At 37.2% G+C, this 576,716-nt stretch overlaps 1 protein-coding gene across 5 annotated transcripts; it reads left to right on the top strand.

Moving 5' to 3' along the window:
* Positions 1-115,342: 115,342 nt before the first annotated feature.
* Positions 115,343-367,999, top strand: SPOCK3 (SPARC (osteonectin), cwcv and kazal like domains proteoglycan 3). Of its 5 annotated transcripts, XM_075709123.1 has the most exons (13): positions 115,343-115,467; position 115,652; positions 149,504-149,680; positions 232,315-232,323; positions 232,423-232,468; positions 249,541-249,655; positions 285,426-285,552; positions 306,206-306,320; positions 347,019-347,138; positions 358,574-358,795; positions 365,567-365,629; positions 366,850-366,987; positions 367,827-367,999. In XM_075709123.1, the coding sequence occupies exons 1-13, from the start codon at positions 115,343-115,345 to the stop codon at positions 367,997-367,999; spliced, it is 1,431 nt and encodes a 476-aa protein (XP_075565238.1). The 5 variants fall into 5 exon arrangements, with proteins under 5 accessions (XP_075565238.1, XP_075565239.1, XP_075565240.1 ...); XM_075709124.1 differs by lacking the exons at positions 115,343-115,467; position 115,652; positions 232,315-232,323 and adding an exon at positions 221,689-221,702 and having other exon boundaries at positions 149,504-149,684; XM_075709125.1 differs by lacking the exons at positions 115,343-115,467; position 115,652; positions 232,315-232,323.
* The last annotated feature ends 208,717 nt before the right edge of the window (positions 368,000-576,716 follow it).

Below are 576,716 nucleotides of genomic sequence, written 5' to 3'. Positions count from 1 at the left end.
GTGTGACCTGTCTAGCGGATTTTTTTTTTTTGTATATATTGTAAAAGATTCTGTTTTGTTTAAATGTTAGAAGATTCTGTTTACAAGTTTCAGTCATCCAGTCAGGGATGAAAATCAGTATGGCTGAAAGGGACGCTTACACACCATCATCAACAAGCATCAAATATTGAAAATGAACAGTAAACACAGAGAGCATAACTAACTCTTTGAGTAAACTAGACAGTGAATATTTGCATACAACAAATGCATTCAGAGAGAACATAAATATTAAAGAAAAAATGGGTGTTGTATTTTTTTGCATAATCATTTCCATAGTCTCAGTGATTACTTTGCATACTACCTCAAATTCTGTATTCACTGAAAATGAAACCTAAATTATAAGCTTGCCCTTTGAATTTTCCATGTGTACCAAATGCTTTAAAAAGAATTTATGATACTACCATGCAGTAACAGCTTTGTCCCGGTTCATGAATTTTCTAGGTTTGATATTTTTCTCTTTAAGTAAATCTGTCTAAATATCTCTGATGTGTGATAGGGCACGTAACTTTAACTCCAAGGGCCAAGAGTCTAGCTTTAGGTTCTGGTGCAAGAGTTGCCATGGTACATCCTCCCATGGTTCTGCTTTACCAAACATCCAGTCATTCCAGCAGTTGCTTCTTTTCCATGTACATAGGACTCATTACTGTGAAGAACAAAGAATGGGAGGTTGTAGTAGTGATGGTAGTGGAGGTGGGAGGTGCATGGGCTGGTCTCTCTCCACTTGGGGAATCAGGAAGGTGAGAAGAACTATAAGGTCCCTGTCAACCCAAAATTATGTCTCAGCATATCAGGCGTAACTACTCTGTTTGGACAGCCCTTCTGCCTTTCTGTCTGTGCTCTGCCCCAGGGGGCTATTGACCTCCTTTTTCCTCCAGCCTTTTACCCTAGGAAAGGAAGAAACTACTGCAGTAAGATTTTTTTCATTCTACAGAAAAAAAATCTCAAATATCTTGTGTGACCCTAAATTGACCTAAAGATTAGAAAATTCAGCCTCCTGTTTCTTATTCTTAATGTCTCCGAGTACACGTTTTATTATACACACATGAAGACAGTAGGGGGATTAATGAATTTTAAATCAAGAGAGAAGAACTTATTTCAAAGTATGACATTGCTTTGTTTTATTTCGCAAAGTGAAGAATTCCTTATGAACTGATACTGGTAGATTCAGTTTAAAAATGTGCGTGACTTCAAAAATATTTTTAATTTTTTGCAATGGCTGTTGTCAAACCATGAGGCATGACAAATCCCACACAATGGAAAGGCTGATGACATGTTATACATTGGGCTTGATCAACTGAAAGAAATGACTGATGCCATCTCAGGACTGTCAGCTGTTATCTTTGAGAATTTTTATCTTTGAAAATAAAGTGGAAATACCACAGTACCATGAGGAGGGAAATACAGGGGTAGAAGGGAGAGCCAAGGTCAGAAATTTTAGATCAAACCACTCAACTTCAGTCTCTAAAAATAATAATGCTATTTGCAAGCACCTGGAGGGTTGCAAAGAAATCAGTACCAGGCGAAATGGATTTGGCAAAAAACAGCTAATTTATTTTTGACAGATTAACAGACCTTGTTGTGAGTTACTGTTGTGGTTTAACCCCAGCCAGCAACTAAGCACCACACAGCCACTCGCTCACTCCCCTCCCACCGGTGGGATGGGGGAGAGAATTGGAAGACTAAAAGTGAGAACACTTACAAGTTGAGATAAGAACAGTTTCATAATTGAAATAATAATAACGACAACAACAACAATAAATTGTAATGAAAAGGAAAATAGAAAGAGAATGAGGAAACACAATAGGAGAGTTTTGACCGTGCAAAAGACAGTTGCAAAATGCAAGGAGAAACAGAACAAACTAGGTGGCCTCTTGAGGACCATGTTAGCTCTATTTGTCATGATTCTGGACAAGCATCTCTGCAGGAGACCTTTGCTCTTTGCAGTTTTTGAGTACAAATAGAATTCTGTGTTTTTGTTTTTAATAGCATGTGCATATGCTCGTCTGTATGCTTTCTGGGTTACTCTTTCAAAGTTTTGGGAGTTTAATTTTTGGATTAGGGACCAGTTTTCAAAATGCTGCTAGTTTCATCAAAGAAGAAGTGATATTTCCAACTGACCTTCCATTAACCTGTTAGTGTGGAAAAGCTTCTTTTTAAAGTGCTTGAAGAAGAGTGAAATACATTACTATTTGTTTTCTGTTCTTAATGAAGACCCATTGCAGATCTATTAAATCATGTTCAGTTACAAAGTGAATCAACTGTTTTTTGCATTAATATTATTTGTACGTTATAGTGATTCTGTTTTTCAAAGGATGCTTAACTTTCTCAATGTGAAAGTTTTTGACTTTTTTTTTCTTTCACTGTTCATTTGGTTGGTGAAGCATAGACAGGCTATCTGACAGGTTGCTGCTGATACGTAGCAGGGGAAATATCTCCAAAAATCTGTAATTTAAATAAATAAATATTCCCTCTTTTGCTAGATCAGCTGAATTTCTTTTTTTGTTCTGAGAATAATGTGTCCGGAGACTTGCCCAACATTTCAGCTAGAAGCTGAGGATCTATGTTAGTGATTTCATTGATACTTGATATCAAGTCATAAAAAAAAGTCCATGTTGGATTAAAACTAAACATTATACATACTCTTATGAGCAATAACAAGCTCGATGTCGGCTCTGATACCAATATGGATGCTCCAGTTACTTGACTATTCCATTACAACGGGGAAACTAATCCATTTATATCTACTTTCTAATATAATATTACTGCAACCCCATCTTTTACAGGCATTTGGAAAGACTTTATGTCAAGTCTCTGATAAAGACCAGTAACAAGTGGTGAAAACAGACTTTAAATAGTATAAAAAGATCTTCTGCATATAGAATTATACCACTTCGGGTTTCAGTAATGGGCAGTTTTTCTTCCATCACCTACAGTGTCCACAGGACTTGTAGAAAGGACTTTTCTTCTGAGTGGCTCTCTAGGAAAGGAGACTCATGGCCATGCCTTACTCCATGTCACTGCTGCTGCTGCCACCATGGTGGATTTGGTGGAGGGTCTGAGTACTAGTGGCAGTAGGGTGAGTTCAAGTCAGGTGCTAGCTGAAAGAGCTGAAAAAGGTGTGGAAACTTGGTACAAAGAAATTTTAAGTAGATCATTATGTTTCAGTGACTGTCTATAACATATTATTTTGCTTGGATTTTAGTCTCAAAGGGTGATATAGACTATACATATATCTTGAAATAATTATGATTTTCCTGCTGACCCCGTTTCTAGCATGCATTAAAGCAGTCTGATGGCTGCAGTAAGTTAAGCTATTTGCATACAACACTCTTGTTAGAGATTGAAGGGGCTTAAGGGGTTAAAGGTGTGTATTATTTATCTGGAAAGTACATTAACTGGAGTGATGACAGAGTTGGTAATAGATAGCTACTAATTGTTAGGATTAGGGAAGACCATGAAAGATTTCAAGAGGGACAGAGGTAACAAAATTGACAAGTGGCAGATGGATTTTTATGGTGAAGTGCATTGTAAAAAGTGGTAGAAGTTACTTAGAAACTCTGCTGGGCTCAAGATTAAATGTAACAACTTAGGAAAAAAATGGTAAGAGTCAGTATGGATAAAGGATTGTAAACTTTTATCCCTTTGAGTCACAACGAGAAGGGAAGCTAGATATCATGATGTCTAAGTAATACACTAATATGATATTACAGCCTCATGTGAATTGTTGGTACATTCATCTCAGACAGTTCTTACCCTTCTAGTGAAATTATGTACGTGCACAAGGGCATCATAGTTTGGCAATGAAATCCTGAGGGGACTTGTTGAGACCCTGTTCTGTTTTGGAGTCAGGCTTTGAAGGAAGGACAGAGAAAGCAGGAAACATGACAGAGTGAGTAAAATAATGTATGCCTTATAGATGTACAGCAAGAGCTCTAGTTTTCCCTAATCTGAGAACAAGGACAATGGCTGCATGCTTGGAAGTGGCAAAGAAGCTTTTATAATGCATTAGTTACCTGTGGAGTTGATAGCCAGCTGCAGTGGGGACATCCTGATCACGGAGCATCCCAATCATGGAGACTCAGCATCCCTGATGATACATGCCCCGAGGATCTTCTATACACTAGTCTATAGTCTTTATTCGGCACACATCAATTCACTGCCTATGCGTGAATGTCCCAGTTTGGTGGATGTGTATGCAAAGTTCCAGCTCAAACCTCAAGTCAGTTAGTCCTCTTTCCTGCCTTCCTGTCTCTCCCGCTTCCTTTTTCCCTTCTGCCTTCTGTCTTTAAATTTATTTTTGCCTTATGCCTAAAATCTCAGGTTACCAATTAATTCATGCCTTTTTGTTACTGCCTTTTGTTATTTATGGCTTTTTGTTATTTAAAAAAGAGTTTCATTCTCCTGCTAGCCTATGTTGTTAATGTAAATTGTATGATTGTCTCTGCAGACCACAACAAAGAACAGCTAACACTGCAACCCTCCTACACAGTGCTGCTCTGATTGCCTGGGAGTGCCCTTGTACGTTGCTTTTGCGATACCTCTGCTTTTTTAAGAATCTGGGATGCAAACATTTAGCCCCCTAGCTTGTGTACAATTAGTTTCCTCCTCTATGTATCATGTCTGACTGGATACATTGTTTTCTTAGGATTTCTACACTGAAAGTCTCCATGGTTCAAAAATGTGTCATTTTCTTTAACATTTGTTGCACTACTTCTATCACATATTCTTGGAAAGGCCTGAATCATAAATGACAGTCAGACTCCAGAAAGTCAGGGCAAAAGTAGTAAAATCTGGTCTACCAAGAAGGATCTTTATGAGCCAAAACCAATGTGTGTTTCAACTTCTTTTGTAGGAAAAGCTTTATAATGCATCATTTTCTGTTTAGGCTGTTAAGTGTAATATCTCAGTTGAAAAAAATTAATTCTGCTTGCACAGTGGCTTAGACTCAGCAGTTTGTTCCTGTATTTAAGTCACAGACCTACGGCACTGCACTTAATTCAACAGTGCTGCGTGAGTCAGCATAACGTCATGTCGCAGTGGAGGAATATGACAAGGGCTGACACCAAAATGTGGCTTGTTTTCCTCCTCTGTGTTACAATGAAGTGTGAGCTGCAGCTTACCATCAGACTGCCTGACACTGGTTCTTAGCTTGTGTTCACCTGCTGTAAAGATCTCTGTTGGAAAGTAGTATTTCAGGCATAGTAAATAGCAGTGGTTCAGACTGAAGAGGGAATGAGGAAAAATAAAACACAGTATCTTCTTAGCTGTTAAATATTTCCTTTAACAACCTAATGTGTCTTCTTATTACATGATAGGTGCGTAGAGCTCCCATAGATCTAAGGTTATGTTTTCATGTTTCAGGCTGAAATTGAAAGCTGAATTCAATTTATTCTGTTACCAGCTTCAGATGGATATTTCAAACAGCAAATGTGTGAATATCTAGCAAGTAAGAATTGACCGTTTTAATATACCTAAATATTGTGTATCAGAGACTGAGACAAATCAAGTAAATAAATGATCAGCAGATCATTTTCTTCCTTCTGCCAAAGTTCATTTAGTCCCCATAGTTCTTATTATATGTGCAAAAAGTTTAGTCTAGAGCACTTCTAATGATTTGGCTGTTTGGAGTTCTACTGCCTTCCTTTTGCAGATGGTAGTAATTTTTTTCTTATCTTTTTTTTTTTTTTTTAAAGTGGTCAATCATTGTCATAGAAGCTATTAAAAAAACATTTATTTTGCAGTGCATGCTTTGCCTGTTTTAATTCTCTGTCAGTATTTCACTAAAAATGTGATCATTATATGTACCATTAAGTTAAGCTGCTTACTAGCATGGATCCCCCCAAACCCTCTAATCTGAGGACTGTTGTCATTGTACTGAAACCTAAGAATTTGCAGTAGGCTGTATTTAAAAACTTGTAGTATAAGATGAGCACTCTGATTGTATGCATAAAAAGTCATGCTTCCCTAAAGCAATTGTGTAAATGTTTGCATAAGTAATTGCATTTGCAGTTGTTTAGTTTGTATGTGCTTTTAGGTATCACAGGAGAGTTAACCCGGCTGGAAATCTTGGCCAACGTGACAGTCTTAAGCTCTCATGAGGCAGTCTAATGCAAACCTTTGTAAGGCTGAGTGATAGAGTTCTAAATCATGTTTTATTTTCCAGCTTGGTTTTCGATGTTTTACTGAAATATTGTCTAGGACTTTTAAAACCATTTCTGACAACAATTAAAAACTAAACTTTATAAAAAAAAAATGTGCATTCATCTTTGGTTTGATGGTTGGACAGAAGTTTGTGCTGGGTCTTATTTTATCTGAAACATTTTGACCATCCATAAAACATAACTAAGTTTTACCCAATTTCTTTCTTTTGAGCTAACGCTTAACACTATAATACAATACATCCCAATACATCCTCTCTATCTGTTGCCAACATGATTATATATAACGCCTCAGCATTAAATTTTGAATTCTTTGATTTTGTTAAAGAGGCTGACAGGGTTACGAAGGAAAAAGTTTGTGGGAATGCAATTCCTCTTCCCTTTAGAAAAGTAATTTTAAAATAGAAGTTACATTATTTTCCACTTTTTTCTATTAGTAGATCTCCTGGGTACAGTTACCTTGGAAACATCGTATTCTAAAGGAATAAGAATATATGGAACAGTTTTTGCACCCATTGATAATGACTGGAAAAACGATGCTGCTGATAGCAGTGGAAAAACATTCAATTTAGCTGAAGCAGAAGCCTGACCTCTAAGATGAAGTTTGGAAAAAGGAGAGAAATCTGGGGTTGGAATGTCTGTAGTTGAGAAAGCTTGATGCTTTCAAACCTCTCCTTTATAAGACCAGCTGGTGGCTTAGTGGAGAGGACTGTATTCATGTTACTTTATCACTTTATCAAGTGTATAAAGAGCTGCTAAATTAGAGCACAATTTGAATATAATACATCTATTAGAATATAATTACATAGTTAAGTTGCAAAGAAATATGATGCAATATTCAGGTCTAAACTCAGTGCCTAATTATTATTTACAGATGTCATGATTATAACAAAGCTGGAGTCATTTCAGCCTTTCTGAATTATTAAAATCATGGAAGTATTATTGCTATTAATTACAGTTTCTTTAAATTTCTGAGAGCTGAGATTGGCACTTGCTTTGTTTTGCATGAACTCTGATGGGTTTCATGGTCAAGTGAAGCTGTTGAAAGGCTTCCTAGAAGTCTTCCCTGAGTATGCAGGGTGGGATTTTCTTAAACTCTAAGAAGGCACTTGAATCTACATTGTACTTCAGGTCTACATGGGATCCAAATCTACACAGGGTGCCCTGAAAATTGTATCCCTCGTTCAACATTTTGGTGCTTTGAAATCTGTCTGTATGTTGATGAGAGCTGCATATGGGTTATTTCTGTTGAAATGGGGATTCTCCAGATGGGACTGACCTGAAGGCAATATCATATGATCCACTGCAATCCTAGCAGTGACTGGAAGATACTTGGTAAGAAGCAGAATAATCCTACCACCTGTGAGGCTGTTGAGTGTTTATTCATTTACCTCCATTTCAGGAGGTAATACAATCTCTATTTTGCAGTTTCATTTACTGAGAGATTTGATTTTATGTTACATCACATACTGTTTGCACTTTATTAGAAGAAGGAATAGGTAAACTTAGCTTTTCACAATCATCTGACTGTAAGGCTTATTCCTTATGACTGACAGTCTGTTAAAGCCAGTAGCAAAACAACTAGTGGTGCAGGAGAAGATCTAGTTTTCTATAATTGTAAATCTCAAAAAACAAAACCTTCAGCAGCTCTCATGTACAGATGCACACAAAGAGATAGAGTATCTAGAAATGTAACATCTTTGGATAAAAATCAATGGATCAATCTGGATCCTCAGGTGAAATCACCTTCAACTCATGATACTAAGTAATGATACTGGTGACATAAGTATTATATAACAAATTAACAAAGCAAATATGTGCCAGTGGCATTTTACATGAAATTAATCTATAGCTGCTTCTTGGACTATTTCTTTTCAAATTTGATTTTTTAAAGCTTTGGTTTTCTCTCAGGAAATAACAGAAGTCTGAATGAGAGAGAAAGTCATGTTCTTAGGGCTTCTGGCTGTGTATCGAGTCCTTTTTTTGTGCTAATTCATTTTAGAATAGCTTTTCTTTAAATTTATGACTGATAAATTGTGGAACATTGAAAATACCTGAGAACAGAAGAGCTGCAACTCTGGTTTGTGGGAGGGAGGAGATGTTCAACAGGTACTTGATCAGACTTTTGCCCAGGATACAAAGGATCTCAAAAAATGACAAAAGTAACAGTGCAAGAAAAAAAAAAAAAAAAGCCTAGAAGAGAAAGAAACCTTTTAAAATTTCATTAGAGGTTACAGAAAATACTGTGGAGGTTGAACTGGGAGTACTCTTAAAGAGATAATTAAGATTTTAATCTATTATTGAGAAGAACAGCATTAGACAGCATGGTATTGTTTGGGTTTTTTTTCCCCTTAGATTCTTTTTACTGATACCTTTCTCAAGGAAAAGACACTTACCTCTCTCAAATGCTGTGTATGAGTCAGCTAGATCTTCTTTATTCCAGGGTGCTGGAGCCACGTCTTTGATCGTGTCTTGTCATGTCAAGTTAGCCAGTTCTGTTAATCTTAGGGAGGTAAGGAATTAAAGGTTATGATCACAGCAGTGTCAGGCAGAACATCAGTCGTGTGCTTGCTGGAAGAGCACAAATCAAAGAAAATTTTTAGTACCACACCTTCAACCGACCCCTTGGAGAATGAAGTTTATATACTTATCTCCAGCGATGCAGTGAGACCATGTATGTGGTTAAGGTAGGTCAGCGTGGTGCTATGGAAGTCAATATAGCTAGGCAGTTTGATGAATGTCTGACCTAGCATATGCAGGGGTAAGTGCCTGACGATTGCTCCTAAGCAATTGCCTTCTGCTCAGAGAAAAGGGAGCCAGTCTGCTTTCAGTTTAAAGAGACTTGAAAAAACACACTGAAAGGCTGGTGTGTCTTCAGCAGTGAAGAGAAATATTTGCATTGTTGTCAGTCCAATCAGAGATTTGGAGTCATTATCAAGCTTGGATGATAAGGAAGACATCAAAAAGTAACAAAACCAAAGATGAAATCTCGATTAAAAAATAAAAATACATTTTGCTGTACAGCTTTCCTTTGAAAAGTATTCTATAATTTCCTCTTGAATGTGTTGCATTACTCTAAACAAATCTTTTCTCTCTCCAAATTCATAATTATACCTAGATATTGTAGGGACTACAACTCAAGACTGAATTTTATATGTAGGCATCTTTATTCAGGCAATAATGGTAGACAAAAGCAAAACACTACATATGGGTGGCAAAAGAACATTTGGTAAGGTCCAGGCTCTCCAGCAGACCAAGCTCAAAGAAATGAGTCCATGGGTTCCTTGTGCCTATGCATCTTTAATCAGTTAAGTTTAACAAGCCTTTGTATGTTGTACCATTTATTTCCTAAAGGTTGTCTTCTGCCATGAAACTCTTATGCTTTTATTGACTTACTAATTGATTTAGCCAAAAGTGAAACAGATATTCAGACTCTCGGTGCTAGCAGCGCTTTGGCATTCAGTTCACGTGAGACAACTTCAAATGCTATATAAATAATGTTTTGCATCATGCATATCCTCATTGTACAATATGACCAGTGTCTTTATGTGGATCCTTGCTAATTCACTGCCAGATAATACACACGTTGTTCATTAGTCTATTATCTAGTGTTTTATCAGTCATCCTCTTAAGCACCCATCACTTCAGTTGCAACAGTTACACTTCCTATTTTTCAGGCCAGCTCAGTGTTTCATTAATGTGCAGTCACAATTCTTTATTGTGCTCCAGACTTTTTCCTCCATGAAAGCTCACTACTGACAACAAAACTATTCGAGTATCACAACAATATAGGGTTTGTGTACATGTGACTAGCTGCAAAATGTAGGCACTGGAAGAGGTAAAAATGAGCTGATTCTTGGAGTGTGGGGTAGGTGTGCAGGACTGGTAGCTGGAAGACAAAACCAACCACCTTCCCGCACACACTTACACGTGGACATCCTTTTCATTTGTGAATAGCTTCTGTTGGGAAGCAGAAAAACAGGAGAGTCTGAGATATTTATACCCTCAACAGCTTTGAAGGGCCACCCTGAATGGCGCCAGTCAGAACTGCTCTGCTATGTCGGAGATCAGCAGATTGTGTCGTGTTCTTAACAGGTCTGCTGGCTGCGCTCCTTCCCAGTACTGGCAGCCTTAGAGAGAAGTGATGAAGAAAATTTTATAGCAGCAAAGAATTATTCTGAACTAGGGAAATGTTCAGCTCCACTGCTCAGTGTGTATACAATTACGTAGCTAATGCCAAATAATACAAAGTACATTTAGCAGGTAGATAAAAAAAATCACAGAGGTGCAATAACACAGTTCTACCTTAGTGAATCACCTTTCCTAGTTAGGACCATAATTTAAAGATTGCTACAGACCATAAGGTAAAGCAAATTATTTTTTTGGAGGTGGGGAGAAGGGTAGCTTTTTAAAATCTGCTTTAATTTAACATTTTGGAAACTTCCTTTTGATTTCAAATTGTTTATTCAAATTTAATCATGGGGGTGTCAGGGTATGAAAATATCTAGTTGTGATGTTGTTGGGGAATTTCAACTTTAATGATACTACTTGTGCCCATATTGAGAAGTATCCATGGAAACAGTGCAGTAATTCATAAACTGTAGAGCTGTATGAAGTCCCTCTACCATAAATATGGTTCAGCAAGAAAATCAAGAAGACACTTTTCATGTCAGTGTCACACAGCTGAAGAGTGCCTCTCAAGTCAATGATTTGAGCCATGCTAGGGTATAGAGAGTTATTCATTATTTTGTGACTTAATGAACTGAGAAAACCAAACCAGAGCCACAAACCCTCCACCTTGCCAAGTAGACAAGGTATCACAAAAAAAGCCTGAAAATTAATTTTCATGTGAATTAAGTGCAAAGTTGTAGTAAAATTGCTTTTATGAGTATTTTTTTAAATTATCAGGTAGTAGTGAAATAAATGGTAAGAGGAATATTCTGCCAGTACCTACCCAGACTATAGTCTGTGTTCCTATTTAAGTCCAGTTAACTAAGCATGAATCAACTCAAGTAAGGTAACATGATAAAAAAATGGTAATCTAAGCACTCTAGTGCTTGCTTTCTAGGACAAAGATTTTTGTAGTTTTTTACACACCTGTGAACATATCATTTTACTCAAGTGAAATGTCAAAGAACTCTTGCTCAAATAAGTGCAAAAGATTTTAGTTCTACTATATTCTTGTAAAACAGATATCAAGGAATTGGTTTTCTAGACTTGGACTTTTCAAAAACCAGTTGTCCAAATTTAGTCAAGTCAGCGAAGACCACATGTTCAAAAAGGTCGTCCCTCCTTTCTATTTTCATTCAAAATCAATAATTTGTGTTGCTGTGATCCTGACTGGGAGACCATTGAGGAGTCGGCGATCCCCATAACAATGAGCCTGTGTAGGTGGAGCCCTGCACTGTGCTATGCTGCATGCACAGTGCGGCCCCCAAGCCAGTGTTGCACTGTGCACATCCCTTGGCCGCAGCATAAACTTAGTCTGCAGGCAGCTCCCACCCATTACCAGTGATTACAGCACCTGTGTGGTTTTGACTTCATCTAAAAGTGCAGCAACAAGTTAGCACGTGAAATGCTTTTTGTTTGTAGAAGTGCAACGTCTACACGTTTGGGACATGGTTTAGTAGACATGGTGGTGTTGGATTGATGGACTGATGATCTTAGAGATCCTTTCCAAACTTAATGATTTCTGGTTTTTACATTCATTAAAAAATAATCCAGCCACCAAGCCAGGAAACATGAAATTATTACTCTAGCCTTAATTGGTTTAGTGGTGGACTTGCTAGTGTTAGGTTAATGGTTGGACTGGATGATCTTAAAGGTCTTTTCCAACCTAAACGATTGTATGATTCTAAATGACAACTAGAATGTTTTTCTCTTAAGAAAATCCTATAAGACATCAAAAGACCAAAATGAGGTTGCCTTACTATGGATGGGATCTGCACAGCGTGCTGTGCCCTGGTTGGACATCTGTTCAGTGCTTCCCAGCTCAGGGTTTCCAGCATGCGAATGGACATAGGATTGTCTATGTTATCTTCTTTGTCTTTAGAGTTTTAGCTCCAATAAATGGCATTTTAAGGGATAGTTTACTACAGGGTCTGAGTGGCTTTCTTAATGGGATCATAATGAACCAGCATCTCCTGGTGCAAAACATGTATGTAATCTAGGTAATCAAGCAAATCAACTTTCTAAAATGCCAGAGGGTTTAGACATAGCTCACAGTGAGAGCTGAGTCATTGCTCTGCACACATTGCCCTTTTGCTTTGGATTTGGAAGTTCAAATACTGATATGCTATATTGGTGTCAGATACTTCATTCTCTCATTTCTGGTTTACTAGTAAATATCTTCTTATACGAACTTTCCTTTCTCTGAAGAATGGCCCTGTATGCTAAACGTCAACACATTTTTCAAATAACCTTCATTTCCAGTAACTAAGATAAGCTGCTTTTGAGAAAGACCAGGTTAGAAAGGTTTTAGAGGAAATTTTGAACAAGATGAGCAGCACCTTTTCTTGAGGCCTCTGTATCAAAAATAGCTTTTCCAAATCACTTTAAATGCAGGTAAAATAAATTGTGCTCTCACAGTTCAGGAAGGCAATAGCTGAAGTAGAAATAACCTTTTTAATGAGAATTTTAAGGAGAAGGTACAGTTGAACTTATAATACAATACACACTTCAACATTAATGTTGGAAAGTACTCCTATATCATCTTAATACATTTTTTACCAAACAGTGTTATACTGTAATTTCTTATTTCCAGTGAAATAGCAGGTTAGACTTTTCAATCTTGCAATACGTTCAGTTTATTGGAGCACTGAAAGCTAGCATCTCAAAAATAGAAAGAAAAATTACAGCCTGACTGTTGCATCCACATTTAACAGCTACTCCTCAAAGGTAGGTGACCAGACAAGTCAAACAGAATCAGCAAGACCTTAGACCAAATGTGAAAATGCAATTCCCTTTGATGATAATAAGATAACACTTGTGTAGGTAGTAGTGCGGTACAGATTAGTAGAGTGATCTGCTCTGGATACCTGATTCTGAAGTATAGAGCCAGCACAAACAATGGGTTTTGTTGCAGACTTGTACAGGTGATTAGTTACGGGCAGTTTTCGTAGACTGATACGCCGTTCTAGATGTGATTAAGTTATGTGATCCCTGGATAGTTGTTGACAAAGAATTTAAGAGAGAGTTCCTGATTTCCCTCACCATTCTTCAAACAATAGAGTCCCCTTCAGCTGAAGATTCCTGTTTTCTCTCACCACTGTTCAGGATACACACCTTTCTGAGAGCCTGCTAATGACTTCATCTGCACAGTTAAGCCATGGGCATTGCTTCTGTTGTGCTCTAAAACCAGTGCCTTCCCAGGTTGCAGGTTGATCAGATTGATCAGTAAGTGGTCATCTGTGTTCATAGTTCTAGCCCCTCTGGTTTCAACCTGTGCTTGTGCTTTGTGCTTCCAAGGCTTCTGCTATCATTTTGCAATCATTCACTCTACACACTGTCTTATTTTAGGGTCAGTGGTAGTTCATTTGATGCAGAAATTATTTCTTAGATGTGTATGTGTGCGTTACTACCTTGACTACACGCTGTTAATATCTGTCTAATAATGGTAATGTTACTTACAAAGAAAGAACCTTATAAAGCTTCTTCCCTTGGTTGCAGTATGTTTTTTGACACTGAAATATATTATTTTTAGTTTACTTTTAGTATTTTTCAGTGAAATGATTTTGTTTTAATGACCAGGGAGACATCTTAATGAAGGTGTAACCTGGCTATCTAGAGGACTGTCTGTCATTTTGTAACAGATGCAGGTTGGCAATCTTAACAGAAAATACCGTAGGTAACTTGCCTTAATTTATTTTAACATGTTTTTCACTGCTGTTTACACCAGTTCATAGTCAGAGCTATTAGGTCATGTTTTGTATAAAATATGTCTTCCCCTTATCTATCTCATATCTTAAGTACATACCTATATCCACATATAATTCTTTTTTACTACAAAAATCTTCTTAATATTTCACTTTCATAACCATTTCAGGTGCTTTTCTTCCCTTAATTACTTCCCCATTCTCACACCAGCATAAACAATAATGATATTTTATAACTGAAGTTAGATTTTGTCAGGCGTTGCAGAAAAAAAATAACCTTCAGAGAAAGTAACTTTTACTTACAAAGTAAGTAAAAATGGATTTATATCCATTAGTTGCTTTCTTCTCTTATCAAATAGTTACCAGAAATCAAGACTTTTTAGTATTTAAACTGCTTAACAAGCTGATATCAGTAGTTTTCCATATCCATGTGAGCGTATACTAAGAATATGTTATCATACTATAATATAATATAATAATACTATGTTATCATAAGGTTTTTTTAAAGTCTTGAGAAAACATGTTTTACCTATCTTCCCATCTTCTACCAGGTAGTTGTGGAACTGAAAACACTGGATCCCAGGTAGGCTTTCTGCGTGGAATCCAACTGATATTCCCCCAAACTAGCTGGGCAAGGAGTAAGCCTTTAAAAAGTGAAAGGTTGAAACTCTGTAGAATGTAATGAAATGGGACATTTCACTCTGGTTACATTTCGCTTTCCTCCCCTTTTCTCAAAAACAGCTGTAGGACGTCCTCCTGTCATGACTTCAGGAATTTTTCTGAAGCTCTAAATTAGTGAAAGTAATTTGTAAAAAGATTTTGGCTCTGCTTATTTCTCCCTCTTTTAATAATTCCCTGAAAAAATTGTCAATACCTGCTTTTCAGATCCTGAGTGTTGAGACGGGGTTTTGGATTTCTTCACAATTTTGTTCTGCATCAAAAATCTTGGGGTGGAAAGCACGCTGCCCTTTTGCAAGTTGACTTGTAATTGTTTTCCTACAATCAAGAAATGTCTAGTTGTTTATATTCTGAGTTATTGAGATTATCTCACCTTTGCTATGTCTCTGATCATCTCCACTTGGTATTAACTTTCTCCCTAAGCTCTGAAGGACAATATTCTATGCTTTCAAAACAATTTCTAATTACTGTTATTTCTGATTAGCTTTTGAATTCCTCAGAAATTCTATGTTCTAGCTTTGGTTCACCTATTTAACTCTGTTCTATAATATAACAGGACTTACAGAAACACATACACATACTGTTGCTCTTACAGGATATTAATCCTAACTAATTAAGTCTCCTTAGATTCTGACAGTATGATAATTTTGGACATTACTCATGTGTCTTGAACTAATGAGAGTATGGCTAAGCTGATTGGTGAACTTGGATGTAAGTATCCAATTATACCTGCTTATGTTGTTATGAAAATACACAGTGCTCTTCACAGAGTCTTCATAAATGGTGAAATTAATTAATCTAAATTTACTGTTGCTAGTTACACTATGAAAACATTCACTGCCAATTGTTCTTTTCTATACATCTTCCTTTCCTCTGTCATCACTAAAGTCCATACAGGCAACTTCTGTGTCATGATTTTGGGAATTTAAATTTGCAAGAGCTGGTTTTCAAGTTCTGCAAGAAATACGTCTTTTATATTGTCTGACTTTTCCTCATGGAGAGACCTTATGTACTGATGAGATCGGTACTTTGCTTTTTCCTTGTATCTTTTTCTAATAATTCATTAATGCCTTCCGAGCCAAAGCCTGCCAATTACATAATTTTCCCAATTTGTGTTGTGCTGTTTAATGTCCACCATAGAATTATGCAGATGTTTTAAACTGGGGAGACCTCTCTATATAACTTCTTGCAAAGCTGTGATGTGCATATAGTTCTGTTTTGGGTGACCCACCATGCTACTGAGAATTCCTGGCTTAGGTAAGCTTCAGACCACAAAGGCTGTACCTATAGTGTATAGCCATATGTCATATTAATAGTTTCCCACCCAGCACGATTTGACAATTTTTGCCAGTTACACTTTCTTACGGGGGATGTTGTGCCTGGTTCCCATTGCTCCTCAGGTCAGTCCCTGTTCTTTAACTTCCCTAGAAATATTCTCAAATCCTCTATAAAATTAAGACTTTCAGTCTTTTCTCTTGCCATTTTTGCACAGTCTTTATTGGTTTTGTCAATGTAAACAAGAAGAGAATCCATACTGATATTCCAGACATTGTCATCTTGATTCAGATCACTTAGTCTCTGACTTTATTCAGGATAAACAACTGACCTGAAATTATGGTCTCTCTTTCTCTCTCCCTGCCCCAATCTCTTTTTTAAAAGGAATTCAGAGGAAAATAGCAAGGCTAGAAATAGATGAGTAATTATTTCAGACAGATCTGCAACCTGCTAGATGCAGTAGATTAACTCTAGCAGCAATCTAAGTGAATGGTAATTCAAGTGATGTGAAAAACAAAGCTATGCAGAACAAACAAGTATAATGAGTAATGCTCAGGCCATCAGTCTAAAAAAAATTAGGGTCCTTTGTAGTCATGCAGAATCCATTCATTAAAATGAATCAGTCTGAATTATGGACTTTGCCCCTAAGGAAAATATAAAGAACAAATCAGTGTAATTTATCAATTGTAAACAGCTAAATTTGTATCACTGGCAATAAAACCCCACAAGCTTCATTTTCCCATTCTCAGATATAGCACTTATTCAGTGATTCTTCATCCACAATCCTTCAGCAATAACTGACATACCAGCTCATCAATATCTAGTTAACAGATTTAATTCGGTTTACTGATTTGTCGTATCTCTGTAGGCTTCTCTATCCCTTACACCAACTTACATCTATCTCACATTTCTGCTGCTATAATGATTAGTACGGAGGTGCTTATACAACCTTTGCTACTCTAAAGGCTACCTTTCATCTTTCATTTCTTAATGTACTGTTTAGTTTGGGTTACAGTGAGCTGAAGAAATTAAACCATAAACATCAAATGCATAGTTGAAATATTACAGAGGGGTCAATGGAATTACTCTCTAGAGACTGTGGAAATATCATTCTAGAGAAGCATTTGTTTTCAGTCTAGGTTCAGGGACAGAAAACACTGTTGTCTTAGAAACTTGAGGTTCCGTGTGCTCCTGCTCTGTTTTTCAACAGAAGTGGGAAAACAACAGAGATTTACGTTCTAGGAAAGATGTTCGCAGGAACTACACACTTAAAGTTCCAAAAGCATTTTTCTTTAATGCATTGTGTTCATTACTGTTGGAGCTTTTCATATCCCCTGTGCTTTCCTTTGCAGTTTATTCTCAGAGAATCTGTGACTTGTCCGTTGAATAATATTTGTTGGAGACATTGCAAGGATGAGCACTAGCAACCCTTTAGGAAAGCCAGCATTTAACATCTAAAGAACCTGTGCTTACCACCTGTTTTTATTAGAAGAAAGTAAAGAATCAGATCACTCACATTCCCAGTTGCAAATATTTGCTGGGATAAAAAAAGAAAAACAGGTGTCATACATTAGGGCTCTTGCAAAGCCATAACTTTTTGATACTTTTGTTACAAGAGATAAAGAAACTTGCTTTTGTATATATGACAAAAGTGCTTGGGATGGCAGAGGAAGTCGGGAGAAAGAAGCTTTTAATAAAAAGATCCGTGGCTCTAAATCCCTAAGCCCTTTTGCAGCCGATGCACGGATATGTACACTGTCTGCATCACAGCGCTATTCATCAGCAGCACAGGCTGAGAATGACTTCCAGATACCTCAGCCAGGGATTTTCAGAGAATAGTAGGAGTGGGAGTCCGGTATTTCTCAACAGACAACTGCTAATGAGAAACACTGAAGTTGACAGATGGTCATGATGTGATCCTAGGGTGACGTAGCACATCTCTGATTCATAACATTTAAATGCTGACAATACCATATATTTAAGCATAGCTGCTTTGTTCTACTGGAAGCAGTAAAGCTTATTGCTGTGAAAGTACTGATCAGGTCCAGTCAAATTTCATCTGGGAGATGTGTTAAGGTCACAGTCTCTCCGCTCCTTCTTCGTGGCACTCAGTGGATTTGAAGGAGCTATCAAAGCTGGAAAATAACCCCTCTCCTTTCTCTTCTGACTTTCCAGGTTGGAGAACACTCATTAATGTAGCTTCTAAGTTTTCCCAGTAGTCACTCCCAGTTCTAGTTTGGTGAACCTAAATGTGGTATTTTGTCACTAAATCTTAAAAACAAATGGACATACCAGCAATAAGCCATTGGGAGTTACCTGCCCAATTACAGCGTGGGTCCAAGTCAGCTTTGTAAACTCTTGGGGGCCATCTGAGTATGATCGCCTTCACAGACAACAACCTTTCATATACGTTATCATGCGTTCAAAATCAGCAGCAGTAACATCTTGTGCCCAGTGTCAAACAAGTTGAATTGTCATCACTGGAGGACTAAAGTCAGTTGAATCCCTTGTAGTGCAAGGATAAGTGATGATCACACAATTAAGCTGGGAGTAGTAGCTTTTGGATGTACACATTAACATTACGGTTTCTACTTGGTGCAGCATGCTGCTGATGGAGTCCTAGGTGTGGGGGTGGAGAGGAGGAGGAGGAGCTGTTTTCATATTTCTTTTACAGTTCTACTGATGGTTTGCTCAAAAGGCAGGATCCACAAATAGCACTAACTGATGCAATTGTACTGGTGAGAGACATGTAAACACTGATCAATACAGCTGTGTGGTGCTTAGTTGTTGGCTGGGGTTAAACCATGACACTTGTCTATAATTTGTTATCTATCTAAGCTGTTTTACATAGCTACACTTAAGAAATAGTGCCCTTAGGCTGTGCTACTGTCGAAATCTGCATTTTCTGTGGAACTGTGTCTGTGTTGGTGCCTATCCTTTTATATATCCATTCCCCATGCAAGACGTTCAATGACTCGCTTTATTGGCCATTAGGCAAGCTAACCACAGTGGAAAGGGTGGTATTCCAGACCCTTCACTCCATTAAAGTAGTTGTGTTGTGCTGGTCCACAGAGTAATTACCTCTGATTTAGAATACCGTCAGCATCATGTCTATGCTGATGCTGATATGGATTTTAAACAGCTTTTAGCACAGATTGGTAAACTGGGTAAGTTGAATCTCAAGAATAAACTTGCCACTTGCACCCCTCCCCCACCCTGAAAACACTTTCAGATTCAGTTGTCTCAAAGCTCTAGTGTGCGTGTGGTTTTGGTTTTTCTTTCTGTTATTTGATTTCTAGCAGAACGTTGTAAAGTTTATGTAATTTTGGGCCTAGCAGTTAATGTGTCCCCTGCAGGCAGACTCCATATGAATTAGAAAGAAATTCAATTACTGAACCACTGATAACTTATCTCAACAGAATGCAAATGGATTAAGATGGCTAAATGTTCACTCGCTTATAAATGTACCATTTAACTAGAAAACATGCTCTTTAAAAAAAACAACAACACAAAAATCTAAACTGTTAGGTTTTTATGCATTTCATATTACATTATTTAGAAAGTAAAATATGGTGGTCTTTGTTAAAATAAATCAGAATGAAAACCACAAAAATGGTTTTACAAACATGCCAAACAATTTATTATGTTTCCCAAACAGATGCAGTAGAAACATTTCCTCTTTAAAAAATATGAATGAACCTTTTGATAAAAAGTGTTACACATTTTTGATACGTAGATTTGTTTTTCTAGGACATTATTTACCATAGTACTGAAATTAGGACTTCATTTTATGTAACAATATGGTCATTGCTATGTATGATCATTAGTTATTATACATGGAACAATGAGCTAATTTCATTTTCCTGTAAAAAAATCCTCTTTCATGCAGTTTTTGAGCTGATCTTAATTTTATATATATACAAAAATTGGTCTGTGAGTGGTGTGTGTTCCTTATTTTCACAAGTGGAGGGACTATGTTTATTAACTTACACAGTTAATGAATTAGCCCATGTTTCTCTATGGGTTTAGAGAACATGGAAGTTATTTATTCACAGTGCATGCAATGTATATAGCTGCAGGCTCTTCACTGGTGCATTTCCTTGAAAAAAAAAAAAAAAGATTATGTTATCTGGTTTATAGTTATTATATAGGAAACTGGCTGTGATGTAGTTTTGGGAGACTGGTTAGACTGGAATTAAAAACTTAAAGACCAAGTATACTGTTACTTTTGATCTCAAAACTTTGTATGCATCAGTCTGAAGGGCTATACATGTTTAACAAGAAAATAAAAAAAACCCTTTTACAAATGCTTTGTTTGTGCCTTGAAGAATCACACTATGAAGTCATCCTACCAGCACTGCCAATTAAATTAAATTAGTGCTTTATTACAGTAATAAGTGCTAGATAAAGATGTAACTTTTGTAGGCTGAAGTCAAGGAGCTACTCTGTCTTCTTTATACTGACTAGTTATAAATGTACTCATTGAAATGATTGGCAAGAATCTGGGTACTTGATTCATTTCAGTGGACCTTTAGAAGCAAATTTGTTAAGAAGTATCCTTGTATAACTTTTATAAACCTGATATTTCTTCAGATCACAAACCAATGTTTTTCTGTTTCACAACAGTGAAGACATTAAATATGACTTGTAGCCACGGGGTTAGAGGGATGAGTTTCATAAAAGTGTTTTTATGAAGTCAGGTTGAAAGAGAAATAATGAATGATATATATCTGGTGTCACTAGCATAGCATATTATTATTGGATTCTTCAGGATGTGCAAAATGTATTTGAAAACCAATATCCTGGGATTGGGGCTTAGCCCTACAATTTTTGGGCTTTATAACCCTGTCAAAAAGGCATTCATATATATATTTAATCATAAGTATGGAAATATTTCAGTTAGTGTTATAGTCAGGACGGATGCTGCAGTCTGCCTACATCTAATAAAAGCAGCAACTGTCCAAAACACAGCCAAACAGCTTTTCAGAGGAATGTCGGTGTGAACAAGAGGCTCGGGGAACCGCCTGAACCCAGCCGTGCAGCCCCGTGTGCCACGAGTGCAGACTGCACATCCAGCACCTCGTGGCTGGCTCCCTGCAACTGCGTAGACACAGCCAAGAGCCTGGTTTGTTCCAGTTATAGTGGTCAGTTCAGCAAAAGCTAGCTGCCTGATAGATCAGTAAGGTCTGAATCAGGAGAGTCAGGAATGAGGATTTAAAGTGATGGTTTACATGGTCATGTTATCTTTGTTTCTCTGTGATTTCTTCCTTAAATCAAAGGTCTCAACCTACTAAGGCTCTGTAACAAGCACAGTCCTGCACTTTAATAGAGGTGAACTGATGCTGAAACCAGCTGGAGTTTCCAGCACCAGCCTATTAGTGGATGATGACTACAGTATCATACACATTATAGGACCAAATTCTCAGAGCAGAAAATGTTTCTGCACATGAATAAATTCAGATATATGCTATGATATTGACAACACATTTATGATTCTTTTTATTCTCGCTTCAGAGGCATTTTATGAGTCATGTAATATGTTAGTTCATCCAGAATAATAGCTAACCTTCTACCCTCACATACTCCTCTGCCAGCTTGATGGGTCCATGAGAGAAGATACAGCTTAATACAAACAACAAAGCTGCATAGTCAGTTTAAACACTGAGGTGTGCTGGGGTTCTTCTTGCTTGAGAAGGTCCAAAATAGTACCTTTTTGTACAGAAACAAATAATAAAAAAGATAGCAAAGAGATAGATTTCTTAAATATTTATGGCATTACCATTTTAGATTTCTGTTTGCTTCTTTTTCTTTATTTTCTCATTCTTCCCTTTATTTGTTAGACTAGCATGGTCTAGCCAGAGAGGATTGATTTAATTCTAGTTTACTTTTTCAGTTCAAGTAAGTGCAAGCTAAAAGCAGATCTGTCCTGAGGATTTTTTGAAACCATCCCAAAGAGAAGTCTATTTTCTAGGGCTTACTGTACTGTATTTTGCCACATAAACAAAAAAGGTACATGTAGGCTGCACAGCATCAAGAGTTTGGAACTTTTTTTACATGTTAAGGTGATATGTTCATGTCTTCAGTCATCTGTGTCTGTGCTGGAAGTAGTGTTATCAAAGCTTACTTCAGATGTTCTCAATAGTATTACTAGTGAAGATGCCAATTAATATAACAATTTTAGTACCTAAAGCACCTACAGTCTGTGATTCTGGTAATTTGATACCGAAGTTGTTGACCAGAGTACAAGGTCTTGCCATAAAGAAATACTGATAAAGAAACAGAGAATTATTTTTCTAGGCAGTCCTCAGCAGATGACTACTCTACTGTCTTCTCTGAAATTTTCATAATTTAAATAGTTCCAACAGAAGACACTCTGAAGTCTTAACGAACCAGTCTTAAGTCCTTCGCTCATCCCACCTGTGGCTTACTTTTATGTGACAACAAAGAAAGAAAGTTAAAAAGGAATGTTATTTATGCTGAAAAAAGTTCCATCTATAGTTCCACTCAGAATCCAATCAGTGCCAAATTACTTCTGTTTTCCTCAAACGTACTTTCAGTAGTACTAATCAAGGCAATGCAGCAACTTCTACTGCCAAGGATGATAAAATTGTTATATAGCCAGCAAAAGGCATTCATTGATGCTGTGCCAAAACAAGATGTGCTTCTAATTATCGAAGTGCAGGAATTGTTTTAAATAGATCTACCTGAAAGCACACAGTTCTCACAAGATGTCTTTCACTATGTTAAGACCATCCCAGATACATTTGTTGATCATAAAGGTGTGTTTCTATTAAGGAACATCACTTGATCCTGTAACAGCAACCAAATTTCAAACTTTTCTTTAAAACAATACCATCTACTAAAACTTGCCAGTAAACAAAAACCAAAAATCTGTGATGCCTGTGGAAGTTGTAGATTTCACTAAAACAAACCCACAAACACCAAAAACAACTGTTCCAAGATGTTTCTTAGAGTAAAATGTAAGATTAAATTATTATTTTGTTAAAATTTTCAGAGATTTGAGTAATAAAAAGCTTTGAGGCAAGGAAGGGAAAAAATCTTAATGCAGACAAACTTCTTTAAAACCGTGTTAGTTTCAATGTTCACCCATCCTGCAGCATAATCTGAAACTATGGTGAAGGAGGTTTTAGGTATTTATAATGTGGGAAGGAAACTAAAAGAACATTTAAAACAGACAATGTATATCAATGTAAATAAGAATGTAAACAGCACTTTACAGTATATAATTGCACAATTTCTTTAATGGCAATATTTAATTTTGATCTTTTTTTACTACATCCTAAGGGCATAACGGTCTTCAAAGACAGTAATGGATAGAGGGGTAAGACTGCTTGAAGGAGCCTCTAGAGAGGTGGAAAATTCCTTTTTATTAAAGTTGGTTTCCAGCAGTTTGAAGGTATTATTAGAATACTTACACTGCTACACAGGTCTCTACAACAAACATTTACTGCACTACTGTGCTTTTTTTCCTCTAAAAAGCCAAGTGCTGTAAGTGTCTGAAGGATGCAATACTGTGCTTTAGTACTGGGTATCTGATGTATCCTTATAAGATGGGATGAAAGTTTCTTAATTTTCTCTTTATCCAAAAACATCTGTTAGGAACACCTCAGTCTTCACAATGAAGGAAGAACAAGGAATAAGGACAATAGAATGCATTAATTATTTAGGGAATTGTTGTGCAGAATCTTTAGGGAATAAATATTAAGGGAGATCAGAAAGCAGCTCAGGAATGCAGGGTAATTATCAAAAGAACCGGTATAAAAAAATCAACAATATCAAACAGTTTACAAAGATAAACTGTTTCAGCGTAGATAAAGAAGGAAGCGCTTATCTAGTAATTCTCAGTATGGGCTCTTTCCCTGGAGGGTATTAACGCACAAGGATCTGGGGTAGTAGTAGAAGGCAGTGTGGTCTAAGGACAGATTTGAAGCTTTTGCTCATCTTCCTAAGAAATTAGTCTTTCCTTTAAGCTGAAAACAATATCTAAATATGCCCTATGATATCTGCAGCTGGATCAGTAATTTACATATAAACAATAAAACCATTAAATAAGCAATAATGTATAACTAAGGGTTGAATATAAAGGGGTAGCCTATGGAAGTAGGGAATGTATAGATTTACAGCTATTAAGAAATGTGAAAGGCAAGAAAGAAGTCTATACAAGTATAAGGGGAACATCCCATTAGTTAATAAGGAAAGAGAATGAAAAGTGAAATGCAGAAGAAAGGCTGTAGTATTTAATTTTTTTTTTCATCTGTCTGCATACATTAAAAAAAGGCTAATTGTGACCTGTAGATTAGCATGATCATTTCAATAAGGAGGAAACATAGGCTCCATCAGGGAAAGAACATTTAGATAATATGACTTCAAGTTAGCAAAGGCTGATGAAATTCACTCTAGAGTACTTAAGGAACTTGCCAAGACCTCTAGTGATTATTTTGGGGAGCTAGTGGAGAACAGGTGAGATCCTAGAAAACTAAAGCAGCTGTAGTGTAGAACTTCTCTCTGATTTTGGGGGTCTGGTGGAGGGAATGTCAGAGATCACTGGAAATTATGAACCAATCTTCTTTGTTTTGTTAACTTAAAAGATACTTGAACAAATTATTAAGCAACCTACAAGTATCTGGAAAATAAGTAGAAACCAGCATTGATTTGTTCTTGAAAAATCCATTTGATTTTCTTCTTTGACATACTAATTGGTCTAGTAGAAGAGAGAAAAATAATAGATGTTATAGATCTTGACATCTTCATAAGCAAAGTAGATTAATACAGTCTACAGTAAAATTACCATTTTGTGGAGTGATGGGTCTGTAAGCCCTGTGTCACAGGGAAGAAATTAACTCCAGCAGCAATTAGGACTGTAAAGCTGTAAAGGGACCCATCTGCAGAATACAGTACTAGCAGAAGACTAGGAAGGGAAAAAAGCTGTCTAGAAAATTCCGGTCTATGAGTAGACTGGGTTCCTAAGGAGGTCACATGCAGACTCACGGAGGGAAAAAAAAGACAACCTCTCTCAAAGCTGTTGATTGCAAAGAAGGCCTCATAAACTGAATAAGACCAGTATGTGTCAACAACAATAGGCAATAGCAATGCCTGTGGGCAAATTTCTGGTCTTTTCTGGGACAGGATGGCCCTGACTAGAAAAGGTTATCCCTTTACACTGTTACATTACCCAAAGTGTGATAACTCATTGCTTCTGTACTGAAGGTTATGGAAGGTCTGCTCAGCTTTCCCAATCACAGCCATGCTATTGTCTGATAATTACAACAGGAATACTAATATATGACTATGGCCCAACAGCACTGTCTTGGTGCTGGTCACCCAGCAGTAGTGAGTACTGTTGATATAGGCACTGACTGAGGGTGAAGACAGTAAAGACAAAAGGCCTGGGCTGGCTGAAATGGCTTTGAGCAGTGGCCCTGAAGTATCCGAGGACTTTGCCTTATGTAGACTACTTAGTTACATACTGGGCATTACATGGGGCCACCTCCTTGGTGCTTTTCCCAAATGCTGATGGTCAGAACATCAGAAACTCTCAAATATTCAGTTTGGGAATGGATGGTAATAATGTCTCTGTCTTAGTTGCTAGCCTTGATATTATATAGCTTGCTTGGAAGAGGCTAAACCCAAGGACTAAATCAAGTCCTGAGATGACCTGTCTAGCTGTTTTAGAGGGGTTCCCCTGGAACACTTGTCTGTGGGAAGGCAGCAGTTCCATTGATACTGTTCTGAAAATCTGAGTGATGGAGTATTGTCTTGCTATGGGATGACACTGTCACCACTTAAACGAGAGGTGTGATGATATGTCATCCATCCAGCCTGAGGGTACTGTGGGATAAAAGAACCAGCTCACGGTAGTCTCCTGGATGATGATGGAGTTAGCAGCAAACTCCTGATCCTGATGTAATTCTTCTGTCAATAAGTGGGAGTCAAAGGAATTTACAAATAAAAAGACATAGATTGGGCTGTGATCAGAGATTCCCTTTGTTCATCCACATCACACCACATCTGGAGTTAAGGCAAAGGTTGAAATACCAGGCATACAAGAACAAATACAGGGTATTTAGGAGTCGATTCAGATTTTAAACATGGGCATGAGTAAGAGGTCACATTTAACAAAGAAAATCTATGGGTAACCCCAGGAGACATCATGTCTCAGAGGTAATAACTCTGAATTGTAACTGTTCCTCTGAATCTTGTAATCTGCTCATATATGCTCTGTACATTCTACCAGTAAGAATACGATGGCGGAAACAGTGCTCTGGCTGTCTCTCAGCCTCTTGGTCTTGCTTATTCCCACTAGCTGAGTGTGAATAGGTAGATAGTTCTGTTTTGCCACATTGCCTACTAATTTTCCTGTAAATGTCAGGAAGCTGAATTGTTCTTGTTGTCTGACCTGTTTAGTCTGTACTGACTGATACTGCTGCACTAACATAAACCCAGGAACCAGCCTGTATGAATCTGACAAAAAATCCAAGCCAAATGCTGCCTAAGACTCTTCTGCCAGCCATGCCAGCTTATGCAGTGAGAAACACCAGACGAAAGGGAAATAATGCCTAGGAAATTGAATGAAACATCTCCAGCACAAGCAGCAAGAAGTATCCAGATGGGAGCATATTTCAGAAGAGAGAAAACAGATGGTTACACCTAAATTACCACATCCTGAGTCTGGGGAAAAAAAAAAAAAAGGATGTTGGTCGATAGGTAATGAGCCTTAGAAAAGAATTACTATGAACATGTTATGGACATGAATAGGTTATATGATAAATTGTTATTAGTCCAGCACTAGAGGATATCAGCACTCAGAGTCACTGCTGGGCTCTGTGCCATATAAAATCCATTAAACATCTGTTAACCCTTTACAGCTAAGTGGAAGTTTTACAGTAGTGTAATCCCATGGCACATAAGATAGCACAGATAGTATAGTATCTATGAAACATAGCTTTTGGAACAGTGTTTGCACCTAAGAAATAGCAGAAAGGTTGGGAGTTTGAAGATCAGCACAACACAGATCCAAATCACTGAAGAGACCAGCCGGGTTAGCTCAGTTGGTTAGAACACGGTGCTAATAACCCCAGTTGTTAACACAGTCACATTATACATCTATGTTTCAGTTCCATCATACAATGATACTTCACAAATTTAAATAGTCTTCTCTTATTCTGATCTTTGTAAAGAATCTTGCATTGATATTCCTCTCTGAACAAAGAACCAAAAACCAATGACTTGTACAAATCCAAGTAGAGTTTCATCTCTAACCTAGTCTCATTGCTCTGCAGTCATTCACTGTGCAGTAGAAATATAATAAAATTACGTTCTGTAAATTCATGCAGATTTTGATCCTATATTGGAACTCATCAGAAGTAATTCAAAATTATTCAAAGAATGGGACAACAACATGAGAGGAACAAACAAAAGCATGACAGACAGTTTCAATGAGAAAATTTGTTGATTAATGTACTGAAATGCCAAGAAAGTAGAAGAAATGTGGGCAAAAAGGTTAAGATGCAAGTATAGATGTAATTATTATAATTTGTTGGAACTTTTGGGCTATTTAGAAATACTGTACAACTTCAGCAAAAGTAATTAAAAATTATACTTTTTGTTAGAGCTGAATATTTTTAAAAAGGATTTTAAATACTGTAGAAGAAAATTTATAGATCTTTTTGTTCTTGTTGGTGCTGAGAAACTTTTTCATTAGCTCAGATGTTTCTGTGGGACACAAAAAATATTTTTTTGCCTTGGTGTATTAATTAGCACAATTGTGAGTGTAGGCTGGATAAAAGAACTTATAAATGGATAAAATTAAAATTTCACCTTTACAAATGACATTTGGTGTTCTAGACTAAAGCCTTTGAAACCTGATGAAACATCCTACGTAGCAGAATGCATTCAGGAGGTAATTAGTACTGAGGTTGCATTTAATCATTATATTGTCTTATACACCTCTCAGAATGCAATGAATTTAGTTTGATTTTGGTAGTCTTTTCAAGGAACACACTTCTAAATATGCTAGAAAAAGAAAATAAACAAATTCAGAAAAAATTGCCTTTTGTTTACAAAAATTATATTTATTATACTTTACTATGCTGTCAAATGACATTTTTCAAGTGTAGAGGCATGTATGGTAGATTTTTGAGACTGAGGTTATATTTAATCTCACAATTTTTTTTTGAGTAACCTATGCAGTATTTTGCAGACAGCTGTGTTTTCAGTTTTATCTGAATCAAAGGTGGCCATGTCTCAGAAGATGTGTAGTGCTATGCGTTAGATGATATACCCTGTCCGTCAAAGTCTTTTGACTTCATAGACTCACAGAATGGTTGAGGTTGAAACGGACCTCTGGAGGTCATCTGGTCTACCCCCCTGCTCAAGCAGGGCTATTGTATGAAGATGTTATGGGACACACTGTCAGAAAAGCCTTACTGAAGTCTAGGAAGCCAATATCTGCTGCTCTCCCATCATTTACCAAGCCAGTCATTTCATCATAGAAGTTTTATCAGGCTGGTCAAGCATGACTTCCCTTGGTGAATCCATGCTTACTGCTCCTGATGACTTCCTTGTCCTTCATGTGCCTAGAAATGGTTTCCAGGATTAGTTGCTCCATCACCTTCCCAGGGATCAAGGTGAGGCTGACCAGCCTGTAGTTCTCTGGGTCCTCCTTCGTGGCCATTTTGAAGATAAAAATCTTCCAGTGCTCAAGCATCTCTCCCAATTGCCTTGATCATTCAAAGATAATAGAGTGTCTTTGCAATGACATCAACTCCCTCAGCACTTGTGGGAGCATCCCATCAAGGCCCATGGATTTCTATGTCCAGTTTTCTAAAGGAATCTCTGATCTGTACCTCATTAATGACCTGCATGGATCATTCTTGTCTGCTTGCAGAATATCATAGAGTTGTATCATATGTTATCTCCTCTCCAAGGTATCCACAAAATTTAAAGTCTCCTGGACCTCATCACTCATGGCTTTTCTTCAGTCTTGGCAAGTGTGCTTTTGCCACAGCAATATTCAGGAAGAATTCTGCTACAGGCCTGAACTCCAACCTTCAGCTAGATTGTGTTTGCCTCTGACCTCTCTCCCAATGACCTTTCTGGTTCTTTGTCACCTTAAACACAAGTTGATTATTTTAAGTTCTGCAGTTCTTCGTGTCCTAGTTCTACTTGTTTTCTCTTGTTCTGTGTAGGACAAATTCTCTTTTTATCATTTGTCCATCATTCACTTGCCAAGTTTTCAAACAAGCACTGTCACAGTTTTTCTACACCACTTTCCCACTTTGGAGGAGCTCCCTGAAGATTTTGCATAAATATCTGCATCTCTCCCCCCACCTTCCTTGATCTCTCCACTATGTGTTAGGCTGAGCCCAGTACAAGCCTGTTGTTTCCAGTTCTGTCTTTCCCTATGTACTGTCTTACACACGGATTCCATGTTTGTTCAGTGCCCAGTGTGATCAGATTTTAGGATAATTAACACGACCCTACAAATAGTGCTAGTATGGTGAAAGAGTATGGTTTCATACCCGTCAACAGATTACACATCACTTTAAATGCAAGCAACACTAGGGAATTTGTAATGCTGTGTCACGGGTGAAAGTGATTAAAACACTGCGTCTTCACTGCCCCATGAGATGTCCTAATTTGTTATTGCTATTCATGAGTAGAAATAACTGTTCTAGGTGATATTTCTTGAGGGATTTACTCTGAAAAATTCCAGACCAACATTATTGTCAATTATTGCTGATTTATTCAGGAATATCAGTTGTTTAAACATGAGTTAATTTAATGCTGTGTTAATGGAATAATTTTATTTTAGATGAACAACAGTGTTCTAACCTGAGACCTCCCTTTGTGGCTGTTTATAAAACCAGGCCACAAACTGTTCTTCATTTTGCCAGCAAGTACTTGATTATGCTAACCTGAATTGTGCTGTTCATCACAAAAAAAAAAAATAAAATCCCCTACTCAAGGCAGTGAGATTGTCAGAGTTCAATGTAAAAACAGGAAAATGACCACATGTTAAAGACAAGGCCAGGATGCAGGAAGCACTACCTGTATCCCCAAGTTCACTCCAAATTTTCACTGTGTTCTTTTCTGTCACTGAGGACAAAAAAGTAAGATACTAAGGCACCCAGATCTGAAAAGAAGAACTGAAGAGCCTTTAAGTAGGACTTCTTTAGATTTCAGATACCTGGATACAAAACTGAATTCCAGAAACTCCTGCACATTGGGCTGCCTAATCAGAGTGCAGAAAAACTTACCAGAAAGAGCAAGCAAAAGTAAATGTACATCTATAGCCTGTCTGCCTAAAGAAGGAGGGTTTGGATTTTGATTTATGTTTGATTTAAATAAATGAGCAATCCCAGGGCTTCCTTCTCCCTCAAATCGTGTAACAGGCAGTTTGCAGAGTCATGTGCTGGTCATAAAGCAAAGTCTTTTAGTCACCAGTGTGCTGCCTAGCAGATAGGCATCATCATGCTCTGGCTTGGGAAAAAAATCACTCTTTACCTGTTTGTACAGAAGAGTGAGCTGTAATCATAAGTGGATGAATGTCCTGACCTGCATACCGAAGTCAGGCATCTAAGACTTGAAGTGAGGCAAAGTTTTAGACAAATTCTTGTTGACAAAACTTCCTGGTTTTTTAGTTTACTGAGAACCTATTCTGAACACAGCTCAGCTTATATCACTTTTTGAGGTTCTCCATCTTAAAGACAGAGGGGTTTTTTTTGCATCAGGTACCAAAAAAATTTATGGATTCCACTAAATCTCTTATTGGTATTATTCCTAAAAGCACAAATGTATAGCAGCAATGCAAATCTGAAAGAAGCATTTATTTGGCTTACTGTGTCTCAGGTCATATTTAAATGCTGAAGAGTAGCATGAAGGTCCTGTGAGCCTAGATACATTCACCTGGCGTGATGCTCAGATAGCGCAGCGATGAGGGTCTTAATACAACTGTGGTCTTCTCATGTCCTCAGCAAATCCACCCCTGTTCACATAAGTAGGTAAGCAGAAAGTGTCAGAAGCTGGCTCTGTCTATGGTGGAAAACAGTCTGTGGAGATCCTATGAAAGTGAACATGAGCTTTGCTAAAATAAGACAGTTATGCCAGCAACTGAGTCAATACAACTCTTATTATGCACAAAATACATGTAAAATACTATTTACCAAATGCTTTATTGGTACTAAACTAAACTCTATTGTAAATGTTCTCAACATACATTGGTATATTTTCCTTTCCTTGGTGACATTTTTTGCATGTAAGGCACTAAAGCTTCGCATTTATAAATAAAACACATTCAAGAGTGTATCATAGCTATAAAAATATGCAGGGGTTTTATAATTACATAAAAACTTTGATAAGCCATTTGAGTTTGCTATGAACATGAGTACGATAATGCACATAGTTTAATCAATACACCTTTCAAAGGAGCCTCATTTGGGAAAATGCAAAAGCTATATCTTGCAGTCAGTAATAAATATTTCATTAAATTATCTCTAATTTAACTTTCACTCCCATTGGCAAACCTCTAGTGGTACATACTTTTTTCCTCTTGATTTTATTGCTCTGGTAACATGCAATCATCTCAGCCCTTTGCTTTCTGATCTATGGTATATTGCCTCGCCTTAGATTAATCTCATAGTCATTATCTCATTTAAGTAGGTAATATTTGACCATCTAATCAGCTTAAAGCAACTTGAGTAGAATAATACGGGCTTACATTTGGTATTCAGAAACATTTCTGAAACAATGAGAAAGTGATTTGACAAAAATATATGATCTAAATTAGTCTCTTTATGCATGAAAATGCACACTGCTTTTACTGACATAATTAAACTGCCTATGTATCTGACTTTTTAATAATGGAAAAGCAAACCCTAGAGTGTTTAGATTATTTGCTATGTTCATTTAAAGCAAAGAATTCAGCAGTACCTATTCAGGCATTTACTATTCTTATGGAAAGTAGACAGAATAAAATCAGTGCCATAGCTTTTTAGGGTGGCATATTTCATAGAGATTTGTTATTTTTCTGTTTTGAGTGCTCCTTTTTAGTGCTTGCATTTGTATATACTAATTACGGTGAAAAGGAAAAGTTCAGTTTATCTTGTCATCCAGCTATAGAAAGAAGTAGTATGTTCAGATTTCAAACTTGTCAAGTTGCAGTTTTTGATAGATAAACAACAAATTTTTTCAAGGCTTTAATCTGTTTTCTGGGCAGATAATAAAGGCTTCTAGGTGCTCTTGGAAATCAAATTGAGACCTTGCAAATTAATAACTACTGATCCTCATGCCAGGCTTTTGACTGGCAGGTAAGAGTTGCTGCTTTTTTGGTGGCTATTACAGCATTCTCACCTTGGGACAATGGGGATGCTGCCCATCTAGAAGAAAAAAGTTCTTCAGAAACCTGAGTGGAAATGAATGTAGAATTGTAAGGAAAATGACTATAGCATCAAATAGGGTCTCATAAGATTTGTCTACAAATGGGACATGCGACACTAACAATTTAAGTCCAAATTAATTTTTAAAGCAGATTAGCAACATGAAAAGAATTGTGAATGTTGCAAGTGAATGTTGCAAGCTGTTTTTCCTCCCTGTGTGTCGCAGTGAAGCAATGCTATGGGTTAGATGTGTCATTAGTGACCTAAACTGAATTGATACCGATGTTTACCTGTAAAGGCTTAGCTACTTGCTTTTGTTTGTGAAAAGACCTTGCCTTGCTTAGACTGAAGGTTAGATAACATGCATTTGTTAAGACATCTGCTCACTTCTTTATATGTAATCCATTCTCTATGAAGCTTCATTTCTCATTCCCTGCACATTATCCAGCCTCAACTTCTTTGGATGCTTGCCTCATTCACTAGCTACTATCCTTCTTCTCCAAAAATATGTCAGTAGCTTTCCATGTTGCATCCTACTGCTTTCTGGCATTCTTAGTTTATTTTAAAATTAACAAAAAATTAGGAATTTCAAAAATTTCTGTACTAGGTATTTATTTTGACATAATCAAAGTTTTGACAGGCAAATTTGGTCCTATCTGTCTAACCTGGGCAGAAGAACTAATCCTATAAAAACAAAACCGTGCCCTTCTTCAGCTGCAATTTCCAGCACTTTTGCAAGGCCCTCAGCAAATGTGCGTAGTAGCAATGCAGTAAATCATGAATCTCTCTCACAGTCCTCTAGCTCTCTAAGGAAAAGTATGACTCACATTTACCTATTATTCAGTATTGTAATATGGCCAATTGTCAGGGCTTCTGTTGCTTTTAACAGTCTGGGTATTCTAGCACAGGCGATAGAAAGATCTATATTGCTTTTTATGACAGAGTTTCAGATACTCAACATTGTGAAATAAGGGACTGCAGTATGACAAAAACTATTTGTTATGAAGTACGTATGAAAGTACCCAGCAGTCAAGACATGCTGGACTGAAGATACTCAAGTGTTTCCAAGTTACACCAACTTCACTTGCCACGTGGTCTTTTTCTTTTTGTTTTCCTTGTAGATATTTGGTGTTTTAAGCTTACAACAGAAGCTTTCTGAATCTGGAAGTGCAGTGCAGTTCTTCTCAACACTACTCCCTAAGAAACGCTTCGGAGTTTAGTGAATTGGTGGTAGGTCCTACACTGAGACTTACCCGCCACTTTGAGAGATAATTTATGACTACTATTACACAGTAATTTTAGCAGGACTTGTTCCGATACTGCTGTAACATCCATTTGTCATTTAGCTTGTTGATTAACCATTCACCTTCTCAAGAGAATAGTAGACATTTTCCTTTGGAAAAGGGGAAAAAAAACCCCAAACATTCCATGCACTAAAACCCTAAAATACCCCATGGGTTTAATTTGGATACTACTAAAAAAAAATTCTAGAATATTGCTTCAGGAAATACACTGCATTTTATATATCTATGCTTCTGTAACATGATTTCATAGCCTAGTAGTTCTTAGAAAGATATAATTACAGTTATAACTCAGTTACCCAAATTACGTTGCATGTGCAATCCAAATATAAAAAGCCAGTCAGAGCATACCCTTCTGAGCAAAGCAAAACTGTAACCTTCGTGGAGGAATGTGTGATTATCTGGTTTTACAGCTGTTTGTGTCTGTGGTAAAGAACATGATTTAGACATGAAAAAAAGTTGTTAATCTTCAAAGGTAGTACAATCAGTGTTAATTGCCAGGGAAAAAACCCATAGATCTATCCTAGTGGCTTCTCTGCAAAGTATGTTGAAAGAAGAAATTGGAAAAAGGCCTCTGGGCTATAAGAAAGAGTAAATAAAGCATTATACATTTAGAAAATAATAATGCAAACCACAGGAAAGAATGTGTGAAGAAGAACATGAAACCTTTTCTCATAGCTAAATATAATAAAAGGAGAGAATTTAGAGAATAAAGCTGCCTTCATAATGGCAAATTGCTAATTGCTTTGAGACTCATTGTATTATTTACGCTGCCACAGTGCACTGCCATTAAAATTATGGACCTGTGTTATCTGTGTGGTATACTCAAGCCCAAAGTGTTGTAAAGTATATGTTGAGTTTCACCACTCGCACACAATTTTTTTAGAAAAAAAGCTCTGAAATGCAATAGCTCCCAAAAGTGTCTGGTGACAGTGAAGTGGTGATACTGTTTGTTCCTCTAGATGAGATGCATATATTCAGTGTCATTTTAGTTTTCAGACACTGTAGGGAGGAGGCGTCATGGGTTTCTCATTTCTGCTTTCCCACATGACAGCGTTCATCCTCTGGTGATGTCAGGAAACAACAGTGTTTGTACTTCTCTTGGCACTGGAAACTGAAATAAAAAAGGTCAGAAAATAAAAGGCTGCTAGAGGAATTTTTCACGTTCATCTGTTCCTGCAGGGAAGACTTTTTGCCAAAGGGTGGGCATTTAAAAGACTACTGTCCCTTCACACTCAGACTGTGTGTTTTCAAGCTTATCTTTTTTGGCTTGTTTCTTAACCATTGGTTTTTTTAGTATTGTTTTTGATCTGTCTGACAGAATTTAGTACAAACTTCTACATTGGCACAACGGTGCCCTCAGTTATCCCTTTTCTTGGAGCCAGCCCTGTTCCTAAGCATCCCTTTTGCACAGATACATACTTCGGGCAGTCTAGTTATGGTTCACATGTAAAGTCTGGGACATGACATGTAGACTTTGGAATAGGGACTCTTCAATATGGGCTACTTGCAGGAGAGATCTGGATGAAAAATTAAAGTACTTAAATTACTTGCCTGTGAAGGAAATGAAGATATCAGTATGATATCACATTTATAATGATAATCTGCTTATGTTTAGCTGTTGGGTATCCCAAACTCTCTCTGTTCTCTTCCTGAATAGCTTGCTTACTTCTTTTGTTTAAGGAGTTCCTGGCTTGGGGGTCTGATCTAGAGGGTTTGGTAAGCCTCAGATACTTGTGTTGGTCAGCTCCTGTAAAATTGGAAGCCAAGTTCTGCTTGGAGCCAAAACACTCAGGATGTAGTCTTCTGATGCCAGACAGCCAGGAACCCAAGAGCAGACTGCACAGAAAGCCTTTAAGGTGCTGGTAGTCTTAGGATCCCAAGTGCTATTCAGTCCCTTTGATCTGCCCCTCTTTGGAAGGAGGCAACTGGAAAGCCTGTAAATTCCCAAGAATGGATTATTCTTCCTCCTGAAATTATTTTAAAATAACACACCCAATCTGGGAACCTGGATAGTGCATGGCAGGATGATAAAAACTTAAGATAGTCTCTGATGGAAGCCTGCTTGTGACTTAGCAAAAGTTTGCCAAAACTTTATGTTCCTATCAAAAGGTCATTGCTGATATATCTTAATTGTACGGAAAAAAAATCTTTTACTGGAAAGTTCTCACATGTATTGATTAAAAATACTTAACCCATATTAACTACTCTCTGGGATTTCAGCCCAAAATTGAGTTAAAAAGACATGAAAAGCCAGCCTATTGCCATAAATATATTGGGGCTGAGAAGTAAATACAGATGTTCAGAGTTCATCATTTCAAAGTGAAATGAAAAATTTTACATCGATGCTCAAAACCATTTGTATTTGATAGCATGGATTCACTTAATGGAACATAATGAGGAAGATAAATTAATGCCTCCTGATTTCTAACCTCTTGTTCCATTCATTATTCTTCTTTGATTTCCACTAAATATAATGATGCCCCCACTTACAGATGTTTTTTTATTAAATTCCTTCCAGGAGAGAGAAAAAACACAAGTCATCCCAAATGCTGAAAGTTCTCAACTCATTATCACATTTTACATATCATACAGACATACTGACAATGTTAATTAGTGAGAAAGGCTTGATTGTTCTTTAATTACTCTGCCAAGAGCTGGTACAAAATACAAAGCCACAAATTATATGGCATATTATAAGTGGATTGGTTTTAATGATATCTTCATGCACCAACATGCATATTTCATTACCAAGCTTTGGTTATTAGCATTTTAACGTGGCCATTAATAATAAAAACACTGGGTTATGTACATGAATAAGAAAATTATTACTGCAGAATTTTAAAAGGTGCCTGACACGATGCAGTTTTATGTGCTATAAAGTTCCCAATATCAACATTAAGACAGGGTGTGCAGATTGTAAAGCTCTTCCTAACTGTCACCCTAACTGCCATGTCATTATGTGTTTTATGAAATGACTCCTTATTGAAAAATCTGCCGTCTGTGGAACAGAGTATACTCCTCAGAACATGCCCTTTTGGGTAGAGGGTCAAATCTGTCTTATTTTCTGTGGCCCTGAAGATCAGGCTTTCTGAAAACTAGTGTTCATCTTTGGGGAGGATCCCTCTTGCAGTTATGTCTCCTGCATCTGTAGGTTTAAGGCTGAGATGAGAGTTGGATGCAAGTCCCTGACTTTCTGCATGCTCTGATACAAGATTATTATGCATAAAATGGAAACAATAAGCTCCCCAAACTGTCTTTCTGAGAAAAGATTGAACACCCATTGACTGAAACAAGTCTCATCCCCTTTTACATTGAATACATTTTTAGAGTATTTTTAGACAGTGTTGTTACTGACTGATAATAAGACAAAGCTAGTTTAATTTATTATATTTGTTTATTACTGTAATATTATGAAGATGACATTTATGTATCAGCTTTGATTTGAGCATATAACTTTGACATTCAGCAACAAAAGGTCAATCTCTCAATTTTGCTTTGAAGTTTAAAGTTCTATTATTCAAATAAGAACAAATATTCTCTTTAGCTGTACCCTGTTTGGTACTACAGGATAGGAATAGCCATATGAAATCAAAAAGAATCGCATGCATCTGGTGGTGGGACGGTCATATATTTTCTATCATTTGTCCATTCTCCTTTAAAACCAAAAAAGGGAGATGAGACATTTCAATCAGATTTAATAAAGAGGAAAAGCCATCAATACCTATTGTCTAAGTATGAAAACAACTGGGCTTGCCATTTTTTTTCTCCGCTTTTATAATACTGTCATTTCACAGAAGAGTTCTCAGCTGGAATACCTTTTTCTCTATACCTACATTCAAGAGCGCTTTTGTCCTGAATAATTAAAAAGTCTATTGTAATCGCCTTTTCATGATATCTAATGCACTGCAAAAATGTCACATTTCACTTTGCAAAGTACAATTAAAAAATCTAGGAGAAGCAGATGGTTTGGCATTTTGAAGAAGGTAGACTGCAGAAGGATGCTGGGTTCATTCACAGGGTTGCCTTGTTGAATTCAAAAAGATGCCTTGTTCATCTCAGTGAGGAGTGAGGAATACTATAGGACTGATGATCTCTGTAGGACTGATGATCTCACTCTTCACAATTAATCATGCACACATAATCACTTTGAGAATCTACCAAAAGCTGAGACATTACATTCTTGAAGGAAAGCCAAGGATTTCTGTGCTGTAACATAACACAACAGAATGGATTTTGAGCAGAGATACTAGGATAACAGGTGAGAATCAACAAAGACCCTTTGGACCAGAATGCCCTTTTAATTTTCCCAAGGGAAAATCCTGATCCACTGCTGAAAAATCCTGATTTAGAAAATCTGGAATACTGTATTCTAGGCTAAAGGAGAATAACTGAAAGCTTTGAGACAGAGAAATGACTGCCTATATGGTTGTATTTTGAGCATATTCATAGGTATTCCTAGGAAGTTTAAAGCCGAGCTGTCTTATTTTTTGCTCACTTGTATACAGTTCTAGAGAAAAAATGTGGTGCTTTAAAGGAATGGATACTATGCAAAGAAGACTCTTTGTGAAAGCTTTTATGTATGTTTAATTAATTGAGGACTTTATTTTTGCAGTCAGAGTGTAGGGATAGAAAGCTGCCATTCATCTTTGATTCTGAGCGAGTTTTTCACTCTCAGTATGACTCACTTCTTCTTTGCAATGGGAAAGACAGCTCATGGTCCATAGTGCCAAGTGAGAATGAATGCATTAAAAAAAATCTGAAGGTGGCTGCAAGTGTTAATGATTTCCCTTTGTTTCTCTCTGGTGGCTGAGGCTATTTATTGCCTGCCAGTTTTGCTTGCCCATTTTCAGATATTGCCAGCCTTCATTGAAATGACGTGGAAAATGTTTCTATTAGGAACAGGAAACAAATACTCTATGCTAACATAATTTAGTCTTTAAATATTTGCTCATATAGTATTTTTCCAAAGCCTCCTGGCTTACAAGAACACAAACATGTGGCACTCATTTAATGATCAGCTTCTTGTCTCAGAGTTCTGTGAATGTCCCTTTCCTGATTTATTAGGCATTGTTCAAACTATGCTTTGAAGACAGAAGCAGGAATTTCTTACTTTTTATGTCACTGGTCTGTCCTTTTCACAAAAAAAGGAATTTATTTGTACAACATTTTGTGAAGTAAAGGATATAATATTTTCCCATTTTACAGATGGGAAGCTATTCAGTCAAAAGGATACATTAAAATTGTGGCTGAACAGTTTAACAAATGTAGGACTTGTCTTCCCTTCTTTTGTACTAAATATTTTGGGGAAGCCCAAAGCCCAGCTCCTGTATCTTCAGGTGGAGCTGCGCAGGTGAAATATCGAAACAGAAACATGGACAATTTCACTTTCAAGAGAATTTCAGCCTGAATGCTGGTTTGGTAAAACTGAAGCTACTGGTAACAAATGGAACAGAAGCATTGCCACAAAAGGAAGGCACACAAAATTCAGCCGTTATGTGTTGTTTGGTGGTAGCCAACTGGCTAATAGCACTGATGTGTCGGCTACTCAATTAGCAGATTTACAGCCTTCAGCTGCAGCATATGCTGATTCTTCCTCATTGAAGTGGCACAAGGAGGTAGAGGGAGAGGAAAAGGAAGCTGAAGGTGAGAAATAAAGGATCAAAGGGTACAAAACTATAGCAAAATAGGCTTTATTGGAGTCATTATGCTCAGAACAACTTATCCAACTGTGATACAGGACTGAAATGGTCAGAAGACCCTTGGTCTTGGTTTGGATTGAGATGCAGTCAGACTGTGGAGATACTGAGGGCAGGATGCCAATATCAGATACTTTACCTAACTGCTTTCTGTCTTCTTTGCCCCATCAGTCTCCTACTTAAGCAATTTTTTGACTTGGAGTTTTGTTAAGACATTTTTCAGTAACCTCGTACATGCTGTCTTCTAGCAAGGGCAGTGTGCTATGTGAGAATATGGTAATAGAAACTTGAACTGTTCTGTATTATAAGTGTGCTGTACCTTGTGATTATGATAAAGTGAGAAAGTATGTGTATACCATAGTTTCAGTTCTTTGTGTAGTGACCAGGTTGGCTTACGCATTTACACAGCTTCATATTGTGAATTTTTTCCTTTCAGTGAGGAGGGACAAAGCTATTTTTATGCTCACTGAAACATAAATAATCCTATGCTTATCCAAGGACAGAAAGATTTGGATAGTGTGCTATAGGGATTTCATCTCAGGCCATCGTCATGGGAAATTTATGACATGCTTAAAGTGCTGTATCTCAAGGTGACCTGGCAAATGTCTCCATTTGATTTGGAGTCATCACTTGTCTTTTTAATACTTTTAATTTGTGTGTTTATTAACCCCCTGATATACAGAGGTTCTTGGCAGCAAACCTGAAATTTGGTGGGTATTAATACATGTGTATTTTTTGAGGGTACCACAACGGCATGATCAATTGTGGTTACACAAGCTGAAGGTAGTAAAAACAAAACAAATCCAAAAACCATCACAGCCCCAGGAGAGATAAGTGAGATTTGTCCATTTGAGACTGCTGGAAGGAGGCTGCACAGTAGATACTGTGCAGTCATAAATTTGTAATGCGTAGCCATTGTGGCTGGGGGGATAAATATTCAGTACCTGTTATTACCTGATAAAGTCATACATATGTATGGATCCATTTTATGTGATAATTAGAGAATCTAGTTTTAGCATCTGCTTTTACCTGATAAACCCAGTTTATTATTTTAAATAAAGGAAAAGCAATAACTCACAAGCTACAGATGCCATGAAGATGTGAAACAAAGCTATCAAAGAGATGGGAGGAAAGGACAATGTTTCAGATCCACATCCCCTGTTAAACAGGAGGCCGTGCAAACAAGAACTGTGTGTGTTTGCTTTCTATATGGTTTATTGGAAATAATCCTGCCTGCTTTCAGAATACATTTGTAAACAATTGAACTAAGTTTAATTTCAAATAAAATGGAATTATGGACAAATCTGGCCATACCAAATATGTCTATTTTGGGGATCGATTCTAAATACGAGTGCTTACCAGGATAGCTGATTTTTATAGCCCACCTCTGACAGAGCATTTGACCAACATATGTTGATCATCCATTATCACAATGGCCAGATAGCAGCTGACAAATAAATAGTAAGAAAAGACAAGTTAAGAATTGCTAGTTTACATTACAGTCTTAGTCTTGGGCCATAACATGTGCATGCTGTTTCACTAAGTGCAAAATATTTGGAGTCCTTACTTTTCCTCCCCAGCAGAGGTGGTGGGAGGAACTGATCTGAGCTTCAGATTGTTTCCTTGCCTGCTGATAAGGTGAGAAGCAGTTTTAGAAGGCACTGCCTTTTTCAGAGCTTTTAAACTCCCACTGCAGTTTGTCAGCATAAATTATTTTCTGTCATTTCTAAGTGCCACTTCCTTAAAAAATTCCTCTTTGAGGAATATATCTCAGCAAGGTGGTCCCATGAAACACAGAATTATTTTTTTAAGAAAATAGAGAATGATATATAAGATAAATTAATACCTTCTGTGCGTTGGAAAAATACAGAAAGGAACCCAGTGATCCCAGAAGTTTTTGGTGGGGTTTGAGTCTATGCTGTGTCTTACTGCTTTTAAGAAAGATGCCCAACTGCTTGTGATGTAGAAAAGCAGTCTGGTACCGCTGGCATTCACGCAACCCCTTCCTTTGAACTCCTGTTTTGGCTGCCACTGTTTCACACTGCTGCTGCTGCTGCCTTCTCACAGACCCTTTTACTGAGCAGCAGTTTGCACACATTTCCTCCTGCCTGGTGCCCCTTTCAGTTGTCCGCATCACAGGGCTGATCAGAGCCCTTTGTTCCTGCCGACAGAGCCTGGCGGATGGGCTGTGTGGCATAAGAGCCTTTGATTCTGAGTGGAAAGGCATGCTGGTTGAGTCTTACAGGAGGGATGGAGTACTTAACTACACAGCTCATGGGAAATACACCCCACACCTGATGTTCATAGGTTAAGGTCAAACCTGTAAATATCTGTAGAATTAATTTGAACATGATGCTCCTATCTTTATTTTTCAAAGGGCTTGGAGTCGCTGGTAGAAATCTGGTATTTCATAAGGTGTGAAGGCAAATTAGCCATTCCTTCATTCTTTGAAAGAATAAATGTGTTTGCTTATCTGAATAAATTATCTATTCCTCTAAAGCTCCTTCATCATGCAAATGTGAAGTAAGGATGATAACTTCTTTGCCTTACTGAGTTTTATTCCACAGCAAAGACATTTTTTACAACATCTGTTCCTCAGCTATGTGGGTCCTTCTGTCACTCTTTCTCCCTGCCCTTTTATGTGGGCAGCCCGAGGACAAAAGGCCAAAGCAGAGGTTTGCCATTTCTCCTCAGTGACAAATCCCTCAGAGTCCATTGCCAGATGAAATATAATGGTTCTGTCTTGAGGCAACTCAGGATTTCCTTACATTGAGATGGTTATAATTAACTCCCTGATGATTCTGTCACCCCTCCTTCTCTGTCACACCACGTTGGTCTTATGTGAGATCCCTCAAGGCTGTGCCAGCAGCCTGCTGGACGGAGCCAGGCAGACTGGTAAGCTGCAGCACCCTTCTAATGAGCAGTCACTCAGCCTAAAAGATGTTGCAACCAAAGTAGATGTAACACGTTCTCCTTTCTCGGGAATTAAAAGAAGCAGGTGGTTAATGTGAATTTGTGACTGGGTATTTTACTGGAACCAAATACAGGTCATATACTTAAGGACAAGGAATTCAGCCTGTATCTACAAGTTTAGAGACTCTGTCTGTGGAAGCAGTGACTTTGAAACCACCTAGGTTTCATAGAGTGCCTATGTTGATACCTCCGTTCAGATGAGGAGCCTGCTTTTGAATCCAGTTTCCCAATCATCCCATTATGTTTTAGTTTGTTTCGTGGAGAATCTGGTGTGAAAGACCAGGCTGGATGTAGTCCACAGTAATATCTGCCAGAAAAGTGTGCAGTCTGGGCAAGCAGCTGCATGACAGTTCCCTGTGTGACGTGATAGCAAAATGGGTTGATGGGCTCCTTGTTGTGTAAACACAGTCTGTAAGATAAGAGATCATTTTGCAGACAGGTATGGATTTATTTACGGTTATGTGACCAGGATATCGCATACAGTTCTAGTATCCACAGTTTCAAAGGATTATAAATATGCAATCATAAATTATGAGGCTGATTCGAAAAGATCTCTTAGAGCAAGAGACATAGCCATCTGGATCTGTAAAGTGGTGGCGTTCTTTGGTTGGTTGGTTTTGTTTAAGGTTTGATTATGGTGAATAAGAATCTTCAAGAAGATTATGATGGACTAAGAAGCTTTTTAACACACTTAGCAAAAAGTGTGATGTAAATACATGGCTGGAAGATAGTTTAACAAATTTAAATTGGTGATATGCATCACTTTTTTTTTAATGCTTGGGATTATTAATCTTTGGTACAAGCTTTCTTGGGAAGAGATGGATTTTCCATCTCTTGGTGTCCTCAGATCAAGACAGAATGTCTTCCTGGAAGACATACTCTAGCTAAGCACAAATTATAAGTCCCACAGCAGGTCGAACTAAATAATGTCAGATGAATAGTCCTTTCTGGTCTCAAAATCTATGAGTCTGTGTTATCCAATTTATATATGCCAACCTCTTACACAACTGAAAGCTGTTTTGAGCCACTTTATAACCACAAGTTACCTGACACCTGTGCTATCAAGTTTCTAGCATGCTCTTATTTCTGGAATTAGTATCTCTCTGCCCTGTACACTCTCAAGGCACTTCCTCCAGCCAGTGCATTCATGAAGATAAGGTGTTCTCCAAACAAAAGAGCACAATGCTCTTTTGACAGGTGGTGCTGTGATGTAACCTTAATTAATCAAACATACTGCTTGGGAATTTTTCCGAAGACCCTGGCAAGGGCACTCACTAGCTGAGGGCAGGGTGGAAACATGGTTAAAAGAAGAGCTGATATTCTTTCCCACAATTGAATTTGTCATTTCATTTTATCTTGGAATGTTTTCAGCACCTAATAACCTTACCAAATTTTAACCTTTTCTGCTAACATCTGCCATAGGGTTTTTTTCTTTTGTCCCCCTCCCCTCTCCCCCCCCCCCCCCACCCCCGCCGCCCCACCTAGGGAATGAGATTAGGCCCAGTAGCTGTATTTCTAATAACTATAATTTTTTTTTTTTTTTTTTAATGGAAGCTTCAGTGCTCCATGTGTCAGCATGAGAGGGAGTTGATATTTGAAAGGAAGATAAATTATTATGTTGGGTCAGTTTACTGAGAGATGCCTTTTTCCTGTCACCAGGTTTTAAAAAAATCTATTTGATTCTGGCCTCTAAACACTGAAGACTTAAAGAGTCTTGGAGATTGGACCATTGGTGAAGGGAACGGGTCAATGCACTTTCCATTCTTAGATCTAGTTTTGAGTGACTTAGAGTAGGTGTTATGAATAGAACTTATCTCTAGATAAGGTTTATTAATATAGGGCCACAAATCTGTAGTTCTCTGTAGATTACTAGACATTAGATTGAAAATAGGGGAGTACAAATGAACTGAAACAGACCAGATTCTCATCACAATAAAGAAGAAATAATTTTACTTGAAAAGTTAAACAGTCTATAACATGAGTAATTGAAGAAAAGAAATTCAGATATAACACAGAAAATCCATATGATGTATGAGTATATAATACATGCAGCTGGTGAACATATAAATAATAATGAAAACAAATACATAAGAATAGTTTTCAAAATACAGTAGTTAAGATTATTTTGAAGACTGTTAATAAGTAGTTAACTTGTTATGGCAGAAAATCTGTATTTAAACTGTGTTTAAAGGAGCTTTTAGAGACTGCAGATAGAAAGCCCTGCATGGATGCACACTCAGCACTTGAGAACAGCATCCTGGTGCTGAATCCTGATTTCACTGTCTTTTATAGTGATATAATGATCTTAATCTATATGAGGTAATCAGATACATTACTGTTTTATTTTAATCCCGATGATTTTAGATTTGCAAGTATAGGCTACTTGGTGAGCAATCTCATTTGTCTGATTTTTGCCTGTGGAAAGGTCTCTGTCTCACAGACCCACCTGTGTCTAAGATCTCTAATATTTCCCTGCTGTTTAACTTCCTAGTCACCTAAGTAAAACTAAGCTGATTTAAGCTGCTTGTTTAGAAGCTTGTGCAGACTTGTATATGCTAAATTGCTATTTTTCTTATTCTATCTCCAAGTATTTATCAAATATTCTATCCAAGATTACCTTAAACTGAATAGTGCACTTACTACCAACTAAAAGAGTGGTGAGTAAATGTTAGCTTTACTTCTCTCCTGCAAACTACAAATATTCATATAGTGGACATAAACCCAACAGTAAATAAAGCCTTTCAGGTATATCAGTTACAAATCAATAATATTCACAGAGGGTTTTGACTCATTTTCCTCCATAGTGATATGTAAATTAAGATATGATATCTTTTCCAAAAAGTTACTTAGAATACAGTTATATTTTTTTTTATTGATGGCAGCTCAAAAAAATAAAATTCACTGCTGAAGTGCTTTATTAACATTCTTACTGCTCATTGACATGGTCTGTTGTTTGTGTCCTGCAAATTAATAGCATCAAGGCCAGTTGCCTGGAGACAGCATAAGTATTTCTGTGTTTAGAAATGAAAGGAGCTCTGGGAATTATATGAAAAATATGTTTAATTAAGTAGGGACAAGTAGGGAATTAAATGCATTTAATTTAAGGACACTTTAGAAGGCGCCTTGCTTTATGTGTTTGTAGCTGGTGCAGAAGCTGTCCCATTAAGTTGAACCTGCTCTCCAATTCCATTCTTATTTTCTCAACTAAATACATTTTCAGCTCAAAAAAAAATGTAACAAGTGCAAGTGAATTTGGCCAGATTGAGGTTTATGTTATTTGTTATTCCAGTTGACTCTATCCAAATTTACTCCATAAGAAAATATGTTTCTCTCTGGACTTAAGAGTTACTGTGACTCGGAGAGAAATGCCTTGAGTTGTATAATATATAATATATAACATGTAATATATAACATATAATATATAATATATATATAGGTGTTGCTATTCACCCAATCCCATGCCAAGTATCTCTGCTATAGTCACTTTCCTCACTTCTCAAATGGGTTGCCAGGGAAAAAATCATACAAAGCAGTGCTCTGAGTTGAAAAATAATAGGAGTTTCTTTACAAACATTCTTCTGCATTAAGATATACTTTTGAGCCTATTCTAAATAGTGATACAGCCTATTTCTGATTAAAGATGTGCTGTACCTATGAAGCTCCTCCTCCTAGGCTGGCCTGCGGCTGAGAGCAGCTCCTCAGGAGCAATGAAGCAAGGGATTTGTGCTCTCCTGAGAGTCAGTGACATCAGTCACTGCTGCAGGCATGTGCTTCTCCTTGCCACGGCTCCCTGTCAAAATACCATGGTCAAGTGACATGGCAGACAGCTGAGGTAGCTTTTGGAAAGTTTCATTGCAGTGCTTTGTTAATCAAATTAAGAAAAGGGGTGAAGCTCAAAAGTTATGAAGACATGTCTTAGCATAACAAGTGTTATGTTTGTTATGCTTGTAGAAATGTGTAATAAGTACTGTTAACAACTAAGCTTTTATTTATTACTTAAGTATGCCGAGCTGCCTAAAACTTTCCTGCTGTTCTGTGCCTGATGATTTTTAGTACGTACCATTGAACAAATGCAGCTCTTATTTCCAGTTTCAGACCAAGAAAACCACCCTTTTCTTTACAGTATCAGGAATATAGATTTCCTCTTCTTCAGCTTACAAGGACCTAATGACCATTAAAAATAGAGCAGAGAAATTCAAAGCCCTTGGCTCCTTTTTGACTTTCACCTCCAGCTTCAGAAACAGCAAGTTCAGCACAGAGTTGCTCTGCCCAGAAAGTGTAGAAAGGTAGCTGAGTGGTCAGTATTGGTTTAACTGCTGGATCATTTCTGAAAGCTGATCTTTTGAATGGTCTAGGTGATAAGAATGTGAATTTATGAAAAGGCTCAATGTTTGGACTGAAGCATCACATCAGTGTTTGAGTATGTCAGATATGGACCTTGACCAATTATGGATAAAGGAGGTGTACACCTAGAGCAATGAAAATGTAGTAAACATATCCAAGTTTTCTGAAGGAGAAATGGACAAAAAGAACAAATACTTTGCACGTATATGTCACATGCTATCTGTTGGTATTATACAGTTGTATGATGAAGAACTTGTCTCTGAGTACATTCTCTGAGTTTTGAGATTTTATATTTAACTACAACTCACTTTACCATTTTGTCTGGGTAACTCCTTTTCATGTAATCCTAAAGTGGCTGAATGATTTCTCTTTTAATTTGGGTCTTTACTCACCTGAATGAGAACCTGCAGCTCATTTTGACAGAATTTAGAACTTCAGTAGAGCCTCAAACACTGTTCTTGTTGAGCTTCCAATCTGTGTGCCACAGAATAGATGAGCCTGGAAGCAACTTCTGGAGATTGCCTAGTCCAGCCCCCTTGCTCAGAGCAGGATTACCTAGAGCAGGTTGCTCAGGACCATGTCTAGTCGTGTTTTGAATATCTGCAAGGATAAAGACTCCACAATCTCTCTGGGCAACCTGTTCTAGTATTTGATCACCCACAAAGTAAAAAGTTTTTTCTTATGTTTAAATGCAACTGATCTCAGGGCCTTTTCTGCCTAGGTGACTTCCAGCTGATCAGCTGCCAGCATGTACTGGTGCAGGGGGTTATCCCTCACGTGCAGGACTTTGCATTTCTCTTTGTTGAACTGCATGAGATTCCTGTTAGCCCATTACTCCAGCCTGTCCAGGTCCCTCTGACTGGCAACACAACTACCTGGAGTATCCTGACAATTTTGTATCATCTGGAAATGGAATGAGAAAACCTGTATTTGAGATTGGAAGCGTCATGCGTTTTACCAGTATAGCATCTGAAACATATGACTGCAGCAAGAGCCGAAATGTGGGCCTGACAGAGTTACCAGCTCTTTTACTATATCTGACCTGTCTTACAGCACTTGCAAGAATGACTAGCATGGTCTTTTCAAATCCATCATTTTCTGGTAGTTTTTAGAACTCAAACTTTAAAATGGTGTAAAACCTGTGCACTTTTAAAAGACCCCTAACAAGAAATTCAAATAACCCCCTTTTGTCAAGTTTACATATAAAATAAGCAGATTTAATTAACCCTATGATCTTCTCAGTAAATGTCCCCCTCAAAAGAACTGTAATCTCCTAATTAAAAATATGTGGCTGAGTTAATCACTTTAAATATTTAATTATATCGTTAAAGAGAAGGAAAGGTACAGTAGTTAAAGTACTAACTGTGGGGACTTAAATTGAGTTCTTAAGTTTACTGCGTTTCTAACTTTACTGGGGGTTTTTGTGACTTGACATAGGCCTGCTGACAGACAATTGGCAGAGGAAACCTGAATCACTCAGTCAGGCTTCCCACAATGAGAAGAACAATATGGTAGACATCTCATGTAGTAGGGTCCCTAGAATACTCTTTTTATGTGCCCCAACTCACTGCAAACCTCAAACTCATCCCAAAACTGATGGGAAGCTCTGGGTCTATAGTAAAAGGTAAAGAAGCCCTGGTTATGTTGGTGGTTGTCTCTCCAACTCTATACTTCTTAGATGCTAATTTAATATGACCTGTATTTGACAAGGCTAGATACAAAGGTCTCTGCAGAATTGTTGTTGCAGGCTTGGTAGACTTGGCAAGATCAGATTTGTAGAAGTTTGGGGGTTTTTTAATAGACCAACCAGCATAGCTGGAAAAAAAAAAAACATCAAAAAGCTTCTGTGCATATGTGCCTTTCTTCCAGTTTGAAACAGAAGAAGCAAACTTCAAAGCTATACACAGACTGAGATAGATACAAATCATTAGATACACATCAATTAGCCTGACTGAGAGAACAGGTATAGTATTAATAGTTGGACTTGATGATCTTAAAGGTCTTTTCCAACCAAATGATTCTATGATTCTACGGGATAGATGGAACATTACTAGGGAGAAATGTATTAAGATGATGGTCTTTCCATTGCAAGGTAGGTAATTTCATTTACAGACTGTGAAATATCAAGAGGATAATGTGGAGAGAAATTATGATTTGTCATAAAACCAGCATCTGTATTGGATCCCTGATATTTAGTATCCAAGAGAGTTATAAATTGCATTGCAAAGAGTTACCTTTTGACATGTTTTGTATGTCTCCCTTAAGGTTTAGGAGAGATCAAAGGTAAGGTGACTGTTTCGTGTGTTTCCCTTCTGAAAGTCACACACATGCTGAGCTGGACTACTGTAGCTTTGATTCCAGCCGGGGTCTAGAAAGCAGACCATCTTAAACCTAATTTCCCTGGGAGGCTTCGTGCAATAGCATTCATGTAGTGTCAAGGAAGAAAGACTTGCAATGGCAGCATCGAGGCAATGACATTCTTTCATTCCCATTCTGCTTCCAGTTTTATATACAATAGCCTCCTTGTTGGTGTCTTAGAACTGCAGTTTCATCTCTTCCCTCCACTGTTTTTAGACGGGAGGACATAACAAAAGAAGCTGTATTTCACCAGGTAGCACAGCCTTGCTATTTTTAAATGATAAGGGTATCTCTACAATGTTACTGTGAAACTGTGAAGGCACCCATTTTCTAGAAGGGGTTTTGGACTGTGCAGACTAGAGGACCTACCTCTGAAGGCGAATGTCCTCAACATTTTCTCATGGTTAACGAGCTGAAAATGGCTTGCCATTTTGTGTATCCTACTTCAAAAGCTTGCCTTTTCCCATGCACTGTGTAGGATACCTAGGCACTTGTATAGTTTTAGCCCGTAATCTCTCTCTGATCCAACTTCACATTTATAAATTAATTGTAATGTTTCCTTATCTCACAGAGGGCTGCATGGCTGGATATACTAAATCACTGTGAGATTCTCAGAGACAAAGGTCTGTAAACCACGCTGTGAGGAATAAATAGAGAACAGCTTGAAATTTTCAAATGGCAGAGAAGTAGAAGCATAAGATGTTAGTGTTATTACTGTTGTCTGCCCTACAAAAAGAGAAACCACACACTTGCCGTATTAAAGAGCTCTTACTTTGCATTTTAGGAAGTAACAAAAAGAGAAAGGAAAAAAAGTAAAATTTGCATGCAAGAGCAGAGTGCGACTCCTCTGTAAGACATGCGTCACGCTGTGCATTCCGGCCAGTCATGCACAAAATCAAGGAGGTACTTTGCAAGCAGAAGCGAAGCAGCACTTCCTTCTTTTCCCTCTTCAGGGAACTCGCAGGTTCAGGGAGGTGAAAAATCTGACACAGGCTCTAAAGGACAAATTGCTAAGGCTATGGGACATCTCCTGACGGCAGTTTAAACAGAATTATATTAACACAGCGTAAAACACATGAAATACATTCTGAATGACATTCTGTTAGATCCTTGCATTGAGAACTCATAGCAAAACTAGAAAAACAGTTATCCTCGGGTTCTTTATTCATCATGCCAGAACTCTAAAATGAAAATTGTCTGAGCCATGTTGCTAGTATGGCAGAATATAATCCATTCTGCACTGTTCATTGTCTGCTGCTGCTGTATATAATCAGTTTTATACACACACATGTTAGGGTATTCTTATTCCTTTTTCTTATTTGTAACAAGGTGATGTTTTTTTAATGCTGAAGACTGAACCTGCTGTGAGAACTGTTATCTCAAAGTAACCATTCTCGTGTTAAATGCTTCATCAACTCTTTTCCAGATTAACAGTACTCTGTTGACCATTTGATATAATAACAAAGCATGAGCCCTTTTCTGTCTTCTTTTACATCCTGTTTTTATTTCAGTGTTTACATGGGCTGCAGAAATAATCCAAGCCTAGGAGCAGCTAGCTACTCTCGCAGCACAGAGAATAACCACTCTGGCATGCCTTCCCTGAGCATAAAGTTTACTTTGTTTGCCATGAATCTTAAAAATCCTAAATAAACTTGACATCACCAAGACAGCATATTATGCCCCACCTCCCCAAAGAAGAAGGAAAAAAAAAAAAAAAAGTAAAGAAACGAGACATCTCCTTGAAGTTCTATAGAGTCTATAAGACAATAATAATCCAAACTATGGACAAGCATATGTACCATGTTATTTCTAAATTAAAATGTTTGCCTAATTGTATAGATTATGCATTCAGATGAAGATGTATATTTTCTTCTGTTCATTTTTCATTCATTTAGATTATGACACTGCACCATATTGCAGCTGCTCTCATCCCATGGCATCCTGATCAAGTAAATGCTGGAATTACATTATACATAAATTTTAAAGGAGACAGAAAATTCCAGGATGTGAAGCTTTTATGTATACGTCTCTGTTCTGCCTTGTAAATTTACAGTCATTACTTAATAGTGAACCCAAAGAAAAAGTTCTGATTTTGTGTTCTGTTCCTCTAGGAACAGCACAGGGGATGACACAGAAGAATGGAAAAAGGATATAAGACTCATTGGAGTCTCTCATTGGAGAAGAGGAAAATGAGGCAGAGGTTTTTCCAGGGAGCTCTCTGCAATGTCAGCTTCTCCAGTAGCATCTCCCTTTCCAGGCAGCTTCACCCTCACTTCTTTCTGGTCTTCCACTTTGTTGAAGCTGCCTGTGCTGCTTAGGCAGTGCTTAAACGTTGTGCGGCCACAGTGTCACAGCAGCAGCTCTCCAAACCTTAGCTGCCCTCGTCCTCCAGGTCATGGCTGGCCCCAGCATGTGCTGGCTTAGTAAGGCTGAGAGTTTTGCATGGGGCAGCAGTGGGTTTTGGATTTCATACTGTCCTACTGCCGTTCACTGCGCTGGCTGTGTGTTGATGAGAAGGTAGTGATTAAATTAAATGACTGATGTCATTTAATTTTGGTTCACTGTATTTGTTTGCAGTTATCAACTTCTACAACAATATTTTTTCTTTCTGAACTTAGCTTCTGATTAGCTTCATCATTATTCATTAGCTGCATAATTAGCAGAGAGTTTCTTTCGCAGTTGTCAAGGAAATGCTTATCAGATTTGTTTTTTTGTTTTGCTGTTTCTTAGTGACATTCTCAAAGCAAAGATTTAGAGCGTGCATTCAGGTATTAAACTACAGTTTAGCTGTAATAGTATAGTGCTACCTTCTTGTCATGTCTTCCGTTTGTGTCCCTTATTACTGAGTAACTTCAAGGCAGGGATTCATTAAATGAACATCTCTCTCAGTCATATTGTGTGAACTAGGTACCTGAAATCATACTTATCTTTTCTAATGTCTTCATAGTTTTCTGTATCTCATTCTTCTTGTCTCTCCATTGTTAAAGAGGCCTAGTTTCACTGGTCTTTCTGTATAACTGTATTCCCCAGATTTATGCATCATTCATTGTTCCATTTACTTTCCTTTCTCCATCGCTGTAATATCAATTTTATATCAAGGTGACCTTAATTGAGCTTGGTATTATAATGTGGTGTTGTTGTAGGACCACCAAGCATCGCATTTATTATCCACTAGCAATTTTTCTCTGAAAATTCTGCTTGCCACCAGGAAAAGAATGTTGTCTAAGATGTATACTTGTTCACATACTGATGCTGGTCTCAAGGCATTTATTATTTCTTTTTAATCCATGCCTCTAGATTCTGTAGTTCATAACTCATCATCATTGAAGTGTAAGAAGTTAGGAGAAATTTAATTGCATGAAATTTCAAAGATGCAAATTGGTCAGGGAAGGGGAGACCATATTAAATCTATTAAGTTTTGAAAAGCATCTGATGGTGACATTAAAAAGGCTCCAGAGGCAACAGCATTCAGTGCATGATGAAGTTCCTCAGAATCAATTTTGCACAGTTTCCTCATAAACTGACAAAAGCATCTATATATCTGTATTTACAAGTGGGGCAGAGAAAGGCACTCAGTGTGGTAATGACATTAAGCCTCTAATTCCCATACTACTCTCTCAAGCAACGTGTGAAACATTATGTTTATCTGCAGCTTTAATTTAAAGGCAGAAGTAAGTTTAAGCCACTCAATAAATGTGCCAGCAATGCTGTGTTTTCCCACTGGTAGTTAGTGGGTAACTGTGAAAGCCTCTCACTTCAGGCAAGCTGGTTTGTCCGCATCTTAAATGACAACAGAGCAAACCAGTGATTTTTCCAGTGCTGTGGCTTTTTTTGTCAGAAGAGGATGGCTTGGAGGAGTATATCAATCTCAGTGAAACCTTAATCAGGCTGAGGTGGGAGGGAGTGCCCCCCACCAGACTGACAGGGCACTTCTCTAGCAATGGGATGCCAGGGAGTCTCACATTTGGTCCGAGCTACTTGGCCTAATTCAAGGGGGAGAGGAGGGTAGGAAAGGGCGCTGCTGTTCTCTGAGATAAAATCCGAATGCTTGAAGGAAGAAGGTTTGCTTGAGATCTCTGAAGGTACTTTCTCTTATCTCCACATGATACTGTAGTAATCTTAGCAATAGTGACTGTGAGATGTAAGGAGTAGCATTAGGCCTGAAGGAAGTAATCGGCTATCCAAATGGTTAATAAAGAATAAATAACCAGTCAAATTAGTCTGGGAAAGCACCTCTTTGGCCTGGGACTACATGATAGCTTTAAAGGTTGATGTGTGGTATGTAATAGGTTCATAAATGAAAGTGGAAAGCTTTGTGTGAACAGAAATTGCTCTCATCTGTGCAGTGCATGCTCATTTAATAATGTATTGTATTGTGTCTTTAAGATTTTTTTTTTAAGAGGGTAATTAAAAAATTGCAGACCTAGAGATACTCTGCTCCTCCTTTAAAGGGTCTGCACTTATCTGATTTGTCATATACATTTCAATAAAAGCTTTTTGTAAGTAGGTGCTGCAGGAATATGTTGCATTAGCATAAGCTCACCCCTTTGTACAAAATCAAATCCATCAAAGTGGTTCAGTACACAGTTAAATTTAAGCTCATGTTTTGCTGTAAGCATGTGAGTTATGATAAGTTTCATTGACTTTAGGGCAGCTCACATGCCTGAATTTTCTTCAACAATGTCTGCAGAAGCAAAGCAAGAGTTGCTTGTTAAACACTGAAATAATAAAGGTAAAGATAAAAGAAGGTAGTCTTGACTCATTCCAAATAACTTTTTAGTTCTCAAATGTAAGAGTAATTTTTGCCCCAGCCTCAAAGCCCATTTGGTGGGCAATTTTACTTCAGAAATATTCTCTGGATTTTTATCTCAAGGCTTAATATTGTCTTCTCTTTCTTCCCCTAATGCTTTATATACCTTACTGTCATTTTAATCCAACTGAGAGCAATGATCACCCACTTTGTGCCCAGATTTCGTCTTAAAAGTGTCTCCATCTACTTTCCCTACCAATTCATCGGTATGAGTGCTCTTATGCAAACAGTAAGTGAAGAGACAGACTCCTTTACTTGAACTTGCTTTCTTTTATTATCTTGGGTTATTTGTCACTATCATCATTGTAAATTGGCATGATAGACCACAATTTCTTCTCTGTTTTTTGTGTAGCACAGGCTAAGTTTTGAAGTCTAGCAGATGAGTAATCGAGAACAAAAATAGTTGCACTTACAGTGTTTGTAGTAGCGAAACAAGCTCTGGTGTGAGCTGGTGGGTCATAACTCCCTTCACTGACTTCAGTGAGATTGTGGTGATTGTGATGCTTTTCCCTTCTCGGGATTTTTAGCTAGATTTGGGGATAAAAATGTCTGTCTGGAGAAACAGAGATGACAGCTATGAGATATTTCTACTCTTTTTTCTTTTCATTCAGTCTTACATCTCCTCTCTGATATACTGCCAGCTTTGGTTAGAGTTCTCACAGAGTATAATTTATATAGATGACAAGCCTAGTTACTGGACTTCCTGGGCATATCAATGATCACAGGATTCAATCCACTTCAGTTTATACTTCAGCCTCTTTCTTAACAACTTATAGTAATTAACCAGCTTTTCCTAATGTTCAAGTACAGCAACTCAGAATATGTTTTTCATATTAATCTAAGCATTCTGCCAAAGAATCTTGAATCTTATTCTGTTGCTGATTTCAATTAGGTAGTTTTGTCACAGTGATTACTTAAAATTAAGACAAGTAATAGAACAATTAATTATGAATTAATTATAAATTATTAATCATGAATACATGACAGGAAAGCTGTGACAGTTGTCAGAGTAGAATGAAATTGGACAGGACCTATCCAACAAGCATTATGTTCGTTTGCTCATGGGTACTTGTAATGGAAAGAGACGCAGTTTTACTTCAGCAGGAACTCAGATATGAGGAAGCATTCCTTTCATGTGACAGTCAGAGGATGAGGTGCTGCCATAGTCAGCACTGCCCTTCATACTAGGATGTCCAAATCTACACAGGTCACTCATTTACATTTATGTCAGTTCTGCATTGGCAGCATCATTAATATCAAAGTGTTAATATAGCTGTACTAGCATTCATTTTCTTTAAAGGCTTGGTGTCAAAACAGCTTGACTTTGTATCATTGTTTTCCATTCTAGCTCACAAATGGGGGAACCCATAACCTTCCTAGGTGATGAAATAGCTTCTGGTCACCTCCTGGCAGCTTCCCAGAGTGCTGGCATCCCATCGAACCATCCCTGAGGGGTGTGAGCTCTGCGGGCCCCTCTCGGTGTGCATGTCCCCTGCATGTCTCCAGTGTACGGGGCTGCCCCACTTGCCCCTCCGCCTGCGGGACCGCAGCAGCCTGCACTCTATTAGCACATGGCTGTGCTGGGTGCTTTGGGAACCCCTCCTTACTGCTTTGGCAGGATGCTTTTCCAAACCCACAGACATTGGTCTGTTGGGGTTTCAAGTGTTACTTTATATCATGGCAATAGCCTATCTGTTTTTTGGCTTCTTTGATTTGAGCTGTAATTAGTGTCACAGAACCACTGCATCATCTGCTTCAGTTTCAATTTTTAAATGAAAAATTAGATCTTGCCTTCGTCTTTGTTTCTTCTCCTTGGACATGCTCCACATGGCCAGTGTTAGCCTCTCTGCCTCCCCTGACATGCTGGTAACACGGCCAGCAGTGCAGGATAGGTGCGACTCCCCTCTTGCTCTCCACGGTCACACGAGCCTGTTCCTCCTCCCTCTGTCAGCATGGTGGCTGGTGCTCCCTGGTGGGTCCCCGCTTACCTGACCATTCACCCCTTGGGTTGCAGTTCCTGTGCTGTCCTCTCTTTTGCCACCTTCAGGTCTGGCCACCCAGAAACTCAGGGCCACCTAGCAGGGGGAATTCCTGAGCTGCACTGCATGTAACAAACATGCAATACTGCACCTCTCAGCACTCTCTTTAAAGTCCCTCCAGGAAGGATAATAATGGAAATACCTATTAAACAAGATACTTATTAAGGAAAAAATCACTGTAGCTCATACTGTCCTGGTTTTGGCTGGGATAGAGTTAATTTTCTTCCTAGTGGCTGGCACAGTGCTGTGTTTTGGATTTAGTAGGAGAAGAATGTTGATAACACACTGATGGTTTACTTGTTGCTAAGTACTGCTTACACTAGTCAAGGTGCTTCCCATGCTCTGCCAGGCGCACAAGAAGCTGGGAAGGGGCACAGCCAGGACAGCTGACCCAAACTGGCCAAAGGGCTATTCCATACCATATGATGTCATGCTCAGTATATAAACTGGGGGGGGTTGGCTGGGGGACAGTGGTCACTGCTTGGGGACTGGCCAGGGAATTGGTTGGCAGGTGATCAGCAATTGCATCGTGCATCACTTGCTTTGTAAATTATTATTATTATTATTACTACTACTGCTATTTTACTTTATTTTATTTCAATTATTAAACTGTTCTTAACCCATGAGTTTTATCACTTTTACTCTTCCAATTCTCTCCCCCATCCCACCAGGGCAGAGGGAGTGAGTGAGCGGCTGTGTGGTGCTTAGTTGCTGGCTGGGGTTAAACCATGACAGACCTTTTTGGCACCCAACGTGGGGCACGAAGGGTTTGAGGTAATAACAGGTTAACCAGAGCATATTAAGGAATCTGTTAACAGTTCCCGGTCACAATATTGATTCATCTGATCTGCACCATGCTCTTTTTGTTGCCGTACATGTTAAAGATTGGTGGTGGGGTTTGCAGTTTGCTGTGCTCTACAGTGATTAGTGAAGTTTTGCCTGGGAGATTTGTTATTAAAACACTGACCTTGATCTTAATCTGGTGTTTGAGCTTTGTACTGAAGCCATTACTGTACTTTGGGTACCACCTCGTGGAGACAATTAGCAATTATACTACTTCCTCTGGGAGGTTTTTTTGTGGAGGAAATATGGAATGGCACCTTTGCTACCTTCTTCTATGATGTTTCCTCCTTCATTACAGTAACTTTTCAGTGTCTTGAACATCCTTGGCTAGTTAAGATACACTTACTGGTATTTCTTGGGAATATTGTTTCAGCTTTGTCTAAGGTTAATAAGCAATTTAAGAACAACATCCAGAGATCTGCCTCAAGGCTTGATAGTTATGGGTGGCAGGGTGTGTGGCATAGCATGGGCAAGTACCTAGGACAGTGGGCACCTCCCGTGTTTTGGAACTTCACCCCTGAACAAGTGCAGAATCCTGAAGAACTAGTGAAGTATTTGGAAAAAGTGTCTGGCAACTCCAGAGACACACAAATCACTGCAACGTGCTGGGGCCTGGCCCATGCTTACCGAGCCCTGTTCAACACTACTCAGTAAAAAAAGAAAGAGAAGGTCTCTGGATCTGATGACAAAATGACAGGCACTGCGGTTATTCCAACCCCTGCCACAGGCACTATGGCTATTCCAACCTCCATGACAGGCACCACGGCTACTGCAACCCCGTCCACAGGCACCATGGCTAAACCAGAGAATCAACCCGTGCTGGTATCAGTTGCCCCTGTATACAAGAAGAAATACAGAAGAAAATCAGCTCATTTACTAAGTGATGAAGGTGAACCAGGGCCATCATGAGAACAGGAGGAGGAAGAGGCAGAACCCATAAATGAGATGGTAACTACCTGATCCTTATCTCTGAGTGAACTGCAAGATATGTAAAAAGATTTCAGTCATCGTCCAGGCGAGCACATCACCACCTGGCTGCTCTGATGCTGGGATAACAGGGCCAGTAGCCTGGATTTAGAGGGTAGGGAAGCCAAGCAGCTGGGATCCCTTTCCAGGGAAGGGGGCATTGACAAAGCAATTGGAAAAGGGGCACAAGCCCTCAGCCTCTGGAGGCAACTCCTGTCAGGTGTGAAGGAAAGGTATCCCTTCAAGGAAGATGTTATATGTCACCCAGGCAAGTGGTCCACCATGGAGAGATGTATCCAGTACCTGAGGGAATTAGCTGTGCTGGAGGTGATTTATGGTGACCTGGACAATGAGCAGTTATCCGAAGATCCAGATGAAGTCAGGTGCACATGACTCACATGGCGGAACGTTTTACAAAGTGCACCATCGTTGCATGCAAACTCATTGGCAGTAATGACATGGAAAGATGGAGAGGAACAGACGGTGGATGAATTCGCTGGCCAACTCTGGCAATAGAAAGAAAATCTCTCTTCCTCCCTCATCTTGGCTGCGGAGAAACTGTCCTGGAAGGTCCAGTAACTAGAAGATGGTATGTCCTGCTCCCCGCCCATATGGACCAATATCTCAGCTATTAGGACTAAGTGTCCCTCTGCTCAAGAGAGGTTATAGAGGGTACACACCATGGGCCACCCTGTGATTTTACCTGCATGACCATGGAGAGGACATAAGGGAGTGGGATGGAAATCTACCTCGACCCTAGAGGCACGGGTGTGTGAGTTGCAAAGAAAAACGATTACAAAAGGTGGTTCTTCCAGGAAAATTGCTGCTCCAGTCTCCAGAGAGCAGTTCCCCAGATGGAGTAAAAGGTCTGATCTTACTTTCGATCTTTGATTCGCATTTACAAGAAGTGAACAACGAATACTATGACCAGTATTAGAGGGGCTCTGCCTCCAGCCAGGTGCAGGAAAGGGAAAACCGCGTTTACTGCACTGTGTGTATTCAATGGCCTGGAACATCAGGCCCACAGGAGTATAAGGCTCTAGTAGACACCAGTGCAGAGCGTACCCTGATGCCATCAAGCTATAAAGGGGCAGAACCCATTTGTATTTCTGGAGTGACAGGGGGATGCCAACAGCTAACCGTATTGGAGGCTGAAGTGAGCCTAACTGGGAATGAGTGGCAAAAGCACCCCATTGTGACTGGCCCAGAGGCTCCATGCATCTTTGGTATAGACTACCGCAGGAGAGGGTATTTCAGGGACTCAAAAGCGTACTGGTGGGCTTTTGGTACGGTTGCCTTGGAGATGGAGGAAACTAAACAGCTGTCCACCTTGCCTGGTCTCTCAAAGGACCCTTCTGTTGTGGGGTTGCTGAGGGTCAAAGAACAACAGGTGCCAATCGCTACCACAACGGTGCACTGGTGGCAATGTCGCACCAACCGAGGCTCCCTGATTCCCATCCATAAACTGATTTGTTGACTGGAGAGCCAAGGAGTGATCAGCAAGACTCCTTCACCCTTTAACAGTCCCATATGGCCAGTGCAAAAATCTAATGGGGAGTGGAGACTAACAGTGGACTATTGTGACCTGAATGAAGTTACACCACCAGTGAGTGCTGCCACACCAGACATGCTAGAACTTCAATATGAACTGGAGTCAAAGGCAGCCAAGTGCTATGTGACAATTGAGCTTGCTAATGCATTTTTCTCAATCCTTTTGGCAGCAGAGTGCAGGCCACAGTTTGTTTTCACTCGGAGGGGTGTCCAGTACACCTGGAATCATCTGCCCCAGGGGTGGAAACACAGCCCTACCATTTGCCATGGACTGACCCAGACTGCACTGGAACAGGGTGAGGCTCCAGAACACCTGCAATACATTGATGACATCATTGTATGGGGCAGCACAGCAGAGGAATTTTTTGAGAAAGGGAAAAAAATAGTAGAAATCCTCCTGAAAGCCGGTTTTGCCATAAAACAAAGTAAGGACAAGGGACCTGCACAGGAGATCTAATTTTTAGGAATAAAATGGCAAGATGGACATTGTCAGATCCCAATGGATGTGATCAATAAAATAACAGCCATATCCCCACCAACTAGCAAAAAGGAAACACAAGCTTTCTTGGGCATTGTGGATTTTTGGAGAATGCATATTCCAAATTACAGTCTGATCGTAAGGCCTCTATCAAGTGACTTGGAAGAAGAATGATTTCAAATGGGGCCCTGAGCAATAACAAGCCTTCGAACAAATTAAACAGGAGATAGTTCATGCAGGAGCCCTTGGGCCAGTCTGGTCAGGGCAGGATATAAAAAAGGTGCTCTACACCGCAGCCAGGGAGAATGGCCCTACCTGGAGCCTCTGGCAGAAAGCACCAGGGGAGACTTGAGGTTGACCCCTAGTGTTTTGGAGTCAGGGATACAGAGGATCCGAAGCCCCTCTATACGCCAACTGAAAAAAAATATTGGCAGCATATGAAGGGGTTTGAGCTGCTTCGGAATTATCTGGTACTGAAGCACAGCTCCTGCTGGCACCCCGACTGCTGGTGCTGGGCTGGATGTTCAAAGGGAGGGTCCCCTCTACACATCATCCAATTGATGCTACATGGAGTAAGTGGGTCGCACTGATCACATAATGGGCTCAAATAGGAAACCCCTGTCGCCCAGGAATCTTGGAAGTGATCATGGACTGGCCAGAAGACAAAGATTTTGGAATATCACCAGAGGAGGAGGTGACACGTGCTGAAGAGGCCCCACTGTACAACAAACTACCAGAAAATGAGAAGCAATGTGCCCTGTTCACTGACAGGTCCTGTCGTCTTTTGGGAAAGCATCGGAGGTGGAAAGCTGCTGTATGGAGTCCTATATGACAAGTTGCAGAAACTGCTGAAGGAGGAGGTGAATTGAATCAGTTTGCAGAGGTGAAAGCCATCCAGCTGGCTTTAGATATTGCTGAACGAGAAAAGTGGCCAGTAACTTTACCTCTATACTGACTCATGGATGGTGGCAAATGCCCTGTGGGGGTGGCTGCAGCAATGGAAGCAGAGCAACTGGCAGCGCAGAGGCAAACCCATCTGGGCTGCTGCACTGTGGCAAGATATTGCTGCCCGGGTAGAGAACATGGTTGTAAAAGTTCGTCATGTAGATGCTCATGTACCCGAGTCAGGCTACTGAAGAACATTGAAACAACCAGCAGGTGGATCAGGCTGCTAAGATTGAAGTGGCTCAGGTGGATTTGGACTGGCAACATAAGGGTGAATTATTTATAGCTCAGTGGGCCCGTGACACCTCAGGTCATGAAGGAAGAGATGCAACGTATAGATGGGCTCGTGATTGAGGGGTGGACTTGCCCATGGACACTATTGCACAGGTTATCCGTGAATGTGAAACATGCGCTGCAGTCAAGCAAGCCAAGCGGTTCAAGCCTCTCTGGTATGGAGGACGATGGCTGAAATATAAATATGGGGAGGCCTGGCTGATTATAGCACACACCCACAAACCCGCCAAGGCAAGCGCCATGTGCTGACAATGGTGGAAGCAACCACTGGATGGCTGGAAACATATCCTGTGCCCCATGCCATCACCCAGAACACCATCCTGGGCCTTGAAAAGCAAGTCCTGTGGCGACATGGCACCCCAGAAAGAATCGAGTCAGACAATGAGACTCATTTCCGAAAAAACCTCATAGACACCTGGGCCAAGGAGCATGGCACTGAGTGGGTATATCACATCCCCTATCATGCACCAGCCTCTGGGAAAATTGAACGATAGAACAGACTGTTAAGGACTACACTGACATCAGTGGGCAGTGGGACATTTAAACTCCTTTACTCCATCTAGCTGAGTGCCTTGATATCTGGGCAACTCTAGGCATAATATATGTATAGTAAAAATAGCAATACAACTTACTTATAATTCAAGTCACTTTAAAACAATTTTTTTCGAGTCCCCCCTGCATGTATTTCTGCAGAGCTAATTATGCTTCCCTGTAGGATCAATGCTTTACTAATTTAAATACATTGTAACAATATTGTCACCAATGAATTTTACTGCTTCAAAAGGCAAATTGCTATATGCCAACAATTAGAAAAAAAATTGCTTTGTTTTTCCTTTATGTAAATTCTTTGACATTGGCATTCACCTTTTCAAGCAGGTATTTGATACAGGACAAGTAGCAGTTTTACATAAAAGGGTAGAAAGCAGAAAAATAATCACATCTCTCAAAAGAGAGAAAATTATAGTAAGCTCTGTGATAAACAGAGAATTCTTAGAAATAAAATACTGAAGTTACATCTGATCTTGAGAAATCTAATCAGCACACATCACACACAGCAGGTAGGGCATGTTCTCACACCACTTATTGGAATTATAGTAGCAATCCTTATTCCTGTAAAACACATGGTATGCCTGATCTATTTTTAAAACTTATGATTTGCTTTTCTTCAAATGTTAGGTACTATGTGCTTCTGTAGTGACACACTGTCTTTCTATCAACAAACTATTTTGGGAGCAAGTACTACTTGCCTTACATGAACTATCACGTTGACAGTCCCTAACAATTATTCATTTAAGGAAAGTAGATTTGCTGCCTCTCCTTGCCTGTTCTTTTAACTTCATAATCGCTTAACTGTAAAATGAAAAGAGAAAGAAGAGCAACGTCTCTTCCATGGGAATGCTCATGCTTGTTTGTTTGCTAAAAAACCAGTATAACTGGCAATTAAATACATGGTATATTGAAATAAAACTAAACACACTGTAAACTGAAATTGATGGAGTAATAGCTCCCTTTTTGGCTTTGATTTTTAGTCTCTTGTCCTTTCTTCTGCTGCTTAGGATTATGAAGCAGTCACCAACGCAAGACAGAGACATCCATTTTAAGGCACTGGAAGCGTTTGTCAATTCAGCTTGGGTGCAGTAGCAGTTCTTATGCTGGGGCTTAGTGCTGGTTTAGCGTATGTGCAGTAGCTGAGGCTTGCTGTTTTATTCAGTTGACATTAGGATTTTCAAAACATGTTTTATAATTAGGCTGGGCAATGCCTGGGAACTGTCTTTCCTTTTTTTTTTTTGATAGTGGCTCACACAAATATTATCTTCACCTTTTTCACTTAGGAATCAGAAAGTTTTATGTGCCCATTCAAAATTATGATGGGGAATAGTTGGAGGATTCTGAGTTTATAAAAGAGTTGTGTTTTTAAGTAATATAACCAATTTGCCTGTTTAACCACAGTGTAAAGAGAATGTGAGCAGGTGAAGTCTTTATGCTGAGCACCCTGATGCCAAAATTTATGCAAGGAAGATGCCTGGGTGATTTGCACAACCAGGCTGCTCCGAGCAGACTGGGGGTCACTGGTTTGCCCGCAGAGCCGCAAGGCGTTCCCCAGCAGCTGGGCACAAGGCTCGCCTTGCAGCCAGGAGCAGGGCTGGAGTGGCGCAGCGTGTGCCGGCCGGCTGACAGCAGCAAGGGGCTTTGCCCTGGCCCTGTCTCTGCCTTTGCAGGGTGGCGCAGGTGGCACAGCAGCCCCAGCATGAGCTCTTTGCCAGGACTTGGAAGCAGGTCTCCTTCGCTGGGATAAGCAAAGCATAGTAGTAAACCTGGGCAGTAGCGTGGTGCAAAACTTCACCCCAATCAGGGTGCCCAGCTGGTCATACTCAATGAGTAGTACTTGATGTATCAGTGAGTTGAGTAATCTAAACCAACATGTAACCTTTTACTATATACCGTGTATGTCTGAAAGTACCTGTTAATCGGTGGCCACTTTACCTTCCTGTTACGGACCTGGTTTGGGAGCACATGCCCTTGTTCCCTACAGAGCACAGCCCCTTCTGCTGTAGCTCTGCTTATATCTTTTCCTTAAAGCTTAGCTGGGCTGTGGTTTGGAGCTCTCCGCAGGCTGGTGTAAGATCACTTTAAACTCTGCAGACCTGATGCTTAAATAACATTCAAATGAACTCTATTCAGCCTCTAAGCTACTGCTGTACCAGGTCTACTTCACAAAGCAGTGCAGACTTTCATGTCTTTCTCTGGAGGAATAAATCTGAGGCTTCATTCACATGAAAAACTTCAGTATGATTTATTTACAGGTTAAGGGCCCAAGCACATCCCTATAAATAATGCTTTAGCCTTATTTTTTCCTTTGTGAACTTTGCATTTTTTGTGTGCCTCCTAAGGCCTTCAGGTTATTATCACAGTGAATGCTGCTACATTTTATGTACTGTGTTGGAAAAGACAAGTTGTTTTCCTCCAACCTGAAGAACTAACACCTAAATCTAGTCTGTGTAGTGCTGATGCTTCACATCCTTTCTTCTGTTAAATTCTGTCATGATTTTATTTCTTTCTGTTTCTTTCAGTAGACATCTAACTACCACTGGTCTGTCTACTTTGACATGTATTTCAAGATGCTGCAAGTAGTCCAAATTGAATAAAAACTGTTACGTTAGACAGGTTTCTTTCAAGTATGATATAGGTAACAAAAAAGTGAAAAAAACCACATAACAGAATTTAGGAAAAAAACCCAGAATTTCTTTTATTTTCGTAACTTTCTTCAAAGACTAAGTATAGGCCTTTTTAATTTTTAAATTACAACTATTAATAAGGTTTACTAGAAGTCTAGCTTTGACACGTTATGCTATCTGCTACAAAATATTATTAGTCATCACAAAGAGATTATGCATTAAAGTCTTCATTAACTAGGAACTATAACTAAAGTAAATTAATTATTTTAGCTTAAGTAAGAGCTACAAGCCTGAGCACCAGAACATTAACAAAATTGCTAGTTTACAGAACAAAACCAGAGTCAGGTAAAACTACGCAATTTCTTTGAAGACGGGTATCCATGAAGAGGTTGTCCTTTGGCATTGATTTTATTGTCACATTCAGTATAAATATGTCTTTTAAAGCCTCTTTATGGTATTTTAATATCTGACACTTTTAGCCTTGTGCGTGGGGATAAAATACAATTACACTTCTCTCACTGGGCTGCCAGATGATCTGTTGGTGGAATGACTCTGAGGTCAAAGATATAACAAGCTACTTGCTGCTTTTTATGGTGTTTTTACTGGGACTATTTTTATTAGAGTTATAGTGGATGCTGTTATGCCTCTAGTGAGTCAGGGCCTTGGGACGTTTATGCCACCTGTCATCCCCTCTTAACAGCTTTGATCTTGCATGCACTGGTTGGAAAAATTATCGTGCCATTTTTCAGTTTCAGCCTGCAGTGGTTTAACACAGCTACTGATACTTTTTCACAATATGAGTTGATACAGACAAGCATTTTTGAAGAGAGCCCTAAGGGTAACAATAATATTTCTATCTTCTGCCATTCATGGAAAAGCAGAGCCAATAAAGCAGGCAAATGATCTGGTATTTGTTCCTTTTTGCTCATTAATGTTTCAGCTGATTCTGTGGGCGTTCTGTGGAAGAATGGTTACTTTCATTTTCTCATGAAAGCAAAATACTATATTTCTTATTCAAATCTATTGCCTATGAGATTCTGCTTTAAGCTTTTTCTTGAAGGATGTTGTTCATCTCTTTTACACAGAGAGATGCATAACACAGAAATATATGTGCATTGAACAATGCTGGATTGGCCTTCCAAAAACAGATGCACTGCAGGAATAGGATCTGACAAATGCAGATAGAGAAATGGAGAGCCTGGTTCAATAGGAAGTGCCTACAACCTTCCAGGGTACGTAGCTTAGAAGGAGGAAGGGACTCATTCTCAGAAAGGCAAACCTCTCCTTTCTGTCGTTGTACGTAAATGCTACTGTGCTGTATTTCTCACCCTGACAGCTCCACACGTCAGTCTCTGACTCCCGTGATGTAAAAAGTATTCAGCTCCCACTGCTCTTCTCCCTGGCTGTCTTGCAATACATGCTTCTGTTCTCTCCCAGTGTCACTTTGCTGTGGGATGCTGTGCGTCTGTCTTGTAGCCCTACAAATTTTAAGAGTGCATTTCCTCCCTGAGCTTCTGCTCAGGTGCTTAAGCCTCACATCACCTTCCATTCCTTAATAGCCTACTCAATCTTAGAAAGTTTATAAAAGCATTTATGGTCCTAAAGTAGAATGTAGAACAGAAATAGAATTTGGGTTGTGATATCCCACATTGTACCTGTTGGTACCTGTTTGGGTGGTTTAACAAAATGAACCATTTTATGTCTATTTTATTCTTCACCACAATCCAAATGTCCACTTTACAACCTCATAATCACAATGTGGCAGCCGAGTGGTGTTGTGACTTACAGATAGAGCTGATGCTTCGCTCCAGGATCTGCTAGAGAAACAGAACGTTTTGTGATCCTGAGATGAAATGATCCTTTCTGCCACTGAAGAGTTGACAGCAGCAGTCAGGGATGTCTGTGCAGGTACATGGGACCAGATCCACAGCACTTTTCTCTCACACACATTTGGATTTGTGGTGGTTATAAAGCCCCATATTGACTGATGTGGGTTGTTTGTTTGGTTTTTTTTTAAGGCAATTCATTTAGAAAGGGCCAAAAAGCCCATTCTACTCACCCACTCACATTTGTTTATACAAGTATAGCACATGTATTTGGACCTAAAGCAACCTGACAAGATTTTTAATGAAAAATGTCTTTAACAGAAGGAGTGATAAACCAAGTCAGAGCAAAAATTATCCTTTTAAGAGAGAGAATACACTATTGTAGATAAAATGGGACTGATTAAGACTGATTTAGAGAATATTTCTTAATCCAAACAGAGAGAGGAGAGTCCTAATCTGTGACCAGGATGGGATTTGTATCTCAAGTACCTTGAAAACAAATGCCATTTTTTGTATTGTGTATACACAATACACTATGGGATTGGTATATATTGTTTGATGTAGTGTCACACACACATGCACACACAAATACATGGTACCTTACTATTTTATTATCAGTTTCATGGATGTTCACTTTCAAATGAAAAGGAACAAATCCACTAAAAAAGAAATCCATGGAAGAATCCAAAGAAGAAATTCTAAAGTGGCAATGAGTATATCAAAATTGCTTTTTCATTTTCATGTTTTAAAATGCCACGGTGTGGAGCAAAGTTTGGATGAAGTTGATTTGTATTATTTAGAAACTAGTCATGAAAGTTCAGGATAATTCCATTTAAGTGTGGGCACCTGGCTGTCACAGTTAAATTAGGAGCCTAAATTAGAAAGTCGTGTTCTAATGATGTTTCAGATCTTCAGGGGGCTGAATCACGTTTGAAAGTTACTTCATTTGAAAATCATGGATAATATAAGAAGTAATAATAGATTTTATTTAAATACTGAAAATGAGGTGATGTGAATTTGGAGCCCATCTACAGCAGTGGCATTCTAGCTGTTTCTCTTCGCGCCTAAGTTTACAGTGGTCAGTGAAATCAGTGTTTCTCACCAGCTTCTTATATTGCATCCACCTGTTCTTTCCACTGTTTCCCAGTAGTCTATATCATCCTAAACAATGTGAAATAATAAACTACTCCTGAAAAGTCATGGGCCAGATAGAAAAATCTGGTAATGAGTCAAAGTTGAGCTACAATGACAATTCACAGGAAGATGAGAATAATACATAGGAAGATCAGGGTGACCTTAAAACAGCATTAATAGAAATGGAATGCAATGTTCTAGTACAAGGTCAGGTACTTAAGAACTACTACTACTAAGTCTACTGTAAATTGAAAATGAGTGATAAAGGCAGAGACACAGTTAATCATAGAATAATTATGTGATGCAGCCCTGAAAAAGACAAAATCCTTCCTAGAGCATGTAAGTTCAGAGACAGGGAAAGTATTTGTGCTATTGTAAAATATCTTGGTGAAATAATGGCTGATCATATTCCAAAAATACTGCATACCTTCATGCATAGAACTTGAGAATTATCTGGTTAAAGAAAAACACAAAACCCAGCAAGAATAAACTCCTTCCTCGTAATTCACAAGCATAACAGATTATATGTTTGTTCATATAAGGGGACATTAAATCACAGCCTGGTGACTTCAGAGCCTTCTTCCTTTTCTGCAGGTGCCTCTCTCCCCTAACCTTTTTACAGCCCCAGCCCTATACAGCTACAGACTACTACTCCTGATCCAGTCCCACCTCTGATTTTATGTCATTTGCTATTTTAAATGTGCTTGTACTTGAAAACAAGTATAGGTTGTAGATTCAAAAAAAAGGTGAATGTTTAAAGTGAAACAGTTTTACAAAAGAGTGTGTGGGATGATCAGGACAACAGAGGGCATATCTTATGGCAGGAGACTGAGAGAACTCTGCTTAGCTTAGAAAACTCAAGTCCACAGAGGGCAGGATTGCTTTCTCTAGAAGTCCTGTTGATGTCTTCAGTAGGGTAAGTCGCTTGAGAAAGTTACTACTTAAGATAAAAGGTAAAGCAAACTTTCAAAGAAATAATAGTAATGGGCCTGAGTAAACTTAGATGGCCATTCTAAGAAAATAAAGTATAAATACCATAGGAGTTATATTCTGGAACAGCCTTGAAACTGGAGCAGTGGAGAAGCAAGCCCCCAAAACTAATTTCTCCTCTTTGATTCATTTACAAAAGGGATTAGTTATCTACATTGTTTGTCGTAGCAGGAGGCTGGGCTTGATGACTCTTGAGGGACTTTCCAGTTCTCAACTTTTTAGTTTTTCTAACAAAATCTGTGATCAACAAGGTCCCCTTTTTCTTGTTTGCCAGACATCAGTCTTTTTAATTTGTTTTTACCTTTTCCAAATTTCAATTTCCACAAGCAATATTCCTCACATCTTAAAACTCACACAGACTTTCTTGTGAGTTTAGGAAGTACCACTTAGTTCTATTACAGCAGAAGCCTGGTCACCTTGGTTAAATTGGGGGTTATGTGCTATTTGTGTATCAATCCCAGGGCTAATTAATACCAAGTACTTAGAATGTTATATTGTCTTTTTATGTTCAGAAACTGCTAAGTGTTTTACCAGCAGTAATTAAACTCACAACAGTTCAGTGAATTATTGAACTTATGCAAAGATACCTATCAAATCATTGACAGAACTGCAAAAAGAATCCGTCTCTAATTCTACAAGTTAAGAATTCTGTTTCCACTCACTAGAAGGCAACAACATAGGCATATTTTTAGTATATTGTACTGTATTTTATGCTATTGTATATAGTAAGGTTCTGTGAAGAAAACATTAGTATAGCTTTGCTTCAAAATATTGGAGAAATACTATCTCTTTATACAAGAATGGGAGGCTTCCACGGGCTTAAACTGTAGAGAGTTCACTCGTGATATCTTAATCTCAGTTTTAGAGTTATTTGTGTTTCCTAGAGTAAACTACATGGCTGAAAAAGTTAGGAAATTAAAATAGAGACTTTTTAAAGGCTGGTAGTAATGGAAGAGTGATGTCGCATCTGTTGTCTCTTTGCATCACTGGGTGAACCATGTTAATTTGTCCTACGCTGACATTTCCAGAATTAAACACTTGCTTAATTGTGGTTTTACCTCCTGGAAATATTGGTGGTAAAGACATCTCATAGAAATCCCGGTATCTAGATAAATAGGTATAAAAAATGGTACAAGTGAGAACTACAGAAATATGCAATTTATTCAACAGTGGTGAATTGCCTGGAGAAGTATCTAGTGTCTGCTTTCATTGCAAATCCTTCTAACAGCTAAGTGTTAAATAATTTGTATGAGAAGTATGTTAACCTGAGTGGTACTGAAACTCTGGAGATTTGTGAATGATAAATAAAAGATTTTTGTCTGGTTTAGCAGCATGTGTCCTTACTACTTACTGTCATGCTGAGCAGCTGAAAATGAGATAGTGGGGACATGATGTCATACTGGTATAAATTTGGACTTTTAAAAAAAAGATAAATTTGAGATCAAAGACAAGACTTGTGGGAGTAGATCTTTTTTTCTAGTGTACATGTAAGTATTACACTAATTTTATGGCTTCATTTGAAATGAAACCATAATTAAACAAACCATTGAAAAAGGTGTATTTGGTAATGTAAGCAAGGGTAAAGACTTCCATTACAGACTCCTGCTAAACATGTGAGCCACATAGGCATCTGCTACCTGCAACCACCCATCTGGATAGTTCCAAAGAATCAGTTTTCCAGTGGGTTAACTAGGAGGTAGGTACCGTTCCTGATATTATGTGCAAAAGAGGAAATATTTCTTCCAAATGTCAATGCAAATGCAACCTTGCTTTTGATTGCACTTAAAGTTGTGTCATGTACAGCATGAAATAGTGCAAGCCAGGGGAATGTGACACAAAATAAGTGAAAGAGGTGAATTCTTTGTATTGGTAGGCTAAACAAGCCTGCTCTTTTGGGTGATTAAACAGTGTTGTCTCTGCCTTGCCCTCCCCCACATTCCATAAGGGACGTTATAACAAAATTTCTGGTAGATAGTTTTGATATACTCAGATATGATGTCTTTCCATCAAGGCAATTGGAAAAAGTCAGATGCTTATATCATTAATTTGTTATGTCCCGTGTATGTCTTAGAGTTCAGTACCTAAAAGAGGATTGAAGAGCCTAGCAGTATGCACAACCCCCCCCCTCCCCCCACCAAATCTCACTCATTGTTATTGCTATCTATTACCCATATAACAGCAAAAGTTGCCAGGTACTTTTGTAGAACACAAGAGCTTGATTATTGTCAATCACTTGAAACCTCTTAGCTCAGGTACAGGAAGCAATCTAGCCACTAAGTTATTACAAGCTGCCAAATTCATCTGGGAAGCAGGGTAATTTAGTACTGTGCTCCATGCTGGAGCTCTGTGGCTGGGTGCTGCTCCTTCTAAGTTTGGACTACTTTGACATGAGAACTTTAAATTCTCTGTTTGACTCAGGATAAGGTCAGGACTGTTTTGTTTATATAGTGCTTGTTTGAGGAAGTTTGTCATCTAATTTTAAACGTGGTAAGGAATAAGAGCAAATGATAGGTGTGTACATACATTGAACAAGTACGAAATGAAATGGTAAAAAAGACTGTCGATCCATTATGGGCTGCATATGTCTTGATGATTCTCTTGAGAAAAATTGAAGAATATAATAGTAATTTGCCATGGAAGTTGCATCTCTTAGAAAGTAGCAGATTATTTATTACTAGAAAGTGATACTACAATAAAATGCATATAGCAGCCTTTTCCCCCAGTAAAATATTTGTTCAAGGGCCTGAAGGTGTGGGTTCTGTCAAACTCAACCTGGCTGCCCTGTAGCTACCTATAATATTTACAGTAAAGATTGAGTTTCAAGTGGCATTTAAATTCCCATGCACCTGTATATTAAACTCTCTTGTCTTGTTTTTGCGCGTGTGTGCTGTCTTGCCAAGAAAATTGTCTCTCAGTTTTTAATTGTCTGCCTTCCCAAAACGCTGTCAGGCTAAGGCATATTATCTTATATATCATCCATGAACAGTTAAAGATTAATTAGTCTTTCACCCATTTTCAAGGTATCATCTATATCCTGAAGGCAGAGTATGGTGTTTGGCAGCCTCTTCAATCACTTCAAATTCTTTTCTGTGTACTGTATAAATAATCTGTGGAAAAATTACACTGTTCTGTGAATAGCTACAGATACAAATGGCATATTCTGTAAAATTCTACAGTCTTCGGTCTATACAGATCGCCCCATTTGAGCACTGTATGAAGGATAATAAATATTTTTCACATGTCCTATAATTTTACAACAAAACTGACATATTATTTATCAGCATCCATTCTGTGATTTTAGGGCTTCATGCATTTTTTACTTTGCCTAGTTCACAGAATGAGAGTTGTTGATATGGGATGTGGAAGGTTTGTTTGCACTGCTGGAAGTAAATGTTATTAAGTGTACATAGAAAAAATGGGAGAGCAAATTATAAGCGGTTGCAGTGACGCTATTTGGATGCATTACCTATATGAAGATTATTAACCACTGTTGTAAGCAGATTTAATAATGTACTTGTTTACTTCCTTAAGTTCCCGCTAATTAATTCTATTTCTTATGAATTAAAATATCTGCCCGATATCCACAAGTATGAAAATATGCTCTGCCATAATGGTTGTGTACAGAGTCTGAAAGTACACAGAATACTTTATCTAATGACTTCAGTTTTGTGTATGTTTTGTTTATTATGTTGAGATTTTACCCCCTTTAACAGCCACTAGTGAACAGGGAGCAGGGCAAGCGTAATGTGGGCAGGGTCTTTTCCTGGGTAATGCACTATGAACTGGCATCTTCTTATCTCACTGTACACTAGGGTAAGTCCTATTAGTGGGCTTGGCTGTTGGGTTAAAGATTGGTAACCAGTGCCTGAGGGTAAAATCCTCAGAGATTAGAAAAACCTAGAGCAAAATGTTATGTTTACTTTTCTCCATCCTTGTAATGCCAAAAGGAAGAAAACTGTGAGTGCGTATGAATGTGTTTTAAGAGCAGTGATTCTGGAAGAAGGCTTTACCAAAAAGGTGCATTTTACAACCCGATCTGACATTATAAGGGTTGGATTCAACCTGATTTCTGTCTTGGCCATAGGTTGTGCAGGCAGGATTTTCTGCCAGGACATGCTCTGGCCCCAGCATCTGCGAGTCAGCTGGTTGTCGCTGCCTGACAGTACTGCAGCTGATAGCATCTAAGCTGTCACTTATAAATAAATAAACAGGCTTCCTGCATTGCAAAAACAGTATTCATAGCGTAAGCTGATGTACCACTTTCTCGATAAACTGCCTTTGCAGAAAATCTTCGTCAGCCGAACAATAGAATAATAAAGGTATGAGCTTTGTTACCTTATGCTTCAATACTGCTTATACTTCAAAGCTATTTAAACAAGTTATACTGTTAACCATGAAAAATGTGATTTTTTTTTCCAAGTGACTTGCAGGTAAGTCAAAATATCTTGGCCTGGTAAGGAGACGGAACACATGACATAGTGCATATTTTCTATTTTTAATGTCTATGAACTACTTTTGTTGGAATCACTAGGAAGAACAGAAATTACTGCTTTTTTGTTCCCCTTCCATTTTTCTGGTTAAAGCATACCTAGCATCTTCTCTATGGTCATCATAACAACAACCAAGCTCCAGTACACTTCTGTCATTCTCTTAGAGAATATATTTAACTTAATTTCCACTCTATTTGGACCTTTCTTCTGTTGTACTGTGATTCAATTAATATTATTTTTGCTAAAGTGAGATCAGAAGGCACTGTCTGAATATTTTTTACATGTAAATGATAGTTTTGAGCCTCCCTGGCTTTTTTTAATATCCATTTTAATGATGAGATTGTGCAATATCCTGGAGCTTTATATGATGGCTTTGATATATTCAAAGCTATACTTTTCTTTGCATTGATGGAAATGTCCTCAAGCTGGTTTAAAGTTATGGATGAGAGAAATGGTTGAGGCCCTTTGAGAATGTACCAAGACACAAAGGAGACATTTATATTAATAAGTCCCAAGCATATAAGCATACGTAACTTTCATCCTGGATTGGATCATCTTTAAAACTCATGGTGAAAACTCACTGAGGGGAAAACTCATGAAGTTTACCTACATGCACTTTGGAGATTGCAGCTTCTGACCTTATGGGTCCATGTATTTCAACTGTGTGTCTTATGCTACCAGGAAGCTGAGATAACACATACTCCTGATAGGATTTCTCAAACTAAAGCCTGTAGGTCTCAGTTTGCAAGTCACAGAATCTATGGTAAAAACAAAAACCCTGTTTACACAGCTCCCATGCAGCTAACAGGTATGTGCGAGCGTACAGGCATGGCCACTAGCTATTGCATAGCCATAGGCAAGGTGTATGCAGGAACAAGCTTCAAGCAGCTGGCAGGAGAAGATGTAATCACTATGTTGACCTTGTTTTTCCCTCTCCCAGTTGCAGATGATGGTGAGTAAGAAAACAAGGCTGGAGAGTTTTCTGAAGACTTACATAGGGAGGGTTGGTGTTTTGTTTCTTTCTTTGGTTGTTTTGGGGTTTTTTTTTTTTTTTTTTAGAATTGCTTGGTCCTTTAAATAAAATGTTGGAAGAAAAGTTGTTTTATGGGCTTTGGCAGGCCTCGTAGCCATACCAAGCAACCACAGCAACAGGCAACTTCTTTGCTTTCATCTGGGCACAAAACATTTGCCCAAATGTATATGTAACATTTAGGAGTTCCTAAATAGGTGCTGTATAACAGCTGGCTCTTTTTATGATTTAATGGATTCAGTAAGTCATAATTTTGGAAAGGTAGTTCTGAAATTCTCAGACCTCTACATCATTTCAATATCTGAAGCATGGCAAGATAGGGAACTGGTCCATGTCTACTTTATATGAACATCCAGTGTTTGCTATAACCTTTGCTACTACATTTATTATGCTGGTCATATTTTCCTGAATATTTGTGCTGTAAGTATGAGAATGTCAAAGTGTGAGTGTATTGGGGGAGAGCTACAGAAGAAGGTCATCTCACTGTGCAGTGCGCACCTCTAATTTCAGGGGCATATGAAATTCAGACACTGTGTGAATTTTGGACATTTTCCACAAAACTGTCAGAAGAAAGCCACGGCCTTTAATGATCACCAGCATCTATGTTCAATTGAGTGTGACCAGATGAAGCAAGAATTCAAACTGAGTCTCCTCAGTGAATTGTCTGCTGATTGAGATGTAGCTCAGTGAGAGCAAAATGGTCCCATGAGAATGAATTTCTATTGAAAAAGCAAATGGAAAAACCTGATTTGAGACTAGGAATTGTTTTCTGGACAGGTTGTGATGCAGAATTCTGATAAAGAGCAAAGGGAGAGTGATAACAAAATGCTTGGGTATTTTTTTCTTTAGAAAATAAAAATGTGCACCACTCATTTACACAAAAAAGATAATACTTTTAATTTCTTGCCCTTTCTGTGCAAATACATTCTGTTTGATCTGCACACAGAACTCATGGAAATTCTCATGAATCAGATGTTGCTTAGAGTTTTGGTATTTCTTTCTGTGAGATTTTTCAGATTAACAACTGTCACCTTGTGTTGAATTAAAAAGCAGTTTACAAGCCACATGCTCAGCTGTGCTAACTTTTCTTGGCATCTTACTGGATTTAGAATTGCAGGATTCCCCTCCATTTCTACCTTTCTGCAATTCTTATCCTATATTAGATAGCAAAATATTAGAAAACATAGCAGAGAATAAAAGAAAAAAGGGAAATACAAGGACAGTTTATTATATAGCTCAGGAAAACTACTCTAAGATGCAATCTCTTTTGATGTAGAGACAGAATGAAATACTGTTTGCCTAAAACATCATAATGCAGTCAAGCTTTTCCAAACCACCCTGCCTCCTCACAGTCCAGGAAAGTGCCTCAAAAAAGAGTGTTTCAGGCCATGAATAAACATCCCTATGAGCCCTATGGTTTAGATCTTGTCTTATTAATCCAGGTTCCTCTTCTCATTTGAATTGTTGTCTGCTGGAGCTGCTGAAACCTCGATGTAGGATTGCTTGCATCAGCCTTTTGGAAAAGCAGCTGGTGAAGCCCTCCGTACCTGATCACCGTCTTGCTTTAGCAGCAACTTTCTACATGGATCAGTGTTCTTGATCCCCTTTTGAAGCACTGTTTTTCATGTGATATACCTGCTTGAACTGAGACTCTGTGCTGGCCATGGTCACTGGTATTCTTTGGGCTCCTCCAGAGAGGAGGACAGGCAAGTGCCTGCAATTTCTGACTGCACTTGTTTGCTCCAACCAGGGAAGCCCTAGCTGCCAGCAATAATGGGCAGTGAATTCCCTGGCTTTTAAAACATATGCTTCTAGAAAGTAGTAAAATCATTGGGGATTTTGACAAAATATAGCAAACTGCACTAGTTGTGCTGAATTCATATTTTCAGGTGAGAAAATTCTTAGACCCGGTCATTTCATTCAGCTTCACCCCAAACTGGAGGTGCTTAGGGGAGAGCCTGTTTGCTATGAGTGATGTCTGCAGTGATATTCTTCCAACCAAATTATCAGCAATTTTGTAAATGAACTTATGATAATTTTTATAAGAAATGTAACCCTTCAAACACTTATTTGAATATGGAAAAGTCTGTGTAAATACTTACTGGACTTTTATCTATCTTTCTTGTTTTGTAATGAGCATATTATAAGCGTATAACTGTCTGCCCTGAAGTCTGCAATAGATAAAATGTAGACAGAGCATAGGTAATGAGAACTGTTTGTCACAGCCTTATAGTCTTCAGGGACCTAATATAAATCAAGGTCTAACTCCTCCCAGAGGTTTAGTAATTTTTTAAAGTATAGGTTTATTTTCCATTTGTATTCTGATAACGAGTCATATTAATTATGGTCTTCCTAATGGCAGGTCTTCACTCAAGTATTAAAGAAGATATAATTCACAGGTGACTAGAATTGAAAATAAAAAGGCCCTGAAGAATATGATTCCGACATCATTACTCAAGCCATTTTTAATGAAAAAAAATGTGCATTTAGATGAGACAATTAAAAAGGATGCAAATTAAGAAAAGGAAATTGAAAATTCACAGTACATGAACAGTATTTGCATGGGGGCTACCAACTTAAAGGTGATTAAAATGTTTTCACAAATTAAACTATAGCAGGAAAATTGCTCAGTTATTCGTATCGTTAATTACCTGGTTATACAGTAAGTGCTTTTCTTATTATATTGTATCATTTAAAGGCTGGCTGCTACAGAAATGGTGTGTCATAGTTTTGGATTAAATCCAGTTTTAAATCATGGTTATACTGAACAGTGGACTCCAGTTGAAACTGTATCAAGCACTTTAATTTGGGAAGTGTACTTTTGAAAAAGGAAATACCTAAACTGGAAGTAGACAATCAATCAATTGTCTGGGCCATCGCCAAGGCTTCGGGGGAAAGCATTAGGGCTTGGTACACAAAGCTAGTTGTCCTTCCATGTTGGGTTTATAATAGCGTAAGCCCCAAAGCATGAGATTCGGTACCGCTCTACAAAGTTTAGCATTAATTTTGATAAAGCTGTAATGTTCTGTGAAAATTCCTGTGAAGCCATTAAGTCACAATATTAAGATGGTGGAAGGCCAGATTCTGCTTTCAATTGTACTCAGCTCCACTTGCTTATGTACACTCTAGGGTAGAATCAGGTTCAAATCTCTGACACAGACCTGCAAACTTAATAAAGTTTGTTAATTAAAACTGTATTATTTACCATGTTTACAGTTGTCTGCTGGCTGTCACTCCAGCTTCTGAACATGGCAGTCCCATTTCTTTAGTTCACAGGGCTGAGATTCTGAGATGTTTCACCCTAAGCTAGTTTTAGTAGACAACTGGGAGAAAGAAAATGGGACTTCAATTCTTTTACTATTATTTACAAAAACGAAGTAGATTTGCATACATAATATGATTCAAAGCCTTCCTAGGAATGTCTATCTTAATCTGTAACCTTCTAATTGTATTGGCACTTTATTTTTTTCTAATAGAGTAGGTTATTGCTATGGTATGAAACTTTTTACTACAAATTCCTGTTAAAACAGAAGGTGTATTACCGGTTGAGAAGCGTTTCTAATATCTCAGCAAACTCCTATTGACTTTCTATAAGGAGTGCTGAATGTGTTCCTCTTCCTCCATGACAACAGACTGAAGTACTCTTCTAAACAAAAATAATGATTTTCAGATTAAAAAAATATATTTTGCTAGGACTTATGCATGTTGATACACATAACAATTTCTCTAATGGGTTGTTATTAATTACGTTACTAACTTCTTTAATATATGTGTGCTGATTTTGGCTGGGGTAGAGTTAATTTTCTTCATAGTAGCTTGCATGGGGCTATGTTTTGGATTTGTGCAGAAAACAGTGTTGATAATACAGGGATGTTTTAGTTATTGCTGAGCAGTGCTTACAGAGAGTCCAGGCCTTTTCTGCTTCTCTCCCCACCCCACAGCGAGTAGGCTGGGGGTGCACAAGAAGTTGGGAGGGGACACAGCTGGGACAGCTGACCCCAACTGACCACAGGGATGTTCCATACCATATGATGTCATGCTCAGCACATAAAGCTGGGGGAAGAAGAAGGAAAGGGGGGACATTCAGAGTTATGGCATTTTGTCTTCCCAAGTAACCATTACATGTGAGGGAGCACTGCTTTCCTGGAGATGGCTGAACACCTGCCTGCCAATGGGAAGTAGTGAATGAATTCCTCCTTTTGCTTTGCATGCTTGTGCAGCTTTTGCTTTACTTATTAAACTGTCTTTATCTTAACCCGCAAGTTTTTTCCCTTTTAGTCTTCCAATTCTCCCCCCATACCACCTGTGAGGAGCGGGCTGTGTGGTGCTTAGTTGCTGGCTGGTGTTAAACCATGATAATCTGTTTGAAAGATCTTGAATTTCTTCTGTGATGCAAATATTTCTTTTAACCATGATGAGAGTTTACATAAAAGGAAAAAAATAGGTAGTCAGTAAATCTGTTCAATTCTAAAAATTTAGAAAAGGCTTTCTAATTCACAACTAGCAAAATAAAGCAGATTACATTGCCACAAATCTTCAGTACGCGTAAGTGGGATATAGTTAGATGCACAATATCTTTATTTTACTTCTATTTGGTTAAATAAATAAATGTATAAGATTAAGTATGTAAACAGATTCAATAAAATACACTTTTTGTTAGTGTTCACAATTTTTGTTTGTTCTTGCAGGCAGAGCTAAGCTGCCTTTGGTATAAGTACCACAAACACAGAATGTTTTAAATCTCAAATGGACCATACACATATAGGTATAATTCCCAGAAACATAAAAAGTATTCAGTTGTAACATACAATCCCAGTTAACATCTGCTCTGGAGGATTATGAAGACCCGATATAATTACATCTTGGAATTTGTTCACATTTGTCAATATGTTCTTAACTGCCATGCTCATACCCATTTCTTGCTCACTTTGACTGAGTATTTGTTCATTTGGATGTCTCACATTTACAGGACACCACAATCTGTGAATCAAACTTTACCTGGCGTTGCTCCCAGCAAACATCAGGCCTTAGCGTGAGTGTTGTGTTAGGCCAGAACCTGAGCAGGAGTTGAATGAAGAGCCACAAAATTCATGTAAATATGTAAATTTACAGGAATTTACATTCACCTGTCCGCATTCCTAAAATTTTGTCGTTTATTCCTGCAATTTTCTTTTTCTCTTGCTCATTCCGCCCATTTTTCTCTGAAATGTTACCTTAAAATTTCCTTTCCTTTTTAGTACTAATTTTTATAAAATGTTGCTAATTTTCTAAATATTAGAATGAAATTTATGAGTATGAGAATGAAATTATGAGACAAAAATGAGAAAAGGAATTCCAAAAGTGATTTTTACCTACGTGAAAATAAGAAAGGTTCACCTGTGCCCAAAAAAGAAGTCTTTCACTATTCATGTCTTTCTCAAGTTATTTATGATAATTAAACAGGATTCATGTATTGATTTTTATGCTAATTAGTTCCTGTTTCAATTCTGCTAGAGAAGAGTGTTTCTATCAGGTGACTGTCATGTTGTTAGTAAAGGTATAATATCTACTGGAAGCATTTCACAGGAAGGTCACAGCAGAAGAAACTATAACTAAATTACCAACGTTAGAGATAAGCTTCTGCTTTTCAGTTTTAGTCTTGCATATCTAAATCACAGTCGCCCGTAATTAAATGTGTTAACCTTGTTAGCCCAAGGTTTACTGTTCCTGAGGATGAACTTTTCATGCTTTAAGCCTGTAAATCACTTATGGTGACAGAATGGAGTGCCATCCTCTAGGAGTATTTCAAGTGGAAGATACCAAAATGTCACCACTGAGCATCAGAAGACTGACGCATGACTTCAGTGTCTCTTCAGCTCCTTTTAATCCTGTCAGCTACATGTCTTAGTTAATAGAGGTAGCTCAGGGGAAGTGGTACAGCATGACCTGCATCCTTATGGGTAACCTGCCTTTCACCCAAAGTGAGGTGCTTTTGCCTTCTCTGCCAGGAGGGAGCTGTTGTTATCTCACCTGAGCATTGCTGGGATGAGTTTTACACTGAAGAAGCCAAATTGTGTGATAGAGCATGTTAACAATTAAACGTTATGGACCATAATATGCCCCAGCGCTGTGTAGTTATGAATATAGCCATTTTTAAAGCCACACGTTGCCACTGATTTTGGAGGCAAGTATGTGATGGATGATTACTTACATCAGTGGTTAGCAGGTCCATGCTGCCTGCAGAAGTTCAGCAACAGTTAAGAGCCATCACAGGGCACTGGGACAAGTGGTCATCCATCCGCGCATCAGCTTTTGCATGCAAGGGTTCCTGCATGGGCTATAGATCAGACTGTTGTAGGCAGGTAAGTATCTTGCTAAAATCTATAGATTCTTAGTCAGGTTGCCCCTGTATGAGGAGCTGAACCATATCACCTGCAACTCGGTGACTTCATATTTTGCTTGATGTTGTGCCTCACAGGTGGGGAAATCTTGTCTTCCAAATAGGAAAAATTCCTGAATGACAAGCTGAGGTGAATATGAGAAGCAGAATTCACTGTCTGGCCTGTCTTTATGGGTTGTAATTTTAGTAAGTTGAGAGTACATTAATGAACCAGTTTATCTGTCAAGAAGATACTGACTACCCAACAGTTCAGTCCTGTGAGATACTGTTCTCCCCACCAACTTTTCACAGGAATACTGGAGAATGTACAAAGTCCCTTCCGAATGGAATGCATTTTGATTGCTTTCCTCCCCTGGCTCTTACCCCTTAGAAATTAGCATTTCCTTATGTACACCCCATTGATCTTCATAACTGTGAACAAAACTCAGAGGACAATTTAAACATAAGGTGAAAGTGAATCGTGTTTTTACAAAGTGTGGTGTTGGAAAAAAATCTGGCTGTGGATGTTCTTGTATATAACACAGTGGATAGAAATGGGAAAAAGTCTATTGGGTCAGGAGGTCTCTGTTCTTCTAGCGCAGGTTTGTTCTCCATTAGACATTTGTTAAAAATCTTTCTTGTTCTGTCTAGTCCAGAGTCTCATGCAATAGGAATCAAAGATAGCTTTTGAAAGGCTATTTGACAACTTGATGTTTATAAGTGTCAGGAAGGTATTTCTAATCCAGTTTCTAACTTTCTCCTGTCTTAATAGTATTTGGTTACAGTTCCTGCATCACATTAAATTTTTTCCCACTGTATTATACATGCCCTTGATGCACACCTGCCTCTAGATATTTGCAGGCTCTTTCCTATGTATCATCAGCTATTGCCAGAGATGCACAGCCAAGGTTTCTATTTACCACAGTAGGGACTCAGTACTCTGAGTACTCAGTCTTCCTTAACCTCATTTGGAAAAGATCATTTTTAAAGGTGAATGAACAGGTCAAGTTCCTTTATTCTTCCATCTTTTCTTTCATTACTAAAGGTGAAATTAGGTTGCCCTAAACATTGGCATCCGGTGACAGTGTAGACATATTAAAACATCCTGCCTGCCCTCCAGCTACCACTGCAGAACAGTGTGGGTCTCATCTGCCCTATTCACCAACTCCACGCGGGTCATTGTCCCCCAAGGATGTATTAGAAAAGATTGGGAAGCTTAGTCATAATCAAAATGTCTACACTGGACGTGGACAAGTGAATTTAGACCATCAAGCAACATGATTAAAAATTGACTCCTGAAGCATTGTTAAGGATAATGACTGAAAAGTATCCATTTAGAGAAATAGCTGATGATAACTAGGAAAGAGTCTGTGAGTATGAAAATATAGAGACATAAAATTCGCTAGAGAAAAGGAAAAAGCATTAAAATGTGGGAGTGCAGGCTACATGGACACACAAAATCCTACAGGTGAAATCTGAGTCTCCTTTCAAGAGCATAATAGACCTTTTAGAGATTTCTGTTATCCATCTGTGGATGACCCACTTCATAATTACTATTAATAACAATTGTTAGAGTTCATTTGGGTAAGTTCAGGTAAAGACAGAGTATTTGGAGAAGTGTAGTGACTATCGATAATAGTACTGAAAACTAAATTAAAAAAAAAAAAAACCAACACGTGAAATAATTCTGTAATCTTGTAAGACAACTGGGAAAGAGGAAAACAGTATTCTGTAGCTCAATATTGAATTAAAAGAATGAGTTTTTCAAGTACAAGTATTCATGCTAAGTTACATTATTGTATTGATTTTACCCCCTGAGGTAATTCTTTCGTTGTTCTACAAATCATACCAAAAGACTAATTTGATATAAAATAGTGCCGACATGGAAAACAATAAGAAAGGAAGACCCTGCACTAGTGAATAATATGATAGGATCAACACTTTTTCCATTTTTGCTATGCATTTGACAGCTGTGTCTTTGTGAAAGCCAAACTAATAAGGTCAAAGGAAAACATCCATAAAAAGAAAACTGCTGGTCCAGCAACGTTTCATGATGCTGACACAAACTGTGAGGTAGTTTTTCAGCTTGCTTAGTGCATATAGCATTTTTTATTGATACTGATATTCTTTTGTTACTTTTTTTAAGTTATACTGTTTTCCTCACATTTTAGCTGTGTTTTATTCTGATGGTACCAAACAATATGCTTTATATACATAGGATAATTTCTGAATTTAATTTTTCCTCTTCCAAACCATTGCAGCAACTGCTTCCTACTAGTTTTTTTTTTTCTAAAACAGTTGACATAGTAAGACCTATTTAGCCACTGAGAATTCCCAGCAACAATCTACCAATAAGAATAATAAAAATAATATTTATTATTTTTTTCAGCAGCTTTTAGTGTGTCCCTGTGGATACAGGGGTAACTGCTAACTGTGTTTCTTTTTTCATCAGGGGTATTAACTGGTAACACTGGCAGAGCAGAGACAGAACTGTGGTTAACGCACAGCTTCTTAACATCCAGGTTTTACTTACAGATCACATTCATCTCACTGGGATGTGTGGGTAACTTTGAGCATGAGTTGTGGAGCTGTTTTCTGAAAGTACTTTGAGCTATAGGGCTTTGTACAGCTTGTCAATACTTCTTTCTTTCATGGTTATACAGAAAAGATTAAGGGGAGTACTGAAACTGTTGTGAAAATTAGTTGGTTAAAAAAAAAAGGGGCATTTTTTTTATTTTCTTAAGCCTTTTTTTTTTTTGTCTGAAAGACAAGATCAATCTATTTTAATGGAATCACTGGGGAATGGTAATAATAAAATTCTCTTAAACTTCAGGGAAAAGGATCATGAAAATTGGCTTAGCTGGATAGCCAAGGAAGTATTTCAAAAGGTGATCTTTTCTAAGTAGTCATATGTTCTATTTTTATATTTATTTGAATGGAGGTATTTTATGAGTCCAGTCTGTAGATCTGCTGAAGCTTAAACTCTGCTTGAATAAGTTTTAGTCTGAAAACTTTTAGAAGCATAGAATCATTTAGGTTGGAAAAGACCTTTAAGATCATCAGGTCCAACCATTAACCTAGCACTGCCAAGTCCACTGCTAAACCATATCCCTAAGCACGACATCTACACGCCTTTTAAACACCTCCAGGGACGGTGACTCAAGCACCTCCCTGGGCAGCCTGTTCCAAAATTTGACAACCCTTTCACAGAAGAAATTTTTCCTAATATCCAATCTAAGGAATACTGCTGCACATAATAAATGCCTGGATAATCAGATACAGAGATGTGTCACTCCACAACACTCCATAGGAACCTGCTTCTGGGTTATTAAAATGTGCAAGGTGCCTACAGGCTTTCTAGGTTAATATAAGAGATCTTTATTGAGCACACAAGAATTAGAATCCAAGAAGTGAGTACTCTTTTTTTAATTAAAATCCTCCAAATAAATACAATATAACTTCCACTCCAAATAATATCTTTTCTTATATTTTAATTAAATAAAATAAAATCATTTTTTTTCACTTTGCAGTCTGTGCATTTCCCCAGGGAAGCATCATCTTTGTAACAACTGAAAGCAACAGTTATGCTTAAACATGTCTTGTCATTTTACCTCTCAAAGACAAGGCCTTGGGTTATTATCTCCAGGCCCATAATCAACTCAGATTTTCTGGTTGCCATCATGTCTGAGCTCAGTAAAAATCTAGTAGCATGTTACATGAAAGATTTCTCTTAGGACTAGACTATTGTCTGTGCAGATGAGAAATTCTACCTGTCTTCAAAATGGGCTAAGAATCTGCTTAGAGTTTAGCCAAACACCAGCACAATCATTTTCTGAAAACAAAGGTCAAATTTCCTCCTGATGACATTTGGACCTAGAAGGGGCAAAAAAATGAGAAGAGCTGATTCAAAGAACCTCATGGTCCTAACGTTCATTCTCCATAAAATGCACCCTTGAAAGCCTGGCTATGCTTTGGGACCAACTCTTTATCTTTGTAACATGAATGCCTGGAATTTATCAGATGGAGACAGAAGGGAAGAGGGAGATCTCTGGATTCTGGTGCTGCAATATGTAGTCTAGTCTTCTTTCCTCTCAATCACTTGCCACTGTAAGTCTTTGTAACTTTATAGAATCATAGAATTGTTTAGGTTGGACAAGACCTTTAAGATCATCCAGTCCAACCATTAACCTAACATTACCAAGTCCACCACTGTAATAATTAATTTCATGTTTCCTGGCTTGGTGGCTGGATTATTTTTTAAATGAGAGTAAAACTAGGAATCATTAAGGTTGGAAAGGACCATTAAGGTCATCAGTCCAATCATCACTAAACCATGTCTCAAAGTGCCACATCTACCTCTTTTTTGAACACTTCCAGGGATGGTGACTCCACCACCTCTCTGGGCAGCCTGTTCCAATGCTTGACCACTCGTTCCGTGAAGAAATCTTTCCTAATATCCAATCTAAACCTCCCCTGATGCAGCTTGAGCTCATTTCCTCTCGTCCTATCACTAACTACTTGGGAGAAGAGACCAACACCCACCTCACTACTCCTTTCAGGTAGTTGTAGAGAGCGATAAGGTCTCCCTTCAGCCTCCTCTTCTCCAGACTACACAACCCCAATTCCCTCAGCCGCTCCTCATAAGACTTGTGCTCCTGATAATTCACCAGCTTCGTTGCCCTTCTCTGGACACGCTCCAGCACCTCAATGTCTTTCTTGTAGTGAGGGACCCAAACCTGAACACAGTATTTGAGGTGCAGCCTCACCAGCGCCAAGTACAGCGGGATGATCACTTCCCTGCTCCTGCTGGCCACACCATTCCAGATACAAGCCAGGATGCTGTTGGCCTTCTTGGCCACCTGGGCACACTACTGGCTCATGTTCAAAATAAACTTTGCATATATGAAACTCAAAATACACAAATATACCTTTCTTCTGCCTTAGACTGTTGTGCATCAACAATGATTCAAGGTAGCAGAGCAAGATAACCTCCCAGCTTTAAAGCACTTCACCTCACTGGTTGTTGCAACCTTTAAACTCTGTGTTTTGTAAGGCTTGCTGCACTTGAATCAAGACTCTCAGCTTGCATCCCTGATTTGTTGCACAGGCCATTTTTTGTGGAGTTGACAAGGGAAGGATCTCCTAGTGACTGCTGTGAACCAAGTAGACTCATTGCCTGCAGCAAGGAGTAGGGTTTTACTGAGATGGGTCTTCCATGAATGCAGATACTTTATGTACCTGATTTTTAGTATGTGCGCACCATTTACCATACTTGTATTTTGAATATGGTTATTATATAAATAAATATATATATAAAATACATTTAAAGTAAATCTGTATAGTATTTTCAAAAAGCTTTTCAGATGTAGGTTCCTTTTCTGCAATATTAATTTTTTTGCCATGAAATTTTAGGTCTCTTTCTCATGATTATTTTCTGTTCAGCTGATAGAACATTCCCATGTTCTAGAAACATAACAAGGACTTAATATTGATAGTCACATTTTTATTGTTAGTACACGAGTTTTATAGCCTTTGGCCAAATTATCCCCTTGCTTACACTGAACACAAACTTTGGTCTTTAAATTTGTATGAAATAGATATGAAAATCCATATATGCCCTTTAGTGATTTTTTTCCTAGTAGCAGAGCAATAGTTCATTTTTTTCCTAACATGGTGGAAGTTATTAGCATAGATCAGAAGAGCATACAGTGATATTCAGTAAAACAGTGCAGAAGGTGTATCTCCAAATTTGTCTTCCAGAGTCCTGATATGGCTGGGCCCCAGCCACTCCCATTAGGTAATTTAGTGAAACAACATGGTACCAGTACCAACGGCTTTTGGGAGATGAGTACCAGGTAGCCTGAGAAGTATTCTGAAGAAGGGGGCGTATGCAACTGGACTCAAACAATTTTTAAGCAATTTTTCAACACCACAACGTATTGTGGCTTATTTAAATGATAAGGTGCAAAAATAGCAGTAAGTGGACATAACTGAATAGCTTTAGTGCAATGTCTCTGATGCACCTGGGGAGACTTGCTTAAAGCAGAATTGGAATTGTATCCTGGTTTAGCTGCATGTCAGTGAAAAGAAACATTTTGAGGCTTTATTATGGTGAGTTGGACAGTGCATTCTAAAATTATGCTTTTCAGACATTTTAAATTTGATCTGATAATTATCTTTGATTTGAGGTGTCTCATCATTAGACCCATCTTGTAAATCAATTTGTGACTTCTGAAAAAGCACCATTTATGGTGAATTATATTTATCATTAAGTCAATGTATTTTTCAATACATTTTCAGCTTTTCAATATCTTTTTCAGCTCTGAGATCATTCTGAACTCTTATATGGTTAACATTTTCACTTGTATGTACGTAATGCAGATTGGTACTAGTTTCTTTGCCATAAGCAAAACGTTTGGCTGAAAGGCAGTATTCTTAAAAAAGAGATAGATGTAAAATCCACATACGAGGTAATAATTTCTTTAAACCTAGTGATGACACAAGGAGAGAAATGCAGAAAAATATGATAAGTAAAGAGCAAATGTTTGTATTGTTATTAGAACTGGAAAAGCTTATTCATGTCAGGAGTGAAATTGTGGCCCCTCTGAAGTGTCTGGAGTTTCTGCCTGGAGTTTCTGCCACCAGCTTCAGCAATCAGGTATTTACACCCGAAGGAAGGAGCTAATGGATTAAAAACATCACAAGTTCTTAATGGAGTCACTTCCAAAGTTGCTTTGAAAATCCTGCTCTTCTTCATGATGACAGTTGCATAACAGCTATGCACTCAAGCACATTTTTCATAAAACAATAACCATTCTGAACTCCTTAACTTTCCATGTGTTCATTAAAAGGAATAAACTGCTACAGTATTGTATAAGGTCATCCTTGAATGAAAAAAATTTTGGGTTTCAAAGTAAGTTGTAACTATCTGTGACCGCAGCCAAAGGACACAATTGTCATCAGCTAATTCACACTTGCCATGGGTGAAGTTTGGGCTCTGACTGCAGGAGAAAGAATATGTGAGCTAAAAGCAAACCTGTGCATGATGCAGGGTACAAGCCTGTGGTAGATCTCAGGTGTGTTACTGCTGCCTGACAAGGTCCTGTCTGTCAGCTGAACACATATCTTCTTAGCCTTTCCCAGCTGCAGGGCGAAGCAAGCTATCTGAAATTCAAGTTAAGGAAGTCTCCATTAATGCATTTTACTTCCCAGTTTGGAAGCTAGCGGAGAAGCTCAGAGGACATAGACTGATACTCCCACTCACCTTGGGGGGACTAGTAGTTCCTCATGCCGGTGGACCATTCTGGCAGTCTTCTGTTAACATAAAAGAACATAGTCAGAGAGTATTCTTTTTGAAGCAACTCTATTCCCTTAGATTTGCCTTCCACAAGAGAATCCTAGTCTTCCTAGTCAAATAACTAAAGTAGTAGCTCACAGAAATTTGCCCATTACACCTAGAAAACCATTTAAACATAGTGGTAATGAACTGGTTTCTTGCTAAACTGTTGTGTTATATAGCATCCTGGTTGTATTATCATGCAATAGTCTCATGCAGGTCTGCCTGAGAACAAAAAGGGAATTCAGGAGAGATATTTGCTTTTAATTTCCTGCCTTTTCTGTTACTGAAGACTCAGTTTTAAAATTATAAGACTACACCTTTGTCCATGTGTCATGGTTTAACCCCAGCTGATCACTGAGCACCACATAGCCACTCGCTCACACCACTCTCGTGGAGGTTGGAATAGCCACAGTGCCTGTCACTTTGTCATACTTGCCCATGCTATCCCACACACAGTGCCACTCATAACTGTTGAGCCTTGGGGCAGATCTCTGGATGATGTTCTTAAATTGCTTATTAACCTTAGACAAAGCTGAAACATCATAGAAGGTAGGGAAGGTGCCATTCTGTATTTCCTCCACAAAAAATCTCTCAGCGGGAGAAGTATAATTGCTAACTCTCTCCACGAGGTGGTACCCAAAGTACAGTAATGGCTTCAGTACAAAGCTCAAATACCAGATAAGCTCAAGGTCAGTGTTTTAATAACAAATCTCCCAGGCAAAACTTCACTAATCACTGCAGAGCACAGCAAACTGCAAAACCCAACACCAATCTTCAACATGTGCAGCAACAAAAAGAGCATGGTGCAGATCAGATAAGCTAAGATTGAGAACAGATGAATCAATAACATGACCCGCAACTGTTAAGAGATATAAATTCCTTAATACGCACTGGTTAATTTGTTATTATCTCAAACCCTTCATGCCCCACATTGGGTGCCAAAAATGACTGTCATTGTTTAACCCCAGCTGGCAACTGAGCACTACACAGTTGCTCACTCAATCCCCCCCCGGTGGGATGGGGGAAAGGATAATAGTGAAAAAAATCTCATGGGTTGAGATAAGAACAGTTTAACAATTGAAATAATATCAAATAAAACAGTAATAATAATAATAATAAGAAGAAGAATATACAAAGCAAGTGATGCACAATGTAATTGAGCAACACCTGCCAACTGACGCCCAGCCAGTCCTTGAGCAGTGGCCCCCCAGCCAGCTGTCTCGTGGTTTATACGCTGAGCATGATGTCATATGGTACGGAGTATCCCTTTGGCCAGTTGAGGTCAGCTATCCTGGCTGTGCCTCCTCCCAGCTTCGTGTGCGTTTGCAGCCTTCTCAGTAGAGCATGAGAAGCTGAAAAGTCCTTGACTTAGTGTAAGCACTACTTAGCAACAACTAAAACATCAGTGTGTTATCAACATTATTCTCATACTAAATCCAAAATATAGCACTAGACCAGCTACTAGGAAGCAAATTAACTCTATCCCAGCCGAAACCAGGACAGCATAATATATTGTCATCCTATTATGACAGCTCATGAGCTTACTGTTCTTTGATGACAGTTATTAAAAATAATTTTATATAATGTGCAAACAATACCACTGTGTTTCTGAACACTTAGTGGTTTATTTATTGGCACTTCCCTTTAGTACTACACAAACTATAGGAACAGATTTTTCTCTCAGAAATCATCCATCATTGCCTTGAATTTGTCAAGATGAGTAAGACTGTGTCATGCTCACCTACAATGGCATTCACATCTTTAAAGCCAAAGCTTTCATAAAGATATTAAGTCTCTTGGAGGTAGACAAATTTGATCAGATTCTTTGAAACAGTTAAAAGTACTTAAATATCTAAACTCTGCAAACACAGTTGTTATAATTTCTAAAAGCTCCTAAAGAAAAAAAGTTGAATACTTTACCTGTTACTTTCTTTTAGATTAATGTAAGTAAACAGAAATTTTCCTTACTGTGAAAAAGAATAGGCAAAAATGTGCCTTTTAAGCAGATTCTTAGTCTTTGAACTTTATACCATATTCATTTTCATATATATATATGTTAAATCTAAAGATTTAATGTAGCAGATCGCAATTCTGAGGAAGAGAAAGAAGACAGTATCATAGAGGATAAAATACACTAAAAATAATGTAATTCTTCACTGAGGATGTTTGGGCATAAAGCCAACATATAGGGTGTGTGGCCCCTATAACAGTGTTGGCTGTGCAGTCCCATCTCATTGCTGCGTGATCAGCACGCCAGCGGATGCTGCTGGGGGGACACTAGAGTCCCCTTCACCCTAGTGCCTCTCCCATGACAAATCTGTCTGCATGCTGAATATGCATGCACTGACCTCTTTGCCTTGCTCATGTGCGAACTCGGTTCAGACTCCTAGACTGAAGTTTCGGTTACGCTGCCTGCAGTATCCGCCTACACTCCAAAACAAACAAAGCAGGCATGGAGTACCTGGCTGACTCAGGTTTCCAGTGGGTATCAGCACTCATAAACAGCATGCATCTTGCTTTTTATGTAAGCTGTATATTAAGAGGGAATTCAGGCTGGAAAGCTGGAAAGCAGATAACCTTGTTTGGTAAAGATGTATAGCCAAGAACCTGAAATGATTGCTCTTGGGCTTCAAAACCATAAAAAGCTTTCTGGGAGCAACAGCAGTTGGCCGTGCCTGGGGTCGAGCCAGGCAGGAAGAGCCATTCCCGGGGAAGAGACAAGTTCTCCAGGAGAACTTACCAGAGGATCAATCTGCGTTCTAGACTGTGCCTTTGTTGCTGTCTGTACTAGAAAAAAATGAGCCGAGATTACTGTGAGCACACTAGATAAGGCCCTCTAATTATAATTTTAATTGCATCTAATTGCCATGTTGCATTCCATTGCATAAAAGTCTGCCTGTTTCTCTGACAGATGCGAATTCATTCAGCTTGAAAACCTTTCAGAGTTTGAGGTATGTAAGTTCATGGCAGGCATTGCTTTTGCTCCAGATGGCTGCAGCTTTAGGTTTATAGCATTTTTTTTTTAGGAGTACTTTTTTAATTCTTTGGTCATGCTTCCACATTTTTGAGAACACATGCTAATAAGGAACAATGATATCAGCGAGTGAGCAGAGTTCTCCTGTCCCCCCACCCCCAGAACACCTCATCTTCTGTTATTTATTTAAAAATAAAAGAATGGAATGGGAGAATCTGGCAGGATGAAGATGAATTTGAAAGAATGCAAATAGGACCAATGGATCTTAAAAGTACAGCATATGAGCAGACAGGAGAGAAATGAAAGTGCTACAGGAGAGTTGGCATTTTAGTTTATTTTCTTGTAGTTTGCACTACAAATGCTGTTTTTTCTATGGGAATAAAGTAAACAAATTACAAATACCAATATGATTTTCTGAAAGTGGGACTCAAAGATAATTGTATGATTACTTCCATTAGTGTGTTTATAAATACAGATGATAGAAATAGTTATCATATTTACAGGTCTGTCAATATGTATCTAAAGGCCTCAACCTTTAATATAGTGTCGTTGCAACATTAATGTCAAGTTTGAAAAAGTGATGTTGCACATATAACAAATAAGAAACTGAGGCAGAGATAGAGGGAGCCCTACAGAAGGACAAAGATGTTGTGAATTACAGGAGCAGCACTGAAGCTGGTAGAGAATGGATTAAGTAGACTCTTATGAGGGCGAGAACATAAGGTAAAGGAAGGGGGTTTTTTATACAGTGTCTGGAGGCAACAGGTCTTATATATTTCAAATGCAAGATTTTGAGAAGGAAACTGCTTTGTTAGACTGCTTAAAAGATACATTCTTACTTATGGGAATTTATCTCATTTATCAGCTGTATATTCCTGCTATTTTTATCTCTCCTCTTTTCAGCTACACTAGCAAAAGCCCCAATTTTGACCCTGCGTTTGCTGGCTCCAGGGAGTTTTGGTGGTCCATGTAATGTTTTTTTGCCATTTAGAGTGATGGAATTTGGCTTTGTCACCTTACCCTTTTCCTCTTTACCTGTATGAACTGTATTAGCTCTTCCGTACATCTCCACAAAAGAAGCCTTGAAATTGTTTAAGATAAGGCAGAAGATCCTTAGCTAGTCTGAATTATTGTCACTCAGCTGATTCCATCTCCCTGCTCCAGGTCACCTACCTGCCTGGGGAGTGTTTCATTTTTGCCTATTGAATTTTGTCTAGAGATACATGTTTTACTTAAGCTTTTCAGGTAAAAAAAATATATAATATATTAATAGTTAAACATTTATTATGAATATATTTTAATTAGTTAAAATCATATAAATAGACTAGATAATTATACAGATAAAAACTGAAGTCGAGAGAGAATAAACAACATTTCTGCAAAGGGAGATTTGTAGTAAATGTAATATCTGAACCCCATTTTCTTTATATGTTTGAAATAAAGTATTTGTATCTTAGCAGGAATGGCTTCTCTAATGACAGTAGTCAGAGATTTCTTTACTATAATTTTTCATAGAAATGCAGAATCATTTAGGTTGGAAGGGACTTCTTGAGATCATCTAGTCCAACCCCACTGCTCAAGCAAGGTCAGCCAGAGCAGGTTGTCCAGCATTGTGTCCAATTGGGTTTTGAGTATCTCTATGGATGGAGACTCCACAATGTCTCTGGACAACCTGTGTCAGTGTTTGCCACCCTACTCACCTCCCTCCCCTCCAGTAAAAAAGTGTTTTCTTATTTTCAGATGGCATTTCATGTGCTTTAATTTGTGCCCATTGACTCTTGTCCTGTCACTGGGCATTACTGAGAAGAGTCTGGCTCCTTCCTCTTCATTTTCTCTCATCAGGTACTTATAGACATTGATGAGATCCTCCCCGAGCCTTCCCTTCTCCAGGCTGTACAGTCCCAGCTCTCTCAGCCCTTCCTCGTATGAGAGATGCTCCAGTCTCTCAGTCATCTTTGCAGGCCTGTGCTGGACTCGCCCACATAAGTCCATGTCTTGCTTGTACTGAGGAGCCCAGAATGGGACCCAGCACTCCAGGTGTGGCCTCACCAGTGCTGAGCAGAGAGGGAGGATCGCCTGCCTCCACATGCTGGCAATGCTCTTCCTTATGCAGCCCAGGATACTGTTGCCCTATTTTTACTTCAAGGGTGCATTCCTGGCTCATGGTCAGCTTGTTGTCCCCCAGGACCCTAAGGGCCTTCTCAGCAAAGCTACTTTCCGGCTGGTCAGCCCCTGGCATGTACTGGTGCTCGGGGTTATTCCTCCCCAGGTGCAGGACTTTGCACTTCCCGTTGTTGAACTGCATGAGGTTCCTGTCAGCCATTCTCCAGCTTGTCCAGGTCCCTCTGAAAGATGGCACAGCTATCTGGTATATCAGCTACTCCTCCCTGTTTTATATCATCTGTGAACCTGCTGAGGATACACTCCGTCCCATTGTCCACGTCATTAATGAAGATGGTGAACAATATTGGGTCCAGTGGTGAGCCCTGCGATACAGCACTCACGCCTTGCCTCCAGCTGGACCTTGTGCCACTGATCACATGGGAGACACTGTCAAAGGCCTTACTAGAGTCGAGGTAAACAACATCCATGGCTCTCCCCTCATCCACCAAGGTAGTCCCCTCATTGCGGAAGGCTATGAGGTTGGTCAAGCAGGATCTGCACTTCCTGAATTCATGCTGACTATTCCCAATCACCTTCTCATCCTTCTTGTGTTCGGAAATACTTTCCAGGAGGATTTTTAGCAATAAAAGAGGAGTTAACAAGGTAGATTTTAACTGTGTTATTCTCTTCTGCATATTTCACAAATGAAGTCACAAGGTCAGAAACTGTAAGTGTGTTTCTAGCAAAGGGTGTGTTTTCCCTCATCAAAACTTGTCAGCCAATAATAGTTAATTTTTCCAGTGCTCTGTAGTTTGTTGAGATATTACCAGACAATGACTACAACAACATGGGCAGCCAGAAGAAGAAACAGAAAAATACAGATACTTTTCAACTGGTGTTTCAGTATTCACTTAAAAATGCCATTCCTGAAATTAAACAATACAATTATCTCAAATAGCTGTGCTCTGTAGACCCATTACTTTGGACACTTTTTTAGTTTTGGGACAATCTGTCAGGTACGACCACTGCTCCCTCAGCAAATGTGTATGGTTATAGTTCATAACAATTTGAAAAGCAAAGAGGATAATTGATGTGGCTGATTGTCACAGAGCTAACATTATGCACTTGACTGGGGTGCCTAAATTAGGAGTTGCTCTAGCCTCTGTATCTAGGGAGAAAAGAGAGAAAAATAAGCACCTTCAGAGGGTATTTTTGATCCTAGGCAAACTCTGTTGTTTCCTTTGCTGCCTTTCTCCCAGCAGATGATAGGGGCCATGAACAGTCTCCAAATTAAGGTGAAGTTGTCAAGAGCCTGGAAGTGGGAGGGAGGAATTAAAGCGTCTGTGACAATGAGAGGTGTTCATGCTAAACATGTGTAAGGCTTCAGCCACACTGTTGCCACACACCATTGCCTCATGTGCCTATGAACATGTTTACATGTTAAGTCATGTATTATTGCTGCTTGATGGGAGACCTGTATGAAACCTGACTGACTCCAGTGCATCTCCGCATAAGCCCGCAGCAGAACTGATTGCAGAATGAAAGGGGAAGGGGACTCAAACTTCACAGGTGGAAAGCAGCATCAGTAGGGCCCTTCAGAATAATGTGGTGCCTGCTTCTCTCATGACTGCTGAATTGAGAAAGGGCATGTATTGGGGTGTTCAATAATGGTGTGAAAAATGAAATGACTTTTTAGAAACAGAGCACATGATACATTCTGTAAAAGAAGCCTTATTTTCTACCTATCAAGCTGACCATTGGGTATCCAATTGCAATGGAAAAATTAACATTCAGTCTTTTTCTATTTTGTCACAGTGTAAGAGGGAGCATTTCCTGCCTCTGCAATAGAATTTGCTATTTAGCAGCTTGAAGATTTTAACAGTATATACCAGATGGAACCAAAAAACCCTCAAGCCTTCAAACATCACACTCCTTCTTTGAATAAGCAGAATACTTTCATTTCTTTGTCAATGACCTAGGAATTGCTTCTATCCTCAAATTTAGGCAAAGAGGTTTTCTGGGTTCTATATTTCTTGATAAACTCTAAGGCAGATAGAGATTGTGGTGGTGTCCTTTCCTGTTCACATGAAGAACAGATATTTCTTTTTGAGATGTCTGCATTTTATAATATACTGTACGTGACTGGCAGGTGCATTACAAAAATAAGTCAACAAAAGATTTATGTCATATGCATATATATAAGGTCATTCGCTAGATGGCTGAATAAATGAATTTTCTGACAGGGAAATCCACTGACACCGTCAAAATCCTCAGGAAGGAATGTAACTCAGCCTATGTAGGCACATTGCTGGATAATGCGAGAGAAATGGTGGTGTTGGCTCAGCCAACTCAATAAAACTTTGTCTTTCTCTATGCTTACAGATCCTATAGCTCAGTTTCATCCCTATAAACTTTAGATATCTAATGGAGATGCTTAAATTGAGAGAGAAATCGTCCTCTGCTCCCTCTGGAGACGATGGTGATGCAGAGAGGCCCTCAAGGAGTGAGCTCTGTAGGGGTGGGTTCTGTCTTCTCTCCTTTGACGACAGAGGGAGTCTGGGTAGCTACACTCAGCTCGAGGGACTTAATTAGATGTGGGTTGTAAATGATTAGCTAAATGCTAATGTGTGAATAGGTTGACTAATTGAATTTACAGGCCTTAAATTCTTTTCTGTGCCATCTCATGACTTCAGTAGATGGAGTGCCCCTGCGCTTGAATGGCTGATGGTTGGGGCTGAGGATCCTAGCAACAAGTTTCAGTTCTTTTGGCTTAGTTCAGATTTCTTGGTTTTTCTGTGAATTCTTTAACCGCTGGACACAAAACAGTGAGGTAGGTGAATAGAGCTGTTTGTTTTGTGTTTTGTCTTGCTTATTTTATTTTTTCTTAATAAGGAATACTGTTAGATACCTTAATTAAAAGATGTGTGCTAACAAGCCTGATCTCACAGAGGGGCCCTTTCTGTATTCTATAAATCAGTGTCTAAACCTGGGAAAGGGTAAGATTTCAGGTACACCTGTCTTTCTAGCATCTCTCATGGCTAGTTTAGACAGCTTTCTACTAAAAAAATTGTAGGATGTAGGAAGTGAACTGTAAATCCAGTTTTGAGTAAAAAAAAATGGGGGGTGGGGGGGGGAGTGTGTGGAATTAAAAAGCGCCCTACACGGAGCTCATGCCCAGGGCTGTAGACTCACTTCTGGAAGATGGAAGTGATGGCAGAGTGGTTCTGAGCTGCTTGTTCACTTGCCTCTCAGCCTCTTTGAGTAGCTGTGGATATTGGCAAAAGGACAGATATAGTAGGTCAGATTCTGTGTATCTCCAGAACATGGTCTCGGTTTCAAACCAAAGAAATTATTCGAAGTCCCTAACCCCTTCCTATGGGACTTATGTAGCCAAGTCAGAAGGCTTGGTCATGCTAAATATGTTATCTAATACCAACGCAAATAGTTTGATGGGGGCTTAATAGTGCACAACACAGAACTCTTGTTTGTAAAGTTTTAAATAAAAAAAAAAAGGGGGGGGGGTGGCTTAGTCATCCCCAAATCTCAGTGCTGCTGTTCAAATTAATAATTTGTTCAACCCACTTCTTCTGTGCCCTTTCTTACAATTACCTAGGTATATGTTGGGTAAAGTTTCTGGAAACAAAATCACTGTAATCTGTGGCTTTTTAAAATCAAATTTTGCAGCTGTTAGGGTGCCTAAAGTTATTGTTTCTAAGGGCAAGCTATCCTCTCTTCACTTTTTTTTTTATCCCTCTTTTCACAACTGTTTAGCCATAAATGTGGGTGGGGGGAGAACCCTGTTTAAGCTTGCCTTGCCAATCCACTGCTTTGAATTTTTAATGATGACAGCTAAATAATAAACGCTTCCCAAAGGTAAGAAAATCACTGTAACATTCTGATGGCTTCTCTGTAGACTGCTATGGAAACAAACATCTGTGAAAGATGATTTCCTTTAATGCTGCCTTACGAAGATGACCTTTAGAGTTATCACAAAAGTGAAGCTTTAGCCACCTGCTGAGGAATAAAAGGCAGATATTCACACAGTAAATGTTTTAACTACTGCAGGGAAAAAATAATTAAACAAAATGCTTTAGATAAGTCTTCCAACAATATGATAGTTGGAAATTGGACACTAGGACCTTCTTCAAAGTTAACTTGTTACATATTATATTCATATTCAGTAGGTAATAACAACACAAAGGAATACCTCAAAAATACCAAATATACAGGGTTTTGAACAGGCACACAGTGTTTCATCTGCAAATTGAGAAAAGAACAATATTAAAGATAACTTTATTAAATATTAAAGGAAAAAGTTACTAAGACTTTGATAAGCAGTGAGAAGTAATGACTGTGGTATAGACAAAATGAATCTGTGCTAGGGTAGCCTCAAGGCAGCAGCTGCGAGTACACCAGGTGGTGATGATGGTGATTTGGGCTGATGCAAACTAGCAAATGTCTTCTGAAAAATTTTCTAGGTTAAGTCAGAACAGGAAGCCACGTTTACAGAAGCCTTCCATAAAATACTGTACAGAACAGAGTTTGGCATTCCTAATATTTGGAACAGTGGATTACTAAGCTTTGAGTCTATATCAATATAATGTTTTCAAGAGAGGGGAAAAAATAAAAATATTTAATTTTAAGGATGTTGTCACATTTTCTACTAAAACCCAGTTATATTTAGAAACAGGTAATATTATGCAGACATATCAACATAATTCCACATAATATAAATAGCCACATAAAATGCAGTACAGCTCTGTCATAATGGAATAATTCATTTTATTGTGAAATTTAATTATATTTTTCTACTGAAATGCACTTGTAATCATTTTTCATCTTTGATTTCTGAAATACTGGACTTCTCCCTACAAATCCACTTCTCAAATCAGCTGCAGTCAGAACTCATGGTTTTTTGTTCAGTGAAAAATTTGTACCTCCAGAAATGCATTTCTCCCAACACTATAAACCATATGAATCATAAATAAAGTCTCAAAAGATATCACATGCTGAACTACCAGCATTTTTGGGTGACCTCTCCTTTTGTGACCCTGCTTATGTTGTAAGAAGTGATGGGGTCACAGCACATGGCTCAATGGATATCTTGGCTTCTTGTTTTTTTTTTTTTTTCTCTTCTTTATTTCCCATTCAGATGGGACTGATTCCTGAGTGAAGGGATGCAATAACCTCTAGAGTTTCCTCCCCCCTGCTGCCCCCCCCCCCCCCCCATGGTATAAAGATTTGGCCTTCACAAAGTAACCTCTGAGACTTAGGGACTGGGCTGTCAACAAAACAGTATGTGGGGAGGATGCCTATAATTGTCAAGAATAAAAATTAATAATTCTAATGGCATGAAAATGTATCTTTAGTTTTCTTTATTTTTCCCAGACATTGATTTAGTGACTAGATTTTTTTTTTTCCCCAGAGAAAAGCAATTATAAAAGTTGGTTAACTGTTAACCATAGTATTTAATAAACCTTAAACAATCCAGACAGAAGATAAATCATTAAAGTCAGCCTTTAATTATAGAGGCTGGGCACTTCTGGTAGGAGTTCATGCAAAGTATCATCTCTGTACAAATGGTGTGGATTAATTTATTTTAATATTTTGGATATGCTGTAAGATTGTGAAAATGATTTGCTTAGAATAATTTAGGTAAATTAATTTTAGTGGGTTTTTTTTGTAGGGTTTTTTTTTGTGGGCTTTTTCCTCTCTCATTATACAAGCTGAGTTTGGAATGATCTTTTCTACAGTTTTACCAGCATGATTTTCTGCTGGTTTACAGTTCCTTGAGAATTCTTCTTCCAGAAGAGTTCACAGATACAATTTTTCTGATGTGTACTCAGCCCATTTAGATCTTGGCTCTACAGTGGTTAGGTATTACAAGATCACCCATCTTCTCACATAAGCTGTTCTGAGCTAAGTTTTGAGAAAACATTTCTGGATTTGCATGGACCCATTCTCAGAATAATAAATAATTTCCCATTCTTCCAAAGTTTTGAGAAGTGACTAACTGTATGCTGTCTTGAATTTCAGCTTGAACTACCCTGGAAGTGGTCTGGACAGGTGAATAAGAGAAAATAAGTTCCCTTTCAAGAGCCTGAAATGGAATAATTTAAGATCACTGTTATCTGTAGATACTACTTAGTCCTGGGCTAATGCTACTCTTTGCTCATGGGAAGCTTGCACTTGTGAGAGGAATTCATCTGATGCTAAGATGAAATGTATTAGTTTGAGTTAGCAGAAACCAAGAGTTGCAACTAATGTCACAGAAATTTTAGAAAGAAAGCAAAAATGCCATGTGGATCGTATTATGTGGCAAATAGTTCAAGCATAGTCTCAGCATCTACCTTACTCGTATCACTGATAAAATTCAATTATCAGTTCTCAGAGGCAAGAATGTGTGAAGTATCTTCTTCAGGGATCAATCTGAATTTTAATGAAGGATTACATTTGGGACTTACAAACCAACATAAAGCGCGCTCTGTTGGTCTATGGTGAGAAAAATTGTGAGGACTGAAATATTGATGATTCTAGGATTTGAGGGTTTAAGCAGTTTGTGTATGGTGAGATTGTTTTATAAGACCTTCATTAAAATTTTGTTTGAGCAGTTAAGGAGAGAAATAGCATTGCTAAACCCATTTTCTTGTAGTTGGACGATTAGATTATGATCCACTTATATTCTAATTGAAGCTTTTAACCTGTTTCAGTCTGGGACATAGGCCCATATCCACAAAGTCATTTGAGAATCTAATTCTTATTTGAACACCTAATTGTCACTGATTTTGAGAGAATGTACTTGCCAGACTGGGAGTTAAGTGTCTAAATACCTTTGAATAGCTAAGCCATAGTGCTTTTCTTTGGAGCTGTAGTTTATACAGGTACTTATGTTGTAATTTTTTGGGAGACACAGCAACACCCTTCTAACCTTTCCTATTCAAACAATACATACCTGTGAATTACACTCTGCCAAGGCTAAATAGAAAAGCTTTTATCATGTATTATTTTTGCCTACATTGCTGCAGAAATACAAAAGCTAGAAATTCACATAAGCGAAGATAACACTTTACCAGTCCATTTCTGCAATATACTTTGACTTTGTAGTCATTAATGCTCTCTTCATGAAATGTTGATGCCAACATTAACAGCCAAATTAAGCTCTTCTGACTTAGCAGGGGAATTTTCTTAGCTGGAAGTGCAATATTCAGCCAGCAGAACCACCTGATTACTCCATATTTTTATGTTTATGTAGCTATACTCACTTCCATGTAATTGGGCTGCTACTATTAGCAGAAACCATTCAGACTTTATTAAACGTATTTGTAAAACTCATTTTCATTAAATATGTGACATCTGCATTTCTGTCTGCTGGGTTCTGCCTTCCTACCTGAAACAATCAAAACTAGACACATTATACATCTGCCATCTTTCATAATCTAAACTGCCTCAAGTAGGAACAACGCATTTATATTTTATAATGAAAAGAAAGCCTCTGAATGCCAACTAGTAGACACAAAAGATTATCTTCCTATTTGCCAGGCTTGGATTGTCAGACATTAAATTTTTTAACAGCCACTTCTGATGAATTATTGATGTTCTCACTATTTAGAAAATGGATCACATCACTAGAGTAATTAGCACCCTGCCACTTCTGCCTATCGTATTTAATGTGTCATGAGAGAAGGCTGTGTTGAACTATTTCTTTTTAAATGAATGACTAGCTTTGTTTCTCATCCATTGCCCTGTTGCATATTATCATCTAGTGCATACAGATGGTATTCCATAGGGTTAGGATCCAACATGCATATGTGGCTTCCTTTTAGTATATGTATACATGCTTCTTGTAGGAATTTAATGATGTAAACTTTTCCTCTGAGGACTACTATGCCAAGCAAAGGTTTGAACCAGTATTTTCTTACACACCAACAGAATGTGTTGACTGTAGTGACTTTCTCAACAAAATATGCAGTTTTATCAGGTTAAAAAAGAATCCTTAAGTCTGTCATGTGACAACTCATATTAAGGTTGTAGTAGGAAATACTACTTAAGTAACTGACTTATGATGTAATTTAATATTGCTAGCTCAATATTTGTTTGAGGTTATCACAATACATGATTTTCTTTTACCTAAATTTTTAGGAACCCATAAAACTGCTGAGGAATGTAGTAGAGATTAGCCATGGTGTGGCTTGTCCATGTATTTTGGCTTGAGTGATGTAGAATTTAATTTTTACATGTAAAATATAGAATGGATGCCTTCTGAAACTATTAAGCTGCAGTAAAGGTAGTAAGTGAAGTGTATTCAGATTCATATAGCCAAATGTTATCCCCTATGTATAAGATATCTTGCTTCAGGAGATCTAGGTATTTAGGAATAATGTTGGTTAGCAGATTTTTATACTTTCAAATTAATAAAATAGACTTCTGTTTTTGAAGTTTGTATCCAACAAATATCACTTCTTGAAATAAGAAGCGTCTACAGGTTCAGTTAAAAGCACTTAAAAAAAAAAAAAAAACCACCCAAAAAACCAAAACCCCAAAATAAGCCTTCAACATAAAGGCCATGGAAATCTCATCAGAATAAAAGTTACTTGCCATAATTTGCTGTGCTTTTACAAAATTAAGATGCAACAGTGGTAGCTTTGCTATCTTCTTGATTTTATACATCTCTACATTCTGGAATTTTTTATGCCTTAGTCATCCATTTCTTCCTAAGACCCTACTAGAAATGACTGAAAACAGAGGCAAATGTATACCAGTAAAGTAATTTTTATCAGACCAGTAATTTATAAACATAATGCATGTTACTTAGAAATCCAAATTTTAAAAGATATCTGGAACTGCATATTTGTCTGGGTTATTGTGCACTTAACTGAGCACTCAATTATTCTCTGCATTTAAATGATTTCAATACCTGATACTTGGGAAGGCAGAAATATTAATAGAGGTACTTAAGAAAATAGGAAAGTGGAAAGAAATATCACATGCAGTTCATGGTCATGAAAGTTTAAAAAAAAAAAAAAATCAATAATTGTGTACCTAAATAAACAACCTCAGAAACAGAAACTGACCTCACTCTGGAAACAGGTATTTCAATGGACAAGGGCATTGATCAACATAATTAGATGCTTAACTGGACATGCTAGTCTTTGAACTTGAATGTGTGACTATGATACACAGTATTGAAAGGTAACCTGCTCTGTTTCAAAGTGCTTTGTTTTCTGGTTTCAGGCTTTTTAAATTATTGAAGAATATAGATTATGTAACAAGGACAAGAGAGGCAAAAATTCAAAACCAGATGCAAACAAAAATCTATTCAACAGAATAAATGAAACAAAAGCTTAAAAATGGGTGATATAGAACAAAAATAAGCAATTATGAACAGGATAAACCTAATGACCTCCAGGCACATTGTAAGATAATTTATTCTTAGTGGTAGACACGCATTTAAATTGTGTCCTGCAATTGGAAAGTGAAATTGTTTCCTTATTTCCAAGGTAGAGTGGACTTTGCTCAAAGAAGTGATAGAGGCTGAAGAAATTGAGGCTCCCCCCTTGACATCTAGTGTGTTTGGGGTGGAAGAGCTGCCCAGCAGTTTGTGCGATTGCCTGGCAGCTGTGGTAGGTGCTGGAGCACCTGTAGAGCCTCTAAATTGAGTGCATTAAGGCTTAGGATATACTTAATGCATTAGTGGAGGATGTACTGCTCTTCACCCCCTCAGCTTGACCTGTCTGTTGTGCTGTCAGCTGCCTCCGTGCTGCTGGGGCAGCCGTGGCGGTGTTACAAGTGGAGCACACAGAAAGCTGGCAGAGGTTGTGGTCTCTGCACTACCTGCTCTTGCAGTGGAATAGCGATAGCTTTGGTTCTGCAGGTCAGCACTGGGATCCACTTAAAGATGTGCAGGGTCTGCCAAATCTTTCTGTACATCCAAGCCACCTTGATTTCCTAGCTAGACCTACATCTCTGCAGAGTGATTTACAGATGTTAGCTGCTGCATTCTCTCCTTTTTGGTGCTGCAGAAATACATTGTACATGATTGCCTCTACCTGAAAGTATATTAATTTGTGATTATTCTTATTTTGATTGGTAATAGGGGCAAAGGGAGGTACTTGTTACTGTTTACTTGATACATACTACAACAAAATTAGCAAAGAACATGTGTTAATGACTAAGGCAGCGCTGATCACGCTGCAGATCTGAGCACACAACTCATCCACTCATTTTTGATGTTGTTAGGCTGAACCTTTTGCTGTACTTCAGAGAGCTGAATACAGTCCTGTTAGATCGGAGTCATGTGTCCCTGCCAGAATGCTCATCTTACCTTAATGCTGATGTAGGAGGCTTTGATGTCAGGTCAGGTTTCAGGACCTGAGAACAAGGTAGCAGATGCGTTGGACTAGTGTGCCTGGTGAGCCTATATACAGCTCATGTGTTTTCGGTAGAAGGTCGCTCCTGTAGAAAAGCACCTCCAAGGAAGCTGCTTCTGAGTGGGTGTCCTCCTGTAAATTAGGGTGGTGGCATCACCCCAGAAGGGGCTGCGTTCTCAGGGAATTGAGCTTATGGTTCGTGAAGTACTTGTAGCAGAAAAGCAGGATATCTGTTTTCTATGCAGAATGGAAAATACGTGGTAAACTGTACATGCACTGGCTGGGTTCCCACAGAGAGACAGATTGAGCTATTTGAATTGGGCAAGTCACCTGGCCACTTTGTCTCTCTCCCTTTCCTATTATCCCTGCCCACATATTCTTAATATCTACTAAGTTTTCCTGAGCAGACCTCACCCTGTTTCTGCACCATGCTAAAGAAACTCACTGTGTTGGGGCCTTTGTGGTTCCTGATTCTGCAGCTGAGTCTCTTGCTCATTGACCCTCAAAGTCTGTGGATGATTGCAGAGTAAAGTTTGCCTTCTGTTGTAGATTCAGTTTCTGGAAGAGGGTCTGAAAATTATTCTTTTGTTCCAAAAGTTGTACCATTGGCCACAAAACTAGAAAATGTTTGATACTTATCACAGTGTGTGTTTTACTTTTTCCCTCTGCTTTAGAGTTAACAATTCAAATCCGTGGTTCTTCTCCAGTAGTAAATTGGAGTAAGGAAGAAGAAAAAAAATTGAAATGTAGGGTCTCTGAGCTTAATGGTCTGCACTCCTGCAGTTAGCAATACCAGGGCTGTAGCACTTAAGTGGCATCTCTGACCAGTGGAGGAGATTGTACAGAATAGGAGTCACTCTGTGCACTGTCAGTTGCTATGTGCACATCCTGGTTTGCAAAGTGTGTACTACTGACACTTACATACCATTTAAGATAAAGTCTGTAGGAGAAAAGGGAATGCTATTATGTTCTCAGAAGACAAATAAGAAAGTTTCTATAAAGAAAAAAAAGGATGTGTGTGTTAAAAATCACTTGAATTATGTTATTTTTATACTGTTGCTTGTGTAATTAACTTGGATGTACTTCAAAGAACAATTGTAGTTTACAAATCCTTTTTTCCTAAGTACAGCCAAATAACAATGAACAAAAGATGCATAGCAAAAAATAATTAAAAAAAAAACCACTTCTGTTGCTTCTGAAAGTAATTATGTACACAGAGAAAAAGTAAGAGACATTGCAAACTAATCACTGAATTTAATATTCTCATTTAGCCTAGATGGCTGCAAGGGTCCAGAAAAATACTTAACTCCTCTTTCTACTAGGATTTTAAAACTCATGCAACATTGTATTTTTACTTGCATAATGTCAATATGAAAGTCTGGGATCTCTCTGCTGTAAAAATCTCTGTGGTATTTGACATAAATAATTACATCACACTGACTAATGGGAAGAACAATAAAGAAAAAAGTACTTTGGTGACTCAGGACTTCCTTCTCATTGACTTTCAATAATACCCAGGCGTCTAAAAGTCTTATCAAGTCATACAGAAGGACATTGAACATTAAAATGGAATTTAAACAGACTTCAAGCCCATACTTCTGTTCCAAAAACCCATTCAGCAGTCACCTTCCCATAAACCTGCCTAAACAGACCACTAACTACTCCTTACCTGATCTGGCACTTCCATAGGTTCTTGCTTGATGTACCCACGCAGCTGCCCCAATCTAACCAGCTGACTCTTGCCTAAGCTTTGCAAAGAGCTAGAAATTAGGTCAAGTGATGCTTAAGTCCTTCAGAGGACCTTTCTGGCACTTGTACTCTAGGGGTGCCCCTCAACATGTTAACTGTGGTGGCCCTCCTCCCTTCTCCATATGTGACAGGGTGCAGATGAAAAGAAGGTGGTCTTGCTTGCTGTTTACATCATACTTTAGCAGTCAGAGCAGACACCCAAATAACAGGATACTCCTTAGGGGGATCTGGATGGACACCTCCGTCTGGATTCTGGGTCTAATGACCCTTCACCTAGAAACTGAGCACTGCTGAAATCCTGTATTGGATCTAACTCTCCTGGAAATAGGATTTAGAATTTACATCTTGAAAGGATTGATTGAAAATTTTACCCGGATGGACCAATGACAAGCTCTTTTAAAAAAAAAACAAAACAAAACACTCTAATGCAGTTTTTGAGATAGGTTCCCCCCCCCCCCCCCCCAGCAAGTACATTAATAGTACGTTTTTTCCCCAAAGTCTACTGAATTGTGGAGCCCACACACTTCCCTACAAAGAATATCCATGCTCTTGGTGAAGCTCTCATAAGCTGTGTCTTCCCTTTCATGCACTCAAACACTGGCTATGCATAACAGCCTTGCATTTTATCTTTTTCTTTCTTTTAAGTACAGCAACATTTTTATGTGGGAGGTAAGACAGATTTTTTTTTTTCTTTCCCTTCCCCATCAGACAGCTGAGCTGCCTTTGGGAGTGAGCACCTCAGGGTACGAGATTCAGATGCCTTCTCTGGCTTGTAATGGTGAAGGAACAAAGGGAGGGTGCTACAACAGTGGCTTACAACTTGCAATCTATGGGCCCTTCTTGTCTCCCTGAACCCTTTCTAAAGGGTCCAAAAAAGGTAATGTAGTAAATTAAACCTATTATTAGGGGTTAGTTCACAATACAGAAACCTATTCCTTCATCAGAAAAGGATGAAAAATCATTCATTTATATCAATTACACGGCTTCATTAATTTATACCAGCAAAGGACTTGATCCTGAACTTTGATTTTAGGTGTTTTTAAATTTAGGTCTTTAACATAGCAGTGAGATGGAAAGTGTTTAGGGATAAACATAGGTTCGTGCATAGCACATCTAAATCCTACATTTAAGGACTCAGTATGTTAGTGTGCTGAAAAATTGTTTATTTGCTAAGGCATCAGTTTGAGCTTTTAAATGGGAGACTTGGAAGATCATCAACATCCTGCAACATTAAAAGACGGCTTCTCTATGTATCTGGAGTCGTGCCTAGGAGCCTAACTTGCAGCTTTGCCTGTGTTCTTGCAAAGCATGCACACAAATCTACAAAGGTTTCATATCCTGAAATAAAGTTGAGCTGATAATATAGATACTTCCCCTGGAAAAAAAAAATGAAAATAATGTTTATGTGTTTCTCTTGGGTAAACTTTCTATGAAATAATGAGGAGAAAATGTGCATTTTCTGTGGTATGTTGCCAGGAGGTTAATGAAAAGATCTGGATATATAAAGCTGCTCAATTATTTCTGGATCTTGTACACTTTAGTTCTGCTCCCATATGTTTATGGTTTTACACGGCTTGTGTTTAAATGAAAACTATGTATATGCCTACTAATATGCACTACCTAGGGAATTCCAGTACAGAAACTAATTATTTCTTCAAACTGATCTGACACCATGCACAATTGATACTGATGGGTGATGAGATTATAATTTTCTTGTGATTAAACTGATTGTAAAAGCAGTGTCATCTGCTAGTGAGTAAGGGTATCCTGACATTATAATTGAGTGATGGTCATAAACTCATCTGATTATCATGGTATAATTACATTATTAACTGTTCATAATAAGAATGTATTGGGCTGAAAGCTTGATAGAAATTGATTTGTCTTGTATATGCTTGGGAGCACATTAAAGAGTAGTGGTAAAATCACCTCAGGGCTAGTCCATGTGGAAGCTGGATCTGACATAACATCAGAGCCTCTTGCTTCACGGCTTTGACTAGAAGGGGGAGCCTGTAGCAGTGGTGTGAGGGGCAGGGAGCAGAGTACTAATGATGCATTCTGTTATGACCATGAACAGCAGTAGGTTTACTTATTCATTTTTGCATTGGGGTTGGATGGAGACAAGCAAAAAAAGAGACCCTGATATAAGACCTTCTGTGCATCTGTCTTATCCTGATATAAGCTGCATTTTCCTTTCTTGTTAGCCATAGATCTGCTACTGCATTGGCTCTGTGATGCATTTTTTTAGACCTTTGTATGTCTGGAAGGTGATAGTGTTGAATTTGGGTTATTTATGTATTTTGGGCTTGAGGGGAAATCTTTGCCCTTTGGGAAAATGCAAGGGTAGAGGATGAGGAAAAGAGCATCATAAAAATGCGTAAGGAAGTGGACTGGCTTCTCTGCAAGAGTTAAGGCCTAACTTGGACCTTTCTTAAAGAATTTAACATTATTGCTAGGATTGCAAAGTCAGATATTCAAAAGTGGTTAATGCTAGGATCATTTCAACATTGCTGTTTTGAGCATGTGAGTTGCAACAATCTTAACATGGTCACATACTACTCTTACCCCTGCCAGATCCCTGGCTTATTCAATGTGCAGAATGCAATGTTCACATCCATTATTTACTACCTTTTTAATCTTATTGCTCAGTATATGGCGCTAAACTTTATCTACTGTTCGTTGCTCTAACCCTATTACAAATATAAAATTATTTCCCCCATAGGCTTTTCTGTAAATCTTCATTATCTTATCCAAGTGCTTAAACTAATTTTCATGAGACTGAGAAAAGGAATATTGTTCCATTTCCTAGATAGAAGACCTGGGACACTGAATAGCATCAATACTGGAGCAGCTTCTGGCTTGCTTCTTTGTAGTAGCTAGCACTGCAAAATTCATGCTTTGAAAGCACAGTTGTAGTCAGTTTTAGATACAGTTGTGACTTCTCTGACTCAAACTCCACAGTCTCGAGATGAGTGTTTGTGAGTAGAATATATAGGTAACCAACTGTGGAGTTTAATTTCAATGACTAGTCTAACATCACATCAGAGATATATTACGTTTCACACTAGTGCATTGCTGTACAGTTATCTCTCTGCTTGCTTAAATACTGAGAGCAGCAGATCTGTGTTAGTATTTACATTCCCACTCTGGCTAATAAGGAACTGCTTTGTTTAGCCTCAGTGGAGCCAGCTTAAGTATCTCTGCACAGTACTGCATTGTGCTAGGCAGATGTGTCCTGTGTCAGATGCAGCAGTAGAATCCAGCTCTGCATGATGCCATTTAAGTCCCTTGTTCATAGGAGTAGCTTCTGTCTTTGTGAAAGCCCTTGTCTTTATTCACTACACATATACTAACCTCTGAAACAATGTAAGAGCTGGCAGACAACAGATCCACCTGTGTATTTAACATCATGTGGGAAAAACTAGTGCAAAGTAAGGTGTTGGAAAATTTTACATTTGTGCATTTGTGCAAGGTTCTTGATTTGAAAAGCTTGACTTTATTCAGTGGGGTTTCTAGAGGAAAATGTGCTCCAAGGAAATTCTGATACCTCTTGCCTGGTTTATTCCTTATTCTAACTCTCTTCTTACCAAAATCTGCTTACTCTGTTGCTTGCTGCGGCAATGTCATCTTGTTCACATCATCTTCTCTCTGTATGCTTCTTATGTGATCCTGTCTCTTGCCCAGCAGTTGCCCCCACCACCTAACAGGCGAAAACAAATCTAAGAATGTTTCTCTAAAAGGATGCAAAATGTTAGACCTTTCCAATGCATTTTGAAATACAAAATTCCCTACTTTGACAATCATTTTAGTGAAAAGTACTGTAAAATAATTATAGCACAAGCATCAAGCTGTAATTTGATTTTGTATTTGTGGTGTTGGATTTTTTTTCTCCCCTCTCCAAGAAAATTATTTGATCCTATAAACATATATCTTTATATTTATATATATATATAACTATATCTTTGGCAAGTCTGGTGCTGGTCTGTTCAGAACTGACAACCCATCGAGCCCTGGGAGGATGGTGTGCAGCCCCAGTGCGCAGCAGGGATCAGACTGGGACTATGAATCACAACTCAGTTATTGCTTAGCATCAGAGGGGAAGTAAATTCTGTCATTCTTATTCATGGGGTAACCTGCATCTCCCTTCTTAATTCATGTCAGCTCATCCTTCACTTCCCTGTCTGGGAGTGAAAGTGATACTCTGTTGCAGAAGCCCTTTGCTTCACATACAGAGAATCTGGCATTCCCTGCTTGGAGGAGTTCAGGAGATCAGCAGAATATCTCCTTTGCTTCCTCACAAGGATGTGTGGCTCAGCCCACAACCCAGTCACTGGCTTCTGGTTGCTTCAGCTCTGCTTTTACCCTACAGGTGTGTACTTGTGCTGGGCTCATTTGTTATGCTTGCTTCTTACCTTAATTTTCAGGTTAGGCTCTTATCGGTTACTTCTGAAAAACCAAAGTATACATTGCCTGCTGCAATGGTAAGATCTTAAAAGATGTCTAGCAAGCTAGTTATGACCTTTATCTCTTAAATCCATGTTGGGTCTCTGTCAAAGCATATTTTTCCATGACCCCTCCTCACTGTGAAATGTTTGTGATATATCCTCTATGCTGACAGCTGATATTAAATTAACTTGTCCATAATGCTGTCCATCCTTCTTCAGTGGTGCTCAGCTATTTTATACACTGAACCTGTTTGGGTAAGGTGAAAATGGTGCTATCCTTCTAAGAATACTTTCTTAAAACTGTACCTTCTGCCACGTATGGGAGAGAGGCATTATCTTTTGTACAAAGAATCTTAACATACATGATGTGAGCTTGTACTATTTAAATGCCCCAAACCTCTATTTACTTCACAGTCAAAGTAATAGTACAGAGAAATCAATACTGAAGGTTCAAGGCAAAAGAAAATCTAGCTACAGAGCTTTCCTTGTTCTGCTTCCCCTTTAAGCCAAACTAGGGTTTGAATGTGTCTACTCTGCAGTCATAGGACTTTCAGAAGCCGAAAGATTTGTTGTCGCAGGCTAGAGATAAGTAGATGCACCAAAACCTGCCTGAGTAGCAGGGTAAGTTAGCCCATGCCATGATAGCGCAGGAGGCTTCTGATTTTTGCACTCCTCTAGCGGGTATATTGCAAATGCACATTCTGTTGTGCTATTTCAGGCAGTGCTGGGAGGCCTATTCTCCAAAAAGATTTTTTTTTTTTTTTTTTAAATTTTTACTGGCCATGACTTGAGAGGTTGTCATGATAGTTTTGTCAGACTGGGTAAAGTGACTGGAGTCTTTTCTATGGCTATTTTCTGAATAGCTGTAATGTTCTAATATTTTTCAATCTTTTGCCTAGTGTGACAAAAAACTTTCTTCATTTCCATCTTCATTTCCTTTCAGTCTTTTAGCTATGTATCGCTACACGTAGTACTTTGTCTATTTTAATATATGACTAATCTTTTCAGACCCATTTCCATTGCTATCTGTGCACTACAATTCCTAACTGTATTATACCATGGAATATGGTATGCAGCAGTCCATCAATCCTCTTTTTTCATCTAAAGGCAGAAAATATATAGTAATTGCTTAATAAATCTGCCATTTCTTTATCTCAGTCTCCAATTCCCCATTTGCATTTTTAGTAGTTTTATCTTTAGGGCTGGCTGGTCATCTAACCAAGACAAGGACGATAGCTAACTTTTATAGTACAGAAAGCAATAGGATTCTATGGTGAATTAATATTTTTTTTTTATTAATAATGGGTACTAAATCTGGATGGAATTGTTAATGTCATGCATAGCTCCAACCCCCGTAGAACTTGTCTTGGGCACCTGGGATGGATAGTGTCTTCTCCTCAGGGTTGTAACCCAAGGAAGTTTACTGCATTTCAACGCAAAGAATTTGACAACAAAATCAGGGCTGAATTCCAGCAAGATCAGCTTTTCCTACATTCTTCAGCAACTCTTCTTTGTCAAAAGGATTATGGTATTTTTAATGACACATTAGTGGCATATTATATGTACAAGGATTTATTTTTGATTTTCTGCTAAGCAATGACAGGTTCACCAGGTGTGCTCTTACTCTTCTGCTATAGCAGTAGACATATCATGGTAGATATCATATTAGCAGAGGATCTGAAAGCAGCTAAAACTATTAGTGATTCCAGTTACTCATGTATATTGACAAGAATTGTTTGCCTCAAAGAAACCTAAGAGTTCTAGCTAAGAAAAACAAAGGAAAAACACAAAGGCTTTCACCTTGTTTATTAATCACACTTTTGTTTTACACCTTATTCTGTGCTGAACAAAAGAAGCTTAAGAGTACTCCATTACCTAACTGAAGTTTAATTTTCTGTGCATTGTTTGACTTCTGAACTTCTTGTCCGAGTTGTGTGATAGGGAGGATTTGCAAGAAAGCATTTATTGCTGGTCTTGCTTATCTGTACTTCTTGCCATTTCTGAACTAGGGTTTCTGTTGAGCAGATCTTCAGATTTGATAATGAAAGTTTCCAGCATTTAGGAAGCATATACCTTCCTATGTAGGATTAAATCTAATTTCTGATGACAGTAAAACTCTTAAGGCTGTGCTTGAGACCATGAACTAAACTGGGACTTTTGACAATCACGAATCTTGCAAGCTTCTCCTCTCCTTAGACTATTCCCTTGCTAGAATAAATACATAGCAGTAAATAGGAAAAAAGCTTTACAAAGCAAACTACAAAACCGACCAAATCAAGACATTGATTGCCCCTGCTCCTGAGGGACTGTTAATAAATGAAAACCCATGGCTGATATTTAGTTATTTTGCTTAAATAAACACCCAGAAAGTATTAAAAGACACCTGTGGAGGACTTCTATAGCACTGTCAAAAGGTACTGCTGCTTGCTACTACTACAGCCTACATCAAAATCCAGGATTGATATAAAATCCTTCATTTATTTTGAATTGAGTGCCAAAGCAAGAGGAATAACCAATTTTGAGAAAGTAAGCACAATGCCTCAGGGAACCTGGGAGAAGATTTTATTCCTAGGGGAGTAGAGGTACATAAGTGTCCTGGTTTCGGCTGGGATAGAGTTAATTTTCTTCCTAGTAGCAGGCATAGTGCTGTGTTTTGGATTTAGTAGGAGAAGAATGTTGATAACACACTGATGTTTTTAGTTGTTGCTAAGTACTGCTTATGCTAGTCAAGGACTTTTCAGCTTCCCATGCTCTGCCAGGAGCACAAGAAACTGGGAGGGGGCACAGCCAGAATAGTTGATCCAAACTGACCAAAGGGCTATTCCATACCATATGACGTCATGCTCAGTATATAAACTGGGGGGGGGGGGGGGGGGTTGGCCAGGGAGCAGAGATTGCTGCTTGGGAACTGTCTGGGTATTGGTCAGCAGGTGGTGAGCAATTGCATTGTGCATCACTTGCTTTGTATATTGTTATTATCATCATCATTATTATATTATTATTATTATCATTTTACCTTATTTCAATTATTACACTGTTCTTATCTCAACCCAGGAGTGTTTCTCACTCTTACTCTTCCGATTCTCTCCCCTATCCCATTGGGGTAGGGGGAGTGAGCGAGCGGCTGCGTGGTGCTTAGTTGCTGGCTGGGGCTAAACCACAACAGTCTTTTTTGGCACCCAACATGGGGCTCAAAGGGTTTGAGATATAACAGATTAACCAGAGTGTATTAAGGAGTCTGTTAACAGTTGCCGGTCATGATATTAGTTCATCTGATCTGTACCATGTTCTTTTCTTGGCTGTGCATGTTAAAGCTTGGTGTTGGTCTGTGCATTGTGCTATGCTCTGCAGTGATTAAGGATGTTTTGCTTGGGAGGTTCCTTATCAAAATCCTGACCTTGAGCATTGTTTTGTATCTGGGTTTTATACACAAGTCATTACTGTACTTTGGGTACCACCTCATGGAGAGAGTTAGCAATTATACCTTTTCCTCGGAGACGTTTGTTGTGGAGTAAATACAGAATGGCACCTTCACTACCTTCTTCTATAATGCTTCCTCCCTCATTAGAAAAAGTTTTCAGTATTTTGAACATCCCTGGGCAGTTAAGATACTTCTATTGATAATTCTTGGGAATATTGTTTCGGTTTTGACAAAGGTTAGTAAGCAATTTAAGAATATCATCCAGAGATCTGCCCCAAGGCTGGAGAGTTATGAGTGGCAGGGTGTGTGGGATTGTATGGGCAAGTACCTAGGGCAGTGGGGACCTCCAGTGTTTTGGAACTTCACCCCTGAACAAGTGCAGAATCCTGAAGAACTAGTAAAGTATTTGGAAGAAGTATGTTCTCACCCTGGCAACTCCAAAGAGGCACAACTCATTGCAACATGCTGGGGACTGGCCCATGCTTATAGAGCCATGTTCAACACTATTCAGTACCCTCAAGGGAAAGAGACGGTCTCTGGATCGGATGACAAAACAACAGGCACTGTGGCTACTCCAACCACAGCTACAGGCACTGTGGCTACTCCAACACCCACCACAGGTACTGCAGCCACTCCAACCCCAGTGGCAGGCACTGCGGCTAAAATGGAGAATCAACCTGTGCCGATATCAGTTGCCCCTATACAGAAGAAAAAATACACAAGGAAATCAGTTCGTTTAGTAAGGGATGAACCAGGGCCATCACGAGAACCAGAGGAGGAAGAACCCATAAATGAGATGGTAACCACCCGACCCTATCCCTGGGTGAGCTGTAAGATATGCGAAAAGATTTCAGTCATCATCCAGGTGAGCACATCATCACCTGGCTGTTCCGATGCTGGGATAACAGGGCCAGTAGCCTGGATTTAGAGGGTAGGGAAGCCAAGCAGCTGGGATCCCTTTCCAGGGAAGGGGGCATTGACAAAGCAATTGGAAAAGGGACAAAAACACTCAGCCTCTGGAGGCGACTTCTGTCAAGCGTGAAGGAAAGGTATCCCTTCAAGGAGGGTGTTTTATACCGCCCAAGCAAATGGACCACCGTAGAGAAAGGTATCCAGTACCTGAGGGAATTAGGCATGCTGGAGGTGATTTACAGTGACCTGAATGATGAGGAGTTACCCAAAGATCCAGATGAAGTCAGGTGCACACAATCCATGTGGCAGAAGGTGGTACGGAGCGCACCAGCATCGTATTCCAACTCGTTGGCAATACTAGCCTGGAAAGACAACGAGGCACCAACGGTGGATGAAGTGGCTAGATGACTCCAGGAATATGAAGAAAGTCTCTCTTCCTCCTTACGGGCCTGTGTCTCGGCTGTGGAAAAACTGTCTGAAAAAATAGGCCGAGAGTTCCAACAACTCAGAGAGGATCTGTCTTACTCCCCACCTGTGCGGACCAGTGTCAGCCATTAGGAGTCAACGTCCCTATGCTCAAGAGAGAGGATGGAGAGGATACACACCACGGGGCACCCTGTGGTTTTACCTGCGTGACCACGGAGAGGACTTGAGGGAGTGGGATGGAAAACCCACCTCGACCCTAGAGGCACGGGTGCGTGAGTTGCAAGGAAAATCTTTTACAAAAGGCAGTTCTCCCAGGAAAATTGCAGCTCCAGTTTCCAGTGAGCAGTTCCCCAGACAGAGGAGGAGGGCTAATTCTACTCCCGATCTTAATCAAGGGACTTTTGATTCACATTTACAAGGAGTGAACAACGAATACTATGACCAGTGTTAGAGGGGCCCTGCCTCCAGCTGGGTGGAGGACAATAAGGGAATATACAGTGGAAGAATTACTCCTTTATTTTTTACATTTTCAAAGTAATGGGAAAAATAAAAAGAGAAAAGCTTTCCTAGTTAAGGTGAACAAATATTTCCTCATGGGATCTCACAGGGTAATCTTTTTCAGACATAAAATGGACCAACAGCAAGTATGTGACACAAATCAGGCTCCCTGCGGCATGTGGTGCAACACAGGCTGGATACAAGCGGGGAGGCTACCTTGGATCTTTAAAGAAAATATTTTAATTTAGGCAAACAAGCACAGCAAGAGACAGAAACATATTCTGTACAGAGCAAAGACAGATTCTAAGACTTAAGATCTTAAAAAGTAGTTACAAGAACACTTAATCCAGACACATAACAGAATTGCTGTTTGAATGATGGGATAGCCACATCCAGTTAACTTACTGTCTTTAGAGAACTAGATATGCAAACTATAATCAAAGATCTTAGTGTAGCAAGATTGCTGCGTGTGTATATCTCCCTTTTCTCCTCTCCTAAACAGAGGAACAGCCTCTTTCTTACTCTTCAGTTTGATTCTGATTCACCTAGGGACCTCAAATTCTTTTCCATTTTTCAGACTATTCAGTTTTTAAAAAATATTCTCATTGCTTCTATTGTTCTTGATTAGTCAATCTTACTTGATAAAATTGGTCTCTGCTGCCCTATTTCCTTTTAGCTTCAGCCTGGATGAATTTCAGTTATCTCTTATTCCTTTTGAGCTCTCCTTTGCTAGATTTCTTTTACACTGTTGAATTTTGATCACGTTTCCTTAGAGTATTTTACATTAATTCAAAGCTACTTATATTAAAAGAAAGTAGCTTTGTTTCTTGTGATAGTACTTACACTCCTGGGTGTTTACGTTGAATGACAGTGCTTTAGCTAAGTGTTCCCTAATATCAAATTCATCTGCTCTACTTTTTCTCATTTGGCATACAAGTTCATGGATGGCCTTTTTCCACATTGCCTCATCAGCAAACCAAAAGCATCAATCCCACTCCCTTTTAAAGCCAATGTTAGAAATCCTTCTGATTTACCTAGGAGGAGGATCGAGGCATCTTGTAGGTGTCCCTAGAAATATCTCCATGTTCCAGAGCTGCAGTTCTCCCAAACAATACCTCTGCATTTTTCACAGGTCTCATGAAACATCTCCTGCTGTTCTACAGATGTACAGCAGCATACATGATTCATCTAACAGGCAAAATGAACAGCTAGATCACTTCCCTGTATTTCTTACCATCTATCATTCCTTACCATTACCATTGACCCTTTTCCTGCACTGCTTTTTGCTATCCATTTGATAAAATGTGCATTCTGGTATTTTTAGTTCCATATGATGTTTGTCCTTCAGTCAACCTTTGATGTATTTGAGGGGTTAGGATAATGTGGAGAAGTGTATGTGTGGTTTTTTTTTTTTTTAAAAAAAAAAGTAATCATGTTTTCTAAATGTCTTCATAGAGATAAAAAGGCAAGCCAGTCTTTGCTATCTGTGTAACAGTTGCATATCAAGGCTTATATATGTACATAAAGCACAAATTACTTCACTAAATAAAATGTCTGAGGTCTATTTTTAATGGATATGCTTCTGCAATGATGGCCACAGTAAAAGCCTGAAACTGCTGTGAATAAAACAAATATAAAATTGAACCATTTTATTTTCTGTCCTGTAACAAAAAGCCATTTCTGGGAAGAAGACACTTAAATTTTTTTTTGTCAGCGATGTATTTGAAGTTGGCTTCTGTGTTCAGGATGGGGAAAAAACTAGAGGCAGAAGGCAAAGGAATCAGTAGTATTTTGAATTCTTTTTCTTTTATACATGACATGTCTATGAACCACTTAATGCTATATCAGTGTAGAGGGTTTTTTTTTTTTTTAAAAAAAAAACAAACAAAACAATGAACCAACTTGAGACTTGAATCATAAACTAATTCAGGGATTTCTACAGAAACTACCATTGTATACACTTGAGAACGCTGTTGTGCAGAATGTATCTTCCTCTAGCTTGCTTTGACTGATCAGCTACACAAGTGCAAAATGTATCAAGTAGATGCTCAACAGGGACAGAAAAATTGTGTTTCTAGTAAAGTGCTAAACTTTCACTGACTTCAACAAAGCCAGGGTTTCCCCTGAGGAGCCAGGAGACATTCCTAATTGTCCTGGGTGCACATGTGGAACTGAGTGGGGAAACTGATATAAACTGTACTAAGATACTGCAACTAATGACACATAGTGATCACAATAACATTCAAGAAATTGGTTTACTCTATAGGAAGGGAATGCAGCAGTGAATGGATATTATATATATGCAGGCAAACTGTCTTTTGTAGTGACCATAGGGATACTATAGCGGTAAATGAACTCAAGCTCTGTGTTTAAAAAGAACTCACTTCCACAGTGGCCTCAAAGAAATTTTATTCCTCGTTACCAGTCTTACAGCTGGAACAGTAAGTTCATTTCTAAGGCTTCAGAAAAGCAAGACATTTAGTATGGAGATCCTCTGAAGGTCCACGAACACTGTAACTCCAAGAGGGCAGGATCCAGTTGCTAAATAACTGCTCAGTGTCATCCCTGCAAAGTTTTTGCTTCTTGACAAGCAGCAACAGCAGGAGGTTTCAGATCAGAAATCAGGCTGCATCCTTAGGTCATGAGTGATTTAAAAAGGCTGGCTCATATATGATGTGGCCACATAAATAACACATGTATCAGCTGTCCAAGGTAGAAGGGATGTGAGCATAGTGCACACTGCATGCCACAGCTATGTATGTATTGAAGAAACAAACACTACAGAACAATTATGGTGTCACTGTGTACTCCAGACAATATGTAGTATGGACACAGTTAATGTGACTTGAACAATATGGCTGTGGGTTAGTCCTTATCATTTGACCACGATCAAAGCCTGGACCACATAAAACAATGCAGATATGTTACTGTGTTCAAATATGTGAAGTCAAATATACCATAGGCCAGGCAAGGAACAGAACAGGACAACTATGAACCATGTTAGCTTTGAGCTATCTCGTAAAACTAACATTAACATAAAATATTGTATCTGATAATGACACAGAATGAATATAGATATAATGTTAATTATGGACCAAAATGTCCAGCTGGAGCATCTTTGTTTTGTTTAGTCTAAGTGTTTCCAGTTCAGACATATGGGAGTCTGGAAATCGCTTTACCCTTGCCAGTGTATATAGTATCTGTTTCTGGGTTTTATTGCATTTCCTTTGCAGCTGTGATTTGTGGCCATTTGCATTTTTGCTGACAGGTACTAAGAGTAAGTCAATATTTATAAAGTACTTCTTCTGTGCTTTCCTTTTACTAGAGACTTCACCAATCGTAATGAGCTGCTGCTTCAGAAAATGAAATACAATTTGGGTGCACATGCCAACAATAATTGTACTTGTCAAAAGAAACAGATAACATTATAACTACCCAAAATCTAATCACAAGAAATGTGATAATTCATACGGGAAATTGTGTTTTACAATTTCTTTCATTTCATGGGGTTTAGAGTAGAACAGGAAAAAAAAAAATTACACTGTTTAGGCAAAGCATGCAGAATGGTATAGAAAGGCAATTATGTGCAAAGCTTTTAAAATGTCTTGGTGTTTCCTACTGATGGAAATGTACCTGAGACTTCAACAATAAAAACACCATATAAGAAGTTGTGGGAAAAAGTGATTATAGTTAACTGTTGCATAATATACTTAATTTGATTCAGCTAGGAACTATTTTAAGATTTTTCTGGCAATGCTGCTGGGAGAAAGTATAACGTAGCATATAAAAGGACCTTTCTGCTGTGGAGGGTGAGATTCAGTTCTGTCATTACTGTAACTCTGGGCTAGTTCATGAAATCAGATTTGTTCCATATTCATAGCCATATAAGTGAAGTCTGAATCTGGACCAGATCTCATATACTAACATCCACCACAATTTAAAATTCTGATTTACAGTAACAACAAATTACTCTTTAACAGTATCCACCCATTGCTCTAAAAGCAAACAACCCCTCCCCTTCCAAATCATAAACCCAACAAAAACAATCAACCAGTAAAAATCAGCTAATCAATGAAAAAGTTATTAACACAAGATTTTTTTTTCATTTTCACATTTTTAATTGGCATTTTCATACCAACCAAGATGTGTTCTTATTACATTGCTTGGATGAACTGATAAACTGTATGAAGCTAGACCTTTAGAGACAGACTTCAGATGTGTGAGCCTGGCTGGAGGGAAGTGCAGAGAGCTCCTGTGCCTGGTTACTGTACAGAAAGCCTAGCTAGAGTCCAGGCTAGGGCAGGGCACAGCGGCTTAGCTCTGAGCCTTAACTTGCATGCCAGCTCCTCCCAGTGAACATCTTTGTGATCCATCCTCCTCTTGAGGTATCTTGATACCTTGTGATATCCCTGTTTACTGGAGGCATCTTGGTTAGTGACAGTGAGTGGCTGATTCACTTCAGATATGTCTTAAAAACTGGATGTAGTACAGGAAGAATGTGTAAATGTAAATTCATTACTCAGGACCATATCCAGCCTTTGCAAGAATACAGTCAGGATGAGGGTTTACGCTATCCTTTTTGGGGTTTTTTTTTTTTGTTTGTTTGGTTTAGTTTGCTTTTTCTCAATGTTCTACAGAGCAATACTCTCATTGTATGATCCAAATTAAATATAGGAGAAGAGTCAATAAGTTGCTTGTCATAGTGTCCTCTTGGAAGTACAAAGAAAATTAATATGTTTTGCCCTGGAATGATCTCCTTGAATTTGGCCAATGCGTAATAGGGGTAGTACATGTGGCCTGGAATTGAGAATAGACTGCCTGCTTTGCTTTATACATACTGATTACAGTATTTTTGTCCTGTGAAAGGGGAAGCTTAGTGATTCAACAGTCTCTTGAGGTTTTTATAACTGCAATGTTCCCTGCCTAGAAATGGACTTCTGCAGCAGAGTGAGGAAATGAGCAGCAACAGGAGGATTTAAGGAAAAGAAGCCATGGCAAAGAAAAACAGGAAGTTTGAAATGAAGATGATGATAAATGCAGTTCAGAATAACGACTATGTCCTTTTCATCAAGCCTGATAGAGATTTCTTTGCTCAGCAAGGAAACTTATCAACAGTGTGATGTAACAATCACGGCAGGAGATTCTTTGTACTCAAGACCTTTTAATGTGCAAAGGAAAAAAATGGCTTGTGGGTTGTCTTACCAAATTCTGCTATAAGGTCTTGCATTTATTCAACACTATGAAAACACAGAAGATGCAGAATGGGATCTTTTTTGTACTTCAATTTTTATTGTCAGGTATGAAATGTGAGCAGTTATACATGAAAACAGTTCATGACTGGTGTATTTAAATGCTGGTATGACCATAGTAACCCACCCTGGTTTATATTTCAAGGGCACTTTTCTAAGAACGGACTAGGTTTCCTCCTTCAGAGAGAAAGTCTCAAATACAGTGACTTAAAGCTGATATGATAATATATCCCTAAAGAATCCAGCAAATAATTTTGAAGAAATCAGCTATTTATACTGAAATTTCATGTAGCAAGACCTCTGGAGATGTAATCTGAGAGTTTAGAGCTCTGTAAGAGTACTAATCATCAGAAGAGTTTGACAGCTCTGTAATTTTGCTCTCTGTGGGTTCCCATGGCGTATTAGTAAGGTGATTCATAACACAAGTCAGCTACAGATTTAGGATTAGAAATATCTGGACTAAGAGAAAATATCTTTTAATATTTTTTTATATTTATATGGAGCCAGATTTGCTATTGGATTTGAGGACCATATACCTAGAGAACAGTATCCCCTGTACACCATAGGCAGTCTGACTTATCACCAATACATTTCACAATGTTACAGAATTTATACTAGAGTGTGGTTTTAAGTGAAGGCAAAGTGAAACCTCTTTCAGTCCTGCAAAAGTGCATAGGAGGAGGATAGAAAGATTAAGCTTTTGCCATTTTATTACTTTTTGGGTCCTTAAGAATTCATTCTTGCTTTATCTTTAAGATCCTATTTTGCAAAGAGACGTCCATACTGCTCTGTGATTTTTTTTTTTTTTTTTTTTTCCCCCCCATAATTATATTCAGCATTTGAGGTACCAGTAACTTTTGCTTTAAGTCTGGTAGGTAACAAGGTTATAATTTTTTCCTTCATGATTTTACTAGTGTTGGTGACTGTTGTGGTTTAACCTCAGTTGGCAACTAAGCACCACACAGCTACTCGCTCACCCTCCCCACCCCAGTGGGATGGGGGAAGGAATTGGGGTGAGGGGCGGGGGAAACACATGGGTTGAGATAAAGACAGTTTAATAGGACAGCAGAGGAATATAAAGTAACAATAACAATAATGATAAAAGAATACACAAAATAAGTGATGCACAATGCAATTGCTCACCACCTACTGACTGATACCCACCCAGTCCCCGAGCAGCGATTGCTGCCCCCTGGCCAGCTCCCCCCAGTTTCTATACTGAGCATGACGTCATATGGTATGGAATAGCCCTTTGGCCAGTTTGGGTCAGCTGTCCTGGCTGTACCCCCTCCCAGTTTCTTGTGCACCTGGCAGAGCATGGGAAGCTGAAAAGTCCTTGACTAGCATAAGCAGTACTTAGCAACAACTAAAAACATCAGTGTGTTATCAACATTCTTCTCATACTAAATCCAAAACACAGCACTATGCCAGCTACTAGGAAGAAAATTAACGCTATCCTAGCTGAAACCAGGACAGTGGCTCATGAAATAGCTGCAAATGACGCATCTGATGCTGCTACACTGTTGGCAGTATTCATCTGATACAAAGTTGGGTGTAGATACCAAGGGCATAATAACAGTTTCTGAGAGAAAAGAAGTTGAGAAGAGTATGTATGTGATTCTGAATGCACAGTTTTTTCCCTGAACCATGCCCCATGCTTTTTAAATGGTGGCACTTAATTCTAGCCAGATGTTAAAGGAAATAAAGAAGAAATCCACAAATGAAAGCATTTTGATTAGAAATTTCTCCTTCCCTACCCAGATGGAAGAAAGGTCGCTGTCCTACCTGTTTCCCAGCTGGTTTGGAAGAGCAAATAAGAACTCATCAAATACTGCTAGAGCTTAGATACCAAAATTGATTTTTAAGCTATCTCGACAGTTTGGAAATACATTCAGCTGTATCACTAGGAGGCTAAATGAATTTGGGACATCATCAGTAAGTCCATTAAAATTTCCCCATCTATTACATAAAACAACAGGGAGCAAGAGCAGCTCATTTAGAACCACGTCTTCCAAATTCAGCAATAAAAAGTGAAATACCATCTTTTTCCATTCCTAATGTCTGCAGGAAGTAGATAAGGGAGAGCTTCATGTCTTCTCCATCCATTTATATTCCTTCCTCCTATTACCTTTTAGTTGCTTTAGTACTTCAGAATATTGTGTTGCATTAAACAGTAGGTCTTTCCACTGTATAACCTTCACAAGGGTTACACAGTGTTTTCCAGCCTCTTTAGTTGGTGGGCTGGATTAAAGGAGAAGTAGCTTGCATATCTAATAGATAACCTTTCATGTCTTTAAATTACAAATGTTTAGAATAAACCCAGAGGTCCAAATAGCCTTGCACATTTTAGAAATTCAGAACTGAATCTAATCCAGTGTAATCCAATCTAGTATTATGACTTTCATCTGTCCTTGAATGCCTGATCATCACTGATAAAAGAGAAGAATCTCTTAATCTATGTAATTAATTCATGTGGTAAGCACCAAATCACACTCTAGCTATGTAGAAATAAATCACAGAAGTAAAAATAATTTGGGTAGAATAATCACTTATCAGGAAAATGATTAAAGAATTTTAAAATAAAATTTAAAAAAATTGGAGAATTAAATAACAACAAAAGTCCTGAGGAAATAAGGTAAAACTTGTATTTCAGGATTATGGTTCAGAACCTTTCCTTTTAATGATGGAAAAGTGCAAGCCAAGATAATGTAAATTTTACAGCAACTTCTGGGATAAACTCTTTGCAGGTAATATACACCTAGATGAAGGACAGCTATATGCAATTTTAATCAAACAAATGCATCAGTGCCTTCTAAGTATCAGATGGTGGGATGAGCTACCTACTTCAACAGAGTGACAGAAGCTGTGCAAACATTACAATGCTATCGTCTGTTATGATGATAAGTGGCTAGCAATATCAGATACTGACTCTGAACATGATCTTTTGAGTAGAGCTGTAGAAGCTATGGTATCAGAACAGTGTGAAATATTACTTGGATTTGAATAGAAAAGCAGAGCTCTTAGGTTTGCACTGACCCAGGACAAGCAAGGCCAATGTCCTGGTGACAAATATGGTGTCTTGTCCCATTCTCATAGGCCATTTGCTATGGGATATAATCTACTGACACACTCACCTCTTCAGGACACAGAACAACAAGAACACCATCTACCATTTCAGCTATTTCAAGGGAAGTAACTGGTTGACAAACTTCATGGTATATTGTGTTTCTAACTTACACGTATGATCTAAAAAAACCCCAAACAAACACACCCCCCACACCCCGCCCCCCAACTTGGTTGGTACTTAGATAAGTATAGAAATATTTCAGGGTCCAACTCTAAGTGTGAAACTACCAGAAATTCATCTTTGCAACTTTGGCTCGTCTTTCTTCCCAGTGACTGTTACGTATTACTCTCAGTGTCTCTGCTTCAACTATTTTTCCTTTTGATGTTAGAAGGAGGTGGCGAAAGGCTATCTGAATATTTCAAAGACTATTTTTCTTAGTTCCCCTTATCTATGTTAACAGTTACATCTTCAAAGAACTCTAGCAGGAATGTGTTACCTGTCCATTCTGAACTCATCCTTAAACGTGCTAGTTTTTTCGGTTTCCATTCATTACCATTTCTAAGACATTCTCCAAAATTGATGGAGAATTCATAGGTTTAAGGATTTATTTCATTTGTCTCTCAGCAGTCCAAAGCCAGTGCAATTGTGTGCCATTCTCTCCCTCATCAGGAATCTCTTTGCTCCACAACAGTCTTCCTAAAGCAAATATGAAAAATACAAGGAAGCATTGTGAACAATTTCCACCTGGAAGATACCTTTCAGATGATCTGTTGGTCTGGATTTAACATCTCTGAAACTTCTCAAGCCATTCTAATACAGTATGCTCCATGCTGTAAAGCATATTCCTTTGCTCAAACTGGGCTGCTTTGAGACTTCTGTTGCAGGCAAGTAAAAAATTTTTCAGCATTACTCTCTTGCAGCATGATGACTGTCTGAGAAAGGTGTAAGTTAAAATAAGTTAAAACTTATTAACTCCCCCCCCCCCCCAAAATTATCTTTTAATTAAATTTACTCAGGAATCATTCAGTTATACCTGATGACTTCAAATCTCTTCCTCTTTTCTCTGATTCCCTTGCAACCTCCAGAAGCATCTAACAGTAAAAACTTCTGTATCTTGTCTCCAAATCATCCCAAAGTCCCTTATCTCCTTCTAACACACACAATTGCAAGAAATGATCTGACTCACTTGGACCAGAAGACTAAATAGGATCGTTGATGTTTTATGCACACTCTCTGCTGCGCAAAGGCTCAGTTAACACCAGTTAGTCACAGAAGCCAGCAGAGAAGAGAAAAAGCCAGTTTTGCCATGGAGAGAGAAGGGAAAAAGCAAACCACCAGAGAATCACATCAGACACCAGAACAGGGAAATATCAGCAAATCACAGGAACAGTTCCTGGCATTTGAAGGACCTGTGCTGCTTTTGCTGATATGTCAGCTGTCTGTGGTTCCTATAGTCATGTTTTCTTCCAGACATGCTCATCATTTAAAAAAACAAACAAACAAAAAACCAAAAACCAAAAAACCCAACCAAAAAAAAGTGTTTCAATTGTTAAATAAATGAGGAGTATGAATTCTCTTTTCAAACAGGGAAAGACCATTTAAAAAAAAAAGACAAAATGACAAAAAATTACACTAAACGACAAAGCCTGTGAAACTGATGTCCCAGTCAAAAGGGTAGAACAAACTGCATATGCCTAATGAGCATTGTAATTTTTTCACTTTGAATTTTGAATTTTCACTTTCAGTCCTGATTCACTGGTGTGTATATAACATGAAATTCAGGACAGTTTCATCTGTATACAGCTACCTAATAAAATTAATGAATGGCTGTTAGAGACTTCAGATAAAATCTATATGAATTTAATTTTAGAAATATCAGTGTCTTAATGTATTCTGTATTGTTAAAAGTTCTTAGCTTTCACAAGTCAGGTCACTGCTATAACATTTTTATAGATAATTGTTATGTCAGGGAGGAATATTAAATGTTCAGCTGTATCTAATTGGCTATTCTTGAGCTTATGAATAATCATTTAGAAGTTTAATTTCACCATATTAAATATAGATTTTTTTCTTCCTGAAAGTAACCTTCCCTGCCCACCCCCCATCCCCCCCCAGTGTAGCCTTGCACTAAAGATTTGTAAGAAGATGATGTTTTACTGGCTTAAAACATGGATATTAACTGTGTGTGGGTAAATTATGATTGTAGACCTTCATCATCAGTGTTGTGTGTTAGATGCTGTTGGATCATGGGCTGAGAGAGGGAGTTGCTGATTTCAGGCACTTAAAATGGAGAGCTAGGACCAGAATGAGATAGAACAGTGATGTGATTTATCTTTCAAATAGATCAATCTAAAGCATGCATAGGTTCACTGATTTAGTTCGAGTTACTTCTGCAGTAACGGTAGTGTATGGAAATTAGAATAGTGAGTCAAATGTTGTCTTTTATGCTCTTGGGAGGGTTTCTTATTTTTTTAACTGAAGGAAATAAGAAGTCACAAGTAAAGCAAGACAAAAGTAAAAAGAAGTAGTAAATAAAAAGATAAAATCATACTAAATGACCTATTGCTATTATCTTCTCATTGCTCTGTTGTAAGAAAGGAACTAAAGCAAAGAACAATAAGCTGTGAAAAAGAAGAAAGAAAATAAAGTCAGAATATCATAGCTTATGAAGAGAAGGTGCACATAGCGAGGTAACTGTCCATATTGGAAAGGGCTACACAATACCTCTTTTCAGTACTGTATTTCTAAACCTTGTGACAAACATTCCTGTATAGAACATCATTCCACAACTATTTATTAAACAAAACCTTTAGGATCAAATTGGTAGCTTAAATTCTATTATGAGTGGAGAAAGATGGGACTACCCACTCTGCAAAACATAGTTATTTCCCTAGCTGCCTCCTAGTTCCCAGAAGGAAAGTAAATTGCTTTGGATCTAGCCTGTCTCCACATTTTGGGTGGACCAATTCAGAGTGATTTACTGATCTAACTGCTAGTTTGTTCTGTTTGGCTAAACTTAATGTTTGTTTGCCTTGGTGAAAAATTCCACATGCTTTCTCCTTCAGACTTTCCGGGACTATAACCTGCTCACCAGGTATTCCAATAACTGTCTCAAAATTAGTTTTCTAGTTGTACATCAGATAACAGTATTCGTTGTTTGCCACACACCGCCTCTGCTCTGAAAAATCCATTTTTATTTGAGCTAATGGCCATCCAGTTGCAGAAAGAAATATGGCATGGAGCAATGCTAGAATTGATTGGACCATGAGATATCATTACAACTTGCATAACAATAAAACCAAACGTTTAACTAGCAGCATGAATTAAAATCTGACCTATAGCTCCCACAACTTGGGAGAAAAATCTGAGAGCATATGCTCGCACTATGAGACAATATGCTGAAGGTTTTTTTTAAAAGACTTTCCTCAGAATATTCTGATTCTCTCCAAAGTGGTGCTATTTCTTTACGTAGCTGTCCCATTTTTCATCTTAAGAGTTCATTTACACAGAAATGTTTTCACTTCTCTCTCTGATTTGGTTTTGTTGTAGGGAAGACTACCTCCTTTGATGTTGTGCACATTCTGAATGTTTCATTAGGTACTTCAAATACTCAACATGCAATAAAGTTCTTCAAGGAGCCTACTGCAGAGGAAAAATATTGATTAAACTTCTGTTTATTTCTTTTTGAATTCAGAATAATGCATTTCCTGACTGAAATAAGTTTTAACTCTGGATTATGTCCTGCCTTTCTCCTTCATCATCTCTTCTGTGTTGATATAGAATCCTAGAATAATTCATATTTTGTCTTTCACAAGCTTTCATAAGTCCCTTTTATGTATACATATGGAGTATATGTATACTTGGAGTAACAGAAGACATATATGTTATGAAAAAGTACAGGTGAAATTAATGCTAAATAAATATTCCACTTTGGAACTGACTCTAGTAGTTTTAAAATATCTTTTGTAGGAATGCAAGGTCATAGCCAGAGATGATTAAAGTCAGTGGAAAAGACTGTGATTTAGAGACTGATGGGGTTTTTTTCCTACAATTTTTTAAAGGAAAAATTAAAATTTTTTAACACTAAACTGTTTTTACCAAAAACAGTCTAAAAGACATATTGAAAAGTAAAACTGTTCTGCTTTTCACAAGTGTACTTTTAAAAATTATAGGATTTACGAAGTTTATTAAGTGCAGGAGGTTGCTTGACAACTTTAACCTGTTGTAATATTACTGAAAAATTACAAGACTTAAATAGCTGAATACAAAATAAATGTATTGAATGTAATTTAAAGAATCAGCTGAACAAACTGCCTTGAATGAATATTCTTTAACTGTCAGTTAATCAGTTTCCAAATGATGCCTACTAAAGTCACAATGAAAAGTCATAACTTGAATAAGAGCGATGATGTGTATGCAGTGGATAGAGAACTGAAACTTGTAACTTAATTTCACTTGGTCTATCTGTCCAGGAAGGGATGTTGTGTTGCTCACTGCCAGCTGCTGCCTGTGTAAAACTTGAAGTAAAAGGATAGAGAAGGAAGTGAAATACTATGGGTAATAAGAAAATATGGTATAAAAGAAAAAATAGAATGCTCTATTGAAAACAGGAGTCTTGCACCTGGGTTAATAGAAATTTGGAGATTAATATAATCTTCAGAAGTATTTTATAAGGGATTTTTAATTTTTAAACCTAGATTCTAAAGCAGCTAAAGAAAAGAGCAAATAAAATGTACCATTCTGATAGTTTGTGCACGAATTATCCATCAATATATGCCCACTAATTGCAGAAATATTTGACTCATTTTTCCAGTATTAAATAGGAGAATGAACTAGTCTTTCCAGAAGAAATAATAATCACAAAAAGACTATTGTCATGAAAGCATCCTTCAGTAATAATGATCTTAGTCAGAAAATAAATAGCCTTAGTAATACGATTTATATTTAAATTATTACTACTCTTGCCTACCAATTGTCTTTCAAAATATCATTGTATATTAATTCCGTACCACTGTAATATCACCATATATTAATTGCAATAAAACAACATTACATGCTTTCATATCTCCATCTTAATTACATGTATGTGGAAAATTGCTGAAGGAGAAAATAGATATATGTGACTCTTCAAACTAACTGATATTTCCAGTGAAAAGGTGGTTGTTACCATAGAAATGAACTCTTGAGTTTTCCAGCTGCTGTACTTATAAAAGTAACTGCTCAAATAAACATCGCACTAGAAGTGGAACAACAAAAAAACCCCAAAGAGCGTAACTGACCTAGCAATGTTCATGATTTGTGCTTTAATTATACAACAGGTTGGATGAATGGCCAAACCACATAATTGCATTTTCCAGCTTTTACCATACACTGTGTTTATCAGTGTGTGAATAAGAAAACATACAGTCGAGAACTAGGTATAAGTTAGACATTTTTTAGTTCTATCTGATGTGATATAATTCTCTGTGAAACAGTGTATTGGGTTTGCATGGCAAGGTTTTGGGAGCGGGGGACTATGGGGTGACCTTGTGGGAAGCCCATGCTGGAGCAGGCTCCTGGCAGAACCTGTGGACGTGTGGAGAGAGAGGAGCCCACGCTGGAGCAGGTTTGCTGGCAGGGCTTGTGACCCTGTGGGGGACCCACGCTGGAGCAGTTCAGGAAGAACTGTAGCCCATGGGAAGGACCCATGTTGGAGAAGTTCGTGGAGGGCTGTCTCCCATGGGAGGGACCCCATGCTGGAGCAGGGGAAGAGCATGAGGAGTCCTCTCCTTGAGGAAGAAGGAGCGGTAGAGATGGTGTGTGATGAACTGACTGCAGCCCTCACTCCCCGTCCCCCTGTGATGCTTGGGGGGAGGAGGTAGAGAAAATCAGGAGTGAAGTTGAGCCTGGGAAGAAGGGACGGGTGAGGGGAAGGTGTTTTAAGATCTGGTTTTATTTCTTATTACCCTATTCTGTTTTGATTGGTCAAGTGGAATCTTGTTTTGCCTGTGATGGTAATTGCTGAGTGATCTCTCCCCATTCTTATCTCAACCCACGAGCTTTTCGTTACGTTTTCTCTCCCCTGTCCACTTGAGAAGGGGAGTGATAGAGCAGATTTGGTGGGCACTTGCCATCCAGCCAGGATCAACCCACCACAAACAGATATGCAAATATTAGATTAAAAAAGATTAAAAAGTGTTATGAAAAAAAAGAAAAAGATTAATTTGTATATTGTGAGCTCTCACTGCTTTTATGCTCAAAACTTTTTTTTTTTTAAAGTCTATTTTGACAGGGGAAAGCATGCAGCATGAATATTAGTAGTATTGTGGTCATATAGAAAACCTGAGCATCTTTTTAATAATATGTACATTTTGTATGTACATTATTGACTTCAAGTTTGAAACATCTAAATCCATACTTTTACTACGGGATAAGTTTACATATTGTTAATATAGATGTCACAACATGTTTTGAAATATGAAATACTGACATTGAAGGAGGAAATTTAACCAAACTAGGAAATCACACTGGTTAACCATGTTTGTACTAGCTTTAAGCCATTTCCAAACACTGTACAGAAAAACACAGATAATAAAAATTGTCATTAAATTTAAATAATAGTAATTGTAGAGTGTAATGCTGTTTCACTCTCTCTCACCATTTGACTAAGTAAAATTTTTCCAGTTACAGTAAGAAAAAGAAATAATCAGATGTCTTATTTCTACGGACAACTTTCAGACTTCCCTTCTTCCATCTCTGCCCCACTGCCTGTTAAAGAAGGTAACTTACGTTGTCCTTGCCTTACAGATGACTCCATTACCTCAAGCAATGACATACATGGGACTGTCTATGAAAGGAAAGATGACTCCTTAATTGGATGGTAGAATTGGAATTCTCTCATCTTAAAATCAGAGTTTCTTAGAGGAATGAAAAAGTAAGTAAGCCAATGGCAAAGAGAGAGAGAATGATGAAAGATGAAATGATGGGTGCACGTACTCTTCGCTGGGTAAAAAACTGGCTGGGTGGCCGAGCCCAGAGAGTAGTTGTAAATGGAGTTAAGTCCAGTTGGCAGCTGGTCATGAGCGGTGTTCCCCAGGGTTCTGTTTTGGGGCCAGTCTTGTCTGATGTCTTTATCAATGATCTGGATGAGGGGATTGAGTGTACCCTCAGTAAGTTTGCAGATGACACCAAGTTGGGCGGGAGTGTCGATCTGCTGGAGGGTAGGATGGCCCTGCAGAGGGACCTGGACAGGCTGGATTGATGGGCTGAGGCCAACTGGATGAGGTTTAACAAGGCCAAGTGCCAGGTCCTGCACTTGGGTCACAACCACCCCATGTAAGGCTACAGGCTTGGGGAAGAGTGGCTGGAAAACTGCCAGGCCGAAAAGGATCTGGGAGTGTTTGTTGACAGCCAGCTGAACATGAGCCAGCAGTGTGCCCAGGTGGCCAAGAAGGCCAACAGCATCCTGGCTTGTATCAGGAATAGTGTGGCCAGCAGGAGCAGGGAAGTGATTGTGCCCCTGTACTTGGCACTGGTAAGGCCACACCTGGAATACTGTGTCCAGTTTTGGGCCCCTCAGTACAAGAAAGACATTGAGGTGCTGGAGCGTGTTCAGAGAAGGGCAACAAGGCTGGTGAAGGGTCTGGAGCACAGGCCTTATGAGGAGTGGCTGAGGGAACTGGGGTTGTTTAGCTTGGAGAAGAGGAGGCTGAGGGGAGACCTTATAGCTCTCTACAACTACGTGAAAGGAGGTTGTAGTGAGGTGGGTGTTGGTCTCTTCTCCCAAGTAGTTAGTGATAGGATGAGAGGAAATGGGCTCAAGCTGCATCAGGGGAGATTTAGATTAGATATTAGGAAAAATTTCTTCACGGAAAGGGTAGTCAAGCATTGGAACAGGCTTCCCAGAGAGGTGGTGGAGTCACCATCCCTGGAAGTGTTCAAAAAACGGGTAGACGTGGCACTTTGGGACATGGTTTAGTGGGCATGGTGGTGTTGGTTTGATGGTTGGACTGATGACCTTAGAGGTCCTTCCTAATCTTAATGATTCCTAGTTTTTACTTTCATTAAAAATAATCTAGCCACCAAGCCAGGAAACATGAAATTGCTACCCTACCCTTAACTGGTTTAGTGGTGGACTTGGTAGTGTTAAGTTAATGGTTGGACTGGATGATCTTAAAAGTCTTTTCCAACCTAAATGATTCTATGATTCTATGATGAATAATCATTAAAAACAAAATAGTGTGGCCTTTCTCTAAGTTGACATCATTTTGCAAGGTATCTTTTTTCCCCTTTTTATAGTCTTGATGTGGCACAGCTTATTTGACAGTCAGGGGCAAGAAACTACTGAAGGCCTAGTTTTTGGGTGTTGAAATTGATCTTACAGTAAGGCTAATGGAAAGAATGCTAAATGTTCTTGCAGTGGATGAGTACTTCTGGAGACTTGCTGCTTTTCAGTTCTGCTAGGTTAAATTTGGAAACATCAGTTAAACCATAAGTCTTGATTAAGGGAAAGTTTTGAAGATCTGGTACTTTGGCACAAACACACTTTAATAATATTTCTACAAAAGTCCTTAATTCACCTACTTTCTCTTCAAGAAAGCTGACTGAGATAAGGTCTTATTGCTCAAAAACGATTATGCCCTGCATAGCTTTGTTGATGTTCATTTGAAAGGAATGTTTTTAAATTCAGTCAATGAAGACTGCGTCAGTTAGGACACTGATGGGATTAAGCGAACAGAGAGGAGCATGGATAGCACAACTTCTCTGGGAGACAAAGAGCAGCTTAGTACTGCTGATGTGTTTTTTCCACCTCCCAGAAGTTGCTTGAGATCAATAGCTGTGGACAAAAGTTCAACAAGAGGCCAACAATTTGCTGTGCCTCAGTGGAGAAACCCAGGCCCACTCAATCTGATTGCATTACAAGTGGCTTTCTACAAGATAAGCTCAGTCTATTATGGACTCTGTTTCCAGTAGCTGTATTATGATCTGTGGGAATGGGGCCTGTTATTTATGTGCTGCATCCAGAATATGCAGAAGCTAAATTTAGCATTGTCCATTTGAACTCCTGGGTTTCGGTTGGTTTTGTTTTTACTGGCAAGGGAGAAAAACATATAGGGTTAAAAATACATACTTTAAAAATAGTATTGTGTTTGTAGAATCAGAGTTTATTTTATAAACACAAATTAGTAGAACTTCTTGAAAATGTTATATATAATCCCCAATGGCAAAATTTAGAATACTTTATGTAGCAAAAATAAATTGTATGCTTGTAGTAAATGCTTTACATTTTATGAATGCTTTGAAGAAAGAGTTGTTTCTTGAGGATCATTTGAACTTTTTGTATGTTTTATTACAATCTTAGAGACTCTGTGCAGCATGCTATTCTTGAGGGGAAATAAATGGGGGTGGGAAGGACACATTGCCTCTTTTTGCACTGTACTGCTGTCCAATGGCACTTGAGAAAAGTGTACCCTGATAATAAGGTCACTGAATAGTTGGAAGCGGTATGAATTTATCTAGTGTAAGGAAACTGATGGACGGGTAAGATTCTTTCTGCCATTAAGGCACACTTTTAAAAGTCTCATACTCTTCTGGCAGCCTGAAGGATAGATTGAAGAGCTAATACAAGGAGAATGAATAGAAATTGCTTCAGACTGCCATTTCACATTTAAGCAAAATCTATGTTATACCAACTGCTTCTCGTGATAAGTTCATAGTTTTTCTTTTAAAAAACACATGGAGTACAACAGAACATATTACATACAAGCCTGCTATTCTCTGTCAAAACCTGCTTCCTTCAGCCAGAGAAAACCAAACAGGAATTGGAAAAGATATCCCAGGTTCTAAAAATTCTCTTGTTGCATCAATGTCTACACTGGGACAATCTGCCAGTAAACAGGTAACAACAGCATGTGCTGATCTAGATGCTGTATTTGATCTCTCTTGTTAAAAATGTGGTCCTCAAGAGAAATTCTGTCAGCAGATGGGTGGATACTCCTGTGCCTCCCATACCTTCACCTAGCTCATTGTAGAGTAGAAACACTTGGAGAATTCAGTGTGCTCAAATCCAAGGAGTCATAGTTCCTTTTCTTGTTATGATCTTATCCCGTATCATCTGGGTCTTCCCACCAGTCCCATGGTCCTCTAAGGTTGCTCTTTGCTCTCTTCTATCAAAGGTAGATCCTGTACAGCCAGCAGCGTTACCACCTCTTTAGAAAAAACATGCATGCTTTCTACAGCATTTCAGCTACTACACCACTATGTGTTACCTTGAAAAATGAGAAACTTGAAGGCAATGAAAACACGCAATTGTTTCAGAATGTATCAGACACTTGCCAACTAGTTCTGCACCCTGTGAACTGGTGCTTCCAAATTTCTGAAAAACAGCTTGGCTCTATTATGATATAGATACAACAATTAACTGTGTGTGCACAAAATTTCCAGGCAGAGATCTTGCCTCATTTGAGGCTCTCAGCATGGAAACAATAAAATATGAGAGCTTCTTTGAAAGTATAAAGGAAACGTGCAGCTCCCTACTGATATGTGTCAGTACACAAATAGTTTACAACAAGGATGGTAGTTATGCAGATGGGGATACTGAATCTTACAGAAAGGTGATTCTAATCAATGCAGAAAACAAGAGATGACACTATCCGTGGTATCTTGGGATATGTTAACACATCATTCCCTAATGCTGTTTGTGTACACAAAGTATCTTTGGGAGTACCAGTGAATCACTGGGAGATTTCTCTGATACTAATATGTTTTTATGGGAAATGTCTGCTGCTCCCAAATTCTGGAATATGCCACTGTTTAAAAAAAATTGCAAATGTTAAGTGGAAAGAATAAAGTGGGAAAGAAAAAGTTGAAAGCAAGCTGTTCCTTCAACAGCTAGACAGAAGTTACAAAAGCCTTTCATTTGGTGTCCTTGGCTGACGGAGACTTAAAAGAATGCTGTAGAGTGCCAGGCATCCATCGTATATTGTGATCCAGCTCTAGTAGAGTCAAAAGTAGAGTCAAAAATGGGTAATTATTGTAATTGTTTGCTGTAGTTGGCTCAAGTATATATGGTAAATGATCTGCAAAAGCCCGTTTTAAATTAGGGCTCTGAGGTAGGGTATTATTAGAACTATGTTAGAACATTTTAACAAAAACTGAACACACTAACATTCAAAGCTTATAAAAAGTAGTCATAATTAAATTTTCTATTTTAAAGTTGAGTGTGAGCTTTCTGCTTAACCTTTTACTATATCTGAACTTCAGTGCTGTTTTCTAAGTGGAGGAGATAGTGATATGACTGTTGTCTTGGCTTGAGTGGCTGGCTTTGCTGCTTTGAAATACACTGAGCTGCCTAGGAATTATGAACATTTCCACAGATGTGGAGGTTTTATGGGTATTTTTGCAGCATTTGTGTTTGCTGCCTGAAAAATGACATATTACCCTGTTGCACTTCTCATTACATCTCTATTTTCTCCAGGAAGCATTTCTTTTGATCCTGCCTCCTTTGCTATGCCAGAATTATGACCTATACATGAATTTTCCTTTTGTTTTCCTCAAAGTGAATTTATGATGATCAAGGAATTTGGTTTTGCTTAAATCTTTTGCAGAAAATATTACCTGTAGGAAACAGTAGTAAAAAATGTTCAGCCATTTTACATGAAATTGCCAACAACAGCAGTAGCAGTGTCTGATTATATGACCCACATTTTCTCCATTAACAAGAGGCGGCCTTCCCCTTGCCAAATAATCTGTTTTACTATGCACATGTATATAGATCTATTAATTTGTGATAGGCTTACACTTTGAAAAATTGTCAGATTTTGTTGGTATCCGTGGAACAACTGCAGATGTTTTTCAAACACCCTAGGAAAAAGATGTCACAATACTTTAATTCCAGCTTCTGTTGTCTTCTATGGAAGCACACATTTACAAGGAAGGCTATGGGACTCGTGTGTCTAGCATAGTGTTAGTGCAATGTGACAGCACTGCTTGCCTTCTCACTGCAGTGCTGTAGCAGGGAAATGACATGCTGAGAGGAAATGCAAATGATTCTAAAGACAGATCTACACAAATAACTTCTACTGACATTAAAATGCTAGTTGCTCTAAGAATCGTAAGGGTGCATGGCTCTTACTGATGCTCTTGCATTAGCTTCTCAAAGAACTGCAGTCCTAAAACACATGTGCAATCACACTGGGGTGCCAGAAAAACTTTGGATAACTGTAAAGGCATGAGTGCTAGTATCTGCAAGCAAAGTTTCCAGGATCAAGAATTTTTATAGGTATAACTAGTTAAAGTGTGAGGAACAGACAGAAACACTCCCATTGTCAAGTAATATCCATTTTAGCTAAACAAATAATTTTAAAAGGAAATAAAATATTTTAATTTAAAAATAAAATAAGGAATGGAAAAATTATTGCTAAGACAATGTGCAAGTACAGGAATAGTAATAACTTGGCTTGCACCTCTAAGACACATCTTGACTGATGTTCAAAAAAAAACCCCTGTGATTTTCAGTTATCACTAGGGGGCACTCCTCTCCTAAATACATTACGAAAAAGGCACAAACAGTACATTCCTATCAATAGGTTTTCTCAGTGAGATGTTAAGAACGTGCACATGGGTCTATTTAAAGAGTTTTCTATGTTTCTAGAAGTAAATGCTAAAAGGTAAGGATATATTGGTAATTAAACTTTGTCACATTCCTTGAATTTGTGAATCTTTGGCTAAATTAAATTTAAAATTGAGTTTAGATATGTTGGTTTCTGTTTTAAAAAGATGACTGTGTCTTGAGGAACTGGGATGTTTAATGTATTCTCCTTGATTTGTGTCAGTTCATGAAGATTATTAAATATCTTATTGCTGCTTAGAACTCAAAGATACTCTCATAAAACTCTCATGTTCTTAATCTTCATTGTCGGTTTGTAATTGTTAACATTAGTTATTACTTCCCCACTCATTATCCATATACTTTTGAAGAAATTCATAATTTAACACTCTTTGACTTAAAGGAATGAAAGATAAAAGCTTTCTAAATGTTCAGTGTATGTAAATTCTTAACTGTCTTCAGACCTTTAACCCAAGTGTGTATTTGATTCCCTGTGAGTACATTGGCACTGTTTACAGGACAAAACAACTTCATTTGCAGCTGCATAAAGCAGTTTGTAAGTGAGTAGATCTGAATAGGATCAGAGAAATGGAGAAATGAAAAAGAAGGGAAAGATCTGCCATTCAAAAAAGAAAAAAGGGAGTAGTGGCACTATAAAACATGAAACAATATTATAAATCCAACCTCACAAATTTCAGTATCTACTTTTCAGTTTAGTTTGCTATAACCTCTTAAAAAAACCTCACTCCAAAATATAATAAAGGATTAGAACAACGGGCATTTTAATCAATATGTACACATGCTTTTTCAGATTGGGAATAACACAGTGAACATTTTATAGAAAGGACAGTTATATTTTAAATACCAAGTTTATTATTACAAGAAAAGCATTAATTATATGCTCTATAACTGGCTGTCTTTTTATATTCTCTGTGTAAATGGCCTAGGATCAGGGATAATCAGATTCAAACATAATTTCAAGTCTTTAGTGATTAGTGCAGACTTCTGGCATACATAACATGACCTGGTATATATCTATTGATGCAGTCTATTCATTTTACGTTCTATGTGGAAGATATAATTTGCTTCTGTTGTTCTAATTCTATGCACCATTTTCAGAACAATTTCTGAGAGGAGGCATCAAGATGAAAATTTCAGACGCACAAGTTCTATGGCGCTGTCTAAAAACGTCTGTGCTGTGTCCATCAAAATATTACCTATCACCATAGCTTCCATTTTGGTCTGAGAACTAACATCTGTTCAAAAACTGTGGAGCTAATTTTCACTGTACTGAAATAGTTACAGGTTGATGCCAAAAATCAGAAAGCTCCATGTCATTCAGTCACTGCTGGTTTTCAAGCTTCTCTTGATGCGTGATTCCCTCCCTCTTCCAGGAGCAATTCAGGTGAAAATGTAATTGTTTATTGTGAGTCTCTCTTGAAAAGAAAGGATTGAGTTATCCCAGCATTATTACTCTGATATGTGGTCAGCAATGTACGACGTTATTGAGTGATGAGGAACGGGGATGTTTCTCATCCTTGATTAAAAGGATGTCTTCTATCATGTGGCTAAAACTGTTCATATTCTGCAACTCTGAATCTCTGAGAGAGACCCTGTTATTAGGAACAGGTGATTCTTTGATAGGGTTCTGATAAACACGAGGTTGGATGCTATGCAGTATTTTGGAAAAACTGGGACATTGATTTCTTAGAATTTGTCTGGATTTGTATATTTTAATGAATGCAATGTAATCCCTTCTTCAAAGGTGTTGATAGTTTGGGGTTTGGATTCTCAAAGATGCTGGCAATTATTAACTCCTATGTTCTTAACTCTCTCTGTTGCTATTGAGTGCATGAATCGGAGTGGCATGTGAAAATTAAATTCCTATAGAGAGTCCAGAGCTGTGCATGCGCAACCAAGTAAAAAATCCTGGAAGGACTAGCCTTCTTTCTCTCTTATATTTCAGCGATAACTTATTTTTGGTATTTAGAAAGACTATGCTGGGTGTAAGAGCCTTCCCTGAAACACAAGCAGCCTCCTTGAGATGCATGCTGGAGCTTGGAAGAGGCACTCTAGGTTATTGATTTTAATCCATGATATAGGGAAGCTATGTGACCTGCACACTGAAGGTAAAAGGAAGTCTGAGATCCTTGGTGTTTATATTGATGACATGAAGTAGAGGGGGGTGGAGGGGAACCCCACAAAAAAAAAAAAAAAGCATAGTAGTGAGAGATCAGCATTACTTCCTTTTGTACTCTCATGGATTGGTATAATAATGATGGGTGTGATGCATGTTAATATAATAAAAGGATAAATTATAATAATTTATTATGGTGACATAGATATAGAAAAATCATGACCTTTAAAATCTTTTTAAAAAATTGGGAAGTACTATGTTGTATATTAACATACTATTATTTTATTCTAATAAATTAGGAAACTATTGGGCACTTACTGTTTTAAGCTAATAAAATACCCCAAAAAGGACTCTTTAGACAGCTACTAATGTGAAGAGAGAGAAAGGGAAGAAGGAAGTTTCATCAACTGGCTCAATGAATTTCTGCATTTCTGTTGAGCTCTTACAGAAGTCTCTGAAGGAACTGAAGTCTACTGGTGGGGTTTCATCTGCTGAATCTAGACTGCAGCTCAGTGGGTTACCATCAAACTTGATGCTAGCATCTTCACTGCTGATTGTAGAGGCACCATACCACACCAAAATATGCTGTAGAAAAACATGTGATCCCCATTCCATACCAGAAAACTTCAGTAGAAATTATAAACCTGTGACCTCACCAATCTGGTCAAATCTAGCTGGATTAAAGTCTGGTTAAATTACAGACTTTTAAAGGTCTATGCTCATCAGTGTGTGTGTAGGGGCAAACAACATGTTGAGCGATGTCTTCTTTTTCTGTGCCCCAAATTTTCCATCCATGGGTATGGGCTTTTTTAAAAGTAGCATTTATTTTTAGGGACTTTGAACACTGAAGCAGGACTGAAGTAATAGAATTTATTAGTGAAATTATTTTTTGCATATGGACTTGTACAAACGTTAGAACTATAGTCACTCATTTACACACCAACATCTTTAAACCACCTTTTTAAAACACACGTCTAACAAAAATTTATTCCAAACCTGTATATGCACAGCTATTTGGTATAGTATGAGCCTATGTTAGGAAGAAATGGTTTGCTAAGATTGTGGAAAAACTGCCATCTTGGGGGGATTTAGATTTAAGATTGGATTTATAGTAATTCTCCCAGTGGTATCTTGTGCCCTTTGAGCCAGATCATCCTAAAGGAAAATCATCATTATGTAAAGGGCATACAAGTTTCCAACAGATTTATGAACTGCTTTCCAGACTCCTCACTATGTGTAAAAAAACCCCTTTCATTCCTTTCACATGTTCTTTCATGTCAAATTCCATGACATGGAAAGTCAATGTCCTAAAACTTTCTGTGAAATCCAAACTTTAAAAAACGCTTTTTCTTTTAATTTCAGTGTTTTTATTGACCTGAATTAAAATGTTAATTTTAACTTAATTTAATCTGAATATTCAAAATTTCAGTCAGTCAATTGCATCTACTGGTATCTCTAAACTACTTCTTTATTGTCCTAAACACTTTAGGTTTCTATTCTCTCCTATGGTCTACCTAAGAAGCCAGATGGTTAGAAATTTCCAGGTCATTGACCAGGCTCTGTAGCTAAACTGCATCATCTACAACTCATCGTGGCCTGCTTTGAAGTTTAGACACACATCTGGCCCACAGAGACTAGGACTCTGAAGAACTTAGTCTTTGAAATACAGCAACTACAAATTGCAGCCAATTAATTCTGACCAACCTGGAAACTTAACGTTCAGTTGCTTTTTGACAAAAAGAAATCTTCCAGTTTGGTTGAATAAAGTGATTGTTATTTTGCTATGTGAAAATCCTCACTGTGTAAGCAGAATTAGCATCCCACAGGAAAAATTATTTTGCAGAAACACATTTTAACTGTTTAACTGGATTATCTGTTAACTGGAGTACCATGGAACTGGAGTTCCTTTCCTCAGTTCCCTAAGTATATTTTCTGTTTGGTTTTTTTGTTTGTTTCGTTGTTTTTTTGTTTTGGGTTTTTTTTTTTTTTTTTTTTTTTTTTGGAACCTTGTTTCTGGTTTTTGATGTATTAAAGGTGTTGGAAAAAAGATAGTAACAAGAATGTTCATATAGCAAAATATTTAGTTCCTAGATGTTCTGATCAAGACAAGCTGCCAATTGTGAAACCCTGCTGCCAATTCAAAATGAGCAAATGACCAGCTCAGTATAGAGAGATTTGGCTGGACATTGCAATATGTATAAATTTGTACCAATCTACCCCCAATAGCTTCATCAGCCCCAGGAATGTGGAAGACCAAATGTACTCTATGACCATGTTGTTTGTGTTGTGTTCTTGTTGCACATCAATTTTCCAATTCTGAAATAGACCACATATGTGATTAGTTATTAAGTTAAAAATACAGCTAAAGCAGTCAACTGAAGAAAGTGAGAGGACGAGGGAGAGAAGATGATGATGGAAAGGAGTAAGTAAAAGAGAAACTAGGTGACAGAAAGATGAGAAAGCTATGTGTGGTTTTAATAAATGAAACTTTTGTAAACAGGGCCTGTGAAGCAATGTGTCATTGAAAGGTTTTGTCCTACAGCAAATTTCATATTTTCATATTTCAAATTGAACAGAAATGTGCAGAGCCTCTTCTGAGTTATATCCTAAAAATCCTGCCTTATTTTTTGCAAGATTTACAATGAATTTAATTTACTTTTAAATTATCAAGAAAGTTTAATAATTACAGCACAAGTTTATATAAAAAAGGAGTTTCAAAGACCTAGACTGCATATCAAGGTTATTTGTAAAGAAATTGTACATAATTGTGTAGCTTCCTCTTGCCTCTAAATGATTTGGTAACAAGGTAAGACATACAGCATGTGTAATAGTGCCTACAGACCCAAAACAAATTAATGTAATGGGCACAAATGTGTACTCTTGTCAAATTACATATTTGATTAGAAATGGACTTGGCTCCAACAGAAAATGTGGCTTTGAAGAAGAAAAATATGCCAGTAAAGTAAAACCATGTAATTCTGAAATGTCTTATGTAGGTATAGAAACAGAACCATAGATGTAGTTTGTGATCTGACTGTAGAAGCGAGTAAGATTCTTCCTTCTCCTGTTGTAATACAGATTCCTTTAATGCTTACGCTTCACTCCAAACCTAACATGATAACTAAACAAAGTTGTCATGTGCTTTTTAATTATGGTTGTATCAATATATCTTCATACTGACACTCCCCAAATCCCAGTGAATTTCATAGCAAAACTCTCTTGAACATGTACAGTCCTCCAGATTTACATCAAGGTAAAGAGTTATTTTAGGTGGATGATGCATGGTGGGTTCAACCAAATGCCAAAAATTGCATCACTGTGGCTACCTAATTCCATAGGTTAATCAATCAGCCTACAGTTAGTCAACAAAATATTGCAGGTCAACCTGTCATCACTATAAGATAACAGGATATGTGGGGGAAGGCCTTTGTCCGGTTGCTGATGGAAGAAAAGGGCAAGATGGTTCTTATGTTTGATCAGCTTAGCTTTTGCTTTTGTGACGACTTTTTAAAGTTATGCTATCTGAATTTGGAAGGATTTCCATCTTTCAGAAACATGAGATTAGGCCAAATTAGTAACTATTAGTACCTTGTAGCTACCCATCTTTGCTCTCCAAAAACATATGCCTAGTTTCTTTTATTTCTCACATAAAACATTTTCATAAATAATAACTTTTTTCATAAATGACACTTTATTATGAACATTTTTAGGCATTATTAGAATTCTTTAGATTTTGTGAAATCTTCTGTAACAGTCTTGATAATATGTCAATGACTACATTAGAAGTGTGTCATAATGTGAATATATTCAGAAGATATAGCTTGATAGATAGCTGTGTCCAACATACAATAACCAAGTATGTTGTATTGTATCCAGTGCTTTGGATATCATGCATAAAACATTTTACAGGAAAGCATTCATTTCTCAATAAATGAGATTTCAAAAAATCCTAAAATAAGAACTGATATAAAGCAGGACATTTCTGTATTTGATAAATTTGACTAAAAATTGGTTTTATTATTTGAGTAAACTTTGCCATTTTGGTTAGTATTTTGGTAAAATAGAAAAAACTAAACTCAGTTTTGCACAAAAAAAGCAAGCAGAGTCATGTAGAATGTTGAAAAAATGAAAAATGTCTTAATGTTAGAATTTTTTTTGTTATAAAATCATTTTCTTGCTTGCCACATTAAGTATAGGGTAGAGCTATTGTTAAGAGAGACATTCAAGAATCTTAAGAACCCTGTCTCTTCAAAATAAGATGTAAAAGCAGACAATGTCTTGTGGTCAGGGAGAGTAAAAATTATAAAGGAGATTAATTAGCATGCCAAAAGAACTTTAATAAGATGAGGAGGCTACAATGGGGCTGAAAATCTCCAGCTGTGCAGAACTATCAGGAAGGAGGAAAAAACGGTAAATGCAGAATCAAAAAGGACCCCTACCTGTTTAATCAACAGCAATGATTAGAATAATTCATGGATTTTTCAAACTGTATGATGAAGAGACATTTCTTAAGAGATACTGGTGATCTCCATAGTAAGGAAAAAAACAGGAGGGCTTGTTTCAGAGAGAAAATTGAAAAAAAAGTTTTCTGCAGATATGTAGCATGCATTTTTTTCATGTTATTTTCATTCTTATTCAAAAGAATGAAGACCTAACCTGCATAGTTAACTCTCTGGGTTGGGATTTGTAAAAAAACCAGTTTCATTACATACTTCATCCTTCAGCTTTGTCTGCACTAGAAACACTTGCTCAGGTAAGTTATACAAGTGGATTTGCAAAACGATTCTTAGAGCTTATTTCAGACCCCAAAATCCATAGTGAAATAAGGTCACCTAGCAACAATATACTTTTCACATTGTAGTTTCATCCATAGTACCTTTTGTTGAGCATAACTTCAGATTGTATCTCTGTATTTCTGACCAATAAATGTGGGCTAACAGGAAACTTTCAGTGGGTAGAAGTAGCAGAAGTAGCTAATTCTCTTTGTCTATCCTTATTTCTCACTTTTGCCTGAGGATGAAAAACATGTGTGGAAGACCTTCTCCAGTCATATACTTTGGAAAACAGAAACTATAGGGGGTATGAATTAGAGAACTGCTGACCTACAACTTGTAGGAAACTTAATTATTATAGAAAATTGTGAAGTAAACAGTTTTTCTCCTTTTGGGACCTGAAGGAACAAAATCACACAACTGAATGAAAACTTCATATAGCTTGTAATATGTACACTCTTAATGACAAAGTTCACTAAAGCCAAAAATATGATTTTTCCAAAGCATGTATTGAATGATAAGTAACAGAATAGAATCAGGGGAATACAGTAGTGGGTTGAGTCCACTCTGCTGATAGGGGAACCTGAACTCACAGATGTTCTTATTAATAAGAAAGAAATTTAGAGAAGTCAAAGCTCACAAAGGGTATCTATGTCCTACCCAACTTCTGAGTTGCTTCTATTGAGATTTTATGGTGTAAGATGGTTAAAACAAGTTACCATCCAACACACAGAGCTCTACTGGCTGCCCAACAATTTTTGGTGCTTAAACAGAGTCAATTCTGAAAATCCAACCTCAGCTATGGAAGCTGAGTACTTCTGTATAAGGCACGTCTGGATAAACAAAATAGCTAGAGATGCCTAAACTAGGAAGGTTTTGGTTTTTTTTTCAAGGAGATTGTGAATAACACATGAAGGTTTTAACAGGCATTGCTTTAACATGACTTCAGTTAAAGGGTCCATATATCTTACGAAGTTATGCCTGTTTTGTTCACAGAATATCTACTGCATAAAATGTTTGTTTTGAAGGGGTGTGTCTGGGACTAGGGCACAGGGAGATATTTGCCTTTTTCTGGAAGCTGTGATATGAGTCAGAAGAAATTCCTGGGTAGGAAAAGATTTTGATTTTTTATGGAACTACTGAGAACAGTCAGATGAAAAGACTTTTCAGTTTACAATGAATAAACTGCATCTAAAAGATCTGACAGGCAGACATAGAAGATTGTCCTTGGTATCAAGATGCTGCATACTATTGTGTTCTAAATTTTAACATATAGTTTAAATTGTTCACTGGATATGAAGAGAGTTTTGAGTTTTTGAACATCAGGAAATAAAAAAATTCATTGCACGCTTTCCTAGAGATATAACCTTAAATTTGACAATGACAACAACTGAAAATATTCAGTAGTCAAAGTGAAAAATGAAGATTTCACATCTATACAGGGTATTTTTCTTGAATAAACTAGGTCAAACATGAGCTGCTAAGGTTGGTGTGGAAGGTAAAGTTCTGCACCTTGTATTATATGAAAAGCCTCATCCTTCTGTGTTTAAAAGGTTTGGAGAAAGATGAACCCAAACCCCATGAAATTCTCCTATTTTTGAAGGCCTGAGTTCCAGGATTTATCTATGTGAACTCCTGTTGCACCTGCTGTGGTAGCTGGGGCTGTATAGAATGGCAGAAATATTATATGAGATGTCAGGCAGAGATGTCACACCAGGAAGATGTTCTCTTTTTCAGTTCTAAGCTTGTGAGGACTTTGCTCAGGCCTGTCTTGAGATGGTCTCATGCCCCCGATCTTGGACAAGCCCATTCATCAGTGCCTTATTCTGGAGGGTATATAAGCTGTCAATAAGCACAGATGGATGTGTGGTTAATGCTGATCACGTGAGCTCCTGTGCTCTCTGGATCTTTGTTTGTGGTTTTTGGCTTTTTGACAGTAGTTGTGTCAGCAGAGACACACAGATATTTAGCAATCTAATCCTATTCATGAAGAATGAAAACTATGAGCACCTTGCAGCATTTACCCCACAGGAAAAAAAAATAAGGATTAAATTGTAATAATAGCAGAAGAATAGAGAAAGTCACAGAAGACAAAATATATTAAATCTTGAGGTCTGCAGTGGCCTGAAGTAGATGTCAAGGAAGATTGAGAGATGAATATTTTGAAGCAGTTCAAGACACAAGTACCAAAAGGGGAAGCTGAGATGCAGCAAGCAAAAAGACATCAAGGTTAATGAGAAATCACTATGAACATAGTATGTATTAGTATAAAGAGGGTAAAAGAAAGGGAAGTGCCCCGTTGTGGAGGAAGAATGTACTAAGCAGAAAAATGGAAGAAACACTCATTTAAAACCTATGTACCAAACATCAATGGCATGTAGGTGGTTAGCTCACCTATCACAGCAATGACAAGAAAAAAGAAAGGGCTGAGATAAGACTTTGTCTGTAACAACTTTAACAACTCAATTTTGTAATTTTTGTAAAAATGTGATTATTTTAATTATCTTACGAACTCTGCCCCTGAATACTTACAAAATTATTTGAAAGGATCTCAGAACTGTTAGTAGTTGCTTTTGAGAAACTGTAGAGAACAAGTGGGGTACCAGATGACTGTAGAAAAGTAAATTAAAAGTTTTTTTTCCAAAAAAGGGACCTTCAAAAGAGTGGGTTCAAAAAGGGTCAGAAAGGGAAACTCCTGTTGTCCTACTCTCAATTTCTAGAAAATACAGGGATAGGTAATTCAGTACACTATTCCTAAGCATCTGAAAGATACCAGAAAGATGCATAGCAGTCAGCATGTATTTGACACAACAAATCATATCAATCCAAAATAATTCCTGTTTATGAAGTAATCCTTATGCTAGTGGGAAGGCATAAACAAGGTATTCTAGTGTTCTAGGCACTGACGATAAAAAAACAGGTAGCCTGCTTTGAAAGACTCAACTGGATAGTAGAGAAAGTGATCAGAAGTCTCAAAACTGTGGTGTAAGATTAAAACAATAGGGTAAAAAATATGGGAATAAACATATCACAGGGAGGAAATATGAAATGGGGATACAATAGTTTACAATATAGAAGGTACTACTGAACAGAGGAAGACAGTAATTTTTCTTCATGTTTTTGGTGAATAGGATTCACCATTAGAAGTTATAAACCTAAATTGCAACAAGAAAAACTTGTTTCGGGTATTGGAAACCTCTTCTGAAGTTAGACTAGTAAAAGTCACTGACATAGATTAGTGTGGACTTTCCATCACTGACAGAGACTGCACAGATGGTGACTCTGTGGTCTAAAAATAGACTTAGATCGACATCTGCCAGGAGTGACAAGGTGTGGCTGGTTTTGCTCGTGGGCAATGGGATAACTAGATGTTCTCTTGGGATTCCCTTCAGCAGAATTTTAAAAAATTATTTTAACTGCAAGGGCTGTATTATTATATTTGAATAAACTTAACTCCATGCTTTAGTGCCTTAAATGAACACATTCTCATTTGCAGGAAGTGGGTAAAGCACTTTTGAGACACAGTGTTCAGGGCATAAATTTATTCGTATTTCCTAGTAATTTCTCAGCACATCCCCTCTGTTTCATCATGAACCTATACATACAAACTTTTCTTCCAATGTATCTCTTGGCACACCTATTACATAATTTCAACATCCTTTCATATGACATGCAGATGTGTACACCAAATACATATTTACATGTATACTACCTACCTCTTTTTTCATCTCTCCATCCTTTTCTTTATGCAACATCCATATTATTTATGACAATCTTGTAACCTTCTACAAGTATATTACCAGCTACACCATCTTCTTTGCTATCCCCCTGTAGGCTCCATCAGCTAGTTAGAGGCAAAGCAACCTGAATAGTTATGATTTTACACTAGTTAAGTCTTAATGTTTGAAAAATGTATGTTACTGAAAACTTGGAAAATACATCATATTTTGAAATTAAGAAGACAGACAAATTTTTATTAGTAACAGCAGTATTTCTTAACTGGGCAATGATGAAAAGAGCTATCAGTCAGAGTTTCTAAACTTGCAGTTTAAAATTATGTACTTGTTACCATTAGTACTATTCTCTTATCACTACTGCAGTACTGGATTCCCTGTCACATCTTAAAGATGCTTTTGTTAGGCACATCAGTATGTAAAAATACAGATATATTTTCTGTGAGAAATGTACTTACATTTAAAATAAAGGAAAGAATAATTCTCAAGATACATAAATTTAATCTTTGAAGAGCAGTGAAATTATTGAGGGAAAAAAGAAAACTTAGTTTTGTATCTTCAAAATGCCATTTCAATCAAGTATCATTTTTTGTGTGCTTGAATAAATGTTATTACCAACTTGTGTAAAGTCCTTGATCAGAATGAGGCTCTTAAACCAATTATGTGGAGATCAGAGTGCTTAAAATTATGAGGAATACATTTAGAATTATTAAAGGCTTCAAATAGCTTGGTTCAGGCAAAATTACATATAATTGATCATTTAGAATGTGTTGTCAGTAGAAACTGCAGTCATAGGGTGTGGAAGATCACTTTTTAGACAAATCACAGTGAAACTTTTGTAAAACTCAAACCATACCAGAGCTCCCTTTTCTAAGGATTTTTACTGAATGCAAATCCCAGCCACTTTATTCCTCTTCTGTAAGTATGGAAAAATGCACCATAAGTTGAAGTACTGAATAATATATTTGGTTGAAAATGTGAAAGACAGATGAAACAAAACATGTTACCTTGATTGCTAGGTAAGTGAAACCACAAACTGGGGGATTGGGATGGTTTTAAAAAAAGTTAAAATAAGCGATTCTTAAAAAAAAAAAAAACAAACCATTAGCTTTATAGAGAAATTTCTTCTTTGCCAAAGGGCAAAGTGATTTGTAGGAAATTAACATTAAGACTGACAAACACAAACTGGATTGTCAAAAGAATGATTGTATAAGGGACTGACTCTATAACCTGCCCTGAGAATAACATGACTGTGTTATTGATTCTTATTTAGCCTCTGTGCAGTCCCTCTATCCCTTTGCTTTGAATTTTATGATTCATTTATTACAGAATATCATATCATTCTGGATAGGTAGCATTTTCAGAGTCAGGCACATAAATCCTAATCTGGCAATCATTCTCTATACCCGTCAGACTTGTGACAAGATTCTCATTGATTTTAGTGATACAGGTTTAGGAACAAAATGACATGTATTATGCAGTGTATGATGCAAGTTAGCAGATTTAATTCATGCTTTACTATCTGTCTGTAGTTACAGTTTATGACCAACCTCAAAACTTGCTAAAAGCAGTCACAATCTCATATTCACTTCTCTTTTTGCATGAAGTGGCATTTTTCTGCTTATCAGATTTGAGAATCTCTTGATGGCCTTGGCCCTAGTTTCAAGTCTGAAAGTAACTCTCAATTTTTACCATGGAAAATACTTTCAGATACTACACTAGGAGTGTTGTGTTCTCTTAACATACTTCTTAGCAACCTTGTGGCGGGTTAGCCTTGGCTAACAGCCAAACTTCCACCCGGCTGCTCGTAGCCCCTTGACCAGTAGGACAAGTGGACAAAATAGGAAGAACAGGAATGAGAAAGCTCATGGGTTAAGATAAAAGCAGGGACATTGCTTACCAATTACTGTTGCAGACAAAACAGACTTGACTTGGAGAAGATTAACTTATTGCCAATTAAAATAAAAAAATGTAATTGCTAATTTGGGTAGCGGGAAACAAGAAGACACATCTTAAACCAACACCTTTTCTCTCCCCTTTCCCAGGCTCAGTTTCATTCCAGCCTCCTCTCCCTGACCAACACAGGAGGAATTGGGGGGGTACAGTGAGTATGTAATGGTTTCTCTTCACTGCTCCCTCCTTCTCACGCTTTTCCTCTGCTCTGGCATGGCTTCTCCACGGGCTGCAGTCCTTCAGGAAAATGAACTCTGGTGTGGGCTCGCCACAGTTCCTTTGCTCTGGCATGGGTCTTCCGTGGGCTGCAGTGCTCTGCCATGGAGCATCTCCACCTGCTCCTCCTCTCCCTCTGACCATGGCGTTCCCTCCTATTTCTTACTCTTTTTGTTCCCACCTCCTCTCTCCACGCAGCATTTTCCACCCTTTCTTAGCTATGCTTTCACAGAGGCACCGCTCGCTTTGCTGATGGGCTCAGCTGTGGCCCGCAGTGCCTCCACTGCAGAGCTGGCAGGAACCAGCTGTCCCCAACATGTGGCAGCCCCGTACCTCTTCCTACACAGGCCACCCCTGCAGTCCCTGTCCCCCTCCCGCTACCAAAACCTTGCGAGATACAGCCCATACAAACTGAAAAAGCAGTGTGTTACTCAAGCCTAGGGAATAAAGTTAACGTTACAAAATTGGATGAATTAGGTCAACAGGATGGCAGATGGAATTCAAAACTGAATATGGAGTCAGCTATGCTGGAAAGGTAATTGAACTATTTATGGACCTTGCTCATTTCTAAACGAAATTTAACTAATTCGGGAAAGAAACCGGATGTCACGGAAGGCTTTGAGTTAACATACAGCGGCAGTTTAAAAAACAAAAAGCCAGAAAGAGGAGGAAGAGTGCGTGATTCTTACCAAAGGCAGTAACATAGGCGGCATTACAGTACCAGCATGTACCTAAATCAGCAATCAGAGGCGATCTGAGAGCATGTGCGCCTCCTTTCCCCTGAGGTACAGGAAGTTTTATCTTGAAATTACTGGCAGTCGTTAAAGATCGTAATGAGCCTAAGGATTTTCGCAGACTTAACTCGGGGTACGAGGTGCCAACGCAGCTGGAGAGAAGTTCCAGCGGCTTCCACCCCCACCTGGAGGTGCCGGCGGCACAGCGCGGCTCCTGCGGCGCCACGAGGGGCGCGGCGAAGGCGGCCCGTGCGACCGGCGGGTCCCGGAGGCGCTGCCGGCGGCGGCAGGCGGGCAGAGGCCGAGCCTCGGCGCTGCCCCGCGGCGCTCACCTCGGCACCGGCCGCCGCGCAGGGGACGGGCCCCTGCAGACCGTTACCCCGCAGACCGTTACACGGCCGCGGCGACGCCGGCGGCGCGCGGAGCCGCACGGGGGCGGGGTGGGGCGGGGCGAGGGGCCGGGCGGAGCGCGCGGCGCGGCGCCGGGCGCGGGGCGGCCGGCTGCAGACGGCGGCGCGTGCGGGGAGGGAGCGGGCCGCCTTTCCGGCCGCGGCGAGGAGCGCGGCTGCGGGGCTTGCGGCAAGGTGACGGGCTGGGCAGCCTCCCCCGCCTCCCTTTCCCGAGCCCTCCGCCTTGGGCGCCCTTTCCTGTTGCCCCTTCCGCACCCCTTGCCCCCTTCGGGTGGGCGAGGGGGCCTGCTGCGGGCGGTTGTCCCGGCCCCCCGCCGGCTGCCCCCGGCTGGGGTTCGGCTCTGGCGTGGGTAACCTCCCCCCCCTCGTGTCTCCTCTCGCCCAGATGCTCAAGGTAGCAGCCTTCGTGTGCGTGTGTGCAGCAGCCTGGTGCAGCCCGGCGCTGGCGGCGGCGGCGGCCGGGGGCAGACCGGACAGTGGCAATTTTCTGGACGATAAACAATGGCTCACGACCATCTCCCAGTACGACAAGGAGGTCGGGCAGTGGAACAAATTCCGAGACGTAAGTTCGACCCCTTCCACCCGGCAGCCGCGCCCGGCCCGCTGCCCCGGCAGCCCCGCGGCTGGCGGACTGGTTCCGCTCGCTGAGGGCATCCCTTGGGCGGCCAGGGCTGGGGTGCAGCCTCAACTTCCCCCCTCCCCTTCTCCCTAAATTTTAATTTCTATTTTCACTCCTGGTGGCGCCTCGGCAGGAGGAGGGAGGTCCCCCCGGGCAGCTCCCGGTGCGCTGCCGCCGCTGAGCGGCGAGGACCGCCCGCCGTGCCCCGGGCCGTGCTGGGCACCCCGCCCCGCACCTCCAGGGCCCGGCGGGCCGAGCCGCGGGAGTCGCTTCCCGCCCTGCGGGTCGCCGGCCCTTAGAAGGTGGCGGCGGTGGAGCGGGAGTTGCGCGTGCCCTTCCTCCTCCTCCTCGTTTCCCGCCCCGCAGCGGGAGCGGCGGCTGCGGTGGGGGGCGCGCGCAGCGGCCGTTGGGCGCCGCTCCCCGCCGAAGCGGGGCCGAGGCCGGCCCGAGGCGGAGGCGGCTACGGGGGGCGGGGGGGGAGGCCCGTCGCTCGCCCCGTCGCTCGCCCCGTCGCTCGCCCCGTCGCTCGCCCCGTCGCTCGCCCCGTCGCTCGCCCCGTCGCTCGCCCCGTCGCTCGCCCCGTCGCTCGCCCCGTCGCGGCTCTGCGAGCGGCGCCTGGGGAAGAGCCCCCCGTAGCCGCCTGGAAGGGCGCGGCGGGCGGGACTGCCCAGTCGCACCTTGGCGCTGTCAGAAGTGCGAGAGGGCGGGCTGGGGGAGAAGGGGCTGCGCGCACGGCCGGGGGGGGGGGGGGGCGCTGTGCGGGAGGTGCCGGAGCGCCGGTTGCGGCGGGCAAGTCCGCTAAATGGGGCGGTAAGTTGTACGAATGCCGCGGCCGGAGTGCTTTGCAGGGAGTGCGTGAACGCCAGACCCGGTCTGACCCGAATCTCAAACTGTTACGAAACGCGCTACTGTAAGGTGGCTTTCCTCCTCCAGAGTGCTTCGCTTTTGCGCTTAGTTCGTTCTCTCTTTGTTGCAAGTTGGGTAAAACCTAATCAATTTTCAAAAGTCCTTCGCGTTTCTTGAAATGGAAAACATTTTCCCTGATCTTCCAATATCCTGAGTTCTTTGATGTCGTTTTTTAAAATCTGAATTCCAAGCATGCAAAATAAATTTTCTATTTGGCTTTACTGTATTGCGTACTGGATTTCTTTGATTTGGTGTAAAGCATTGATTTGGTTTGCAACTTCAGAGTCAACAGGTTTCTCATGCTACAGCTTGCTGGTGACTGTGGTTTGCTATAGTGAACTGAAGTAAATGTCTCTGAGGAGTCTTTTATTTTTCTGAGAGCTGTAGTGTACTTGTGATGCATGTATTTTCTAGCTTTATATATATGTTGCATGTGGGATGCAAACTTGGCTGTTTATGTTAAGTAACTAGGAAAGAAGACCTACTGTTCGAGTTGTGGGAGAACTTATTTCCCTAATACTTTATATTTAAACAGCATAATTTTAGTGTTTGCGAACATTTAAATTAGTATTCAGGTATTTTTGTTTGCTTGGAATATGTTCAAAACTTACGTTCATGTGAAAAAAAAACCCTGTTCAGTGTACTGTACTTTAGGAAAAAAAATATGCAGTGCTATATAAATGTTTTAGGATGAAAGGCTGCTGCTAGAAAACTCTAAAATAAGTACATCAGTTATGTTTTATAATTGGGCAAAGTCATTTATGTAAGGGCTACCCTGCAAGGCTGAAGAAGCTAAGTGCTCTCTAATGCCTGTCTCCTGGGTGCACTGACATATACTGTAATATTGGATATTAGCCAGATAATTTATTCTGTGACAAGTAGGTGTCCCCAAGGGTTTTAAGAGTGACTGCTCTGAGGAAGTACTGCATACTGATTCTTCTGAGGTGATTTAGAAATATGCTGGTTTATTTATTTTTACACTGTTTAAGTTTTATACGGCTGGTACTTCAGTAAGGAATATGCTTTTATTTCTTGTGCAGAATGCTTATATCCTACTGATTTGTACTCGATCTGGTATATTTATGGATGGTCCTGATACTTCACAAGGCTCTCCCTTTAAAACATGGATGGTTTTCAGTAATTCATAAGATATAATTGTAAAAAAAATGAAAACTTATGAGTTAATCTACTTGCACAAGAATGCATTAGAAAAATATCTTACTTGTAAGAAGCACTGATCAATTACCATCCTTAAATACAACATGGTGGAGAAGTTTTATTAACATCCTACAGTTTTATATAACTAGTAAGTTTACTTGTATGACTGTAATTTGTCGGTTTTGAAATTGTGATTAGCGATTTAATTAGTGATTCAAATGTTTCCTCCTGTGAAGGAGCAGCACAACTGTATTTGAAACATATGTAGGGGTAACTTTTGCAGAGTTAAAATCCAAATAAAGGTATGCAAGTGTTTGTAATTTAATTCTCTGGACAGAGAGTGGCATATTTTTTGCGGGCTTTAAATACCCTACAGATGTAAGGGTGAGATGGAATTCTGGTGTGAAAAGAAGTATTTAAAGGCTTAACTTAAAGCTTAACTGACAGGACTGATTAATGTGCAAGATAATGACCCTGACTTCTGGCTCATTGGCTCAGTTTCTTAGAGTTTTAGATCACAGTGAGAAAGAACATAGTCATTCAGAAAGGGAACACTTGCAAAACCTAATAAACCAGGATAATGATCTTTTATTTAAAAAAAAAAAACAAAACCCAAACCCAAAAAACCCAAACCTAACTCTCTTAACATCCTCTAAAATGTCAGATTTGTCAGTAAAGGTTATTATTAACATGAAAATATTAGCTAAGATCTTTTCAGTACTTTGTGCAGGCAAAACTGTAACTGACTCTTCAATTCGCTTGAAAGATCTTGATCATTCTGACAAATCTGTTGAAAATAATGAAAAAGGTCTAGGCAAGAACTGTGCCTTAATGTGGAATAGTGGGAAGCTAGGTGCATGTTAGAGGCTGTCTTCTCACATCTTTTGTGCAAAAATTGAGAATGAGCTCTTTCTTAAATAGGAGACTTTCCATCTTAAAGATGGAGGGGAAATGTATTCTTCATATGTCAAATATGAATTCCCCCAACCTGTATGTGTGAGTCAAGTGTTTTGTGTTATATACAGGGATATGTTTAGTTTTTGCCTGTAGTAGCTGGGGAGGAAGAGTTTTTAACCTAATCTCAGTGCTGCTGCAGTCCAGTTGCTGAGTAGCTGCAGCTCTTACGTCTGTCACTAAAATAAGTCTCAGGGTTGATGTGTTTATTAAGGTTCTTCAAGCTGCCTGGTTAGGCTGCTTCAGCAGCCAATGGTATCATGATGCTGGGATGTCCTAGCCTATGTGTACATATCCTTTATTTATTTTGTGCTTGGGAATTGAGGTTCTGTAGTAGATGCTAAGTTAGGGGAATCTTCTTAATTTGTATTTTGTTATATTTATAGTTCTTTGTGCTAATGGTCTTGTCTATGATGGTTCTACCAGATATTTGATAAAAATGTATATATAAACTCCACTTTGTCTGAAATGAAGATTATTCCTTTTAAAAAATGTTGTCGGGTAATGGCATTACATTTATACTCTCCTACTTAGAACATCCTAAATCTTATGTATCAAACCTTCATTACTCATAATGCTGTAAATCTGTGGAGGAAAACAAAATATAGGAATAATTCTTTATTCTCTTTATGACTTGATTCCAAATACTGGTATTATTTTCAATCCTAGAACAAAGCATAATGGCTTTGTCATTTATAATCACTTTGTCTTTTTATGTGGTCTCTACAGACAGTCGGACAAAATTTCACACAACTGTAATTGTCTGTTGTATCGCTATCTATAGTTGCATCATACCACAGTGTTACTATCATCCTACTGTATCAATGCAGTTATCAAAGCTAAAGAAGGTAGATCAAAATTCAAGTAACAGACCTCAAAACCGATCAGCTATGAAGGGGAAGTTTGGACTGGTAGTACTACCTTTTATTCTGCTTTACTATGAAGTGTTCTCATATTAACCATCAAATATATTGCCTTCTAAAACATTCGGCAAGTTTGGGCAGCTCATGCTGGCCTCCCAAATGAGTCTTTTGAAGATATTTAAAGAATATGTTTTTTCAATATTAGTGAAATCTAAATCTCTGTGTTTGGAAAGGAGATGAATCAAATGCTAGGTCTCCATACCAATTCAATAATTGTCAGCATTCATTATTCTTTTGTCTGTTTGGAGGTTTAAAAAGCTTGCTCAAAAACAAGCACCCCCGCCCCCCAACTAAGCTCCCCACCAACTATACACCTGGTGTTTCTTTTACTGTTGTGAGCAGAACATCTCTGTCCAACTGTACATCCACACAGCTGCACCTCCGTACAACTAAGAAAGCCAAAGGCTGTTTTAAAAAGGATTCATCGCAAGTTTTTTGCACTTTGTTGTGTGATCACCATGTAAATATTTGGAAGGTTTTCATGTTTGCAAAGTGGAGTGCTGATAAGGTTATCTGAAGAGACGGACATCTGTTCAACAAGTTTTTTTGCATTGGGCTAGAATCCCTCCTAGTTTATGGAGGATGGTGAATGTACTGTAGAGGAAATCAGTATTTAGGATTGGATAGTGCAGCACTCATCAGTCTTTCTTCACTAATGCTAACTCATTAGCCATGAAAATAGGTCCAGAAGGCTTATTTGTCCTGTACTTTTCATGGTTCAGGGTAAATAAAACATGTCTCTTTCCTTATCAGTGGATATGGCAGGTCTTTTACTACATATGTATGGTTTGATAGAAAGTTATGATTGTGACATCAGGAAAAAATGGAATTGCAGAACAGGAAAGATGAAGTTCTTCATTATGTTGTCCTAGGCCTAAGTTAAAGCAAGAACTTGCTAATAAGTTAAAGTTACTTTTTCAATTAGGGCATTGAATCTGTTTTCCACATGCCAGTTTGTTAATTGAAACTTTTTATTGGCTATTCTAAAGTGGTATCAGTCTTTCTCTTTTTTTCATGACTTATTTTTATTTTTATTTCATGATTTTAGTTTTATTAATATGGTGAAGGAGGAAGAATTTGAAAATCTGGGAGATCTGAAAGAAAGAATAAGTATTGTACCTACGCCTATAATTGCTACCTTTGAAATGAAACTAATAAAGTGTGACTTAACCACTGTTTTTTAAACTGTGAAATAAAGGAAAATGTTGGGAATTTGCATTAATTTTAATTAATTAAGGAAATGTAAGAAGCTATTTAATTGTTCAGCAATTCTAATCTGAACATGGCAAATTATAATGGGAAGGAGTAATGGAAATCTTAAATTTTTATTTCTTCTGTATTGTAGAAAAAGGCTGATTTTTATATGTGCTTTTAGTTTGTTCTTAAGTATGGATTCCTTTTTTCTTTCACCTGATTACTTTTTCCTTTGCTCTGTTTTTGCTGCTTGTTTCTAGTGACAAGCATTTTTTTGTCTGCAAAGGCAGATTCTACTAATCTCAAACTATTGTTAACATTGAACCCTTAACTGTCTCTTGGAAGGCATTAACTTGGAAGCTTTAGGAGTTAAGTAAATGGTAATGTGCTTTTCCTTAGATTGTCCTCATAATCCAAAGTAAAGCTGATAACATTGTTTCATCTTATCTTTATCTCCTTTCTCTGAAGAATAATCTTTATTTTATTTGCTGTAGGTTGTTTAGTGGATATGGATACCCAGTCTTCCCTTGTCTTACCATTAAATCTTATTGGGATTGACTCTAGCCATCTGTGCTTATTATAGTGTAGTATAAATAGCTTTGTAATACACTAATAGATGGTAACAGTAACGGAAACCGCATAGGCTGTCTTGGTTTTACAGTCAGAAAGGAAAGATGTCTGGAGCAAGAAGTATATTACAAGGGGAAGCTGAATGTAGAAAACAATGGAATATGACCGGAATTAGAATATCTATGTTTTTAGACTATCACCATCAATTCTTTTTTTCTGTCTCCTTCATCTCTATTACTTCATAATCATTGAAGCATTTGAAGTAATCAGCTGCAGAAAGGGGAAAGAAGCTTGGCTTAATATGTTTGCAAGTCTTGGCCAGTTTTCAAGTGTAACTCTTTAAATAGGCAGTTAAGTTTGAACAGTCTGTGTCATGCCCGTGTTGTCCTGTGTCATGTTGTTCCCTGCCCCACTGGCCCCCCATATGCTGAATGAAATAAGGAAATCTTTGAACAGTTGGTTGTTATTTGGGTACCTAGCTTTAGAGCAACTCCCAAGTTTTCAAGCGTAAGGAAGCTTTTATTCTAATCAAGGGATTTCTATGCTTTTTGTACCAGTACATGAAAAGTACTTGTTAGTAAAATAGCTTCAGTTTTGCTTTGTGAATATTTTTCTAATACAGTCCTTTTTAAAAGTTGTGACATTGATTTTCACAGTGGTGTTTTTCCTATTGTGAATTTGTCTTAATCTGTCATATTTGAATATATTAGTAATCACAGATGAACAGCTTCTTTTTCTGCATCTGGTGTTAAGTGTCACTTTGACTATGCTCAGTGCTAAAAATCAGCCTTGTTTGCCTTAGAAACAAATATTATGGAGGCAATGGTAGTAAATGCTAATATACTGTATCATATTACAAGTTCTTGTAATTTTCATATTTCTTGAACCTTAATTTCTGAAAGAGAGAAGTTTGTGGCTAGTAGTATCACTGTTCAAAGCTTCACTCAGCATTCTTACCTTATGTGAATGATCTTTATTTATTTGTTATTTTTTTTTTTTAAAGGATTTTTTCACTTTTGCTTTCCCATCTCACGTCTTTTCACACAGTAACAAAAATTACTGTAGGAATTAATGATTTGCCTAAGAAAGGTGGTGCAGTGTAAGGTAACAATGTCAGACAGGACACAAGGAGAGCTGGTATGAAATTCTAACCCATGACAAAGCTTTCCCATTACAACGAGGGTGTGATTTCACTGCTCTGTTACTATCTTCACAAGTGATTGCTTTAAGAGAACAGAATAAGAGAATGGGTTTAAAAGATATAAATCGTCCAAACTCTTTGGTATTTTGCCACTTCCAGAGGGTATTATCTTAACAAGTTGTTACTAAAGACTATCCAGTACTTGGTATTTTCTGCAGAAAATTCTTATGAACTAGTTTTTTATTTTCTCAAGTGATGTGTAATCATTGGCTCAGAGGAGACTGTCAGTTTGCAGCTTGCTCAGCATCTCTCTAAAAAAGTCTGCAAGTCATCAAATAATTTCATGTAGTGACTTACACTGGGGCCTGCATACAGCTGAAAACAAACTCCTTTGACATTTTGGAGCCTGCATTGATGATGAAATTCATTCCAGTTGTTAAATCTGTGTAGCATAGCAATGAGAAGTACAGAACTTACTCTTCAGTATATGCTTTCAAGTATGGAAAATGACCTGTGTTTTAACAGCTATTTATTAAAATAGAGGGAAGTTATTAATATGAAGACTGTGGGATATATATTTAATGATGCATGTATCTTTAAGGATTTGGTGGTGGTTGTGTTGGTGACTGAAACTCTTTTAGCATAAAAACCCAAACAATGATTCTTATAAGCAGAATCAATTGGCTAGTATGTAAAGCAGCAATGCCAGGAATCCATTGTATAAATCATAGAAGTGCCCTTCCAGCCTTTTGCAGAAGAATACATTAACCAGTTTGGTCAGATTTAGGAAGCCCATGTGCAACTCTGGGATCTCTTTGTATTCATAAAGTTTAGGGCCAAAATAGACCATTGTATTTGATAATATGCTTACCTGTATATAGTGTTTCATTAACTTTGTCCTGACAGATTGTATTAAACTCAAAAATTCTAGTTGGGCAAAAGCTTTTCAGGTTTCAGGAGGCTGTATTGTGTGCTACTGGCACAGGTTAAGGTAAAGATTAGATCTCTAAGGGCTGCAATATGAGGGAGTTAATTAGCTGAAATATTCCCCAATGATCTAGGCAGTAAATTTATGCTGTTTTGCAGCAGAATAAGGAAGAATACCATTTAAGTTCATACTAATCTCATCTGAGAGTGTTTCCTTCTTTGGCCCAAATATGACAATAATTAGGACTGGTGCTTGATTAATCTTTCTTATACTAATTTGCCATTTAAAAGGAATTCTGTTCTGCCACCTTCATAGTGTTTTCTTGTGTGTATTGTCAGTAACTGTGGCCAATTACTTTTCTGTGAAAAATCACAAATGATGTTGGAATACAAGCCAATTCAAATCCTAAGGAAGATGGAGAAATGGCTTCTGAATTTCCATTAAGATATTCACCGAGAGATATATTAATTGTCTTAATTGTGAGTGTAAGTGTTTAAACATGCCAAAGATTAGGTAGGCAGTTTTGTTTCCAACACCTGGGAATGAAAAGCATGAACATCAAGAGCTCAGTATGTTCATACATTCCAAAGCCAGCAAAGGGCTATCAGATTGCTCAGTGTACTGCAAATGGTGTGCAGTATATTCTTATGTGAACTGGATGAAAGCATACTAAGTGTGTATCTATTTTTCTAAATCTTAATAGATCTAGACTTTCCCTCCTAAGCTGTTAAGCTGTTTAATTTTTCATCCCTGTGCTTATTTTATTTTAAAGTTGAATGTGTCTAACTTTACTCAGGAATTCTTGGTAGGCAGTTACAAGGTCCTATTTTGGTGAACTCTGGTACTTGGGGCATGAATGGACAGAATTTCTTTACACCACTAAGAAACAGACTCAGTTATGTTAGGAAAGCAGGCAATTGGTTCCACCTGTGATGTGATATTCATGGGCTCCTCAAAAGAAGATATGCTCTCAAGGAACGCAAGGATGTATGGCTAAAACTTCATTCTTTACTTACTTTTTACATATGCTGAATGTTTACAATTCCTCTTTTTTTTTTTTTCCTTTCCTGCATAAAAATGATAGTTTCTTAGGGCATATGAAACTCTCACTTTTTTCCTCCAAGTTTTCTACATTTGGATTGTAGCATAGGTTCTGTAAGTTGAAGACATGAGTAACATTTTTTTCCCCAGAAGGTTTTAAAGTACTAATGTTATGAAGCATTTGATGTTCAGCACATTGAAAAGTTGAGCTCTTGTTTTTTTTATAATAAATATGAATGCATGCCGCATGCATGTGTGAGTGCATGCACACCCATATGCACAGGCTAACTGGTATCTCAAATCAATAACAATTTAAAGAGGTTTTTACTTTGTCCATCCCTCATGCTGGGGAGCAAAATACCACACAGAATATTAGAAGTATTTCATAGGTCCAACTTCATCATGTCTGCAGGTCTTACCTTACCATCAGATTTTGGTATCCCATTGACTTCAGATAATATTTGGGTATATACTGAGAGAGACATAGTTTTAACAATGTTTGTTGTGTGCAGAATAAAGTAATAATTTTGAGTCCATATCTCGAATACGTGAGGCAGTTGTCTACAATAGTTTCAGTTCATTGTCTGGAAGAAATACCTCATTTTTTACATGCCTTTAAGTATCGCATAAGAACAAGACAAGTATGGCTACAAACATCTAGAGATTTTTCAAGAAAATGTTTGTGTTGAACTCCAGTTTCCCCAAGAAAGGGAGGAGATGGTATCAAAAATATTTTAATAAAATTTGTGAAGATATTCTGTGAAGCAAAACTGAAGTTAGAATCTAACAGTGCTTATCTGGTTGTAACATATGATGGTATCTTTCATAGCTTATGTTTTAAAAAAATCTTTCTTGTCAAACTGATATTCTTTTAGTTTGAAAGTAAGGGAATCTTTGTAAAAAAATTCTGAAGAGTTGGACTGCAACTTTCCGGCCCAGTTTGAGTGTAGTTGGGCTATTCAACAGCATGAATGTTAGGAAACTTTTTTTCTTAAAATGTTGCAAGTTACTGTTAAGCATTAATAATAATAAAGAGTTCATCCTGTTAATAGCTGTATAGTACTGTTTTTTTCCACAGCTATTTCTGCTTTCTAATATTTATTCAAATGCAGATAAAGGTTAGCAATTTGCACATGCTTAATTCCCACATACATAGATCCTACTCTTGCTTGGTTTTATCAGAAAGAAATTGTTTTACTCAATAAATGTACTAGTTGAAGCTAAAATTTCTATAGCCATAAAATTATACACGTTATTTATACAACTTATTTAAATATGTCAATGTTCATCATTTACTTATACTGTGATAAAATGAAATTAAGCTTGGAAATCAAGTGGATGTATTTTCAGATTTGACAACTGAATTTTTCAGTTGCTTAACTTAGGTAGCTTTAGCCAAACAGCTTGCTCGTTAGACCAAAAAACCTGCCAAGAGTAATCAAGCATAGGGATGAAACAAAAGACATTGTGATTTACTGTTTTATGCTTGGCGTTTATCAAGAGAAGTGCTTGATTGAAGGAAAAAGAAAGGAAAAAAGAAAAGAAAAAAAGCTTCCATAATGCTGAATTAATTTACTATCATAAAATTTGAAAACTCTCAGTGATGTGTAGTCAACTAGCCCTGTAATGCCTGAATCATTATAGGAATTCTTTTAAATAGTGTATTTTTAAGGTGTTTTGCAGGAAGTGAAGTGCTTCTGTTGAAGTATTTTTTTTTCTTTTTTCCCCCCATCTTTATCACACCTTCATTGTGGATTTCACTGGGATAATGTTGTATTAGACTGGATCTCAATCCAGTTTGTGTGGAATCTTTCCTTGTCTAATCGAGGTCACTGAGAATATGTTCACTGATGTTTGTGAGAGGTGGAGTAAATCTTTAATTATGCCAGTCTACTTATTTAAAATCATTATTTGAACATTAAGTCTACAAAACAGAGTTCTGAATGGAAAGAAGATAGATTTGAATTGGAGAACAAAGTCATCCCTGCAATGATAACTTCTTTTCATTAGAAAATCCTATCTAGTGGTCTAAAGTAGAATACATATCAAGATTGTTGTGTGGGTGTGTTTTTGGTGTGTGGGGTGGTTTGTTTTTTTTCTTTTTTTCTTTGTTATTTAAGGGAATTCTTAATTCATTGCTGCTTCTTGGAGCACAATGAAAACATTGTTTATTTCCTTAAGCTACCGGATTTGATTGGGGATTTTATTTCTCTTTTTAAATGACTTATTTTCCTGAATAAGTTGTTACGTGTTTTTTATTCTGCTCCCCACCCTCCCCAGCTCCCATTTGTGAGGTGAGGGTAGAAAACAATCTTTCAGTTTCACTGACCTGAATCAAAGTATTTAATGTTGGCTAATTCATCTGAGAGAGTTTCTGTTTGTGTATTTATAGTCTGTATCTGATTCATTTGCTGCATTGCTTCATGGAGTTGTAGGTAGGTGCCTGTGTGCTGCCTCACATGCCAAGCTTCTACAATGAATTGCATATTGTATGATGCACGCTGCTTTCCCCTCTAGCTGAATCCCATGTTGCACTGTGCAAAACAGTGCAGAGATTCAATTAAATGGGAGGGTGGCAATTATTAAGTAGAAAAAAAGAAAATCAGGCAAGCATAAAAAAGCTGTGCAGTGCATAGCAAGAGCATATTACTGAGGCAAGATTTTCATCCTGTATCAGAAAGGCCATTTATATAGATAATAATGCTATTAAAAACTAAAGCTGAATAACCTATTTTGTGAGAGGTATTAAAGCATCTGCTGCATGGCTTAATTCTGTGGGAAATTATAAGAGTTTATGGCAAAGCTAAGCACCGGGATAGATTTACCTAGTATTCGTTTCTTTTATCTGACACTGGATTTTTTTTTTTTTTTTTTTTTTTTTTTTTTTTTTTTACCCCCCTGGGATCTGATGCTGGACTAGATTGATCATCTAGTATTAGTAATTCTTATATGTCCAAAGTAAGGTGCAGATCTGTAGGCAGTGCTTTATCTTGGTTTGGCAAGTATATGGTGTTTCTTTTTGTGTCAGAAATCTCACATGAGCAAACGGCAATGTACCAAGAAACCAGGGATCTAGAGCAAATAAAAATCTGGTTTAAGATATACTGTAGTATAATTCAAGCAAACTTTTTTGAAGTCTGTAGTTTATTCTCTGTTCTCATCATGGTATAACCTGCTTACTTTACTTGTCTTAAGAGTTCTGAAGTTCTGTTACACCTGTCTCAGCTTTATTTTCTTACAAGGTTACTGGGTCACTTGATGTTTCTAACATTTGTATTTTTCCTCATCTGTATTCAGAAATCTATTAAACTGTTCGTTACTTCTCTCCTCTGCCTAGGCAACGCAGACATTATGTTTTGTATATGTTTAAATATTTTCTCTAAACCCAAAACATTTTACATCACTTCCCTTTTATGAGGTTCACCAGCATGTTAGAAACAATGGGATGATGAAATGAAAATCAAAATTGTATTGCCATTATGGTCAACTATAGGGATTTGCAGCATGTACATTCTTTGCATGGAGATTTCTTTGATACTGGTCACACTGATACATGTCCCTGTCTATCCAGCTTTTACACCAGGTTCAAGTCCCTGGTCATTCCCATAAACATTTCAGTGGCAGTGTCCTTGCTCACAGGCTCCAGACAAGAACCAGTGATTTTATGGCTTTTTTACACCAGTTGAAATTATTTGTATGTATCTGGTATAAAGGAACTGGAAAAACAGGGGTGAAGAAAGAACCCCTTTCTCTTTGAGGTTCTATCTAGATAGTCAAGATATCTTCTGTTTTAATTAGTTAAATGCATGAGAGTATACACTCTGAAACTGAAGGTCAACAGCACCAACCATTGAACACTTTGGGGGACAGCGTTAGGAAACGTGTAACTCCCTGCCCTCTTTGAACGTAGATTAGTAGAAAGTTGTTCAGTATTAGTTGCATTGTATCAGAAATAGAACTTCTATGTAATGTGACAAAACTGGAGTATCAATTCAGATCAGAATTCCAGATCTTTTCATCACTTACACCACGAATTTGGAAGAATTTTTTATCATTCTGTTCAAGATTTAAACTTCGAGTGAGAGTTCATAGTTGGAATATTTTTGTCCTTTCTGACAGTAGACTGTATGAATCTGTAAGTTTCCCTTCTTGCCTCCTGCAAATTTAAGTTTCTTAAAGAAGGATTTGAGTGAATGGTGTGCTTGTAAATATCTATAACAATCTGTTTTATTTGTGTGTGTATTCTGTGGAATTTGATTGTGGCTTTTAGATAACACTTTCTGGTTTTCAAAATACAGTTACTATTCTATTTTTGTGTTTTTCATTCAGGAGTTACGATGTGCCTAATTTCTTTTACAAACCAGGGCAATTTGGCAAGGAAAATGTCCTGAAGACAGTGTAGGTTGTTCACTGGGAACAGGGTTTAAGAAATGATCTAGTTATATGCGATTAAGAGGAGGTTGAGGGCTTCACTCCAATGGCATAAAATTAGTTAAGGACCTGATAGTGGAATTTAGCTGTGCATTGCTGCTCTGAGTGATTTTTGGCTTGAGCTGTTAGGAACAGGTAGTTGTAATGACTGGCTGGTATCTCTGCTGCCAAGCAGATTTCTAGGACAGGGGAGAATCCTGAAATCTTCCTCAAACACTATGTATTAGCTTTCTAAGACAAGTTTGAGAAAATATGTGAAGTCTTATGGAACAACAGAATACTCCAAGCATTTTATTTGTTAAATATTATTTGTTAAATATAAAATAGTATTACCTCACCCCAGTAACCTTTGCTTTAAAGTTAAAAATAGGTAACACAAATATGGAAGAATTATTCCATGCTGTCCTTTGATTTACTATTTCTCTCCTGGTTTAATGTCCATATTCAATTTATGTTGTTTCCTCTCTATTTTATTTCTTACAGCAATTAAATCGACACTCTAGGGAGGAAGCTTAAGAATAATTTAGAATGTTCTTAAAGAAAAAAAATCACTGTTTTAAGATCACATGAAAAGAACAGAGTATTGTTTCATGATTTCTTGTTGTGAGAATGGAACAGCACAATTTGTGAGAATATATTTATGCAAAGGCATCTGGGTACCCAGAGTTCTTATCTCATTGATGCCTAGTTACCCTAGCCAGACAACCGGCTATATGTGCTTATTTGAAGAAGTGGAATTTATCCAATTCTTTTATCTGTATCAGATTCCTAGTTTATTTCTAGGTGTCAGTCTTTTACTACACTAGAAAAATAACTTGCTTATTTCCTTAAAATCTCTTAGTAATGTGATGAAAATAAGACCGAGTGCCAAGTCTTCATTTTCACAATGATCATTAGTGTTTGAACACAGAAGTTATTGCATCCTTAACTATGAAGGATGAGATAGTCTAGTAGACTGATCTGTTAATACAACACTTAAACATAAAGATTCATTTTTAGTCCAGTGGCATTGATCAGTATGATTGACATCAATCTTAGAGGAATTCTGACACTGGGTTTCTAAGGTGAACCAAACTGACAGTGTAGTCATGCTTAGTTACTCGCTACTGGGATTGTAGATATTTCTGCACAATGCATTTGCATTTCTCATGTCCTGAGTGCTCTGTGCTCTAGCAAAGAGTTTAGGCCTACGGTTAATGTAAGCCTTATGAGCAGGCTTCCTTTGAAATCACTTGCTATGTTTCAATTAAGTGAGACTCTTAGTTTGTGTTAAGATCATTCTTATCTGGCCAGTTTCTTTTTCTGCTGTTCATTCCAATAGGTTTTTTTTAGGTATAATTGTTGAGTTTGTTTGCTTTTGGTATAGATAATGCTGTTACTGGTGGGCTTGAAGTTTATTTCTCATTAAATATTTTTCCCATAAAGCTTTTTAATAAAATGAACTTGGCTTAAAATAGATGACGTTTAATGAAAAATAGTTACGGATACTTTCTTCAAGTGGAAAAGTTGTATGAGAATTGCTGTGAATCGTTGTATATGCTATTGGAGAAAGACATGCTACAGTGTTATTAGGGGCTTTGTTCCCTTGCTAAACACTTTCCATAAGACCTCAATTGCAAAACATGAAATTTGAAGCAGGAATGAAGGTAATATTGCGTAGGCTACCAGGGATGAAACTTTAATTTTCCTGTTGGTAATTTTAAGTTGTTGTTGTTTTGCTCTGAGTTAGAATGTATCTTCTCCTTACAGCCAAAGGTTCTTTTATTATGTATTTTACTAACTACCAAAAATGGGTTTTGGTGCGCCACTATCATTTAAAGTAAGGTATGTAAAGTCAGCAGGTCATAGAAGGAGATCAGGTTGGTCAAGCAGGACCTGCCTTTCATGAACCCATGCTGGCTGGCCCTGAGCTTATGCTACTATTATGATGTGATCTATGTGATTTTTGAATCGACTTTTCTGAGATCAGCTTCTTTTTACTAGCATTTAAAAGAAATGTTTGCATTTCTTCTTTTGACAGATGTTTCTCTATTGAAACACAACATTTTTTTTATCCGTAAATGTTAGTTGCATGGGAAGTTAGATATTAAATTTAATGGAATTAACACCAATATGCAGAATTAACTTTTTATCCTGATTCTGCAGCAACTTAGGTTTTTCTGCACTGCTTGGTGTGTGTGTGTAGTGTTTTTTTGCTGTGTAAAATCGTCTTGATACAAGAAGATTACTTTGACACTTCAGAAAGTAAAACTCTACTACTTCAGAATGATTAATTGTAGCAACAGTTTTTTGACAGTCTAGTTCACATTTTAGACACAAAAAAGGAAATACTATAAACTGTCAAACTACTCTATAGTGATAGAAATTTTTTGTTTCTTTATTTAGAAAATGTTAATACCACTGCTTTTGTGGACCAATGAAACTTGCAAACATTTTTAAAATTAAGTTTCTCATTATTATGCAATGTAAGTATCCGAAACATAGAATTTGTGGAGGGATCTGCTGTGCAGGAGCAAATAATACTAGTGCCAGTTAATATCAGATCAGGTATGTAGAAACATGTAGATTAATTTCTAGATAGTTATTTGCAGGTATAACTATCCTGAGTAAACACTATTCAGTATTTTAAACTTTATTCAAGAGGAATATACATAAAGAAATGCAAAGTCTTTTCAGTAGTTTACATAGTTTATCTTATTTGGGACAGCTTTGAAATTTTTATGTTTTAACAGTAAAGCTGAAAGGAAGATTATGTTTAAATTTAAGATGTCAGTTTCTGCAACTTCAGCTGTGTACCCTGTCTTTTCAGTGTACTTTTCTGTGCCTGAAAATTCTGTATTTCCTTTTATGTCTGGCTACACCCCACCCACCCCTGCCCATTACTTGCCTCTTTTAAAGTTAAATATTTCTATAATACACAAATTGTCAGTTTATTTTGCACCCTTGCTTGCAGGACATGGATTTCAGAAACTTGCCTTATTTGTAAACCTACTTGTTCTTCTGTAAATATGTTTTTGGTGTAGATCTTTCACAATAACTTACTGAAGAATAAGCAATAACTAATCAAGTACAGCAGAAGTCAAGGGCATGACCTTAATTTTTTATATCCTAGGGGAGCACTTACTATATATGAAGTGTAATATGAATATCGTGAACTACAGGCCAGGTTTCCTTCAGCAACCAAATCCCATAGTTTTTGTGCTTTCATTACAGCTAGAGCTGCTGCTCTGAAGACACTGTTCTGAACCAGATTTGTATGGTTTTTTTGACTTCCTGGGACAGTTTTGTGTTGGTAAAAAATTGTTTCAGGTTCTATAGGACTACTGATGAATTCAGCAGAAGATAAAAGTAACTTTAAATTGAACACATGTAGAAAACAGTTGTGTTTTAGATGGAAAATAACCTTATCCAGTGAGATTTCTGTAACTTTTTTTAATCATTAAAAGAAAAAAGCAATGTGGACTTTTTTTGTGTGAAATTGATTATTTTCATCAGCTCTGATGATTTTCACTGAAATGTTTGAAACTGTAAACAGTCAATTTGTCTTCATTAAGACTTTTTTTTTTTGGTACGAAACAGTGACATTTATTTGAGAAACTTGGTGTGGAAAGTTGCATGCTCAATGTCTTGTAGCATTAAGTATTACACAACACCATCTGGGAAAAAAATCACCAGATGTACTGTTTATATGTGAAAGGTTCTTATGGGTTGTGGTGAATTCAAGGTAGAACTCTGACCTAGGAATGAAAATGATGTACGCTATCAGACTATTGAAAAAAACATTGTAAAACGAATGTTGAAAACTCTTGAATGAAAACTAGATGTGTGATACATTGCTATTTACAATCCAGTGGTATTATGAACTCCCAATTCTTACAGTCGTTTAGCAATGCTAAAATTTATTTGTAGTCTTTGCATTTCTTGGTTGTTTCTGTTGGTATGTATTCTTCCCTCGCCGGCCCTGTATCACTGATTTAGTACGAAAGCATACAACATGATACTACAGTGTGGTTTCACAGTAGGCATTATATTTCTTGAAGGATTTTGGTGAATGACTGTATGTTTTAAATACGCTTATATTTGGGGGAAAAAACCCCAAACCAACTGGCTGCATATAATTAAATTTTCTGGTTATTACATTAGTATTAATGGATTTGGTTGTTTGGTGAATAATTCTTTATCTTCAGCATTTTTAAATTAAAAGGGACATTTAAATTTAAATTGAAGGGACAAGGTATGCTTAATATTTACTTTCTGTTTTTAAGGAGTAGTTTCATATGCTTTGCATTTTCACATACTTTCCTGCTTGTTTTTATTGTTCTGCTACCACGTTTTTCATATGGTTGTGTCTTGTGAATACTTCTCTGTTGCTTTATTAGATAACTAATGGAACAAAGGAAGCTGAGAGGTTCTCTAGGGGAAGCAGCAAAATAAAATGTTGACAAATATACAACATAAGCACTAGAAGGATTTTCCCACTGATGTAAGAAATTTTAGCAACAGTATGGTAATTTCTTCATGACTGGATTTTTAAAGTCAGTATTATGTGTTCTAGATTTATTTAGGAGGAAAACAACAGGGCAAATATGCGGCTGTGCAGCAGGAGCAGGTGGGTTTTTTGTGTGCATATGTATGCACGTGGTGGATTTTTTTCAGTATAGAAGTCCTTTGATTATTAGCTATAGAATTGAGACATTAATATTATTCTATTTTTTAGACTGCAAGAAAAAATGGATGAGACCAGATGTTCATTTTACTTTGTCTTTAATTCTAATTACAGAGCTAATCTTGAGGAAAGTATGTCCTAGGTTCTTTTTATTGAATGCCTTGCCATATATGGTGTGGCATAAATTAAGTTTTTAGGAAAATTAAAAACTTTTTAATTTTTTTTCTTTTGCAGGTAAAATTTCCATTACAAGTTGTTATAATTTTACTTTAAAAGGACTCTTACTAAAATACAGACTTGTTAAATTTGTCATGTAGAATTAAACCTTTGGTCTCATTTAGAAGGTTTTTGTTTAAGTTGGGAAGGTTAGGAAGACTTAAATCAGTTTGTGATAAATGGACAATATGTCATCCTTGCCATCTCAATTTTAGTAAGCACAGAGAGAAGCCTGGAATTACTTTTCTCTCCAAATTATAATGGAAGATCTTACTATAATTCTTTGTCATTTGATCAGAAAAGTATTTGTCACCAGGGCATCAGTCACTCCTGTAGGTATTAATTTCTACTGAGCACTTTTTCTATCAGTGATGGAAATATATCTATGAGGTTTATCGTGAAGAATGATATAAGATACTGATTCAGAGGACATTTTGCTGAAGTCACCAACAGTCTGCGGAATTGAGTCCTGGTTACAAAATTGCTATCAACAACCGATACATGTATATCAACATTAGTGTAGAATAAGTAGGGATGGAGAGCGAACTACAATGCTTTTGCTATTCCTTCTGATATCTCCCCATGGAGACACTTAAGGTGCATCTACATAGCAAAATGTTCTGAAGAGGTATGTGTAATGAGTGAGGAAATGGAAGTAATAATAATAATAGTATAGAAATAGTACAGCTTTAGTAATGCAGGGCATTAAGCAAGCAAATTTATCCTGTTTCTGAGCAAAGCCTACAAAAAGCAATATATGCTCACACTTTTATTGATTTTGGTATTTGAATTTGGTGTGCAAAAATTATTTGGATATACCTGTGTGGTACTTTGAACAAAATGTATGGTCATACAAGAAAGTACTTAGGTGCCTTTGTGCAGAATAGCTTAATATAAAACTCATTTTTACTAACTCCAGTTGAAAAGTTATTGCAAAATGGTTAGTTGGCTTACTTATACACAGCAGTTAGTTCACTGAGCTTATTTTTGAATAACAGCCACTGAAAAAATTCATGTACTATGGCTAGCAGGATATGTATTACTGTTGCTTTGAAACAAAAAGTTCAGTAGCAATGTTGTAAAAGTAGATTGCTGAGTGTGATGATTTGGAGGCAACTGAAAATCACTGCTTTTATCAAAAAGTTTCCAAATACGTTTAGCTTATGAATTGTTAAACCTGAAACTTGGAAAAGATATTTCAGTTGCTGGTGTGCCTAATTTCCTGACTTGGTAACTAAATTTTAATTCAAATGAAGAAGACAAAATAATTTTTTTTTTTAAACACATATTTGGCATGTTTCAGAAATTTTGCTTTCTCTTTCAATAATACTTCAGAGCTGTCCAAATGCTTATGAGTACTAGAGAAAGACCCCATATCAGTGGCTCTGTTTACAAATACCATTCATAAATCAACTATACTGCTGTAGCATTTCTGATATGTCAGCAGAGACTCTATTCAGGAGCCCCAAGGTTTAGAACTGACTATTTCTTGATTTTCAGAGTACCTGTTTTCTTTGATTTCTTTTGTTGTAGCAACGACAGTAGGTATGAGAGAATGAAAGAATCCTTAATCTATAGGGGAAATTCGTCAGACATTTTTTCAGCCATAGTTAACCTCAGCTCTTAACTAAAGGAGTTAAGAGCAAAGAGAAGAATTAAATTGAGAGAGGAAAATAAAAGAGTATACACACTGAAAACTTTAGAATAGTAGGGAGAGATGGGTTTTTCCTTGTGTATTTCTGACAGTGATTGGAGAGAGGAGAAAATTTCAAACAAACTGAGTGAAAGTGTTGTTTGAGATGTTTATGTCCTTTGCTATGTATGCACATAATTAAGTAATTTGCTTGTTTAGCAGCAAAATGAGAGAAGCCTCTTCCTATCGATGTGTTGCTTCAAGGTTCTCAAAGATAAAACAGCCTCTGGCAAATAAAGATGTGTGTTCAAATACCTTTCAGAGGTGTAATTTAATTTACTTTAGACTATTGCATCTTCCCTTTTCCTGTAAGGACAGATTAGGAGCTTGACCCCGAAGTACTGAAATAAAAGATCATACTCATGTGGGAAAGCATGTGATTGATATTGGGTATTGTTATCACTGTTCCATGACAGCTTTATGATTATGAGAGTATTTAAGACAAGCTTAAGACTCTTTAAGTGTGTTTGTAACAGTCTTGACAGAATTGGTATTAGAATAGGAGTTACTAGTTAATAGTAACCTTTCTACTTTGTTAGCTATGTTCCTGTACATTAGTCTCTATTTTCTGTTTTTCATTGTAAGACTATCTGGAAATGGAGGAGCTAGTAGGACATTTTATCTTTCAAGCCTTTCAGCTTCGATTAGTGTGACAGTTGGAGAGGGAGAAATTTTGCAAAAGTTTCCATCTCCTGAAAGGTCATCCCTTTTCCACATAATTTGATTTGTAATTAAAAGCAAGAGTTGTTTAAAAGGGAAGTGAGCTTAATGGATACTACACTTGATTAAAAGGGCAAATCTGCTATCAGTACAAATTCTGCTTCCCAAGTGCCTGGGTTTCCTTCTCAAGAGATCTTCCTCCTTTTTTCCTCCTTTTTTCCCCCCTGTATGAGCCTTTAAAAACCTTATGTAAGTTTCTTTTTCCCCTCCATCCTAACCATTAAGAATACAGTCCAGGCAGGGGTAAATTGCTAACATTATCATGAGAGGAATGAAAAGCCTTCAAGCTCTGTAGATGACCACGTTGGTTTTGCTGACTGGCTGTTACCATCTCTGCCTTAAATCAGAAGCTGTGGTGTGTGCAATGTCTGTGCTCGGTACTGGTACATTGCTCACCACAGTATCCTCGTCTGATAACTGTGCACATTATTGCTGCTGCAGATAGTAAATAGTTGACTTGCTTCTGCTAGACCAAGATATGAAATTTGCTAGGGAGTGATTTGACCAATATTGCTGTCTTTCCCACTTTTGTATTTCTTTCCTGTTTCCCTCCCCATCTCTTGCATGCTGAGGTTTTTTCCTGTCATTTACTTAGTCACATATGGCAACAGTCAGTTGGCAGAAATATGTCATTCTGTGAAATTTTCCAGTGCTGAATAATTCTAGGTGGGATTGCTCAGGATCAGTTCCACTGCAGATAGTTACTGCACTACTAGTGTTTGTTGCCTTTCTTCATAGCTATGAACATAGTCTTCATGGAGGGACTTTGCTTTAAGCCAAATGTCAAGTACCTCAAAACTTCATTGCGCTTCTCTGTGCTAGGAGGGGAAAAAACTGTCCTGTGATAGGGCGAGAGAAGATTTTAATTTTTATTTCTGAACAGTTTTGGTAGTAGAAATGTAAGTGAAGAAAAACGCTGCTATTTTCTGCAACCCATCATCCCTCCTTCTAAGCTCCACAAAATCTACTTTTGTCATAATTTGTATCTTTGCCGTTGGGATACAAATTCTTAGAACCTGAGAAAACTAAAAGAACCAGGTCATGAAAAATTTTGATAACAAGAATGCTATTTCTCAAGGATGTCAGGATATTGTGCAGTTCCTCATGGCTAGATACTTCTATTACCCCTGAAAATTAGGTAGCTAGTAGTGGAAAAACTTCAAGGAGATAACCTGCTTTGTACAGTTCATATATCTTTATGTAGTCATTTTCCTGCTAAAATTATTACTGGGCAAGAAATAAAATTAGAATATGACGTCCATGGCTTGTGTTGGACTAGGAAGGCTGTTCACTGCCGGGACACTTACCATGGTTCCTTAATCAGAAATTTCTTTCCCCTTATTTCCCTTACCTAATTTCTGTTAGTGCATTTCTGCTATTTCTCTTCCTCAAGTCTTCTGAATTATGAATGGTATTTTCTTGACTTGAGGCTAGACGTGTAAATTGCCTTTCCTTAAGAGTAGTGGAGAATGTAAATTAGATACTGACATATTATAAGTGGAGATATTGATTCCTTTTGCCTAGAAAAATGATATCAACATTAAAAATACTTCAAAATTTTTGTTTTTGGGGGAAAAAAGAACAAATGTAAACAAAATATTTTTAGTAGCTTGCAGAAAGCTAAATGTATTGCTTCTTTTTGTTTGGAGTTGCCCCATCCCCTTCTTCCCAGAAGTAGCCACACTTGGAAAAGTTCAGTTATCTTTGGGTAAATTTTGCAAAACAAAGAAAACTTGTTCATTAATCTAGGTAAAGCACTACTGTGGTTGTGTGTCATCTGATAATCAGGGTTTCCTTGCTTAACTGAATAACTATTGGGAAGTGAAACTGCAGTATTCAGAAGGTAAAGCTGAGACTCACCTTGCCTAACTAATAGTTCAGAAGCTTAGCACGAGCTCATTTTCTGCAGACTTCTTCCTCTATAGTAAGTGGAGACAGATGTCTGCTTTAAACAGGATTGTTTTTGTGATTTTGTGTATGATGTATCACCCTTTCCAAGTGGTCACCTTTTTCTGTCAGGAAGGATAGTTGTCCTAGATGCTCTGTACTGGTGAAACAGCTAGTTTTTAAATGACCAAAACTAGATAACAGTTAGTCTGTATTAGACCAAGACCCAAATTATAGGTGTTTTGTACAAGTGGATGGAAAGGCAATTCCTTTTTCTTCTGTAAATTCAGTCTGTAATAGAATAAAGTATAGAACCTGCATGTTAAAGAGTTGCTTTATGTATAGACTATTTTTTTTTTTTCAGTGAAGCATTATACTGCTAAAAAAAGCAAAAAAATTTGGCCCTGGTATGTATAGTAACTATGTAGTTAGCTGACCTTTCACTAAAACCTGTTACTCCAAACATCTACTGAAGCATAAAAATTAATTATTTTGTCTCAACATTTTCTACTTCCAACCAGGTTTAAGGTTATTCCTTAACAATAAGATACTTTCAGCTATTCCCTACAGGGACTTTTCAGGATTTTTATTTCTCTTCTGTGGTTCAGTTTCAATAAAATTGTTGATGAATAGATACCCTTTTATGACCAGTAGATACCCTTTTATGACCATACCTATGTTGGAGAAGATACATTATATACTCTTAGTTAATTATTTCTCAGATTTTTCACAAAAGTGGCTGATTTTCAGGTTAGCTTGTTTAAATGTGAAATATTGCAGTGTATTTTCTGTATGGTGCAGGACTGATAAAGAGCATGACCTGAAATTCTTGGAAACCTTTAGAGTACTTCAGTGTGCTGTGTGTTGGACCTTGAAGACAAAGTGCTGTTTAATGCACTCACTGGATATGAATGTCTCGTAATATGCTTTTTCCCTGCCCTGCATGCGATATGGTACAGTACTTTCTCTGAAGTAGGTGTAGGCATATATATTTTGTCAAGAATTCTGTTTTTGTAGTACTGCAGTCTGCAGAGCAGGTGTTGCTTTCTTCAGGGAGATACAGAAAGAACATTGTTACGTGTGGTATACTTTGTTAAGGAAGTATAGCTGTGTAGCTGTGAATTGCTCTTCTGTCACTCAACGAACCACATACATTTATTTTCAATAGTTTCGGGGAGAAACTTCAAAAGCTGCTGATCAGAGTAACAAATCGAAGGATCAGTAGTAAGTTCTGTAGGGGAAAAAAAGGAAATGAAAGCAAGATGAGGTCAATGCTTAAAAAACCCCAACTTCATAAATGAAGTGAAAATGACACAAATATGAGGTATAATATGCGGATATATTCATGCATAGGAAAAAATGTTCAGCAAAAAAGGGGCTAAATCTGAAAAGAAATGAAGCTAACAAAACGGCCTTGTGCATACTAGATGTCATAGTCTGGTTATCTAGGGGTGCATTATATAGTATTTATGAAGTTGCTACTGTACATACAAAGAAAAATTGTGAAACCTGTAAGCTTTGCACTGCAACTGCTTGTTTTTGAGCCTGAAGAAAAAGAGAATTGCATAATGTATTAAATTACCTATGCAGAGATAAAAGCTTGGGACTTTACCCCAAAATGCCCAAAACATTGAAAAAATAGATGTGATGACTATTTTCAGCACGTTTTCTGAAATGAAACAGTTTTCATTATAAACATGTTTTTTCCATGTCCTACATAACCTTAGCCTGAGAGGCAACGAGAGTTCAAAGTAAAAATATTCTGAATGTAGGGTCTTACCTAAGGGACTTTGCTTTAGAAGTGGGGTGAGGGTGGGGGCATCAAGCTAAGAAAGCATTTTGGTTGCTCATTAACACCTGAAACATCCTGACTAAAGGCATTCTTTCTCCTTGAGCCAAAAGAGAAGAAGCAGCTCTCTGTCAATAGGTGTTTGCAAGTAGTTCTTTTAAAAATATTGATTGAATTTGTTTTTCTAGCTAGTCAAAAAGTATTTTATTATGGACTATGAGAACCCTTGTCTTCAGCTTATAAAATTAAAGTGATTTTGCGCCACAGGATATGCTCAGGAAAACATTCTGGAATGAAGAATCAAAAGTAGACTGTTTTATATGAATGGGCTGTGTAAAACACTTTTAAAAAGTCATTTGAGTGCTTTAAATGGAAGCTTTCTTTAATGGAGTAAAGCGAGCAAAGAAATTTTGAGCAGCTGGGAATAAGTACTGGTTTTGAATACAGAGTAATGCTTTTAAAAATTCTTGAGAATTAAAAATGCTAGTCTGTGTTGTACGGAGGAATTAAGATAATGATGACATGATCATCATTGCTTTTGTGTTTAAAAGCAAAGGATAACTGGTACTGTACACTGGAAGAAAATCTCAGACCTTTTTATTTTCCTTTAGTGTTCTTTCAGATAAGCTACGTATCTTCTATTTTTTGAGTGATACAGAAACCTTTTCAAAAAAATCTTACTGGGATAGGAAGTGTTAATTCCAGATCCTGATCCCTCCATTTATATGAGGTTCAGTTAAAGTTGATACTCTTACCAGTTTGTTTTTCGATGCTCTTGAAACATCACTTACTGTTGAACAAGTGTAGGGGAGGATATAAGTAGGTTTAGTCCCATCTTCCTATTTTCTTCAGTGAAACTGGAAAAAATGTGGTATTTGTATGGAGTATTTCTTCAGAAACTGTATTTTGTTTAAAACCTCTAGTGCAGTTTCATAGTAGTAATTTAAAATAATTGAAATTAGTTGTCCTTACAGAGAATAGTTAATCCACCCTAATAGGAAAACAGTTCTTGTGTGTATACATTGTTCTAGTGTGATATGGCAAAGTAGTTTTACTGTGAATTAGTTTTGCCCTTAAGTCTGACTCCTTTTTAGTCAAATTGAATGTACCCTCAGGCCTTAGTCTGGTGACTTCACATATATTGGGGTAGCCTAAAGATGAGTTCTCTAGTTTTTGGCAAGCCCTGAACTCTTTTTGCAGAGTTTGTTTTGTTGCACAGAGCTGTGTCCACAGTGCTGGTGGTAGATGTTTTATTTCTCCTTTTGGAAGTATACTTTGTCCACTGAACTTAAATATTCTCTAATCCCTTTGAAAGTTATTAACTCTTGTTCTGAAGAGCCCTGGCAGTCCTTTTTATCTAGAATGCTTTATCCTCTAATAGTAACCTGGTAAAGAAAGCTTACTTTCTTTAGACAGGAAGCCTTTGTCTCCCTTTGTATACTGTATGATACATAACTGCCTTTGGCAGTCCCGGTTTTGTGGCTTCACCGGTTTGGAGGAAAAAGGCCTATCTTGTATCCTCATTAGAACTCTGACCGTCCTTAGAGCCGAGAGTCTGGTATGGTTACTTCACTGCTCTTGGAAGTTCTGTTGAAATTAAGTGACTTAATATTGTTCTGCTTTCTTTTTGCCTTTCTAGAGAGCCTTTCTCTTGTTAACTTAAGACAATATAATTATACAGAAAGTACACTAATGACTGGGGTGTTATGAACTATTATAGGACAGCCTTACATTTCTAAATGATCATAAACAGGAATAATTCCCCAATTATTTTAGACATAATTACTCTTTGGTAAGTACAGAACTAAATTCTTTATCTTTTCAGTAAATGTTCTAATTGTCATTTCTTGTAAAGGACAAAGGCATTCTAAAATCTAGAAACAAGAAATATCTTCAATTTTACTGATACAAATTAGAAGTTTAATGATCAAGGGGGTAATGCGCACATCTTTCTTATTTACAGTTGCATTTCATTGTATTGAAATACTGGATGCAAATGTAGTATGGAAATAATTCTGTTGTACATGCAGTGGCTTATCATTTGAAGTAAGAGCTTGCTGGCATTAGTGGCCTTGTTTATTGGTGAGTGGGAGTGTTTACTTTTAGATAACAGAATTAAGAGTGCTCTGACCATGAGCATATAATTTCTTTTTATACTGTCTCACAACACTGTGGAGAAATTCTCTGAAAAAAAGAAACTTCTGAAATTTATGAACTAAATACATGGCATGCTTATCAGCCTTCTGTCTATTTTCAGCAAATGTATAGGAAATTGCACTTGTCTCTAATGTATAATCGGTATTGCTAAGGTGAACTCCAGTACTACTTTTGTGTCTCTTGTCAGTGCCCTGTGTCTTGTTCTAGGTTATCATAGATGAATCTGAATTCTAAAGAAAATAAAAGATTGCTTTTGACTATATGTGCAGGTATGTTTTTCCTGAAAAGTGTGTATCTGTTCAAGAAGTTATGATTTTTTTTTTTTTAAGAAATCACAAAGTCCTATAGAAAGGAAGGAAAACAATGCTGAATTTCTCCTGAAAGGAGAAGTGTATGGACAATTTCAGAAGGTAGTTTAAAAACCAAACAAGTTATTCTGGTGCCAGAATTAATGTTGTTGGTAAAGAAACCTTGAATCGGGGCTAGTAAAATGTCTTCTCCACTGATAACCAGTTAGATCTTTATATTACAGATTTGTGTGAAGAGAAACCGGGCAGATATTCTTACATGTTTTTTTTTTTTTTCTCTTTTTCTTTTCAGTAGCTTATATTGCTGGCAGGAGTCTGGCTTGCAGTCTTGTTTGCATGCAATAAAGATATACGTGGAAAAGGAAGGCTTTGTGTAACTGGTGTATCCAAAAATCTGTTCTTCTTTGACAAAAGGCTGTCCATTTACTCTACCATATATATACTCAAGTATCAAAACTACTTAAAATACAAATGTAAAAGCCACAAAGGCCTAATGCTGTCATTTCAAAATGATACAAAGGCACTTCAGAGCAGCAAATAATATTACAGACTTTATCAGCATTGCATCGGTTCTTCCCTTCATAAACTCCTTTACTATACAAATCAAAATAATCGGGTATTTGACAAAAATGATATAAGGCAAATGATGCTACTAATCTCAAGTATAGTTAAAATGACTGCAGCTAAGGCAGATAATTATTTCATCGCTCCATCCACAATTCCCCAATTCATCTATAAAATGTATTCAGAGAGACTTTGTAGTTTTGGCACCATGCTCGTTGCAGGCTGTTTTAAACTAAGTGGTTGGCTCAGGTGCAATAATATGTCTTATTATGCATAAGTCACTGGAAATCTTGTGGTTTGGGGTTTTTTTTTTTCCCCCACTTAGCTGCACATAAAAATCCCTTTCCTTGGCTATATTATACAGAATACAATAAGCAAATATTTAGAATTGTTGCTTTAGCCGGTAGGCAGTCATTAGAGGGTAACAGATATTCTCATCTTGCTTTTGGTCTTTCCAAAAGCTCAGGCAGCTGTCTCTGTGCATTTATTTAGTGTGTGAGGCGGAATTGGCAGCTTATTGAATGTTTGCAATCAGAATACTTTTGTTAGATGTGGCAATAATGGGGCTGCAGGATTGCCTAGCATCTTCTTCAGGATAAATTGTTAATGTCAATGTTGTTTCCTGAAAGTACAGGCTTTATTTGCCAACCCTTGAAGTCTTGAGTCCTTTTAAATTTTCCTATACTTGAAACTCTTTGTGTAAAGGAAAGCCCCTTTGAGAATCTGCCAAGCTAATTGGTTTCAAAAAAGGGTGACAATAGTCCTGGATTTGAGAAGTATACAGTTGATACATACATTTGTTTCAGATGGTTGCAATTTGGGGAGAAGAAAATAGAAAGGAATTTTTTTTTTTCTTTTTAACCAACTTGGCGTCCTGTTGCATGCGGGTCAACTTGATGTGTTGCTGTTCAGAATCACAGAGAATCACATATTCTCAAATAATGCTTATCTGACTAAGTGTCTATCTAGAACTGAAAATTGTGAAATTTTTAGTGTGGTATTTCTGTGCAGCACAGTCAGACCTGATCCTTTATAAAGGTATGAAAGGGCTTCTCATTTGACAATTTAGTAGCCACGGTTTATTTCAGGTTTGTTCTGTCCTGCTATGAGCTTCTTCCTCAAACTCTACCAAGAAATGTTCCAAATACTCTACTGAATCAAATTCTCTACACTTAGAGGTATATAGTGGCAATAATCTGCTTTTGAGTGGTAGTTGTCACTTATCTATACAATTTCACAAGTGCTTTTGAGAAACTCCAGTAATTTTCTCCGGATTTCTGTTTTTATCCTCTGATTTTCTGAAGTCTAGTGGCATAAATCAGACTGTTATTTCTGTCCTCCAAAACTGCCTGTCCTCCTTCTGCACCTTTTTCCAGGAGATTAAAGAAGTTACATTCTTTTAGTTTTTAAAATCTCTTAAAACTGGTTGAAGTCTGGATCTGTACAGTGGTTTGGTAGACACTCAAAGGTATATAGCCAGAAACTGTAGGAAGCATACTAAGTTAACAGCTACAGTTGTGTGCTAAAATACATATAAGGGGTTAGATGAAGAACTGAAAAAGTAATTGTAACATACCTATTGCCTTTTAATTGTACTGATCCTAATGCGCATTCTTGTTCTTTCCCCTAAACATAGCCAAGGTTGGAATTGGCCACCAGAGGGCAAACTAAACGTACATGCTCCCCTTCTCTATGTGTTCTTGAAAATCAGCTATAATTGTTCATGTCAATATAATTTTCTTTTTCTCTACAGTAATTGTAAATATTTTTTCAAGAAAATCTTCTTTTTCACTGAAGAGGTTGTATTGTCTTGGCTTATTGTGTGGCAAACAATAACCTGAAAGACCAACTCTGAAACAGCAAGTGGCTGTTCAGTAGGAATTATATAAAACATGAACAAACTAATTATGCATCTTACTGCTGGGTGGGTTTTGATGGCATCTGTAAGCAGAAGATAGTCTGTGAGTCTTTTGCTTCTCCTCACTATCTGAAAGAGCATTAATCAGTATGAGGCTATCGAAGAGGCCTCAACAGGAAGTTTTTAGTCATGTAAGATTGGAATAAACTATTCTGAAGCCCTTTTCCCTGATACTGCAAACACTGGCATTCAAAGGGAAGTTCCCATATGTTTGAAACAAGATGAAATTTTGGTGTTCTGTAATTCAAAATAGTTCCAGGAGTTTGGTTTATACTTGAATAGAACTTTGTTGTTTGCATTCCCTTTAGATCAAACCAGTTTGCTAGACAAAATTTTAGGAAGGTTTTGGGTGAGGCATATACTGAATTGGTTCTCTGCGTACTTATAAAAGATGTCCCATCTCAATGTTTATAAATTTTTAGGTTAGTAGAAATAGAGACAGAATATATTTCTTTAAAGAATTATGTACAAAATTAAAATGTATTAAGAATAAATAAAAAATCCACTCTGAAATAAACTTTTTAACTTTTAACAGAAGGCAATTGATATATAGTCACTAAATTTAGTAGCTTAAATTGAGAATATTTTCTGTCATTGTGCGCTGATATATTTTAATTTTAATTTGGCTTTCCTTTAAAGAATATCTTTCCTATTTGACATAAGATTATGGCTGTCAGATCAAATAACATATGTAACGAAATGCCTTTCTTGTTGGAATGGAATGTTACAGTGACTTAATTTGGTGTCAGTTTACACACTGATTTTTAGAATATAGGCGAGTGCACTTTCTTCCCAGTGTTTATCAATACCAAGCTATGGTTTAGTATGTCTTTGTTTGAATTCAGGCTTCTTGCCTGTTGTCAACTTTATTTCATCAAAACTTCAATATGGCCCGGACCAAACCACTGTGAAGGTAGATGAGGTATTGTAGGATAGAAAGAAATGCTTTGACAGGTTCTATATTGAGTTACAGTGACTTGCAGAAATCTTGGATTTATTAACCCTTGTGAATTTTAGCTCTCTTTGCAAGACAGTGATTAACATGGCCAATATGCTTATCATAAAATTTATCTGTCATTCTTTGTCAACATTTCTAAATATATGTCTTGTATTTATTCTTTGGGGTTCATAGGACGTTGTAGAAATTTTGGATTGCATTCATTTAGAATGGCTCATTTTATAATGAGACCACTTCATAGTTGGAAAATGATCCTGACAGAGTGAATTAAGTATTTGACAACTTTTAAGTGGATGTGTTTTGTAGCCAGTATGTTGTAACATAATTATCTTTGTGTTCTGTCTGGTGGAGGGAGACTTTGAATTTTTGCATTTGTATACATGTACCTACTAAAATGAAGTATAGTAAAGGACCGTTTTCTTTAGTGGCAGTTTGATATATTTTCCACAACACCTTGACCATATCCATTACACTTCATAAAGCATTTCTTTTGAAAGAGTGGGCAAGATGAACATGTCATTGTGTGGAGGTGTGTCCCTGAGTCATTAAAAAAATCCAGGAAAATAAACAAAAGACTAGAAACTCTTATAACAGAAAAATAGCAAGCTTCACTCATTTGTTTCATAAAGAAAATATGTACATTCTCATACATGCAGAATTGATTCTAAGGCTATTTCAGATACAGTTTTTTTAAATTTCCTTCTTATCATGTGACTCGAGAGTTTGGATGCTGTTCTGGAGCAGTGCAATTCAATGCTGAAGGAAGGAACAATCTTCTGAAAGTCTGTAGAAGAGGAGGATGCCCTTGAAGTCACCAAGCTTGGAAAAAAGTGATCTTCATAGAATCATAGAATGCTTTGGGTTGGAAGGGACCTGTAGAGGTCATCTAGCCCAACCTCCCTGCCGTGAGCAGGGACAGCTTTAACTAGATCGGGTTGCTCACAGCCCTTTCCAACATGACCTTGAATGTTGCCAGGGATGGGGCCTCTACCACCTCTCTGGGCAACCTGTTCCAGTGCTTCACCACCCTCATTGTAAAAAATTTCTTTCTGATGTCTAGTCTAAATCTATTCTTCTTTAGTTTAAATCCATTATTCCTTGTCCTGTCACAACAGGCCTTATTAAAAAGATTCTCCCCATCTTTCCTGTAGGCCCCCTTTAAGTACTGAAAGGCCACAATAAGGTTTCCCCGCAGCCTTCTCTTCTCTAGGCTGAACAATCCCAACTCTCTCAGCCTGGCCTCATAGGAGAGGTGCTCCAGCCCTCGGATCATTTTGGTGGCCCTCTTCTGGACCCGCTCCAGCAGGTCCATGTCCTTCTTGTGCTGAGGGCCCCAGAGCTGGACGCAGTACTCCAGGTGGGGTCTCACCAGAGCAGAGTAGAGAGGCAGAATCACCTCCCTCGACCTGCTGGCCACGCTTCTTGTGATGCAGCCCAGGATACGGTTGGTTTTCTGGGCTGCAAGTGCACATTGTTGGCTCATGTCCAGCTTTTCACCCACCAGTACCCCCAAGTCCTTCTCCGCAGGGCTGCTCTCAATCTCTTCATCCCCCAACCTGTACTGATACCAAGGGTTGCCCCGTCCCAGGTGCAGGACCTTGCACTTGGCCTTGTTGAACCTCATGAGGTTCACACAGGCCCACTTCTCCAGCTTGTCCAGGTCCCTCTGGATGACATCTCGTCCTCCTGGCATGTCAGCTGCACCACTTCAGCTTGGTGTTGTCTGCAAACTTGCTGAGGGTGCACTCCATCCCACTGTCTATGTCATTGATGAAGATGTTAAATAGCACCAGTCCCAGTACGGACCACTGAGGGACCCCACTTGTCACCGGTCTCCATGTGGACATCGAGCCATTGACCACAACCCTCTGGATGCGACCATCCAGCCAATTCCTTATCCACTGAACAGTCCACCCATCAAACCCATATCTCTGCAATTTAGAGAGAAGGATGTTGTGGGGGACTGTGCCGAACGCTTTACAGAAATCCAAGTAGATGACATCCATTGCTTTTTCCCTTGTCCACTGATGCAGTTACTTCTTCATAGAAAGCCACTAGGTTGGTCAGGCAGGACTTGCCCTTGGTGAAGCCATGCTGGCTGTCTCAAACCACCTCCCTGTCCTCCATGTGCTTGAGCATATCTTCTAGGAGGATCTGAGTTTTTTTAGAAATTGTGTTGCAGCTTGTAAGATGGAAATCAAAACATCCAGTGTTGCTATTCAGGATTTAGTTACTCTGTTAAAAATACTGATTATTCACCTACATTTATTCCACTTCACAGCTCTAGAGAAAGTGTGACTATGACTGTTCTTAAGGGAAAGAACAGCCTATAAGCAGAATGACTCCTCTTTTATTGGTGGCTCCAGTTTTCAGCAGATGGGGTTGAAAGCTAGAAAGGTGAATGAAAGGAATCTTTTGCTTGTAAATGTCAGCTTTTCAGAAACAATTCCAGATAATGAGATTTCCCTACCTTTTACTTTCCAAAGACTTTTATAAAATACTTGTTTGTGTCTCATCTGTATGGTGGCTCAAACAGCTTAAAGATTCATTTGCTAATATTCAATGCTTTTTTGCTTTTTCGACAGAAGTTTGTTATCAGAACAAAATTCGATTGGATTTGAAGGAGATTCACCTGAAGATAATCCAGAATTATCTGACTTCTATTCATCAGTTCTGATCTAGTCTGATAAAAACAACCCAAAACAACCCAAAGCAAACAACAACAAAACAAAAAAAAGTGTAAAAAAACCTAGGAAATGCTCCCAAGTAAGTAGGAAATGGAAGTAAATCCTTCAAAGTTATTGATATGCAGTAACCCATAATGGCTGCTATTTGTAAAAGTCTGACTTCTCTTTTCCTTTTGAATTAAAACACAGTAAGCATGAGAACAGTCAAAAACCTGCTATTTTGGCAAATTGCTGTAAAGATGAGGCATACTGTATTTACAACAATGTATATTTTGTTCCTTTCCTTTTTTCAAAGCAAATGAGCACATGAAAACACTCTGTGTTCAATATATACACTTACTTTTTTAAACTTTGAACATCCTATTTTAATAGGAATTCTTGGCAGCATTCTTTCAGAATTTCTACTAAATTGCCATGAAATCCCCCAGAGCTGTTTTGTGGCCTGCAGCCTTGCATTATAGGAAAGAATTGACTATGTTACAATTGGAACAAAAGTCTGCATTAATTTTCATAACTTTATAATGGTACTGTAGGACATAATTTTCTAATGCCTTAATAGAAATTTGGCAATTTTAAGGAAAAAAAAAATTCAGTCCTATTAGATTATTATTTCATTTTTTTAAAAACTACAATGGTAGTTTTGGTGTGTACAACTGAAGGAGGCGTACCTGTGGTATTACACAAGATTCCTTCCCAAATGAATATTGAAACAAGCTTTAGAAGTCATTCAGAAATTGTTGTTTTCGTGGCATTACTACCAACTCCTGTCCTGTTTGAACTCCCATCTGTATTAGTAATACACATTTCTTTTCCCTCTCCCTTCTTTTCCCTCAAACAGACTTGGCCTACCTGTTCATGATGTTCTTGAACAGAGGTAGGAATATCTACTCCATGTGACTCCTAGAGAGAAAAAATATTTTGGAAGGTAACTGCCAAAATAGGAACTTGATATATTTCTTAGTCTATTACTTGTGTTTCATGAACAGAGTATGGTGAACAACTCTTAAGGGAGAGGTGATCCATAACGTATCAACTGAATTATTGAGAGGAATTAATTCCCAAAAAATGTTCCGTTCACACATCAACAGAGGGATTTCCAGATGCATCAGAAAAACTGACATAGATGGCTTTTCTTTCTCTGCCTTTTCTGTTTGTGACGAAGTTCTTGCTGCCTCTGCATGAGATAAGTAAGTGGCGGTTTAAGGATGGAACATTCCTTAAGACTACTCTAGTTTATATAAAGTCAAAACTGCCTCAGATACAGTGTTGACACCTTGAACCTTAATGACTTAGGATGCGTGTTTTCTCTCTGTGGTGGAGTTCTTTTAAAAACATGATATTTTCAGATAACCCTAACCAATTTATTGTTCTATCATTATGAACGTGTGTTGTATATATAACTGTATCTATAACTGTGATACAGCAATTTTCGGAGGTAATTTTGTTTGTTTAACAAACGGTCTTACTTTCAAGGTTTGTTATTATTGTTTTAGTAATGTGCAGTTAGTGAATTATAGACTGCACCTTAATGAAGTAAATACCGTGGGAAGAAGAGCCTGCATCCCCTTTATAATTGTCTTTTGCTGGTTAATGCAATCAAATTTGTAGTTACACCCATTCAGCTTTTGTGTCTCTTCTCTAGGGTCTTTTAAGTGGATTGTTCTATAAATAAACCAGTTGGTCTATTTGATCTTGTAAACACTGTGGGGATTTAAAGTTTAAGGTCTTCTAGGGAAAAAAGCAATTCCTTCATTGATAGACAAACCCACACGTGCAAGGTTGCCTGTTGCTTTTTATGATGCTGGCTATTAGCAGTCTGTATTCTAATTCTTCCATGTTTGAATGAAATCTGGAGTTTTTCAGGAGTTACTTAGCAACCATCTCAGCTTCTAACAAAACATAATAGGACCTGATTCTTATGCAGAATAGTATCTGAAACTGATTTGAGGACACTGTTGAGTAATAAATACTATTTTTAAGTATTTGGACCAGCTTGTAACCTTCATCGGCCAATTATCAAGTTTGCATAAGCACTTGATAGCCAACAATCAAAAGTTTCTCTAATATGCCAAAATGGTATCCATGGTATGAAGCCAATTATAAATCTCAGGTTATTGTTTTGTCTATGAAAATTATCCTGTTTTATCAATCAGCTCTTGCTTGTCAAGTTGCTGTTAGTGTGCCTAGTTCTGGTGCCCACATCACAGGTGAACAAATTTGTATTGTGACCCCTATCCTCCCATTTAAAGTTTCCCTTTTTAATATATTTGGGGGTAGCTATCCTATTTGAGTTGAACTGTACTTCTTGTTCATAGATTTATGGCTTTGTACAAAACTTGTTTGAAACATACACTGTTTGCTTGCAGAAGGCAAGCCAATGATGCACAGCTATAGAGATGTTAAGCTACCCATTGGCTTGCCTTCTGCATTATTTCTTTCTTGCTTTTGTTTTGGCTATATTCTTCTATTTTTTTTTTTTTTTAGTATAGAAATATTGAAAAGATAAAAATTATATATGGTCAGGAACCTAATGCTCATACCATCCTACAAGAAATAAATCTCATACATACATAGTAGTAACTTATTTGGATGAAATATGTGCGGGAACATCACACAAGTCGAGCTCAATGTCCATCTAGGCCAGCAGTCTGTGCCTGATAGTTGCTGATAACAGGCGTCTAAAACAGCAGATAAAAGCAGAGAAGCAGTTAAAGATCCTTCCTCAAATTACTTTTCCATCCTCCTAAATATTTATTTATTTTCTGAAAATCCATATTGCTATGGTATCTTTCTATATTTTTGTAGTGTGATATAGCTGCTCCCTTTTTTATGTTCTGTTTTGCCTTTCATGGCTGTAGTTGCAGCCTTGGATGCAATTTACTATCGTATTAGTGGGGTAATGGTTTTATTTCATATTGCAGACCTTGTCCCATGCAGCTATTTTAAAAATTAAGAACAATGCTCCACATAACTCAATTATGTGAACCATATCTAATCCATAGTTCCATAGAATTTAACCAGGAGCTGACTCGACCTTCTGGTTAAAATAGATCAGATGTCCTGTTACTTTTTAATAGACGGGATTTCATCAGCTATGACTACATGATTTGTCTTCTTCCTAAACAAGGAACAAAAAATATATTGGATACTTTGAATTTTCAACAGTAAATCAACAAACATTTCCATCCGATAATGAAGGAAAAACGTATTTAGGGTTATATTTTGAGCTTAAATTACTTGAAAGATTACTCCTGCTTTCTTTAAGTTTGACTATATATTTTTCCTTTTTTCCTCTTCATCAGTTATTTTTGGTTTCCGAGCACTTGATTTGTATCTGTGGCTGTCAGTGACACCTTTTTCTTCTTTCGAAAACTTAAAAAAAAAAAAAAAAAGTCATCTTTTCCTCTTATGCTAAAGAGGTTTTTAAGTGTTATGAATGGCTGTGGGATTACCACTGTTTGGAATTCCGTGATGTTCTTAAAGAAATCTCAGTTGTCATCTACATTGCTTGTTTTATTGGTACATAACAAACCCCAAACAATTCTAACAATTCTGATCATGCTACAATCAATTCTGCATTTTTTTTTTTTTCTTTACCTCTGGTTAACTGTTTTAGTTTGTTAGATGCAGTGCTTTCAGATTTGGAAGTTATTATCTATAATACAAATTCTGAAAGTGTTTGAATTTTAGCAGTGCTGTTTTTTCATCAGATTATCAGATAAGAAAAAGGATAAAACAACAATTTACCAGACAATTTATTAACTGAGTACCATAGCTCTTCATATCTTACTCTCCTACCTCAGCCAGACTCAGTGCTCCATGTTGCCAGTTCATATCTGGCACGGCTTTCATCAAAGCTAAATAAGGTTTCTAAAGCTTTGAGTACTTCTTTCTGTCTTGCTAGAGTTCTGCCTCTTCCTTGCTTCTTCCCTGTTTGCTTCCGCTACTGCCCTGCTATGAAGCCTGCTGTGAGAGACAAGACCTTCACATAATTTGCCTTAGTTCTGTCTGTAAGAGCACAAGTCAGAGGTAGCTGCTCCTCCCAGACTCCAATTTAGCTTCTAATTTAGAAGCATTACACGATGAATTAGTGCTGAATTACTCCCCCACATGTATTCCTCTCTTAAAAGGACAATTACCCACTTCATCAGTGTTGACTCAGTTGAGTACTTTCTCAGTTCTCTGTCCCACTCAGTTTGCATTACTGCTTTTTTTTTTTTCTTCTTTCACTAGGCGTTCTCTGTCTTTTTGACCAAAACAGCTGGAGTCAAGGCAGATACCTTATTTCATTTTGTATGTACTTAAATACATGTGTAAAACTTGTTTTTGATGAACTTAATTATAGTTTCATCTTTTAAAATTATTATTGTCCTTTCCCTAATGCAAAATAAGCATTTTGATTTGGCAAACGGATAAAACAAAGCATGACTTAGACATTTTAGAGTCCTAATGAGCCAAACTATCTAAGAACTACTATGAAATACGTTATTTCTGTATGGAAACTTGCTGAATTCTTGAAATTGTTGAATTGAGAATGGTTGACACAACTCCTCATGGGGTTTTGAAGTTATGCTATTGGATAAGGTATGCATGAAGACTTTAGTAAGTTTTAGTTCTCTTTAATGGTGTTTTGTTTTGGTTTTTTTTTTGTTAGATGTATCAGCATACAGCATGTGTGCTATCAGATGTTCACACTTGTTACTGCACGTCAGGGTATAGGAACGGACTTCTTCGTGTACTTGGCAGATTCTTGGTTTACATAAACTTTGATGTTACAGAAATTGTACTGTGAAACTTTCACTGTGATAGATAATGTGTTGCAGAGCCATGTCCCTGACCAGCTTCAGGAATTCATCCTTAGCATGTATTTATGTACTAAGGGTACTATGTACCCTGGTTCTTTGCCAAGGATCCTTTTAAGATTGCAATATTGAAGACTTTATCCTTTTTCATTGTTAGCTGTGATTCTTGTGTCACTGTATTGATTATTTTTTTTTAGTTGCTGTTTGTCAGTGAACTGAAAACACTGGAGACTTAAAGGGTTTTGTTTATAATGGTCATTACAGCACAATGCTGTTGAAGTTACGTTTAAGCAATCTCTTGCATTTACTCTCTCCTTTCTCTTGGCTGTAACCTTGTGGGATAATTCCATGGAATAAAGGAGAGGGTGCGAAACAGTGGAACCACTTATGCCTATGAATGAAGTTCCTACTTAATTTTGAGTAGTGTTTTTTCTGCAAGTAGTCCAGTTAGTATACATCCAAAGTTCAGATGATGAGTTACAGAACATTATCATTACTAACAGGAGTCAGCTGACCAAACAAGCAAACAAAAAAAGGCAGATTACATGTTAGCAACTATTAGAAAACAAATTTGAAGATATGTTTAAGTTCCTGTATAATTCTATGGAGCACATTGTATATATTTTCATTCCCCCTCTGCGCACCCCCAAGAGATAGTAGAATTAGAAGAAATATTAAAAAGAGGAAAAGTGATAAACAGTATGAAAAAGATTCTCCTAAGAAGCCACTTAATATTTTAGGACTCTCCGATATGGAGAAGGAAAGGTGACTAAGGGATATTGCTTTACTTTTTTTCCTCTAAAGACCTCTATCTGTTTATCAGTCTGTTCAATAACAAATTGTAGCTATCTGTTCTTTGGTCTAGTTGGAGATGGAAGCTGGGGTAGATGGCTCCATGGGGCACAGGTTAGTTGCCTAAATACAATGGCATGTATTTTAAAAACAGAAACATACATGTATGTAAATGGAAGTATTTAAATGCACAGGAAACTTAATTGAATGAATACAAGATGGATTAATTTGAAATTTAAAAGTGAAGACTGTAGCATAGTTTTGATAAAGAAAATAGGAAAGTTCTATGTGGCATAAGTAATGGAAACATCAGTGGGTTCTCAGTCTTGACAGGGACCATGCATTTTGAGAGTGGAAAAGAGGTACTTCTGAATCTGTGCTCAGTTTCACAGGAGAAACCCTTAGGGTCACAGGAACACTGAAAAATTCATTTTCTATGGCTTAAGCCAGCCCTAGCAAACATACAAGCTGTGTGAATTTTTTATTTAATCCAATGCCAATACTAGCGATCAAAAAGAATTCTGAAAAACAGATGGTGATATCATGGCAGGTTTTTGAACTGTATTGCTAAATTCTTTATTTTATAATAACAGTTGTCCTCTGTGGAAACATGATCTGTTTCCAGTACATTAAAAACAAAATTCATGTGTAGTTCATAATGTAATTTTCCTTGCTACTTGCTGAAAATCAAGATGGCAATTAAAACCCCAAAAAACCCAACAAAAAGCCAGCAAACAAATCCAACAAAAAACACTTGTGATTTTTCTTTTAGCTTTTATTGTCTTCAGTTCCTCTCATTCTGGTTTTCCTATTTTTGTTCAAGTTTAAAAAAAAAAAAACCCAAACAAAACCCCCACAATACCAAAACAAACCTGCAGATTGATCAGTAAGCACAACCATCATCTCCATTAATGAACTGGGATTCATTAGCCCTGTTCTGAGAAGTTCTAGTCTCCTATATTTATCACTGTACTTTCTATGAATAGAACTGTTGTGGTAGGTTTTAGTAATTGAGAAGGAGTGGAATCTTAAGTATGTAATATCACTGCTGCAACATCGAACTCTCTTTTCATTGGGGAACTGCTGAAAAAACCACCCCACCAGCTGGTGACTCTTACGGGTAAGGAGGACTCTTTTTGTGATTTCACGTTGCTTTGTCCTTACCATTGAGATCTCAGTATCTTTCAGGACTTTCATAATATGACATGAGTAGGGTTTGACATGTGACTTTTTCCTTTCACTAAGGGAGTTTTTGAACTTTGTTTTTGCTGTATTTATTTTTCTTAGTTTCCAATGATGATTTTCTTTCTTCTGGGAAGGTATAACTAGAGGAGTGGACATTGCATTTTAGAAAGGCAAGCAGTGATGCCTTTGAAATGTGATCCTTTAAATCCTGTTGCTGTTACTGATTGAACAAGATATCCAAGACAGAGAAAAATAGAAATAACCTGGAGAAAGAGTCTTCCAGGAAACATTGCGCCTGGCAGATAATTCATCATGGCAGAGCTAAATTTGAGTGCACTGTCAAAAACTGGGTCTGAATGATGAGCATTGAAGTTCATTGCAGAGGGATGGAAGGACTGGTACTTGGCATAAATTATAGAAGTCGCCTAAAGAATTAATTTCTTCCTGGTACACTTGTTTGAAATAGATGCAATAACCGAATGAGTAATTGGCTTTGTCAGTCAAAGCATGCACATTTTGTCCTTGTAGGAATTATACAGCCAGATTCAGAGGAAATTTGACCTAAGCTCTAAAATGCTTGAAACTTTCAGATATGACAGTAAATTGAATTCACAAAAGAGAACTTGGCTGGTGGAGAGGAGTTGAGCACGTGGTGTGTATGACTCTTTTGTTTGGCAGTCTTTTCAGTGATACCAAATACTGTTTTTCGCCATAACAATTCTTCAATAAGTGTTGTATTTTTGCTCTGGTTTTTTTTTGTGGGTGGTTTTTTTTTTTTTTTAGATTGTAGAGGAAATATCTAAAACTATAGTTTTATAATAATGAAGATGCATTTTCTTTTTAAAGTAGTTCCTTTTGATTTGGTTTGTTCCTTTTAATTTGAATGAGCTTGGGCCATATGTGGTCATAATTTCTCCTTTCCTTCTCAAATGCTCTTGGAGAATTCTGTGGAAATAATAGGCTGCAAATCTTGTAAAATTTTGGCATCTTGATTCATATCTGCTTGATGGTGTATGTAGGAGAGCTGTTGCTTAAAGTTGCCTCCTCATAATGGAGATGGAGTGGGAGTAGAGTGTTTAAGACTGCTGGATGACTTGTTTAGAATCATTTAGGTTGGAAAAGATCCTTAAGATCATAGAGTTCAACCATAAAAGTATTACTCTTGCATTATCCTGTTCCTTCTCTGGTAAAGCTGGAATAAAGCAGTTCTGAGTCAGGTCAGTGGAATTTTAAGTTTGCATTTTTATGGTACATGCAAAGATTATGCCCCTTGAACACAGTGTGAATAGGCAGCTTCATGTTTATAAAGTCTTATTTTCTTTTGAATTTGCATAGTGCCGTCCATGTGGTTTATGAAGTGTCTGAGGTTAGAAAAAAACAGATGAATAAACAAAAATGAGTACTGAAAATGAGGAAAACTTAGATAGCAGTAAAGTATCTAAGGTAGCAGTAAAGTATCTAAGGTAGCATTAAAGCATCTAAGGCTAGAAAAAAAGCTGACCAAAAGGAAGGAGGTCTTAGGTAGCAGAACAGGATGTCTTCTTCCATGTGGTGAATGATAATGTTGACAAAGAAATATGGCAAACCATCTACTTCATTCAATTGAAACCAAAAAAAAAATTCCTTCTTCATGTATTTAGCAAGGATTTGTTTGACTAATGTGGCAGGAGCTGGGCATGATATATAAAGGAATTTTACAGTGGGCTCTGCATTGGTAGTACCCTTAGCAATGTTAGTTTGACTCCTTGGAGTACAAGGATTGATCCTGCTGATTTTCTTAAAATCCTTTCTAATGTAACTGAATATTTTCATCTTGAGATGTGTCTAACTCTGCTAATGCTTTTGGCCTTAGTTCTTAGCAGTGGGTATAGAAAACTTGTGATTTACTTTGGAATGTCTGCCCAAATTTTGCTTTGTCAAGTATTTCTAGTAATGTAACCCTTTTTTTTTAAACTTGGCAGTCTCTAATTTTTCATATACTGTTCCTGAAATATGACAAGTAGACCCACAGATATTGTTCAAGGAATGGGAAGCAGTGTTCTTGATTGATAATTTTAAGACTAGAAAAAAATCAGTATTTACTTATTCTAACTTCCTGTGTTTACATAGGCCAAGTAATTTCACTGCTAATCCCTTAAAAAATAAATAATTCCTTCATACTCTGTCTGATTTGCAGATATCAGGCTGATCCTTAGAATATGAAAGTTATAAAGTCAAGCATTCAGAAATTATAAAATATTTAAACTTTCAACCTGATACCTGAACTGGTCCTTTTTTTGATATGCAGTATGATACAGGTTGTAACTGCATGCTCGTACCTTTTACCTATTAAGTGAAAGGATTTTCTATGAGTTGGAGATGAACCATGCTTGTCTTTTGAAGGGCTTTGAGTCATTATACTTGTGTTTCAGTCACGTTTCAGAGTACAGAACAGGTACTGGATAAGGCACAGAACTGCAGGAAGAAAAAGGAAGGACTTCTGGCAAAGGTAGTTGATACTTCAAGTCACATGTACTGAAATGTAATCTCTTATTTCCATGTTTATTTCTTAGTAAGTGCCCCACTTTTTGAATATTCAAGCTTTCTAGCTTGAAGGAAATAGTAATGTTCTGAGTATAACTTAAAAGAAGTTAATTGTAGTAAATGTTTTGCACAAAAGCAGCTATTAAATGTTTCATGAAACAGAAGTGATGGAACAGTACTGTAGCACTGTCGTGTCAAATGGAACATGCAGTTGGTTCCCATAACTGAAGAGAATGTTACACTTAAAAACCTGACTCTAGTCTCATTCGAAGATTTTTCAAGGGAGGTCCTAAACAGGCTTTGTGCTTGTGAAAGTCAGGGAAAGGTTGCATATCCCCAGGGCGCATATACCTGTAAATCAGTTTAAATTCTTAAACCTGATGCTACTTTAAAATATAAGGCATGTTTTAATGATTAGTCTGGCATGTTTTGCTGCAGAATAAACTGCAGAGACTAAACATAAAGTTCCAATAAAGTTTCTTTCATGCAAGTTGTCATAGTGAATTTCAAAACTAAAAACCCAACTGAATGTGGCCCTGAGCAACCTGCTCTGGTTGACCCTGCTTTGAAGCATGGGTGGAACTAGACTGTCTTCAGAGGTTCCTGCCAACTTGAACTTTTCTTTCTCTGATTCTGTGAAATGCAGATTCTGATAGTTCCCTGAATGAACAGATGAAGCTATCAATCGTTATTTTCAAGTTTAGATCTTACAGTAGGCTGTTGATAAACCCTTAAATGTCTTCTGTGTTTAGGCTTTTGGTAGTTTGTGGGGTGTGGTTTGGTGTTTTGGGGGGGTGGGATATTTTTTGTTAGCAAAGGCATTTTGGTATGTCCCGGCTACCGGAATAGAATGCAACTCTTGTTTTGATAAAGAAGTGTTGTATTGCAACTCCAGTGACAGCAGTGCAAGTGTATGTTATGTGTACACACACACACAAATAAATTAAATGATACAGCTCTTAAAATTGACTGTTTTGTGTTGTCCTACAAGTGGTTTTGTTTGTAAAGAATAAGAAAATATACTTTCGCATTCTGTCTGGTGTTTACTTCTTGCAGACTTAGATTGTTCAAGAAGAAGTAATGTCATCCTCATTTTTACTCAGGATTATATTTAGATATTTTGGTTCCCATGGTAGTTTGATGTTCTGTCTCAGTAGAACTTGAATATTGTTTCTTCGTTGTCTTGTCTTTGTGTTTCTTCTGGCCATTCTGTTTCTGTGTGTTTAGTAAAATCTTTCTTATAGGTGGAAAATGTGTACTGTATATGTTGTGTAACAATGCAATTCTAGTTGTGGCCAGCACAAAGTTTATTTCCGATACATCTGGTGTTATCTATAGCATCAATTTATACTTTCAGAAAAATAGCATGAAACTTAATTTATTTTTATAAAACTGCAAATTATTGTATGACTAGAACTATGTATTCAGTGGTAGTAACGTGCCGGCTTAAAGATTTACTGAGTTTCAGGAATAAATGTGGTGCTTTCTTCTGAATAGATATTATAAAACAGATGATTAACCTTACCTACAAAGCAGCATTTGCTCTTTATGCTTAAAATTACTTTGCTTTAGATGATGGCAGTTGCTTATGATTTAATGCAAGCCTTAATTTGTTCTGCTTCATTTTCATATTCTTCAATTTTTCTAGAAAAATATTTTCTAGTTAAATATAATGCTTACAAATTAAAATGCAGCTTATTTAAAACAAATAAAACATAACATGATCTGCATAGAAAAAGGACAAAAAAATATTTTTTGATATTTCCTATTAGTAATATTGCTAATATATGTGTGTGTATATCTGTGTACTTCATAATGAAACCGTCTAATCTGGCATATTTTGCTGTGGAATTAAGCAAACAGATTGAAAGAAAAGCTGCTTTGTGTAAATGAAATGAAGATGTGTGTGGATTTCAGTACATGATTCTTAAACAGCACTTAAGTGGTTTCAGTGTACTTCTGGAAGATAACTGGCTTAATACCTTATAAGCAGGTAGATAAGAAAGCATTTTCTTACATTTGTGCATGTGTGCGTGTGCATTTACGTGTTAAGCCATCAAACTGTTTAGCAAATACAGTAGTTTTCATTGGCCATTTTAGACAGTTTCTACTTCCCAGTGAAAAACAAAATATGCCATTGTAAAACTGATAGGAAATATTATTTCAAAATGTTACTTGTTTGTAATGTTAAGTACTGCAGTGCTTTAGTGAAGATTTGTTTCTTGGTGTTGGTAATAATACAGAGAGGAATTCCTCAATATTTGACTTTTTTGGGTGAATTTGGAGAACTCGGAGAAAAGTACTTGTCCAAATTCAGATATCTGTAAATATTCCAGGAGTAGTCTTAATATTTCAGTATAAGTAGGAAAGCTGCAATGAGGCTAATGATATGGATAGTAGGAGGGTAGGAACTGAAAAGCGCTTTCCCGCTGTACGTTCTTCTTCAGAATCTGAACTAAACACTCCAGCTCCCTGATAATAAATTCCTTAACATCAGCCAAAGCTGTTCAGATACTAAATCTGTATGCAGATATGCATACAAATTGAGGGGGTGATATTGTTTCTTCTTCCTTTATTGTAAGCCAAAGCAAATAAGGTCCAGTCTCTTATTCTCTGCGTTGTCATCTGAAAACTTTGTGAAGTTATGATGACTTAGTGTAAAGGGGCTTGGGGTAAAAAGCCAAAGGAAAGGGAGTGTTAGCAATAAGGGAGTCTCCTCAACAGGGTATCATGGTTAAGTTCAAATACGTTGCTCTCCACTTTCAGAGGAAGCACTGAAATGGGATTGGGACAGTGACAAGAGAACTGAAGTCTGCAAATGGATGCAGCCATTGGTCCTGACATGGCTGCCAGCAGTGCTGTCAAGCCAGAAAGGACAAGGTGAACTGGAACATGCAAATCACATTAGGAATCTGCCTGCCACCTGTATTCTACTTGATAGAACAAGTAATCCCTCTGAAGATCAATTAAAAGAGACAGATTTGAAGATAAGGACTATAACTTAGAGTTTTATATTACTGCCCATCAACATGGTACCTGAATGTGTTTCATGTAATATTGAAAGGTTTACAGAAGCCTCTGGAAAGATTCAATATGAATCACTGCTGGGGCTGTCAGATGTCATTCTGTATCAGAGCACACCACTAAAAATAATATTAGCTCATCAGATTAATTTACTTTTCCATTTGAAAGCCTTTATTTTCCATTTTTCAGAATTCTTGTTAAAATAATTTTTGAATACTTTTGCTTCCCTTTGATGTCCCATGTTTCATTTTTACATGAAGTTTTGTTTAGGAAGATGAAAGTAATTTTTTTTTTCTTTAATTTTTAAAACCAATTTTATTTTAAAACTCATCCTTATAACCCGCTGTTTTACAAAGTTTTAAGTCTTGTAATGCATGTTATTAACAATTATGGCTTATACTGTATAAGTAAATACTTATGAGTTACAAGTGTTTTACACTATCTGAATTCGAGTGGTTTCTAATGGTTGGAAGTGCCTGTGAGTATTACCATGATTACCAGTTTTTTGAGACCAGTTTGAGCAGGCAGTGTCCAAACAGATGGCATATACAGTACAGCTGAATAGTGACCTGCTGACCATCCAGTTTATTTACCAACTCTAATATAGTTTAAAATTTACATAGTTTTTTAACCTAACATAAATAGCAGGCATGCAGAACAATTTTTAGTTAGTAGTCACTGAATTACTTTGATACAATAATCATGCATTTATGAAAACTCAGTAGACCAGCACAAGACTGGCGCCCATGATGGGGTGCTCTGAGCTTTTGCAGTTCATGGTATTAGGTGTTTTAGACCACTGCTGCACTTGATGACCATAGTTAATATAAATTTAGACTAAGGGATTTGTTACCACTGGGAACGGTTTTCATAATCCCAAAGTACTGAAGAAGAGAGATGCTGTGGCACAGCCTCCTAGTCTAAAGGTGGATGGTATAACAGATTCACTTGCTTGGGGCTTGGGGGCAGGATATGATGGCTGAGGCAGCAGAAGATCCAAGGAATGGAATTACATTGAAAAAGCTTTAGCCTAGGGAACAGAGAAAGGGACAGCTAAAAAGGTGTAATGAGTTTCTATAGTGCATTACAGAATCCACTTATGGTCTGATCCTAGCAAGAAATAAACACGCCATATATAGGCTTCATTGTGACTAATTTCTGTGAGGCTAAGCTAGCTTTATTGTCAGGAACAGCAGTACCTGATTTGCCATTTGATCTGGGACAGCGGTTCGTCTAGTTTCTGTAAGACAAGAGACTTGTGAGAAGAAGGTTGCAAGAAGCCCTGAAATAAGTGTATTTAAAGACTCAATATTTGGTGTTTCCAGAGATAAGAGTTTAGCTTTCATTTGACAGTTATGCATATAAACTGGAAAATGGAGATTTATCCCATATTGTTGGTTTTGATCCATCACCCAAGTGTATATTTCACTGATGGCACCCAGTGAGTCCTTGGCTTTAATGACAGCTATAAGGAGATTGACAACTAGTTTTAAAAAGTTTACACAGATGGAGACATGAAATGGGTCAGGACATCAACCTCTAATTCAAAAGATACCAAGTTTCCAGGGAATCAGAGATTTCAAACTACCAACGAGTTTAAAACTACCTTATCTAGAGATTCTGATACTGAAAACTTTTGAACTTAAGTCACAGAGCTAAGTATTTCTGTTGTCTACATAAATAAGGTACAGTCCCATTGCATAAAATATTATCAAAGGCAGATTAAAAATTGAAGTACAGAATATTAGTTGCTGGCATTCATAATAAATAAACCCACGAACAGTTTCTTTTCAGAAGTTTTTGCATTGCCAAGATTACTATTTTTGCTGAACTGTAGACCTGAGGAATATCTGTGGCTTGCTCCTTTATTGTTATTTGCTGTGGAAAGGAAATTTTATTCAGATAAGTCTTTAAGAGCTAAAAGGGTTTCTCTTTTGCATGTCTCAGAAAAATCAGTAACACAAAACTAAACCTCATGAATTGGAACAGATGAACAGTTCTCTTTCATAATGGAGTTTCCCCCTGGTTTTTTTTTTTTTCCTCACCTAAGACATTCTGCTAGCAGAAACTGCATACTTTAAGAAATAAGCAGACGACTCCAGTACAAAGCTGACCTATTGTGGAAATGCTAATAGGCTATAAGTAGGCCTCTGAATTTACTTACTAATCACAAATTTCTGTTAGGAAGACAATGTAAGGATATTTCTTACTTTTGTAGTGGTAAAAGTTGCATTTACTTTTTCCCCATTTGCTGTTACAGAAGGAACGTTTAGTTGTGAACTTTCTGAATCAACCTTAAATAACCTAAGTTTGATCTGAGTGCCAGAGTTTCATCAGAATTACAGAACTCCTGTAGAATTAGCAATGGGAAAGAAGCCTTTCCCCACGCACAAACCACTCTGTGGCAGCTACTTCAGTCTACGTGTTGTTTGTGCATTCAATACAAATTGAAATATAAGGAGTTGAATATATGCAGTAGGGGACCCAGCAATCGTGTCTTTATCTCTGGTAAAACTCTGTATTTTAAAAGATGTCATGTAGAACTGAATTTTATGACATTCAGAATTTTTGGTTTTTGCTTCCTTGGTGCTTTTTTTTTCAGAAACTCTGAAAGTCCATGTGTCCTGGAACCTCTTCTGTTATAGAAAATACTTTTACATCTACGTAAAAAAAACAGTAGGGATTTATCCTGAAGGAAGGCTTTAGCCTACTCAGTTGATTTTTGGAAGGTTTTTTTTCACAGAACCACAGAGTGGTTGAGGTTGGAAGGGACCTCTGGCAGTCATGTAGTCCAGCCGCCTTGCTGGCTGTACGTATTCCAATAATGTGATTTAGGTAATTTTAAGTATTTGTCATGGTAGTGTCTTTCAGAAATTAGCATTTGAAACAGACATAGTAAGAAACATCAATATTACCTTTAGACAGTGTAACAAAATGAGAAGGAAAATAGCATTATATTACTGCTTTCTAGCACATTTGTCTTTTTGGTCAAACTACGTGTTGTCACTACTTTACAAAAGACATTTTTTCACCCTGTGCCAACTAACTGTTCACATTCATAGTTTACCTTTATTTCTTCTGTTTTGGAGCAGAATCTTTAGTTTTAACAGTAAACTCTGAATTTGACAAGGAATGACTAGAAAATCTTGAAATTCTTGAAACTGGAAGCCATATTACTAATGTTCAGTAGGCCCAATGGATAGGATGTGCTGAATCTATTGCCTTTCAGTGCTGGCAGGTGATGAATCTTTTTCATAGTAATTCATTATTTTGACAGTAAAACAAAGAATTCTGTATAGATTCTCAGGTATTTTCTCAACAGCAAATCTGTATGGATACACAGTGTTAGATGAAACTTCTTGAATTCTTGTGATGAAGAAGGATGCTGATGGGGTTTTTTTTGTCCCTCTGTCTCCCTCTTCTCTTCATTGCCTTAGTACTGTCTGTTTGGACTGCAGTATGTGGTTTCAATTCAACATGAAAATCTTTATTTCTTCCTGAAGTGACTTGAATAAAAGCTGTGTTCTGAAGCTTTGATACAGCTTTTACAAAAGACCTAAAAGCTCATTCAATGCAACCATCAGCTATGTACCTCACAAACGCTAGAAACTGAAACATCAGAAATGGCAGTTCATAACTGTGAATCAAATGATAGGAAATCCACTTTTATTGGTTTGGAGTCAGGTGTGCTCTGACAGCCTCAACTATGACATTAATACAGCACAAAGCTGTTATTTCAGAAAGGCAGTGTTTCCAATTTTATGGCTTCCCTAAACCTTGAAACGGTTGAAACCATGTCTGTAGCACAAGTGAGGATAAGATCTTTCTATTGCGGTATATGCTTTATGCTATTTTGCTATGTAAGTGACTGCTTAAGTACACAGGTTGATGATGCTAGTTCAGATAATCACATCTTTAAAAGGTTTTCTTTTTATTACATCCTCCTGCTTCCCAGTTCTTCCAAACCTCCTCACATGTGCAGACCCTCACACATGTTTACAGATAACTAACCCAACAATGAATCAGTGATCACAATGGAACATCAAATAGGTGCTTCGTTGCACTTGCACAGTTAGAGCTACACTCAGCTTGCAGAACCGTACACCGTATTGACTGGTTGTGAGGCTTCATTAACATCATGTCCCTCCGCTGTGCGAATCTGGTGCCTGGTAGTATCCTTTGCACAAAGGCATTTTCTTTCAAGCTACAGATTAATATTCAGTGGTGTATTTGGAGCCACTTACACATTTCCTGTTTATTTTTAGAGACTCATTGGAGAAAGAAAGTCTCCTTTCCTTGAAACATCTGTCTTTTCCTCTTGGCTTTTGACTCAAAGTGTCATATCAGCAAGGGCTGAAAAAAAAAATATTGCATATTTGAGGAAAGTCCTGAGGTTGTTCCTTCAGAAATGCTATTAGAGGGGTTAAGTATATGTGTTTTTGAATAACAGCAATAATTTGATTCATATACATGCAGAAAAAATGGATTGGAATGGTAGAATGCAAGACGAGTTGGACTTCATGTTCATAACCAGTTTGCTGGTAGAAACAGTATATTTAGAGCATTGAGAGACATTTGAGACCTGCTGTCTGTTTTTCCACACAGCGCAGCGTGAACGGTTATGGGAGATTCTTTGTCAATAGGATTCTAACATTTTGTCTTGAATCAAGTCTCTTGTAATGTGATTTAATGTAAAAACAAGATGGCCACCTAAATATGATGACAGAAGAAATCCATATTCAGGAAAGTTTGGAAAAATACCCGCCCCAAGGCAGTTTGGAAATACATGCTTTTCTTTATTGCATAGATTTCATCATAAAAGGCAATCAAGACCTTTTCATGTATTTAGAAATCTGTAATAAAGACACAGGATCACAGAATAGTTCTTCTCTTGGTCTTGCTCTTTCAGTTAAGTATTATCATTGGAGTAAGATACTTCAGCAAGGTAGATGGTCAGTTTTGCCCAGTGTATTTTGGAAAATAAGAAAAGGCATTAATATATTTGAATGTATTTTGTAGAATCATAGAATGGTTTGATTTGGAAGGGACCTTTAAAGGTCATCTAGTCCAACCCCTCTGCAATGAGCAGGGACAGCTTCAACTACATCAGGTTGCTCAGAGCCCCGTCCAACCTGGCCTTGAATGTTTGAAGGGATGGGGCCTCTACCACCTCTATGGGCAACCTGTTCCAGTGCTTCACCACCCTCATTGTAAAAAAACTTTTTCCTTATATCTAATCTGAATCTATCTTCTTTTAGTTTAAAACCATTACCCCTTGTCCTATTGCTACAGGCGTATTTATTGTGCTTCTGTTATTTCATAGGTCATTTTGTTATTAGCTAAGCAGGAACAGTCAGTAGCTGTCATACAAAAACATCACACATGAAAGTACTTTATTAAAAAAAAACTCTTGGGCAATGATCTTCTTGAAAATGTTATATGCGGCTAGAAATTAGGCTTGTCAATGCTGATATACTGTAACAACTCAGAAATTGGCAGGATATTCATGGGCTCAACTTCAGTATTCAGTCTATGCTGTAGAAGAACAGCTGGCTTGAGTATATTCTAGGGTCTGAGAGGCAGAAAAATAGATCTGTGGGGTTTTTTTTGTAATCTTTAAATTATAGTCAGAGGATAACAAACTTATTGTATAGATTGTGATCCACATTTATGCACTATGTGTGCTTTCTAACCCCAGACTTGGAAATCTGTTGTAATACTGAATGTCTAGTGTAATAGGATAAAAAATATGGACTTACTTATTTTTGCCTATTGTCTCTTAAGAAATGTTTATAACGTACTTCAAAAGTGTTTGCATGAGAAGAGGATGAGAAATGGGTTGGTTCAACCTTAAGAAGTGAAGACTAAGGCAGATCTTGTTGCTGTTTTCAACTGTCTTTTGTGGTAGTATACGGAAGATGGAGCCAGACTGTTCTCCTGACTGATGCACAAGGATGGGATTAGAGGTAAAGGACATGTTACAACATGGGAAATCCTAATTAAGTAAAAGGAAAAAATTCTTATGAGAGTGGACAAACACTGGAATGGGTTGCCCAGACCAGGAGTTGGAATCGCCATTCTCACAGATACTCAAAGCTTGACTGGGCATGACTCTGAGCAACCTGTTCTAATTGGACACACTTTAAGCAGGGGTTAAACTACATGACCTCCAGATGTTGTTTCAAACGTAGATTACTTTATGATTATGAGGAAAACTGGTATCAAATAAGAGACTTTGTTATGCTTATGAAGTATAACCTATAAGGAAACTATTTAAACTTGGTTCACTAAACAGTTTGTGAAAATATTTTGTGTAATTTGTGAATGTAGACTGGAAGCTTTAAGTATTAGGTCTGGTAGTGTTTTGCTGAGGAAATTTACAGGATATTCTGTCCTTTCCTAATTCAAAATATGTGTTACAATTATCCATTATTTGCTAGCTTGTTTGGCCAGCAGAGTATAGGAGATATTTGAGGGAGAATAATATGATAAATAACCCATTTTCTTTTTAGATATAACACAAATGATACATAATTATAGAAGTTAAATTGCAGAACCTTTTTTTAGAAAAATGATGTGTATTTATGTGTACATTACACACATACATAGATATATGCACTGATTTACAAATTCAGAAATTGTTGCTAAGTGTTACTATCAAACTAGGAAACTTGCTTTTAGTCTCTAGTAAAAAAGAATATAGAGCATGGGTTAGGCAAATGGTTATATCTTACAGAGGTGGCTTTCTGTTTATGCCATTTGGCAGCAGTAAGTAGTGTTATTTAAAAATTTTGTGGAAAACCTATAGTTTTATTAAATCACAGTTTCGCCTTGATTTTTAACTATGATTACCAACAAAAATGCATTGAAAAAGTTTTTTTTCACTGCTAGGTTTCTGTTTTTTTGTTCAGGGCATTCTGGCTCAAGTTTTCTTATCTGTTATGGCCTGTCTTACTGTCTGCCTTTTTCTGTATGTACAGTGGTTTTTGGCATAGTAATTTCCCTATCTTATGAGAGTAAAGATACCTGTTTGTGTGTGTTGATCATAATAGCAAACAGTAGACTGCTTCTGCCACTTTTCTTATATCAATACGTTTTTGTTAGGATTTATCCAGCAGGGCAGCTTACAGACATACTTTTCCTCTGAGCCTTTTAACTGTTTTATCTCTGCTGCTGCAGACATGGGGGGAAGGAAAACACAATCTCAGGCCCGGGTTTTTTTGACGGGGGCTGGTGGAGTGTCATCTGCTTTTGGATCTAACAGTGTTGTTGAAGCATTTCTCCTAAAACCTAGAGGATTTGGGAGAATGTATTGTGTTCACAGGCACCATGATTTTCCTGCAGTACTTTAAGGTCTATAGAGAAAATAGGAGTCTGAATGCAGAGGCTTGGAGTAAGGCTTCAGGTCCCAAATGACCTCATAGACCAAAGCAGACAGATTCTATGAAATATTTCATGTTGTTCCAATGCAGTAAGGTCATAGCTGTTGACCTGGAAAACTTTTTTTTTTTTTTTTGCTTTTATCACTGTAGCAAACTACAGCTGATCCTGGCAAAATTATGAGTAATTGAAAATGGGAACCCAATCTATCTTTAAAGTACCACTGAGAAGAAATGAACTCAAATGTTAATGCACTGAAGTGGCCTTTCAGGCTGTTGTTTTTCTTTTCAGCAGAAGGAAGGTGGCACATATAAGGCATTAGAGATAGTAAGTGACAGTCTTCAGCTATGATTGCACTTTATATATAAAGTTTATTATTACTGAACATTTCCGGTAGACTGAAGAAGGGACTTCTTGTTAGCATTGAATTCACTGCAAAGATTTGGTATGTTGCTTTGTTTTCATTTTGTAACTAGCACACGACAGCCATGACATTCTGACACTGCTTGTTTGTCACCATAACTAAGACAACCTGATATACAGTGCTTGTAGGAAGATGCACAGGAAAGGCACTAAGGATTTGATCCCCAGTCTTGATATGTAACTGGTTTTTATTGCAGAACTTCAGTGACAGAGAAAGGAAATATGTGCAGTATTTTAGAGGTTAGTTTTATGGTAGATCAAGATTCTCTAAAATGCTATTAGCATTCAGTCTGCTGCATTGAGCCATTGTTACCTACAAGTATAGCTGGTATTACTACTAAAGTCCTGTTTTTATTTGTTACATTCTTTCAGTCTACTTGATAGCTGCAAAACTTGTGCCCTTTACAGGATAAATCAGAATCAAATATTAATGTCAACATTTCAAGAAAAGGTCAGGCAAAGAGGACACACAGACTGAGAAAGTCTGATTCTCCTTCCATTTATATAATGTACCTCTTTTAGAATCAAAGTAGAATTAAACTAATATAATGAGTTATCCATGATGTTTTCTTTGCAATCACCAGTTTCCCTATTTGCAAATGGGAGGTTACAGATGTTCTCTACTAGAGCAGTCTCCTCTGCACCAAGCTTTACTTGGGCAGGGAATCTAGGTTTGTACTGGCAGACACATATGATACCTTGTTGAATTTGGTATGCCATCTTTAATAAACCTTGGTTAGAAAAATACTTCATTTCCATAGTGACATCACTGTAAGATAGAAAGAAGAGAATGTGTTTAATTAGTGATATAAGTATAATTTAATGCCAGTCTTATTTTTTAAAGCAGATTATGCTACTTGGTATTTCCTAATGAAGCAAACTCTGAATACACATGGTCTGTCTTAAATAAAAAGTAGTAGTGAATAGTACTCACCCTATTTCTGCTTTTAAAAGATCAGTATTTCTTTTTTGTGTTACAATTTGAGACAGTATGAAAAATGCAACTAGATATACGCTGGATGTGTGAAAAACACTGTTTCAGCAAATTGTTATAATTAGTTGTAGTTTCAAAGTATCTTTTCCTGAATACATTCAGTGTGACTCTTCATTCGTATAATTTTTTTTTTTTTTTTTTTCCCTAATAGTGATTACACTAATGATGAAACCTGGTCCCAGGATGAGGAGAATGTTTGGAAAAGCTTTTATTGGCTTATGTGGATTTTGGGTCATGTCTATGGGGAAATGTTCCTGAAAGCTAAGCTTAGAAACTTGACAGAGTAAAATGAGAAATGGGGTGAGGTGTTTTTCAACAGAATTTTTCAGCATAATGCTATGGAGGTTCTTACAGGAATAGAACAGAGGTAAGTATATAGACTGGGGGTTAAAGATACTATAAAAAGTACATTTAATTTGATTTTGTATTCTTGTAGCTCAGTTTAGGCTTTTAAGAAAGCTAAGCTTCAGTAAAGCACTACAGAAAATTTCTGAACGGAAGAGACAGCACTGTTTGAAGAAGAATAGACAGTTGTGGTTTTTTTCATTCTCAGTATAGAGCACTGTATCAGGGCTTAATTCAGAAACTAAGAGAGCAAAAGAAAGAGTAGGAAGAGGCTGAAGTTCACAAATTGCCTTCTATTTGGAAAGATCCCGAAATACAGTGCACTATATGCTGTACAAACAATTAACATTTGGTAACCCTGAAATTAATCTCATTCTGGGGCGGGATAGAGCAGATTTTAGTGCTCAGCAATGTAATTCTATTTTAAGGCAAATTGAAGGCTCTCACTGTTATTGAAGCATACGGAAATCTCAAGAATGCAGAATGTAATTTCCTAACTGGACACTAAAATGGCTAATCTTCCTTTTTTTTCGTGTGTGTGTGTAAAGAGTCATGTCAGTTGTAATTATAGCTGCCAAGAATTTAGCCGAAGTAAAATAGTGAAGTCTTCAGTATTAAGTCCTATAGAAGAAAAAATGCTTCTAGCAGCACAGTCCTTTCTAATACACTGCTCCTCCATGATTTCAACGCTGACTTTGTGTGTCACGTACTGAAGCATCAGCAGGGTTTCCTGCAGCAACTGGGATTATCCTTTGTCAGTCATTCTGGCAAGGTTTGAATCTGCTCGGTTTGAGATTAAAGGCAATAATAATCTGTCATAGGACCTAAGGGACTGAGATAACAGAATGCTCTTGTGGATGGAAAAGGAGGATGATGTTAGGGGTGCAATAAGGTTGTGAAAGTAGGACAACGTAACTTGTTTAACTGCTGAATAACCATTTGCATTGATTCTGGTGTTTTATCATAATAGTTCTAAGGTGTTGGCAGAAATTTGGTATTGGCAGTTTGCAGGTAAGAAGCAAGCTTTGTGATAAACCTAGCTTTTCATTTTCATGTGAATAAACTAATCCTTTAGTAGATTCAATGAATGGGAGGCATTTGAAGATTTACCACGTCTCACTGAAGTAATTGCAAATATTCCTACTGATGTCCTTGAAGCATGGAGAAAACCTAGGCTCTAGGATTAGACCAGTATTTTTTACAAATTTGTTGTTTTAATGATTTGGGCATAGTAATACCCAGGGGGCTTTTTATTGATTAGGCCAGGGGACTCATTGGTTTCTCCCCCTCTCTAGCCCCCATCTTGTATTTCTGCTTCTACTATGCACCTCTTCATTTGAAGAGAACAAGATAGTCACGCATTTATCTTCTTCAATTCCACCTAAATTAGCACTGTTTCTATTATGGGGGGTGTGTAGTTTTCTGTGCCTATATAAGACCTATGGAATTAATTGTAAACATTAACTAAATCAGGTTTTTGGATGAGGATTTGCAGTAAGTGAGACTAATGGACAATAATTTAGGCAACAATAGTTACTATGGTGTTAAAAGTTCCAAGTAGAAACCATTGCATTTTATTGGAATAAAATTTGCTAGATTATAGTGTTGTGCTAAACTGACTGAAAATTATGCCAGCAAAATTGGTATTTCAGAAAATTTCCTGATCCCAGTAAGCTCTGGGATCTTTGGATCTGCAGTGGTCCTCACTGGAGAGCTGTTGGGGGGACACCACAGTTCCCAGGTATCTGGATTTAGATAATCAGCATAAGGTTGCAGTTCTTAAGTAAAAAATCAGCAGGAAAGCAAAGAATATGAGGAAGAAACACAAGGAAAGATTATGAAAAACAAAGAATGGGATAATATGTCAAAAGACTGAAATAAGCAAAACGTACTTTTTAAAGGAAAAAAGCTGAGAAAATTTCAAGGAAAACTTCAAAAGATAAAGAATAAGTTATGATAGACTGTAGATGATTAGTAAATGAAATTTTGAGAATATGATAGTGTCCATTAGTGCACATGGCAGGATGCTGCTGAAGCAGGGATACTAGCCAATAGACTTTCTTCTTTCAAAAGATTTTATTCTGGTCTCAAATATAGGGTAGTTTTTCCACCGTCAGTCTTATCCCAACATAGGGAAGGAGGCTCTTTACTCATGCTTGGTCTTTGCTGACATTTTTCACTGTAGAACTTGTTAGATATCCTATTATATGTTCAGGATGTCTGTAGTCAGAGTGGATCTATACCAATGTTCAGGGAACCATCTAGGAACAGCCTGCTTCTTGCTCCTTGCTTTGCTGTTCTACAATAGATGCATCTTCTACAATAGAAGCATCTTATGGGACCACTGGCCAAAGTTGATTGGAGTTTTCCATATAAAGCGGTAATTTCATGTTATACTGCAAATGAAAGTGTCATATATTATTTCAGAATAATGTGGTCACTAATGATCTACAAGAAATGGGTCAATTAGTTCGAGTTAAAGTTGAATTGCATGTAAGAATAATTCCTTTAAGAAATTCAGCTCTTGGTGACATACTGGTTCATTATCCTAGATGAGTCTAATAAAAGAATAATGCAGATATTTCAGACTTTCTTCTGTGCTTAAAACTCACTAGATTCCTTTACTGAGCTGCCTTTGGACACTTATTTTTTTCTTTAAGCTTCATCAGTAAAAGTGACTCCTTTAGGGGCTGACAATAATCTTCTCTTCCAGAGACCTGCATGTTGAATTGCTCTTTTTCTGAATAGCTGCTATTATTCGCAGTGAGACTGAAGTCAGTCTTTGCTCTTAACAAAAATGACTAATGGCTTTATTTTCTTTAGAAACAATGGAAGATAGCCATTTGGAGTTCTTCATTAATTTCCCTGAAGAAGACTATTCTTATGCAGCATATTTGACAGAGAACATTTAGTGATTAAAAACAGTCATAAAAAGTATATGCTACCAAAGTGGTTTTGTACATGTTATCACCTCTGCTCAATAGAGAGGTTAAGGATGAAGGTAAGAGTAGGATCTACATATACATACAGGAGAAAGAGACAGCTGAGCAAACTAGGAAAAGACATGACGGTAAGGTGTGTATAAATAAGCAGGAGAATGGATGTGCAGAAGCGATATCTAGCACATTTACATGCCTAAGAGAAGGGCACTGTAGGGGCTGACTTACAGAAACTTCTTTAGGGCTATTCCCAAGCATTTAGACTAGACCTGGGGCCAGATCAGCTGCTCTGGGAATGAATGGGCAGGAGGGGAAAGTGAGTGTGTCATGTAACAAAGATTGCATGCTATACCTGGAAATCTTAATAGAGGAGGCTGAACCTGTCTGAGCCCTCTTTTCTGGCGCTGCCTCTGCTGTTAGTAAACCTGCACCTGCCATTCGAAGGACAGGAAGGCCACTGTGTCTCAGCTATTTTGTGGCTTCTGCTGATGCACAGTAGGTAGGGTGTTTTTACTCCTTCATGTTTGTGTAACATATCGAGATTTTCTTGGTAAGTATTTTATGAAAGTTAATCTTTAATAAAATAGTTTTAATACATCATAGTACTTTAGGATACTAAGTATCGTAGGCAATATTTACTTCATGTGAGAATTTCTTATTTTCTTTTTAGTGACACTTGCCATATATAAATAAGAATTTGCCACACATGGTTAAGGTATCCAAACAACCTTAACTCTTCACAGCACTGGCATGGTGGGTGGAGTTAGGGAAGAAAACATTGCAATTTCTTGAAAATTAAGTTACTTTTATTAGGGTTATCAAAGTTTCATAAACCTTTGGTCACTTCAGTGTCAGTTGGATTCAGCCTAAACTTCTTGTCATGTTTATAGACCTGGTATCACCGTAATGCATTTTATTTGAAACTATTGAAACTCTCTCGTGTTAACTCCCATTTTAGCATAGCTTTTGACAAGGGAAGAAATAATTAGAATGTACAGTGTTGTTGACACTTTTTTATTTAATATTTGCAAGTAGGAGAAAGAAAAATGTCACAAGACAGGTGTTTCTTAAGGGATGAGTAACAAGCACTTAAATTAAGGTCATGCTAGAACTAGTGTTTGAGAAATTGGAACATCAGAAATTTTTTTGAGATGGAAAAATCTGATCTCAAAAGTATTATAGTGCTAGATTAATCTCTGTTAATGAACACAGAACTTTTCTTGGAAAGAAGACATTACTTCTGATTAGGCAAAGTTCAGAGTAGGTAAGTTAATTAGTGGTATTATGAATTTTAGACTTAATTTTCCCTTTAAATATAGGTTGAATGAGCCCAAACCTTACTGGTTCTTGTTACAAAGACTGGCATATTCTTGAAAAGAAGTTTGCAGTTGTGAAGTACGTATCCTAAGGAGATTAACTAAAGCCTAAATTTCTTGTTAAGCACAGGGGACACAGGCTTGCAAATATTTTTCTAAGAAATAAATCCTGACTTGGTTTTCTTTAAATAAACAAAGACATACCTGTGAAATTCCTCTGTCATTGGTAGAATAACTATTTATTTTCTGTCAGGCAGCTGATCTTTTCCAAATATATCTAATAATGGAACCTAATCCAAATGTGTATTACTTGCTGAAATAGATTTTTTTTTTAATGTTTTCCCAAGTCACATGATGCATTACTATTACTCTACTAAATAACGTATCACCCTGAAATCTGTATGTGCTTTATCTATTGTGTTATCTGATTTGCTAAACTTGTACTTCTGATTTTGGCAAGAAGCGTGGGAATTTTTTTTGTATCCCACAAATCAAAAGGGATGACTGACTGACTTAGAACATAGCTCTTTTCTTCTTACCAACATTATTTTCTCTTGTCTAAATACTTATTCTGTTATTGAGTTTAAACTCTATGACACCTTATTTACATTCCTTAATTGTAGATGCACAATTATGGTTGTATTTTCAGAGTACTCTGAAATCTACTGATGAAACTGCTACTGTTTTTAGAAATTAAAACAACTATCATAATACCTCAATCAGCATAATATCTATAGTGCATGTACAGATATAATTTAAAAAGTAATGAATATAAAGCTAAATATACATAAAAATTACAAGCGATGTGACATTTGAGACAAGTTACATGATCCTTGCCAATGTCTTTGATTATGGCAGGATCCTGCCTAGAAGGTACTAAAATAAACAGTGATGTTTTACTACTTTTAAACTTTACAATGTGTATGTTCTCATTCGGGTAACGTGTTTTGTATCTAACATTTGGAGGTTAGCTTGTCACAGCAGCAGGGAATATTCAGGAGGTGAGCAGAGTGCAGCTTTGGAAAGCGAGGGACAAAAAAGTCACCTAGGTGATCAACACACTCTCAAGGAAAATTATGCTAACTGTATCCACTAAGTAATAACATGAAAATTGAAGTGGGACTGAATGACAGTTAACTGTGTTTATAACTAAATTGTGTGTGTAAACACACATGTACATATATATGTATGAAATAATACTAAAAAAATTCTTGTGTCTCATATGTGAATACAAGCTACTCTAGATATCAATGAGGGATAAAAAGACATTCAGTCTTGGCGTTGTGAGGAACACCATTAAGCTTACACAGGTCTGAGGAGTTCCTCCGTTCTCTCCAAATTTCCATCTACTAAACATTTTGTGCTGCAAAAGCAGCCCTTTGTCACAATGCCGTGTTCACCAACTTGATCCCATATAGTTTTCATTTGAAGACCGACCCTCAGTCCAGTTTCTCTGGCTCACCCACCACTACAAGTGGCTCAGGAACTCCCAAGTAACAGAAGGTAGCAAACACTGTCTTGAAAGAAGTTGTTAATGCTGCTAAAAAGGCAGCTGAAAACCTGTTTGGTCTCAAGGAATCCCACCTTATCAAAAGACTTCTTTTGACTCTGGCAGTTGCATAGCCCACACCATGTGTCATGCCTCTTACAAGTACCCTTAAGTAGAAGCAGAGTTACTTTATATAGTCCAGATTCAAACAAAGCATCTAAGCTGCAGGCATCTAGAAGCTAATTAGCCTCTTCCTGGCTCCAATAAGTGAATCACGGGCTACTTACTAACTTGATGTTAGAAGTGGCGAAGACTGAAGAAAACTCAGAAGTCTCTCCCTCCACCCTACCTTGTGCCCAACCAACATTCTTTTCATTTTAGGAGTAAAATCTGCAAGAAGGTGCCAGCCTGATAACTCACTGCTGTTAGACATAGAAAGCACGTGCCTTTTTATTGTCTAAGAGTTTTGTTGATGATCTGTGTCTGCCCGTGCCACCCCCCGCACCAGCCCTGGCACACTAGTTCAATGCTATATAATTTTACCAAGCCTGAGGTGCAGAGAGGGCTCTCCAGTCATGCAGACTCAATGTTTTCCCATGCTTCCAAATTAAGTGATACCTTCTCACAGGAGATCTTGTATTTAAAAAAAAAAAAGTTTATAATAATTAACGAAAAAAAATACATACACACACACTCACACAGTATAGGTTTTTGGAATCACGTATGTACTATCTCAAAGCCTTCATTACCACTTTGATTTTTCCTTTTGTAATTGTTACAGATCTTAGAGATAATTGACACTTACTTTGTATAAGCTTGATAAGACTTCTCTTGGATTTTCTTTAAGCTACCAGTATATGCAAAAGTGTAATCAACATCAAATACCGTTATTTAATTCCTGCACAGTTTTGTACCACAGTATCTTGGCTGGTTAGGAGGTGATTTTTTTTCTTTTTTCTTTTGATATGGCTGTAACTGTATTGTTTTAGTGGTGCAGTTAAATAGGGCATTAAATCAAGATAGCATCTCTTTTCTGCAGTTTAATGACTTATATCTGTAAAAGGATTCTGAATGAAAACATATCAGAGGTTTGAATGACTTTTATTGTTGTTGATAAAGTGATACAGTTTTGTATGTTACAGGTGTACATTATTTTAAGTACTTTATTGTGCAAGTTCTTAGCTTGCTATGCATAATTTAGAAATTATGATAAGAACATATAACTGTCTGAATAGTTAGGATGCACAATGCTGAGGTCATGTAAAGGCTATAATTCAAAATATAGGAGAAATCAGGTAACGCTTTAATGTGTTGCATCCAAATTGCAATGAAGCCTCAAGGATTGGATACCGTTATAAGCAGACGGGACATATATTTCACTTTAATGATGATATTCTACAGTGTACTGCTACACATCCATGATCAATTTTTGCATTCCGAGTTTTGAAGTCTGGTGCCGGTGCAACTAATTGTTACTTGTTAGCAAAAGACATCTCAGCCTATGTCAATCATGGGTAATTCTATATATGTTCAACTTTCCTTCTAAAACCAGTTCTACCCAGCTCTTGCTTTGAATTTCTTTAGTGATCAGTAACTGGTCATTTTTTATTTGATTTTATATTCTTTGGTACTGTTCTCTGCGTGTACTTTGAAGGCCTCTTGTATTATTTCCTTGTTCTTTTGGGGGCCCTGTTGCAATCTCCTGCTCTTCTTCAACAACCTTCAAGTTGTGGTTTTCTGATAACAGAACTAGTGTTTATTAACACAGCCTAGTCACGTGTGTAGCCTCGTTCTAGGATCAGTGATTATGTCACTACAAAAATAATTATTAAATAAAGACATATCTATATGTTGATTTATAGATACTTAGAGATGCTACAGATGTAATGCTTTAGTAACAACTTTATTTTTTAAAATTTTGGTGATATCAATGATTCGTTATTAAAATTGCTTTACAAATGGGAATTGCTAAACTTTTTTTCAACTTTTATGGACTTTTGTTTTTAAAATTATTGTAGTCTTTTTCACTATTAAGTTGACTGTGTGATGCTTTTTCACTTTGTCATAAGCTTAGACCAGCCAGGTTAGCTCAGTTGGTTAGAGCATGGTGCTAATAACACCAAGTTCACAGGTTCAATCCCTGCTTACTGCAGGGGGGTTGGGCTCGATGATCTCTCAAGGTCCCTTCCAACCTAAAGCATTCTATGATTCTATGATTGCTTCATATAAGTGTACTTAGTTTTTCAGATATATCTAATCAGTGATAATCGATTTCCTTGAGTGTGTAATATTGCCCTACGATACAGTCTTACAGTTTTCTGTGATATGTCTAAACTGGAATGTTGAAGATGTAAAGTTGGCTCCAGCTTCTATGACTTCAGTTCTAGAACTGACTGCTGCAAGTATTGGAAAAGCGCTCTATTTAGTTGGTTTTCAGAGGAGCATAAGAGAATGTTTGCAGACAGAAGGAAGCAAAAGAGTTTTGTTTTTTCTTTTCCTGCTTGTGTTTACTGTTTTGCAAAAAAACCAAACAAGTAATAACCCAGGAGCTTTATGCTTGAGGTCTAGGTGTCAAGGTCAGTTCCTAAGTACAGTACAGAGTTGCGTGCCTTGGAAGCAGCCTTGCTCTCTTCCTGAGAATTCAAAAGAACTCAGGATTTGAGCTGGTTGACTTAACAATATAAATGATTGGAGGGAATAGGCTTTCAGGAGATCTTAATGCTGACTCCAATTATTGACACAGATAGAGGCGTTAGCCCATTTTTCAGCCTGTTCAGGGCATTCCTTCCCCTTGATGTGTTGAATTTTCCAGATCATCTGGAAACAGTAGCTGTTATCGAATGAGCATGGTTATTGCTCACAATGTTAAACCTCGTTTCATGACTCACTACATGGGATCTATTCCTCCCTGTTCTGGTCTTTTTTTGGTGACATCATTCTGCTTCTCAGAGAAAAATTACTTTTCAGCCCCAAAGAAAACAGTTGTTCAGTGACCATTTAGAATTTAGTCCTGTGCTAATGAAATACATATGACTCTGTATGAGTGGCTCAGATTTGGAAGAATAAATGTATGTATGTCAGTTTTTCTACTTCATGCTCAGAATACAAGATCTATTAGCTTACTTGAGCCTTACAGCCCAAGATAAGTCTTACTAATTTCTAGTGATTTTTGTGCCACTCACTAGTGAGGGAGGGACCTTAAAAGCAACGACTAATTTTTCCCTATAAGCACAAACACACACAACATTTTTGAGAGTTAAAACAGCAAAGCTAGGACTTTACTGCCTGCAAATATCTTTTATTTTTTTTAAAAGAAGAGTTCAGTCACTGCCAAGTATTAATTTTTTTTTTGTAATTTCAGCTGCTGCATATTTTCTTTTGTCTGTCAACTTTTCTCAGTCAAGCTAAGGCAGACAAAAAACCCCCAAAACCAGTCTTCAAGGCAGTACTTTCAGACACACAGAGCCAAGGCCTCATGCTCTTTGAGAAGTATCTAATATAATGGTATATGGCCTTGATTTGGGTGCTGCAGCAGTAAAATAACTTTTAATTTCTCAACACTAAAACATTTCAGTCCATCTTTTAAATGCTCCTGTGTGAACCTGTTTCTGGACTGTAACTGTCAACCTTGTGAACTGTTGACAAGATGCAGTTGACTAGCAATGGCAGATATTCAGTTCCAGCAAAATTGCGTCTTTGTTTTGATTTCCCTTCAGTCTGAGCTCTAATAATTGATTAGAACTGAGGAGGTGGCCTTTTTCATTCTGCTCTATGGTTATCAGTATGTTCAGTATGTTTAAGTGGTGACTTTTTTTTTTCTTTGTTTTGGAGAATGCTGTATCTTTTTTTCATTTATGGAATGAGACCAAAGAACACTGTTTCTTGTCACTGGGAATGCTTTATTTCATATAATTAAATCCAGACAAGAACCCAACAGGAAACACAGATTACATTCCATCAAGGAAAACAGGCTGTTCCTTGTGAATAGATACTGACAAAACAATTTTGAGGGAGCTTTTAAATTTTCATTAATATTTTTAAAAAAATAGGAATAGTAGCATGTTTGATCTTCTAAAATAGCTAAAGCAATTCAATTGAAAAATGTTCCAGTTTGGCATTTTTATCTTGTCTAAATGTGAAATACAATTTGAAGTTTTAGCACAGACATTGTCTTACAATCATTCTTGCTCTGTTGTTAAATACTACGCTGTAGTAGTTTAGTTGGAAATTAAGGTAGCACTTCTAAAATATACAGTCAAACTTTTATGTGCTGTAGTAAACTAGTAGGGTAGTGTACATGCTGATACAGGTAAAGAGTACTTCTAGAAACAGCAAAAAATTAGAGGTAAAAATATTGATAATACTAGCCTGTGAATAGATTAGGGATTATGAGATGATGGTAAATAGCCTGTTTTGAAAAAGTCAGTACCAATAGAGCTATGTATAATTAGTTCTGAGTTGGGGAAAATATATATGCATCACCAATATATAATTAAATGCCTATGTTTAATATAGAAAAATATTTAAGTGTATATCTCTCACCTATATAAATATATGTATATATGTATACATAAAACCAGTTCTGAGTTGAGGGAAGAAAAGTACATTTCCCATTCCATTATTTCATGTGTTATCTGCTACTGACTTCTGGGTTTGTGCCAAACTGATGGAGCAAAAGATTTTAGTAAAGATATGGAATGGCTGTAGAAGGAAGTCACAGAATATACAGGAAAATGGTTTAAGTCTTTCCCAGCACATCTCAAGGAAACTTGCATGATCTTTTTCCACTTACAGATTTTGTAGCTAAATAACTGCTTATGTTGAAAAATGTTTTGCATGCTGACAGTATAAAAGGTATTTCCTAACATCTTTCCTCAGTCTTGTCGTGAAGTTTTGAACACTTCCATATCTTAGCAGTATTTCTCATTTAAAGGTTTTAATGGTTTTATGTAAACTAATAATATTTTCAGTCTAATGTTTTGTTATTTTGTCTGTGGCCAGTGGTTATGAAAATTTGTGTGTCTACCTCTATTTCTATGCCGGACTGACGAAAGGCAGATGTAGTAACCTACTCAAGTCGTTCATCCAGCCATGTAATGCATTTTGCACACTTTACTACTAGATTTATAAATTCCTCACAACTTAGTGACAGGCTACATAAATTCATGAGCTACAAACTGCTGCATTGTAAGTAAATGAACTTTTCCCTTATAGGGCAAAGATAGCAAAAATATCCCAAGTGAAACTAGTTAAAATGGGTTTTCTTCTGCATTTTGAATCACAACTATTTAGTTAGTCCTCTCAGTGTTCATACCTTTCTCTCCTTAAGAAAAAGCAGCATTTGCAGACAGTGAAAGAAATGTTTATGTTCTGGAAATCTCTAAAGCAGCACATACATGAGTCAGCATTGGTTTCATGTAATGTAGTCAGATTTGTGACTTGTGATTTCGAAGGTCTGTTAAAGGGAGAAGAAACAATATAAAAGATGACGATATAACTTAGTTAGTCCTTCAGTATGGGACCTTATTTCTTGTAGGACTTGGACACAGCTTGCCATCTACTTTAAGTATGTACTCATCTAGAGAAAATAATACTATTCGGTTACCTTTTGCATGCATGTATCAACTTCTGGGATATTGAAATGGAATTCACTCATTTTGGCACTTGAGTAAGGATGTGAACTCTGCCCTAGCATCTAAGTATATTCAGCGGTCTGCAGACAGGGCTGCACAGTATCGCCTCAGATAGAGGTGACATAGCCACCAAGGCAAAGGGCTCCAGAGCAGAGGATCACACTGCGGGACCCTTCCTAAAGCAGCAAATCTGTGGCAAAACCACAAAGGCAAAAGTGCAGGGAGAGAGAGGGTACCCCAGCTGTGTGTCCCCTGCCCCGAGTGGGCATTCAGCCCCCTGAGCTGGAAGACAGTGATGGGGAGCAGAATGGAGCCCCCATAATCCAGGAGGAAGCAGTTAATGACCTGCTACACCACCTGGACACTCACCTGGATACTCAAGTCTATGGGGCCGGATGGGATCCACGTGAGAGTGCTGAGGGAGCTGGCAGAGGAGCTTGCCAAGCCACTTTCCGTCATCTGTCAGCAGTCCTGGTTAACAGGGGAGGTCTCTGATGACTGGAGGCTTGACAATGTGATGCCCAACTACAAGAAGGGCCGGAAGGAAGACCTGGGGAACTACAGGCCTGTCAGCCTGACCTCGGTGCCAGGGAAGATTATGGAGCGGTTCATCTTGAGTACACTCCACAGACATGTGGAGGCCCAGTCAGCATGGGTTCATGAAAGGCAGTTCCTGCTTGACTAACCTGATCTCCTTCTATGACCTGGTGACCTGCCCAGTGGATAAGGGAAAGGCTGTGGATGTCATCTACCTGGACATTAGTAAAGCCTTTGACAGCGTCTCCCACAGCATTCTCCTAAGGAAGCTGGCGGCCTGTGGCTTGGGCAGGTGCACTCTTCACTGGGTAAAAAACTGGCTGGGTGGCTGAGCCCAGACAGTTGTGTTGAATGCAGGTAAATCCAGTTCGTGACTGGTCATGAGCGGTGTTCCCCAGGGCTCTGTTTTGGGGCCAGCCTTGTTTAATGTCTTTATCTGGATGAAGGGATTGAGTGGGCCCTCCGTAAGTTTGCAGATGACACCAAACTGGGTGGGAGTGTCGATCTGCTGGAGGGTAGGAAGGCCCTGCAGAGGGATCTGGACAGGCTGGACCGATGGGCTGAGGTCAATTGTATGAGGTTCAACAAGGCCAAGTGCAGGGTCCTGCAGTTGGGTCACAACCACCCCATGTAAGGCTACAGGCTTGGGGAAGAGTGGCTGGAAAGCTGCCTGGTGGAAAAGGACCTGAGGGTACTGGTTGACAGCCGGCTGAACATGAGCCAGCAGTGTGCGCAGGTGGCCAAGGCAGCCAACAGCATCCTGGCTTGTATCAGGAATAGTGTGGCCAGCAGGAGCAGGGAGGTGATTGTCCCCCTGTACTCGGCGCTGGTGAGGGCCACACCTGGAATACTGTGTCCAGTTTTGGGCCCCTCAGTACAAGAAAGACATTGAGGTGCTGCAGCGTGTCCAGAGAAGGGGCAAGGAAGCTGGTGAATGGTCTGGAGCACAAGTCTTATGAGGAGCGGCTGAGGGAACTGGGGTGGTTTAGTCTGGAGAAGAGGAAGCTGAGAGGAGGCCTCATCACTCTCTACAGCTACCTGAAAGGAGGTTGTAGTGAGGTGGGGCTTGGTCTCTTCTCCCAAGTAGTTAGTGATAGGACGAGAGGAAATGGGCTCAAGCTGCGTCAGGGGAGGTTTAGATTAGATATTAGGAGAAATTTCTTCATGGAAAGAGTGTTCAAGCATTGGAACAGGCTTCCCAGAGAGGTGGTGGAGTCACCATCCCTGGAAGTGTTCAAAAAACGGGTAGACGTGGCACTTTGTGACATAGTTTAGTGGGCATGGTGGTGTTGGGTTGATGATTGGACTGATGATCTTATAGGTCCTTTCCAACCTTAATGTTTCTATCCTAGTTTTTACTTCCATTAAAAAATAATCCAGCCACCAAGCTAGGAAACATGAAATTATTACTCTACCCTTAATTGGTTTAGTGGTGGACTTGGTAGTGTTAGGTTAATGGTTGGACTGGATGATCTTAAAGGTCTTTTCCAACCTAAACGATTCTATGATTTCACAGGTGCCAAACAGGATGGGGGAAACACTAGCCTTTACTTTGTAAGTTCTGTAAAAAGGTGTAAAACATTGCAAATAAGAAATTTTCAATCAATGCTTACTTGTTTTTAGTTTGTTACCCGTAATAGAAGCACTGGGACCTGAGCAATGTAGTGGCAAAAATTAAAAATGATAATGAGGTGTATAATTTCTCATCTGCGAAATTGAGTAATTTCTTACTAGTTATTTGCTAGAAGACAAAATGGTTTCCCTAAAAACTTGGAGAAGGTATTTGTCATTTAAACAACACCTATCAGAGTCAGGGCCTGTAGGATACCTAAGGTAACATTTCTCAATAACTGGAATGGGATAACTTAAGGATTATGAAGATATGTTAACCATGAAAATCCAGCTATAGTACATCGGTGACCAAAATTTATTGTAACGTATTTGATGATCTTGTTGAAATGAGGTTAGTTATCTCGCTAAAATTCACAATACGCTTGCATATATCGCTTTTTTTTTCCTTTATATTTTCTGTTGATAAAAAACCTACCTTCTTAAGCTTTTATCTAGGAATTTCCATGAGCATTTAGTTATGTTCCCTTATACATCTTACAAACCTATTCTTGCCCAACAGCATCAGTAAAACATGTTAATGGTATGTGTCAGAAGATACAGCATTTCTTTGTGTATTATTAATTGATTGTATAAAAATGATGAAATACAATGGCAATAGAAAGACAATGTATGTTAAAAGTGCCTATACTATTTTTTATAGGCAATTGTAGTGACTGCTTTTTCTACAGTTTATTTTTGTTTAACTCAGCATTATATATTCATGAGATTTCCTGATTCATATGATATTTTTAAGCTTCTATATTAGTGACCGTATCTGTAAGTTCTGTAATTACAATAGGGCCACTAGGAGCAAGAAGGCATAAAATGCATTGAACTTGATGCTTTTTATCAATAAATTTAGGACATACCTCTTGAGAAATCTTGACTCCCATCTTGAATCAAAGAGTAGTTTGCTTACATTATGAATAGCTTTAACAAAAATAACATCTACCGGGGTGTAGTTCTATGATTGGATTTCTGAACAAATTGATATATATATATATATGTATGTAGAATTGATTCATATTATTTTAACAATATGTATTTTTCTATTTTTACTGTCTTTGTTGCCTGTGGTTCTACTCAATTTGCAGTATGTTTGGGGTTGTTTTTTTTCCATCTGGTACAAGCTACATAGGCTTGCCTATAATAAATATATATAAAAATAACCATCCAGTGTTAATATTTACAAAGAACGTTGAATGGATATCTTTATCACTGGTTTAATCACAGATTTGGAAGTGCAGCTTATGTCTTCACAGATTCTAAATTCAGGTATTTGTTGATGTTTAGAAGTCCTCAGCTTGTTTAAAAGGGATATTTTTCTTACAAAAAAATCACACAGATCATACAGTTTTGTTTTACTTCTTAAAAACTGTGCAGCACTCTTCCTAAACTGAGACCAATATTTTTAACTGCTTCCTTCTATTTTGTTGCAAATATATTGTTAGTAGACCTGTGGTTTTCCTTCTGTCCCATTTTCTGTTGCCACATCTGTTCTTATTTGCTTTGTAATGATAATTATGCTGTAATGCCTCTCTCATATTCTTTTGTATTCCTTAATTTCTTCCATTTTGGACTGTTTTACACTAGGGTGTTCTCTGTCTCCATGGCAATGAGAGGTAGACCAGAACATTGTTCTGAGTCTTGGTATAAGAGACTACCTATTGGGAGAAACACCAAAATCCTGTCCATGTGAGTGGCATGATATGGCAGAACTTGTGATTATCTTTGTAATGAATTTTCTCCAGACTGTAAAACAAACAAAAGCAACAGTAGCAGAAGTATAGTATCTGTTTCATAACTGATTCCAGATTTTTCTCCTTGACATGCTAAAAATACAAAAACTTTCAGCTCCCTGAAAGAAAGCTGATGAGTAGCACTTTTCTTTCCTGTTTTCTAAAAATTGAGTAAGGGCCAAGGCCTTTGCAAATACCTTTCTTAAACACTAAGTAGACCCCTAAAAGCTAGACTGTTTCTGTCTTTGTGCCCTCCATGTGTCCTTTGCATCTTTCGGAGCTTCTGTCCTGAACACAATACCACAATTTTCATAGCTGCATTATACAAAAAAAAAAAAAAAAAAAAAAAGTGGGGGGTGGAGGGGATGGGGGGAAAGGCAGACAGGTTACATGAGCTCCTGTCATTTGTGGAATAGTGCAACATTTGAAGCAGAAGGACACTTTTCTTCAAATTTTTTTTTTTTTATTTATCGCATTTGGTCCAAGTAGGCTGTTGAGCCCTTTTTTTTAACCTGCAGGGCTTCAAATGCCATCAAAATTGATACCTCCAGTGACTGTTTTGATTCTTACTGAAAAATTGTTTTGGTTTATTCTTCACTCAGGAAGAGCCCAGCATCAGGAATTATGAGACTAATGCTTCTAAAGGATGATAGATGTCTTCAGGATGTTATAAGGAAGGAATGAGCTTTTCTCACTTAGTCTTAAATGAAGAAATGAAGCTATAACTGATCTTTTCTGACAGGCATGTGTATTGTAAAGTACAATGGCTATGTACATCAGCGATGTTTTTAGTGCTGTAGGAAAGTATTTCCTTCCTTCCACTGAAAGATATATCACTTGCTGTGTCCCATTGTGAAGATTGTTTGACGTGAAAGAGACTTAGAAATGGAAAATTCTGTCTTGTCTCTGAATTTTCTTTCTATGGTTCTCCATGTCAGTCAAACTGACCCTATTTTTGTGGAGTTCCTTTTTATATTTAGGGTTTGTCCCACGTCCCTGTCCTGCCCCCTCCCCCCCATCCCCCAGTTATTGCTGACTTGCTAGTAGTTTGAAAAAAAACTGTTCCTAAGTTGTATAGCATTACTACAGTAGATTTAATTGATATAGTAGGCTGAATAAACTGCTGAAGTTGGTATTTTTCTGTATCAGATACTGTTCCGAAGAGTTCTTCTAATGAAGTGTCTCAGAGCAAAGATCCAGTTTGCCTCCCAGTGGCACCCCGCTTTTTCTGCTGCAAGGCAAAAGTGTCATTATCTGTTGCATTACAGTAAAAAAATTCTCTTTTGACTTTGTTTCTAAATATGTTCTGGAGTATGCTAAAAACAACTATTTTCTTGATCAATGTGTTGTTTCCCTTATAAATAATTTGAATCACTTCTGTTCAGAAAACTAAGTTTTCCCTATTTCAAAAACAGAAAACTGTTTTCAATATATTTCTTATTCTTGTTTCAAATTGTATCTTCAGTTTTGGATTTAGTGTATGAGCACTAAACGCATCTATTTCCCAATTTTAAACTATGAATTTTATATCATGTAGCCTGCAAAAATCTTAATGAAAGAACATAGATATTGTCCAGCTCTGGGGCCCTCAGCACAAGAAGGACATGGACCTGCTGGAGCGGGTCCAGAAGAGGGCCACCAAAATGATCCGAGGGCTGGAACACCTCTCCTATGAGGCCAGGCTGGGAGAGTTGGGATTGTTCAGTCTAGGGAAGAGAAGGCTGCGAGGAGACCTTATTGCGACCTTCCAATACTTAAAGGGGGCCTACAGGAAGGATGGGGAGAATCTTTTTAACAAAGCCTGTTGTGACAGGACAAGGAATAACGTATTTAAACTGAAGAAGAATAGATTTAGACTAGACATTAGAAAGAGATTTTTTACAATGAGGGTGGTGAAGCACTGGAACAGGTTGCCCAGAGAGGTGGTAGAGGCCCCATCCCTGGCAACATTCAAGGTCATGTTGGAAGGGGCTGTGAGCAACCTGATCTAGTTAAAGCTGTCCCTGCTCACTGCAGGGGGGGTGGGCTAGATGAGCTCTAAAGGTCCCTTCCAACCCAACGCATTCTATGATTCTATATCATATGGTCTTAGAAGTTTGGAAATGCGAAAATTAAAACTGCCTAGGTTTAGCTTCTGTCATGTCTGCTCTACAGTCATTAATGGCATGGTCTTTAATAAATGTTCATACATTGTTTATTCATAAGACCCCCATACTGTTCACTGCATATAATAGAATGAAACACTTTTCATTATTTCATTCTATCTGTCTTGTTCAGTTTGTGACCCTAGTCTTTCATCTTCTCACTCAAACCGTTCTGAAGACAATGATAATTTCCTCTTGGATTTTTAAAATTATCTTGAGAACACAAAATGCTTTAAAAATTACTCATGTTCAGAATAAGAAGAAAGGTAAAGAAAATGAGGTGCCATTCTTCTCTTTAGTAACAGGAAGGATGAGATAAAGATCATGAGTATACGCCCTTTAGAGTCATAACCTTTGATCTGAGCATTTAACAGCCTATCTAGCATTTTTATAACATTTGACATACTCAAAGGATTGCTTCCATTAGCTGTGAAGTACTGGAGCACTGAATTTAGCACTTGATCTAATTGGATTCTGGTCTTGATATTAATGAGGTTAATTCATCATAGATTTGTGTATAAAATTTCCTATTTTTTAAAAAAAGCAGGCTGAGAAAACCCTAGGAATTTGTATTTAATGGAGCATTGACACATTATTAATTTTAATGGACTTGTAGTTCTTAAATTTGAAAGCCCAGACTTGGTTAAAAACAAATTTTCCATGTCATGATATTTTTGACATTTATAAAATGTTACTGTTTCAAAATGGAATTTAAGGTAGAAATTTGAAATTTCCTTTGACAAGAAATATATAAACCAGCTTCTTTCTAGTTCAGTACTTTTTGTAACCAAAATGAGCTCTTCATCTGGCTCTTAGTATTTGAGAGAAGACTCTAAACATAGAGCAAGCTCTGTATGAGTAGTAGAAACCCCATTGTTATTTGGGGTGCCAGGTATGCATCATGTTCTGTAGAAGGAGGTTTCAGCAGTATACAGCTGCCTTGAAATAATGACAGGAACTTGCCAATCAAGTTAAGCAAGGCATTTATTTCAGTAAAAAGAACCTGAATAACGGTCAAAATTTGTCAAACTTGGTATGTTTCTAGAAAATGTCTGTTTTGACAAATACCAATTTTCTAAAAAAAAAAGCTAAACAAGCAAGAAAAAAATCGGTGGAAATTTTCATCCAGCTTTATGCTGACCTCTGTAACTTAAGCTATAGAGGTTACCATTCTCTGTGTGGAGGACATGGGTGAAATAGTTTGACAGTGGTTTTCTTTAGTATGTATTGAGAGATCAAGACCCAGAAATTTAGGATTGCTTTCCAGACTGTAGAGAAAATGTTTGTGGGTTGGGTTATGGGTTTTTTTGCAATCCTGTTTCCTCCTCAACTTTTTTCCAAAAGAAAATAATTTCTTTACATTTCTCAAACCTCTTCCTGCACCAGTCCTGTCTCTACTGTTCTTGATTTCTCATCTTTCCTTGCTTGCCTTGGCTTAATACCAGTCTTACCCAGTCACTTTGAGATGCACGTCTGAATTCTTTCTTTCTTTCAGCTAGTTTCCACTTCCTTCTTATACCATCTCCTTCCAGTTCACTGCTCAAAAAATCAGTCGATAGTTGACTTCTTCCTTCTTATTTTCCTTCATGTGGCAGTTCCACCCTACTCCTGCCTCCTGGCTTCATCTTCTTTCCTGCCCAGTTATTAGTCCCATTCCACCCATTTGTCTTATAACGTCTATGTTCCCAAATCTTGGTTTCCAGAAACAACTTTGTGACTCCTCTGTTTACTTAACTTACTCCAACCCCCTCTTTTTGTTCATTGTGCTCCAAGCTTCTCACCTGATCTACTTACTCCTTTTGTCCCCAGTCATAAGTTACTTCTAATTTTTTTTTTTTTCTCGCATCCCAGTATTAGAAACTATTGTATATGCATATGCTGGTTCAACTATCCAAGCAGGAAACAAGGGTGAATAAAGAAAATAATAATACATTGCAAAAGGACAGTAGGAAAGAATTGTTCCTTTTTTCAAATATTTGGAGTTAAGAGTATTGACATACTGTAAATTGTCATCAATTCAGATAAAATTTAGTTGGATGGTACCCCTGCGGGACCTGTAGTCTAGCCTCCCCCTCAAAGTTGGGGCTGTTGCAACACTAGATTGATAGGTCAGCTGTGGATTTTTTCCAGTCAAATCTTGAAAACCCCCAAGAACAAAGATGCCATGATCACCACGAGCAGCTTGTTCCGCTGCTGTGCTACGTTCCTAGTAAAGACATTTTCCCCTAATATCCAGCCTGAGCTTGCCAAGCTGCAATGTGTGACCTTTGCACCTTGTTTAAATTATTTGGCACTGCTGATGAGAGCTAGTAATTGCCCTTCAAATGGTTGCAAGTAATCATCCATTAGCCTCATTCACAGACTAAATAAATCCAGCGCTCTCACGGTTGTCTTCTGTCCACTGTAACTCCCATTTTCAACAGTCAGTTGTTTTGCGGCCTGTACCCCACGTTCCTTCCTCGTTATTCCTTCCTAGGTTCAGAGCTTTGCAATTCTTATTGAACCTCATTTTTCTGCTGGTCAAACCCTCAAGTTACTGAGGTCTCTCTGGATTGAACCTTTGCTATTTGTTGTGTCATCTGCTCCTATTGGTTCAGTCGTTTATGGCATGCTTTGTGTTACCATCCAGGTTGTTACTGAGATGTTAAGCAGTATGATCCCCAGAACTGACTCTGGGGTGCTTTGGCCATTACTGGGACACCAGTTGAATCTAAAGCTGTTGACCACCGATGTAATCAATTTTCAGCCCACTTAACTGTCCAGCCTTTACTTCCTCAGCTTCCAAGTGAATGCACTATGGGGGACTATATCAAAAGCCTTAGTAAAGTGAAGGTATGCTACACCCACCATTCTCCCCTTGTGCACAAAACTGTTATCTCATTGTAGAAGGCAGTCTGGCTGGTCAAGCACTGTAAATCCTTGGTAGGTCTGCAGTGAGTATTCTTGCCTGTCATGTGCATGGAAAAGGACTCAAAGAGGACATTTTCCATTGATCTTTACAGGGACTGAAGTGAGTCTGCCTGGCCTGTAGTTCCCTGCATCTACCTTCTTACATTTTATTTTTTAAGATGCTAGCTTTTTTTCTAGTTCCCAGAGATCTCCCTGATATGGTCTACCATTTTTTATAGATACAAACCATAGCCTCACAATCATATTGGCTATCTCTTTCGACACACTTGGGTAGATCCCCTCTAGCCCCATAGATGTGATTTGATCTCTCTCTATAGTCTGTTACTGTTCTGCCACTCTTGGCTGTCCTGTTCTGCAGACTATGGCATTGTATGCAGAGGTCAGGGAATAAGTTTTGCCCTTGTTATCAAGGGCTTGTGCATTAGTGAATCATAGAATCGTTTAGGTTGGAAAAGACCTTTAAGATCATCCAGTCCAACCATTAACCTAACATTACCAAGTCCACCACTAAATCAATTAAGGGTAGAGTAATAATTTAATTTTTCCTGGCGTGGTGGCTGGATTAGTTTTAATGAAAGTAAAAACTAGGTATCATTAAGGTTGGAAAGGACCTCTAAGATCATCAGTCTGACCATCAACCCAACACCACCATGCAGAGTGAAGAGGCACCTGAGGAAATTGGACAGTGACCCTCCTGACCAGGCATGTGAAAGTCCCACAGATGGCCTTCTACCTCACATATGTCGTCTGTTTTCAACTTTGTTAGACTACAGCTACTGTAGTCTAGCAAATGTGTTGTAAGGCCCTCCTTACAAGTTGAATCTTGACAGTGTAATAGCAGGCGCGTGGCCAAAACTTTTTGTATGTGTTTGTAGTTAAAAGATGGTTCATTATTTTTTTTTTTTTTTTATTCAAGATAAGAAATATATGATGCACTTTTAAAGAAACAATGTTTTAAATTTTATTGGGATTTAGAAGCTCATAGTGTTCGTGCTTTGGTACTAATTCCTTCCTTTTAAAAATGTTTTCCAGTATTTTCTCAGTATTTCTGAATATAAGCTTTAGTGAGCATTTGGCATTTCTTGGCAAATGATTTCAATACTGTGCCATTCAAACCTGCTGTTAGTAATGTTGCTAGTACCAAATAGACAGCCTCCACAGAAATGTTGCTGAATGAGATCTGTGAGACAGAAAGAGAGGGCTGAAAAGTGGTGGCTTTTAGCCCAGCCTCATCAACGGTACTAGAAGCATGAGGCAAAGGGAGTGGGACAAACACTGAATATGGTGAGCTGAGTACCAGAGTCACTGGAAGCAGCTATTGATTCTAATTGTGCTTTGCCAGTCCGGTGAATACAGGTCTTGGGCGTGGCATGGCCCAGGAGTCCGGAGCAGCAGAGGAAGCTGACATCAGCCTCCCTGAGGGCTGGCACTGAACAACAGACTAGCGTCCTTTCACCTGTCACTCCAGCACCCCACGCAAGGAGGTTAGCTGCCAAACAAGTAGGAAAGGAGTTTTACAGCAAGGCTCAGTCTCACCTACAGATATTTAGGTCCTTCACTACCAGAGTAGCAATGCTGATATTACCTCTGTGGTGGTTCATTATTTTGGAGTTTGTTTTCTCATATTGATTCTTTGACTTACTAAACTGATCTTTAAGATTACCTGATTCCCAGAAGTACTGGATGTGAAGTGTCACTGCGTTTATCTGTGTCTGAGGTGTTTTATGCATGGAACTACTTCTGGTGGCTTTGGCTAAACTAATTACATTTCTAATGGGAGACTTAATCTGGGGAAAAGGAGTCAAATCCAGCAGTAGTCACCTTTCTACCCTAGCCTGTAAAAATCTTCTAGACTTTGTTTTTTTCTTAGTTCTTAAGTCCAGGTAATAAATCTGATTGTTTTTTCTTTAAACCTTGATTCACTAAAGAAGGGTTCAGCTCTCTGCTTCTTTGGGGTGTTGGAATCCTCAAAGGTGGCTTCATGGGAAGCATAAGTATCTCAGGTGGTGAGGAGAGGTGGAGCCTGTTGAGAAGAAAGCAATAGAGTAAAAAAATTTGCTAGACAAACAGTCCCTGTCCTCCTGGAACTAGTTCTGCTCCTAGTTCTACTGCAGGTCCTTAGCTATGTGGTGTCACATAAGGTATGCGCATACCGTCCTGCAGATGAAGCAACATATTGAATACATCTGGGACAATGAGTAAAAAATGTGCTTAGGAGCACATGGTCTGTCCAGGCTTCTTGCCCTCACAGATACTCTGAGACATGTAAGATGCTGCAACAGTAAATGTGGTGTTGGGGAGTGTGATAGCTACCTTATTCCCTTGAGGGCACTATCCTGCAGTTAACTGGCTCAACTAATGCTCCACATTTATACAACAGAGTGCTCACATGACATATGATAGATCAGACGTCTATGCAGGTCAGCAGAGATGAAAAGCAGCATCTGATAGGCAGGTGGGTATCCACATGCTGCTGAAGAGCATGTCTGTATCCTGGATGAGGATTCCAGACTGGCTCAGATTTCAGGTTGAAGAATTTCCTAGTACATAAGCATCATGCATTTTCATGGTGCAACTTATACTTCTTCAGTTATGATTTATGTTTTGGGGTAGTACTCTCCTTAGATGTGGTTGGAGTATCTTAGTTATTCTGTGTATGCTGCCTGTGGCCCTGATTTATTTTGGGAAACTGCAGTGTTATAGGAGTGGTAGATTTTCCATATGATGGAAGCTTTGATGGTGTCTCATCCTTTTATTGCTCTAACACTTCTCCATGTGACCAGCAATTTAAGGCTCTGTGGGGTAATGGCAGTCTTGCTGACATTGAGCTGAAGGTCCTGGAGCAAGGTATAAATGGAAAAAAAGATTTGTGCATACTGTTGCTGCTAACTTTCTTTTTCCAGCACTGGAAAGAGGTTGTGACAGAGGTGTCAGGTGACAACCCTACCACAGCTCTTTCAGTGAGACTTTAGAATATAAATACATGCTACAGAGTCACTGGGAAGGTTTGGTGCAGATGAGTGTCCTGGTTTTGGCTGAGATAGAGTTCGTTTTCTTCCTAGTAGCAGGCATAGTGCTGTGTTTTGGATTTAGTAGGAGAAGAATGTTGATAACACGCTGATGTTTTAGTTGTTGCTGAGTACTGCTTATGCTAGTCAAGGACTTTTCAGCTTCCCATGCTCTGCCAGGTGCACAAGAAACTGGGAGGGGGCACAGCCAGAAGAGTTGATCCAAACTAACCAAAGGGCTATTCCATACCTTATGACATCATGCTCAGTATATAAACTGGGGGGGGGTTGGCCGGGGAGCAGCGATCACTGCTCGGGAACTGTCTGGGCATCAGTTGGCGGGTGGTGAGCAATTGCATTGTGCATCACTTGCTTTGTATATCATTATTATTATTATCATTATTATACTGTTACTATTATCATTACTATTTTACTTTATTTCAATTATTAAACTGTTCTTATCTCAACCCAGGAGTGTTTCTCGCTCTTACTCCTCCGATTCTCTCCCCCATCCCATCAGGGTAGGGGGAGTGAGCGAGCGGCTGCATGGTGCTTAGTTGCTGGCTGGGGCTAAACCATGACAATGAGTCAAACCCTCTGCTATTGGAGAGGTGCAAAGACATGAAGGGGAGATACTTGGTGAGTTCAAGTCTGCTGCAGAAGTGAGCTTGAGGCAAGTGGAAGGCTGCAATGTGGGTCTGTTGGCTCATTTCAATTGGCTTGTTGAAATGGAGTCTAAAAATAGCATAGCTACCAAATAGCAAAGACCTCGCCTAAAAGAGGTAAAGAGCTTTCAGATCAGATGAGAAGCAGATGTATGTACTTGAAATGCAGATATAAGAAATGGAATAGAAAACCCATTAAGAACTCCTTGAAATTAAAACGAGCAAAATAGTCTCATAGCTAATGGCAGGAAGGAAAAAAATCTAAATCTAATGCGGTAGGTTTCAGGCTGCACGTGCTCTCTAATATAGCTTAAAAGATTTGTTTTTGAAATTGTCAAAGTATGATTTCATGTCCATCTACAAATTGGAGTATGTAGTTCTGTGATAAAAACAAACAATCCCCTATGTAGGAATAAGGAGGCCAGCAGTAAAATGTATTTTTTGCATTATGATAAGTTGAATAAAATTTGAGTGGAATTTTATGTTGGCAGAATTTAGTTTGGCGTTGAATAAAGTTCAGGGAATCTTGTGTCTTCACTGCTTTGGTAACTGTTAGAAGTATTATTTCTTGAAAAGGCGTTATATATGAAGTAGTACCTCACACTGAACGGTTGTCTGTTAGACTTTTCCCTAAATTGGTAGTTTGTAAGTCATACAATTAATAATATCCCTGCTGTACAAACTGTGCTGTAGCAGTAAGTTATACTTGGATAAAATGTGAAGATAATAATAAATTCAGAAAACTGCCTCAATTTCAGTGGATGCTCTGACATAAATCAGCTTTGATTTTAATATATAGGCTTTTAATGCATAGGCCATACTAGAGATAAAATGTGAATATGAAACAAGGGCTGGATTTGCTTTATCCATTTTTTCAGGTCAACCTTGGGCTGAAAATATTTGTGAGGAAGCTGCCCTCCTTGCTCTAGACTCCTGCTGTTCTCTGAGTCAGACTCATCTACTATGTATCGCTATATTCTTTAGCAATATAGATTTCTGTTGGATAATAATTCAAGTGATGTCAGCAATATATGGCAGCATCTACAGAAAATGTTGCAGAGAAGAGGTCAATAAAATGATGTAACAAATGCTCTACACAAGAAAAAAATTAATAGGTTCATATTTTTGTATCTCTATTGAAAGCTGAAAACCTCTGCTGCATAACTACATTATCAGATATGATTTTTTTTCCAGTGAGCTTTTTTCTCTTTTACTGTACTTAAACATGTATTTCTTAAAGCTCATGTAGCAACTGCTTTTTAAGAATGAGGAGTGAAGAATTCATATAGCAGAATATAGAAGTCCAAAAAGAAGCAATAAAAGTGTTCGAGGCAAAATACCTTTTTTTTTCTTTTTTTTTTAAAAGCTTTTCTGATTAAGCTGCTTTTGGTCATTTTGAATCCTTTTCTTAAGGCTGTCAGATTTTCAGACTACATACATGATATTTTTTTAAGGTAAGCCACTTTCAGCAAAAATAAAAAATATTTATTAGTGTCAAAGTGCATATGTTATTGTAGCATGAACTTAGAAACACTTCATCACTATGACCTTCACTGAGCATAATGCTTAAACATGCACAATCTTAAGGCATGGATATTAAACTCATTGAAATCTATCATACATGGCTGTTAGAAGTGTTTTATGTGTCTTTCAGACAGAGAGAGACTTGAAAGAATTACTGAAATTTCACGTTGTTTTAAGTGGAGTAGTAAGGAGGAATTTTCTATTTAAAATGCATGGATACCTTTAGCTAGAAAATGTTGAAAAAGCGGTATGGTTACTGTGACAAATTTGTGACTTCATTCTGTATACTTTTACAACCTGCCCTTTAACATGCTCAGGACAAAGGCAAGGAAGCCCCCAAAGAAAATCAGAAGTCATAGACTCTGTCCTGAGGCAGTGCCTTTTGCATTTATAGATTGTTAAAAGATACTTTGGCTAGAGATGCTGTGATACCACTCAGTCTTCACTGTAAATGGTGTATGTGTTCATTCCGGTTTTAATTTTATATTAAAATAATGAAAAATTAGGCTTTGTAAATTATATTATCATCTTGATGGTATTCTGAAGAGGATATTGAACATTGTAATAATCAGACTTTTACTGACTGAAGATCAGGAAAGGTCTGAATGCAATGGGAAGCCACGTTCTTATACACATGATAGGTAAAATAGCTTTAGGAATATTTGTAAAATTGTGAAACTGCTATTTATTCGAAGCAATTTCCTTACTTAATCTGAGAATCAATTGACTGTTTTATTTTGTTTTTAGAAGCACATAAAGATTTTGTTGAACTTACCCAATAATCAACTTTAAGTAACGGGTGATTTGAAAAATCAACTAGTAAAAATAAATAGTGTTATTGTGTTACATTTATATGCGTAGTGCTGCTTCATCTTGAATGCTCTGCACAATTCTAGTCATACCATATAAAAAAAAATAGACTTGGAGAAGCTTCAGAGAAGGGTAACAAGAAAGATACGGAGTGGCTTTGTAGACAGAAGTAAGTTAGCTAAGACTCGTACTTCTAGAAATGCCTGAGGGATGTTATATTTGGGATCTGTGAAGCTGTCTGCAGTATAGAGATGAACAAGAATTGATTTCTCATCTGGTTGGTTTGGGGCCAGCTTGAAAATGTGTAATTTATACAAGCTCCACTTCTACGTTTTTCCTTAAGCCTAATGCAGGATGCTTTTGCCTTAGGAGGGATTTTGGTCTCACTCAAGATGACTCCTCTATCATTCTAATAGTCTTGTGTTCTAGTTATTCTAACTTTTCAGCATTTTAATAATAAACGTATTGTCTGAATAGGCTCATTGTGGGTGAATATTACTGATTTAGTAGAAATGGAAAGAGAATCTACCATTTCCATGTTTTTTTAAGAATTGAAAGTTTTGCCAACGTGGTGTGATTCATGGAACAGCAGTGCATTAAAGCTGGCTCAAACCTGTTCAGAACACCACTGTAGGAATAACATCTCCATAGTTACTATTAGGAGGGATATAATTGGAAAACATTGTCATAATTGTAATTTCTGCTTATCTCTTTTGTGATTTTTTTTAATCATCTGATATTCCTGTCTGTATTTATTTGCAAAAAAATAGTAATTAAAAAGGCAAATAATATACACCGATTCATAGATTGTTGATCTGTGCATCAGAGTAAGGGAATGCATAAGTATTAATATGGAACTATGGTTCTGTTCTGCACTTCCAGATTCTGCTGATTTCTTTCTTCCTCTTTCAAAGCATGCATTTCCGTAAACATATTTTTACTAATAGAGCATCATCAGTGAAATACAATTTAGGCTGCAACCACTTTTTTTTCCCCTTTGAGGTGAAACTGTTGAACTATGAAAACCCAAAGAGTGTTTTGTTCCTGTAAAGATGTGCTTGATCCTTGATCATTTTTAAGGCGTGATTATGTGGCTTTGACAACTGTATGAGACTCACATTTTTCCAGTAGTTCAACTTTTTATAAATTGAGGTTTCTTTGTCGTGGTCTTGGTGATCTCTTAGCAAGTGGGATGGAACTGCTGGATGTGGCAATGCACCCACTGCAGTTTGTGAACCTTAATTTATGCAGACATTGAAATATTGGGTAGAGTCCTTTTAATGTTTGTTCTAGAGAATAGCGAGTTAAATTAAGACATAGTAATAAATAATTCTAGTCATTTTTTTGCACCTATTATCTGAGGTGTGCAGATCAATTTATTTACATGTCTCAGCTACGGATTTGTAATTTATTATCAAATTTCTTAAAATCTTGAAAGCAATTTATTTAATTCAAGTTTTTCCTTCTTGAAATTGTAGCCTGATACAGCTGATGACATAACTGGGAGGTTATTTTATGTTTATGAAGATGATTTGTTGAAAACAGAGCTAATTAGACTTATTTAATAACCTATCTTAGTGATGCAGTTGAAAATTACATAGCGGAATATTTATTGTCCTAAAATTCATGTATCATTCTTTAAAATACAGTTATTTTATTGATGATGACTTTGGAGCTTTGGTTTTGAAAAATCATTAATAGAAAATGTAATTAAATTTTTCAGTGTCTTAGAACTTAAAGTTACAGGAAAACTATTGTTACATTTTAAAAGCGATGTTAGAAACATTATCTATGTATGTACTGACAGAAATACTTCTTCTGTTTTAAATGCTAGTAAGTAACATTGAATAGCATTTGTACTTAATGAGTGCAAACGGCTTCTGAATTACACTGTTTTATTCTGTATGAGTAAGTTGTCCCATTATGATGACTGTAATCTCTTTCTTATTTGTTTTTTACTGCTTGCCTTTTCTAGGAAGTAGAGGTTGGTATGCATCTTCTGTCTTTCATGATTCTGTGAGTTTTTCATGTATACATTGATTCCTTACATTTTACTAAGTGTAGGTTGTTTCTCCCTCTCCAGGATGATTATTTTCGTACATGGAGTCCGGGTAAACCATTTGATCAAGGTAAGATTCTGCTACTAGTTATTTGTATGGGATAAAATCTCAGTATTTATAATAGTGCTCCTGTGCTAGAATACCTAGAAGTCTGTGAATTTGTGTCATTTTCTCCCTCTTCAAATGATTGAGTTAGAGGGCCAGAAATTCAGCCTAATCATCATTTTATATCTGTGATTTTTGCAAACTTTTATTGATTAGAGACAGAGGCAAGAGCATTAGGAACCTCCAAAGCAGCTTAAAGTTTCCCTCACATGAACAAGTTCATGGGGTTTGGGAGGTTTGGTTTTGTTTTATTTATGTATTTAAGTTAAGCACTGTTGCGTTTTCAGTAGGACATTTGAAGAAAAACTGACATTTATCTTTTGCAGTTAAATTCATTAAAATGTTGACAGGCTCTTTATATCTGGCTGATAAAAGAAGATCTAGAAAAACAGTTTTGGAAGTCTCTGTCATGTTCAAGTGATCTGTCTTGAGGCAAAACACAGATGGAACTTTGAGAATGCTACAGTACAATAATTTCAGCCTTGAGCAAACATAGCAAATTTTCACATTAAACATTCCCTCCCCAGGCATTGGAACTTAATATTTACTGTCAATATAATCCACTTCATGTATGTTGTTTCAAAGTGTATGACTACCGTTGTGAAACTATTGAGAATCTTGATGCATTTTTTTTTTTTCTTTAATTGCTACAAGGAGCACTCCAGAGACTTTGTCTTTTCTGATAATACCAATGGCATGAATGCAATGAAGAAACAGTGTAGGGGCTTGTACACAAGAGACTGAGATAAAAATATGTTGCAAAAATAATGTTTACTCAATTTAAAGAACTTTCTTTATAATGGATACTGACTTTTAAGGGAGATGTATAATGAACTGTATTTTATTACAATCACATCTCTTGGAGATGGACTTTCCACCATGTTCTATGCCTTTGTCACTTTAGTTCAGGATTACTGTAGTAAGCCTGTGAAAGGAAACACCTTAATTTCTTAAATGAATGCACCTGGCTTGTTTTGCTGGTTTGTGGGAGAGAGGAGTAGTGGGAGGGGAAAAAAGTCATATTTATGTTATCACTACTCTGTGAATTGTGGTGATTTTCTTCTGGTTTGGTGGAAAATTTGTAAATGTTAATTCAGATCCATGGCAGCCTGACTATTTTAGAACCTGAAAATTTCACAGACCATGCATCTCTCCTCATATGCTAATACATTAGGAAAAAGTACTTGACTTTAGTCTTCTGACTCCTCAGAGAAAAAGATTCCTTTCTTTTGGTCAAGTACTTCACCTAAGAAGCAGGCTTATCACTTTGCTACAAAGTACCGTTAGGCTATTCCTTTTCTTCTTCAGTTTTTGATGAGGGGCATGGTCTGCAAATATGTTTTTAGTATGAGAACTGGAATAGGTTATACTTTAATTAATGACTTATTGGTGGCAAAATCTTTCATCAGAAGACTTTGAATTGAATATGCTATAAATTTTCTCTTTTTTTTTGTTATCGCATACTTGATATGTTTTGGGGGTTTTGTTTTTTTTTTTTTTTTTCAATTGGCTGTTAGTTTTTCAGAAGATATACTGAAATACTGGGGTTTTTTCCACCAAACTTACACTTTTACACACTCTGGCTTGTTCTGTTACTCTGAGTTCTTTGGGGATCCTGATGCTAATATTTGTAGAATACTTTTCTGAATTTGCAGACTAAGAAAACATATTATCTGTCCTAACTTGTTTGCAAAATGCATTTTGTATTGGGAATTGAGTATTTTAAAAGCGTGCCTACAGAGTTTCTATTTTCATATCCTTGTTAACTGAAAGTTAACACTGAAGAGTGAAATGCATTTGCTGAGTAGTTTTATCTACATTTCACTGTGTAATTTGTAACTGAAAAACAAATAATGCTAGTTGGGAACACTTTTTAATAATAAAAGGTACACTGAAGTTCTGTTATTAAAAATGTTCCCAGTGTCTTAATTTGTCAATCTATAATTTAAAGAATATCAGGTATTTTTACCTGCCAGTGCACCACTTTTCAGTTTTCCTGCAATAACTACTATAGTCTTTGCATTGAATTGAGCAATGATATTGACTTGAGCTTAATGTCAAAAGATTTACAGTTTCTCAAGAATTAGACGTTTTCTAGACTCTGACTGACATACAGATACTCTTTATTAATCAGAGACTTGCATGCTGTTATTTTTTTGAAAGTCTGTAAATAACATTACTGACTAGATCTGGGACATATACTAAAAGATAGAAGGAGGTTTCCCAAGTCAATATCTTGGTCTCCATGTTGTCAGAATTGGCTTCCTCTTACTTTTGGGTATAATGGGAAAAGATTTGTTTGAAACACCGCAAAGTATTTCTGAGAACGAAATATAACTATGGATGTACCATGTACTTGTTCATAGATTCAGGTGTCTCATCAGATGGGAAAAGTGATCACGGGTGATATTTTGTGGGAAGAGCCATTCGTACCTTAAAAGTGTGGCAACCTTGTAAATGTCAGTTCCTTAGGAGTGAATGTAATGTTCATGATTTACTGAAGAAATCAAGTCTTTCGTGATTCCCTGTGTTTGCTAATAAAAGACATACAGCAGTGAGAATCTCACATCTTTTTTTTCCTCATATTATTTAATGAGATAGGAAAAGGTGAGAGTTGGTAGACTATAGAGGCTAAGTTTTAGGTGTACATTCTCGTAGTCTTTGTGTTGTTTCAGGGCTGTGCCATAAGCACTGCCCCAGTGCCATTCCACTCCAGTTGTGTACCACTTCACTACTGAGTTTAAAACAAATAAGGCTTAACTGTTAATTAGCTTTTTCACCTCAGTAACCATGCATGTAGACTTAAGGGTTTTTAATCTGTGGTTTTGGTTTGTTTTTTTTTTTCTTTTACCAAAGTGAACTATTCAAAACAATAAATGGGGACATCACGAATGACTGGAGTTTTGTGATCTGTTGGGGCTTGTTGCAAGCCAAGCAATCTGTGTTAGAGAAACTTTATGAGGGTTTCCCCTTCCATCTTCTGTTATTACTATTCTGGTTTGTGCATCAGCTTCTCTCTCAAGTGAGACCATTCCATAAAAAATGTTCTCCCAAATGAAAACATGAAACTCCTAAGTGAAGACAAATTTCTAAAATTTAGAGAAAAACTTGCAGTAAGAGACTAAAATTGCTCACTAAAGATGATGTTTAAACAGGAGCAGTAACAACTTCCCATGTCTGTTGTGTTAAAGTTTGTAATAATACTGCTCTAGATACAGGCAAATAAGTTCTTTGAGGACAAAAATAAATAATATCAATGTTTTATTTCTTTTCATTTTATTTGTTTTATCAATATTTGGCTTTTCAGAAACTTACCTATAAATCTGTGAAAGTATGGAATAAGCAAGGAATCTTTTTGGCATTAAAAGATCTGAAGTCTGGGTCTACTAGACAGGATTTTTTTTTCTATTTTCTTTGAAAACGATGGATTATAGGACTTAGTAGTGCTTTTATAGAAATATTTTTTTTCTTTGCTGATTTAAATTATAGCAACTTTACATGATGAAATTACAAGTCGATATTTGGAAGTTTTAAATCTATATATGAACAAAATATGAAGACCTTTAAACTGCATAAACCCTAGCTGACTACATGTAATAGAGGTGGTGGTGGAATGTTTAGCTTATTGTCAAATTTTTAGTTGTCATTTAGAAAATACTCAATCTCTGTTACACCCCTTTGTCTTTTAGGCTGTGGTGTAGGTACCTGGCACATGTGTAACTCCTTGTCGATACCTTTAGTAGTTATACAGATGGGTTCTCATTATTTACATTTATTATTTTGTGTATCCATATTCTGCTCGAAATCAGCAATATATGCGGACCTTTTTCAAATTATTTTTAGCCAGCACCTATGTTAATTTGCAGGTAGCATTTTTGAGGAACCAGTGCTTGCCATATAGGCATATATTTGAGGTCTACATATAGTTATTATTTTCTAAAGGTTTATATGACTATTACAGCCTTTTCTAAGATTTTCATAGGTTTACTGCATATGGATAATATATTTTTTCAAAATGCATCCTTAATCTGAATCCAAATCTTAATGCTAATATTTTGTTGTAATATTTGAAAAGTCTGTGGTTCAAGAAATCAATAGTTGTGCATATGATAATGAGCGTCTTAATAGTGTCTTAATTCACTCTTCTATACTTCAGTGTATTTTGAAAGGCATTCTTATGCTAATATGATTAAGTATGTCAAAATTGCTCAGGTAGACAGATCTGTGTAATTCCATTGGTATTAATAAGAGTGGTTATATGGAAATATATGTCCAAGCATTCCAGGAGGTTAGCTCTTACTATGAAAACGCAGAGTGATATGTACTCCTGGGCTGCAAAATATAAGTTTTTTTAAAAGATGGAAAAATATTATGACTTGCATTGCAATCCACCAATGCCATTCCTTAAAGCAACATCTAACATTTGTCTGAAGAGTGCTTGTTCCCATTGAACTTTCTTTTGCTTATATACATAGAAGATAGAAAAGTTTATTTAAATAATTTTTGTGACTGTGTATGATATATATACACACACACAAATATTTATGTATTTCTATAAATATGACAATATAAATTCTTAATAAACAATCATATGGGGCAGGTATTGTTGTTGGAATGAATCTGAATGTTGTATTAATCATATTTAGTTACTACTAAAGGGCAAGTTTTGTCCTTTCAGTGGTTTTAGAAACAAGCAATTAGGATGTTTTGTGTTTTGGACTATTCAGAGTTGAATATTTTAGTAGCTATAATGTATGTTTTATCAATGTTTTCTCAAATTAAAAAAAATCCAAACTCAACAATACTTGCTAACATGTTTTCTTCATATACCACTTTTGCATCAGATAAAAATACACAGGATACTTTTGGTACATTTTATTTTTAGACTACAGATGGTAGCAGAGCTTGGAGGGTGTAGCTATTGAATAAAATTGCATATACAAAGACACTGGTGTAATTTTTTAAAGTGCAAAGGATGTTTTCTTGTGCTTAATAGAAATACCTTGGAGGAACAGTGGGGTATTTTCATGTAATGGAAAAAATACGAAATGACATTTTCATGGAGGATGAACACCCTTAAGGTATAGTTGGTTTGTAGATATATTTATAACACTTCTCGTAGACCATTCCACTGGATTATTTTTGGCTTTTATAGTATCAGGTTATATTAAGTGTCTGTTTACAGCAGAAATATTGTAGATACCATTTTACAGCAGAAATAGATTTTGAAACAATTTCAAACATTTATATTTTAGTTGAGTTTTTGCCTTTTAGCTCTTTGTTTCATCTACCTAGTTCTGTAATAATTTGGATAACTAAGGATATGCAAATATATGCAAACACATATCTATAATTTGTGAATATATTTCTCTACTGTGAACTGAAACCATTTAGAGTCATATTCAATAAAATAATTTGATTCATTCATTTGCAAGCCCTGAGAACTCATAAGGGAGTTTAATGAAGATGCATTAGTTGAAGGCTGTGAAAACAGTCGTGTAGATTTCACTTTGCTACATTTGATATATGCACACACGATCTAGTTTTTATAGCAAAACTGTTGATGTTTAAACTAGAAATACATATCCATCACTTTCAAGATAAATTGCAGTACTTTGCAAATAAAATGCATCACATATCACTTTAAATATAGTTTAGTCTTAATAGTAAGTAAGCGTGAAATATTTTTAACAGCTTTTCAGTTTTGTTCTTTTTGAAATTCACAGTGTCCTCCTACAAAGACACCATTTATTTATCTGAGCCAGCATTTTAATCTGGTGAACAGTTTCCAGCTTCAGGTATTTAGGTATGTTTAGAAATCCTGTTCACCAAGAAAATACGCCAAATCCTGTGTTAAACAGTTTCCCACTGCTTTTTATTATTTTCAGCCAGCCCTTGCCTGAAAAATCTTTCATAGATGTCCGAGGAATGCTTTAATAGTGCTTTTTCTTCATTATCTGATGCTGTGCTTTAGCGGTTTTTTATTATTTCTCTTTTATAAATTTCTCTACTGTCGTAACACCATGAAAATACCTTGTCCTACACAGTTCACAGTCTTGGCTCCTAACTCCGGTTCACTGGGTAGTACACATCTGTTTTTCTAGTTGTGGATCTCAAATTGTTTCAGTATTTATTTCTGTAGAATCATTGAATGGATTTAATGAATTCTAAATTCTTAACAGCTATTTCAAGAAAGGCTATATAAAGGTTTTTTAGTGAGGCTAAGCCCAGCCTGTAATATGAAATTTTGCTTGCCTTCAGTAGCAGTTTAATCCCTCGTTCCTGCTCACTTGCCACCCTTGCTTTATGCCCTGCTGTTAGAGTCACCAAATCCTGAATTGTCAGAAGATAAATTAAAGCATTTATTTTTTGCTTGTTTGTTTTTAACCCCAACTAAATCACGGACTCAGTTAAACATTCAGACCCACAAATAGTTTATGTCAGAAAAGTGGAAATGTGCACAGGGCTACAGTAACTGGCCAGAGGTAGAGCACCAGACCTTAAGCTGGCAGCATGCTGAGCAAAGGGGGTTTAGAACTGTTTCTTTGCATTTCACAAACCTGCTAAACTTTAGTCCTTCAAATCTCTTCATTTTTAAAGTCCTTCTACTTCTGTTTACTGTGCTGGGATGTCCCAGCTAACTGTCTTGAGTCATGGGTGCCATTGGTCCCTGAGGACTGTGTGCCTGTAAACATTTTGGTATGTACTAGGACTGCTGCTTCTTTACAGGCTCCCTTAATGGCCTAATGAGCGTTCTTATGTTCGCCACGGGAGATTTAATAAGAAAACTTGTAAAATGGCTAATAGAGATAGTTATTAAGAGTATGAAATCTGAAATCATACATTACTGTTTAGTGGTGAGGGAAAAAAAATAGCTTAATAAATCCCTTTAAAAAACCAACCAAAGAAAGAATGTAAAGAAGAAAAAAGGCTGTATGTAGTTTTTCTTGAACTTGAATAGAAGAATGACAGTTCTTAAAGCACATTTTAAATGTTAGAAGTTGCCTTTTTGACCCATTTTTTTAACCACCTCATATTTAAAAAAATATTTTCTTATTTGTTTTTTTAACTAAGATGTTTCTTGTCTGTTTCTGTAATCCTGTTTATCTCTGGTTGATGTATTCATAACTCTTTACTTATTTTTAATACACAGTGTGTAAGGAACATACATCCCAGGACAGATAAGTTGCAGTATGGCATTGGCATGTAAAATTCTTGTTAGTAACCTCTGCATTGTTCTTGCATTTTGATGGGCAGGATTGTGAGAGAATGATAGGATTTCAGGATTGTGCCTGAAGTTCTTATGTAATTAACAGAAATTGTGCTATTATTTATCATCTGTGAAAGTTTAAGAAACCACTTGACCTCTCATGTCAGAATCTGCATGGCCAGCAGTACTTGAAATTTTTACAGGTTTGGTATTTTTGTGGTTGTTAGCTTGTAACACTGCAATATCTTTAAATACTAGAAAACTGAAGCATTTGAGGTTTCCCTTTCATTTCAGTACTTTAAGCTCAAAGAACCTTTCATAGATGGTTTGTCTGAGCCAGGTTGTATACAAAAGCTTAACTGACTCAAAAATTAATGTGCTCTGTATATTGTGATGCAAGATGTGATTTCAACTTTTGGGACTTATTTACAGAACATATTTCATGTGGAGATCTTCATTCACTTTTATCACAATTACATTTCCTGATTATTTTTGTTACCCTAGGCTTCTTCAAAATACATATATATGTATATTGCTGATGTATTAGATACTTTATATGAATCGTCTACTGGATTCTGATTCAGTTAGTTTAAAAAATTAAAAGCTGAAGTGCATTACAGTCAAAAAAAAAAAAATCTGGTTAAAATGCCATCTTTATATTAACATAAAACTACATAATTAAATACAGAAATTGACCAGTTCTCCAAGGGACTGGAATAATTAAAATACATCTTATAGCATGTTGTTTTGCACGAGTAATCATCTTGACATGTGACATAATAGGCGGGAGAAGTTTCAAGACGGTGCCTCTCTGCTCTTATAGGTATGCAGATGCTTCTTTCCCCGATTGTCTGAGTTGGAGAACCCAGAAGTCAGTTCTGATGCAGACAGCATGTCTCTAAAACATGATTTAGTGTATTTAGCAAAAGATAATATAATGCTTAACTGTTTGCCAGTGATACATTACTATTGTGAACTTTCAGGTAGTCTTAAGGTGTTATTTCTTGCTGCCAAGTCAATGAAGTGGATGTTGTGATTTTTAAAAAAAGGTGCTTCACTAAAGCTGCTGAAATCTTAAAGGATGCCAGCCAGGTATGCAAATGCATTTCTACTAGTCATAGCTGTTTTGGATATTTTTGCAGAATATTTAAGAATTTCTTCTTGTATATAGAAGAAATTGGGTAGAATTGTCTTAATTTTGTTGTCAGTTACACCAGTCTGAGTCCAAAGTAACTCCATTATTTGGCAATTTAAATAAATAGGATCTTTTTCTAAATTTGCACGGGTATAAGGAAGGGTGGCATTTGACTTTTACTTTGTGGACTTTTCTCTTTTACATCAACTTTTGAGCTATGGGTAAGCTATTCTCTTGTAAACTTTCAAGGAATGCCCAAAAGAGAGAACACAAAATTATGGGAATGTTTTTGAAGCATAGCTCAGATATTTGTGAGGGGGAGAATTTCTTATAATTTAGAAATTACGAAACCATTACTGCTAACCATTGAAAAAAGAAAAAATGCAGTCACTTCAGGCTGTGGGCCTGGGCAAAGGTTGTCAAGTTAAGTAGGGATTTTGGGGTGCCTTACCTTTTGAGGGCCAAAAGAGTGTGTGTGGTTTTTGGTTTGGTTTGGTTTTTGGTGGGGATCAGTTTGTTTTTTAAATGGTACTACTAATCATAGTAGTAGACTGCTCAAATGTCTTTTGAAAGTCTGAAGGTAAGCACCCAATGTTTGAGAACTTTGGAGTCAGTAATTGCTCTTAAAATCTTGATAGGAAAGCTTTAGATTTCATATTTCCCCCCCACTTATCCAGCCATGCTCACACCCTTGCCTGAAACCTGACTAAATAAGTAGGATTAAATATAACCTTTGTTCAGGTAAAAGCTCTGTTAGGAAAGCTACAGCCTATGGTAGTGTAATATCTGTTAATTTCTAAAGATTTCAAGTGAGAGTTTAATAGTAAAAGTACCAAAACATTTAATCAGTATATGAAGAGTTGCAACATCTCTGTTTCATAGATGAGAAATCTAATGCATATTGGTTACCTCAATGCTGAAAGATTGTGGAGTGCATCAGTGGATTTTGCTAAGCACGCTGTTTGAATTTGAGATGAAGTGTGTAGGCCATCAATGTGGAACTGGGGCCAAAGTTGTCCCAAGAGATTACATTTTTGATGATTTTAGAGATTTAGAGAATAGAAAGGCATTTAGAAGAAAATCAGGATGTCCTTAAATGATACACCAGTTATTTGGCAGTCAGCAGTAAAATACTCTTAAGTATGATTATTAAACAGTTATGTTCAAAAAAAAGAATTGGGGGACAGATGCTTACTAGCTGTTCTACACACATTTAGTCACACAGGTACACCCACCCACACAGATATGTTTTTGTGATATAAATTATCTGTCCTAGCTATTCATCCTGGAATCTGCCCACTTGAAAAACTTTCTCACCCCTCGTATCATGTTGTTGAGGTTGCTGACAGTAAAGTTTCTCAGTTGGAGACTACAACAGAAAAGAAGCTGTTGATGGAACATGTCCCATGCAGTCTCCCTTCTCCAGGACACAAATACCTACTTTTCTGTGAGCTAGAATACAGGGGTGGATTAGGACATATAAATAAGGCTTACAGTTCTGCACGGATGACTAAAAAATGTGTGGCTCAGTGAAGATGATTATTTTAAAGGGAGTGGAGAAAGAATGAGTGAAGTATTTTGAAACTGTGAAGAAGAGACCAAGCTTTAGTGTGTTTGTTTCAGAGGAAGAGTAGAGACTGCCAGCTTTTATTTTATTTTTTTTAGCAATCATTTTAGCTTACATTAACAGTACCCAGAATAGCAGGTACCATATTATGAGTCAGTATAAATGCATTTTTATGTACACTTTTTTGAAACTTTAATTGCAGCAGTGAGCTAAAGGGAAATATGGCACTACTTTATTTTGTGTCAGATGGTTCTAAGTACTAGATGTTTCTTTGCTTATCAGAACGTTATCTACCATAACTGCAACCATTGCAGGGCAACTTGACACTCAGTGCTAATGTACCAGAGCTTAGTAATATGAAATGCTAGGAGCAGCAACGCATCTAACAGAAGCCTGATAAGAGGCTTTACACAGTTGCCCTCAATTCATCAAGTATGGAGACTCCTGAGCACTTGTGAGAGTGCTTTTTCTTGGGTAGAAGCAACTTCCATGCACATAGCCACCTTAATTGTTGAAGTATTTGCTCACAAGTTAGAAACCAGACTTCTAGACAGCCCATAACATTCAGGGGTTTGAATCTAAACTCCTGCTTACTTGCTTGGCCACCTACAGGAAAAACTGCTCTCTATCCTTCTTACTGAAGTTGTGGATTCATGTGGCCAGATAGAACAAACACGGGAAGATTCCTCTTGTGAACGTCCAGCTGTAGCTACCCATTCTACTTTTCATGTTCTATAGTGAATCTTAAATAGCAAATATAGTCCCTAGGAGAGGAAACAATAATTTGAGATTCTTCTTTTTCAGAATGTCCCCAGCATGTTACTGAGGTAGACTATTTCTTGTTTATTCTCTCATTTTTATTCATGAATCTCAGATTGTTAGCTGCACAATGATTCATTTTCTGGTTGAAGTTAAAAGGTGTTTATTCGCAGTAGGTATGTTGCATAGCAAGACAGGGATGTCTTGCTATGAATCCACAGCAGTGTGGATTCAAACCATCTGTGACTGAGGAGGGCTTATATGCATTTATGCAAATTTTGGGTGCCAATCACTGCACAATTGAGGCAAAAAAACCCCCCACTATCACTGTTAACTGCAATTAAACATTTATCTGGATTCCGTGTTAGCCGACAATATCAGCTAAGTGTTTATGTGTTCTGCCTTGCTTTCCTCCCTACTGTTTCTGGAAATTGTGGTGCTGGGATTCTCCTCATCTTTCTAGACCCCACATGTTTCTCAGTGAGAAATTCTGCTTTACGAGGTGAGAAATCATCATCTTTCAAAACAGAGAAGTAAAGACACTGATGGTCTTTAGGTATCTTCAGGAATTGTGTGGTTTATCAAAGCAGGCAGTAGGAGTCATTCCCTTCTAGGTGTCTGTCTGCCTAGGGTTGTAACCTAGGCATTTGACCTAATTATTGATAGTTTAGTTAAAACTTTTAGATAATTTATATTTTTCTCCCCCCATTGTCAAATGTGAAAACTTTGTAGGCAGTCAGACCTGCCTTTTAAACTAGAGGAATTAAACTGCTCATGGGCTACTCAAAACATAGCTTAAGTTTTGGTAAGTGTAGTAAAGCAAAACATCTACCTGGTTCTTATTTTGCCCATCAGAAATGAATCACAGACTTTCGAGGAGGGAAACAGACTTTAAGTCTGAAACCTTTGTTCTTAACCTTTTTCCCCCCTTTCACTTTACTGGGAATGGAAAATTAGGAACATGTCAGAATGTATTCAGCAGATTGTAAAATAATGGTAATTTACTCTGGTTTCTGCCATAGAGCTCCTGTTAAGAGGATTCCTATGCTATGTCTTGCTAATCTTGATTTCCTATTATATTCCCAATAAAAAAGATGTTCTGGCTAATGTCACTTTCTGGGAGTGCTAGCTGTAAATTAACTTACAGAAGAGATGATGGGAAGCTTTGCTGAATTGCTTTTCCAAATTTGAATTCTAAATAAATAGATCCATTAGTAACAATTGAATCAATTTTTTAAATATTAATTGCTTCCCTAGCATGTGAGAATAACAAATCCATATCCACCTATAAAAGTCACCAGTTGATCCTAATTCTGTTCCATAATTTTTCAGCAGAGAGCAAATTATTTTTAATTTATAATGTAAGTTTTTAGATAAATAGTAGATGTTACAAAGCATTTTATACTTTTTAATACTTTTTGTGACAATGATATCTTTCTGCTTCTTGAAATTTAATTAACACAACATTTGATACTATTTTAGGGAAATATATTATAAGGGGAGTCCGGTTCTTCCCCAGCATGAAAAACTTCAGACTGCAGTTTTGGAAATGTTTTTCTGGCAGGTTAGCCTTCATTTTCCATGAAAATTGTCCATTTGTCTGTTCCAGGTATGTAGTAAAACAGGTTTAAAAAGAAGGCAAGCCATTTCCATGCTTTTGTAAATATCTAATTTTTTTTTTAGTCGTTTCAAAGCTGAGAAAATCACTAATGCAAGCCAGAAGTTTACCATTTTTAAAAAGCAGGTTAAAAATTAAAAATGTGAGATTGTGCAAAGTAGATTCATAACATTTAGATCCTATATACTTCATAGTATAGGGTTGACTACAGCATGTAGTATTGAAAGGGGAAAAAAAAAAAAAACGACTTGCACTGCTTTTCACATTTCAGTTTCTGGCAACGTTTCTTTCTGTATTTTATCCCCTAGCTTGCTAAGCTACAGTGTCAGTCCAGGCAGACATTGACCCTTCAGGTAGCTGACTTTTTCACATGCCAAAAATCCATATTTTTCTATCAGTGATTTATTTGGTCTCTCCCTTGCTGTTGTAACATACTGCAACTTTTCAAAAAATGCATCCAAGGTCATACATTCTTCTGTGGCTTCTGCTTCACTAAAACTGGTTCAGTAACTGAGAAATTTTCACAAAAAAGTATTCGAAAAGGTGAGGCCATGTATCACACATAAGATGAGGAAAAAAGACTTCTGTATAGGGTTCATATCTGACAGAGAACAAGAAGTCCAGCAGGTCACTGAGTGATAATGTGAGTTAATGTCGATGGCAAGACCATGAGTGTTGAACATGCCTTTGAATCCAAAGATGGTCTTGTGATTTTGGCACCTGCGCCTCTGCTGGCTTACTCACTTTGCTTACGTAGTAGTCCCTGTACTAACTCTGCTATAGCCATTCTTGCTATGTAATGAATGTATGCCACACCTGAGGTGATCAAGAGTTTCATGCGGGGCATGATAACCACTGAGTCAGCAAATACTGGAAGATTAAATTGGTACTGTAAGGTTTGGATAGACTACAGAACTGATTATGTGTCCTGGCTTCCAGTCCATGTGGTATATGTAAACCTTTGATGGGAGAGGGTCCAGTCTAGCCCAGGAAATGGTTCACTTCAGAAATGTCCAAATCAGGTCTCTCACTCAGACTCTCCTGTCAATTGTTAGCTATAAAGAAATACCTCTGAGAAGTTCAGGAACTCACTGGTATATTTTTCAATGTCTAATTGGTAGAGATGGTGTCAAAATTCTTAAAATTCTTAATTTCTCTGCAGCTGGACAAAGCTTCCAAGATGAAGTCTTATATCTCTTATAAATACAGAGGTGTGTGCGTGCACACACACACATGTTTTGTTCAGTACTTTTGTTTATAAAACAAACCCTGACCCTAAAATTACCAGTTAGTCAGATTTATGGATAAGTCTTTCCTTTTTGTAGGCTGTTATATTTTCTTGAAAGAAAATTCATAGAGGAGAAAAATGGACAGAACACAGCCGAGTTTGGTATCGGCAGAGGGCCAGGAAGGGGGTGCCTTGCAGATACTCGGTTGTCTTGCACAACTCATTTCTAACATTAGGTTCTCACCAATGAATACCTATCTTTACCTTTCATATAAAAGGTGCAACCTGTGAATCAATGCTGCACAGAAACATATTTTTTTAACACAGAATTCTAAACAATTGGGTTTCTCTTTGGTGGAAAGTGCCTGTTAAATACATAAGGAACCTAATGCAGCATTCTTACAGTCTCTCTTTCTTCCCAATAGTTTTCGTTCTGAAAGTACTGTCAACAGCACGTCTTTCTGTCATCACGTAGGCGTTCAAAGCCATTGTCTAATTTGATTTCCTAGGTACATCTCTTGGACTTCCATTGGGGTTTTGTTTGTTTTGTTTTGTTTTTTTAAATCTTGACATGTTTTCATTTACTTGCACATGTGGGGTTTTTTGGGGCGATGTGTGGTGTGTGTGTGCAGTGCTTTTTTGTTGTTGTTGTTTTTTTTGGTGGGGTGGGTTTTTTGGGTTGGTTTGGTTTTTTTTTTGAATCTTCAACTCTGGCCCCTGGATTTCTTTTCTAGGAGTGAAGTCATTCTGATTCCAGCAATGAACTAGATGTCTTCCCTAGTTTGATACCCATCTTTATGTTGTCGTAGAGGCAAAGTGTGCTAGTACCATCTCTCCATTGTATAGTTGGGTTCTACCTGTAACATTGCTAAAAAGATATGCTATGGCTTACTAAATTTTGATAGAATTGTCAAAACACACCCTCAGAGTCCCAAGAACTCAGGAAAAGAAATAACCATTTCAATGGGAATGGGAGGTTACATGATATCCTCCATTCAACCTTTCCCTGAAACATGTTTTCTACTTGATACTGAACTCAGCATCCTTATGTGATTCCGGATTTCTCTTGTTCATGTATTTTTATTCCATTAGCCTATTCAGTTTTGTAAAACAGTTATCTGAAGATACACCAATATCATATTCCAGTATTGCTATGTTAGTGTCTCCATCAGGGAGCATTCTGGGAAGAGGTACTTGGACCAGTACAATAAGTGATAATCTGTTCATGCTTTCTAGGGGCTGACAATACATTCTGCCTGACTTTAAGCAGAGAAAGTATTTGACGTGGATTCTAAAAATCTAAAGTATATTGGAGAAGGATACTGAACACGCTCTTGTTAATTTTTACTCCAATTCTGTTATCTTAGTTCAGTCATTTTTTGCTGCATTTGCTTCCCACTTGTTTAGAGTTGTAATCAGACTTATTCCCGATGACTCATTGTGGATTTATGTCTGGTTTGCTATAGAAATAAATAAAAATACCTGGAAGAGGAATGCATCTTTGCCATATGTCTTATGCTGTAATTAGCAAAATATTTCTTTTCAGTCTGCATTGAATTATTATTATATTAATGATTCCATTGCTTTTCTGCTTCGTTGGTAATATGATGTATATATTTTGCACAGCTGAATATATTGTTAAGAAGGAAATAAAACTAGAAAAGTCACTGCTTAGACTATATTTAATCATACTTAGCACCACAAAGTCATGTGTCAAAACCGTAACTAATGATTGGCCTGTTCTTGTTTCCTGGGTATGTTGTTAGTCAGCCTTATGTTAATGTCATCTGACAGCTTAAATGGAGGTGTGGTTAAAAGTTTACTTTCGATCATGAAGAATAGAAGAAACATAACTTTCCTTTCAGAAAATGCATATACAAATATATATTTTATAAGAAAATGTGAAAAACAGGTGGAAGGAGCATTTCTGAAATATTACCATCCAGTCTTCAGTTATATGCTAAAGTGAAGATGAACACAGGAAAAATTAATTCTAGTTGTTCATAGCTTTCTTGCTTGATTTTGTGATTTAGGATTTTCAGTAGTGTCTCTAAGTTAGGCTTTGGTGTTTAACTTATTCGGGTGGGTTGTTTGGGTGGTTTTTTTTGTTTGTTTTTTTAAGGAGTGTTAAGCTTTACAAAAAAAAAAAAAGATACTTATAGGGGGAAAAAAAAATAGTTTTGGAATATTTAGATCTCCCTGAAAGACACCATGGATATCAGAGAAGGGAGAAGTCGATTGTTTCTTGTAAGAGCATAAATAGGCAGAAACTTTTCTGTATTATCATGTAGGCATGGCTACTCAAGAAATATGCTATACAAATTTAATAATGAGTAACAAACAGGATAATTTGGCTCTTCCAGTATTATAGCTAGAAATTAGTATTTGTAGTTCAAGGTGTAGTTCAAAGATGAGTGTGGATTAATGACTAAAGGACCAGCTACAAAAAAACCCACAAAGCAGAAATAGGAGACCTAGAATATTGAATTTAAGGATGGAGTCATACAAATCACTTGTCTATAGTATATCTTAGTATACTTCTTCTTTTAGTAAATTCTCATCTGAGTTACAATTTCTCAGGAAATTCAGGCAGTGTCATTATTCACCACTTAATGTTGAGTCAGAAGAATCTGGCTGTGTCTTAGTAAGCAGAAAAAGGAAACTACTTTCAAGGCAGAAATACCAGTATTTGGGGATTACAGTGAGAAAATGACAATTGTTTAAAGGATGTGGTGGTGGGTGCTTTCTTAGCTACATGACAACTGCCTTTAGCCAATGGATGGCTTTCCTCTTCTCTGAGTTAATTTGCTCATGGACCACGACATCACTATTTATGTCTTACTGAATTATTACTGTGCAATGTAAATGTTGTTATTTCATAGTAGGAATGACAAAAAACGGATTGAGTAAAAGTATGGGGTTTTTTTGGCTTACGGTTTTATTGTGATTTCAGAAATGCGATGGCTTCTGAGCTATAAAAATCACAAACCTAATTCTGTTTAGAAGCGGCATGACTGAAATGGAGAACTGTAGACAACAGAAGCCAATTCAAAATTGTTTTCTTTGGTAATTTGGTGCTCCGAATGGCATAATGGGTATGCGGACTTCTGAAAAGTCCTAAGCAAATTCTAATAATAAGAAGGTGTTTTCAGCTACAGTAAAAACTAGGAGCCTTTGATTGCCTTTGTTACAAATGTTGACCAGGAGAGAGTTGGATAGGGTACTTTAGTATTTTTATAAATAAAAAACAGTGGTATTGTATGAGAATATATAGAAGTATACATGTTTCAGGAAGATCCATTTTCCTTGGCAAGGAATTTTGCACAGCTTCATCTTGCATTATCATTGAGTGTACTGCATTTTATCCTGGTGAAAATCAGTGCCTTTCAGGCCATAATCCTGTACAAGCAGCAGGCCAAACCCCCTCCACGTACTTGGTAGGTTTTATGTGTGGTGTGTTTCTTTTCTTAATTGCATGTTTCTAGATAATTGTTAACAATTTTCTAAAATTATTTTTAGCTTTAGATCCGGCTAAAGATCCATGTTTAAAGATGAAATGTAGTCGCCATAAGGTCTGTGTTGCGCAGGATCAACAAACTGCTGTTTGCATTAGTCACCGAAGGCTTACACACAGGTAAATACTTTAAAAGTTAATCCTATAGACTTTTTTTATAGTGTTTGTAACAGACTGTAAACCATAAATAGGCTATAATTAGTTTAGTTATTTAACAACATATGAGCACAGTAGGAGTGGATTTTATAAGTAATTATGTATGCATAATTTGATTAGAATGTTTAATATTTGATTTTTTTGATAGGCTGGTAAACTAGAGGGTGTACATATTTAAATATCACGAGCTGCTGATACAAATACATTTAAAGAAATACCAACCATGCCAATACCAAATGACTGACTGTAACAGTTGTGATAATGTCCTGCTGCTGTACATTACTTTGACTTCATCACTTCTTATATGAAGCTAGAGAACTCAAAACTGCCTGTTAAAGTGTACGGTTACACCCCCCCCCCCCCTTTTTTTTTTTTCTCTTCTTCTGTGCAGTCCAATTTTCTTTGTAGTCTGGACTGGTTAAATATAAGGAACAAATACATGATAAAGTTATTCCAGAATCCGAATGTAGATGATCTTTATGTTTACCTTTATTTGGGAGAACAGTTCCACATGCTCAATTTATGTAGGTCTTAGAGTGGCAAAATATTAATGTACTTCTGTGGCTTTATCTGGGGCAGAAAGTGAGTATGTAGGGGGCTGAACCATACACTTCATTGAGTCATGAGATTGTTGTTTGCTCGGGATGGAGTCAAGTTTCACATTTGACTGGGGATTTTTTTTTTTTCCCCCACTTCATTGTGGGAAATGGAGCATAGTAGAAAGGCTAAACTTCAATAACATGATGGAAATAACTGTGTGTGTGTGTTGAAGTGCATTACTCAGTAGGGGCTAAAAAGAGCTAAGGAAAATAGAGACTTAAATAGAGACTTTCTTGTCTGATGTAAGAGAATCATTTCATGTTTTTTAGAGAGCCAGTACAGTTTTGTGAATGATACAAGGAGTGTTCTTCTGAGTGTCTAGTTATGTTTAAATACACCCATCTGTAGCTTTTCAAGCAAGCAAGATAGTACATAGTGAAAGGAAAAGTTTAAACTATCCTCAGTCTGCAGCTGTGGTTAATTAAAAAAGCTCTACATTGTTTGTAGAGTTACACTGTTTAAATGAAACAATCTCAGTGTAGAGCTAGACATTTTGGTTTGATAAAGTATTATATAATAGAATTATTAGCAGGCAAAGCTAGGTAGGCTAATTTCAACTGCCGGTGAACTGTCAGGAGAATATGTCAGTGTCTACTGTGAAAAGACAATGCAATCATTTGAAATTTCTGGGAGGTATTACACACATTATTGAAAACAGTGAAAAAATGACATCTCCAAGTGTACATGCAGCAAGTAAGGACTGAAAACATTTTTAGACTAGATGAAGCCGCATACAGTGGTTGAATTAATAAATGTATTGATACCTGCCTTCATACCTGTATTATTCCTCCCACAGTCCCTGGCACACTTTTAGAAAGGTGTTATTTTAAGACGCAAAGCTTGTCTGAATATAATACAATCTCATATTGGGAAACTTTGGAATGGCAGCAACTTGGTGGTTGTAATAAGCACTGGAAGTCTAGTCTTACAGGCTGTATGAAGCAATTCTCTATCTACCTGTCCTGAGCGAGGACAGGGATTTCCCAAGCTTAGATATCCCTGTTCCCCCAGATTACCAGGTTCAAGGAGAAATCAATTGCTTTGCGCTTTCTTTCTAAAGAAGTTTTCTTCTTGCAGTCTCTGACCTTTCTGTAGTATGGTGGGATAAGAGTATGAATAGCATATTCACAAGCAGTCGTGTCTGCTGGTCTCTTCACATCTATTAATGTCTTTAGCCCAAGATTTTATTCCTTCACTGATACCTACAATTTGCAGATTTATTTTCAACAGAAAATAAATACATTTATTTTCAACATTTTTCCAAGTTCACAAAGGACTAGTCCACTCCTTTATATAAGTATTGGTAAAAATTAGATAAGAAAGATTATATTATCAACTGTCAGGTTATGTTATCTACTTGTATCCATTTCTAATGTATCAGTTTTGTGTATTCAATCTGTTGGGAATAAATCTTCATGAAATTTCATCCCAATAATTTTCCCTTTCTAACTTTTCTGTGTGCATGTGGTGTTACTCAAAGATTTGATAATTTGCATAATTTTTTTTTTTTTTTTTTTTTTTTAAGAAAAGGCAGTTGGGAATATCTTCTGGAAAAATAGCTGAGACCTTTTTCATGGATTACTGGGAACTCTACTGGGACTTGCCCATAGATATCCATTTGGACATATTTGATGTATAGATCATAGATGTTCTAGAGATTACTCCCAAGACTCTAGCACAGGGAAAGTAGTTTTAAGCATGTGAACTGATACGGTGGCGAAGACTATCCCCAAGAGACAGTCAGGGAAGAGGAGACGCTGTATACTTCCAAGATAAATAAAAGGTTTATGGGCACCTTTGGACTGCCCCAGGGAAACAAGCCTGAAATACACTGTTGTAGCTGAACAGATTAGTCTGGAGTATCATCAAGTTTGAAATTCTCAGATTTACAGTTAAATTCTCTGTTCCTAGAAGCAGCATTTCCAAGCAGCCTTTGTCACTCTTTGAGGTAGTAGCATAGACAGAGAGGTTGCTAATAACTGAAGGCTGATAAATGTATGAAATGGAGAAATCACATTAATAATTTCTTTCATTGTTTTGTTAGAAATTGACTTGCAGAAAAAACACTTAGGCATGGACATTCTGTTATTCAGTCCATGCTGTCCTGGGTGTTGTTATCTGTACAGTACAATTTCCAAACTGTTGTAGCCCTGTATGGATTACTGAGGGTACCTCAGTACTACATAGTGAAACATGTGATAGGTGGGTATCCCAGCCATCTGCAATGCTGTTAGTGATGTGATATGACATGGTCCAACAGGATTAGTTAATGTGACAGTACACTCTACTGATGTGATGATTCTACCTGTGCTTTCAGAAGTATTAAAACTTGTATTAGCTTGGGGATCTCAGCACTGTGCTCTTGCTGCAGTGTGCTTGCCTTTGCATGGTTTCAAAACCAGCTACTGCCTCTCAGTGTCCTTTTCATGGTGGTGTGGATCAGGCAAGCCTATGGTTTTGCTATTTCTTCAGTTTCCGTGGAAGCAGAGATTATGGTTTCGCCTCGGTCTTGAGGTACTGCACACAGGGCTTGTTTCCTTTTTGGGGAGAGTGCCAAGATGGCAAATCCTCTTCTAGCATGCTTCTACAGTGCCACAGCATCCTGATGCAAGACCTTCCTTCATGTACTGTCGTGGAAAGACTGACCAGTATTTGACAGAAAGGTGAAACTAGTGTTGCAGTTCACCAGTCATGAGAGTAGTTTGGAGTACCAGAGCTTTAGAAAGTATGGGGGCATGGTTAGAGGTGTCAGATTTCTGTTGATAGCAGGTGATTGTATTTGCATCTCTGGCTATAACTGTATTGGAAGCTGTGTTCTGTGTGCTGTGCCCTTAGCTGTGTCCTGTGAAAGAAAGAGGAAGTACTTTAAGAGGGGAAAACATGCAGGATATATATTAGTGTTATTTATCCAAGTACTTCCATGGGGATTGCTGTGGGAAGCGAGTAGCTGCCTGCACTAGAATGCGTGATAAACAAATAATTAAAAGTCTGGTGTAAAATAGAATTTTTCATTGGTTCTTTGAAACTCTGGAGATTGACATTAACTTTTCCTTTTGCCTAAATGGTGTTTTACTATTCCTTTGTGTGTTCCAATTTATATTTATTGGTTAAGTGATAGGCTTTATGGGGCAGGGGAGGGGAAACCTGTAAAGTGTCTGTACATGCAATAATGAAATGCTTTGGAGTATACCTCATTCAGTTACAAATACAACTTGTGGGCTAGATGATCTCTCAAGGTCCCTTCCAACCCAAAGCATTCTATGATGATGATGAATATTGGAATATGGTATTGCCAATACTGTGATACAGTGATGCGAATGTTACGGTGACAAGCGGGATATTCATCATACTACCAGAAATTTGTTTTCAGTTTTAGTTTTCAGTCACTTCACTTTCAGGAGATTTAATTATTTGCATCTGCAGTACTGAGAATCTGTGGGAACTATGGGTTCACCCCTGTGAGCATGGGGAAGAGGAAGAAAGCTTTGTGAATATTCAGCCAGAAGAGAACTGGACAGGAAATAGAACAGGGTGAGTCAAAGGAGGAGGGCTGTAGGTGGTAATGGATATTTCAAAATACCTGCAATGGAATGTGTGCTCTTTGTATACGCAGAGCAGCAGGTGGTAAAGATAAATCCTTAAATCTTCACATACTTCTGGTTGCCACTTTGAGTAAAGAAAGAAAGAAATAATTTGTTGTGACACCACAACATGTAGGAACTCATTAAGGCCATGGAAAACTAGTAGATAAACAGGCGCAGAAAAGTTGAAAAGTTAGTCCAGCAACCGAGCTATCATAGATTTGCAGGTCCTGATAAATAGTCTGTTAACTTCATCTTAGATTTGAAACAGACAATTATAATATGAAATAACACATCATGTAAATTACTCTAAGAATACCATCCTGTGAATCATAGGCTACTGTATGAAAATAAGCAGTGTATAGGTGAAGTTCTAAGCAAGTAGGTTGGCTGCAGGTGAAGAGCAGGACTCTAGAAAACTTGAAAAAGTGGGGCAGGGTTGCGACCTAGCAGAGAATTTTAATGTAGACATAACATGGGATAGCACCTGTGGTTTCAGTTGGATTACTTTTACTGTTTTGGTACTGCATGGTTGTCAAAACAAAAACATTTAAGCTTAATGCTTAAAGATGCAAGAAAGCGGAGCGGGGGGGGGGGGGAAGCATCTATCTACTTCAAATGTTTCTCTCTGCTTTTATCTCAAACCAGCTGCAGCAGCCAAATTTACAAATTAGGTTAATTCAGTTGAGATCCTGTCATTAGGCAGGCCATTCCAAGATTCAACTGCTTACTGCAAGAAACTGGTGAAGTGATGACTTGCTCAGTAATGTTTAGATATGTTTTGTGTATAAGCTCTGGAAAGGAGGAAATTGCAAGACAGTTTTGGCCGGGGTAAATCTGAGTGTCTTTGATGTATTAGAACCTACTGACTAACCTTGTACTGATAGATCCTAGTGGAATCTGATAAAACAGGGTCTTTTTCTTCTTCCATAAATAAAAGAAATGTACTGCGTAAAATTGATTTGATATATTAAATCAATCAATGCTTGGATGCGTTAAATTAATCAATGCATTAAATGCATTTGCAATTTTCTAGGTAAATGTAGATCTGTCTCTTTTATGAATTTCCCACCATACATTAATGTCCCCTGCCCCCATTGTGAAGATCCTGCTAAGCTTTTTATGTTTGTTTATGTAAAATGTGCAGATCAACACAACAGTTCCCTTCTAGGGGAGAAATAGATTGCACTTGTCTCTGCCATGTTATATCCATGGCATGTTAAGATGGAACTGAATTTTTTAAAGACTGACATCTATTACTTGTGTAAGGACCTCACTTTTTCTTTTTATTGGATTTCTCGCCCTCTCCAATAATTTATTCTTAGGTTTCAGAGGAGGAAGCAACTGTAACACAATTCAGGTATCCCAGATCTAGTTTTTATTTCATGAAATCTCTAGGGAATTATTATACTGGTTTTTTGGGTTGTTTTTTCTTCTTTATGGAAGCAGCCTATGCCTATGTCATTTTAATAACGTAGGGAAGGTGTTCATAAGAAGCATAGAAGTGCCTTGTCATAGAGGTGTGCAGCTTTTTGGATCTTCTTTATGAGTAACTGATTCCCAATAAATATTAACTAAGCAGTAGATTCTGATGAGACTAGCAATTCTAAAAAAAATAACCCATTTTGTTAAAGGTTAAGGTAGGAGAGGTGACTTAATGGTAAAAGCATTTCAGTTACAGATTGTGATTTACCTGGAAAATGACAAGAATTCACTAGACATGGGTAGAGAGTCATAACAACTAAATGTTTAACTAAGTTAAAACAAAGAAACAAAAAATTATAATTGTTGGTTTTATATTAGCACTCCACAAGGCAGGTTCCAGAGAAGTGTGCAGACTGGACCTCTATCAATGTTAAGCTGGGTAGGAGGTGAGCAGTATAGAGGGCCTAATGATACAAAATTCACTATTTTAAGAAGTAAGGAAAGAGTGATGGATGCTCTCTGGGTAAAATGTTTCCTCTGCTGTTTCTTAAGAGTTATATGACATGACGTTAGGTTTAGTGAGAATTGTTCCCTGCCCCTAAGCTTGTCTGGAGTAGGACCTGAATTTAGGCATTAACAAAATTTTTCTAATAATTTCTGCCTGTGGGTGCAGTTACCAGGTTACCATGATTTCACTATTGAAGCATGCTAAAGAGTGTCTCTTTATTATAGACTCACAGAAGCTGATAGTGGTAAAAATGTTATATCACTTAATCTAATTTACTAAGGTAGAGTAATGGGATAGTTTGATAGATTTTGTGCTAGCACTTAATCTTATTACAACTTCCTTTAGTTTTGAGTTAAATGATATTTCAAAGTGCTGATTTGATTCAAACCATTGGTCATCTAGTCCATTATCTTGCCTTGGACTCCTGCCCTCTTACAGTATTTCTGAAGAATGTGGAAAACCATAAATACTTTTTTATATGAGCTGGATTACCAGCAGTTCTTCCCTGGGTGTGTTCACCTTAGTATTGTAACATGAGGAAAATGTTCCATCTCAGCTTTGAAGTGATGAGTGTTGGGCCCTGAAGTGTGAGATGGTTTAACCTTTTCCTGTTACAGATGATCTGACAGAAGCCCAGAGTAAATTTCAAGTGCTGCAGTACTGTAGCGCTGATTCTGCTGTGAAAGCAAACCAAAACCTCTTCTTTTTCCATGCTGTGGTACTGCATGGCTGAGATTGTGTCCCCAGGCATAAAAAATGACCAAGTCCAACTACGTGAGAGGCCCATTCGGTAAGAAAAATGCACGTGCATACATACCTGCACACATGTGTGTACATATTTGGTCTCTTCTCCCAAGTAGCTAGAGATAGGATGAGAGGAAATGGCCTCCACGCTGCAGCAGGGGACATTTAGATTGGATATTAGGAAAAAAGCTTCACGGAAAGGGTGGTCAAGCATTGGAACAGGCTGCCCAGAGAGGTGGTGGAGTCACCATCCCTGGAAGCACTCAAAAAATGCGTAGATGTGGCACTTTGGGACATGGTTTAGTGGACATGGTGGTTTTGGGTTGATGATTGGACTGATGATCTTGGAGATCCTTTCCAATCTTAATGATTCCTAGTTTTTACTTTCACTAAAAAATAATCCAGCCACCAAGCCAGGAAACATGAAATTGCTCCTCTACCCTTAATTGGTTTAGAGTAGACTTGGTAGTGTAGGTTAATGGTTGGACTGGATGATCTTAAAGGTCTTTTCCAACCTAAATGATTCTATGATTCTATGATTCTATATATGCACATACATACATATAAATAAGTATGTACACATGTATATGTGGTTTTTTCCTGTTCATATTGTATGGACATGTGTATCCCAGATTACCAAAACATCATACTTCGAATTTGAGGTATGTTACCATCACTCTCATTTTACAATAAAAGAAAGAGGATTTTCAATTTGGACTTGCTACCACTAAGTTTTTGATTAAAAAAAAAAAAACAAAAAAAACCCCAAAAAACCAAAACAAAAAAACCCCAACCCAAAAGCTGTAATTGCAAATCTGTAGTTGTATTAAGTAGTCCAAGCAATTTTGAAAGAGAGTCTGTTAGAACTGATATGGAAGATGCTCTGATTAGAATCAAATAGAGCTTTGCTCTCATTTGATTAGAAAAAAGGAAAAGAAGCAGAGAAGAAGGAACAGTATAGCTTTGGAGCTTTTCTGTATCTTTAGGTGCTGCAGCATTTTGTTATGATTTCAAAAAAAAAGACTTCCAAAAAACAGAAGCAAAACAAAGGATTTGCTCTGGGCAGATTGTGTGAAAGTTGCAAACACCACTATTTAGGATGTCATCATTTCACATTATAATGCTGCTGAAGAAGGCCAGCTGGTGCAGTTAAGTCCCTTATTGGAAATTTTAGTCTGATTCATTACTGTGATTTGTAGTTGTACACAGAAACACTTAATCACTCTTATGCTCCAAGCTCTATTGAATCTACTGAAGGCTTTCTGGTTCTTTGCATAATTTGTGCTGCCAGTCTGCCAGCTTGGCAGTGTTTCAGGCTTGTTGCATTATCTGTGTGTGTTTGCACAGGAAGTGATGCTGCACGTAGGCTGAATTTACAGTAATTCTTTTGTATTAGGCTAATGAGCAACACTACCTCATTCACAATACTAACATTATATAGCTTTGATTAGTCCAATTATTGTGTAACTATGCCATTGTGATCATACTTACACTCCACAAAAGTACTGAAAAGGAAATTTGCTTAGCCATATCTTAATTGAACGTGTTGAGAAAATAATTTGGACTTTTATGTTCTTGAGAGGTGAAAATATGAATATTTTGGAGATTTTTACATGCTATGCAATTTAATTTATTAAAGAAAAAAAGTGAAGTTTCTTTTTTACTAGCTGTTTCATTGCATTGGGAAGGAAAAAATGTGAGTAACGCTATGCATCATACGTTTTGCATATGTTGTGAGGACCTATTCTTTCCTTGGTGTGCATGTGTTTCTTCCATTCATTTTAGTGGGAGTTATGGATACACAGCTAGAGGAAAACAGGATCCTCTAATGGAATTCATTCTCTCTCTGTAAGTAAGTTCTGCTAAGGCTAATGGAAGATACAAATGTAGATTGCAAGAATGCCTATTGCGGTACCAGTGTTATGTGTATCGGCCTTACTATTTATTAAGGTTGTAACTTAGCCATTCAATATTTATACTTTTTGCAGCTAAACTTCAAACTCAAAAATTGCTGTCCTTAAGAAAAAAAATACCATCCCGCCCCAAACTGTGTCTGTAGAAATCTAAAATAGAATATTTTTAGGTTTTAATGTATTTTTTTTTCTTTGTATGTAATATATGTTTTGTAGGAGATCAAAGCAAACTTGAAATAAAGGAGACCTAAACAGAACTTCCCTATTCTATTTATTAGCAGAACAGGTATTTTCTACTATACACACCTATTTTTAAGGAAAATATGGAGTCCTACACTAGACTACTGCAGGTGGACTTCAGTTAATTTACTAAGTCCTAGGCCTGCTCATGTTTTACCTGCTCCAGTAATCCTGTTCAGATTCTCAGTGGCCTGTAGGAGTGAAAAGGTGCACTGGGTAATCAGTTGGCATGATGAGTTTTTCAGTGATAATGTGTGTCCTGCTTTCTACTCCTGCAATGAGATTATAAATTAGGACTGGGAGATATTTTTGTTGTTTTTCTTTTCTGCAGGAAAATGGATCCCATTTCTGTATTTCTTTCTGTCTTGCTGAGAGTGGTTGAAGGCACACTCAGTTGTACCACCTTAAAAGGCAGTAAATTAGGACACTTCTGTTCAAAAACTAGAACACAGGACAGAATTAGGAAATGTGACATCTCATCTAGGAAAGCATTGCTGTTAGAGTGCACAACTTTGACTAACCCTGGGAGATGTTAATGTGCTGTCCCGTTAGTAAAAAATTGTTTGTGAGCTTTTTTGTTGTTATTGTTTTAAAATGGTCTTTTCCCTTGCAGTATTCCTAAGAAACTACTATGTAAAAAGATTGCCTTTTTGTTAACAAAATTAAGAATAATGATGAAGACGGTGCTTATAAATGATTTCTTTGTCCTTAACTATGAAGTTGTGATTGTAGTCCATAACAATACAATTAATTGTGGACTATTATGTAAACACCAAAATAATACAAAATAATAAGAGTAAAATTTTTGAATATTCCTTTATCAGAAAAATTATGCAAAATTCAGGAACAGTTCAGTATCCCTTCTTACAAATACCTATCTAAAGTAAAGCCTGCTGTTTGTTTTTGTAGTGCTTTAAAAATTAGCTGTCAGTATCAGTTTTCCGTGTACTTTATTAGAATACATTATCAGTTGTGAAATGGCTGATGCAAACATTTGTAATCAATTAGTGCTTAATTTGGGATTTGTTGGTGGGTTGTGTGTTGAGGTTTTTTTGTCTTTCAGTGTTACTGAAATATTCTAACACTGGGTATTGGAACAAAATAAAACTTCAGGATGCCTGTACGTGACGGGTTCTTTTTCAGCTTTTAAAATTTTCATGTTGGTCTGGATCTGATTATAATTAGGTGCTTTTATTACTAGCTAGCATCAATTCTAATGCATTCCATTTTATGTGAAGGTCTTGCTTCATAAGTGTGTTTATAGGCTCAGAATACATCTGTTGTTTTGCTTACGTACCAGTGGTGAGAAAACTGTTGAGTGTGTGAAGCTGAGTAGGAGTAGTGTTCAGGGAACAGAAATCATTCTACTAATTTCCGTTTGTGTAAAACAATACTTTTAAGGTTTCTAATGGTGGAAAAAACATTAATTGTAGCAGCTGGAAATATTTGTCATCATAGAATGAAGTATGTACATACATTGATACTTTACAGTAAAATGTACTACTGTTTTTGGAAATTAAATACCGTACTTAATGATAGTAAAGGCATGTCAGGAGTCGCTAAATTTTCATCTTTGTTACATAGTCAGTTATATAAGGGGTTTTTGTGTCTGTCTGGTAGCATTTTTATCATTTCTCTTTCATTTAAAATCAAACACCAAAACCCTTTTCATGTGTCCAGATTGTCAAAAAGTAAGTTCACTTTATAAAATGCTGTAGTCTGCTACAAGAGAACAGTAATATTGTATAATAATAACAGTATTCTATATCAGATCCTTATTGCCTAAAAAAAAAAAAATATCTTTTTTGTCATTTTATGGTTTAACCTAAGTATTTAGAAAACTTACAGCATACAAATACTTTTTGTAAAACCCTTATGCAACTTCTGTATTATGGATCAAGCCATCCAAAGTTAGCATCTTAGAGAATATGCAGTAATCAACACTTAATTTTTTCACTGTGGTTTAAGATTATTTAATTCTTCATGTTTTCAAGCATGACTGTTCATGGTGATATCATTTATCTATTCTGCTTTCTAACTATTTTTCTTTCTACCTTAACTGTAGATTATTTTAATGCAGAGACTAAGGAAAAACTGTTGTAAAATACAACCATTTGAATCTTAGAAATAATGCTTCTGGGAAAGATGTTTCACAGAGGAATATACCTAGCGGGCTTTTTCTTGTCAGAGAGTTTCATATATGTAAATATTTAAAATAGTTAACTTTATTGTAATTCAAGGATTACTTCATTTCTTGGTCAGCTGAAGATCTGGGTACATAAATATTTCTGAAAATTTTTGCATGTCTTGAAGAATGAATTCCCCTTGACTTTGCATTCACCACTTGCACATTCATTTCCAATAGGTGTTTGTAGTACCAAGATTTGCATACTTGTGAAAGTTTAATTTGAAGTTTTGACCCCTAAATTCAACACTATCATGTTCTAAGCTTTTGCTGTTGGGCCTTCTTTTTAAAGAAAACTGCAAACATCATCTCCTCGCCAACCCCACACTCATTGGTGCAAGGAGGAGGCAAATAGGAGGAAAGATTATCTGAGAGGAGATTTAAGCTGGGGAGTAGAGCAATAAACAACGTGACTACAGGAAATGGATATCCTGAGGATATGAATGATTGATTTTTCATCTTTGGGGCATGCTGCTGGAGTCTATAAGAGGTATGAACACACAGCCAAGATGATCTGGATCAGAATTAAATCCCTTGCTCATAGAGATCATAAAACAAACTTGCATGTTACGAAGTAAGATGTGAGGGCTTGCTGTCCCCTTATTCGTTATTATAGCCAAAGCTGGGGACCCATGTACTTTTGACCCTTCTACACATAAAATTTTCTTTCATAGGGATCCAACAATAGCAACACTTCTAGGGTGACTTCAGCCCTGTATTTCACAGATTTGAAGCTTCTCCTGGAAAACAGAATTTCCTTTCATATTCTAGAAGTACTAACAACTTATAACCATTTACTTCAAAGTACAAATGCTGGAGGTTTTTTACCTACACTGCAAGACTTTTGTCATGCTCTAATTCACCTCTCCTTTTTTCAAATTGTAAAACAAGGTAATTTATGTTAGAATGAATATTGTCTATATGTTCTACTGAGAAGCAAGCACAAAGTGCCATTAAGAACAACTCAGGGAAAAGGCATGCAGATGCAGTAGCTATAAGAGCAATCAAAACATTGAGATTTGTGAAGAATGGTAAAGAGAATAGTCTGTAAATGTTAAGAAATCATTTTATGAATGAGGTCTCAGAATTTATTTGTGTTAATAGCCCTGTTATCTCTGGCCACCTTGATAAATGACACATAGAGGAAACAGAAACATTGCAGAGCTGTTAAAAATATGATCAACAATCTGGAGAGACTTCTGGATAAAAAGGCACTGAAAAATGGGCACTTATACTAAAGGTAACAGTAAGAAAGACTGACAGGATTTTATTTCTGGAATCGTTGCTCAGTTAGTTTCATTTACCATCTCATAATGAAGGAACAGGGAGAATACATGAGGCAGCAGATTCAAAACAAATTTTAGGAACCTGTTTAATTTTGACATGACACTATCACCACAGAGCTCTTGGTCAGCATTGTGGTTAAAAGGAAGGTTTAGAAATGTGTATGGAGAGCTAGAAAAGTCCTCTAAGCTAGCATACAGGTAAGACAACTATTTTTTCTGACTTGTGGCAAACCTGTTTTTGGCAATACAGGTGTAAGTTTTGCATGGGATCACTTTCCTGTTAAGTTTTTAGTATGGCTGCTGTCTAAAAGGAGGTCCTATATTTGATCAGCAAACTGGACACTAGTCCAATTAGATACCACAATTTACTTTCTTACCAAAGCTATTCAGATACCAAAAGATACATTTATATATCCATGAACCTATAAAGACTGCAATAAAAATAAAAATTGAGCTAAACTATGAACTACAGAGGGAAAAATACCAGTGGAAGAAGTAGCACTGTCTGCTTTCAGGATTTTTAAAAGCAAAACAATCATGCTTTTGTGCAAACAGGTGCTTTCCCAAGCGAATTATGAAATGTTTTTTATGCCCCACAGTGAGGGCAGAAAATATCTTTTTGCATTTATGTCATCTTGAAATAGATTACTTTTTTCCGTCCCCTGTGTAACCACAGCCTTTTTGTCACTCTTACTACATTGCAATTTTCAGACTTTAAAGCTGGATTTGTGGTTGGTCTTTTAAAGCAAAGTATTTGGAAGCATGTTCAGCTCTGAGGCTGAGTGGTGGATTTGTTATTTTGCAGTCATTACTTTGAAAATGAAATTAGGCAACTAAATTAGGACAAATGTTGTGTTTTGGAATGCAGAATACTAGGGGTGCCCAGGTAGGGCACCAGCAAGGCCCCCAGTTGTATGGAGTCCCTCTAGGAGCAACAGAGCAGAGCAAAAGCTGAGGCCTGAACTATCTTATTTTTCAGTTTTTCTGAACAGTTTGAAATAATTTTTAAGTATGTAGGGAATTTTCCAAACTCTGCATGATACAGAATGAAGAAGTCAAAGTTTAAAAAAACCCCTAAAAGCCAAACCACAACTCTTGGTGTTACCATCATACAAATATTTATTATTGCTATTTTACCTTTTATAGCATGTTTTTGTTTCTTTAGAATTTTGTCCCTTGTCATTTTTCTTGTACTTTTCTTTACTGTTCTTCTCTCTCTCTCTTCAAATAACCCTTCTCCATTTTTATGTACTACTTTGCTCTTTCACAGTACTTCATGTTTTCACTTAGCATGGCTTAATGTTCATGCACTCATGCCTGCAAACCTGAAATAAGCCCTGGTAAGAGATGCTTTATGGGGGCTTGAATGGAGAAGGGATAGATTATATATTACCCTGTAGGTACCATTTTATGGAACCCACATTAGAGTAATTAAGGAAGGAAAGAAGAGGCTAGAATGAGGATGCTTATGTACATTAATAGAAAAAAAACCACCAAATTAAAATACCAACCTTACCAACTTTCATAATGACAGAAAAACAAGTTATGTCTAGCTTTTTGGCTATCAAGTTATTTTGTGGAATAAGTTGAGGGCTTTTTTTAAAGACATAATACGAAATATAATGCCGCCATACATAAAAGAGAACTTGTCATGCTAGAGTAAAGAATGTGAGACAACATTACAGTACTTAGTAAAACTTCTTTTGGCAGTCTTATTGACAATTTGTTCCTCTTTCATATCCTGGCACAGATATTTCATCATGGATATCTCTGTTTTACATTAAATTTTAATCTTTAAAGTTGTGTCTCTTTTATTTATATGTCTGAATTAACAGCCAAGAAAACCTCACACCTTTAATCTATTTGATTTTCTTGCCTCAAGCAACAGCACAAATAATACTTTATGTTTTAGAAACAGCTTCATTTATAGACGCCAATGAAAATAGCAAGGTTTTGTTTTAAACTGCTTGGGTTTTTTCCAGTACAGCAATATCCCTATGTATCTCCATGGGTTTAATATATCTATGACAAAAGCAGGCTAATAAGTAAAACCAACTATGAATTAATTTAAGTTGGAACTTTTTCAAGCTGTAAAATTCCACACTTACAGTATATTAAAAAAAAGCTAAATTGTTTCCTAACTATGAAGGGAACATTTTTTCCCTGCCAGTATGAGCCTCACTGGTGATCCTTGGATTTGACTAGAGAGGATAAAGAATATTATAAATTAAAACTAGGTTTTGGAGAACATCACTATTCTTGCAAAATAGTATTAAGTTTCAAAGAATAAGGGCAAACACAAGCAATATGGGGCCAGAATGGAGGCTGCACAAGTGTTACTGTTTCTTTTAGTAAGTTTAGCTGGTGCAGTGCTTTGTTGAATTAGGTTTTATATCTATCAGAGTTTTCCCCTCTTCCCCCCCATAAAGTTTGTCAACACAGATTTTGATACTCATTCAGGGAATTTCTGCATATTTGGCAATATGGCTGACCACAATGTACAGACCTGTTGCACAGTGAATATATAACAGAAATGGTACTTTTTGATGCTTTGGGCTTGCCATATGTATGCATGAATTTCATTGTGTAGGCAGACTCTGAGATGAATTAGCTATCTGAGGTTTAAGGAGAAACACTCCTGACCTATGAGAAACTTAGCCTGTCTTCAGTAGTAAGCAAGAGGAAGGAAAAAGGAAAAAAAAAAAAAAAAAAAAGAATAGTTTGACCACCCATTTTTGCTCAACCATCATCTTACTATACACTTGTTGCTATACACTCACTGTTCTGCTCAGACCTCTGCATCAGCTTGTCAGCTTTATTTTCCCATTTTCTGATGTTATCAGACACCATTTATAAATTCAGAAGATACCATACCAACAGAAAAGATAATACCAAGTTGAAAGCCATTCTGTCTCTTTTTTTCTTTGTTTTTTTTTTTTCTCTTCTTCCCCTCCCTCGGGGCGGGGGGGGGGGGGGCGCAAGAAAAGTGGTGCTGATCTTCACTCTTCCATCTATCTAAAGAGCACTTGGAAGATTACAGTACAATAAGTTGACAGTTGGCTAGATTATCTAAGGGAATTCTGTTTTTCATAGAAATGCCATAGGTGTTAACCAGTGCCAGAATACAGAACTTTACTTTTGTGAAGCACTGATACACATCATTCTCTTAAAAACTCATGAGCTGTAAAGCAGTGTTGTTTGCAGCTTGCAAATGCTCTTCTAACACCTGATTAACAACATCATCTAAAAACAACAACCTTTGTTGCAAGTGAGTTAACGCAATCACAACAGCAAACCCAGTTCAAGTTAATGCTGATTCATTTTTAATTTAAATACTGTATAGAGATTACTTGTAATCTTGAGCACCATTGCGTAAGACAATTTTCTGTCCATGTGTGCGCTATGCCTTAGAATCTATAATTACAGGCATGACATTGTGATGCTTTTGAAATGATTTTAGCAAGATAATGTGTTTTGGCTGTAGAATAAAGGGCAAATAATGCTAGCACTAGCATTATCAAGACAGCTGGCCCATTTCAAGCCTTATTGCTCCTCAGCACCAGGCAGTAGATAGTATATAAACAGACTTCATTCTGTCTATGCTGTGGTTTTCTTGTGTAGCAGAATTATTCTTGATTTAGACTAGTATGAGAGTAGAGTCCAGTTCAAAGTTGTTTAATTGAAACAGGTGTCCAGGGTAGGTAGAATTATATTACACAGTACCTGTAATATAGCAGATTAATGTAAACAAAAAAAAATTACTATTTAAGCGAAACAGGTGTGGTACTTCTGGAGCTGGGTAGAACAATAAATTAAAACTGTCAGGTTTAAGAAGTTGACCTGTCAGGTGGTGGGAGCAGCATCAGCCATGCAGAGGAACACATTGATGAATGGAGTTAAGGACTGTAGAATGAAAGCTAAAGCGGGGGGGGGGGGGGGGAAGGGGAAAAAAAAAGTAATGCTCACTGTAAAACAGAGCAAAGAACATTTATTAAAATGGCTGGCTGCAAGGGTGTATGCCATAAAGAGACTCTGAAAGAACCCTGATTCACTTACGCAATTGAGGGATACTCAGATCCCTGAACATGAATACTTTGGATGTATTCTTTGTAAAAGTGGCTTATTACTCCTCATAGGTGTAACGAGGAGCTTGGAATTGCTAAATACAATCTGGAGAGGCAGATACTTCCTTATGGCTCTCCTTGAATTTTGCAGTTTTGGCTCAAAATAGTTCTATGTTACACATACATCATAAGAAAATAAACTACTAAGCTTGAAATACACTGCTGTATGTGGTGTTAGAAAACAATTTCAGGTAAATTTTGCCCTCTAAAGAATGGGTGGTTCTCTATTCTTCTCCCCATGTCTCAGTTGGTGTGAGGAAAGACATGATGATGGTGGAAATGTCATCAATATAAATACGGTGGTGGAAAAGGAGAGACAAATAGCAACTGTAGTGAATGCAATAGAAATTTGTTTTAAATTTAGAGCTAAGAGACTCAAGTGGAACATGCTGATTTTAGGATACTTTTAGAAGGTATATTGTCCCACACCCTTTTTCTGTTCAAGTGTTAAAGCTAAAGCTGATATAATTAAAAACAATAAAACATATGAAAATGTATCAATACAGTAAAACATTCAAAGATAAGTAGTGCAGCAAATCAATTTGCCAGTTGAACAATTAATAAAATATATGCTTCATTTTTTCTTTATGGAGGAAGGGGGAGAAAAAAGGCAACTGAGGAATTTTTTTGGTAGTTTCTGGCAAGGGAACAGAAAGAGAAAGCCTGTACAAGCTGCATCCATTAATATCAACCATACTGTATTTGTTTTCACTTGTTTTCCCCTGTAGTCTCATGATTTTGTCAGCTAAACTTGGAGAAGAGTCAAGTTTTTCTTTGCTCATTATAAATCAGTGACTGGTCATTTAACAAGGTATATGAACAGACGTAGTGTGTTCTGCTGATAATTGCAAAAGTTGTCATGAGCTGTGCACTTATGAATCAAGACCACAGAACTCAAGCGGATTTGCCATAAACGTGCATCCATGTGGGCATATATGAATACATATGGGTTTATGAAAGGCAGGTCCTGCTTGACTAACCTGATCTCCTTCTGTGACAAGGTGACCTGCTTAGTGGATGAGGGAAGGACTGTGCATGTTGTTTACCTGGACTTTAATACAGCCTTTGACACTCTATCCCACAGCATTCTCCTGGAGAAAACTGGCTGCTCATGGCTTGGGCAGGTGTATGCTTCACTGGGTAAAAAACTGTCTGGATGGCCGGGCCTAAAGAGTTGTGGTGAATGGAGTTAAATCCAGTTGGCAGTCACAAGTGGTATTCCCCAGGGCTCAGTTTTGGGGCCAGTTCTGTTTAATATCTTTATCAATGATCTGGACAGGGCAATTGAGTGCACCCTAGTAAGTTTGCAGACAACACCAAGTTCGGCAGGAGTGTTGATCTGCTTGAGGGTAGGAAGGCTCTATAGGGGGACCTGGACAGGATGGATCGAGGGGCCAAGGCCAATTTTATGAGGTTCAACAAGGCCAAGTGCTGGGTCCTGCAGTTGGGTCACAACCACCCCATGTAAGGCTACAGGCTTGGGGAAGAGTGGCTGGAAACCTGCCTGGCAGAAAAGGACCTGGGGGCGTTGGTCAACAGCTGGCTGAATATGAGCCAGCAGTGTGCCCAGGTGGCCAAGAAGGCCAACAGCATCCTGGCTTGTATCAGGAATAGTGTGGCCAGCAGGAGCAGGAAAGTGATTGTCCCCCTGTACTCGGCGCTGGTGAGGCTGCACCTGGAATACTGTGTCCAGTTTTGGGCCCCTCAGTACAAGAAAGACATTGAGGTGCTGGAGTGTGTCCAGAGAAGGGCAACGAAGCTGGTGAAGGGTCTGGAGCACAAGTCTTATGAGGAGCGGCTGAGGGAACTGGGGTGGTTTAGTCTGGAGAAGAGGAAGCTGAGAGGAGGCCTCATCACTCTCTACAGCTACCTGAAAGGAGGTTGTAGTGAGGTGGGTGTTGGTCTCTTCTCCCAAGTAGTTAGCAATAGGACGAGAGGAAATGGGCTCAAGCTGCGTCAGGGGAGGTTTAGATTGGATATTAGGGAAAATTTCTTCATGGAAAGGGTGTTCAAGCATTGGAACAGGCTTCCCAGAGAGGTGGTGGAGTCCCCATCCCTGGAGATATTTAAAAGGTGTGTAGATGTGGCGCTTAGGGACATGGTTTAGCGATGGACTTGGCAGTGTTAGGTTAATGGTTGGACTCAATGATTGTAAAGGTCTTTTCCCACCTAAATGATTCTATGATTCTATATTAATATACATTTAGGTATGAATGTATCAAATGGTGAAGATAAGAAATAAGCATGCTATGTCAGAGTGACAAACCACCACATTTAAAAGTGTTGAAAAACTATTTAAAGAAGCCTGTATTATGTCATTTGGATCTGAAATTATAATGTCAAATAAATAATTTGAATGAGTTAGGGATTTTTGAGTACTAGGAAAAATCTATAGTAATAATTTTAAGAGTTGTTACCCTAATGCAGGTCATGTTGTAGTGATGCAGTACCTGGGTGCTTTAGAGCTCCTACTCAAGAGAAAGCAGCTGCCCATTTTTTGTTTTGGTGGTTTGTGTTCCCCCCCAGCCCAGTGGAGAATGTGAGGAATCACGGGATGGGCATAGTAACTTTGTTATATTCTAAACAGTGCTTAAAGTACTACAGGCAGCATTGAGTTGACTATGACCATAAAGATTGCTAGACCGTGGGGGAATGCAGTAGTGAGCCTCCAGCCCTGGATGGCAAAGTGTAGTTTAGGAGGCATATGCAAATGTTGTGCTTTCTATTCCTCCGTGCTTTACAGTCAGTACACAGCATAGAAGTGCTATCAATGGTATGGAGCCGGAAGTAGACTGGATCCTGAAGGTGTTTGGAACATAATGTCCCAAGGTCCTTTGAGCAATTTTGCAGCCTCTGTGGAGCATACACATAGATCTGACCAAAGTAATCTTAAATTAGGTATGGAACAGTTGGAATATCTCTAGTTGTTCTAGTGGAACTGCTTCCACAATACTGTGCCGTTTGAATGCCTGTAATTCAGGAAGAATATGGAGAGTTAGAGAGTATTCAGAAGAGCCACAAGAATAGCTGAAGGTCAGAAAACATACCTGATCCTGAAGGAGAACAGGAACATCATATGTATTTGTTTGCAATGGAAAAGTGGAAGAAGGCTGTGCAGCTACTGTTTGAATACTTATTTGAAGATGTAAACTTTTTAACAGGCTTCCCAAAGTAGCAAAGATGTGTTAAGATTTCACAGCGGAATCCAAATTAGAAAGTCTCAGGGTACCTTTTTACAACTTTGTAATATAGAAGTTTCCTAATGCATTATGAGAGGCTTTTACTTGTTATAAAGCAAGTGATGATAGTAGAAATGATAATCAGTTTAATCAGACATGAACGAGTCTTCTGTAAGCAGTGTCATACCATTTTTTTTTCTTGTACTCGCTTTGAACAGGGCATTTTGTCAGACTTACCAACAAGTTTTTATGCATGATATGAGACATGCATACATTAATCATGAAATCTGAAATAAATATTGCCATATAATAGTTTGTTCAGCTGACAACTCGGTGTGTATTCAGTTTTAGCTTTCCTTCAGACGGTGTATATGCATGTAATTAAAATACCATATGGGCAGCACATCTTGATAACAACATCAGAAGAAACCTGTAATTGTACCTGCTTATGTAAGTTTTGCTGAGCAAGACATACAGGGTTTGGTTTTGTTTTTTTTAATAGAAGTGAACATGACTGCAAATGACCCCAAACCCTCCTGAAAAGCCTTGCAGATAGAAAACTTAAAAACTAGTGTCTGTGACCATAATGAAGTTTTTCTGGAAAGAACCCTGTAAAATGGAAGTCAAGATAAAAAAAAAAATAATTATAAGGGCCTCATTCTTTATCACCAGATGTGCTGATTTATTTATATTGTATTCAGCTGTTTACACCCTATTTACATTGATGATGGTGATATCTCAAGTCTAAATATGTTTGAGAAGTGTCCAAGTGTGCTTTGAAGTTTACAATAAATTCATGACCGCAAGGTCTACCATAAAGGAGGATGGTCAGCCAAACTCCTTGAATGAGGTCAGCAAGCTTCTTGTGAAGATTCATTGCTGTGACTTACTTAATTATAATTAACTGTAGCATTTTTCATTGAGAGCAAGGTTTTTGCACTTGGCTGTGGTGGTGATTCTTACACCTTTGGTACTGTTGATGTTCTTTTCACAACAAAGTTGTCTAGTAAAAATAAGTTCAATAATATATATACATGAATTTAGCAGCAATGCCAATTGGACCATAGGCCTCTGTTGTTGTTTTAAGTCTTTCTTAAGAAAGGCTAAAAAATTCAAGAAAATAATTTCAATCCCTTCAAGTCCAGAAATAACCAAATTCAAAAATAAGGATTGAACATTAAATCTTGTTTACAAAAAGTGCATTTACCAATGTTTGTATGAATATGAAGGTTGGAAAAAGTGTTCTTTGTTTTGTAGCTATTGTAGGTCAGTTCTTGCAAAAGCTGTGGAGGCATTTTTAAATATACAATTTGGAAATGAGTGGAGTGGTAAATTACTTAATATAAATTCTAAGATGTAAAGACAGTTTCATAAAAGTTCTGTATAAAAGAAAAATATATGTTCATGTTCCCTGCCAGCAGCCATATTCTTACAAGTGCTTCTGCGTGGGAAGAGGCATCACAGGACTGAGACAATATTAGTACCTACATTTCACATTCCTGACAAACAGTGAGGATACAGGGATTATCAATGTTATTCAAAATAACAAAAGGTGTTCTTATTAAAGTTTATGACATTGCTGTCTCATTCGTCTGCCTAGATATCACAACATCGTAGGAAAGTATGAGTAACCATTCTGAACACATAATGGCACTATTCCTGAACTATATTTGCTCATTGTAAGTTTAAAAAAAAAAAAAATTGCTCGTTGCTCTTCTCCCTACCCCAGTCCACTTCAGGCTGAAAACCATCAGTTTGATTTTGTAGAGACTTTTACTTCTCTACATATCTTCACTGATAAGTATCCTGCGTCATATGAGAATGCATTTGACTTCTTCCAGTGCTGACAAGTGAAGCTGGATTTAATTAAATTGGAGTTTTTTAAACAGATTAGTCTGACCTTATATGGACAAGAATGGCAAATATATTTGTCCGAGAATTAACAAGTATTAAATCAAAATCCTAAGAGAAGGCTGAAACATTATTTCCTCAGGTGTTTACTACTGGTTTGTGTTTACCATTTTATTCTCTCACTGACTACTCTGTCAGAATAATGTATAGCACTCAACACTTAGAATTCCATTTCTTCTTGTAAAAAGTTGAATTTTACCATGGTTTAAATAAGATGATCTTAAGACTTTTCCTTATTCCGTGACCTGAAAATAAAGCTGGTCTAAGATCATGCTGCTGTCAGTAGTCAGTCCCAAATATTACCTGCTCTGACTATGCAGTCTCATTTTTAAGCTTAAGTTAGAGATAAAATTAGTGTTTTAATATGTATTATATGATAAAAGCACATTGATATTCATAACAATTTTAAAGTTAGGTGAGAGCTTTTCAATCAATGGTGTATGTGGGGAAGAAAAAACCCACAAAGAGAATAATTTGTGTTAATAACAATTCCATAAAAATTGGTAGGAGAAGACTCACAAGAATTTCTTTTTTTGAACAAAAAGTTTGTACGTAGTGTACATAAAACACCGAAAAAAGGAATCTTCAATCATATAGAAGAAATTGTACAAATTTTATCACTATATGTCACTATTTATTTAAATATAAAGCTGAATCTTATAGCTGTATTATGCATTCTGAGTTGTCATAGAACAGAGAAAACAGATTCTGAAACATCTGCCTTAGGATAACAACATAAGTGAACACAAATCCAAAGAAGTTTTCTTGGGAAACAAAAAAGTAACCTTTCTGGGAGATAAAAGAAAAATAAATCCCTTTATTTGACTCATAAGAATAAACCAAGGTATTAGAGCTGCCAAGCAGTGCTAAAATCTTTGGAGGAAGATGAATAGAGGATACTACTGGATTTTGAGAGAGTAAGATTTGATCAGGTACATTACATGAATATATAAGAAAGCATGAAAGAGTTTTTTTGGTTGGTGGTTTTTTTTGTTGTTGTTTTTTTCTTTTGCAGGGTTGTTTGGTTGGTTGTTTGGGTTTTTTTTCTCCTGAAGGGAGTTGCATCATCTCAGTGTTTATGGTGTATCATTGCTGGGAGGGTGATATGTTTCCAGAATGTTACAAATGCTGTTCATGAGGATGTACAATCAACTTGAAATAATTTTAGCACTGGTATATGAATACGACTATGCCTTCCAGAAGGTAAGGGATTAGTTTACTACATGAAATGGATCTTTTTAAAAAAGTAAATGAATGGATGAGTTTTGGGGAAAAAAATGAGCAAGTACAGAAAGAAGGAAAAGTTTAAATGGTCAAGCTGTACATTATTTTAACTCCTACACTATATCAGTCATTTGCAGAAATACTGTTTCTTTAGTTATCTTCTATACTTACTATTCAGGAAGAAAAAAGGCATGTTCTTGTGAAATTGATCATTAACCGATATTTTCTAGCTATAAGTCTACCTAAAGAGCTGAACATAAAGTCTTGAGTAGTGCAAATAAACTTTTAAGTGCTCAAAGAAATAAAAGTTTTAGGCTGCCTGCTGGCTCTCAAGTTCAAGTGATTGACACAGGAGACTTGTATGCTGATAATATTAAAGGGAGAAAATGGAAATCCTTCTTTCAGACATTGATTATTGTGATGCTTATAAACGGACTTTTCTTCCTTCTTTTCTGTCTTCATTTTCAAGCAGACACTGTGACTGTTCCCATGTAAAGGAAGAAAGAGAAGCATGGGCAGCAGGACAAAATTTGAACTTACAAGGCAATGAGAAAGATAGATCGTGTGTGAATCGCTCTGTAGGGTTCTGAATGTGATGAGTGGAATATCAATCTACTCTTATAATGGCAAAAGAACATTTTTGTGGCAGCCAGTGTTTTGAGCCAATAGGAGAATTTTCTAGTGAAAACTATTCTGTAATTATACTCAACATAAAATAGTAAATCTTGCAGGAGTGGCTATTCTAATGGTAACATTAATCAAAATATTGTCACTATTTGTCTTGTTTGGGCTGCAGAAGTGATTATTAGTTATTTGATTACAGGTTTTTTTTATTTTTTATGTTTGATTTTCTTCACTCAGTTATATTTTATGACTCATAAGCATTAAGATGCTTTCTGATGAGAACTGTGTCTGTAATTAGACTATCAAATGCAGGTAACAAAAAGCATCATATTATGCAAAACAGGTTCTGAATTAATAACTTTAACTTCTCCCTCAATAATAGATACATAATCATTAAAAAATTAAACCAATACCCAACCCTGCAGTTTTACAAATACAAAACGTGCTGATACATAGGACCCATATTTAAATGACACAAACCAAATCTGATTATTGTACTTCACTTATTGGGGACTTTTTAGATTCCTGTTCGACAAACTATAAGAATGTAAGACTTGACAAAATCTCCTGGTTATTCTATCTAGTTCTTAAAATTATTTTCATTGACTGAAGAGAACTGGTTTCTGTGTTTTAAAAAAAAAAGTAGTATTCTGCTTGTTAGATAATGTGAAAAAGGAAATTATTTTCACTTCTGTGTTGTCTGTATCAGAAAACAAATTGAAGAATTTCTTTGCTTTCTTTTGGAACACAAACTGATGTCTGTGTTAAGTTTTTTCCAATAACACTAATAGATAGTGAATATATTTATATTCAAAGAGGTAAACTCTGCAAGGCTGACACAAAATTATTTAATAATTCTTTCCACTTTATAAAATGAAAAAAGAAGTTTTGAGGAAAGGTGGTAACTCTAAGAGAAATGATTAAAAATTGCATTATGACAAGGTCAGCCACTTTGATTAGCATAGAAAGCACTTATGAAAGACATTTGCATATCTTGGCAAGTGATCAAAAGGTGAAGTATAAGTTCATAAATTAACATACACTATTAAAATCTTTCTAAAATAATTCATTATTGCTTTACCAAAGTCAAATGTGTGCGTGTTTATGAATCTCAATTTTATTTTTTAATATTTTCTATACATTATATCAACTAAAATATGTATAAAATTATTTGAGGCTTCAATTCTGGAATCAGTTAAAATTGTGAGCATCCCATGTAGTCACTGGAGTTATTCAAACCTGCTCGAATTTATTACTGTCAGTTTCTGCAGTGCTTGTGAAAGATTTAACCATTGATTATTAGTGAGAAATATGGATTTTTTGAGATTTTATAGATTAAAAGAATAATAAAGCCCTTATTTTTAAAATAGCACTTAAATAACTGTGTAAGTAGGAGATCCTGAGTTTCTCACTGTCTGTTTGGGTGAGTAAAAATGCATATATTCACAAAAAAGAAAGAAGTTGTTGTTTAGGTCAGTATTTTCATGAAGTGGAACAAGTCGTCTAGACAACGTGGATTAGGAAAAATAGTAGGTGGGTTGATAAACTCAAAAATTATGAAGGTAATCTTGCCAAGGTAATTTTGCACCATCTACAATATGTAAAAATAATATCTAGCAAAGGAAGCATCTTTCTCATTTAAATGAGAAAATGTTTTCATACAATTTCAAAATAATTGAAATACCTTTTTCTGTAACTTCACTCTTCTTTCCGCACCCCATTTTTTTTCTTCACCTTTATATCCCTACACTCCGCTTCAAAATGTTGCATTAGAGAGAAAAAAAAAAAAAATCAGCCCTTGAGTGACATTTTGCTTTGCATACTGAATATACATGGAGCTTTGATTATAGTAAACTACTTTCATGTACGAGGGTCTTTTTATGTTTTGTACAGTTTCTGAAAACAGTAATCCTTTAAAACTTCTAATTGTAGTTGTTCCTGCTATCGTATGAATCATTAGTAAGTCTTTCTTTTGGCTTCAGTTTTGCTGTATCATTTTATGATGTATTTTGGCAGAAAATATTATTTGTTGTGGTAATTTATTAAACCCAGCAGATTTTTATCATGATTGCTAAACTAGGTGTGAACCCAGATCATTGTATTGGTTTTGTTCTGCACAGAACTAACAATTTAGGGTAAGCAAGCAACTGTTAGAGAGATTGCCTTCTGTATTTTTATATAAGATATCTGAAAGAGAAAAAGAACTTGCCTCAAACTGTGTGGATATTGCACAGTCTGGATTCAAAGCCTATGATTCTTTAGCAGTTTGTATTCCTGCAGTTTGATTTTACTTGCCAATGCCATGGGGTTTTTTTGGAATTATATTGCTGTAGCCCTTTTGGCTGCATCTGCCCCTAGGAACCTGCTGAAGAAATAACTTTCATGATGAAAAGGGAGGAAACAAAAGTGAAGGCCACTGTTCGTATATGTAACCTTTAGGAATCATTGAGTATGGATGGATGTGTGCATTGGGTCTTAGCAGGTTTCTGTGTGTCTGCTGTCCAACTCTCTCTTCCTTCATAGATTCATGGACCTTTCTTCAGTCTCCGTGGAGCCTGGGGAAAAACTGAGCGGTAAGAGAGCGTAGGACATGCTGGCACAAATTAGCTGGTGGCCTTTTTTGTGTTGTGGGGAGGGCAATTTGGTCAGGGTTCTGACAGTGATGCTGTAATATACAGAGATGCAAACTTGAAAAATTGTTGCACTCATTGAAAACAAAAAAATGATGAAAGAATAGGGGTAATTTTACTGGTCTTCTGTATTTCAGTGAGCTCTTCTTTCTTTTACTGAAATTATGGACTGGGTGATTTGGGGTGCAATGAAGCTAATAAAAGTAATGTAATATTCTTTTGGAAATAAATTTTTTTCTTCCTCAAAAAACATATGCTTAAAAAAGAAGGGGGAGAAGGAAAAACTGAAACTTAAAACCAAGGCAACAAAACCCCCCATATTTCTACATTAGTGTTCAGTTCAATCGGGAGTGTGCTACTGTGTGAAAATCTGATCATCTCACTTACCTTGCTTTGATTTTAATAGTGGAGTGGCTCTCACAGTGTCTGCAAGCAATGGATTCATTTCCAATGAAAAAAAAGGAGATATACGCTCCAGGATCCTACCTAATATGTGCCAGCGTGCCACACTAAAGCGAGTTCAAAGTTAAAAAAATAAACAGAAAAGGAACTCATTGCTCCCCTCTCCCCCAAAAGCATGGGCATTAGGTTCTAAGCACCAGATGTTTCACTCCGTATGTGTAATCCTGTAGTACTTGTTTGCTCATGCAGATACACCAGTTGTGTTCACTGGAAGAGTTCTGTGTTGTTCTGTGATCCAAGGTCTATGTCTAATACTGCTGAATTAGCCCAAAAGGCCTTTATAATCTTTAGGAATCATTCCCTTGTTGCTATAGAACCATAGCATCCTGAACTGTAGTTGTGATACGTGAAGCTTCGTGCAACAGACTAAAACTGTCACCTACTGGAAGTCAATAGGAGTTTTCTTACTGAATTCAACAGGACCAGGATTTTATATTCAATCTTTAAATCCTAACCTACACAAAACTGATATAAATTAAAGATGTTTCATCTTAACTTTGCTTGGTGAGAATTCACTGACTGTTGTACTGTAGAAATTATAAAACATGAGGTTTGTATTTGATGTCAGCTTTGAAGGATGTAGGGAAGTAGCTTGTCTCCCAGCATACATGGTTTTTCTACCTCCTTATATTGCATATATCTATTAAGTAATGATCAATGATAAGAGATTTTCTTAGTGTGGCCTCTAGATGGCACAATGATTTGGACATGCTGTACATTCATATGATGTCAAATGGATGCCTGCATAGAAAATAGCCTCTAGAGAAATTAAATCCTTTAATGTAAAAAAAAAAAAAAAAATCTGGTGTTTCCTATTGTTTTGTTGAAAGAAATTACAGATGTAACAAAACTGCCAACATCAAAAGAACTGGAAAATATATGAATATACTAGAGATCAATTTCTAGAGGTAGTGGGGTTTTCTATGCAATATAGAAGAATTTGTTGGATCTCATGCTGGAGGCTGAAATAACTGTGCTGAAGAGCCAAATCAGAATTCCTCTGATAGGTGAATTGCTCTGCCATGTGCAAACACCTGCTTCATCCAAGTTTTTCTTCTACTGTGTTCTTTACTTCTGAACCTATAGTTATGCTCTTTCCTCTCTGGACCACTTCGTTCAAGCAGTTTTTACAGTGCACAAAGGCTCTGTAAGCAGGATACATGCTACCTAAAAGTACAAAATGATTTATCATCAAATAGACACAACATATAGCTAGGACTAATTTGCTGTCAGAGTAAATGTGAAGATGCTCTCCACCTCTTGCAAGATACCCAGCGTGTCCTTGCTGGCCAGACAGTTCAATCGAGTATAACAAAGGTTGACTTGTTGACTCCTTGAAATGGGCTGATCCTCAGTGTTGTTTAAACTGAGGATCAGTTTAAACTTCTGACTCTGTTTCTGCCTTTTATGATTTTATAATTTTTCATACTTGTGGCTTGTTTTCCCCCCACCCCTGACTGACCTTGTCTCAACAATCTTAGTTCTGTCTGCAGTTTTACATTTCTTCTATTGCATGGTTCCACTCTACATAATTTCTCATAGCTCTTTCTCACAATTTAGTAGTTTCCTTGGAAGTTTGAGCCAAAGTTATTTAGCCATGCCATATCAAAACCTCAGTATTAGGAGGAAAGGTAGGCAGTTAGCTGTGAGTTAACTCTGTGAAATACGTGCCATTCTTCCTTATTCTGATGATCCTAACTGCAGATATTGATAGAGTGGTGGAGTGTGTTTTGGTGCCTCATTGATCCACGTGTCCGGATTTCCTTCTTAGAGACAGTAAGAAGATGGTTTGTGCTCAACTCTCACCCTTAGTGGGTGAATCTAAAGTTTTGACAGCTTCTGTGGCTCAGGACTTCTAAGTGGGATTTGTGGAGTAGGCAGGAATAAAAGGCACAAAGTTAACAAAAAGTTCACAAAAGTTATACAGAAAATTACTTAAATCTGTGGCTTTCTTATTAAAACAAACAAACCCCCCTGGACTCTGATGTCCTCTGACCTGATTGTCTACTAAGTAGTTGAGTATGTATTCTGAAGCGCTAAAAATGATGAAGGATATCTCCAGTATCACTAGGTGAGAATATGCTTTTGATCTTGTGCGGATTTCAAGGAATTTAACACTTCTAGTGTTGAAATATAACATCTATAATACTGATATTCTATGGGAAGATGCAATCTTGTTCCTTATCTCCAACAATACTTTATAGCAGTTTGTAGAAACAAAAACCAAATATTTGTTCATTGTGTTCAAAACGGTAAATAGTAATTTGTTTAATAGTCTCATAATTTAGATATTGTTTGCTCTCATGTGCCTCACTTGTTTTTATTGATGTAACGTGTCTGCTTGTTTAAACAGAGAATGTAAGAGTGATAACAGATATTCTTATTAAGGGTCAACTTACATCTATGTCTTTAGAAAAGTTTGAGTGCAGTGACAGAATTTTCCGTGACAGAAAATAAAGTCTGTGATATGTATGAATGCTTTCCACATTTCCAGTATTTGCCAAGCAAAATCAGTGGATTACACATACAGATATGTGTATGTGACCATTTCTAGTTAAATATATAGGAAATGCATGAAACTGTCAGATCATTTCATAGGAATGCAGTAGGCATATCCATAAATAATGCTGAACTTTGTGGAAATTTATTATATTTCCGACTTTACAATGTATATAAATGCCTGTATTAGATAATGTGTTAGATAATGTGTTAGATAATAATGGGCAAATCGTGCTGTCTAGAACTGGGACTTCAGAGAGTGCCGTCTCTGTAGTCTCGGTGGTATGCTGGAAGGAGAAGTGAAGGATGGCAGGAGTGTGAAGAACGTACTCATTTTTGCAATCTAGATTTTACTAATTTTCCTACGATGTTTAGGAATCTGATCTTAAAGGTCTTTTCCAACCTAAACGATTCTATCATTCTGTGAATAGTGTCAGCTGGGAAGGAAGGGAATTTATATTTACGGAGGGGAGAGAGGAACCTGATGCAGTTACTTGCTATCTCTTCTAGTACAACCATCTTTGTAATCCTTTAACAACTCTATATTCTGTCATTGTCTTCAGACAATATTTGAACATGCTTTTTCTGTCTTTGATCTTCAACTAAAACAAAATTTTTAATCACGTTTTAAGGAATAGTTACAGCTGGGAGGAGGGACTGTCAGATGTTGAGCTCAAAAGAGCTACTGTCTCTTACAATTTGGAAAGAATATTTAGAACCTTTTCTACAGAGGTCAACTTTTCCTTCAGATTTCAATAGAGTTCTCTTACCATGGACTAACTTTTAATACCACATATATGTAATTGACTACCATCTGGAAGTTAGGGGCCTTGGTAAAAACATCTCTGATTACTTTTTTTTTTTTTTTTTTAAAGTCTAAGCCAGGTTTTATTTCCCTTTATTTGCCCATTATCTGCCAATTACCTACCCTAAGGCTCTTTTTTTTTTTTTTTCTCTTCGTTTAGGTAATTTGGATTTTCTTTATGATTTTTTTGTAGCTCTGTGTCTCCTAAAAAGTGACCAACCATATAGCAGTTCTGATCAGAAAACTATGTAACGCATAATGATTTTGACTTAAGCTTTTTTAAATGTTGTTCCTTCTTTGTAAATTATATTTCAAGGGTGTTAGGCATTAATTAGCACATATTTTTCTATGTGAATTACAAGTGTAGCAATTTGAGAGGTCCTGAGAAAAACCTTCAGTCTACTTTGTGCTGATAACCTGTTTTAAAAATAACATACAGTATTGAAATCTCTAAAAGGCACTTTTTATATTTTAAAATCTCAAATCTTCACCACCTCCCTCCCTGGTGATTTACATAGTAATTTCTAACAAATTACTCCTTGAAATGCCTGTATCATTTGCCAGCCTAATGGAAAACAAGGTTGGTGTGAGCACTGCATTCAGCTGTTTGTATATCAGGCTCCCTTTCACCTCTCAAGCAACTCCAATTAAGTTAAATAATGAGAAAAATCATTTCTGTGTTGCTGTACATTCTTTGCTTTTCTGTCTCATTAAAATGCTACACTAGCTAACTTCAGTCGAAATGAAGCAAATACTATTGCAGGAAATTTCAGCAGCATTACTTAAAACACGTTTTTAAAAATACATAAGGCTGTTTTGTTTAGATTTTAGTTTATTATATAATTTAGAATAAAATACTGCTTGTTTTGCTTGGCAAAAGTAGGCAGAATGGTACTGAAAATAAAGGAGCTGTATGACAACAAGGCAAGAAACTACCTTGAAGTGTAAACTTATCTTTTTAATAATACATGTAGGTGGAAGGAGGTGGTAAGAATTTGTATCTTTAAGTTATCTACTTGTTTTCCTTCTCTGGTGCAAATGAGTAAATAGCATTTTCTTTTTACATGCACAGAAAGAAATATTCTTCTAAATTCTGACATAATACTGAGTATATATGCTTAGTGATCCTGACAAAAATGAGAGATCATACATAATTTTCTAGTCTTATGTCTTGGGTGCAGTTGCTGGGGAAAAATAATAGCTGAATTTATTTAATCTCACATGCCACCTGCTAAACATGTCTGTGATGGTCCATCAAGAAATAGACGGTCCATCAAGAAATAAAAACATCTTGCCAACACTGTTAATTTAAAGGTGCTAAAATGTATTGTATTTTGTTTCCCATATTAACTTTATTAATCTTTGCTTTGTCAGATTTATTCAATTATTATTAGTTTCTTAAGACAGATTTTTCTTGTATTTGTTAGGAATAATGCAAAATAATGAAACAGGTCAAAATAATATACACGTATACACACAGAGACTGGCAATAATGTCTTGGTTTCTTTTGTCATTTGAAAGAAACATCTCAACAATATATTGACAGCTATAGTTTTCTGCCAGGATGCTTCCACATGAAAAGGGAACTTTGAAGGAAATCCAGTCAACTCTAATGAAACCAAATTAGATTTTGCGATAACAAGTGTTTTTTCTGATTATGTTAATCTGACACAGCCTGATTGTGTCCCCCAAAGGCTATGGCAAAACATAATCAGGCAGTCTCTAAATTGGAATAATTCTAAAATCTCTAAAAAATGTAAATGAGTTATTAGAGAAGTATTAGAAGAATTCTTTGAAAGATTAGATTTTTAGTAACTCAGATATTTTTCTGAGTCTGTATTTGAAGACCTGTATTTGAATATTCTCAAATCTACCTATAAAATAACCATTTTTTCAAGTGGATTGGGCACTTGTGTTTTATAAATATCATTAAATAAGTCATGCTGCCAAAGAGTTGCTTGCAGCTAGATTTTCAGTGGCTTACATTAAGCATTCTCAAAGTATTTGCAGGCACAATCACTGTGTATACAGGAAGGTAAGTTTATGTATGCAAACAGGTACATAGGCTAGAGTAATTGGGCAGATTGCCTAATTATGTTTCTAGGCATGCAGTTGCATACGCAGTCTAAAAGCATATGCACAATTTGGTGTATGCAAATTAATGCAATCACAAGTGTTACTGGTAAATTAAACCCATATATTTAATTTTACCCTTTAGATGTCAACAATGTCAGATAAGGCGGAGCTTTTGTATTCAGTAATAGTTATTTTATTACTAGACAGATCCCAAAGCCCTTTTCAAGAAATTTAGAGGTATAAAAGTCCTCAGTGGAAGAGGTTGACTTTTACATGGCATCATATATTTATTGTGGCAAAATAGTGGCAAGTGCAAGAACATTTATAGTGACTGCAGTGGAATCACAAAATTAAATGGCAGAATTTTAATAAGTGCAAGTTGCAGTGATCTGGGTTTTCTTCTCGCATATTGCATCAAAAATAATAAATATAAGGAATAGAAAAAGAAGAGTGATTTCTTATAGTGAAGTAACTGATTTCTTTGTTTACTATGTCGTTTCCTCTAACATTTTAAAATTTAAAAATATATTTCTTTATCTGGATATCTCAAGTAAATGATAAAAAATTATTTATATTGTTGTTAAGCAGTCTTTCTGTATCGTATTTCATAACATTGTGGGCATACACCAGTGATCTTAATTCAAGACAATTTATCTCATCACAGCAGTTTCTCGGTTATTTCCATGTCAGTAGTTTGTATGTATGCTCATTGCCTAGCTGTAAAAAAAATAAACACACCACCTGGTAACAGAGAAATAGTCAACAGCAACAAATCTAATGCAATTAAATAATGGTGAAAGAAAATGTTTGAGTATATAAGTAAAAGGCATTATTAATAAATTTCATTAAATGCATGTAACTACCATAACTAGTATTAATTTTTTTTTTAATTAACTTTTCATATCTGCCTGTCATCTCAGTGACTGACAATCAAAAAATAGGTGTTCGGCAGCTATGATAATACAGAACCTAGTTTTTGCATCATTGTACTAAAGCTTCTGAACAGATGTCCATCCAAAGCATTTCCACAACCAGGTGTCTCTGGATTGATACCTTCAAAGTATCATTACTTGTAATTTATTTATCATTATACCTTTCATTCCAAGTTTGGGAAATACAGATATTCTGTTTTGTAGAGAGTTATTATTAGTTATATAGAAACCAAGATTCTGAGAAGAGTGATATGCTGAAGGTCTCAGGTGAGTTCTGTCTATAACAGGAAACTTGAGTCTCTTCACCCTAAATTGAGTACCCTGGGACAGCCTGCATTTAAAAGCCTCACAAAGCAGAGATTAGTTGAGAGAAGGTAATCTTATATGGCTACATAAAATATTTTCCATTTTCTTCATATCTCTCCACTGGTTGTCACAGACCTGTAATTTCTGTGTCCTAAGCTCATTCTAGTGTCCACACTCCATTGTGGTCCTTCCTGAGACACACCATTTCTTTTCCTTCCTTTAGGTGATTTTACCTTATCTGTTTTCCTCCACCTAAAAGGGCTTTTTTCTCCCTGCCACCTGTCTTTTCTTGTCTTTAAACTTCACTGATGGCATGTACAAGGGTGCAGATATGCTAAAGCCCTGTAATCACCACTAGTCCTTTCTTTGATATGTTTTAAACATCTACACTCAATAGCCCCTGTGCGTCTCACAAATCCTGCTTCCAATTTCTGTTTTTTGCTGATATCAATGGGGTTCTCCCTGTTGATGTCTGGAACATTTGCAATTGATTTATACAGTGTTTTAAAGTTACTGTATCTCAGATAAACAGAAATTGCATCAGGTTGATAGTTGGGGCTCTGGTCCTGTCAGTAACCTCAGGCTACTGGGGGACTTCTGGAAAAATGTGAGCTATAAAAGTAAACAAGAAATAAGAGAAAGATGCAGCCATCTAAATAATCTAATGACGCTGGAGCTTGTGTGGATGACTGGAAAACTTTTCTGTCAAGTGAGAGGAGTGGCAATAGTCAGATTATTACTATATATTATACATAAGCAAAGATCAACTTTTCTTTAATAGAAATGAAATGGTTTGTATTTAGTCTTCAAATGATGCAACTCAGCAGAAAGGATTGTTATTTGTTATTAATTAGGGTGGTGTGTTTGAATTGTTTCCTTTTTCTATGCTTCCTGATGGACATAAAAACTTCCTGTACGGATACTTTACCACTCGTTATGCTACATGTCATCTAAGCTGTTACTGGCTTTTTCAGCAGTAACTGACGATTTCTGTGTACAACATGTCAGATCCCTGTTTACACTGTAAAAAAATCTGTGCAGTTCAAAATTTAGCCACAAAGCGTAATCTGAATGTAAACTTCTGTAACTTACATGATTTTTTTTTCTTCTTCTTCTTAAAGACTACATTTATAGCCAAAACTATGAATAGCATAAAAACATATTCTCAGCATAGCTGAGAAACAGGGTTTTGGTTTTGATCATCATCAGTTTACTGTTAGGTGTGTGCTTCTAGCCTTTTACTCTGCACATTGTAAAACCAGAGGATGAAGCGTTTATTTTCTCTAATTGAATTTATTTTTATTACTCCAGACAAGTTCTCCTCAAACAAAGTTTCCTGACTAATTAGCAAAATAATTCTTGATTATCTGTAGGTGAATCAAGCTGAAAGGGTTCTGCTCCATTAAAGAAGATTTTAGTTTTTTATAAGTTTGAACATTGACTACTTGAGTGTGTCCTGATAAGTCATTGCTGTATTCTAAGCATAGCCATTTTTAGATTCCTCATTAAGATTCCAAGTGGTAAACACAATATAAAAATCACATGTTATTGTTCTATTTTCTTATTTATATGGAAGCCATTAACAGATAAAGCTGTAGGTCAGTTTACGAATCCAGCAACTCTCATAAACCAGCTGTTTCAGGATACAATGGCTGCTAAATGCTTTCATAGTTGCAAAAGGCAATTGGAAAAATTCATGAAATAAAAACTAATTCAAAGCTGCAAAGAGAAAACATGTTTTTCTGAGGATGGCCATATGCCACAAATTACTGAAGGCTAGGAGAGTATTCTATGGAAGCATCGGTAACTTTATTTTAGACTTTTAGTCTGACCCAGTGTAGCTGTTTCCTGGGTTAAAATGTTCCATCTAGCTATATCTACCTGTTTGTATAAGCATACATGTATATGCTTATGCAGATCAATTCTGTGCTCCAGTGGATTACTTTTTTTTTTTTTTTTTCCCTTTGAACTTTACATTGGGTGCTAGAGTCTGAATTTTACAAAATGTAAGCTGTGAAAGGCAGTGGTCAAAGTGGGGCAAACAGTATTCTGAAGGACCACTTACCTGTTTCTACAGAAGTATTTATGATATAATTTTGTAATACTGAAATGTTACCTCCTTAAACACCAGTATTAACACACAGCTCCATTCATACTATTTAATAACAAAAAAAGTAAATACCACACTAGTCAGATGTCTTTCACTGATCAAAAAGTGTAATAGTCACCAACACATTATCTTAATCATCTTTTTCTACTAAGATGTCTTAGAAAGTGACATAGTACGTATCACTACAGCGAGTAATGTATGAAGGTGAGCAAGTGTATACTAAAGACTGCGGCAGTTCTTTACTTAGAAGAAAACTTTATGGCTGAAATTATGTATGGCTTACTATTTGTAAAGGCTCATTAAAATACCCTGAATATGTTCTATTTTTACTACTGCTTATCAGAATTACATACTTTTTGTTTACTTACAGTATGAAAGAGGCTGGTTTAGGCCATAAACAGTGGAGGGGTGGTCCCATTTCATCAAACTGCAAGCAGTGTCCAGTAGTTTATACCAATCCTGTTTGTGGATCAGATGGTCACACATATTCTTCTCAGGTAAGAATTAAATAAAGAACTAAATTATTCTTTCATTGTTCCCATCAATTCCAGCTCTTGGAAAATAAAATACTGTATTGTTATACAAATCAAAATATATTTGCTTTGACTGAAATATATATTACAGACTGCAACCTACAGCAATTCTAGTATATTGTAAGACAAAAAAGCAAAATGGTAGCAAATGCTAAGCTGCATGAAACAGTAGTACCCAAAGAAGCACAGTGTAAGAGCGCTCCACCATATAACGGAGCTCCAGGTTAAGTCTGTCTGCGACAGACACCAAAGCAGGGTTTTGAATAAGGAAAAAAAGTGTTGTGTCTTCCCAGTTTAGGGTAGGATAAACATGTTAAGTCAGATTTTCCAGTTGACCATTGAGGGGATGCTTCACATTGCAAACACCTAGGCATAGATGTATCACACCCAGGTAAATAATGTAGTAATGTAAATAATTGTTGCATATCTTTCCTTGTAACAGAATTTTATGTATTTTAAGATCATAATCAAATCTTCCTTCTGTATTCCTGAACCCTCCTGTCTTTTCTGTCATACTTATTTGGTGACAGAATAGTAATTAAAAAACGTTACTGTCAGTTTACCCAGTTTTTCTTGGAGAAAAGATTTTATGCTGGTCACACTGAAGTCCAGAAACCATGGGACACTGCTCAGGTGAAACTTGGGAGGTGGAGGGACTTCATAGTGCTGAAAATAAATAATTCTGTTTAGCATCCTCTCTTAAAACTTTAAGTAGAAGAATGTTCAGCCAACATTATAAACTGAATCCTCTCTAGGAGACACAACCGTATACTCTTGATGAACCCTTTTTTGTCAGAAACAGCATGCAATTCAGTAGTGCAAGAAGAGCTACTGTGTTCTGTCATTCTGAGACCATGTTCGTCCACTAACAAAATGTTTCTAATAGTAGATAATATCCAGTGCTTCAAGAACAATATAGTAATAAAAATAATCCTGTTATAGATTAAATTGATGGAGATGCAGAAGCTCTGTGTTCATTACTTATAAAGAAAAAAACTCCATATAGCATTTTAAGCAGAATATTTTTAGGCTATTTCCCAGTATTTAAAGATTACGGAGTTAATATTTGCTGTATTGAATTTTCTTTTGTTTTTCTACTTGTCGTGGTTTGGCCCCAGCCAGCAACTGAGCACCATGCAGCCGCTCGCTCACTCCCCCTACCCCGATGGGATGGGGGAGAGAATTGGAGGAGTAAGAGTGAGAAACACTCCTGGGTTGAGATAAGAACAGTTTAATAATTGAAATAAAGTAAAATAGTAATGATAATAATAACAATAGAATAATGATAATAACAATAATAATATACAAAGCAAGTGATGCACAATGCAATTGCTCACCACCCGCCGACCAATACCCAGACAGTTCCCGAGCAGCGATCACTGCTCCCCGGCCAGCCCCCCACAGTTTCTATACTGAGCATGACGTCACATGGTATGGAATAGCCCTTTGGTCAGTTTGGGTCAGCTGTCCTGGCTGTGCCCCCTCCCAGTTTCTTGTGCACCTGGCAGGGCATGGGAAGCTGAAAAAGTCCTTGACTAGCATAAGCAGTACTTAACACACTGATGTTTTTAGTTGTTGCTATGAACATTCTTCTCCTACTAAATCCAAAACACAGCACTATGCCTGCTACTAGGAAGGAAAATTAACTCTATCCCAGCCGAAACCAGGACACTACTGTAATCACAAACTATGTCTGAATTTACAAAAAAAGGATTAGAGTTTCCAGGACTAACTGGCTATAGGATTGAACACTAAGTATCCCCTCCAAGGGTATTTTCTTCTTGATAAAAGAAAAGCGTGAGAATATAACTAGTGCATCCTCAACCTTGACAATTCTTACACAATCCTAAATCTTAGATTAGATTTTTTTTTTTTCTTACAAACAGAATATTTAGTTATAGGGAACTGGTCAAGAATCTCAATTTTCCTTTTAAAAAAAAAAAAAATCTAACTCTTTACACCAGGGTATCCGAGGCCCTACACATAAATTTTGGACTCTGGCTCAGCAGAAAAATAATTCCTTTCCAGTGATGATATGACTTAAAATTTTAATTTAGGTATTTGAAAATATTCTTTTTTTCATTCACAGTAATCTCCTGTCTATGTTTTATCAAGAGCTTGAAATGTGCTTACATGTATTAGATGATACTGTCATTTAGAATTTCTTTTGCTGTGCCATGTGAAGGTTCAGTCAGTCTTTAAGCCCCAAGCCTAGCCTGCACATAGATAAAAACCAGACAGTAGTCTCTACGATTTTGCAATTTAAGTAGACAAGGTAGATAATTTGATATAGGTAATAGTGAATGAGCAATTTTTTTTTTAAATAGTGTATACTTTATCTGTTACAATCTGTCCCTATATTCTTCCTAATGTAATATAAACGTCACAGCCACTTTTAACCTCATTGCTTATTTCCTATTATCATACAGTAACGCTGTATTCTGAATAGTCCTATAGGCAGAAGTGACCCTTGTGGCCTCTCGTGGTTTGGTCTGAAGTAGATGTACAGAAGTCGATAAATGATGATGAGATGCAGATATTTTTACATCACTTCATGTGTTAAAGGTGAGGGTGTGCTTCTCAAACAGAATGATGAGAAATGAGTGGATTAAATAGATACACTTTGCTTCCAGTGCATTATTAGAGCTGCAGTCAGTGCAAGGTACATATTATCCAACCTCTATGTCCCCTACGTGCATATAATGCAGAAGTAATGTAGCATCTGAGAACTTTTGCAGGGTTTTCCTTTTGTCTTCCAGTACCTTGTAATGGCACATTTCAAATCTAAGTTTATGGCAGCAAAATGCTAAAGCAAAGTTAATGACCACAGAAGATTTGTATTAGTCTATAAATAATTACTTGTATTTCTTTTCGATAGTATTATGATTTCATATTCCATGGTTCAGTTGCATCAAAATAGAGGTCTTTGCAAGGTTATTTCAGGAGCAGTTGTTTTAAAAATTGACATAAAGACCAATATTTTTGTTCGTTTACTTCAGGCAAAGTTTAGTTTCATTGTGTCATCAAGCTCATCAAGGAGTTTATGTAGCAATTTTCTTGTATTTAGAATGCATTTCTCAGCGACTGTGGCAAATGGTATAATACATTTTCTGAAAACAAGTCAGTAAATAGTAATAGTACTGTAGAACAGACAGGCAGCTGGCAGTTACTGGATGGATGCTACTTTGGGAGTATGCCCTCCCTTTTCAGGCTAAGCCCATGCAAATGTTTGTATTAAATTATGTAACTATAGATATTTCATAAATGTTTTTTGCTTTGGAAAAGAAAAATATTATATAATGGGTAGACAATGTAGAAAGAAAGGTTAAGTTCTAAATTGAGCTTATCCAGAGTCAGGTAAGGATGTTTTGTTTCCCATTCATTTTAGCAGGCCACGTAAGGTTTACTGTGTTCTCAGCCCACAATTAGTCACATGCAGTCAGTGTAAAGGAAAAGTAGCAGGTGTAAAGATATTCATTATTAGCATTACAGGAATGTTGAAATAAAAATATTATGTGCTGAAATGTTGAGTAATCAAAGTGAACGTTAATTATTATGTGAGAAGAAATTCAATATAAAGAGATCCTGCTGTTTCCTTACCAAGGTGGAGTTACAAACAATTTTTAGTTAATAGCCTTTAAATAATACTGCATGTGTTTTACACTTCATTAGTCTAGTTTTACCTTCTGCATTTCTCTAAACTTTGGCACTTGAAAGTACATTACTGATTTTAAGTCTAGGAATTCTCAAGCAGTGCTGTAGCATAGGGCTTTGGTACCCCTATATATCTGAGACCCCATCCATTCCCCAGGGAAAACGCAGTCATTGCTGCCAGGACAGCTTTTACAGCTTGTTTCTAGCTTCATCTTTCCTGGGATTAATAGGGAAATGAAAAGGGCATGGAGTGCTGCTCAGATGGGGTGTTTTGTGGCAGCAACCCACCTCCTGCCATTATTTTACCCAAGGATGCAACTCACTGCTCTCCAGCATACATACAGTAAAGCCAGTGTAACTGTGGATGAGATGATGATGCTCAGGCTTGAATGCTTCTGTTGGAACACTTCTTCCATATTGTACTACATTATAACTGGGCCTTCTGAAAAATGGCCACTAGGGAAAAAAATACAGTTATGCATCAGATGAATTGTCTTTTGAGTGTTTTTTGCATGTTTTAATTACAGATTTGGTGTTTAGTGTAATAGGCTGAAGCTTTCTCTCTTAGGTTGAACATGGTCGATAAGTAGTCCCGCTGTAACAAAATCTAACCTTAAATAAGATCGATGAGCAATGTTTTGAGTATTTTGAAAAGAAAACACCACAGAAGTAAATTAATCTTTAGAATATGCCCATTGCTCTATTATTTTATTCCAGAAACATCTTGGCAGTAAGTCCTAGATCAATTTTATTGTTAGCAACAATTTGCTCAAGTTGGTTTCGTATTGACAGTGAATTTTTTATGAAGTATTTTTCCTCCTACCTATGAAAACCTCATGTGATTGATGACATCCCTATGGGTATAAAATAGGGATAAAAATCATGTTTTACAAAACTAATGGGTCTCAACTAGCTTCTCAAGACTAAGATAGAAAAGATATAGAAAAGCAAACAGAAAAAAGGATATGAATTCTTGATATATTTTACAGATAGGTATGTGGATTTAGATTTTTTTTTTAATATTCAGATACTTTCTTCAGTGTCCCAAATTATGATTCCTTTCTTATTAGAAGGGTGAAAAGAGAAGCAGTGGATAAAATCACACTGTGTGTGGACAGGGGGATTGGTATTGGTTGTTTACCCTATCCAAATTTTTATTATAATTTTTCATTAACCTAAATTCCTAGATTTTTATTTTCAGGGCATCCCATATTTATCATTTTTCTTTTTAAAATCATTGCTGCTTTCATTCAGTTCAGGTGTTTTCAAGACTTTTACTTAATAATCTGTATCTCTTAGCAGAGATAATAAAAACAGGCTGATGTACTAAAAATTCGAAATTATGTATAACTGATCTCTCTTAACTGCATTCAAAACAAATAGTTGCTAAAGCTGTAGAGAATGGAGATGGTAGCTTAGACGACAAAATACTTTATAGAATCTTCAATATTTTGAGATTCTGAGCAGCTCAGTATTTCTTAGACTAGGATAACATATTTATACTAACAAGAATTGAATTTGTTTCCCTTTTTTCATTTCCAGAATACTGTGTTTGTTTAATATAAAATTATATATTGGATTTACATTAAAATTTGCATAAACTTTAATAATTCATTAAAAATAAAAAAATGCTACTTTATGGACTGGAAAACATTTTCGTAAGCCTTCATCTATGTAATGCCTTTACATTGTTTTTTAAAACAGTATTAAGTTTTCTCTAGATTAGAAACAATCTAGGCTGGAAGGACAAGCCAATAAAAGAACAGGACAAATAAGAGAAAGTGAAACAAGTGTCAGTGTTTATTAAACGTGTCTCATATCTCAGCAGCAGTATACTGAAGCAAAATAATGAATGTAGAAAGAACTCAGATTCAGAATCTATTCACGAAAATCTAAATTTGTACGTTAACTGTCAAACAGGACAGCCAGTAAAACAAGAAAAATCAAATTACTTAAAGTGAAGTTGAGAAGACAGTTAAAGATTCAGATTTCTTAAACTGTTAGGTTTCATTAGAGACAACCATTCAAAACGTTGTAACTAGAATTACGGCTAAAATAGTCAGAATCATTTTGGCACAAAAATTATTTTCCAGGAGAATGTATCAACGTCATATGCAGGCTGAAATGCATAGGGGCTGAAAACAGGAGCTGCCACTGGCATAGTTATGCTTGTGGAGTGATGGTGGGGAGCAGAAAACAGTTCTGAAAAGAAACCAATAGAAAAATGGGTCTGGGGCATTGAGAGACAATAAATAACGTTCTTAAGTTTGTGTAGCTGTTTGAAACATTAAGGCACCTGAGAAAATAGCGATGAGCTGTGTTGGTTGCAAGAAGGGGATCAAAAGAGAAGATTGTCATAGATTTACCAAGCAGAAGCTCATTAGTGAGCATGGTTTCAGTGGAGTGGAGGATAAAGAGGGTAGTGATTGGAGAGGTAGTTAGGTGGGATAAGAGGATTTTTATGATCTTGGGAGGCTTTTGTTTGGGCATTTTTTAATTTAAACAAATGGAAAAGAAAGTTTTGATAAAGGAAGAGAGTGTGGTTAAAGACAGTAGGCATGAAACAAGATGATGTCATCCTAGGGAACACATTTGGAGAGTTAGTAGCAGACAATCTGTGATAAAAATGGGATTAAAGAACATGAGATTGAAAGTGGCAAACGGCAAACAAGAAAACTGGCTAAGGTCTTGACCCAGTGAAAACATTTAAATATTATAGTAACAGTTCTCTGAAAGAAGACCCTGAAGAGTGTGCCAGTGTAGGAGATGGTATGGAAAATGCATGTAAGCATTTATTAGAAAGGAAGAAGTTTAGTGGTGCATTTCTGTTCTCATGCCTCTGACAGCCTTATGTCCCACTCTGGGCATGTCATTCTGTTCTCCTTGGAACATTCCTGACTGTGCCCCCGGGGCAGGGGAGAGCCATGGCCACCTGCATTGTCCTCATACACGAGGCAGGCACTACAGATAAGTGAAGAAATGGAAGAAAATGTAACAACAAAGAAGTTTCTCATTTTGCTATAGATATATGAATGGGTTGATTATGCTTTTTCTTCAGAAACCAGTCTCTCTCTTTCTCCATATCACCAGTGTGCCATGTAAGTCAGCAGGTTTAGGTCCTTGAAAGGGATCATTTTCCTAAATTTATCCTGTAGGATAAAATATGTAGCTATACAATGGTACCTTAAAAGAAAAAAGAAAAAAGGCCAAAAATCTAACTTAAATGCCTGGTATCTATCTTTTTTTTTCTCTGCTATTTTCTCTTAATTCCAATGCACCATTTGTTTTTACATGCGTATTTAAACCAGACGTCACTTCCGAGTGCACTAAACCATGGTACCTTAGTGGTTTTTTTTTTTCCTTGAATGTGTCTCCTTGTCTCCTCTTAGTCATAGTGGAATTTAAATATATGCTTATCAAGTAGCAGTGGACGCATAGATCATTTTGTTGCTCTAAAACAGCCTGCTCCATGTACCATGTGTTATAGAGAGTTATAATAAATGTATATTGGCTTTAATTGCTTTCTCTTTTTCTGAATCTTTCATTTTCTTCAAAATTAATTCTATTTTTCTCTTTAAGAAGGGTTTTGGAACAACGTAGATGTAGAAGACACAAAAGATGATGTACTTAACATTACTTAGCCATTTTGGTTTTCTTTAGCAATTAACAGAACAGTAAGCCTTTGAAAAGCTACAGAACTGCAAATGAAGTGAAAATTACTAGGAAAAATGTATTCAAACTAAAATTTTTTAGAACTTGCAATTAAATTTAATAATCAAACAGAACAAAGTGTTTAGCTTCTAAAAAAAAATATTCTTACACACTGTTCATGTAGGTCACACTTGCATTTAGCAAGAAAGTGAAATACTGTGAAGTTTCAAGTGGTAACAGCAGACACCATAACAGAAATTTAGACCAGCAGTGCTATAAACTAATTTTGGTGTCCCAGAAAAAAAGGAAAAACTTCAGTCCTAGGCATTTAGCAGATGTCAATGAGGTAAAATATCTGTAAAATTTAAGAATTATCTTCCAAGTTTTGAATTTTTTTATTTGTAATTTTCAAAAACTCACAATGAAATATTGTAAATGTGAACCAATTATTATGTAGATATTTCACTGAAAACAAATTCAGACATATCAGGATTGTTTGAACATTCCTTCAAGTGTTCAGTATTTCTGATGTTCTAATGCCAGTACACTACGTTTTTATATACTTAAGATTCTCTGCTTAGAATACATCTGTAATTTAGAATTTTAAAAATATTATTGAAAGGGGGATGATGTTTGTGTGTAGTGTTCTGTTGTATGCATACTAATCTTATTTAATGGGCTTTAGTAAGAGACATATAGCACTCAACATTGTGATACTAAACAAATATCACAGCTCAGGCATATTAAGTTTATGGCTGTGAAATAATGCAGTTCTTCAGTTGAACCAAGGAAAACTGTCTGGGATTCAAGTTTTCTAATGTGGTGCCTGGTAACAATTGCTTCCCTCCCAAAATCACGTCACTTTAAAATATCCACAGCCCTATATGGAAATACACATCCAGAATTTTCTGGGTTGTGTGAATTTTACAGTGCTGGGTGTTGCTGTGAATTTCCTGTTCAAGACTCTCTGAAGCAGTTCTCCCAAGACTCTTGGAGGCAGGGGGGCAGGGGGGGATGACAGACACCAACAAAAAAAAAAACCAAACAAACAAAAAAAAACCCAAAACCAAAGAAGAAAAAACCTTGAAGAAATGAATAGTTGATATTCAGGAATGTTCAAAATGTTTTAGCCAGCTCTCAAACAAAATCCTTAAGGTTCTCCTGAAAAATATGGAGTCCTTCAGGAAGCCTGCCTTCTTTCTACCTCCATCTGTTTTCATCAGGGCTGTGGCTGTGATCTATCCTGACTTCAGCCTTTTCTAGCAAAGAGACGAACTGTCCAATCTCTTTATTTACATGTCCAATGACTCTTAAGCTGTCTGCTTTCTGCTAAATTTACAAGAAGCAAATAAGAACAGACCTTTCTTCCACAAGTTAAGACATTCCTACTCGCTCTGCTTGCTTGCTTGTTTTTCTACATTAATCTTGAGATCAAAGTGAAACTAAGAGTTTCTTAACAGATAGATGTACTCTTGGATGAGACTTTGAGTAAATGAGGAAAAAGTATGAAAGTAAAATAACTTAGGTCCAGAAAGAGCAGATCTGTACCTTGATGAGAACTGAGACACAGACTGGGATCTGAAAAATATGACTGAGTATCAGAGGTAGGTCTTGTGCATCATAGCAAAGTTTCAGGGGGAAAAAAAAAAACCCAAAAAACCCAAAACTAAAACATTGTAGACCACCATGGGCTTACTGGAAGAGAAAAGTAGTTTGTGTAGCAAAATTTGCCACGCTATCTCTTCATTCAGAACATGACATATGAAGACTTGGCTTTTTGTTTTCCGGATTTTAATCCATATGTGTTTGACACAGAACAGGGAAATCTTTTGTATATTTTAGAAATTAACTACTAACAGCAAAAAGTAGAAAGATTTAGACATAGTTCTGTGTGTCTCTACACAGGATATATCTCCTTAAGTTCAAGAAGAGATACATGTAATCTAGGGAAAACCAGCCATGCTTTGGAATATTAACTCCCACTTGCACAACAGCATGTTTCTTCCCTGGCAGGATGGAAACCATTATAAATGTAGAATTTCTTAAACATTTCCTTCAGTGGCAGCACATGTAGCCCTCTATTTTGGACTGCTTAATAAATAAAATCTAGTACTCGGAGATTGACATAATTCAAATTCAAATGAATTTTGGAATAATTTTAGCTGGGTGAAAAAACAGAATAGAGAGCTGTGGAGGCAACGTGATGGTAAGAAAATTGAGAGTGCCTAGGTGTGTCTAACTTCTGATCCAAAGGGTGATTCTGTAGTGCACTCGTGAAGGTTTAACCTAAATGTAAGTATACAGAATTTCTTTTTTTGCTTTCTCTTCTCTCCCCCCTGCACCCCCCCCACCTCGCCATTTGATATAGCATAGTTTAAATATCTTAAACTTGGACGGGATAACCCAGCATGGACTACCTACACGTTACTTTTATTATTTTCATTATTTTTCCTGTAATTGAAGACTAATGAGCACGCCCTTTAGATGCTATTTTAGCTCACATATAACTTTATAAATATTTCAACTTAGATATAATTAGATAAATTGAACTTGTTTAATTAGTAATGCAATCAGCCAGCGTGGTTTAGGAAACCATATCACATTAAAAATACAGTGATAATGCATGTTAATAAGCAATAAGCAGATACTTTTAACAAAAAATTCCATGCTTTTACAAGCCATGTATATTATTATAAGGCTTTATAGCTTTGCCATTACTTTTATTTTACCATTGCCATTACTCAGAAATTTTCATGTCAGCTGAAAATCAGTGAAGATCTTTCTTGGCTGATTTTGAACCAAAATAGTCAGCTGTTTTTAAAGTGCTGGTTTAGGAGAATTGAATGTTTTTGCTCACATTTTCAATTTTTCTTTGAATATTAATTTTCAAATTTGAAGTGGGAATTTGAAAAATGTAAAGTTAGTTTTGTCTGAGCAATATTTCTGTGTCTCAAGAAATCTCCTGCAAATTAGAAAACTGTGAATGCCAGCAATGAGGTACACCAAGGGTCTCATGTACATACCGTGTTCAGTGACATTCTGTACATCTGTAGCTTGGGTATGCTAAAAATGATGAAGAAGTTTGAAACAAGGAGCCTGATGAAGTGCTGAAATTTGGACTATATGGGCGAGAGCTCTGAATGAGAGCCAGAATTTGTAGACTTAAGTATGGGTGTGTATATGTCAGAAAGAGACATTATTGATATTAAGCATGCTTACAATAAGCTGTTAGTGTATTTTCCAGCTGCATCACTGTTTATAATTTTGGAATAAGCCAAGGTCAGGAGGAATAATGTAGGTAGGAGTAATGTGGTTATGTATTTTTACCCCTTTTGTTAATCAGAGTTCTTAAAACACTTTCTAAATATTATTTTTATATTTTTTTTATATTTGAAATATCTTGTTTTTTACAGAATTTATTGTCTTCAAGGAATATTCAAATGTTAATTTGGATATGAGGTAATATATTACATTATTTTACAGAAAAAAATTACTATAAGCATTATTATGAATACTTTTTAATTTACTGGAAGTAGTATGTTTCAAGTAGGGATATCACAGGGTTTTGTCGTTTAGCATTAATTAAGCTTTACATTCTCATTTGATCGTATAAAATATTAGTTTACATGTTTGCAAAATGTATAGAATAAGATGGTGAGGTATATATTTACTAAACTGAGTAGGTGCCTAAAAATTCAGATGGCTGATTTAAAAATCAGATAAGCCCTTAGAAGCATTTGCAGAAGCTCCGAAGCAGCTTGTGTCTCTAAAAGCCTGGTAAGTACAAAAGCAAAGACAGGTAGATGCCTAATTTTAATAATCCCAGTAGGCATCTATCTGCATGTCTCTGTGACTTAATATGTTTTCTAGGATGTCCAAAAAAGATTGAATAGCTAGTTGACCTGATTTCTGGCTTCTCTCTTTATGCCATTGCACTGCAGAGTGCTGAAGAAAACAGGCAAGAGCCATAGAGGTGAACAGGAATGAAACTGTGCATACAGATTTTCATTTTGTCATGTAAATTGCTTTCTCTAGTTCATAGCTTTATAAACAATGTATCATCAGTTCTCTTTCAACCACAAAAGATTTTCTTTACTCAGGGTCTTGGTTCAATAGGCATATTTCCTTATGTTCTCTGGGTAAAATGCTAGTTGCATGTCTTTAAGGTTAGTATTTTTTAAATGTTATTTTTATTTTAAATAATAATACTTGCTTGCTGAAAAGCTTTTTACCCCAACTCCTATTGCTTGGGTAGGTAATACACATGATTAACAGGTTGCTGGTGGGACAAAAAGGCATCTATAGATCTGGATGACATTTCATAGATAAATGTGCACATTAATTTTTAGTTTCTAAAGATTGAATTAGTTGAAAATGTGGTATCTTGGCATTATGTCGGTTTAGTTAAGAATTCTGTATTGCAACTGCTTGTGCCTTCTTGGCTGCTTTTTGTAAAGAATTATAAAACGGCATAGTAATTTCAAAATTAGGTTTACCACATTATTGTCAGTAACTCTAGCAATCTTTTCACTTCCATTTAAGCCAACCTAAAGTGACACCACTGCACAAAGAAGTAGTACTAGCCATTGCCTGGAATTGGCCCCTTGCATCAAGCAGTCCTTTACCATGTTCGTATCAAGTAATGCTCTGTGTTGAACTAGACCTGGAACATAACCTGATCAATACTCACTCTGCCCACCCTGCCCCTGTGATTGGTGACAGGAATCACCAACCCAGTTAAAGCATATTGTAGTTTCTTACATATTTTACTTTAGGAGACTCAAATCTGAGGCCATAATTTCACATAGCAATTTGCACAAAATTACAGAAAAGCAAAATTTTAGTCAGGGGAATATATGTAAGCTTTGTGAAATGGGGATAAAGTGAGAAAATGGGGAACGTGGATAAGCAAAATAGCATGAAATGAACTAGAAAGCACACAGTACTGAGTACTGGAAATCAGATTATCTGCTCAACTGTCAGAGATACCAGGTTCTAAAAACAGAGGAAACCGAGATCTGTAGTGATGCATGAATGTGGAGTTCTACAGGAGAGATTTCTACCAATATGACACATGGTGATACTGGAAGAAATATTTAATGCTTCAGTCTTGTTCTTCAGTATCTATCTTTGTCGTACTGTAGCAAAGAGCTCTTTTCTCAGAGATCCTGTTGATTGCATCATACAAAAATCTCCTAACCACCCATCACTGATCATGTAGAAAATAGGCAGAGAAGGAAGAACTGTGAGCTTTTTTGGTAGGAACATGTAAATTTAAGAGGATATTCCAATTTCTCTTCTCTCAGCCATTCTATTTGTTTGTACTGTAACAGCTAGGTTTCTCTGCTTGACCTACAAATGTTCGGTTGGTAGGTAGCAGTGCTGTGGTGTACAACTTGTAGGCTATGGTGGTAAGATTTTGGAATTCTTCAGTGCCTACTGATATCCCAGTTTCATCTGCACTAGATCACTACTTCTGCTCTCCTGTACACTGGAAGGTTCGGTTAGAGCTGGGTGAACAAGGGTGTGAAAGAGTTGAGGAGTGAGCAGTAGGGCTTCTTATTCCCTTCTCTGTCATTGGCTAGTGTCAGAATCATTATCCATGACCACAGTTTGTAATAATAAGAAAAAACCCCTATTACCTTTTCCCCTATATGGATGTATATATTCAAATGAAGTATTTGTAGCATATGGACTAACAATTATCAGGTGAATCGGAATTTAATTATTCATCAGCATATTTTTTCTTAGAATTAGATAGCACGCCCTGTTCAATTTTAAATGCACAAAAAAAGTCATGGACCTCTACAGAGCTCTCATTATTCAGATAAGGTACAATTAAAGGTGACAGTTACCTTTCAAAGATAAAACATTTTTTACAGTTGAATAAGTATTAGTTATTGGTTGTCTAAAAAGTAATTTACTAAATGCTCAGCATTAAATGTGCTGGTGTTCTGGCAAGCATTTCTGTAAGTGTCATATACCTCAGCACATGCAAATCTCTAAAAGACTTTAATTCACATTCATGTCACACTTCATCCGATAGTGTGCAGTTATGTTTATATGGTAGAAAAGGGTGTGTTGACGTATCTGACCTAACTTCAGTCTTTCAATATCGAGGGCTAATAGCAGTGTTGCTGTGGTTTGAAGCACATAGTGGACTCAGTATGCATTGGGATCTAGGTGAACGCTTTGGCAGCTAACTTCTTCTGACTTGTATACTGTAGGTGTGTACCAGATCTGCCTCTGGCTGTCCAGTATGTATAAGGTGAAGGAAAGGGTAAATGGGAGGGAGTGACTGCAGCTGAAGACACCTAGTGCATGACCTTACTTGCCAGAGACATCACACCTATCCTTATTACTTAGCTTTAGTCAGTTTGTTTAAAAGCCGCTAGATATTTGTGGCAAGACAGTACTACTGTGGAAAAGTGTGTTATCTTGCCACTGAGGTAGTAGCATTCTCAAAAAGGGACAGAATTAAGTCTGTGAGAAAAAGCCAATTGAGAAAAAGCCAGGAAATGTCAAAGTTCATGTTGCACAAGCACTCTTTGTCTTTCTTTTTGGTAGACATATAATGCAATCTTATCTTAATTCTGTTGCCATTTCTTCCACAGGGCTCTTCACTCATAACACACAGAATGGACATACCTCTCTTGTATCTAATCAGTAATTCATTTTCTCTGTGCTGTTCAGTACAGTCTTATGTCTTTTATTATACAGTAGCCACACAGTTAAACTAAATCCCTCATCTGCTCTAATATGTCTTTATTCCCTGTAGATTTTGAGAAGTCTGCAAATAGTAACTAATTTACAGTCTCACACACAGTCCCTCTATGGGATATGAGAGTGTTGTTTTACAGGTAGAAGATTGTTTTGCAGATAGATGGAAGCAAAAAAATTATTTGTGAGATTTAGATGTCCAGTTAAAGGATTTTTTTTTTTAATGTTTCACATCGCAAAGCATTTATATGTTCAATTCATTTTTGGTTTAGTTTATCTAAAAATATTTAGCATGTTCCCAAATCAGATCTCAGGTTTTCAGGAGCTCAGGAGAGCACAAATACACTCAGTACCAAACAGAATTTTGCTGAAGTTAGTTATCTGTGGACCAGCATAAGTATTATTTGCCTTTTCTTTCATGCAGTCTCCTTAGTTCATTCATTACGCATCTTTCCATCTCTCCAGCAAATGAACAAGATTTATGCAAGCAATAGTCTCTTGATACTGGTTCATTCCCAGAGCAGGTCTGTCCTGTACTTCCTCATTGAATAAGCTCGATGCCATCTGGTCCACCCATTTTCTCAAAGCAAGATAAACTACACAAGTGTCATTCCTGACAGACTTATCTAATCCTGGTTATAAAGACAATGATTAAGATGTAATAAACTTCTCCAACAATTTATTTTAATACTTCACTACCCTTATTACTAGAAAGTCTTCCTAGTATCTAATCTGAAACTTTTCTGCAGCAATTTAAGCCAATTATTTCTTGTAACATTCATCATGGTATTCTTTTCAGATGCATTTTACTTATTTGACAGCTGTTACGTGAATCCTCTTTTCTCAAGACTGAACATCCCCACTCCTTGACCCTCTTGCTCAGTGACTCTATTTTCTAGGTCTCTGGTCATTCCTGTTACTCTTTTTTTGGACTTTCTCCAGTTAATTCCTGTCTTGTTTGAAACCTTGTCACAAAGCTGTACAGGGTGCTCTATTTTAAGTGCTGCTAGAGCTGTGTGGAATTTTTTTGTGTGTTTTGTAGGTTGGAGTCCTGTTTATATATCCTGGTGTGGTGATGTTTTTAAACACCTTCCAATTGTTTTTGTTTTTCCTTTGGAATGGATGTCTAGTCAGTTGGTCCACAGGTTGTATTTTCAATGTGATTATTATGTCTACCTAAGAGTAGAACACAGCAGTTTTCTGTATTGAATTAGAATCATAGAATCGTTTAGGTTGGAAAAGACCTTTAAGATCATCAGGTCCAACCATTAACCTAACATTACCAAGTCCACCACTAAACCATGTCCCTAAGCGCCACATCTACACATCTTTTAAATACCTCCAGGGATGGGGACTCAACCACTTCCCTGGGCAGCCTGTTCCAATGCTTGACAACCCTTTCAGTAAAGAAATTTTTTCCTAATATCTAATCTAAACCTCCCCTGGCACAACTTGAGGCCATTTCTTCTCATCCTATCACTTGTTACTTGGCAGAAGAGACCAACCCCTACCTCATTACAACCTTATGTTTTTAGCCTATTTCAATAATATGAGTATTTTTATTATATTCCTATCTTCTAAAGTCATTCCAGCCTCTTCTATATTTAACAGGATATCTTTTATTTCATCTTCCAAGCCAGTAATGAAAAGACAGAATAGTTCCAGGGTTGTGACTTAACCCTTGCAAAAGTCCACTCAGTGTAGCCTTCCATTTTAACAGTGATCCATTGGTTGCCACTCTCTGAGGATCACTTTTAACTAGTTTTGTACTCATCTTACAGTATGAGCACACAAATAGCATACTTCCCAGTATGGCGTACAAGGCTGCAATGTAAGAGTGTGACAAGCCTTGGTAAAAATCAAGGTATTTGCAATCTGATATATCTTTGTTTTCTAGAAGTTCTTCCATAAAATGAAATGGGATCTATTAAGATTTGCCTGATAAAACCCTATAGCATGGTCCATCTCCTTTCTTTTTCTAGGTGCCCAGAACTCAAACTTAAAAGCTGTTTTTTCTATAATTTCTGAGATCATCTTTTCCTTCCTTATTTATTTTCTTCATCTTTCATTCATTTCCAATTTAATAGTACATCTTATGTCCTTCACAATTTCTTAATGTCTGTAAGTTTGCTCAGCCAGTTCTTCAAGTGTTCAAGGATGTAAATATCAAATTCAACTAATTTGAGAACTTCTAGACTGTATAAATATTCTCTGAATATTCTTTTTCTCAACATAGATTTTACCTCTGTATGTGTGACACTTGTGCTGACATATTACTCCTTTCTGTAGAGGTTTCCTGTGTGTTTGAAGTCATCAAAAAGTTTTTGCAAGTCACAGGTTTTATCAGTGTCCTCCCCATATATTCATGACATGCATACTGTCATTCACACTTGAAAAATTCTGTCAGTTGGTCACAGAAGGATGCTTTGGGGATTTTCTAAAAGTAAACACATACATATGGAAATGTATGATATTTACCTGGAACTTGGTTTACAAGGGAAGTTGGGATTGTTTGGAACTTGATGTAATAAATAAAGTGTATCCTGTCCTTGTATTCATGCCAATAGAATGCACACAAAAATAATATTTTTTTTCCTTGTATTTTCATTTTTTTCATTATTTTGCCATGGAAAAGTAGGTGGGTTTTTTTCCATTTTGGGGCAAAACTAGATTCTTTATATGTACAATATAGAGAGATCTGTTTGGCAGCCTTTGACAGGTAGCTACTTTGAAATGGAAGGTGGCAGAGCTTAATGAAATACATTGCTGTCATTTAATCTTTCCAACTCTGTAACAGTAGTTCTAAGAGCAGAGCTCATGTATATCAAAATAACATACACTGTAGCAGTTGTTCCAGAAATACAACTGTTTGCATCTTTACTGTAATAACAGTAAAGCTGCATGAGTCATGTCTAAAGATGACATATTCTTTGATATTCTTCCCACACATTTTAATTGCTTGTCTCTAGTTCACTAAACAACTACTTTGGGCAAATGTTGAAGAATGTTGGGTCCATTTATGACTGAACAGGTTTTCAGACAGGCAGAATATGAGTAAACAAGCTGCATTTTTCTATGGGAAATTTGACAGTACAGAAATGAGGAATTTTTCATCCTGAAATATATTATTGCAAAGAGACCCTGACATGGTACATATTCTTTGTTTTGAAATTATTCTTTTTTTAAACACTGTGCAGCATATTGCTCTGAAGTCAGAAATACCTATTCTTCTGTCTTGAAACAAAATGTGTGAAAATTCGAACAGCTGAAGCATCCTTAGGATCAGATGTACAAATGAGACATGGTGAAACTCCCATGTAGGAAATAGATATGCTAAGAGGAAAGGGGAATCAAGATCAGAAGATAAAAAGCTAGATAGATTCAGAAGTAAAATGGTATTTTTTCATGCATATAAGGGATTGTGATGAAAGTAGCACAAGCAGTTAACAGTTTATAAAACCAATATAAATAAGGAATATTGTGAAATCCAACAGATGAGATTTTGGAAAATTTCATGACATTTTCCCCATATAGAAAAGTCACTAATACAGCCAAATAAATTGGAATTATTTTATTGTTATAAATAACATAATAGTTCATGTATTTTCCTGCTGTTTAAACTATTCAGGTATTTTCCCCACAAAACAAATAATTGCATCACTGTTCCCAATGCTACCTCTCCTTTATACCACTACTTCTCATTGTGTCCTCATATTCTGTATGCCACAGATTTCTTTTTCTATGGAGTTTTTCAGGTGTGTTGCTTGCTGTTCTGCCAGTTTGAGACTAACGTTGAGAGAAGTCTGACCCGCCTTTGTTTAGCTGAGCTGCCTTTGCAATATCCCACCACATTGTTAATTTGGGGAAGAAGGACAAGAGGTTTGCACCAGAGTTATATTCCTGGTGTCATTAGCTGCTGATACGAAATTGTCAGAACAGCCTATTGATTCATTTCTGACTTATGCAAGCACCATGATTTTGCTTTGTTTCTGGAGACAGGGAATCCATCTCTGCTGTGCTCCTGTCCATAAAAGGAGTACAGCGAGTGTAAGATTCTAGCATACCTGTGAATGGGAGTACTGATTTGGAAGTGTTGTGTGCTGACCTTGCACTCACTGCCTCAGGTATCAGTGCCTGGGGCAGGTGTCAGGCATTAAGTTATTCTTAACATTTAAAAAAACAATATTATTTGCAAATAGAACTGAGTAGACAACTTAAAGAAAAATAAGTCAAAAGGACTAACTCACAACTCATAACTATTATGTTAGCTGGAGCAACTTTGAAGTATTTACTAGTTTCTTCAGCAACATTCGAGTGAAATGAAATAGAAGCACTGGAGTCTGTAAAAAATAATCTCTTCAGAAAAGTATTAAAGAAATCTTCAGGAAAAAAAGGTATTCATTTGTTTTACACTCTTCATATTCTGATTCTCAGTAAAACAAACCTGAGGCAGGTTTAACAGTGCCGGGTTAGCTCAGTTGGTTAGAGCATGGTGCTAATAACACCAAGTTCACAGGTTCAATCCCTGCTCACTGCAGGGGGGGTTGGGCTCGATGATCTCTCAAGGTCCTTTCCAACCTAAAGGATTCTATGATTCTATGTCCAGTTTTAAATGGTGGTCTCATTAAGTTCAGTCACCAACAGGAGTAATCAAAGCCTAAAGCACAGGTATTTGTAGGTTTGACTCCTAAGGCTACTAAGATTGAACAATAAAAATTCTCAGATTTTAAAAGAGGGAAGAGGTGGTACCTTTTCAACAGAAACATGTATAAAATTCAGGCCATGATCCATTCTACTAACTGAAGAATTGTTTTGAGTATTAAAATGTGAATTAGGTCATGCACTGTCTGGAAGGAGGTCTGGTGGGCATCATGGCTAATGCAAGCACGCTCCTGTACAGCCAGGATAATTGTGCAGGGATACAAGGATACAAAAGGTAGTCAGTTGTTTTATAGTCAACATAGGCAGAGCTGTTTGCTTTGCTTCAATTTTCTGGTCCTTTATGAGACACTAGTGCTATTCATGTAGCTTTCAACTGGAGCAGATCTGTTCTTTTTTGTTAGAATTAAAAGATTCTTTTAGCCTCATTGTCCTTTAACCATGCCTTTTTGGAAAAAGGTAGGACATTCAGAACTAAACTATAATGATGATTTTCTGTAAATACACAAAATTTGAGGTATTATTTTTCTCTCTCTTCTAACGTCGTCTTTTTAGTATTGAGAGTGGTGCAAAAAGGTATTATTTCAATACGGTGATTCAGTTCAACTTGTGCTAGGTGGAGAACTGCATGACAGTGTGACAGGGTTAGAAGTCTGACTGCAGGAAAGGTTGATAAAGTTCTGTAAATTCACAGTGCTTATATCTGCATACTAGTGGAAACCTCAAGTGCAGTGTTTCAGGAGGCTCTTTTATTCTTACATAGCTACAGTGCTCCCACCCCTTACTCATTTTTAGGAGAGAGGGAGAAGCTTCAAATTTAGGGTTTGCCAGCAATCCTCCTAATTGTATAACGGAATTGCATTAAACTCAAGTTAGATACCCAAACAGAAGATGAGTCAGGGAATATAAGGCATAAATTCTGGTGAGATAGTTCTTCTGAAGTGTTGTGATGCATAGAAACCCCTTCATATTTTCATTTGTTACTTGAACTGGTTTGCTGACTCCTACGCTTTTAGGTTATATATCCGTTACCTGACTAATGAGACATCTTCCATCCTTTGTTCAAGGATCAAGTATTCTCCATAACCATCTTCCTCCTTTCCTTTTCTGAAAAAGCTCTTTGTAGATACTTAACATTTTTTTCCTCCCTTTGTTTTGGTTTGTATTTTTCCTGATACTACATTGGCAAAATGTCCTGCAGAAAGATCTGTATGTCAAGAACTTTTCTTTTGGAATAAAAGTTCAGCTTTTCAATAAGAATGGCAACGTTTACAATAATGTTATTTTCTATGTATGTGGTCTTTTAACTATGTTATTTTTATATTCTTGAAACAATTCCATTTCCTGGTTAGATTTAGTTAATTTTTGTATGGTTTCTGAGTTGGAGCTAGAAGTATACAGATCAGAACCACACGAATTAATCTGTTTCTATATTGGAAAAGACTGTTAATGTGCAGAATTGCATCAGACACAGCTTTCCATTTCATTTGTTACTGCTTTTTACTAGGATACTGTCATCTTAAAGGTAGAAATTAAGTGATAAGTTCTATAATAATTCACTGTTAATCACTTCTGGTCAATAATGAATATTGTTGCCTTGTTTATTTGATTTTATAATACAAATAAAAACAATGCAGTCTAATGCTGTTTAGTATGCATATTGAAATCAGTCTAACACCACAAGTGCATTCACGCTTGAATTGAGCCTGAAACTGTAGCCATTGAGGTATTTTGTTAGAGAACAAAAACTTTGTACCTGTATCTAGTCTAATTCTTAGTACAAAGGTAGCATATACTGCAGAAAATTTTTCATAGCACCGTATGTCTGCAAAGATTTAAGCACTTCATGAAAGATTGCTTCAAAATACTTTGAGCTATAATTTTTATTATAAAAGATGTTTATATTAATGATAGTCATTCTCTCTCCTTACAGTGCAAATTAGACTATCAAGCCTGTGTCTCAGGAAAACAAATCTCAGTGAAATGCGAAGGACGTTGCCCTTGCCTGTCGGACAAATCCACAAATGCAGGGAGAAATGATAGGAGAGGTGAGTGATGGTAATTTTTATGATATTTGTAACAGCTTGTTTCTAGAAGGAAGTAAGATTTTGCTCACAGAAGAGTACAGTGATCACAAACACTGATTATTCTTGAAAAAAACAGCTTTATTTTATTCAAGGCTGTTTTCTTTGCTGTGGGTTTTGAAATTGTGTCTACAATAAAATATCACTGTATTTTTCAAATGCAGCTATTGTAGTATGAGTTATTGTTGGGGTTTTTTATTGCTTAATACTCCTCAAGATGTTCATGGCTGTACTTAAGACTAAGAAAAATCTGTTTCTTGCTCCTCAGTGTTTTCAGTTGAATGTTCAAGAAAATGAAAAAGGAAACTTAAAAGTTGTTGTTACTGCTCATAGGAGCAAGCAGTTGCATTTAAACTATGGAACTATTAGTAAAGGCTGTCATAGAAAAGTGAGTTCTTGGTTTGAAAAGTGTTTGATAGGAATAAATCACCTTCCTTTTGGATGATGCGTGAGATTAGGCTGCTGGAAAATGCAGTTGCTCTGCACTGCTGCTTAGCCATTGGTGCAACTGAAGAAAAAATGTGTGGCTAAGCGTATTGGTATTTCAGTGATTCCCAGGTGACTTTGGAAGGTTTTTATTAAAAAAAGCAGGATACCATCTTTGGTGCTACTGAACAGAGAGCCGTCATAGCGTGAGGTTTTAGACCACCATGGGCCTGAATTTGCTAAGAACAGCATGATTGCAGGTCTGTGTTTTTGTATTTCTTTAGACTGATCTCTGTTAGATGTATTTTTTTCTTCTTTCTGTATAGTCACACTTTTGATGAGTAAGATAAAATCTTTATACACAAATATCCTGTATCCTTATTGGAAATATACCAGAATTAGTTTTTGAAGACTTGTTTTTCTTTTTTTCACCTATAGCAACCTTATAAAGATAAAAGAAACCAGCATTACATTCCTGGATTATGTTAACATTGGTATTTCATTATGGTTTGATGCACTATTCCAAATTTATTGTGCAAGAGAATCTTATAATTTCCATAATAAGCTGTAGCTACTGCCAAAACTATTATTTTTTTCTTAGGTTAAGAAATGAATGAATGGTATTTTAACAATGAATAGAGGTGACTACTGCAAACATTGAGCTGTGCGCAGGCATACAAGTCAATTAAAAAAACTGCTCTGAAACACTCCTTTAGGTAACTTTTTTCGTCTTTGGCAATATTATTGATTGTGTAATTAAACAGTAATTGAATATGTGTAATTAAATATTCCCTATGCTATAACCCCTCTGCAAAAGGATACAGCCTTGAGGGTTTTTTAAAACATTAATTTACAATTTCATGTAGTAACTGTAAATAAATAGATAAATCTGTCATCTGGTCACATTGCCAGCCCAAATGGAAAACACTGGAAGACCCAGCCTTAGCTGGTTAATGTAGCCCCTTTGATAAGATCTATGGTATAGCATTACTGCAGTTGCAGTTTTCACTAGCAACAATTTCTGCATCGCCAGCATAGATGTGGGGATATTTGCTTAACAGTGGGCATGAAATGAAATTAAGATAATCAGCCGTGAAGCATCTCTCTGTGAGTAGTAGGCCTACCATCTCCAGTATTAGCTTTAGAATACAGTATCATTACCCTCAGTTTTTATCAAAATAAAATTAGCATGTTCTCTGCTGGAAGCTGTTACACTTGATGCAGTTATTTTTATCTTTGTGTGTGTTCTTTCAAGCACATTCTATTTCTGGTACTCCTGTACTTAAACATTCAAAACAATCTATAGATAAATTTTATTGGCTTCAACAAAATGGAATTGTTTTTAATTAGGAATGAACTCCTAGGAATGAACTTTTCTTGAAGATTTATACTGCCAAGGGATCAAGATTATTTGTGCTTAGTTATATAAAAGAGAAGGAAAAAAGATCCTATATGAGTATGGGAATTAATGCTAATCCTAGTCTGGCAGATTGTCAGGGCAGGCAAAATACAGGGCTTTTCCAGCTGCTACATTTTACTGCAACATTGAAATTTGAATATCATTTCTTTACGAGGCCAAAAGTCAGGAGACATGAGAAACATGAAAGTGAGCTGAGTATCATTACTGATATTTCAGCCATTATTGTAACAGAATACAAAATTTGTTATAACTTTGTTATAAGAACTTTTGTTGTAAGAATACAGATATTTTCTTTAAATTGAACTCCACTAAGTGTTCTAAGATGTATATGCACGTCAGTTATGCACATGCTTAGAAATTTGATGAAGCCAAAGACACAAAGTAAGATTAGTACTCCCATTTCAGGGATAACTTAAGTGAGGGTTTCCTAAAACATTCCCTGTCTAAGACAATTTTTCATTTTTTCAGATTGACAAAATCTGCTGAGTTTTTGGTGTACCTAGGGAGCAAAGCATGTCTGTGAACTTTCCCAAAATAGTCTCGGTGTGGAATTTCATACTCCTTTGGGAAGCAAAATTAAACCAGTATGCAGAGAAACAGATTTGCCTCTCAAAATGTGTGTGAACCTAATTGTAAAATCATAGGAAACTTTTAGTTGGAAGTGAGCTCTGAAATTTATCTAATCTGGCTCTCTGATCAATGCATGAGGCAGGTGCGGACATTCTGTTTTTTGTGAAAACTGGCTCATTTTAGTGATACATTCAGTAACATTGAACCTGACCTAAGTGCAGGGGCTTTTAGCTTGAATCCAAAAATGAAAGGGCTAAGAACTTGATCTAGAACTAGATGTGCAAGTTGGTAACAAAACAAAACAAACAAGCAAAAAAGTACACAATAACGATCTATCTTTGTCATATTTTTATTTTGATTTTAGAGAAAGCAATGGGTATCATATGAACTATAAACTACAGCAGGTGCTCCAGTAATTTTTAAAAAGAGAAAGAAGAGAAAAACAAACTCAGCGTACTGCCATAGAAAAGTGGGAAAAATCTGAGGAGCACTTGAGGCAGTGTTAGAAGGAAGGATCACACCAAGTTAGAAATAAATGAAGATAGGCAGTGTAGAAGAGAGGGGTGTCTTTGGGAGTGGCGTAGAAGCAAAATAAGAAAGAAAGGTAAACCAGAATGAATGGGAGGCACCACCACTAGTGACAGAGGTGTTAAGAGACAAGTGAGGAAGCACTTACTGGACCCTATGTTATTTTCCAGGCATAGCCATTGCCTCATCCTATTTTTGCACTAATCTCCTTTTCAAATATGTTCTAGGATTTAGGGCATCCAGGTCATACTGGCTTGCACATTTGTGAGTGTAGGGATTTCACTGAGCTGGAATCTGCAGGTCTTTATTTTCCTAAGCTCTTAGAATCTTTGTTTCAGTGGTTATGTGGAACCAGAAACTAGGAAGGCTTCTGTGGCACTGTACATTTTACAAGGCTGAGGAGACTTTTATCCCCGTGGCAGTGCCTGGGCACTGTTTTTTGCTCCAAATAGTAGTTATGATCCTTTTGCTCTGAGACATACTGAGCCCTGTCCCTTGCTTGTCATAGAGGACAGTGGTTTTGCTAGTCCTGCTCTTCAGTCTGATGGATAAGAACAAAAATGCACGATGCAAAGTATAGGCTTACCAACTGAGTCACTGGGATAAGGACATGAGACCAGTCAATGGGGTAAATGCAGAAGTTGCACTTATTTTTAAGGATGTACGAAGTCCTGTTAACCTTTAACACTGTTGCCTCTGCACACTTCATCTGATTTACCTTCTGGCAATTCAGATCACCCATCCTCCCACCCATCCCCAGCTGCCCAGAAAACAAGCACCAGATTAATACTTTTTCTGCTTCTCCTTTGGGTATGAAGCATGGCTAGCTTCCGTATTCAGCTATCTAAAATGAAGAGGAACTTGTAGACCTACCATCTGCAATGAACATTAGCCTATTCTGTAACTGTCACAGCCAAGACAGAGTAAACGAGAACCTGTAGCACATCTGGATACTGGGATTTGTTTAAGAACTGACGAGATTAGAGCTTTTCCCCTACTTGGTTTCATCTCACATAGTCACTCTCTCACACTTCCACCCAGTGCTACCTTCACTAGATCTCAGCTTGCCTTCCAATGAGCGAGGTCACTGCTGACCTGGGACAGTGAGGCAGAAAATCATGTTGGTTTCTGCTGTGCAGCTGCATGCAGTAACCTATCTCAGGTGTTACTGGCCATGGTCCCTGGGAGTCCCCCAGCATTCATCTCAGTGCATCTCTCTGATCTCCAGGATCTTTCCTTGCTTCCAGCGTCTTTCCACCAGCAACGATCTTCACTGTCTTCTTTCAGGGACCCCTTCTTCTTTCTGGGAAGCTGTTCTTCTTCCAGGACCCATCCTTTTGGTCCCTACCACCCACCCCCAACACCATCCCACTGCCATTTTCCCAATCTAAATACGCTGTGTGCAGACCCACAATGCACAATCAACCTCCTAATTGTTAGTTCTGTCCCATGTTTCTTTATTTAATGGAGGATTTGGGAAATGCTACTTCTGTTTTATCAAAATTTACACCAGTCCATACTGATTGCAGCTAGTAAGTAGCAGCCTTATGCTTGAGGGTTCAGAAGTTCAATTTTAGACATTCACAGACACACACACAGACTTACCCCTGCTACCTGTTAGTGTTCACATTTTAAACTATTTTTTCACCTTATTTGAAGTTTTGTTACATTTATATAGTAATGTACAATTCACCAACCTACATTTACTCTTTCAGTAATTTAAAGTGTATTACAAAGCTTTTGGCAGTTGGCTATTTTGACTTTATTTAAATTATGTTTCCTTTCAGCCAACTTGAGATTAGAATATTAACAGCAAAATTTCTTCGGGAAAAATTAGGTGACTTCATAATAGAGAAGTAGAGGTGAAGGAGATAAGGCTTTTCTATCAGAATGTTTTCTTGTCTCATTAACAGATTTTCATTATACTTAATGTAATTTGTTCCTTAAAAGTGCAGGTTTTAGAACAAAAATAGTTTTATTGAGTGCTCTTCTGTCATTTGGTACTTTTTGCTAATTTTAACATGGTTTTTTCAGCTGTGTCTTTTCCCAGTCAATATTTAAGTAACAGTAAATTTTATTTCAGTTTAATATCCAGTTTTCTAGTCCAGTACTGATTCATGTTTGATTTGTACTGATTTGATTTGAAGCCTATGAATAGACACTCAAATGGACAAATTTATAACATAAGTACATATTGCCAACATTCCTCAAAGAAAAAGAAAAATTTAAGTTTTAAAATCTGATTGAAAGAATGGGTTGTGGGAGAGTTCTTTCAAGTTCTTAACTGATTTCAGGGCTTTGGTACAGGAATTTTACTATGCTGTTAGCAAAAAGAAATACTTCATTTTGTAATCTTAATAGTAGTGTGAAATAGCAAGAGCAAGAAGTTGAATGAACTGTAGTCACAACTGAACTTTCTGCTTTGCAAGAATGTTTTATTTTGCAGGTTAATATATTCAAAATACTTTTCTCAGGTGCATGAGCTTCTTTTGATGTTAATGAACAACATTAATAACCATTGCAATTGCCTAACAAACTTAGCGATACCTTGGCATGATCCCAGAAGCATTGTCTTGTTTTTTAGTTTATTTAGTGTTGCTTTTGCTATTTTGAATATTAACAGAACGTAAAATGTATCTCTCTATAGCAGTGTACTCATATTCTCAAATAAGTGTTTACAATCCATTTAGTGAACATGACATGCTGACTAGAAACCTGTTACATTTTATATTTTTTGAGTATATATTGAAATGGTTCCATTCAGGAGATAGCAGATGTTGCTTCATTCCTTGCATTACATCTGATGTAATTCAAAAGTTGTGCTGAAAACCTTTAATGAATAAAGATATGCTTAGCAATATGTTTTTAACAAAAACCTCTAGATGTGTAATGGAAAGTTCCGTTTTTCTTCTCTCCTTTTGGCATGAATGACAAAGGCAGGTGGAAAAATAAAAAAGCCATTGTAAAAGTTACACAAACATTTCTACTTTGATAGTTCAACTTTGTTCAGTGACTTTGGCTGTTCTAATTATGAAGAAATTACTCTGAAAATGTGTCTGATCCACTGTATAGTCTTACACCGTATTGCCCTCTCAGTAACTGTAGTCTTCTGTTAATTTCTACAAAAGTTTAATAAGTAGCTTATTATATAAAGGTGGAAAATAATCCTGAATATCCCTTAGGATCTACTAGAGAGATAATTATATACTAGTAAGCTTAATTAAAAGCTTACTAGGTGTGAACACTTGAGTACGTGCCTCACCAAATAAAGTCACAATTTGATTTTTGATGTGCATGGCTCAAGCTGTAGTTAGGTAGAAGGAAGAAAAAGTGGGAAAAGCAATATAGTACATAATTACTGAGCAATTTACTAAATGGATGAAACTTCTTCACTTGTTTGTATATCTTCATGTTTAGGCATGGCAAACATTAAAAATTTATTTGCTTTAGTTTGCAAAGTACTTATTTGATTCTTAGTTTGTATCTTGCAGGGTCTAGGTGGTCAGGGTTATTAAGAGGTTTTGTTAATTCAGGAGGAGGAATGAATGCCAACAGCAAAATCCTCAGAGTTTTTAATAACCAAAAAATATTAGTTCAGGGCATTACAAGAAGAAAAAACATGGACAAGTGAAAGTCATTTTGTACTGTTACTTAATTTGCATGGCATAGGTCAAGACCCATGTTGTCTGTCTTTCCTACATGAAGAAATATGGCAGTCTGTGGAATATATGTCTTAGAAATAAGAACATACAATTTTAACTATGCTTACTTCTTCTATATCATTTAATGTATTCTATATGAGGCTTATATATATTTTTACAGTATAATACCTTACATTTTCTAACTGACTGAAAGAGCAGTTCTGGCTTATATTGGACACTGGTTGAGGAGTCAGGGTAGGACTATCATGAGCCAGGATTTGGATTCATCTGTAATCTCTTTCAGTATGAAATGTACCTTGTTCCCAGTCTTAATATTTCCTTGGATTTCTTTTTTACTAGTATTGTACTTATATTACTAGTTAAGGTATGGAAAAATAATAATATTAGACTGGTAAGTATTTCTTAAGAAAGTAGAGGTTGGTGGACTGAGGAGTTTCATACCCCACGTTCCAGAAAATAAAAAGGGAGGTCCCAGACAACAGCCTTCTCTGTGATCAGCTGTAGCATTTAACATCTCTCAAAAGCTGCAGAATGATGCAGAGGAAGGAAGATGTCAGTCCTGAAATAAAATTGTTTCACATCAATTCAGAACTTGAGATAGAAAGAGATTATTCACTCTGCCTTAAATGATACCACACTCATTGCATCATTGCAGACATCCTTCTGTTTCTCCTTTACTTGTTATGTACGTTATATAGAGGCTTATCAACTAAATAATAAAAAAAAAATTGTATAAGATATTAATAACAATGAAAACCTTCAAGACAGAAGATGGTGTTGCTGGACTGTTTTGGTGGTTTGTGGGTTTTTTTTTTTTTCTTGACTGGACCAAATACCTGGGGTATGACTCTCTTCATTGTCACAACACCCTAATATGAGACATTTGGCAACGCAGATGACAAAATCCCAGTGGGTGTGTCAGTCTAAAGGAATATGCTTCATGAAGACATATATTGCATTTCTTCATTTACAGGAAGATCCTCACTAAAGACGTTTTGAATGCCAGGGCTGCAGATGAGTGTATGGCTGACAACTCTGTGGTTAAAGACCTTCCAAAAGTATCTAAGAAAAGGAATCCATTGTCAGTTAGCTTGAATTTGCTCTACTCTAGAGTACATACATTGGCAAAGTTTAATTATCCTTAAATCCAAAAAGCTTGACAGAGTACCTATGTTTTATGTCCCTGTTGAGCTACGCGAACACTGTGATAAATGTGTGCTGTGACGTGCCCAGGATCCTGGTCTCCCAAACAGTCTATTTCAAAGATTTGGCTGATGTGTGCTACAGCATCCTCTTGGATTATGTCTTTGGATATCATCTTCATGGAAACAATGTCAGGATTCTTCCCTGACATAGAGTCAAGATGCAGCTGCGACATGTATTCATACCTGAAAGCTCAGAATCAGTTCAAAGGTCCTGTAGTTTAGATGGTGTCGTGGTTTCGGCTGGAATAGTTAATTTTCTTCCTAGTAGCAGGCACAGTGCTGTGTTTTGGATTTAGTAGGAGAAGAATGTTGGTAACACACTGATGGTTTAGTTGTTGCTAAGTACTGCTTATGATAGTCAAGGACTTTTCAGCTTCCCATGCTCTGCCAGGTGCACAAGAAACTGGGAGGGGGCACAGCCAGGATAGTTGATCCAAACTGACCAAAGGGCTATTCCATACCATATGACGTCATGCTCAGTATATAAACTGGGGGGGGGGGCGTTGGCCGGGGAGCAGCAATTGCTGCTCAGGAACTGTCTGGGCATCAGTCGGTGGGTGGTGAGCAATTGCATTGTGCATCACTTGCTTTGTATATTATTTATTATTATTTTTATATTGTTATCATTATTGTTACTATTTTACTTTATTTCAATTATTAAACTGTTCTTATCTCAACCCAGGAGTGTTTCTCACTCTTACTCCTCCAATTCTCTCCCCCATCCCATCGGGGTAAGGGGAGTGAGCGAGCGGCTGCGTGGTGCTGAGTTGCTGGCTGGGGCTAAACCACGACAGATGGAAAAAGCTATAATATTGTGGATAAAACATTAAATATCCATTTTCATTAGCTACTGAAATAGAAGAATTTGCTCTCAACAATTTTTGAGTTAATTTCTAATAAATCCTGTAGTAAGAGCTCACTTGATATTTTCACTAAAATAACAGAGGTAGACCTCATGAAAAAAAAATGGGGTTTCTGTTTATCTGATTGTGAGGAGGACTGTATAGTTAGCATAGGAAGCTGCTATAAATGTCATACTCTTTGAATCTAAGCTTTTGCCAGAAGGAAGTGAAAAGGCAACATTGCGTGCTGAAAGTGTTTGCAGTTAGCATATCTGAAAGACTTTAATCACAGAACATAGCTGCTCTCTCAGCTGCATCCTGTTTTATACTGAATACTGCCGAATTGTTAATTGCTATGAAGACAGGAGGATAAGTTACAGTAGGATTAAAGATGCTGTGGATTCTGTTTCATTTTATGTGCATCAGTGCTTGAAAAACAAATATAGGGACTCTTTAAACAAATAGACAAATAGCAAAGCAGCACTCTCCCAAATCCTCTTATTTTAGTTACATAGCAGCATCTTCTCAATACATGAGCTCAGTCGTTCTTCATATAGTACAGGTATAGATGCAAAAAAAAAAAGCTTTTGTTTTGTTTGTGTTCAGAGAGAACACTGAATGGTTTCCAGACTTCACAAATAAAGAGATTTAGGGCCAAAAATAATATTTGTGTTAACTCCTTAATCTCTACTTTGTATTATTACCTTTCGAGGACAGATAGTACTATTTTGTAATTCCGTTTTTCTCTTCTGCAAAATTAACTCCAGGACATCAATAGAATAAAATCTGTATCCAAAACAACATATGCTAGACCAATTAGGCTTGATATTATCAGTGATCAGTTATAGGGTAGCCAGGAGAAGCCATTTATATAAGACAATGAGCAAAATTCCCGTTTATAAGATGAAGAAGTTCATGCTGTGTGGTCAAGGATAAAATTTAGCTTTCAAACCTCAAATAAGACAAAAAAAAAAAAAGAAAGAAAAAAAAAAACCACCAAAGAAAATGACTGTTATGTTACACTGCTCTTTGGGGTTTATTTACAAATATGTTAGTATATTTTAAAATATTTCTCAAAAGATCTAATTATAGCACCTAATTTTACGCTGCCATGCTTGTTACGGTGAATTAGCGACTTGCCTATAAAAAGAAGTACAAAAGAGAAGCATGCTGGGTTTTATATTGGAGAAAGTACTTTCGGTTGTTAACTTTCTCTGAAGAATGTGCACAGTAAATGGAAGGAGGCGGTCTCGGTAGTTTGGGAGTGTAGACAGTAGCAACATTTTATACATGTGAGTTAAATTTGCATTAGGCAATTGTCAACTTTCTAGTCTACTGTTTTTCTTAGCCATATAGTTATGATTCAATAAAATATTTTGTTATGTAATTGCTACTGCAATTCTATAGAATGCAACATTAAATGAAAACCTCTATGCATTTTTAGTTGCTTAATTTTCATTAGAAAATTTTGCTGATTTTTCTCAAAATAGTCTTTAGATGAACCGTGAAATGCAAGTGCACAACTATCAGTGGAAGCACTCAAAACCTGGAATTTGTCTCATCTGTTTTGACTTGTACTGTTTGAGATTGATGGCGCTGTGGGCTGAACACAAAAATCAGATGTGGGCTAGTAATTCTGTTCTCTTGCCTTTACTACTGGCATCAATGTGAATCTTGCTATTGATTTAAATGTAAATAGGCTCTAACACTGTGACTCAGTTTCCTTGTTAAAGACTATCTATATGTAAGCTTTCTTACCCTACTAATGTTTCTGAACTCGAAACCTTTTCTGTTTTTAAAGACACTGCAAAACTAAAATGTGTTATTGTATATCCATTTTAGTTCTTAAGAGGATATTGACTTAGCAGTAAATGCCCATTTTGTTTTTATTGCTTTTTATACTAGAATACATATTATTCACTTTTAAATCTCAAAGCTGTTCATCTTAGACCTATATTTGTCCAGGCATGCAAGCTAAAATATTTTCACTGTTTTTAATTCATTATATACATTTACAGTAATGTTGAGCTGTAAGTATACATTTTATATAAATAGAAGCTCTTTGAAGGTAAAGTGAAACTTGATGCATTGTAGATTTTTATGCTTTGAAATTCGGTCAGACTCATTCATTAAGAATGTCTTTTTTTCATTCTGTTGCATATAAGGTGAATTATAGACCATTTTTTACTTGATCTTTAATAGGAAGTGCTATTGTTTAATCAGATTTTATTGCTTTAGTGTCTTTATATTTTATAAATGTTAAGTTTTTTCTTAGATAGCAGACTAATAATCTTAGGAAGAATTCATTTGTATTTGTAAATGATTTCCATATCTATGATATGATAGGGAATTTACTAGCACAATAATACTGTATTATTGTATTTGTAAAAGACATTTAATATCCATTACTGTGTTTGTGTAATAACAGAAGCTTAATGGAGCAAACTTCATTGTTTACTCCTTCAATGTTAAGATAAATTTTCTGCATGATTCTTTTTCAGATTCTTAAACAGAATTTTTTTTTTTGCTTGAGTGACATTAAACCAAGTAAAATTGTCAGCAGTATCTTCTTTCATTAATCAAACTCCATGTTAAGACTTTTTAGAAAGAGACTTCTCCATCATAATTAGTAGTAATCTAATGTAGTGTGATTAATAGCAACCTAATGTGGTGTAGAATGACAGAGAATGTGTTTGGAATGAGAAGGTGTGTCTGACCTGCATGCCCAGGATCCCCACGCCCCTTGTCATCTAGCCTGGGGCTTAGCCAGAGCACACCACATACCCAGTCTTCCTTCCCCTGGAACCCAGGGAAAGGTTGGAAATGAGGGGTGTAGGCTGCTTGCCAGGTCTTGTCCATGTGTGATGTGGAAAAGCACACCTGAACTTGGCAGAAGGGAAGCTTTGAACACCCCACAGTTGAGTCAGATGGCTGAGACTAAGCGGTAAAGTGTGTGAGAAATACAAAGGGCCTGGGGCTGTGTTTGAAGGACTGGGGAAATGGAGATGTAGCTGTGTGACCTATTGTTAGGCTGTAGAGGTGACTCCATTTGTGATTTTTGCTTCAAATGCATGAGTTTCTCCTGTAATTCCAGACTTCTCTTGCATGGAACAGGGTGTGTTCATTTTGTTTTAAACACCTTTATAGTTCCAAAAAGATAACTAGCATTGTTTAGTCATTAATAAGTGATCTTCTGGCTAAAATGAAATTTTTGCTTTTGTTTTCTGTTCTTACAAGGGTTAAAATATTTGGGAACAAGGGATAGAAATATATGTCTTGCAGAAAAGAAGCGATAACACAAATGCAAGTAGAGCAATGAGGCAGAGACATTCTAGTAAAAAGTGTACTATGAATTGGAATCAGGGTGGAGCTGTTAGTAGTAAAGAAAAAAAAAAAGAACCTAGCATGTGTTTGTGCAGTGATTTATATTTTTTTTAAGTCTCTGAAATGAAGTCATAATTGCAGAGCAAATTAAAATTCCATTGAAACTTGACTGTTAGAAGGAACAAGTAGAGGATTAAGAGGAGACTGTCCATCCCATAATAGTATACTTTATATAAAAAAAAAAAAGCTAGAATGCAAGACACTCTTTATGCTGTGTTTATGAAAAATAACACCCATAACACTGCAGAACATATTCAAGAATGCTGTGAAAAAGAACATTTTATTGTTGCCAGGATTAAGTGAAATCCTCAGAAAGGACTGTTAGCTAAGTGCTTGTTATCAATATTATAAAGAGCTAACATGAAAGGGAAAGCTAGAATATTACATACCTATCACTGGAAACAGCTCTTTGGTTACAGTTCCAAGCCTCTTTGCAACAGGAGAACCTCTTCCTCTTTGCTTTTCCTTTGGGCTGCTTTGTTATTTCCAAGTCCTTCCACTTTTTATGGCTGCTTTTGGCAGCCTTCAATACTCAAATCTACACAGCTTTGTTAAATCCAGGTATATCACGTCCCCAAATTTACATTTAGATGGAAAATTCCTCCTGTGTCAAGGCTGTGGAAAGCAGTTCTAGCCTGCTGTGGTGGGCTGCTCTTTGAAGAGTTCTTCTCATGTTTCTTCCGTTACCAGCAAATGGGCATTTAACTGGCAGATCTGGCCCTCTGTTAAAAGTATTTGAATAATACAGTTTTTTAATTTCTAAGTGTCTAAAATAATGGGAGTGCTGCATCTCTGCTCACTGTGTGAGTATTTTTATCGCAGGACACCAAGGGCGTGTATGTCCTGTGCCAGTTGAGACTTTGAAAATGGGTGAGTTTGAGGACACGAGCACAGCTGGGAGCAATTTCAGAGTGACCTCCCCAAACTTTGTCTTAAGCAAAACTAGTTGGTTCACCACAAATCAGTATGTGAGTGTGAACTTACATACATGGGATGGACAATACACTAAAGACTTAGGATGCATTGCCTTTTTATAATTCCTGATTTCTGTGGGACTGTTCAGACACTCAGGGCCATTTAGACACTGGTTCTTTTTAGGTAAATATTCAATATATGCAAGGTGAGTAATTAGTCATTCAGAGTTGTTTTCTTACTACTACAAAGTATTCATATACTTTTCACAAAGGAAAACACTTCTCTATAGGAGATTGCTTTGCATTCACGTATAATGAAAGTTTTGATTAGCCTGGTTGATTTCTTGATTTTCTTGTTTCCCTGTTTTTTTTGGTAGGGAAAAAAAACCCACTAGAATCTCATGGTAAACATGTCTTTAAAGGAGGCAAAAATGTTATCTTCAGTGTATCATCCTGTGGGTTTGTGTGTACTGCTGCAGTTTCAAGAGTTAGACGTGCCATTATGATGAAAGAAGATAACTAATACTGTTTAACTTTAATCATTAGTTTTAACCTAGGTCATTAAACAGTAAACAATTTCAGTCCTAGAGTCCCCAAAACATCCAAATTGTTAGGAAAATTTAGTCTGTGTAGCACAACAAACTCTGTTAACCTATTTTAGATAGTCATGGAAGCACGCTTTTTTTAGGATATATTCTTTATCTTCTTTTGCTCTCTGCCAACCAGCTTTTATGGATTATAAAGCTGGAAGCTTAAATATAGTCCAAACCATTAAAGTGGTGTTGCATTCAATTATAATGGCTATAATTGCCTTAATTATGTAAATGAAGGGGCCTTGCCAGTCTTATGATACATTAAAGGCTTTAGAAGTGTGTCACAGTAGTTGTATTGAGAATAAATAACCAAAGAGATGCAGATCGTATGCTAAGTATCTGGATCAGCATTATCTTTCTGATCATGCAATATATGAATAAGCTAACAGGATGCTGCTATGTTTGTGTCTCAAGTACTGATGTGATGGCAATGTTTTTTTACTGGTACTATTTTTATACCATCATATGCAGTTACAGTTAAAAGTGTTTCGTTGCTCCTCGGTGGGAGATAACTGCTAGAAAAATACTTTATCAGGTAATTATTTTAAACTAGTTTATTTACTCCTCCCACTTATTTTTGGAAGGTAAAACATGTGGTGTCAATTGTATAACCTACTGATGAGTTATTTTGTCCTGTAATTATGTCAGAGCTTATTGGATAGTGAAGCTACCTGAGGTCCTTAGAAAACTCAGGGATGGACTGATGATGGTTTAGTAGTGTTCTGAAGGAGTGTTGAATCAGTGAGTTGCACTGAGTTGTCTTCAAGTAGGATGTAAACCCAAAGGTATTTAAAGAACATGTGATAACCTATTTGCAACCAGTTCTCACTAATAGTAATTGAATCTTCAGTAGTTTAATTTCCTGTTTACTTCACAACTTCAACTGTGTTATCTGTGCTCCCTATTAAATAGTTGCAGTATCACTTTTCTGAAGTGACTGTTTTAATATCTGGTAGAATTTTGATACTTTTTTCAAAATATCAAAGTCCTTTGAAAGCCAGGGATTAACAAGTCTGTGGCAGCTATTGTTAATGTTTCTGCAGTTACTACACTGAAATTGAGAGTAATAAAACGTGCTAATTACACAGTTAATGTCCTGGTGAGCTGATGTCACTTTCTGAATTGGTTTTTGTTATTTTTTTTAAGATGTGTGTTGGATCTCAGGCAAAAACTTAAACATTCATTTTTTTGAAGCTGACCTCTGTCATGAAAATTAATTTCTACTTAAGCTAACTTTAAGCAAATATGCCAATAACTTATTATGCAAGAAAAGAATTTCACTCAGTATCACCATGTCCTTACTTGGTTACACAATTTCTTCTCTCTTCCAATAATTAAAATATAATTAGTTCTTACATATAAAAGTACAAATTTTCACTAAAAAAGCTTCCTCACCTCTCAGACAGAAGAACAATATTGATTTACTGTTTCACTTCTGCTTTCTTTGTATAAATATTTGAACTCTCTTTCACAATTGAGAACAATTATTCTTTCAGTTGGTGTAATGTTTTGAGGCACCAGTAGAACAGTTTATGTGACTAGTGCATATTCACTGATGCACTGAAAACATTTATCTGTGCAGTGAAAGTATGATGAGACTTAGGCCACGTTCACATCGTCTGATTATCCTACTAATTTCAAACTGTGCTAATCTCTAAAAGTTGGAAAAGATGATGCAATGCTAAAAAGAGATTTAACGATGTACCTCCTCTCCAGGGCAATCATTACATGCTTATGAGTGTTTGTCTTCAAAAATACATCTTCCTCTTGCTTCAGAAAAAAACAGCCTTATTGTTCATGCCTAATTGTCATTTTACAATTTTCTCCAAATCCTGCCAACTTTGACTCTTCATGTTACTCTGGCTTTACTCAAAGTCTTGGTAAGAAAAGTTAAACAAATATGCACTAGTATCAGCATGATCTAAACCTTTTTCAGGTAATAAATTTTTATATCTCTACCACTTTTGCTACCAAGAAGGCAGATTTTCTATTTGTAAATAAAAAAATAGAATTTTTTTATGTACTCTTGATGAATCAGCATTATGAAAACATATATTAAGAAAATTATTAGATAGATGCTCTGTGGCTCCAATTATCATAATTACCCAACTGTGTTGCTTTTTATCTGCTTCATGAAATACAATATTATTTTTTTTTTCTTGATATCTTAATTTTATATCCCAGATGCAGGCTACTTGACATGTCAGAAATCTTCTAAATGAAATATTAAAGTCTTCATGGAAAATGAAAAACCCAGCTCTTCCCTGAAGGCATCAAGATCCATGAAATTAGCTGTGGCATCTGTTTTAACTGTTGTTCCTGCTGATACTGCAAGATCAAGTGCTATAGCCACCTTGCATGCAAGCATCAGCAGTTGTTCAGTTGTATCAAATTGTAAGCTTTGGCTCATTAGCATGGTGGCACCTTTATAATAGTCTGAATGCTAAATGAAAAGCATTCAGCTTTAAAACCTAACTACCCCCTAAAATTAAGTGGCTTTGAAAAACAGGTTTGTATTGTGATTTACTAGTACTGAAATGTTTTTTGTAGAAAAAAAAAAAATCTTGTATTTATCATTGATAATAGCACAAGGCAAGTCAAGAGCAAACCTTGGATTGATATATATTGAATAATAATTCTTGTGAAAACTGTTTGCGTTATTTATCCTGTTTATAATAGAGGTCTGTTATAAATTCCTGAGATTCTTAATATCAGGAGAGCATGAAACATTTAAAAAGAGAGTTGTAAACCCAGCTTTAAGGGGAAACTAAGTAATTAAGATGATTTTGTTCTGTTTTGTCTTTTCAGCAGGGTTGTCTCCTTATCTGAATTTAGGTGTAGATGGAAGTTTTAAGCAGGTTTGTAACACAGTTAACTGTGTCTCGGAGGAATCTGATTTTTTTAATCTAGTTTTCTTTTAAGGTCAGTATTTAAAGTTGATCACCCTCTGTAGTACTTCTGTATGCACAGCTTAAGAGGATTAAAAGATACCTCAGAGGCCACTAATACATTGTATTTTTTAGTTACCTTCTTTCTAAAGGTTTAGTTTCAGAAGCAGGAGTGCAAAAAGATATGCTTTTAACAAAGTGAACAGAGTACTGCTGTAGTTCAGAAAAACAAAGAAAATACAATTACTCTTTCTGCTCTTTTCTTTTGAAACAGATAAAACAACGGAAAAATGCACCAGAGTAAAGTTTCAAAAATATTAAACAGGAACAACTTTTTGCTAATATTTTTGATCCTGGCAAATTCAAGATGAACAGGCCTTGCTCTTATCACCTGTCAAATGAAGTAATAGGAAAAAAGGACAGTAACAAAATTAGGATCTTAGTTATTGTATTGCACCCTCTTTGAATCTAGATGAGAGAAAAAAAAAACAGAGTTGGTACAAGTATATCCAAGTCAGTTGGGATGTTTCTGACAGTTTATTTGGTCATTGGATCAAAATTGGACTTCATTAGAAAAAAGGATACATAACATTAGTAAAGCAAGTTAAAAAGAAAATAACTATAGGTTGGAATCATTTGGCTTCCTTGAATACGGGAAGAGTTGTCCACCGGCTCTAAAGTCTACTGAGAGATGGCGTAGAAATATTTTTCCAAGTCAAAAGCTGAAAGCAGCCAACAGTATAAAGTGTGTCAAGGCTAGAGGATGCAGGCAGTTGTCAGAGACCAGCACCTGTGACAGTTTGTTATTTAGAAAAACAAAGCCAGAAACCAATTCAGTTGTTCACAAGGTCATTGTGTACATGTGTTTATTTCTTCACATCTCTAGAATTTTATCCTCTAGGGTTAAGGGTTGATTTTGTAATGCAAGCATTGATTTAACATGTCCATAGTTGATCCAGATAGTCATTTAATTATTAATGAGAGCTGTCACTGACTGTGAGGAGTAGCAGTCTGGACCTGTTACAGCAAGCACCTCTGTAGTGTTCATTTGTGGGCAACATGAATCTTGTCATGTAAGGTGCCGTCATCACTCTTACCTATTCAACCAGACTGTCAGGATGTTCTTAACGTATAGCATGGGGGGTTGTTAGAAGTTCATTGTTGTGAGTGATGCTATAGGACTGATTTCTTTAGCTTGTTGAAAAAGGTTCTCAACGTTGGCAGGAATATAGCAGTCAATGCTGAGTAAATATAGTAAAGGAAAAATATGCATCCTCCTTTCTAGCTGAAGTATATTCCCTTTTCTGAGAACATCCTAATTTTCTTATGTTGAAGACTATACATTGCTACTTCCCTTAACTTTTTCCTTTTTGTAGGCCACTTGCTACTATTTTTGCACATACCGTGTAACACTTCACTCTGCAAGTGAGAAGTGTAAGGTATTAGTCCTTGTAAGTCAGGGTAAGAGAGGGTGAATGATTAAGTTACTCAGTTACCTTAAATCGTTTGTTTTGATATTTTAGTTTGTTGATATTATTTGAAGTTACCTCAGTCTTTCACATAAAGATTTGTAATAAATGATGCCCAATGTCATAAAGATTGAAAATAGTTTCCTTTTTTTCTTTTTTTTTTTCCTTAATTTAAGCTATTTCTAAATTCCTCCAAAATACCGGGAGAGGTTTAAAATCAGTTGTGTTTTGTAACAACAGACTTTGATCTGACGATGGGGTCAGGCTTCTGATCTGCTTTGTTTCTCTTCTCAAAACCAGAAACAAGTACAGAAACAAGCTGGGGGGAGGGGGTGGAGGAGAAATGGAAAACTTTGCTTAGCGTGAGGAGAGCAAGGAGATGTGAACACCCTTTTTTTCCCGAAATAACCTGTGCAACCAACACAGAGAGTCTGAAAAAAGATCCAGTAAATGAGGAATTAAAATCCATCATCACTTGAGTTGATCTTTGTTGAGATGTTTGAAATTATCAGTAAAATGCTTTTGCTACCATACTTTCATCAGGCTACACTTCGATATTACAGAATTACAGACTCACAGAATAGCTGAGGTTGGAAGGGATCTCTGGTGGTCATCTGGTCCAACCCCCCTGCTCAAGCAGGGACACCTACAGCCGGTTGCCCAGGACCATGTCCAGACAGCTTGTGATTATCTCCAAGGATGTAGCCTCTACAAGCTCTGTGGGCAACCTGTGCAAGTGCTCAGTCATACTCACAGCAAAAACTGTTCCCTGATGTTCAGAGGGAACCTCCTACATTTCACTTTGTGGCCATTGCTTCTTGTCCTGTTGCTGTACACCACTGAAAAGAGCCAGGGTCTGGTTTTTTTATGTCCTCCCTTCAGGTATTTATATATGTTGATAAGATCCCCTTGCATTTTCTTCTCCAGGGTAAACTGTCCCAGCGCTCTCAACATTTCCTCATATGAGAGATTGTATTGATCCACAAAAAGTAAAACAAGAAATCCACATTATAATTAGCTAATCAAACTTATCTTACTATCATAATAGAATGTCATGATTGGTTTTGTCATATTCAGTGACAATTAGTGAGACAATTTTGGTTAGCTTTAAAGACCTGTGAAAGAGAAAAAGCTTTAAAAAAATGGTCTGAGAACTATAGAGTATATATCTACACTTAATGAATACTAAACTTATTTCACTGCGGTTCTGTGTGCAAACGCAAATATTCTTCCTTTAGCCAAAACATAAAGAAATACAGTCTGATTTCACGTTTTTTAAGGAACAAAGTGAGAAATGCGTAGCTTAGCATATAACACGAAATGTAATTGTGAAAATGTGATTTATAGCTCAAAACATATTTATCACAAAAATTTCTTTGTCATTTTAAAATGGTGCTGTAAATCCATACGTTTTCTAGTAAGCTTGATACAATTTACAGTGCTTCTAGGTTTACATGTTAACTTATGTCAGAGTCTTAATTATAAGTAATGTCTTGGAAAAAGATATGTTGTTTGCTTACATGTGCACACAATGCAAAAATCTATAATGCTTCATATATATCTATATATGTATATAAAAAAATAAACCTCAGCTTTATATGCCAAAGACAAGTAGGTCTTTTCCAGTAGCAACTAGAACATTGAAATTATCCTGTGGAACTGAGCATTGTGATTTACTTTGGAGGATATCATAACCACATACAAGATATATGAAAAAGTATAATCATTAGTAGTAGTCTGGAAACCTAACGTATTTCCTAGAACATGAGCTCATAAAAAGAGTTTGCAAATAATGAAGCCTTCAAAACAGCCTTTGCTTTCCATCTGTTTTAGCCACAGTGATGTAACTTTCAATTTAATCTGACATAAGCTTTTTAATAGGGTAATGACTTACTCTTGACATTTGGACAAAGGACACAAGGAGCCTTGGAAGTAATTTTTAAATTCCTGCCGTATCTTACTTGTATGTAGAAAAATGTTGACTATACAGAGCGTAAGGATAAAATTATACTGAATTTTGTTATTGCAGAGGTCACTGGATAATTGCTGAATCTGCTATTCGCTGGTACTTTTGCTCTACCTCTAAACAAGATTTATTCAGAGTGGAAGAATGCCCCTTTTGCCATTTAGGACTTCTGTAATGGAAATAGAAATGCATGTATCCATTAAGAAGGCCTTTGCAAAGAGATTGATGGCATTGGCATACATTTTTTAAGCACTAAGCAGATAGCCAATGCATATGTGCAGATCAGTTGCACTGCATATGCAGTGAGTCTGGTGCATCCCAGATGCTTGCAGCTTATTGACTTAAGACTTGAATTGTACAGTCTTCTGGGACAGCTGAACGTGAAATGGCCTGGTCAGAGTTACTGCTCTTGCTCTGATATGGTCTGAAGTTCCTTTTTTACTCCCAGAGTTTTGGGGTAGGTAAAGAACAGAATTCTAAAATATTGAAATATATTGAAAAAATTGAAAACCCTTGTCTTTTATAGTTGAGCAGTTTGTTCCAGTGTATCACGTGGAGGCAGACACAAGTCATTCTGTTAAATAAAATAAAAGTGAATAAAAAATTCTTATCAAACATTATAAATGCTCATCAACATTATTCTGAATGATGAAAAGTTCCTTTTGCAGTGGAAGCCAAAGAGTAACTATGAAAACAAAGTGCATGTGCCTGCTGTGATCTTTGTAGTACAACAAACAGAAAATACTGAGTGTAAGCTTTTCAGGGAACTATCATATAAATGAATAGTCTAAGACAAAAGAGAATCCAAAGAGTTTAACACCTTTATTTTTCGTAATAGTGCTTATTGCCGATGTCTTATTTTTTGCTATCAGTCTCTCAGTGTTAAACTGCATTTTTTTTTTAAACTTTCAATATGCTTAATCCGTGAAATATCAGATCATAAGGAAATGGATGTTTTCCTAAAGACTCTATTTCCTTGGTTCTTCCAGTGCTGTAAGGGAAAATGGTTAGACATGGACTCAAAATTATGCGTATCTATGTTTTCTTCGTAGCAATTGCATAAATGTCAAATCAATTAATTTAGATTAAAATGCTCAGCATCTTACCTTTCTGTAAAAAAGTTTTACATATTATTATTTTTCCAGAAAAGAATACATATTATTTTGCTCCAGAACAAAATTCACTCAGTAACAGTATGATAATTGTAAAAGGTATTTTGATACAGAAGTATGTGCAGAGTGACAAATATTTCATTTTACAGAACACTTTTCAAGACCAAAGTGATTAAATAGGACACCTGTATTACATGTTGTAGAAGAAAATGTAAAAAAAAAAAGTGTGGTTCATTATCTCTTGACACTTCAAAATGTGAGGGACTAAAGAAAGAAACAGCTTAGAAGGGGAAGAAAGGTAAAAAACGAAAATGTGAATAGCAAGGAGATGATGATTCTTTTAATTATGCCTTTGGCTCAGGAGTTTTGTGCCCACCAGGCAGGTGCTTGGCTGTGTGTAGAAAGAGAAGAGGAAAGGAACTCCCTGAGTTTTTTATGTCTAGATTCAACAATATATTTACGTTCCTAACTTCTGCCTATTTTTTTGTGTGGTAAATGAGAAACAAATAAAATCTAGGTACCTAATGTACCTAGTTGACCACCTTTCAGAGAGGTTTTGGAGAGTTTCTGTGAATTGCTCCCCTGTGGGCTGTTACCACTGCCTATATCCTCAGGAAATTTCTTCTGATTATCATCACTGTTGAATGAATGAATAATCAGAGGAACGGTTGCCTACATCTTCTTCACAGGTGATCGATGTCAACGTCTTTTGAAAATGTCATGGTTTCTGTTTCCCTGTTTAATAATTCCTACTAAGATACCTATCTAACTCTCTGACATATTTGGGCTTAAAGCAGTGACTAGACATTCAGTATTTATTTATTTTATTTTGGTAAACTATTTACTTATGTCTGATATTTTATACAGCAATGTCATGGTGGTAGGGGGAGCATTTGAGTTTAATGGACCAGGCATTGTACAGTGCTATTATTTGGACACAGCTCCCTCATGCTGATTTGTATTGAAAGAAACAGTATTACTAAGTAATGCTGGGCACAAGTATGAATTGGGAGAGGAGTGGCTGGAGAGCAGCCCTGCAGGAAGGGATCTGGGGGTGCTGGTCGACAGCAGGCTCAGTGTGAGTCAGCAGCGTGCCCTGGCAGCCACGAGGGCAAACCACATCCTGGGGTGCATCAAACACAGCATCACCAGCCGTCAAAACAGGTGATCATCCTGCTGTATTCAGCACTGGTGCAGCCTCACCTTGAGTACCATGCGTAGTTCTGGGCCCCACAGTTCAAGAAGGATGTGAAGGTCCTTGAATGCATCCAGAGGAGGGCAACAAAGCTGGTGAAAGGGCTGGAAGGCATGTCCTGTGAGGAGTGGCTAAGGGCTTTGGGCTTGCCTAGTTTGGAGAAAAGGAGGCTGAGGGGCAACCTCATTGCTCTCTACAGCTTCCTCAGGAGGGGCCATGGAGAGGGAGGGGCTGATCTCTCCTCCCTGGTATCCAGTGATAGGGCATGTGGGAATGGTTCAAAGCTGCGTCAGGGGAGGTTGAGACTGGGCATTAGGAAGCATTTCTTTACTGAGAAGGCGGTCAAACACTGGAACAGGCTTCCTAGTGAGGTGGTCGATGCCCCAAGCCTGTCAGTGTTTAAGGGGCATTTGGACAATGCCCTTAACATGCTTTAGCTTTTGGTCAGCCCTGAATTGGTCAAGCAGTTGGACCAGATGATCATTGTCGGTTCCTTCCAAAAGAAATAGTCTTTTCTATTCTGTTCTAAGCCAGTAGGCATTATTTTAATCTGATTGCTAAGTTATGATTCTGTTTATGAATCAGTCCACTTACTTTCTTGTTTAATAGATTTTCCCAAAATATGGTATAACGTGTCTTGAGGCACCAACAGCAAAATTCCCAAATTTACTTCCTAGTATCTGGAAGATAATAAAAACAAATTCTGTTCTGTGGTTTTTAATTTTTTTTTTTATTCTTCTCAGCCTGTACAGGAAAACCAGTTTCTTGCAACGTTTAAAGCTTTAATGAGTTTTTCTGTTTTATTTTTATGTTCTGAGGCTTAAACAATGATGTTATGATACCATTTTAAATTGCAAATAAATGCCTTTGTGTTTGGTGGGCTGTCTGTTCTGATTGTAACTTCTCTATTCAACTTGGAAATGGTAGGGTTCAATGTAATTTTTTGAAAAAGAAATCTTTACACAGCTAAAGTTACTGGCTGATTTCAGAAATCACTAGTTGAAGTTGTACTGAAGTTTTTTTACATAGAAGGTTAAAGTAGATTACTATAATGGCAACTGCTGGCCATGCTGCATCATGTCCTGCAACAAACTTATTTAGTCTTCTTAGATTCCTGTTTTTCACTTACTCATGTATGATTATCAGTAGACAACACTTCCAGCTGTCTTTGACTTTTTAACAGGTCTTTAGTCAACTGTGGCAAAAGCTTAAAAGTGGCTATAACCTTTTTTTCATACACTGCAGTCCAATAATCACTGCAGAAGTAGTGGTGATGCTTTGAATGTGTCTGCTCTCTGCTGCTGCTGTCAGGGCTGAGCCAACAGAATGAATGCTGTGCTCTTCAACTGGTTCTGCACAAAGTCAGATACCATTACTTTAATAAGATTTAAACTTAAAGTATCAATAAATATCAACTAATTAAGTTTTCCATTGAAGAGGACCAGGAACGCTCATAGCCTGTTCTGTCACGTGTGCTGAGGTGCTGGTCTGTGGCACTGCGGCAAAGGAGCATGTATAGGGCCTGCTGTTCTCTGTCCCTGTCTGTGATTAAGATAAAATCCTTAATCCATTTTGGATTTGTATTCTAGGGGCTACAGTAGGTACTGTTAACAAAAACCCACCGCAACACCCAAACCTGCAGGTGTCCTAACATTACAGAAAACAACCAAGCTTATAAGTTAAGTTTACACAGATGTTAAATCAAAAAAGCTCCACTGTGGTCACATTTTAGTTGTCAAATATTACTTAAAGCAATTTTCTGCTGATCTAATACTGTAGTTCGGTAATGACTGTATTTTAAATAAAATTACTCTTTACACTTAATGACCTTTTCAAAGTGCTTACTGCATCCAGTCTTACTTAAAACAATAAAACTATGAATTAGTCTTCCAGGATTGACTTGAAATTATAACAAAAGTACTCTGTGTTGTGTACAGTATGCTATAGGATTATGTTATATTTATTCTTCCTCATGGTTGCTAACTATTACTAATCCATGAGCAGCCAGAGAATTTTTTTTTATTGCTAAAACAGGAATTCAGTATAAAATGAGACTAAACCAGCATTTTTCAATAGAAGTAGCTTGCACATTAAGAAATAATAGCCATATTGGCTTTTCAAGTAGAAACATGTTGACAATGTCCATTTGTAATACATACAGAGAGCAACAACTGAATAAAATGCCAAGTACAAATTAAAACTGTCAAACCAGGAGGAAGGGGGGGCTTTGTGCAATAGAGTAATGAAGTTTTTCATATTCATTGAAGGGAAAACTGGCTTTACTGAAATCAGTGACAAAACTGCCACTAAATGGAACCAGGATTTCTGTTTGTTTAATGAAATAAGAGCTATGGAGAAACTCTTGAACTTGGACCTGCTGCTCTGCAAGTAAATTTTCTTGGTGGTGGTACCTGCTATTGAATGCAGTAATTTCTCTGCACACATTTGCTGTGCCTCAGTTTCACCTTGCTAAACAGCAGTGTGCTGTAGTTTTCAAGTCATTGGGGTGCAATATCAGCATCTTGAAACTGAGGCAATGAGCCATGCGACGTCATTCTGAGCTCAGCGCAGTGGTAGCAAAACCACATGGTTTTTTGACTGCAGTTGGTTCACATGTGACTGTCAGTGCTGTATCTTTAAAAACTACCTGAGTGGCCTAGTGATGCAGCTGGTCCAATAGAATATAATCATTTCTCAGGACTCTCTAGTGCCATGTTGATCTTAATGGTGATCATTGTTGAAGGAAGACCTGAGAGTATAATTTTTACTACTTTCGTGTGACCACTGAAATTCAGATATCACTGATATATTTCTGCATGTTTCTCTGTAGTTAATGATGTGTTTTCAGAAATGCAAAATACTTTTAAGAGCACGGCCCACAAAGGGCAGAAGAGAAACATGCATGAAATTGAAGTTCAATAAAATATAGCTCTGTCTTAAAAATAACTAGAAAATTATGTTTAAAATCTTTTGACAGAGAACAGAAGAGTCTGTGGAAAATTGACATAATTTCACACTATAAATATTTCTTACTGCTCTTAGTAGGATATCATCAAAACCATTATCGGTAGACATTTGATTGTTTCTTAAAATAATTAAATATTGGTTTTGTTTTTTAGTTTTAAAGCCTCAGCTACTGATGCATTATTTTCAGACTCTTTCTGACCAAGTACTGATGTCACTGACAGTTTAAACATTTTCATGAATTTTGCAAACGATACAGAACAGTGATGCCATTATTAGGTGTAATAGTTGTTTTGAACTCTCAGATGCAGTGGTGAAGAGGTTCACAGTTGATGACATTTGACAGTTCTTTTCAGCTGTAGGCAATGGTGCTGATAATCAGCACATCAAGTTAAGTTCAAATACCTTTCATGCTTTATGATTAACAAGCAAAATTATAACTGAATAGATTACTGCCTGGCATCTCTAATTGTCCATACTCTTTTTGTCTTGAAAGGTCCTTAATCACCATATGGAAAATCAGTGTACATTTTTATTGTACAGATTTTGTCTACAATGCAATATATTTTATTGTATAGATGCGTTTTTTTTCCAAAAATAATGACATATTTCTTTAAGCAAAAAGGTTTTATTTTTTATTTTCTTTCAATGGACTGTAAATTATGAAATATCATTTTTCATTGCAAAAAATGTCAACAAAATTTTTTAAACAATGACCAAGATGTCTGTTGAGCAGTGTTAGCATTCCCTTGCTCTTCAGAGGACCAAGTAGTTGGTCTAGACAGCACCAAAGTGGGAATGAAATTCTGGCTGTACTGAAATCAGCAAGAATTTTACCGCTGATTTCAATATGATGAGAATTTCTCGAAATGTCAGAAAATATGCCAGGACCCTCAACATACTCTATTATCATAAGAAGTTTGCTTAAAGGTATAGTGCAATTTTAGCTTTGTTTTGTTCTGCATACAAATGGTGCTGATTTGTGCCTGTTGTAAGCAGCTCCTTTCAAAAACTTGTGTACTTGCAAAATAGCCATGCAGGTAGACTGCAGTCCCATGCAGATAGAGTGCAGCTTGAAAAGAAGCATTTCCTAAAATATGTCATGATACCAGGACTGATCCCTCATGGTGCTTGGTTTGGATCTGGAGTTGTTCAATGTCACAGAGCACTTCGGTTTACTCTGTGTATTAAAGATTCTCTGTGACACACCGATCTTATGTGAGGATTGAAAATATATGAAGATGATTTGATGCTTTTCTTTGGAGCTGAGTCCCTCTAAGAATGACCATTTCTTACCTGTGATTTGCACCAGATGAGTTGGTGGCTATACAGGTAACGATCTCTCGGGGCTGAGAGAAACAGTCAGAAAGTTGGGTGTCTCGGTGATGACTTGGACATATTTTGGGGACTTAACAGCTGGTTAATGTTAAACTTGCATTGTATTTTGTATTGAGTGTATTTGTACTCTTTTGTTTCTAGTTTTATATCTAAAAGCATGACCTGAAATTTTATTTTTAATTTTGTGGATTTTTTAATTACATGTGCCTTGGGTTGAGGCTACCAAGAGAGAAACGAGATTAATTTTATGGATTCATATCTGGCTTTAGAAATCCCTTGTGCACAAGTGGTTGGGGACCAGGCAAATGCTTGCTCTGTCGTTACGTGCTTCACTACACATCCAGTTTTTCCCACTCTTGGAGACTGAGTGCTGGGCTAGATGGGCCTTTGGTCTGACATGCTGCTGTCACTCTTACGTTCTTCCATAACCCACACAGATCATGTCTTGTCAAGGGCTAAGTTTTGAGAAGTTGGTTCCAGTATTTATGGGCCATATCCATTTTTCAAAACCAAAATGACTGCGGACACTGCCTGTTTACCTGGCTCACGTAAACAGGAGTCTCATAAAGAGTGATACAGCATTTTATCACTATCCTGTTGTGTTGGCTACAGAGCGATTTCCTGGTAGGATTTGCAGCTTATGCTTCAGAAATTTACCCTTATGGGATAAGAAATAGACGGTGAATAGATTTCAGGAGAATCTTGGTCAAGCAGATTTTCTCTCCTTGTCCTTTCATAAAAATAAAGTCTATATTTCCTTGAAACATGAAATCTGCAGATAGTCAGAAATGACCAGGTTCTGCATTGCCCATTTAAATCATGTGAAGTCAAGGCATCTCTGAGCCATGGATCAAGCAGGGGGAGAAGGCATACCATGAAAATACCGCTCTTTCCACAGCATCTATTAATAGCTGCTCTTGGAGACAAGACATGAGGCTTGATAGAGTTTGGTCTGACCATAAACAGCCATTCTTATGCACAGCTCTGCAGACACTGAATTGTCATTCTTAATGATGGGATGTTACTGATTTCCTGCATTTGCTGTAGTCAAAATTTTCTTCTTCCTGTCTAGTAAGCTTGTTCTCCCTGTGAAGGAGGTTAGTGGATTATATTCACTTGCAGTTTTACAGTACTTTCCTTAGTTTTTCTTTCTTCTGCAGATTTTCTGATTGAAGCCTGATTTTCCTCTCTCACAGGCTCAAATTGTAATACATAATCTAGTTCTTGTTCAGCTACTACACTGTTCCCAAACAACGTGGCATGGTCTCCATTTCTAGGCCGCAGACTTGGGGTGAAGGAATATGGGAGGGCACATAAGGGTGTGTTTACACTGTCAAATAATGTAGCTCATTGGTTTGCTCCTTGGCTCTTGTCCTTGGTTATCCACAGTAGTAGTTCACTGCCAGACTCTCTGCTGAGGTAAAGTAGCTGTTCCCCTTTCAGGTGTACCTCTGGGAATAATTTTCTCCATGGACTTCTTCCTGGAGGCTCTATGAACGAAAAAGCAACAGATTTATAGTCCTTTAACTTGCAAATGGTATCCTATCAGGCACTGTACCCTCCAACATTTTCACACACCCACAAGCCTCACCAGTGCATGCTTCTCATATCCTTCTTACTTATTTATGAAACAGCACTTTGAACAAGTTTCCCCTTCCTTTCCAAGAACAATAATTGTAATTCAGTAGGGTCACTGTTGGTAATGCAAGATTTTTGGATTTAAAAGAAGTATAGGAATAACCACATTAGAAATTACCAAGGCTAAATAAATTCTTATCTCTATGAATATTCATACACATGTCATAAAAATTCTCTGATTTACATCAGACATTCATGAACAATCTATTTAGTGTTCAGTGCATAGACTAGCAAAACATAATTGCACTTTGCTAACATATTTCATATATGCACATGTAAACATTTCAGATATTTGTACCCTGATTACACCTTTTTAAAATCATTACTTCATTTCTCCTTCAACTTTTGATCAGAGAATTTGTGTGGAGACACAGCTGCAGAATACATTTACTTAACTAGAATTCTGATTTCAGTGAGGTGCTGGTACAGTGTAGTGGGCTTTGCATCTCAGGGCATGTGATTCGTGTGCCAGCGGGAGTGTGTCCTGCTGTTAAAAATACTGATATAATGTGTTGACTGCCATAGTTTTCTTCAGTAGTAGAGAAAGAGCTTGTCTACCTCTGATGGCCTCACTTTAGGAAAGACATAATTAGCTAAATTGGAGTGATTCCACCCTTTCAGTCCTTGCTGAGAGGTTGACAGGCAACTGTGCTCTTTAATGTGCCCTTCTAAGTGATTAAGAGCAATGTCAGTGATTAAGCATTCAAGAAGGACACACAAGCAAATGGTTTGGGTAAGTACAAAGTGGTTTAAAGCATCAGATCACAATCTAAATACGAAAAGAAGAAAACTGCAATGCCAGTCTTAAATCTGTCAGATTTTAGTGGGATGCAGAGTGATGTAAAATTCCTTTATGCCAGACACTTGCAGAACAGAGTTTAGCTAATTTCTGTTAGTTGGTGATTGTTCAGCCCAATGTTGAATTCTGATATCCTTCCCTGCAGGAGGTGCAAACCAGTAACCAGTCCTAACCAAGACATAATGGTAATTTTCTCTCACAATAGAAAGAAAGGTCCATCAGTCCCTTCCAGGTTCTGTGCACAGAATTACCTGGTGTGTTAGACCTTTGAAGCCTCTTATCCACACAGCAGAACATTTCTGATTTCAGAAAATGTCTAATTTCCAATTTGAAATATTGAAATAATACATATATATTTTTAAGTTTTCTTTATAAAGGGCATTGTTTAGTGATCTTTTTTATCCTTGTCTACTAGGATTCAAGGGTTTTTATGTCAAATGCAAAAAAGTCTTTGTGGGACTCTGTCACTCTTGTCCTTGAAAGGAAGAAAATATTCTGACTTTGTACCAGAGCTGTGTAGTGCTTTCAGGATTCCTTGAAACTGAATTTGGAAAACTACCTCACCTTTGGGGTAGGGTTGGCTGGAAAGCTTTCACCACTAAGAAAATTGCTGTTCTGTCCCTAATTTGCTGCTTTCCATATCTTCTATTATGTGAAATACTGGATTCAACTGAATATATAAAAATATTTGGGAATGAAAAGATCTTGGAATATAGCACGCTACAGTGGAGCATCTCCTTGCTCTCTAACTTTTTTTGCTATCTAGTTTCGTAAGTATGCAGTTTACAGATTAATAACATCATTTTCATCCTCAGAAATTAATAGTTCAGAATAACAGAGCATGATGAGAAGTGATAACTAATGCTAAAGGTTAGCAGCAGTTAGCAAAGGAAGCCATATGTACTGACTCCAGAAAATAAGTTAACAAATTCCACAATAGGTCTGTGATACTTCTGACAGATTAAAGAATTACTATTATCTTATTTAATTGCAATGTTTTAGTAAGTTTACATATTTTAAGTTGAAAATAGTATCTTAGCACATAAATTCTGTATGTTGTGCTTACTACTATTTTTCCTGCATTCAGAAGTGGTCATTATATTTAAATGTGAAGTCTTTAAAACTGTGAGGACACAAAAAGATCAGATTTATTTTGTGAAAGTGTAATTTAGTTGAAATCATTTTAAATTTTATGAAACATTAATCATGAGCAGAATGTCTGTATGGAACATTAATTTGAGGCAGTAAGAATAAGCAGCTGCAGTTTCCTGATATGGTATCTGCAGCATTTATATTAATTATCTCGTAACATAGACTAACTGAAGTAGAAAATTCATTATGTTTAGCTAAATAGCAAGGAAATCAGAATGCATTTATTTGTTAATTTCAAGGTATCTTCCTAAAATCATTGGCCCTAAAGGTAACAGATGGCTAATAAACTTCATGAGCTTATAAAAATAGAAAGATACATATGAAGTTTTTCAATTTACAGCCTTTTTTTTAAAAAAAAAGTTCTGATTATACATATGGGACTGTAAAAAGATGGCTGAAATGACTGTCCCATCCTTTAGTTACAAGTTTGAAGGGCTTTTTGTCCTTCTGCCAAATGTATTGTTTTTTGCAATCACATTTCTTTTTGCCATATGTTAGTCTTCCCGTTTGGGACAGAGATGATACAGAGCTAGAAATGCTGCCGTATATTGCAGGAATTGTAAGGCCATTTGTATACAATTTTAGTTCTGGTGTTCTTAGGCATTTAGATTTAGCCAAATGGGGCCTAGCCCTTAGTCTGGAGCCAGGAATTTTCAGTCCGAGCAATCAGTTCTTCAGGGCTAAATTTGTAAACCTATGCAGAATGGCAGCCTTGCAGAGTACTGATGCTGAGTAGGTATGCTTTATATAATGTTCCAGTTTAGTTTAATAGATACTGTCTTTAAAGGCAGCACTGAATTCTAATGGCAGTATTGGGGTTACCGCATTTTCACACAGGGCCCTCTGGAAAAGAAATACAGTTAAATGCACGTACTGGATGTGCAGTTAATCAGTGCGTCTCAGATGCATAAGATTTACTGCACAGCCATACAGTAGTACATGAGTGGTAGGTAACGCATTGACAGGGCGTTGGACTGCATAAGCATCAGCTGTGGACTGCTCTAAATAATCCCTCCCACAGCTGAGTCGGAATTGCTGCTGTAACCAGGTTTCTGGATGTCTAGCAATCCTGGACAGACGGGTGCAATCCTCAAGTTACAGTATGATACAGCACTCTTGTACTTTTCAGGAAAACAGTATAGAGTTACAAGATAGTAGTATATTGTTCCTTTTAAAGAGGGGTAGTGTTTCATATAGTGAGGAACCTTCATGTGAGCGGCGCAATGATCACAAGACATGAATGACTGGACACTGCCCTGAGCAACCTGATGTAATTAGACGTGCTTTTAGCAGAGGGTAAGACTGAATGACTTCTGGACTTCCAACATAAATTATTCTGTGATTTCGTGATCATACGCAGTGATTACAACACACAGAAAAAGTTGGGATGATCAAAAGTCTTTCTTTAGCGCACACAGTGATTGTTAAATCACCCATCTCACACGGAGTAATTCCTGGTTTGCTGTAGGAGGTGGTTGATGTGTACCCTGTTCTTCAAATTGTCCGTGTGCTCTCTGTATATTTACTTCTTGGTTATTTTATTATATACATGAATTTATGAATATAGTTCTGCCCAGTTGCATGAGATTGTATGTGCTGGGGATGATCTGCAGTTCTGGTTGTAGGGGGTATGTATCTTGAAACACGATAGAGTTGTGGGGCAAGCACAACCACATGGTGCAATAGTGGAGTATCACATTGTGTCTTGGAAGTGTGCCTTCTGGCGGGGCAAGGCACTTCATATCTCACTCTGAAACAAAGCCTTAATCTTTCTCCCACAACTTAATCCCACTGGCCATATCACCAGTAAATCAGTTTTCAGGTTAACTGGCCATTAGTGGATTCGGGAATGGAAATGTCATAGTACGTTATGTTATATAAAGACTTTAGGAATCTTCTGGCTGCAGGGCACGAAAGAAGACATTAATGGGTGAGTTCTGCATTTAAATGCCTGTTAAACTGTGTGCTAATAATTTCTTTAGGTTTATATAGCTTCCTTCACAATTGTCAGGCCTTCTGCTCTTAGAACTGAATATTGAACTGAGGCCTGCTGCTGAAAAAGTAGGTGAAAGTATCTCTTCCCAAACTAACTAGAGACACAGGTTCTATCTACAGCCTTGTGGTCCCATGTATTATTGTGAATGATGCTACATAGTGTGGGGTGTGTTTATTGCTTCTTTTTTTTTTTCTAAATCACTTTTTGACCCTTCACTTAACAAAACCTACTCCTTAATACAACAGTATTTCAGTGTGCTTATTATGTCAATATGGTAATGATTTACACTTGTTAAATTACAGATAATTTATATATATGTCTCTGTTTATATAAGAAGTATACACTGCTGAAAGAACTTATTTTCTGTTATGTCAGAAAGCTAAGACTGGTTTAAATATGTTAGGGACTTCAATCCGTTGTGCTAGTCCCAAAATACTTTCTGCATGTCTTTATAGCTTTCAGTAGCACTATTTTTACTTCTTCATCAATTAGCTTGAGTTGAAAGGCACTGAAAGAACACATACTGATTAGCATTTTCAAATATTCTACTTCCAATCAGTAAATTATATTCAAATGCCAACACAAATTGTAACATTTACTGTATGTGAAAACAAATTGAACAGTTGGTTCCACCTAACATTTAAATAATATTTATTATAAAGATATTTCTGGATTGGGTACCTACAAGTTTTCAGATCCCTTCTTTTTTTGCATAGCCGTATATGTTGGTTTTAAAAGACAGTTTTTATTACTTCAAATGACAGGAGACTCCAGTAACCTTTGAGCTAGTGACTTCATTTTACTTCATACTAATTCTCTTAATGGCTACTAGAATTGATTGTAATAGCAGGAATGCCTTGTGTTGGCATTAGACAAAACCAGAAGTACTTCTTGGCAGGTTCCTGAGTGGATTCATGTGATTTAATATGCATTTTTTGATTACTGTCTAACCTTCTATAACCTTTACTGTCTGTCTTTCGCCATTAAAGATTCATCTCCCAGTCTATCAGGTGATATAATAGTCTGAATAGATCTGAATTACCTCTTCTTGACCTATTTTAAATCAGTACAGACCAATGCATACAATAATTTCAGCAGCATGTATCTTTAGAAGCTGATCACTAGAACGAAGTCCCTAAACATATTCTAGAATGCATCAACCCATTAATTAATGTAATCTTTCATCATATAGCATAACCCTGAGCAAGCATGTTTCAATGCCAAATAGCATTCTATTGAACAGTGTTAGGCTGATCCTCTCTGTTACAGAATACAAGGTTTATTTGCATAAATCCGAGTGAATTAAGGTGGAGTGCTAAGGCAGGTACTGTACTGAGACAGGATACAGATCAGAAACAAAGCCAAATGTAGACATTTTCCATAAATATACCCAAATTTTTTTGTGACAAAAGATTTTACTTAAGCATAACTCAGGGTTATGTTGTGCAGCCCAGTCCTTTGAAAAAAAGTTGTAACTGTGATAATGTTTTAATATTGTTCTCCACTTATGACTTTCTGAAAGATGCTTATTAGACTGAAGTCTTTTACACCTGTTTTGTATTCATCTGAATGTTCCTGGGAAGTTGAACAGAACTTATTCATAAGTTTCTGTGTGAGTGGAAATTAAATTGTTTATTTTACTATTTTAAAGGTTATTTTGCTGCTACTTTCCTTTTTACATGTCAAAACAGCAACAAAAATCTGACGTGTGATAAGTGCTTTTAGAAAAAGCTTTTATATAGTTGAAGTTATTTCACATTCAAAATCATATCTTTTAACATGTGGAAGATGTTAGAAAGGATGTTATACTTTTTTAATAACCCACATGATAAGAATCTTCAGTTTGTCTGTGTATGTATGGCTGACTCAATACATGGAACATTAAATGGGATTCTTTCTATAGTCTGAGGCCCCCAGTTTACTCAGAATGTACAAATATTGCCTTAGCCATTTCAACCACAGAAATATAACTTCATTATGAAACAAAATGCAAGGGAAAATTCCATAGTAATAAAATATTATATTAAGTAGTAATATGGAATCTGTGTACTGATTTGATATAGAAATGCTCAAAGAGCTGATAACAAAGCTAATATGTAAGCACCACCTTTTTTTGTTCTTTGAATGACCTAAGTTCTGTAATTTTCCAGCAATTTTAATCATGCATGTTCATGAGCACTGATACATGTGGCAAAAATCAATGCACTTCTTAGCATTACTTCTATATATGCAGCATTCTCTATTTGCTGGACTGAATGTGTGAGCAATTAGTCTGTACTCATATTTTGTGTGGGCAGAAGTATCTCTTGTTACCAAAAAATCGCCTGTCCATAGTGACTCAGGTACAATGAAGTCATTGCTGGCTATCCTCTAAGTATGTATCTTTTCATAACGGAATTTACTAACTAAAAACCTATGAAAAAATGGAGGCAGGTTTCTCTAACTTTTGATCAACTCTGCTTGCTTTATGCTTCTTAAGTAAAACTAACATATTTATCACATGTATTCCTTTGATGATGAATTGGCTGTTAAGTAATCAGAACTTTGTATATTTTGTTTTATTGTCATCTTTCTTTTGTGCTATGGAAGTTGGATGCTTCCTACTTTTTAAAGTTTAAGCAGTTTTAATTTCCAAATAATTTTCAAATCATTTCAGACATGAATTGTATTACCTGCTGTCTGGTTCACCAAAATTGTAAGATGTTTTATAGAGTAAATAATCTTACCCTAGGCTGATGCACAATGTAACACCATTGTGTTGCCATCAGTCTACTACTGTACAAGCCTGGTGCCAAGGTACTGGTGAAAGAAGGAAGAGGCTGGGGTGGCAGGCTGCAGCAGGATCCTAGCCCGAATAGCACATCCCAGAGTTTCTCTGGAGATGTCTCTGCTACTCCAGAGATAAGGTAGTGAACCAGAAGTAGTGCCAGTGACAGCTACTTTGCTGAAACAGTAATCTGTGTGCGTACCTGAGACAGGGACAGGAATGAGAACAGAAAGCTGCTACATCCTGTCCCACACCTACTTCTTAGAGTGGCTGCATGTTATCCAGACATTGGCCCCTTCCTTTTCCAGGGCAGCAAGCACAGGAAATTGAGAGGACAAGCAGAAAGCACAGGATTATTTTAGGAAGAGAGAGAAAAGGAAAGAAGAGTTTATCCAAAAATCTCAAAACAGTGAATCCTTCTCATTTAACCTTGCTTAACATTAAAGCTGACAGGCCCATCGCCACCTCCCAAAAGATCTTGTGCAACTTCCCAGACTTACCTTCCCCCAATTTTTTTTCTTTTATCACCAAAAATATTTTCTTCCTGAAAAGAGATTTTTTAAAAATTGGACTTTTTGCAAGATGATAAGACTGGAGACAGCTCTGTTCAGCAGATTGATAGAGAAACATAGATAATTTTAGGCCGTATTTATTCTTCAATAGTCTATTTGAAGTTTGCACTACATATATAAGTTCTTAAGGCAAAATTTCCCCCTAGACTGTACCTGAGTATGGTACTTGCCCTGTAAGCCAGAAATTCTGCTGTTTTCATAACTTGAGAATGACTGCTTGACGTCCTGCTTACACTTGTTGCAGGGTGGTGAGTAGTCTGAGCAGATTGATCCAAATAAAAAAAATGTTGAGGTTTGAATCAACACTGAAACAAGCAGTATTCATGATGTATTAGGTTATGGTAGCCCCTATTCTTATGAATAAGTTTGAACTATAGTTGTAAAGCGCAATTGTACAAAAAACTGTTAAAGAATAACATTGATCTTGAATTGTCCTGGAATTTGCTTTTAGTTATTCATGCATACCATACAGAAACACTTTAATGGAAATTTGTAAAATATGCCTTCTGCCATATAACATTAGAGGTATATTCAGTTTTGCAATTTGCTATGCATACATATGACAGCTGTAGAGCAGCTTCCAGATTATTTTCCTAATGTAAGAACAAGCAAAAAAGCTAATACACAATTTCTGGTTTTATGCGTTTATAACTTAACATGGAAGCAGGTTCATGCAAGGTGGACTGTTTCATGTACTGTGTTAATACTAATTAACGTTGCTTGGAATATCTTTCAAATATCAATCACGGTATATTTAGAAGTACAATATCTGAAGCAATAAATATAGCAATGTTTAGCCCCAAACCTGAAAATACTATTATTTTACAGCTTTTCTAATTGATATAAATAGATAATTTTAATGAAGATAATATTATGCAAATTTAAAGTTAAGAAGTTCACTTTCTAGATGCCACATGAATTGCTACTTATATAAAATATGTTGTAAGCACCATTGTGTGTGAATAAAGAAGTGCATGTGGTTCTTCTTTTCTGTCAGGTTTTGGCACACATGTCTGTGTGGAGATAGGACCAAACAGGGGTTTTACTGCCTGATTTACCTTTGGGAACTGTCAAAAGATTCAGTCTTTTCCTTTGAGAAGATTTCTCTGTCAAGCCACTAGTCCTATGCTTCTCTGTGTTACCTGATGGGGTAATGAGTGCAGCTTCCTGCCACTGGCATGGCTTAAGTAGTCCAAGCACATTGTACCTAATAACTTAGGAAAAGGGACGTCTTGGCCCAAAGGTACTCAAATGCTAATCTCTAGCTATAGGAATAGCTGTATTACTTTAAGGATCTATTTGCCACTATTAATACCCTGTGTTCTTACACAGTTATGTAAATCTGTTTTCTGCTTTGTCATTTTCCAGTATGAAATATCATGTTCTAATAAGTTCTTTTATATATATATATATATATATATATATATATATATATATAATTCTCATGACAGGATAGTACTGGCTTTTTTCCCCAGTAATCACAATATAGAAAACTGAATTATTTTAATCAGATTGTTCTATGTTTCCGAAATGCTTCAAACAAGATAAAGTAACAGAATCTTCAGAGAGGACCATATGCAAGAGTAACGATGGAAGTGAATGAATACTGACATCAGATCATAAGGAATTAACCTTAAGTAGCCCCAACTAAAACCACTTAAGAGGAACCGTAAAATGAGAAATACATTCTTAATTTTTTTTTCTTCTTATTCTGCTATTTTAATGTTAGGATAGCAAGATCTTTAAAAGCATTCTGGAAAATAGCAAGTATACTGAAGTCTGAAACTTAAATTTCTCAATGGAAAATTCAAAAATAGAGAAGGGAAAAAGAAGGGGGGGAGTGGGAGGAACGAGAAAAAAAAAAAATCCAATGTATTTTACTTTCCAGCAATCAAAATTAAATTGCATGATTAGTTGTTATTTAACCAGCTCCAAACTTGAACAATTTTAAGAATCCTGTGGAAATGAAATGACTGATAGAAAGTTTTATGGCAACAGTTCTAATTTGCTGGCTGGTTGTACCATTTAAATTTTTTTATGAGACGCTAGTAAATGAACTACATGTTCTTTGATAAAAAACTGTGATACTCAAATATTGAAATATGAGATATTTTATAAACCTATGCTTTAAATCCTTGCTGAGAACACAGTTTGTCCATATAAATAAGTGCATGGATTAGTATAGTTATGCTGCATCTCTTGTGTATATTTCACATATAGAAGACGTCTACTTTTACTTGGCATGTTAGAAATGTCATGAACCAAAAATTCACTGTGCATTTAAATTAATAATACAGTAAATGTAATTACCTGCCATGAATGAGATCTGTACTCCAGCACTTGAGTAGCTGTGGGGTGTAAAATAAGCAAATGACAGTTTTAATCAGTTTGGTTTGTATTGCCTTGATTTTTAAAGGTGATCTATTCCCATGCTAAAGTTATCAAAATCATTAAAATTAAACACAAATTATTACAATTTTCTCATTCTTGGTTTTGAGATAAAAACCATAATTTAAATGGCCAAGCAAAGTTTGGGAAAAGGATTACAAGAAGTTGAAGGTGGAAGAATGCCCCTAATCTGAGATCTGATACAGGATGTGTCTGATGCCCAAAATGTGCCATACATACCTTCCATTTTGAAAGGAATGCAGTTCACAGGAGCACAGAAAATGTCATTTTATGTCATATTGTGCATGACAGTGGCTAGTACCAGATGCTGAAACAGCAAACTCTGTTTTATTCTTACACCTAACAGCCAAAGAGGCGCTATCTCCTTTTCTTAGTGCTTTGTTTTTACACCTTAATGAGCTTAGAAGATGATTAGCATCAATGTGTCTGTTTGGCTCCTTCTACAGAAAGGAGGAATTCATACATTCTCTCCATCATACAGCTGCCATGTACATCTTTCTGTTAATGTTATTCAAGCTAAGCTTTTACTTGTAGCTGGCACTTCCTCATGCTCTCCTTTTTATATATATATATGTATGTATGTATACATGCACGCACATATACATATGGATATATGTGTGTGTGTCTGTAAATGAGCTTATATGCTGGCTCTGAGCAGGTCAGCTCAGCATCAGAGGTTAATCAGAGTAGCACTGCATATAGACAAGTTAGAAGTAGATAAAAATAGCCAGGTCAGTGCACCACAGTAATGCGGCTATGTTATTTCTGGGACCTGCGGTGGTATTACACAGTATTGTGCAGGGTAGATAAATCACAATGGTTAAATGGCAGGTCAGGTACCCCTAATGATTGTGCTGTGCTCCATACCCTTTGATTCAATTCTAAAAGTCTTTTAAACCAAGGGAGGGTAGTTAGAGAAAGGAACAATATTGTTCTATTTCTCGTGTAATGGGAAGGGAATTAAAGAGGAGCAGGGTGTCCCAAGTTAATATCTGATTCTTTATGCTGACCTGTGAGCTGGTGCAAGGATTGGTAAAGGAAGGTGGTGGTGTAGCAAATGTAGAAATCCCACGAGTCTGATTTATGATGCGTACTCTTGGCTCAGGAGACTATTTTCATCTAGCTGTTGCAATATGACATTTTTAGGCGTACATGCCTATATATCATAAAAAATTTTCCCCAGTTGCATATCGAATTATCAGAAAAAAATTTGTTCCATTACAGAAGAGAAAAGCACAATATGAGTTTTTGTAAAAAATCACTTCATAATATATGCAAATGTATGTATAGATTGCACCTAAGTCTTTCATGGAGAGAATCAAAATCTCAAGAGAGACTTCAGCAAAGAATGCTTAACAAATGCTTAGATACCTGCTGTTGTACAGGCATCGATAGTTGTTGACATAATGACATGTTTCAGTCAGTCTAAAATACAAATAAGTGTTTCACAGTGTTGTTCAATTTAATAAAGTGTGCTGAAGGCTATGTCACCAAATATTATGGATTGCTACATAATAAAGGAAAAGTAAGCTGAACTGGAGATTTATTTTCAAGAGCATCACTGTGGAGCTCTGCTAACTTAGGTATGAGCTCTTCAGATTGTAGCTTAGTCAGTTACTGGTAGACCTGGAAAATGACCCTGATTTGGAAGTGCTAACTGTTGACAAGGGCACGGGAAGGTATTTTGTTATCTAGGGAAGCATACATCCAGTGCCTTTCCTGCTTTTGTCATCTTCCACATTCTATTATTTCTCTTGTCTTCTCCCAGCTTCTCTCAAACACATGAAATGGGAAAACTCTTGAAGCACTTTCTCTGTGTTGTGGTTTAACCCAGCAGGCAACTAAACACCACACAGCCGTTCGCTCACTCTCCCCCTCCCCAGTGTGTGTGTGGGGGGGGAGAGAATCATGAAAAAAAAAAAAAAAAAGAAAAAGAAAAACCTGTGGGTTGAGATAAAGTCAGTTTAATAGGACAGAAAAGGAAGGGAAAATAATAATGTACAATATAAGTGATGCACAATGCAATTGCTCACCACCCACTGACCAATACCCAGCCAGTTCTCAAGCAGTGATAGCAGTCTCCCAGCCAACTATATACTGAGTTTATATACTGAGCATGACATCATATGGTGTGGAATAGCCCTTTGGGCAGTTTGGATCAACTATCCTGCCTGTGCCCCCTCCCAGTTTCTTGTGCACCTGGCAGAGCATGGGAAGCTGACAAGTCCTTGACTAGCATAAGCAGTACTTAGCAACAACTAAAACATCAGCGTGTTATCAACATTCTTCTCCTACTAAATCCAAACCACAGCACTATGCCTGCTGCTAGGAAGAAAATTAACTCTATCCCAGCTGAAACCAGGACACTCTGTCCACCCTATTTCCTCTTTTGATGCTTCAGCATAGGAAAGCAAGTTGGGTGTTCCTGCATTATCTGCCTAAATCACATCTCCGACCTGTTCTGGTAGGACTTTTGTAACTATTGCCTTAATGAACGTAGAAATGAAACTCCAAAAGACTGTCATGGGTGTCTCTGCCATACAGCCTCATCTACAGTAAGATGTGAAAATGCCTGCGCTAGAACTGTTTATAGTAGTTTGCAAAGGATGTTTTTAATTTCTAGATATATATAATTTCATAATTGCTTTATACATCAGACATTTATTCCTGAAGATCTTAATTGGTTTTGAAGGCATACCTAAGTAATGAAACTGAACTTTAGGAATGAAAGCAAGCTGTGGAATATATAAGTTTCTATTATTTTATGTGTTTTACTTTTTTTAGCATAGTTTGAAAAGTTATGTTTAGCACCCAGGAGAAAAACATTAAATAGCTCTGCATTTTGTTTTCCAGTGTGCAGTGACCTGGAATTCAGGGAGGTTGCGAACAGATTGAGAGACTGGTTTAAGGCACTTCATGAAAGTGGAATTCAGAATAAGAAGACCAGGATTGTTCAAAGGCCTGAAAGAACCAGTAAGAGATTTCTACTTGTCTTATTTGAAGTTCTCTCTGATACTTTTTTGTACTTTTGTATTTCCGTTGCTAAGATTTGCCTTATTCTGATGTGCTTTAAGTAGGCATGTGTATGAAACCATAACTCTGTGCTTTTCTAGAGTTAATTTCTTATTCATGACTAAGTACTGATATAAGATATTCACTTTAAACTTTCAATGTTAATTGTCAGGACTCCTGCTTGTAAGAATGTATGGCAGCTACCATTCACAATGCTTTCATTTGTGAATGCTATCAAATTGTCTGTTTCATAGAACTTGATAATTAGCTGCTGTATAAGGACACAAAACAGAAGAAACAAGTAGGGATTTTGAGCAACTTTTCTATAGAGAAAAGTGAGCTGCTGAATGGCTAGTCCTAAGAAATAATGTACAAGAGCTGTAATTATGTGTGAACCATCATTGCTAGTTGATGCCACTGTAGGTACTGGTACAGAAAAACACATGGAAAAGAAGCTTGTAAGTAAAAAGGAATTTTCAAGGATATACTTCAAATTGGAAAAGACTCGGGAGTACTAAGGAAGTGGAAACAGTAGGGGGCATAATTAGTTTTTTACCCCCTCAAATATTTAAATAGGTTTTTTGTTGTGGAAAGTAGTAAAGTTTTAAAATGTAATTATCAAAGGGCTTCTTTAAAATAGCAATTGAAGTGTGCAATAATCGTTTTCAAGAGAGACATCCTGCTGTGAAGGAGAGTGAAATTAGATTTCATAAGCTGTAAAACTCTACCTTTCGTTAATATGAAGAGCAAACTATGAATTCCTCCAGAGTATGTTTCACAGAACTTGGCCACTGCGGCTGCTTACCTTAGTTCCTTCATTATTAACTTTTTAAGTATTTGGGATTTTTTTTTTTTTTTTTTTAGGTTTTGTTTGATTGCTATTTGTAGCATTACTTTTTCTTTTTTCAGGAAATCCTTTTATTTCATTAATTGGAAATGTCATTTCTTTGTGTGATTTTTCATGCTAAGGAAATACAAATAATTCTGTAAAACACAGTGAATTAAAGATGATTCTGGGTTATCTGGGAATACTTCTCTTAACATTAAGAAAAAATGTTTCTGAGTTAATGTGGTAATACAGTAATGTAACTTTTTATTGACATTGAAAAAGCCCTATTTAAAAACATATATTCCCAAATTACATTGTAGTTGATGCCCATAACTGGCATGTGATCTGCTTCTCATCCAGTAATGAAAACAACAGAAATACAAAGTTTGCAGCTCTTAAGTAAGCATCTATGGTATAGTAATAAATGAAATATATCTAAGAATATAGCTAGTGTTAGCACATTGCTCAGTTAAAGGTCAGCTGAAACATTGCGTAGGGTCCCGTTTCTTGCTGAATACTCACTTTGTTGAGGGTAATGCATTGAATAGGTAAGGTCAAAAATGCAGCACAGCTGTTTAGAAGTCTGATAATACAGTAAAAGTTCAAAAAGAATTTTGGGCAGTGATAAAAGAAGCAGCTGTACAGCTATTAAGTACTACGACATACATAAATAAAAAGTCAGTGTTTCAAGTAATTGGGTTTTATGTAATACAGGAATGTAAAGTTCATAATTAATACTTTGAATACATTGAAATGTAGTGCAAGCACAAAGTTCTTAAGAGTGTGAGATTTTTCACTTAGATGATTTACTTGGCCTTTTTTCCTTAAGCACACACATGGCATTGGTAAGACCTAGTATCTGTACTTGAGATAGGTATTTGTATCATGATGTGTACATGGATATATTATACTCACATTTATTTTATCACTTGTTTGCTTGCAAATTTTTACTTTATAATAGCAATTAAAGACACTATTTAGACGTAGGATTTAAGATTTTAATATGTGTGACTAAAAATGCAAGAGTCTTGCAGAGTTTTGGACCTTGACAATTTTTGGACCTAGAAATATGTGATCCCAACTGGTTGGTTTGTTTTCAAACTTTGATGGCCACTTACTATAACATTAGCAACACTTGTACGATTGAGTGGTGTCTACCTAATGATGATTTTACATCTAGTACATCCTAAATGTTCATGTTTTGGCACTTCATGAACATTGCAGAAGAAACTAACCATCTCCTTAGATGATGTATACCAAAGCAGTTGTGAAATATGTGGGTATTTTTAGAACAGATTGTTCAATTGCATGAAGCACTTTAGTCTGTGAGGCCTGTGAGCATGAGAAGCTCTTTGCAGAAAATGTTATGGTCCCATTCTGATTAGCTTCCTACAAAACTTTAGGGTCTGTGGGATCTTTCCTACCTAACCTGAGCTAGTAAAGGAATCTTTCTAAGGCAGGCAGAGAGATGTATTTTCCCCTAAAAGCCTTCAGGTAAGGATCTTCTCTACAAATGCAGTTGTTCCAATTGAGGGGAAAAAACCCAGGTTTCTGGCCCAGTTTTCAGAATTCTCTTTTGGAAGCCTTCAAAGTCATGAAGTTCTCTCCTTTGACATTATAAAGAATCCACACATACACCTGAAATTTTAGGCACAAGTTAGACTCAATCATACCCTACCAGTTTTTTGAGAGACAGAGTCAAGAGTTGATTTGGATGGCTAAGAATAGTCTTTTCGGGGCTCTTTTTCATCAACAGGTAAGGAAATGTCATTTGTGTGGTAAAATCTCTTCTCATTGTACTACTGACTTTAAATTCCCTGTGAATGTGGTGCTGTCAGAAATGTTTGACCTACACTTGTAACATGGTACCAGAAATTAATCCTAAACAGCTAGAATGTTGTACAAAATACTAATTTGATTACTATTCTGGTTTTAAATTAGATTTTCTGTTTCAAAGAGTTATGGCTCATCAACCTTAAAATAGAGGTAGTGTTGTTACAAGAATGTTGAAAAGTTTGCTATTTGTTATAGGAATGCTAGGATGTAAACATGGAGGTTTGATGATAGGTTTTGGCATGTTTATTTTCTTTTTAGTAAAACAAAGCAAATCAAATTGTAGAAAATTGTTACATGTGAGACATTCAGTTTGTCCTGTCTTCTCTTCTTTCTCTCTTTAAAAAAGAGTTTTATGACAAAACCCACAATGTTTCATAAAAACATTTGGACAATAACTGTTTAGAGTCTAGTGGTTTAGTACTGTGGTCAGTTACTCAAATTACATATATCTAATTGTGAAAAAAAAATTGGTTTCAAATATAAAAGATCCTATTTGCACAGTATTTACTCAATTTTATAAATAGCCAATATTTACTTGATTTAATGAATTTGACAGGCTGCTGCAAAAAGGCAGTCCATCTATAGACAGAAAGTGATTGAATGAATAGATGATGAGTAGTAGTTTTCTTTCATTTGTGGATTTGGGGATGCAAAAATTATTTAAAACTAGTTTCATTAATGCAACTATATGGTTTTTCGGATATGTACATTTCTGAACTTCAAAATTTCTCATTTGAGGCAGCAAAAGGTACTGTATCTTCTGAGAAGTTAACATGTCTGGTTTAGAAGAAAATGTTAGTTCAGTATGTGCCTGTAAACACGCAAAGAAACAAAAATAATGATAACCATTCCACATGGTAATGTCCTTTCTAATACCATTATGGAATTCTTAAAACTGTTCTTCAAGAGCTAAGCTCTCGAGTAGTATGCCTAATGAAATCCCTCAAAGTTGGTCTCCAAAGTCATAGTAGGTCCAACACATCAGGCTCATTAATTTTTAAGTATACCAGGGAGTCCAGCCCCTATCTTGGGGGTGTCTGAGAGCTACACCTAGAAATAAATCTTGCAAAGAACTTCTTAATCATGTATAATGACCTTATACTTAGCAGATGAGACTTAGTGATCTGTACAGAACAAACAGCTACGACAAAAAGACACCGTAATGCAGCCTCCCCTTTCAGAGTCCTAATTATTCTAGCAGATCCCTGGAGTTGTTCATCACCCTTGGGGAGTTAAAAATCTGGTTTGGCACCCTTTCCCCTAGGCTGTCCTTTATTCTTGTCATAGAGTTCCTTCCTCACGGAAAAAAAACATTCTGCATTTAAAAAAGCAATTTGTGATGTCCTTTCTGGTTGTCTGTTTGCATTTAGGATTTTTCATATTTCAGTCTCTCTGGTGGCATTTGGGACAGGATTTATTAAAAGGCTTGTGCACAGTCCTTCTGACCAAGGTAGATGTGGTGCAAGTTTATAGTGCCTTACTGGTGCTTTTCAGAGTTGTTCCAGCTATTAAATAGTCCACACTATCATTAATATTCTTTCTAAACAAACCAAACAATAGTGTTTAAGTTGTTCTGCTAGAGTCATCAGTATGCTGATAACAAGTTAAAAATGTAAGGTGCCTACATTGTTGTGTTTTTACAAGAGTAAGATAATTTTGTTTAACTGACACTTATTTTTTTCCAAAGATCAATCTTATTAGTAATGCAGACTAGAATATTTCAAATAATTAATAGGGTTTTATTTCCAAAATCCCTTTTGTGTCCAGATATATTCAGATTGCACATATTTAGAAGTATCATTACTATAAATGCTATATAAACACTTAAATTGATTTTTGTCCTCAGGCCGTTTATGGTCTAAATAGGTGACACAAAGGGGAAAAGGATACTTTACGCCCATATTACAATAATACCCCCGTTATTATTATTCCCTTGTGGGTGGGGAAATAAGGAGTTGAAAAATTAAGTGAGGTTTTACGTACCTGTTTAAAGTCATTTAAAATATTTGTTCTATTTCTGTATTAATTTTGTGTGATGAAACTCTAGGGAATTGATGCATCAAATGCAAAGCACAAAAAATACCATAGTCCCACAAATATTTCTGCTAACAGGCAGTCTATTTCTGAAGAATACTTGTGCGCCTTGTCATGTTAGAAGATGAAAGACCAGAGGCCAAAGGTAATAGAGAATCTTCTTATGGCTTAGGAATAATATGATCATTTAGAGTCTAATACACTAATAATTTTGAAAATAACAGAAAAATACAAGGAGTCTGAAAGAAAAGTACTTATAATTGGCTTGTCTAGAACTAGCATGGTGAGATATTACACTAAAATTGCCAAATACCCTTACAAACTTGCAGCAGGAGAAGACAAATTTTGTATAGAAAAGTGTAAATAAAATTAGCAATTTTAGATCTTTGGAGGTTTTTGTTTCATTCTGACTCCTTATCAATGAAGAGACACAGCTGACATTATGCAGAGATAAATTAAATTTCCCTGATCTTCGTTGCTGAAGCATATTTGGAAACCCTGATGTACAGACAGAACTCGTGAGCAGAACAGAAAGTTTTTGCTTACTCCTGTCAGTACTCTCCCACACAGTCATTGTATAGTTACAAGAGATAAAAAGAATTGCAGTTTTAAACATCATTTTTGATGTCTTGAAAATGCTGACTGCCTGAGAATTTGGCTACTTCCTGAGATTGCCTCAGAAAATGTCCCGTAAGCTGTACTGCAAAGTTGTACAGGCTGGAAACCTGAACCATAGTTGTAGTTTGCTAGAAAGAAAAGGTTCTTCTAATGACTTTCTGCATATGTCAGGTTAGCATAAGCCCAGGCATCCTTAAAGCAAGAGTCTAGAAGAAGAAGAAATCCAGCATAGAAGTCATTCTGAGCAGGAATTTTAAATTAACCCATCTTTACTTAAAATTAAGACTTTGAATGAACTAAATCAGTATTGTTGACTGAAGTTGGTTTTGACTCAGTCTTTTGTACAGAATTATCCTTATATACAATGAAACATATATAGATGTTTATTGTAGCATTTTATTTAATTTCTCCCTCCTCAGATATGTTCTACTTTTCCTTAACAGTCACTCCTGTTAATAAAATGGTCAGTCTGGTGTCCCACAGAATACGTTTCAGTGTACTGTCAATCTATTAGCAAACTGGTAGCCTCCAGCAACAGGATTCATCTTGATTTCCTCCCCCCCCACCACCCCCAAATGCTCTAAAACACTTTCTGGAAAAGGAGAGACTTCAGGATGGAAACTTTTAGAGCTGTTTAAGGGACGTTGCGTCTGTGCTTAGTTTCTTTGTCTTGTACCTTTTGTTGTAAAATAAGAGTCAGTTACCCTAGGTTTATCATAAGGCCTTTGGTACCTTCCCCATGTCTTGCCCTAACCCAGGTTCTGCTCCTATCCGGGTAATCACAGTGAGCCAGAATACATTACAACTTTAGATAGGTGACAGAGAATGTTATGCCTAATGCTGTCTTCTTCTTGGGCTAGTATGGAGCCAGATGAGTCTCACCTAGATCAGCGCTTCTGTGAACAGCAAATATGACAGAAAACATTCACGTCTGCTTAGTCCTCTCTTGAGTTTAGTCCTTCCTGCTCAAGTCTGTCCTGATAAAATTACATTAGGAAAGAAAACTTGTTCCTAGCTTGTGCATGGTAGGCCTCAGCTGTGAGATGCTGTTAACTGAAGATTTTCTGATAGCCAAAATATTAGACAAATCCATCACAAGTGAAAACCTTCTTGCTCTGTGGCTTGCATGCTGAACGAGTAAAAGCCATGGCAGTCAGGGCTCTAGCAGACTGCATGTGTGTTTATTCACATGTATGATTTGTCAGTGTCTTTTATTGTACTGGTATTGGAAAGAATCATGCAGTTTACTTCTCTTGGCTTATTAGATAAACAATTTTTAGATAATGCAATATATGAGCCATATGTACGTATGCTGTTTTGATTTCCACATAATATCAAAAGCTATCTTCTTCAATGTACACAGGGATTTATTACTTATGAGCTTAATAAGCAGACAAACAATAGTTTTACCTTGAAAAGCAGATTATATTTACTAAGAGTTGAAATTCTCCCCTGAGAAATACTTGGAAACATAGGAACATTTCTGTTGGTTCCTTTTGGGGAAATGTTTTGAATGCTAGTGTGTAAGCCATGGAGGAGGGGTATATTTCTCAATAATATTTCCCTTGGGATTGTTTTCACTGAGGAAAAGAGCTTAAGCTGGTACTTCACATTTTTCTAGACAATGTTCAGAAATAGCTGCGTAAAAGCTCATTTCATTATGGTATATGGAAATAGATTTCAAATAAGTGGTTAAAATGAGAGAAAGATAAAATCTTCCGTAATTTAGACATCTGAGCAGCAATTTTTGCTCTCCTCAGTATAATGTCCTGGTACTTAATCATCAAGAATAAATTACTATCCTTCCACTATACTGATTTTCCCCCTTTAGTTTCTGCTTTTTGTTTTGTGTCACAACTGTGAAAAATGTGCAAGAAGAGCATTCCGGTTGGTGCTCAAAGTGATAACATATGTAGTCTGTGATTTGGGCAATTAATATCCTAGTTCTAGGTCACCTGGTGATTTTGTGATTCTTAGTTCCATATCACCTGAACCCCTTGTGTGTCCAACCATGTTAGCAGATGTTAAACTCTAGCTATGTACTTAAGTACTTAGGTTGGGTATTAGGAAAAATTTCTTTACAGAAAGAGTAGTCAAGCATTGGAACAGGCTGCCCAGAGAGGTGGTGGAGTCACCGTCCCTGGAAGTGTTCAAAGAATGGGCAGACATGGCACTTGGGGACATGGTTTAGTGGGCATGGTGGTGGTGGGTTGATGGTTGGACTGATGATCTTAGAGGTCCTTTCCAACCTTAATGATTCCTAGTTTTTACTTTCATTAAAAAATAATCCGGCCACCAAGCCAGGAAACATGAAATTGCTACCCTACCCTTAATTAGTTTAGTGGTGGACTTGGTAGTGTTAGGTTAATGGTTGGACTGGATGATCTTAAAGGTCTTTTCCAACCTAAATGATTCTATGATTCTATGAAGTGCTTTCCTAACTCTTTTTCTCAAGTGTAGCATAAAATTGAACAAAGAATTTTCCTTTACCACAGTAATCTCTTAACGGTTTTTAATGTGAACATGGAACTGAGGTGATGGTCTTTATGTGGTGTAGCAGTTCTGGAGGAAGTGGACTGCTCCATTTTAGATCAAACAAAGCTGCTTCTGTCTCTGTCAGCGTGCCTGGCTTACCTCTGAAATGCTTTAGCCATTTTTATTTATTTCACCTAAACTAATATTTGACCTAGATTTCAGACATTTCTACACCATACTGCGGTGACTGATGGTCGTGAAAGAGTTTGGCTTGGTGAAGCAAGCCAAATGAAAACTAAGAACAGACGTGATTTTCTCTGTATAAAACACTAAAACTGTAAATACCAGAGAAGAGAAAGAACTCAAAAAATACTAAAAACAATAACAAATATGCCTGGGCTGTAAATAAAATTACAAACTACTTCAGAAGCAAATCCTGAAAAAAGAAACATAAACTACTTTCAAGGTAAAGCATGATTAGTTTTTGAAATTATTACATCAGTTATTTAGTAGAAAGCTAGATCCCGTGACCCACAGTGCTTTTTCTCCAGTATATGATGCTATTTAATAGGTAGGTTATGACAGTTTTGATATATGTAAACTTTATTTTTCAGGCTTGGAAATAACAAGAGATGTTTCTTATATGAAATGTTATTGTTTGAAGTAGGTTTATTAATTCTGTTATTACATATTCCTGCTTACTAGGAAGTGTATATCATTAATATCAGACTACAACCTCTATATTTAAATATTAAACTATAGTTATGTTGAACTTTAACTGGATTGGTAGAAAATATTAGAACTTAATGACATTTTTCTGGTGCTTTCCTGTTGATGTCAGTGATTTGTAATAAAATCATCTGGTTTTTAATGATATTGCTGACGCTAATGCAATTTTTTTCATTTCAAGCTTTGTCCTTAACTGTGACAAATGTAATAGGTAACAAATCCTGTGGGACATCACTATTAGACACACTTTTTAAAAAATCTAAAAGCTGTATAGAAAGAAGTGAGAAAAAATTGAGGGGTGGGAACAGAGGATGAACTCAAATCACAGGCTAATGCTAGTTAAGAGAATCAAGAAAAAAATAGGGATAAAATTTTCTGCAGATATATAATATCATTCCAACCTTAATTTAGTGATGCATAAAATCTTTGAAATATTCAGTGGTCTTTTACTGTTCTCCAGATAAATTTATTTCTTTTTAGAGTAAAATTTGAAACTGACTGAGAGAAATAAAATTAGTGGGTGTTTGGGTTTTTTCCCCTTTTCCTTAGAAGAGTTTATTAAATACATAACACTAGCTTCTGGTGTCCTAAAATACAAAGTACTTAATGATGTGAGCTTTTCCAGCATGGAGCACAAATGCTAATTTAAAAATACTTTGTTCTAAGCTTGAAAGTGATGCCTTTCAATAAACTTACCGTTAAAATTCCACATGCAGATGTATTATCTACAATTACCTACTTTGGCCCACTAGATCCATCCCTGAATAGATCTTTAAAGTAGCTTTTATCTTGTATTGCCTTCTAGCTGACATCTTATTCATTAAACTCTGTTTCCTCATGGTTGCTCTTTTTCTGTAACCTGTCTTACAGTTTGGTGAGCTGGCCAGAATGCCAAATTCAGGAAAATTTTATGAGCACAAGAATAATTCCTCCCTTCATGCAGGTACACAAAAGGCAGGATAGGAAACAGTATGTTTCACATCGACCCCTTTCTGAATTCAAGGTCTTGAGGAGGATCTCTAGCTAAAAGCAGGACTAGCAAAGAGAAATACCTGGAAAGTGTTAAGAGGCCTTCAGGAACAGAGCATTAGAGGTAAATAATGTTATACTGGACATTCATCCTTAGACAAAATGTTTTAAGGTGGAGGAACCTTCCAGAATTTTTCAAATCAGAAACACCTGTTAAATAATTTTGATATCTTTTACAGATAAAGTTGAAGAACACATCTACTATGGATCCTTATTCATTCAGCCAGGTCCTGTCTCTCTGTTCTTCCTAACCCACAAAAAAACCATAATTTTTTTTGTCTTGATGTTTTATCAGGGGCTGGAGAGGAAGGAAGAGGGAGTCCGTTAGTTGAATGCTTGGCTATGTTTTTAAATTGTGTTAAACACATCAAAAATATCATAAATATGAAATGGCTTGCTTTATTTTTTTGCTTTTTTCTTTTCTTTCTGTCAAGCAGAAAGAATAATAAATGCAGCAGATCAACAGGGAGCAAGAAAAAGTGAGACTACCCTGATAAAAAGTCATAGATAATTTGGGATTTCTGGGGATGGGGAGTTTATGTGCTTGTCTGTCTTCCACAGGGAGTTTTTGGTGCTGTCAACTTTCTTCTTTTCCTTTCTGAAATGGTTGTTCCACCATAGCATGGACATTTCCACGCACTTATATATCTAAAGGAAAATCTACAGATTTCTAAATCTGATCACTGAGTTATGCAAGTTGCCCCATTTTAGCAGTATAGAAACACTTCTCAGATTTCTTTATCTTATGTACAACAGCAAAGACAGGCAGGTTTGATTTTAACAGCAGTAGAAACTGGGAATTCTTGTGTGGTCTCACATCAACTTTTCTATAGGCGTATTCAGCAATCTCATTTTTTCAGTGCTCAGTTTTAGCTTAAAAGTTTTTAGAAGAATAGTATTTAGTAGCACTAAATCTTGTTATGTATTAGGATGTATACTCAACTGCCTGGCCATGTGCACCGTAAGCCTGGGGTATGACCCATAGCACATGAACAGGAAAAAACGTATGTGTATATCAAGTGCAGCTCATATCATCTACATAGGCAAGAGACCTGGCAGTTTCTGAATTTGCCATCCATGTCCATATGCAAGTCTGCACGTACTTTACATTTGATGCAGAAAAAACAAACATGAGTCCTGAGCTCTGGCTGCAGGAATAATTAACTCAGCCTGTTCCTGATAGCCCTTTTTCCAAGCAACAATTTAGGAAGATGCAAACTGTACTAGTAGGTCTGATACTGGCAGACAGCTGCTCTTAGCAATCATCTTTTCCATAGCCTCCTCCTAGATGTAAAGTATATCAGGTAAAGATAAAATACCATAACTTTCAAGGCATTGCTGAGGCTGAGTATCATGTTCCTTTTTTGTAGAATTGAATATGTTATAGGAAGAAAAAAATGGACTCCAACAAGTTACCTGGAGTTTATTCTCTTCTTAGTTCTGTGAATGTTGCAAACCACTTGAGCTTCACTCTCCTGATTTATAATATCACTAAAATTTGTCAACAGAATTATTTTCCAGGAAATCACTGTAGATCATTTATTACTGTACATAATGTGTGTGCTATAGGTATAATGTCTGACAAGAAAACTCATATTTCTAAATGCTTTGAGACTGATGATGGGATTAATTTTTTTAGCAGCTTAATTTAATGATTTTTTAAAATGAAGCTGACATATAATTTATAAGTAGTATTTCAATAGCATACACTGTTTATGTAGTGTATATATGTACCACTGGAGCAATTTCCATGATGCAGCATTCTTTTGTTGTGGCTGAGCTCAGCAGCTGCTGTATCTTTCCTGCTATATGATTTTTTTTTTTCCTCCCACCTCCTTTCTCTTAGGATTTGATACCAGCATTTTGCCAATTTGCAAAGACTCCCTTGGCTGGATGTTTAACAGGCTTGATACGAACTATGACCTGTTGTTGGACCAGTCAGAACTTGGAAGCATTTACCTTGACAAGAATGAGCCATGCACCAGGGCATTCTTCAATTCTTGTGACACATACAAGGACAGTTTGATATCTAACAATGAGTGGTGCTACTGCTTCCAAAGACAGCAAGGTAAAAGATGAGAACAACCTGCATATGTATATGACTGACCTTTTTGTAGTGCTTTATCTTTTTTTAGCATATTAAGAAGATTACAGTGAACTACAAGCTCTTAAATGCTGTACCATGAATTTGTGTTAAGGTTGTTGACCTATTGTGAATACCTAAAATGAAGTAAAAAACCTAAACAAACAAACAACCCAAGCTTAATGGAAAGGCTTGCTAGTAATTCAAGGATTCTAAATAAAGTGTGAAACAGCAGCTAATACTTTTACAGCAATATTGTTTCTCATGCCAACTTCCAGTAAGTATGCAGAGGAAAGAGACCAAAATAAAGAACAAAATTACTTAAATTATTTATTTCCCAATCTACTTTGCCTAGGTTATAAAATAAACTTTTTTATTGCTAAAGTAGGGCATCTTAATGTTCTGTTTTGTGAATCTATTAAAATAACTGAATGAAAATTATGGATAAAGTTATTTCCAGTCATTTGGACCTAAACCCAATTGATTTTTACTGCCTAGATGAATCTCTTGTTAATGCCCTGATGTGATTTGGTTAAACAAATAAATGCAACCCTTAAGCATTATTTTCCTGAGGATCATATAACAATTTTAGATCTAGGTGAGGCATCACATAAATTATATAATCAAACTAGTTGTAATGAATCAAAGAATTTACTCATTAAATATTGGCTGAAACTGGACAAAATTGTCCCTTCATTTTTCATACTAACATGAGGGAGATTTTCAAAGGAATAAATAGCAATCGGGGTCCAAATTTCTACTGCCAGCAGAAGAGGTAAGACTGATTTGGTGTGAAGTTTGGAAAGTCAGTTCAGCCTTTTTGACAATTTTTAATATCAATTTTTAAATCTCACTTGTTCCCTTAAAACTCTTGTTGTAAATTCCCATTAGCTCTCAGCATCTATGGTTTGACTTCTGTGAAAATAAAATTTTTATCATGCCACATCTGCCCATTGTAAATCTGAACAAAAATAAAGGTGTACTTCTGTAGATACATACCAAATACCAGACTTCTTTTCTTTGGTAACTTTGTAGTTAAAAAGTTTATATATAATCTTTCAAAACATGTTGTTTGTTTCATAGTAGAACAATATTTTGGCTTTTATTTTTATAAGCGTGTATGTACTGCTAACAAAATTAGTAATGAAAAATAACCCATGCCAGAAGTAAAGTGGTTCTTAAAGTACAGAACATAACATGTTTTGTGTGGTTGTCTTTAAAATAAAAAAAACACCACCACAATCATTTAAGCTTAATATATAAACATCCTAACTCTTTGGAGAGCAGCATAATTCTTTTCAATTGTCAGAGAAAGTACAGCACATAGCATGTGGCCTACTATGGTCCAAGGTTCTTCTACCAATTGGCTCACTATCAGTTTCATATAATGTGTGTACAGCATAACCAGGGCATTAAGAAAGCAATTCCAGAGATTAGTTTCAAGTAGTTTTGCATTCTATAGCCTATAAATAATGTTTGTCTAGAATATTTGCTCAGTGTACTGCTAGAACCCAGCATGGTATCATAAAAACTGATCTAAACACTACTGAATTATATTAATGGTACCGCAAAGGCTAAAATTCTGGGATCCGGCTTTCAGTGACACTGATTGTCCCATTGCAGAATCCAACATTATCAAGCTTTTCTTCCCTTTCTACCAGTTTCCTCACTGTCTTGACCATGGTGTTGTGGTAAGGTGCAGATTAGATACCTTTTGATGCCACAGTGGTTTTGAGCATATAGTAAAAAAGATATATCCTCAACATCATAAATGAGGTGAAATCTCAGTTTTGACAATCCGTGCACATTAAACATGCACTCCATCCCTCCAAATTAACACTGTCAACAAATTCTGTATTCTTCTTCTTTTTTGAAGGTTCAAGGAGAAAAAAAGCTTATAGTCTTTTGTCACATCTTACTATTAGCTCTTGCTCAACTGAGTCCTAACTCCCTAGTGTATTAGTGACCCACTGAATTCTCTATTCATAATTTGCAGTGTTATGCTAAACCTTGTAATATGTTCATGTTTGGTTATGTTTTACTTGATTGAACAATCTAAATAAGACCTTTAACTAGAACTTTGCTATTAATAGCAAAGAAATGGCTAGGTAGAGAAATTCAGTGGCTTCTTTCTGATATTTACTAAAATAAGTTGATATTAACAGAATGCTTCAAGCCATGTAGACAGCTGTCTGTATTCATTGAGCTTAGGTACTTTCTGGGAAGATCAACAATTTTACAGCACTGCTGTTGATTAACAATGTTCAAAGGGAATACAAAATTTAGTCAATAAAATGTATCGTACTGGGATAGAAATTCCATTCTGCTTTTTTAAGATACATAGTATTTGCTTGAGTGATTCATTATCTGAGAAACCCTCTTGCTCTGATCTTAGCTTCACAGTTCAAGACTGTCAGGATAAGTACTTGCAAGTCGTCTTCATTCTTTCTTTCTATTTGAGGTCTGTCATGATACATTACAGTGCACTAGACCCATTACTGCACATTACTCACAACTTCTAGTCAATATAAGCAACTTCTTCTGAATACTTAAGTCAGATCTTTCTTGCTCAGAAAAAGATCTTCTTGTAGTAGCTGTCCCACCTTGACTAATGCTTAAACACTTCTGTACAGCTCAGTGGTGCTTATTGCATTTTTTCTTGGCCTTATTCCGCTTTAAGTGTAGTTTAGTATTTCTCAGATACATCCAAGATACTATAATGCATTTCTGCAATACTTGAAAATTTGCACTTTGCCACTGCTCTTGGCAAGTCTTCCTGTATGCTTTGGTTGCTATTGCCCTCTAGTTTCAACTACAGTTCATGCCTGTGCTTCAGTGCCCATCTTCAGAACTTGTTTCTTAGTTGTTTGACGCTAGCTTAACACTTTAGTGCTTATCTAAATGCTGAGGCACTTGCAGTGTTGGCTTTTTTATGGGTTGACATTCTTTCTGCCAGTACTTCATCATTATTACAGCCTTATTTTTGTTGCATCACTGCTTCAGAGTAGGAGAGTACCCAATTTTGCTGGGAATATTAATACTTAGCACCTAAGTTTTTCTTTATTGCAGGCCTCTGCATGGATCTATTAGTCCAGCACTTCTCTAGATGCTTTTTATGCCTTTTTCTTGCAGGCTTTTCTGTCTGTCAAGGCTGGAAGACATCTTTATGACTTTAAAACTAGTCCATCTTGCAGAATAATGATAATTATCGTGATTCATGTTTGTTACATCAGTCTTTTCAGATTGCAGGACTTCAAATATATTTATAGATTATTTTAAAGGAAGGTGTAGCATGCCTTAACACATAATTGAGGTCCCCAGAAAGACTTCTTGAAGTGCAGTATTCAAATCCCTAAAGTTCCAGCCTCGGTTGTCCAAGAACAATTATAATACTTGACCCCAAGCACAGGCAAGGCACAACATGACAGCCTAATCTGCAGTGGACCATATGCCAGAAGCTAGGGGCTCTACCAAATATTGTCTACTTGATAGATGGAAAATTACTGTTTTGTAACTAAATAAGATGGAGAATCTGCGAAAGCTGGAGGCTCACTGTGTGGGTAGCAGCTCCTTGAGACAAGTCTGTTAAAAATCCTAGATTTTTTGTCACATCTACCAGTTTTACTCCCATTGCTCTGTTAATGCGCCTCTTTTTGGTAAATCAAAGATTAATCGTACTAGCCTTGCAACACCTCTTGAAACAACTGAATATGGATGTCTCAAGAGCCAGTATTAATAACATGGGATACTCTGGTATACATCAGTACTTTGAGCACTGAGGAACTGTGGATAGCTGCTATTAAGTGTTCATGAATCACTCATAACAATGCAGTGATACTGTCAGAAAGACAATTCCTGCCACATCTGTGGAAGTAGATTAAGGATGAAGATGATTAGGTCTCTTATTGGTGTTCAGATTACCAGAAAGACTGGTGTCAGATTCATTTTTCAAAGGAAGCCACCACACTGATTTTTGTAAAGGAATTTTTTCTCTTTGGCTCAAAACTCCCAAAAGTTGTCCAGTGACACTGCTTTTTTTATTGAAATAAGTTCAGAAATCTAAAAGTAAGCTTTTCCAAACTCAGGAGCTAACTGGAAAATAAAGAGGGAAGCATTATGATTTGGGGAGAGCGGAAAAAGGATATGCTGTGGACCAAAAGGAGTTGGTTGAACTGCCATTCTCTTTGACAGTTTTAAGCACCAGAGTGATTTAGTATTGTTAAGAGTTTTTGCTGCTTTTATCCTGGAAAGCAAAGCTTAAGTGTGAATCTTGAAGACCTAGCTTCTGAGAAGAAGAGAGTTTTGGGTAAGTAACTTTCTCATATTGCCTTGTTACCTTTTGGTTAGTGGTATTCCTTTTTGTAATTATACCACCAAAGATTTATAGCTGTAAATAAAGATTGTTTTTCTTTAAGCATAGTCCATCATTTTTACATTTCCACATGATAGTACTCATGTGTGCAACTCTGTCTTTCTAATTTAGGATTTTTTTCCATTGAACAACATACATGTATTTTTCCTATTTGACTAGTTGTTCTCCTTCAGCGTATTTCCCACCTTCTTTGAAAGACAGAATAGAATAGAGACATTTATGTTGGAAAGGACCTTTAAAATCATCGAGTCCAACTGTTAACCTAATACTGCCAAGTCCACCACAATCCTAGATCCTTCTAGCCTGTGGTACTTGTGTGCATAAATGACTATCATTTTTTAGATTACCGATTAATTTGAAATACCTTTGGTTTAAGAAATAATTGATCCTCAGAATGTTGTACAATTAAGAGCTTGACTCTTTAAATATCAGGAAAGACAGAAACCTTAGTTTTGAAAGGTAATGAACATCTCTGGCATAATAGTGAGCATGATCATCATCAAAGCACTTCTTACAACAAGAAATGCAAAACTTTATATACCCTCAGCAAATACTCAAAGACTAAATACTTAGAAACCAATGCCAATGTCAAGTCCCAGCGGTTTTCAAGAGCATACGCAGAAAAGTGCTTGGTTGTCTGGAAGGACATCTCTTGAAAATTTGTTCCAGTATTTTAAAAGTAGAGCCTACTTTTAAGGCCTTCACTCTAAAAAGAATCATTATAGATTTAGTGTGAAAACCTGGCCCACCAGAGGCAAGGCCACTCTAAATGTTTATAAGCTTCTTTAAATGTATGGGGTATGTAAATAGCATTTCAAATGTAAAGCCAAGAGAAATTAACAGCCTGCTGTCAGTAAGGGGTTATTATTGTCTTCCAGTTTCTATTTACTCTGTTAGATAAGAGCTCATGAATAATACCAAAGGCCTATTAGTATATCTAGGCTACGCCAGCCAAGAGGCTCCGTGTTCACCAGGAATATATTTTTGATCCCCAGTTCATATAGGCATTTGTCACCAGTTCGAGCATTTCCACAAGAAAGGTACCTTCATGTATTATAATGTATTCTTGCTGTTCCTGCACGCCTTTGTGCATCTTGTGCTGCTCTCAGCTGGCAAATGGTGAGCAGTCTTGTTTTCCTTTAGGAGGAACTCAGGAAAGGCTGCTTTGGACTATCACCACTCAAGTGATTTTTGCCTACCCATTGTCCTGCACAAGTGACTGGGTTCTGCTCTAAGTGTGTGCTTCATCAATAAGCTAGGCCAGTCTTACTCATCTTTAAACTAGCTCAGAAGATTTTTTTTCTGTTTGCATGGAAAAAAAAGTAATTTCACTATATTTCAGAAGGGATCCTTGAGTTAAATGCATGGCAAAGATGTATTCTAAATAATCAGAGTCTGCTAAAATGGAAAATGCTTTTAATATTCATAGAGTGTGAGATTTTAGTGAGATGTTATCAGAATATTTTCTGGGAACAGTTTAAGCTAAAGAGACCTGTGAGTAAACTCGGTAATACTACTGCTTATTCAGAATGAGAAATGCTTTTGTAGTAATAGTCTAATGTAGTACGCAAGATCAGTATTCAGGGATTAGTACTTTGCTGTCTGATTCTTTCACTTGTTCAACAGTAACGTATACAGATTCAGGTCTTATTTCCTTCCCATGCATGGGGCATACTGTGACTTGCTTTTATAGACAGCAGAAAATCAAATGATTCAGAACTGGAGTAAGCTATAACTCTGAAGAATGGAAAACTGAATTTTAATACCTATTCTGCCTCATAGAACTATGTAAAGTTTGGCCACTGTTTTTAACTTAGTTTGCTGAACATGGGGCTTTGTACCCATGGGATTCAGTCTTAAATTGTTGCAATAGAATCACAATCTTGCAGACTTCAGTGGAGAAAATTCTTATTTTCTTAGTGTAGTACGTGAAATACAAAACTTGAACATGACTTCTAACAAGGACAAAAGGGAAAGAATTAAAAGAGCCATCCTGTTTCTAACCAATACATGAGGTAAGCTTCACAGTCACACTCTGATTTCTGTAGACTGATAAAATAGGGTATAATAGAGTTACTATTTTGGTCTAGTATTCCTTGATCCTCCAGAGTAGTGATTGGATGCTCACTTACAGCTGGGTTAACTGGGAGTGGCCTTCTGCACAAATCCATGGTGCTGCTCTAATTCATAATTCTGGAGCTGTAGTAACATGCAGTAATTCTTTTATTTCAGAGCTTACAACATGACTACTAATGCAGGGTGCGTGTGTTTCTTAAGATCAGTAGTTAGAGTGACCTTAGAACATAGCAAACTGTGAAAACTTAGTCATATACTTTCTTTCCTAGATACAGTGTAATCTGTTTAACGTTTTTATGTCATTTTAGACCCACCTTGCCAGACAGAACTCAGCAACATTCAGAAGCAGCAAGGAGGGAAGAAGCTCCTAGGTGAGCCATAGATCATTCTTTTGAAGGTTTTATTGCTTACATAAATAACCCTAGTGAAACAGCAACATAAAATCAATATTAATCCAACAAAGATAGACTGCAGTAAATTCCAGCAACAAAATTTATGAAATTTTTGAAAGCTATTAAACTTAGTTTTATTACCTTACCTACCAAAAGGTATTACATCTGTTTTATTACCCTAATAGAAGGTACGTTTTTACAGTTATAGAAGGGACAGTCTAAGACACTCCTAAATTAGTATCTCTGCTCATCCTTTACCTGTAATATTCTTTAAGTAATTGAAATCTTTGTTGTGAATCAGTTTATACTGTATCAATATTACTGAAATGTAAAATCTTCATTTTACCGTTAGCCACTGTATAAAAGCTGCAATAAAAGGCTTGGCCCAAAGTAGTCAAAACCGTATTTCTGCTAAGGACAGTTTCTAACTACAACCATACACATCAAAATGCTTTCATATGAATGTTTTGTTCATTGTGGTTTGTCTACATCTTATGTTTCTTTCAAAAAGTCTCCATTCATTCCAAATGAAAAACCGTGGATTATTCATCCTTCGGCAAGTCACTGCCTCACAAAATAAGTCCCTGATTGTGTCTCTTGTACTCTTGGTGGGGAACCGTTTTGGCTTAAAGCCTAATTTGCCTAGGTATTTTACATATAAATGCAAATCTAACATTCTTTTTTTATATTTGTTGTTGATAAAATTGGTGTGTTACACTGCATTTGTCTTCTGTGGTGGGGCAATTAAATATTAGTAGGTAACTAAATGGATTGTAAAATATATATTAAAGAAAAACAGCTCCTAAACCTTGTTGCAGATAGTTTGTTAGTCCAGGAAGCCTGGCCCTTATTATTCAGACTTGTTTGTACTCCACAGATTAAAAAACATCCCATTCAGGGTTGGGTGCTACATTTGAGCCTTTTCCTCAGAATGCAGCAAAGATCTTGACTGAGAGGTTCAGGGAGTAAGGAATATGTGTCACAGGATCAATGAAAAATTTAAAGCAAGATTGGTCACTTTATTTCTTGAAATCATCCCAAGACTGATACATGTTATTTCCCCTCCCACATTTGATACATTTAGTCACCAGTCAGTGTAGAGACTGGAATGAGAAAACAGCAAAAGGTAGTTACTTTCTGCTGTAATTGTTACATTGGCCACGAGGCAGTTTTTAATATTCAGTGTTTATATATCACAGGGCAGTACATCCCCTTATGTGATGAAGATGGGTATTACAAACCAAGTCAGTGCCATGGAAGCATAGGGCAGTGCTGGTGTGTTGACAGATACGGTAATGAGGTAACAGGATCCAGGACAACCGGTGCGGCAGAATGTGGTAAGTTAAGAACTCTTTGTGGCATTTGATTTAGAGCTGTTATTCCCTTTGAATACCAGCCAGATGAAATTTCTTCAGTAAGAACAGATGTGGGACCCAACTACATGGATTTTGAAACAAAAAATAACAAATTATAATTTGTTATTGTTAGTACTTCGTTATTTTTGCAACTCTTACATGTGCTTGGCATAGTATATATAAACCTAGGGAAAATTAATTTTCTAGAGCAGCATTAGACAAGCCCCAAAATACTTGATGAAATCCCTTTGGGTAATCAGCATACTAGTGAATTCAGTTTGACTTTTTTTTTCAGTTTATGTTTGAGGGAATTGCCAAAAGATCCTAGCTAAATCTTCCCTTATTTTTCCCTTCCCTGCCGCACGGTGCAACTTCTTCCAAGAATCCCCATGTCACCTTTATTTGATATCCCAGATATAAAAAATGGCAATAAAAGATTTTCATTTAAAAAAAAAAAAAAAGTCTTACATTACTCTTTTCCGCTTCTTTTGCAACAAAAGAACATAGCCTGAATCAAAGGATAAATTTAACACAATATTAAGTTGGACTTAAATCTCTTTCAGTTGTTCTGGCGCTCATTATATGTCTACAAATCCATAAAATTTAGTTAACATTGAGAAATTTGTCCCTATTGAAGTGGTTTTCTTCTAAGACAAAAGAATTTTCATATTATTTATGTTTTATTTCTATGTCACACTGTGTAGTTTAAAATAAGTAATTGTCTAATTATTCTGGTGTGCCTTTTGTATGCTGATGTATATCATGCTATAAATATGTAGTGTATCTTTTGTGTCTTTTCTGTAACTATCGTACCTTTTTAGCTATCGATTTAGAGACTTCAGGTGATTTTGCCTCTGGTGATTTCCATGAATGGACAGATGATGAAGATGATGAAGACGAAATAATGAATGATGAAGATGAAATTGAAGATGATGATGAAGACGAAGGAGATGATGATGTTGATGATGATGATGATCATGATGGATATATTTGATGAAATTAGGGGGTCCATGAATTGTACCTTTCTAAAATTCACAAGATGACATTTCATAAAATCCCTTTGCTCTCCAAGATCAAAAGGATTCTAACAAACATGTATATTTTGTATGATTATTTCAAACATTGCCGCTGGAGTCATAGACTTTTTTTTGTTTAAATAAGACTAATTATATTATGTGCTTTTGAGTTTTTAAATGCCTTTGCGCTGAAGAAAACACATTGGAAGTCTAGCCTGAAGAAAGAAATGTTATGTGCTACTGAAAATATAAATGTGCAAAACACGCTATAAAGACAACCAGTCTCTTTAAAACTCCGGTGAAAAGATATTTTCCCTTACTTGGAACTGTGCATGTCCTCTTCATAACACATACTGTAACTTAACTTTAGTTCTGTCAGTGTTTTAGGCCTGCGGGCTTTGCAAATTGTCCATTTAATAAATAAAAAATATATTACAATAGAAAAACATTGGTGCACAAGTAGCATCTCACCAGCCTTTAATTAACCAAAGGTATGGAGAAAAATTATCAGAAGGGAAAAACAAAGCAAAGTCCTCCTTTGTGTTTGCATTTGTAGTTATGTTTTTTATTAGGAAATGGCTAGGTTATTGAAAGGATCTTTCAAAAGCAGTAGCATGGACAAGCACCAATTCTATAATTCTGAAGTTTTCTTGTCCTTCCTTATTTTTTTTTCTTTCATGTCAAGGTCATATAGGTTTTATCATTATTTACTCAAACATCACTTCACCCTTTGTTGTTTCTCTGTGTTTCTCTCTAATCAGATTAGCATAAAATATTTTACATGGGGAAAAAAATTTGCTTAAAATTATATTACCTTTATACATGACTGTATTGCAGAGTATTGGCACTTGCCCCAAAGTAGTTTTTAATAAATGTATAGTGATACTTTTTATTTTCTTAATTCAGGAAATAGTTTTGCATCTTTATCTTAATTCATGTTGTTTTCTGTTACTAGTGCAGAAACTTAGAGAACGTATTGTAAAGGTGCCTTGCAAAATAGAAATAGAGAGGTTTTAGCATGCATACCAGTATAGGATGTTAGGCAATAGCTAAGCACACCCAATTACCAAATTAATACCAGTATAGGTACTGCTGCTGGAATGAAGAAAATGGTTTATTTTAATTTTTTTCCTATTGTTACGTAATTACCATGTGGACTAGATTATAATTGTGTAGAGTAGCACTTAAGATTTGACTGTAGAGAAAATTACTTTAATCACTGTATTTATGTTAGCATGTCAATTAATTGTGTAGACATTTTGGGACTCCACCATCTTCGTTCATATCATTTATGTTGCTTTCTGCCCACAATAAAATTGTCATGACCTGCAATACTACAGGTTGTATAATTTCAAAATTGGATCACTGGTTTCCCATCGTTAATTACAAGGAAAATCAGTTTCTTATTTGAATTAATTTCTACACATTAAATACTAAATTTAATGTTTAACCTGTGTAATATTGAAAAGTATAATGCATTTTCTTTTTTACTGTTTCTGTATAGTTTGCAAAATAAAGACTCTTGTAACCAACCTTTGGCCAGTATAGCCTGTCATTTTGACTTTTTACATAGTTTGAAATTTTGAAACAGGAAGAATTCATGTTTCAGATACATTTCACCTATTAAAATATGTATTTATTTGTATAAAGCCATTTATTAATGTTTTATTTCAAGTAAAGAATTTTTGGCTAAGATAAAACCCATAGGAGGCTTTTATTTTTCTGTATTTTTTTCCTGAATTTTCTATAGCTTTGTTATGTACTTCTATGACGTTTTCTTCATTACCTAGAAAAGAAAGAGATATTTCTTTTCAAACTCTGTCATAATTTGTGGGGCATAGTTGTATTATTTTCTTAAATAAAAGTAGTTAAGAGTTTACCATTCCAATATAGTGGGATTTTATCAGAGAACAGTTTCTTATCGCTGAAATTAACTGATATATAACTTGATTTTAAATAAAGAAGCTAAAGAAAAAATGTTGTGATTATTGGCTGATGTAGCAAGTACTGTTGTGGGGTTTTTTTCTGATGTGACAAATGGTCATTAGACTACAAACTAAAAATTGATTTCTTTAAAACATGTGATATTAGGAGAATTAAAGTGTGGAAAGAGAATTCATAATGTGTTTAGCCTAATGGGATTATAGTATGAAGACCATTCTAGAGCACAAAAGAAGTTTATATTCTTTCTTCCCTGAAAAGTCCCCACTGAAGTGGAAGAGGAGGGAATATGCATGGGTTTTAGTCCCTGAATATCAAAGCTACCTATCATAAAGTCAGAAGTAAGTCAAGATAGCTAAATTTACTAAAGAACAGTGACAATGGAGATTCAGGGCCATTTTGGAGAAATCTTTGTAGTCCAAAACTAAACCACCAACAACAAACACTCGAATTGTTTTCTCATTCGTGAGGAAAGACCAGAGAAGGGTTTGATAGTGTGAGACTTCCTTTGAAAACGTCCTTCCTTTTTAAAAAAAAACGGTAGATTTGTCTATGGACTAATATTATGGTGTTGATTTGCTTTCATGATACCAAATGAACTGGAAACTACTTCACTACAGCATCAAAGAAATGCATGAAATCAGGAGCAGGTAGAACAAATAAGGGCAAAGGCTGATAATATAAAATCACTAAATAACTAAACCATTCAGAAGCTTTTTCCTTCTTTCCATTGTATCCAAAAAATTGCACAGAGGTATGTCCTCATGAGTACAGTCAGGCAGAAAGCAGTAGGGAGCCCTTGGTTTTAAAACTTCATTATCTTTACAGTGTTGCTGTCATTTGTTTTTGTTTTTTCTTGATCTTATAATTGTGCGCATATATATGTACTTCTAAATATGCAAAGATACTGATATCAATTTGGAGATTTTCAGACAAAGTGATGAATCCTTGTGCTCTTCTGAGAATGTGTGGAATTGTAATTCTCAGATTCATTGAAAAGTAAGGAATACCGAGTTCAATGAAATAAATTATTATATAGTCTTTGAAGGGAGTATTTCAGGTCAAGCCACATAGCTACGCTTAGTTTAAAAGCAAATAAATTAGGATCGTTAGTTTGCTTGTACAAAAGTTGTATTATTGTACAAGACTGAAAAAGATGGACCATAATGATAGTAGGAAATTTTACTTGTTTTGTGCACATGGACAAGAACTGGATTTCTTCTATTATTATTATTAAAGAATCCAGTGACCAGGTGGAATAATAAAAGTTTATCAGAAAGTGGATTAATTTTATGCTTCATAGGAAATTTAAAAACATCTGTATTTACAGGGTTTCTCCATTAGAACGGTGTATATATTTCTAATTACTAAAAAGTTTTAAAAATTGGATTTAAGTAGAGCTGTGGCAGCACAAATTTATTTGAAATACAGTAATCGGTTTTACTGTTTTTCCACTCAACTGAATATATTAGTAGCAAATCATCCACAATTTTATTTCAGCTAGTTCAGTGGACACTAAGTAGTTTGTCACCAAGTTTCTGTTTGAAGAAACAGATCGGGATAAACATGAAGAACAATATAATGGATTGGAGGAATCTCCAACTTAACCAGTTATCACTGGGTAAGTAATTAAAATTTAAATATCAAAAGTTTTTTAAAAACACAACCCGCTCCTGAAGGCAAGTACCATGTTGGACATGCTGAAGCAATAGGGTAACGCTTTGCCATGAGTGGATCTCTGCTAACACAGTCTCATTGTACTCATTGGACAGGATGGGTGCAGTTTGCTAACTTGTTAATTCATCCAGTGAAATGGCAGTAGAAATGACTCTTTGAACTTAAGGAACTTAAGAGCAAGAATGGGAAACAGAGTTGCCTAGCCTAAAAGATGACATCTCCGCTTTAATTTTTTGTTGTGTTTCAGATGCTAACTGAACCAAATCCTGAAAAAGAGACTACTGCACAATACCTGTCTGTCCTCTTGAAGGTGAGTTTTACAAGTGAAATGTGCGTGCCTATTTTTAGAAAGAATCTTCATGCTATAACATTAGTAATAATGCAGAGCATTTTACATCTCTTCACCAGCTTTCCACATGACTCCATAGAAAAATTTGATTAAAACTTCAGACAAAGGTGTCCACAAAACTCGTGCTTATGACTGTAACCATTTTGCCGAGATGGTTGAAATATCGGTTAAAATCAAGATGGACAGAAAGAGGTGGCCCGTTGTCCCTGGCTGCCCATAGCATTCACAGCTGCTTTGTAAATTCATAGAACATTCTGCAGTCTGCTGAATTAAAAAAAAAATTATGAATACACATCCCTCCAACACGGGGCGTTATACTGCTCATCAGGCAAGTGCAGTTTTAAAAGAGCTGGCTATACCCACTACAAGGCACTGAAAGGCATGCTCTGTAGGTCTTGCTATTAACATCAGATACCCATTTTTAGGAAGACTCTCAAATTCCTTTCCCTTTTCATGGTTTATTTACCTCCCAGGCTTATGTACTGACATGTTTTGGTGAGATTAAGTTGTTCACTGGACTTAGTCCCTGTGAAGAAGAGGAGATTGGATCTCTTCTACTGTAATGCTTCTGATTGATTTCTATGTGCCTGAGGGGTCTGGAGGGCCACACCAACTTTTACCAAGTTTGGGGTGTTAGAACTGAGTAGTGATAAATGAAATACTTTGTTCATTTTGTTTGAAAGCTAGCAAAGATTACAGAGGTTTTATCTTCTATCAAAAAAGCCCCAGCAATAGCAATCTATAGTAAGAGTCCAATTTTGCAGCCATAATGCTGTGATTCTTTTTCCTTATTTTTGAAGAATAATGCAGTTATTTGAAAGCCTACTGTCACTCAAAATCGATTGGTTTTGAGCATTATGCAAAACTTCTTTGGGGCTTGCTCAGTTTTACTACACTTCTGTATATTCCATTGTGTTGCATTAGTGTTAAGGAACTGAAACATGCTTTAATTCAAAACCTGTTGTGTGAAGTTGTTTATCTGTTTTCTAGTGTAAACATTTATTCTTGAAGAAAACAAAATCTAGAGATGATTTTAAAGATGTCACCAGTATAAATCCAAGATAAATCCCCCAAATTAAAAAATTACTGTAAAAACATTCTTGGTTCATATGAGGCATACATTTTAAAATTGAGGTTAAAATGGTTAAAAACTGTCTTAAGAATTCTTACTGCTCTAACATCTGTGGCAGCTACCTGAAAAGTACAGTTGTAACTATATGGAAGTTTATGTATTTATTTTGTGTTGGCAAGTTTTCATGTTTGCTCAGTGCAATGAAAAGGTTTGTGCAAAGCTAATGTCACTGGGCTGTGTCTTCATTGTAATTGATTGTGACCAAATGGATGTCACAAGTTTATATGTTAGTGTAACTTAAATGAGTGGATACACAATGTGAAATGACACCGTAACAGCACAAGATGATGATACCAGTCCATGTTTCTTCATGTGCAAGTGAACTTGCTTCCCTCAATTTCCCCATATGCTTGGAAATGTAGACTAGTTTCCAATGAAAGGAGGAAATCAAATGTTGAGTAGGGCTGCTTCCTTCAGCAGTAAGAGCTCTAGGATTTGTCCCTAGAAATCTTGCCAGAACATAGGAAGGAGGCTTCTTTGAAGGCACAGCAGCTTGAAATGCATGGTTGTCATCATTTAACTCCAGTCAGCAGCTAAGCATCACACAGCTACTCGCTCACCCTCCCCACCCCACGGTGGGATGGGGAAGAGAATCAGAAAAAAAAAAGTAAAACCCGTGGTTTGAGATAAAGGCAGTTTAATAGGACAGCAGAGGAAGAGAAAGTAATAATAACAATAATGATAAAAGAATATACAAAGCAAGTGATGCACAATGCAATTGCTCACCACCCGCTGACCGATACCCAGCCGGTTCCCAAGCAGCGATTCCTGCCCCCCCGCCTAGCTCCCCCCTGTGTTATATACTGAGCATCATATATGGTGTGGAATAGCCCTTTGGTCAGTTTGGGTCAGCTGTCCTGGCTGTGCCCCCTCCCAGTTTCTTGTGCACCTGGCAGAGCATGGGAAGCTGAAAAGTCCTTGACTAGCATAAGCAGTACTCAGCAACAACTAAAACATCAGTGTGTTATCAACATTCTTCTCCTACTAAATCCAAAACACAGCACTATGCCTGCTACTAGGAAGAAAATTAACTCTATCCCAGCTGAAACCAGGACAATGGTTCAAATAAGACTGATTACTCTTAATAATTTTATAAAGAAAACCTACCAACAGTTTTAATTTATGCCTTGAAAATGAACCTGAATATAATCTTTGCTCATGGGAAAACAATTTTATTAGTTTAAGAAAAAAGAATGAGACAGTGTTGGCACAGTATCTATGTATTTGAGTAGCTGACTGATCCCATCTCAGAATAAAAATGTGGGAGGATCCTAAGTTCATTGCTTATGCTGCTCTTTCCCCTCGTAATTTCCCCACACATGTTTTTATTAGGCTATGTAGCTTTATAGCATATCATTCACATCAGAAATTACATGTGAGTGCTGAGATGAGTTTGGCTCCCATAGCGGCATCTTGGCACAGCATATCTGTAGGAGTTGCACCATTGACCAGCCTAAAAGCTGAGGACTTGTTACTGGCACATTAAAGAGTTCCTCAGAATAAATAGTTTATAGCAGGTGTTTGCCCAGATGTAATTTAGTACATCCATTACAAATGCTTGCATGACTCAGTGCAGGGAATTGTCCAGAGTTGTTGTTTATATAAATGGTAATTTACTTAGATTCTGATGTAAAAGTGGAATAATGCCATTGAAAGTTCTGTGTCTTGTCAATTAAGATAGCCTGGTTTTTATGTAGTAGAAATCACATTACTATTTTATCTCTCTGCACAGTAACTTTCATTTGAATCAGCAATAACTGGCAGAAGAAGCATTGCCATCTAAGTAAATTTCCTGTATCAGTTCTGCAAAGATAAAAGAAATGTCAGTGCTGGCACAAGGTACATCTTAAGGCCAAATGGGTAATGAGTAGATCCCCTAATTTACAGGTCACTCCTGTGATTCATAGATCTGACTTACACCATAAGCACTGGCTGCCTGGTTAACTGTTCTATGGCCATATTTAGATTTCAGTTATTATGAGAAAGTGAGTGAAGGAAGCTGGTTTTTTTCCCCTTTTCAAATCTGTAATACCTGACTTTTACTGTTAATTAGTTAATTTATTACTGTTAATTTATCTTAAATTCTCTCCCACTCTACTGCTCCTTGAATACCATTACATAACAACAGGAAAAAAAGGCCTATTAATCTTCAACAGCAGCAATAAAATTGCATAAAATTCCTGTTATTTGCTGCAGTACAGGGATAAGTTGTCATCTTTCTACATGCAGATAGGAACCTTGCCATGCAGTCCCCATCTCCCTTGACACAACAGAGTAAATGTCGCTGTTGTGAGCAGTGCAGGGTTTGTACTGCCTGACACCTCTCATCTCTGTGTTATCATTCTCCGTGCTCCTGTGCAGTTGAAGTAGTTGTGTTGAGACCTGACCACACAGGGATCAGCTCTGCCACAGAGTAAAGGTTTGCTGAAGGGGAATTGCGTAAGCCTAAAGGCTTTATAGTAGTGCTGCTGCCGCTGCTTGCCCGAGCGTGATGGAAGAAAGGGAAAGGTTTTTCTCTTTTTGCATATTGAGGTTATGCAGACTGGGTAGTCCCACAACACTGGCCTCTCTGGGCTCTGTACTTTATCTTCTTAAAAGACATTTGCTCTGTCAGGTGTGTCAACTTTCCATTTCTCCTGGCTGGACTATAAGCACAGAATAGCTAGCTGCTTTTCCCTACCATTTTAGCTGTCTCAAAGAAATAAATATTGTGCTTGTGAGGTTTGTTTCTAATTTTTCTTCTTAACTTCACTTTTAAAGTGTTCTTCGTCCAGCCATTGTTAGAAAAATAAATAAATGATAGCAAAAGGGAGAAAAAACAAGGAGAAATCTAAAAAATAGTAAACTACCAAGGCAGACTTCTGAAAAATACTAACGTAGTGAAGGTGAGAAAGCCCCACACTACTCTTGCTCCCCCCTGCTTTTTCTAAAGGCTTTGTTAGTCTTGTGATCTTTATCTGTATCAGTCTGTAGCCAACGCTTTATCCCATACTTCTAGGATTATACCTGCTCATGGAGCAAACAACTGTAAATTGCCAAAGCTACATTTTTCACATGGGGAGACATTCCAGTCACTCCCCTTCAGAATGGAAGAAATGATACTGCAGCATATTTACACACAAAAAAAAGGTTGCGGTTTTCCTTCAATGTAGCACTTTTTGTGATAAAAACGCTTAAAAAAAAATCAGATGTTGAGAGTTATGCATTGTAATCAGTGTCGTAAACCTAATTACCACTTTTTTTTCTTTTTTTTTTTTTTTCATATTAAGAATGATGACATAAGAGCATGTCAGGTACTTTGCTTAGAAACCAATGGCTTCCAATAATTTCCTTTAGTTGAACCCAGGAACCAAAAATGTTCATTTTTGAAATGATCTTCATAGAATCATAGAATGGTTTGCAAGAGACTTTTAAAGGTTCAACCCCCCTGCAATGAGCAGGGACATCTTCAACTAGATGAGGTTCCTCAGCCCCATCCAACCTGACCTTGAATGTTTCCAGGCATGAGGCGTCTACCACCTCTCTGGGAAACCTGTTCCAGTGTTTCACCACCCTCACTGTAAAAAATTTCTTCCTTATAGCTAGTCTGAATCTATCATTTTTTAGTTTAAAGCCAATAACTCTTGTCCTATCACAACAAGTCCTGCTAAAAAACCTGTCCCCATCTTTCTTATAAAGCCCCCTTTAAGTACTGAAAGGCCACAATAAGGTTTCCCCGCAGCCTTCTTTTCTTCAGGCTGAACAACCCCAACTCTCTCAGCCTGTCCTTGCAGGAGAGGTGCTCCAGCCCTCAGATCATTTTTGTGGCCCTCTTCTGGACCCGCTCCAACAGGTCCATGTCCTTCTTGTGCTGAGGGCCCCAGAGCTGGACGCAGCACTCCAGGTGGGGTCTCACCAGAGCAGAGCAGAGGGGCAGAATCACCTCCCTCGACCTGCTGGCCACGCTTCTTGTGATGCAGCCCAGGATACGGTTGGCTTTCTGGGCTGCAAGTGTACATTGTTGGCTCATGTCCAGCTTTTCATCCGCCAGCACCCCCAAGTCCTTCTCGGCAGGGCTGCTCTCAATCCCTTCATCCCCCAGCCTGTATTGATACTGGGGGTTGCCCCATCCCAGGTGCAGGACCTTGCATTTGGCCTTGTTGAACCTCATGGGGTTCACATGGGCCCACTTCTTGAGCTTGTCCAGGTCCCTCTGAATGGCATCCCATCCCTCAGGTGTGTCAAATGCACCACTCAGCTTGGTGTCATCAAATGATTACTGCATCGAAACACTGCAGTGAAATTTCCAGAGCTCCCTGAATATTTTCATAGCTGTGTTGCTAAGAAATGAGCTAAATAATGCAGTTGCAAGGCAACTTTAAATTTGAAATTATCCCAACTGAAAGTTAAGAAACATTTAGTAAGAATATCAGCTACAGTTAGGCAGCGATATGTGATCCAGTGTTATGTTCCATCCTGCCTTAAGTTATTTGTCAGAGCCGAAATCCTTTCCAGGTTTTCACAGTCCACCTCATAGACTGCTTGTAGCTTTACAGTTTTCCACTCAACAATACATGTTTGGAAGGTGTGAGGTGAATTTTTTTTTCCCATCTCTGAAATATAGAATGCTGTTTAGGCACTAACTTTATATACATGGCAAGGTCTAAATTAAATATTACCAGTTCAGAAATGGATAATGACTTAGAATAGATTTATACATAAAGTTCTTTAAAAACATCACTTGAATGCTCAATGACAGTCAAAGAAAGCCAATTATATCAGGAATTATTTTGGGGAGAATGGAAAGAAATAGAGAACAAAACCCAAAGAATATAATTTATGAAGGAGCACATGCTGCTCCTTCTCTGTGGTAATCTCTGTGTCTTCTCTGTTTCCAAAGAGTATAAAAGTTACAGGAAAGGATGACAAAGGTAATCAAAGGTAAGACTGATTCATATGAAGAAGATAAACAGGTTGAGATGCTCAGTCCTGGAGTAAAGGTGGTAAGTGGGGATATGATAGAGTATGATAAAATCATAGGTGCCTTAGAGAAAGTGTTTTCAAATCCCCTTGAGTTCTGGAGGAGCAATTTCACATGCTACTAAAGATATTCATCAACTCAGTATAAGAATACCAACACACCTAAAATAGGACACATTGAACCAAAGGCACCAATGTCCATTGGGCTTTGTCTTTACCCTATGGAAGACCATAACAGCTGCCATTTAGTAAAAGGGATTATGCCTAGGCAGTGCTATGTAGCAGACACTACCTGGCAAATAATAAAGAAGGAAACAAATGAAAAAGATGAATGGTTATGAGAATAGCTACTTTTTCTGTTTGTCCAATGCAACAACATGTACTTCAGTGTATTATCTAATTGTAGTGGTAATCTGAGCCCTTCTCTCTGAATCTTACCAGACCAGATACTGTTTTTAGATGAGGTACTGTCATTTCTTCCCTAAGGTAAATTCAGAAGGTCAACATATGGACTAAACGTGCACAAAAATCCAGCAATTAACAGCATTAATAAGACTGCCTCTTTTTGCAGAAAATGAATTCCTATAGCTATTCTGCTAGACATTACTTGGGTGTCTTGCTCCAGAAAATGGCTTACACTCTTCTTTGAGCTACGAAAGCATATAACAGATCCTGACTTTCCTACTAGAAGCTGTTGGAAAGAACCAAACCAGAGCTTTTACACGTCATTCCTGTCCTATGAGCCACCCTTCAGGTAGCATTTTCTCGGCAGGCTCATGAAGTGGTCAACACATCCTCTGAAGAAATGGTCTTGACTACAGAGGGAGCAGGTATGACTTTCAATTATGCCTCCTCTAACTATGCCAAACTGTAATATGTTGTTCCCTTTTTCAAATGCGACTTTAGTAGGGAGACTTTTTTTTCATTGTGAAGAGCCTGTTCACTATTGTTCTGCTCTCTTAGGCTATTATCTACTGAAAATCATCACAGCTAATAGCTGTCTGCTGCACAAGTTAATTCTCCATGCATCTGGATCTATTCTCCACCTTCATTGCGTCTATTTTGCCACTAAATAATTCCAGTCTTCTAAGAATTACTACAGCAGTCAGGAAATTCCAAGGTTGCTCTTGATCTCAGTATTTCATATGCTCAACAGATCTCTTTCAGTGGAAGACCCTTCACATATGATTTGAGCAGCAGCAGATGGCCAGCTTCATGCTCCTTGGGAACTAGCAATTGACTCGGAAAGTAAATGTTTTTACAAGTACTTCACACTGTATTATTTTCCCTCTTACACCACCTTTCCTTTGATCTCACACTTGTTCCTCTGGCTTCTTCCTTGAAAGAAGGCTTGTCTAGTGGAAATTTGTCAAATGCTTTATAAAAAGTCCAAATAATCAGGCCATACGTCTTGCTATTGTTGACCTTCATTGTAAATTCTTGAAAGGGAAACCTAGTGTTAGGCAAGAGCTCCGTAGGGGCTTATTGCCCTTTCATTTTATTGGTTGAATATTAGGGCTGGGAAAGCCACATCTGGATCATCCGGGAAAAAAAATTGCATGACCTATTGGCTGGAATTGGTATTCTGGGTAACATCTTACTTAAGGATCTCATCCAGTAGTATTAAAAAATGGATGTAAAACTAGTAAGCTTTCCTTTCACCAAGCTTTTCGACATTAATAGCATTTGCCTGGCATAAAGGAGTCACTGATAATTTACTCTAACATGCTTGTGAAGAAAAAGACCTTTATAGCAGTTCAAATGTAGTATTGTTTCATGAGAAATCATTTAATACCCTACTCCTGTTAGAACCTGAATTTTTATTTCAGTGTTGGTTAAATGCTTTTTTCTTTGAAACTTGTTTATTTGACTTTATTACTGGAAAAAAGTAATTAATGCCTTTAACTAAAGCAGTTTTAAGAGATTTTATTACTTTTTCTTTCTCCCTCTTTTTCTTTTTTTCCTGGAGGGCAAAATATATACATACAAAAAGTTATATCTCATACTTACTTTAATTTCATTTAAAAAAAAAGGTCTGTGGGTAACTGCACTTGCCACCATCTGCCAGATCCCATAATGGAAGTAGTAGAATGCCATAGTGACTGTGCTGGCAATGTTAGAACTAACTTGAATTTATCGTTAGCCTTTCTAACTCTAGGAAACACTGCAAATCTCATCTGGAAACCTTCTCTTACAATTTCCAGCCCTAAAAATTTTCAATAGCTGCCAAACTTTACTTCTTAGAGTCAAACCTCAAAATTTTCTCATTTGGCACTTGCTGATTTCAGATTAAGTGCATTTCTTCAATGTGTACAATGTGTATCTAGGGAAAAGGCCAAGTTCAGCTGGGGTCAAATCCTGTTTATGTCCCCACAGGGACCTGTCAGAGACAGGAGACAGATCTGTCCCCAGAACTGTTAAGAGTTAATTTAAGAGTTAAGAGTTTTTATTTAGCCCTTTTGAGCTCCTTATTTTCTTTGGGGAGTCATTTATAAGACCGAATGTAAGCATCAATGCATGGAAGAGAAGAAAGATTAGTACTGCCTTCAGATTTGCTTTTTTTTAGGAAGCTGTCTCTTCAGATACAGTACTCTACCTATGAAATAATTGTTACATTTCCTTTAAAGACTTTCTTTCCCTGATCATGCCCCTTTCCTTTTCCCATTTGCTTGCTTGCTTGGAATGGAGTGACCAAAGGTGTTTCACATGGTGACGCTGATGTTTACACTAGTTTGTGCTTGGGATTTGTTCTTTCTCAGTTGCTATTCTGTAGTCCTCTGGAAAATACTGATTTGGCATGCAGATATAGAAAACTTTCCGAGGTGTCATTCCACAAAAGTGTCAGTAAGTGTCTTCCTACGCTCTGCAGATTTAGGTATATTGATCGTAGTATCTCTGGGACACCAAAATTTATCATCTTCATTTTTGAAGGAAAAGTATGAAATGTCTTTTCAATGTAATTAAAAGGTAATTCCATTATTCTTTTAATTTTATTTGAGTTTGCAGGGTTAGGATCGGGTTTATGATTAATGCTATCTGTGAGGGCAGTGTCTAATGAAAATTTTCAGTAGACAAGTATAATGCCACAGTTACTAACTTCAGAATAGGATTTATTCTGTGAAGAGGTGCCTCCAGAAAGGCTGTGGTAGTGACTACTCTTGAATGAACACTAGATGACAGAACAAACAGAATATTACATGCGTGTGTTTTCTGCTCAGAAGATAAATTTTAACTTCTTTTCCTTAGAAAAGAGTGGTCTTAAATTCTTCTTTGCAATACACAAACAGGAAAGTCTTGTTTCTACACAAAGAAATAAATAAAAAGTAATAACTGTGGTAGTTAAAGTTTTTATTATGTAGCATATGTTCCAGATTTTGGTAATATTAAATAGTTGCGTAAATGCCCATTTTACTTTTAACATGTGCAAAACACTGCATAAGTGTTAGTGTATTAAATATTAAATGTGTGCTGTGCAATAGCTTGGAAAAACCTATCAATGTTCTGTTTGTATTTGAGTTCTGCTCCTGATCATATAGACCACTAATCCTGCTAAAATCTTGACCATCAGTGAATGCCCTAAAAAAAATTAAAAAACCACAACAAAATTATTTGGGAAAATTTTTATTTTTTGTTTTCATTAGAAATTAAAAAAAACACAATTTCTTTTTCTTTTTACGTTTTTTTAAAGTGAGCTTCATAATGTGTCTGGAGAACGGAGCTCTGAAATGAACCCTTTCTGGTGGTAGAGTCTCCATCCTTGGAGGCATTCAAAAGATCTCTGGACATGGTCCTGGGCAACCTGTTCTAGGTGATCCTGCTTGAGCAGAGGGTTGGACAAGATGACCTCCAGAGGTCCCTTCCAACCTCAACCATTCTGTGATTCTGTGAAATGGAAATCAGAAAACAATTTTCTATTCCCTGTTTGTCATTGATCTTAGAAAGGTTTTAGCACATGCCAAGGCTTCTTCCTCATCTATTTCCTGTTAGAGTACTAGAAGACAGTATGCATTATTCAGCGCCCACATTATTTAAATACCGTTTGCTGAAATGGAGCCAAGATCTTTCTGTGTTGCTGTGACACAAATCAGGATAACCAACTGCTTTGTATGTAAAGCAGACACATGTTGCTATTTGATGTGAACTTCTGCCCTGCCCTTTGTGAATTCCAGAGTATAATGTCTATTAGGAATTAGTAAACAGATTCTTCCCAGCTAGGAAAATGCCAACAGACTCAAATTTTTGAAGGCTGAGCTATGAATTATAATTCAATGTTTTATATTTTTGAAAGGAAAAATGGTGTCCCAGGAGAAATGGAAGTTGGCCAAATAGCCTACTAACTAGTTAATTTGGATGGGAGTGTCAGCTCAGGACTGTGCTGTGGCTTTTACACAATGTTATTAAAAGAGAAGAGAGATGTTTTAAAAGCGATGAGAATACAGTGACTGTGTTCCTGAGTAACGCATAAGACCTGGATGAGGAGACATCGGTAGGAGTTTCATTGTTTTTGTTGTGTTTGGGGTTTTCTTTTTTTTTTTTGGTGGAGACAGGGGATATAAAGGGGAGATGAGAGTTCCAGAAAGAAGTTTGAAAGAATTGGTAGGCCAAAAGTTGGTATAAATAAACTTATATGACTTCCCTCCCCCCAAAATAGAACTGTTCTGTATAGCACGTGCCATTTATGATTTTTAACTCAAAAATATAAGCAAACTGCTGCACTTGTCAAAGGTTACTACTGTCCATGCATCAGTACTGTCTAACAAAACTTTATTCTAAATCATAATTGTTAGTATATTGATACTTCTTGTTGATCTGGCGTTTTCTTTTAGAAAACCGTTGGGGTGGTTTTTTACCATTTCCATATTTGTGAAACTTACTGCTAAGTTTTCCATGTCACTGTGTTTTGTGTCTATGCATCCTGCCTGCTAATGGTTTTAGTAATCAGCTTCTTTCCCCTGCTACTTGATTTATTTCACTACAGATCTGACCTTAAAATAAATCTGGGATTAAAAACTTCATTTTATTTCACCATTCAGGAACAGATAGCTATAGGTTCGTTGTGCTTCTTGCAAAAGAAGTTTGGATTTCACCTGATATTGAAGTAAATGTCACTAGGAAACTCAATGACAGGAGAGAGCAATCCTCTCCCCATTTCTTTGACACCGGGACTCTGAATAGCAGGTTCTTAGCTGATACGAAGGAAAGCCCTAGAGAAATCTTTGAATGATTTTTGGGTTTTTTTCCTGCTGTCTGTCTTTATTAGGTACCTTACATATTTATTGTATGTTAGTTGTTGGAAAGGTTATTGTGGCTAAGCAATAAAGAGAATCAGGATTTGAGTAGCTCCACACTTCTGACAGACAGACATGTTTGTTAGCGACAGCAGGGACTGGGATAGACTGGCAGCATGCTGCAAGATCTCTGATTAAGTCTGTAGTTACAATGTGATGTGGCAGCTTAAGGATAAAAGAAGAAACTCTTTTTGTATTATTTCCAATGAAAAGAATGATTTATGGGGTGCCAGATTTTTTTTGCTATTCTTTACAAATTTTTGTGATTCAGAAGCAACTCAAAGGCAAAAGCCTTTACACAATTGGCAAGTAATTCCTCATTGTCTGAAGAATCTGTCCTGAGCAAAAGTTAGTCTTGCCTTATCACCTAAATATTGCAGGACGTACCCAGTAAAGTTCCTTGTAAGATAAGTGCTGCAGGTCATGTTTGCTCTAAGGTCAGATACCTTCACCATGAGATATTTTAATGTCATTTTTTAACCTCAGTCTCCCCCATGGTATCTTGATGAGTTGCCATTGGACTGGTAAGAGAGCAAATTTGTTAATTCTTTTACCATCCTGAAAAAAAGCCCCTAATGGGTCTAAGGAACTTTCATTTCCTTTGCAGTCAAAAAAATGACAAATTAATGACAACAAACACGAGAACATTTTATCACTGAAGACTTCACAGCCTCGAGAAGCTGATTTGCCTGTCAAATGTAAGAAAAAGAAGTCCAGCTAATCCCCTAAACACATAATAATTAGCAAGTTCTCACATTTTTACACCTGAATTGCTGTAAAAAATATGGAAAAGTCACCTAAAAAGAGCTTAAAAAAACCCACTCTTTTCTCTGTTAATTTGGAAATGCTCTGTAATAAAGTTACTGGCAAATGAGTCTATGCAATGTCTAGAATATACATACAGAGAAGCAATGAATATCCATTACAGGAGGATTTATATTCATTCCCACTGTAACAAGGTGGCTGTGCTGTAAAATCAAATGAAAAATGGCCATTAACATGTGTGATCCACTTTTGTTATCGCATGCCACTTCTGGAGTCTATGGGCAGCATGTGTCCCTTAGGCTATAGATCAACACTACAGTTGTTCTCAGCTGTCCACACCTAACATGACACAGTGGTCTTTTTATCCCCGACGCTGCTCTGCTGCAGGGTGATGGAGTTGCGTTGCATGGGAAGGTTGATCCTACTCCTCTTTGGAGCCAATAGCAGGTTTAGAAAATATTTTTCTTCTCAGACTTCCAGATTCTTCTTGTGAAAATGAACAGCAAGGGAATGGCAGAGCTGTACTTTTGGGACTGCACAGTGATGTGCAAGGACAGAAATGCAGGACAAAGTGGGTAATGGCATTTTTGTTGGTCTAATGAAAAGTTTCAGATATATTGGTCTAATTATATTTAAATACCAAATGTGACTGGGAAGTAATTTAAATTCCCTAAGCCAGATGGTCTAATTCATCTCTCATTTAAAGCACTTTGTTTTGAAAATTTTGAAAGGGTCTAATGCTTGATTTTATCACATTTAGTTCTATAGAAAGGTGGGAGAGCAATGTATTTCACACTCAGGATTTTACAGTCTGGGTGTATGAAGTGAAAACTTAACCACAAAGAACTGCCAGCATCTTGCTGTTATAGTAATAAGCCGGACATGCTTTCCTACTTGTGCATTTCTAGCTCTAGATGAAAACCACTAGGAAAGCAAAATATCCTCAGCCACTCTTTCTAAAACATGCAGATTTGTACATTTTTTCTCCCTGCAACCTAAAGTTGGCATGGGTACTGCAGTGGTCCTGACCAGTTTGTTTTCTCTTTTTAAAACAAACAAAGAAGAAAGCCTTAGTAAGTCAAACTTGATGCATAGCTGAACTCTTGAGACTGGTTAACTGACCTTCTCTAATGACTATGGGAGATCTGAAACGGATTATCTCTGAACATCTACCAGACATTCACTTGCTGGGGAGCTGGACTTTTTCCCCTTAGCATGTTGACTGGCCTTTTCTCCAATTGTTTTTTAGTGAATAAGTTTGAAGCCCAGGCAGACTAAGGGATTAATCTATAGGCTGAGGCTTGCTTTCCTAAAATGTGTTGTCATGTACAAATGTGTTAATCTGGAAAAAACACCATCGGGGTAAAAGGATTTTGTATTCTCTATAGTTACGAGAATTTGGAAAGGTCTACTGAGGCCATCAGCAAAGAGATTGCTTGAAAGAAGTTCTTTGTGGTCATCTATTTACATTAGTTTAATGTGAAGCCTTCAACTCATTTTATACAGGTAATAAACCCACAATAAAAAACGACCATTAGTTACTCTGACCTCCTCTGTTTCCAATCAGAGGTAATGTGTTATCTGAAAGAGATTGTGTATTTAGTTATACATGTTCTGAAGAAAGAAAAACCCTGGATGTTTTATGCATTTTTTGTTCCATTATTCAGGCTCAAACTTTGGTACTAAGTCTTTGCATGGACCTGAATCCCTTGCCTCTCAGTTAGTTTTCAAAGTGGAGCCATTGTGAAGCTTTAAATTTTGTGCTATTTTGGCAAACTTATAAATGTGTAGGGACAATTTTACTGGGATTTTTTTCAAAAGAATTACCTGACCTTGGCATTTTTGGGCTTACCACATAATACTTTCTTTGATGGTCTCAATAAAAAGTTTCTAAACTTTTTTCTAGTGGACAGTCAACACTCCACACTCAGATTTACTGTGGAGTTCAAGAAGAGTACTACTTTTTGCTTAACTTTCTCCCGTGACTGATTTGCCAGGTAGCTGCATTCATAACACTCCACTGTCTCAGCTTGACAGGCTTAGCACCTTTTTCTCTTCCTCTGAACTTCCTCAATTGCCGTTCTGGCGTATTTCAGGCTTAGATACTTATAACTCATTTTAAAGGCAAACTTATAATGATGTACTGGGAAAAATAGTTCTCAGCAGAATTGTCAGAGCTGGTGGTCGGAAGAATGTATGGATCCTTTTAGTTACAGGAAAGATGGCATCAATCTGAATGAGGCTGACTGGGATAAAAATTAATTTTGCCAAGCGAGTTCTGTCCTAGTATTCAGAAGCTGTTTCCACTGGATCCATATTTTAAGTCACTTGTAACTGGTAAGAATTGCTTACTATTGATCGCCCTGATCCTCAAGGGCTTTGCCCTGGCTCAAATTATACTTTTTCCTGGTGCATATGTGAGCAGTACTTACCTGGGAGACACAGAGGAAAACACAGAGGAATACATGGGTATGTCAAACTGAACCTTAGTGTTACTGTGGTCCCTGCCATTACAGGTTAGAGTATTGCCGATGCACATTCTTTAAAACTGTGCTGTAGAGAAATGAAACATATCAAAGTAATTGCCAGGCTGCCATTAACATTGTGAGCTATTGCAGATGCCATCCGATGAGTGAATGATGAAAACAGAACCTCCAGCAAACATTTTTTTTGCCAGCTTTAGTGCCTTACTTAAGAAGAACAGAAAAGCATTTAGACAGTGTCTGTTTTGTCACTATCATATTACCTTTCTAGATATTTTAGCATCTAGACATATTACAGGAAAGTGGAATAAACGTAGATGTGATTAAGATCTCTATCCATAACATAAAAGATGCATGAACACTTCAAGCCTGGTTGTAACTCTGTGTGTGGCCAGTGATTAAGTTGCTTGGTGCTCTTCTCAACAAGCGTTTGCTGAAAGGTCTTGATGAATCTCCTTGTACAGGCCAAGTGAGCAAGCACAGGGGCAAAGTCACTCCTCCAACACTAATGGAAAAAACAGAAAATAGTGGCTTTCACTCTTGTGCCAAGTCAGAACAGTCCTACTTGTGCTGAGTGTCCACACAGTGGACTGTTTCATCTGCTGCTTCTAGCTTGGCAGTTTTTTAATATGCTAAAAGCTTCTGGGTTTATATGCAAAGAAAAGAAAATATTTTTCTTACCAAAGTCCAGGCACATCTTTCAAACTTGTTGTTTTTGAGACCAACGAGTATAGTGCATCACTGATTTTGCACATGTAATTTTGAGTGTAGTCAGGAAATAAAACTTGTACTGGGCCAAATGACTGTTTTTTTCTGAATTTGGTAGGGAAACACCACAACTATGGCAGCTGCAGAGTTCCTAACATTTAAATGCATATGGTTCTATGCATTCACCCAAAAGAAATTCTGCTTGTGTGCCTCAGGACAGTCTTTGCCTTTGGGCACAGGTCAGTAACTGGACAATCAGGACATCCTCAAGGAGCACTCCAGGTCTGAACTAAACTGCTCATGTAGGTCCACTTCATCTTTTCTTTGTTTTCTTTAATATATTGTCTGACAAAGTACCTCAAAGTAGCTTCTGAAGTGTCTGTGTGCACAGGGTGTTGGTATTTTTTCCCCTAAAGATAGATGAAATAGAATCATAGAATCATTTAGGTTAGAAAAGACCTTTAAGATTATCCAGTCCAACCATTAACCTAACATTACCAAGTCCACCACTAAACCAATTAAGGGTAGAGTAATACTTTCATGTTTCCTGGCTTGGTGGCTGGATTATTTATAATGAAAGTAAAAACTAGGAATCATTAAGATTGGAAAGGATCTCTAAGATCATCAGTCCAATCATCAACCCAACACCACCATGCCTACTAAACCATGACCCAAAGTGCCACATCTACCCGTTTTTTGAACACTTCCAGGGATGGTGACTCCACCACCTCTCTGGGCAGCCTGTTCCAATGCTTGACCACCCTTTCCATGAAGAAATTTTTCCTAATATCCAATCTAAATCTCTCCTGGTGCAGCTTGAGCCCATTTCCTCTCGTCCTATCGCTAACTACTTGGGGGAAGAGACCAACACCCACCTCACTACAACCTCCTTTCACGTAGTTGTAGAGAGCGATAAGGTCTCCCCTCAGCCTCCTCTTCTCCAGGCTAAACAACCCCAGTTCCCTCAGCGGCTCCTCATAAGACTTGTGCTCCAGACCCTTCACCAGCTTCGTTGCCCCTTCTCTGGACACGCTCCAGCACCTCAATGTCTTTCTTGTACTGAGGGGCCCAAAACTGGACACAGTATTCCAGGTGCGGCCTCACCACTGCCAAGTACAGGGGCACAATCACTTTCCTGCTCCTGCTGGCCACACTATTCCTGATACAAGCCAGGATGCTGTTGGCCTTCTTGGCCACCTGGGCACACTGCTGGCTCCTGTTCAGCCGGCTGTCAACCAACACCCCCAGATCCTTTTCTGCCAGGCAGCTTTCCAGCCACTCTTCCCCAAGCCTAAAGCATTCATTGCATGGGGTTGTTGTGACTGAAGTGCAGGACCCGGCACTTGGCCTTGTTGAACCTCATACAGTTGGCCTTGGCCCATCGGTCCAGCCTGTCCAGGTCCCTCTGCAGGGCCATCCTACCCTCCAGCAGATCGACACTCCCACCCAACTTGGTGTCATCTGCAAACTTACTGAGGGTGCACTCAATCCCCTCATCCAGATCATCGATAAAGATATTAAACAAGACTGGCACCAAAACAGAGCCCTGGGGAACACTGCTCATGACCAGTTGCCAACTGGACTTAACTGCATTCAACACAACTCTCTGGGCTCGGCCACTCTGTTAACCAGGACCGCTGATAGATGATGGAAAGTGGCTTGGTGAGCTGCTCCGCCAGCTCCCTCAATACTCTCGGGTGGATCCCATCCGGCCCCATAGACTTGTGAGCATCCAGGTTGGCATAGCAGGTCATTAATTGCTTCCTCCTGGCATATGGGGGCTCCATTCTGCTCCCCATTGCTGTTTTCCAGCTCAGGGGACTGAAAACCCTGAGGATAACTGGTCTGGCTATTAAAGACAGAGGCAAAGAAGGCATTAAGTACCTCAGCCTTTTCCTCATCCTTGGTGACCGTGTTCCCCCCCACATCTGGCAAAGGATGGAGATTCTCCTTGGCTCTCTTTTTATTGTTGATGTACTTGTAAAAACATTTTTTATTATCTCTTACAACAGTGGCCAGATTGAGTTCTAACTGGGCTTTTGCTTTTCTAATTTCCTCCCTGCATGACCTAACAAGATGCCTGTACTCTTCCTGCCCCTTCTTCCAAAGGTGGTAGACTCTCCTTTTTAACCTGAGTCCTAGCAAAAGCTCCCTGTTCAGCCAGGCCGGTCGTCTTCCCCGCCGGGAAAGCATGGGCACATGGGCACAGCCTGCTCCTGTGCCCTTAAGACTTCCTTCTTGAAGAAGGCCCAGCCTTCCTGGACTCCTTTGCCCTTCAGGACTGCCTCCCAAGGGACTTTCCCAGCCAGTGTCCTTAACAGGCCAAAGTCTGCCCTCTGGAAGACCATGGTAACAGTTTTTCTGCCCCTCCTCCTTAACGTCACCAAGAATCGAGAACTCTATCATATCATGGTCGCTAAGCCCAAGACAGCCTCCAACCACGACATCTCCGAGTCCTTCTCTGTTTGTAAACAGTCAAATACTTACAATAGTTACTGGATTGTGCTACTCATTCCCCATCTACCTGCCCGAAATGAGATGTCAGCTAAAGGAAAAACACAAAAGAAGGGCTTGTTTGTGACAGAGTGTCTGAAGAAGGAGCATACTTTTATTTTTGGTCATTTTTTTTTTAATATTTGGTAGCACAGGCACACAAGCTGTAAAGAATTGACAGTAGTGACTGCAGAATAGGGTGTTTGCTGAAGTTGTTGATACTGAAGATATATTCATCTTCTTCTGAAGTTCAATAACACCTCTTAAATAAAATCAGTTTGAAAAATCCTTCACTGCAGAAAATGATTTATCTGTGTGCAGTCTGAAGTGAAACACGTTAGAGTTTACATATAACGCAGAATGAGAAAAAAATATTATATATTTGGGCTCATGCCAGTAGGTGGACACTTTGAAAGTCAGAGATGTGCTCAGAAGTGAGAGTTATTAGGAATTTCTGGAAAGCACTCCCTTTTTTTGGCATATCAAAGACTTGTTTTCTGGTCAGCAGCTGACATCTGTTTCTGTGTACTGATATATCATAAGTAGCTTTTCCTGCTTTCATCTAAAGATTAGAAGGTAATGCTCTAGGGCCAAATCTTATCCTAACTTAAACCACTGAAGTTAATGAGCAAAACTCTTCTCTTCACATTAGTACACCTGCTGCCCTGAAGTGTGTTTCAGTGATGGAACTTATAAAACCACAGAATATATTACTGGTTTGTGGGTGTTTTTTTTTTTTTTTAAGCAGCATGGGTGCGGCTTCAGGAAAATCAGTGAAGGCTGTCCCTGAGGGTTATACAGGCTGTAAAGTCAGCAGAGGATTTTGTCTCTGAAGTAGCTATAACACGTTTGAAGTAACCTTCAGGCAACTCACCTTCTCATCATACTTTTTTTTTTTAATGTAGCAGGCATAAAAAAAAAAATCTAAAGCAGTAGCTAATTCACACAGAAACAGGTAAAGACGTGGGTGAAGACATTGTTTTGGAGGACCTGCATTTACACAGCTGAAATTAGAAAAAAAAAAGTACATAGAAAACTGTCACTAGTAGGAGGGATCTTTGAAGAAAAACAGTAGCATAGAATAAAAGCCTGTAGCCCATAACTGGCAGATTGGACAAACAATCCACAAGCTACATGGATTATACTGGGGAAAGATAGGGTGGTGTGGTGAATTGACCTTGGCTGGACACCAGGTGCCACCGACCCACTCTATCACTCCCCTCCTCAGTCCGGGGGTAAGAAAATGAGATGGGGAAAAAAAACCTCATGGGTCAAGATTAAGGCAATTTAATAAAAGCAAAAGCAAAGGCCATGCATGGCAGCAAAAGGAAAAGAAAGATTTTATTCTCTACTTCCCATCAGCAGGCGATGTCCAGCCACTTGCTAGGAAGCAGGGCTTCAGTACGCATAGTGGTTGCCCCAGAAGTCAAATGTCGTAAATAATGAATGCCCCTGCTTCCTCCTCCTTTTTCTTTGTTTTTATTGCTGAGCTGATGTCCTATGGTATGGAATATCCCTTTGGTCAGTTTGGGTCAGCTGTCCTGGCTATGTCCCCTCCCAAGATCTTGCCCACCCCCAGCCTACTGGTGAGGGGGGAATGTTGGAGAGAGGGCGCTGATGCCCTGCAAGCACTGCTCAGCAATAGCCAAAACACTGGTGTGTTATCAACACCTTTCTGCTACCAATACAAAGCACAGCACTAGGAGGGCTGCTGTGGGGAAAATTAACTCCATCTCAGCCAGACCCAATACAGGTGGTCCAGTGATAAAGGCCAGCCTGGAAACCAGAAGTTCCTTTTCAGTTCCCTGCTCTGTCACAGGACCTATCAATTAGAGTAATTTTGAGTGTGACAATACTCACATTTCTACATGTCTGATCCATGGAACAGAATTATGAGGGGAAATATGAGAGTTTCTGGGGATGTTTAAGTGTTTTATATTTAAAGTCTTAAGGGACTAAAGCAGTTCCTGTTTTCTGGATTCAGCCTCAAGCTAAACCATGAGATAGATACTGATTTACTCAATCTGTCTATTTGAGGATCATTGCAAAAGGACTTGATGCACCTGGGAATAACAAAATGGTACAGAGGAGAAGTAGATGGGGTTTTTTCAGCAATGTAGTTGTTGACATAAATTCTGCTACAGTCCCACAGTGTCTTCTGTATGGATCTGGTCATTCATCTTACTATGGCTCATTTATTCATCTGTATAAAAGAGACTAAATATTTTGTTTTCCTTGAACACTGAGACAAAGAGTACTTTTTAAAAGATTCAATGCTCAAAAAGAATTGTAGCAATATTTATGAGTTAATAATAAATTGTTTGCAGAAGTTTAAGAAAACAGACTTGTGAACTTTAGACAACTAATAATGTTCTTACGAAAAGAAAAAAGGTTTGAAACAACACTTCAGAAGGATAATGTTATAACATGACTATAGGCCTGTCAGTCAAATATTGATTTCTGTGGAGGGGAATGTGGGGAATTGTGTGACTGATAATGGCGTGACTCTTAATAAAACATTCATAATTTCTGATGAGATTACAAATTAGTTTGTAGGGATTATAGAAATATATTTGGTATGGACTCAAACTGATAGGCATCTATTATATTACCTTCCATTAATTCTTTATTATTGGGGACACATATCAACTATTTATTTTTTCGGTGGACTTTGTTGGGGTGTTTTTGCCAATACCGCTGAAATTCTGCAAATGACACAAAGACTGGTAGAGTGATAAATAATGAAGAAGACAGGCCAGAGTTTCCCAGTTAGCTTGACCTAAACTTCCTTAAGAATTTTATTATTAATTAAAATTCCGTAAGAATTTTAACACATGCAACAGTTCAGCCATGTATCTGGGGAAGAAACGAGGAAGCCCATTGTGTACAGGACAGGCTCTGCTATCTTAGGCAGAAGCCTTTCTGAAAAGATGTTGTGAAGAATAATTAGCGGCTCACAAGATCACAGGGTGATGTTTTGGCCAAACACCCCATGGATGTAAATGTGGTTGTAGAAATAGCGGAATGTTGAGTAAGATGACTACGGCAATGTGCCTAGGGTATCCAACCATGAGCTTCAGGACATTGTGGGGGCCTGGCTGTACTGTCAGCCTAACTGATCTGTAGGATGAATGCATCTGGACCCCTAACATGTGCCATCAGTGCTTGCAGCGACTCATAGGTTGAGAAGGACCATGCTTCACAAGTTTGCCCCTGGGGAACACCAGTGTTAAGTTCTGTAAATAATTACTTAAAACTATAAGGTTTGATGACCAGAAGCTCAAGCAATATGGACTCTGTCTTGCTTAATGTTGTAGAATATTAATAGTGAGAAGAGGTAGCTGCTGAAACAGTTTGCCATGGGCCACAAAGGAGCGCCTCCACACAGCTGCTGCAGTTGAGGCAGGCTGCTGCCTGCTTGAGCCCCTCAGTTCAACTAGAAGATTCAGACTCGAGGCAGAAATTCGAGGAAGCTCCAACTTCTGTTTTATTCAGGTCAGACTAAAGGATTATACAGATCCCTTTGGAGCTAAAAATCTATTAACCTGAATTCTGCTCTGATTTTTCTTTTTTAACATAACACAGTTGCCTGCTGTTAGGAAACAACTAAAAACACAATAGATGGAAAAATGGATTTAGACAATAATAAACTGACAAAGTCAGGAAATATGAGCATGTGTAGATTATATTTAATTTTTTTTCCCACAAAATATAAGCACAAATACTCTTGTGCAGTCATCACTTTCCAGTTTGGTGATAGCCTACAAAATACATGTGTAATGACAAGACCTGTTAAGCATAAGCTTGACAAATTAGTCAAAATTCCTATGGCTACCACTGGAATATACCTGTAAAATCCCTATGAGAGTTTTCCATGCCATGACTTATAACTAGTAGATATGGAGCACCAGACAGAAACTAGCATATGGATGTCAAGGACCAAAGCTGCAATAATAAGCATGGTTTTCATGGTCCCCACACTATAAGGATGCCGTAAATCCAAAGTTAGAGGCAGCATTCTTTCCAAATTACTATTGCATCCTGATATATCATGATATAAAAAACTGAGCTTGATCATTCACACAGTGAAATACATGGTCTGTTCGTGGCTGTGCCTACCTGGTCAGCTGCTCTGCCCAGGATTGCTGCCTTTGAAGTTATAGGTGGACTGGTGGCTCTTGGGTTGGTTTTCTTGGGGATTTTTTTGTTGTTCATAATTAAAAGGAAGAGAAGTAGAAGAAGAAGGAAGGAGAAGGAGCCAACAAAGAATATTCTGTATTGCCTCATATGCAGAATGCTTGGATGTCTGCTCAGTGCTCATTACAGCATCGCAGACAGGGAACGCCAGTACCACAGGAACCGTCAGATACTTTTGCATATACCTCAGAGATATTTAGCTGTTTAGGCAATGTGCTCTGCCCTGACAGCTCCGAGAGGCTATGATGGGATTGTGCCTTTGTTAGGTGCAAATCATTCCCATGGTCTCATGAAGATCACGTTGTCATCTCTACTTAAACCAATGCTATTGGAAACACTTTATCTCTTGCCATTTGATTTATGAAAGGAACATAGTCTCAAATGAATTCTGGATACACAAATTAATCTAGTTTATGCCCTGATGGTATGGATTATTGTTTAATAAAATATCAACAGGCATTTTTTTTGTTACATCTGAATAAAAGAAGACATGGCTGGTATAGAAAAATGAGAGGCGTATTTACTTACCAGCTCTTTGGTATGAAAGCCTTCATAGGAAAGGAGGGAGGCAAGGAAGAAGGGAGGAAAAGAAGATCTGTGGGCTTAGAATGCTGGTTTAATACTATTTTTAAAAGATCTGTACAATATGTGGCTTTTCTAAAACATTATTTACCTTATGGCTTTCAAAATAGTACACCAAATAAGTTGGTTACGGAAAGGGCTGACTACTGAGAATGTTACCTTCTGTGTGCTAGTAATGAATGAAGAAACTAAGTCAACACAGACTAAATCCAGAGAAACAAAGTAAACTAAAACCTGTGAAGCACAGAATAATGAACATAAGGGAAAAAGGCAATTAACACTGAAAAGCTGAAATGGATTCAGAAGACAACTAGACTATTTTCTTTAGAAGCAGAGCACTAAAGAAGTCTGATAGCATACAAGTGAGTGAATACAAACATAAATGGAAAAAGAGCAATCACTTTTAGCCAGATGTTCCCCCCCCCCCAAAAAAAAAAAAAAATTGCAATCTGCAATATAGTACACGCTTTGGGTAAGAAATGGTGGGGAGAGAAGGAAGAAAATAATTTGTAAACATCTTAAATTTGTGTTGCAGTTTATAATATGCCTCCTGTCATACTTTAAATGTAGACTCAATCGTCCCTGCAGGCTGAAGTCAGCTGCTGCACTTCTCTAGCAAAGTCAGCCTACCTTTCTTCAACTAGATGAGGCATGTAATTGGTGATGGGTTTTATCACCAGTCATGGAACTTACTCATTTGAGAATAGACCCGAATTTTATTTATATTGCTGTCTCAAGGCAGGATAGTGTCTGAATGTGGAAACAAGGAATTTCCTATGTTAGTTTGCACATTTTTAACCTTTTTAACAGGCATAAAAAGAAAGGGTACTCTGACTCAAAAAGAGACAAGAAGCAGCTGTGTTTTCTGTGTCTGGATTGTGAACAATCTGTTTGATCTGTTCATTCAAAGTAAATCCAAATGCAATACAAACTCAACTCCTTTTACAGGGGTTTGTTCATACCACTGCTGCTGCACCCCCTTGGGATTTTTATCTTTCAAATATTTACAATATCATATTATGCACTCTTGAGAGCATTGCCAAGTCCTGCTTTGGCAACTTGAGTGCCAGCTTCTCTCCACTTTTGTCCTTCTCCCTCTTTCCTAATAATCATGCAGGTTACTCTTCTCTTCCACTTACTCAATATTTTTCTTGTATTTGCTTGCCTGGAAATGAAGCATAGTATTCCTGCTACCCTTGCAGCTGAGACACGCTTCTTTTGGCTAATGTGAGTGGGACTTTTGCATCTTCAGTCTAAAATTCTTTCAACTATCAGTTATTTTTCAGCATTTGCATTTAGTATCTATGTCACTTCCAAGGAATTAGTTTTCCTGATTTATCTAAAGATTAAATAACCACTCTTTTTCTAAAATTTAATTTACTCAGTGATTTTCTGTAGTTCAGTTCTTTTGTTTTGTTTCTCTTTTTTAATGTTTTGTATCCCCTTCCATTTTGGCTAAATCTTTATATATTATTCTGTTCTGTTTATTACCTTATTGTATTAATGAAGATGGAAACCATCACAATACCTTATATTGATTCCCATAAACTATCCTTCTTTCCTGTCTAGATTAACCAGCTCATGACATAGCCTTTCTGCTTGTGAATCTATCAAGTGAAATACTTTTGTTTAAGTGAAAGCCTTTTATTACCAAGACAGTCTGTTAATGTCAGTCTGTTTACTATGGAAATGGAATATCTTGAGATGGTGAAAGAGAAAAAGAAGAAGGAAACTTAAGCAGCTGCTTAAGATACTTACTGTAGGGTAGGTTGGATGGGTTTTCTCTCATAGTTCATTTCCATAATACTTTGTTTTAATGGGTCCAATAAGATGACAAGGATGATGATTTGTCCATAATTGGCTTTTCAGGGAAAGAAATTGGCTTCTGATTAGCAGCTAATGTTTTGGTGACTCAAGCATGATGAAAAACTGACTAGAGGGCTATAGAAGTAGAAAGTTCTTCTGGTTTTGCCAATTCATATACTAAATTATTGTGGTCTATTGACAACACTATTTCCCTAACCCTAGATTACTTTATTTCCTTGGGAGCACTTAAAGTTTTTTTCAGATAGCCTTTGAAATTTGCCTTTCTTATGGATTTCCACCAGCCTTCAACGCCACACTGTCCAACCACTTCATAAAGTGTTGAAAAGTAGTCACAATGCCGAAGGACAATTGAGACAGAGAAAACAGATTATATAAGGTCATAAAATGTTCATAGTAAAATGAAAGCAAACCATCTCTATTCATCCTCTGCTGAAGGTTATCCTACTTTCCCTAGGAAAATATATCATGTCAAAATTTCTGTGAAACTTAGGAAAGGTTCCCTTTGGTATTTCTGACACCACATTTCTGGCAGATCAGTGTAAGCTACAGCAAGTACTCCGACACACAATATCTACTTTCAGGTATTTCACTATCCCCCTGTCTTTCCTCCAATTTTACTAGTTTGACCAATAAAAATAGTTTCCTTTCCTATAGGGAAAATGGTGGAAGTGACAGTGATGCCCACTTCTCACTATGCTTTCCACCTGAATGCTTCTTAACTGCAAACGACATGCCTTTGTTTTAAAACAAGTAAGCCAGTTTCTTTGTTAAACATTTTTCTTCCTTGGTTAAGGAACGCAGTTTTAGTAGAACAAATACAGTTCTAGCTAAGAAACATTTACTAAAATGCCCTGATGAATGCATTGTTTTTAATATTGAAACATCCCATTGTGAAAGAGAGACTGGAGTAATCTCTAGATGATTCTTTTATTTTCTGGACACTGTTGTAATTTGTCCTAGCAGAATTTTAGGAAAAAATGTGTGTCTGCACTCAAGTGTATTTTTGTATGTGTATGTAAGGTGAAGTTCTGGTCTTACTGAAGACAAAAGGAGTTTTGTCTTGTCACCTAGAGAAAAGACTCAGGACTTGAAAACCTAGTATGTCCTTAGGGGTCTTGTAATGTACCACAGCAATTCATCAAGACTGAATCCGTGTTAAGAGGCTGATCAGCATAAGCACGTTAACGTATTTGATGATGTATTTTTGACTTGGTTAAGTTGTGAATTCTGTGGTGCCCGAGGAGCTGGAAATAATCTTTTTTGCTGTTATCTGTTTTACCAATGGATGATCTGTTTCTCTGTATGATTTAGCTTTTCAGGTATTTGTAGAAATCCTCATGATAGCTGTGTATGACAATTTTTCTCCCTATTCTACTCTTGCTGCTTTTGGGTGTTTAAAGCTGGTAAGCAAGAGAGGTGACTTTTAGCCTGTTGGGTAGCTGACCTTTCTGGCAAAGAAAACAGAGGGTTTATAACAGATTTTACATGTCTGCTTTTTGAACTATGGTAACATAGCTCAATATAATGTGTGATAGATACAGTGTACTGCAAAGGGTAAGGTTATGTTTCAGTCTATACTAGCAACATTGATAATCGCATTATGCTCTGTAAATTTGTATTTCTGTTGACATTTTGCCATTTGAAACTTTATTCATTTCCCTATGGTGTTTTACATTTGTTTTATAAATGGCATATGCACAAAGCTATGCCATGGTCTAGAAGAAGGGGAAAAAAATATAATATTAAGCCCTAAAGGCATCTGTTCAGTAACCTGTGTCTGAGAGTAAGGCAACCATGCTGCCATCTGTTATATTTTCTGTATGATAGCTGTTGCCCTCGTTGTAGGTTATTACAGGTCTCAAAGGGCTATGCTCACTTTGCCTTTGAGCCATTTTCTAGAAAATAAAAAATATCTTGCATTTTCTCCTGTCACTGCACAAGCTGTATCGTAAAGATTGCTTCAATTACTAGATCACTTATGTTATTTTTAAGCAGAATTGATTTTGGTTTTGTGTTGTAGAGATGAAAGTGAGCTCTCTAAAAGGTTTTTAAAGTGCTATGTTGTTGTACTTTCAAGTACCTGAATGCCTTGCATGACTTTGCATAATGGTATGACATTATTTACTATTTATTTCAGATATTTAGTCAGAAAATAACTCTACTGAGAAACCATCTGCCATCTGTGTACAACAAAAGGAAGACATTCCTTAGAGTTGAATGTTACAAAACAAAAATATAAACCAACATGTATAGCAGGGGTTTTTTTCAGTCTTGTTCCAGCCACTAATCTGTCATGATCTTTGTCAGAGTAAGTCACATGTTTTATGAAGAAAAAAGTGACTCTCTTCAGTCACTGTGTTCATGGTTCTGCTAAGTGTGAAAGGTGCAATACACTGCTGTGATCCTTCTCAGATAGTAATTTCATTTCTTTGCCAAGACTAACAAACAGGAAAGGAAAAGTCCCCATCTTTTCACCTGTCAGTATTTGTATTTAAACTGTGGCTTTTCTCTGCAGCATAATTTTCCTCACTTTTCTGAGTGCAAGGAAAAAATATTTCAATGCCTCTGTGAGGATGAAGCACTTGTTCTTGAGGAAAGAGAGTCCAGAATTTTCAGAGCCCTTTCATGACCCCTAGTTCATGAAATGACAAATGAATGGCAAAAATGTCCTCCCCCCATGTCCCTTCCCTTGTTTATTTTATTTTTAAGAGAACAAAATGACATTTCCTCCAAATTGAAAGATTCATTAAAGCTAATAGATCTTTGAGGGGAAAAATATTCCTAGATTAAATAATAACATTGAAAGAGACCAGGATGGAGATATTTATAGTCCTTTCCTTAAATTCCTTCCAGGAAAACCTAATCTATTAAAATATGAATGTTTTGCAAGGTGCAATTGTAAATTTGGTACTTACAACTCAGTGCTTCAACTCAGTACTTACAACTCAGTGCTGTTGAGAGAGTAGGAGGGGTGAGGAACAACAGACCTTTTCATTCAGACAGGCTACAATGGCAATCTCCTGACCCAGCGCCACTGTTGTTTAGCACCAAGTGAATTCCTATAACAATGACAGCAATTTGAAGCATAATATTATGAAAGCCCTCACTGCATCATTTAGCATCTTTTAATGTCATTTATGGCTGAAAACAAAGACGACAATCGGCATCCTATCAGGCAGTTAGTGTTTGGCAGAATAGCTTTAGAAATAAAACTAGAAAATACTTTTTGAGTTGCAGCTTACTAACAAGTAATGTAGGCCATCTCCTTGTATATTTTACCTTATGATCTCCTGCATGAAGAAATGAGTTGTAAATATGCCAAGATATTTCCTGTTTCTTGAGTATGATTGAATAAAAGCAATTGCAGCAGAATGTGGCATTTCTTTAACCAAGCAGCTCCTGTGAGGTGAGCAATAGATTAGATTAACCAGCATCTCATTTCAGATAGAACCCTTATCTCTCTCCATTTCATCTGTTGTAAATGCTTTCCTGTAATTTAAAATGGTATTTCAGGGTTCAGCTCAGTGATTTATGTATGCTGAAGAGCAAAGGAAGAAAACAAACCTGTTTGGAGGGGGAAAAGGAAGCAGAGGGTCCTGCAGCAGGGCTTGGAAAAGGGGAAGGGAGGTGAGAGCAGCTGCTTGAGGTGGACAGGCCACCTATGTGTTATGAGTTCAGACCCTGTGAACCTACTAAATGAGAAACATGAAGTGCTGGGCCTCTAATTCGATCTAGCTTTGAGTTAGAGTGGATTTAGAGGCTAATCTCTTCTCACCCAAAATGAGACAAACCTATGCTAATGTAGATATATTGAAAAAAAAAATAGATAAGAAAGTCTAAATCACTTGAACAAAAGAACTATGGACTCAGTTTGTGAGATATTTCCCTGTATTTTCCTATGAACAATGGTAGATTTAGATTCTAGTTCTACCTTAGCAAATGTCTCAAGCGAATCTTAGTGTATCAAACTTTTCTTTATAGCATCTGCAGATTTTCACTTTTTGGTGGAAAGATGAAGGGCAATAAACAGAGATAACTATTTCTCCCTGTGGTGGTGCAATATGCGTATTTTGAACTTCAACCACTTTCAGCTGCAGGAATGATTATCAGGTAACCATTCCTCCTTCAGGCACACAGCATGAGGACAGCGACAGTTCAGAAAATAGCAACCAGTTCCATACGTGATTATCTTTTTTTTTTTTTTTTCCTCCATGGCAATAGTTTCTCAGTGTGGAGTTGATGAGTATAAAGAGAACCTGAAATATGAATGAGTGCAATTATTCTTTTCATTACTTCATTAGTGCTGGTATGTAACTTAGGTGAAGTTTGTCCAAGACTAGGAAATGTGTGATTGAAAGAAACTGGCAATGTTTTTCTAGGTGCAATGAAAAATGTGGTTTAGAAGTGGTAGAAAACACCTATTAAATAACCCAGGCCATCTCCTCAAAGTGGACATTTGGCAGAAAAGCTGTCATGAGAAAAGGAGGCAGAAGATACCTAAAGCAGCATATTGTATTGATCAGAGCAGGTTTTTTCGTATTCCAGAAGCAAAGGTAAAGGAGGCTGGCATAAAAAAACCTGACGTCAATCATTTTATCAATGCACAGGATTACAAAATGGAATTGAATGTGAGTTAAGAGATGGTAGTTGGTAGAAAAGAAACAGCTTCTTTAAGACAGCGTTACTTAACCTGGGTTTGTTTTGGGTTTTTTTTTGTCTTACCCAATTTACCAATTCTGTCTTGGTATCAAGTAAAGAATCTAGACTCAGGGGGCAGTCTTTGGAAAGAAAAAGGAAAGGAAAGGAAAAGGAAAAGGAAAAGGAAAAGGAAAAGGAAAAGGAAAAGGAAAGGAAAGGAAAGGAAAGGAAAGGAAAGGAAAGGAAAGGAAAGGAAAGGAAAGGAAAGGAAAGGAAAGGGAAGGGAAGGGAAAGGGAAGGGAAGGGAAGGGAAGGGAAGGGAAGGGAAGGGGAAGGGAAGGGAAGGGAAGGGAAGGGAAGGGAAGGGGAAGGGAAAGGGAAAAGGAAAGGAAAGGAAAGGAAAGGAAAGGAAAGGAAAGGAAAGAAAGGAAAGGAAAGGAAAGGAAAGGAAAGGAAAGGAAAGGAAGGGAAAGGAAAGGAAAGGAAAGGACAGGAAAGGAAAGGAAAAGGAAGGGAAGGGAAGGAAAAAGAGGAAAGGGAAAGGGAAAGGGAAAGGGAAAGGGAAAGGGAAAGGGAGAAAGGGAAGGAAGGGAAGGGAAGGGAAGGAAGGACAACAGGAAAGGAAAGGAAAGGAAAGGAAGGAAAGGAAAGGAAAAAAGGAAAGGAAAGGAAAGGAAAGGAAAGGAAGGAAGGAAAGGAAGGAAAGGAAAGGGAAAGGAAAGGAAAGGGAAAGAAAGGAAAGGAAAGGAAAGGAAAGGAAAGGAAGGAAAGAAGAAGGGGAAAAGGAAGGGGAAAAGGAAGGGGAAAAGGAAGGGGAAAAGGAAGGGGAGAAAATGGAACCATTCATTTTTAAAACTGGTCTGTTCATGCAGAGAGACTGGTATTTATACATCTAAAGCCTCCTAGGGTCTCTGGTACTTTTCTTTACTGCTGCACAGGCTCAGGTCCTATTCTACCAAATTCCTTTCCTGCTCACCTTCTCTTCTTTCAACTTGACAGGAACAGGAGACCATGTCCATAGTATATTTAGAAAACTATTTAACAAGGCTCCCTTTGGAAATATTTCCCCACATTTGTTCACAGATGTGGCGTTCTTGGCAGCTGACTCATGCTATCAAAACGTGTGCACAGTGTCCCATTTTGTATGTAAAAAAGATAAAGTTATAAAGCCATGGCTCTCAAAAGGTGAAATCTCTGCTAAACACTACCATGCAAGGTATAGAGCCCTTTATTATTGCTTTAAAAAGCACAGAGGAAGAAACAAAGCTTTTCTAAAAGCAATCCTTTCAAAGCTGACTTTAAGAATCTAAACTAGAAAGCCTTCTTTTCTGCATTCCAGACACCTTTTTCTTTCTATTAAGAAAAGACTATTCAAAATGAACCTTTTGAAAATGCCTAACGGCAACTCTAATCTGTTATGTGAAGTCTTCCAACTCCATGTTTGGTAATTAATTTGTTGTAATTGCCCATCTGTTTATCCCCAAACTCATCTTTTGACACATTCTGTCTTCTTTAGCCTTTTACCATTTACTTTGTAAAGTTTTCTCCTGGCTTTTTCTGCTAAACCTAGGCTTCTTGGGAATCACTTCATGCTGTTTTCCCCTCTTTACCCACTTCCTGTGCTTTTCTCATTCTGCAGACATGTCCAAGGAAGAGGCTGCTGCTCTGATGAAATGACACAACATTGAGACTGACAAAGGCACTCGCAAGGAGTGGGAGGAGAGACCCTGAAGAGTCATCATAATTGTACTAGGGGAGAGAGGGAGAAAGCTAAGTGCTTGTGCACTCTACTCTTCCTCCAACTTTATAAAAGAAGCCTTTTCAGTAACTCACTGTTCCTTCTGTTCTGTAGTGTCACTGAAGAGAAGGAAACTTCCATCTGACCCATGGGGGGTTCAGAAACCATGGACCTTTTGAAATGGACTGTGGCAAGTTATTCTCATAACAGCTCAGAAAGAAATGAAGAAAAGGTGATTACAGATACATAGATGTATAACACTGCATTGACTCACTCAACACTGCTGCATATAGCGTGCCCTGAAGTACCAGCTGCCAGGACTATGACACCATTAGACTTGTTGCCACATTTATTAACCAAACCATCTGTCACTGTAAGATAAACCTGAGGATTTTTTTTCCCCAAGACAACAGAGAGCAGCCAAAAATCAACAATGCCTGATTACTCAGTGTGACAAAGCCGACATAAATGCCCTTGGGACAGCATCTTATTTGATATCTTTAAATATCACATAACAGGGTTCAAAACACAAAATAAAAAAAAATATATTAATTGGTCCTGTCCACAGAAATGTTTCCTAAGTTAAAAGCATTTCAAGCAGTTGCAGGTAGGAAAATAAAACCTTTCTCAAAGGATGCTATTGTCTGCCCCATCATTGTCAGAATTTCAGATCAAGTAGGTTCAAATCTCAGGAGCTGAAAATACTGAATGACAATATGTGATACACCGATTGATGTGACCAATGCTGGACAGCTCGTATCTTTATTGAAGAAAAATTACTTTTCTCTAAAGCTGTTCCAGGGCTTTCAACAGGCTAATGCCCATTTCAGATGTTTTAGAAGGCAATCAAAGATATCCATGGACAGTGGGTAGAGCATTCAGTAATCTCCCCAAATAGTGACAAGTCAGTGATAGGAAAGAATAATAATGTGGTCCTTCAAAAACATTGTATAATACCTTATGGATTCCCTACCTTACACATCTCCAACCTTTTGATGCTAAGAAAATATCTAAAAAAGTAGTATCAAGTTCCCTCTGGAGCCCATAATAGTTTATGTTTAATTTAAAGCTGGTGAATGACCTGAGTGTTTAGAATTATTTTGTGACTGCACGAGTTCTTGAGATGTTCTTTATCACACTGCAAAAAGGTGCTTGTAGTAATTGGAAAAGCTAGATTAAGAGCAGAAGTGAGAGGTTTCCTGATGAGCCAGTAGTCTGTCCCTGATGACATTCGCTATCGTAACACATTTAAACTGCTTTGCTGACACATTTGGCAGCTAAATGAACTGCACTGTTCTCTTCATGACTGAAATATGCATGCCAAGGTAGAAGACCTGGAGAATAGCCTTCTTCAGATCAAAGGGAGCCTGCAGTTAGTTCTTACTTCTGACTACCAGAGGAACAGTTAAACTCTTCAGGACGTTGCAAGTAGCCCATGAAAAAACAATCTTCTCGTCTGTAGGAATATTTCCCTTGTAAGCCGTCTAAAAGCAAGAGCTTCGTCTGTGCTTGTGAGTGCTTAAATTTAATGACCAAATTTAATTCCTTGTATGGCTGTGGGAGAAAAAAAAAAGGTGGGTTTTTTTTATATTTGCTGTTAAAAGTTTAGGAGAGAAAGGTGAAAGAAGAGAGTTTTCTTACATAGGAAACGTAGTTTTCAATTTAGACAAGTAGCAAAACTAGGCCTTGGGCCTAACCTTTTCTTTGTACAAGAATTGTTGCCAGAATTATCTGTTCTCTGTGGTTCTTATTCTGAACATTTTTTTTTTCCACAATAACTGTTTGCGAGACAACTGAATGAAATAATTTCTAAATCTTTCAGGCCTAAGAAAGGTCACAGGCTTCATATGTATGTCTACAGTCAGTCGCTGACATACGTTTCTGTATAGCCATTCATTTCTGAATGTTTTTCTTGCTTCTAGCTCTGTCAACACTCGTGGTTGCTCTGCTTTTCATGTCTTGCCTTTCCATCTTGAGAAAGCAAGGAGGTAACCTCTCCTCATTCCATCCTCCTCTCCTGTGTTGAAGTGTTGAGATGCTGCATTCCCCATCTTACAGTAGAAGGCTCATCTTGGGCATAAACAGGCACTGTATATAGACAATTCCTGACATTCAATTCATCCTATAAAATTCATTGGCTATCAGCAGTTGAGTAAGATGGCATTAATTCTCAAGTCAGAAAACACAGCATGACTTTCAGCTTGTTCTCCTGTGCTTGGAGCATGACACAGCAATCAATGGTGTCCTTTTTATTAACCCATCATATATATGTGTGTATATGTGTGTGTGAGCTTAAGAGGCAAGAAAAAAAGAGAGGGTGGGCTTATGGAATTAAATTTTAGTTATTATAATGTGAGAGAGTGAGATATTGCCTGAAGAAGAGGCATAACCAAGGATAAAGCAAAATTTTCCATTGAATCACATATAAATGTAAAAATGACAATGTCACATCAGTGAATGTCTTTTTTTCAAAGTTAGGGAAAAGGTCTTTGCCATACTGATTTAAGAGTTAGGAAATACCAGAGGTGTTCTTTAGAAGCAATCTATAAACTGTCATATTGTTTGGACCACCCTTTTTGTTCCTTCCCACAAACTATATAGATGCTTCATTTAGAACTTTCTCTGCAGGTTTTTATTTAAGTGTCTCAGAAGATATAAGAAAAGGCAATCCTATATGAGAAAAGTGACCTTTAGTACAATTTCATGCCAGACACCTCATCATATGTATCTGTACACACTCTATCTCTGCTTTATGTCCTGAGTACTTCTACCCTATGCCTTTAAATATTTAGGCTTTTTTTCCCAACAGATTTATTAGGTTTTCAGGTGCAGACCTGATTAATGTTTGTATGTGAACATTTTTCCATTTTAAATTATTCTTTGCAGCATTGCTTTGTCACCACTTGGAAGCTCCGGAGCTCTGAAATAATGGATTCATCAGCTGAAATGACATTGGCCTCTACTGAAGTTTCTGTGCCTTTTCTTGCATGACAAAGAACTTTACAAATAAATGTCAGGAAAACCTTGTTGCTGAGAGGAGAGATTTAAAAGGAGGTTGTAGCTAAGTGAGGGCAAAAGATTCCTTGTGTTCTAATATGAGGAAAAAAGTCAGCAAATGCTAGTGAGAAGACCTTGAATTTGGGACATTGCTGCCAGGTGCTCTGCAGAGCTCCGAGAAATTAATTGGCTTCATTTATTGCTGAGGATTCACTCTTCTTCACTCAAATGTTATTTTGAACAGATACTGATGCTTTCCACCCCCCCCCCCAAAAAAAAAAAAACATGCAACTGTTGTTTCAAGAACTGAGCATGATTTTACACGTACAAAATGACAGATGGTAAAGACTCAATGAAATATTACAAGTATATACATGTTGAACAAATACTTAATTAAAACAAGAATGACAGTATTACTCCTAAGGTTGTGCTATTATTTTCTGTATTTTACTACAGAGATTTTTCTAAGTACTTCCTCAGCTCTCTTTTCCATATGTCTCCCTTTTGCAACATTCAAGTAACATATGCTTTCGAAATACTGATGGAGAAAATCTCTCTCAAAGGAGAACTGATTCTCAGATACAAATACTTTGAAATGTGGAGATTGTTTGGAGGTTAGAAAGGTGCTTACTATGTCTCTTTACAGCTTCTCAGTGCAATGTCTACACAAAGCATATAATAAAAAGGTCTTTATTCATGAGCAGGGTTTTAATACTAATAAGCAAATTCTGTGGTTGTAACTGGTGATATTCTTGTGTAGAATGTCTTTTTAAATAATGCATCCTTGCAGACAGTTTTTATATGTAACACAATTTTATATGTTGCAATGACAATCCTTTCATTAATTAGAATGGAAAGATGTCCTTGATGCTTTCTTGCTTCTTTTTCACAAATCCTTCAGTTCTTTTTTGACATTCAGTGACGATATTCTGAGTTGGTGCATTCAGCACATATTTGTTTCTTCAGCAATAACTTTCAAACTGAAGAAGCGTTAAGTGCCCCTAAAGGTTGTACAGCAACCTCTTTCTAGGAGGAATGAAGATAATTGTTTTGGCAACCGCACCTTGGCTCTATGATACTGAAAGCTACTCTATATCTCACTGAAATAGGTGCAAAGATTTGCATTGACTTCAGTGAATTTAGGATCAAACCAATTAAAAGCTGATAGCTTCAAATTCTCTCCCTAGTAGTAATAATACTTAATACCTATTACAGTGGTAACTACCTCTGTTTCTCTGTTCTCCTTGCTTCTCTCCAGACGTTGTGATGAGCACATGCTGTGTTTCTTTCCTCTGGCCCTGAAACGTTAACAGATTTCTACATGATATGTGGTTTGACTCTAAGATACTATAGATGATGTAGGAAAGCAAGAGAGCTTTATTTTTGTGAATACATTAAGGCTAATTCTCATTAATTAAAATTAATTTGGTGATATTTTTGTCAGTCCCATTAGTGTGGCTACAAAACCCACTAACAATATATTAACAGTATAAGCTGGTTTTTCCTGGTTTTTTACTAGATTCTTTACCTGATCACCTTTTCTTGCCTCTGCTACATAAGGAAGAGATTGCCTCCTGATGGGGTTTCATTGTTGGAAACCAGAGATTAACTTTCACCATTAATAACATAAGCATGGAAACACCAGGGAATTTTTTTCGCAATGATAATGTATTCTATTGTGTATGTTCACAGCCACTTTGTTTATAATATGCTTACACACAAATAAGTTGGCTGAACTAGTTTTTAAAATAATTAATCAAAGTATTTTGATCGACAGCTTTTCTGCTGAGAGATACATTAACTTTTCTACATGGCAGCAAGGAAAGCTAAATGACAGACACAAAATTCTGGTCTGTTTCCCAGTTTACAGTCTTGTCTCAAAAAAAAAAAGGAAAAAAAAAGAAAAAAAAAGAAAAAAAAAGAAGAAAAAAAGAAAAAAAAGCGCTTGGCATGTCAAAAAAAAAAAGAAAAAGAGACTGAAAGAAATTAAATGTTTTTATTTTAACTATTTGAAAGTAAAATAAATGGCAAATCCAAGCACAGCTTGAAATGGGAAGTAGAAGTTCTGATTTATTTTTCCACAAAGGATTTGTCTATTAAATCAACCGGGTAAGCCGAAAGAATGCAGATTCAGAAAACTCTTCACTGTTTCTTAAAAGATATTTTTCCTGATAAAGAAAAAGTTGTCATAGTATTTTTCACTCAGCTATACTGAAGCAAGGGATGCTGCTGTGGCATATCTTCAAAGGGTTCTGCCAAGTTTTTGAGTGAACTGCAACATGTGTACAAGCCATGTCTCTGAAGATCACTCATGATGTCATATCACAAAGCTATTGTTATTATTTGGTACCAGTGCTATTGGTGCTGTTGGTCCCAAAGCTATTGGTACTAACCGGTGGGCAGACAAGTCGTTCATTCTCAAATATTCCATATTTGTAGGGCTTTCTGTTTTCTTGGAGAATAGGATCGAAAATCAACTTTAATCCAACAGTAATCACATACATCGTACTTAATAAAATTTCCATCCATTTTCTGGAGTTTCCCTCTCTCGTTCTTTCTCTCTTTCCCTCTCTCTCTCTCTTTCTTTTTCTCTCCCTCTCAGTGGTCAGCACTAAGCAGGGGGGCTTCATTCCTTCCTTTTTTTCCAGGTTATACTGTGGCAGCTGCCCAGTGTGTAGCTCAATATGAAAATCATTAATTTCCAGAAGTCAAAATTTCTAATTGTGGGTACAAATCCTTCTTCCTGCTCATGGCAATGCCACTGGATCCACAGTGATCATGCCCTGCCTGATACTGCCATAGCCCATCCCGCTTATTCTAAGGAGGAGAGCTGGAAGAGGAGAAGATATAAAGAGCTGACTGGTGAGTTTGTGGCAGGGATTCAAGTAAGGAGTGTATCTTTACGTTGGCTATTTTGGGGTTTCACAAAACGCCAGTGTAAGCCAGTGGACTCATTTCACTGTGTGGTCCAAGCTGCAGACAGATGCGGTCCCCTGGGTGGGACTGCACTGTGGCAGCCTGAAAGGGCAGGACTGAGAGCCAGGCACCAGCGACCCTTCTCAGGCAGGCCACACCACCAGTCCAGGCTTGCTTGTCACTGTGTACAGCTTCTTGGATAAGGGGGAAAATGCAGAAAGTTTTAAACATTAATTCTGAAAAGCAATAAATTTGAATCTTTGTGTAGTTCTGTTAAATCCTCAGCGTAACAAGAAATGAAGCAAAGCGTTAGCGTTTGCACTTATTGTTTCAACTCTATACAGGATCATTAATCTTTATTCAAACATTTACTTACTGAATGATTAAAACTGCTAAACTTGAGCTTTTCTTACCAGAAAATTGAGTAAAAATTTTGTTCACACACTGCTGAGGTCCTAGCATAGGTGCCATTTGCTTTGCTGCTGACGTGTATACCCAGACCAGAAGAGGCTTGGAACTAGAGAGCTCCTGAAATACATACTACATTAAGAAGAACACCTCAAAGGGGAGGCAGGTGAAAGTTTTTTGCAGAATCCTTTCTCAGAATAGTTCAAAATAAAGGATAAGTTTGAAAAACCTGAAAAAAATCCACCTGGTTTTAAATAGTAATTCAACAGATGATGATGATGATGATGATGATGATGATGATGATGATGATGATGATGATGATTTCCTTACAAAGTCATTGTTTTCGCAAATGCAAAGCCCTAACAAACAACTTGGGTGATAGCACAGTACCATAAGAGCTTTTAAAGGGCATTGCATAGTAAAACTGTGCTGAAAAATAGTTGAGACAGAGGAAAAGCATCAAGTTTTCATAACTTGATTTCTTGGGGTGGAAGAGGGAAGAAAGTCATTGAGGTACATGGGGAAAAAGATGGAAGGTTTGTTATTTTCAGATTTTCTATTCTTTTCCTACAGCTTTTCTTTGATGTTCAGGCAGTATCCTGACAAGTGGAGGCCCTGAATATTGCCAAAATTACCAACTTCCAGCTTCTTGCTCTGGTCATACATAGAATGTGCACTTTAGCAGTAATTTCAAATCCTTGTGGCATCAAATTGTTTCAAGATGATTTTTCTCTGACCCATTTAATTTTGCCTTTAGGAAATGTCAGGTCTGCCTGCTAAAATGAGGCCACATTTCAGCAAGCTTTATGCACTACAATATGAAGAAAAAATATCCCTAAGTCCTGTATTATTTCACATTGGTTTGCAGGTTTGACACAGAGGGAAAATATTAATAAACTCAGTATTGATTAAACTGCTGCAATTACCGTTGTTATCTTTGGGTTCTTAACTTCGCTAACTGATATTGAACATTTCTTATTGCTAATACTTGGAAACTTCTAAGGCTACTTTGAAGGAGAATGAGAATCAATCATGGACCCTTTCTGAAAACCAGAACTAGCACATGTATATTGACTTCTAAGTCCATTGCCACAATGCTTTCTTTGCTCCTCCTTTCAGGGATCCATTTTAAAATCCTACTAAAAATTCAAACCCTCAGAATTTGTCATGTACTGATTAAATATAAGCAAAGCAATTGAAAACAGCTGCATCTGAGTGGAAGGCAGCAGGCTGTGAGCGCATAAACTGCTGGCTAAAGAAAATGTCTCAGTAATTAGATGATTGTTTCTGATGGTGGCCTAGTTCAGTAATCACACCCGTGTACCCATAGACTCTGGGTAGCATCCCAAACATGTTGGACCCATCTCTACAGTTGTGGCATTAAGGAGTCGGATTTGCAATGGCAGTCGCAAATTATGCAGAATTTTCAAAAGGGCAAAGTGTCAAACGAATCCCTCTCCTACTAGAGCCAGTGAGACTTTACTAGAGAAGTATTTTTGGAAACCCTACCTGTGTCTTGCTGTCAATGTGAAACGCACGTTTTGGAGTCTATTTTTCACACCATAATAGAGCTCTTGAGAGTACAGGAAGAAAATAGTACCCACAAGAAAAGAAAGACTACAAAAATCAGTCCTGAAATAACGGCAGGCTAAAAAAACACTTGGAAAACCCACTGCATAATGAGGAAAGAAGTAATGCAGAGGTGATTTAAAAGAAAATTTGAATATTAAAAGAGAAACAATGTTACAATGACCTTCACTGTATAGTTCTTTGAGGCATGCCACCACGGCCATCGGTTAGGTTTTGGCAGCAGCACAATCACTTTGATCTCAGTTAATCAAGGCAAAGAAGCACTTTCTTCCCCTAATTGAGCAGTTTCCTCCCATGGGCACAACATAAGTCAGTAGATTTGCAGTCATATCAGCGGGATAACTTTGCTTAATAAAAACTAACAAAAGCTTTCAAAAAGTGCCAGACAATCCAGTACCTGATTCTCCCTGCTGCAGAGGTTACAAGTTACTGAGGCCAGGTGAAGCTATTTTGACTCATTAGGCAAGGACCCCAGAAAGATGCAAGAAGGTAAATGCCACGAAAAAGTGCAAGTACCAGAAATGGATGAGCGCCTAGCACAAATTTCTGCATGAGTCCATTAATCACATCAAGGGACACTTCCATCCTTAATGGCATTATAATGAGGAAAAAGCTTAGTATTTAAGTAACTCCAACAATTGATAATGCTTGTGGAGAATTTTTAATGCATTACTAATGCAATACTAATTGCTGGAAATACACATGTACAGGAATCAATTGAGATTTGATTATTTGGTTTCTATTTTTGGTAGCAACAAAATTTTCAGCTGTGATAGTAACGAAGCCAGACATCAATATGTTCTCCAAGACACATTAAAATAAATATTTCACTAACATGCCTTAACTTGCTGATGCAGGATTTACTAAGTGATGGAAAAATTATGAATTAACAATATTCTGGTTTTGCTGCTTCAGTAACTTGGATGAAACCTGGTGCTCCAAGCAGTGATTTCCATCTTTTCCATGCTAATAGGATGCTGTGAGCAAAATCACACGTTGTTTTTCCAGTCAGCCTAAGAGATGACATAGTTATGGAAAGTGGAAGGTACAAGCAACCTGAGAGAGTCTTGTGGGCAAGGTACTGTCTGTGAGCCATAGCTTGGGAATCACAGACCTACACCCTGGCGATTGTATTAATGTGGTTTTGATCTGTTACTCTGAATTAATCTATGTCTTTGATATCAGGGTGAGTGTCATTATTAGAGGAGTGAAAAAGGAGGAAAGAGAGGAAGTCAAAAAAGGCTCTGACACCTCCTTTTCATTTATAAAGCTAGTTAAAATACTTGCGTATTTTTAATTAAGAGTTATTTTGCTGAAAATTCTGGAAAAGAAATTGGTTAGCTAATCTAGAAAATAGCTTGGTTGGATTTTTAGTATTTGTCTTTTTCTGTCAAGAATTAGTCATTGTCAAAGACCTAGTGCTGAATACATTATAGAAATACTATTCTAAGTCCATGTACAGGGGGGAGTGGTATAGCTTTCTCTGTCAGAGAGTTTCATTGCAGTTCAATAAAAACATCTATAACTATATCACAGGAAGATTCCTAGTCACCACATGTCAGGTGACAGGCTTTTATTTTTTTCTTTTGGTAAGCAGTACAATAATATGACAGTTTTTCCATCTCGGTATATATCAAAAGCAGTGAATATTTAATGCAAATAGGCATGTTTATTCTGCGTCAGAGCTGAATGTGTTTGTAAAACTAGCCCCATTATGCTTATCTTCTTCCTATTCCCCATCCTTACATTCTACCACCTATGAATATGCAGCAAAAATTAAAGCTGTCATCCTTTCCTTCAAACTAGTGCACAGCCAAGTAATGATTTCACATATGATGGTGTTGACCATCAGATTAGACTGAGATTAGATAGGATATAATATCCTTGCTTAATTCAGCCATGACATATTACTGAAAACCTAAGGTTGACTTAAACGAAAAACAGGAGGGGAGTGACATCATTGCCCATTAAGATCAAAGAAGTAAATGTTTGATAGCTATCTGTTTTTTCTTGAATACTCACAACCTTCTTGATAAGGAAGAATAAGATAGCCAACAGATGTAAAAGGTCACAGCTTGGGAAAAAAGCTGCTTAAAACTCTTTCTTCAAACTGTCTCTTAATAACTCAAAGCATCTAATTAATGAATATTTCCCAATAAATTATGTTTTATGCCCCCAGTTATATATCTATTACACTTACACTTGCAATATTGTTATGATCCTAGTTATCTTACAAGTATTTTACAAAATTGATCAGTATGACAAAGCACTTAAATTATAATTCTCAAATAATATCAAAACAACCTCATGACCCTTCAAGTATTTCTAGTCCAAGAAATAAGAAAGCCAAATGTTTTCCTGTATTTTAAAGTAAAATCATTCTGGGTTGGTTTTGTTTTGGTTTTTTTTTTTTTTTTTTCATTTTGCCTTCCCACAGAGTTTCCCAACAGCTAGGCATCTATGGGTATGTATTTAAAACTAAGACAAAATTATTATGGCAAGACTAGATGATACAGTTGCATGTGATAATAGAGGACTGAATTAAGGAGATTCCTCAGTTTTCTTGTATTTTGATGTTCTGTGGCTTGCTACAACTTAACTAGCATATGAATCCTACCTATGGATCCTGCATGTGAAGGCTGCATATGAAGCACTGGTTAGAGCACATCATATCTTTCATCGGGGATACATGGCTGGACCTTTTCTGCATGGGAAGAAGTGTGTAGGGAGGAAGGTTGTACGGCTGGTTCTCACTCTAATAGTGAGCATAGAAACAGCTGGGATATGCATAATGGATATGGAAATGAGACGTATTACTGGCAACAGGGACCAGACGTAGGCTAGATATAGCTTTCTTTGCTCTTCTCTTAATTTGTCATAAAATAGATACATATGGAATAAAGAGCTATTTGGACAGCCTTGAAAGCATGGAAGTTGAAAACAAACAGAAAAACTTCATGCAAATTAAGTTTAAAAGAACTTTGATATAGACAACTCAGAAAATGTGAAGGGTGAGATTCTTAAGAAAATGGTGCTGTCATAGATCCCAACAACCTCACAGAGAAAGTGGTAGACGTAAACCTTCATTAAAGATAAGATAAATGCAAGTTTAAAAAGATTGGTTGCTTGAATGAAAAATCATTTGTTTATATCTATTTTACTTAATAAAATAAATATAATTTGCTTTAAAGATGATTAAATTTTTTAAATTTCCTTTGCTGGAAGCAATTATGAAACTGATTTTTTGTAAGTGAGCAGAGGTTTTAAAACATATTGAGGACTCAGAAATAATGGGTACTGTAAAGTCTCTGAAAATCAGAATCCTTAAAGCCCTCAAACTAAGTGCACTATTGGTCATGTTATAAAGTCTGACCAATATCCCCTTCCTATCTGACTACCTGAAGTCTGACCAATATCTCCTTCAGCTGCATGGTCCTTTGCTGTCAGTGGAAAGATTTCCTTCAATCCACAAACCTTTGTGAATGGTTGCTTTCAACATGAAAATGGTGCTTATACCTTTTATGTCATTTTTAGCATTAGAGATTGGAGATGGGGTTATCTTCTGCCACATCACAGAGAGTTGTTCTTCTACAGCTGAGACCCATTTCATTGAAGGTGTCATGAGGCATACATGAAGGAGGGCAGAATAAGCAGTTTGTGCTCTGCCTCCCCGTGAAGTAGATAAATGTAGGCTTGTTGTGTCTTTAGTGTTGTTGAGCCAGAACATTTCTCAACTGCCAAAATCACACAAAAATAAAATGGATTCACAACTGGCATAACACTATGTATGACATACAAACTAACATTTTCACAGCGTGCCATCAATTTTAAAGTCTATCTTTCTCAGTAAGCCTTGCACAGGGGAGGCTTTCTTGAGTGAGAAATCACCAGCAATGTGGCATTATTTATGGGATTGGTCACACACTACGTGTGCTATGGAAAGAAAAATACTGTTGTTCGTGTTACTGTATGCAGTATTATTTTTAATAGTGTGCATAATTTTAAACTCCCAGAGTAAGGTCCAAAAACATACATCCTGCAACAGTTTTCAAACCTAAAGTTTTACAGGCTTCACATTTACTTGTTAAATGTAATCTTCCCCTTCGCTTTAAAAAGAGTGAAGTGTGTTTACTGTTCAACTTGTTGTTCTTAAAAAAATACATGATGTTTATCCTGGCAGTTTGTATACCTGGCTTGTTTGAATAATTCTTCACAAAGAAGAATGTACAGCAAGATTGTAAGTAGAATAATTATTCAAGAATAAATATTTTCTTCAGTCCATTAAGCAATTTTACAATGGAAACATGAAACTAAACCTTCTTTTTAAAAGCTTGGATAGTAGAAAACCCTTGAAATGCTACAATGGAAATGGCAAAATACTTTTTCATAGGTTAACAAACATTTTACTTGAAGGGGAGACAAACTCTACATTAATAGAGGCTGTCATAAGAAATGAGAAATATTACTGTTTGCAGTTTATGTGTGCAGGACACATTTTTCCAGTAGGAGATGTTTCAGGAAATGGAATTTCTAAGAGATTCCTGTACACCAAATCCTGAAGCTTGAAATTCCCCTGTGTTTCAGAACCCAGAAAGGATGAATTTTATAGTAAGATAACAAGCTGAGAAACGTGTGCCTATTTTATGTATGCTCCATGTAAACTATGAATTTTCATAAGTAAACATCAATATTAATCAGCAGGTTTAAGTCTTCTGTATTTACATGCAATAAAATATAGGCTTGTCTAGAAAGGGCTAAAATTAGCATTGCTTGTTTTCCCAGAAGATAATACCATCTGAAAAATTTAGCCCACAGTATGTAATAATTTTTTTTTGTGCATCTTTTAATTGATAATTAAATGTATGTGAAGATTGTTTATTTTGAAAGGAATGCAGAGCGGCGTCCCTGGGCACACTGTGCTATGAGTCAGTGTGTCAGGGCAGGTTTTTCAATGGTCTAGTGTTCAGCAGTTCGTAACCGAGCAGTGCTGAGTTGCAGGCGATTCCAATCCCCATCTTTGCTTTTGCCATATGTTTGAATTTCTCTCCAAGGGTATATCCATCAAAGATTCTGACAAGCAGCACTAATCAATGTATATCAGAAAGGACTTGGTTATGGTTCTGGTATGAAGCTTAGAGTAGCTGTGTCATGGGAGGCACAGGAGGTGCTTGTAGTTAGCATTTAGAGCTGAATGAGTATGTCCAGGGAGGAAGAATATGAGACCTGCAATAGCTGTCTTTTGGGGCATTGAGTTGTTTTGGGTTTTTTTTTTCCTCTGCCAGTAAATGAGAGTTAGTTCCAGGTGTCTCTTCATGACTGCCTTTTCTAGACTGCTGAAAAATATCTCAAGGTATTTGAATAGCAAATGATGTAGTGATAGGAAGCACCTGATCATTACCCCTCAACACAACAGGAAGCTAGCAAGGTGACATTCAGACTTAACGACTTGTGCAGACTCCATAGCATTGTGGAGTGCTAGCAACACCAAGTTCCATTTTTACCACATAGAATCTGTAATAACCAGAGAGAGATATAAATATTATTTGAAATATATCTTGAACATCTTCCTACAAACTTACAGTATTCTTTAAAGACAATAATGTTAAAAACTTATCTACTTGTTCTTCTGTTGTCTTCCACGCTTACAATTGACAGCCCGTAAGTGAATTAAAAGTATACTTGTGTACTAGGAATTTATTATACACCTGCCTATTAAGTCTTTTTAAAAACAAAACTCTGAGCTTTGAACACTCTCCTTTGTATAAGATCAGTGTTTTTACTAGGTTTGCAACACATAAAGGGTGCTGTGGTTTTTTTATTCATACTATCAATGTTGTATATACTTCTGTCTGTCCATGACTGTTTTGATTTTTGATTTATGCATTTTAAATATTACTTTGTAAAAGATGGATTGCGAGAAAATTCATTTTTACAAGCAGACTTAAATAGGGTTTTTTTACAGGCATGATAACTTTTCTGCTGCATTTGCATGACTGTTGTGATTAGAAACATATAATTACATTTGGTTTGTCATGTTTGGAATCTGTATCTCTTCGATGTCCCACTTCAAGATAACAGAATAATTAGGGGCATGAATAAAAAATTATGTGCATTGCCTTGCATGATTTTTATTTGCTTTAGTTTAGTATGTATTTATTTAATTTTCCATTTTCCATTAATTCTGATTTTGAAATCTCATGCTTATATCATAGCCTGCATGTATAAAAACTCTGTAAAACTGGATGATTTGCTCTTATTCTCTATGAAGTTCTTTCAGAGGCTGAAGAAAGGTGTTTCTCACAATGTCACTGAAAACCAACAGTGTTTTCCTATAAGATCCATCAAAGTTCAGAGTTTGTGTATGTAGAAATAGGGCCAGAATGAAAGCTGAGAATCTTCTGCCCCTTTTTCTGCTCCATCGCTGTCTGTATGAGACCTTGGCTGTGCTCTTACAACTCCCAGCACTTCTGCTCCTATGTAGGGCCATAAACAGCTCTCCCTGTAGACGGAGTGCACAGCTATGCACACATGTGCAAAGCAATGACAACTCAGTGTGGTTTGTCTTTAGCACAGACGTCCTTTTACATCATACTTCTTTTCTCGTATGATAGATTTTAAGGATATTTCTGTGGTGTTCAGCGCCAAGATCAAAGGGACGGCAGGACTTTCCCCCAGCATCTTCTTGTCTCACTCATAATTTATGTCTTTTTACTCAAGTGTACCCCACAACTAGCACTGAACTGATGTTTTCCTTTGGGACATAGTCTTTAACAAATGAAGTATTTACATATTTTATACAACACAAGCATATAATGGAATTTTTACTGTCATAATAATTTTCTGGACATGATGTTTGGTAATGCAAATACTCACAGCTGGGTGTTAAATGTTTGGAAGGGTGTTAAAATTTTCCTAGCCAATATCTCAGAAAAAAAGGCAGAAAGAGAAATAAACTTAAGTGGATGTGGTTTTTTACAGTATAGATAATTATTATGTCAGTATTGATGTGGCTGAAAAGATTGATTCTATTTATGTGGACAGTCTGCTCCATATGCTGACAAATTTGAAGACTTCACTGTAGCTGTGGCAAAACAGGTGAATGAAGATTCCTGCCATTGTATAGTGGAACCAACAGATGTGCTATTTGCTATCAGATAAAGCTAACAAAAGAAATACTAGACCACTTATAGCATATTGGAATACTAGAGAAAAGCTAGCCTGAGACTCAATATCTTTTCACTGTAACCATTCTTACATCATTAGTAGACCCCCAGATTTAGGATCTGATTTAGTATCTGTTAAAGTAAATTGACATCCTTTCACTGAATTGAGTCAGCTGATACAAACCCATGGATACAGGTAGAAAGAAAAGTAAAACTAATTGAAAAAGAATGGGCATGCTCTCATGAAACTTACTGTAATGCTTAATTAGAGAAAAAATTAAAAGAGTATTAAAAAAAGACCTGGAAATAAAACCTGGAAAACTTGCAGGTGTCAAGACAGAGTGCTGTAACTCAGCTGCGTTGACACTGGGATTGGAGGAAAGATATGATTATGGGTTCATTACAATAAATAAATAAGTTTTGCACCTCTGATTTGCTCCTGAACTGTGATTTCTCATATGCAAGAACTGCAGACAAGGAGTCTTTCTTTGATTTCACATTGTAGACACAGTGATTACATAGTGATTATGCAAAAATATTAGTAATGTGTTTTAAAGCATTTAATTTATATTTTGGCATATTTTTTTCTTTCTTTTTAAACTTAGGTGTTCTAAAAGAAAAATGGATTTGGAATGAGAAAACAGGATTTTCTCAGTTTGAAAATGTTAAACTAAATACTTCAAGTGTCTAGGAGTTCTAGAAATATGTTCGATAAAACAACTGCACTTATGCTGGCCTTTTTTGTAAAGACTTTCAGTACTGATAAGTCAGCATTTTCTAACAGAAAATTCTTACTGAATTTTTAAAGCCTTATTAAAAATATTTAATAAAAAAAATCTGGATCTGCTGTTTTAAGTAAATCACCTAGATGTCAGGCTTTAAATCTAAACTTTTTATTCTGGACTTCCTTTTTTTAATGGAAATATGACAATTATTCCTATAAAACATTCCCCTAGAAAAACACCCAGTACTGTAGTCACTGAGGCAAGGTAAATTTGCACCTACCGAGTTCAATGTAGCTGTGACTACAGTGCCACCAGTCTGTCAGCTGGCTATTTTGTCTATGCACATTACACTTTACACATGTATATATATGGTTCTTAGATTTGGTGTGAAGTGTGAAACAGATAGAGTATTCTGAGTAACAATTGTAAGAGTTCCTAAAATTTGATTTCTGGACTGAATGTTGAGACTTGTCTGCAGGCTTGGAGGTAAAGATTTTTGCCATGGTTTAGATGAAAGGCACAATTGCTCCTGCAGACTCCTGCAAGCTCTCTGGCATAGACTTGTGATTTGGTTCTGCTTTGGGCAACTACATGATCTCTCTTCTACACAGATGCTATTTTTGCAAAATTTGTGATAATGGCTGACAGGGCAACAGGCAAACAGAAGGTGACATATCCACCCTGTCTGGTTGTATAAATCTATCTTACAAAATAAATGGGGATAACAAGCAGATTTGGATCCTGAAAGTGCTAGCTCTAGGATTTTTATGTGGCTGATGGTATGTATGTTGCTTCAATTTACAGTCTGTTATCTCGAATTGATAGGTTGAGTTATGTTACATCTGACAGAGTAATACATATGTTACAGATGTTAAAATTTGTGCTTGAATGTGCCGAATATTGTCAGATATTGAGGTTTTTAACTCTGACATCGATATGGAGAGATAGATACAATTTCCCGTTCACTGAATTTCCTGACTACTTATAACTTAAGTGGTAAACCTTTAGAGTGATGCAAACAGATTTAGTAATACAGCTTCCACTTAACACTAATAGGACTTTTACAGCTAATTTCCTGTGCATCAACTGGAAAATATGCCACTTAATATAATCTAAACATGTATTTATAGCTTCATTATTCTCTACCATTAGACAAAATACAACATTACATACTTCCATAACTTTTTTTATATGTTATTCTGTAATAATATATAGTATGACCTTGTTGGAGAAAACACTTTCAAAATGGTTTGATTTTGAATCTATACAACTAACACAAATCTGACCATCTTAGGTGTACATAGTTTGTAAAAAAAAAAAACCCAAATCTCAAAATGCAATAAAAACATATCAGTCAAGATGGAGAATTTTATTTTGGAAACTGTGATGACAAACAAAATGTGAAACACTTCTGAAACATACTAAATTTGAACCTACTGGAATCATACAGGACATAAACAATGGTTATTTTCTTGGTGTAAGTAGTAGAAGAGAACAGACTTTGTATCTGAAACAGCAGAGCATCCCCGCTGTTTAGAAAAATCTATCCAACTGATGAAAATATACTGTCCCTACTTTTAACAATGTTCCAAGTGTCTGTCCTGAGTGATCATTGCACAGAGTGCTTGAATTCTGAAAAGTACAAAGTTTGACAGTTACAGTAAAAAACAGGACAGTTAAATTTTTTTTTTTTTTTTTTTTAGATCCCTCTTCCCCAGGGCGTGCTCGATCAACCAAAGTCAATTTGAGAGGAAACTGCAAACTTCCATGAAGTAGCCTTCAAAATAAAAAAGGTAAAATGTTGACCTGCTGAGAGTATGTAAGACTGTCAAGTCCTGTAAATGACTTAGAGGAAAAGCGGTATGCAAGAATTCCCGGTTACTGTACAGTGGTCACACTTGATATAATACTGGCTTTTGGAATTTGCTCACACCAGAGAAAAAACTGTGGCAATGCTGAACCTGAGCTGTCCCTGACATCTTGTAGGCCTGTTATACCACATAATATTGATGATCAGAAATAACAAGTACTAAGAGCTAGTAGAGATTACTGAAGATAAGAATGATTAAAATAGGCTAAACTTTCTGCTGCTTAAGGAAATCTAAAGATTTCTGCAAGACTCAGGAAAAAAATTACTTTCCAAATGGCACATGGTATCGCTACTAGTATTAGGAATGCCAAGTGAATTTGGTGTCTATCTAGTACACAAATCAGATGAACATGTACACTAAAACAACCGGGAAATGAAAACCACACATGATAAGACTGATGGATCCAATACCATTCAGTGAATACAATTTATACAGTTAATTAAATTACTTTTTCTGCACCTAAAAGTATCGTACTATAGCTTCTTATTACTTTAGCAAGAAATATGATTAATAAGATGAATTATTATTCTCGGTATTTTTAATAAGTATAAATGGCAATATGGCGTATAGCAATAACTTCAGTGATTACACTGTTTAAAATAATTCCATTGTAGTAAAGGAAAAACTATCAAGTATTTATAAAGTCAGGTGCCAAAATTTAACAGAAAGAGTCTGGTTGTCATCTTGTGTAAGTTTTCATAGCTTCATTTGGGCTTGCTGAGAATCTGACCTTTAAACATAATGATTCGATTTCAAATTTGATCAAATACCTTTTAAATTTGGGATTAGTTACTTTTTCAGACAAAGCAACTCAGATTTACCTGAGACTAGATTATTCATTGTATGCACTTCAGTGGTCTGATAGGAGAATGTGACTTATATTGCGTAAATACTTATACAATATTAGATACAGAAGTATAATTTTTTTGCTAAAAAAATAGCTCTGTGCTTCAGAGGCTACAAGGAGGTTAATTGTCCTGTTCTTTGCTTTCCAGAGAGTAAATCTGCATAAGAGCTTTCTATGTCATAAATCAGAATGGGTTATAGATGTTCCTTGTGGTTTAGCACATAAGTGGCAAAAGTTAGCATAAGGAAGATCAATGTGGCATACATATCCTTCTTTTCTGTTTTATTAGATGACGGGAATTAATGGCTTTTACTGTGTCCAGTAGCTATGGGCTAATGTTAAGAATTACATAATCATTCATGGATTTTTTTACCAAAACTTGCACACTGACAAACCTGTTTGCATAGGCGCAGTTTTGCTCTGTGAACAGATTATCACAGAGGTTTAGACCAATCCAAAGACCTCCTTGCCTCCTCTTTAGGCTGTCTCTGTGGTGAACTTCCACAAACTGATGCATTAGGTGGGGTAATTTGCTTCTCAATCACAGACATTTTTGAATACATTTTTTGGACTTCATTTTAAATATATTGGTTAAAAAATTCCAAAAGAAAACTTTTATGAATATTCCATGTGCCTAAGGAAATGATATCTTCTGCCCCTTATAAATCAGTTCCACCTGAAACAAGGAGATTCTGTTTGAGAATGACCTATACCTAAATGTTGTTCCAGTATGGCACAGGCTCCTCAGTCCTTTATATCTTATAGCATCCTTCATCAGTGAAGACCATAGGGTTTTAACATTTCTAATGCAAAAGTCTTTATCCATCATCACTTTCAAGCTCTAACAGAAAATGTCACTGGGACCAGACACTATTTGCCTTGGTTCAGCTGTCCTGTTCCCGCATTTCAGTTTTCTGCATCATTTACTTTGGCAGTGAAAGTTTTACGCATAACATCACATCTCAGAAACTAATTCTGCGAGGCAAAAATATAACCATGAGAGTCCAAAAAAACTGAGTTTTGGGGTCCATAAGAAACCATCATGTAGATTATTAGAGGATGTATATGAAAACCTTGCCCTCAGAAGTGAATCACACTTCCCTTTCTTAAGAGTATTTTCAAATGTAAATTATCTTTAAAATCAGATTTGAATTCAGTGCTGCTGAATCTAAAATATTTCCTGCTACTACTTTCTAAGACCTGTGAGCATTTAGGATGGTAAAGAAATAAGTTTAAAACAACTTTTGGGTTTGATGTCTAGATATTTTCTAAGACACTTATCCCAATTAAGACAGAGATTTTGAATTACAATATCTTCCTTCTTTTTTGGTCTAAATCTAATTGTATCTGAGGGAGACTGTGATTTGTGCAGCTGGATGTATCTGTCTCAAGCTTAATGAAAGCACAGCTGATGATATAATGAGGAAATAATATGCCATACAAAGACCTAAATAGGTTCTTGCAGTTTCCACAAGGATGTAGGTAGAGGGTCTAAGAAGTCCTCCACAGCTCTCCAACTGAAGGCAATTTTAAAATATTATTTTGGTGCTTAAAATTTATCTCACATTAGCTTTCTCTTAAAGGGGGGAAACGTCTATTACAAATATGAGTAATTGGAGTGCCATCTGCTTGAGGGACATAAACTTACAATATAGCACAGACAGTTAATATGGATTAAAACACTGTCAAAGCTGTATGCCAAAAGAGGTTGAGACTGTTTTTTTCTGGCAGAACACTGACTCTTAGTAATTTATCTTAATATTCTATCTATATAAAAGCTGTAAGCTTAAACATACAAGATTAATGAAGGTTGATTTGACTGCCCTCTTTATTTCCTGTGCCTTCCACACCATTATAAAGGTGGCAGATTGCTAATCGAGAATCCTTGACACTTTGTTCAAGTGTCACTCAGAGGTGAGTTTCTCAGAAATGATAATTACCTGTAATTCCAGCCCTGATCTCTTTGACTATGAGTCACAGTTAAACTATTCATCTTTTCCACACATCTTCCTTAGAAAATGAGACCACACTAATAAATAGCATTTCCTTACTCAGAGAACTGTTTCCTTTTTTGTAGTTTTAGCTCTGACACTGCATCAGTAGATTTAATGAAACTAGAGATGGCAATAGATCACAATGACGTTGTCTTATGTACTAAATAGGACATTAGTCTTGGGTTTGGGTTTTTTTTAAGACAGCTTTTCATTTTTTTATCATATTTTCATAAGCTATATGAAGTGGTGTATTGCACTTGCAGCTCAAGCTTATAGATTCAGATCATACCCACTGAACGTATTTTCTTCTGAGCCTTTAAAAGGGTCTTATATTATTAGAAGATCATGTCTCTTAAACAGACACTAACTATTCTGAACCAGCATAATGCTGCTGTTTTGTAAACTCCGGTACTTAAGCAACCCACTAACTGGATAAGCAGTTACAACATCTGCTATGTCTGAATCAGTGCAAAAGTGAATATATAAACTGCTCGCATTTCTTTCATGGACTCTGGTGACTTCATGGAAGAAGGTGCTGGTTGTCAGGCACAAGAATACTGATATCTGGCCTGTACCTCATCTATGGGGCTACTGGGTCTGGCTGGGATGGAGTTAATTTTCCTCATAGCAACCCTACTGATGCTGTGATTTCGATTTGCGACTAAAACAGTGTTGATAATACATCCATGTTTTAGCTATTGCTAGACAGTGTCTGCATGGTGTCAAGGTTTTCTTTTTTTTAAAATTTTTCCCACTAAAGGGATATTCAATACTATACAGTGTTGTGCTCAGCGATAAAAGCTGGGGGGAAAGAAGCAGGAAAGGGGGATGTTCGTGGTTATGGGGTTTGTCTTCCCAAGTAACCATGACGTATGCTGATGCCATGCTTTCCAGGAGGTGTCTGGACATCTGCCTGCCAATGGGAAACAAAGTGAATGAGTTCTTTCATTTACTTTGCTTGTACTCACAGCTTTGCTTCACCTATTAATCTGTCTTTACCTCGACCTACCAGTTTTGCGATTTGCTCTTCTGATTCTCTACCCCATCCCCCTGTGAGGGGAGTGAGCGAGAGACTGGGTGGCAGCGTAGCTGCTGGCTGGGGTCAACCCAACATAACAGACATTAGTATTTGTTGTTGCCTTTTGCCTTTTAAATATGTTAAGCTAATAAATAGCCTAAATCTTGTATAGGCTGGGATATTTTGTGACAGTGTCCTGAAAATTTGTATTTGGCCTTAAAGATACAATTCTTTTTCTGACAAGATGGATGAATTGGATGGATTTGCTGCTCCAGAAAGGCATTACCATTTAGTTTTTCTCCTTTTTCATGTTATTTGCTTTTATTAGAGTCTTTCTCTATTGTTTTTCACTGTTTCTTGCACTTCTCTGGATTATAAATCAACTGTTGCTCCTCCCTTTCCCACATTGCCCCCGTCACAGTCTAAACAGATGTGGATCAAATATGTGGGGGTTGGGCTAGATGACCTCTAAAGGTCCCTTCCAACCCAAAGCATTCTATGATTCAAAGCAGTCTATGAAATATCCCTTAAACTTAAGTGTATCACCCCATGATTTTGTGCAATTTTATATTAAGCAAAAGGAGTTTGTTCACCAGTGCAGGACAACAAACAAATCGTATGAAATCTTAATGCCTGAAAATGGTGCATGAAGAATGCTTCTGTCCACGATTGTTCAACAGGACTGTACCTTTGGGTAGTTTGATCTCTAATCTTCTATTTTTCCATCTGTTACGTAGTCCTGAAAACTGTTTCTTAACACTTCAAGAACTACAATGACTGCACAGAATGCATTGTAATAATTACACTTCTGCATCAACTTTTGTTCTTTTTTCACTGTAAAACTATGCATGAGCTATGCATGAGCAGACGACAGAAAAAATGCAACTCAGTTATGTTAAGCCAAGCAAAACTTTATTTACACATGTTATTAATTATTGATGTATTAGATTTTCAGAAATATAGACTGGAAAATATAAACTGATCTAGAAACTGATAAAAACTGCTGCATTATCAACAAAGCAATACCTATTATTACTTTGGATTTCATTTCTATTGATTGTGTGCAATCAGATGTGTGCAATAAAGATGTATACTTAATTTCAGTAAGTGCAGTTTCACAATGATCATAAATTAAGATACTGATACTGTAAAAATTAAATTTTAATTCTTTTGCAGGAAACCAAACTGTCATCTTCATAGCTGTGTAATAGAGTCCTCCAAGACTCACATTAGGCCATGGCTTATTGTATTTACTAAAAACCTTGAAGAACTTGGTGTGAAAAGAGAAATGAAAAAAATTTTTCAAATGTCACTCCATTATTTAAATTAGTTTAAACCTGAGAAGATTTTGGGGGACTTCGAAAGTACCTAACAATCCCAATCAACTTGATAGAGGAAAATAAAATTCATGCAGATTAGATACACATTGGAATTAAAAAACTAACTAACCAGGAAAGGACACACTCATCAGTATGAGTAGTTCCATGAAAACATTTGTTTTAAGCATGACAAATATATTCTCCGTCTACCTGTTTATTTTCACTCTTGACTTGATGAGAATTGCTGCCATTAAAACAGGAATATCTTCATCTTACAGTTTCCACAAAGGTAGAGCGAAAAGCAGGAAAAGATTTAATTTCAATGGTAATTGTTATTACTTTGTCATCATCTGTGATGTCTTAGACACTTGCCAAAAATTAAATGAAAGATCTGGACTACTAGAAGGCATTCAGAATCTAAGGACAAATAGGCAGAGATTACAGGAAATGGATAGTGGTAAAAAGAGATTAATATATAGTGAGAAGATTTGTCTCCATAAAATAATAGATGTTCAAGTCACTATAAGATGGGGCTGGCATACCAAAAAAAATTGCATTGCAGTTTCTTTGTTTCAATGGTCAATATCTCTACAGTGGCTGCAATGGTATTTCAGGATGTTCTTCACAAAAGGCATTTCGTTATTGCCATAATACCTTTATTTCTCCTTGTTAGCCTATTCTTTCCTTACTAGTTTGCCAGCTTCTCTAGCACCTAACACTGATTACATATGTGCCATGAAAAAAGCTACTGTTTCTATTTAGACTGTAGAAACCATTTTTACAGGAGGAATTAAAAAAATAATTAACAATATTGATGGGTAAATAGTAACTGCATAATCTCGATTACATGAAAAACTCTTAAAATGAGGATAAAATTATTTGGCACTCTTTATAGCTGCTCTCCTGTCCTAATGTGTAATGGCTTCAGGTTGGTTACTTTAATGCAATGCATTTGTTTCTTCCTGGTGATGTCTGCTTGCATAGATTATTGTGACTCTAGTTTCACAACAGAAGAAACTTTCTTCTCCTTATTCATGCAGTATATCCTACTAAACACTCTTGATTCTTGTTTGCTGCTACTACAAAGCAAACAATAAGGATAATAAATGGGGCCAGACAGCTGTTCCAAAGAATTGATTGAGAAGTGATAATTGTACAGGTCAGACTTTGGGATGTTTCTGAGGACACAGAATTAGCCAGTTCAATGAGTTCCCTTTCCTCTTCAGGCTTCTTCGTCCTTGACAATTTTCCATCTCCTTCCAAGACTTTTCTCATTGCAGCAGAGTTTAGTCTTCTGCCCTTTGATCTGCGTGCTGGGGCTAGATGATGTACATCCTTTTGGAGACAGCAGCTTGACTTCCTTCTCCTTGGGTGGCACAAGTAACAACAGTTTAGCTTTTTGTCTAACAACCGACTTTAGAGGACAATAGGTAACTGCAAAGTTAAACCTCAGGGTTAGATTACATGTACCTGAATTAATTTATATAATTTAATTTTAAATAGGCAAATATATGTCCATGCACTCTTATATGTGCACTCACCAAAAATTCTAGTATAGACATCCATATACACACACACACACAGACACCCTTTGTATTTAATAAAAATAGTGAATATAGGATTAATGAAAAAAAAATGTTCAGCCTATATAACCAATATCCTGTACTAATGTAAGGGTAAGGAAGAAATATCTCAATTCTGTTGATTAATTTATTATTATACTTTTTTGGACAAGGGGTTGAGACTTGTTCTAGGCAGACTAGGGTAATTTTTTTTTTTCTGATTCTCCCTCATGCACTGTGAATTTCCCCTATAAGATGCCCTTCTCCATAAAGCTTTCAGTATATCTTGTTCTCCAAGGAGTAATTAAATTTCAGACCGATTTGCTAACTGAGCAGTGTGCAGTGGGGAGAAAACTCCTTCCCACAGAAAGTTAAATACTTGTTTGGTGGCGCATCATGTATTTGGACAACAACAAAGTAATACCTGTCTAGACTTTGTACTCTGTAATATTCTTTTTCTTCTAAGTGCTTGTATAATTGTTTTTGAGTGAATTTATGGTTACAGCTTTTGCTGCTCTATTTGGTGGTCCATTTCACATATTAATCACCATCTCTGCCAAGATGCTGTTGCCTAAATGCCTTTCATACCTAGTCCCTTCTCAGCTTCAATTCATCCCTTCCTGCTTTAGATTCTGCATTATCTTACTGAATAATCCATCAGCACCAACCTTTCTCAGTACTGCCCTCTCAGTACTTTTCAGAGCTGCATGAACTGTTAATCTCAAATTTATCAGGTGCAAATTAAGTTACATTTCTTAGTCTATACCCTTGATATGAATGTCTCTATTTTCTCTCATTTTTACAGTTTCTTCCACATTTCAAAACATACTTCACGAAAGTCTAAGACTGTGTGTTAGACCTGCAAATAAAATAAAAAAAAAAAATAAAGAGGTGTTGCTTCAATATATTTTGTTTCATTTCCCTTATCTACTGGTTAATGCTCTTGACCAAATTTGATGGACCCCAACATTTAAGAACCTCAGTGCTGAAGTATGGCAAGAGCACAGGTAGTGTTTTTGGACTACCTCAGAACACCATTTTTTGTTTCGTTTCATTTTATTTTTTATTTTTCAGTTTACAGAGTCTTTTCCATGAAAAATTAAGATTCTGGCACTAAATTTTAACTGAGGATATAGTCAAATCTCTTCTTAATATGAAACATAAATTACCATTTTGCTTGTAAGCAAGTAACTTTTACAAAATTAAGCACCCGATGTGTTTCCAATTTATATTCTCCTTTTGCTCTTCTTTATTTCCCCGTACAGCACATTTCATTGCATATCTCTTCTTATTACTTATTACTTATTGCTTCTTGCTCTTCATATCATTTACTCTTTACCTTTTTACTCTGCTTTTCATCCTTTTTCCTGCTCATATATTTTTATTCACTCTTCTTTTTCCATTCATTTTCTTTCATATATTTCTACTTTCTTTTCTACTTTTTAATGTATTTAACCTCTTTGATTCTCTCCATCTCATTTTCCATATTGCCATTGTCAAGCAGTTTAAACACATCTTACATTAATTTTCTATCAGTCATGCATTATGTACAATACATTTCCGCTTTCCCCAGATACTGGGGAAATTATTTCACCTTTGGCGGGGGGGGCAGGGGCAGTTCTCCAACAAGAGTGCTGACATTTCACAGTTAGCTTAGCATATGAGAACCAGTTGATCAATTTTATCCAGTGGTTTCTATGTGTGGATCCAGCTGAATATTATTGCTACTAATTCATTTTCGTATTTAGAAACATAGTGATAATGGTCAGGAAAAAAAAACATCTTCTACAATCACTAATGGTAGGATCAAAAACATTGGTGTCATCAGCATACATTCCCATATAACGATCTACAGAAAAGACTGAAAGCTACAGAGAGAGAGCAGGAAAGGTAGTGGTTCCTTGTTTTCCAGAAGCCCTTCAAAAGTAGGTATTATTTCAAAAAAATCACAGGGATTTTTTGGGTACTGGACAATATCTCAACTACAAAACAAAAACAAAACACCAGAGCCCACCCTTCCCCCCCAACCACCCTCCCCCCCCCCCAACCCCCAGTGCTCCATTTCTGTCTGAGGTGAGAAAAATATTCTTTCATGGCTGCAGATGTGTTGATCAGTTTATCGCTGAATGTTAGTGACAACAGAGCTCTTGTGTGATAACTCACTTTTCAAAATTCATGTATATGATAGAATCCAGAGCAAATAAGGATATAAGCCAATTTCTTATTCCTTCAGTTAAGTAAACATGTTATTTTAAAAAATTTACAATATAATGTTCATCTTTATTTGCGTTACTCAGTTATTGCACAGTTACTACTGACATCCTCCACCATTTGAATTTTCTATATCAGAACCTGGTCTTAGTTTTGCAAGGAGCCAAAGGCAATTTTTTAACTTATTTTTGAATTGTGCATTTCAGCTGCAATGAGGTAACTTTGTTTTTTGTTTGTATTATAAGTCTTTTTTTATTAAGAATACTTTGCTTATAACTTTTAAATGTAAGACATATAAATACGTGGCAAGTGGCACCAGAAGTCCTTGAGGAACATATATTAAATTGGACTTATTGTACTAGAGTGGCTTTATGCTTGTTTAGCTTTCTACAAGCTGTAGCTACTAAGTGTTCCTTTGCAACGAACTTCAAGTGTTTCCAAGGTCAAGAACAATCTTGTTTTTAAATGGAAGAAAAAAGAATGACATTTCATTGGTTGTAGCTTCACAATTTATTTAGTTTTACTTTTTATAAAATGTGTTGACATAGTATATTTGTACTAAGCACTTATAGTTTGAAATCACCAGTAAGTTTTCCTGCCCTTGACCTGTTTTTAACAGTGGTGTATGGTATTCCTTATAAATTCTTTTTTCCACATAAAAAGACAGCTGTGTTATGCTATATCAGGATGAAGGTACAGAAGTGGGAAAGCTTTAATTTTTTTCTGCCTGTTTTCATGCAGTGACAAGCACAATTTCTGATGAATAGGGGAAAGATCTGACACTGACCTGTTGTAGTCTAAATCTTCAACTCATACAATATTACAAGTTGTATTATGAAAACAGCAAAGGCCATCATCTATACACGGTAGTTAATTTGTATTGAAATTAATAAGTTGTCATCTAAAATGAAATAATTTAGTTAGAGAGGGATAGGTGCCTTAATATTGGCTTTAGCTTAATGGTTAAGCTGGTCATGAACATAAGCAGCCCAGATTGATGCTTGCCTGAAAAGAACAGACGGGTTCCCATGTCTTGGAGGTGAACAGTCAAAGAATAAGATGCAATAGTTGCAATTTTTGCATGTTTTAACAAAGGAAATTGAGATTAGACATAAGAAAAAATACTTCAGAGTGAAAGTGGTTAAGCACTTGCCCAGAGAGGCTGCAGAATCTCCATCACTACAGGTTTTCAAAACTTGACTGGCTGAAGTCCTGAACAACCTTAAATGTTAGTCCTACTAAGCAGACACCTGGACTAGATGACCTTAAGGGGTCCCTACCAGCCTTAACTATTCTATGACCCTCACTCTAATATTCAGAGCCCTTATACAGACTGTAGGAAATACAGGTTCAAATTCTTGCTCTGTCCAAGTTAAAGGAGAGATCTGAACCAGGGGTTCCCATATCCCGTTGAATGACAATTCCACAATGTGCTTAAAGTAAATTTCTTTGTTTCTTGACCTCTGCATTACCAAAGTTATTACCGTTTGAACAGCTGGAACAGAAAGGTTGTTGGAGGTATCCCTTAATTAGCCTCTTTCTGCATTTAATTCCCAATTAGCTGAATCTACTTTTCAGTCAGTAGTTTTCTGCTGATTCTTTCTTGATATCCCTAATTTTCTTGCACTACTGATCAAGTCAGAGCACCTACGATGATGCAACAAATGCCATCCTGGGTCCAACCCCAGCTGACACCCAGTAGTCCCATGAACATCCTTGGGAGCGCCTAGTAATCCATGGTTCGTACATCAGGTTCTTATTTCTCAGAAGACATTTATATTTATTACAATACATGTCTGTCCCTGCTCCCTGCCTTTTATCTGTTCGTTTTCACTTGCGGCTTTGCCTCAGGGGATCTCAAAAAACCCTAAGACACTTTAATAATTTTCTATCTGTTGTCCTGGTGAGTTTCTTCCACCATTACTTGGAAAGGATGAGAACTGGTGTTGATTTGTACAATCAGAAATAATTATTTCATTCTGTGTGATGTGCCTGACTGTGATATTGAGGGCAACATCATGCTTTTTTTTTTCTAGCACTGAGGTTCCTTGAAGAATCAGCAGCAGAGTTCCAGCTTGCTTTTTGTTAACATGTAGGACTACTACAGTTACTTTCACTCTGAAAGTAAGTGGGTGCAAAGTAGGTAGAGGTGAATGCATCTTTCCAGATGGTGTAAACAGGCAGAATAACTGTCTTTGCCTGAACTCCTGGATGTTTGGACCCAGCCCTTTACTACTCTGGAAGCAAGCCCCCCACTTCATATACCCCGCTTTTCACCAGGACTCACTAGCACAGGCACAGGTCACCCAAATGTTTTCTCACAGCTTCGGGGCCAGAGCTGGCTGGCAGCTAACCAGCTCCACCGGCACATAGCACATAGGTACGTCTGTCTGTGAGCAGCCACGTCACCACTTTCCCTCAATGCACTAGCCTGTGGAGTGTTAAAGCACAGAGAACAGGCTGCTCTCCTTCAAGAGGTAAGGGTGTTTCTCTTCCCAGAGGTGAGAGAGATGAAGCTCTCAGTAACCAACTCTTTCTTGATCTTTCCTCTAGAGCGAATCATTCAGTACCAACAGATTACGTCAGACACAATCTAGATGATCATAGTGATCAGGCACTTCTATCCACGTATTGTATCAATGCCACCCCTCTTAGTACAGATGCTAGTATTATTTGGAGAACTACAGGGACCTGTGAGACAATGTCAATCTAGTCCAAAGATGCAGAAATAGGAAGTCAAATCATTTATCATTCCTCTGCCTTGTGAGACACCCCACTCCTCCAGTTGGCTGAAAAGTCAGCAGGTGGGGGGAGGAAATAGACTGCCTGCTTTTCCTTAAGCTGATTTATGTCTGTTCACTGCAAACAAGACATTATATATATTGGATGTGCTCTTTAATTAGACTGTTGTAAAATATGCAATTACAGCTACTAAGTGCACTTTAATGTCTGAATACATAAATGATTTCAGGATTGTCGGTGAAACTTCATAAGGGAGTAAGTTAGTTTCCAAAAGCTACATCTATGTCTTTGGTTTTTCACAAACAAGAATGCCTTCAAAGCTATGTACTCTATATAAATTTGCTTATTACAAAGAGCTGGACAGTACAGGTTACAAAATACTTCATATTAGCTGATGATTTTGCTTTCTTTTTAGTGTTAGGCTTTTAAAAATCATTAATAATTAAAAAAAGCAATAAAAACAAAGCAATATTTTCTCAGTCTTTCATAAATAAAACTATTTAAGCATTTTCTTTCAGTATGTGGCCACTGAATTACATGTTATGCTAGGGATAACACTGAAATTACAAGAACAATATACTCTTACTACATGCAACCCTGTAGTTGACTTGCTTTTGACAAGCAAATAAAAAATATTTCATATGTTTGTTTGTGATATGTTAGCAAACAGTATGTATCTTCGTTGCGTGGATTTAAGTGGCTTTCTGTTTCCTATTAGTCTTTGAACTCATGCTTCAACTTCAGCTTTTATCTAGATATTGTAGCCAAAAGAGATGTTTTGCACATAAGGAAGATGGTGAAAAAATATTTGCTGTAAGCCAAGAAGAAAATTGACTTGTTCTACACAAAGCAACTAGGTAAACGAGCTTTTCCTCTTGACTGTTATTTCTTATCCATTTTCTTCCTTTTCTTCTTCCCTTCCAAATCATTGTAGGAAAGCCAGTGCAGAAAATGACAGCAGAGCTAAAGACAGCGGTAGATTTTGTAGATAACCCTTGTACAGGTATGAGGAAAGAAATACAATTCAGGAAGACTTCTGGCTTTCTCTCCGACACGCAGAACTAAGGCTTGCTGTGTCTATAGCCATAACACGGTGCTGTTGCAGAGGTGTGCAAGCCTTCCTCTGCCCTACAGGACGCTATGAAGCCTGTAGTGCTCTACTCCTGGGGCATCAAGGTTTTACCTGAATGCAGTACTTCATGTATTTGGCTATGTAGCTTAATAAAAGAGGCCAGTACAAAAGCTAGCACTGAATTTCTAAGCTGTGTAATCCACATTGAATATAGTCAGTGTTTTGTTAATCAGAGACTAAGGTATCCAAAGAACAGGAAAACCACATAATATAAGCACCTGAAATGCAAAGATCACGGTGTGGCACTGCTCAAAGGCAGCTTGGGTTCATTTTGCTTCAGCTGTTTGCAAGCTCCCTTGGCACAGGTAGGGTCTGCTTGCATGCATCCACTCAAAAGGTCTTTTTTGTGCCTAGTGCTTCAAATTCTGGGGAGCTTCTCAGGTTTGCTACTAAGTGTGAGAACTGAGTTAGCTTCTGTTCTTTGTGCAAAACTGCCTTGGACTAAGAGCACAAAGTACAGTGCAGAGGCATCTGAGTGGGAACTAATAAATCCAACAGCACCCAAGCTAACTGTGTACTGCCACTTGTGTCTCTGCATCATATTTTTTGATACTTTCATTTCATGGAACTTGAGATAACAAATTTGCAGTGAATATGACTAACTTGGGCCTTTGGGTCTGACTTGCTAAGGTTCTGCACACTGCAGAAGTGATTAACCTTTTTCTGTATGTGAGGTGGCCTGGAAATTGTGGAGTACATTTGTTGCACCACACCTGCCCTAAGAAGCCCAGCTGATCTGAACTGGCTCTGCACTGAGCCAGCTCTGAGTCTTCCTATCCAGGGCATGATTAATCCACCTGGATTTGATTAGAAATGGTTAATCCCCTTGGATAAACCACAGATGATGGGGACTGACTAAGCCCCTACTGCATAAGGAATATCATTATTCATTGACTCTAATAGCAGCTTGTGTGATCTAAAATAGAATAGCCTGTTTTACTAGAAAAATAAACAACTAAAAAAATAAAATGGAATTGGGTTTTTATCTCAACCAAGGATTACATTTGGAAGGATTTTAAAAAATGGATTTTAAGAGATTAATTTAAAATAATCCTACAGTTTGATGGGATTTAAAATTGTATTAATTTATTTTAAAATGTATTTAAAGTCCTTTTAAAAAGTAATTTTCTTTCTTTCTCTGTTGCATAAAAACTTGCCTTCCAATTTGCATCATAACATTGGCTTAATGTTAGTTGATAGGTATTTAAATTTCACTTTAATTAATATTGATTCATAATGCTGTAAGTGCCATTAACTTCAGTGCTATACCTAAATATCCATGAATTATAAGAAAAACCCCACAATACCAGATTCTGACCTGAGCCTTGGTGTTTTCTGTCTGATGGAATTAGAAATCCATCCTCCAAACACTGTTTTTATATCACTTTTTTACAGAGATTTTAAAGAAATCCTTTAAAATAAGTAAAACATAGGGGGAAAGGACATTTCTATTGCTTTAGTATTCCTGTTGAGGAAACCTGTGAAAATGTTTTGAACAAAGGTGTTCTTATGGTGTTATTTGGTGATTACCCTCCCTGTGAGGTTAGAAATGTTCACAGAATGCACTTAAAGATGATGGAAGTTGGAATAAAAAGTAAGAAAGAATGTGCTGTGGGTCCTCTAAAGTCAGATTTCTTGAAATATTTCTTCCAAATCTGTTAAATGAGTGCTCTTGCACTCATGAAGGTGTTCTTTCTGATTCCTACTAGGTCTATACATTTCATTTTTTTCCCTCTGATTTCATAATGAAATGAGAGATATGGATCATTGAACAGATATAAAGCTTGTAAGTAGGTGGAATCGAGGCCTGGAATGGATAACGGTGTGGGGAGAGGTGATGTGTGGATAGCACAAAGGTATTTACATTACATTAATTCTGTGTCCTCTGTATGGTAAGGAGGTCATCCCAGTTCCAACTTGTTTGTTTAGCTTTTTTTTTTTTTTTCCCCTTTTCTTTTATTCTTGATATTAGGAGGAACGAAAATCCCTTTCTGGGTAGGGTGAGACATATAATTGGGAAGCAAGCTGTTAGACAGGAAATTAAATGTAATTTTTCTGGATTAACTCATCCATGGTGAGAAGAATCAGAAAATAGCTTTCTTCATACAGGTTTTTGTTCGTAAAATAAAGGAGTATGTGGATAATTCTTTAAGAAAACACACTTGGATGATCCAGAGTATCAGACCTGGCAGAATAATGAGATATCGTATTTTATTCCCCTTACGTACTTTCCAGCTGAGAAGAGTAACAATACTATACAAAAGTAAGTTCTTAATCAGTCCAGACAAGGTAATGGGAGTCCTAACCTGCCAGTTTTCCTTTTTTTTTTTTACCGAAGAGCAGGAGAATTGCTCTGTTTTGATGTCTACAATAACTTAAAGTTCAGCTAGATTGCTAGCTAGTTTAGATTCCACTCATGTAGGCAGAAAACAGTCTATCCAATTTCAAGGTATCTCAAATACACTCTCTAGTCTCATGTATTTGTTATACGAATATATGATGTTTCTAATGCCACCTCTATAAGCAGACATCTCCACGCCATTAATATGATTTTCTGCTCACAGCAGTTATACTCTGATACAGACGCATTGGTTTTAGTGAGATATTTCAATATTTATGTAAACATCTTAATAAAATGAGAACGGTGCCTAAGGTCTTTTCCCTGTTATAAAAGTACACCAGAAACACAATGAACCCAAAACCCATTTACCGCAAAGAAAACCCTTATTTTCTTTCCATCACGTGACTACTTCTTTATTTTCCAGCCATGGAAAGAGGATCGCAGACGGAGCAAAGTACAGCTGACCATGCTCAAAACCCCTCCATGCCCTATCGATTGTGCGTGCCGGTGGCTGCCCTCCGCCCAGACACTGGATTGCACCGCTGGTGCTGCAGGGAAGGGCTATCTTGCAGCTGGGCTGAGTCGTGTGGCCCATGCGGCCAGAAACGAGGGGCAGGGCTGCTGAGGCTGACGGCTCGGGCTCCCCTTGGCAATGCAAGCATGACCACTGCCCCAGCCCCAGCTGCTTCTCACCAGTGAAGCTCGCCCCAAGCTCTCTGCTGCCCTTGGGCTCAGAGCGAGGAGGTATGGCACTCCTGCCTCTGGGCCGCCGGTGAGTATTTCACACTACGAAACTTGTAGGGGGGGGAAGTTTGATATGGTTTTCAGATATCATCCCATTACTTGGACTTTAGACACGGTACTATTTATCATGTACTCTGTCATTATTAGCATCTTACCATCTCCTGCTAAAAATCCTAAACCACCACTGAGGTTTCTTTGGTTCTCATACTTTTATAAAGCTTCCTTTCGTACTTTTTTTCCCATGCCTTCTCAATTTTTCTACACTTTAGAATATTTAATTGCCCTTAATTTTAGTCTTTTCCTTCTTTTCAATTCACATACAAGTACCTTTTGGTGTCTTCCACCCTCCCTTCAGAAATAGCGTTTAACTCAAGCACTTGCACCATATAATGCAACCGTGGTCCTGCAGCCTTCCCTGTGTAAACAGCTCCGTGCCAGACTTTGCGGCCCCTGGTACATGGTATTTAGAGATTTTTCAGAACATGTGCCTATATTTGAACTTTAAAAGTCTTCTGGGAACACAGTAATCTGAAACCCAGAGCTAGCAGTTTATTAGCAATACTATTTCCATTAAAACAATTAAAACAAAATAAAATTGAAGTAACTAAATGAAAAAGTAGCTACCCAAAGGACAAGTATGCAGTAAAAAAGTCACTGCTTATGAGAGACTGAATCTTTTCCATCCAAGTCTCCTAAAATTTTGGGTGATTTGGCACAGTTTATCTGAAAGATTAGTATTTGTCTTGTGTGCTCTTGAAGCCTACATTACTGTTTGTTTTACCTACAAACTGCCTACATGCATGTTTCAGTGTGGATCAGCAGAGATTTTTAGGACTTTATAGGGATGCCCATGGTATAAGATGGTAATATTGGTACAACATATTCCACACCAGCATGCCTTATGTTTGCCAATTGCTTTGGGGTTACAATAGCAGATTTTTTACAACTTGGTTTCAACTTTCTCTCAATTCCTCTATTGTAAGCAATTATGTATTTTCTTATGAAAGCACTAATTAAATTGTCAAACTTTTATATTTGAATTGAAATATTACTATGAGTGCTTAATGGCAGAGGAAAATGCTGAGTTTTATTAATCACTGTTAATGATTTACGACACTGCACACTGAGTTTCTTGTGTTTTCTCTTCCAGATTAAATCAAATATGCACAAGAAGGCTATTGCATTAGAAAAAAACTAAATGTCCTTACAGCAGTGTTTAATTGTTTCCTGACTTATGAAATAAGAAATGGTAAATATCATACACACATTAAACCATGGTGGGAGTAGTTGCTTGAGAAATTTTGCCAAAAATAAGTTAAATTTAGGTTTACTTGATGGATATATACAAACCATATCGTACTGTAAAGAAAATTTAATGTCAAGACAATTTCCCTTGAAACTGCTTTTCACCTACAGACTGGTATTTTGAATGCATGAAATAAACTATGAGAAATAATTGAGTTCTGCCTCTAAAGTTTCATTATAATACAAAAAGTGGTCTGTTCATGAAAGTGGGTAGGTGTTTTGATATTGCCTTAACGGACCAGACTTTCTTTTCAGTTTAAGAAAATCCTCAGCGATTCCATTCGGTACAGGTATGAAGAGATCAATCATTTGGTTTTCCTTCAAGTAGTGATAGTATTGCCATAATGTATGTTAGACACTGTTGAGGTTTTTGCAATGATTAACAAATGGTGAGTCCATTTGTGGGTGTTTCAGTGTGAATATGCAAAAATTTGTGTATTCTCCAAAGGAAGAGTTGCAAGACACAAACGAGAAAATAATATTTGATACTGATTTCCTCATGTAGCTCTCCAGTGAGGGGAAAATCTAAAGTAGCTTTGAGATACTTGATTTGAAACATGTAGATGCTACAAATATAAGAATAACATAGAAGAATAATGGAAAAATGTGACTTTTTGGGTTGTGAGAACTCTTAGGAGAGACAGATGACAAGGACCGTCTAAAAGACCTTATTACAAAAAGAGGATGAAATAAATGTTTAAAATTAATCCACATTTTACAGTCTTTAAGCTTCTACTGTATTTACTTTTTAGAAAGAGTTAGAAAAATTAAATAATATATGGGCAAACAGTAGTTTTTAGAAGGAGTGGATGGAGAATCAATTAAACCTTCATGATGTGCATTCTATTTTGATTAAAGGAAGTTTTTCTGATCAAATGTGTGACACTGGTGCAGCTGAGTATCTTTGAAAAGTTGAGGTTACCACAGAGGTAGGTTTGGTTAAATGGTTGCTGCTAAAATTAACTCTTCAACTCAGTTTTCTTTAGTACTCTAAACATTTACATATAGTGAAGTGCTTTTCTTGATAATAATGTAAGTCTTAATCTGTAAATCACACATAATTCTGAAACCCATGGAAATATTGCCTGTATTAGACTACAAGATTACAAGATCTGGCCCATAATACCTGTGGCCTTACATAATGACAAAATGGTATGTAGTTGTCTTGGATGAAAAGCTGTTCATTTTCATCAGTGATTAAGGAATCTCTTTCATTAGTAGGTATAAATATGTATATAAAAAAGTAATGGTGTGCTATGAATCCCATCAAAGAGCAATTCTTCCGTAATATTAAAATTTGAAGGTTTTTACAGTTTTGTTTTTAATAATATCCTGATTGCAAACCAGGCAACTGAAGTCACTAACTTTCTTATTAAACTTAGTGTGATAGGTTCAAACTGCAGCATCTTCATTTGTTTTAAATTATTCAAAAGGAAATGAGACCCAGTAAAGCGCCCCTGTCTTTTGAGTCTGGCATAAAGGCAATGAAAAAGCACTGTTTAGTTCAAAATAGTATTGAAACTCATTTACACTATCAAATAAAGTGTGCTTCTCATTTATTGTCGCTTAGATATTTACGTATTTAATGAACGTAGCTCAGTTTATATCTGCATGGATACACTCCAACAAAACAGGCATTTCTGTAAAACTGTCAGGAAAACAAACCTGTTACCACATAAAAATACATGCAACACTCCAAATGCTTTATTTTAATGAATTTATGGTGCTGTGCTTATCCCAGGCTGTGAGGCAGATGACAGTGATTTATGACTCACAGAGCAGTAGCCCTGATAGGATGATGAAGGACCGTTTCTCCTCATTATGCCAGCAGAGCTTCTTTTCATCTTTTCTCTTATTCTCTGTTCGTTGTTTGCCCTTGGCATCATCAGTCACCAGGCAGTACAGTTTACAAACACTGTTTTGCCTGGCAGAAAATAAATTATTCAGCCAATGATGTGAAATCTATCAAATTCCTACTAAGCTGCATCTTGAAACCCCTATTCAAGCTCTTGTCTGAGGGTGATCCATAGTTTAGATAATATTTTACTAAGAGATACTTTCCCTTCTTACTCGTTACTCAGAACAAGATGCATTTCCTTTAATCTTTCTGCAAGCAAAGGCTGACCAACTTCCGAGAGCTGTAGAGGCTAAATCATTTGTCTCTGCACCTTTTTGGTTTTGTTAGAAAATCCACAGACAGCTTTATGGAGGATAGTAGAGCAATATTTGTCATTCTGGGTAACCAAATATGAATAACACACAGATGGTAAATGAGTAACTGGACTTCATTGTTGAAAAGAAAACGTATAAACCAGAAAGGTGACAGGGACAGGTCTAAAAACAGAAACAGTGTGTTGTATTTATCTGATTGGTAGTAGCCACATAAAATCATTTCAACTTTAAAGCCATGTTTGTTTGAATGGCTTGGTATAATCCACAAGGAATTCAGTTGGCTGCAAGTGACTGAAGCTGCTGAATGGGGAATTAGGTGGTCATTCATTTAATCTAAAAAAAAAAAAAAAATCTGGATTATGAATCTAAGCAACAGAAAAAGTACATGCTCTGGTACAACTTTCCTTAAACAGTCCAGCTATATGACAGAGTTGTGACCATAATGTGACTAGAGACACACTAGAACGGAGGAGTAAAAAAGAGGATTTGCAGAGTAGGAAGACTGAAGGGGAAGTGGATTCTTTCAGTGCCATACATATCCACATTTTAAACTGTTGGGACAAAGTCTTGAAAAATACCCAGTAACCATCATTATTGAGACCTATGAGATTGCAGGCTGTGAGTAACAAAAAAAAAAAAAAAAAAAATTACTCTGTCAATCCACTACATCCGTATCTTAATATGTGTTTGAACAGTTTGAGGTATGATGAATATTAGTTTGGCCTTTTTTCTATGGTAGCCCTCATATGATGAAGAACCTGAAGTTACTGCTAGGTCTGAGTTTGGAGGTAAGTATGAAAAGAAAATATTTTTTTCCATGTTCTGACCTGTTCTACAATCCTGTTAACTGGATTTACTGTTTATAGCCTGCACGGAGGTGTGAGCAATAATTAAAATCTTTTCCACAGTGAAGCTAAGGAATGGAACAAGCATTTTTCAGGAGTTCTGCTCTGCACAAGTTTCTCATGGGTGTCAATAATTATTTGCATTAATAACTGGAAATAAAAATGTGCATAAAGTAGTCAGGAGTAAGAGTTTCAACCCTCTGAGCAGTATTTCTTAAGTTTGTAGTAGATTATATGTGTGTGTCCCACTCTCCTGTCTACACAAGTAATGCTAGGACTGCAGGGTATCCTAAAGGCTAGTGATAAGCACCACAGACCATTTTCATATATATCACACTGTTCGGTCTCACCCTGTGTGACATGCGGCGCGTCACCCCTGCAGAGAACTGAATATCTTAAGCTGATCAAAACCATTTCAGTCTGCAGAAGACTGAGCTGTGGGGTGCTGCAGGCTAAGCACAGGAGGCTGCCACGCTGTCAGTGCCAGAGCCCTGGGAAGACAGGTCAGGAGGGAGACCTCTCCCATCCTGCTGTGGGTCCCGTGGTTCCTACCTGTCTGAAGTGGGGGAAAAAGCAAAATAAACTCCCCAATCCCAAATCTGGCATTCATCTTGATTCCCAATTTTGTGATCAAGTCACAGTAGCCAAGTGTCTAAGAATGTACGAGTGTCTCAGTACCACTGAAGAGTTTAACTGTCCCATCAGTCTGGACTGTCTAGATGTTTCAGTTCTGCTCTTGATTTAGAAGAGACGGGGTACAGCCACCCTCACCCCGACTAATTAATTGGGTTAGCTTTTCAGAAATGCATCAGCAACCAGAGTCTTAGTCTGAGCTTGCTTTCTGTTACAACAACCATTTGCAGAAGGAAGGACTTGACAGAGAGTGTGTCCTTCAGAATGATAAAATTCAGGATGAGAAACATGTTTGCTGTAAAAAGATTTGGGGGGTGGGGTGGTGTGTGTGTCTGTAGTCCTTTTAAGGAACAAAGTAGGAAATTGTGTTTTACTCTTGGTAAGTTTGATTAAGTGCCATATAATATCTCTCTCATTCCTTTTTGTTTTAGTCATCAGACTGTCACAGCTGTCACGGATCTAGCTATCAAACTGTCTAAAGTATTTGTTTTAACAAATGAATTTGTGTTTTGGCAGTGTTCGAAGGCAGTGAAGTTGGTGAATTTTTAAATTACTGCTTGGATACTTATGAGACTGGCTGCTGATGCCCATCCAATTTGCTTTTTATCTTTCTGTGAGCACAGTAATTTTTATTGGATTTTTTTTTTCTCATTTTTGAGGAAATTATACAGCTACTTTTTGGTTTTCTGTATACTACCAACCCTTTCCAAGATCAGCAACTCTGCAGATGCCTTTCTTTCTGGAAATGTTTGAAATTTTTCCTGTAAATATAGGGCTGGAAGAGAGCACCCATGTTATCAAGTCCAGCATTCAGCCAAACCAATGTTGTTGACATTGAGTTCAGTACATTCATTGTATTAGATATCAGTGAAAGCTCCTAAAAACAATGTTACACTGCAACTACTAGAATTAGACATTGTAAATCTGCAGGTTTGCATAATATTCTGTGTACAGTTTGTAAAAACAAATGACCAAAAATTGTAAAGAACTGCTGGTAATTTTTAATAAGAAAAAATCCACCAGGTAGACATCATTCTAGCATTTGCTATCAGTGAATGCTTAATATTGCAGTTTTCAAAATATTTCAAATAATTCTATGCACAATTAAGTTGGTATAAATACTTTTTTATTTTAAAATGTGTATTCTTTTAAAAAAAAAAACCCAAACATTTTAAAAGGTTTTTTTTTTTTGCCTTGAGAACATGTCCCTCTTAACTGCTCATTTTCAAGAATGTTCTATTTACCTATAGATTTGCGAAGAATACAGGTATTTACCTCTATGAACTTCTAATATGCATCGGAGACATAAATAGATACTGCTGTTGGAATGCTGGAAAATTTACTTCATTTATCTTAGATTTTGGAGCAGTATTTTTTGCCAACATATCTAACTCTAAGGAAATAATTGATTTTTACAGGCCTTCACCTGTTTCCTTTTTGACAGTAGGCAGAGGTGGCAGCTCTGGAGAACACACAGATGTGTGCAACCACCAGAGAGATGTCACTGAGCAATCTTTTGGCTGTTTTTCACAGGAAACATTGATGCAGCCAGCATTCATTGTGACTTTTTGTGGAGCAGCTGTTTTGTTGCTGGGTTCCCCTGAATTGAAGGGAGAGTCAGACTCAACACCTTCCCTTTGCAGGGGAATTCTTTGTAGGATCCCTTTGATTATTTTTTTCCCATAAAATTTCTTTATCAAATGACTGACTTTCTGTGCTTGGTAACCACCTAAATGTAATTCATATTTCATTGGAACACTTATTGAAGTCTTGACCCAATTATGACTTCATCCATATTTAGTTCTTGTAGAGGTAAGAAGGTAGATTATTTTACTCCTTATATGAGTAAAGATTAAGTGGAAAAAATATTAGCTTCAGGATCTGAATTACTGGATGTTAATTCTCAGAAGCATAGTAAGTCCTTTACAAATAAATAACTGCAGTCTCACTTCTGCTTGAGATATAGCAAAGATATTTAGATCCAAAGAGCTTGTATCACCCACTATGTTTCATTGCCAGGAGTCAGTCAGATCTTTCCTAATGGATGTAAAATGCCACCCTTAATTTTAATGTGGAAGTGTAATTTGGCAGCGGTCTACATGCTGCTAATGGTCGTAGACATTGCAAAGTTGTGGAGTACTAGCTTTTATAACTTTTTAGGGGACTACATTTTAGTCTGCTGTGTGTATGCAAACAACTGAAACAGCTTTGGAGTTTCTGTATGATAGGATTTACTGCTCTACTGTTCAGCATCTGTTTTTCATGTAACATATCCTTATGTCTGCAGTGAAAAATCTATATTAAAACTTCAGATATAACTTTTTGGTTAAACTTACATAAAATGTCCTCCCTCGCTCTTAATTCTAACACTTGTTAAATACATAGATTTTAGCAATATTGAAAATATTACTTATAATAGGATGCAACTAATATTACTTAGCATATTGAGCTTTAGGAATGAATCCTATACCACTAAGAAGGCCTTCAGACTCTGAGTCACCTCAGTGATTTCACCTGCAGAATGAGAATGTGTAAGAAACTGGTAATTATTTTTATACACCAGGCAGAACTGCTCTAGGAAAGAGTAATTGCATATCTAGAATAATATGTATAACTGTTTTCCTCTAATGACTGTATTTCTAAGTAATGTGACTAATAATCTAGAACCAAATATACACTTTTTCTCCATCTGATGCCAGAAAGCCTCCTTTAAACTTGGATTTAGGGTTTCCTGAGTACATCTATATGTAAAGCATCAGCCTCTGAAGCTCCTTTTACTTAATATTGAATCTTCTAACAGACTTTTTTTTTTTCTCTAATCATGATTAAAATTTAGATTTTATTCAGTTTCTAATCATGACTAGAATCACTGTTAGAGTTAAGGACTCCTTGCATGTGTGGAACCCTCCAACAATAGTTTCAAATCCACACAAGCTTCGGAAGTTTCTCCCTTTTTTATTCCTTCCTCATATGAAACAGATACCTTTCAAAGATTCATGCTTTCCAGGAAAGTAATATTCTTCACATCTTCCTATCACTATCTGTCTGAAAACCATGCATCTCTTCCTCTTAGGAAGCCACTGTAGACAATCTAATCTGGTCGTTATAAAGCTGAATATTAAAAGGAAAAAAAAAGTAAATGCAATCATTGCACTTTTCTGATGATCTGCTTCTCTTTATGAGTCTCCTCATGGTCTGTTGCATTTCTGGAAAGTTCAAGCTGTGTTGAAATGCCTTCTGTATATTTCATTTGCCCCTTTTATTCTACAGTGCTCTTATTCTACTTGCAGTCTTCTATCGCCAATCTGGTCTCATGTCATGTTCTTAGGGCATGATGAAGGACAACAATAAATCTGAACTCATAACCATAATAAGTCTATCAGGTAACAGCTAAATGACCAAAAGGTATGGAAAAGACCATGTGAAGAGAGATGAAATTTTCTTAGTGTTAGCCTGCTCATCAGTGAACATTCAATCTGATCTTAGTCATGACTGTCCCTGAATGGGAAATTTCCATCCAAGTCAAATCCTGTTTGAACAATACATTTGTAAAATCTAGTTTCCATTTTTCAATCCAACACAGGTCAAAAAATTAGCAGACTGCAAATGAAAATTTGTAAAGTTCCTTCTCAAAAAAAAAAAGACTCCTTCAGAATATATGTTAAAAAAAAAATCTGTTATCCATTTCTCATACTAAGTTCTTCTATTTGCACTTTAGTTATTTTTTTTCTTATTGTGCTGTTTTAGCAATGCTGTATTTTCATCTATAAAAATAACAATGGAGTCTTCCTTGGATGTGCTTTAATCTATTCCCTTAAAGTTTTGAACATTCAGCAAGGATTTTTGTTAGATCTTTGTTCCAAACAAACATTACAACATTTTGTAAAAAGTCATTTTATATTGTAAATTTTGTGCTAAATTTTATAATTTCCATGCTGTATTACATTGGGCAAAAAGAGATCTTAAATTAATGGGAATAATAGTTCTTCTCATCAATCTTATCTGTAAATAAAGTAAAATAAAAAATTACAATAAGCTTCAAATATAAATGCCTCAGGATGTATCTTTTAATCATCTTTTCTAAGTAAGGAAATTAATATGATAATGCCATCACGCTGGTAGTATTTGCCTGTCCCTCCCCTAAGTGCTTGACTTCTTCCTTGCTACCTTTTCTGGTAACCCTGTGGCAGCCAGGGTCACACAGATGGGGAACACCCCTACCAGATATGTGCAGACTGTTGATACAAAGTAGGCTTTTCAACTGATACTTGCTCTGGCGTGAATTTTCTATACCCTTCACTTTTAAATTGAACTGCTAGCAGGCACTACCCTTAACAAGTCTACTTTATATGCTATTCATTAGATGTCCCCTAATAAATGACCCACAAGCCAAATCTGAAAAATTTCATCAGTGATCTGTCAAGATGCAGTATGATTAACTCTCAAAACTTAGAAGTTACTGTCATGAGGGTTGTCAGTTTGAGTTCATTTGTTTGCTTTACTTGGTTTGGCTGGCAAAACCTATCTTTGTTTAAAATCATGCCACTGGGGCTACCTGCCTGGTTCATTTTGGCTTCAGAATGGCTTTCTGCTCAATGCTGGAATCAAATACTTCACATTGAATTGGTAGAGGAGCAGATAGTCTGCACAAGTGTATGATTTTATCCTTTAGTTTATACCACTCACACAGATCCATTTCAGAAGTTAGAGAGGGCTTAGATATGACATAAGATTGGCTTCTGGTTTCATAGCTTAGAGGAATCTAAGATTTTACACTGATTCAAGTAACTTTGAATCAAGCCTTTGTCCTTGATGTTTTGTGAGTGTGGTTTTCAGAGTTTAAGACGTTCTGCTGTATGAGGTAGAAATAGTGATAACTGCTGTACACTATGGAGGGATGCAAAACTCATGCTGTGGCATGCCTACAACCTTTTTCAAGAAGCCTTTAAGTGAATGGCTCTGGAGAGTGCCAGGTGCAGAGTCCAAGCAGAAGCCAGAGAGCAAACTAACAGTTGGGCAGTAGGGTTGATTTTGAGTCTAGTACATGACACTGTTCCATAATCTTCCTTTATTAGGGGTGTATCAGTTATAGACACATACAGTCGTACCTACTATAGCATCAGTGTATCAACACACTGTATTGTCAAAGTATAGATATAGCTTGTATGAGCAATACTGCACTTAACCTGCTCTCAGATGAAACAAGGAGGCCAAAATGCAATTAAACGCTAATGCACTTCCTCATCCTACCTTTGACTGACAAAAATACCTCAGTGGGAGACTAAGTCTAAGGTATTAAGTGCTCAGCAGAAGAAGCACTTAACTTCCCTTTAAAACATTTAAGACATAATAATCTTGTTTCTTTGTTAGGCTTATTAGATTCTCTTCCATACTGTGTACCCGTTTTTCTGGTGGAGATCCTGAACATGGAACTAAAAAGAGAAGGTTGTATACATGTTTCAAGAGCTGTGGGTATAGTAGGCTATTTCACTTCAACATGCATTTTCAACACATGCATTCCCTACAATGTTTAGATCCACTCTGCAGCTGCACAGACTGACGCTGAATTGCTGTGGCAGAGAACGTGCAGAGATTTCTGTTATGTTTTTCTCTTGCTTCAAATAGTTGCTGCTACAGAGAACCAAGTCCTGAAGCTGTTATTCATTATTTATTCTGTTAAAAGTTCATTTATTTCTGAAAGACTGTTACATGAAGATTTGGTGGTAGCTGGAATTTATGGATATGTTCTAGCATCATTATTTAATAATAGATCCTCTTGTAGGATGTCTGGACTGGATTAATCCTACCTGGCTGCAGGTACCCACAGTAAGAACTTTGTTGTTTTGGGTTCCTTCTGTAATCACTTAATGCCTGGGGTTACCCTGTGGAATTGCTTATCTTTCCCTAATGGCTTAGAGGGAATTTAGGATGACAAGGCTCCTAATTTAGTCCCTGAAGATAGGAGACTAAAAAGCTGGTTGAGCTCATGTGAAGGCTTAGCTTGAAACAAGGGGGAGGAAGATAGATCTCTAATTGTAGAAAGGGTGTCTTTCACTCTCATTTAGTCTAGAAATTATTTGGTTTAGGTGAAGGCATTCTTCTAGAAGAACTGTTTACATGGAAACTTATTAAGAAATTCAAAATAATTCAGTTTTTTTTCAGAAAGTTTATATCATTAGAAAGTAGGCAATTTACAGGTCAAACGTCCAAAAAATGTTGCCTTATCTTTCTCAGGATTTTGGTGTAACACAAATGAGAAATTTAATGAGTTAAATTGTTGTGTTTTTCCAAAATTATGCAAAAGTTTAATTTATGTTTTCAAGTGATAGGGATATATATTTGCTTTTTATTTTCAGGTTTCCAAGAAAAGTAGTTAGGAACAGAGCTTTTCAATTTACAGCTTTCCCCACATATCCTGGCCTGCCTTTTCATCTGCAGTTTTTAAATTTATAATTCAGTTTTCACACTTGAAATAAGATACTACTGAAATTATGTAATTAGGTGATAAAATACTAAATTTCTTGAGTGGTTCATCAGCCAGCCTTCAACCTTCTAAAATATTAAAATTTTTCAGCATCTTTCCAAACATTCAGTAATTCAGTGGGATTACTTGTGCTGAAATTAAGTACGCACATAGCTGTTTTCAGGGATTAGATTGCCCACTCAAGCCTTTAAAATCCAAGCCTGTGTAGTAAGATCCAAACCTGTGTTGAGAAGTACTGGTGCCCGGCTGCTGCAAAGTTGCTCTCAGCAACACAACGGCTCTGGTTCAGCAAAGGAGCTTGTTGGGTTTTTTTAAACTTCAATTACCTTGTTCGAGTCTTGGCCTTAGTTTGTGTTTCTCTTCGCAGTAATGATACCAGATAAGACCTTCTAAATATAGTTGAAGAAGCTAAAAGACCACATATCATCAGTGAACAGAGAAATATAAAATCATCTTTACTTCCTCTAAGCAAATCTGGACGTTAAATCAGCTAGACCCCCAACTGCTTTACATTTCTAACTTACGAAATAGAAATGTGATACATGCTGAGAAGCTCTGACTGCAGGAAGCTGTTAAAATAATGAGCAATTTATTTTGAGGGATAATAAGGGTTTAGGTCTGACTGTCTACAATGAGGAAAAACAAAAATAATACAATTAAAGTGTGTGAAATTATGTCGGTGTGAAATCAGTGTGAAAGAGGCCAGAAAAAAAGTTTCTAAATATATTTTCTGGTTCAATTGTATTGATAAACAAGGTTGAATTTTTTTAGATAATATAAAAAGTTTTTATAATCATATATATTAGGAAGACAAAATGACTCTGTAGCTTTTCCACAGTTTGTGCGCTTCAGCTTTATTGCATATATCTGAGGCCTGGTCCTTTAACCACTGCTCACCTTAAAACGGTCACCTTATTCAAATGACCCCATTAAAGACTGTAGGGTCACTGAGGTGGATAATGTTTGAAGGGCTCGGCCTTCAACTTATATGAGTTGTTTTAGAAAAAGGTCCACATTAGCTTAAAATACACTGTTATAGCTTTATGGTTTAAAACAAAGTCATTTCTTTTCCTAGTTACAATCAATTTATGCAAAAATTGAAGTATAAATGCTCCTACTTTACAATGCATTTAAATCTTGATATAGAAGTCTTGTACATCGAAACGCCTACAAAGTATGTTTTTATGTCTTTGTCTGTTGAGGTTATGGAAAAATTCTAGAGAGTACTTTGTCATCCTATTATTCTCTGGATAGCAACAAATGAAAATGTTGGATCAAAGTATTCTACTTTTATCTAGAAGAAAGCTAAAAATAAATAAATAAAAAATCTATCCTATAAAAGCCCAAACATTCTTTTCAGGTTTCATCAGGTCACAATGGTGGTAACTTTTACCTCACTGTGTAATGTACTGTCATGTCACCTCAGATAAAATGGGAAAGGATTTGGCATGGTGTCACCTGAGATCATTATGGTCAGGACAGACTCTCTCTAGCTTAGAAAAAAGAAAAAAAGACAGTTGTAGGAAGACATTGGGGAGAAAAAACTCAGTTTGTAATATTTCTCATTTGGCAATATTTAGAAAAGCATTTTAAAATATGTTATGGTTAAATTAAACCAATATGTGCCACAATGATGTAGGTTCCACCCTTCCTTAGAAACAGTTATACTTTTTTAGGGAAAAAAAGCTTGATTAAACCAGAGAAGATTCTACCCTAATCACTAGAATATGTTGCCCAGTGACATGTGTCTCTTTCTCAATATTCTTGTAAGAAGCTAAAATTGGAATTTATTCTTGTTTCCCATGATTTTGAGATATTATTTGCTCTTTCAGATAGTTCTGAGTATTCCAGCACAAGACTGTTCTGACAGTTTTGTTCTCACTTTGCCACCCTCCCCAAATCTTCTTTAACCTGACAATTTTAGGAGTGAGTAGGAATCAAAATTACATTCAAAACCCCAAGAGGTCATTCTTGCTGTATCCTAGCGTGCCATGGAAAGCAACAAAAATCTCACATTATCTGCATTTACATGATTATCATGCAGTTTTCATATAATCATTTTACGTGAATGTTTTTGAACATGTATTGTAAAGCGGCCACATGCAGACACACAAAAGGCATCTCATGAGTTCATGTAATTCTTAATATACACAGAATGAAAAAATCTAGCCCCAAATCTCCAGTTTGGAATGGCATTAACTTACAAGAAACCATTTAATTTGTATAATCATCATCAGGATATCAGCTCTTGCTCCTCACCCCTTTCTTTGTGTTATGCTGCTGGTGTAAGCAAACCTAAAATTCACATATGACACTAAAATTCCTGAAGTTACCATGTTGTATATACATCCCAGTTAAATTTATATATCTCAGTTGTAATTTAAAATTTTGGCATTGGTTTCAGCTAGTAAAAATCTTTATCTTTTTCATTCTGCTTGGCACTCTATGTAACTCACATTATGCAAAGTCCTATATGTCAGGTAACACAAATACAAAACCAAAAGTTGGTTTTGTCTAGGCAGCTGTTTTCAAGCTAATTGTAAATGAAATAACTTGGCACAACCGACCCCTTCTGTTGTTGTGGGCCATTCTGACCAAATCAAACTAAACTTGAAAATCATCTGTTCACAGGATGACAAAGAACTGGAAGGTTTTTAGGTTAATTTGACATTGTTCTGGCTTCTGTTCAACATTCTGGCTTCTGGTGGAGAACAGATAAAAGCCCATTGGCAGAGGGAACAAGTTCTGTGTTTTTTTTTTTTTTTCCCCCCTTATCTATTTATACTAATACCAAAGAAATCACTTTTAGAATACCAGCTAATCCTGAAGTCTTGAGGAGAAAGTGACAAAAAGTCATTCTTTGCTGCACAGATGGTTCATGACAAACACAGCAGGAGCAACAGCAAAGCATTAATTTGTTTGGTTCAAGAGATCTGCTAGTCTGCTGATAGTGTCACCAGAAATATTTACAGCTGAACAGGTAGAAGAGGAGATCTTCACATTCAACTGTTTTTTAAATCTTAGCAAATTTTTTCTCTAAGTTTTGTATCATTGCAGCCATAATTCATAAACATGTTTAAATTTTAAATATGCTTCTAAATTAATTTTTAATAAGATTGTACTACTTCATGAATGAGAAATGTTCTGTGCAGTGAAATCAAAGGCAATCTGAGTGCCACACAGATACATGGACTGACTAATAGATAAATGCAAGATGATTACTGTTCATGGATTTGTTCATAACATAACTCAGTTATCAATAGAGTTTAAATTATATAGATTCTTTTTATGTATTATATAATCTAATATTAAACATTCATTATGTATTTCTGCAATGCCTTGTAGCATAACCATTACCAAATATCAGCTTACTAATAAATTAATGAAATGTGCATTTCTGATCTCCAGATTTTGGGGACTGCATTTAATCATTACTTAGTCATGAAATACATTGATCCTTGGTGAGGTAGGTATATGTGTGGAATAAATAAACTGCTGCGACCCAATCTATGGTCCACAAAGGGAGGATTGACGTCTGTGACAACAAAGAATGGTTCTGTTAATGGCCACCATATACAAGTGTGGGCTTCCACACCAGTAAAAGTCTGATTTTTCCAGCTTACATTTTCAAAAACATTAAAAAAAAAAATCAGATTCCTTCAGTGCATGATCTGAAGGAAAGACATGGTTGAAAGCCCAAGCATTCCCAAAGTTAGTATTATGGTGCACTGTACTAATTATTTTTTTAATTTCCAGGAGACCTCAGCATTATTTAAGAACTTGTATTTAATATATGGCTGTGTATTTGTGTTTATTCATTTTTATATATGTAATGAACAGTACCATATTACTGTTGTGAGTATATGTGCAGGGCATGAAGCTCATATGATCAAACTAGATATGTAAAAGTGAGTGTTTCTTCCTCTATATACTTGACAAAATGCTTCTAGGCAGAGTTAATGGATCCTTCAGCCATGTAGCTACTGAAGAAAAATAAAAGGCCTGAGATTTCATGTGTTCTCCCCTACTCTCAGCATTTACTATTAGCTAACTCCAGACCATTGCTTTTAATCCACCCTCTGAATCTGAATCTTTCAGACACCACTGTGGGTTCTGTTTGAAGGACCAGGAAGCTGAAGTTCAGCCCATATACCATTATAATTTCTGAAACACTCTGATTTCATTCCAGAACTCATTCTTGAACTACGTCTGGAAAAATAGACGCAAATTAAAACTGGAGAGAATTTAACTAACTAACTTGCTTTTTAATTTTTTTTTTTTAATTGATAAAATGGTATTCTTCCAAAACATAAATTTAACATCATTGTATTTAAAGGAGATGGGAAACTAACAATAGGCTACACTCAAAAAAACACAATTAAGAAACACTTAATCTAGTAAATGATTCTGTCATACTAATCTACAAATAGAGATTTGAGATGATTTCTTTATATTCTCCCAGGGAAACTCAGTTTTCATTTAATCTACAGAATGGTGGAAAATCCTGTCTTCCCAGAAAGTTTTTGTAACCATAGTTAAGACTTTTGTTGCTACCCTTTCACCTTCACGATGTACCTGCAAACAGCCTGTCTGCCAAAGTCATTGGTTTAACAGAACAAGTGTAATGGCTAGTAATACCATACATACCCAAGGAATTATCCTGTAAGTCAACAGTTTGATTGATCAGTGCAGTCTCTATCCTTGACTGAAGGAGAATCAAGGCTTAGATCTGTGGTGGTTTTGCTGGTCTCCAGGGTAGAGCGTGCATGCTAACCTAATGTGTGAGATTACAAGTGTGGCTAGAGAATACATGTTTAACACCAACAATGAACTCATGTGTTTAAGAGAGACAGAGATGTTCCTTTAGCAGTATATACATAAAAGATTTGTAAATATAGAAAAAGGCAAATCACAGAGGAGACAAGTCAACAATGAATACAATAAAATTCTAGTCTTTTTTCTAACACTTGCTTGTAACTTAATTAAGAAGTGATATATTTAACCAAATGTATATATACACACATCTAAGAGTGCTAGTCCTCTTACAGAGAAATCAAGGACAGAATTGCAGAAGCCAACTCTGAGACTGGCAACAGTGATTACTGTCAAACCTTTTTGGGTGAGGGGAAGGTATAGTTTTAGATCCAGATTCAAGCAGAAAAATTGATTGACTAAAAAGCTGTAGTTTCTGAAAAGAAAATGGATGTATTATATGAACACTGTGAAGTCAGAGAATAAACATTTCTTTTTTTACATTATTTTGATCTAATTATAATATTCCCAGAGAATATTAATATTCAGGTTCTATAGAGGGAGGAGAGATTTTACTGAACTAATGGAGCTTCTTTTTGGAAATTCACGGAAAACTATAAACTCATGCACAAACACACACACAAAAGCAAGAAAGGTATTTCTATTTGTAGAGACAAGAAAGAATGGTTATTACATTTTTATAGGTCTTCATTCTATTCAGGTTCACATAATGGTAAAATATCAAAAATAAAATCTGACCACTGAATTGTCAGGAGTGTTTGACTGAAAAAAAGAAAAAAAAAAGTTTTCTAGGCAATCTATGGGTTTGTTATTTTTTTCTTTTCTATTATGATTTTTAATAAGGTTGTAGGATTAGTGACTGGGGTATATCCAGAGTATATGTATAACATTGCGACTTCAGTAAATTACTTCATATTGTCTCACAACAACTGATTTGAAAAAACCCCAACTAATCAAAATTGGTTTGGACTGTAATGCTAGCCCATGACCTCCAAGCTGACTACAAGACAAAGCCTACTGATGAATGGATGCATACTGAATTGCAGGGAGAAGGTTAGTAGTTATTTTTGTGCGGGCTGTACTTACTCATGCCAGGGCTCGATGTGGTTCATTGTTTCTTCAGGTTTCTTAAGATAACAATGACCAAACGAGCATAATAAATCCTGGTCCTTTTTGTTGAAAATGGTCCGACTCGTAAGGGCACCTTCACAGTTGGGCTGGGTTTGGCAGCCTCAGCAGAGAATAGGAAGGAAAATGAAACTGCTTCCTCAGCTCAGAGTCAGTCCCTCCAGGTTAGGGCTACAGACGAGGCGTGCTGACTGGGCAACAATGGGGTCTGCAGTTTTATTACTGTTGATAGCAGCTTGACTCAGAGACATCCAACTCGCTTGCAATGTTTTTGTACCATGGACGTTTCTTTATAGTTTCCTCTCTGTTTCATGAGGTCACATTGGGAGGGGGAGGATTAAAACACCTGAGTTTAGCTATCTACCTGTAAGTGTCTACACTCCCTCGGTAAGAGAAGGAGATGTAGGCAAGGCAGTCAAGAGAACAGCTCAGTTCTTCCTGAAGTAAATGCTGGGTTTTTTTCACTAGTGATGTACTGAGTAGGTCTTCATTGTAACTGGAGTTTAGACACCACACACATCATCATCTGTGTTTATACATCATCCTCTGTGAACTGAATCCCAACCTGTTTTTCTTAGATGCTGTGGTGAAACAAACGAACAAAAAAATACTTGGCAGAAATATTTCAGTCTGACAAATGTGCACTATTCCTAGATCGGGACTTGGCTGTACTTACCTGGAGCATAGCCTGGAGAGCCATATTCACAACCTATGTGATGAAAGCACAGACCTTAATATTGATAGCATTACAGACAATATTTCAGAGCTTTGGGACTCCCTGCTCTGAAGCTGAGAGTCTCATCTCTATCCTTAGCTTGTCTGTTATAGAAGCTGAGATATTGTATATCCAAATGTATCACTGAAACACTTGTGAGTGAGAAATAAGCATAGAGTCACTATCACTAATGGCTACAGACATCCTATTCCCAAAACCAGGGCCAAAAGAGGACTAGGATTTGGAGAAAAATTGCAAGTTCTGACGTATTGTCAGAATAAACCCACCACTATAAATGACAAATGTGATTTACAGGATTAGATTGTTTTCTACACTTTGCCAGCAAGAATGGCAAAATCACGTGCAGCAGAGCTCTTTTGCATAAATAACACTGATCAGCCACCAAAACTAAGCACCAATTGCTCGTGGGTGTAGGTGAACTATTAAATTACCTCATCACATATTGAACCAGCTGCAAAATAAACACCTATTTTATTGCTCTCATTGTCTCTTCTTCAATTTACTCCAAGGTGAGGATTCTTGGAAAATATTTGTCGCAACTTTTGAAACTAATCCATGTTCTTTCTGGTAATAAATGACAAACTTTGCCATTTCAAATTAGAAGAAATCTTATTAAAAATTAGATTTCTTCACTGAATCCTGAAGAAACTAGTACAAGATGCCAAAAGCCTTTCAGCTCTGGTCCCATCTCAGGCTCCCAGTTCCCCACTAGTAAGTAGCAAGCATCAAGTTTGAACAAGACATTAAATCAACAATCAGAGTCCAGCCTCAGGCACAGAACAGAGATTACATTAGTGGTATTAAACTGTGACCTACTTGCGAGATCCTGGCCATGGTAGGAACTTGCTCAAAGTATTGCTGTCTGTGCTGCTTTTAACACAGTGAATTACAAAACATTTCTGACTTGCCTTTGCTATACAAGGGAAATAGGCGGGTTTATTCTCTCCAGCCAAACACAAATACTGCTGGTGGGTACCTGCTGTTCCCCTTTCAGGGTATTGTGGGTGACACCTTAAAAAGGGATCATATTATTTCAGCAATAGTAGTTGATCTATTTTGATTTTGTTTAATTTTACTCACCATGACAAAATTGTACTTAAAAGGTTGGAAAGATGCAAGATTTATTAACTGCAGTTTCAGAATTTCTGAGGAAAATCACAAGTGCCTATGATCCTTAGGTTAATGATAGCCAGTAAATAAAACTTTTGAAGTCTCTATTGCATCCTGGATGAAGAACCTCACAGTTTTTGGAATAAAAATAAAAATTAAATATTATACATCTGTTCTTTCCTATGAAAGGCACAAAGACATATCAATAGCTGGTTAGCCTTTCCTTATTTAAGGGAGATACCAGACATAAAAATAAAAATTGAGAAGATAAAGGCTTATTGAAAAAGAAAACACTGTGATGAAGAATGTGTTCTGTTAATGGCTTACATTCATATACTTCAGCTAAAACATCAGTATAATCATAAGAAAAACCCTGTATAGTAATTAGATGAAACCAAACATCTATTTCTGAAAGTCAGTGGTATAATAGATAGCAAAATGTACCCTGAGTGAGTTAGTGTGTGATGTCATTTGTCCTGTATGAGGGAGAACAGCAAAGCAAATTTTCTCTGAAAACAAATTAGATAAATCTGAGGCCTCACTACTATGGAATTAGATAGTATTAGTTTGCAACCTTTTACCAATGTAGGCATGAGAGATTTTTGGAAGAAAAAAAATATTGCAAACAGCATGAGAAGTAACATTTGCTTGATTCCAATTAGGACAAAAAGTGAAAGAGAATTGCATAGCTATCAACAATAAAACCCAGCATGTCATGCTAAAATGTCACCTTACTTAAAGTAAACCTGTAAATTAGTCATGCTACAAATAATCATTGAGATAGACTTATATCAGGCAAATCTCTCAGGTATTTACCATACCGAAGCATTAAAGTTCAATTAATTTAAAAAAAAATTTGGTGTTGAGCAACTCTGGCATATAGCATTAAACAGTTTTTAATCAGTTTTCCATAGGGTGGGTAGCAGTAACTACATTTTGTGAGTCACCTTCTGTAACCACTGTGTCTTAGCTGTGCTGATTTCTAGACCTTGAGTAGTCTGAAGTAGAAAATAGATATCAGGGTAGTTAGAAAGGGGCCATTTTGGAAAAAAGGTAGACCTTTCACATCTTGGAAACTTTAAAGTAAAAATGTCACTTAGAAAGCTCCAAGGTCAGATTTTCTTTAGCCCTAGCAAGATTAGGGTTTTGTATCATAATTTGGGACTTAACACGTCAGTTCTACCTTAGACCTTCTTCAGGTGCAGGTTTCAGTTTTGAGACATTCATAAATATTACCAGGAGTGATTTTTTTTTGTATTGGTAAGAGTTGTATGGAAAAGTCTGTGTATACCTACTAGAAAAAAACCCTTGTTCTGTGACAGCTTCTTCACTGACAGATGCTTTTGAGGGCTGTCAGTTGGCCATTCCTTAATCCACTCAGCATGGGTTGTACTGATATTTCATAGTGGTCATTATTAAATCAGCTCAGCTTTCTTACGGTAGATTACAGATTGGTCTCTGAACCATCTGCTACTATGCATCTGAATGTATAAGCTTGTGGGTGCCTATTTAGAAACAAGACAGTGAATTGATGATGGTTCAGAAAGGAAGAGGAGCTTGAAAAAGAGCCTGGCTTCCAAACATCTGAAAAGGAATGGTTACTTTGCGTGGTGCATCTCAGCCAGTGTGCAGTCCACATTGCACCATGATGCAATGCTTGCAATGCTGCAAGATCTGCAGTCAAGTGGCAGGGCTGCAAGATCTGCAGCAAGCTTCCACAATTGGCTGGAGTCACTCCAGAATTTTTTCTTTTTGAATGGGATTATGCTAACTACACTTAACTAAGAACTGTCTGCTATAAACAACTAACAAGCTTTATTATATCAATGTGATAAATTCTCAGATTAAAATTCTCAGCCTTTAGGAGAAAAAAAACCACGGCCAGCAGTAGTTCTTTATACATAATTGTTGCTAATATGGGGAAAACAGAATACTGTTTGAATTTCAAGGGCTTCTTGTGCCTCCACTATTTGACCAAGAGCCTAGTTTTCATAACAGGAAAAACTTTACCTATTCACAGTTCTTCATCTTTCCTACTTTCTTGAGAAGTTGGTGCTTCAAAAAGATTTTATGATGATGATAATAAAAAAGACCTCCCACTTTATATTTTATAAAAAATTATATCCTTTCCACCTCTAACTTGCTTTTTAAAACAGTTTTGTCTGAAATTTTCCATAAAAAGAGTTTTTTAAAAGGCTGGTATTAGTCAGATATTTGGTTATATAAAAGTCTGAATATGTGACATTTCACAAATTTTGACGTATTCTTCTAATTCTAGTGATATGCACCTCAAAAGCATTTGTTTTAAAGCAATAAATGTATTCATTTATTCTCAGTGAGAAATGCACATAAGACTCTTTAAAGTAATATAGGCTTCAAATTTAGAGTTACTTATTATGGGAATTAATATGGAACAGCTTTTGAGACAATCAGCTAACATTTCCTGTCTTCTACAGAAAATGATAAATAAGTGGTGTAACAGTGACTTACACTGATGATGTAAAAGATACCTTGTGTATCTACATGTTATTTTTTAAATAAAAGGGAAGGTGATATGGCACATGGAATAACAGAACTAGGCAAGGGTACTTTATTTCCTCAATTTGGACTATTTCATTGCTGGATTTTGGGTTTGGTGGGGTTTGGTGTTTTTTTTTTTTTTTACCAGGCAGATTTTTTCTTTACTTGTTAAAGTTTATTTACTGTATTGACCATACTAGTTTAATGAGATTTCTATTTGTCATCTGTATTTTTTTTTAATCCACAAGGACCAAGATTTTCAACTTCAAAGGCAACAGGTTTGTGAAGACAGTGAGAATATGGATGTAAATGATCTTTGCAATGTTCAGAATCCTTCTTCTAAAACTAAAGGTTCTTATTCTGAATCACTACCCACTCTCCCTAATGTCAGCTGTGTTGACCACAAAGCGAAATAGCATACCCATCTCAGCTATGAAAACATGGCCTTCCCTTCCTTCGGAATTGGACCAGATGTTGTCACATAGGTGCCTCTGGATGCCTTTGTTCAGTAAATTTAAATTCTTATTCAGTACCTCTCTAGGCATTTTTTTTTTTTTCTGAAACAAATTTGTAAGGCTTTTCTAGCTCAGGAGAAATTTCCCTGCAGCTGCTGAAACCTCCTTGTTTCACACATTCTCAACATGTTTCTGACTTCCTGCACAAATTCATGCACTGGCTGCTGGCACCTTCATCCCATGAATCAATTTACAGAGACTGGATACTTTCTGAAAAACATATTGATTGTGCTTTCCACTATCTCTGGTTTAGCCTCTTTAGCCAGAGTACTTGCTAAAATTCAAACTGCTTTTTTACTCTCAGCTCATATCTTATGTTTGTAACCCTGAGGTGTGCTGGCCATGGGAACCACAATGTGATTTCTGCCTCCCGTACCTCTGCCACAGAGCGCACAGGTTTGTGCCTGGTCTTCACAGAAGGTGAAAAAACCTCTGAAGGTTTCCTGTGTTCTTAAAAATTTGCCCCAGTTTTGTTTCTCTACAGATTGCAAGCAACTTGCTTCCACATTTTCATTACACAATTATTTCAAATGAACTACCTCTGAGTACAAATCTCTGGTTAGTGAAAGCAGAAGGACACTTACTTCCATCAACTCCAGCACTGATACTACAAGTTGGAGGGAAATGGTATTGACTTAATCTTTAAAGAACTCCAGACAGGGATTAGGAGGAGTTCTTTTTTTTCCTTTTTTTCTCCTTGTGAAGCTCAATATACTTTTCAGGAACCATGTTTTTTTCACTTTTTTAGGAGGAGAAAGTCCATCTCTAGTACTCACTAATTATCAGTAATTTGAAATGTAAATGTGGTGAGATGTGATTATGTAAACTCAGTTAACTCTTCCATGTTAAAGTGGACTTCAGAATAAAAGATTAAAACATGGAAATGGAAAACTAGAGCAGAGGGTTACAAATGTAAGGAAGGTGATGATTATAAAGAAACTGGCTGATGTTTTGTTCACAGCTTGATGCAGTGAAATTATTAAGAAACTGCTACATTATGGAACAACTATCCGACTGTGTAACTTTTACTAGCCAGGCTTGTACCATATGCCCACAAGGCCAAGGACAATGGAGCATCATAAATCTTAACAGCTGTGTCCTGGCCAAAGGACAAGAAAGAAAGAAGAAATATCTCTTACTTTTCTGTGCAGATACCACCACTTAATAGCATATATGTCTCTGCATATTTGCTACCCATAAGATACAGACATTTCCAGTTCTCTTTCCCGAATGATAACCTAAAAGGGTCAGAGGTTATAGAAGAGGATATTTGACACTGTCAGTCTTCTGTTAGAACTTGATTCGATCAGGTGAATGAAACTTTAACCTGATTTCACTTTGACTCTCTCTTCCACACTCCAGTGGCAAGGCTTTTTTTCTTCTTCAGAAGTAGCTGATCTGATGCAATCTGGTCTGTTGTGGTAGAGCAGGTCATAATCAAAGTGTACTTAATGAAAGAAAAAATAAAAAGAAGGATTATTTACTTACTGGAGAAACACCTTTTTACAATTTTTAAAGGTAATAAATAGAAGTCTGAAATCCTTTTTGTACTCTTTCTTCCTTTCATGTAGATAATTTTTCATTATTGGAGGGTCTAGGAGGTTTTATTTTAGTCCCATCAGATTGTCAGTACCACAAAAACAGTTTTTAATCGACATTGATTGCAGGGAAGAGACCTGTCTGCTCAATCATGAGGCATGGATCAGCTCAGGATCTGTACATACCACATGATGTGAATAGGAAGGCATTTACTTGACAGCTCCTTTTCCAAGGGTAAATTGCCGATAGCTGTTGTGCTCTGTAAAGGCACTAGAGAGTTTGACAGTTTGGGAGTCTCTTTCACACACACACACACACACTCTTCATTTTCCTTTCCCTCCAGTGCTTTTGTTTAAAATTGGTTATTCTTCCTGATAGAAAAAAGGAAAATCTGGCTGTAGCTTTAGTTTGCATTAATGGTTCCAGCTTACTCGGGCTGATGTTATTTGTGGTCTACATTTACAAAATTTAAGGTTCAATGTGTTGTATCTCTGTCAACTTATCTTAACTCCTCTTTCTTGTGAGCTGTGTGATGGTGGTTTTGTTAAGACTCTTGGGTCTGAGGTATAGAGCATAAGTGTTACACACAGAATAGATGCATATCTTTGTGAAAGTTAGGAGAAGTGGAGATAAAAAGTTCCTGTTTAATAATTTACTGGGAATTGTATGTGTGCCTCAATGAAAAAACCCAATGAAGCAGGCAACATCAACCAGTAGTCTGTGTAAGACAAGATTTGGCCGCATCTGACTTGTCTGTGCCTTGAATCCACTCCCATTTCTCAGCCTCCCCAAATACTTGAGGACCTGAGAGACCTCGGCCAGCCTAAATCCCCCAGCTCTAGGCTCAGCAGGAGAGGGATAAGTGTCCCCTGCTGAGATCCCAAAAGCAAGAGCCACATCAATGAATGCTAATTAACTTCACCTCTCCTGACCCTAATGCTTGTAGTTGGGAGCAGCTCTGCTGGTGATAATGGAAGGATCTCTGCCTGATTCTTTCCTCAGCGTAAATATAATCTGAACCAATTACAAATTTTAGCTTTCATCTTCTAATGCTTCTTTTTCCCAGATGTATAATATAATAATCCCTCTTTTCTCAGCTGGTGGTGTGAAAACACTTCATGAGAGACATACTACTACATGTTTTCTACAGCCCCGAACAGAATGGAGCTCTAATACAGGATGCAGTATGCATGCACCACCATGACTCGAATACTACTAACACTTACCCTGCTCATCCTCCACTGGGGATGTGTCACAATGACACAGGCAATAAATATCTAAGTTAACTGAGTAAGGCCCAAAATACCTAAGGATATTTCCTTCTATCAGGGATAGAAGTATATTCTCAGCTAATGTTGTCTTCCCAAATACCATTTACAGGAAGAGGCATATCAGCTACTAAACATTACTGTATTCATTTTGAAAGGCAAATAGTTGAAGCTGTATTGTAAACAGAAGGGTACCAAAATGCAACACTCACATAATGCATTAAGTGCAGTGTTATTGATTAGCCATAGTTAGAAAAAAACACTAAATTAATTAATTCTTAACGTAACACTATTAAAGAAATCAGGGGAAACTGAATGTTTGTAAGCAGAATGAAATAATCTGAATCATCTGACACAAAAGACAACACAATGTAATGGACAGTGTTTTCCACCACTCTATAAAGAAAGGATAAAAAAAATGTGCGGGGGAATAACGCTACAAGTTCTGTCAGATCACTTGTTCTAATCTATCTTGCGCTTCTAATAGCTTTTTGCGCATTGATGTGCAGTAACTGTTGATCATTGTAGCCTGGGTAGCAAAATAAAAACCTAAACAAAACACTGGATTCTAGCCCCTTGTCTAGTTCCTTAGCATGAGTTTCAGTGTGTGATAGCTAATGATTGTTGCTCATGAATTTTAGTGATCTTTTCCATTCTTGGCTCCAAAGAGAAAGAACAATTGGGACCAATCTACTTTGTGCCAAATAAGCTTCCTGAATATTGTTTTTTAATTATATTTCATTTTCATTGTTTTGCAAGAGCAAAACAAACTGCCCTGCTTTTTAGTCTCTTATACAACCATGATTGCAGTAATGGAGTATAGCTTCACTTGAGAAATATGGTTTGTGGTTTCTTCTAGGGATCATGCTACCATCTTCATCATGTCTGTTTCCTCTGGGTACTAATAAAGAATTGCCAATCATTGCAATATCCGCACAAATGTCCCTCATTCACCATCTGAACTAGCCATTAGAAGTGCTTGGTGATAAGGTCATCAAATAATATGAGACTCCAGCTTCCAGGAAAGCAATACATCCAATTCTTCTTACCTTGAAAGACTATCACTGACATGAGATGCTGTGTACCTGGTGTTCTGCATATGTCGTAGAATAATTACAAAGTGTATCTGATGTTAGAGAAGCTCTTGTCCTCCTCTAAATTGCCCACAAACAATAAATACTGCCCACTGAGTTACCTTCTCAGTGATGTAGCCCTGACTGGCCTTACTGCTTTAGCTAAGGAAAATAGATACCAGACATGATGCAGATGGACATGGACGTCACATCTAATGGACCTGTATTCTGTTTTACCATGTGGACACAATAATTTTGGTTCTGATGCTAAGAAAGTGGAAATAGTATCTGCTCCTTCAAAGAAGATGAAAATAGCTGGATGAAAACATTCACCCTGGAGAACTCATTTGCAGACCCTCAGTCTGAACATAAGACTACATACCAAATATATTCTTAGTATAAGGCCACATTAGAGGGGCATAGACCTCAAAATGTGGACAAAGCTGATCCACTCTTGGCTAACAGAATTGGAATTTCACTCCAGTCTTAGAGGTTCCAGCCGGGATGTCATTTTGGGGCAGTATTACATGTAGAGGCCGAGAGGGAATACTGGTACCAACATTCAGAACACATTAGGCAATTTTCTTGGTCCAGTTTAAATTTAGAACACTCCTGTGCACACTTGTTATGCAAAGGATGAAAAAAGATTCAGAGTTCACCAAAGCATACTCCCACTGTGTTGTACAAATCTCCCTACCCTTACTCTCTTTTTTTACCTCTTGAGATTTAAAAGGGGGTTGGACCTTATATTTCACTGACATGCACAGCCACTTAACAGTCTCAGGACTATTACTCTAATTCACCTAGTTTTCATTAATCAGATACATCCCATTAGCACAGTTTACATTTTTTTCATACACATAACATTCAGTAAGTACCTTATAGCCTTACTTTTAATGAAAACAATGATTTCAAAGCAAATGGTATTTTAAAGTTGTGCTACAATGATTCATGGATTTATATGTGTAGTTTCTGAACCTTTAGTTATTTAAACCTTTAAATGACTTTAAATAGAAAAGATTCACTGCACTACTCTCCAGATAAATTGAGGTGAGTAATATATGAGAAAAACCTGGCTATTTCACTTTGAAATGACATGATTATCAATAGTTAGTACTCCCTTTGTTTCATAAGTGTCAGAAGTACCAAATAAACTAGTTAAAATACAAACTTTTACTTGCTTTTATGTTGTCCTATTAGCCTCTGTAAACACAGACTTACTATACAATCTGAGGATCTGATCAAAGACTGATGAGGCAAACGGGATATTTTTCATTCAGCAGAGATAAAAGAACTCAAGGTTCCAATTAATCTTACAATTACCTGTGTCATTTTCTAAGTAATATAATACTATCTAATATTACACCTCTTCTGAAAGTGCTAAGGGAGCTCCTGAAATACATATGTCACCCATTACTGATTGCAAGCTCCATTTACTGTTACATCAACTAATATTTGTGTTAGTTATCTTGCTCCTCTCCTGTACAAATGCTGACATTTTTCATAAACAAGGAAAAGATTTAGGGATATCAACTCATACCAGTGTAAACTGAGACAATATGTCAGCTTTCCTCAAATGAGACGGACTCTGTGTTCTTCTGCTGTTAAGTTATTCAACCCCACGTTCAAAGACCAGAAGACAACCTAATTGCTAATGACTTTGTGAGAGTGGCAGAGAAAGAAAATGTCTTGAAAAAGGGCATGTTCTCCTTTGTATGCCTGACTTCCTTTTTTTTAAAAAATATATTAATGCTACCACTGAAATGGTGAAATAAACTTTTCTAGTTGGCCACAGCTTAAAGGCCACTCCTAAGATTAATTCAGGAACAAAAAGGAAAGGTATCCAAAGTCAAAGCAAGCCATAAGATTTTACATTGTAACTACAGCTGAGAGCTTTAAGGAAAAATTTTTAGAAAATGACTAACCAGTTTGTAGCTGTACTATAGCAGGAGCAGGTGTATGTTGGATGGTAGTGGGAAATATTTAAAACTTCTTACTGTTGCAGACACTGCTGCCTGCCATTAACCCCTGTCTGCAGTCTGCAAAACAGAGGACATTTCAAGAAGATGGAATCAATGTTAGAAGATATATGCCTCCGTTGTGGCATCTGTGGGGAGAGTCAACACATTGTATTTTCAGTCCTGCAGAGGAAGAGGTGCCTGCAGGGGCAGAGAGAATATTGAATATCAATTGAGAAAAGTTACTTTATTAGCAGTTCTTCAGTATAAGAGAAAAGTAAAATTAATGAATTAAGGGGAAAAGGCACTGACAGTCCCTTAAGGGGTACAGCAGCTTGTGTGAATGAGTCATACTACTTCGGGGAGCAAGAGTCCGGATGTACATTCATTCTCTTTATCTTTGCACGAAGAAGGGATGAAATACAAAAAGGAGATTATTCTGCAGAGGTAAAAAGAATACCAGAACCCACAGGACTGCATAAATTTCTTCAGAAAGGACAGTTCAGAGGAAAAGTTGCTACCATCTAGTTGTTCTGTTTCTTTTATTATGCTACTTTATGGAAATGTAGGTGAGCAGCATAGCCTGCAAATTTAGCATCATAAATAGTGTGAAGATTTAGAGTTGGAGAAAACCTTGTTATCTTGCTCTGGCTTCCTGTGCTCATTTCAAATCTCATTAAAATGTGTCATGACTAGGGAAGAAAAAAGTCCTGTTTATACCTAGTTCTCTCTCTTTTTTTTTGGTTTGTTTTTTTTTTTTTTTTTCTGGAGAGATCCAGCCAGAATGCATATGCTTAAAAAAATTGTTTTCGTCTTTTTTAAATTCACTTTTATGCTCCTCCTTCATTTGCCTGCTCTCTTCTTGTTGTTCTTGTACTTATGACAGTTCTGTATCTTTAGCCCATCAGAGGTCTGATGAGAGGGAAAGCGGGCAAACTGCCTTGCTGCAGAGCTACGGCTCCTGGGCCACCTGATGTATGGAGCTTTAGGGAATCCCCTGCCATGTAGCAGAATGACACATGTTGTCTCTGCGTGTGACCTAGGTTTACCTTCTGCTTTCACTCACACACAGGCTGTTCTGTAAAAAGCAGTTGTTTGACCTGTGCTTGATTCCCTTACATAATGAGAATTCACATCCACCACAGGAACTGATTGAAACCAGATCAAGCAGGGGTGGGGGGGCTGTGGCCCAGGCCGCATCTGAATTACACTTTTTGGAGATGATAGTGAAAAAAATTAGTCATGGATGCAATGTTAGATAGAGCCCTGAACGCTGCTGCAGGAGGGCTAGATTTTTTTTGCAACTAACTAAAGTTTTTTCTGTGCCTTGAGACAAAGGAGAAAGGGAAAAAAAGAATACTGCCTTCAATTTATATATTAATGGGAATGTGTTTTATGTTTCAAATGGCCTTCAGGAAATTCCAGAAGAGTGATACTACATTTTGCATTAGCTGAGTTGGGTTTTACACTTGAAGTCCTATGAGTGTTAAATTGCTTGCACGTTTAATCCATGCAGTACTGTGTTCATTATAAAGAATATAAAGAGGAAGAGATATTCTTATGTACAGATATATACTGATCTTTAGTTCACAGGATGATTTGAAACCAGTGATCATTCTAAGAATGCACTTTCAGAGGTAAAAATATCTGTTCTTTTCTTTCAGCAGCAGGATACTACAAATCAAACACGGATTTTTTTTTTTTTTTTCTAAATTGTTGAGGATTTCCCTGAGGCTTATTACAATGAACTGTTTCATACCCTTTGACCTTAGTAGCAGGACACTGAAGCCTGCAGATCACTTGCCTGGCTGGCTAGATAGTTTTGTTCTATCACTGCCTTTTTCCTTACATACAGTATGTTCTCAAAGTGCTACTATCTATACTTTTTTTAGTATATGTAACCTATGATATATGGGCAAGGCCATCCAATTCCACAATCTCTCTCTACTTTGGAGATATGTTGTTCTGATCTGCAGAATTGGACTGATTTTGGAGAAAACTTTCTCCTGCTACTGCCTGCATGCATGTTATTAGAACCTGCTCTCTCAAAAGTGAGGAGACACACAAGGTGAACAAACCCCTCCTTAAGTCTCTCTTCCCCAAACACAGGGATAAAGACAGAAGCCAATGGGGTGGGGGGGGGGGGGGGACAAAACTTCTTTGCAGTGGGGAAGAGGCAGGGGAAGAGCAGATGATCTCTAACTGCACAGTCCTCTCTGCTCTTTACAAGTCAAAGATCACCCCCAAAACTGCCACTCAGACACTCATTTCCTTCCCTGGTCTCAACATCACCAATCAAAACAGCCCTATGGCACTCTGTTCACTGCCAAATGTTCCTGTCCCTTTCACTTTCAGCTGCCTCTGGAAATGTTTAATGTGGCACTGCAAAATGACTAGTAAAAAATTCAACAGCATTATTTACTATGGTACTTTGAGGTTTTATTGAATGAAACCATCTGCTTGGGAATGTTTCCCAACGTCGTGGGCTAGATCTAGAATTTACAGCTGCAATATAGCTTGTCTGAGGGAGTTTCACAGCAGAAATGCCACCTAATGTATCACAAATATGTGAGACTGGATAAGAGGAATATTGAGAAAGCTCCTATTTCCTACTCTCCCATAAACAGAGTCAACTGACTTCTTGATGGTAAAGATTCAAAATAGTTGCAATTTTAGAATTTTCTTTCCAGTCTGATAGCTATGCTCTATGTGCTCTGTAAGCTTGTATTTCCTAAATTACTTCAATGTCTCACAGGACATCAAGTGTATACTTGTGGCTGATGGCAAAATGCACTGTAGGCAGATTTGTGGGCATCCTGTGAAGATGTTGGTAGCAGACAGAAGATGTAACAAGATGGCATTTCATTTACTTTTTCTATTATACAGAAAGAAATGGGAGTTTTATGATGAGAAGAATAAATTTTGGCCTCCTCTTCAGCTTCTGAATTATTTGTTGGTTTGAAGTGAAACAGGAGGCAGCTACTGATAAAAGACAGCTCAGACATGAACATAAGTAGCTAGATGATGTAAATACTCAAAATCTTCCTTGATCTATGGTTGCAGCCTGGGCTTTCCTCATGAAAGTGTTTTAAATACTTAATTGACATTTGCTTTGAGTTCCAAGAGTAAGAAGAAACTTTGAGCCAGAGAACTGAAAGGATGCTTTAGTTACCCTTTTACTCTATCTCCAAACAAGACCTTTTGTGAACTGTAGTCTGAAAATATGCTTTTTAAGGATTTATATATATTTTTTTCTAAATGTGCTCAATTTAAACCGAAGTATTCCTCATAACGTGCAATGAGATGGACATAGTCTCAGAGACTTCTATTTTTCAGAAGTGCCTGTGTACCTGACAAAGGTTTCTAGGTTCTGATACAGAAAATTCCTTTGACCCAAGTCCTCTGCCTACCATCCTGACCATAAATACCTTAACCACAAACTGTATTTCCTGCTGAGTCATAATAACTTAGTAGATTAGTAAAAACAAATGCCATGCAGTGAGTAGGGAATATTTAGCTGATACATAATATAGTCACATACCTACTATTGTAGCTTCAAAACTAACTGGATAAAACTGGTTTAGAATAGGAAATGATGAGGTTTTCCCTTGAAACTGATCTGTAAAAGAAGACTGCGAAAGTATAATGATGCAAAGGCATTGCAATTACCACCACCAGATAAAGGCTCTACCTGCTATTCAAACACCCAAATAGCCAAGCAAGGACCAAACAGCTTTGTACTGGGTCTTTTCTGCAAATTGGCTATGCCCATGTAAGTGTTAGCAGGGACTGTGCAGGATAAAGGCAATGTTAGCAATTGCCAGGGTTTTTTCAGTATCTGTTTAGGAACAGAAGTACTCAAAAATTCAGCGTCTGGCCACATGCAGCATGAAGCTGAGTTTTCCCAGCTGCAGAACAAGGTTATGGTGTGGATTCATCACCGACAAAGAGGAAGCCAGAGGTTGTAGCAGCATTAGAAAAGTTAGGTTGGGCTCCTGCTCAAAGCAACGATAATTCTAAAATCACAGTCGGGTGGTTCAAGGTTCCTCTTCTCCAGCTTTGAAAATTTCCAAGGATGATGCTGTGCAATCACAATGTCTGTGGCACCCAGAGACCCAACAGTTTCCCTTCCATCTCCCCCACCCCCCCAAAATGTAGCACCAAGGTGACTTTCTGGGATACAGATCCCAGAATCTGTGACACCACAGCAAACAATTTTAACATGTATCAATTTACTGATTTGCTGAAACACTCTTTTTTTCTGGGTGGAAGCAGCAGCTCACTATTCCATAACCCTGAAGTTCACAATATGAATTCAGCAGCAATATTACCTTTAAAAGTTCTTGCACTTTCTTGTCCTACCCACATGTCCTTCCTTTCATCCCACCGCCTTAGATCCACAAGCCACTCCATCAGGAGTGCCGATGCAACAGTCTATGGCTCTGCACTGTGATTCGGATCCATTAAAATAACCCTGAAAAGATTCCTTGGGTCAGGTCAATTCACACTTGTGGTGTCATATGGGTGTCGAATGACTTGTGGGAAATGAAAAATGAAATGGAGCAGTAAACCAAGTACATCCTGTTGTAGAATTAAGCTATTCACAGTATTTTAACAAATTAAATTAATATACACTTAGTTTTAGGAGGTCTTTTTAAAGACTTAATTTCAAACTGGTCTGGACTTTTTGTCACCTTTGTTTTAGAATATGTTTTAAGTAGCACATCCAATTTTTAAATCCCTTCTAAATAAATTTTTAAGTTGGTGGTTTGTTATATTTTAGTTTTGTCCTGATTTTGCCTTTCTATCTTGGGAATGTGAACAAGAACAAGATCATACACTCAAACCTACCTGTATCCTTCCTCGGGCTGAGATTTCTCACAATGTTAACATGGGTCAGAAGTGGAGCTCTCAGGAGAATGTGTACTAAATGCTTTGGCAAACCTGAACTTCTGCCCATGATTATCCACAATTTTGGCTTTGTTTTTACTTTCTTGTTAGTTTTCAAGAAAATAATCCTACATGATAGTGATGGTAATATTTTAGGGCATGGGATATTAACGCAAACAAAATGTCTACAAGACAATACAGTATGCACTATATAGTGTACAGTTTTGGATACTTTAAGAAGATCACTATGCAAAGGTCATGTTCAAAAGCAATTTATGAACCAACAGAACAAACACTGTTTGCATAGTCTTTTAAGACGTGTTAAACTAACTGGTTAATAAAAAAAGAATAGTAGGCATGATATTTTTCAGGCAAATGTGAAACTGAAGGTATTCCTTTAAAATATGCTAAACATAGTCCTGAAGCAATTCACAACTAAATGAGGATATTTGCTTTAATAGAGAAAACATTGAGAAAAGAGGTTGATTGTTTGTGTGTATATACAGAAGAAACACTTCAATCAAATTATATCTATATAGATGTGAATTTGAGTTTCCATTACTAACAGACATAGAAGCACTTAATAAGTCTTTAATCAGAACAACTAGATACTATTCTCTCACTCTCTGGAATATAAGACTTGGTCTACAGTGCCTAACACATTTTAATCCTTGGGTTTGAAAGCTCTTTGTGTTTGGGGATGCTGGAAACATTTTCTTATATTTTTATGGATTTTAAGGAAAGAATTTATATTTGTTTACTGTGGAATATAAACAACTTCTAACTTAATAAATAACAAAATCCATTTATGAATAAAAACAGTATAAAATATACATAATACAGTTTTGTAAGCCAGAACTATGTCTAGTTTAGTTAAATATATATTAATTTTATGAAACTATGGTAAAAAAAATTTCACATTGGCTCAATTATGAAATATAAATGTATTTGCAAATTATGCCCACATAGCTATTAAATTATTCCTTTTTCTTATTTAATGCATTAATGATGATTGCCTACTTATTTAAAAATATTACCACCTAGAGTTTGCTTTGAAAAGCAATAATATTCTATGAGATCTGCTACAACAGGAAATAGCATAAAACATTATGTGTATTTATGTACTTATTTTATACATAAAGGATTCTGTAACATTTGTGAAACATCAATTTACTGTCTGCTCACCTACCTAAAATTGCTTTCAGTATTCAATTGTTGGTCATAAGGTATGAAGAAAAGATACTCTCAAAAAATCCAGAGTGACCAGAAATGAACCTGTGTATTAACTTTCTTCCTGTGGTAAAAGCAATATCCTGGCAGCTGAGTTGAACTGTTGAACCTTTATGAAAAACACGGAAAATGTGGAAACTTTTTTCAGTATTGTAAACAACATTAGAAGTTCAAAAATTTTGAATTATCATTCTAATTTCACTGGTCAAGAATCTTGGGGGGGAGGGTGGGGGGAGAAGATGCTACCAAGCAAACTTCTTGTTTCATTTATTTTGTTCCTTGGAGACTGATTTGTGGGGCAGAAACATGGTATCATGACTAATATCCTTACAGCCAAGTAGCAAACTCTGAAAATATCTCCTCTTTTCTATAGGCAAGTTCTTTAGGTAACCCCTTATACTAGGAATGTCCTTTAAACTTATGAATGAGACAACTTGGTTGATTTAAGGTTGTTTCTTTCTCATGAAGCTGTGCAGAAAGACTTACCTGTTCACATGTTTTGACCCAAAGACCAATGGTTAGATTACTTGTCTAGGATAGATTAGGCTATATTTAAATATCTCATATGTCTGATGAGTTAGATCTGTAGCTGTCATTTCCCAATAGTTTACTTAAATCACAATACTTTGGTGTGATTATAGAGACATAAGGCAAATCTCAATTCCCCAAAACTGCTCTGATTTACGTATGAATAATTAAAGATTCATGGGACCAGTGGGAGGTTGACTTTTTAATCTGCTAATCAGGGAATGCACTTGAGGGTCAGAGATCTTAACTTCAGTTCCCAAGTAATATTGTAAATATGTGTAAATTTTAACAATTTCCTCAGGTGAGTTAGAGCTTTTTACTCTTGGTGGCTATTTAATTATTCCTTGAAAAGTGTAACAACATCATCAGAAGAGATGAAGAGAGGATTTCTGAATGTTATCTAACCTATTGACTAAGCTTTTCTGTAGGATATGAAATACATAAGTATTTGAGATGCTTAGAGAAAGAATGGAGCTATTTCATTTCCCAACCACTTTTTGTCAGGGGCTTGGTCTTTCAAGTGTACTGACAGAACTCTAACATTGACCTGTATCAAATTTTAGCCTCACTGGAAAGTAAATTCTTAGCTTTCACGTTGCCTGATTATGATTTTTTCAAGAAAAGTAAATAGTAATAATTTTGTTCCAACTCCAAATGGTTTCATCAATGCTGTTAGTACTTGGGAAGATGGCAGTTAAATCAAAAGAGGATGGTTGCAAAATTTTGGAGATGAAGCAAGCTTTGTATTAATGAAAGGATATCTCCAATGAGTAACATTTATGTTTTGTTACAGAAAGACTTCTTTTCAGCTCAGCAATGAACACATGGTATTCACGCCAAAGACAACTCCTGACTACTCCTACCAGGTGCAGGGACAGATGGGCCGTGGGAAGGCAGAATGACATGACTGCTATTACAATTTTTTTTTCATGTTGAATTGTCAGTTGTCCCATGTGGCAAAAGATTTGAAGCCATGCTGTGCTGTAGAGAAGACCAATACTGTCAAAACTGAGTTGTAGACAATACTTAATTTACAGATTGAGAAACTGTCATGGTTTAGCCCCGGCCAGCAACTAAGCACCACACAGCCACTCGCTCACTCCCCCTACTTATCTCAAAAAACAAAACAAAACAAAACAAAACAAAACCCCAAAAACCAAAGCAAGTGATGCACAATGCAATTGCTCACCACCCGCCGACCGATACCCAGACAGTTCCCAAGCAGTGATCGCTGCTCCCCAGCCAACCCCCCCCAGTTTATATACTGAGCATGATGTCATATGGTATGGAATAGCCCTTTGGTCAGTTTGGATCAACTATCCTGGCTGTGCCCCCTCCCAGTTTCTTGTGTGCCTGGCAGAGCATGGGAAGCTGAAAAGTCCTTGACTAGCATAAGCAGTACTTAGCAACGAGTAAAACATCAGTGTGTTATCAGCATTATTCTCCTACTAAATCCAAAACACAGCACTGTGCCTGCTACTAGGAAGAAAATTAACTCTATCCCAGCCAAAACCAGGACAGAAACTAACATTTAGATAGCTATACCAGGTCTGGAGCGGCTCCATAAATGGGAAGGCTTAGCTCTCCATCATCTTTCTGACAGCCATGTTTCTGTTTCTTAGGACTATGTTAACCTAGCAGTCTGACCTGTGCTATACGAGCAACTAAATATTTCTTTTTTATATATTAAAAAATTGTATTTTATGGGCATGGGAGACTCTCATGACAGAAGTTATACATAATTTCTTATATCCATTCAAACTAGCGTAAAAAGAAGGCTTTTTTTGAGAAGGCTTTAAACTAGGTTTGAAGGGGGAAGGGGATATACACGGGCCCGCTAATGAGGGGCCCAGGGGCAGCACGACAACGTTGGGGGCGAAATCAATAGGCCAGCTTAAGTGCATCTACACCAATGCACGTAGCATGGGCAACAAACAGGAGGAGCTGGAGGCCCTTGTGCAGCAGGATGGCTATGACATAGTCGCCATCACGGAAACGTGGTGGGATGACTCTCATGACTGCAGTGCTGCACTGGAGGGCTATAAGCTCTTCAGAAGGGATAGGCAGGGAAGGAAAGGCGGTGGGGTGGCTCTGTATGTTAGGGAGGGTTTCGACTGCATAGAGCTTGACAGTGGTGATGACAAGGTGGAATGCTTATGGGTAAGGATGAGGGGGAAGGCCGGAAAGGCAGATGTCCTGTTGGGAGTCTGCTATAGACCACCCAACCAGGATGTAGAGGTAGATGAGGCATTCTATAAACAGCTGGCAGAAGTCCCACAATCGCTAGCCCTTGTTCTTGTGGGGGACTTCAACTTGCCGGACATCTGCTGGAAATACCACACAGCAGAGAGGCAGCAGTCTTGGAAGTTCCTAGAGTATGTGGGGGATAACTATCTAATGCAGCTGGTAAGCGAGCCTACCAGGGGAGGTGCCCCGCTTGACCTGCTGTTTACCAACAGAGAAGGGCTTGTGGGAAATGTCGAGGTCGGAGGCCGTCTCAGGCTTAGCGACCATGACATGATAAAGTTCTCAATTTTGGGTGATGCTAAGCGGAGGGACAGCAAAACTATTACCATGGACTTCCGGAGGGCAGACTTTGGCCTCTTCAGGACCCTGGCTGGGAAAGTCCCTTGGGAGGCGGTCCTGAAGGGCAAAGGGGTCCAGGAAGTCTGGGCCCTCTTCAAGAAGGAAGTCTTAAGGGCACAGGAGCGGGCTGTCCCCGTGTGCCGTAAGACCAACTGGCGGGGAAAACGACCGGCATGGCTGAATAGGGAGCTTTTGCGGGGACTCAGGGAAAAAAGGAGAGTCTACCACCTTTGGAAGAAGGGGCGGGCAACTCAGGAGGTGTACAGGGATCTTGTTAGGTCCTGCAGGGAGGAAATTAGAAAAGCAAAAGCCCAGCTAGAACTCAATCTGGCCAGTGCTGTAAAAGACAATAAAAAATGCTTTTATAAGTACATCAGCAATAAAAGGAGAGCCAAGGAGGATCTCCATTCTTTGCTGGATGTGGGGGGGAACATTGTCACCGAGGACAAGGAAAAGGCTGAAGTACTTAACGCCTTCTTTGCCTCTGTGTTTAATAGCCAGACCGGTCATCCCCAGGGTACTCAGGCCCCTGAGCTAGAGGATAAGGATGGGGACCAGAATGGAGCCCACATAGTCCAGGAGGAAGCAGTTAATGACCTGCTACGCCACCTGGACGCTCACAAGTCTATGGGGCCGGATGGGATCTACCCGAGAGTACTGAGGGAGCTGGCGGAGGAGCTCGCCAAGCCACTCTCCATCATCTATCAGCAGTCCTGGTTAACAGGGGAGGTCCCTGATGACTGGAGGCTTGCCAATGTGACGCCCATCTACAAGAAGGGCTGGAAGGAGGACCCGGGGAACTACAGGCCTGTCAGCCTGACCTCGGTGCCGGGGAAGGTTATGGAGAGGTTCATCTTGAGCGAACTCCACAGGCAAGTACAGGTCAACCAGGGGATCAGGCCCAGCCAGCATGGGTTCACGAAAGGCAGGTCCTGCTTGACCAACCTGATCTCCTTTTATGACCTGGTGACCCACCTGGTAGATGATGGAAAGGCTGTGGATGTCATCTACCTGGACTTTAGCAAAGCTTTTGACAGCATCTCCCATAATATCCTCCTCGGGAAGCTGGCAGCTCACGGCTTGGACAGGCATACTCTTCGCTGGGTAAAGAACTGGTTGGGTGGCCGAGCCCAGAGAGTTGTGGTAAATGGTGTTAAGTCCAGTTGTCAGCCGGTCACGAGCGGTGTTCCCCAGGGCTCTGTTTTAGGGCCAGTCTTGTTCAATATCTTTACCAATGATCTGGATGAGGGGATTGAGTGTGCCCTCAGTAAGTTTGCAGACGACACCAAGTTGGGTGGGAGTGTCGATCTGCTGGAGGGTAGGATGGCCCTGCAGAGGGACCTGGACAGGCTGGACTGATGGGCTGAGGCCAACTGTATGAGGTTCAACAAGACCAAGTGCCGGGTCCTGCACTTCGGTCACAACAACCTCATGCAACGTTACAGGCTTGGGGAAGAGTGGCTGGAAAGCTGCCTGGCAGAAAAGGACCTAGGGGTGTTGGTAGACAGCCGGCTGAACATGAGCCAGCAGTGTGCGCAGGTGGCCAAGAAGGCCAACAGCATCCTGGCTTGTATCAGGAATAGTGTGGCAGGGAGGTGATTGTGCCCCTGTACTCGACGCTGGTGAGGCCGCACCTGGAATACTGTGTCCAGTTTTGGGCCCCTCAATACAAGAAAGACATTGAGGTGCTGGAGCGTGTCCAGAGAAGGGCAACAAGGCTGGTGAAGGGTCTGGAGAACAAGTCTTATGAGGAGCGGCTGAGGGAACTGGGGTTGTTTAGTCTGGAGAAGAGGAGGCTGAGGGGAGACCTTATCGCTCTCTACTCTCTACTACGTGAAAGGAGGTTGTAGTGAGGTGGGTGTTGGTCTCTTCTCCCAAGTAGTTAGCGATAGGACGAGAGGAAATGGGCTTAAGCTGCGCCAGGGGAGGTTTAGGCTGGAAATTAGGAAAAATTTCTTTACGGAAAGGGTAGTCAAGCATTGGAACAGGCTGCCCAGAGAGGTGGTGGAGTCACCATCCCTGGAAGTGTTCAAAAAATGGGTAGATGTGGCACTTCGGGATATGGTTTAGTCTAGTCTACCCTTGATTGGTTTAGGTGGGCTTGGTAGTGTAGGTTAATGTTTGGACTGGATGATCTTAAAGGTCTTTTCCAACCTAGACGATTCTATGATTCTATGATTCTATAAAAAAAAAGTAGATATGAACACATTAGGAATGCCAAAAGGTATTCTGGATAATTCGTCATATATATATGTGTTAACATTTGTTTTATCTATTTATATCTTTTTATATTTTGTTGATATACCACATTCTTGTCAAATAAGAAGTAAACCTTCTTTTGCCTTTGTTATTATTTCTATAAGAACCTTACACTTAATGCTTTCAACATTTTTAATGTTAGATCAGACATTTCTATTTCACATTTCTAATAAGTAGAATTTTTGTTACAAATCTTGCCTTTTTCTAAAGATCTGTTCATACCCTACATTATGTATATACAATTCCTATATTATGTAGTTGTGTATATTGCCTATGAACTGCTTTAAAGCATGAAGATGTGATTGTTTTCTTTTATTATGATCATATTATTTTCTGCTATGTCTTAGAACAATGTTGCACATGACTTCAGTGAAGATGGTTTGGAAAGGATGCTTTGGAAAAGATCATAATTTCTTTCTGCACAAGGACAGGCTTTGGCTGTCAGGGTAGAGATTCATGACAGTTATTTCATAATTCCTAAAGTATGAAAGTATGTAATCATGCAGACTCCCTCAGCTGTGAACTGAATGTTATGAGAGATGTAGTCAGAATTTAAAGAGTGACGGTAAAAGAAATAGTGCTTCATCTGAGAAAATATAAAGTACTCAGCAAGACCATACTCAATGCAGACTGCACTGAGGTCATGCCCATTTAAAAGTGATGGGGTTTTGCTTGTAACTTTCACCATTTCTTTTCTGCCTCTGTACTAGAAGAAAAGACTTGAAAGAATCTACAATTTGACAAAGCTTTGCACAACCTGATATATTGCTGTCTTTAATTTACTGGCAACCCATCCTCAGGTCATTCTCTAATACCCTCTAAGCTGCTTTTGGGTTTTAGCTTATTGCATTTTAATTTACATGCAATTTAATGTACCTGCAAATGTAGAACTAGGTTTTCTACCTATAACACAGTCAAACTACATTAATATTTTCTTTAAAATTATTTTTCCAACTACTCTGGTTGCCAACAAATTATTGCAGTATTGCAAGCAAGAGACAGAAAGATTGACAAAACATTACTTCTTGAGACTTTATGGTCCAAGGGGTGGAAACAGTTTTAAATTCATTGGTTTACTCACCTGTAACTCATTTTCTACTTGTCTTTAACTTATGCTACTAAAGATTAGATAACTATTAAACCGTAGTGCCAGGTTCTGGCCTAAAATTTTGATGGGTTTTGTGCAAGCTCTGTTTTTACAGCATCACAGGTCTCCAAGAGCTACATGAACTGAAACTGCCACTTACATTGAGTTATTTGTGGGTATTACAATGTGTTGTTTAAAGGTGGAGAGGCAAGTGTGTTTCTGGAGATGGAAGTCTCTACCTGTACACAGCTGAGTCATGGAAAGGATTCTTTAATTCAGAAGATCACAAAATGAAGACAGAAAATGGTTTTCTTACTAATCATCCATAACATTTGCAGTAGTGAAAGTCTCTGATACAATTTCTGATAATGTGAAATTTTGAAAAAGACACCATTTTAAAAAAAATCTTTTTTTTTTTACCTTGAAGTTATGAAATATTCCATGCATATTCTCTGCCATGCTTTGCATCTACAAGCTAGGCGTATGACTCCAAAGCAGGGGTGATTCACAAACCCTGCAGAACAAGGGAGGAGGCAGTTAAACATCTGAGAATGAGATTCTGTACGATTACATGAGTATGATCACACGTAAGCCAGATAATACACATTCAAGAAATGAGTGTGTGTCAAATGCCACATCTTTTTGTAATGTGAAGATGCCAAATGAGGCATTTGGGACTCCTTATGGGAGCACCCACGTAAGTGTATTCATTAAGGCAGTGTTTTCTGAATTGTGACTGTGCCTGTAATCAGTGGTCATGATGTTTGCTTTAGCAATAGAGTTGATATCTACTTTAAACTGCTGGCAACATTTCACTTCTTACAAGTAGGACATAAATATAAAAGTTAGTGTCAACATGCCCTCATTTTTGGACAACCTTCCAACTTAGAGCATAGAAAAGCTAAACAAGACGAAAGTTGGTGGTACTTTTGAAAAGTCTGAGAATCACTTTGGTAGACTTTACACTGTCTACATGCTTTTTTGAAACATTCTTCCAAAAACCTACTTCATGTTGAACATTGTCAGTGATATCTAGGAAAATAGGTACTTACTGTCATTTGCCAGTGTAGAAAAGTCTGTCCATTAATAAAGTCTTTTAAACCAGTAGGATGATTATGGTGAAGGCAGGTTTTCTTGAAACAAACTTGAAGATGTGTTTTCACATCTTCATGCTTTAAAGCTGTTCGTAGGCAATATACACAACTACATAATATAGGAATTATATATACATAAAGTAGGGTATGAACAGATCTTTAGAAAAAGGCAAGATTTGTAACAAAGTGACATGCTGAAATGCCTTGATGTTTCATTTAAAGAAGGGAATGAGTGTTATTTGTACAGTGGATGCTAGTTCTTGTTATTGAACAATGCTATAGTCATATGCTGAAACTTCATCATCTAAATAAATTCCTTTTGAATTAATTTTCAGTCAACCATTAGGTTATCTATAAGCTCAAGGAATAAAGTATATGTGTCTGCTGAGAAGTGTTTTGGTAAAAGATTTCCTCACAGCCAGTGAGCTTTTAGGATCCTTTTCTAGTTCTGTGTCTGTCTTTTCTTTGCCCAGAAACAATGGTCTTTCCTTTGTTCATTTAGTTCACTCTAGCACTATGTGATATTTATTTACAGTGTTATACAATACTATGGACCATTTAATTTATTTTAAAACTTCCCTGAGTTTTTAGTTCCTAAAGTGTCTTGGTGACCCATGACTTTTTTCAACAGTTGTACCTACTTTAAATGCTGTCCTTTTTGTTGCCTTCTTTTTCACCCCCTGTTGTGTGCTGATGCCCTCAGCACAGATTTCCCCGTACACAAGAATCTTTCTTTACCCTTATATTAATTTGTTAGAAACTTATGAACAAACTATAGTAAGTATAGGGGATTGGCACTTAAGTTAGTATAAAAAGCTACTGCTTTCAACTTGGACTTTGAAGTGCGTATTTTGGCTATTATATTCTAGTGCTTTAGGAAGATGAGGCAGTCAGATGTTCTCTATGAACAGCTGTGGAAGCTGTGATTAATAGCCTCCATCTGAATGTAATGAGAACTAATTTGTTTGGGATTTTTGTCAATGTACAAAACCCCTCTTTCTACTATAGTATGATAATAATGAACAAATATTTTTGGATATTAATACAAGAAACACAGACCAAGAAAGATGTGGCCACACTGCAGCAAGTCCACTGAAGGACCATGAGAATGATTAAAGGACTGTAGCATCTGTCATACAACGGGAGGCTGAGAGAGTGGGTTGTGTTCAGCCGGTAGGAGAGCTCCATCCTTCGAGATATTCAAACTCCAGCTGGACATGGTCCTGGGCAGCCTGTTCTAGTTGGCCCTGCTTGAGCAGGAAGGTTGGACCAGACCATCTCCAGAGGTCCCTTTCAGCCTCAACAATTCTGCAGTTTTATGATAGGGTTATTTTTATTTTTCTGTGTTCCTGAAGTCTGAGCATAGTATTGCTGACGATTAACTTTGTTCCTCTCTTCACAAGACATAGCAGTACACTTCCATGCTCTCCTGAGAGTTCACTTAAACTGAATTAAAACCTCTTAGTTAAAAACAGAAAGCAGTCCAGCTAAATCAGATCATGCTAATCGGAGAAGAAAGCATTCCAATGTTCTGGTGAATTCTTTAACTGTGCCCACACTTCAGGGACATTTCACCCGCACATCATGAAAAGCATCTCTGGATTTTAATAATGGTCTAGTTACTTATAAATTGCTATAGTACTTTAAGTTTCTGGAGGCACCCTACTTCTGTTAAGCTCATGTATCCCCTAACAGAAACATATTTGGTTCATTATGGAGCTAAGATTTTTGCCCTTTTCACTATTCTGCAGATTTGACTTCATACATGCTCTTTAGAAGTGAAATAAATAGAAGAAGTGATCTACAGTTTCTAGCAAAGAAAAGCCCTGGAAGGGAGTTAAATGACTAAACACAAATCTTGGCATGATGCTAAAGAAGTCTCAGAACTGTCGCTGACATGAGGGAAACAGGTCTACCTTAGTCACACTATCCTTAGGAAGTCCAGACTTGAATCCTCTTTAGCTTCCACAGAAGGCATGACAAGAATGTCAGGGAGTCTCTTTGCCTTATCTTGACAAGAGTGAAGAGTGTCAGTGGTTTGCCTTATTCTCTCCTGCTAATTCTTTAAAGAAGTTCTGAGATTATGAAATTCAGGTATTAATGGAAAATATGTACACACTGGCAGTTTCTCTTAAACCATAAACCACTTCCCAGTGATAGAGACCTAAAGATGTTGAGATGACTTCAGCCATGTAAAGCTGAAAACCCTTGTTCTGAAGACCCCATTACACCTCAGGGTAACCGTGGAGGGGGCAGCTCAGCTCCATGGTTCCTGGGAAGCCTACAGCTGTAATTTTCCAGGACTGACCCAATATGCTGCCTCAGCTCCATGCTCGTTTTCCAGCTAAGGCTGACAAGGACCTAGGCATCAAGCTTTCTGAGCGAGCTTAATCTTTTGATAATTCTCAGGTCACAAGCATTTAGTGTAATTGTGATTACTCTAGTTTTTGGATTTCTGTTGGAGAAAGCAAATGTAGACCCATCTGCTCTTTACATACCAGTTAGGATACTAGCTTCATAGGCAAAAAATTTGGGTTCAATTAATTCCTGAAAGGAATTGGTTGGGTTGGCTGTGCGGAGCTCAGCAAAGGTTTCAGGGTGTGAGAAACACATTACGCTAATGCAGTTTGGCAGGGTGGAATGTTTTGGAAGCCTGCATTTTATTTCTTCTCCCTCTCTCTCCGTCTCCCTCTCCCACTCTGCAGTGCCACATATGGTTCTTGTTTTTTCCAGAGTTTTTTTCCTGGCTGTAGTTACAAGATCTCATCCTAAAAAAAAAAAAAAGAGAGAGAGAGAGAGAAAGAAAATGACTCAAATGCTCTTTGTATAAAATATTCACAGCACAACACGTAGATTGAGATAAATAAATAAAATCTTGCTACATCCGCTACTGATTTGAACTTAAATTCATAGAATCATAGAATAGTTTAGGTTGGAAGGGACCTTTAAAGGTCATCTAGTCCAACCCTCATGCAGTGAGCAAGGACAACTTCAACTAGAGTTTCTCAGAGCCCAGTCCAACCTGACCTTGAACGTTTCCAGGGATGGGGCATCTACCACCTCTTTGGGCAACCTGTTCCAGTGTTTCACCACCATCATGATAAAAAATTTCTTCCTTGTATCTAGCCTGAACCTACCCTCTTTTAGTTTAAAACCATTACCCCTTGTCCTATTGCTACAGGCCCTACTAAAAAGTCTGTCCCCATCTTTCTTATAAGCCCCCTTTAAGTATTGATAGGTGTCCTGGTTTTGGCTGGGATAGAGTTAATTTTCTTCCTAGTAGCTGGCATAGTGCTGTGTTTTGGATTTAGGATGAGAATAATGTTGGTAACACACTGATATCTTAGTTGTTGCTAAGTAGTGCTTGCACTAGTCAAGGATTTTTCAGCTTTTCATGCCCTGGAAGGGAGCACAGCCAGAACATCTGAACCCAACTGGCCAAAGCAATATTCCATACCATATGACGTCTTGCTCAGTATATAAACTGGGGGGAGTTGTCTGGGGGGTGGCTACTGCTGCTCAGGGACTGGCTGGGCATCGCTCAGTGGATGGTGAGCAGTGGCATTATGCATCACTTGTTTTGTATGTTCTTTTATCATTATTATTATTATTTATTATTTTCCCTTCCTTTTCTGTCCTATTAAACTGCCTTTATCTCAACCCATGAATTTTACTTTTTTTTCCCCCCGATTCTATCCCCCACCCCATTGGGTGGGCGGGGAGTGAGCAAACGGCTGTATGGTGGTTAGCTGCCTGCCGGGTTAAACCACAACAAAAGGCCACAATAAGGTCTTCCTGGAGCCTTCTCTTCTCCAGGCTGAACAACCCAACTCTCTCAGCCTTTCCTCATAGGAGAGGTGAATACCATCCCTCTGATCATTTTTGTGGCTTGAAACTGCAACAATGCACAGGGTGGAAAAGATGAATCTGACATTGTGACTGGGATGAATAACTGAAGATACTGCCATCTAATTGATATCTGTGTTTTTGTAAAACTACAGACTTTCTGCTAAATCATCCGTGCAGTTCTGAATAATGTAAATAGAAAGAATACATGCAGTGGTAACAGCCCTTCCTATCAGTCTCATGTAGAGTCTGCAAACTGAGGCTCAGTCATAGAGGAGCATACACATATTTCCTGTAGAAGTACACTTTGGAATTGAAGAGCAACTCAAAAATCTTATGAAGGACTTCCTGTGCTTAGAAGAATCATAAATTTGGCAGCCTGCAGGCCACTGGAGTCATCAGTCACAAAGCACAAGATTGCTGCCCCATCTGTTACTGTCTTCTATGTTTTCCATCTTAAATACATACGTGGACAACCCAAGTATGTGTACTGTGGTTTGTTTTAGAACAAAAAGGACCAGCCACTCACAATACAAACATTTCATCACTTCAGCAGATATTAGAAACTGTTAGACTATTTGCATACAATAGATGTGGCTCTATTCATCACCTTTTAAATTTTTTTCTTTGTTAGAATGATATTTAATCAAAGCAAATATGTTACAGGAAAATCTCACTGAGTGCCTGGCTTCCTACTGGAGTTAGTAGTGATGATAGAAAGCATAATTATTTGGGCCATGGCAAATGTTTTTTGTTTTTTCTAAAGATCATTAAGTTTTATCAATGTTATTTTTCAGTCAGTAATTCCTGAAACAAATAACCTGGGCAAATATAACACTGAACTTTCATTTCTTTTGCAGCTGTCAGGGACGAAGAGCTCAAACACAGGGAAGGGCTCCTTTTGAGATTACAGTGTGTGAAGTGTGAAATGTAGCTAGAAGTGGGACGTTAGCTCATGGTCCTCCACATCATTTACTCTCTGTACTGAGGCATTAGAGAGAAGTTGTGAGAAGACTGGTGTCCATGGCACTATTTGTCAACACCCACTGCATTGCTCATACACACTTTTATTGCTCATGCCGCATAGCAGAATTTATCAAAGCACTAATGCTAGAAAGACCAGGATTTTGACAGGAAAAATGTGGTATTAACTACTTGTACTAGACTTCTGCTCTACTATCTTGCATATAACTACCATTACACATAAGGATTTTTTCTTGCAATTTTTTACGTCAATGGCATAGTTGTCAGTCTAATTTTGTTTTAATAATTTTTTTTTATTTTAAGAAAATGGTAATCAAGCTGATTGAAAATGTTGAATTGTACAGGCATTTCAGCATTATTTGCCTAGGCAGGTTACATGGGCAATTGGGAAATAATATTATTAAATGGGTCTACGGACACACCAGTTTAGCCAGAAAAAAACTAAATTGTCGACAAGCATTAAATATGTATACTAAGGACGAAACTGTCTGTCCAATTTTGTATTACAAAACCATGCAAATAGTGATGGCATCTATTTTAAATATATATTTTTACTTTCATAAGCGCAATTGTACAGTTAAGTTCTGTAAAGGCAAAGCTATTCAACTACAATTTGTTAGGTTAATGTAAAGACTGTCTTTCACAGAAAGAAAATTTGTCCAATTTGATAGCGGATAATATGATTTGTGTTTATAAAATTCTCAATTAAAAACATAGTTATATGCCAACATACTATAATTACTTCAAATGATGACAAGTTGTTCCAGAGAAAAACTAGTTGGAGGCAAATTAAAATTGATTATTTGGAGCATGTCATATTTTTGTTAATAATTTCTCCTAATAAGAGATGAACTTTGGAAACCTGCTCCAAAATATGGGACATTAAGTACATTATCATGTATTAAGAAAAAGAAGTCTCTTAAACTGTACTCCATTTGGTAGAAAAATAATAAAATAATGCATTTCAGCACTGACTGCTCTGTCATAGTTTACTTCATAGAGCATAGTTTACTTCATAGAGCAGGGAGGTGACTGTCCCCCTGTACTCGGCGCTGGTGAGGCCGCACCTGGAATACTGTGTCCAGTTTTGGGCCCCTCAATACAAGAAAGACATTGAGGTGCTGGAGCGTGTCCAGAGAAGGGCAACAAGGCTGGTGAAGGGTCTGGAGAACAAGTCTTATGAGGAGCGGCTGAGGGAACTGGGGTTGTTTAGCCTGGAGAAGAGGAGGCTGAGGGGAGACCTTATAGCTCTCTACAACTACGTGAAAGGAGGTTGTAGTGAGGTGGGTGTTGGTCTCTTCTCCCATGTAGTTAGCGATAGGACAAGAGGAAATGGGCTTAAGCTGCGCCAGGGGAGGTTTAGACTGGAAATGAGGAAAAATTTCTTTACGGAAAGGGTGGTCAGGCATTGGAACAGGCTGCCCAGAGAGGTGGTGGAGTCACCATCCCTGGAGGCGTTTAAAAAACGGGTAGATGTGGCACTTCGGGATATGGTTTAGTCTGGTCTACCCTTGATTAGTCTAGAGTGGGCTTGGTAGTGTAGGTTAATGTTTGGACTGGATGATCTTAAAGGTCTTTTCCAACCTAGATGATTCTATGATTCTATGATTCTATGATTCATTTGGGTCAGTTAGTTTAAAGGTTTGATACACAGGTGTTCATGGGTACTTGAGAGTTGTCTGCATGTGTTCCATGTTGGAAGCTATTTAAAAATTCCTTCTTCATCACCAGCCACCATAGAGCATAGTGAGTACTAAAAATGTAGCATTTTAACCTTCAACAATGAAGATAGCTTAGAAACTTCTTGCTCTCCCTATTCTGCTTTTCGTCATCATTGCTTCTCTCAGCTAGTGCTGTTCATTTGTGTTGCTGTGTATGTTGTACTAATACAAATTCTCAGGCGTTGTGTTATAAAATTTAATTGAAATGATCCCTGATTAAAAAACAAAAAAAAATAATCCAAAGATATTCATTCAGATCAGTTGAGTGCTCTGGTTTGCAGGGCCCCAAAGTAATATAGTTTTGTAAGAATGACAGAGGGAGGAGGGTGAAGGGCTGAGTATGGCTGGGAATGAGGAGGATGGGACATCTCTTTCCTGTACAAAATGTGTCCTGCACCTATATGCTCAGTTTCCTCTGTGAACATACTGAGAGGCAAGTTTGTGTTGATGGAGCTCTCCTTCTCTCTCTCTTTGTCACTACTTCATAAGTTTTGAATGCTTTTTTCCCATACACTGGGAAACCCTAATCTTTTAACTTCATAAAAATGCCTGAGAGCCCTCAAAATGGAAAGTGATTGCCTGGCCAGACTGTAGTGCCTGCCTCCAGTTACATCAGGCAGTTATTACATGGTAGCCCTAGTCCTACCTCACAATGAGCAATTAGATTTTTTAAAATGTAATTTTAAATGGTATCATAGGTGGATACTTATGCATGTAAATGTGTTCCATTTCATCCCTCTTTAAGAACTGAATGATTTGACCATTTTCTTGGGATGCCCAGTAGTGCCAAGGCTGTAGAGTAAGAGTGTATCTTCAATGCCAACCCGAAATAGAGGCATGACCAAGGAGGTGTTGCAGTCAGTGGGATAACCCTGTTGGCTCCTCAGTAGTGAAGACAGCCAGTTGCCTGGTTAATTTGTTCTCCCACTCTGCCTGTATTTTTCCATCACATTATCTATGCTTCAGCTGCTGTAGTCATCATTCCTTGTTGAGTTTTCTTGCCTAAAATGGATGAAAAGTCACCGGTGGTAGAGAATTTACTTCAGTATTCACTAGTAGCTAATTAGGAAGAATAAATGGGGGAGACTTGGGAGAATTTGGTCTTGATTCTTTCACGTCATTTCTGGCATCTTAAACCCCTGCCAAAATCCTGCCATTCTCACTTCAGTTCCCATGAATGAAATTTATAACTTTCAGGTTTAGTTCTTGCTATTGTTCCGCACAGAATAATACTAACAATTTATTTAGTTCATTTGATAAAAGCAATGTGAAAGCAGTGTGCTCCCGGTAATATGTTCATGTGCAATGTTCTTCCAGAAATTATGACTGGTAACCATAAATCAAAGTGGATGCACAAGACTGTAGAGAGCAATAAGGGAAATTGCTGTCAAATCTGTTCTCTGATAATAGATCTCCTAGCTGTAGTCATGAATGATGTCAAAAAAATAAACATTGGGTTTTCTTGTGTACCCCAAATATTAAAATGGAATCTTGTTATGGTGATTATCCTGCCATTGTTAGCATCTTTCAAAAAGCAATGCCTTTCATAAAAATAACGCACTTACATAATTGGAGAGGTTGCCAGAAGTAGAAAGTTTTTCTTCTTGCAGAGGTGAAGCAGGTGATCAGTCACTCTTCCTATATTTCTTATAGATATGTTTTTTATATTAGTCTCTTTTCTTTGTAAAGTACCATTTCATTCTCTGAACCAATAGAGAATCTGTTCTCCAAACCTGTAGGTTAAAGAAAACACAATTTCTCTTAATTTAAAAAGAAGAAAAAGTATTCACATGCTTTTTCAACACATACATTGAAAAGGTTTTCAAAAGAAAGACGTTTCCTACCTAACACATATGCCCAAATCTCAGAAGCTTGGAAACCAGATGATCTTATTCTTTACCTCAATGACTTTTGAAGAATGACATGTATTTATCATGAGACATTTGCTGGCAAAAGTCTTGGGGAATAGGAGCGTTAGTTCTGAATTTCCTGATTCTTGACATTTAAATTATACCATTTGGACATTATTCAACATCCCTTGACACAGCTACAGCAGATCCTATCCACTGAAATGAGACTGTTGAAAATTCAATGGCAAAAGAAAAAGGGACCTAAAAAGTTTGATTACAGTGATGTGTAGCTGCTTCAGTCATTACAATGTCAACAGCAAGGTTATGAGACATTTCCATTTTTAACAATCTTAATGGGTTCAGGTCCTGAAGTCCTTATTAAATTACAGTCCAATTGATTTGTCACCTTTAGACCTAGCCTATATTTCTGAAATGGAGGAATACATGGTAATGTGATCTATCTTGGGATTTAAACTGGATGCTGCTAGTAGTATCAGTGCTAATAATGTGAGTAGTATAACACATAAGTATGTTCTCTTTGTGGAGTTTTTAAGTGTAACACTGTCACTGTCTGAAAGTTTCTGAAGCAGTGAAACAACTTAGCTGCCATTTCCCTTTAACTATCAACTGTGAATAAGTGCCCAATTAAAACTTACATACAAGAATCCAAAAAAAAAAAAAAAAAAAAAAAAATCATTCCATAAGAAGGATAGAAATTGGTCTTAATTTAAGGAAATTTTAGAAGTAATTAATTTTAGACTTTTACAGAGTTTTCCAAAACCTTACCAGATCTAAAGTTTTATAAACAGTCATGGGATATTTTTGTCTTGTTTTTTTATTTACATGCATATATTTACTACCAGGTAAGCTCGAGTTTTCTGCTTCATAGAAAACTGCCTGCAGAAAAGTAATAGCAGAGACAGAAGTGAGAACTTACTCTTTCTCATCCTGCTCATTTCAGTTAGGCATTCTCATTGTGATAGTCTTACACTGGTTTAAGAAAAAAGGTGAGGTTTCTAAATATTTTCTTAAAAATTTGTAAAAATAAATACCAGCAGGTTAAATAAGTATAAATCATGTTTAAATACATTTAAGTATGTGTACACAGGATTCCAAAGCAGCTTATCTAAATCAATGCTAAGATATTTAAATTATATCAGTTCAAAGCCTAATTGAAAGCAAAGTTACATGCAATTTATATAGTACTTGCTCTTGTAAATCTGTACTGTCTTCTCACTTTCAAAGATTAGAATTGCCCAACTTAACGTTACATAATGTTTTGCATATAATAAATTTTATGAATAGAAAATATAGAAGGCAATAATTTATAGGCAGGGAGAAGTGAGCTATTCCATTTTTTGAATTTTCACTTCACATTTCATACTATGAATGTGTAAAATTGCTTAAATAAAAAAAAATTCTTACTGTGAGACTACTTTAGGACATAGACAAATTACTTCCAAGTGCACAAGTAATTCTAACCATGATTATAACCCATAATCTTTAACTTGTAAATCCTTTAAAATGCCCATTATCAAAATAAACTTTCAAAATACCATTTGTACATGATAACGGCCCAGTGAAGCAGCATAATGCATGAATGTTATATAGTACAAAGAACTACTTTTTTAATAGGAAGCCATTAGAGTTCTGAGAAATGACTGTGCACTCTCATTTTTTGTAGAACTGACTGCTGGAAATTTCTCCAGGTGTACTTACATTTTTAGCACTGCTGATTTTTGTCTTTGTTGTGTATTTTTGCGAGGCTGTGTATATTTTTTTTTATTTTTTATATTCTTTCCTTTTTTTATAGAGACTAGCAGAGCTAAACTATTGTGTGCCTTAAAAATAAAATAACTAGGATGATAAAAGGCAAAGCGGCTTGTTACTACAACTATGCTTTTAATGTCTAGTTAAAGTACTGTCAGACCATTAGTGAAGCTAGAGTGCATCTTCACCACCCCATAAAAGTAAATCTCTTTACCTCAGAACTCCACTTAATAAGGTACATCTGGAGAAAAAAAACCCCACCCTTATTCTGCTTTAGCAAAAGATTGTCATCTTAAGAGTACAGAGTTGAACTACAAATTATCATGTTTTTTAGCTTTCTTTTTTCCTCCTTTAAAACCCATCTACCTACCCAGAGAATTCTTTTTAAGAAAGAAATCAGTATAGCTAAGATAATCTTTATACGGAGCCACTTTAGGATTTTTAAAGACCAAATTATATATAGGCCCATATCTTTTATTTAGGATTGTTTTCCTGAAGCTGTGTGAACAAACAAATAAGGTGACAGAATTGAGAAGCAGATGTTAGAGTCACCAGTGGAACTTAGGCATGGCAATACTGGGCACTGTCACAACGAATCATAGGCATAGAAATGCCCACAGTAGTTCACAAACAGGTTTTTGGCATTTGACCTCCTAATAGTGCAGAAGAGTGAAGAGATTCACAGGAGCCAATGTGCTGAAGGGAAAGATACCCTGAAGGAACAGCTGATGAAGAGGCATTCTGATTTACCTTTCTATGTCTGGAGGACTTAGATGTCTAATGCTGCACTGGACATAGATGGTTATTTTAATTTGGGTTTTACAACCCTTAACTTCTCCTAAAATTAGAACCATAAGTCTTGCAGTGGCAACTTTATTTCTACCATTGACTGTACCATTTCTACGCTACTTCATAACCCTTTCCTCTAGTATAACCTTTCTTACACTATTTCTTGGAACAAAATTTCTGCTTCAGAAATTATCTGATCATATGTCAGCTACGAACTTCCTAAAGAAAAGAAACTTGGAAAATGCAAAACAGTAGTGTTAAATTTTCCCTGTAGGTATTATATAAATTGTATATGCTGTTATTGCACACTATGGTTTTCCACTGGATATCTTAAAATTACTTTCTTTGTGAACCCAAATCTTATTTTTATTTTCAGAATCTTTATAAATTGTTGCATGGTACTAAGATACCTGTTCTGTATGAGAGGAATACATGAGTGAGGTCAAATGCAGATTTTTAGCTTTCACGTGTTTTTGAGTCTAGATTTCAGAATATTAACTGGTTTTAGGTTAAAAAATTAATTTTTGTGCATTTGTCTAAACATTGCATACCTAGCTATCTCTGCTTATCACTCTATTTTTTGTTGGTTTATACTTAATTAAATGCCATTTTATTTTAGGGATTTTGGGGAAGTTTCTTGACCAATGAATAACCTATGTTTTAATTTAGTTCCCATATAGCTTTGAGGACAGTGCTGATACCTGGGTATACATAGGTTTCGCATATCTATGTAGAATATTTGGCTTTAAAGGCTACACAGTGAAGAGGTCACAGTTACATTACTCAGCATTACTGATGAGTAGCTAAAAAAAGTACTAGTTCAGCACCCAAACACCCTATTTTCATAAAATTTGCAAGATATACTGCAGAATTGTTTTACTGAAAAGACTTTTTGATAATTGATCATTTAAAGCTTTGTAGATACTTAAGCCATAAGCGTTATGATAAAAGAATGAGCAATTGTTATTTGGTTAATGAATTCAAGACTAAAAGGCCTAAAGGTCCCTGACAGCTTGGCAAATATTCACTCTGTCTCACTAGTATCTGGTTGTCAGCATCAATTACCCTGCCCATGTAAAATTGGCTAAACTGAGATGTAACTAACAGTTGGATATGTGAAAAACAGAAGCTTCCTTCAGTATGTCTTGAATTTGGGGATATAGTGAGTAACATTAGTCTTATTATAATAATAAAAAGATTTTAGAATTAAAGCTTACAAATATTTCCATAGCTTTATATTGTACTTCTTTATGTCTCAGAAAACCATTCCTTTCAAAATAAATATATTTATATTAATACATAAAGAAATTTATGTGGTTTTTCATTATAATCAAGTAGAGACTTAAGAGTCTAAGGAAAGTTGTGGGTTTTTTAGAAGTATAAACATAATATTAAATGACATAAGGTGCTGCAATTATTTTTAATTGTTACGTCCAGAGCAGATAAATTTGTAGCTGCTAGAACATCTGTGTTTTTAAGCTCCTTAATTTAAAAAAAATTAATGAAGTAAAATCCTCACCTGTCAGTTTAAAGTATCACGAGTCCACTTTCAAATGGAACATTTGAACTGGGAATAATAGAAAAACAAGTGAGGAAATGCTCACTGCAGGGGGGTTGGGCTAGATGATCTCTCAAGGTCCCTTCCAACCCAAAGCATTCTATGATTCTATGAAATAAGCCTATTAAAAAAACAATGAAAAACATTCCAAAAACCTCTAGAGAGTAGCTAAGGAATTTATCTATATGTCCTAGGATACATTTTCACTGTTCAGATGCATAAGGTGTAGCACAGCATTCTCTTCATTTTCTATAGCTGATGTGCCCTGGCAACACCAAGCACTTAAGACATTGCTTCCTATCACTATACATATGGTCTGCTTTTTCTTGCAAAGATGACGATTACAGAAATGATGCTAAGAAGCACACCTTAAAAAAGATGAAGAGCAAAATACCCCCAAATTGTTTACGGTCAGACATTGAAAAAAGCAGAAGTGAGACCTGTCTCATTTTCGTGCACTGATTCACCTGGTACGGGTGGTGAGAAGCAAATTGTACACCGGACTGCGGGTAGCACCATTTTTCTTTGAAATTGCTGATAAAGGTAACCTTGTACAGTGGCAGTAGTTTCTAGGAGTAGGTGTAGCCCAGTCTGAATGACAGATACCTCATGCAGCAGCACGGAGACTCTAACTGAGATTGGATCTCGGAAACTAAAGAGCCATGCAGCATTTCCTTCTTGAACACCACGCTGTGCACAAGGGGCTCACTCAGACACACAGTTTGGTGTATGTCGTTCTCTCACTACTGTGATGTGATGCTTTGCTTTTTGCTAGCTCTGAATTCCTAGTGCTGTGCTAGTACAAGCCACTAGCATCATCCAGAAAAACCTAAATATTCAAAATCTGACTTCATAAAAGCGATGTATTTGGTCACAATATCAGTTGTTTAACTGCCCCAAAATAAATGGGAACCAAAAAGTTAGAAAAGCCCTCCAGGTTCTCTGTGCAGGATAGCCTGCTTCCAGGACTCACAGTGCTGAACCTAAGGACAAAGAGCAAGTGCTAGGACTTTAATAGTGTCCAGCGGATGTTGCTGGCAGCTTTATAATGTTGCTTGCTGGCGCATTGCCGAGTGTGGTAGATCAGAGTCAAGTCTCTTTCCACTAGATGCGACAGTGTCTGTGCTTATTTGGCAAGCTACGCCTACAGCACATTTAAACCTATTCTTTAACATCTCCATACATTTATTTAATTAGCAATGGATAATTTGTCTCCTGATGACCTTCCTGTTAAAGACTATTTTCACTTGAGCATTTTATTGCCTTTTTTATCATCTTTTTTTTTTTTTTTTAAATACTTTTTGCTATGGGCTTTGGCACTTCTCACATCCCAAGACATTACAAATGCCCGTAAGCATATGGATAGTAGGGGCTAAGGGTTGAACGGAATTATCATACCAGGGCCTTCATTTTTCTGCTCAGCCATTAACAAGAAATAATAAAATGTGAAGTTGAAAATTTATATTCCCATTCTTTCAGACATACAAACTTTTTGCATAACACCACCTCTACTACAGTAGTAGTTTCAAGCATTTAACCATTTGGAATTATGGGAATATCTTTATTTGTAGCAAAATAAAAGAAACTAGTAGTACAAAACAGAATTGACGGCTTTTTAAAAAGAATGTTTTAAATGGCTTCTGCAAGAAGGGCTAAGCATTTATTTTCATTTACAAATAGCAAGCACTTTGGGTTCTAATTATTCACAATTATTATAAAGGCTTTCTAAAATAAGACATAATAGTTTAGACTAACAGTTTAAAGAGCTGCTTGATACATTGAAATGAAAAGTGAGAGTATGAAAAATACATTTCATTACTTCCTGCTGCCTCAGTGTCTTGGGGCACTATGTTTCCAGGGAGAAATATTGCAAATAAAGTAACCTGCAGAGCAATTCTATGGTGGACATTTTCCCTTGGTGAATATAGCAATTTAACAACAACTTCCACATATAGGCATGCTGTACTGCACTACATTTGAATGTCATTTAGTGAAGGAAATGAAGAATTAGAAGAAAGGGCTGAGTCTCAGCGGATGTTAGAGAATTGGAGTGCAGAAGAGGAAACAATTATTTACTTGCAATAAGTGGGGAGTGCAATCTGCAACAGACAGATTGGATTCCTGCTTTCATGGGCAACCAGTAAGATATTTCTGATATGACATTGCCACAATTATAGCTCTGTCTTATTTGAACCATAATAAAGTTGGGGACCGAATAGCTTAAAATGTATGAAAAAACTTCTGATCCCCTTGGGCCTCCAGCATTCTCCCAAACATTGTGGGGGAAGAGACCAAAACAAAAAAATGCTGTTTCTGCATTGTTTGGGGACAGCAGTTGCTGCACAGAGTTACTTATGGACTTAAAAGCCAAAGACTTAACTTCCACACAGAGTTGCTGTTTTTCCCCCCAAAATAGCACTGCAGCCCTTGCTGTCAATTCCAGGGGGTAATCATAGTCATTCTTGGGAGATGGGAACTTTTCTTGCCATATTGTCTTGAATTACAACAACATCAGGGAATTACAGCCTTTTCCACAGTACATTTAATGCTGATACCAGCAACTAGTGAGTCCCACAGGTAGTAGATATTTTTAATGCTGCCGTAATGTTGTCATTCTTCTAGCTCTTCTGCTCTGCCATCTAACACAGCTCCTAGTGACTCCAGATCTTTGTGAGCAGCAAAAACAGACCATAAGGAAATCATCTCAACTTTTATTTTGAACCTTATAAATTCAATGAAGAGCTATTTTTGTATACTGTAGAGTGTAGAATCTTTAACCTAAACTCTGGCAAAGACATATAAACATTGTTCTGAAAGTACCATTTTCTCCTATCTTATTGTTGGCTCTCTGCCCAGAGCTTTCCAGTATAGGCATGATGAAGGATTGGGTCTACAGCTTGCTCTCTAGGCTTATTTGGTACGGTTCTGCTGCTTAGAGATATCATGAGGCTAATGCTGTTTCATTAACTATCCATACATGAAACTGTTATCTTCAGCTGGCCCCGAACTGTCACCCTGGTGAAAAGGGGCATGCTTATGTAATTAAGACCCATTTCTGAGATCTCTTCCTCCTCTCTCTCAGATCAATGGCAGACAAGGGGCCAAACCCAAATGGAAACACTGGAAGGAAAATAATTGATAGAAATTGTGTTTCTGGCAACCTGGAGAAAATGCAGAATGAAAAATTATTTCTGCTGGTGGAGGAGGTCTCTTTGGGCTTACAGCTTGGAAAGAAAACTTAGAAGAGAGCCTGGGAGTATGATCAAGGTGCCAGGTACCCCTGGAACCATGACAATACAGCACAACAAAAACATTAAACAGAATAGATGTAAGAACACCACTGCTAATTTGAAAAGAAACTTGTAGAAATCAACCACTCAACAATGGAAGCAATATGAATAACACCTGTTTCCAAGCCTAATTGATTTTTAAAAGCTAAAACTTGGCACCAGATTTGAGCACAGGAGGCAGGAAACAGCAATTCTAAGAATATATTACTGCATAATTTTCTGCCCCATAAATTCCTTAACATTTTGTATCTGAACCATGGAAATAATATGTGGCTAATGTATTTTATGATCTTCTTTGATAAAGAGAAACAAAGCATAGTTATTAACACTCATTCTATCATTTTTTCACTGTTGGTATTGACTGCTGACCTTACAATTTAAATAACTTGTCTTACTATGAATAATTGTGTTTTGCTCAGGAAAATGCTATTTCTTGTAGTTCCAGTTATTTCTTCATTATTTCCTATTCTTCAGAGGTAGGGTAAGTCCATCTACACATTTAGTAATGTCACTAAAGCTACCATTTAAGAGCCTCTTAGGAATTTCATCAAAAATATCATGTCAGAAATGGGTAAAGTGACTGATACAAGATAAAAATAGTAACTTTGTGTCCTAGCTTTGCATTTTGCTATTTCTAGATTTTTAAAAGCAATCTTAAGAAGCTTTTATATCTATTTATGCCTGTGAATGAGCAGAGGTACAATGGAGAAAGCTAACTTTGCATCATTTTTAACATATCTGGAACCAGAATTTCATGAGGCTGTGCTTTTGATCTAATCTAATTTCAACCTTCCTTAGTTTATGGATTTTAACAGATTTGATATATATCTTAAAATGAAATGTGACATGGATTAGTGTTTGTAGGTCTTGCTTCATATATTTGGAAGATTAAATTACTGGCAGAAGGGTTTTGCAATGACTTCTCAGAAACTTTAGAAGCTCTTCTACGAAACCATCTTTCCTATCTGCTCCACTCAAGCCCCAAAGTTTTCTAGGATGGATATTGAATGTGATTCTTATACATGTATTGTAGATAACTGCAAAAGGTAAAATTCATTAGTTAGTGAAAATTGAAATTGCTACATTTCTTTAGTTACTGCCTTTTTTTTTTTTTGCCTGCATTTTTCTGTAATGCATTTATTAAAAGTACAATCATGATTACAAATAACTTCAGACAAGCAGTGTAAGAATTGCATTAAGAAATTAGGATAATCGATGAGAAAACTTTGGGAAGTTTGAGTAATCCATGGGACATGAAAACCAGGGGTACCTGAGAGAGGAATATGCAGTCAATATTTGCATGTAGTAGTCATGCATATGCATAGTTTTTACTGCTGCTATCCAAAGGGATATGGGTGCTTGTGTTTTTAAAACCTAACTCTTGCTGCCTTGGCAAATAAAACTGTCTGGATTTGCTGAATGTACTTCAAGAAGATATCCTTATTACACAGATAATTGTCAAAGCAAACAGGGCTGCAGTAATTCCTCATAATTTTTACTTTGGTTTTACTTAAATTAAGTTTTCTATTCTTACTTATTATTTAGGAGTGCAGCAGATACTCTAGAAAAACCCTATCTCCATGGGAAAATTTCATACAGTATTCTATGATTTTTGGCAATTATTCTTTCTGTAACTATTTTTGGGTGCTTGGATATTTTTTGTGAGAGGTGGTGAAAATCCAGTGAATGTTGACAGTTCTGAATTCACCCTTGTGAGTCTGGCTGAGAAGAATTTAACTTCAAGCAGTATCAAAACTGTCTACATCTAGTTAACTTTTCATTTCATCTTTTCCTAGAGAATTACTATGACTCTCCCATGAAAGAATATGAAGCTTAGATCTTGGAGGCATGCATAAAGGTCTTTCAGAAATGATAGAGAGATAGTAGTAAGAGTTAGTTAAATGATGGGGCATGTATTCTGGGTGAACTTACAGATTGAAATATGCTCCTTAAGAACCTTGTCTTGTCTTACATTAAATAAAATATAATGGCTTTTTAGTTTAAAGAGAACTGTCCAGAAAGAAATGTATACCATAAATTTTTATGGAGCAGAAGCCAAGCAAAACATTAAAACTTTTGTTACTTTATAGAATCATAGAATCATAGAATTGTTTAGGTTGGAAAAGACCTTTAAGATCATCCAGACCAACCATTAACCTACACTACCAAGTCCACACTAAACCAATCAAGGGTAGACTAGACTAAACCATGTCCCAAAGTGCCACATCTACTTGTTTTTTGAACACTTCCAGGGATGGTGACTCCACCACCTCTCTGGGCAGCCTGTTCCAATGCTTGACTACCCTTTCCATAAAGAAATTTTTCCTAATTTCCAGCCTAAACCTCCCCTGGCACAGCTTAAGCCCATTTCCTCTCGTCCTATCGCTAACTACATGGGAGAAGAGACCAACACCCACCTCACTACAACCTCCTTTCACATAGTTGTAGAGAGCTATAAGGTCTCCCCTCAGCCTCCTCTTCTCCAGACTAAACAACCCCAGTTCCCTCAGCCACTCCTCATAAGGCCTGTGCTCCAGACCCTTCACCAGCCTTGTTGCCCTTCTCTGAACACACTCCAGCACCTCAATGTCTTTCTTGTATTGAGGGGCCCAAAACTGGACACAGTATTCCAGGTGCGGCCTCACCAGTGCCGAGTACAGGGGCACAATCACCTCCCTGCTCCTGCTGGCCACACTATTCCTGATACAAGCCAGGATGCTGTTGGCCTTCTTGGCCACCTGCGCACACTGCTGGCTCATGTTCAGCCGGCTGTCTACCAACACCCCTAGGTCCTTTTCGGCCAGGCAGCTTTCCAGCCACTCTTCCCCAAGCCTGTAGCCTTACATGGGGTTGTTGTGACCAAAGTGCAGGACCCTGCACTTGGCCTTGTTGAACCTCATACAGTTGGCCTCAGCCCATCGGTCCAGCCTGTCCAGGTCCCTCTGCAGGGCCATCCTACCCTCCAGCAGATCGACATTCCCACCCAATTTGGTGTCATCTGCAAACTTACTGAGGGTGCACTCAATCCCCTCATCCAGATCATTGATAAAGATATTAAACAAGGCTGGCCCCAAAACAGAGCCCTGGGGAACACCGCTCGTGATCGGCTGCCAACTGGACTTAACTCCATTTACAACTACTCTCTGGGCTCGGCCACCCAACCAGTTTTTTACCCAGTGAAGACTACGCCCATCCAAGCCATGAGCTGCCAGCTTCCCAAGGAGAATATTATGGGAGATGCTGTCAAAAGCTTTGCTAAAGTCCAGGTAAATGACATCCACAGCCTTTCCATCATCTACCAGGTGGGTCACCAGGTCATAAAAGGAGACCAGGTTGGTCAAGCAGGACCTGCCTTTCGTGAACCCATGCTGGCTGGGCCTGATCCCCTGGTTGACCTGCACTTGCCTGTTGAGTTCACTCAATATGAACCTCTCCATAATCTTTCCCAGCATTACCTACCCTTATGCATTTACAGTAACAGTTTGGCTTCCTTCCTGTTTTGTAACAGGACCTCAGTCTTCTGATCACCCGTATTATGTGAATGGCTTCCTTCTGCCTTCTCCAAGATTTCTCACCAGGATCTGCTCCAGAGAAACAGTATGGATAAGCACAGTGTAAAATTGTTCAGGCCTCTTCCGTCTGGGACACCCTTCCAGCAGTAAGTTCAACAAACCTCCACATTAACACATCCCCACAGCCTCCCCTACTACTACACATTCACATGCAAAATTGAAGCATGCTTAGGCTATAAAAGCACCATGGTTAAGGCTGTGACACTGCCTTATCATATGGCGAACTTTGAACTGAAGAAAACCCACAGCTTCCACTCAGAGAAAATGCAGTGTCCAAGAGACTGAAAGGCCCCACAGAAATCCTAGCCCCAAAATTACGAAATCTAGCTGGGTCCAGCCTGCTCTCCCTAACAATTAGAAGCACAGGCCAGCTGGCCCAAGGACTACCACTCTCTCTCAAATGCATTATCAAATGATAATCACAGCATATTGCAATTCACCTTGAAAATGAATTACAGTAACCTAGGGCAGTGTTTATCAGTTTGTGGCCTCTTTGTTAATCCATGGATCATAGATATCTGGCTGCTTAAACTACACTACCATTCCTCTATTCTTACTCGTATTAAATCAGATTAAAAAGTAGAAGGAAATACATCAAATATTTTTCTAAAGCTACATGACGGGGCAAGTATTTTGCATGGACACTATGCTCTCATGCTAGGGAGAAATTGTGTGACTCACAATTTCAAATGGGAACACTGTTCACTTTCAGTTTGGCATTTGAGTGACGTGCTAACAAATGCATTTTCTTCTTAATAAAGTTGAGGTTCATTTGATGATTCCCAGTTTAAATGCCAGCACAGTTAAGTCTATAGCTGCTAAATGACCAAGCAGAATACATCCAGCAAATATGCTTGTTCATTGTGAATGGACGCAACACAGCTTGATGTACCACTGAACAGACATTCCCTCAGACACTGCTCCTAGGAGACAGACGCGCACTCAGACAAAGGCAGTCAACCCCCACCATCACCCCCCAAAAACTGGGACATCTGGACTGAGTGTTTTCTTTTGGAAAAGAAACACATTAAAGATGACTGGCATCAGTTTCGAGAAAGCAACTGAGTGAAGCACTGTCTGAGCTTTTTTGTTTCTGAGATGAAGAGATGTAGTACAAAAGGAACATACAATTTCTCAGTTGGTACCAAATAAATAGCCTTCAGACACAGGGAAATGTTTCTGCAGGAAACTGAAATATATCGGTTCTCCATACATTTTGATAGAAGATTTGGATAACTAGAACAGTTTGTTCAGAACACAAATGTCATTGATATATTATTCTCACGTTGAAGAGTAAACAATAGATACGTCACATCTTTAAATGAGTGACTGCCAGAAAGTGCTGTGAGAAAGGAGCAAGAGTAAATAATAATGTAACAAGTTAATAATAATAATATAACTAGTAGAAATTTTTAATCTCTTTTCATGTGTGTATTCCCCACCACAGTTATAAAGGATAGCTATTTAATTTAACGTACAGTTGTTATAAAGAAATTATAGGTAGCGCAAGTATATAGAACTACGTATGTTAAGAAACAGCCATTTTTCACAGTAACACTTTTTTTTAACTTTCAGTGTTACAATACTGTCTATTCCTGTTTTTCTGTAAAAGGAAACAGTTCCATAAAATAGTTTTGCTAATACTTTGCATGGAACGATTTTTAACACATACCTCTGTGTGTGTGTTGTTCAATTTAAGTTGTGGATAAGTATTTTTCATATTGGGCAACCTGAATGTTTTTCTCTGCAATAGCAGAGGAACGATTGTGAAAAAATGGATTCAGAGACTCTGCGAGGCTCTTATACAAATACAGTTCATTTATACAACAGCAGAGCTAACTAGAAAAGAAAAAGACGAGGAAGATCTTTGTTGGAGTAACATAGAAAAACAGCCCACCAATCCTCCAGGTTGTTACACTGATGCAACTCTTTCAAAAATCTGTGGGGTTCTACCAGACCAACAAATATGAAAATGTCATTTGTTATTAACAAAATCTGTTTAGATTTTGGCAGATCTCAGGGGGAGAAAATTCCCTGTGGTTTTTTATTATTCTTTGCAATGAATTGTAAGATACTACCCAGTGTTGTCCATAAAGAATAAAAAATATCCAGGGTTTTTTTTTTTTTAAATAAACTCTCACAGTTATATTAACAAAATGAAAATCTCACAGAAGAACTGAAGAAAAAAAAACATTACAGCTGCTATCTATATAGGACTTTCTACAAGTTGTGCAATAAGCTTGCAATAGATCATGAAAAGAGTATTTAGCAAATGAAAATACCTTATTAAATAAAGCAATTAAATAATTTGCTTGATATTAAAATAGAAATGAAGAATAAATAAACAAGGTTTTTCCAAACCCAAGAAAAACTTTGTCCAGAATATGTATCTATATTTTATTTTTATATATATTCAGTTTTATATATACATATATAAAAAACAGATTTATTTTTATTAGATAGCAAGATGTACCAAAAGAAAACATTTGGAATATTTACAGACCACAGAGAAAATGCCTAGCAGTTTGATGATTCCCATTTCTTGAATGGAGAAAGAGGAGAGGTGCAAAGATGTTTTTGTCATACCTTTTTCTAGAGACTGAAGCAAGTAAAATACTTGTACCATCTTGAAAACTGAGACTGCTTACTCCTTTTTAGCAGAATACAAACTACTGTCATGGACGAGGCAGATTATGCACTTGAACATTCGTGTAACAGGTGGCATGGCAAAACTTCAGGAAGACAAATATCCAGGAGGCATCTAGCAAAAAAAAATGGAGAGCATATTATGTCTTTTTAATTGGTTATACAGCAGGTGCATTCAATTTGTAGACTGGGGAGATGCAGAAGCAACTATGCCTTATCAAGGTTAAATGCTTTAATTCTCTTCTCCCTTACACAAACTTTATGCTTCCATGATTCCTTTTATTTCTGTATAGTTTTTCAATTTATGTTCATGTAAAAAAAGGAAAATCAGACCTGTTTTGTCTCCATAGTTGGATGTGGAGAAATTCAGTTGATACTCTGTCTTAACGATACTGACTCTGTCACCAAGCTAAACAGAAAAAAGGGCTAAAATGGTTACTTTGGGGTTCATTCTCCGAGAATTTCAATGGGGGAGTGCTTCCTGGAAATGACTTACTAGACAGGTCTGAGACATGAACTTGTCTATGCAAACCATCTCAGCATTTCACAAGCTTCTCAATGCCACTCAGCTTCTCAAATACAAAATGCATGGGGCTGGTCACAAAAACCACCGCAGTAAGATTTGATCCTGCTCCCATTGAAGACACTGTTTTTCTACTGATTCTGAAGAAACAACTTCAAAAGCAGTGTGACAAGTAAGCAGTGCTATTTTATTATACAGTATTATGGTAGCTGGCAGCCTGAGTTGTGCTATGATCTAGTGGCACTTAGTAGCCTTTCATGCTCTGCAAGTATAGCTAATCCTGGAAACCACGTGAGATGTGACTACAAGGACTGAACAGCCTGTGCACTTGGCATTGCTTCTATCCTATTTTTTCACACTCTATTTCTCATTGAGAGAACAAACAAACAAGCAAACAAGAATTTTCAGTCCATAACATAATAAAAATGCTTGTACAAGCTCGAGCAGCAAGATAAGCTGATTATTTTGCCTTCAGTTCAAGTGTCAGCTTGTTTTTAGCTGCTATCAAACACTTTGTCACACCAGATGTCCATTATATCTGTTACATGGCAAAATGTTTCAGTACATAAAAGACAAGGTGCATGATTTTCTCATACTTATCTTTGAAATCACCAAAGAACTTTTCATGATAGCTGTGTTTGCTTACACCCACTGCACTTCAGTCTAAAGTTCCCTTTAAAGTTCTCCTTATCATCTTTTTTCTCATGCTTATATATGTATATTTCAAAGTTACCACATCTCTAAAAGTAACAAATCTTCAAGACTTTTATTTCCTTGCTCACTTTAATTTGCTCTCCATTTTGCTAAATAAATTTACTCGGATGGCTAAAAACTTGCAATGTCCTTAATGTTGCACACTTATGACACAAAGAAAACCTATTCCTTTTATTCAGTTTTTGTGTATTTCTTTACCTCTTAGGATGCCTATCTCAAGGAGCTTGCTTAAATATAAGTACTGAATGCAAGTATGCCGATTACCTCAACAAAGCAACATTGTTTTGCAAAGGACTGTTTTACTCTAGTTCATGGTGAAATACTTTTCTTCCAGATTCTCCTTTCATTCTACTCACTAACCTCCAATTTTTTCCTCCTTGTTTCCTTATGGCTATATGAAACATGATAGAATGGCTCATGGCTTTCGTAGTCCATTATTCAGAGGCTGGTTTTGGACCAAGCCACGAAACTAACTCCTGGTTTTACTCTGTGGCACCGTAATTACTGTTGAAAGTGATTAACATTTTATTTAGGCAAGTATGCAATAATTTGCCTGTACTGGTTATCTCTTCTGTCAGCTATAGGAACTTTTTATAAGCCTGTTTTAATAACATATATAGTCTATATTGGATTTTAAAGTGTTTCTAGGTATGTAACTATGTTTTTCAAGCTACAGACTCAGTATGACTTTTTATCTACCAGTGCAAAGAAATGTCATCAAGCTCCATGCTAGGCTCAAGTGTACATGGCTTAGTGAGCAGTATCATGCCCTCAGTTAGGCTGCTGTGGATGAAGGGGAAAAGAGAGGGTTTTATGCCTTCTGCTCTGCCAGTGGAATTTAATGGAAAATATGCCTCAGCCAGGGGCCAAGCAAGCAGCCAAATGTGATATTGGCCACAGCCAAGATGACCCATTCATTTGGCCACAGAAGAAAAGCTCTGCTGCACAGAGCAACACTTTGAAACAGCTGTACCACGGCACAGCTTTTGGTGGATTGCTAAACACAATAAGCAAAGGCCCTCACGTATTAGAAAAATGAGGCAAACCAAACAAATGCAAATGCAATTAATATCCATTGCCATTCTGTACCAGTTGTCATTTTGGCAGGTCTCAGCAGCGTGGAAGGGAGCCATCACTTGAAATCCTCTATTACCGACTGGAAAAGTGACTTTTTTTTTGTTTTTTCCTTACTATGTAGTTTAAGTAACATCTGACAGACATAAATACATCCATGAAGGAAGGTTTTTTTCTGAGTATAGGATATGAATACAGGAGCATTTAACAGAGAAAATAAGCTGCTATCCAATGTTAGTTTATTTATTCTTATGTACGGTTAGCACTGGACACTCATTCAATGGAGCAGCTGTTACTAGATCTTGACAAACATGATTCACATGACTACTTTGATCTGTTTTAACTTAACTAAATGTGTATTTTGCAAGACAGAAAAAAGTTTTCTGGTTGTTTTCCTTTCATTTAACTTGATTAATTATCTTAATCTGAAAAGAAATCAAAATCCTGAAATACAATCTTAAAAGAGTTCACCTGAAGCTTTATTAGTAAAATATATGTTCCACCTCTGAAATGTGAAGACAGTGTAGAGGTTTTTCTCCAATGTAAGATTAATACAGTGCAGAGGGTCAGAATAAACTCTTCATTCCATTTAAACAGTAGAGAGACCTTTGGCTGACTCTGCCTAGAGCTAAATTTCATCCTAGGTGCAGACAGCAGTTACTTAATTAAATAGGGTATTGGCCCATTCTCAGAAGCCCCAGAGGCACATTTAAACACAGGTGAATTTAGAAGAGAACAATCATTATGAAAACTGATGCTGCATTGTTTCTTTCAGGCCAAAGGACAAGCCAAATAATTTCATTAAACCTACTTCTACAGATTTTCCCTGGCAAATTCATACAATAAGAGTGTTGTGGGGTTTTCTTAGTGTTTTAACTTTAAAACAATGGAACTAACTCTTAAAAAGAATGAAATAATTTTTTGTATTTCAGTCATCAATTATTAAAATGAATAAGTTATCCAGTATATGTTTGCGTAGCTAAGGTGCTAGTTGATGTGAGGTTAAAACAAGCCAATTCTGAATGCTCTGACTTTCTCTTAGATTCAGACTGCACGCTGCTCCAAATGATAAAGTTTATTCCAAGCATAACACATAAACTGGGTAGAAGCTGGGCTTTGTAAGCTAAATTCAGGCTTTCTGAGGGAATTGTTTTCATGGAGTTTCTATTTCCTCTGTTAACCTTATATGGGACTTATGGGTCTTTTCATTTAGATGAAATTTTGCAATTTGAAATGTCCACAGAAAGGTGAGCTGAACAATTTTAACCTTTGACAGTAAGAAGGTAGAAACAAGTCAAAGAAATACTAACTGACATAAACGTAAGAAGATGACTGGGTCATAAAATTGACCTGACTGTATATTGTATCCTCTGGAAATACAACTTGGTTACAATAGAATAGAATATAATTAAATTCCTATATATTATAGTGATCAACTAGTTGCGGCAATACTAATTGCATGCAGAAATGTTGTTAATAAATTGAAAGCAGTTTCATTAAAAAGTAATATGTTTTATTTTTATTAGCACACAAAAATTAAACACTAAAAAATGGAATTATTTTAATTTGAAGTAGAGAAGACTTCATACTTCTCCTTACTTAAAAAAAAAATTGAATTTTGATGTTTGCAGCTAAAATAAGAAACAAGTATGAACTAATTTAAATAGGCTTTCACTAAGAAAATTAAGTGGCTTATGAGAATTGCTTACATTATTTGTACTTGTATTACTCTATACCTGCAAAATGGCTCATCATAATTTTGAAAAGTGATATCTGAAGTTTTCCAAAATGCCTTTGTTTCTACAGAAAAAAAAAAAGGAAGAAAAAGATTTTGCTGTGTATCTCTTATGCTTAATCCCAAATCCATTAATTTTCCAAGAGTTTTGCAATGTTTGGTCTTATTGGGCTAACTAATTACTATTAGTTACCATAAATCTAAAGAATATTCTACACCTCTTTGGAGCATAGGTTTACACAGTGTAGTGTTGTCTTTTCTCCCAAGTCTACCTTTAATCTGTAGCATTGTCATGGTTTAACGCCAGCCAGCAACTAAGCACCACACAGCCGCTTGCTCACTCCCCCTTGGTGGGATGGGAGACAGAATCAGAAGAGTAAAAGTGAGAAAACTCATGGGTTGAGATAAAGACAATTTAATAGGTAAAGCAAAAGCTGCAGATGCAAGCACAGCAAACCAAGGAATTAATTCACCACTTCCCATTGGCAGACAGATGTTCAACTATCTCCAGGAAAGCAAGGCTCCATCACATGTAACAGTTACTTGGGAATGGTTACTTTCTTCATTATGAGGGTGGTGAGACACTGCAACAGGTTGCCCAGAGAAATTGTGAATGCCCCATCCCTGGAAGTGTCCAAGACCAGGTTGGATGGGGCTTTGAGCAACCTTGTCTAGTGGAAGGTGTACCTGCCCATGGCAGGGAGGTTGGAACTAGATAATTTCTAAGGTCCCTTCCAACCCAAAGCATTCTATGATTCTATGAAGACATAACCCTGAACCTTCCCTGCATCGTTCTTCTTCCCCCAGCTTTATATGCTGAGCATGATATCATGGTATGGAATATCCCTTTGGTCAGCTGGGGTCAGCTGTCTCAGCTGTGTCCCCTCCCAACTTCTTGTGCAACCCCAGCCTAGTCATTGGTGGGCTGGGGTGAGAAGCAGAAAAGACCTTGACTCTGTGTAAGCACTGCTCAGCAATAACTAAAACATGCCTGTATTATCAACACTGTTTTCATCACAAATATAAACATAGCCCCATACTAGCTACTATGAAGAAAACTAACTCTACCCCAGCCAAAACCAGCACAAACATATATTGGGATTCATAAAAAAAGATCAGTCTTTTCAGAGTATGGCACATGAAAGTGCCATATTCACAGTTATTCTTAACTATTTTCAAGGCTGTTTTGGGAACTGCAAACTCCACTCTTTATGGATGTTTCAAATGCCAATAAAAAATGCATGCAATCATACGCAAGTTCCTGAGCTACAGGTAGAAATGAGCACCCAAATCCTATTCCCACGCAGCATGTGGAGATGTGGTGACAGCTGGTTCTGTGTGCACAGCCGTTTTACAGGATTTTCTGGCATAACATTCACAGGTTGTGTACTGAGCCTTTTTCAAGCTTCATTGGGAACATGCATACTGAAAATCCATTTGCTTTGGAGATGCAGTTGAGAGATCAGACTGATCCCCAGTTACATCTTCAGCTGACTTCCCCCTGAGTAACAAACATGACACCAGCAGGCCTCATGAGCCAGCCTACTGCTAGTATGTCCTTTTAAATATGGGCTGGCAAAGCCAGTCTGCAATAAGCCAAATGTGAAGTCTGATTTATTTGTTCAAACATACTTAATTCTTTGGTATGTTGATTCAGAGGAACAGATATGGACATGCAAATACTCTTACCTGTGCTTGCCAGGTCTCTTAAGTTGCTAATCAGACCTCATTTAATGCCTTTTCTTCTGCTGGTCACCAGCCCTGGGCTCCTGGGCAGCTGACCCTTGTGTCACTGAGTATCTCTCCCCTGGTTTCCTTCTGTCCTGTGCCTTCATGTGGAAACTCTCTCTGTGCAATCAGAAAAACCACGGTTAAAAGTGCAGCCGCTCTGTTTGGCTATTTGTTGAGATGATCCTTACTCAGATCAGCTCGTTTCCTTTCAACATCTTTTAAAGCAAGTAAGCTATCACAAACAAGCATATAACAGTATGTAAAATGTCCTTAGCAAAGAATGCAAACATTTTAATTTTCCTCTGAAGGAAACCTATTACAATTACCACGACATGCTCGGTTGTTTCTTTGGCCTATATATAAAGGTCCATTACAGGCTTTCAGGTTTTCCAAGTCCCATAACTTATTCACTGATGGTTATCTGATGCAGATACTGAAGGACATTCAAAGAATACACATGAGGTCTACTGTGCTCAATAATTAGATTTTAAACATAGTATCTGCATATTTGTTTGATGTGAGCAAAGGGATCCAGTACTTGTACCATACTGAGTACAGGTAAGGGCTATTCCACTATTTTTCCTTACTGAAGAACCCTTCCGTTGTCCTTGTCAGGGCAGCACAGCCTGCATAATCTGTACTAAACTACTAGTCAGCTGCTAACTGTGAGCAACATAAGACCAAACAGGGGGAAGGATGAGTCAGGTGTACAGATCTGCAAAGCTGATACACCAATGGACCAACATAGTTAACACTTTGGCCCTAAGCTATCTTTTAAAAATCACTACTCCTTTATTTTCTGAACGTAGCATAACCTAAACATCTGAAGTTTGTGACTGTCCTAGGGTCACCTGGCATACTATGGGTGGTGGTGCTGGAGAAATATTTTAATTTTTGATCATACTTATCTGCTGCAACCCCACAACAAATGACAGTCATGCCAAGTGTTTTTCATCTTAGCTATACCATATACAGAACCAGGGAGGGAAATCAGAAGATCAGAAATGAATACATTTATTTGCTGAGGCTTACTTATATGAGGTTTGAAAGTTTTCCTTTGTAAAAAAAACCCAACTTCTGGTCATTCAATTCCAAGTGTTTGTACAGTCAGTTAGACGGTTCATTGTAAGACCTTTTTCATCTCTAAGAATTGACACACTAACATTTCTTGATGAGTAACACTCAAATTTTGACTTATTCCTGTCAATGGGAATAATAAGAGAAATGTACAAAGTGGCCCATAGTTCCCTGATAACAAACTATTCCTTTTGAGTTTTTTTTAAACTTTTGATCTCAAAATACAGCTTTTTTTAATATCTGAGTCTTTCTTACAGATGCTTCCTATTTGCAGCACTCTTCATTTAAAAAGGACGAGGAAGGAGTTGTCTTATTCAAGTGCCATATAAATTAAGTATTTTGAACTACATAATTATTTCATATTCTAAGAATAACTTATAATTAATTAAATGTCAGTATAATTTGAAGTGATTTCAGCTGAAGTATGTGGCACTAACTATTCTATGCAGTTCCATTTTTTAAGGTATAACATTAAAAGCATACTTAGCAGCATTATTAAGTTGTTATATGGCATTCAGAAAGTCATTGACGGCCACCATATATTAGAAAAGGAGAATATTTCAAGAAGCTTTCTTACTTTTGTCAGATTCCAAGTTTCAGCTTCTTTTTAGAAACACAGCAACTAGAGAGAAAAAAATATAAAATTGATGAGAATTATTCCAAGCATCCAAGCTAATTAGCTTTTTTAATGTTTTGGCTGGGGTTTTTTTGGTTTTGGGGTTTTTTTTAGGAAAACAATGTGTATTTATTGCTGTAAAATTAATAATAGAGTTTATATATCTACCTTTATCACAACAGTAAACAAAATATTTAAATTTCATTTTGTATCAACTTTGATTTCAGAATATTACACAGTAAAAATACTCCCTAGAATATTTTTCAGTAACACCGCTGTTTCAGAATCATCAGTTTTACAAGATGACTTACAGAAGCAACAGGAACAAAATTATCCTGCTACAGAAACCAATATTTTATAGAACAGAAAAGGACTACATTTCTGTGGGTCTATGGAGGACAAAAGCTATCCTATGGTACTCTGCTGAGCTGTATATCAATAATTAAATAGTCATTCAAAGAAGGAGAAATGAAACTTGGAGTCAAGCAAGGTGCTGCAGTGCTCAAAGTTCACATTATTAAATACGTTGGCTTTTTAGGTGCCTGTCAGTCACAGTTCAGTTTCTCAAACTAAATTACGTTCCCTAGATTCCTGTATGGCTGAAAATGAGGTTCTCATGGAAGGGATTTATAACTGGACAGAAGCAATTAGGAAATTATAAGCATAGTGGTTTACCATAAAGCCTTACCCTGGAATGTTGGGGAGGCATATCTCCCCATGTCTAACATTCCATATCCGAATGTTGGAGACCTAAGTTATTTTTTAAAAAAACTAAGTTATTTTTTAAAAAAACTAAGGCATTTTCTGTTCTGTCTTTCAAAACACAGAAAGAACATCTCATCTCATTAACAGCTGAGCCTGGGATTTAAATTCCATTGATATGTATAAAATTTGTATACAATTCTTGCTCCAGCTTGAGTCCCTATCTCACAGGTGTCCCACACATCAACTCAAAGGTCCAGTTTTGGTGTTTTAAAGCAAAACATTTACCATAAATGATGATATAAACATAAGCAAAACTTTGCAGAGCCAGAAAGGACTTAATCAGGAAATAGTCACTAAGTTATTCAGCTCAGTCAAGAATGGAGGTCTTCCTCAGCTTTCCAAGAAGCAGAATTGTAGGAAGGAGAGAGCATTTCAATAGGGTAATTATGAATTGTGTTGGGCAGGTAAGTCTTGCATATGTCCCTTAATAGCTTCATCCCAAAATCTTATTCTTCTTCCCATTAGGCCACTAAATTTCTCACTAATTAGAATTTGTGATGAAGGAGTCTGAGAAGGGATTTGGCCAGAAAGCTGACTATTTCAAAACATCAACATAGAATCTGATAATTGATCTTAATGCACTGATGATTTAGTTTTGAAATCCAAATCCAAATTTCTTCTAACAATGTGCTTTACTGTGCAGCTTTTGTTTTGCTCTCTTATATATATCAGCTATAAATCTCTTATACTAAACAGAACTGTGTATTGCAAAGAGATACTAAGACAAAGAATCCATTGGAGACAAGGTGAAAAGGAGTGAACTTAAAAATAAAAGAGCTAAAAACCTTTGTAGTTCCTCAAGATCCTGCAACGTCCTTCTATTATAATCACACAATTCACATGGTGATTGAATTATTTGATTGATTTTAGCAACTGATTTTCAAAGCTTTGGTGAAAAATTCCGTTCTTTCCAGGGAGCTCCTTTGTGCATACTAAAATTTTGTGATTGTGAAATGAGATTTTTTACAGCTATTGTTAGGGTTTTATGGTCACTTTTGCCTCATTTTAAGGTGTAGGTAAAACATTTCTACAATCCTTCAGCTGCCTGCCCTTAATTACAGAGCCATAGTGATTAGAAATACTGTGTTACTGCATCTCACTGGTTGTGCATAAAGACTAGATGATGGCAATATTATTTCTAACAGCTGGTGCAGTTCTCTAATGTAAAGTACAAAATCAAGTAAGATTGCAAGTGCCAAATATGATCTATCCAGCTCAGTTAGCAAAAGCTGTGAAGTTGCTGTATCAGGGTTTCAGAAGCCAAATAAATATGGTTATGTGGAAGCAACTCTCTTCACAGTTACACTGTTACCCAGCCTAGACTAAGACTAGCTTGGTTATCCCCACATGTATTGTGTGTACATCTTCATGTCAAAGTATAGATGCAGTCTGTTTCTCTGAACCAACATGACTTAGACTATAAACTATGAAACTACAAGCATATAAGCTATGCGGACAAACTTAGACCACTAGATGTCTAATCAGGAAGCCATGATGTTACACTTTTGAAAGGTTTCAGAAGCCATTGAAAGAATAAGTGTGGCCAGTTCTGGGGTCTCCAGTTTCAAAAGGATGCTGGTAAATTGAAAAGTATTCAGAAGAATAAGTTGAGGTCTTCTGGGCGATATATTCAATAAATACTAACTGAGTTTCATTAATTTAATTTACCATAAGACATTTGGGTGATAACTTGGTCACAGTGAACCAGTGCGTACAAGGGAAGACAGCTGACGGAAGTTTAGGGTACTTAAATAAAGACACAGAATAGTAATAAAGGTATAAAGGGATCAAACAGAGGGAAGCTGAAGCTGGCAAATTTAGGTTAGAAATAAAATACAAACAGTTAAACAGTCAACAGCAAAGCCAGTTAATCAGTGGAACAACATAGACAGTAGACTGCCCATCACTCTTAAATGTTAAATCAAGACTAGTTTTTTTTCCTAGAAGACATACATCCTTTACACTGATTCCATGGGCTTGATGTACCATTCCTTGGAGCATGAAAAAATTGCAAGGCTGAACTAGCCACAGTCTGACTAGGGAAAGGGATGAGCAGGAGCTTGACAAGAATGTCCACCCCTGCAGGCAGACCTAATGGGGAGACAGTCGGCTCCCTTTTCCCCATGACACATTACTTAGGATTGTATCAGTGAAGATCTAGAGGAGAGAAAGCAGCTTACCAGGCCCCCTTCCTGAGCAGTATAGAGGTGGAATGCCTTTTACTAAGGACAAAGTGTAAATTTTAAACAACTGATTGGATATGCTTAATATAAATGTGTGAGGAAGAGAGGGTATGCTAAGTATCTTATTAGACAGGTCATACCAGCTGGTAGTTTGTGGATAAGCTGTTGACAAGCCATCATATACAGTGCTGCTTCCTTCTCTAGTTGTCACTTCAGCTTTCTTAAAGTTATCAGTGTATTGTAAACATATTAAGTTTTATATCCCTGTGCTCCTGTGCTGACACAACCTTTCTGTTATCTCCCTTTGGTAACCAGTATGCACTGCCGTCATACCACTGCTAATCCTGATGCTTTGGAAAGCAGTACAAAAGAGAGAGAGAGAGGACAAGAAGGGGGGGCGGGGGGGAAAGAAACTTTTCACTCCCTTCCTCTTTCACTCTCCTTTTCACATGCTCAGGACAGAGCTAAATATCATTTGCAAAAGCAGATGGTCTCTTTCTCGAGACAACTGAATAAGGCATTGGAAAATCCACAAACATTAATAACTGGTTGTTTTCAAATAGCAAAAAAGCCTCACCATTCTCTTTGAAATATAAATGGATGTACAAGCATTTTGCATTTTCTCCAAACTAAATATACACTTTATTCTTTCATTCCATCAAACTTGCAGACATCTATTGGGAATTAGTAATCTATGGAAATAGTGTACTTGGTTTTAGAGAGTATGAATGTTCCATTTAAATATGTCATTAGTACACATCTATCAAAAATCACGAAATTGAATAATAAACATATTGCATTATATATTAGGGATCTTTCTTCTAGTTCCTGCAGCAGTTCCTGAGTAGCACTGCATTTGCAGTCTTTACAGCTATGAAGACACCAGTTTTGTTTTTACAAGATTATTAACCACTTAATGAAGTGGGACTTTAAAAAGAGTATCCAGTACCACAAGTGTTTCGACAGAACACTGTGAAGGAAATGCAAAATGATTTGTGATACCTGTAGTGCAGTAGACTTATGGGAATAGCCTCAGCTGTGCAGTCTGTTACATGCAGCATAGGTGATTTAGGATTTCTTTGGCACGAGCATAGTTAGCGTTGCGACAAATAAACTCTAAGGATTATGAACTACATTCCTACAGAAGTTAAACCTGATGACAGTTGAGATACTTAAAAGATATTTTTTAAGAAAACAACCTTGCTTAACTTCAGCATACACTACACTTAAGATTCCTGTGTACTAATGAGCACCTCTAATCAGGAAGTGTATTTTCAGTTAGGTACTTGCTGTTCCAGCTGTACTAGGTGCTTACAATCACTCAAGAAACCATTAGTCTAATAAAAGGAATACACGTAGCTCTCAGCACTATCTCTGTAGAGATTATGGAGTTAATACTCCTAAGGGAGTAACTTCCCTTAAAATTCGTGGGCCATCCTTTCTGATGAGGCAAAGTACCTACACTACAGTAGAAGGAAAATTATATCTGGGTATATAAAATAAGCACAACTTCTAAAATGGTACCCCTGTTTTGTGGGCATGGCTATGAAGATACCAGACAGGAATCCTAAAGTATTTTTTGACATGTACCTTAAGTCCCACAAGGACTGAGCCTTTTCTCACATCACCGTTTACTGCAACCACATACAAAATGGAGGAGGTCCACTGAGGCACTGGGATTCCTAATCCTGTTAAATGCAAAAGGCAAACAACATGTCAGAAACTTAATCTCCATCTAACCTCTTGTTTAGGAAGTCAACTTCTCCTTTCCAACAGCATGCAAAATGAGCAAATCAATGAAAATTTTGGCCCCTACTCCTGATGAAGAACAAAAAGAAATTTTGGATTTCACTGTCTGTTGCACAGCTGGTGAGGGGAGCCAGCCTCAGCCTCAATTCATTTCTCACTGCCCCTTACTTTAGCTGGTATCTTCAGTTTAGCTGTATACTTAATGCTTATGCACATTTGGGTACATAGTGACATGTCAGATATTCCATGAGTACTGGAGTGTCTGTTGAAAGACAACTGACCTGATGCAAAAGTAGGCTTGTCTGGCTGTTGCTTTAGGAGATGCTGGTTGTAATGGCTATGTTGTCATTACTTGCAAGCGATAAGATTTAAGATATGTTCTGATCAGCAAGCGAGCAATATAACTCTCCCTAGGATTGAGAAAGCAAAATAATCCTCATCCAGGTGCTTAGCTCCTTTTAGGAGAGCCTGGTAGATACTAGCATAACTCTGTACACTTTGCTGAAGCATCCATGACATTTATGCTGTCAGTGTCTCCTTTTAGGAGAGAAATGATTCCCTGAAGGCCCCTTTCCACTGATTATCAAGAACCCCCAAAGAGATTTCTTAAAAGCTGGGTCAGCTCTCCAGGGGGGGGAATTCCATGGAGCTCTCCAATGATTTATTTTTGTTATGCTGAAAGAGCCCTGCCAATTATGTGCAGCAAAACGCTCATTCAATTAACATTCTGTGTCATCTGAAAGTATTTAAAGATAACTTCAGGTTTTCTGTATCATGGCCTATTTTTCACACTGCACCTAAACTGCAACCTTGTTGTCTTAGTCTGATACAGTTTATTTGCAGCTTGAAATGAGATGCCTATTAGCAACTACCTTTGATTTTTAAATTTAATTTTTAAGGCATTTTAGGATGAAATTAATGAACAAGGGCTAAATTAAGAGCCAAGAACTCTAATTCTTCCTTTCACTATGAAGTTTTCCGTGACTTCTGACTCAGTAACAGTCAGCTTCCAGCTGTCCTATTTATAAACAATCTCTCTATTGACAAAACAGTCTGTCACTAGCTATTTAATGCATAGTGATGATGATCTATATGGTATTAAGTACATCACTGCTGTGTATCCCTCTGGGAAAGTGACTGTTGTGAACTATAGTACAGTCCTTGTTACACAGAGTGCCTTCTCCCATGAAAATAGTGCTGTTGCTTGAATAACAAATATCATTTGGTTCTTGCAAATACGGTGGACCTCCTGTGGTGATATCCTAATGAAGTAGGCATTTCCCCATTAGGAAAATTTCAGATTATTTTGACTGTACATTTTTCCATAAACTTTCAGTATATTGTATACTGTTTTTTCCCTTGCACAACAGTGGAAAAAAATGTTTTCACAGGACAGATGACTCCCTTCTTCAACTGCAATACTGAAAAAAGCCAGAGTTGTTATAAAAAGGTGAATTTTCCTAATCTCTGACATTTTCAGACATACCTTCCATATGACAGCTCAATTAGCGCACCTCAGAATAAAATCTGCTTTCTGTGCAATAATATTACATTGTTGGATGATGTTAATTATTTGTCTGCAAATATCACCATAATTTTCTCCTGTGGTACTACTGCTTCACTAGCTTGTCTTTCTGAGGGTGAGTTACCTATCTAAGCATTTAATTTTGCAAATCTTCCTGAATTTCATCTTGTTCTAAGGTCCAGGCCAAGGTTTTCACAACAAGCTTCCTAATTGCTAAAACAGCTGTATACTTAATTTTAAGCAGAGCTGCTTATCAGTATTCTGAATACAAGCTAAGCCTCTGTGGGGCATTGTCCTTGAGGTATCACCCTGCTTTGTCAGGGTGCTCTTGATAACTGATCTTTCAGTATTGCTGCTCAACAATGTAGTGATTTTACACCTGTGTTTTTCTACTGTCATGGAGGAAAGTATTACAGCCTTGCTGAAAATCAGGGTAGTTCACACTGTTGTGCCTCATTATTCTAATCCCCACATCCCCAGTGATTATTCTGTCAAAGGGAAACGTCCAATTCTCAGTCATTTTCTTGTTCTGATCAAATTATTGTCCTTTTTAATTCTTTTTCTACTCTGAGTTGTTTTGCTGATTCATTTCCAGCAATTTACCTCTTTAAAAATAGTAGATACCTATTAGTGCAAAATACAATCCATGCCAGTCCCAGAAAGGTCTCTACATAATACTTAGGTTTTTCTGTCGACATACCAGAGTTGTGTTGTCACCTACTGAAATCAAATGTGTCTCAATGGCAGGAATCTTAATATATGCAGAGCTGGAGGTGATGAACAGTCACCTTGTCCAAGCCCATGAAGGCTATGCAATACTGACAGCTGCTGTGGAGCTCCTCCTGTTGTACTCCAATGGTGTTATTTTTGACTGCTGTGAGTACTGGGTAGGAATTGGAATGTCCTAAGATATGTCAGAGCCTAAATTTATCCTCTGTTTTTTTGAAAATCTCAGACTAAATGTTGACATAGGTCTTACCCTCTGTCAGTGAGAAAATTTAAGAATTCCATTACTGTAAAAATAAATTAGACTAATACAACTACAAATATCTTTGCTACTCTAGTGTTACACAATGGTCAGAGGTTAATAATGCTGTTTTTCTCTGCTAAATTGCTTCACGCAAACACAAGCCCTGTGATATCAAATAAAGTCTGGTAGTGAAGGAAACTGTAAGACTATTAGCAAAGATTATAAAATAGACCTTGATGAAAATGGAAATAACTAGTAGCATACACAAAAAAGTGACGCTTTAGGGTATGTTATGAAACCCAGTAAACCTGATAGATCACTTATGTACAACAAAAAAATATTTCAAAAAAAGTTATCTACATTATCTTAAAAGAAATGCAATTCTTCAATAACAGTAACTCCAGACCTTTAAAGGTCCCTTCCAACCCAAGCTATTCTATGATTCTATGACATATACAAAGAAAAAAAAACAACAAACCAAAAACCCCCCCATTATTTAAAGTTGCTTGGTTAAGGCACAGCAGAGCAAGACTCTAGATTCAAAAATGCATCTAACCTGCTGCCATTATTTGTGTTTATAGCTCTGTCACAAGGCCTTTAGGAGAAACTTTCGCATATTTTTTATAGACATTTTGAATATATAGTTCCCTTTTGCAGTTTAAATCCCTTGCTCATTGCTTCCATGAATGTTAGTAAAGCATATCCTCTATGCAACAGTATATAGATAAACAGATACATGGAATTTTAGTATTGATTCATTTCCTTTTAGTTCACTGCCACAGAACCAAATCACTTTTTCCATTTGCATTGGTTATACTCACTGTCTTTCATTACTTATGCTTTAACCAGGGCATTTACACCAGATTCTGCAGCTGTCAACAAAAATTCTACATGTAGAGCTAGGGTCAGCTAGGGACATCTGATCACATGGCTTGGCACAAGCCAGACCATGAAAACTAGAGTTCAGCAGTCAGGATTACAGTGTATTTCATGCCAAATGTAACGCAATTGTAAATCAGCACCTTGCTCATGTTCATACCTGTTGAATGACTCAGGGTATGTGATGTGTTGCCATGAGCCCTCCAAGAGTTGCACACTTTGAATTAAGGAGTTAGCTTCAGAATTCCTGCTCTGAATTGACTGTATGTTCTTGAAAGAGGCTGATGGAAAGCACAACGGGAACACAATTCTTCCCTTTAGGAATTTTACCAAAACCCAGGAGACCTGAAAGTACATTTCTATTTCTACGATACATGCTTTTTAGCAAATGCCTAGAGTGAACTCAATGGGGTGCACTCCTTGCTGTACTCTGCTGCATTCTTTCTGGTAGGTCTCAGCAACACATTCTGTTTCCTACAGAACTGAACCAGCAATTTTAGTCCTGGAATAGTAATTCTGTCTAGCAGCTTCAGAGTTAGGACCATGTACTGGATATTTTGCAGGCGGGATCAGAAGAAGTTTGTGTGAAGAAAGTGATTCTAGTTATTTCTTTGAAATTACACCAAGTTTCATGAAGCATGAGCTTTTGGGGAAAACTAGCTACAGTTTACGAATGAAGTAGATGTCTTCCAGCAGCCGGAACTTCTGAAGTTTCTGTCTCATCAAACACAAATATACATACACAGTGTAAGCACAGAAGTGAGCTAAATTAAGGCTGCATGGGCATTACAAAGCTTTTAGGTATTTGACACAGCTTTTAGTGTGGCAGGGGGAATGAGCAACACTTGTCTCTATTCAGCAAGGCCTCAGTGTGTCAGCTGGCGCAGTTACATTGTCTTCAGGGGAATTTGACTTACAGTGCTGCCTTTGTCTGTTCTCTTCATTAAAAACAACACAGAAAACTCTCAGGGCAAAACAGCCTGTGATGTAAACACGAAACATCAGCTTTGTGTGGCCCAAATGCTCCGGGGAGGTCTCTGCGACTTTCATTTTAAGAGCCAAAATTCTGAACAGATGCCCTTCTCACACATTTGCATAGATTTCCTCCTCACCACTGCGCTATATTCAATAGCAATAATAGGAGCACTTGGCACAACAGGAACTGCAAAGGTACAGTAAGTCCTCACTTTCAATATACCACACACCTGTACCACTTTCCTCTTTTGACCTATGCCCATCGCAACATCTTACTCCCTGCCTAAATGAATCGACCAGTACCTTCTTTTGTTTCTTTATTGAATCCTAATGCCATGGCCTTTGTCTGGGAGGCAGCTTTGTTGTAAACAATAATGTCTTTCTCTGCCGTGAAACCACTGTCAAAAGTAGTGACCATTTTTCATAGTATTGCCTCTTTGAACGTGGTGAACGTGGTAAACATGGTAAACATTTTCTCCAGTCCTATTATTTAAGCTATATTTAAATGAGTCGAGTTAGCACAGTCAAATGCTATTATGTCTTTATTTGGTGTGGTTTAGATATGTCTGAACTGGGTTGGATATACGCCAGAGCATATCCCAGGTTACTGATTCCTAGACTTGGGACCTGAGGATAAAATGCCCTGGTGATCCTCATTTACAGGACTAGAGGCTTTCTGAATTGTGGTCTCCTTAAAATTCACTTGTGCCAGACACAAGTTCTGTCATAAATTTCATATTTAGATTGCCATGTAGCAAATTTAAGCCTATTAATATGAATACCAGGTTTGTACCTAAAAAAGAAGAAAAAAAAGCGCCATTAGAATTTTGTGAATCTACAATTTTTGTCTTTTATTTCTAATGAAATTGTGAAAAACACTTTTTGGTATCAAACAGGTAAAGGTTTGATAAGGTAAGTATTTATTTCATTTATGTGGAGAATTCATTTTTATTTCGATAGTAAACATGGTCCTGAATGAATTGTTACAGCCCTATATGCCTGGCCAGGCTGCTTGCTCTTTTCCTGTTCAGTTGGTTCCTGCATTAATTCCTGTTTCCTTCCATCATCACAAGATGATCCGTAGAATTGTTATATGTCCTTAAATTGGAAATTCGAATTACAGATGTCTGCAAATGGCTTTGTCATTCCCTTTGTTCATTTCAGAGCTGTATTGGCTAAACTGGCAACTGAGACCTATCAAGTGTTCTCCTCGGTAGTCTTTTACATCAGACTGCTGAATGTTTGCTCATTTTCATCCATAAAAGGTCAGGGGGCCTAAATGTGTCAAAGTTGTTTTGTCTTACTTGACAAATTCAGAGTTGAAACTTTTTGCTGAAGGCTACAGCCTTGTCATGTACATTGAAAACCTTCAGCTCTAATTTGAAGTCAGTAAATCATGAGAAAACATCAAGGATGTAAATGACTAGAAAGGTCATGACTCATTTTCGATATGAAGCAATCAAGAAATAGGACAATCAAGAAAGCAAACAGCCTGTATGAAGACGTAAACTTGGTTGGTTGCTGAATAGATCTGAAGAGTTCAGTAACTTCATTGCTGAACTATTCCTAGAGACACATACCACACTTTTCATGCTGAAAGGCACTTTCTTACCTGGCAGTGCTTTCTGATGGAGACTGAAATACTCCTCATGGATATTGACATGTATTTTACAAATGAGAAAAAAACCCCACTAGGCAAGTTTTTGTATCTCTGAACATGCAACATCCATTACTTTGTAGAGGTGGTGCCATCATCTACATAAGAAAGAAGCTTGCTACCTGTTAAGAACCAGTCTGTTAAAAAATAGTTCGCTGCAGGTAAACATTTTCTCTACTTACGTCTGAATTTACATCACGGAGTACTCTCAAGTCATTGTTAACCACAATGATCCATAGTTATGCTTTAAAGATTGCACTAAATTTGAAAGAAAGTATTTAGCAAGGAAGCATACAGACTTCACTCAAGGGAAAAAATGCCAATGTAATAGCTTTGAATGTACAACAATCAAGCCCATCAAAAAATTCTGTGGTTGTCTCGAAAGAGAAAACGTCAAAAGGATTACAAACAATGCAAAAAACCCCAAGGTTTCTTCATTTGGAACTGGAACTAGAGAACTGCAGACAGCAATTCAGAGTTAATGCATTCCTTGCTTAAAAGGGGTGGGAGGGGAGGGGCAGGAAAGCAGTGCCCATTTCAACCATAAAACTGAACTATTTTTTCTTTAAGAATGTCTGTAAAGACATCTGACATTGTGGGAGGAAGAGTTCAAGATCTACGAACATTCAACTGAAGAACAGGAAAAAGGTGCCCATGTGTCACTCACATGGCATGCAGAATCAGACCATACCTTCAAAACATACTGCTATGAAAATGTATCGTGAGTATGATTAAAAACTGCATTTGAATGCATTTCTTACTGAGACACTGTTTGCACATCATGTTATCCAGTGCCAAACTGCTTAAGGCAAGCCAGACTTCATATCTGTATTTCAAACTAAACTCACTACTTGACACTTTTGTATTTGAGCTGTTTAGTACTTGGAACACAGTATAGAATAGTGAAATAAAAATCTTAGGGTTTGTTGTCAAAATTAATTGCTTCTGTGTATCTGCTTCTGCTTGACTCATAAACTGACTAAAAAGGCTTTGGCTATCCAGCTTACTTAATTGAAAATATGTAACATTATCTATCCAATAACTTCTGGATACATCTTTATTTTTAAAACAATCTGAAACTCGTATATTTGTTTGGCCCAGGTAACCCTGCTGTTTTAGTGAGCAAGAGAATAGTTTCATGTATGAAGCAAAGTAGGAGTTTCATATAGTAGTTTCAAAACTCTGCTTCTAATTCACCTGACATTTTAAAAAAATGGTACTTTTAGCCTATAGAGCCCCAATGAAATATTGCCATATATGGTGAAAAGTAGTTCTCAGTTTATCAAAAGGGGTGTTCTGTACTACTCAAAATGTTTACGGTATTTCACCAATGCATATAACTGTTTTTTGATGTGTGTTTGGCTTCGGAGTTTTTTTGTTTTGTTTTTTAGAAATAAACACAGATTTAAATAACTACTGGACTGATCCAGGCACCTCTACCTAGGTTATAGAATATAATTTTTCCTTGTCAGTCAACAAGGTATTTTGAAAACTTCTACACCATTTTAGCATTCCAAAAAAAAAAAAAAAAAAAAAAAGCAAACAACTCTTTCAGTACTGGCATTATGCAAAAGGTCATACAACATGGAATTGCTTTGAGGAGACAGCTACACATATCGTAGAGTGCCAAATAGTTTTAAATTCCTACCAATGACCTTGACTCTGCACATATTTATACAAATACTTACATGCATGAGGTCAACATAAGCTTATAGCATTTGAAGGACTCAAACCTAGCATTTGCAAATTATTACTTACAGCTTATATTGCAGAACTTTTAAAATGGAAGATATGAGATACCTAATTTTTTCCTGGTTTTGTGTTAAAATTTTAATGATTTGCTCTGAAGTACAAAGTCTCAAGAAAGAGCTTTTTAAAATTTTTCTCAACATGGTTGCTTCAGACATTTGTCAAATAAATGTAAGAAGATTATAGCAGTTTGAGCTGTCTGAACTTGTGTCGTCTAGACAACAAGATTAAATTCAAAGAAAAAAACCAGGAAATTATTAAACTCCAAATCTGCAAAGACTTATGCACATGCCTAATACCACTAATGGACCAGTCCACTGGTCTATTTGAATACACAAAATTAAATACATGATTGTATCAAAGAATTGGCCATAGGTCTGCAATATTAGGTAGATGTTTTGATTCATTGTTTTAATACATGATGCAATACTTCAGGATGAATCATTTTCTACTGACAGATAGCTCCAGTGCCAAGAAGTGAGCTATCCTCACTTCATTTTATTGGTTAAAAAATAATATTCTTTCAAACTGATTAAAAATGTGGCAATTAAGTCTCCAACAAAATATTTGAGCTCTGAATTATTTAGGTCTGTAAAGAATATGGAGAGACACACAAATCTTTTAATATGTGTGTTTGGGAAAGATACTGAAAAATATTGAAGCTATTAAAAGGTATGATCTTCTTAGAGAACATTTCAATTGGTCTTTAATACTCCTTTCCAAAATGCTAGCTGTGTCAAGATGCCAGGCCAGGACTAGCAGGTGCTCCCGATTTCACAATGTACTGTGCCACTAAAGTGTGCTGTAATTTAATTAATCAGTTATGAAAGAACTCATATGGCTGTCGTACTAAATGATAAACACTAGTAAATGTTCTACCAACCATATTCCTCTAGATAGTGCTCTCTGTGGCAAATCATTTCAGACATTAATTAATTCAAAACCCTTTTAAATACTGGCTGGAAGGTAGCCCTTAAATATCTCTGATTTTTAGTTTATCTTTTGGTATCTTAGCTTATTTTTATGTCCTTTCAGACAATTTCCATCTTCATATCTTCCCTTCTTCTCTCAGCTTCCCTATTATCTATTTTTTTTATCTGCTCCTTTTCCCAATCAGTGTTTTCTTTCCTTACGTTATTTGTTTCATACTATCCCTGGTTTAACTACTTTTGGAACTTAGCAATGACTATGCACGCTATTCACTTTGAAACCCCCCCACCAATCTTTCTCCAGAGCCCAGAAAACACCAACTCTGTCCCCCGATAACAAAAAGCAGCATAAAACAAGACACAATCTTCTCCAACAGCTCTACCCTCTGTCACCCTCCTCTTTGGGACCAGTTTGTGTTCATCTGCTTCTGTGATTTAACTCTAAGACAATAAAACCCTGAGGCGTGTCTGTACTTACACCAGTTCAGTGTTATATTATCCCAAAACAGCCTCTGGAGCTAAAAATCTACAGATTTTCCCCAAAAGGGCTTCTTGTTCCTCCTTGAAGCTGTATACCATCATGCAGGAATGATGCTTTCTCCTCCTGCCTAGGGGGAAGTGACACACGTCTGGATCCTTAGTTCAGTCAGCAGGTCAACTCTGCATCAACAAGCAGGATCCAAGATACAATACCTAATGAGAGAGGCGATTGCGTTGCCTTCAGAAGCTGTGCCTGGGCATGCCCTTGAGGCCCAAAGCCATCCAGTACATGTGCTTGTGATCAAATTGGAAAAGCCTCTAGATCCATTGAGAGTTCAAATACTGCATCCTTAACACACATGAACAGAAGTGTACTCTCACCCTGGGTATTGTAAACTCATTTGTACCTCACATAGGCTCTCTTAGTTTGCATGTAAGTTCCTAAAGTTCCTGCCCCATGAACCTCCCCTCTGTGACTTACCTTGTATACTTCATTTAAAGATTTTTACTGCAGTCCGTTGGTGACAACTCCAACACAGCTGATAGATGCATTGAGACTGGTAAGGTGAGAAAAGTACCCCCATGCCACCATCTACCGTCAAGAAGCAAGGATTCAAGTAAAGCTACAGTTGTCTCAAATGGAATTGTCTGTTCTATTCACAGTAAGATTTCACTCTCTTGAATGGAGATAGAAACCTATGATCTCCTACAAGCTCCACATTATTACTCACCCTTTCGGACAATAGCAATTGCAAAACTACCAGTGCCTTGAATGTACCAACAGGATCTAATTGCCCTGACCAGTTAATAACCTCATTTGTCTGTAATCTTCCCCTTTAACCTCTTCTCCCCTCTCCTAGGTGTTTAGTTGCCTGTGTTCATGGTCTTTTTTGATATTGCATAGCTGTGCAAGCTTAGATCTGAGTGCCATGAAAACAGTAAAGATGTGAAAAACAGCTGTGGGAAGCTTCATCTGGGACTTCCACCCATGCAGCCTCCTAAGCATTAGCTCAGGAGCTGCAATTACACTCAGACCCTTGCTCTAGCCTGAGCTATGGCATGGATGTGCTGTGCCTGGCTTTGCATTTTTCCTTACCTGCCTGACTTGACTTCCTGGCCTGACTCTGGGCCTGTCTCGTCACTACAGACTTGTCTGGTCAACACTGGGCTGTTAGCTGAACCTGGCTACCGTACCCTTTCTTTGCTCTTCTTTGTTTGGGTACTGTGGGACTGCACCCTGAAGGTGAGGGCACTGCCCTGCCAGCCTGGTTGTCACCCTTGGCTCCTGGCTTGCCCTCCCTTACAGAGCAGCCCACTCTGTTTCCTGACAAATCACTTCAGGGTAAGAAACCTGTCTCTGGTGCCCTGAGACAGGCATTATTTTGCCTGTACATGTAGTGGCAACCAACATCCTTCAATCTGTTCCAGTACTTATGTGCTCCATCCACCCTTTGAAACAGGAGCGTTGAAGTACAAGGCATGAGATGGATGTACAAAGCCATCTATCATCCTGCCTGCTGTAACTGGAAGACAGGTGGGTATTCCAGATCCCACACATGTTCAGGTGTCAGACTCTCATATCTATCCAATATGCACCATATGGGCCCCTGGTTGTACATAAGAATGTTTTTTTCTCTCATATTGCAGGCTCAGACCACAGCCTCGTGGTCCTGTCGCAGATCCTTTGTGACGTTAGCTGGACAGCTGCAGGGACACTTCAGCCAGACTATGAACTCATTTCAAGTACAGAAATTTATTGCCATGCCTAGCTACGAGATGGCGTTTTGTGCTCCTGAATGACAGGCTAACACCCCAGCAGTATCTTCAGCATTGCAATTGTTGCATCAAGAGGGCTTTGGAAGGTACCCAATCTTATCATTATAAGTCTGGTTGCGTTCAGTGCACTGAACTATCACGATTACGGATGCACAAATAATGTAGGCACCTTTCGTCTAGTTGTGTTGCATGAACTACCACGGCCACACTTAAAGCATCTGGTTGTGTTCAATGAGAACTATCATGGCTAGACCAATAAATCAAAGCAATTTGTTAAAGCAACAGACACACAGGTTCTTTGGATTACCGGTGATAAATTCACTGACTGCAAGACACATGCAAATACCAAAGCATGGATAACACAGATGCATCAAAAGATATAAAGCAACTCTATATAGAGGTTTCTAAGTTTCCCAGGGAGGCACTTGGTATAACCAAGTGTTCAAATCTTACCCAAAGGCGTCCCAATGGAGGGGAAGAGAGGCTCAGCCCGTCGACAGATCCCAGAAGTCAGAGTGGTATGTGATGGTATCTTCCCTAACATCCGCTCTCTCTTAGGCTAATTTATACTATTTTTTACCTTTCAGGTGGAGCTTGAGTGACTCTAGTCATACATACTTTGTTATGATTGGTGTAAAACTTTCTTGCTTCGCTTTAAAGGTATAGGCTAGGAAAAATTCAAAGTGCAAGCTCAGTGAGGAGTGGTCGCACCTTAGAGGCCAGTAGGTTTTGGGATGGAGGTATGTTTTGGTATTATAATGAGCAAAGTTTACCAAAGGGCAGCATTTTGTCAAAAACAAGACAGGTTGTTGGCCCAGGGTATAATATGAGACCCTTTCCTATTGTCCTTCTTCATTCATCCATCGTTTGCCCAAGTTCTCGCAGTGTTCCATTATACTGCACTCTGTTCCTTTGGTAAGTACATCTACAATAAATTGTTTGCCATGCTCTGGCACAGTCAGGACTATACAGGGACTAAAAGCAGCAGCAATAATGTGACAAATGCTTCATCTTTTCATGTCCGTAGATAGACCAAGTCTCCGGGCTTGACGGAGTGTACTGGGGAATCCAAGGGCACAGGAGCTGCCCTGGCTGGGCAGAATGTTTCACAGCAGTCCCATCTGGGGTGCCACACAGAGCCTGGCCACGGTGTCTCCACACCGCTCCGCCCTCCTGGCAGTTCCTCTTAGAGCCAACACACCAAGTTCCCCTGGTGTTGCTGGTGTCCAAGGTTGCAGGCCCAGGGAACTTCCTTGAAATGGATTCCTTGCATGCCAGCTGCACTCCACCCTGGAGGCTTCTTCAGTGCCGTGCCTTTCCTAAAATTGTGAATCTAAGTTTAATCTCTAAATCACCTTCAGCAATTACTCCACAGTAATCTACTGAAATTAACGGAAACCCAGGAGCTGCTGACTCTCTCTGAGGTTAGCAGGGGCAGTTTCATCAGGACCAGATGTTGTAGAGCACTATTACACGCAATAACTATTTTTGCTTTGACCAGTACTGTTAGAGGAAGTAGACCCAGGACCCATAAGGAAAAAAGCAGTCCAACTCTGAGCTCATTTGTTTTAGGGATGTGACATCAGAGATGCAGCAATAATGGTGCTGTGTGAAATTTTTCAGTCCATATTCTTAAGGAATTTACTGTTTTAAAATTTCCTTTAATTTTTAACTTTATGACATTGAAATTTGCAAATATATGAAATTAACTTTTAAAAGTCATAAGAAATATTTCCCTTTCAGTTGTGCAGATTATTTTTAGTATATTCTGAAAAATCTTCAGTATTTTAAATTGAACCAGAGGTGAAGTAAAAAAAAACCCTATTATTTACTTAGCTACTACCGTTAGCATACTAGCTATTACATCTCACTACTTCCCATGGATATATAAAATATAGTTTCTGATACAGTTGAAACCTTTGATCCCATGACAGAGAATGGAACTATTATTTACATAAATATAACAGTTCAGAAAGCAGAAGAAAATTGATTCATCTGCAATGTACCATGCATTAGAATTATGAAGGAATTTTCAAAAGAAAAAAAGAACAGAAATTCAATGAAGGAAAAGCCTCCTCACACCATATTTCCAACTATGCACTAGCAGGTGTTTATATAGATCTACACGTACACTTCAGAATTGCTTTACTGTATTCATATAGGAAAGGCAGAAACTGCTGCTGGAAATAATGAACTCTTAAGAAAAATACCTTCACACTGAGCAGTTTTTGCAATTCTGTTTAAATGAACAAATCTAAAGCAAACTCTATTAACTTGGCATTCTTTTTTTCCCCCCATCTTTATGGCTGAGAGTATCATAATGAACTGAATGAACAAATAAGCCCCATTTTAAACTAGTGATTATGAGAACTTGCCACTGAATGTGATATTGCATGAGTCGTGATGATCTAGGACTATATATACTTGCCAAAGGGATATGACAGTCTTTAAAAGGCTTGTAAGGAAAGCAGGGTATAGTGTTAAGAAAATAAGTTGTGAACTGAGACATACCCACAAGGACCAACAACCCAAGGATTACTAAATTATGGCCCTGTGCCTGAAGATTGAAACACTGAAAATACAACTGCCACGTATAAAGTACAGGAACACTTCACTCAGTCTTGATATTCTATTGCAAACCATGTCTCCTTATGTCATGCATGGGCTTATATAGTTTGCCTGATTAGAGATGTATTTAATTACTTTCTGAAATGATACCAATGAGAAATATAAAATTACAGAGAAACCCTTGAAGAGCTGTAGAACTTCAGAAACTAACGATTTAATAAAGCAAATAGTTTATTCATAAATGTGTCATTTGCAACTTCAAATACATTTTAAAGCCTGTCTCTTCTTTGGAGTAATAGCTCTATTTCTTTTTTTTCAGGCAATAGGCTTATTACATCTGTTCTCACGTATAGAAAACCTGCTTTTGGCTGAAAGCACCAAGCGTAAACTAATTAGTTTTATTTTGTTTTGTTTTGTTCTCTATTAAAAGTATAAAACTTATTTGCTTGAGATAGTACTAACTAGTGTAAAAGAGATTTATTTATATTTCTTGAGTGACTAATACTTCACATTTAGCTATAGGATTACTCTGAGTGATATTCTGGTGTAGTAATGCATCTAGATTTGAAAGGGTTGTGCAATTATATAGACAATATTAATTAACTAGGTTGTTTACTGTGGGATCCAATGTTACATTTCAGCTTGCAGTCACTCATATTCTATTGGTGAAAATTATCTACTTAATTGGAAAGATAAATACTAATTCTGTGTTGCATATATTTCCCTCACATTCTGAAGTTCAAATCTAAGCATGCTCTGTCTTCTATTGACAAACTGTAAAAATTCCCACTGTCTTTTTCTTCCCACTCCCCAGACTTCCAGAGTTAATTGTCCATGTCAAAGGAGAAATAACACAATTCCTCTTTTTCCTTTTAAAAGTGATATTTCAAACTTGCAAGACCCAACCCTTTGAAGGTCCTTTTGTAAACATTCTGAAAACAGCTTCTAGACTAAAAATGTTTCTGGAGAATTTTATGTCTTCATCACATAAATCCATTCAAGCAGAAAATACCAGCATCAGCAAGGAACCTAGAGGGTTAAAAGTATACCAAGAGGTATATAATTTGTCTTAGTTCCTCTCAGCTGTAAGGCAGTTGACATGCTAAGGTAGACCAAAGGTCTGTCTAACAAAAGATGCTGTCTTCAGCAGTGGCCATAACAGATGTTCAGAAAAGCAGGGTAAGAAATAGTATGCATTAATGAATCTTCCCTATGACACCTTGCCAGTTCATAGTGCCTTGACTATCACTGGTGAACTGTGCTGAAGAGTATGCTAAAGATTTCCTCTGTAGATTAGAATCCAAAGTACAAATCTACTGTTGTTCTTGGAGAGGTGGCATTTTTTGCTTTCGAAAAAAGATGCCCCTACATTTAGTCCACCAAGGCTTTGGGGCATCTGTATTTTGCGGGTAGACAGGAACCTGATCTACCCATGATCTGAACAGATGCAAGCTTTCTTTAGTATACTAAGAGAAGACCAAAAGCCTACTGAGAAGGAGGGTATATTGGCACAAGATCAATGCTAAAATATCTGCATTTGCATGGATCCCTGCTGGCTTGGACTGTGAACAGAGTGACTGTAGCTTGGCTGCAAAATGCCAAGATGCGCTTTTCTGTTTGATTTAAAGAGAAATTCCTGTCTGTATGGAAAGCTGGGGCGGGGTGGGGGGGTGGGGGGGTGGGGGGAGCAGTGGCGGGGGAGGGAGGGAAAGGTTCTTTCTGAAATATAAGGGCATAAAACCAAAGATCTCCAGGATGTATCAGTGAAGTTCAGATATCTGATCAGGTGATTAACACCAGAAAAAGACCACTTTGCATTTTAGAGAGGAAAAATTCTACTAATATTCTTCCTAGACACCAAGAACAGATAGCTTGCCCAAGGACAAATAAGAAGTCTGTGGCAACACCAGAAAAGTAGTCAAGATTTTATGTCAAATTTCTAGCCTTTAGTAGCAGACAGTCTTCTATGTCTTATTCAGTGTGACTAAAGTATTATTTAAGAGCTTTCAAATGGCTATCTTCTGAAACCTTAAAAATGTTAATATTTTATTTACAGTAAATGAAATGCGCTTCAAACTGAATTTATTCAAACATCATCAAGAAATCGGTTAAAATGTAGTTTGGTCTGGCCATGAGTTAGATTATATAGAAAGCAACAATATTCTCACCCATCTTCTCGCTCCTCTGCCTAACTACCAAAAACGCAGCACAATGAGAAAAGCAGAGTGGCAGAGGTCAGACCTTAGCTCTGGCCCATATGTAAGGGGTGAAAATAGCCAGAGAGATATTGGCCTGGTGATGAGTACTTTCTTTAGAGTGGGACACATCAAGGAAGGCAGATTGTGAATTCTTAATCTTTCATATTGCAGTCTTTGTCTGGGGCAGCAGAGCAACAGTTCTTTGCTTGGGGCAAAGCCACAGTTGAGTCCAAAGCCAGCAAAGTCCATCTGTCTTATGTACAACAGATCGGCCAAGTTTGTAGCACAGATTTACACCATGGGCTACAACTGTGAAGAAACACAGAATTATAATGCTATTCAATAGTTTAAAATTGCAACTTTCTTAAATATAAGTATGCTAAAATTCTTCTTCCAGTGTGGGAACCATATATTCAGGTGCAATCAAAAATCATTGGACAAGCTGCAAAAGTTGTTATAGATTGGAATATGGTTCCCGCTATTAGCTGCTTGGCTACAGAATCATGCTGATTCTTACTCTATTTTTGCCCTAGTAAATCTTACCATTTATTTCTTTGCAATGACACAACTTCAAAAGAGGAACAGGGACACTACCAACTCCTCTCTTCGGACCAGCTACAGAATAAATAGTAGAACTCCATGGAGAAAGGCAATGGGATTAAAATTTTTATAAAAGGGCAAATGAAATAGGGCAGCTCACAGCAATAAATATTTCATTATGGAGCCAAAGGAGTTTACCTATCTCTCTTCCATTTCAGTTTCAAAAGGTAAGGTCACTCTTGCCTCCCTGAATTAGTGGAGTTTTAGGAAAACCTCACTGCAATCTTGAAATCATTCTTCCACCCTAGAAGTAGCAATTTAAAGTCAGGTTCCTGTCATTAGCAGTTCTTACTGACAAGCTGAAATGCTCTAAAAAACCCAAAGCGTGCTAATTTTAGGTAGCCCCTCACTCAGTCTAAAGCACCTAACCTTCTCCATGCACTGCGTGGCATTGACAACAGGGTTTTGGAATTAATCACCTTGTTCCAACATCTGAGTGTGACAAAGTCCCTCTTTGGATCTACTCTAAGGCCTGAACTATGCTGGAATGATGAACATTTTCAACAGTCAGCTATGCAACTATTGAGGATGGTTTATCTGAATATAATTTTAAACAAATACTGAGAATACAACTTAAAATATTCAGTCTGCTTTTTCCACTGCAATGCACTTACATCAATTTCTATTATTTATAGTACTACATAGTAAAATTATTCTAGAATTACCGTATATTAAGAAAGTAATTGAGTCAGTAAAATTATATCTCACCACTTGTTTTCTTTGCAAATGGGGGAAAGGTTTATTATTTTATATTACAATTAATTATACCATTTCTGGATATTATGACTTTTTCTGACATTCTTCCCTCATTTCTTAATTTTTTCACATCATTTGTGCCTATCTTGACTCAGGAGAGGTATTTCCATAATTGAACTCACCAGCCACATGCAGTCCAAATCTCATATTCCACATGTTTATCCCAGTAGTCAAATATTCCACAAAGCACCTTGACTTGTCTTACATTTTTAATTCATTCTCTTCTTTTTTAAAAATGTGCTTCCGCTTTCTGTGGTTACCAGCATTTTCCTTAGCCTGATTTTGCTGTCTATTCTTACAGCACCTGAAATATACAAATATGTTATATTCCACCTTCCATCAATATCATTTTCAGTCTCCATTCCCCCAGTTCTACCTGTTCCTGGCAATTAATTTCCTGCATCTGATTTACTGGCAATCTTGTCATTTTTTTCTTAACACCTGCCTGTTGCATAGGTCCAAATCTAGATGACGTTCCTGTGCACTTCCAGCACTCTTCTTTCTCATGATCTCTAAGAAAGTCTAGACTTCTATAAAGGAAAAGATGAGAAAATGGGAGAAATTATATCCAAGCCCTGTTAGCAGCTGCTACCATTCAAGACAACAACTGCAAAAAGATATTACAAACAGCACCGGCTAGTCAAAGCCCACATAGACTGAAGGAGTAATCAAATTTTTATCTGCGTTTATCAGCTTTATTTCTCTCCAGATTTTTATCTTTTTGCCTCCTTTCTCTTTCCCATGGGATCACCTGCCCTTCTCTGCTTCTTTGTGAGTCCATATTTTATTTCTATACTTACCTTCCACATCCTTCAGTATGGTAAGTTAATTTCTCTATTGTATTTATCCCTAGCAGACTTTTTGCCTTGGCTCTGGGGATACAGATTTCCTTCTGCCATGATAAGGTCTGCCCTGCTTGTCCCAAGAATATCTGCCAGTCCTGAATTACTTGAGCACTATTTTTGCTCTTATACTTGATCACATCCACACAATCAGTATCTGTAATCCTCAGACTGATTCATCTAAGAGATCTATCAGATGACACCTAAAGTATAAGCAGCTTCTTTTAGATGTCACTGAAGGATAGCGCACCTTCAGCATGTTGTACATGCCAGCATCTTCTGATCTTTCTGATCCCTTTCATTGCTGTTGCTGCCTCAGTACTTGACACTGTATTTCATTATATGTACCTAGCCCAAAAGGAAAAAAGAAAATCCTGAATACTCTCTGTTAACACACTGCATATGCTGGACTATGTGGCTGTAAAACTTTCTGCTTAGGTCAGGCTTTTTTCCTTTTTGAGCAGCAGGAACAATTAAGCATCCATCAACTATGATCAGAGATTTCCCTCAGCAACAAGTCCTCTGTCCTGCCGCAAAACGCAGGCTTTACATACCCCAACCAAGCTCTGCCATCCTAGAGACAGTCATGTCACTTCACTACAGGAAAAGTGAAGTACCATCCACATCCAGGGCAAGATACCAAAATATTATTTTTTTTAATTTGTGGGTTTTTCCCCTCAAGTCAGGCTTTTCCCTTTATTTACTCTGTTGACTATCAGGTCCCACGGGTCTATGATCAAAGCCACGGATTCTGTTTACTGTCACATGAACTACACTGAGCTTGACAGAGACTTTGTCAGAATCTGACAGGCTCTGCAATGAGAAGTATCACAAACTGCAACCAGAAAAATCTAGCAAAGCACTAGGCAAACAACAATAAAAAACATACAAGGCTTTGTCTGAATGATATAAAACAGCCTACTCTTACTGTTAGACCGCTTAATCTTTGATTTCAGCATGTGTGGTGTTTGCGGGTATTACTGGGCGATACCCCTTGCAGCTCACCTTGGGTGACTTCAACCTGTAAGTGTGCTTCAGCTGATGGTTCATCTACTGCAGGATGATCCACTCACTGGCAGGCTAGCTGGCCACTTGAGATGTCTACTGTTGGGCTGAATGTGTAGCTGATTCTTTTTTTTCCCATGTTTATAAATTGAATGCTTGCCAGTGCATGTGGTAGTTTTCAGTCTGAGAGTCCAGGGAGTAAGTGCTCTGTGACTGGGATTCCCTTGTATCTCTTTGAGGAAAACAGAAACAAAATGAAATCACAAAAACTATATATCTCAAATTATAGACTAAAGTTTCACCTTTTAGCTCTATATCAGATGCTTTAAAGAAAAAAAAACTTAACTACTTCCTAAAATTGCTCATATGCATCTTTCTTGATAGTTAGTGCCATTATAAACATTAGTAAAAATGTAGAAGAAGCAAAATGGAGGTGATGCTTTTATTGCTTTTAACACACTGTTATACAAGTCATTATTTGGTCTACAAACCTCCAGTCAAGCGCAGTCTGTTAATTGTAATATTGTTCTGAAGAACTTATGTGGCCCCTAGTCTTCGAATTCAGCTGAAGTAATAAACAAGACTGTACAAAAAGCAATGGCGATTGGGAAAAATAATGGAAAAAAAAGAAAAAAAAAAGCATGAATTGTTCCCTCATGAACTCTATGAGTTTTATTATTAATTTCAGCTGAAGCAGGATCAGACTGGAGGGGAAAAGTCCTGTCACTTTGGTTATGAGACAAGGTAGAAAAGTAGTCACAAATCTGAACAGCTATTGCTCTAACATTTTGTATGATGTTATTCAGTGCCACTTATGCCTTATCTTATGCCAGACACAGTTCCAAGGCTGCTTTCCCAGCAGCCCTGCTAGCCCATGCTAACATAGTTGTACTGCTCCTTATAGTTACATATTTTTACACAGTAACATATTTTTACATAGTTATATATTTTTACATTTTTAAGCACTCTGTCCCAGGTGTACTGAGTTGAGGTTACTTTCTCCAGGGAAAATGTATAATATTATGAATGTGTTTCTGAGGGCACAAGTCCTCTCAGGATTTTGGAGAAGACTAGAGGAAGAAGCAGCTGCAACGATAGCCATCATAATGCATTTCTCAGAGCATGTGATGATGACAACTTTCCAGATGCTTTCAGATAGAGAAATAGGTAATGTCATCACTAGGCACACAAGGTAGAAACACAATTACAGGACAAAAAAATGTTTGATGTCATCAAAGGGATTTAGGTGAATCTCATGGAAGAGCATGATGGGAAAGATGCAGGGAGCTGGGCTGACAAAGAGAAAGAAAAGGGAATGTGCTTGCCAATAAAGTAGAAGGATAAAAGGACTGGAGTTTTACTGAGGAATAGCCATAAGACCAGAGAGTTAAACTTAAAGCTAACAGGAAACAGAAAAGACCTCTGTTAGAGAAGGCAAATCCTAAAGGCCCCCATCTATTCAAATATCCTACTGGTGAGAGCAGAGGTATCAGGAGTAACTCTTTTCTTTTCCCTGACATGCAGACTTCAGATTAAAAACAGAAGTATCTTGTTAGAGAAGGCGGCTTAATTTATTTATGAAAAAGCTACTACTGTGTTAAGATGGAATATTATTACTAAAATACTTAAATTATTGGAGAATTTATTTTAACTATATGTAGAAAAATATAAAATAATCTGCTTCTAAAAGCATGTGAGTGGCAGAAGCATGGAAAGCAGACAGCAATAGCAGCTACTACTACAAATTTGCACGGGCTCACAGATTCCTGGCTTCATTAAAAGCAATAGCAAGATACTAACTTCAATAATGTTGGATTTCCCAAGTGAGAATATTTACCTAGATTTTAAGAGCAAGGCCAGTCTGCCCAGATAACATCCAATTGTCTCTTGAAACCACAGAGATGAGAGGTATAAATTAAATGGAAAGAAAACACCACCACATAGCGCCCCCCCCCGACCCCGAGCTTTCACCAGACACAGACTTTTGCACGATTTAACTCTCACTTGTATGAATATCAAGAAAACAATCAATGTTAGTACATGAAAATAGTAGAACTAATAGTTAATAATAATCTTCATGACTGTATTGTGGGACTATGAGGAACAATAAATGGCTTTTGTAGGTAATGAAATGTTAGTGTGCAGCTGAAGCATTTAAGAATCTCATATGGTCATTACAACAATACTCCAGGGCCATAAACACTCTTCTGGATACTTAAGGCTGAAAAAAGACAACACAAGAAGATATAAAAGAAGAATATTTCTTTTGTTATGAGAGTGGTATTGCTTAATCTTAGCAATGATCTTGGAATATTTAGTATGTTTTCTAAACCAGTGTATGTCAAACTATCCTCCAAAAGCTGCCTCTGCAAAGGGCACTTTCATTTCAGTTGAGGTTTACTCTTAAGTGGTGCAATTTTGAAAAGGCCCAAGATATTGAGTATGAACACAGGTAATGTCAATTCTCTTCTTGAAAGGGTCCTATCACCAATTCATAGTGCTGACGTTGATCAAGCAAATCTTACAGGTTTTACATATTTTCACAGATGCCCTCCCTTACTTCCTTCCAGCTCTTAGAGCCTTTTCCTGAGGCTTTGTGCCTTTTGGAATTTCAATCATACTTTAAGAGGTGAAACTAAGTTATGTCTACCTTACCAAAAGTCTTGCAGCTTTCAAGGTATCTATGTAATAGACTGTATGGGTTCTTACAGAGAAAGAAGCAGCAGCTGGGTCTGTTCTGGTAAGACAAGTAGGTCTAGAAGTTGAGATCAGAGGTTTGATTCACAGCTGGCTGATTTAGGTAGGCTTCCTAAGAGGGATAGAAATTGCTTGCCTACCAGCTTAAAACTCCATGAATGGACAGTCATTGTGGGGGCCGTAAATAAAGGCAGCTGTTCCTTTAGCAGTTTTGCAAGGGCATTTGTGCTGATGTGAAGGAGGGCAGAAAGTCTCTTTGTTCTGTTCTTCCATTGCCGTGAACAAGAGACCACACCAGTGTGGCTACTAGTCACTTCTAGTTCTGGCTAGCAGAAGGCACCACCAAACTATACCACAAACATGGCAACAGAACATAGCTGCATAAACGTCAAAGTACATACATATATTTTCTTTGATACTCATTCAGCTGGGTGGCTTTAAAAAGTCAGTATTATAAATGTTAATGAAGCACAAGCTTTCCAACATAGAAGAAGTATTTTGTAATCTAAAACCCAGAGACACCACCATGATTTTGTGGCAATCACTGTGCCTTCCTTTAACTAGAAATAGTCCTGTCTTTCTTCATTATAACCTTGCAGTCACATATAATTCTGTTAATGCTGAGAGTCAGATGACCACATCCCTCCTGAAAATATAAAGGTGTCCTCACCTTAATAAGCTTTTATTCTTTGGCCTGCTCTAACATAATCAGTGTTGTGGTTGTCCGCTGTCAGAAAAGCCTGATGTTGCAAATTCTGTGCAAATGACCACCGCCTGTGGTGTTCAGCTTGTTTTCACAGCTCTCCTGGAGTAAATGAGCTGGGATGCATCAGGCATACTGCTTCTGGGTTCAGTAGCAGTGGCTGGCTCTCTGTGTTTCCCATAGACTGTCACAGGCACAACCCAAGAACTACCCAACAGCTAGGTGCGGGTCACAGTGGGATAGTATTAATACTGTAAGTTAGTTAAAGTCAGAGCTATATAGGATTGAAGCAAAGCCTTCCATTTTACCGCATCTCCTGTAAAGACAGGGAAAATAATTCCTGATCTTTTAGTTAGAATTAAGACTACAATTAGTTGATTAAAATTATAATTATTTCCTAAGCATAGCAATAAGAATGGAAATTAACATAATGGAAAGTAGTTTAACACATTAAAATAATAACAAAAATAAAAACTGTACACATAAAGAGACAGATAGGAAAAATTGGTCATAATGAAAGTCAAATAAAAATATAATTGAGTTTCAGGAAGTCTGAATGTGACTTATTACAGGAAGTTTGTTTGACATTGGAACATGTGTTTCCATTTAACAATAAACATCCATAGTGCACACGGCCATTTAAGTTCGTATGAGTTTAAGAATTACATTCCTAATTTAAAATTAGCTAAACTATGCAGAGTGCCTTCATTTTGCAGTTTTGCCTTCAGAACTGTCAGGGAAAAAAAAACTCTGGCAAAGGTTTCATGATTTTCAGAGATGTGTTTAGCTCCAGGGTATGCCTTTGTAAAATGTCAACCACTGGGAATGTGATAAACCCAAGATAAGGGTTTACATTAAGAAAAGATGGATGTAATATTTAGAGACCGTTGATGGAAAAGCTAGCAATGGATATAGATAAAAACATTTTATGTGTATCTGTGCTGAAGGATCTTTTCATTCACAATTATTTTCTTCATTTTTTTTCTGCCTGACAGAAAAAACTCTGTACTTATTTGAAGGGCAGCATAATTTTTTTATGTTACAAAGTCATAAAATATTTTTTTTAAAACACTAAAAATTGAAAAGTTACATTTTTGTTATTTAAAAGAAAAATTGTATTCCCCCTTTCCCACAAGGCTTTCCTGCATCAGCAGGGCACAATTTTAAGATTACTTATGTGTTTTCTTGTTCTGTAGGAGAAAATTTCCCAGGAAGAAGACATGCTAGTGTCCTTCCTCTTTGTATACAAAATTGCTGCAATTTCATAATTTATGGATATCACATCTGGCATAACAACCAAAACTATCTTCCCAGAGAACATCTGACCAGAGAGAGGTATACCAGCAGAGTGGGGGGAAAAAAAAAAAAAAATGTGCAAAAACCTCCCTGCCAGAAAAGAGGAAGTAATTGTATTTCTGCTATGTGTAATTCAAAGTATGCCAATGTGCACAGTCCATTTAGAGGACATAATTCTGGACGCTAAATGTCACCACACACATGAAATTAAAAAAAAAAAAATACAGAATTGCTGTTTAAGTAGGTGAGTTATTTCAAGGTGAATATACCTTCCTGAAAAATAGGCTGTACATATAAAGATGCCTAGTCTGACAAACAGATTTATGAGAAACGCATGTAGTAAAGAATGTTTTTTCAGGTTTTGTTAAAACATGAACACTCTGGTGGAATTGGAATAAAAATTAAATTGTCCAGAAAGATGGAAATTTGAGAAGCTCATCAACTACAGTAACCTGTCAGCACAGAAGTACATGAATATTCTTATCTATACAAAAAAAAATAAAATATTGGTTTCTTTAGTGTAAACATTTATCAAGGGTGGTATTATAACATTGTTACAGTGATAGCAATATCACTACTGAAGAATGAACTCCTAAACTCAGAGCTATTATTGATTTGATTTTATGGCACTTGGCATAATAAAAGAGCAAGTATTACATAACAGATGCTAATCCTTTTCTTCTCGAGTGCCCAAATGCAATAATGACATAACTGAGTAAAGAAAGCAGAAGGATGTTGCACAGTTAATTTTAAAGTTTTCCTAGTCTGGAATATAGCAGTTTGAGGAAAAAAGCAGATTTTCTGATAAAAGTAACTGTCACACGTAACTATCTGAAGTATGGAATTGGACCTGACACAGAATTTCGGAGCCAGGAATGTCTTAGCTCTTGAGTGAAAATGTGCATCATTTTTCCTTTTTCCAAGTCAGGCCTTCATCTAAAGACTACTTAAAATCATGAGAATACAAGTCATAGCCATAAAGCATCTGTGCACAAGCATAATTCTGTTGTTCTCTGAAGGCAATGAATAAAATTACTCAGGCACATTAGCACTTCCAGAATCTGTAATTCTGGGTACTTTGGGGGTGTTTCGCCTGTTCTGTCCTCTTAAATGATTTTCAAGTCCTATTTAACCTGGACCTTGGACACCCAAATTCAAAACTGAGTCTCAAAACCTTCAGGCATTAAACTCTCTATGGTAAAGCAGTTTTTGCCACTTCAGATTGTCACATACCAAGACACGTAGGTCTGGGCACTGGTCTCAAGTGCTGAGCAGCAAGGTACCTAGTTTATCTACAAAAGTCAGCAGCCTCAGAGGAACACTGCTTGCCTATCTTTTCTCCATCTGTTAGAGTTTTCATACAGCATGTTGAAGATTGTCATTTAGTTCTGTTTTCTGCATGGTGGAGTTCAAACCCATATTACTCATCTCTTGAGAGAGAGAGATTTGAATACTTCTGTCTAACAGGATATTGAAGATCAGACACCACTCAGACTAAATTCCACTTAACTCCTGCTATAGTAACTCAGTACTTTTAGGTCTCTTCTAATATATACTGAAGATCAAACCCTTCATTTCCTAATGTAGTGATGCATTAATACAAAGATTTTCATTTTTTCTATGAAGTCACCTTGATTTCATAGTTAATATCTGTTCACGATAAATATCATATCACTGTCTTTTAAATAGATGACTATACTTTTATGCCATGTTTCAAGTTTGACTCATACAACAAAAAGCCCCTTAGAACATCCACAGTGTAACTGTTGCAAATAAGCAACTATTTAATGAGGAGTTCTCACTCGTTCTTCTTAGTAGTCAATGTTTATGTTGAGCACAGTTTGATTATTGATGAAAAAAAGTGGTTCTCAGTGTAAGTAAAGATTTTCAGTTCAGATCTATGGCTTAATTTTGCTATCCTTGCTAGCACTAAGCAATTCTTCATCCTGCAAGTATTCTCACTGAACATTATTCATATCTTCATGTTCACATCTAAAGGTAAAACTGACTCTACATAAGCCGTACATAAGGGTTCATGAACAGAGAATGATCTATTCACCCCATACCCTGAAAGCTGTATGAACCATTTCAAAAATAGCTGCTATTAATTGAAAACAAAGAGTAGATTGTTTTTTATAATCTCAACAGCCTTGGTGTTTTTAGGTTTGAAACACTTCTTTTACAAACATGTAAAAGTAATACAAGTACCAGTCTTTCATTCTGTATTGCCAAGAACTACAAAAAGGTTATGGGAGATGCAATAGTCCATCAAAGTTCATGGAAAGCAAGATTCCTGAAAGCCTTAAAAAAACCCCAAAACTATACTGAGAGGAAATACAGAGAGATAGATGAGAAAATATAACAACCCAGATTAGCTCCGAGTTCTGAATTTTTAAGCCCAAGGAAAAGATACACTATTCTATAAGTAATTTACAAACTCAATTCCAATGAATAGAAAACTGGAAAGCTAAGTCGGAAATTGCCTGTATGTTTTCACATAAAAAATAAACTTAGCACATAAAATCTCAGTAGTAGAATCAAACTAAATCTAAATACATTGAAGACAACCTGATGTTACGATATGATTCAGCGTACCTAGCTAACGATAAGGCATTGTTCAATTAATACATCCATTTTTTATTGAAGACCTTAGTTTTTAATGAAGTTGTTTTAAATAAAATAGTAATTCTTCAGGAAATGTTATTTTTACATGGATCTTAGTTTTAAATTAAAATCAAATATTAACAAAATAAGATAATGTCTTGATAAAAATTGCTCTTCAAACCTAAGTTCTTTTATATATTTATTTATACATATACATATATTTTTATATATATTTAAAAATGTAATTTCAGTCCCACAAATGAAAGTATGCAAAAGCAGTATTTAATAACTAAGTCAATAGATTAATTTTTTACCAGCATCCTGCTAGATGATTCAAATTCTTGCACATTTGTTATTTTCTCATAATACTCTTCCCAGATTTCAGTCAGTTCCCATATGTATTCATTGAGTTTTGTTGTATTTGATACATCAGTGAAATAAAAAATGATTTTTAAACTTTTTGAGTTTCATCATATTCTTCTTGGCAGAATTATACACCAGATACTTTCAAGCCTTTGATATAATTATTTTTCAGATTTAGCTTCTAGATACATAGAAGTGAAACCTTTATCACTGCACTTCATCAGCCTCAAGACAGTGCCTCTTTCAGGCTGCCTTGCAAAACATCATATTTAGAAGCATGAAAGATTTACAGGCTTGAACCTGTGAATATTTTCTTCCTCTCCCCCACGGTGCACAGGGCCTTCAGTCAAGATTCAACCCTAGTATAAATAATTGCAGGGCTGTTTACCAGTACTTTATGGCTTCAAGTATAGGAAAGACATGTGTTTGTTCCTTGTTCCAATAGGGTTGGGAGAAATTTCTGCTCCAAACAAGCCTTATAAAAGCTGTGTTTTGAAGCAAATCACGTTGCCTCATATGTCCTCCACAGCGATGGCAATTATCCACAAATTGGATCTCCGGCTGTGTTTTACAAGACTTTCAGTTTTGTTATACAACTTCTTCATTATGTCCTTGGAGAAAGGGAGTGTGCGTTACACAAAAGCCATATTGTCTTCAGTTCTCCTGTCCTGCTGAAACCCAAATTTTTCATGTGATGCATCACTCCTGTGCTCTCAAATGCTGATTTTTACATCTGGATTTTATAACTCTGTATTTTTTCCATTTCCACAGCTGACATCTTTCTGTATAACTGTTGAGAAAACCACATCTCTTCATAGCAGTCATTACTACAGGGGAAGTGTTTGTCCTGTGATGCCTTTCTTAGCAGAGCCTGAAAGTTTGTCTTGGTGGCTGGCAGAGTTTGCTGTAGCCCTCAGATTTTTCCATGGCATAAATCTATATTTGACTATCAGCATGTGCTAATCCCAGCTACTCTGGTCAACCAGGTGAGAGTCCGTTACAAGAAATTCAGAAACAGCAGCTTCTTAAACTACCTCTCAACTATGATTACTGCTAGTCCATTTGAAGCCAGCAGGACATACCAACTTCAGCAGTCAGTTCAGCTGTTCAGTTTAATGTTGGCCCTGAAATATAGCAAAAACTTTGCATAGTCATACACACTTTTCAGTTGAGCACATGAAGCGCATGGTCGGTTACAGTACAGTACCGTACAAATCCCTGAACCCCATCAGCCACACCCTGTTCTGTGAGGCTTAACTGCAGCCTAAACCTGCAAGTGTGTTTACCTGGCAGATGTGTGGTGTGTTGAAATGTTGTTGTAGGCTGTAAACAATTACACGCTTTCAGAAAAAACATGATGTGCTCTTAATATTATGAGATCACTTATTAGCTTCCTTAATTTTTGCTTAACTTTGAATTAAATTGTAAGCTTGCTTTCCATTCATTTAGTTTGTCTTGAAAACATCACACAAAAATGTGCAGGCTTCATATTTAGCTCTCTCTTATACTTGGGCCAGTTAAATGAAATTTGTAACATGACAGCATCAGTGTCATTCTGATCAGTTAGGCTCAGGCTCAGCAGGTGTCTCATGAGAGCAAACCCCTGCACTCATTTAGAAAATCCAAAGATAAAGCAGTTGCACGTTGTGAAAAAGCTTCTGTTTGTGTTTAGCTTCTTTAATAGGCACAGTGGTGAATGGTAAAACACCTCTCAAAAGCCTATTTGATGCTATTAATATTTTCTATAGTAATTATTTCCATGCATTAACGAAACAAAATAGAACTACAGCAAAGCAGCTCTTCCCTTTACAGGTTTTCATTAATTTTGCTTTGGAATAAAAACTTATTTGCTTGGGTCTCATTTCAGACAGGCTCTGGACTAAAACCATTTCCTTATCACATAAGCAATTCACTATATGACTGCATTCATTTACAGTGCAAAAAGGTTATGACTTTTAGTTTTCAAAGAAAAATACTAAAACTACTAGCATGCTTGTTGTAATCAATTAAGACAGGTTCATTAAAATTAAATCTCTAGCACAGATGAATAAGACAAAGTGTAATTGACAGAGGACATTTAGAAATGTGCTCTATTTACAGATAAGTATATCAAAGTAGCTTTCTGCAGTTTGAATACAAGGAAAAAGAAGTTGTAACCTTTTCTTTTAACTAAATGTATAGGAGAGATATAATGTTGATTTTCATCTTTAAATCAATAAAAATCTGGTTAGAGGTGAAATTATTAACAGCAGTAATGGGGGAGTTGAAGTAATGGAAATTTACCCTTAGCTGTTTTATGAATGTTTATTTTAAAAACAGACCCGTTCTCTTATTCATTGACAGATAAATTATAGACCTAACACATTTATTGCATATCAGATTGGACATCGGCTTTCTAAACCTAATCACAAGAAGCTAGATGACTTCTTATGTTGCTGGGGCCATAACTGCATTGGTATAATCTTTTTCCAGTGAACCATTATTGAAACTTGCATATTTTATAGCAACAACTTGCTGATGCTTAACAAACACATGGCAGCTGGATAATCTCTTATGTGTATGTTCACACATATGTATTGATGGCGGGAGCTATCTGCTGTAACTTTTCAGAAGCATACTGCATTGTTGCTAGCATCTGTTTTCAAGGTAAATAAATATTAAAAGAAAAAAATTTCTATGCTCGTCTTTGCAATTTACTCATCAGTGTATTCTTACCCTGAATGGCCTCTCTTAATGAACCTTATAAATGTTCTTGGCAGCTAACTGGGAAATGTTAATCAAGGGTTTCACTTAACAAGGAACTGCAAATTATCCAACTTGTTAAGTTTTCCGATAACCATCTTTTGGATTTAATTATTGGCACTGGTTTTTACCCACCATTCAGAGACAATGCTTTGACTATTTTATAAAATGCATTATCAAGGATTTTTCATCACTGTAATAAATAATAATTCTGCTAAATTCTTACAGAACATCACTCTAGTGAGCTATTAACAAGCTCTTAATAGTTACTGTTTCAATACATCTGATAAGTATCCTAAGTCTTAGTACAGAAAAATTACACAAAGAGAGAAAAGCCCCATGGGCCTTGCTGCAGCCGGGAGAGGATTTTGTTGGTAACACATGTGGAAACAGAAGATGTCAGATTTAGAGCTCTAGTTGTTGCAGTGCCTGTGGTTGGTTTGTAATCCAGGCACCTTTAGATGGCAGTCTGACTATTTCCTCATGGTTCTGTCCACTCTTCTAGTTGTTTAAGTGAGTACTGCCTGTAGGATCATGATCATTATGTGAATGCATGGGATGAGTGCTTCTCCTGTTCTCCTGCCCATGTGAATTATACAATGCATTTAAATCAACAGAAAGGAAAGGGAGGCCAGGGGGGCTTTCATTTAGACAAGCTCTTGGGACACATTTATATATGCCAGGCATAAAGCAAATTGGGATTAGAACTATAGGAAGGTAATTTCGACTACTTTAGCTTCTCTCATCAACACAAGCAAATTTTGTCCTGTGCTAGTAAGACACACAAATGGGCTTCAGCCATGCCAGCTTGACACTTGTATATCCCTATGGCTACGTCTGCACCGAGAAGTGCTCCTTCCGCAGGGCGCAGTCCCTGCCTTCTTCCCAAACAGCACAGACCAGCTTCTGTCTGCTTTCCAAAAGCTTTGAAGACCAGAGGTCAATCCAGACCTGGTCCAGACCTCTTCTGCGTGGCTGTGGGCCTCAGAAGTTGTAATTCTTTCTCTTTCTTTGCATTTTCTTTTCTGTTTAATTCAGAACAGAATTGTGTGTTGTAGTTGTATATAGCATGAAATCAAGGATTTACTCCATTTCATGCCACAGGTGTGACACAAAGTACTTCTGTGGGCAGATGTATGAGCCAAAGGCCTGTTGGAGACCTGTGAAAGTCAGAGGGAAAGAGTCTCTGCCACAGCCTGGTTGTCATATCCATCTCCCATATTGGGAAAGATCTCTAGTGAACAGTTGCTAGACCAACACCTGGATTTTGCCCTGGAGGAAACCAGTTGCTTCAGTCCAAAAGGGAACCCAGGGACAAAGTAGCACTTGTCAAACAGAACTGAGGTCCATCTGAGAGCCAAGTTTTTGGATGATGTAGACCTTTGCATTAACATTTCTTTGGGTATTTGACGGAGCTGGATGATGTTTTAAAAAATAAGATATGATGCTGTTGGTAATAGAGTGCTTTCAAAAATAGACAGTGGATGCCTTCAGATTGCTTGTTTTTCTAAAATAATGAACAACTCTGGCTGACTTTTTTAGATGTTTGGCTTTTTAAGCTTTTTTCTAAAATACTGATCCAAATTTATTGCATCTATAAGATTTGCACTAAAATACAACCTATTACAAGAAAAAGTACTAATGGCCATAAATTAAAAGAACGCCAAATTCTAGTAAAATTTTAAAAATCTAATTAAAAATATTTCTTACTACTTCTATTGACATCCAGCTATTGTCCTTCTTTCTGCATTTATGGTTATTTTATGTTCCTGATCTGTTTCAGTTCAAATCTTACTACAAAATAAATTTTGTTGAGCAAATATTACCACATCACTGAAACAGTAGCTGAATAGTATTATTACTTTTATTGCTAGAATGACAGTTTTACGATTTTTTTTCTTTTATACCAGACAGACCTCCAAACTTTTAAATTGAGTTTTCAAAGAAAAAATATGGATTGGAATAGACAAACACCTACAGTACCCAAATCTGAACAACGGCTCACTTAAAAAGAAAGATTAAAGGGAATATCTGAAACTCTCACAGCTGTCTAAAATCAATGTGTGGAACAGATGCCTGGAGTGCAGGTGAGATAGTGTGTGCTGAAGAAAGGGAGACTTGCGGATGGCACACATCTCTATGCCACTAATAGAAGTGAATCCAAGGCAATCTCTTGGGAAGAGGGTGTGTATCCAGGTCATCTGAGACAGAGAAGGAAAGTGAATGTAATGTTCCCCCAGGCTAGCGGTAGCTGTTGAAATTCTGGAACAAGGTGGGATTTGAGGCATTCCCCTGCCTTCATTTTTTTCTTTAGCTAGCTTACCTCCCTGACTGGTGTGATGTTTTCAGCATCATTTTGATGTCCTTTAGTGTTACTGCATAGTTCATGAGGTGTCTAACTTGGATGTTGTGAAATCTTCTGGGACATGGTTCAAACACCATGTCACCAGCATTGTGACAGCTGATTCCCATTTACAGATTAGTCTGAAAACTGACTAAGCTTTAACCTTTGTTCAGTGTTGGGTGTATAGATTGTGATTATTCAGAACTTCTCTTCATCAAACAAAAAAGAGACTAGATATCCTTAGAAATTCCCATGAGATGGAATGGGATAACCAGGAACCAGAAAAAGCCTGAAGAATCTACTTCTGCCATAGGACGGGGCAGTAATTTATAGAAAATGCGGGCTTTAGTGAAGCAGAATTTACATATTATTGGAGACAAACACCTACTAAAATTGAACAACCACCCTCTTCAATTTTTTTGTTTGTATCTCAATACAGCTGCAATGAATTTAATTTATTTTTCTTTCTTCTTAATGGCTAGGAGTATGATTATCCCTCAGAGAAAAGCTTTCAACCAAACCACATAAAAGCACTTCTGCTGTGACACTGGTGTCTATGAACCATTGTTTGAGCATGTTAATGTGATGCTGTAGCAATAGATAAGGATAGAAGTGTGTGGTCGGAGAGGCCGGAGTTGTTTATAAAGGCTCTTTGGGGACTGAGAAACAATCTATTCGCTAATATAAATCATGAGGTGTTAAAGTGAAAAATAAAATCTCCTTCACAGAAATTAAGAAATCACCAGACATCAATGGAATTACATTTGGTGCACTTATGTATTATTCAGGAGACAATAGGGAATGTAGAAATTGATTTTGGAGAGGATAAGATTTGTCTAGCTGAATCTTTTAAAGACAGTTAAAGTCTTTTTCACCCTATTACTATCCCCAGCAGCAAAGCCATGGCCACAGGAAAGCACTGAAATGAAGATAAGTTTAAAAACCCCTGACTCAGGATGGTTTAAGACATTCATACCAGTGCGGGTGTAGTATTTTTAATGTTCTTCTACCAAAAAATCAAACTTACTTACTATTTATAAGTGTTCTGTTTAATCACAATTGTCATAGTCATTTCAGACAAATCCAGTTTGACTTGCTTTCCCTGGATGTTTAGAAGAGACCTCTGCCCACAGATAGTGTCTCTGTAGCTTATTTGCCTTTCTTTAGAAATGCAGGTATTTCCAAAAGAAATCTCTGTGTCTTTGCTTCTCTGTAATAGAAAATCTTCTGTCTTAAAGGGAGGCTCTTTTCTGTAGGGCTGAGTTACTCAGTATCAAACAGATTAACCCTCACCTTCCTAGTCCAATTTATCAGATCCAGTATCTTTCAGTCATAATGAAGGCTAATACAAGACTGAAATCCACTTTTAAACAAAGTATAGGAAAAGAAAAAACTACAAATAAATTGCCACCAAAGTCTGGTTTGATGGATAAGTACTGTAGACTATTATACCTGAGCTATGGCAAACTGATTTCTTAATCTACTTCTAGGTCCTAAAGAAGCATTTGTTTCCTCCTGTGATTTCTCCTTTTATTACCAAATATTTATTTCTCATTCCAAACCTATTTAGTGGACAAGAAACTACCTTCAGGCATGGAGAGACTATGCATAAATGAAACACCCACTTCTCTGCACAGGGAAATATAGGCACTGCAGTATGGAGTCTACAAAGGCATAGAACAGCCAAAATGGGATGTTTAAGAAGTGCTCAGGTTGTTGGTGTTTCCTATGCCTCATTTGAAGAGGTATCTGAGAAAATATCTGTTTAGCTCTGCTTCTGATTCATAACTACAACCATGGTCATTATCTACTAGTTTCCAAAGTTATGTATATCAACTAGGACTACTTTTCATTAAAAAAAGAAAAAAAAAAATTAATTGTGCTTGTCCACTCAATAGCAAAATGGTTAGGATATTCAACAGAGATACTAAGATTTAAGGCATAGTCCTTGCTATTTCTGAGGCTTGAACCAGTCTCTGTTGTTGGACTATCCTCAAGCACCTCCATGCTATGCATAACACACTAAAATCTGCAGGAGAACAGCAAATACCTAAATCCTTTTTTCTGGGGAGGGACAAACAAACTGTTGCTATGACTTAGTGAATATGTACTTATTAAATTTAAGTATAAAAAATTAAGACTCACACCTCGGTTGTACCTGAATTAAGGGGTAAAGGTACTCCCATAGGACAAAGATGGTGTGGGTTCAGGTCTGTTGTGCTAGATGAGGATGTGTGTTAGTCTCCCACAGTTCAGAAGAATTCTCTAAAAAAAGACATCTTTATTCCTCTGTTTTATGAGGTCCGATTGAGTAGATATTTTCTCAGAGTTTTTACAAGAGTGGCTTGAACTAACTGTGAAATGGGCAGAAAAGTGATTCAAACCTAGGATTATTCATGAAAATACATTCGTTGCCACTGCCAAGGCTGATGTGTTTTTTATTTTTACTGCCTTTTTCCTGTCCTCAAGTATCCTTCCAGATTCTTCTCCAGCACTCTTGCTTCTCAGAATACAACTTTGGAAAATGCAGATTTGAAATTTTTCTCTCTCTCTTTTGTGCCAAAAAGATCCACATATTTATGACACTTTGGACTTCATTTTCTCTAACTTTGTGAGATGAAAGATTGGCTTTTGCAAGGTTTCTGTGAGGTTAACCCTTTAATCTTGAAAGCCAATTCTCTTGCCCTGTTTGAGACTACGTAACAGATAGTGTCATATATAGATAAAACTTTTGTAGACAAAACAGTAAGTCTTACAGGTTGGAATAGATAGGAACAGAGTGTTATACATTTGACTAAAGAGTATTCAGTGCAATATTTGCTGGTGGAACTGTATCTTCTGCTACAAAACTGCTCAGTTTCCCAACAAGACATTGCCTTTCTCGCCTTTCTCATGCACTGAAAACCAGCTTTGTCATAAGGACTGTTTAGTCTTAGGTGATTTTATGTACTATATTAATATTAATATTAATCTGTACATAAACTTTTATAACTGAACTGTTTTTTTTTTCATCACATCCCATTTCGATTGTAAGCAATGGTGCACAGAAAATATTAATCATGAAGCTGACAAGGTTCTAGAAGAATCTGAGGAAAAGTAATTTTTTATGTAAAAATAAGCAGTTTGTTGTTAACATTTTGACAATTATTGTTTCCTGCTTGATGTGTATTACTGTACATTCTCTATACTAGAAACAAGACAGCATGGTAGGAAAGACGTTATTTCACTACCAACAGTAAGGATCACATTGGAATGGGACCTACGTTAAATAACTATTTCCATATCAAAAAAGAATCAAATATCCCTGACTTGTAATTCCAGAAACACTTTTTTAACACAGTTAAATAATGTAGAAATATTGCAGTCTGCCATGTAAATAATTTTCAAAATAATCGCACTTGTGAACCAACTTCTTTACACAATGAGTTTGTCCACTGAAACACAGTAATAGCTGCAGAGGCTTGCTTATTATGAAGTAAGTAGTGTTGTCTGTTGAACACCAAGTATAATAAAAGAAGGTTTAGCCTCAGGCTGGTACTGCACAATCATTGTAACTTTAACTTACAGTATGCGCATACTTCTAATTATGCTAATGTGCTTATACTGTCCATTGTACCCAAATATTAAATTCTGGTGCTTAAAGTTGTTATCATCTTAAATAAAAACACACAAAACCATGGGATGAATATGAAGAAGCATAGAAAATAATATTTTCTTTCCCAAATGTTGATCTGCAAATTATATTTTTTTCCTTTTGGTGTATAAATATAGCCTAAGCATTATATATGCATTTAAAAATTCCAAGCTCTCTTGAAGATTTGTGGAAGGAGTCAAAATAATTTTCCTGTGAATTTTCACATCTTAATTTAGTGTGTGAATGTGTTGAATCAGAGCTTTTTGCAAACCACTTCCTTCTTACTCTCTCAATTATCACTTCTTTGCCTTTCGTTATGCTCCAAATTTGCTAGTTTTGCCATAGACACAAAACTTTTGAACAAGCAAAAAAAGCAAACAGAGAAACAAGACTACACTGAACATAAATATGTAGCACAAGTCAATCAATACCAGCCCACTCCCTTGAAAATACTACTTTTTGTTTGCTTGTTTTGTTTTCATCAGCTCTCCTTAATTTGTTCTTCACAAGTACACTAATTTGGATAATGGAATTGTTTGAAATTGGGCATGGAAAGTTACAATTTTGAGTTAGATTTTGAACTGAAGGGAGATGTGGAATTATGAGAAAATGATACCTTTTACTTCATAGTGTTTAGAGGACAGAACTGGTAAGAAAATCAAAGACAGCAACAGAGATGCGGCAAACCAGAGACAAAGAGCTAACAATAATTTCTCCTGACAACCGGGGTTGGCTGCTCTTAATAGATGTGATTATTCAGCCCATCTCTAATTGTGATCCAGATTGAATGTGTGCATTTTTTCTTCTTTCGAACTAAGTAACAGAATACCCTCAATAATTGGCATTCATTATTAACGATGTTACATTGCCATTAAACATTTGTGTTTCTGAGGGTTTTGTTTTTAGAGATTATCTAAGAAATAAATGTAGGGCTGTGTCGACGTACAATCATCTAGACAAGTAACGCAAATTTGAAGCATCTTCTCACTCCCACTGAGAAATCACTCAGGCCTCTGCCTCCTGCTTATGACATCACCAAATATTGGAGATGTTTCCAACCCGCAATTTTTTTAAGGATGGATGTCACACCTTGTCACACTGTTACATTGTTTAAATTCTTTTAATTATGGTTCCTGGCATATCTAGTGAACTGTTCTGTGAGGACTCACTCATTTCTCGTATTGAAATTAGCTCTTGACATAAGACTGACATAAAAGATAAAAAATGTGAATAAAACTAATTCAAGAAAAGGAATGAAATTAAAAATATGATCAAAGAAATAGTATGTGGGTAAGGACAAGTTTAAAATTACTAATAAGTGTTGATTATTAAGCATTTTTTCTACACTTTTTCTCTCAGCCCCTGGATAGCCTATCTTAGGAGAGTGATGGGTAGTGCAAATGAAATGTCATTCCCTAAGATTTCTGTGGTGTTTGCTACCTTAAACCAACACCCTCTCTGGCTTTTACCTTCTGTTTCCCTGGCCTGACGCAGCCCTGGAGTCTCAGCTGGCTCTTCCCAAAATGTACCAGTATGGACCTTCTCCTCTCCCCGGCTCCTGGCTCCTTTGGTGATGGAGCTCCGGCATTGACAGCACTTCTCCAACAGCCTGACCTCAAGGAATAGAGACCGACCTCTCTCCAGTGACCATACAATTCCCCTGCTCAGCAAGTTGCTCCTATTCTGTCATATCCTCCTCTTCAACTTCCAGCAGACTTTCTACCACCCCTATCAGGCTGCCTCTGCCTTCATTAATTTATGGGGCAGGACCTTGCATCGTGCTGGCCTGGGCACTTGTACACGGAGCTCGGAAGCTTCCTAATTGGCTCAGCTCAGGTTTCACCTTTTTTGCACCCTGCTGGTCACACCAGACCTACATGAAGTAAAGTCAAAGGGCTTCCTGCAGTCATCCTCCCTGTTAGCTTTTAATAGTGACCCCTGGAAACTCTTATAGGAGATAAGAGACTGTGGGTGTATAAATATTTATGTTATAGTCTGACATACTTTAAAAATAACTTGTAGTTATTCTGTGCTCCTATAAATTATCTGATTTATAGATAGGAATGTAAACTATCCCTTATTTTTGGCTAATAAGAAGTTCCAGCAATTGAATTTTTTTTTTTTTTTTTTTTTTTTTTTTACATTAGCCACTATGATTATACAAGTTTGCAGTTTTACTTGAGAGAGAAAGGAAGCATTATTAGCAACAGGTAAGATTCTTTTATGTGCTCACATATATGTGGCTAATCTGCACAGAGGCAAGTACATAATACTTTTCAGACAAAATAACATCAGCAAAACCACAGAGGTTACCTCTACCATGGGGCTTATATTGAAGATGCATATCCTGCATCCTTTACTTACGTAAAAGGTCCTCTTGTCTTAGTAACACTTACAGGAGCAGTATGATGGTGTCCAACTCTGAGCCATCAGGTCCTCAGTTGATGTAATGGATAAAACTCCATTGGGATCAAGACAGGGCTGTCACATCAGCTTGCAGCTAGTGAAGATCTGGGCTACAGAGGGCCACAGAGGACCATTTAAAACTGCCTTAATTAAAACAGGAAATAACTGTGGCAGTTCAGTGAGGTCAATCAGAAGATAAGGACTTTGGTGACCGGAGTAGGAAAGTGCAAAGCAATAGCCACAGCATCAGTCCTTTGAGTACTCTGACTGAATTGCTCCCTGTTACCCTGGCAGATTTGAAGGTCTGATTCTGTCTTGGCACAAATAGTATTTGAAAAATGATCAACTGCTTAACCAATACTTACTGATTTGTAGTGCTCTAGGAAGGGAAAAACACCTCAGCAGGATGCAAGAATCAGAGGCAACAGAAAAGATCTATTTCACTGGGACATGACAGCACCAGTCAAGGTTATTTGCAAGTTCCCTGATTAAAAAAAAAAAAACAACAAAATTATGGTGTACAGAAACACAGGAGCAAGGATCCTGACCACCCCTCCCACCTTGTAACTCGTGTATGTTCAGTGTGCTAGCCTGGGTGTACAAGCCAGCTCTGGCTTTCAGCTCTTCCCTGTGAACATGACAAAAAGACAGGTTTACTGTCTTCCTTCGGTCAATACATGTTACAGCACTGCCATCTCTTTTTGTTTTCTTCTCCTCTTTTCTTTCCCTTTTTACTTTTTTTTCCTCTAGAATTCTGATTTGGCAGAGTTCATGTGACCCAGCACAACAAAACTTATTGCATCTATTCCAATACTATTTCCCTACTACCTCCTCTCCTTTTGTACTCCATCATATACAGTCTACAGATTTTCATACATAATACTATGCCCATCCATCTTAGATATATTTCTCAAGGAAATGCTTTTTATCATCTATGAAATTGGAAGTAAAACAAACCAAGATAAAAAATTTCACAAAGACCACAGAAAGAAAAGTAGAAATTAGTCTATCCACCGAATGTTTCAACCAATCCAAAGTCAAATGTTTCATATCAGTTCTGAGGTTTGATTTATTTTATTAAATTGTTGAAACAGATAACTGAATTAAATTTTAAATTAAGTAAAATCTCAAATTAAGGAAATGAAATGTAGGTTTCGAGTCTTTACTAGACATTTTTTTTTTTGGTCACAGTAGTTCAGCTAGCTATTGCAAAATGTTTCATCAGCCTAAATCTTCTAAATGATATTGTGGTATTTTTTGGCAACAGAATGAAAGTGAAGGATTATGTCCTGGTGTACAATCAAGCTTTATTTACTACTTAGCTTTCTAGACACTGAGGTTAGAGACCAAGTATTTCTTTCCATACACCCCAGATTTGAACAAGCTGCATGTGGAGAATGAACAGGGAAAACCTCTCTGGTGTTCTATGTAGTTGTGTTATGTTACTCTTCAAGAAAGTTTTGCGAGGTTCATCTAAGCCGTGTAATGTTAGAAGTAAAGCAGAGATGGATCAGAGGGCACAGCAAAAGGGAGGAGGTCAAAAGTGAGTGAATACAGTGAACACATACAGAACTCTATAAATTAGGTGTTCATACTGCATATCATGCTCAAGACAGTGTTGTGTACCTATATTTTCATATGACTGTGTATATGTATACATAACCCACTTCCAATATGAACAATTTTAAAACAGCCTATATTGACATGGATTCTTCTACTTATACGTGCAAAGTAACGTTGTGTTTCAATGAAATACTACTCTATACTAAGTGGTGGAAACAGGTGATTTCTTAGTCACATGGTGACAGGGTGTGTGCAGGTGTTTGAATGTGTAAAACTTTAATGTAAACTTCACGTATTACTACTAAATAGGAAAACTGAGTCAGCAGTTTAGGTATGGCAAAGCAAGCCGGTTTTGAGGGTTGTTTAAATGAAATATAGCCTGCTAAGGAATTTAAAGGAGAAAAATATTTGACCATTTCATTTATTAAACTCTGTACAAGGCTTACAAGGCTCCTTTACAATCAGTAATGTTTGAGAAAGCTGCCTTGTGTTCCAGGTACTGCTTGTGTGTAAGTAGATATGCATGTCAATTTTCTTTATGACTGGTAGAAGACAACTGTAGGAAAGAGAAATATTTTAAAATCTAGTCTTTTGATGTTTGGTGGGGTTTGGGGGTGGGGTTTGGGGGTTTTTTTTTTAGTTTGGGTTTGGGGTTTTTTTTGGCAGGGGTGTTTGGTTTTTTTTTTTTTGGGGGGGGGGGGGGGGGGGTGTCCTTCTGGAAACTACTTTTACCTTCCTACTGTAAACAAGGTACAAGTAACCTCCTTTGATAAATGCTTATCTTCCTTCATTACAAACATTGACTGATTTTTCTGTATATGTCAGATGACAATAAGCAGGCTTTTGCAATAAGCCTGTAAGAATGAAAACACCTTAAACATACCCTTGTCAAGACTAAGATAAGCTTTTGAGGGAGGGGGCTAAAAGTTGAATTTCAATGTTTATATCAGTAACTTCAAAGTCATTACTGACCTTTCTGACGGTTAGAAAATCGGAACAATACTGCAAATTTCTTTCTGCAAACAGCCTCTATGGTACTCCAATTTATTTCCTTGGTACCAGTTCCAAGTCATGTCCTCTGAATTCTAATGCAGCTCAGGCTCCAGAAGCAGGATCTGTAACAGTAATATAATTTTATTAATCAGGCTGTGTTTGGATTGATAAACCTAAGTTTATAATTTGTCTGTAAGCAGTCTGAGCTTTATATGGGGCTATTCAACTTTTCAGTTAAGTCAGGCTACATGAGGAAAGCAGTTATTTCAAAGGGCAGACTGTCAGGGAATGAACAAGAACAAATAAAGCCTTTGTAGTCCCTTCCTGGTTTTGCAGAACCCCTCCTCACACCCAGGCTGCAGGAGGTCTGCAGGAGCTCACAGCCATACCTCTTGCTGTTTTGTGTCTCTCTGCTCCCAGCCCTTTAGTTCTCACCACTGCTCATTCAGAATGGAACTCCTCAGAAAGCTGAAAGCAATCCAGATATGTATTTACTTTTTCTACTACATCATTTTCTTAGGAATAAAAAGCTTACTTCATTTTTTTCTGGCCTGAACCCCATGGCCCATACACCTACCATGGATCCCAGATCATACAAATCTCAAGTACTAATTTTCAGTGTCAAATCAAAGACAATTCTATTCTTTCATATCCTTTAAAGTTCTTTTTTTTCCTGACTTTTACTCCCCATGCAGCTCAGCTCTTGGCATAAATGAAAAACAGTGTTTAAGACTTTTCACTTTAAAGAGCACTGAATTGGCAGACTGGCATCTAGATAAAGTTACAGATCTCAAGGACACTTTCAAGTTGCAAGAGGTGAATGAACACCCAGTAGAAGGTGATAGCAGATTTTGAGGCAGAAAATGTCAGAGTAATCATATTAGGGTCCTCCTATGTCTTGCTTGATTTTTTCTTTTTTAACTTCAACTTTCCTTGCACTTGTTTTATTCCCCTTACTCAGAAATTACAAACATGATGTTAAAGCCAAGAAAGCAATTGGAAAATTCTCAAACTGTTAATATTTTATGTCTTGTTAGTGGAATGAGTGCCACAAAAAAAGATTGCATTTTCAAATGACAGTATATAGACTTCAAGGTATTTATAATTAACTCTTACAGAATGCTTTAAAAGTAGTAAACAGAGTAAAATAACGGTTGTCTATCTGGCAGGGATAGTCAGAAAATAACTGCTCTTTTCTGAAATAGTTTTTACTCTGACAGAGTAATGTACAATAGCAAAACAAACACGTATCTCCTGAAAATTTTGTCTCAGGGACATGGAGCTGAAGCACAGTGACTCACAGGTTATTTTTGAGATAAACATGTTATTCCTTCCTTTTTCGCAAAAAGATGAACTAACAACTGTCTTCACTTCAGGTTCCTCACTTCCCTGCTAGCCCCACTGCCAGGCTTGGAAATGGCTGCAGAAATGAAGAGTTTCATTTATCAGCTGTCCCAAAATCAGATGACTTCACCCCACACGTGTTCCTCAGCAGGGCTGAGGCTTTCTTCTGCAAGCCTAGAGGCAACTGATCTGCAAAGTCTGTTCATGCCAGCCTCGGGGGGTGGTCCTTCACGCCTGAGTGCAGCCAAGGTTCCCACTGTCATTCTAGAAAGCATTGATCAGTTTAGTTCCATTCCTACATGAGAAAATATTCTCCCAAGGGAGAATCCAGAATATGACTGAAATTTGACTACTGCAGCAGAAAATGAGGCTCTTTTAAACTGAAATTATCCTACAGGGGAAATAAACAAGATTCTGTGAAAAGATCATTTTACTACCAGAAAATTGTTCCAAAGATGTGATTTTGACTATTTCTTGTATTTAAGTGAGGAATATCGTAAAAACTTGCTCTCACTTCCTAGAATAAACTTGATGAATGCTATATAATGGCTGTGATCAATATATGCATGAAAATAATATGTAAAGAGAAAAAAAAATCTATATTTTGCCATGGCTTATTGAAATAAGTAGCCCTTTTGACTAAACAAATACAAACTGTTTGCCCATGGTTAATGTTTCATGCAAAATTCTGTGATCCTTTACCAAGTGCGAAGTAACTCCAGGAGGAACTCACCTGAAGTCCCTGTGGAAGCCCCCTCATGCAGAAAGGGGCCAGGGCACACAGGTGTCGTGTCCAGTGTTTGTCAGCAGCACCACCTCCAGCACCATTGGGCCCAAATTCCTTGGTCGTAGTCTGCTGCAGCTTTTGAGTGCACCCCACAGTGTTGTAAGAGAAGATAATGTGGAATGCCAAGGGAAAAAGTCCTTGGGATTACTTTGCCTTACCCATGGGCTGCAGTCTACACCTCAGTCCTACTGACTTCCCGCTGGTTTCCCCAGCCAGCTGACACAAAGTGCAATTCACTGTCTTTACACATAGTGCATGACTACATAAACTTTAGGAAACCCTTCTTATTACTCACGTGTCTACTTTAACATAGAAATAGTTTCTGCCAGCAAGGAGACTGGCTAGAACAGGTAAATCCTATTTAAGATTCCTAGTAAGGAAACATGATGTGAGAGGGTGCAACTGCAGCTAATCTTTGCTTTTTCCACGCAAGTAGAAGTGTGGAATAAGGTAAATAAGGAAAAAGTAAAAGCCAACTCACCTCTTGGCTGGCAGTCTGAACTGCAGCAGATCAGCTCCCTGACTTTTGGAGCAGTAAGATTCTGGCCAGACATTTCTAATGAGGAACAACTACCAAATATCTAGATGTGCCCAAGAACCTGCCGGGATGACACTCATCAATAACTAAGATCCTGTGCCCTTTTTCAGGACAGGAAGCGCAGATGTCTGTTATTTTCAGCCCTCTATGTGGCGCTTACCAGCCCCTGCACTCCTCTTTGGGGTTCCCTCACCTAACCTGTGGTGTACCTAATCTAACAGAGAAGCAGCAAAAATGTCATTGAACCATTATTTTTACAATAGGACCTAGTAGGTTGATTTCCATTTAAAATCAGTAACAAAACCTATATTGATACTTGTAGAAAATGAATTATATCTTAAAAACCTACCCTGGGTTTCATGGGAAACAAAATCAAAATAAGAGCCATTATAACAGTATTTTTGCAGTCCATTAATATACACTTTTATTTTTCCCTTGTAATTCTACACTGTCTTTTCTTTCTCTACTATTCAGTCTTCTTTTTGCAAGACAGATGTCACAATTTTAAAATGAAAATGTTATGATTTTACAGTGAAAAAACTTTTTCAGCAATAACATCAAAATTATTTGTTGTTCTGTGTATTTACTATTAGCAGAGTATATTTATTATTTACAGTCATTTATTGGCATGATTGGGTTAATCTCTAAGTATTTTTTTTTTTTTCTTTCTTAAATAACACTTCTTAAATATCAAGAAAATATTCATCTGTTCTTAGTAAGGACACTATTCTCAGATATTTCTTTTCTGTTAAAAAATCTGGGATGACAAGTGAAAACTTACAAATATTTAAATAAAGACTTAGAAATAATAGGCTTTACATATGGCTTTGCCTGAAGTGTTTGTCTTTATTGTACTTTAGTATGTGGCTATAATTTTTAACAAGAAAAGAGAATAGCCTAGAGAGCAGACAGGCCTCACCGCACTGGATCAAGCATAGACTTGTGTGGTTAAAAATACAAGAACTGATGTCTGACTAGTGATAATCACTTTCAATATTTTTTCTGTCCTCACTAGTGGGTTGTTTCAAGCCTGTTTGGTTTCACAAGCAGGTCAGGAGAAAGTCTGCTGTATAATTAAGGTAGTCATCAAGCAGTTAGTGATTCCCAGCAGTGACTCCACAGACTGCTTTTGCATTATCAGAAACTGAAGAAAGGAGACATGCATCACGTAACTTGTGGTGGGCAGGGTCATGTGGGGTTAGGTGCAGGCAAGGCATGTAATATTCATGACAAATACAGCTATTTAAAGCTGAGGATTTACTGCTGGCTTTCTTCTCTTTGGAAGAATCAATGAACAAAGTGAACGTTATCTCAATTACCTTTTAACAACATGGAGGAAATAAAAGAAGTAACAAAATGTGAGAAGATTTTCACGTGGAAGTTCATGGAGCATTTTAACTGTATTAAGTGTTTCTCTTACCTTTTAGATACATTTCCTTCTTATTTTATTAAATACATAATGTTTTTTGTTCACCACCTGTCTACTCATTAGTTGCTTATTGCTTGCATTACAATTAAGATGAATTTTTAAATAGCTTTGCAGAAAGAAAGCAAGTGGCTTTATATTTTATTATCAAGATGGTCTCTCAGCTGTAAAGGACAGCATGGGAGAAAGAATAAAAGTATCTAGTGGGGAAGTAAAATAAGAATGACATTGTTAGCTAGCAACTTAGTGAATATTGGGAGGACAGAGATAGAAAGGCAAGGAGAAAATATGGCATTTTGTGTAGTAAAGGGAATTCAAAGGGAAGGAATGACAAGATCAGAGGAAGGAGCAATAAATTCTTTTGACAACTTCAAAGTGAGCAGAGTTGAGGGGAGGAGATGCATGCATGAGTTTTCATTTTAGTGCACTGTATTAATTTTCACAGTCTTTTTCAGTTATGCCCTACTTACTTTCTATCTGTAAATGCATTACCAGCCTGGAGATCCCAATTACTGTGGGAACTGTGAAGATACCAATTAGTAAGGAAACTTGTTAAAATTACTTTTCTACACACATTATCTATGATGTTGAGACACTTAGTCCCCAAGCAGAGTAGAAGCCTGAGGTTGAAAATAGTGCAGATCATAGTGTTTGCAAGTTTCAGACCATTTACATGCACATCTACTGTCATGTTTATACTGAATGTCAATTCACTTTGTTATGTTAGAGAAAGAAAAATACATGCATAAATTCTTCTAAGGTGTGGTGTTCAAGACAGAAAGTCAGTAAGTAAAAGAGATGACAGGTGCATTTTCTTCTCTCTCTTGAAGGTGGAAGGAGGAGTTGGGAAAAGACAACGGCCATGCTTGCCTTTCCCCCTCTGTCTTCCATAAAATTTGGAGAAAACCCATACAAAGATGTTCATACAGTATCCTGGTTTCTGTGCAGATTCTTACTCATGGTTTCAACAATAGATGTTCAATGGAGGCAAATTTGTTCCTGGCAAATGCAGGAAGAGAAAATGTATTCTACCTTATTTAAATGCTGTTGAATAGTGAATGTATGATTTATGCAGAAATAGATAAAACGATACAGGTCAGAATCCCTTGTGTGACTCCCCATGACTACACAGGAACTCTTTCTTCCCTGCCTGATGCCTCAGATATATCTGTGCCGCTGTCCAGTTGTCTGGCAGAAATAGATCAGGGGATAGAACTGAGAGAAGGGATCTGTAATTCTCCTTTTTCATATCAAATGGCTGTAGATTTGTCTCTAAGAGCAGTAATGAAACAGAGCAGCTTGCTGATTAGCAAAAGGGATAAAAAAGAAATTATAATAAGGGGAGAAAACCAGAAATGAGTCATACATTTGTTTCTAAAATGAGTTATATATGCAGTAATATACATTTTTAATATACATATATAGGTGTGTGTACATATATGCATATATTAAATACATATAATTAGCTGGGCAGTCGCTTAGAATAAGATGCAAAGAATGGTAGGATTTTAGGGGAGAATTCTACTGTCAAATTCATGGAGGAAGTTTGGATAACAGAAATACACCCAGTGGAATAAGTTGCATTACGCTTATGGTTTTTAAACTATGTACAAGAAAAACACCTGAACAATCCAATTAAAGGAGCTTGTGCAGTGAGTACAGAACAAGAAACTTAGCATAGGTCTTATGATTTTGTTTACCTACAGATGGTGGCTAATTTAATTCATGTGTCATGGGTGCTTCAAACTGAGTTTGGCATTGGGTAAACATGTGACTCAGCCTGAAAATAACAGCCTGAGTCCCATGGACTAGGAAAGCACAGTCATCCTTGTTTGATGAGATACAGGGAGCACTTTCTAATTTTTATCTTTGCTGTGTTGGCAGAATTGTACAAGTCGGCAAGCATTCACATGTAAGTCATACCATCTGTTAAACACAACTATAGAGCAATAAACCTGAACTGTCATTGCTCTGAAGTTTTAAATCTTTTAAATCTGAAGATTTAATAGGAATTTTTACAATGATTTTGTACCATGAGAAGACTAAAATGACTTCCATCTATTTCTCAGAGAGAAACACAAAAGTAATTTTATTTCTGTTCCTGCCTTTTAGTGCTGAATCAATTAGACTGTACTTCTATCTGTGCCATTCAGAGGGAGAAATCACAGTAAAGCGGTAGAGTTACAGCATGTCTTTTTTGTTTTCTCGCAGACAACACCATCTACATGAGTGAGTCCAGACTGAAGAGGAATGGGAAGTGGAAAAGTTAAGGAATCAGCTTGTCAGTCTTTATGATTCTGTCTTTGTGACTGCAACATCTTTGGTTTCTGTCTAACACCACGACGGTCTTACAGCAATTAAGGACAAGCCTAAAACTGTTTCTTAAGACTGTGGGTCAGTTATCAGGGACCTCATTAGCAACAAATGCATCTGAAAAACAACCAGTGATCTTCAGTACTATGCTTGGTGTTGGATCTCATCTTTTGGGGTGGGTCATAGGGTCTTTGTTTAACCTTTCAAATGTATATAATGATATATTATACCTCATAAGTTAAAAATAAGTTTTGTGCTTTTTTTTGGCATAAAAAGTAATGATGGAAAGTGAAATTTTGTCTGGGGAAAAAAAACCTATTTAACAAATTTTATCCAAGACTTTTTAACAATGTGCTTCAGTATAATGTAGAACTAATGAAACATAGAACTCAGAGTCTTATACTCTGAGCAGTGCAAGAACATCAGAGAAAGTACTTTGCATCACTGTCTGTGATTGTAACTTCCTTTTCTTTTTTCTGTACTTATTTGAAACTGCTGGTGCTGAATACCACAGAGATAAGGAAGAACATTTAAAACATATATAGTACTAACTTTCTCAGGAACCCCACAGAGACATATTATGAATCTCTGGAGTCTTCTGATCTCCTTGGAAACCTCATATTTCCTATATCTTTCACCTGCCTAATACTTTGAAGTGATAACTTCAGTAAAGTGAGTTAGATCTCAGCTGCGTTCACGAGATTTTCATGATTGGAAAACAATTGCTTTCACTGCCAACAGGTATCATGTTTGGCAGCCTCACCCGAAAACCCAAGCTGAATCAGCATTGGAACTGAATTATCCACTGTGGCATGGAAAAAAATTTGCCTTGCCTGTATGTTTTTTACAATACATAGAGGAAAAAGAATAGAAAAATGTAGTATAAATAGAGAAATTCCCTCTTCAGTGTTAGCTATAATGACATGGTCTATTGCCAGAATTCACTTCTGAACTCTGAGAAACATAGCCATATGGAATTGTACTAAGTACAAGAACTAAGTAAATAAGAAATCTAGTGACAGTATTGGAAAATTGGTGCAACATCAGAAGCTCAAAACGTAAAGGGATTTTTTTAGAAAAAGAACAGCAATGAAGATCACAGGCACTGATTTTTAAATATATCCCAATTAATTCTTATCATTATTATTTTATCAATAAACCCTTCATCTGGAATCAGAAGTCAAACAGGACTTACTGTTTTGATGTACTCTTCTAATTCCACTTGAAAAACTGAGATAAGTTTTGAATGGACGCCTGTATCTCAAAGACGATGTGGTTTCCCTTAAATGGACATGGCTCTCTAACCTAATACCAATAATCACAAGTTATGTCAGTGTGCAATAATAACCTTGTCAAATCTCTCTCTTTCATGATATAAATGTGACAACAGAACTATCAATACATCAGAGATGGATCCACAAACCCTGTACACCATAATTCACTTTCCAACTTTTGTGAAATTATGGTGCATTGATGATTAACAATGCTTTAGAATAGTAGCACAGTCAAAATTTGCCAATAATGTACTCCATGCTATTCAAGGAATCGTTCAACTTTCCCCTAATAAGTTTAAAGTTTGAATTGTCTCTGTGATGACAGAATTTTTCTGGAAAAAAGTAAACCACAGCTGCAAACCTTATTAGGAGTGTACCATCACTTCTCAATATCAGTGTTTCTGAAGTGCCAAACCTGAAATACTATTATTTATTCTGTAAAAATAAATGCAACAAATATGCAATAAGATATATCAGATGAGAGCACATTAGACCTTTACATCTGTAAATTATTACTAACATAAATTTTTTTGTTGCATGACAGTGAGTCAATTCTTTTGCACTAAAATGTTTTAATGGATGGACTCAAACAAAGTTTGAGGAGAAGGGAAGTAAATGGAAAAATATTTTTGGAAAATAAGAGTTTAAAATCTTGAATTCTTGTTTATCATTGAAATCAATTTTAGGCAGGTCTGAGTAGAATGAAATTTTTTATTTGTTTAATTTGACTTTTTTAGTCACTGTGTTTTAGACTTGTTTTTCCACTGGTGGAAAAGGACTATGTATTAAGAATCACAGCTGCCTCACAGGCTTATTTGATGAGGCTAAGATAGCTAACTTCAACAATCAGTTAATAAACTCAGTGTTACTGCTTTTTGTCACAACACACAAGTATAACAAATATTCCTGCCTCTAAAGCTTTGGTTGTCCTGATGGAACATAAATTAAATACACCATGAACTTCCAATAACTAGATGCTGACTTCTTTATTGGTAACAGAATATGCAACACTTAGGAAATAAAAACATAATATAAGGACAATGTATTCTGACTGGTTAAGAGGCTTGAAAAAATATCATTAATAGAGAAATATATGTATATTTATAGAAAATTTGTACTGACTTTACAAGCATGATATAAGGATAGAATGATAGCAGAATGTGATGACAGATGAGTGTGTTAAATATGACAGGGCTACCATATGTCTTTAATTCACTCTGTTAACAGCTTGTCATGATGTTACTTGGTAAATGGCAATTAAAAAAATCCCAACATTAAAATATGGTGTGTAATTGCCAGAATATTTCTATCACTTTTATTGGGGTTTCCAGTCAGTACTTCAGATTGCAGTCTGAAAATCACTTTATAAAGAAGCATTAATTTTGAACAGAAGAGTATACTACACAGCTAAATGTGACTCTTAAATAAAAACAGAGAAATAAGTTTTGGCAGTAACTGTACAAGGGAAACATGTACATGATGTCTTCTTCCTATTTTTCTTTTAATAGCTGCAGCAGCATGGCTTTTTCAGGTACACTGAGCATATGCATTTATCTCTCCCAGATGCTTAGGAGAACATAAGCCCATTTTCTTTTACGTTTAGAGTGGAAAGCATACTGAAATCAGTTTGAAAATCACATTTAACTCACTGTTCTAATAATCCCATAAGCTTGTTGCAGACAGTATAAAATATCTGTGATTTGTCAGCCATCACGAGAGGTAACTTACTGCATGTGGAACAGTGTGAGGATCCATATTCAGATGCTCCAAACTTCCCTTCAGTCTACAAACTTCACCTGAGAGGTGAGCTGGGCCCTTCTGAACATCACTAAACGAAGACCTAGAAAGAGGTCAGACACCCTGCTAAGGATTCCTTACCAGCTTTCATGGCTACTGCATTGCAGAAGCCATGTGAAATTATGGTGCAAAAGTAGCAAAAGATATATAAAATATTTCACTGTTAGGATCAGTAGGGTGTCCGCATGCACCTCCATGGTGAGGGATTAGCACGCTGCGTGACTTGCAACAAAATTTTTCAGTGGCCTTTGTCAAGATTTGGTCATCAATTTTCCTACCAGTCAGCTGATGCATACCTAGAGAACAGACACACAATTCTACTATTGTAAAATGGTACTTCAGAATAAATCAAGTATGATTCTGTTATAAATTTTGCTACCTAGAGGGAGAACTCAGTACATCTGAAGAATTTCTAGAGCATTTAATTTGATGACAGTAACTTGTGGCACATTTTCTTCCTAAGACTATAACTTCAGACAGTCTTAAAAAGCTTTGGGTAAATTTCCATCTAAGAGAAAGATGTGTACCAAGGAAGCAGACAGAAAGATTGACAGACTACGAGCCAATAGCAGAGTCTTTGCTGGTACAAATTACAGATGCAGCATGTGGGGAAAAGAAAAAAAAGGACAATTGAGGAATGATATTCTACATTACTTCTATAGTCATTCCTAATCTTCCTAATGTCAGCATTTTTATTAATTCTCCTGTATTAATATATAACATAACATCCTAAAAAAAAGTTATGCTACTCTTTTGCTCTAGAAAGTTTGAAAAGAACTTTGCAATTGGTATCTTTATTACATTTCTTTTACATTGTGTTGGCTCAGCAAGTTTGTGATCTCAGCATTATTTGAAATCTGTTGGCTGTATAAAAACAGTAAGCTGTTGGAACAACTGGAATGACTTTCAGAATATATCTTACCTGAGAAGTTAAAAGGGACACCCATCTTTCATTAAACAATTTATCTGTTAGGAGGTCTGAAATGTGGGCTTGCTCTCTTGCTTTCTCTTGTAGCACCAAACTTTTTACACTTATCAGGGTATAACTTAAAAGATATTCTAGGAAGTTTCTTAGTAGACATAGAAGTTGCTTCACTTTCTTAAAAATATAAAAGTTTGATACATTCTCCAGTGAAGTTAATTACTATTGAAATCAGTATAAATCAGTTCATAGTGACCAAGCAGTGAGCCGGGTCAGATGCTTCAGAGAGGTGCAAATATCTAAGTGCAGTGAAAACAAGAAAGGTGATCTGCTGCCATTTACTTAGAGTTTGATAGAAATCCTCTATTAAGAAATGAAGCATTAGAACTCATTTGCCCGGAGATGTGTGCTGGTTTATGACAGATTCTCTCTTTTCTACATATTTTGTGACTGTTTTTATTGTTCTCAATTTTTATCTTCTCTTTAATGAAGGGATACACTAATAATTATGTTTACCCTTATAAAATTATTTTGTCAGTAGACAAATGTTTACTAGCTGTAATTGTATCTATTTGTATTAAAATTGACTAAACATTGTGGTAAATATATAGGTGATCAAATCATATGTATCATGTTATACACTTGTGATTAAATATATAGGTGAAGGGAAGGAAACATTTTCCAAGAGGAAAATCACTAGGTTTAACTCACTTGCAAACTCTTAGATCACTTCTCATTTCAAAAATAGCATGTTAAAATAAAGACATTACTTATTCTGTGATTAGTTTATACCCCAAGTTACACAGCAGCAGGGAATATATTATCCTCCTGCTCCAAATTGTGCTTTGGAGGAGGAGTGCTTGCTTTCTCTCTCTCTCTGTCCCTGCTTCTCTCTCTCCCCATGTAGGAATCCTACAGAGGCTTGTGTCTTAGTGCAAGGACAAATATCCTCCTTTGGCTCCTTCCCGTTAAATTTCTCAGCATGTTCCATGCGGGATGCAGAGCACACTGGAGGCTGAGGGCAAATTATACCTCTTTCCCATCCTTTCACTTCTAAAATGGTTTGTTTGCATATGTTTGTTCTATTTCCCATAAAACTACCTCCACTCTCCACATAGACACACTCTTTCTATAAATTTCCTGTAATACACAACGCTGCTCACCTTTTCATTCTTCTATCTGATAACTGCGTCTGATGAAAAGGTGAGAAGGGTTGTGCATTGCAGGAAATTTATTGAAAGCGTACGGCTATTCTAAATAGTCCCCTCCAATCAAGCACGAGACAACACCCCACTGCTAGCCTCTTGGCATTCTGAGCAAAAACAGTTTCTCAGCATAGTATCTGCCGCTCTGCTCTCAGTAACGCTGTTCTCAGTCCATCTATAATTTATCAGCATGAGCCCCTCAAGCCATTTACATTCCTCTTGGAGTCGCCAGCAAGAGGAGAATCTGAGATATATACTTGATTCTGATGAGATGTGTTGCCATGCATTTTCCTTTTATGAATAGTTTGGAAAAGCACTGTGGATTTTACTTTTTTTCTTTTTTTCCCCCTTTTTTACTTTTTTGGTCTTAGTAGAAATAAATGAGCTCCAGCTAACTTCCTCGCTGGGCATACTGCATAAAATTCTAAGTATAGATCTGTAAAAAAACATCCTTGTTTTCTAGGACTTCAAAACTGTTTCATATTTAAGTAAACCTAGAGAATCTCTTGGGTTTAGGGAGTACAATGTGTAAACAAGCTGCAGAAAGTTGCAAGGGAAGGGTGGACTGAACCAGATTTAAAAGTACATACTCCTGAAAATGCCTGAATTTTCCCCCATATAATGTACACACGTCCACTACATAAAGATTAGCCCCTTTTAAGAGTCTCAACACCAACAACAAAGAGCATAAATACATAAACTACACACAGACAGAGAGATAGATAAGCCCAAAGGTGTCTTCTACAGAAATTGCATCACAACTGCCTCAATTATCATGCAAAGACAGAAAACAGAACTCAAGAAATAAGAGCTATCATGAAACATTTATCTCTGGAATAACTGAAAAAAAACAGAGAGAAAAAGTGAGCTCAAGACATTGCAATCATTGATTTTTATAAAACATGGATGAAAATTTTTAACAGTTTTATGGTAAGAATATTCTACAAGAAGTCAGAGCTGCCACTCTGTGGGAAATAGTGAAGGATAGTAGATTCGAGGAGAACAGCCTTCATAATTTAACAAAAAAGAAAGTTATTTATAAGTGCTCTGTTTGAGGGTGGGTTTGGTCAATAATAAATGATAACTCCATGTGTCCTGCTGTGGTTGTGGATTATTGCTTCTATCTTATATACTCTACCATACGTGGTTTCTCCAGTGCTTCCAGAGCCTTGTTTTGTATCTCTTCAGATGCAGATGAAAATTAACATATTTCATATTTTTTATGTTGCTGTATTTAATCATTGCAATATAACAAATAGATTATCTATTCAAAAGTCACAGGGAAAGCTCTATTCCTTTAAATACTTTTAATCTGTTTTAATGTAATCATACCATTGTTTGAATGGGCCTCTGATAAATATACCACAGTGTGTTTAAACAGGTGTATAGAAAGCCACATTTATCTCCCACAAAATGAATCCAAATTCCTGCTATGCCTGTCCGATTACCTGAATTATGGAGAACTGCTACTTTTTTGGACTCTTTTCCTAACATCCTCCTCACATAACACACATCAATTAAGACAGTGCCTTTTGCCAAGACCAACATAACATACTCGTACATTGCATTTGCCCTTTCACTCATTCTACAGAACATCAAGCTGTGGGCTTCTTTTTCAGAAAGGTATTTCCCCATTGTAACACAGCACAAACTATTTGAGTATCAGGCACTAAAGCATGTAACTTGTGGGGCCTATAAGATTCCTTATTGTAACAAACATGAAGACTGGGTAGAGGGTTTGTTCGCTAAGGTCAACAGAAATCATAAGTTGTTAATATATGGGAGTTAGTTTTAATCAGTTCCAATATTGTGCTTGTTTCTGCATGTTAATGAGTTAAAATCCACTGAATGATGCCAGCCTCTTCAAGCGATCATTGCTTTTGAGCAACCGCTTTAACATGTTCCAAGACTTCCAAATAGTTTGATTTACCATTTAGCTTAGCAGCAGCTCTGCAGGGTAACCCATTTTTTTGTTTATATTTTGTACTTAGTTAATATCAAACAGAAAAATAACCTTTGTAACGATAGACTATATTTTGGAAGTATAAAGAGTGAATGACATATTGTTCATGATGGCACTCTAGCTAAACTGACCACAATAAAGAACCATCAGAAGAGACTTTGTGAAACTTAAACATTGGTCTTGGTCCCCAAAAACCTCTAAACTCAGAACTACTCTTGATTAGGAAGATTTCTGTATGGACCATAGACAAGGCTGAAGAGAATTGTCCTTTAGTCTGCCATGAAATACTTGTCTGGTTTGGACAATTCACTTAATTTTTTTCCCAATGGTAAAATGAGGACAACTGTATTTAAATATCGGAGAGACCTCACTGAGCTTGAAGTGCTTGAGCACAAGGCTGTGCGTGCTGTAGGCAAGCCCGTCTGCATCTCAGAGATTAGTCCCATGTAAGAGACAACATGATCTTTGTCTAATCATCCTGTTCATAGACAGCATGGAGTATGCATTTACTCTGAGCTACGTCATCTGGATTCTTGGTCGAGACCGTTTATTTTTAAAAATAATCTGTAATACATATTTCCCATCTATGAATCTCTCAACACATTGTAAAATTACTTTGAAAAAGCAAGGGGGAGCACAGAAGGAAGTTTGACTCTTAACTAATTAAGCTTTGTAATATCCCCATGAGACATTTCTTATTTATTACTGGGGAACTGGAAGCATGCTGCTCATCTTAATGTTAACTGAAGCTGTAGATGCTCTGAACCCTGAAAATAAGATAATGTCTTTTGGTGCCTAAAGTGGATATGAGGATTTTGGCCTTAATGTCTGTCTCCAAGCCATACATTGAGTTATTGGCAGAAATGAAAAAAAACCACAACCAACCAAATGAAAAAAAAGCCCACAACCAATGAACCAACCAAAAAACCCCACAAACCCCGGGTTCATCCTCAGCTCTGTGTTTTAACTTGAAAACTTGCCCTTTCTTTATACTTCAGCTTTGCATTGCGGGATTGTTTTAATATATCTGCTGAAAATATGTTCTGGACAGTACAAGTATGTCCTATTTCAAGAGCGCTGGCAGGTATGTTAGGAACCAAATTGTCCTAACACATCTTACCAGATTTAGAGAATAACCTCTGTATTTTTCTGTCATTGTTGCAAACTGACAGACTCTGTTCCTGGGAGGAAGGTGGAAGCCAAAGCAATATCTGCCAGCTGGTTCAGTAAGATGCCGCAGTGTCAGCACATTAGAGAGCCAAAGGGCCAGATGGTGGGAGAGACCAGACCTTTCAGCAGATTCCCATTCTCATCACTGCAACCACCTAGAGCTGTAGTTGGGCCAAGCTAGCTCATTTCTGTCCGTCTTTCCAAGTGCAATTGATCAGCCTGTTACTACTACTTGGAAGTAAAAATGACTGATGAACTACTAAATTTATGAACTGAAATCTCAGTGTTTCTCCTTAGCATTGCTGGATCCAGCAGCCTCGTGTATTGATCCCACTCAACCAATATTTCAGCTTGTTGTTTATAACACTTCTCTGTTTTCCTTTCTCTGTTTCCTTTCCAAAGCAGCTGTATGCAGCTCTGCTTCTAATGAGCTTGGTACCCACCTGCTTCTCATTGAAGTTGACTATAAAACCTTGCTCTGGATGAGAGGGTTAGGAAGAATGCAATTACAGACTTTTCCTATGTGAAATTTTCTTTTTTTCCCCCTCCACACAGTGGTCTGCATACTCACCATGATAGCAGACATGCATCTCATCATCGGCGAGCTCCAAGAATAGGACTCCTAAAAGCAGTGGTAATAGGAAAAAATGGAGACATCAGTTTAAATTGCAATGTACATACATGGAAAAGTTTCATCTTTTCCTCATACTATTGTCTTTTTTCCCACTGCTGAGAATAACCCACAAGAAACATTTTCCCTTTAAAACACCTTGCATTTGTTCTGCTGACACTGTTAAGTGTCTGTAACCGCAGTATCTGTTGCATAAGTGTTATTATAATGTTCCTCTTTTTGAGGAGTACACAGCAGCCTGGAGGATTACGTAGACTCATTGCAACAGGACCAGAAGGCACCTCTCTTGCACTGGGCTCAGACAACTTCTGTCACAGGCAACCACATCACATATTGTCTTTTGTAAATTTGTCTAACTCCTCCTTAACATCAAACAGCCTTTTTAGCCTTCACTTTTCTTATTTGGCACAATAACCTCTCTCTCTGACAGTTAGAAACCTTCTGCAGTTTTCAGCCTATATGTGTTCACACATTATCCTTATTTGCTTTGATGTAGTCTTTGTTCCTTACCTTATATAGTTCTTTTCCCTCCATGGTGTATATTCATTTGCAGTAGTAATAGAAGCAATGATACCTCCCTTAGACTTCTGCAAACTCAGCTGTCTATTGATTTGAATTTAACCCTATAATCCAGGCTGATTTTTGTATGTTTTCTTTCTTCTTAAGAAATTATTAATACAGGGAAATTATTAATTCTATATTTATCAGGGGCAGTAGTCCCCAGTCTTCAATGGAGATACTTCACATGTGATATATCTTAGGGTCATATTTGATTTTTCTCAGGCTAGATTAAATTGCTGACTCACAGTTACATCAAGGAAGTCAGGCTTCTTTCCTTGTTAATGAGGTGTCCCCCTTTAAATAAATTCTCATACTTCATTTTACATTTAAGCTGTGAAATTTTATCCCATCAACATTGTTTTTCACATAATTCTCCTATAGTATATTCTGGTACCCCCATATAGATGATATGAGTATAATTACATACAGTGTACAACATCCAAAAAAGAAAGAAAAAAAAGAAAAAAAAAAGAAAAAAGGAAAGAAGAAAAACAAGGAAAAAAAACAGGCTTAAAGAAAACACAAAGGGAAGTTAAAATTGAGGCCTTTCTTCAAACAACTGTACTCTTAGCACAACCTGTAGCTGGTTCCTTAGCTGTCGATCTTACACTCATCCCTTCTTCTTCCAGCTGAACTAAGAGTTTTCCAAATGGAAATATATCAGACATTTTACTCTTAAAGTCTTACATCATTTTCTTGGTTGAAAAATCAAAAACTATCAAATGATTCTGCTATAATCTGTTTTGATACATCAGCAGTGCAACAGTTCATGACACTTCCAATTTACAGCTTCTCAGACTGACAAAGTAATCAGAAACAGATTACTTTAATTCTTAATCTTTCAGTCTATCCATTAAGTCTCATCACATGGATTGGAGTTCAGTACACATGAGAAACTGGTTAAAAATTTATCTTATGCTTTGGCAAAACAGCATAGAAAAATCTTTCTTTATACTTACTTTTTTTTTTTTGCTGGTCATTCATGACCTGCTAAAACTGTCATACATATTTTTGTTTTCAGAGATTTCTTAATTCCAAAATGACAACAAAAAGGTTAAAAGACACTCCAGAGCTTTGCTGCTTGTTTTCTGTACTTAGGATATGACATTTCTCCATCTAATATTATATACTCTGGTTTTTATCCAGCACACACAGGTGTTCCATTATGTTTAGCATAAATTAAATCAGGTTTACTCAAGAGAAATGCAAAAGAGCTAACATTAAAGAGCTGCTTTATATTCAGAGAAGAATGAAGCCATTAAAAAAAAAAAAAAAAGTTTGTTCCTAGAACTATATTCAAAACATTTACATTCACCTATTTCCAGAAGAGGAAGTCCAGTGAAATATAGTTTCCAAGGACTCTTAAACACAGAAATCAATTTCAAAAAACTGCAGACAGAAATAATGAGCCCCCTGAGTTACAGAGAGGCAAAGATCTTGAAACAAAAGGATTTTTACATGCTGATGCAAGAGATCTGTGAAGAGCATAAGGGCAAAACAAAGGTTAAGAAGATGTTATTGGAAAAAAGAAGCTGGGAACACTTTGTAGACTCTGCAGCACACCAAGCCTGTCCCAGAGTCCTTTGTCTACTCACTGCCAAGGTAACAGAAATGCAACTTTGAAACCTAATATTTCCATTTAAATATTAATGGCAAAAAAAGTACAATACTTTTCTGACCTTTCAGAGTTAAGGGTGTAGCTTTAGATCACAGATCCACTGATCTATACCAATTCTGCATGACAATGAGTGTGATCTTTGTTAATCTGATTGTTTGAAATACAGCATCCAAAGAATTCCAATACATCATGTAACAGAAAACTTATAACAATAAAAAAACCTAGACTATTTCTGTGCCAGTACATTCCTGTCAGCTCAGAATGATACATAAAAATAAGAAAACAGAAGGAATCCATCCTACAAAGCAATACTGTTAAAAATGGAGGCCTGGATTTTCATATCTTTATGGTTTTTTTCAAAGAAAACAGGTCTCCCTACTTGTAGAGTTTAAGAATTTCAATGTCTTGGTATTAATGAGCAATTGCATAAAGTCATGAGTGATTACTGAAATGGTGAACATCTCAGAAAGGATTTATCCTTTCTTAAATCAATACATGTGAAAATAATTCCATTATTAGAAAAAAAAAAGAAAAGAAACTGAAACCTCATTCTTTTCCACAAAACTGGAATAAATGTGGTTTTGAAATACATGTTCCTTTAAATATGGTCTTTCTGAAGATAATCTGGAAAACAACTAAAATTAAGCGCTTGATCATATTAGAAAAGGAATTTATCGTTTGGCTATTTTGGCCAACGTTATTAACAAATAGTATTGACCAACATTCATCAGAAATCCAAACATCCATGACAGTACAGATCTAGTTTCTTCCAAGAAAATTCCTGCAAACAAATCTCAGAGAAAGCTATGAAATCTAAAACCTGCTAGGTGACTGTTTTTGGTTTAGATGTTAGCTACAGACAAGTTTGGAACATCAAATAACTGTTCAAAAATAGATTTTTTCATCCTCACAACACATGTGTTTCTTACTAATGCTCAAACACAAATTTACCCCGAGGCTACACAGCTCACTTGCATTAGGTAAAACTTCAAGTATTACAGCACTGGGGTCTGATGTCATGGAAGTACTTATGCTGTCAGAAACTCAAGTATACTGGAGATTTCCCTCCAGAGTTAAATAGCTATTAAGAGTTTAAATAATTCCATTACTTTAAAAGTTGCCAAGGATCAAAGGAATTAATAGAAAAAATTAACCTTACATAAGCAAATCAACAAGACATTTTAGTGTTTAAGGACATGTGCTTTGACTGAAGAGTTAAGGCAAAAATCAAGGAGCTGAATCTTTCTCACATAGGCAGCAGGAGTTTAAGGAATAGGCTTTATCAAGCTCTAAAAAAACAGTTTTCATAGCAAACAAATAACAGAGCTTGCAAGGTGATGTGATAGGCCAGTTAGATGGGTAGCAGGGCAGCTCCTTCAATATGCAAAAAACTCCACGCCTGAAAAGTCTGTTTTTGTAAAACAGGGTTGAACACAAAGTGCTAAGGTACTAAACAAAACTAGCAACAATCTTCTAGGTGGCATGGGCCTGTAAGCATGAATTGAAATTGCTCCAGCAGAAAGTGGGAACTGCCTGCCTCAGCAAAGCGACACAGGAGAGTCCCAGAGGCACCAAAGTCCAGAGAGGCGCACTCCTCAGGCAACCACCATATTTTTCTTCCATAGCCAGATCTACCCTACACAAAATTTTGAATATCCTGTAATAACTCTTTGGCACTGCTATCAAGTGTGTCTACTTTGGTGGCACCCATTTGTTATTCTGATAGGTTAGCTCTGGGTATATGGCGGCAGGACCATAACCTTTCTGGCTTCTTCCCTCTCAAGGTCAGCAACATCATTTCCATCCAAAATTCAAAGTCTCTAAGAGGTAGAAAGTGAGATGTACTATAAAGTTTTCTTTTCCCCTGTTATTTCTTTACTCCTACCCTCCCAGATATGTTTGGAACTGATATAAGTGCATTTGAATCCTTAAAATTCAAAAAACACATATCTCAGAAATTTTATCTATACAAATGTTATAAAGAGAAATACTAAAAATAGTAATCTATCAGTTCACTTCTCTTACATAAATTATTTTTCTTAATGGGAAAGAGGAGAGATCTGGCATCGAATCAGTGCCGATATCTGCATAAAACCTTTCCTTGTCTCCCATTCCATGGTGGAACAAAACTTTCCTGGTCAAGGGAAGATCATTGCAGTGACTTTTTTCTCTCAAGCATCAGTATTAAGAATACCTGGGAGAGGGAAATCATGCTATCTGTAACTTTATATTCAAACCACCTGAATTAAATATTCTACTTGAACAGTAATGTTATTAGTTATGAATAAGTAGGCTATACAGACAGCTAATGTAATGCACTGTAAGTTAATGAAAAAGAGGGGGGAAAAAGGCAATAAAAGAAGGGAAATCAAATTTGGCTGATTTTACCAGATGGTCAAATAATTAATCTATCAATCAACTTATTTAATTACCTAGTTACAAATTTACAGTGTGCTGGAAGTACAGCACCGTAGAAATTAAAACCATATATCCAAGAATAAAATCTGATTCAGACCCATTCATATTAAACCCTACTTCTGCAGAACTATGCAAAATCAAAATCATTATTCCTGTGTCTGTGTTCTTTTGCTATCATGTATTTTCACCTGTATTACCAATTTTATGTTATTCTCCTATGGGGCCTGTATCAAAACTCTTTGAAATCAAAAAATCTTGAGAGATTTAGAGCTGCCATTTTTTCCCCCTCCATCTCCAACAGAACTGTTTCCATTTAAAAGGCAACAACAGAACCTGTGTTTTGCACAAGGATGTAAACAGTTTTAAAAAGTTAAGAGATGTACCTAGGGAGATGAGAAAACCATGACAAGAAACAGTGCAAAATTTTAAAGGTAGAAGGATAAGCTAAAGTTACACAACAGGCAAAACCAAAAGCAAAAACAAAGATGCAAACAAATGAAACAGAGCCAGCCACAAACACTGTGCCTCCTGAACTAAGAAGGGAAAAAGTACGCATCAAAGAACAAGGACTGGAATGACCTGCTGCAGAACTTAAACAAAAGTCACAGTTCTTGGAATAAGAAAAGAACTTTAAGAAACTGGTTTTGTGTACAAAGCAGTTTTTATGAGGCTTGCTTATTCTTTAGAAACTTTGCTACCAACTTGTATGCATATGGAATGAAGAGGAGGGAGAAGGAGAGGCAAGAAAATCAGCTGAACCTTTCCGAGCAATTAGTTATGCATCAGATAAGTTGTTTTCTACAGCTGCACAACTGAACTTCTTTTTTGATTTGGGATTCAAATTGACTCATAAATATTGAAATTACAAGCTTCAGGAAATGGTACTATTTGATGCATGGCCTATTTCTAAGAATGAGTCTAATGGAGAAATCATGGCTAAAGTGTTACCTTTAGTATGGCAGTACTGCTATTCTACTAACACTTCACTGACCCTTTTAATAAAAGGCCTGTGTAGTGATTATGATGCTACTGTGCACTATTGCCTTCATCCTGCTACTATACAGTTCCCAGCAGTACATTAGGTTGGATTTGCATTCAAAAGTGCTTTCCTTGCTGTTAACTACTGCAGTGCTAAGGCACCTAACACCAGTCTGTTTCAAGGACCACTTATACAGAATCTATAGTACTTGTTTCTGTACTGGTTTCTAGTATTTTAGGGTTTTTGCCATCCTGGATATGAAACTAACTGGGTAATTCAGTCTTCCGCCTACAGTCCACTTTTCTTTTTACCTCTGCAGCTGCTTGGACACCCCTTTTCTGTACATCATAATTATTATTCCTCTTTCAGAGAGCAAGCTATCCTCAGGGTACAGTGATTATAGCTTTAGAAGGAAACCAAACTGTTTCAGCAGCCACAGTTTGCATCCAAGGCACTGCAGAGACGAGTGAGTTTTACAGAAGCCAACCACAACAGACCATTTCCAGCCCCAGACTGCAAGTTCTGGTGTTTTGACTCCTCATGTGTATGACTGCAGTAATAAAAATAATCAAAATGATTATTTTATTTCCTGACAACTTATGAAAATTTCATATTTGGTTTCATTTTGTCTTGGAACAAATCCCATTAAATAATTTTAATAAAATCAAAACCAAAATTATTTTTTTCCATTAAAGCAAGCTGGAATGTAGGTTTGAGTAGCCTTCTTTAGGACACTGCAATCTAAAGGTCAAATCTCTTCTCCATCTCATTCCTGGGATTGCTTAAAAAAAGCAAGGATTTGGATTGCCATCTGTCATTCAAATCCCAAGTCAGCTGTCATGCTGTCAAATCTCTGCATACCCTTACTACTTCCTACCAAAAACTCCATTAACCAGTAATACCACTTTGAAAATTAAGATAGTTAATATCTGAACATTTCAGATTTAAACATTCTAACCTGTCTGGGTTTTTTTTTCCTAACAGACAAGCATTCTTCATACTTCTGCTAGGCCCCTTTGCCAACAAGATCTGTGGTTTTATGGCATTCATATGTATTTCCCTATCTTCTGTGAAGAGTCTTATTCGATGTGAAATATTTACGTGCTTTTAAGCTACCAAGCTATCTCATAGCTCGTGTTCATGCCATCATTACCTGTTGTAAAGCCCTTCAATATCATTTTACTGAGCCTCTAGCATTCTGGAGCCATGATCTATCCCATGCACTAAATTGAAGAGTGGGTCAGACACATGGGGCTAGCTCTGCTTTTCAATGAGCTGTTTTTAAGAACCCTTGATTTCTTACTTCTTCCATTTCAGATCACTTTTGCATCTTGATCCTGAGAATGAAGGACTCTGGTAGGGTTTTCCTGAAGATCTTTCTAGCACTGCTTCTATTAGGTGTTTTAGGATCCATTAGTTCATTTGAGCATAATGAATTTTTTGGCCACAGCATACAGGTCTAACTGCCAGTGTTACCTTCTAATGGACAAAGTTTCTCAGCTATCAAGGTTTTAAAACTCCCACCACTCTTGAACATCCAGTTCTCAGGCACATTAATTCTTCTCACTGATCTTTGCATATCCTTTGCTCTGTGCTCTCACCCAGCCTCAGTGAGGCCTGCTTATAGAGATGTGTCACAAATTATAACAAAGTTGAGAGTAGAAGCTGTTTAAGGTCACCACCATTTCCCTGACTGGTCTCTTTGTTCTGAGCTGACTGATTTTTCTCCCTATGTTAAAAGTTTGACTGTTGCTTTGACTCCCTCTTTTGATCGTATCTGCTCTTTAGCAAGTGTTTTATTTCACCACTGCTGATAGCTGGTATCAACATTGCATTGCAGCAGATGTGGGGGCTTGTTAAAATACATGCTTTACAATGTTCCTGAAAAAATAACCTTTAGTATATTACAACTTGTAGTAAATATGACTGTTACGAGAACTGTAACTCACGTAAAACTAATTCAGTACATTATTTCCTACCCAGAGAATATTAAACACCAACATCCTGTTAATCAACTATTACAAAAAATTATTTTAATGATTTCTAAAACAGTGTCTCTGCTGGGAACAGAATCTCAGCTGTCATATGTGATCATAAAAGTCAGTTGCATTAAGGTATATCATGAACTGTAGGCTTGTTCCCTGCAGTATTTTGCTGGGAGTTTGTTGGAAGTCTAATAATTACTGGGAAACTTTAGACTACCAAGAGTCTGATTATAATACTGAGGGCTGGGTAGTCAGCCAAACACTCTAGCTTAAGTTCTTCCCCATGTTGAAATCACTTCCAGCAGCAGCCTATTTTCCTCAGTAATCTGTCATCTAAATCTAAATCAGGCATAGCCCCAGACTGACTGAATACTCATGAGGCTCAGACCTGCTAGTATTAGGAGGTTGTGTCAAGTCAGGGGGAAAAGGAATAAAACCAGGCTACACTAGAGCTAAGCCTGGGGGTGGCACACCACTGTTTGAGGGATGGTGTGCTAGCGAGGTCCTTCAGTCTGGGTTATCAAGCACTGGAACAGGCTGCCCAGGGAAGTGGTTGGGTCCCCATCCCTGGAGGTATTTAAAAGATATGTAGATGTGGTGCTTAGGGACATGGTTTAGTGTTGGACTTGGCAGTGCTGGGTTTATGGTTGGACTTGATGATCTTAAAGGTCTTTTCCAACCTGAATGATTCTATGATTCTATGATCTCCAACAAGGAATGAATATGATTTACCTTGATATGAACTATGTTAAAAACATTACAGTCTTCAGCAATTAATTTCAGTTTCAACTGTGCTGGTTTTTTCTCTAATAACTTCTGAAACATTTCTAAAAACCACATTACATAAGCATAGGGAGAGAATTTGCAAAGACAAGCAAGAAAAAAGGGCATGTCTAAGAACTATCTTCACACTGCAGGGTGATATTTTTAGATTTTGTATTCTGGAAGTCTGAACATTTTAGAAATCAATGTATAGTCAGTCAGGCATGGGTAAAAGTCGCAAACTAAAATGAACCAGCTGGACATAGGAATTAGACACAGGGATACAAACAACTGAATGAAGACACAACTCTACAGTCAAATATAGCCTTCTTATGGAATTCCTCAGCTCAGAACAAATTCTTAGTTACTAACTATAGTAAATGCATTCCTGCTACTAAAAGATTTCCCAGAGATCTTAGGGATGAGAAGATACTTTAATCTGAAATAGCTCATATTTGCTTTGGG

This window comes from Pelecanus crispus, chromosome 4 (genome assembly GCF_030463565.1).
Source record: "Pelecanus crispus isolate bPelCri1 chromosome 4, bPelCri1.pri, whole genome shotgun sequence".
NCBI lineage: Eukaryota > Metazoa > Chordata > Aves > Pelecaniformes > Pelecanidae > Pelecanus > Pelecanus crispus.
Note: the sequence above shows the minus strand (reverse complement) of the source record. Positions and strands in the feature narration are given on the sequence as shown.

Excerpts from the sequence above, each read along its gene's own strand:
- SPOCK3 (XM_075709123.1), top strand. The coding sequence starts at position 115,343 with ATGTTCCAGAGCTGCAGTTCTCCCAAACAATACCTCTGCATTTTTCAC. Across the intron at positions 347,139-358,573 it reads TCAAAGGCCTGAAAGAACCA|GATTTGATACCAGCATTTTG; the intron begins GTAAGAGATTTC and ends CCTTTCTCTTAG. Across the intron at positions 358,796-365,566 it reads CTGCTTCCAAAGACAGCAAG|ACCCACCTTGCCAGACAGAA; the intron begins GTAAAAGATGAG and ends ATGTCATTTTAG.